This window comes from Ischnura elegans, chromosome 10, assembly GCF_921293095.1.
Source record: "Ischnura elegans chromosome 10, ioIscEleg1.1, whole genome shotgun sequence".
NCBI lineage: Eukaryota > Metazoa > Arthropoda > Insecta > Odonata > Coenagrionidae > Ischnura > Ischnura elegans.
In genome coordinates this window covers 93,540,416-94,117,131 of record NC_060255.1, presented here as the reverse complement: position 1 = coordinate 94,117,131, position 576,716 = coordinate 93,540,416, and the positions used below count along the sequence as shown (strand labels likewise).

At 39.0% G+C, this 576,716-nt stretch overlaps 9 protein-coding genes, 1 long non-coding RNA gene and 1 other non-coding gene across 15 annotated transcripts; 5 read left to right on the top strand and 6 right to left on the bottom strand.

Annotated features, from left to right (window-relative positions):
• Window positions 1-16,161: 16,161 nt before the first annotated feature.
• LOC124167150 lies at window positions 16,162-21,665 on the bottom strand. The gene is made up of 4 exons (XM_046544956.1): window positions 21,534-21,665; window positions 17,138-17,221; window positions 16,329-16,717; window positions 16,162-16,285 (listed from the first exon to the last, which is right to left on the bottom strand). Exons 1-3 carry the CDS (start codon window positions 21,576-21,578, stop codon window positions 16,490-16,492), a joined length of 357 nt encoding a protein of 118 aa, XP_046400912.1. The 5' UTR covers window positions 21,579-21,665; the 3' UTR covers window positions 16,162-16,285; window positions 16,329-16,489.
• A 20-nt stretch (window positions 21,666-21,685) lies between these two features.
• Window positions 21,686-28,980, top strand: LOC124167149 (protein phosphatase inhibitor 2-like). Its single transcript, XM_046544955.1, has 4 exons — window positions 21,686-21,843; window positions 22,071-22,250; window positions 22,370-22,473; window positions 25,889-28,980. Exons 1-4 carry the CDS (start codon window positions 21,761-21,763, stop codon window positions 26,080-26,082), a joined length of 561 nt encoding a protein of 186 aa, XP_046400911.1. The 5' UTR covers window positions 21,686-21,760; the 3' UTR covers window positions 26,083-28,980.
• Window positions 28,981-30,863: 1,883 nt separating this feature from the next.
• Window positions 30,864-61,688, bottom strand: LOC124167147 (DNA repair endonuclease XPF). The gene is made up of 16 exons (XM_046544951.1): window positions 61,399-61,688; window positions 61,123-61,302; window positions 60,025-60,205; window positions 58,976-59,128; window positions 58,076-58,189; window positions 56,863-57,011; window positions 52,834-53,048; window positions 50,294-50,448; window positions 46,203-46,688; window positions 45,505-45,642; window positions 40,868-41,134; window positions 38,948-39,121; window positions 36,969-37,109; window positions 35,720-35,830; window positions 34,813-34,908; window positions 30,864-31,179 (listed from the first exon to the last, which is right to left on the bottom strand). Exons 1-16 carry the CDS (start codon window positions 61,464-61,466, stop codon window positions 31,030-31,032), a joined length of 2,778 nt encoding a protein of 925 aa, XP_046400907.1. The 5' UTR covers window positions 61,467-61,688; the 3' UTR covers window positions 30,864-31,029.
• Window positions 61,689-61,779: 91 nt separating this feature from the next.
• LOC124167148 (UPF0669 protein v1g209471-like) lies at window positions 61,780-64,448 on the bottom strand. 2 transcript variants are annotated; one of them, XM_046544952.1, is made up of 6 exons: window positions 64,361-64,448; window positions 63,759-63,935; window positions 63,549-63,673; window positions 63,292-63,408; window positions 62,876-63,140; window positions 61,780-62,059 (listed from the first exon to the last, which is right to left on the bottom strand). In XM_046544952.1, exons 2-6 carry the CDS (start codon window positions 63,786-63,788, stop codon window positions 61,964-61,966), a joined length of 633 nt encoding a protein of 210 aa, XP_046400908.1. In that variant the 5' UTR covers window positions 63,789-63,935; window positions 64,361-64,448; the 3' UTR covers window positions 61,780-61,963. The 2 variants fall into 2 exon arrangements, with proteins under 2 accessions (XP_046400908.1, XP_046400909.1); XM_046544953.1 differs by lacking the exons at window positions 63,549-63,673; window positions 63,759-63,935 and having other exon boundaries at window positions 64,361-64,445.
• Window positions 64,449-65,518: 1,070 nt separating this feature from the next.
• LOC124166708 (rabenosyn-5) lies at window positions 65,519-99,764 on the top strand. Its single transcript, XM_046544362.1, has 10 exons — window positions 65,519-65,872; window positions 69,829-69,963; window positions 74,709-74,849; window positions 78,038-78,202; window positions 79,393-79,628; window positions 81,764-81,894; window positions 86,996-87,082; window positions 88,228-88,404; window positions 92,823-92,994; window positions 98,221-99,764. The coding sequence occupies exons 1-10, from the start codon at window positions 65,734-65,736 to the stop codon at window positions 98,443-98,445; spliced, it is 1,608 nt and encodes a 535-aa protein (XP_046400318.1). The 5' UTR covers window positions 65,519-65,733; the 3' UTR covers window positions 98,446-99,764.
• Window positions 99,765-106,177: 6,413 nt separating this feature from the next.
• LOC124166629 (TBC1 domain family member 17) lies at window positions 106,178-125,648 on the top strand. 2 transcript variants are annotated; one of them, XM_046544248.1, is made up of 11 exons: window positions 106,178-106,359; window positions 106,450-106,545; window positions 106,741-106,855; window positions 110,914-111,118; window positions 114,899-115,068; window positions 117,312-117,481; window positions 118,432-118,630; window positions 118,716-118,933; window positions 121,052-121,249; window positions 121,483-121,599; window positions 125,072-125,648. In XM_046544248.1, exons 1-11 carry the CDS (start codon window positions 106,321-106,323, stop codon window positions 125,357-125,359), a joined length of 1,815 nt encoding a protein of 604 aa, XP_046400204.1. In that variant the 5' UTR covers window positions 106,178-106,320; the 3' UTR covers window positions 125,360-125,648. The 2 variants fall into 2 exon arrangements, with proteins under 2 accessions (XP_046400204.1, XP_046400203.1); XM_046544247.1 differs by having other exon boundaries at window positions 117,219-117,481.
• A 2,903-nt stretch (window positions 125,649-128,551) lies between these two features.
• LOC124166889 (protein ENL) lies at window positions 128,552-132,745 on the bottom strand. Of its 2 annotated transcripts, XM_046544602.1 has the most exons (5): window positions 132,511-132,745; window positions 132,085-132,262; window positions 131,775-131,998; window positions 131,454-131,618; window positions 128,552-131,229 (listed from the first exon to the last, which is right to left on the bottom strand). In XM_046544602.1, the coding sequence occupies exons 1-5, from the start codon at window positions 132,520-132,522 to the stop codon at window positions 129,583-129,585; spliced, it is 2,226 nt and encodes a 741-aa protein (XP_046400558.1). In that variant the 5' UTR covers window positions 132,523-132,745; the 3' UTR covers window positions 128,552-129,582. The 2 variants fall into 2 exon arrangements, with proteins under 2 accessions (XP_046400558.1, XP_046400559.1); XM_046544603.1 differs by lacking the exon at window positions 131,454-131,618.
• Window positions 132,746-132,768: 23 nt separating this feature from the next.
• On the top strand, window positions 132,769-198,382 carry LOC124166888 (elongation factor-like GTPase 1). 2 transcript variants are annotated; one of them, XM_046544601.1, is made up of 16 exons: window positions 132,769-133,158; window positions 133,231-133,310; window positions 133,395-133,537; window positions 137,930-138,061; window positions 140,942-141,150; window positions 142,052-142,256; window positions 142,363-142,498; window positions 142,589-142,776; window positions 144,875-145,022; window positions 150,748-150,926; window positions 153,065-153,215; window positions 156,045-156,333; window positions 158,399-158,522; window positions 169,750-170,372; window positions 173,589-173,743; window positions 198,091-198,382. In XM_046544601.1, the coding sequence occupies exons 1-16, from the start codon at window positions 132,995-132,997 to the stop codon at window positions 198,207-198,209; spliced, it is 3,045 nt and encodes a 1,014-aa protein (XP_046400557.1). In that variant the 5' UTR covers window positions 132,769-132,994; the 3' UTR covers window positions 198,210-198,382. The 2 variants fall into 2 exon arrangements, with proteins under 2 accessions (XP_046400557.1, XP_046400556.1); XM_046544600.1 differs by lacking the exon at window positions 198,091-198,382 and adding an exon at window positions 177,740-178,287.
• LOC124166892 lies at window positions 166,226-169,050 on the bottom strand. Its single transcript, XR_006866525.1, has 3 exons — window positions 168,564-169,050; window positions 168,398-168,469; window positions 166,226-166,738 (listed from the first exon to the last, which is right to left on the bottom strand). It is a non-coding gene; the product is annotated as an uncharacterized LOC124166892 (long non-coding RNA).
• On the bottom strand, window positions 180,893-410,955 carry LOC124166890. The gene is made up of 6 exons (XM_046544604.1): window positions 410,510-410,955; window positions 188,543-188,653; window positions 185,769-185,909; window positions 184,520-184,670; window positions 182,566-182,784; window positions 180,893-181,769 (listed from the first exon to the last, which is right to left on the bottom strand). Exons 1-6 carry the CDS (start codon window positions 410,717-410,719, stop codon window positions 181,705-181,707), a joined length of 897 nt encoding a protein of 298 aa, XP_046400560.1. The 5' UTR covers window positions 410,720-410,955; the 3' UTR covers window positions 180,893-181,704.
• On the top strand, window positions 332,069-332,140 carry Trnaa-ggc. Its single transcript has one exon. It is a non-coding gene; the product is annotated as a tRNA-Ala (tRNA).
• Window positions 410,956-576,716: the final 165,761 nt, after the last annotated feature.

The window sequence follows — 576,716 nt, the reverse complement described above, 5'->3', positions numbered from 1 at the left end:
ACCGCCCTACTAACAGCGAAACCAAGCGAAACGCAATTAATATTCTACCAATCCTAGTGGATTGGTAGAATATTAATTGCCTATGAGGAAGAAAAATCCATCGATCGAATCGGTAGATAACATATTCAAGACAATGCCATCTTATGGTATAAAAAAGTTAGAATTGTGGTTATTCTATGTTTGGCAATACGGGTGGCCTCGCAAAGGGGGGACGCGCGCCCCCTGAGCCCCCATCTGTATCCGCCACTGTTATAACTATGGAACTGTTCTGTAATCCCAAAAATAAATAATGACTTTGGTGTACGCCAGAGGGATGATTAATGCCCGAGCAAAGAATAGAAAAACATGAGAAATATTATAATTCAATTTTAATAGATACATCGTTAAAAAATTTAATCGTTGGCAAATGTTTTTAGAAATGCAATAATATATTGTTTGACTTTTGTGCAATTTGTCCCTTGTCTACTTATATGATCCTGAGCTTCTTTTCATATGCTGATATTTAAATTTTTTTTAAAAGTTTGATTCCATTATTATTAGCAAGCTCCGTCTATTGACATTCAGCCTGATAGAATTTCGATTTTTTACCAGTTGATAAATAAAATAAAAATTACTATAACACGAAAAATCGTGAAGCGTTCCACATTTTTGAGAAACTTTTTAACACATTATACATTATTAAATTTTTATTTATAAATCTTATTTTGTGCACTATTTATGGATTGGATCGACATAACTATGCTAGATACAGCACCTCTTGACGATCAATAGTTCGAGAGGGATTTTAATGAAATTCTAAGAGCAATCTTTTCTAAATTCAATTTGTAAATGTTTTAATACGAGCCAAATATTTTAACCTATTTGACATTACTAAATATTTTCATGTATATAAGTTGAAATTATTAATTTTGGATTAATGTAAAACTGATCTCCCAACTGGGGTTGGGGGATAAACCCCCCATCCCCCCAGAGCTCAGGGAAATTTTTAAGTTTCATTCATTTTACTTATTTGGATTGATATTACTAATGAAATAGGGTAAGGATTAAGAAAATATCCCCCAGAAGGCAGTGAAACTCACCATTTATCTTAAAATTCCGCAATTTATTTATCTCTCAGATACCGCTTATCCTGGTGGGTATTCCATACCCCCACAGACCCCGGTATTAGTTGCACCTAAACCCCCCCCAGCCTTAATTCAAAGCTGCGCCCATGTCATCAACTATCCTAAGAATGGTTTGACGCAGCTCTCCTCTCAATTCTCCTATCAGCTAATCTTTTCACACCTACGTACCTATTTCTTCTCTTTCACATCCTTCTTTACCTGTTCCTTATACGTATTTCATTCGAGGTCTTCCTTTTTTCCGTTTTTGCCATCCACTTTTCCCACGACGATTGTCTTCATTAGACCATCATGGCCAATTAAGTTGTTCCGCCATCTTGTCAGGGACGCCTACTTACAAAAAATATTGGGGGGCCCAAACCGGGGATCTTGCCCCGGGAAATTAAATAAGTAGTGAGTTTTAAGTTTTTTAAGCATTTTAGAAGAGTCATATGGTCAATATTAGAACTCCAATCTCGATATCTGGACACTTCGGGGAAAATCGACAAACCAGACACATTTTTTCCTCGCACCCGTAACGAATTATCGAGGGGGCTCGGGCCCCCTCAGGCCCCATGTACTCGGCGCCATTGCATCTTGTTAAGAAGTCCATAAGGCTTCCATTCTCTTCCTTCTCTTTGGTAAAATCGGCGGAGAACCGTGGGGAGCTTGCTATAGTTAATACCGGCTAAGCTCCGTCGTCTGTGTTTTATTACACAAAGTGAGTGCAATTAGCCCGAACGGCCTCTCGACTGCGGGAGATGATAACGCGCACGACATTAAGCAAACAGACGGGGGGCACGAAATAAAAAAACAAGCGTGAAGTGCGTCGCTCCGGTCGCGATGGCGATTAATTTGCAACGGTCGTTTCCCCCCGCGACCAAAAGAAACACTTAGAAGGCGCGTCGCCTGAAATACACTGGGGCACACAAAAAGATGCCACCCTCCCTCCCCCACCACCCCACGGGCCTCCCCTTACGACCAATAGGGAGAGTGGGCGAGATGGCATTAATTGCTGACTGCGCAGTTACTCTCTTTGATGATCACGGCACACAGGAGGAGGCGCGATGATTAACGATACGACTGAATCGTGATCTGCAGATATATAGGTCTGATGAAGAGCAATCAAATATTCCAAAAACAAATCCCTACGTAGGTACAGGGGCGGATCCAGGATTTTTTTCTGGGGGGGGGGGGGGGGACCAGGGTTTGACAGGAAAACGGTCTTCTTTTGCCTACATGAGATTAAAAACAACAAGCAAAAATTTAGCTAAGAAGTGTACTCCTAATTTTGTTATAAAAGTTATTAATATGGGAATATATAGAAATATATACCTTTTATACTAAAATATAAAATTTATTAATATTTGTATTAAAAATCTCATCTAATTTTTTAAGCGTCTGGGGGTGAGGGCAGTGGGCCCCCACTAAAACCGCCTTTACCTACGTATGCTTCTGAGCTTCTCAGAACTAACCCGAATTTCCGATATCCTTTCCACCCACAAACAGTTAATCAGTACATTACCCAACCTGGCAGTTTCGGGGAAACCAATAGTGCACTAAATTACAGACATTTGGAATTATGACCCCGTAGTTCCAACCTCTCTCATCGAGTCACTCTTCTACGAGTTTTTCCTACGCCTTTCCACTTATTCTAATTATAATAACGTATATGTATAAAATTAAAAAAAGATAAAATGAAAAATTTCTATTTTCAACAAAACATTTCAATAAATAATAAAAGATAAAAAATAAAATAGGTCCTTATAAGTCATAAGGCTTGTTAGAAAGCTCCAATTAATCCCACATAGTGGTAAAGCATAACATTTATTTTATCTAGCCCTTGCTAGCCATAGCATAAACAATTGCCATGTTTTCGATTTTGACAACGCCGAAATTTTAGATCATGAAGTCAATTTGAGAAAAAGACTATTCAAAGAAATGAATCACATGTATAGATCAATTAACAGCTGTTATAAAAAACAGACATTGAAAACCTTAACTAAATTTATTTTTATTTAATTAATCGAAATTGATGGTAACTAACTTAGGTAATAGCTTAGTTACCTACTATCAATAAACATATGTGCAAAACTAAGGTATGTCAAAATTATATTTAAAAAAATTATATTATTGTAAAAAAAAGTTTTGTGATCTTTATTTAGGTATCAATATTGTATTTTATTGTACTCTTATTTTCTCATTCATAGCCCTGAGGAAGGTTTTAAAATAAACCGAAACGTCGGCAGAACACTTTTTGCATTATTTGGCAAAGGAAAATAACGAAAACAACTCGCTATTCTAGATTGAAGCACTTGACTAGTTCATCAGTTGCTTTCTGAAGTGTTTTTATGAGAGTAATAGGCTCCTAATACGATAAACCGAAGCGATCAATTTTTTAAATGTAGTAAACTAAAAAATCACAATAGCGAAGGAGTAAAATCAAAACGGAAAAGTTCAAGGAAAATTTCAAACCCTATTTGACGGCCGAGGTCAAACAAATGAATGAGAGGCTTTTCCTTCCATGAACTCCTTTTCAAAATTATTCTCGTTTGAGTATGTCGTTGCTGAAAAGGTCATGTATCCAACCACGGATGTCTCTGTTACTGAAGTTTCAAGACACGCAATTCATCTTGAATTGAGATGATTTTAATGGTTTTACTTTTTAAATAATTATTATTACAACATGGTTATAAATGTGGAACAAACACATTACGTACGCTTCCATTAATTAATAAGGAAAAAAAATCTTTTCATGGTATTATGTTTGTTAGCGATGGACGTTTTATAAAGATCCATTTCGCGATTACATTTTCTTCGTGCAGTAATGAGGGAGGAACTTTTATTAAAGTCCGAAATGGCTAAGAATAGTAAATTCATTATTGGACCTATACTCGCTATCCGGAAAAATATATGCATGCATTCTGAATGGAAATCATTCTGAATGTGAAGGTGAAGACTCGTGTAGAAGAATCGTGGAGACTTTGTCATCTAAACAACTCCTTGGATGTCTAAACTTTCATGTAATTCATGATCAAGCTTAAGCTAATGTGATTATCCGCAACGGAATTAAAAATAAATATACCTACGATCGGCAGGCAGGAAAATGCGAAGGAATTAGCGAAACACGTAACGAGCAAATGAAATTGGCAAACGGACTGCTCAGCAGGTCTCTCTTTTAATTGCTCTCCCAATTTCAGAGGCTCGAATCTTTAAATCAAGTCCGTAGCGAGAAAATTTGGCCTGGAGGGTGTTGCCGTATACATGGAGGGGGAATGCATTTCGGTGGGTTAAGGTTTAGAGGGGATTCGGGGGGTCGCACTAATGACTAACGAGGAAAAAGAGTTTAGAACTTGATACGAAATCCTGCTGGCTATAGGCTTCCCTTCCAGCATTTTTTTACGGCGGTTATATTTAGTAATACCAGTGACGGAGTAGGGTAATGTAAACTATCCGTGTATGGCATTTATGTTTGTTTGTGATGATTTTTATGAATTCTCTTTGTGCGCTCAAATTTTCTTTATGCATCCCTGAGGATGAAACTTATTAAGGTCCGAAATTTGGCTAAAAATAGTTATTTTATATACCGACCAATTATCGCTCTCAGGAATAATACATTCATGCATTCTGCGCGAAAATCAATAAACGTGAAGGTAAATCGAGGAAATTTCAGGAATTATAATACTCTTTAAAATGGCTCTTCAATAATTTCGTTTATTTCACAAGCTTAAAAAACAATGTCCTCAAAGATATGGAGAATGAATAAAAGAAACTGGTCGACGCAAATCAGACCTCATACGCATCACTGCTGATGGGTAAAGCATACCACCAAGGCGCTGCGGAAAGTGATGAAACCCCATCAATAAAAAAAAACAAACAACGAACTTAATGCGTCCCTGAGTCAAGGGCGTACCCAGGATTTTAACTGGGGGGGGGGGGGGACAAACCAAGTTGTGAAATTAGTTTATGAGATTATTTCCTTAAAAAAATAGTTTTATTTTAGTTACATATTTTGTACTAATACATTTCATGGGTTTAAAGAAAATTTGTTGAATGTTTTCATTTCAATTCAGTCCTGATTTTGCTTAAAGACTTTTGCGATATTTGCCCACGCCCTGAGTTACACAATATTTATCATCACAAAAAGACATGAAGACCATCCCTACATAGTAATAACAACACTGGGGTAACCTTGGCCTTTTCCAGGTAACTTTGGCCTCATCATCATCATCATCACTGGTCAACAATCCTAGGATTGGTTTGACGCAGCTCTCCACTCAGTTCTCTTATCAGCTAATCGTTTCACACCTACGTATTTCTTTTCCTTCACATCTCTCTTTACTTGTTCCATATATTTTGTTCGAGGTCTTCCTTTTCCATTCTTGCCTTAACTTTGGCCTAGAGACGTAAATAGGTTCATAGCACTATATTTTGCAATTTTTATCAAGTTATCGACTTAGTTCTAGCATCAGTCCGCAGGAAGAACTACTGGCTTCACTTCTGAATTAGTTTGGATTTTAGTTCCACAGAATAGAAGGAATTTTGAAAATTAATTGGTTATATACCTATACTTTGCCATATAATATGATTTTTCCCAGCTCAAATGCTGTTTTTTTTATTTTCATTTTCACCCGAACAAAATATAATTACTGGTTAAAATCAAGAAACGCTTGAAAACAATACCCTAAGAAGCGAAAGATCCACAGAGAAAAAATCATAAAAGTTATCATCTCCCGTAAAAGTTATCACCGCGGCTAGTCCCGGTATACTTTAAAATACCCTAAGAGATATTTTGTGAGGGTATCTTTGCTCCAACTCATGTTTTAGAACAAGATTTGAATGCTTTTATTATATTGGGCCAAAGTTACCCCAATTCAAGGTAACTTTGGCCGAAGTTTTTGAAAAAGAAATCCTGGTCATTAAAGTAGTTAAGAGATTCAGAAAAAGCCTTAAACTGAAGGTACATCCGTAAATAATTTCAATCACATTATAGACATTTTAGATAATTAATTTGAAAATTAGATAAGTTTGTCTCCAAGAAATCATGAACAGTTGGGCATAAGTTACCCCATTTGACTGTAATAATAACTTTCGTAAACGCAGTAGTGAAATGCATCTGGCTCAAATCGATTGTTATCCATAGCGATCGTTGTAGTTCAGGCAATAGATTCTCAGACATTATTAATTTTCGCTCGTTCGTGTTTATAAATAATAACTATATAACTGTTTGCATGGAAGAATAATTATCATGACTATTATATTATTAAGGGGGAGCGTGGTAGGCAAGTGGGTAGAGCGTTTGGCTGCTGATCCAGGGGTCCAGATCTCGGAAGAAGACTTTGGGCACCCCCCAAAAAAAATCCTCGAATTGCGAGGCAGTGGCGGATACATATGGGAGGCGCTGGAGGCGCGCGCCCCCTCCCTTTGCGGGGCTGCCCGCATTACCTACCGAACATTTCAGAATCACAATGTTAACTTTTTTATATCATAAGATAGCAATGTCTTTTACATGCGAATCATTTTGAATAAAAATATCTTAAATTTTGCATTTAACTAGATTATTTTTCATTACGATAAAAGTAGAGGTAGCTCAAATATAAGTTTTCCTGGATATCAGACAATCACTTATACCACTTATTTTTTATCAGAGCGCGACCCGGGTTTCAATGAATTATCATCATCTTTAGGCGCAAATTATGATTTGTTTATCTTATTATTGTTACCTAGTTGATGAATTTTAAAACGGACGCCAGAATAGGGGAAATGGATGGGTAGAGATGTTCATTCATAAGAGGACTGTCCTGACTTTCAATAATGTTTAAAATTTCTAACTGCTCCCTAGAGTCCAGTTCACGGCTGTCATTGCATGATTTTAAAATATCCATTTTAAAATTGCTCGTATGGCAGTTGCATATTAAGTGTTTAACAAAATTACTTTTTTCATCTTTGTTATATTTTTAAGCACTTTAATGTTCTTTCTTCCTGATTTCGGAGTACCACAAAGTAAATCAAGAGTTAGTGAATTTTAGCTCAAATATATTTTGCACCTCCCCCCCCCCCTCTTGAGTTTTTTCTGTATCCGTTACTGGTGCGAGGTGGCCCAGGGCCCAGGGTAAGGAATTGCCCCCCTCCACTGAATGCGTGAAATTTCACACGCCCGTGACTTAGTTCGAGGTGAGTTCTATCGACACCTATCCAAACCAACCCTTGCGCCAGAGTCATTGAGGGAGTGACATTAATTTAGACATTTTTCCCCGAAATCCACCTGATTTTCAACAAAATTTCATCTTCCGGGCTAGAATTATCGATGCATGTTTCTTCTAAGAGATTGGGAGGCAGACAATATGAAATGTGACTGAACAGAAAATCGAGGACAGATGTCCCTGTGCTAGTGGCCTCTCTAGCAGATTTAACGCGGGCAGTCGCCACAAGGGGCCAAAGAAATTTCGAGGGTGCTGAATACCCCCTCCCTCCCGCCTATGAGCCTGAATTTCGCATACAGGACAATGGTAAAATTTTAGCTTTAGGTAAGAAACAAGTATGTAATAAAAATGACAAACGGGATGCTTCGATTGCTTCCTGGTCAAATTATCGAGATCATTTAGAAAAATTAGAAAGACGCATTCCTTCCGCAAACAGTTTTTTTAATATTACTTTATCATCAGCATAAAAGTCTGCAATCGCATTCGACTACTGCGTTCGAATCGTAGGTGTGAACAGCTTCTGACTGGAGTATGAATCGACTGAGGCCTTAATTTCATCTATTAACGAAGTTGAAACAGTTTACCTTTGAACGCATTAGGAGTCGATACATCGCAAGCGGATAATTTCGTTTTAACTAGGTCGGCAAAGAATACAATTGCAGATTCCTTTTTTCCATTTCATTATTAGTTTTTTTTTTCTTTTTAATTCGATGGTCAGAAAAAAATATCGCTTCGGAGCTACTGCAATAGCAAGCAACTCGACGTTTTAACCCATATTTACGCTTGACGGCCCTCAAGGACCTAACATCTAGCACCATTGAACCTCGGTGAAAAATTGCCATGGGAAATGGAGATCCTGGATAGATAGCAGCGGCTCTGAAAGCCAAAGGTCTGTGGTTCGACTCCCGGTCCAGGGGAATTTTTTTCTTATGGCAATTAATGTAAAATTTACCACCGTTCACGCGGCAGGCTTGAAATCTGTATACCACATTTACCGCCAAGCGCGGCGTTAGCGCTGAAATGTGTTCACCTTGCGGTATTGGCTTCCTAGAAGTCCATATTTCAATATTTATACAAATAATATGAAGTGCAACTGATGACCATGCCTTTTTTCCTTATTCCACCCGTCATTTCCTTATTCACATTCCTCGGTTTGCATCTTAACCAGTAAGTTGGATGAAGTTGTCATCAAGTTCACTTGATCGGAAAATCTTTGAGTAGTTGTTTACCTGTTGTAAAGGCTTACTGAATTTCGGCGGCACGATTTAAATTCATATCGGACTGAGTTCTGAGCAAAGTATGATGCGTAGTACGCTGTTCCGACGCCTTTAGCGCTCATGCGACATAAGCAGCTAATGTTAAAATGAGGATATTCGACGGCATTTTTACCTCTTCTTTCCCAAAATCTTCTCCTTGCCTAGCGGAAGAACTTAAGCTTAGGGTTGGCTGCATACCCTTTTTCTCTGTAATAAGCCCATGAGAAAGGAATAAACCTCTTACTCTGTGCTGACTGGGTTCCTTGTGTTGCTATGTTAACAATGGACCGCGCAAGTGCCTATCATCTAGAAAGGGGCGGATACAGAAAAAACTCAAGGGGGGGCGCTAAAGATAACTTGACCAACTTTTACTTTCAACGCAATAAAAAAAAGTGAAATGTAAAGTTTAAGAAAGCTTAGTTTTAACTCATTATCCACATACACTATGCCATTTAATGGTTATGAAAAGTTACAATTGTGGTTCTCTACCTACCTTAAATAATGAAGTCTCTGCGCCTATTCCTCCTGGCAAATTCGGTAATTACATCGTCAATAGGACAATCGATGTCAGGGTGAGTGTGGGTGGGTGTGTATCAGAGCTAAACCATTGAGTCGATCCTCTTTCATTGTCGTCCTCAGCCATGTCTTCGTACGCCGCAATGCAGAAAAACTTCTCTCTACTGTAGAGATAGATACAGGTAGGCACGCATACATTTTTAATTTTTTGCAGGTGGATCGATTCAACCATTGAGAAAATGTTTACGATTTCTAACGTCAAATGCAGTATTCTTTGTACTTAAAATGCTTAAAGGAATCCGGTTGGCTCCTGTTGTGTTTGTAAGGGAGGAAAATTCCCTTCATAAAATACGGATATCACTCCTATGTCGTTTACCGCCACGCTCAAGCACGACCGGCCGATCATCTCCATCTCATATCTCAATTTGGCCACCATATATTAGCTTTTTATTAGCAGATTAGATTATACTTTGATTCCTATTCCCTTAGACCATAAAACTGCATAGTCTACTAAACATAGTCACTACATAAACTACGTAGATTATATGGTCTAAGCCTCTTGCGATGTGCGTGGCGTGCGGCGCGTCGGCAATACAGGGGTCCCCGCATGGGGGGGGGGGGGGGGGGGGGGACGCGCGCCCCCATCTGTATCCGCCACTGCATCTAGAACCGTTGAAATTCAGTAAAATTTCCATGAAAAGAACCTGGATAGCGTATTGGCCAGCGCAGTGTTCCGGAAAATCAGAGATCCGTGGTTCCATTCCCAGGCCTCGGGTATTTTTTTCTCATCGCAATTGCGGCTAATTTCGCCGCCGTTCACGCGGCACGCGTGAAATAAACCACAACCACCTTTAAGCATCTTTATTTTTGCACGAAAAATCACATTAGATGAAACTTTCGATCTTGATTCTCTCTTATTATCTCCGGAGACGCATTTAACGCGAAAAAGACGTATTTAACGCGCACCCGTCTTTTACGGGCAGAAAGAGAGGATAACATGGAAGATCAGGTGTGACCATGGACATTTCTATGGAGCGCCCAAGGGAGGGAGGGGGTGTGGGGCGCCCGTGACATTAATTTTAGGGCGCCCTCATCCCCCTGGAACTCCACCAAAGGAGTCTAGGCGGCCACAGCGTGGGAGGGGCATGCAGTTTTTGGAGCTTCCAAGACAATGAGTCACATAGATCACCCTGATGAATTAGCCGCCGTGGCAATTAAGTTGACTTCGAGGAGGGATATATTTTGCCAATGCCTAAAGTTAACTTCTGATGCCTTAACCTCAATAGTCTCCAGGGCCATTTTTCTAACCACATGGCAGGGCCACCCACAGGGGTAACTTATGGTGCAAGTTGTGCCATTGAGGAAAATTTCGGCAGATAAAATTTGGTTTCAAAAGATGGAACATAAGATAAAAAAATTAAATGATACATTTAATAAAAAGAATACATGAAGAAACATTAATTATCCTAAAAATGTTCGGCGTTTATTTACAAATCAGGCGCACATGTATGAAGGGTGGGAGTTGAGGGGTCTCAGCCCCCCCCTGAAATGAGGAAAACAAAAAAATTATGTACTGTAGCCTGAATCATGTGAAAGGTCATGTACTGATGCAACATTATGCATGAATGATTTATATAAATAATATCAAGGGTCTGTTAATTGGAGGGGGGTCGGTGATGACCTGGGTGTGAGGAATACAGAATACCACCCTCCGGAGAGAGGGGCATTTTCCCGTGTTAATATTTTGTTTTAATTCCCATTTTTGACGTATTTTGAAGCATAAAATTTCATTTTTATTAAGAAGAACTAATGAAATTGAACAATTTTAGCCATTTAAGAAGTTTAACAATGGAGAAGAAATTAATAGTCAACTTGAAGTTTAAAATTATTATAAAATATTAACGTTTCATTCAAAAGAAAATGTAGAAATAATTCAATGGAAAACGTTTAGAGTGATTATGATCACATGTAAGAATACAAAAAAATTTAACTTGTAAAAATAAAATTTTTGATAAAATTTGGGAGGGTGTCATGATCCCTGTATCTAAATCTAAATAGGAATCCCTGTCTAAATCCACAACTGTAAAGGGTGTTATTAATAAAAATAAGTTAACATAACCTTCGATCAAATATAAGGCAAGGGGCTTGACCCCCTTGAAATGAGGATATGTACATATATGTAACGGATGCGTGAATCACAAGATTCTAAAGATACATGGATGTTAAATGAGGTGCATAGAGTAAACTAGTCCCATGGGTGGACACACGGTCAAAATCAGCTCCTGTGTAAAAAATTGTACATGGAGGGTGGATTGTAGTGGAGGAAGGAATACTGATTTTTAATTTTGAGGGGGATGAGCCATCATCTGGTACAAGACACTGCAAAAGATTTGAAAATCACCTTTATACTCTTGAGAAAGAGAGAAAGCTCTTTATAAAGGTGATTTTCAAGTGTTTTGCAGTGTCTTGTACCAGATGATGGCTCAGTGAGCCGAAATGCGTTGTACCCAGTAAAAAATTTATTGGAAAAGTGCTACGATCTTTTATATTATTTAAATATGTCTAATTTCCACCAATTGAAGCCTGTATCTGTTGAACTAATGGCTGGGACAGTTCATGGCCATAACGTTGGGTGATAGCAGAAATTTTTGGGAAGGGAATCACAGATTTGTTTAAAAATAATTGAATATTGGAAGGATTTTTGGTTTAGGATGAGTGCACACATTCACCATTGGAGGAATCACCCTCGCTCCTCACCTACATATTTTTTCAGACACAAAGCAAATCAAATTGTCAAGTTGCCAGGTCGCAAGACTATAAAAAGAGAGGAACCATTCTATATATGTGACCAAGTGCTTCCATTGGTCTTAAAAATGTCTCTCGTAGACTTCTGTAGAAGTTTATTCAAGTTACGAGGACTTACCAACCACTACTGGAGAAATTAAAAGGATTATTTGTGAATGGATAAAGTATACAAAATGGTTGTCATTACTTAAGGGACTCATTTAAAATCCTTGGATTTCCTTCTTACTTGGGAACTCTCCAGGAATATTATGCTCATTTATAAGCAAGACTGCTCCAGTTTTTTTTCCCTCTGACTTAAAGGGACGACCTTCAATGCATCCACTATTCCCATCAAGGAGAGTAGCTACATTATTCCGTCCCAAGGATAGAGCTCTATTCCGACATTCACAATGGTCCAAATTTTAATTAATAAGTGCGTAAAGCACAAAATCAACACAATAAATCTCATTAAATCACCTTCAGGAAGAGGAAATACAATTACTAGCTCAATATTTTATTGACACATGATAACTACTACAAATAAAAATCTTTTTGTTGATAGATATTTAATCTAAGATTTCTATTCACTAAAAAAAAAAGGATTCCACAAATTAAAATAAACCTAATACTACCAAAATGATGATTTTCTGACTGGCCAAATAATGCCTACTGTTAAAGATCTCACAAATCACAGAGCGCAGCAAATTAGCAATTTTCTGTGTATTTTTGACACATTTTTCACAATTTTGGTTATGAATAAAAGATTAATATACAATTACAATAATTGGTGGGTTAAGCCTATAATTTTTTATACTTTGACATTATCATTTCGATGAAAATAATAAAAAAAAACGAATCACAAGGAGAAAAAAATAGTAAAGCAAAGGGTTGGAGAGGCTTGGGTGTAGAAAAATAATGGTATGATAAAAAGTTTAAGTTTTCTAGAGCTATTCTTAAGATAGACTAAATTCGACCTTGCCTCAGTGAATGAAATTCCAGGAGTCTCCCACCATTTTCCCCTACCCTCCTCTGGTACACAGCTGCAGGCACAATCCAAAAATATCCATTAGCCATTAAGAATGACATATGAATGACTACACCACCCCCCAAAGGCTTGGCACCTCTTTAAAATTCTCAACCCCTTTCACATTTTATTTTCTGGCATTCTCCCTCCAAACCATTTTCTCTAACCGCCTACTTATACAGTACAATTCATATAAAAACAATGCCAATGTGAGATTCTTCAAATTTCACTGGTTGCTGCTGGTTACGAAATTATGCATGGGTAATAAAAACTAGCAGAATAAAAATGATAGGTAATTGGCAAGGGTTCACGAATTTTAATAAGATATATAGCCAATATGATAAATGAATATGAACATATGTACATACATATATAGCCAATTAATCAACCTTCAACTTCTTTCACACCAGCAAGACTATGTTGTAGCCGTTTATGAGCATTAAAGTGCATTTTAACTTACATGTCTCTGAACTAATAGTCCCATGGAATGAGAAAATTGGGATTCACATAATTTAAGTGAAAATCTAGCTTATTCAACCATTCTACACTTTGTTACATCCAGCGGTGCCTTTGAACTAAATCATAATTCTCACAAGACCCTGCACCCTGGAAATTTCTTGAGATTCTCCAGATACTTCTTTTACCAACAAAATTTTTAGATTCTTCACCCAATGAAATTCTGTGATTATTCTGGGTTTACTACGTCACATGATTCTCCCATCACACTGGTAGATTTCTAGCTGAAACCAGCAAAAATCGGATTTGTCTTAAGTTATCTTATCCAAATTATCTCCACCCTTATTAAGGATTTGATGCTTTCCTGGAGAATTCACTCACTCCATGATTCAACCCAGAGGTTAGTTAGGATAGGTGAGGGCAGAGCTCACCCCAGACAAAGCCACACACAAGCAATATCACACATTTAGGATAGGGGTCCAGTTCCATTCTCTGGGCCATCCAGAATTTCAAGCATATTTGTTAGGGGTCTATTTTCAATATTCTTGTTTTTGTCCATTTTGTCCCGAGGCTTCAAGCGGGATTTGAATGTGGCACTATGCGATCAATGCCCAATAGGGCAGATCGGAAAAATTGATTTTTTTCAAGTCCATCTGGCCCAATGAAAAAAAGTTGTGGGACCTATCAAAAAAAAGGCCTGAAAAATTTGAGACCTCTACGTGAACCCCTGACCCTCGCTAAAATGCAATTTAGGGTCAAAATTCGAAAAATATAATATTTTATGATCATTCCCTATAACTTTTGAAAAGTTACTGCCCTTACAGAGCAAAAATTTCATTTATTTTGACGTATCTGCTACCGTTTAGCCACAAAATGCCTAATTTGAGTCTGCAGCCGCAAAGAAAATATTCCAATGCCCATGAAGCGTCGCGGATACAAGAGCGGCAGGCCGATCCCGTCCCTTCCCCGCTCGCTTCTCCCCCTCCCACGCCTTGAATACAGCAAAATTCATCCTGCGTGTGCTGCTAGGAGGGCATTAATCTTTGATAATATAAATCGGAAGATGGTAAAAAAGGAGGCGTAGTGAGACGACTTGTCCCTTATTTGGAGCCTCATAGGCGTTAAACAAATCGATGTTAATAACTTTTAGAGAGGTGATGAAATATTTTTAGATCCAAGAACGCAGGAAAGGAGCCTACGGTAAATGAAGAGGCCTCTCGAGTGGCTATGAAGGTGTGCGAACTATGGTGAAGCGCTTCTTTTCCGGTATTGTCCGACAGCTGTGACTAAATGGATTTAGGGGTACCACAGGAAGTACTTAAACTTACGGAAAATGCGAATAGGCCAAAAGTACAGGCAAGGGTCAGGGGTTGACCTAGAGGTCTCAAATTTTTTAGGCTTTATTTTTGATCGGTCCCACAACTTTTTTTCATTGGGCCAGATGGATTTGAAAAAATTGATTTTTCCGATCCGCCCTAACGCCCAATCCACTGCAGCACCACCCTACCCCAGTGAATTATGGTGATGAATTTATCTTGGGGATCCAATTGGGCAGAGCTTCCCATTTCTGTTGACATTGCAATGGTATACTTGACCATTTTCCTCAAGGCTGGTTAACCGCAAGTGTTCTAGTATTTCGTTTATAAAAACAATTTTGGGTGGTAAGCACACAAGTAGCCAGAAATTTTCTTCGAGGGTCCTTGCAAGGTATGCAGGTTGCCATTACTGATATTTTGCTGTCATTCACATGGATTGGAAAACCATAAATTTAAATTAGCCAGCTATATATTTCATTTGCATAACGCTAACATTAAATTCTTCGTTCCTTAATGCAGACATTGCGGAAAATGTACAAGAGAGGAGAAATACCTCTAGAGGGTTAAGGACTCCTCAGCAGATGCTTTGTGAGTAATAGGCACAAGAGAAAAAAAAATTGGGGAAGGTGATGCCCCAAAAGCCCTCTCCTCGAAGCTATTTGCCGAAGGCTAAGGCTGGTTGGGATTGATAGGGTCAAGAATGCTTTTTCAGCCATTTTTATGATGCAATTCTATACTCTGTCCCACTACAACCCTGGGTCTCGGTTGAAGTTGTTACAAGCTGGTAAGATTTTTGTGGCTTCATGAGTGATTCCATCTCAGAACCTCTTTGAGTGGCAAAAGCAATTTTGTTTAGTCCCATCGTATGATATGATCACAGTTAATGGAGTGCTCTGTGACAGCCAACAATGTATTGGCTGACACAACCAAAAATGACGTTGTTGTTCCTATATTTTTGTTTATGCTCATTTCTCCAATGCACAACTTTTCACACTTGTAAGAGGCCTGAAATACCCCTATAATCTTTAGTCTAAGCAAGAAAAATATTTGGCATACACCAGGCACACAGCCACAATTTTCTTTTGAGGGGTCTAAGTCCAATACAAGTCCACCAATTTCTTAAAATGGATCACTTTATTGACCAATTTATATGAAATTGAGATATGCATCTTATCAACAACTTAAGTTTTTACACAAATGATCACAGACTAACTTTGTGTCTAGAGGATTGCACTCTTGTCTTTTTGGGAGAGCTGATCAAACTTCGGGGGGTGCTTACGTCCCTATAGCAACCTACCCGGCTCAATGCCAAGCCATTAAGAATCTTAATTTCATTTTCATGCCGCTATAATTAGCAAAACATCATTTTCTATAATAAAAAAAGATAATGATCCACAGCGAGAATCTTAGAGGTAAATACATATGTAATTATTAAATAAATAGCAGCTTGAGCTTTGCACAGAGATGTTCACTACTCTTCCATTTGAGGAGAATATGAAATATCAATTTAGTAATTGTAGGTAATATTTTATTTCATAAAGTGGAGTATAATGAGCTATGAGAGAAACTGAGATCAAATGATTTTCAAAATCTGAATATTACAGCATAATTTATTGTAGAAAAAGGATTGGTGTTATAATTCAAGATGATAGGTTAATTTTCAGAGGAGATTGGTAATATAATTCAAGATGATAGGTTAATTTTCAGAGGATTTAGCCACAAAAATTTAACTTTCAAGTGAAGTGAAATGCCACTGTAGTACAAATGAGTACAGAATTTTGTTTTGTGGCTCGGAGAAACAAAGAAACCAGAAGAAAATGCTTCTCAAATAATATCATTTTCCACCTTTTTTCCCATTTTGCTTTTCTCCTGTTTCGCCACATTGTGGCACCTCCGTGGGAGCGTCGTCGGGGGGAGGGGCCCGACACCCTTCTTCATCTTCAATCACTCTGCATTGGATTTTCCTTTCATCTTCATTACCGTTATCTTTCTGTCTCCCACACATTGGTTGACTACCAGGAGGTGGTGGCTCCAGAGTACATACCTCAGATCTTCTAGGACACTTTTAGTAACAATAGAATCAAATACTGCTCTATATCCAGCAAATTATTTTAAAATAGTTCACGAAAATATTACCACAAAGAAAATTACATTGGGGAATGTTTCAAGTCAGCATTAGTCAGGTGGATATCCATCACTTTCAATGTGCTAGTGTTTTACTGATTTCCCATAAACTTCATTGAAAGTGATGTCCCCTGCCTTCATTAACCCCATAATACCGCAACACAAGGGTCTTCTGTACATGAAAGGTTTTGCAAATTTTGCTAGCTTAAAAGTAAAAATACAATTGTAAAATGTTCATATGAATTCAGCAGGGAAAAACTAGGAACTAGTTAACAACAAAAGATGCCTACTGAGCAACTTACCTAGCTTATACGTATGGACAAATAAATGATTTGATTTTCTTTCATAGAACACTCACCTGTTTAGCTGCAGTATGCTCTATATGAGGTCCTAGATCACATTGCCCTGGGTCTTCCTTAATTGCAACATTTTCTAATGGTTTCTAGAATAAATTTAGGTTGAGTAAATAAAATTTTCCCTTTTTTTATACCATTCTTATCTTATGCGTAAGTACAGTAGAGTCCCACTTACACTATACTCGCCCTACCCTTCATAGGGAGGACCACATCGCTGACTCTTAGGTGCATCATAATTATTCTTAACCAACTAAAACGAACATAACGAAAAAAAATAAAAGATAAATAAAACACGTAAAAAAACATTTCAGCAAAACATTCTTGTTGTCGCTTGAATTTTGATGCACCTGGAATGTTTTGTCATTCCCCTTAAGTTTGTTATTTGTTGCTACAGTGTGCAAAATATTTTGTCTCAGTTGCAAACAAACTGCCATGTCGTTTGTTACCATAAATAAATTAACAATTGTAGTGAGGAGGTGACAATAGTAGCGAGGGACGCGAGAGAAAACTAACGGGAGTCGTGAGTTGAGAGAGCTACGAAAAAGACGTGTTTTGAAAGACCGGCAGAAAAGAAAGGAGGGGACGCAAAGGAAAAAGGAGGCGCCCCCAAGAGAGAACTGATAGAAGAAAGGATGCGTAACTAAAAACGGTGAAGAGAGTTTGAGAGAGGTATCGTGGAGGAAGATATCCGGCAGTGAATGGAGTTGTGGAGCACTGAACCATCCGGCAGTGTTCGAGTGGAGTCATGGAGCAGTGAACCCGATAAGTGGGACTTAAATCATTATTATTAACACACAAGGAAAAGGGGAAGAGTTAAAAGCCCATTGAAATAGAAAGGGAAGTTAAGCAATCTATTTGTCATAATGTCCGATTGTAAATTAGGCTCAATCAGTCTTCCTTTATGATGTTTTGAATACAAAAGGGTAAAAGTGATTCTGTGCATATTATTTCATTATTGTGTTTCCACACCCTAAGGCAGCGGTTCCCAAACTTTTTCTTTCTGCGACCCATTTTAGCCCATAGGTTTTAGCCGCGACCCCCTAAAAATGGTTGTCTAAGTTTAAGTACATAGTTCACTTTATTATTCGTATACATCTCTCGACCCCTTTCCGAACGGCCCGCGACTCCCCTGGGGGTCGCGACCCCCAGTTTGGGAACCGCTGCCCTAAGGTAACACGAAACAAAAAAATAGATGGCAAGTAGTGTTACACGGTACTGATTTGATTACGCAGATATTCGGATTAAACATGTTCAGATTAACTGGACTCTACCGTATATCAAATATTGAATATTCAAAATCATGTATCATCCATCAGGAACAGTTGTAGAAAAGACTGGAGGCAAAGGAGAGATTTAAAAGTGAAGAGTAAAAAGCTATGAAAAAGGGAACCGAGAAAGAAAATTGACACAAGGAGATATGAACATGCACTAGCTCACTCAACTGCCTCCCATATTTGCTCTGATGAACAAGTTTCGTTGGAAAAAAATTTGCAAACATGAGTGCGTGCGTGCCAGAGATCTCCATGGAAACTTGTTCCCCAGAGAAATTCTGTGAGGTGAGTAAGTCAACGAGTGTGAATTTATCCCTTCCCCAAATCACTATAGTAACAAGTTCTTGGGTGTTATATTAAATAGAAATGTCTCCTGGGAGGAACACGTACGTAATCTCTGTGGCAAGTTGAATTCTGATAAATGCGATGGTGGTTGGCGTAACATGGTGAAACTCCTTCATGATGCACAAAGGTTAAGAAAAGACTTCGCTGTTTCACAAAATAAAATATATTTGCGACCGGTTTCGATACAGCATATCATCATCTGGCAATTACAAGTATCAGTACATAGAATTTATACCCTTGAAGGCGTTAGAGGGGCGGTAGAGTGGAGGTGGAGAAAGGGGGGAACTTCGGAGTACCCATTATTGGATGCAATTAGTTTGATTGTGTTTAGCTCCTTCATCCTGTTGTAATTCGACAATGGAAACAATCATAGTCTGTGAAGCATACAATGTATTGCTGATAGTTTGTGAGAGAAGTGGTGTCGTGAATTACGGTGTATTATTTGGTGGAGGGGGGGTAAGGGAAGGGAAGGTAGGTTTGGGAAGTACGTCGCTGATGGGTCACTGCACGGGTTAGCCGAGGGTTGGTGTATGATGACGAAATACGGGGAGGGGTGTTATGAAGTGGTGAGTGGCATCCGTAATGGTTTCTCAGAAAAAACATTGAAAAGTGGTGAATGGTGAGAATACAACTGCTCGTTAACTAATGTTATGTTGGGTAAGGTTTGGCCCACTAAAATTTTCAACTGCTCGAGTGCGTCAAACCTTGGGCCGTTGTTTTCTTTATGTAGGATTGTCGGTTCGAAATCGCTTGTGTGGTCGGAATCCAAGTTGAATTCTATTTGCTTCCTCATTAGAAGGATCAGGAATTCTGTCAGTATTGATGTTATACTTTCAATTTATTATGGTGAATTTTATTCTCTGGTCGTCTACAGTATCTTGTTCTGGGGCTCCTCTCCTCACTGTGATTCAATTTTAAAAACACAAAAACGTGTAATACGACTAATTTGTAATGCTCCCTATCATGCACCCTGCCTCTCTCTTTTCAAAAAACTTAGTACTCTGACCATACCTTGTGTCTATATCGCTATCTTCTAAGTCTATTTACTTTGAGAAACATAAACCAGTACATGACCAATGACAATTTCCACTGTTATCAAACTAGGACCTGTAGAGATCTACACCAATCTTTTATCAGGACCTTAAACACTGCTCAAGGTCCTAAACATGTATGGGCCTGTTGATTTTCAACTGGCTCCCTCCTGACATCAAAAATCAAAAGAACACAATGATGTTCAAGAGGAAATTGTTGATGTTTCTAAAAAATTATCAGTTTTATTCTATCAAGGAGTTTACAAACTCAAAATTTGTTTCCTGATCGCGTTCAAACTTAGATTATGTTTCTCTCCTGTTTTATATGTCCAATGTTCGACCTTAGTGATTGTAATATGTAATCCCTGGTAATAATTGACGTGCCTTATTTCATGTGTACATAACTCACTGTTCTGTAAAATGATCTCTAAGCAAATAAAGAGTGTTATTATTATTACTATAGTGCATGTTTGTGTCATCTTGCGCCAATTTTATTTTTCTTCCTCGCTTTTCATAACCTTTAGTTTTTCATATTAAAATCACTTCCCTTTTCCTTCCTAATCCTCATTTCTTTAACCCTTCACTTATCCACAAAAGATTATGCCTTGGAGAAATAATTTCACTTATTATTCACAAATGTAAAGTGAAATTTCCTTTTTGAAGGGATTATTACACAAACAAATGCTTTCATTGAGCAAAAGTACAAAATTAAGAGCCTTTAATGTATTATTATAACATTTTTATGGATGGGTTAGTTAAGATCTTTAGATGTAGGTATTGGTGGAACCTATTATAGGTTCCACCAATTCCAAAGTTTAAAACCAGAATGGGAACCAATTGCCACCAGGTGATGTTGGCTATTGAACTGTTCAAATATCTTTATCTGGATACTAAGACTGAAAGAAATCTTTGTCTAACAAATGACTATTGGCCAATCATAAATATAATCACAGCAATACATTAGACAAATGACAGTGTTAACTGCTTGCTATCCGGACAAATTTTAAATAACAAAAATCCGACGATCCATATGACAGGACATTCAATTTTCAATTGCATCAAAGGAATTGACAGGACAATCAAAATTTTCAATTGGAATGCGCATTTCTTCCATCAGGACACATAATGGACTATGAGATAATTATAAGATATCATAAATGAGAATTATGAAGGACCCCTTACATAAGGGTAAATATGAATATGGAAATGTAGTGATAAATACAACACATGTGAGCAGAAAATAAATAAAAGTGGGAATGAAGATTAGGGAATTCTTTTCTTGAAAAAGCTATACCTTTTATTCTGGAGAGTATCTCCAATTTCAAAGACCCAAAGATTTCTGAGCATTCATTAAAGTCAATCGTATAATTTGATCAGCAGGAGAGAGAATTCATTAAAGGAGTGAAAGATTTTTTTAATTATGACCGACACTCATTACTAAGACGTAAAAATAACAATCTACAACCCAAAGAGCACATTTCGAGTAATGAAAATTTCAAAGTTAACGACACGATCATAGTTATTGGCTTTTTTTAATCAAAACCAATCAGTTCTCTGTAGTTACGTGCTAAGTCACATTGTCGAATACAACCATAAAGGGGGATTCCAATGATTAAACCGCAAAATTGATGTTGCTACTAAATGTCTTGTAGGATACAAGCAACAACAATGATGAAACGGGCCATTTCTTTTGATCACAACCTATAATCCTTCCAATAAGATTAAAAAGGAAATATTCTTTTCTTATTCACCTCTGCATCTTCAGGTGGAGCGCAGATATTCTTTGCTTTCGACATTCTGTCAGATTCGGTCGTTCAAAATCTTCAAATTTGTCGGGATAACTTTAAACACCGTCTTTTGTCTATTGTATCGCTGTGATTCGATCGTTGATTGGCCAATAGCCAATTGCTTTGGTTTTCCCACAAACCATCACTATTATTTCGGCAGTGATAATGGTTATCGATGACAGTATTTAAGAATGGCAGAAAATTTAGCGAAAAGGCCTTCTAAGGGTATTCTGAAAACTTCATCTAGTTTCGAAAAGTCGGATGTACCGAAACCGTGAGTAAACTTATGTCATTGTCTCATTTTCTCTCTATTGGAACCTGTCAAGTATTTGTTTGCTCACCGACTGTAAATCACTCTCAACGGTGTGCTCATTATTAATGTAAATAAAAATATAGCTATACTTCCTTGTAATCAGCTTTATGCAAAGCCAAATTTGGATTTGTAGTGGTCAAGGTTGTAAATGTCATTCATAAGTGGAATCGGGGGTGTGTTTACTTTAGGAAATACAAGGAGACAAAATGGGATGAAATTAACATCTTAGCCACGTTACATCCTGCGGATAAAGACTATGGTCATACGAAAATCGATGAACCAAAGACTCCGTACAATTATTGGGAAGACGGAGAAACTCACTCGGGTGATGAGGCTGATGCGTTGGATGCAGATGTTTTAGCTGAAAGGTATGAATTGTTTATTGAACACTCACAATACAATAGAACCGCACTTGATTTAGAAAATATAACGACTGGATCATGTATCCTCACTAATTTAAACTGTTGTTTTCGTTACCTTACTTCAGAATCCAACGCGGAGCTAACATGCCCCCCAAAATCATGATGCAGGAGGAAATAGACGAAGAAGAAGAGCCTGAAGAGGAAGAAGAATTGGACGAGGAGGAAAGAGGTAACTTTTAAAATCGATCACTAAAGTAGCATGCTTACAGACTATCTCCATTGCACTGAGTAACTTAGTCTTTGAAATAGTGTGTTTCTTTTAAGGATTTGACTGTGGTAATAGTTTGATATTTGATTTGCCGAGTACCTCAGATGTCCCTCGCGATGGGGATTTTATCATAAATCCAGTATTTTCATTGTACATTGCTATTTTTAGGCTATTTGGTGGAGAATATGATTGGTGAACGCAATTTCTAGTACTAAATTATGTAAGAATATCAACAATAATGCAAATTTTGTAAAATATGCAGATATAATCAAACTGATAAAAATATGGACTGTATTTCATGTGAGAAATACGGATGTGTAAATCCACAAATTTGTGTGGGCTCCTACAGCTGTCTTCCGGCTTGTCGTTTAAGCAAAGTAGAGTACAGCTCAAATATGTATGGATGCTTTTTTGATAATAACCTTATATCAGACAGGGGCGTAGCTAGGAATTAAGGGTGGGGGGGGGGGGGGTTTTAGGTGCAACTAATACCGGGGTGTGTGGGGGTATGGAATACTCACCAGGATAAGTTGTAGGTGCGAGATCAATAAATTGCTGAATTTTAAGATAAATGGTTCAAAATGGTGACTTAACGGCTTTCTAAGGGCTATTTTATTAATCCTTACTCTATTGTTAGTAATATCAATCAAATTAAGTAAAATGGATTAAACTTAAAAATTTCTCTGAGCTTTGTGGGGAGGTGTTATCCCCCTAAACCCCCCCTTGCTGCGCTACTGATATCAGACACATCTGAACTTGAAAATTATCATAAAAATAAAATCTTGACCTCAGAGAGGCTCTTTTTTGGTTGTTTACAAATTAATGTGGTTACTAAAGTTGAAATATGTTTGTGATAGAAAAAATGGGGGAGAAAAAGGTATTTGTCCGAAGAAGACTCAGACACACTCACTCACATAGGTTTGTTAAGATTTCTCTTGTGTCAGTGACCACAATCATACAATAAAATACAATATTAAAGAATAAATTCACACTCACCCACTCCAATGCACATCTTGCTGATTTGTTCCGAAGAACAAATTTCTGCAGAGGTCTCAGACACCTACAATGTCCTATAATCTGGTGAATTGAAAAGAAAAGTTGATGCATTCTTACTAGATTTTAAGAAAGATTTTTGCACAGTACCTCTCGACAAACTTTTTAGACAAATTACAGTCATGCGGGTTGAAAGAAACAGTTGTAAACTGGATACGCAACTTTCTGAGCAATTGTAAGCCAATAGTTCTTGACAGCTCTCATGTGAATAGTTAAAGTTACATCAGTTATCTTACAACAGTGGCATAACTAGGAATATATCTTGGGAGGGGTATGGGGTGGCCTAGGGTGGCGACCCCTCCCTCCCCGAGGCAAAATCTGGTAAAATTTTTGAAAAATGACATGCCTGGAAATACATTTCACATCATTTTGGCACTAAAATTGAACTTTAAGCAGATGCAGTTATTTTACGTCAAAACTAGGCAATAGTTGTTAATAATTTTTTTATATCTCCGAGGCTCTGTGGGAGGAATCTATCCCCTCAACCCCCCCCCCCCCAATAGTTACGCCACTGTCTCACAAGGGTCTGCTCCCTTTAGTTCATTATTTACATTAATGACCTCTGCTTAAACTTCAATGACTTTGCCGAACGGATAGGTGGGGGAATTGTTTTTCCCCCGAGCAATAAAGGACTTAAATAACTAAACTGCTAGGGTTAATTTCTTAATTTTGTCGGAGCTTTTCCTTTACACTTGTGTCCTAATACCCCCTGCCATGTGTTTGTTGAGGCAAATTGTGGGGTAATATGTACATGTAGAAATGCATGCAGGTTTGCAAAGATTTCGCTTATGCTATTGACCACACACATACAAAAGAACTATCAGGAGTAAAAACAAAATACACCAGGTCATAAGGTCACTCATGCTACTCGTTTATTTGTCAAGTAATAATTTCCATGGGGGTCTCAAGTGCACTCATACTCAGGTTTGCTAAGCTTAACACATTGCGTACCGGGGTAAGCTAATGTTTAGAATATAACTTTACCCAATCAAGCGTTATGATGCATCAATTCATTATGAATAACGAACAACAACTGAGAACGTACTGACGAATACGTATTGTACGCTTTAAAATTGTTTAGGTTGACGCGCTTAAATGACGAGAATCTTAGTCATCCGTCCAGAACGTTCGGGAAAAAAATGACGAGAATTCTCGCCATCCGTACGCAATGTGTTAATCTTACGCTAGGACTGTCATTCACACTGGGATGAAGAAAGTGGTTTGGAAAGGGGTGTAAAAGTACCCAAGAATAAATTCCTGAAATCTGGCGATTCATCTGCCCTGCAGACCTTCATGAAAGAGAATTTTCAAGCTTTGAATTATTGTCAAAGCCGAGTAATTGATGCAGACTAAGGTTTGAGTTAATTGGTCAATGTCTGGGAGGGGCGGGAGGTTGACAGCCTATAATTGTTGGTGTGACAGAAGAAGGGAAGATAAGATGTTGAAATTCTTCTCCTTGTTTCTCTTCCTAAATTTTTAATCCCTGCAAGTATGTGGATTTTTAACTGGATCCATAACCTTGTTGATGTATGAAAGTAAAGATTTGCCAATAGGAGCTGATCCATTAATGTTGCATTCTAAATATTGTGATATTGATTACAATCTGAGATGATTACAGCTATTGTTGCTGCAGTAGAGCCTTGATTGTATGCCATTCAATTAAGTTACTATCCATTTGATTATCTGCCCATTACTTTCAAATTTACACTACCTAAACACTAGCATATTCTCCTTTTCCTTCCATCTTCTCATCTCCCCTTTCATACCCAATAGAAACAATAAAATAAGAGAGGCACCGTATTTCTCCGAATGTAGTCCCCCCCCCTAATTTTGAGGCTTGACTTTCAGGAAAAAATTAAAAAAATGTGTTTGAATATAGTCCTCCCTTTACTTTTACCGTGAACATTTTTGGAGTAAAAGGGGGGACTATATTCAGACAAATACGGTATTTTGCCGAATCAATAGGAATGGGAGTTTGATTTTCCCTGGGACTGGATTAAATAATTTCTCAGTGGAACTTTGTTAGAGCATTTCTATATTTTTTGTGTACGGCTGGTATCCCAACCACATAGAGGCTGCTTGCGGGGTAGAATATTGATGTACCCTTTCCCACCTCAAAACAACTAGTTTTTGAATGGAATGGGTACAAAATATACATTGGAAAGCAGACCTCAGGAACCAAACTTAAATATTCCCAATAGAATTTTCGTGAACCCCTGTCTTTCGAATATCTCTTTTGGATTTTGCTTCGATTGGGATGGATATTTGAACCTGTTCTGTGTTGTCAAATTCATCATTACAGTTCTCTTAACTCATTTTTCAGCCAAACGAATCCTTTTTGATATCAAGCGGAAAGCCCATTACAATGAGTTCCACGCCATCAAGCTTGCTAGAAAGCTAATGGAAAGGGATGAGTCTGAGGAAGAAGATGAAGATAGTGAAGCAAATCAGGAGCAGGGCGCGGGGGTGAATGAACATAACGAAGAGAAGCCTTCGTCTTCCTCCACGACAGACTGACTCATGCCACAGGGTAGTGCATCATGAACACTGATAATTTTGAAGTGACTTCAATTTTCAAGACTGAAGCGATGAAGCAGACTTGCTCATTTCTCTTTAATATCCTAAGCTATTTACACAACATGCCTGAGTGATTATAGGAATGGGAAGGTTTCCAAATTGACAAGAGGAAAACAATGCACACCTTTGTTTATGCTGTACCTTGACGTTTGTATTCCCTCCCCATGTTGAATACTAAATGGAGTAGAGCTGCAGCTTAAAGTCATTTCCGTGTTAAAAGCCGTAGTAATAACCCAATAATAATTTGCTTTGCCTAAAACTAGATGGAATTGTGTAATAAAACTTTTTAGGAAAGCATAATTATGTAAATATTCTTGTACAGTGTCTTTGCAGGAATTTTTGCTGGCTTGTGTACTGTCATTGGTATGCTCTAATTTTTAGCTGTACATTACAGCAGTTTCTTTCTAAATTCAATAAATGTCCATGTTATTTTAATAGGAACATATTGTATTTAGAAATAGAAATATTTTGTTGTAACATCAATATTTATTTTCTGAATATAGAAATAAAATGATTAAGTAATTGTGCAGCATTTATTTGGTTTGATTGTTATTTTTTGTTAGTTCATTGATTATTAAAATCTTTGTAGTATGATTTTTTGGGCACTGTAAGCAGATTCATTTGTACATGTTTTATTTTGTGCTGTTATGATCGCTTGCTATTGTAGTTGCGAAATGAGTGTTCATTATCCATATATTGTTTCTGTATCACTGTTAATGAATTACCATGTAGCCTTATCACCATAGGTTATATAGTGTGTGTACGTATGCCTGTGAACCAACTCATTCAATAGCTGAAACATGACTGTGATTTACTATGCTTCATCCTTCTCTTAGAGCTTGGGAAGATGTACACATGACACTTTACGGAAGCCCTCCTATTTCGAAGCTAAATTTCATTAGTTCCGTCCTTCGAACCTGCCTATACATTCTAAAGTAAGCTGATTAGCCCTTAATAACCCTGCTCTTTTTTTACTCTACTTCAAATTAATTCTCCAGGCCCTCAGCTTTGCATGGTAATGGTACACAATGATATTTTGATAAGACTTTTAATGAACTCTACAAGCTATGCACATATGCAATACCATCCATACAACCATCAAGTCTCCAATGGCATTTAATCCATGTTGTCTGCTTTCCTTTTTATTCTGGCACTGAGCAGCTAAGAATACCCTGTGTCCACAACTGGCAGATCCAGGGAAAGAGAAATCCCCCCACAAACATGGGCGTAGCCAGGGTATTTGGGGGCCATACAATGACCCACCCTCCTGGGGTCCCCCACCCCAATTCAAAGAGCTTTCTTCCCCCATATTGGGGGATATTTCCCCCAATTCCCCGTGTTTCCCCACCCAGAAATTTTATATAGATCATCTTTATGGACCTTAAATGAAGAGCCTAATTTCTGATGAAATTTTTTAAGAATACTGCAGAGCTGTGAATCAGATTTTCATAGGGTTTCAGCAGTGTGTGTGCGTGTCCATATTCTCCAACATTTTAGGTTCAACACATTTCTCATCACAGGGAATGATGCGTTCCTCGTTGTCATTCCCTGATGATGAGGAATGTGTCGAACTTAAAAACATGGAAGAAAATGGACTCTCCAAACCACCCGGAAACCCAGAGAAAAGCTTATTCAGCCTATTTTCCGGTAAAGAAACAGATCTTTCTTTCTGCAGAACCCTGCTTTAAGATTCTACAAAAGATCGCAGCTGATTTTCCCCATGCTTTTTAATATTTGTAATTTCACTGGTTTTGGCTACATATCCATGTGTAATAAATTTTTGTAATTATTATAATCCACCATATTTCAGATTGACCCTGATGCTCTTTACCCCAATTCCTTATCTGTAAAAGATGCAGATTTTACATTCGATGGAATTCACTTCACGATCTGTCCCCAGAATGGATAAATATCGTAAAGGGTGGGTCTACTGCGCTGACGGGAGTTGCCAGTGCTGTGTGAAGCAGGGCAACCATAATTTTGATTCATCTAGTTTTCCTGGGTGGGCATGGACCTCTCTGGCTACACCTATGCCCAAAGCCAAGAAAAGCTTTATGCTGAATACGTCAGCACCTACCTTGATTGTATAGCTGTGCCATATTAGCTGATGTTTCAAAACAATCAAGCATAATCCCCAGAGTCGAGTTTTTGTATCTTCTTTTCCAACAGGATGATGCTCGATTGTCGTGTTGAAACATAAGCTGCAATGTGCTTTGATTTTTTGGGGGAGGGGAGCAAGTTCTACCGATTAAATTTGCCCGGATCTGTCTTTGTTGTGCAATGTGTTTGTATACCGAGTGTAATTAACCCTTACACTCTCATTGCAATCTCTGTTTTCACTCCCAGAAAGCACAAGCCTGGTTCAAAAACAGTGTTTGGAAGAGAAGACAAATTATTTTGTTTACATAGAATGCTAATTAATCAAGGAGGAATACCATTGTGATAAACATTAATATGATCTTTAGTATAAAAGTGAAATTTAAATTGGGTTAAACTTGGGGCTGATACATCAGTACTTTGAGCATGTAAGGGTTAAAAATAATGCTTTATTACGGCTACGCACATTGTCACAAAGTGGTATGCTGCATTTCCTGATCTAAATTACTTTGATACATTGCTTCAAATGCATTTTATGTTTTAACAACAACTACTGCACTGGGTGAGGGTAACCATTTCAACTGTAACAATATGTGATAGTATATGCTAAGAGAAGACAGTGAAGCATTTTGCTGAGAGTAGTTGTTTTAAATTATTTTTCATGCAAATTGTGTTGCATACATGGATGGCAGCTAATGTACCTAGATAACTTAAAGTGAATAAACTTTCTTACAGCAATAATTTGTGAAGCTTACAATTTATGATATGCAGCATGAAAAATGCAACAGACTATTTCCTGATGCTTATTTCTCATGGTCTGTGCTTGATTCAGAATGCGAGATGGGTAAAAATCCATTGCCTCCACCTAATGGACGTTAAAATCAATTAATCTCGGTAGGCAAATGAAGAATTGAACTCCATATTTAGCTCTCTCCTATTTTTTCACCTTTAAATAAATGTTTAATTTTTTTGCATAATTTTCAAATAACCAAGGCCATAATCCTGCTTTTGTCTGCCTGCCTTTTTTTGTTTTTTTTTCACAACTACTGAGTCATTTTGAGATTAATCCTGACTTTCCGTCTAATATGACTTCTATGCTGGACGCTTGTACAGTGAGACTTCAATTGAATGACCTCCGGTTCAGAAGGGCAGAAGTGGGTTTGATAAGTGTAAATAGATGAATTTCTACACCTCTGAATTGCACAACCTTCAGAAGTACTAAGCAAAAAGCTTAACCATGCGAGTCTATTTACATGTGATTCAATCTTGGTTGTACGTACAATGCTGCTTATCTGCTGACGGACATTCTCATGTATCCCATAGAATAGGCCTTCAGTAAACTCGCTATAGCTAAGTCTTCAATTGAGCATTATTTTAAGCAGCCTAGTTTCATTTCTGCTTTAATTAATCCAATTGTTTTGTTTAATTATGTTTTACATTTAGTGATTTAGGGTGCAATACTTTTATTTTACCAAAAAGCGCAGGTACCAGCAAGATACGGTCTATTTTCTGCATTTACACCAAAGAAGCGTGCAAACTTACTCCTTTGTTTAATTTTTGAAATAATAATAAATATCAATATTGTCCAAGACTGCAAAATAGAGAATACATAGTCGTAGAATATAGTAAAGAATTTTTTGATTAAATTTTGTTTTCATTCTGTAGATTTCTCATGTATATGACAATTTCTCTTTGGAGTGCTGTGCAACTGAGGTTCCACTGCATACAATGTAGCCATTTTTGACTTTTTTTTTGAGGAAGTCAATTTGGAGAGAGTGCCCTTGGTGGTATACCAATACACTACATCCCAGGGAGAACACACCAAGGTCAAAAAGACGTCTAATAGGTAATGATATGGTCAATGGTTTTACTTTGGTTTTGAAAAGGAAAAAAATAACCAGCAAAAATGATGAGCAAAAGTTGTTTGAATAGTTTGCTTAGCAGTTCTAGGACATTCTGGAATCCATTTTCATAAAGATTACTCATTAATTCAAAATATATTTACTTCATCATTAACGTGGTCTATGTTTGGTTTTGAAATGGTCTATAAGAGGTCGAAAAGAAGTCAAAACACATCATTTAGATGGTCAGAAAATCCTCTCCATCTCATATTAATAATACGTATTCCCTATAAATTTGCCCTGTGCAGGAAAGTTGCCAGAGTATATTAGGGTCTCAGATCATATTTTTTTTCAAAATAAGTTACATATTGTTGACCACTGCCGCTATGGCACCTCTGACTAACTAGATGTTAGCTGCCTCCAATATTCAAGGTTCAATGAGTTTAATTTCGGATCCCCACTCCCACTTTATCATGCTCAATAAAGCAGTTCATTTCCTCCCCACATCCTTGGTTACGATTCTTGGTTCCCTTAAAATTTTTGTCTCCCAATAATTTCTTGGGGAACAAAGCGCTGCAAATAAAAAGTAACTTTGCATGCAGTCACATTAAAAATTATTCGGCTAAGCCGGGCTTCTAATCTAGATAGTAGTTCAGGCATGTTCCCAGTTACATCACCAAGCCCTCATCAATTACATGAATATTGGAAGCAATAAAACTTTGAGTCGCTGAAAAGACATGAGAATGATTGGGAATTTTTATGACTAACATAAAAAATCAGGAATAAATAAGAATATGCTTCATTTCACACACCATCTAAATAACCATTTACACATTTTTTTTCATTGTTTCAGAAAAATATAGATCATTTCATTGTGAATACAATGTACAGTATCTACACAGAATAAAAAACCCGTTTAATGGGTTGACTCCATTGAATTGAGCAAAATTCACCTCGCTCTGCCCCTTCCGCGGAACGGCCTTTTGCCGCCTTTGCGATTCACCGTCGGCCCATTTTTTTCCGGCTGAAGAAGATTATGTAAACCTTTCCATAATGCCTCTCCACTCTTCATGTTGCCCAGAATATCACCAAGTTCAGCCTATAATAAAACAGGATTCAAATTATCAAATGATAGAAAACAACAGGGTGGTTTCCTTCATCAAAGAAAACGAAAGGCATTGATTGCGATTCGTTACCCACCATTAGTGTATTCATAATATACAAATTATTTTGTTTTAGAAATACCGGGTTAGACGAATGGCATTGGTCCATTTTTATCCTCATTTGAAAAGGGACAGATTGGCGCCCATACGATGCCACTCCACGTGACGTCACAGGGACCTAGTTTCTATACGAGAAGATAGGAGTTAAACGTCGTCTGAGGTTACCAATGCATGCATGAGGCGCAGAGCTCAGGGAAACATGTCTTAACAATCACTTATTAAAACTGGCTAAGGTCGGAAAGTTTTCCTCGTTTGATAAGTTATTAATAATCCTTATTTAAGCCAAGCGCTACCAGCCAGCAGGGTAATAGGCTAGCCGCTAGCAGCCTGCGTCGTATCAGCGCTAAGCCTCGCCTCAAGGTCACCTCGCAGGGCGGGAGGGGGAACCAGAAATACGTCACGCGGAGAGACTTCCCGACATTCATACTTAAGCGTCGCGTTTTCGCGCGCTTGAAAATTTTCACTTTTCATTTAATCGCGAAAAATAGATATCGTCATTTAAAAATCTAAAAGCGTGAAATACGTACTCCAGGAGTAATAATCTTTCGATTTAGGCAATAAAAAAATAATAGGAAACCACCCTATTAAAGCTCATTCTTTCAAAACATGAATACATACACAACAATTTTCTTAGAAACAATGCTAAGGGAAAGATTATGCAGGAAATCCTAAACAACTTCATGGATGTGAAAAAAAAACTGTTTGAAACTATGGTGCACACATTCAGTGAACTGAATGTTTTTTTTTTACTGAGGTGGTTTATTTCCATATGAACCGTTATTTTCTACTAAATCTTTTTTTTTATAATGAACCATTCAATAATTCAAAGAATCCAATTACATTTATCAGAATATTTCCACAGAAGGTGGGAATAGCAAACAACTGGCAATACAGAAATGAGTACAGTCGGATCCGGATTTAAGGTCTTTGCATTTAACGTTTTTCCGCATTTAGCGTTTATTTTTTTGGGTCCCGATTCATTCCCTATTAGGACAATGTAAAAATTATCCGTATTTAGTGTTTCCGCATTTTGCATTTTTCCGCATTTATGGTCGTAAAAATTTGTCCCGCTCAAGATTTTTTTGCCCGATTTAACGTTTTTTCATGACGGTTCATCCAAATTTTCGAATTTATGCTCATCAACAAAAACAGTCTCATGAAAGTTTACCAAGAGTCGATAGAATCTACCGGGGAACGCTTCTTCAACTGCTTTCTTCCACGAGCGCAGCGCTGCGACCTTCACTCGCAGGTTGGGTGATTTGTCTTCTCGTAACGTTTCGCTCCCCTTCTGATCCAAACACCAGACACTTTTTGTATCAGATCCGATCTAATGGAGCAAAGTCATCCCTTAATAACCTCGAAATACCTTATCCTTCACTTCTTGAACTTGACTTCGATGATACGTGACGACTGATGACACGAGTTATCCTCCAAGGGCCGCTACAATAATGGTTTTCTCGTTATGTTTTCAATTGATGGCTTATGCCCCTTTCAACTCTACTCCCTACGGGCAGTCGATTATTAGCCCAATATTTTTTCAGTCGGCTACTTTCTCTGTTCAAAAGAGGAGGCCCAATATCAATTGCGCAGTTCACGAGAAGATTCTTTCTATAATTCATTCCAAGGTCAGTTTCCATGGAGGAACAGCGAAAGAACAGAGGAAGTGTTTCCCCTGTCATGACCGTGAGTGAGAGCATTCTTTCCCTACGGAGCAACATTATTTTACATCGTAATTTAGATATCCCGGAGCCAATTTATCAACATGCGGCTGGTTGAAATCGCTGTCGATTCAAAAATATTTATCTGGTGCTAATTAATGCCAAAAGAGAATGACAATCGGAGTTTTGACGAACTATCACGGTCCATGACTCTAAATAAATCGCTGATGCTGGAAAAAAAAATCACCGCATACTCACGGTAGAATAGATGAGCGCGGAAAAATACGAAAATCCGGCAGGTATCCCTTGGTGGTTGACTTCGACATCATAACCCTGACGAAATTGCCAAACTCCAGAGGCACTGACAATTTTTCGGATGAAATCCAGTTCTGTTGAGGATTAAACCTTTTCTCTTATCAGAGTTTAGCTAATCGTTATTCAAGGTACAACCAAATTTTATTAAAAGCTGCCGAGAAACAAGGCGAGTCGGAGTCAAGGTGATCAGCGCGCCGCGTAAGCAACTTCTCCCGGCTCCATTCGACCTGCATAAGACCGTGGATATATGACAACGAATCTGGTGTTATCATCGAGTTGAATCACCATCGACTTGTACGCATACTAAAATAAGATTCTACTTTTTTGGATGACCTCGAAATCCAAAATGTGCGCATAGGAGGCTTTTTAAAGGCTCATAAATCCCTTGTTTCGCCGAGGCAACAGAAAACGTTAAGTTGGCAAAATTCCAGAAAACCTCCCTTTTACTAGATATTCGGTAGTTGAGAATTCGGGGTTAGCGATCTTCTACTGTTCCTTTATTTCACTTATTCCTCATGATTTTTCGAGTACCTACTTACACCTTTTCTTATTATATTAGAAATGCTATAGTCACCTACATGTCACTTTTACAGAAAAAATTCTAAATTTCATCGAGACCACTGAAATATGCATAAAAATGGAATCACTAATGTCCATAATAATAATCTGTGTGGGAATGCTTTTAAGTTGATGTTTATTAGAATTTTCTTAAAATATTTCATTAAAACAATTGTCATCCTCTCATTACTTATTTTTACTACCCATTTTTTTAGCTGATTACTGAAAAGTATTATCCAACCTTCATAGGGCAGAGAACATTTCATTAAAGAATTTTTTGCTGCATTCAGCACCTTTTAGTTACTTAAAATAATATTTTTTATTCATAAAAAGCCATTCCAATCATTACAGACCCTAAAACCTAAAAAAAATGGCAGGTCCTCATTTAGTGTTTTTCCGCATTTAGTGTTTTAAATTTTGTCCCCCCTGAAAAACCTTAAATCAGGATTCTACTGTATTTTGATATATATTACCAATGTAAATGTTCAGAAACTTATTGAAATAAAGAAGAAAGTGTGGTGGTTCAAAACCTTCAGAGGGAAAAACCTAGGTGAACCTGTGTACTGTTTCGATCAACTAAACCAGTTTTTTTTCCAATGAACCTTTAATCAGGTACATAATTTTCTATTCCTATGAAGTTGTCCAATTCCGTGAACACAGTATATTTAAAGGCAGACTATGCATATCCTTACCATAAAAATAGTAGCTTGTCTTACTAAGCTCCCAACATTCCCTCCTCTTTCTTCAAAAGCAATTGTGTACACAACACTAATAATTGACACGGGTGAAAAATTTTACTATAGATGCCAATAAAAGTCCCAAGTAAACTAACATCACCATTGTATTTTAAAAGGCATATTTTTCCATTTCACTACAACGTAAATATGATTAGATACACAGAAATTACGTAGGCGAAAAATGATAACAGTCTGAATCAATTCATAGAAGGTGGTAGTTTTTAATCAAATGTTTCATTACCTGGGTGAGAGTAAGAAGATGATCCAAAGATTTTCCTTTACTCAAAATGAAATGAAGATTCTTGGAGGTTATTCCTGGTAATTTGGCCACCAAATCCTGTAAAGAATGATAAAAAAATTAGAAAGAGAATAACCAGTTGGCTATGACAAAATACATTATTATTCAACACATGTGCCAAAATGTTTACTTCTTCCAATAATTCCATATTTCCAATTATGTATTCAATTACAGCACAGATATCAACAGCATATTGTTGGCTAAGTTCTAACAACACGTATCTTAAAATTTGGCCAGTTTGAGTTAATGCTGCTAATACTGTTGATAAAAAATAAAATTCAAGCAAAAAATCAACTCTTTGTTTGCAAATGTATGCTTCTTTTTCAGTTTTATGTATTATTTAATTTCCACAAATGTGGCGCGGAGTGTAATATAGGAAGTGATGGAATAAAGATAAGCCTGAAAGTAAAGTCCATTTCAGTGCCCTAACCCACAATTCCTCATCGAACTGTGGACACACCACGGATCCCTACATCACCAGACTCTCTTCCCCAGTTCCACCAAATGTGAGACTATTACATAAAATGCCAAAGGTTATTGGAGCTGTTTTTGTAACAACGTGGCAATCAAATAAACTGTCGATTGACTGTAGAAGTTGTAACTCTAAATTGATGATTGGCACTAATGAAGCCAACAACATTCATGAAATTGACCTGCTGCTTTTGCTTAAGTTTCATTGTGGCCTTCTCAATGTTAAATTTAAATGAAAATTGCATCCTTCGTAATAAAAAAATCATATTTTTAGCCCAATGCAAATTGACATTTCCTCAACCTCTGCAAGAAATGTCCTCTTAATACTGAATGAGTGAAAGGATGAATTAACCATGGGGAACGCAAGCTTCAATTTCACCTCAATTCCAGAGTTAAACTTGACAGGAGCAGAACTGGAGGTCATCTTCGAAGCACCATCGTCCAGGCCAATTACAGCCGCTTCTTCTGCATTAGGTTCTTCCCTCCCTTGCTGTTGAAGCAAAAGAAATACATAAAAATTACCTCACTATCTTCCTACATAGACATTAATATCAAAGACAGTAAAATTTGAAAGAACATTAAAAAATAGGTAAACTCTGGTATGATGCTGTTTCTACCTGATCTTCTGATCAAATTTTGTTTCATCTGAATAAGAAAACTTTAATGAGCAATCGAAAAAACTGGTGAAAACCTGGGCCAGGAAGTGAACTACAAATACTTTAAGAGTGATAAGTAGACCGTAAGGGAAATATTATTTATTTTAACAATTACATGCAATAACAAAATAAAAATGCATAACACAGTATATACCCCTGTTAGAATCAAGGGCCTGAGAATAAAAATTCAACAGCTTATGGTCCACAGACGCCTGCCCAGAATAACAGATATAATTTAGTACTACCATAGAAAGAAATCCTTAACAAGCAATTAAAAAAATTGACAAAATCCTGGGCCAGAAAAAGACACATATATTCCATTAAAGTGATAATAAGACTATATGGGATACATTATTTATTTTGTCTAAATTTAATATGCATACGTTGAATTTGGCCCCGATAAATATTTTACTGAAGTATCTCTGAGTGTGCTGATTGTTGATGTAATTTCCTTGTGCCCAGCATTAGAACTTGCTATTCTCACGTTCATATCACCTTTTTTAGCCTAGCGTTTCATTTTAACCCTATTACTGCCAGCCCATTTCAAGTGGGATGTACCAAGACTATTTTCCGGAATTAGCAATATTTCAGATTTAAAAATTTTTCAGCTACTTAATTTTATTTAATCCGTCTAGATTTTTTTCCCTATTCTTAAGATATATTTACATCTTATAACCATTGATAGATTATGGGGGTTTACATAAATTACAGCCGTTGAAAAGGCCACAATCACGAAAAAAAAGTGAAATAATTCAGGCTGATAAATCGGCCCCTGGCGGTTTTCGCTCAACCAGCGAGGGCCGATATATCGGCCAGGTGACCATATAAGGGTTAAACAGCAATAACATAAGTAAAGAAATTCAGAGAAGGTATTTGTTACAATGTGAAGTACAATCAACCTGTATTAAATCAAAGTTTAACTGTAGATGTACACACAGAATTACATATTTCCATAAATAATGACTTACATACCTTCAGTTCTTCAAATAATTCTGCCGTAGCATATGGTGAAGGAGACCAAACAAGACGCAGCCGTGGAAAGTGAAGAGTGAGGAGTTGGAGTTTGGATGCGACATCTGTATTTCGACCATCCATGGACACATAAAATTTTCCCTGTAAAAAGCCACAAGCCAAGACAAAATTTTAACGAGGACCTAGTCAAAAATAATATCTTTTAACAGTCCTAGAGGAACTGTACGAGATAAAACAATTAAATCTTTCATAGAGATAAACAAAAAAAAGCTTTTTCTCCACATTATACAAGAATAAATCACAAATAACTTCTGCCTATAATGTTAACTTCCATCTTTCAAAAAACACTCGTAATCCCTCACAATAATAGGGTGGTTTACTATTATTTTTTTATTGCCTAACTCGAAAGATTATTACTCCTGGAGTACGTATTTCACGCTTTTATATTTTTAAATGACAATATCTATTTTTCGCAATTAAACGAAGAGTGAAAATTTTCAAGCATGCAAAAACGCGACGGCTAGCATGAATGCTGGGAAAACTCCATGTGACGTCGTTCTGGTATTGCGTATTTCATAATTCTTTCATCATTCTACAGCACGCCCTATATATAGTCAGCTTGCTCAAATAATTTCACACTCCTACACTCCTATCACTAGATGCAGCAGAGTATGCCAGATATTTATGCATATAATCAGTGCCGTAATTAAGCCGGTATGGCGTACTCCCTAAAATCCAAACTCGTTATAAGCGTACCGGCTAAACTACCTTTTTCAATCTGTAAAAAAGAGCCCTGACTGTAAATTGTCCAATTGATTTCAGAAGGAATAATCGTAAATGATTAATTACTTGTTCAGAGTTATCTCGCAGCACAACTTGGAACTAATGTAAGAGTTGGAGTTCGACATTTCTATCACGCTCGAATGTATAATACATGTTCAGCTGTTGGCAAATTTTGGTGAGTACTGACTAAAATTTTTTCCCAACTACAGCACAGCACATAATGCTGCGCACCACACTCTGATATATGTACTTGACAGCTGTCCAATAAATCAGGGCAGTAACAAAAGAAAAAATGCAACACAGAATCCTGTTGAATCAAGGGCCAGAGAATAAAAATTCATCAACTTATGTTCCCGCAAGCAACATAGAATTTTGAGTCATCTAAAGTGCATGCACCATTGTGAGTGGATGAAATTATTGCAAATACAATTTCTGAAATCTATTACACTAGAACAGGGGTCTCCAATTTACTAGGCCACGAGGGCCACATTCCAAGTTCTGAATAGTCCTGTGGGCCGGATAGCAAATTTGCCGATTACTGAAGTATCCGATTCCAACGAACAGTTGGAGGCGACTTTGACGTGCAGTACAGCGCTGCAATGCTCCTAGTGGCGTCTTACAGAGTTAAACGAGCGAGAATCGCAGGCTACTTGAAACGAGTGCGCAGGCCAGATGAAAGTACTCCGCAGGCCTTATTTTGGAGACCCCTGCACTAGAATAATCTCACCACCCTCTAAATATATCAACATGAATGGCTGTGGAATGATTATTTATCATATCAGCAATAACCACATGTTTTACATGGGAGTGATTGTTTTTATTCTCAAGAGCCCATACTATTTAGAACTTCCATTGTACGTACTTAGCACTTCCACAGAGGATTTATACATGGTGTACCAGATATAAATAGAAAATTTTTTATCTTCTCAGTATTTCTATAATGACATATAGTGCATAGAAAGAATCGTATGGTTTTGATAACTGATAATTTACTTCAGTAACAATTACATTACACCATTTAAAATGAAATAAAATTTGCATGTCAATGAACATGTGCTTTACCGCTGATAAAAGTTTGAAACCTCATCATAAGATGTGCTCCATAGTCGGTAATGATAGCAATTGCTCCCCCTTCTTATTTCAGATTCACGTGTGGTTTGATGGTTTATGAGTTTATGAACCAATACGAACCTTACCTGCAATGCAAAAGGCTTATCCTTATCAAATTCGATAAGTAAAATTGGTCGTTCGTAGTGTCGAGTCATGGCGGTGGCTTGGTTGTAGAGGCGACCAGACTGAAGCGATCCAATCAAATCACTCACACTTTTCCTTTCCACGCAAATGTCCTTCGTTAGAATGTAATCACCAACCTAGAAAATTACAAGATACAAAATCTTAAATATACAGCCAAAGATGACCAAATAAAAAGAGACAGTGGCACCCTTGGTATGAACAACTCCACATGCTAATAGGGTAGTTTTCTTCATCAAAGAAAACGAAATGCATTGATTGCTATTCGTTACCCACAATTAGTGTATTCATAATATACAAATTATTTGTTTTCAGAAATCCCAGTTCAGACGAATGGCTATGGTCAATTTTAACCGTATTTGAAAAAGGCCATATTGGCGCCCATGCGATGCCACTCCACGTGACGTCACAGGGACCTAGTATCTATACGAGTACATAGATAGGAGTTTTACATTGTCTGAGATTACCAATTCATGCATGAGGCACAGAGCTCAGGGAAACATGTCTTAATAATCGAACCAGAATGACGTCACACGGGGTTTTCCCAGCATTCATACTTAGCCATCACATTTTCGCGCGCGTGAAAATTTTCACTTTTCATTTAATCGCGAAAAATAAATATCTTCATTAAAAAATCTAAAAGCGTGAAATATGTACTCCAGGAGTAATAATCTTTCGATTTAGGCAATAAAAAATAATAGGAAACCACCCTATTGTCTCGTGGGTGCAGGTATCAAACTATGTACATAGTAATGGGAAAAGTATTGTAAAAATGTAATCATGCTCAATTACAATTACCTACCCTGTTAAGTTTATAATTAATTACATTCCAAATAACTCTATGAAAAAGAAATCATTAGGATTACAATTACTTTTTAATTTTGCACCTGTGCAAGATGAAAACACTATGTATCAATATTTTCTCAAACAGGGAGTGCTAACATGCAAAGTAATAATTTAATCATCATCTAATGCTATGTGCTTTAGGGTGGGCCAAAAAAAGCTTTTTTTCTCCATCAAATTCTTGAGTTTTCTGAGATGATATTAAGAAGGGCAATAGCTGATAATAATAAGATAACTTATGAATTCAAAGGTTTAAACACCTTCAGAAGATACTAGGAAATGACTTGCTGGTTGCTTCATGGCAAGTTATTGAGCGCACTACCCAGGAAAGCACCACTATTTAAAATGTACTAACCAAATACAGTAGATTCCGGTTAATTGGGACACATTGGGACTTGTGCATTTTGCCCCAATTAAGCGGCTGCCCCAATTAGGCGAACTCTCTCGTATATGGGCATAAAAAACTTTGAAATGATAGAAAAAGGACTAAAGAATGTTTATAATGCATCCTAAGTTTATTAAACCATTACTCCCATTAATAAATCAGCGAGTTTAGTTAAATTATTATCTTTTTTAAGAATTATAACAATTTAGTTGAAAATATTTTTCACAGCCTCCGGCGACACTGAATGAATGTCTTTTACTTATTGTTAGTCCTATTAAAGAAAAGTCCTATCCTCTTGCGGGTACTATAACAACAAGAGATTTCAAAATAGGGCAAGAATAGGAAAATTTGTAATAAATAAAAGTAAATTAAAGGAGGAAAATATAAAAAAAAAGCATTCTGGAAACAAAAAATTTTAATTTCGTCGCAAGTATAGTCTATTTCGCAGACTCATGGCCCAATAAAGCGGCTGCCCCAAGTAACCAGTGGACCCATTAAGCGGAATACACTGTATTTAGTTTCATCTATGTACTGTATTTTGCTCAGATGGTACTAGGACCGAGAGAAATCACCGTGTTGAGGAAAACATGCTAAAAAGGAATGTACCAACCAACACTGTAATAAGAATCAAATTTACCTGCAAGGTCACAGGTTCCACATCCATTCCCCGACGGTGGATGATAGATGGCAGTTCACTCGAGAATTCTCTCATGTCCACAATCACCTTACTTCTTTTATTTGGATCAGCGTTAGCTTCTACCCTCCCGCCACCCATTCGACCAGATGGACCGCCCTTGTCTCCAATTCCACAAGCTTCCAAAGCACTTTTCCCCAAGTCTCTGTCCAATTCAGGATTGGAAACATCCTCTACCCTACCCTCCCTCTCCTCAGGAACCACCATGGTCTGTAAAAAAAAATGAAGCATCGGAAAGGTAAAAATTATATGGAATGAAACTGTTGACCTTGGAGGCAGCGAAGTAAAGTCACTGAGAGAATTTTGAAACAATTTTCTGTTTTTGGTGGCGGCGGAGTAAAGTCCTTGCCAGCCAAAACAAAGGTCGAGGGTTTGAGTCCTGTCTGGGTAGGTTGCCCCTATCTGCGTCCCATGGATGTTTGTCTGCGTTTAATGGTTAAATGTTATGAAAACCCCGATATAAAGGCCAAGTAGTGCTGTTTTCGCTGTTGTGGCAATAATTAAAAAAATAATAAAAATTTACAACCGAATAAAACTACATAAATGGGCACATAAGATTTCTCAATGCTCATCCACCTTGTGAAAATGAATCATTGTAATGGTGTGCCGGAATGGAAGAGTTTCATCGCAGGGATCGAACCCCAGCCTCTCAACCGGAATATCCAAACTCACTTACAAACACGCACACTCACGCATACATGCAACCAAATAAGATCTTTTGTAAGGGCTTCAGGGACCCAAACTAAGGCTTCTTGGTCAACAACCAGTGATTCTTCAGAAGGCTGGAGAGACCCTGCTAAGGATAACTATACCCTTTGAACTATACCTAATGGCGGCTGGGTGGAAAATAGCAAGTAGCGACTGAGAAGCGCTACCCCTTCCAACTCTCCCTTCCCCTCCATCCCTTTTCCGCTCCGCTCCCCTCCATCCGGCCGACGGGCTTTGCCAGCCTTGGGAATAACGGTGCTTTTGGGGGCGGCGGAAGATTCTAGAACGAATGCTGTGCGGTCTCCACGGATTCGATTTGGCAACACTGCTAGCTGGAGAGTGATCTGCACTGCATGGAGTTCAGAGAGAGACTGTGGGCTCCTACACACTTTCTACTGTCGCTCTTCTGTGATTGGCTAGAAGAGTGGGTGGGTTTCGAGCACGCTCAAGGTCAGCTGCTGTCAGTTCAGAAAAGGGGTATAGCTGTCAGTAGATGTACACAGAAAAGCACTAGGAAAACGGATGGCTTCCACATTCCAGGATAAATTAGCTCTAAGATGAGCATCAGAAGGTGACAAGGATCAGGTCAAATATGTATTCCTGCGCACAAAGTGACCGGAATACATATTCCACCTGCTGAAATATTGTTAAGTACATAAGATCACCATTTACTTCCCTTCGCAATCACTTCCCTCACCCAATTCCTCTGTTAAGGGTGGATTCATCTGAGACTAGTGGCTTATATTCAGCCCCCTTTGGACCTGAAGATACCAGCTGCATCACTGGAGAAACTTAGTGGCTCATGAAGGACTTACACCATGGTAATAATAGTAATAATAATAATGGTATCCTAAGAAAAGGCCAAAAGGAAAATAGCATAAATGCCATAGAAGCTTTCACAAATTTCTATTTCTCATACAGTTGGAAGTAAACAACTGAAGAGAGGAACTGAGATTTTGATGAAACACCAGATTCACTCATTGCTCCTTCAAGCTTCTCCAGAAACTGATATAGCATTTTTTGTAGGTTCCAGTTCAAAAATGACCATCTATCGTGACCTTTGATATAGAAAGCAATGAGTCTTTTGACCCTTTCAAGCTGAAAATTGGGTGGAGTCGACGGGCATTTTCATACCTGGAAGACCTGACGTCTGGTATAGCTGTCGTGGATTTTTCAACAAAATCGACCCGCTCCAGCCGATACGAGGGAAGGGAAGTGACCGCTGAGGTAGCAATTGTAGCATGCATTCAGGCCTAGCATGAGACCCATCTTAGTGAGACCTTAGGGCCACTCCTCGGCAATTAAGCCCGACTCTTCCACTCATTTATGATCATTCGTTGGGAAGTGGTTATATTGTCAATGGTTTTTTAAATGATATATTTTGTTGCATACTACAATTTTTTAAACTTTGAAATGAATTCTTCATTTTGTTCAGTGCGTAAGCAATTTTTAAACAAAATTTTAGCATAAAAAATAACCAACTTCTGGCCTTGTAGTCTTAGAACATTGTGTTCACTAACTTTGTTGTTATTAATGCTAGAAATCTGTTTAAAATTGCACAATGCTTCAAAAAAATGCAGCAAAATGTAATATTTGGTTTAAAAAAACACAGGTAAAGCAATAAGTTGACCGTGGACTCCTGCTACAATAGGGTTAGAGGGTCTAGTCCAGTCAGGGTTCCCACTCCACCTAAATATTTAAATTCACGGTTTATATCCAGGTTTTCACCTTTTTTTCTTCAAGTTTTCACCGTTTTTTTCAGGTTTTCACGGTCTCAATGTCGTCAATTTCACGATCCGTTAATAAGCCAACAATAAAATCACCAGCCACATATTAACTAAAAATTAACGTACGCGACAGACACCGTGTAAATGCAGTAATAAATAGTGATATTTGTTATGACGTCACCTATTGTTTGCAAAATTCTGGGCCGACTAAAGGCCCAACCCAACCGCGCTCTTGCCCGGATGCCGAATATCATGGCCTCCTTTAATATGCGAAAGCTCTAAGGACCTTCTTTCGTCTGGGCACCGGAAGTCCTTTTTTAATTCCTCGCCGAGAGATTGTTTTTTGCACATATTGTTATTACCGCAAAGTAACAAAATTTCCCTTACCCAATCTTTCTGAGAAATCGCGGAAAATATTTTAAATTGTTTATAGAATGTAATAAATCAAAATATCTATTTCGTATAATTATAATGCACTTGGTTTGAAATACATAAAGACAAAATAAATACCTACTGAAACACGTTATTTCCACTTTCACTTTATTATTCACATAAACTCTAACGAGGTGAGCGCAGTCCATTGAGAGCTATGGCCATAAACTGAAAGCCGATTTGCCGTAGAAATGTTTCCTTAAGTAAAAATTCAAATGGCAAGCTCATCTTTCCAAACATATGGCATGTGCCTTCATTTTGTGTGGGAAATGAACTTCATGTTTCAAATCAGGTAGTTTTCGTAAATGGTTCATTCTGGTCTGTTTCAAATTCAAGTTATTTAATTCGTCCTTTTTCGAATACAAGTCCATCCCAAGCTATCACTGAAATTGAAGAGCTTAGACAAAATAAGAGACTTCCGCCATTAAAATGGAAAATGTCGGTCAATGTGTCGTCATGTAGTACAGACCAATTACTACACTTCGAATATTCGTGTGTAGAGAAATGCATAGACTAAGAGTCTGCGCGTGCCTGACCTTTAAACATAATAAACATATCACATTTGATCAGTCAGTCATAGTGTAATTATCAAGATTGAGATATTTTTAAGGTATCATGGTAAAATTCACGGCTTTTTCCAGGTTTTTTCACGGCCGACAAAATTCACGGCTTATTCACGGTTTTAAGGTTTTCGCGGTTGAGTGGGAACCCTGACAGTGGTTGGGGTAATGGCTGGGTGCCCTGTTGAGTAGGGTCCCAAACCTGAGGGATGAAAATACTACTACAGTGAGTCCTTGTTCTACGTCACCCCGTTTAACGTCATTTCGCGATAACGTCACGAAAATTTTGACCGTCATTCGTTTATCGCACCTTCTCTTCGCGATAACGTCAAGGCTTTTAAATTTCGCGCGAGAAAAAAATGCGAAGTGGCGGGCGTTGCAGGTTGTTCGTTTTGTGGGCGGTAATACAGTCAGTCTAAACGAAGTGTAAAACGGTGTGTTTATTGTTACTTGCGATTACGGTTTTAGCAAATTTTCTGCAAAATGAATTCTTACATAGGTGCGCAAGGTTTTACTTGACATAATGGTTTTTAGGAACCTAAAAAGTGATTTCAAGGAATTTTTCCTTGTAGAACTCGGAGTTTTTGTCGTCACTTTTTTCGCCGTGTTCACAATAATTTTGGTTCCTGTAACTGCGACGATGTTTCAGCTATGATGATGCCCAGGCAACGCTCGCCCGGGCGACCACCATAGCGAAGCCGAAAAGCAAAGGCGGGAAGATACAAAAATGGAGAAGGATTTACGTCAGTGCTGCTATTGTCGTCGATGAAGACAGGAACTCGTATTTATGCCGTAGCTTGGCATTCCCATCGTAAAAAATGCCCCAGATATGATACGCTAAAATTTTTTCGCGTAGGAATTGTGAGGTAGAGGAGCCGATAGTCACTTTTTACATTGTTTCTTATGGGATATTATGTTTCCATTAACGTCATTTCGTTTATCGTCACATTATTCAGGAACGGTAAGTGACGTTAAACGAGGACCACTGTACTAGTACTACAGTAATTCCACCCCAAAAAAGAGCTCTGCACAGGGAGGTTTGCATTGCACGGAAAACATTTTCCTGTGGCAGGCGCTGGCAGGAAAGGGTTAATTAGGAGGTTTTCATTGCATGAAACCATAACATAGTTCACTCAAACATTTGGTTTCTCACCGCTTTTTCCTGAATAAGATGCTCAAAAGATTCTTTCTCTTTCCTCAATGATGTTAAATATGCCTGTTCCTCCACAGATCCAGCATACATCAAGAAGTACACGTGAAGGGGGTACTCTGGATGGTAAGCCTGATACACCTGAAAATAAATGGATAGAACTTGTATGCAATGAAAGATAACTGCACAAAACATATCATCTTAAAGTCATTTCAAATGTATACGAATTATACATTAAAAAAGTCATATGATAAATTTCTGTATTACATCTGCACAAGTTATTCTCCTTAACACAAAAATTAACGCAATTAATGTACTAAGCAAACAGTAATTCATCATCACTTGTATCATTGTGGGAGCCATGCGTAAATAAAATGTAGGGCAATTTTACAGTGCACCAATATGCCTAATATTTTTTTTTTACTTTAAATTATACTGCAATGTGAGAGATGTTAATACACTTAGTCCCAAGGGATGTAGACTTTTTTCCCAACTTTTCCATTACTTTAACAGTATTAAGAGGAGCAATGTGCCCTAACCTGCATTATCTTGATTAGTTTCAGTATTGTATTACCTTTCACCAACTTCGTTTTGCTTTATAAAAAAACGCACAATTCCTATCTGATTCAATGTGTACATTATAAATTGTTCATGTTACCTGTTCATTAAATTAATGTGTACAATCTAATTAATAATCTTACCTCAATTTGCCTCACAGCGGATATATCAGCATCGTAAATGATCACATAGTGCGGCTGTAGGCTGGCCAGGGTCCGACCCAAAATGTACGGATCCTTTCCTTTGGTGGGCAATATGACTAGTTCAACATCTCTCTCCTTCACGTCTTCAGACTTCACTTTGCCATCAGGACTCTTCTCCCTCATTTCCTCATCCTGTAGCCTGTTCTGCTGGGTCAATGTAAACGTAAGAGTTCCATTAAATTCGTCCACTTCTTCTTGCGCATTTTCACCACCTTCTTTGACACTTCCTACGCCATCGACATCCTCTTCCTCCACCACTTGCTCCACTTCCAACTCCGAAGCCCTCTCCTTCAACATTTCACTGCTATCCTTCCCTTCATCCAAGGTTACGGCAGCAGTCGAATGCTTGGGACCACTCAACTTGTTTTCCTTTATTGCCTTATGGTACAGCCTCGTTAGCAATACTTCAGGACCAACAGTCAAATACTGAAATGAAACAAACATTCTTCACACACTTCAAACCTTACTTTTCCAATACCTTATCTGTACCAAATCTGAGGAACAAAAATACTAGGGTAACTCAACCTCAAAAAAGAGGTCTGCACAGAGAGGTTTAAAATATTCTAATGCTACTCGTAGCATGGAAAATGTTTTCCTATGGTAAGTGCCGGCAGGAAAGGGTTAATTAGCTACTTTGTTTTGCGACAAGTTTTGCTGTTTAACAAAAAGGAATTGCTCCTATCTGATTCAATGAGTACATTATAAATTGTTCACGTTATCTGTTCAAACACACATATTAAATTAACATGCACAATGTAATTCACAATCTCACCTCAATTTGCCTTACAGCGGCATCTAACGACAGTAGAACTAATTCCATTGTATGTTGAATTGGCATTCTTTTCGGATGAGGAATTTAACCATTTAATGAGCATCAGCTCAGGCAAATGTTTCAAGGTTATAAAATGTGTTTTGCAAATAATTAAGGTATAAAATCACATAATCGATCATACCGAGTGAATGAAAACAAAATTGGCAAAATTACAAATTTTAAAAAGCATGCAGCACAAATCATTTTCAAAATATCCAACAATGAAGACAAACCCATTATAAAGCAAGGGTCTACGGTATTCTTAAGTGTTACACATGAGAAAAATAATACGGAGAACTAAGTATAAATAGTTTTTTTCAAAATCACCCAACAGGAACAAAAATTACACTCATTATGTATCAGTTTGATAGAGCTGAAGTGGCTAATATGGAACCTTATGAAATGAGTGTAAACTTTAGCCCAGTATGTGACCTAGTGAGAACTCAACGCAGTTCTGTTAAGTCTTGAAGTCCTGTTAATATTATATTTTGTTATCTTCTTCTCACATATGCCTTACAAAATAATACAATAGGGATCTCCAACTCACGCAGAAATTTTTTCAAACTACAAAAAAGACCGGTTAAGATCATCACAAAAAAAAACGATATTGCTTCCCATTCAGACCCATCTTCGCAATACTAAATATCCTTCCGTTACCTGATATTTACATAATGTACTCTGTAATTTACAAGCAGCAACACCTGTCCAAATTTGCTATAAATGCAGAATTCCAAGGGAATGAGACTCAAATCTCAAAAAATCAAGGTAGTGATAGGACCAGAGCATCTAACGTTGGCCCAAAGGAAATGGGAATTAAACTTTTACAAACTCCTCCAATCAAATAAAAAACATTCCATCGCTTAGCATACTTAACCCTTATACTGCCAGCCCATTTCATGTGGGATGTGCGAAGAATGCCAAGGCTATTTTCCGGTATTAGCAACATTTCAGATTTTAAAATTTTTCAGCTACTTAATTTTATTTAATACGGAGTTTTTTTCCCAATTATTAAGATATGTTTATGTATTATATTATTATAACCTTAGATAGATTATGGGTGTTTACTTAAATTACAGCCGTTGAAAAGGCCACAACCACGAAAAAAAGTGAAATAATTTGGGCCGCTAAATCGGCCCCTGGCAGTTTTCACTCAACCAGCGTGGGCCGATATAAAGGCCGATTGGCCCGGGGGCAGTAAAAGGGTTAAAAAATATTTGTAACGTCTTTCGAGAGAATTTATTTTACTCAGTAAATGAATAATCAACCCAATTGTGTAACATTTTCAGCAATTTGCTAGGTGTTTGGTTTTATTGCCGATGTATTTCTCTTGTACATATCTTGACGTGTACTTATCTTCCACCTTTTCTAGAGAGCCTAATCTGCGTCCTTTCTTCAAAAAGTGACGAATGGTTGGGATGAAGTCACTGTTGTGGCCTACGTCTCTGAGGTGTTTAGCAAACTGCGAGTTATCATTCCCTGTAGATGACACGTCTGGTGCTCGGCCACTCTAGATAAGACGCAGATTAGACGCCCGGGAAGAGCTGGAAATTTTAAGCCACAGGGATTCACACCTAGTTAACGACCGCCTTTACCCTTCTCCACTTTCTCGCTTACTCATCCAACCCTCCGCCCACCCCATCCACAGTGACGCTTTGGCCCAGTGCACACGGAGCGACTATTTTGTGACCACAGTTGGGAATCAGTTGCGTCTGCAAACAGTTTACAACTGAAACAAAACTTCTGACCACACACGGGTGTAATGACAAAGGGCTGGTTGTAAATCAGTTTCGTCCATTGTGCAATAAGTGGAGTGTTTATTTAGAGCGGTATGTGTTGTTTTTTAGCCCTTGGCTTAGCCTTCATGATTCTCTACTGCTCCAACGAGCTTCATGTCGAGTTTCTGATCATTCATTTTGAGATTGACATTATACGGCCGTCAAAATACCACCAAAACACCACGTGGTCTCGTGCAACTGAAGTCGGCAACGCAAGTGCAACCATGGTGCCACGGTTGTATGTGACTGGTTTCAGACTGTTTTGAGATCTTCAAAAACCAGTCGTGCCGTGTGCGGCTTCCCACTCCAATACATTGTCGAGGTCACAAAACAGTTGCGTGCGCAACTGGTTTGCAACGGTAGTTGTAAAACAGTCACACCGTGTGCGCTGGGCCTTACCCTTGTACCAAGCCCAACCGCCACCTTCCCCTAACCAATAGCACCTGAAAATTTCCCGCTACATTTTTTAATGCAATATATATACTGCTCAATGTACCTGTGCTCCTCACCTTGACAATGTTACACTGTAACAAAACTATGGTCAGACAAAATAAATCACCACGTGGAAAAAGCAAAGTTTTTATTCCTTCAACTCCAGGGATTAGAGAGATAGGAAAAAGGATGGCAGAGGCTTGCACTGACTTCATTAAGGCGACTCTCACTAACAGCTATCTTGTTTAACTAACTATTAACAAGTAAAACCACATTTAAAATTCCAAGAGAAATGCAAGACCAGCTTAAAGAAGCTCCATGGGCTATCTTGAGATAGCCCAGAAATATTTCTATAGATAATAATAAAGGGATTGTTGACCTTAAAGGAGGAGCACGGTAGTCAAGTGGGTAGAGTACTTGGCTGCTAATTGAGGGGTCCTGGGTTCATAAATCCCAGGTGAAGAAGCTTTGAATTGGACTTGCCAACACAAAATCCTCAAAGTGCCATGTCAACCAGGGAATGGAACTGGCCCCACCTACCATGAATGTGATTCACATGACTGCAGCTTAGTCTGAGGCAAGCTTTACACTCACCCATCCAAACTAACTTCTGCATTATTGTTGTATCGCTGAGTGAGTGAGTGAATGAGAAGTTATGCAGCTTTTGAAAGAATTGGGCATTACATATTCAATTCACAAGTACTTATTTATATATGATTTTACACTTTCCCGGCAAACAGAATAAATAAACTTTTCTCGGTTTTCCGGGTGGGCAAGATATGAAATAATAGAGTATCTTACCCGTGCTGAAACCCGAGAAAAGTTTATTTACTTATTCATAGTTTAATATATGCTATGTAACATTGGGTTGAATCGCTGAGTGAATGAATGGGACATTCAACTGCTTTGAAATCATAGGCAATGGCTCAGAAAATTAAAACCAGTTTGGGACAATAGGTGAAATCAATAATACTGATGGAATGGCATGAATGAGATCACTTTGCCCCACTCACCTCTTTCAATACTCGACTCGTTCGCATGTCCGCAACCCGAATCAAAACTTTAGTGACTTCAGGATCTCCAACACCAGAGCTCGGGGATGTACGTATTTCTTTCAATGCTTCAGAGAGAGCTTCCCACTTAGGATTAGGTTCCAAAACAGGAATGCCTGAAAGATAAAAAAATGGCCGTGACAAATTATCAAAAGTAACATTTTTCACAGGTTTTAATTTGATATTATCAATTGCCATTAATGACTTTGCATTTAAGCTCAATCAAGTTGAGGTACAAGAAGCATTTTAGAAATCCTATTACATATAAAGAAGATTATATACCAAGATGAACTAATTTGGAAAAAGATAACCAATGGAAAATACCGTGTATTTCCGAATATAGTCTCCCCCCCCCCCCCCTAATTTTGAGGCTTCAGCTTCGGGAAAATTTTAAGAAATGCGTTTGAATGTAGTCCCCCCTTTACTTTTACCACGAGCATTTTTGGAAACAAAGGGGGGACTATATTCAGATAAATACGGTATGTATATGTACAGTGAAACCTCGATATAACGACACCCCAAGGTGCACTAATAAACACTCGCTATAGCGAATTGTCGCTTTACCGGAGGTGGAGTAAATAATAGCCAATGTACCTGTTGCGAACAGATATACAGGAACAGGAGTGGTGCGGCGACAGATAAACATCTATCCGATAAACGTAAGCATAAATTCAGATGAAAGGCGATGCTTTTTTGCATCACTAAATTTCCTTACTCAAACAACGACTAAATATTCAAACAATTTATAAGTGCCGCACTGAATAAAAATCATGCAAAGCATTGTTTCGTCAATCATTATATTTATCGAACGACAGTTTACCACATAAATTTGAGACTGAGCACTCCATTAACTTCATTTCTAACAGATCGCTAGCAATTACAGAGGTTAAGGAGTCTTGATGAAAGTCTTCCGGCGGTGAAACCCTCGCTATCGCGAGAGCCGACACCGAAAGGGTCTCGTAAAAACGAATTTTTAACACGCTTATTATAGGGTCAATTGACGGTGCATCGGCTATCTCTCGTAATAGCGGGGGTGTCGCTATAGCCCGTACTCGCTTTAACGAGGTTCCACTGTACCATGTTAGAAACGCCCATTCATGATATTATGACACTGACATGAGTACAAAAAGAAAAGTTATTAAGCAAGGATGAAGAAAAATACAAAAAAATATACATAATGGTAAGTAAGTACACCTCAAGTGGCAAGTTATGCAAGAGAATTTTTTTTAAGCAAGGGAGGGTATATTTTAAAAAAAATGAGGATTCTTTGAATAATTTAGGTAGGTTGTTCCAGGTCTGAGAGGCAGCAACAGTACATAATTTTTATAATGTAGATTGATGTGCAACATAAAGGTAATGACTTCGTTCACCAATTTTTAATTAATGATGATTGAGATACTGCTTGAAAAATAAAGAGACCCGTAATTTTCAGTATTTCCACCTGTTTCCTAATTCTTGATCTCTTTTGAGGCAAAAAATTAACGGCACTGACACTTCCTCAGATCAGCAAAAGTGAGTGAGGTCATTAATGGAATTGCAAGAGAGACGAGGAAGGCCAATTCATATAAAAGTTGAATTTGACCTTTCTCACCACACTGTCAATTCCATTAATGTTCCATGCTACTCCTCAGCCTCATGCACCCATCTCACATGTTCTGCTCTTAACACTACAGTGAGCGATTAATGTTTCCACCAAGGATCGGGTATATCTGTATGAGTTAAATGAACTAAAATCTTCAATGACATCACCAACTCATGAAAAAAAGGGATGGTAACTCACATTTTTTTCATTGTAAACTCCTGAGATTAAGGCTGAATGAGGAAGACTTTTTTAGGGCCCCCGCGCACTGGAAACTTTTTCAAAGCAACTGTTTAGTTGCTAAAAACCCATGTGGTCTATTCCTGCCGGCAACAGTTTACTCACCCTCAGAATAGGTCCGGATGCAATTATTTAGTTGCGGCAACTAAACAGTCACCCGTGCGTGGGGTCACAGCCAATGCCGTGTGTTTCGTTGGAACTTCCTGAAAGCAACTAAATATGTACATAGTTGCTTTAAAAAAGTTACCAGTGCGTGGGGGGCCTTACTGTCATAACTTATCATTTCCTTCCATCTACTAAACACAATTGATAAATTGTGCTTTGTGATCCTAGTGAACGACCCTGTTAGGATGAATAAAAAACTTTGTAAATTTCACGTATGATTTTAATAACATCCAGTTTCGTCCCCGTACAACATCGTCCAGTGCAAAAAAAAAAATATTTACACCTGACAATGTTGCCCAGCGACGAAACTGGTTGTTATTAAAATCATAGGCGAAATTTACAGTTTTTTATTTAACATGAAGCAATTTTACCAAGTCATGCATCAAACTATCGACTCCATTAGGATCCGCTCTGGTAAGTATACTTAGCAAAGTGGTTCTCTTACGATAAGAGTCAACAGTGTAAAAGTATATTGATTGAAACAGAATTTTTTCAACTACGAAGGGAATCTACTTACGTCTGTTCTCCTTCACATCACTATCCAGTTTAGCCTTTTTACTTCCGTCTTCTTTCGATGGAGAGACAAGCTTATCAACTCGGGCCCGAGATGACACGAAAAACGTTTCAGCAGCTTCCAAGAGTGGCCATCCCGAGGATCGCATGGCATACTCCATCGTGCGCAACGGAGTCACTAGTGTTTCATATGTTACGCAGTCATACTGTGTCAAAGCTCTGAGAAATAAAGAATAATGGCCCATCTTGCATCATTATGCACAACATCAAAGGAAAATGCAAAGAAATAACAATTACATATACATATCTTTCATAAAATAAAGACGATAGAGCAATATTTCTTCTTCCTGAGAATTTATTTGCACATTGCATTTGAATATGCTGCATCACATTCGAGGGCAACGTTTAGCCCCCTCAATTTGCTCGTTCACCAATTTTTTTTACCGCTTGCTTGTGATAGAGTTTAAAAAGTAAAGATAAATTTTTAATTATTTTATTTCATCTTATCTGATGATCTGAGTTTATTTTGATCGAAACTCAATATAAAAAACTTCAAACTAACACATTATGTACAACCCAACAGAGAGAAATTACTCATGCATAATAAGAACAACTGAAAAATGATAAAGAAAGGGTGATTGCAATAAGATGACTCAAATATTAAAAATGTTTTCCTCACTGAGATCAACTAAAACTTAATTGTAACAAAAGAAATCCATTTTTTTCCAAATATCGATCTTTCGCCCACTTCTTGAGGTATGTATTTCTGGCAAAAATCGATGGCCTAAACCCTTAAACCGAACATCTGCCAAGCAAGTAACCACATCTAAGCTACTCTATAGCTTTGAGCAACAATCTCCATGTGATTCCTTGCTATCCATACCCTTGTGAGCAATTTCTTTCATTAATGCAAGTTTCCTTTGAACAACTTAATGAAATTCTAATGATGTTATCAACTCACGAGATGTGGGGAGCAGCTTTAACATTTTTAAAATTTAAAATTATGAAAAAATGGATGAATGAGGAAGATAAGTTGTATTTTTAAATAACTTTAATTTACTTTAACCCATTAGTGCATAGCGTCCGATATATCAGACGCGCGTATTTAATTTTTTTCCTGGGCTCCCGTTGACATGCACTACATTGTGATACTTTATTAAGTTCAAATGGATGTCTGTCTTCACTGCCCCACTAATATTTTAGTTGCCCTCTTGAATTTATCGACTTGAGAAGCATTTATGTGATACATGGCATTGAAAAAATTTTCAGTCACTTACTCGGGGTAAGTAAATTATTTTTAATTGAAGTATTTTGCTCAATATGTTGATAAATTTCATCTTTGTTTTCTTCTAAAGGTTGATCTTTTTATTTCCTATGTCCTCAAGTTTTGGTATACTATTTTGTATTTTTTATCAACAATTAAAACTGACCGTCCGATAAATCGGACGCCATGCACGGGGGTCAGTACTGGTAACTAATCTAAAGATGGCTAATCTTATATTACAACCTCAAATTTTTGTTTTAGTATTGCATGTAAGATTATAAAATTAAAATAATGTTATTTAACGGTGGAGTTGTAGCATATTGTAAGTAACTATCAATAAAAAGATTATCAGCCTTGGCAATAAATAAACAAACACCCAATGTCACCTCTGCAGGTGAATAATGAAGCAACCTTACATTTGCAGACTCAGTTGCACATATACTAACTATAAAAATGTGAACCTAGCTTTGGAGGAGGAATTTATTGTATTCCTCGGTGATATGGTAATGTCAGGCTTAGCTAAATCTATTTTATAAATAAATCAGGATGTCTGTTTGTCTGTCCGCTACCCATTTCCATACGGCTCCATGGATTGTGGCCAAAGTCTGCACAGGGGTGCATCTCATGCTCCCAAACCTCGTAGTGCTACTTTTCGTTGCGTCCCATGCGTCCTTAGTACCATTTTCTCAATACCGAACCCTGCAAGTGCGCTTAGCGCCACCTAGCACCCATTCCCCACCATCTGCTTACTCTCCCGCCTTACAATAATATCCCCATTCACCCTGCAATGTTTATATGACTTCCAGTTCCAATACTGCCTTTTCTCTCAACTTCACCGTTCTAAGATAAATGGCCTACGAAGATCCTTGCTGACCTTTTAACCGTGCATTCCAACTAATCGTGTTTCTTCATATGGTCTTTCATATTTTCCCATTGAGAGATCAATATGACCATGAATTCAAAGATTAAAGTTTCCCCGTCTCCTGGTACTATATCCTTGCCGAGCAACGCCGGGTGGTCGGCTAGTATCCTAATAAACGTGTGTATTGGTCCAAAGAGTATCATGTGCCCATGCATTTACCGGAAAGCATTTGCCGTAACCGATTTGAAACTATATTACGACATTTACTCTTGAATGACAGCTCAAAAAGTGAAGGAAGTGACCGTCTGTTCAAAATCAGACTATTTTTGTCGATGTTTTGAAACTGCCTGCCATTTTTTTGGCGTCCTGGAAGAAAATTATTCGATTGTTGAGAGCATGATACCCTATTATCGAAAGCATTATGCAAAACAATGTATTAGGGAAAGCCAATTGATTTGGCTTTAAAAATTGGGCCTTATGTACCAGTGCTAACATTTCAAGTGTACTCCGGTAAAGATGCCCACAAACCTCAGCAATTTGGTCTAAGTGCAGTGGTCTAATGTTGTTGTACCCCATTTAAATGCTGCTCATGTACCAAAAGATATAGCATAGGAGTATTTTTTATTACTAATTCACTTCGGTGAAACTCATTGGGCACCTTGCTTCTATAAATATATGTGCAAGTGGTACAATTCAGGAGAATAGAGTAGAGAATTGTCCTCTCAAGATAAAGTTAATGATGAAGAAGGAAGAAAGAAGTGCCTATTGCTTTAAAAGTATGATAACTTGTCAGGTGAAAGATTATTGTGTCGTCACCTTTGCAACAAACTATGAAACATTTTCCGTCGTTGCTACAAAAAGATGGTCAAGAGAGAAGAAAAGCAAGATTTCTGTATCTCAGCCAACAGTTTACTCATCTCATAGCCTATGGATGGGTGGAGTTGATCAAATGGACCAGTTTATTTCTTCATATAGGTCCAGAATAAATGGTGGTGGCTAAAGTTAGCCTAAATACGTGGCTTCTTTATCCAAAAATAACTGAACAGAAAAAAGTCTCTTTTGAAATATCGAAGGTCACTTGCCTTGATTACGATAAAAATGTTTGAAAATCATCTATCCAAGGAAATCAAACTCATGTTCCCATTACTTCTGTTAGATTTGATCGCCTAAACCTATGGCCACAATTTATTATTACCTAAAGACGAAGAGTAGACTGTAAAGGGAAAGCAAAATCCTTTTGTAATAAATGCAACGTTGGCCTTCATCCAAAATTTTTCTACAAATATCATGTAAAAGTGTCAAAATGTATAATGTTTCTAGTTTATATGCTCTTTATGTATCGCCTTTTAACATCAAATCACTGTCATGATTATTGTATTCATTTATTAAATAATTTAAGCCAAACTTCTACAGGAATGCACTCTAGCAAACCACACTACTGCCCCCTGTGCATGGCGTTCGATATATCGGACGGTCTGTATTATTTAAACTATTGATTTTAAAAATTTAAAAATTGCATAAATTAGTTAGAATGAACCTTAAAAGCCAGAATAATAACTTTTAAAATAAATATTTGACAAAAATAACTTTATGCACTAATGGGTTAAGTCACATAAAATGTACAAACTATGTCCTAAAATGTGTTTTCAAGCTCATAACAATAGCATTAGCTTACTTTCTACAGCGGAGAGGTTTACAGGATTAACATGTCAGTTGTGTCCATTTGTGTAGACAACTGTTCGACAGCTGGCTTCTTTAGGTCGCTGAAGTGCTTATTTTCTTTTTTGTTCCATGATGGAACAGCTCATTAACAGCCACAGGTATTCTCAACTTACTAACCCAAACAATTTCAAACTGCAAAGTAGTTTTAAATAAAATTCAATTCTTTTCACGTTTCAAACTGTTACCTTTGAAGGAAAGATAGCGTCTTAAGGTCAGAAACCAGCTGACGACTCTTCAAGCTAAGCTGGTGCCATATTGGATCAATATTAAGTTTCACATGCCGAGCAAAGTTGTTTGAGACAGCATTTTCTACAGTCAGTTCATCTGCATCCATCTATAAAATTGATGTGATAAAGAAAACGATGAATTATAAATCATTCCATGAGATTATGATGCAATAAATTTTACAATCAATAACCAAGGAGGTTGTGAATATCTGGCAAGTGTTCAGAGTTTTTAGCGCGGTCAAACTTACGCCATCTTGGATTGACAATTTTTGCACTTAGTCTCTGACTGATATTTTAAGGTGGCTAAGTTTTGTCCTGAAAATGAACTACATTAAGTGAAAAACGCAACCATAATCATTAGTATTTCGCCGGTGATTGTCAAAGGATTTTTTCCATCATTCGCGATACTTCTATTGATTATACAAACTCTGTGCTGTTTGCCACTTTACTGGTGAAGATATCCTTGAAAACACACTTTATTACTGTAATTTTTAGATTTCCGTAGGCTATAGTAAAATTAAGTACCAGTATAAGTGCAGATAATAGACTAATTTACTCCCGTAAAATTTTATTTTCAGCATGCAGTTTTTGGTTGTAGAACGTAACCGTGGTGATTGATAACTTTTCCCTGGGAAAAAATGTTTGAGTCATAACTTCGCTAAGCCTACCAATGAAGTAAGAGAAAAATGTTTACATTGTGCGTTCCATAGTTTATTTTAATGTATTAGCGAGTTATGACCAAATATTTCACCAGATAGTAAGCATTGACCCTTATGGGATTGTCAATGTTTAGGTCATCAAAGTGGGCATGGCTTGTCCTTCCCAAGCACCCCCATTCCGGCCACACTTCACTCCACGCTCGAAACCAGTGGTGCCCCCTCCAGATTTTTACAACCTTCTTGCCAATAACAGAAACATTTAAAAGCACTCATAAATGAACACATGATATTCACTGACATCGATTAATCAAAACATATATTCAATGAGTATCACACAAATCTCCTATGGTAAAACATGCAGTTTTTATTCTTACAATTGTCAATCAAGTAAGAGAAGAGGAATTCTTATTTAATTAAACCCATGTTTAATAACTGCATTGGTTCATTCAATGAAAATCATCAAAACTTATGCCTCTATGTTAGTCAGAAAATGCAGCAGATAGAAGCCTTACCATTGGATTGATACGTTTAAGCTCCTTCACAGTGAAATTCATGAGGTCCAAGAGAGAACACTGAACTTGCTGCATCAATGGGCTTAATTGCAAATGAAGTTCAATCAACAGTGGCTGAAAATTATAATGAAAGTAATTAGGCGCTTCATAGGTAGGCGTTACGACCAATATTTTCATTTTAGACACAACTGAATTCCTTCAACATATTCAACACTTGGTGAAGACCAGGCTATCCTACATAAATATTTACTTCCCACAATTGCAATAAAGGAGCAAGCAGACCTTCAATCCATTCTCAAAAATAAAACTATATTAACTAGGCAAATGTGTAAAGAGTACTATACCGTGTGCGAGAATTTGGACAAGCATATATCATGATACCACACAATGTATATTTGAACTTTCAAATTTTTGTTTCCTTGTACTCCCCTTCCTTAATGTTTAATATTCCTGCTTTTTATTTATCATTTCAAACAAATGTATTTTAAAATATTTTTTTGTGTTCCACAATGCAGACAAATTTAGATGGAAACCTTCTTCTGTCCAATTACTAAAATGTAAGCATACATTCGCCAGTGTTGTTTTGTTTAAAGAATGAGCACAGAATAAGATGATGTATAAGATCACTCACAACTTCATCACATGCACACTAATTCTAAATGTTGTTTGCTTAAGTTAATTCACAATCATTTTTTCTTTTTAAAATTTTCTGTAGTTGAGAATACATAATTGTTTTGGCACCATTATCCCTCTTATTTGGTAAATAAATAGATAAATAAACACCATTTTCTGATAAATAGTGGGGGAAAATTAAAAACTATGATTTGATAAAATACTTTGTATAAAAATAGGAAAATTGTTTGCATTGAAACCACTCAGAAGAACTACTCAGGTATTTACCTTTTTAGCATTCAGAGAAGACGCTACAGTTGCATGAAACCTTGGCCACAACAACAGATTTCGTGCAAATAAGGCTCTCATTACCCGCTCCACCCTGGCAAAACCAACAGTAAATGCCTCTGGACAGTTGGAAAACGACTTCACAAAGCCCGTCTGAAATTTTCAACACAATTTCCTTCTGATTAGAGGCCACACAATAAAGATGCTTACCAATAACATCCATAAATATAAAATCCACGCTGCTTAGAAGCAACTAACATTAGAAAATGCAAGTAATCCTATCTTCTTACGCTAATCACATAGTAATAATAGAGTAATCCTGATTGTATGTGACTATTTCTTTGATTGTATGTTACAAATGGCTATTTTTTACACTTATGTTAAAATATTATTTGAAAATGTAACTATTAAATATATTATTTATTTAAACAATTATCATTGTATCCTTGTAATAAACCATATTATTATATTTAAAAAAATAAAAATGAAGTACATCCATATAATTATTAGTTGGTATGTTAGCAACACCTTTCATAATATACTCTAACAAGTTTACCTTCCAAAAGTTTGTAAACTGGTATTCTGGCATACGATTTTATAAATGAAATGTCAGACATGATTATATAGCACAAAATTTTACACATACTATTTTATGGACTAAGAATTCAAGATATGCCTATATGGAATGATTTGTGAGATACCTATTACTTTGCGGCTAGGAGCAGTCAAAACAACTTTAAATGCTGGTCTCTCCTCCAAATACCATACCTAATAACTGAAAACTGCACTGAAAATCTATCATTCATACTGAGTTTTCCCTTGCTGTTCCCTCATCTTCGTACATAATAAGCATTTGAAAGTTTTTACAGTGCATTCTTGATGTACTAGCATTTTGTGAGTATTTTCTTCATTTAATAATTTTTACTGCATTTCTTTAAAATAGCAGTACATCTGTATGAGTCCAAATAAATAAATAAGCACAACTTAATTACTTCACAGTGTCATGCATTTTGCTACTATAATTGAACATACATAGAAGCATCTCAAACCTTATTTGATTGCCTGTAGAGGCGCAGGGCAAATGCTTCCTGACAGGATTCCAATATACGGTGAGCTCGACAAACCAAGAATCCAGTAATATGGTCCACGGGCACTCTCCCTTTCAGCAAGTCAACCACCAAGATGCGAGCTGATGCAAAAATCACTCCACCACACAAATAAAAGCTCTCCCTGTTTTTTTTTTGGATAAAAGACATTGCACAATTACGGATGTCTTCAAGAAAAAGAATGACATTTTGAAAATTCAGACAAATCCATTGCTTTATCTGATAATGTGTATGTCCACTCCCAAGCAAAAATAAATTTTGCTACTGAAATTGGACAATACGGCACATTGTTTCCATGGAAGCAATTTGGAATTACAATGGAACGCAATACCAGTTTGCTCTTTTACAAGTTTCAAATCATGAACTGTAGTTATATTCACATTCCAGATCTGACCTGACCAATTTCCAATCTAATTTTAATTGGGAAATGGAATGAAATTTTCTCCAGGGCTTCTCACATTAACTATAGCCAAGCTCCAATATTATAACAGAAAATAAAAACAACATTACTATATGTCCCAAATAATCAATAATTGGACCTTTTACTGCTAAGACAGTAGAAGATCTAATTATTGATTAACCGAGTCTCGCAATTCTAGCAATATTCCTTTGCTTTTCCAATTATCTGAGTATGATCATTATTTATGCAGGTAGCCCGATCAAAAATTGCACACCAGCATGGGGTAGATTATGCAAATTTCATCTAAGAATAATTGATGAACAGGAAACTGTTTCTATAAGTACTAGATATGATTACATGAAAATGCTTCACTGATAATAACAAAACAAATTACAGAACATTTATGGTTGGAAGAAAATTACTTTGCTTTTCTACAAAACACACACTTCATTGCCGACTAGTTTCGGTACACTCTACCATTTTCAAGACTAGTGCAGCAAATGGTACAGTGTACCGAAACTAGTCGGCACTAAAGTGTGTGTTTTGTAGAAAAGCTAAGTAATTTTCTTCCAACCATATAATGGAATTCTACAAAGTAAAGGCCTCAGCAATTCAGTGCATACAGAACATTTCAATAATACCTTTCAGAGACATGAACATCGGAGGTTACAACTCTGGGCATGGGTGAAACACCACTCAAGGCCATTTGCGCCAGACAATGCTCCTCTTCAGTGGGTGAAGCACCAATCACAATTACAAGATTCCCTTCATCACTGTACACTTTAACGAGTGACTGAAATACCTGATCCAAGCCCAAGCCACTGAAAAACAAATGAAGTCCATTAAAACAGCAATAAGGAGGCAAAGTTATCAAAATTGAAACTTGATCTATCATTGGCATTCACTGTGTTACATACCGAGCGGCCACCAATAACCCATCTTCATTTAAGATATCAAGCAGCATTTGATTCTCAAACTCCAACATATTGACAGTTCTCTTTTCCAGTCTTCAGTGGTGATAATTCTCAGACAAATAAATAACTAATAAAGCACATTCAGGTTTCCAAAAGATACCAGTAGCATTCTTATTACAAATATTTGATTCAAATGTATAAACATAAAAACCTAGTCATCCAAGAATATTAAATAACAATCTATAAAATGAAAAATAAATCATCCCAAGTGTTCAAAACATTGAGTTGATTCTTTCTTGACTTAGCTTCAATAATTTTCAAAAACCCAAAATGAAGAAGACCATAGGTAAAAATATTAACAAATACACTGGTGAGATGAATATGAATTTCCAAAGGGGCTTACAGTATGGAACACAGATATGACCCAGGAAGACTTGTCATCAATTAACTGTTGAGCTCCCACAAGAGTTTACTCAATAGCTTAAACTTTCAGTTACAAAAACACTTAACTATGAAGGAGGTATTTTACAAAATTCCCGCAGAAAGTTCTGGCGTATGTAAACTGGGGTCAAAGAAAAATCATCTCCAAAATCACTTCCAACAAGGACCACATCAAACTCCACAGAAATGGCTCTTCTCTCTCCTTACTTTCCTCATCACCCTCCTGAAAATAAAAAAAGTATTAAAAAATAATAGCAGACTGAGTATGATCAAATAACGTAGACAACAGAAATTGATTATGCAATCTTTTTCATTGTAAATGATTATTTTTTGGTGTTTTCTACGGATAAAGAAGTTTATTTATAATAAATGTTCTGAAAAGCTTCAATCATTTAGAGAATGTTTTTCGTCTTCTAAACACAACTGCAGCATGAAGTAGAATAAAAGTTAAGAGGTTCTCTATCAACGTACTTCAGACCTGCATGTGAAGAAATACCAAAAGTAATAATAATAATATGTATGTAAATACAAAGAGAGAGTTTAGAAGAGACTAGTGGAAGTGCTTGTTAGAATGTGTAACTCTTATGTTGACCTAGAAAACTGAATATCTCTCACAGTATCAGAGAAGATTCAAATGTTACTTCCACTAGAGCCTTGCAAAGTGGCCATCAAATACACATAATTTACACCAAATGATTCACTTGCATACAAAATATTCAAGTAAAAAATCAGCAAACTCAAAGACATTGCAAGAATATATCCTATTCACTTTATGTCTGCAGGTGAGCTTTCATGATAGCCCGGACACTCATGTTCTCTGCATTTTACATGATAGTTATTAATATGAAATTAAACGATTGACGCTCCCTTATACACAGAACAAAATGATCATAATGATAACCCTATTAAAAATCTTATCTATTTTTTAAATGTCTGGCGGAGGCACATGCCCTTGTACACTCTCCCCCCTAAATCTTCTTTGAGATGATAGCCAAGGAGCATAAATGTCAGTCTAGAATGAAGATAAGCAAATAAATACCTCAAATCTTGCACTAGGATCCCCACTTTCAGGATAGCTGACACGAACTTTTCTCCTCCGTCTATCATCAGCATTCAAACTATCACGAGGTTCTCTATATGGCTCTTCAAACTCTGTTTCATTCTCAAAGACATCATCATCATCATCTGCAAATACTATTTCACCTATGTCTCCATTTCTTTCCCGAAGTATTACATCAAGGGTATATAGACTCACTTCATGTGATGAGTGTCCATATATTCCAATGCCAATTGGGCGTCTGAAACTGAAGAAAAAAAAACAGAACCATAGATAAGCCAATGAAGGGTATTGTGATTGGATATACAAGATAAAACAATGAAGAATAACTATTAAATAAATATGACAATGATTGGGATGAATTAATAAACAAACTATCAAACAAAATGCATACCAACCTCTTCGGTATGTGAACCACATCAACTCCACAGGTAGCTGAGTGTAGGCAATATGCAAGGGGATCAAAGGTAGGCTTGCTTAGGAACTGTGACACATATAGATCAGCATCGCCTAGCCTAAATTGCCAAAGGATATGATTAGTGGGTTTCATGAAGTTGATATCAAATAATATAAATAATACTTATTAATAATTAACCAAACAAGAGGCAACTCCGTCGTTTTCTGTATAAGTAAGAATATCACAGCAAAAACTCACTTTGTCACGAGACTCAAAGTTATCGGGCCCTCGTACGTCAAAGAGTAATAAGAATAATTTCCACCACTAACTTGACCAGTAAGAGTGTGCAATAAGTGATCTCCAAGACATGGAAGAACGATATTCTACAACAAATTTTTTTCAGATTAATTTGCAGTCCAATCAGCCAAGAATCACTTCAAAGAACAAATCAATAAGTAGGTTACTTACGAAAAAAAGTAAAATCACAAAAAATGCCATTCTTTAAAAAGGTTCTTCGATAAACGTGCCATCACCTGGTAAATAAACAGCAGCTGTAACGTTAAATGGAGATCCCAAGAACTGGCATTCGTATACTAGGACTGAATAACTTCCTTTATATGAAGAACTGGCATGGGATTTACTTAACTGTCAAAAATACAAAAGATAGGAAGTGATAACCAATAATGAGAAGATGAGGATGTTAGTAAATTCTTTCAAGCCCATCCTCAATTTGCATTAAATCGCTTTATATCAACAAATCCAAGGCTAATCTTTGTAGCGTCGAAACATAATCGTTTCCTAAGAGGAAATTGACAAAACTTGCTCACTTAAAAGACTTGATTGCAGAATAAACAAATCAGATGGAGAGTGAAAACATAAAATGGGAAATCAAAGGCACCATTAGGCGAATTTCAAAGAAAAAACAAGGATATTCAGCAGAATAATTTGTGGAGGAAAAGACATAGGGTGCAGCCGACACAGAGCAAAATTAGGCCTTCATCTAATATCACGGATAATATGAATTTATGAGTGAGATAAGATTTATAATAAAACTACAGAACATCACTAACCTAACTCCCCTCATTCAGCGACCATAAGCGGCCCACAACAGTTATCCTGCTGTTTCACGAGCTTTATTTACTTAGATGAAAGAGTGGCCAGTAGTGATGAGCGATATATCGCTAACTGTGACTGAATCACCGTTACTGAAAAGTAGCAGTCACTGTCGGTGATTCAATATTCGAAATCACTGTGATCGGTGATTCGATCACTGAATTCGGTGAAGATAGCTCTGGTGGCTCTGGCTGCTACCAAGTGATATGCGATATATCGCTACCTGTGATTGAAGAGAAGTAGCCGATCACTGCCGGTGACTAAATCACCAAATACTCGAAATCACTGCGACTGTGAATACGGTGAAGTTAGCCTCGGCAGCTACCATGATGCTACCAATAGTAATATAAGGATGTCTTATTCATATTTTATCATAAATAAGACATTCTGTACTAAATATCTGTAGGAAATATACAGCTAAAGTTTTGATTTATGATGGTTTGATTAAAAATATGTTTAAAAAATGATTGCCCCTTATTTTTTCTTTTACCCCATCAAATTGACTTAATTATTGAAAATAAACTCGGAATCAGAACTATTCCCTTAAAAAAAATATTTCGCCTATTCTTCTGCAATTTTATATAAGTTTATTCGTTTCTATTGAGGAGAGCTCACTCCTTGGAATTGGACAAAGTAGCAGGAATAGCAGCGCCACAAATCACCGCTGGCTTCAAGAGTGATTCACCTCGGTGATCGCAATCACAGTTAAGAATCACCGTTACTGATGAGTAGCAGTCACAGGTAACGAAGTGATCGCAAAATCACAGTTCCGCTCATCACTAGTGGCCAGCCTGTTGCGGCCTGTTGGAAGCAGTGGCGATTGGAGGCGATGTTTTGATATCGATGGGTTGCATCTATCGAAATATTGTCTCTTTCGATAGGTTGAACTGGTGAGCCAGGGGAGCCACTCATTCCACTCAATGATTAAACTGCTCATTTTGGTAACCAAGCAAACATTCTCTTCTTAATTTCATTATACTCCTGTACTACATTTGCATGAATAAACTTTCTGAATATCAAAATATACTTTTTTAGCAATTGATTCCGTAAAATTTTCTGGTTAAACCGATAGTCATAGCTTACGGTTCTATTCGTTCTAATGGTTCTAATTCACACGAACGGTTCGTTCATGATTGACTGATCATTGTACGATGGCATAGGGGGGTGGCGAATTTTTTTAAGATCCTCATTAGCTGAAAAAATGAGACTAATTATCTGTCAATGGTGAATAATGCCGTTGACTTGCGGCATTATGAAGATACTCTGTATATATTTACTGGTCATTGCATAACCTACTGATGAATAGGGTAGAAATTGTGTGGCATGAGAGATGGCAACAGGAAGCGAAGAAATTTTGGAAGGTTTCATTTGCCCTATTTGTAAGAAGGATTTAGTCACAGCAATATTACTTAGTACACATTTTCAGGAAGAGCATAATGAAGATCAAGATGTCCTACGGTCCTTAAAAGGTTGGTGCATACCTTAGTGTCGGTCCGTGATGTAGTACCCCGAACGTCAAATTCTAAGGTCTCGAGGAGTAATCATGTATGAAATACGTAGTATTATGGATATTTATCCTCAAAGGTTAAGTAAATATTATTTTTCAGAGAGTATCTTGGAAAGAAGTTGTATGGATTTGAATCCGTAGCTAATATTATAGGATACTAATTTACACTTCTTTGATATTTTATTGGTTGAAGAGTTTAATGATACTTTAGTACTAAATATGACTTAAATATTTGGTAAAATTGATTTTCACACATTTTTCATTTTGTTCCTATTGCATCTACTAAGTTATGCTAATATCTTGCATTTCATTGAAACGTTTGGCTTACCTTCTTGTATAGTCAGTTATGGAATGTTTAGCACCATAGCCCACTCATTTGTGCTGCTTTCTTAGTCATGGGCGATGACTTGAATGATTGCTTGGAAGAGTAACGAACTGTGAAGCTAATTACTAAGGGTTATCCATGTGTCAATAGGAGGATGAATTGGAAATTATGTATTTTGAAGCTAATGTTTCGCAGATTTTTTTAAATTTTATTTCATACTTGTTCTTTTTATTATTCTCAAGATGGCTACTTCTCTTACATCAATATTTTTTTTACATAGAAAGAATAACTAGGTAATTACATGCTTGGCACTCGTAATATGGACTTAAAATTCCAGCAGGATTTAGTCGTTTTAAGATTCATGGTTGTAGGTTTCTCCTATGTATGACTTTCTGCAAGAGCAGAGAACCTCATACATCCCCAACATCGTAGGATGAAGTTCGCTGTCAAAGCATACACAAACCCTCAAATGTGTCATAGTGGTGCTCAGTCCTGTTGCAGCCCCTGGTAATGTTAACTAAATCTCTTGTACCTTTTCACCTTGTATGTTGCGTGGATTATCCATAATGCCCTCTTCCTTGACACATTCATAATTCCCTTGTGTCCCGCAATATACATAAAACTCCCAAACCATCTCTTCCACCATTGGCAGACTGATGCCTCATCTCCATAGACATCAACACTATATGAACTGCAAATCCATTATAGCTTATATTCCACACTCAACCTCTGACTCAAATCATGTACATACAACAAGTTGCTTGTTTTTCACCAATATAAGATATTAACTGTGGTGCTGAAATAAGACCCACTACATGACCACCTTCTTCTATGATGAACGGTGTGCAATATTAATAATATTATATTTGCTTAGAGAAATACAAAGTGATAAAGGTATGTGTAGTGTTATAACATGCGTCAATGCAGGGAATAACAAACATTCGCGTAAGGATGCCCTAAGGTATGGCTCTTGATACATTAGACTCGACAAAAAAAGCCATTACCCAAAAAATCCAGGCATCATTTATCAATGTATTCATATCATAAGAGATACAAAAACAGATTAATTCTCTTTAGGCAGCCAGCTGATAAATCGGATTTTGAGTCTCGGACAAAATGTACTGGGGCCAATATATCAGCTCCTTTGTAAACCATTGTTGAAATTGGTGTAATAAATTATGTACATTAAAAATAAAATGTTTAATATTTAATCAGAATTTTAAAAATTGCAATGAGATTTTTAAAAACTTCATGTTTTTTTCCTGAAGTAAATTCAATCTGCATTTCTCACTGGTACCCGAGGGAGAAGGTTCGCACTAGAGGCTGGCAAGTGATTGCAAAAGCGAACTCACTGTGGCTGCTACTGTGAGTGTGTGCTAGAGATTGAGGGACAGGGGTGCCCACTTACAAAAAATATTGGGGGGAGCCCAAACCGGGGGCCTTGCCCCGGTAAATTTTATAAGTAGTGAATTTTAAGTTTTTTAAGCATTTTATAAGATTCGTATGATCAACATTAGAACCCTGATCACTCGAATCTCAATATTTATCTGGGCCCTCCGGGGAAAATCGACAAGCCTGACACATTTTTTCCTCACATCTGTAACGAATTTTTGTGGGGGCTCGGGCCCCCTCAGGCTCCATGGAGTCGGTGCCACTGTAGAGGGAGGACATATTCCGAATGTTCCCTACTGTATTTCATTAATACTTTAAAGGTCTCTGACTGTCTCAGAGACTGAATACCGGCAAACTGAGGCATCCAGCTGCGTGACCTATTCTGCCTATGGACATAGCCTAAGAAATTAGCAGTCCATAGGCAAAATGGTGGGGAAATTTGCTCCAGGGAAAACCCCTAATACAGACCCTAATTCCTGCTGCCACCCCCAGACTTCGTTGCGGAAGGGTTGATTGAGGTGGTGAAAGTAGAGAGCTGAATGCCAGCTAGAGATACAAATGCCGGTAGAACCGTCACGGTTGGCCTCTTCACAATCTGGTTGCCTTCAAACATAAACTCAAGAGGCCTGAATGGGGCCTGAGTTCAGATTTGCTGTCAGGTCTCTAACAAGCACAGGGGGGGTTGATGAGGACCCTCTCTCCGTTCATTAATAATAAATAATATTTTATTAACTCCGTTGGGATACAATTATCCATGGGTTTCATCAAGATACAGAGAGACATAAAAGAATCACAAAACACAGATTACAAAATATCATTAAAAAAAAAAATTCTTGAACACTAATAACATTTATAAAATATCATTAAAAAATTCTTGGACACTATAATAACCTTTGTTACATAGCAAGCTTCTCAATCTATTCTTAAAAACCTTTGATGAGGTAAGGGATTTCATATCAGAGGGTAGCCTATTGTAGATTGCAGCAATCGAGTGATATGGTCCCTTCTGACATTGGCTAAATGAATACAGATAACTGTGAATGTCACTTTTTGATCTAGTGTTGTGACTGTGAAAGTCAGAGTTAACTCGGAAGTAATACGGATAGCACTTCACAAACATGGCACATGAGAGAATGTAAACACATGGAAGTGTGAGGATCCTGAGGGGCACAAACAGTGGCCGACCACTTGTTCGTATTGGAACTTTACAGATGGCCTTAATGGCTTGTTTCTGTAAAGAGAAGGCTTTAGCTGCAGTAGGGGAGTTACCCCAAAACATGATACCATATGACAATAGTGAGTGTACTTTGGCTAAGTACACAGCTTTTAGAACATATATAGAAACAAGAGGAGAGAGTTTCCTTATCATATAAATACCTACTGAAAGTTTCTTATTAATTTCAAAAACATGAGTTGACCAGTCAAGAGTGTCATCAAGCTGTAGACCTAATAATTTCACAGTGGACGAGGTGGAGAAATCCGAATGAGGAGGCAGAGTAGGAATCTCATGAGAGAACTTGTTGCGAAAGAGAATACAAGTGGTTTTAGCCTCATTCAGAACCATTCTGTTAGGGTGGCACTACTGTAAGATCTCATCTTTTGTAGTCGAGGCCAAATGATCCAAGAGAGGTAGAGTATTAGCGGATAAGAGATTAGAAGTATCGTCAGCATACATAACAGTGGAGCAATATGCATAAGAAAGACTTATTTTAAGGCCAGAAATGCCAGTTTTTTAAGTAGAAACATCTTGGAAAAAATTCTGTTGTGTAATATTTTGGTATTTCAGCATTCTTTTTTTATTTAACTCTTGTTATATAAATTTTTAACTACACTAAGATTTTAATTGCTACATGGTTATTAATTTGAACAATTACCTGTCTCAAAGCTGATATTTTGGCTAGTTGCATTTCAGAGTGAGAAGCTAAAGCCATTTTATCAGCCCATGGCACTAAGAGGGTAAAAGAAAAATGAAATAAATAGTTTTTGCTGTAGCTTGTAAAAAATGAATAATTGAAAAAATGTGTAAATTACTTTTTACAGTCAGAGAGGGAACTCTCTTGCCAGTGGTGGGTGCATACCAAAAAAATGCATATATCACGTAGTCAATGCTGTGGAAACCTTCAACCTAATCTCTATGTAAATTTTTGTTTGCAAAAGTTTTCTGGTGTGTTACCATTTTTATTTTTTACTCTTCTTTACAGATCTCTTTGGGAAAGCCAAGAAGAAGATTTTAAAGCAAGATAGTCCAGAACATGAGAGCGGTTCAAGTCCTTCTCAAACACCAAATCAATACAGAACTAGGTCTTCTGCCTTGTATTCAAGTTACCAAACTGTTGGTGAGTGCATGATATAAATTAGATCCTTTATTGCACACAAATTTCTCATTACTTATTTGTTCACTTGGGCTTTGATTTTTATATGGGAAAATACATGTGAATTATAAAAAAAGACAGATAATTATTGATGAGCTCGTTCATTACTTTTTGTTCGTTGTGGTTCGTGATAGAGTTTGATAATTGAATGTGGGGGGATTTCATCTCAAATCAGGCAGAGGGGTGTCAGGTGAACATCACCGATTTCTCTGAAACTTATATATGTGAAAGCAGTATCCTTATGATGAATAATGATGCCTTTATCTCGGCTCAGAACTGAACCGTCATTAAGTTACCGTCCTTTGAACATTGCGGTGTCAGGCCTCAGAGTAAAAAATGAAAAATCACATAAATGTTGATTACTAAGGAACCATGGTCCGTAAAGCAGTGGTTACAGTTTCATTTTGAAGAGAATTCATTTATGCACATTATGGCATAACTTGCAAGCCATTTGAAGCAATAAGAAATAAATAAGACTTGTTTAAACAATAAAATTTAGTCATTATTTAACAATTTATTACTAATGAAGGCCACCTTTTATTTTCTTTAAAATTTGCACTATCTGCCTGATTTGAGATGAAATGGCCCTGTGAACCATATTTTTCTCAATCTGTCTCCTACTTCTCGGGGTATTTGCGATGAAAAATTTATGGCCTTCACCCTCTCTTATTTGAGTTGATGACATCATGACGACACCATCTCTCATTGTCAGCCACTCCTCAGTGTCGCTCATGGGCCTCCTGTTGTTCGTTGTCGTTTACACTCTGGTAAGCGATTTATTCCTCCTCAATGAAAATTTCTACATTTAGGGGGAAACGAGCCAGAACCTTAGTGACCTCCCAGACTAATGAAAAGTGGGTGGCAGCTTGAGCACTTTTTTTGTTTTAAACTTCGTATGGGAGAAGGATAAAAAAAAGATTTTCATGAGGTAACTTATCTTTCTTTTCCTTACATGGAATTCCTTTAACAAATTGCGATTTTGGATTTGAGTGAAAGGCCCCTTTATATACCGTATTTCTCCGAATATAGTGCCCCCTCCCCCCCTACTTTTGAGGCTTCAGTTTCGGGAAAAGTTACAAAAATGCATTTGAATATTGTCCCCCCCTTCACTTTCACCATGGGCATTTTTGAAAAAAAAGGGGGGACTATATTCAGACATATACTGTAATATATCCTTGATATATGTATGTAATTGGTTCTTTTAATGTGGATCTTTCGCACCCATTCCATTGAAAACTGAGTCGTTTAAAAAGATGAAAAGGTAGGGCAGAGGAACATTTGGGGGATCTGACAGGGTTAAGTGGTAGATGGATAATCCAACTAACTGTTAGTGGTATAGAACAGGCAAGAGGAGCAATACGACCTCAACATTGAAAGAGATAAGTACTCTCCAATGGCCTTAATGTTAGTGATCACATCACAGGTACAAAGCAAATCAACATTCATCATTCAACGATCAAACTCGTCAAACCAACAACCATTCAACATTTTTTGATGTGAGGAACTGACCCTCAGCTGTGTTGAGAAGGAAATCTTTGATTTCCAAACGCCCCCCCTTATCCGTCCCATATACAGTGCAACCTCAATGAAACGAGTTCCCACGGTGCTCCAATAAACACTCACTATAGCGAATTGTCGCTTTACCGGAGGTGGAGCAAATAATAGCCAATATACCTGTTGCAAACAGTTATACAGGAACAGGAGTGGTGCGGCAACAGATAAATTATATCCGATAAACGTGAGTATAAATCCAGACGAAAGGCGATGTTTCTTTGAACCACTAAATTTCCTTACTCAAACAACGACTAACTATTCAAACAATTTATAAGCGCGGCTCTGAATAAAAATCATGCAAAGCATTATTTTGTCAATCATTATGCCAATGCACAACCGACAAAGCCATTTTTCTAAGCACTTAATTAGTGCATTTACGAAATAATTCTATTATTTTAGTATTTTCCACTGAAAATTCAAAAATTAACTTATATAACTGTATCGCGGTTATTTAATGCCTCAAATGTTTCCATTGGTGTATGTTTATTGTTCCTGTATGTTAAGCGGCACTTTAGCGGTACGTTAAGTGAAATAACGTATTGCATTTGTTTCTGCAGTCGAAAACAGTGGAAGGTTGTGTAATGTTCCTGCCTTGGAAGACTTTTTCTATCGTATGTATCAATATCTTCACCAAAATGAACTACTTATTTATCGAACGACCGTTTACTACATGAATTTGAGACTGAGCACTCCATGTTAACTTCATTTCTAACAGATAGCAAGAAATTGCAGAGATAAGGGACTCCTGGTGAAGGTTTTCCGGCAATCTCTCCGGCGAAACTCTCGCTGTGGCAAGTGCCAACACCAAAAGGGCCTCGTAAAAACAAATTTTTTTACATGCTTATTATAGGGTCAATGAGGAACTTGCAAGGGTCGTAGATTGCTCTAAAAACTATTTTGAATGAGTAAAATGGATATATTAGCTCGCAAAAATACCTTCAGTTTCTCCATTCAACATGAAAAGAAATAAAAAAATTGCATTTAAAATCGAGAAAAATTTCTCTGAGCCGACCACTGCGCGAAGACACCCGAGCGTTGCCGAGGCCAGGCGTGACGTCATAGGTGCCTAAACAACCGTAGGGAGTTGGGAAATACGCTGAGCACATGGTGTAAAATTTGTTTTGAGGGAGTATTTAGCCGCTCATCGTCACTTTATTTTGTTCTGTTATTCTTGGGCAAGTTTTCCTATTGCTATTGTGCCACGATTATTACTTGGGATATTAATAATGCGACATCGGGATGATGAAGTACAAGCGTTTCACTTCGTATGTTTTAGTTATCAGAAAAATGGATGATAACGTTGCCACTCGTTCGAATAGTACACCTGAAATTCATCTACATCTACATAATACCCTGCAAGCCACCTAAAACGCGTGTGGCATGGGGTGTTAGGACACCAGCTTTTTTTTAGGACACCAAAAATTGATGCCACGACCCTCATAGAATTTCTTAAGACAAATTATTTCTGTACGTCGGCGGCAAATCGAGATGTAAAAGAAACTTGTAATACTAGAGGATAACGATCGTTAGCTGTGCTGTTGAATTTGGCAACGCCGAATTAGCGGAGAAGGTAGTCCTATCCGTCCTACGGTACGAATTCACAGCAAAACAGTCTGCACACAATCCACATGTGAGATCGCGAATCGGTTCCGCTGCCAACACACACAAGCCACAACCTATTTCAATAATATAGGTAAATCCATAAACAATATACTAGCATATACCATAAAAATATGGTGGGAAATAGGCAAATACTCTTATCAAAAACTGGAAGTCACTGTCACATTCTTATATTCATCACGTACAACTTACAATAACAGAGCTCGTTATGGTGGAAACAACTATTTATTCACTGATTTAAACCCTTAAATTAGCCCACACAAGTGACACAGGTGACTTTTCTCACTACTATTCGTTGAAATAATGGAATAACAAACTTCACACACAGTTTTTATTTCAATAGCTTGATCGTGAAATGTCATATCTACGGTGAGCAATGGAGGCTAACACGCCACTGACAATTTTTACACTACTGTTAGACATTTATCGATAGCGTAATAGCACTTTTCACAATTCAATCACGATGGAACACTGATAACTCTTGGCCAATATTTTTCAACCTTGTCAAACTTTGTGCATTACAACCACTGGCACTGTGATTATTATCAGTAGCATAACGGGAGATGTCACGCTGAAAATAACTCTATTTTGGCACAAAAATGTTCCTAGATGTCTTCGATCAGCGAGCAAAAGTTGCATTGACTGGAACTCACCCCATAATACAAGCACAGACAGTCCTAAACGACGAATTCTCCTGTACCTACGAATAAACGGATGAAGTTATTGTATATGAAAGCATATCGGACATTAGTAAACATCAAAATCGTTCTAATTACATACCTTAATGAATGATATGCCGTCGATAACATCAACTTACAATTAACGTATCCCCCTTCCAACGGCCTTGGCTCAGACTCCTACAACGATGTTATTTAGGCATTGTAAAATTTTTGGTTTAACTACTCCAGTTTTATATTTTATGCCCTTACTCAGATATACATGCGGTTTTCTTTGTTGTATTCAGAAAATAATTTTCTGTCCGCCTGTGAAATAAAAAAAATTCATGCAAGTTCCCCATTGACGGTGCATCGGCTACCTCTAGTAATGGCGGGGGTCTCGCAATAGCCCGTACTCGCTTTAACGAGGTTCCACTGTATGTTTGTATAGCAATCGAAACATGTGTTGTGAGCTGTTAAAATAAAATTAGTGGGCAGTATGATATCTTTGTTATCACTCAAATGCTAGAGTAAATATGGGGAGCATGGTAGTCAGGGGGAGAGTGCTTGGCTGCTGATCGAGGGGGTCCTGGTTTCAAATCCCGGGTGAACACTTCAGACACCCCTAAACAAAACCTCAAAGGGTAAGGTGGTCCAGGGAAAGGAACTGTGGCCCCCCTATCCTGAATGTGTGAAATTTCTTATGAATTTGGCCTAGTCTGGAGTGAGCTCTACCCTCACCTTACCAAAAACAACCTTTGAGTTAAATCACTGAGTAATTTAGAGTAGATTAATATTGGAATTTTTTGTAGATAAATATATTTGTTGTCATATGAGTATTTATTTACAGCATAGATTTATTTTTTTTTCATGGTTTAGGAGTCAGTAGAAGTCACATGGGATATTTTCACCACATACGCAACTCCAGAGTTGAGCGTTATGCGGCTGAAACTAACAAACTCTTGATAAGGCTGGACAAATTGCTCATTGAAATGCCATCTGATCCAGTCAAACGTAAAGGTATGTTAATGTGTATGTACTGTTAATTTTTCAGATAGGGACTGCTATTAACATCTGAATTTGGGCAAACAATCACATCAAATGGTTGAAACTTACTTTATTTCCTTCTTTTTAATTACAATAACAGGAATAAATATCATCATCAGCTGCAGGGTTCCCACTCAACCGTGAAAACCAATAAAACCGTGAATAAGCCGTGAATTTCGTCTATCGTGAAATGACCTGAAAAAAAGCCGTAAATTTAATCGTAAAACCTTAAAAATCTCTCAAACTTGTTTTTAGAACTACGATTGACAGATCAAAAGAAAAATCGAACCGTCGATCATTATTTCAATGTCAGTCACACGCAGACACTGTCCATGAATTTACCTGCACACGTATAATCGAAGCGAAATTATTAGTCCGTGTGCCATGATGACACACACACATTGACTGTAAGCCTGTACCAAATCCGGAAGACTAGTAATAAAAGTGTTCATTAACCATGGCGAAAATTCAGGCATTTTTTAATTTCCCTGGTACCCTGGTCCCTCCGTTTTCCCGTTCACAACCTTTAGCGTGAGCTGAATTTTGCAAATGATATGTGACGTCAGGTGAGATGGCACTTTCATTGCTGTGTTTTCATTCACGGCAGCTGTCATGGTTGATAAATTTTTAATTAACGTGCAGCCGATGATCGTTAGGTGATCAATATTTCTCCCTATAATGGTTTATCTACAAACCGTGAATTTGAAGGCAATTAGACCGTGAAAACCTGGAACAAACCGTGAATTTTATATTTTAGTTTGTGTGGGAACCTTGAGCAGGTTTTTTGCCTTACGCTGTTAGGTGTCCTCAGTCACCTCCACCTCATTCCGTCCAATGCCTCCTCTTTAGTTTCCCTGTTGCTTCTTCCTAACCTCATCCCGTCTGTCATCTTCAGCCTTCTTCTTCCTCTTCTCTTTTCTCCTTCCACTGTTCCCTCAACTGCTGTATTTAAAATCCTCTTAAAATATACCCAATCCAATTCCCCTTTCTCTTTAGTGCAGTTCTTTATCATGTCCTTTCCTCCCCAACTCTTTCGAGCCCCTCCTCATTCCTCACTTAATCCACTCACTTCACTCTCTCCTCCACACCCACATCTCAAAACCGTTGATCCTTTCCCTATCTCCTCTTCCAAAGGTCAACGTTTCGCATCCGTACAACATTACTCTCCACACGTAGCATTTCACCATTCTCTTTCTCAGCCCTAAGTTCATGCTTCATATTCGTCTTATAGAAATGTTATTAAAACTCACCTGGCCATTGGTCAAATAGGGATCCGGGGTGGTGTGGTGGCTTGGAAGTTGGTGGAGAATATTTTTTCATTAAATTGAAGGCGCAGTAGAAGGCTGAGTGTAACGATTTGAATATGATTTAAGTTCAATGCCTTCCCTCGCTTAATATTTCCATTTTCTGTGGCAATAAAATTGGCAACATTTCGAATCAATGTAGATTCAGTGTTAGTCTCACCTTTCGGGTACTATGCCATCACATTGAGCCCTCTTTTTTATATATAATCTACGTTTAAATGGTATTAACTGCCGTCGGCCTTGATGGCGGCAGGATAAAGGCCTTGCCTGCCCAATAAGAGGTTGAGGGTTCGATTCCCACCTGGGTAGGTCGCCCCTACCTATAGCATTCAAATTTTAAATTTGTTGCACACCCTGATGTAGTACAATGGTCAATGGAATGCCAATCTAATTGGAAATTGAACCCGTTTGTATTCAATTGGCACATCTGTCGGAATAATAGGGATTTGTGGTAGTAATACATCTCCTTAGGACATGCCATTCATAAATTATGGTGATAGAAAGAGATTTCAAATGACATAAACTATACTGATGGTCGTCAAGGGGACAGTAAGCCAAAAATGCTAAAATTTCAGCTCTTTTTGGATGTTTTTTTCTTAATTTACCGTAAATCACGTGGAAAACTAAATTTGATTGCAAGAATAAGAATGTGCATCACGGGCCCTGAAGAAGAATGAAAAATAGTTTACAACGTATTATCTCTTCCATTGAACATACACCAAATTTCATAGGAATCGGTCCAGCCGTCTCTGAGGAGTTTGTCAACAAAAAACCATGACACAAGAATTTAATGTACAGTAGATTCCGTTTAATGGGTCCACTGGTTACTTGGGGCAGCCGCTTAATTGGAGCAGATCTTGAAGAACAGAACCCAATAGAGGAATATCCCAGAGTATTCTCTGCTTAATTGGGACAGCATGCCGCTTTATTGGGCCATGAGTCAGCATCATAGACTATACTAGCGACGAAATTAATTTTTTTTTTTCAGAATACTATTTTTTATATTTTCCTCCTTTGATCTACTCTTATTTTTCACAAATGTTCCTATTCTTGCCCTATTTTGAAAGCTCTTATTGTTATACTATCTGCAAGAGGATAGGACTTAGTAAAAGACATTCATTCAGCTTCGCCCGAGGCTGTGAAAAATATTTTTAACTAAATTGTTATAAATCTTAAAAATGATTATAAATTAACTAAACTCGCTGATTTATTAATCAAATTATTAGTTTTATAAACTTATGTTGCATTATAAACATTCTTTAGTCTTCTTTCTATCATTTCAACGTTTGTTTATGCCCATATACAGGATAGTTCGCCTAATTGAGGCAGCCCCTTATTTGGGGCAAAGTGCACAAGTCCCCATATGTCCCAATTAACCGGAATATACTGTATTAGATGTGCACTCTTGAATCAGCCAGGGATGAAGTGGATGTTTTATTTGCATTAAAAATTCTTAATTATTTATTAATTGCTCTGATTTCTTGATGACATTAAACTTTTCCATTCCTCCAAGGAGGTCTAGAGCAAATAACTGTTGTTTTTTGAACCCTTCTAAACGAGGTGTTGAGAATAAAACTATTGTTTATAGGTTATGAGAACTTTGTAATAACAATCCTACATTGATCTACGCTTCATCAAGTAAAAAATCAAAGATAGTGTTACACTATGAGTGAATATTTACTGAGATAACAGTGTTAATTAAATCTAAATTTGAGACATTATTTTAAATAATTTTAAGCTACACAAAACATTGTAATTTATATTTATGCGTGGGGCTTAACCTGTTGAAACTTAAATAAATAAATGTATTATTATAATAACCTGCTGTATTCTTCAATTTGTGACTCTATCTTACAGCTCATGAGCAGCAGGTGGTTCCGTGGGTAGAAGATGCAGATGTTCGCCTCTGCCCCAATTGTGCTCGGCCATTCCACATATTAACTCGTCGGAAGCATCACTGCCGTCTCTGTGGTGCCATTATGTGTCATGAGTGTTCAGAGTTCATCACTCTTGCCGTAGCTCGTGAGTCTCTCTTCTGTATTAAATGTGTATGCATTTCAAATTCATTGAGTTAATTCATTTCAAATTTCAAATAAATTTGTTCAACTTTAAACTCAAATATATTGGTTACGTGAAGGTACACGAAAGAAAAAATCTGGCATGTGGTGCACAATTTATTTGAGAATATGTATGCGAAGTTTCAGTTTATTGGAACTTGGGTCACGCTCTGATATAAAAAATAAGTGGTATAAGTAATTGTGTATATCCAGGAAAATGTGTGTGCATCCATTATTTTTAAGTGCTGTTCTTTGATGGCAGAGTGTAGCTGGACGATAATGTTGTTTGCCTTGACCCAAAAATCTGAGGCCTTATGGGTGGAGTCCCCAAGATGTAGTGGCTGGAATATCCAAATTCCATCGTCATCTTTTTGGAATTAATAGACATGTTTTTGTGTGCCCCTATGGGATATGGGATACTATGAAAATTTTCTTATGTAACATAGTTTGGGCTGCCAATACGCCTGTCTAAATGCATTGATCAGAATGTTATATATTTGCCATCCAAAGCAATGTGTTACATAGATTATTTTAAATTCTATGGTTAATTGAGGAAATCTTTGATGAAAGGAAGTTGAAAGTGAGACTTATTTGTTTTTTTAATTCTGTTTCAACAAGGGATGGTTTAAGTTGGACTTCAATAGACTACCTCTATTTTGATAATCCTTATCAACTATCTTGCCATTGATTATACAATATCTATCACCTAAGTGATTGCTATTAAATCTTTGGCAGTTGACGTCAAATGTATTACATGTCAACTCTACCAGTTTTTGTCGTAATGACATTTCTATTTGTTCTTGAAAATTCCCCTCTTGACAAAGATAAGTTTATAGTGCTATATTGCCAGCTATCTGTATTATTTGTGGTTTTTCTTTTTCTATTTTCTGTACTGTGGTTGTTCATACTCACGTCAATATCTTTGTTCATATTTATTTGATTATAGGAAATAAAAGTACATTTTGTGGTGAAATGATTTTTAAGTCTTGGCGCTCTCATGAATATTACCCTGGGCTTATAAATACATTTGTATTATATTATCATTATTATTAATTTTACCATTAAGAGGCTGGCTTCCTCACTTGTTATCGAATTACCGGAATTATTTTTTTTTCCTGTATAATTTCTGTCATCTCTTTTTGATTTATTCTGAAGGTAAATTGACCAATCCAGCCTTTGGACTCCATCGTCCCCCGTTGGCATCGGATGTTTCCAAGGATTCTGTGCAACAGCAGTTGTCGTCACCGTCCTCATCTCCTGCCCTCAACTCATCTGCACTTCGCCGGTCCGCGTCCAACTCAAGCCTCGGCTCCGCCCTCTCTGCGCCTCTCCCTGGTCTTGGCCCCTCTTCCGAGCCATCCCGTCTAAGACTGTGTCCACATTGCCGTAAAGTGAGTTGTCAGAAGTGAATGTTTTTAATTTACAAAAGTCTCTCATTTAAAGTAATACCCCTTCTAAAATATCTAAGGCAGGTGAGATATAATGGAAGAACATCCTGAATTAATGACAAAGAAATGGCACATTTCCACAAGCTTATTGCATACCGTACAACGCGTTTCGACCGTTAGGTCAATCTTAAGGACACTGCGATGATATCAGTTTCTGGAGCTGTATGTATTCTATTTGGACGAGTGGGGGTGGGAAGTGGATGGGGAAGATAGAGGGAGGGGAGGGCGAGATATGTCATGGGGTGGCAAGGAGTGGGCATTGGCCCATGAATATCTGCTCGTTCAACAAGAAATTGCCTCCTTCTTGCACAATTTCCAACCTTTCTGGTACATCCAGTCTCTGGCCTTTCCCCTCCTCATGGGCAATCTCTGGGTTAAATTAACCTTGCATGGTTCTCTTCAAGGAAATGTTTTGCCCTAAGAGAGGTGGAATCTCTTTTTTTCACTGCATTCTCTGAGCTCCTTTATGTGGGTAGTGAAGCTCCAGCCTGTCTGTCTGATGCACAATTTGTCACAATCATTGCATATTCTTATATCCCGACTTATTAAGCTGATTAAATTCTCACACTCTTTTTGATGCATGTCTATTGTTTTGACCGATTCCATTCCCGATCTATGCGTCCTCTTTCTTTGATTCTTGGGTATTCTTCATTCAGTCTTATTCACCTTTTTTGGTTGATGTGTGAGTCTCTGGAACTTTCCACTATGCCCGCACTGTGCTGATTTTGATGACGGTGGGGAGTGCATTTTTGATACTGTGAGCTTTTCTGAAAAGAATTCCACTATGCCTGCTCTGTGCTGATTTTGCTGATGGTGGGGAATTCATTCTTGCTAATAGGTGCGTGTGTGCTTTTCAGAAAAGAATGGTGCACCAGTGGAAAGCTATTACACATGAAGGGGAGGCTGTCAGATGCCACAAGGCCTTAAAAACTGCATGCATCATTCTACAACCAGCAGTCTCAAAGTACACTCCTTGCAGCAAACTCCATATCTTTCATTTCTCACCAATTCTGTCTCCGAAAGGACCACCTTTGCAGTCCGGAATCCCTCAGCGTCAGTCAAAGATCCTAAGTCTGAGTCGCCCCTTGTCCAGCTGTTCATGAGTGGACACATTAACTTGGACAACTTGGCATATTATTCTATCTACACCTGACTGTTGAAAAGGGGGAAATTTATCTTTTGTATGGCAAAGCAGCTTTTCCAAGTTAACTGGATGGTAAAATCAAGTTTTAAGATTATTTTCAAGGATACTTTTATCAAGGTTTTAGGAAGTGTCACCAATAAACTGTACTTTGCACCACGTTTTGCTTTTGGGTGGGAGTAGTTAGAGGATACACAAATTTTCAATCAAAACATGGCATTATTTTTTATTTAATAGTCTGTAACTCGGTAAAACACCCGTTCAACAAGCCTCCATATAGCAAAATTTTACAAAGACCTCCTTGCAACGTAGACATTGCTGCAGTCCCAGGCCCTTCCCCTGCATAATGCATGGAGGAAAACCTCCTGTAACATACCTCCACTATTACCAGATCTCCCTATAACAAAGTCCACATGTGGTTTCCAGTTGGGAAAATGGCCACTCTATAGCAAAATTTTTGCTTGGCAATTATTTTCCCATTATATCGCTCACCTCTTTTTTCTTCCTAATCTTACTGTTAAAATAATGTTACTTGTGCTCATCAAATTATTTTATAATAATTTTTGTATCTGAGTTAAAAGAAATTATGCAGCCCATTTTACCTGCTGAAGGATTTGCAAACCACAATATTAACGTAAAAATTTATCTATATGTATGTAGTTTGAATTGGAACAATTTTGGGTTTGAAATTCTCTTCAGTCATAGAGGTTTCCATTGAGATCCCCTCTTTTCTGAGGTCACAAAGTTTCTAGCGCTGATTTTTCACTTTTGACATTGTGAAAGAATTTTTGGAGAGCAATATGTGCAATGGATTGTATATTTTAGATTTAGCTTTTATTATGACGAATACTATTACACTGTATTGTGTTTAAGACTGAATAAAAGTATTATTGCGCAGTCTACTCTGGATCAACCATTTTTCATGATTAACTTGCAGTCTCTCAGGAGAAGAGAAGAGTTGTGGGCATGGAAACCTGTTATAACAATGATGTATGAGCAGCTGAGGGAATGCATCAGCACCGGAGACCCACTCATCACTGTTTTTCATACCATGAGCAATTCATTGAAGTAAGTCTCCCGAAAGGTTATTTTGGTATTTTATACTGTTATGAATTCAAGTCATCAGAGTATAATCTAGAGGAGTATGAAAAAATCTTCATTGTCATCTTTTTGAGATTAAAGACCTATTTTTTTTGTTCGAGTGTAATAAATGGTAATTCATTCTATATTTTAAAGGTTTCAGTTTTTTTGTGAAACGTGCAAATTTTACATGTGAGCAAATCAAGTAACAGGCTACAGCTAGACCTACTTCTTTAGAAATAGATGGACAGATAATCGTAACGACATTCCATTAAATGTAGGTTTATGTATAGCGATTCAATTTTACTATGCTTCTAATAATCTATAAATGAGCTGCAAATATAAAATTGAAAATTATTCTTAATTTTTAAGGGAAAGAGTACTTACATTGCATGATTACTCAGTACGTGGTGTCAGAGTCCATGTTTCAAGTATCCTATTGCATCAGCTGAGTGTGAAGTGAAAGATGAGTTCATCCCCTGTCTTTAGATTTTCTAAGGTTGACTGAACTACGGTATAAGCGTGTGTAAGAGGCGCACCCCTATTTTGAGCATTTCTATGAAGAAAAAAATTTGGCGGCATTTTTTTTATACTATTGCGCGGTGTTGCAGACGTACGCCTGGAATTTCGACAGTTATCGAACTTTCCTCTTTCAATATTAATTGAAAGAGGAAATTTTGATAACTGCGGCGGTAATAGCGGCATAAGAGGGAGTAGAAAGAGTTCCGATCCTCTCTTCGCATACGCCGTTGCTCTACGATGCTTGTCCTATTCACGAAGAATTTTGTTTAAATGCTCTCGCAGGAGTATTGCAATAGAATTGCAGCCGTGAAAAATTTTAAGGCAAAACACGACAGGCACATAGCATGAACCTTCCCAAGAGCTTGGACAACAATCTCAGCGCCGGGGTTATCTCAGCGCCGTGGGATAATAACCACGTCGTAGATTTAACGGAACCACACTCGGTCCTCCATCAGCCAATGCCTCTGCCATTTTTTTTCCTTTCCGAGACCCCACAGGAAAATAGGAAAACATCAACTTACAGGGGAACAATGGAAACGTGTTTCATCCCTACCCCGTCTCACCAACTGACCTTGATCAATCTCCCAGTTTATGGAGGCCAAATGCTAGGTGAGTCATGTACTGAGCCCGAAGATATCTCCATAGCTTTCAATAATTGCATGGCACGCACGAGGTTCAAAAAAAGAAAGAGATCTAACACGACGCATATCTGACTGAATTTAAGTTTTTTAAGCTCTAATTGTTTGACACAAAGATTTATAGTTACAACAAGGCTACTAATATTCAAAATAGTCCAAACAGGACAATTTCGGAAGAAACAAGCGTAGCATAAGCGCATTCAAACAAGACGAGACGGACTGGAAACTTTAGGCAACGCAAACTGCGTATATCACATTGCTGCGCCTTCGCCCCCTCGCTTTGAAGGCAGCGATGTCACATGCAAGATCGGACGTGTTCTTCCCGTGCTCCTTCGCTCATAGCCTCGTAGCTTGAAATACGGAAGGGAGGGAGCGTGCTCCTTCCCCTCCGTATTTCGTTGCTTGCTTCGAGGACGGAGGGATCGCGCTCCTTCCCCTGGACCTCTCTTTCCGCGCTCTTCACTTATAAGCATTTCTGATTTCTTCCATCCACAATTTAGTCCAACATTGAACACACTCGTTCGAATTTTTTAAAGCGCAGGTTTTGACACCAATATAATTTTCAGTTGCAATAATCCTCATATTAGCGTCTGAAGATGATTTTTGGAAAATCAGGTCCTCAGCGTAATGGAAATTACTCGGCAAGACAGATATTGACTATTGACCAGGTATGTCATTCAAAAATACGCGTTTCTCTACGTTTGATATCCGATTACTATATGCAGTATAAATGCCGCGGGATGCCCACTCGCGGCAGTAAATTTAGCGCGCCCTCCGGAGCGAAAAACCCCCGCGCGATCTTTTCCATGTTCACCTCTGGGGTACCGACGTGACGGCGCGATGCTTACAAGAAAAGCAAACAGGAGCATTTTAAAAATACGTCACTATGGGAGAAACTCCCCTGCCTGCCGCTTTTTTTTTGACATAGGATTACAGATGACTGACTCACACTGAAAACCAAGGCCACTCAGTTCCCCTTAGACTTGCGACCGGTGAAGGGGAGGGGGGAAGATAAGAAGTTTGTGTAAGAGGCGCACCCTCATTTTCGGCTGCAATTTCTGGGAAAAAAGGTGCGCCTCTTACATGCGCTTATACGGTAATTTATTAGAACTGGTTTAAGAGCTGTGGAAATCTCCAGGGTAGAACTGTAGTCATTTCAACGTTAACCTGCATGATGGGATAGCCAGAAGATAGACTCGGTAATATTTTATGGGACATATTTTTATATAATTAAACTTTTAAATATCTTAAATGGGCATTAAAGAAAAGACTTCCAGCATGGGGAATCAAATCAAGGACTTTTGGCTTTCCGGGCTGCTACACTATCCAGGTTCTTGAATTCCATTGGGCATTGTACCAAGGCTCTTTGCACCAGATGTGCATCTAATCCGTATGATGAGACACATATCAATGCTCTGGAAAGGATTCAAAAGAAATTTTTCAAGTTACTGAATTAAACCTTAAGAAAAAGTCACATATTGACCCTGGACTTGAAATTTCTAAACAACATTTGAATCACTCATTTGCAATCACTCTCACTTTGTAGAAGACATATTGGAATGTTCTTCCTCAATAATATACTGAATAATAAGATTAAATCCCCTGATTTATTGTTCTTAGTAACTCTCCTAATCCCAAACATCCATATGAGAAATTCATCTACTTACTGTGTTCCTTACCAGCCATCCAACTACACAAAAAATGATTATTTTCAGAGCAATGTCAGAAATTAACTTATATGGTGATAACTTCGATCTATTCCATTCTTCCTCTACTAGTTTTAAGAAATATGTACGTAACAATGTGGTACCATTATATATTTATCTATATGTATACTTTGTCATTATAATATCATATATTTTTTCAATAAATGAAAATTCCTCTTTATACCTATGTATTTTATGTATCTATTAGAGATGTGTGAATAGTATCCGCGAATACTTGAATACCTCGAATACTAGAAAGTATTCGATATTTGAGGTCTCAAATAGTTATGCGAAAAGTACCGCTTCGAATACTTTGAATTTCGCGTCGTACACTGTCGCACACACGTCGTTGGTAGTTGACTCAGAAAAATGTACAGAACTCTAGTCTTTTAGTGCATGCAGCACTGTTATAGGCAAGTTGACGAACTATATCAAATTCGCGGGTCAGAGCGGTGAAAAGAGTTCGACGTGGGTAACCTAAATTGATCCGGGTGAAAAAATCCGAAAATCCCCGGTTTCCCCCACCAGGAAACTCCAGTGCCGTGGGATAGTAACATCGGCGCATTTCCCACGATCTGCTATCCCCCTCCATTCAGCACTCGCCTCACACACTGTGACACTTTCATCTTCTCCGAAATCAAACAAAAGGTCCTCTCTCGGGCAGGGGCCGTATTACGAAGACCTTAGCTTCGAAAAAAATATCAAGTTACACGAGAACAATAAAGACATGTCTCACGCCCCCCTTTTCTAACCCACTGACCTTTTTCTGCCTACCTGCTTCGAAGTTCCCCATTTCTGGAGCTCAACTGCTGCATGAGTACCGTGGGATAGTGACATTAGCGCATTTCCCAAGATCCGCTATCCCCCTCTGAGGCTTTCCTCTTCTCCGAAATAAAAAAAAGGTCCCAGCAGGTCCCAGCTCGCGCAGGGATCATATTACGAAGACCTTAGCTTCGAAAAAAAATATCAAGTTACACGAGAACAAAAGAAATGTTTCGCGCCCCCCCCCCCCCCTTTTCTCACCCACTGACCTTTTTCAGCCTACCTGCTTCTAAGTTTCCAGTTTCTGGAGGTCAACTGCTGCATGAGTCACCTATTAGCCCAAAAGGTGTCTAACTATGACTTTCGGCGATTGATATTACACCTTTGTTGGATTGAAATATTAGTAATGTGCGCGTAATTGAAAAAAGAACAAGACCAAACGCGACGCATTTCTGACTTAATTTAAGCATTTTACGCGAGGAAATAAATGTCAAAATAGGACGGAGGCTTGGCATTCTGGCGAGACTTGATGTGAGCAGCAGAGCTTCTTGGAAGTTGATGTGGTATTTTTTTCCGAAAACATATATCAAGTTACAATTTATGAGTGGTGCTATAAATCTTTATTGTTACAGTCCCAGACGAAGGGACATTTTCTCAGGATATTTGGTTTCTCCCTGATAGCAATTCCAATTCATCTTCTTATCTCGTGAGAACTCCCAAAGATGGACTGAAAATAATTGAAGAAAATCCAGTGGAGAAGAGCTTGTATTTTACAAAATGTCTCAGATTGTCAGCTAGCACTTGGCAGCAGGAGTAGGGGTAAAGCGATGTTAGTTGAATTAATTATATGCCCAATTGTTTCCATAAAATTAAAATATTCCATTAATCAGCTAAATTCCTGTTCGAATCCTTTAAAGGAAATCAAAATTACTCCCCAAAATCTTGTGTTGTCTGCTGTATAGGCAACCGAGTCAAAAATTCCAGCATTCATCGTTTAGTATTCAAGGTATTCGAAATTCGAGATATTCGAATATTCTAGCAATGATTTAATATTCGAATTCGATATTCGAGTTCGAGAAATCTGCTATTTGACCCATCTCTAGTATCTATCTTTTAATTTTTTTTTTTCTTTTATTTGTAAAACTTTTCTGTAAAATGGAAAAGGGTGTAAACCCGTTGAATAAACATTATTACTATTATTTAGTACCATTTGCCTCGGTAAAATTGGTCTGTGCAGTTGTCCAGAAAGCAAAAAGTCCGTGTTCCTATTCCCTGTCCCTTGGCAATTCATGTAAATTTCACTGCCATTCATGTGGCTGGCACGAAATGTTACGCAGAACATATTTTGCTTGATTTAGTGTAAATTTTATTTAAGTTGTACTAATCTTATCGAAAAATATTTACATTAATTTAAAAATTAATTTTACAAGACTTTTAATCTTCTTTTTTTTGTAAACCCAGTGCTGGAGAGTCGACCTACACTCTAATTGAGGCACAGATGGCGAGAATACAACTCCTGAAGTGGGCTGAAACAGTTGATAATCTCAGGTGAGTTCATTGTTACACTTAAAGTCATGTGACCAAATTTCTGCTGCATTGCAAATGTTGAAATGTAGTTAGTGAAGCAATGAGAATTTATTTATGAAATAATTGTGCTAAGTGTCAGATTATTCAGGATTTAGAAATCCATCTTATCATATAACATGAGCTGAAGAAAAATGGTGTATTTCAGGATTTCCTGTTCTTAATTTAAACAAAATACAATGAAGTTCTACTAATCCAAACATTGCATAATCTGAACAGTTCTGTGACAAATCTTTTTTTCTAAGAAAATTAACCTGATATAATTAACAGTACAGTTCTTTTCTTTAATATTTAAGCCTTAAACACAGTACACCCATGCCTCGCTTAGCGTAAGGGATTCATTACGTTGGGTATTTGCACTAATGAAATGTGCGTTATGCGAGACCATTTTAACATTTGGAAGGTGGGGATTTGGAAGATGGGATCATACTTCAAGGAAGAAAATTAACAAATAAGGCATTCGTGCACCACAAATTTCATAAAACTGCAAATATCCTTGGGCAGATTTCAAGTAATTTGGGGTGTGCGGTGTGCACAGTGTAAACTTCAACTCACTTCCATCCCTCTCCTAATTAAGTCCAGAAAGTTCGAGGAATAGGCATCTCAGGTTGATGCAGTGAATGCTATTATGTGAAATCACCACATCTAGGTATTCCAAGTCACGAAAGGAAATAAATATTTTAACAGAAGAAAATAGGAAATGAATTGATTAGTTCTTCTGTGATCAGCATGAAGACAGTCCAGCCCTGAGTTGGTGATTAAACCACTTAAATAGCCATCCATATTTTCAGTGTTGCAACTTAAAAAATGAAATTTTGAAAAACTCCGGAAAACCTTCAGTTGTTCAGATGCTTCCATCATATTATTCAGATTTCTGGATCATTGATCTTCCACCATATAAAAATAAAAATACAGAATACAATATGAAATGCATACAATAGGCATAATAAGTACACCATACATCGGGCCTCACTAAAATACTCATCAGTTGAGTAGTACATCTTTGGCTTATTATTTCTGTCAGCATAAAACTACTAAAACAAGCACTCAAAGATTTGAGTAAAATTTATTTATTATATATTTTTCATGAATTTTCCTATATTTTACAGCAAGAATATTGGATTACTAGGTACAACGAAAGAAGATGAAGAGCCACCTACTGGTCGGGTTTTAAAGTTGCAGCAGACAGTGAGAACCGCTGCAGCGCAGTTCCTAAGGCAGACTATATCAAATCTTCCTTCACTTCCAACAGAGAAAAGGTTGAAAGAGCTTCAGGAGAATAAAAAGTAACTGTCTTACTCTGTATAAGCTTTAATTTCGGTGATTTGGTTTCTTTCATTCGCTGAGTTGCATACAATATTTCGGTTAATTTAATTATTTAAATATGTGCATTATTTGAGCAACTGTGATTTTTAACCCTCTTACGAGGGGAGACCACGTACCTTGCTCCGCCTTTTTCAATGCCGTATTTTTTATGGTCTTCGGAATGGCGAACACATCTCTGAACTGGGGCCGTATTCTGTATTTCGTCGGTGCCGCACCGGTCGGTTTCCCTTTCAAGCCCACCGACTGGACATCAAACCGTACCGACAACGGATTCCGCACCGACGACGACACTTTCAGCGATTCTGTAAGGTCGTCGGTTTCAAACCAGTCGGTACGGTTCCCCTTCCTTCCCAAACAGGGAAAATCCGAATATATCCGAAGTTTGACGTGTCTCCACCAATGAAAGAAGGGTAAAAACAAGTGAAGACTCATTGGCACAGTTTGTTGTCGTCATTCTCAATCTTTTTATTTGCGGAAATTACGACTTATTGCTAGATTAAGATAAACGATATTGGATAAGTTGTTGACAATGCTTATATAATGTGTGGTAGTAATGCTGTACCTACAGAATCGAAGGAAACAATATTACAACATCACAATAAAGTTTGTATGTGATGGAGATTGTTGTTGCTGGAATGAATTATTGAATCTATCCTTGAGATCGTAGTTTCTTTTTTTAAATATTGGTTCCGTATAATGCTATTTATTCATGATTTGGTAATATAGTTGTCATTAAGTAAGTTCCGTATAAATATTATCAACGGAATGGTATGCCATTGGCACCGTAGCAGACGAAAATAGCATACTATGGAACGTGAACGTAGGATTCAAATGCAAATGTAATATTAGAGGAACAAGTTAGGAAATTGTTATAAAAATATGGAGCTGGGTGCAATTAAAAGAAGTGTAATGACGAGGAAGTAAATAAATTGTGATTGGGTGAAATACATATGTATAAGTTGCGCATTCCAAGTGAGAGAAAATGATAATATTGCGGTAAACCTCATACTTATTAACAAATATCTTCTTTTATCGTCAAGGGAATCAATGGCTGACGATGAAATGAAATATAGTTGCCCGTTACAAATGAAAGAAACTGATACCGTTGTGGCAAACTTCATACTTAAATAAAAAGATCTTATTTCTATGCCGAGAGAAACGCCAAATTGATGATTGAGTGAAATAACAGTCGCCTATTCAGAGTGATATAAAGTGATAACATTGCGGCAAAACTCATATTTAATCGAAAATATCTTTTTTATGTCAAAGTAGCAAATAAATGATGATAGAGAGAAATAAAGCCTATTACAAGCGAGTGAAAGTGCGGTAACATAAATGAGAGAAAGTCATTATATGTTAGCAAACCTCATTTTTATTAACCATTATCTTATATTTCTGTCAAGGTAATTAATATAGATGATGACACAGTGAATTATAGAGGCGTATTCGAAGGGGCAGAAAAAGATAACATCGGAGAAAACCTCATTATTTACTCGGTGATGAGGGTGATGAGGTAAAAACAAAATAAAACGTACAATGCGCACCGGGGAATTCATGAAACCCACTAGTCGGTGGCCGTACCGACACCTCTTTGCTGTCGGTACGGCTACCGACGATCTCCCGTCCTCTCGTCGGTGCCGCACCGACCGGGTTCGTACAGAATCGCACGACTTCTTACCGGGAGTCGGTGTGACGTCGCACCCGACGAATCGGTGCCGCACCGATCGGTTTGGAGTTACAGAATACGGCCCCTGATAGTGGTTCCATCGAATGGGCCTTAGTTTGGCTGTAATTAATTAATTTCTTAGCGGTATTTTTAACTAGCGCTATGTAATCCCAAAATAGCGCCAACTCTTTAGCAACATCAGTTGGTCTAGTGGATAGCGTGTCTGATTCTCACCTGGGGGGCTCGGGTTCGATACTTCTTTGATTGATTGATCAGTTCTTCTGTGATTAGCATGAAGACAGTCCAGCCCTGAGTTGGTGATTAAACCACTTAAATAGCCATATTTTCAGTGTTGCAACTTAAAAAATGAAATTTTGAAAAACTCTGGAAAACCTTCAGTTGTTCAGATGACTTCGAAATGACACTGCTTCAAATACCTAAACTCCGTTGTGATGATAAAAATTTTTTCTCATGCCCATGCATGCTGCAATTAACTTTAGTGAAAAACTTGTCGCCGTATGATCAAAATGAGAACTGCAAAAGATATTGCCGTGACGAAGCATCGGATCCAAGCCTCCCCAGTTGAGAGCCGGATGCGCAATCCACTAGACCAGGGGCGTCAAACACGCGGCCTGCGGCACCATGACTTCTTCAATCGCAATCGACACTTCCTTTGCTCCTTTAAGATTAACAGCTCTTGCAGTTGGAAGATCAAAACTTACTGGCACTTTGTCCATATTACCCACTTGCATTTCTTCATGCACTTATACAGGCAAAGAGGTGTCAAGTATCTGGGAGTATTAGTACCAGGGATTAAAGTAAATAAACTCTTTCTTCTCTTTCAGTTGCCTTTTTAAATAATAAGAATTATAATATGGTTGCGGTAGTATTTTATATAATTCTCCTGTTATTGGTCCTGAAATACATATGCGGCCCTCGAGCTATATGAGTTGGCTAATGTGGCCCGCCAAGGTGAATGAGTTTGACACCCCTGCACTGGACTAATTGTTGTTGTGTGAGAGATGGCGCTATTTTGGGATTACATAGCGCTTGTTAAAAATACCGCTCGGAAATTAATTAATTGCAGCCAAACTAAGGCCCATTCAATGGAACCACTATCAGTTCTGAGATGTGTTCCCCATTCTGAATTCCATAAAAAATACGGCATTGAAAAAGGCAGAGCAAGGTACGTGGTCTCCCCTTGTTAGTGTCACGGGCCAATATATTGGCTTTCCTCCATGCGTGCAACGAGCTGATATGTTGGCTCAAGGGTAGACTGGATTTAAAATCATAATTATTAACTATGTTTACTGATAAAAGAGAATATTAATGATTTACCAATTAATAATGATGTACATGAGCACCTAACTAGGTCTCATCGCCACATCCATGTTACCCTCCATAAAAAACGTATAACAGCAAAAAGTCCCATTGCAATGGGATCAAAAATATTTAATTTCCTTCCCAAAAGTATTAATTTGATTAATTCTAATAGGGAATTTAAATCTTCTTTAAAGAAATTTTTAATTAATAAGTGCTACTACAGTGTAAATGAATTTTTAAATGACAAATGAACTCTGACCATTTTTACATTTTTAAGTGTTATGTTGATTACTTTGACGTGTCTTATATCTATGTTGTATTCATAAGATCCTTGGACAAATAAAAAATTTATTATTATTATTTATTATAAGTTAATACATTTTGCTATATTCTTTTTCTGATCTATTAAGAGTATTATAACCAACAAATATAGACCCTATGTCTAAAGGCCGTTTTACACGGTACACGGAATTGCGCAGGTTAGAGCTGCATTAATTTCTAAAATGGCGTGGAATTGCGCGAATGCATAAACGAAATTAGAACAGGGGCTATTTTGCCATCTCGAATCCACGCATTCTTGCATGTGTTCTAGCAATTCACCGCTTTACACGACGCAATTTTGATTGCGCCTTCACACGTACGTCAGATTGTGCAATTCCGTGTACCGTGTAAAACGGCCTTAATGCTGTTTCCCAAGCTATCCCCAAAAACTAATACAAAGTTGCTTTTTATAATAATAACACCTTGGGTAGACTGTTAAATAACGCTAAAGATGTTATTGAATCAAAATTAAAATCTGGCATTTATAAATTAAAATGTAATGATTGTGATTCATGCTACATTGGCCAAACGGGACGAGACTTCAACACAAGGGTAAAGGAACACAGGGCATGTTGGAAAAACAAGGACGATACTTCAGCTTTCGCCCGGCACCTCCTGAAAATGGGGCACGGAAGTAATTTCGACCCCGAAATACTCCATTTTACCAGTAAAGGAAGAAGGATGGACGCCTTGGAAATTCTAGAAATAGTCATAAATGAAAACCTTTTTAACGACATAACCTTTCCCAACCCATCCCCCTTATTACTCATCACCAACCCAATTCCTCCACCCCAACAACCAACCTGACAAACTGTGTCCCCCCCCCCCCTATTCTTTTCCACGAATTACCAATCCCAGCTTGAATACAAACCTTTTTCCCCACCCCCACATTAACAACCACGATATATATACCTGCCCCCACCATATATTGTATGTATTTGAAAATGGTGTGATAGCCGAAACCGGTAATAAAATAGAAACTCTGTGAATTTGTGGAAGTAGCAAAGTGTTTTTCATTATTAATATGGTGATAAAAAGCTTTGAATGCTTATCCTATGATACTTTCAGGAGGGAAATGGAACTGGAAATTCTGAGAGAGAGGAGAATGCTTCAAGAGACTCAGTTGCGGGAATCTGCGTCGAGCCTTGGGTCCAAGTGGGACGTCACGAGCGGCAGCCGAGGGAGTTCCCCACATTCCCACGCGTCGTCATGGCAAAATAGCAGCAGGGTAGATGGATCCGTAAGTGACATTTTGTTATATTGCAGAAATATTGTAAATTTTGGGATTACAGTGGAACTTGGTTATAATGGCATCGGCTGTAACGTCAACTCGGGTTTAACATCACATTTTATACAGACCAGCCAAAATTGAACATTTTATGTTGTACGAAAACCCGTTTATATCGTCAACAAATATTGCGACGCTCGGGTATAGCGTCAAAAATTTTGCGATTCTTAGGTTGCAAAAGGGGTACTGTGATTGGTACTATGTCCCAAAGTTTATAGAAACCAAGTGTAGAAACATCAAAAGCAAAAACAGGTCACAAGCTGGACGTTGAGCTGGTGACGGGATGCAACTCTTTTTGTTTAATTGGTGTCTGGACATATTCCAATGTACGAGTAGATTTCAATAAACAGTGTTGTATACACCCATGTCTCGTATAGCGCAAGGGATGCGTTCCTTGGGGTCTTTGCGCTATACGAATTTGCGTTATACGAGAGCGTTTTAACATAGGGAAGATAGGGATGCGTTCCTGGTAGCATAGGTCTTTGGTATTGAATTTCCTCTAAAACATCTATATTCCCGTAAAAAGCCTTAGAAAACATTATTTCTATAAATATTTATAGTTTAAAACAGCTTTAAAGATAGTATTCACGCATTCAAAGACTTTTATTCACATTAAAAAAAATTCTTACGTGCTTTCGAAATTCCATCCTGTCGTGCGGGTGGGCTAACATCTGCTATCTCAGGGGATCGTAATGCGTTGCCAGCAGTTGACGATTTTTAAAACTAGTCTAAAAACAACTATTGCGTCACCCAGGCCCTTTTATCGCTCATCGAAATGACAGGAAAATGCTACTTTGAATGCCATTTCATAGCTAGCGGAGTTTATGAATGATAAATCATTTTAATTTGAAGTCCTCCGAGTCATTAGCAGCTACGTGAAACAGTCTTTAAATGCCTTGAAACGTGACCCAGGTTTTCCTTCCCTGAAAATGAATGAACGAGAATGCATTCTTTTCCAAAAGAATATCGTCTCGTCAACACTAAATCTAGTTGAGGGGGAAAGGAGCCACTTTCAATCACAGCTTGGAGTTCATCAGAAAATGTTGTGGTGGCTGCGCTATCAACACTTGCAGATTCACCTGATATCGCCGCACTGAAAATACCTGCTTGCCGTTTAAATTCTGGAATCAACCGCTTGCACTAAATGTCTCGGAGCGATTACCACTCTCGTCTTTTTGTACTGATTCACCATGAACTTTCCGTATGTGTAGACCGCTTGGTTGAAGTTGGTGCGGCTGAGGTGACTGATATTTTAGCTTCGTCTTTATTCAGAATAAGGCATCGTGAGTTTAAACTTCCACGCAATATCGCTTTGACGCTCTCCATTTTCAAAGCAATTGACCTCTCTCAAGTCCTCTTCTAGGTTTATGGTTTTTCTTGATAAATTCTTGATTTTTCTACACGCATTCCTATTTTTTGCCATATTCTCTTGGTTTTTACTCTGTATGGGTCTATCTAAATCACCTTCTTCTGCTGAACTGTATTCCTGAGACGGAGAAGTCCTATGACTGCGGGGAGGGAACGAAGCCATTGTGTTTGAGACTCTATAGCGGACCCTTTTATGTGTTGATGCTATTCATGCGCAACTCGGCCACCGCTCCATTTCTCCCCCATGAATACCGATGACCTTGAAGGCTTTAGCGTAGACCCTCTACCTGGAAGTCAATCGCCCGGTAACCTACGACGGCAAATATACGTCTCCAACCGTATTGCTGAAAAAAAACTCATTTCCACTAGCCCCACGCTTAATTAACGATGTAAATTATTTATTATCATTCTGTTAAGGAGACGAGATAAATCTTCGGTAGGCCGGCTATCTGGACCCAATGACGAGTAATACTTTTGGCAATTGCACAGCAATGAATTTCGATTAATATATAAACAAAAAAGAAGATTTGAGGCAAGAAATAATAATAATATGCGTAAGTTGATAGAAATTACGTGTGTACTTAGCGCAAGTTCACGTTTTATCACGAGAGCGTTTAAAATTTTTGATGAGGCTACACTGCGCTGCAATGTTTCCCCGAGGAACGAATTTGCGCTATATCGAAATTGCGCTATATCGAAATTGCGCTAATCGAAATTGCGCTATACGAGACATGGGTGTATTGCAGAACATTTGCGTTTTTACTTTGTCCTTTCACTCAGATTTAACACATTCAATGCGGATGATATTTTCACCGAAACCTCCAGTGACGGATGGGTGATTTTCCTTCATAACGGTGGTCTTTGAAGTAATACAACAGAATTTTCAATTTTTTTTGGTTCTATTTCAAGCAATTTGTAAAAAACCCTAATGACATACATGTATGCCACCCGTCACCAGTAATTGACAATTCACGCAACCCGCATTACACACATGCAATTTTCCTTGTATGGAGGAGTGAACTTTTCATATTTCCGTTTATAATACTTCTTCTACCATTGATTCCTTAGGTTAATGACGGAAATATCTTGGAATTAGTCTTTACGTGTTTTTTTTTTGTTTCAACGGCCGTAGATTTAATTTTTTCAAGTCACAGAAGTAGAACACACAATGAACGGCAAGAAAAATATAAATTTATGGGATAAACATTTTTTTTAATCTATGTTACCTCACAGTTATTGCAAAATTGAAACATTTCAATAAAAATTCTCACAGATGTTAATGATATATTTGAAAGCAAGGCCTTAGATAGAGCCCTGGTTGACCTTCACATTCTGGGCAAATTGCAGTCACTGTCCTACGGATGCCTTCACGGTCAGCGGAGAAATGAAGAGCCTGCATCATTCCTAAAAACCTATCACGGCACATTTTCTCCCGAATATCGGTACTCACACTACTTCTGACCTCCAATCGTTAGAAATCGTGTTAACCCTAATTGCGCCCATGTGGAGAAGAAGGCCCAGCCAAGTTTCCAGTTCTCCCTGTCCAACAGCTTCCAATCCATTATGCCCTTAGTGAAGGCCCTTGGTGAAGGATTTCGGAGGAAAATGCTTTCTGCATTTTTCTCCGTCTATGAGAGGATTATTTCAAAGAAAATATCATTTGCAAGTTGAAATGATCTCTGGGAGTGCCGCTGGTAGGGAGGGACTCCAACCTTGAGCCTTAAAAATTATCCAGCAAAATAGTGCAATTTGTGTAATGGAGTGTATTGATTAGTACCTTAGTTTTTATGAAAATTAAGACTGTATATGTACCTAACACTAGAATGTATTAATGACCTACGAAATGAAAACACCATAATGATCAGAGGACAAGTAATTGATGCGGAGCAATGACTGAGAAAATATTCCGTAAAATTAGGAAAAAACTCAAATTATGTAAAAAACGTAATTTGCAATAATTATTTTAAAATTATTAATAAAGTATAAAATACGACCTTATGGACCGCATGGAAACATTTTGGAATAAAATAGTAAGTTTTGAGACGGGAATACACGTTATTAACAAAAAGTAAGTCTGATAATAATTTTTGTGGTTGCACATAAGATATGAATAAATTAAAAAATAAGATAAAAATACTATTTCAAGGGAATAAACAATGGTTAAATGCCGTAATGCTTAAAATACCTCTGAGTCTATTTTTTCCGCAATTTCGTTTACAAAGCTAAGAAAACAAATAAACGAGTAAAAAAATACAGACCAATACTGTAGATAATGTAATGCAGTGTTGCATACGCCATTAATATGTTATTTTTTTATGAAAAGGAAATCTGCAACTAACCCAACACGTATGAATAACTCAGAAAATGAAATAAAATCGAAATGAATAGAGGATTGGTGATTGACCAAGAGAAACGAATGAGAAAATATGCCGTAAAAGTAGAAAAAAGACCCAAAAAAAATCACCCAGGATAAACGTAATTTGCATTTATAAAAAATGTTCCTAGCAAAAGAAATTCAAATATAACATCATTAACTGAAGCACCGTACTAAGATCATTTTTTTATAATGTAGTGAGTATGAAACGGGGATAAATATCTTTAATAAAAAAGTTAGTCTAATCATAATTTTTGTGATAGTACATAAAATATGAATAAATTAAAAATGAAGGTAAAAAAACAAATTAAAAAAATAATCCATATGTAAGACATGATTATGATATTTACGATAAGAATGATGAAAAAGAGACGAAGGAAATGAAAAGAAAAATCACAACCTGCCAAATTATTCCAAAAATAGCAGTAAAGTAAACAAAAAAACACTAAAAATGAAGGAACACGTAGAACTAGAAACGGACACTTCTGCAATGGTGTAAGGTCAATCCCGAACTGCGGGAGGGTGAAAAAGTAACGCTAGGCGCGCTCGGAGCACCCTAGTGACCAGCGGAAAAGCGTACTCCCGAAGACATACATTTATGTCATCCGCCTGAGTGGAAAAGCCCTCATGACATATATATATGTCATCCGCACTGAATGTGTTAAGGCTGCTTTTTTTATAACGTCACTCGGATATAACGTTAAAAATCTTCTGGTCCCTTTGATGACATTATAACCAAGTTCCACTGTATATTATAAGTTTTGAAGTATAAATAATATCATTGGTTCATGGAAAACTTCAAATATCTTCATCTGGCTCGCAAAATTTATTACTTCTTAGTAATCTTGCCATGCTCCCATGACAGGTACTACAGTCGCTTCATTAGCATCTTTCTTTTTCAAAAAGAGTTACTTCTTGCGCTATTCAGTATAGCAATATTAATTTTCTTGAAGCACCATAGAAATATTGTGAATCCTCTGCATGGCAAGGAACACGGATTACATAAATGATGTCTTACTTAGGAATTGACTACAAATCAGGCTGCTTAATGGCATTTTGACTTCTTTGTGTAAGGCTGTAATTTTTGGTCTTTTTATCTTCTCTACCTCTTGAGGTCTTAAAAGTTCATCTTCAATAAATCTTTGCTTTACTTCTTTTATTTTTTCACAAAGTATGGTTAAGTTGTACTTAATTTGACCATAAATATCTTCAATTTCTGACTCGAGTTTGTATAAAGCTTCCTTTTTATAGTTGTTATTCTAAAAAATACAAAAACTTTATTTTTACTACAAAAAAGGAAATACTGAAGCTAGATTACCATTTTGAGTTACGGTAACTGACTCACCTGGTTCTACTTCTCTTAAGGCCGTTTTACACGGGGCACTTGCACAATCTGCAAGGGTATTTAGGGTAATTCTTAATCATCTACATTTCAGACTAACAGCTCGTACGAAATTGACGGACTCGGCTGGGGTCCTGAAAATCAACAACAATTTTTGAACATACAAGATGATGATGACCCAATGGTGCAACAAATCAACATCATACGCAACTACATCAGGCAAGCAAAGGAAGCCCACAAGTACGACGAAGTGGCTACGTTGGAGACAAACTTGAAAGAACTATTGGAAGAATTTTATAAACAACTCCAAGATCAATGAAAACTAGTGATGAGTAAAAGTTCTTTTCTGAGTCTCACGAATTTGAACGATTTTCCTGGAACAATTTTTGAGGGTGCGTAAAAACTGGCTTAACAATTATATTATTATTATTATTATTTTTAAGGTTAAATTTTTAATATATTCAGTTATAAAAGGAGATTGAGAGTGTAAAGTTTGTTTTGGTTTCATGAGAGTATTGGGCCCCGGCGTTCGTTCATCCCCTCTTGAATGATTGTACATTATATTTGTTTATAACCATGTACATACGTATACATGTGAAGCATACAAATGTGTATAATTTACCTCATTCCATTGAATACTATTGTGATATGTATTTTAAGTGCAGGGCACCAAGAAATATTTAAAGATATATGTACATCCAATGTAAAGCTTCTTCCATCTATTTTCTGATTATGATATTTATTCAATTGCTCTATCTAGCAGCTATCATGTTGTAAATGCATCTTTTAATACATATTAAAATATATGTATGATATTTCATTTGTAGTGTGGAAAATTTTATCTACCTAAGAACTAGGTGGTAATTCATGCAAGTGAAGGACCATGAGTTCATCTTGTTAAGTAATGGTAAGTCTTGGCATTTAAACCCTGAGGACCAATTTTAGATGTGTCTATCATCATTGGTTCATTTCATCAATATCTGTTGGAAGATAAGTCATTGCTTGGTAATTTTTATTCCGTTGAGTTTACCTAAGCTACTCTTTCAACAGTAAATGTGCTAGAAAAAGTTCATTTGTTTTATGTATAAAAATATTGGAGAATGTTTGAGCTAGGTGTTAACTGCCAAGGGCTTTCCACCAAAATGTAACTTCAACCTGAATTTACACCTCATGTGTTGATCTTGGTTTCTAGCTCGGAGGAAATGTAAGTACACATATTTACTTTGTGGTTCATTGAATGTATTCCTGTGTGCTTAAGCTGTAATTTAGAAGGCCATGTTAGCTGATTGTAGGTGAAATTTCCGTCTCGTATGTACGAATATTTTGACTCTGCACCAACATTTTATTGGCATGAACATAGCTTCAGGCATACAGTCCTGCTAGCTAATTCAGTCATGAATCAACTTCTATGAAGGGAATATGATATTTTTTACCAGGGAATTGGGCAACATTGATTGCTTATGTCTGTCATTAATGAAGTGTATTGGTGATTAATGCTATTATTTGCTCATGAATCAGCTGCTTGATATTTTGTCAATGGTGAATCTTTTCTCTAGCATTTTGACGTTTTTAAGAAACAATTTGTAACTCACTGAAGGCTGTTTTTCTTTGAATAAAGTCATTGTATGAACTTGTTAATCAGTCAGTTCATTTAATGCTTGAGTGTTGTCATCGTCTCATCACCATTACTTTACTCATAAGTCGTAATTAGCAGAAAGAGGAAGAAAAAACTATTACATAATTGTATGTCCAGGATCCATTTCTGGCATTTTATTCTTCAAACAATATTTTATCATTGATCTGGTTGACTACTGGGCAGGAAATTTGAAAGGGTATTTTAATGTTACACTTTTGCTTTCAAGCATGAACCACTTTACTCAGAAATTCTGGTCTTTTTAACCCTTAACCAGTGACGTACAATTCTTGTTACACTACCAGTGACGTGCGGTCTGGGAGACCGCAATAAATAAGAAATTCATAAAATATTGCTACGCCATTTTTATTGTTTTGTCTAATTTTTCTTTGAATGCTTAACTATTTTAAAACTTATTTTAAAATTTTTACACTCCCAATACGAACCAATTTGTCATAAAAAATTGTGATTTGAAGCAGGATCAAAAAACTGATGCCAAAAACTCTTGAGTTATAATTATTATATTTATGTATCAATATTTGGTCAGAATCAAAAAAGGCTTTAAATGTTAAAGTTGGAAGGCTAAGTAGTAAGTAGCCATGAAAAATATCCAGCTTATTCCTTTTCTTGATGCATTCTTAGTAAGTCACGTGCGGTCTCACAGACCGCTAATCGAGTTCAATTGCAAATTTACAGAAATTAATAAAAGGAACGTTAAATTTTAAGAGTGGGATGTCCTTGTTATGCAAAAATATGAAGCTAACGAGAATTATAGATGTTTTGAAATCTTAATTTTGAAAATATACATAATTTAAGAAACGCAGCGGTCTCTCAGACCACACGTCACAGGTTAAAGATTAAAATTATATTACATTTATATTTTTATTAATTCCAATGGTGTATCTGGCATCTCAGTTAATGCTGGATGATTTGAATGGAGTAAAATCAAAGTGTTGTCAACTGTCTCAGTATATCAAGGGTCAGTGATGGGAACAACAGGTTAAATTTAACCAATGGCATTTATTGTTGCTTCAGCCGCGTTCAACACCTCTTCAACTCTCTTCCCTTTCACTGCCCCATTGGCGTGCCCATATTTCCCAGCTTGCCCTCCTCTCAGAACGATGACGGACCTTAGGGGTGGTCGTTTCCCCCGTGACAACAGCTGCATCTCCCACAGTCATTTCTTGAACGGGACAAACCTGTTAATTACAGAGTTTCGGTCAAGTTAAGGCAAATACACTGGAAAATTTTTAGTCTTGAACTATTGAGAAAAATTTAGGAATTTACTATAGAGCTCACATTTAAAATATAGACATCCTACTAATAACGCAAAGTGCAAATATTTTGTAACAAATGCATTAAAATTATTTTGATCATGTTTTAGTGAATAATTTTGAATAAATTTTATCAATACATATATACAATGAATAGGTACTGAAAATGAAGCTGAAAATACAAGTGAGGCAACAATTCATCAATGCTAATATGGGAGCTGGGCTGGGCCTGTTAATTATGTACAGAGTTTCGGTCAAGTTAAGGCTAATACACTGGAAAATTTTTAGTCTTGAACTTTTGCGATAAATATAGGAATTTACTATATAGCTCTCATTTAAAATATAGACATCCCAATAATAATGCAAAGTGCAAATATTTTGTAACAAATGCATTAAAATTATTTTGATCATGTTTTAGTGAATAATTCTGAGCAAATTTTATCAATACATATATGCTATGAATACTGAAAATGAAGCTGAAAATACTAGGGATGGACGGATCCAGGATTTTTTTCAGATCCGTATTCGGATCAGATCCTTGATTTTCGGAGCCGGATCTTTTGGATCGCATATTTTCGGATCCGAATGCATTTTCAAATTCCTGACGCTGAGATTCCCTCGATGATTGTTCAATCTCTAGGGAAGAGTCACACTATGTGCCAGTCGTATTTTGCTATTTTTATTTTCCACGGCTGAAATTCTCCTACATAACCTCTGCGAGAGCTTTCAAACAAAACGGTACCTGAGTAGGACAAGAATCGCATGCGACGGCGCATTCGAAGATAGAATCGGAACTCTTTCCACCCTTATGGGGCGTTGCATTCACTGAAGCTATTATTTACAATTTCGGATCCAGATCCGATGTCTTTCGCGACTTTGGATCTGATGTATCCGATGAAGGGCAATATCCGCGGATATTTGGATCCGGAGTATCCGATCCGACCATCCCTAGAAAATACCAGTGAGGAAACAATTTATCAATGCTATTATGGGAGTTAGGCTTGGCCGTTGACAGGGGTAGAGAAGTGAAGAGTGTGAAAGCACTCCATCAGTGGTGTTACCAAAGAATAACAAAGGTGAAATGAATGGATGAAGTAAGTAATGAAGAAATGCTAAGAAGAGCGAGAGAATAGAGAAAGCCTCCTAAAACCTTGACAAGAAGACAGGGCAACATAGTTGATCACATTTTGAGGCATGAGGGCCTGATGAAAATTATCTTAGAAGGGCAAGGGACGGCCCTGAATGAGTTACTTACAGTCTGGCCAGCGAGAGTTGTCTGATGACAGTGCAAAAGGAGGAGTGGAGAATCCTGAGCCGGCACAATAGGGTAGTTTCCTTCATCAAAGAAAACGAAATGCAATGATTGCGATTCCTTACCCACCATTAGTGTATTCATTCTATACAAATTATTTGGTTTTAGAAATTCCAGTTTAGACGAATGGCAACGGTCAATTTTAACTTCATTTGAAAAAGGCCAGATTAGCGCCGATGCGATTCCGCTCCACGTGACGTCACAGGGACCTAGTTTCTATATGAGTAAATAGGAGTTTTACATCGTCTGAGATTACTAATGCATGCATGAGGCACAGAGCTCAGGGGAACATCTCTTAATAATCACACATTAAAAATACCAAAGTTCGGAAAATTTCCTTTGTTTGATAGGGGAATAATAATCGTTATTTAAGCCAAGTGCTACCAACTAGCAGGGTACTCAGCTACCTGCTAGCAGCCTGCGTTGTAACAGCGCTCAAAGTCTCGCCTCAAGGTCACCTCACAAGGCGGCAGGGGGAACCAGAAATACGTCACATGGACTTTTTTCCATCATTCCTACTTAGCCGTCGCGTTTTTGCGTGCTTGAAATTTTTCACTTTTCGTTTAATCGCAAAAAATAGATATCGTCATTTAAAAATCTAAAAGTGTGAAATTCGTACTCCAGTAGTCATAATCTTTTGATTTAGGCAATAAAAAAAATAATAGGAAACCGCCCTATTTTCAGCCAATCGCTGTTCCCCAAACTCATCCCACCCTTCTGCCGAGTCATACAACATAGTGACATGCACATGAACCACCAAAATTAGCCTGAGCCACCAAAACAAGCTCTTTCTTCAAATCACCAAAACGAAGGATTCTTCCGTAGATCGTACAAGCTCGTTGTCACTTCTGGGTCCTTTCTTCACAAAAGCCTTTTGTTTACATGTGACAGGGGCACAGCTAGGAATTAAGGTTAGGGGGGTTTCAGGTGCAACTAATACTGGGGGGCTTGGGGTATTGCATACCTACCAGGGTAAGCGGGAGGTGCGGAGGCCCTCCGCTGGAAAAAATTTAAGATAAATGGTTTAAAATGGTGATTTTTACGGCCTTCTGAGGGATATTTTATTAATCTTCACACTATTCTATAAGCAATATTAATCCAATTAAGAAAAATAGATTTAACTTAAAAATTTCTATGAGCTCTGGGGGGGGGGTTTATCCCCCAAAACCCCCCCCTCGCTGCACCACTAACATGTGAAGTGGGCGTTTCCCTTTCTGACCTGGGGACCTCGCCTTCTACCCTGATCTAAACTCTTCTGCCTGTCATTGGACAAATCTAGGCGGCTGGACTGTAGGACAGGTTATAAAGGATGTGAAAGAGAAGAAAAAAGTCACTAATAAAAGGCTAGCGGACAGGAGAGTGGAATGGAAAGAGCTGCGTAAAAACCAATCTTAGGATTGTTCACTTATGATGATGACATAAAACCATGAGAAACCTCATAAAGTATGCACACACCACTGTAATCTATGCCAACCAAACTCCTCAGGCACTGACTCGTGTCAGACCCTTGCTCCCCCCCCCCCCCAGAAAAATATCCTGGATCCGCCCCTGTAGTTAGCTGATGAAAGTAGCCCTGAATTAGGTTGTATATTGTCTCATTTCTTTGGGAACCAGAACCAATCCTTTGGACCAGAGATGACTCAATGCTGATGGAATATTACCCCTAAAAGGAGTATATTTACTGCTGTGGGAATGTATGTATTTTTAAAATCTCCTCAAAAATTTTCTATTCTTCCCTAAATTCTTCTCTATGGCAAAAGTTCCACCATGTAAAGCACTAGCTGTTATACTAAATTTGGATATTCTTAAATAATCCTAGGATATAATTAAATATTTGATAGCTCTATATGAGTGAATTGAATCCATGGTGAGGATTTACAGTGTCAAGTTACTCAAGAATAATAGAAACGTGTTTCACTCCTCCCTCTTACTCCCCCAATGACCTTTTTCAGCCTACCTGCTTCAAAGTTCCCTGTTTCTCGAGGTCAACTGCTGCATGAGTCATCTATTAGCCCAAAAGGTGTCAATGACCTTCAGCATTTGGTATTATATCTTTATTCAATTGAAATATTAGTAATGTGCATGTAATTAAAAATTGAATGAGATCAGATGCCACAGTTTTATGACATTATTTAAGCACTCAGAGCAGGATAAGAATATATGTTGTTGGAAATATACAGCGGAGACCTAGCATTCTGGAAAAACTCGATATCCTTACTGCTGAGCTTCGCAGAAGTTGATACGGCATTTTTTGCCGAAAACAGGATATCAGGTTACAATTAATGAGGTTTATACTATATCTCTTGTAAGTCACTGACACAGGGATGTTTTCTCAGGATATTTTGTTTCTTCCCACTAACAATTGGAATTCATCTACTTATCTGGTACTATATTTTCAATATGAAATGAGTGGGTAAGTTGCTTTCTCTTTTGACAAAAAATTTTGTGGTGCAGTCATATGGTCATGTTTCATCTTCTGCAGTTGGTTATATCTAAGCGGTACACGATAGCATCAGTTCCACTCTTCAACTTGTACGAGTAATTCTATACTTTCCAGTGTGTGTTGACTTCAAACCAGTGAGTGCTTTCAGCTTGGAGTTTATAGTTTTTTGAATGGTGGAACAAAAATAGCAATCATGTCACTTCCCTACCACGTGAGACCTCTGAATATAATTTAAAAGCAAATTCACTGCATCTTTTGCATTCAGCGCTAAGCGCTAAATTCACTGCATTCAGCGCAAATCTTAAGTGAATTTGTAGACTCTCTGTGAACCGAAAAGATAGGGAAATTCTTACCATATAATTTCTCTAGTGATATATTTTCCTCATTTTTTCCCTTAATTTTTTCTGCTGTGCTGGATGGGATGAGTCATTCCCTGCCCAGTGAGAAATGGGTGGTGGAACCCACGTGGAATCCACGTTGAGTGGTGGATATTTGGTGGTGGTGGAAATTGAGTGGTTGGACCCACGTGGAATCCACGTTGATTTCAAGTGGATTTGTGGTGATTATCATAAAATGTTAAACAGAATTTCTAATTTGTGGGACTTAACTCTCTGGTGACATTGCGTCATTTATCATCCTGAAACCACGCTAGTTATGTGAAAATGTATCGCACATGCTATTTTTATATAATTCGTGGGAAGGCAGCCATGAGAGCACATGAAAAATCGTAGACACATATATAGAAGGTTTAGATATAGAGTGGTTGAGGTTTTAATGGTTTTAGGACAGCACCTACTGCTGTTTTAATTTTTCCACCAAATTTCCACGTGGGTTCCACGTTGATTCCACGACCAAAAACACGTGGTATCCACGTTAATTCTCCACGTGGGTTCCACATGGATTCCACCACCCATTTCTCACTGGGTGTGGTTTAACTTTAAAAAATCCTATATGGTTTAGTGGAATTTTTTGGACTTTTCAAACGACGTAGTTGAAAAATGTCAATGAAAAGGTTTATTATCTATTGAAATAAATTAATGTAACTCATGTATTAAAATAGAATCAAGTGCCTCATGATGGCCTAAGATGATAAGAGGCCTCATGATGAACTAAGTACACATATTTCTAAATATCACCTCTGGCGTTACTTGTATTTCCTACGAATATAATAAATATCATTATTGGCATCTCTTTCGTGAATTTGTGTGTTAATTCAACGGAAAATTACATAGATAGACTTGCGTGAACACATGCGCACATTTCGCTTTTAGTTTTCCCGCGAAGCATGTAGCCAACTTTACGGATTATTATTAGTGTGGCATTCAAGAATACCAATGTTGTTCTCCTGAAAGTATGCTACGCCGCTTTGTTTTTGTTACCAGTTTATGGCGCACCAACTCAGCTGTTTCTGTTATCATTCAGAGGGGTTGGGAGTGCGTGAAAGTGAAGGCGTAATATTTTTGTGGGACCGTTCGACAGTTGTTTTCCTTGTGATTGTTTCCATCTTCTGACGGTGAATCATTCATGGAGTAATGGATTCATCGATGGAAGAATTGACCGGGGATGGAGAGGTTTGTTTACTAATATTCAATTTACTGTGATGGAAAGATATTGTGCAATAGGATGCTATCATTACTTTGTCATTTTCTCCTATTAAATAGGTCCAATATAGTCACCATGGTGTGATTATTCGGGATCTAAATCAGAATAGGGACGACGATTCTTATTGTTCTGGGACTCTTTATTTGAAGAAATACGTGAGTAATGATAATGGGTCATTTGTTTAATTACTTCGTGATCCGTTAATTATTCAGTTGAAAGAATACTTTTTAGTAAATTTATTTAATGTAGGAATGGTAGACCTAATCTATCTACTATATAATTTTCATTTCCTGTCATTAATTCTTGTTGCTAATGCTGTAATTTAATTCACGGTAATTAATGACTTTCAGTCCTATGGGATGTTCATAGAATGGATACAGACGGAAGAGAAACCCCTATCTGTAGAGCCCCAGGAAGGATGGGCGATGGTCACTACGATCAAAGAACAACCTCGAAGTGCAGCTGGTAATGCATTAAGTTGATATTGTTTAGAAATAAATGCAATGTTTGTTATTTAGCCTGGTAATATATACTATATATTTTGCTTACAGAAGACGTAAATTTTTAAAGATAGCGAGGTGCTACTACAGTTAAAAGCAAATGTATTTTTCGTGAAACTAGATAGTATTTGACCGTTTTTGGGTTTAATATTAATGCCGTTTTTTGAAACATTCATGATTTTTGAGCTGCAGCCGTGAGATAATTCACTAATGAGTTTTCTGGAATTCACTTCTGGTTAAGATTTGCGATTCATATGCATTTAGTTCTTGTATTGCATCATCATTTGGTGTAAGACACTTGATTAAGTATGTAAATCGTGCAAGCTAAAATGCTTGTTGCTAGGTCCACGATAATGGAAATTATATATGAAGTATGTGATATTCAACTCATAAAATGGTGGAATTAGATGGGGAAGGTGGGTTGGCCACTCCCCCATAATTTCTGGGAAATTTGAAAAGATGTTATATAAGCTTTAAGGTGGCTATCCAAAGTTCTTATTTCACCAGCTTAACCAACAATACAATTTTAATTTATCCCTGCAGCTCTATTCTGTAAATGTGATACGGCCGTCACAAGCGGATTTTGTCAATTCATTGACGGCTTTGACGCTGGAGCGATTCTGAAACTTTTAACTGATGTTACTCTGACTGCCGCGTCCGTGGAAGTATTCACGGCCAAGAGGGCCCGTGGTAGCTTCGTCGTGGCAATACGCTCAAATTTTTCATTATGAATTTACACTATGATTGATAATTAATTAATAGCACATTATTCATTAATTACGATGGTGGCTATTTTATATTGTCACTTCCCATAAATAATATGTATTAAAAACAAATAAAAGAAATGCGTAAAGTTAAACTTACATCCACGTACTATTTGAATTGATTCGCCTTTATTGCGATTGAAGTTGGTGAGAACCTTGCGCTGAGGGTTTGACAATCAGTGGTGCCGACTCCATGGGGTTTGAGGGGGCCCGAGCCCCCTCAAAAATTCGTTATGGGTGAGAGGAAAAAATGTGTCAGGCTTGCCGATTTTCCCCGGAGTGTCCAGATATCGATATTCGTATTATCAGGGGTCTAATGTTTATCATATGACTCTTCTTAAATGCTCAAAACACTTAAAACTCACTACTTATAAAATTAACCGGGGAATGATCCCCGGTTTGGGCCCCCCCAATATTTTTCATAAGTCTGCGTCCCTGTTGACAATTATCTTATATTTATGCATCTACTAGAATGTACAAGTCAAATACTCACAACTTAATGTTCATTATAATTTGGAGTAGAACCAATGGTAAAAGTATTGTGGGGTATTGAATGTTAACAGATTTATTCAATATTTATTTCGTAACTTCAAGCCTTCGATTCGTTTCTATGAAGGAGAATGGAGGCTCTTTACATAGTTCGGGTACTGTTGCATGAGCATCAATGTCAACGGAGGCAACAGATGCACATACTTCGGCTGCAGATACGCGATATCAACAATCCCTTCGAGATGCGGGAAGAGGATTAAAGAGTTTTGTCCCACGTATCTCGGGGATAGGCGATGGATATTGTCACTGAGCTTTCACCACGATTAATTTGTAGACATTCAAGTAGCTTGCCGGGGCATGCTTTAGTACGTTTAGGTAAACACAATCATCCATTCCATCTCTTCCATGCATTATTGCTGCCGTTCAGTAACACGGCCAACATGATTCTTTTTTCTGTTGACATTATAGAAATACTAATGTAAACATCTCGTCTTATAGCAGAAACTATTAATAATCAACTCGTATTCGCACTAAAACATTTTCACCAGTATAAATCGTGAATAGTGGCATGTGCTGGCACAATCTGACATATGCACGACAGCGCATTTAAAATTGTGTACTGAAATGATGAGAACAGCTCAAATGCATACGAGAATGAACCATATGAGGTAATAAAATAACACTTGTTCTTATTCCGATTAAGCATTTGGTTCAGATTATGAGAAAATTTGTCCTAGTTGTGCAATTACGAACCTGCTACGTGATAACTGGCTTTGATGCGCAGCACTTGACAACATATAAAAGAGGTAATATAAAGTTAATAGCCATAAACTAATAAAGCAACTGTAAATTATCATTAATAGGTACTTTTAAAAGAAAAGACTTTTCTCAAATTTGAGTAAAGAAGTCTTATCTCCTTAGGGAGTGAATCTTCCATGGCATTGTGTATGTTCCTCTATGGTAACTGAAGTTGCAGTTGGCCGCTGAAGTAAGTTTGTGTCGGAGATTCTGATTCGTTCCTCGCATCCGCACAGCTACCAACATAAGAAACTGAAGTGATCGTTCGCAATCCGTCAAACATCTCACGACGCAGGCTTGCAGGATCGCTCGAACGTCTTTGACGGTTAGAGGCGTCAAAACTCCACTGTGGTTCGAAGCATGCGGAGCATAGATATGACATTTATAGAATCGAGCTGCTGGTGAAGCCTTTGGACACTCCTGAGCAAAATCATCGAAGTGCAAGGTAGCCAAGGAAAGCAAATGCCCACCCCGTTTAGTGAATATGTGAAATTCATATTACATTGGAATAGTTTGGAATTAACTCTACCCTCACCTTTCCAAACCAACCTTCAGGTTGAATCACTAACTTCTAAACTTAAACTATGGTTAAATGGTATTAACAAGTGGTGCGGAGGACATGCATTTGCCCTATCCAAGCAGTACCCGCCTGTCGCTTATATGGTGTTTTTGCTGAGCTATCAGAGGTTGAAAGAAAACCACCCTTGTAGTACCCCCTCCTCATACCTTGGCTCAAGTATATATTATATTATATACAATTAGGCGGGGACAATTCGTCGCATTTTCTCTCCCTGTGCACGACCTTTTTTCCGGGCGTGGACGTACTACGTAGGACCCTAAAAGACCTTTTCCCCATCCTCTCAGACAACACAACCACTTCCAGATTTTTCCCGCGATGCCCTTCCCTCGTCTTTAAAAGACCACCAAATCTGGCCAGCATTTTAAAAATAACAAAACCGCTATCCAAACAAAATACCCCTATTAAACCCCAGCCCTCGCCCTGCAACCGTGCAAGATGCAAAACTTGTCACATCCTCATCACCGAACCCCTTCCCGATCAATTCCTTGCCTTCCCTCTCCCCTCTGTGTCGGAAATTTCTTGCACAACAAAAAACATTGTATATATACTGTTGTGCCAGAAATGCCCGGCTTTTTATATCGGCCTATCCACTCCCCTGTGCATACGTATGAACGGGCATCGCTCTTCTTGCAATAGTGTTTCTTCTGTTTCTGCCTCCCTTCCAGTCGCCGTTCATGCTTCCTCCCGCAAAGCTCTGTTTGACCATTGCTATAAAGTGGGAATATTGGCCTCCCTCCCCTCGTCTACCACCCCCCTAGAGCTGAAGGACTTGGAACAGGCATGCATATGGGCTTTCCGTGCGTTTTCTGGACCAGGAATCAACCGCGCCCATTAGAAAGAACACCACCAATCCCCGTCCACCATTTTTCCACCCTCCATCTTTGCCCTCTGCCTTGCACCCTTCCTTATGTCCTTTCCTCACTTTCCCTCCTCTCCTCACTTGAGAAAGATGGGCTGCGTCCCATCGAAAATTTGTAAAAACAACCTATCCCCGTAAGTTCCTCACTTTTATTTTATTTTTCGTTTTTCTGTCAATTTCTAAGTTTTTTTTTTGTGTGCCCACCCCAGGGCAAGAAGAAGTTCCTTTACATTATTTATATATATAGTCGAAACCATAGTCAGTAGTGGAGTTAAATGTTAAAGTGTGGAAATTACCATTTGTTGATTATATTTTATCATTGATTTATTGCATTTCCACTTCGTCAAGCCTGAAAAAATTTCAAAAGTTCAACTCGAAGATTTAATATCCAAGTGGAAATTATTGGATGATGATAAATCTCTTTATTTGTTGAGGAGTAATGATAATAATAATGATGATGGTGAATTGTAATTTTGTGTCTGAGTGAGTAACTCTCATTTCACTCTTGAACTAAATGTTACCTCTCATTTCAGATGGGGCAGAAGGTGCAGCGTCCATGGCTAAGATAAGACCAATCAAAATAGACATCACAGATCTAAAGTCCTATAAGATTAAAAATAACAGCCATGAATTGACGCTGACTCTGAAAGATGGCAGCCGTCCCAGCCCATTGTTATTCCAAAATGACAACGCTGACAAATTCATCTCTGCATTGCGAGAATACATATTTTTTGACAGGTACGGCACAGTTTAACACACAGTCCTGCCACGAATTTTTAGACGGATTAACCCATAGTGCCAAAGCGTTATTCTTTTTTCTCTCGCTTTACTTCTTGGAACGTTTCCATTTGAGTTTTAGTGCTCACTTGGCTACTCACGTCGTGTTGGTCACATCAAATATGCAGCGCCAAAGTAGCTGTGACCAATGGCGTGCTATGAGAGCCCAAAAATGTGACTATCTCTTTGGCCATTCTGACCAAAACGGCGTGAAGTTGAAGTATGTGTTTAAGTCAATATAACCGAGGCGGCTGTGAATATGTTAATATTCCTCTACAGTATTTTGACTTCTTTATTTTTATTCTGCTTTTGAATAAGTACCTGTTTTGTGGAAATAATGGTTAAAGTTGACTCATTGTGATGCTGTATTGCGTTGCATTTCATGTTTTAGTGGCTACCTACAATTACTGCTGCAGTATAGGTTATGGCTAAAAAAAATTACGACTGCTTGTTTCTCTGTGGGAATGGAAATATGTAGTGTGTAAAATCTCTTCTTTGTGTCTTCAAATTTCAATGAAGTGGCAATATTAGAGGTAGTTCAGTAAATGTTGCCTTATTCCTAGCTATTGATGCAAAGTAAATATAATGTTTGGTAAGTTGTCAGAGCATTGTGATAGCATTAATGTGTGAATTATTTCGATGAAAATTGTATCAGTTTATTATCACTAAACCAGTGACTTTGGTATCTCCTAGTATGCCAATTTACTGATGGATTCTGGCAGATTACTTTTAATCTTTTTCTATTAAAAAAATATTCTTTAAATCATCCAAGGATGATCAGTAACATTGTGCATTTATCAGCATTAGGTGATGTAATACCTACCTGCGGTAAAAATTTTTTTTTTCATTGCCGAGACCCATATTTTTTCAATTTTTTGATCTCCCGCCTACTTCTCAAGCTATTTGTGGAGGGAAATTGACTGCTCCTACCCTTTTGGAGATGATTTGATGATGTGACTCCTCCTGAGTGAGTGACCACATCTCAGCTAGTCCTCAGGCTTGTGAGGTTCGTCATATTTTATAATCTTGTGAGCGATTCCTCTATTCAAGGATTATTGCACTCTGAAAAAATTATTATAATAGTAATGATACCATATAAGCACTTGTAAAGGCCGTTTTACACGAGGCACGAAATTGCGCAGGTTAGAGCTGCATTTATTTCTAAAATGACATTGAGCGAATGCACGAACGAAATTAGAACAGGGGCTATTTTGCCGTCACGCATCCACTCATTCTCACATATGATCTAGCAATTCACCACTTTAGATGATGCAATTTTGATTGTGTCTTTGCTCGTACGTCAGATTGCACAATTCCGTGTACCATGTAAAACGGCCTAAAGAGCCGCACACGTGTAAGAGACACACCCCTATTTTGAGCATCAAAGCTAAAGAGAAAAAATTTAGCTGCATTTTTTTTGTCCTATAGCAAAAATTGCAAATAAATTAAAAAGTGTTTCTATCAATTTTATTTTTTCTTTAGAAGTAAACTCTTGGACTACATAGAGTTAAAACAATTTCGTTATTTTACGACAAAATATGTATTCTAAAAATACACAAAAGGTATTTCATTAGTCTACATTAATGTTTGCAACTTATTATGGAAGATTAACATTGTAGACGTAGTAGTTTTCAATAGGTTGAGTTACGAAGTTCATGAAGTTGACAAAACGGCGTGTCTACATTTTTGAATTTTTCTTAAAAGAAAAAATAAATGTTTATTGGGAATAAAATTTCCTTTAAAATGACGTATTATTCATTATTATGGCATGCACCGAAGTCCAGATATAAATTTGCAAAGTACAGTGGCACATCATTTTGACGCCGACAGTAGTAGAGTCTTGCAGCCAATCAGAACGCTCACCCACTATCAGTGATTTTAATACCACACTTGGCTTATAATTGAATGACAGTTGTAAATATGCAAAATTATGGAATAAGCGATGGAAAAAGGTATGCTGGGAATGGCCATGTGACTTAGAAAATGATGGGTCTAGCGATCACTCTTTTGGTCCCTGAAAACCTATCACATGAACCGTGCGCACAGCTAGGGAATAAGGGGAGGGGGGTTTTAGGAACAACTAATACTGGGGGGTGTGGAATATGGGTGGTGCGGGTGCACGCCCCCAGAAATTTTTTCAATGTAAATGGTTAAAAATGATGAATTTTACGGCTTTCTGAGGGGTATTTTATTAATCCTTGCACTAATGTAAGAGTAATATTTATCCAATAGGGTGGTTTCCTATTATTTTTTTATTGCCTAAATCGAAAGATTATTACTCCTGGAGTACGTATTTCACGCTTTTAGATTTTTAAATGACGATATCTATTTTTCGCGATAGAATGAAAAGTGAAAATTTTTAAGCGTGCAAAAACGCGACGCTTAAGTATGAATGTCGGGAAGTCTCTCCGCGTGACGTATTTCTGGTTCCCCCTCCCGCCCTGCGAGGTGACCTTGAGGCGAGGCTTAGCTCTGATACGACGCAGGCTGCTAGCGGCTAGCCTAGTACCCTGCTGGCTGGTAGCGCTTGGCTTAAATAAGGATTATTAATAACTTATCAAACGAGGAAAACTTTCCGACCTTAGCCAGTTTTAATAAGTGATTGTTAAGACATGTTTCCCAGAGCTCTGCTCCTCATGCATGCAATGGTAACCTCAGACGACGTATAACTCCTATCTCCTCGTATAGAAACTAGGTCCCTGTGACGTCACGCGGAGTGGCATCGCATGGGCGCCAATCTGGCCCTTTTCAAATGAGGATAAAAATGGACCATTGCCATTCGTCTAACCCGGTATTTCTAAAACAAAATAATTTGTATATTATGAATACACTAATGGTGGGTAGCGAATTGCAATCAATGCCTTTCGTTTTCTTTGATGAAGGAAACTACCCTATTAAGTAAAATGGATTAAAATTTAAAAATTTCTCTCGGTTCTGGGGGGTTTTATCTCCGAAAACCCCCCCTTGCTGCGCCACTGATATGAACTGTCACTCTAGAATTCTGGAGATTTTCTCTGAAGTCCCAGCGATGAAAGATATCATGGCGCATAATTCTTCAGCCTTCAGGTTGTCATTACATATTATCAGTCTTTCCCAGGGCTGTACTTTGTCGGCCCCCTATTTTTGCTTGTTTCTTTATAATTTTGTTCCTAAAGCCATTGCATTTTAGTGGTTACTTTTGTTTCTTCTCAGCAGTCAAGGAATCTGTATCCAAAATTCGTGTCAGCATAAAAAACAAGAGTCAATACCAGTGAAGTTTTCTAAGGACCTCTCATATTTGGGATTAATGACAACATACAAAAATCTCTGAACGAAAAACACTTTTCATCTCCAGACTCCGTAACATATAACAAAATGGCAGTAATGATAATGGGGCCGAATCAACAATCTTTGATTTTTGGGTGGGGGCACGTCCCCTCTTCCCTCCACTAAATCCACCCCTGCCTGCCGCTGAATGTAATTTGACCTCAACTTTCCTCACTCAATTATTAATGAATCTCTCCATTACTATTATACCCTTTCCTTCTTGTATTATTTGGACAGCTGATTGAGTTGACAAGACGAACAAAATGTAGAAGGAGATTTGTGTGGAAATTACGCTAGCGAAAATAATGCTGGTTTAGTGATGGAATTGGATTTGTGGTAGTCAAATTGGACTAGATTTCTTAACTCCATAAGTGGAAGGAAGATAGAGCTTGCTTCCCATCAAAATAAACTAAGCAGTTATCCATTCTTTTACAGATCTGATAGGGAGCCAAATCTTTACTGTGCGAAGAGTATGCAGAAGTTGACGAAATCATTTGCTGACCTAAATCTACCTGCTATTGACGACGGTGGCTCCTCAAAATGGGGAATATTGGCACCTTATGAGAAGACAATGACTATATTTTCCAAAGTGGCGAATGTTGTATGTAAGTCTGTAAGATTGCTCTAGCATTTTGATCTTTTAAAGCAACTTTTTATGAAGTTTATCACCAAAAGCCTCATTATCTAAAGAAACCTTAGTCAAAAAACTTTCCGTTGTTTAATTTTGTATGATATTTTGTTTTAAAGTTTACAGTGAACTGAGTAAAAATATTTTATTACGGGAATTTCTAAAAACCCTTAAGTTATGAGTGGACAATTTGGCCCTTTGAAATACAATACTTTGCTTGTAGTTCAGTTAAATGATTTTTTTTCACATGATTGTAATTTTGGCTACATAGAAATGTTATGAATGGTCAGCAGACATTATTCCTTATTACACACGTAGACATGGCTTAACTAATTATTTAGAATTGTAAAAATTCATTGTTTCTAACAATCGTGCATTTTTCATTTCAACATTCACTTTTCATATAATCTCGAAAAATAGATATCGTCATTTAAAAATCTAAAAGCTTGAAATACACACTCCAGGAGTAATAATCTTTCGATTTTGGCAATAAAAAATAAAAGGAAACCACCCTATTCCTGGGTATGCCACTGCCAATGTCTCACGGCAGTACTCCCGCAAGTCTCGTGCGAGATCTCCATATTTGAGGTGAGAACTGAACAATCACTCTGTCTCGTTTCACGCGGTGCCAACTGCCACCCAAAACCGCCGAATCTGTTCCATATCTACATATCTAAAATCGGTCACTGCCTTGCTCTGCCTAAGTTTCCCTACTATCACTCTTCACCACAACACTATTCTAAAATTGTAAGACAGTGAGCTCTGCCTTGTGTGAATGCCAACATCGCAAGTCAGGTGATGGAGGAACAGGGTGATGCGTTCTCCAATTGGCGTGTACAAGTTGACATGGGTTCCAACAATATTTTTGTCCGTAGGGGTTTCTGATCCTCTTCTGACCCAGCTGCAGTGGCAAATGCGGCGGGGATCGGGTAAAATGTAACTACGTACTTACCAGGAGTGGTTTTTTTTATGACTATGCAGAATAAATAGCCAAAGAGGATGCTCTGCGAGATGATATCATGAAGGAACCTGATTCTATGTCAAATGCAAATGACAGAAAGGCAAAACATAGTGTCATTATCGTTAGATATATATTACTAACAATCTTTGGTAGCGTTTTAATAACCATAGTCAAGGTCATAGTTTGATAAAACACCATTCCCAGGAAGAAAGGGAAGCATTCCTCTCTTGCGGCAACTGTCGCCGATTTCATGCTTACGAGTTCGTGGTGGCACGTGCGAAAATGGACTGGTGGTGGCGGTGTAGCTTGCCCACAATGGTCTAGTTTGAGTCCCAGCCAATAAGCAGTAGGTGTCGGCAGAGCATTTAAACAGTGCTCGGCACTAAATTTATGAGATTGCTTCTGCAAAAAGGCAAATTTGCGGTTTAAGTATCATAAAGGTCCAGTCCTCATGCCTATGTGGCATTTATTTATGAGTATCGAATCAATTTTGCATTTGAAATTTTCAAGTATCACTAGTCATGATTTAAAAATAGAAATGTTATTTTATGGATTTATATATATGCCTTAAACCTATACCATCCTCACAGAAAATGATGGAGTGTAGCAATGAATGGCAACCAAGAGACCTCTTGTATAAATATGAATGCATTGAAAAGATTACTCATGATGTCATTAAAATGTAGTACAAGAGAAACGACCAAAGAAATTATAAAATTCCGAATGATGCTGGTTTTTTCACCATGTGGTTTCCCAGGGTACCAGTTCGGTATCCTACTCCTGAAGTCAGCTGATAGTTACCATCTTACATATCTGGATTCTGGAATTCCCTGATGGCATGATGGATGCCTGAGTGTGGGGAAGTGAAATTTTGCACTCTTCTGCTTAAATGACGCATGATTTTTTATTTGATAGAATTTCCTGAAATTCAATTTGATCCTGTGAAGACAGTTTTCAAAAGCTTCTGATGCTTTCCTTTCTGTTGCATTGACTGCCCTTGTATTTCTGTCTACTGTGTATGCATTCATTAATTTTCCATTTTTTCTGCCTATTGCATTATGAATAATGTGAATGCTTCTTTGGTGAAAAATATATTCAATGATGTAGTCATCTTTCATTTTAATTTTTTTGTAAGCCAAGCTTTATTTTGTTTTATTTTCCTTTAGTACATCAGAGTAATATATTAAACCCTGAAGAAACTGTGGAGGAAGTGATAAAGCAATACTTCCAGATGGATAACATTCCCCCGGCTGTTACAGCTCCTGATGAAGAGTATGAAGTTATAACTTCAGGGCCCGTGTTCACTCTGCCTCCGAGACCTGAGGTCAAACGAGGACCTCCCCTGACGACAGAAGAGTGGGCAAGGCATTTAGACGAGAATGGAAGGATCATCAATTTGCCAGACCTCAAAGAAAAGATATTCCGTGGAGTGAGTACACAAGATGAATAGTGAATGGGTAATTTTATGCCGACTCAGACTGTAGTTTGCCTGAACTAACTTTTTAATTAATTATTAAGCCGTAAAGTTGCTATAATAATAATAATAATTATATGTTTTATTTGCCCAAAGGACCAAGGTACATTTGTCAAGGTATAAGGCACGCCCATCAAAAACATAAGTTACTTCACAAAGCATAAAATCAGTGTACATAAATATCACATATAATAATCACTCATAACAAAGAAGGAAAAAAATCACATTGTATAATATTCCATCAAGCCCTTTACTCATGTAAGTATTCCTCCAAAGAGTAATATGAACCTGAAAGAAGGAACCTTTTTAATTGCATTTTAAATGCATTAAATTTTTTAATATCTTTTACATCAGCCGGGAGTTTATTATATAGTCGTACCCCCATTTCCCTCGGGCCCAGTTTGTTTAAGTTTGTCCTTGTAGTAGTGTAATGTATGTCATGCTTGCATCTCGTGTGATGGGAGTGATGGTCACTATTAAGGGGAAAGCTTATGATATTAGATTTGATGTACAACACAGTAATCATTATATAAATGCAAGGCAGTGGCAGAAAGCCTAGCTGCTAAGTTGTCGTTAAATTAATAATATTACTCTAATTTGAGCCAAAAGAAATTTAATCATAATAAAAGGCAAAGTTTGTGTGCTTATTTTTATGCTAGATTGTGTGTGTAATCCAAAACTTTTATCATAATAATTATTTGTTTAAGCGGTGTATTATTAGGGATGCATTTATGGTGTTTCCTTCTGGAACAGCGGTACATCAAAAATACCATGTTAGCAAACATTTCAATTTTAAAAATACCTTTTTTTCAGCTCTTTATTTGATTTTCAGGAATGATTAATTTTTTTTCTTTAGAAGGCAAGCATATTCAAACATGCATTGATTCCCATTTCCTTGCTTTTAGGGTTTATCACTCACTCTGCGCTATGACGTTTGGAAGGTACTCTTGGACTACATGCCATGCGATAAAACGTCCGAAGAATGGCAGGCTGTGAGAAAGCAGAAGTTGGAGGAGTATGCACGCATGAAGTTACAGTGGTCAAGCATGTCTGCGGGTCAAGAATCTCGGTTTTCTCAATTCCACAAAAAGAAGAGTATAATTGGTATCAAAATTTTATCTCCCTGTGGTTTAATATTATCAAGCCATCAAAGACGATTATCTAATATGGATACTTTTCTTCATTTCAGAAAAAGATGTTAATCGGACCGATCGAACAATACCATATTTTGAAGGGAATGATAACCCTAATTTGAAGATATTGTACAACATATTAATGACCTATGTTATGTACAATTTTGATCTTGGGTATGTGCAGGGAATGAGCGATTTGCTGAGTCCTATTCTCTACCTAATGGAAAAAGAAGAAGATGCATTTTGGTGTTTTGTTGGATTTATGAACAAAGTGGTATGTATATTCAATTGTGTTTTGACTGTTGTTGATGTAATTTTTTTCATCAACTTAAAAAAATAAACTTGAATACGTGTAGTTTTGTGTGCAGTAGCAGAGGCTTTCATAGGGTGCCTTTAATTATACAGAAAACTCTTGTTATTACGAAGTTCACAGGATCATAAAATCAGGGGTTTGTAATAATGACCTTCATGAGAGTGTTTCTTTTAGGAATCATTGCAAAAAAATATACCTTCCAAAATTACTTGTCTCTTCAATCTCCCGTACTTATAGTCATGCTGCAGAATAGCTTCAAAGTCATGTGTATGATGTACGCGATAAAATTGTGAACAAATACAGTAAATCCTCGATATGCGAACAAGATGCGTTCTGAGACCTTGTTCATGACTTTATTAACCTAAGCAAGGCATCGAAAAGTGTGGTTATCCTGCAGAATGCAACACTTCATTACAATTTTGCTTTAACTCATGAATTTGACACACTGATCAAGGTGCGCATGCGACGCAGCTGGAGCTGAAAAAACGCTGAGCATTTCGTGACTTCACAATGGATTAATTGATACTTTGTTCAGTCTGTGCCAAAAGATCCTCTACGAAACACCGCGTCGCATCAGTCAACTCCTTAGGTGCCAAATGTGAAATTTTGTGCACGCTTGAATTTTTCAAATTATCAAATCTCTGAAAGTCGAATGTTTATCAGAAGAGGACTTATCATACAGCCAGTTTACGTTCAGTAATGAGTGGGTCATCATGATTCCACGTGAATTAAGCTTAATACGCATATGATATTACGTGGATGCTCCTACTGAAGAAAGAACAATAATTAGCATTCTTTGGCTCTTTGCACAAGGAGAACTTAAGCGTTGCGCAATGATTATGCGGTAGCATAGGGTATATCCATCTAAATGCCATTGCTTACTTGTGGAACTTCATAATAAAGTTCATTTTATAACCACCAGGACTGAGGTTTGTAATAATTTGTAATAACGTTGTTCGTATTGGTAAGAGACTGCTATAGATCGAAGAACTAAGTCCATTAACTATTAGCATTGGTCTATTGTCAAAGTCCTTTTTCTTCTAGTGTTTAGGGGTATAAAGTAATTGGGTTCTCATTGCAGGTGGCCATACACTGTCATTCTAAGAAACTCTATTACATTTCAGAGATTCTAAATTCCTCCGGAGTAGTAAATTTTTGTTGCATCCTTGGATATTTTAGGGAAGCTTATCACATCATACTATTTCTTTTGGTACATACAGTGGAAGTTCATTTTAGTGATACATAGGTATATAGCAAGAGTTGCATTAAGATGAGTGATTGGCAGTGTACTATGAAAAGGCCTATCTTTAAATCTTGTTATGACTGCCTCTAGTGCAACTTTGTGCTATGTGACTATCTGGAATATGGTTTCTTTTGTCACATCTTTCCAATCCTCAATGAGATCAATCCGTGGTCACGTCTCTGAACGTCATGCAACATGTAGCCACAGATGTCTTAGATAACAAATTTTTCAATACTGTTGCCAGCATAGCACGGGTTAGGATTCCGGCAACACAATGTCTTTTTTTAAAGTGCACGTCATTCAGTCGGTTGGTGTTGTAGAGGAGCACTTGTGGTCTCGTATGAGAGGTATGGCTATAAAGTTTTATTCTCCCAAAGATCAGTCTCCATCATGCATTGAAACAGTGAGGAGTATGTGTTTGCCATTGAGGCCTATTTTTTGAGCAGATGTTTGGTAGTCGAAAACCAATGCACCCTTTGGAACTGCTTTAACTTAACATATTGGCGCACATTTTAAAAAAGTAAGTTATGTTGGTATCCCTTACCCATATGGCATTCAATGCAAACACAGACCCAATTCATCTATGATGTAGCAGCAATATGAAAGAAAAGCGGTTGACGAAGGTGAATAAGGGATTTGAGGAGCTTTATCCTTCACCTTAGGATATAATGATCACCCGTTATAGAAAGTGATTTTCTGAGAATTATGAGTATCATTATACTGAGCTTACAGTGCAACTAATGGATGTGAATTTGCCCACATGCTCGTGATATCATGGTAATGAAGTGATTTTTAATTGTGTTAATGGTTTATTTAATTTTTTTTACAATTTCTAGAGCAAAAACTTTGCCAAGGACCAAATAGGAATGAGTCAGCAGCTTAGTAATCTAAACCTTTTGATAAGAATTGTTGATCCTGAGATGGCTGATTATTTGGAAAAAAAAGAGGCTGACAATTTATTTTTCTGCTTTCGTTGGCTCTTGATTCTTTTCAAAAGAGAGTTTTCTTACCAAGACATCATGACTCTTTGGGAGGTATGTTCTATAGTTGGCTAAACTGAGGAATGATATCCTTTTTTCTGCTGTTGTATTTTATATTTGTTTATGGCTTTCTGGGAGTGACTACCGTACTATTTGTCATTATTTTATTCTATGCTCTTCATGTTACTTTGGTGATTACAGTTTATTACCTTCAGTGGTATTTATTATTTTCCACAATATATCCATCAATTATGTTCTTTACAGTCGTAATTGCTTTCAAATTTCAGGTCCTTTGGACAGATTTACCTGGGCCAAATTTTCATCTCTTCATTTGTTTGGCAATTCTGGAATCTGAACGAGACACATTGTTGAGCAATGAGTATGGATTCAATGAAATTTTAAAGGTAATGCTCTACTGAATGTATAAAATGCATGGATTCTGATAAATGTTTTAACATTGACTCCTAATATTTGTTGGAGAGGTTACATTGTAGAAATGTCTTTCTCTGGTTGGTGATTGATGTCTTGTAATTTCAAGCTTTGCTCTTAGCTGGGACAGTCCAACCTTAGCAGCAATGTAAGGAATGACGTCTTGAAGAATAGAGCACATTTTTTGTAAAGACGTGAATTCTCTTTTTAAAAGTTCAATGTTTGTCATTGCTGCTAATGAACTGTTTAGCATCAATCTTGGATTCCAATTCTCACTTATTATGTAGTAAAAGATGGTACATGAATATTATCATATACAGCAGATTCCCGATTACCCGGCTGCGGTTTATCCCGGGTTGCAGATTATGCAACTAATATATAGGTGCATGATATTCACTCGCACTCAATTTTTTCGGCGATCTTGATAAAAAAATAAAATTGGATGCAAAATCATCAGAATTACTGCATTAATGCTAGGATACACTGGGCTTATTATTTCTGTTAGAATCCCCTTCGTAAAACGGAAGCGATCGTGTACTAGCTGCATTCACGGGAGCACCGTGTTCCTGTTTTCCAAGCCTCGAAGTGCGCGACCACGCTCCGTGATCACATATTCGAGACTCAAATCACTGATAGTGGCGCTGAAAGCAGTGACGTAATTTGCCAATATGGCTGATGGATCGAGGATATTGTTGTGATGATAACATAGGTGCAATGGGATGAGTCGTCGAGCCACTGAGATAATTAAAGTAGAAAATATGTAAGAAGGTTTTCTTGGCTTTGAGGAGGTATTTCAATTCCCACGGGAAACGACAAATAGCAGTTAAGATTAAGGCATTTTACATGAATATGAATGCTTAAAATGTATTACTTGCGACGTTATGATGGCTTAATACCAAAATTATAATTAGAAAAGTCAGTTAATTCCCAGAACTGCGAATGATTTGTCAACGTGGTTTCTTTAGGTATCGTCGGAGCTCTACTTCCTAATTCGGCCAGTAGTTGGTGTATTGCTTGTCTGGATTCTCGAATACAAGTCCCGCAGCAGTTGCAACCCATTTGCATCATCGGAAACAATATTTAAATTCTATACAACAAATTCTGTACAACATCTGTACACATATTATCTGTTCACGAGTTTCTCCCTCCTTCCATGTTTTCTGCGATCTATATAAAGACTTATGTATGTGAATAAAATTGGATGCAACAAAAAAACAAACACATATAAGCTCCAGGTGGCCATTACTGTATTGCAGGATGATTTGAAAGCCCTTAAAATAGCCCTCACTAACCTTTTCCATTCTGGGGGGCTGAGAATATGCTATGCACTGGTGAGTGAGAGCTCTCAGTGCTCACTCCGCCTGAAAGAGCCCATTCACATCATCACCACAAATAACCCAGTGAGAAATGGATCATCGAATCTACGTCGAATCTTCGTCGATTCGACGACTATAGATGGATATGTAGTCGATGTTGATTTTATTTGTTCAATCGACGATTTTTCGACGTGTTATTCTCATTGGTCAGCGGGGTCAGCGTGTTGATTGGCTGAGGGGGGACAAAGTGATGTTGTGACAAAGTCTTAAAATTAACGGTGAGACTATTGAAATATATGTGACACAAATAATAATGCTAAAATTAAATAATTACAGTGAAACCTCGATATAACAACACCCCACGGTGCACTAATAAACACTCGCTATAGCGAATTGTCGCTTTACCGGAGGTGGAGCAAATAATAGCCAATATGCCTGTTGCAAACAGATATACAGGTACAGGAGTGGTGCGGCGATAGATAAACATCTATCCGATAAACGTAAGCATAAATCCAGACGAAAGGCGATGTTTCTTTGCATCACTAAATGTCCTTACTCAAATAACGACTAACTATTCAAACAATTTATAAGCGCCGCACTGATTAAAAATCATGCAAAGCATTGTTTCGTCAATCATTATACATATTTATCGAACGACAGTTTACCACATAAATTTGAGACTGAGCACTCCATTAACTTCATTTCTAACAGATCGCTAGCAATCACAGAGGTTAAGGAGTCTTGATGAAAGTCTTCCGGCGGTGAAACCCTCGCTATGGCGAGAGCCAACACCGAAAGGGTCTCGTAAAAACGAATTTTTTAACACACTTATTATAGGGTCAATTGACGGTGCATCGGCTATCTCTCGTAATAGCGGGGGTGTCGCTATAGCCCGTACTCGCTTTAACGAGGTTCCACTGTATTTTATTAATTCAATCACATTAGTCTTAATCTCGGAGAACAATCTTTGATTCCTTTTCATTCTGTAACTTTACCGGAAGTGCATGACGTTGAAGCTTGAAGGCAGTCTCCACTAATTTTTGGACTCTGTCGATCTGATAAGCCGGTTGAACCGTGGGAAACCTGTGTCGGTTGCTTTCGGTGTTTCGTTTCGATACCTTCAGCCTCGCGTCATAGATATCAGCATCTCACATTTTTTCTCAAGGGTTTCTGATTATTATTGAAGATAAATACGAAGGACTTGAGATTACAATTCACCATAATAAATTTGAAACAGTCTAATTATTTCAGCCTTCATTTGTTTAGACAATGCGTGCTCGAGTGAAATCCGTCGTTGGGGCAGCAATAGATGCTCTTTATTAGCCGAAAAGATGTATATTTCCGTAATTATTATTAGGAATCGCAGGTAAGCAGACGGTATCACGTCGACATAAACGTCGATTTTCGGATCATATAGACATCGATCGATGTGTTGGCTTCGACGTTTTATCGATGACTACTTCGACGTCAAATCGACGGCGATTCGATAACTCATTTCTCACTGGGTAAGATCTTCACTGGATTCAAGCAAGCTCTCAATGTGTCCTTGAACCAATCTCAAATATCAGATTAGGTGCATAGATAATAATTTGTTTTCTTTAACAATGTTGCGTACGGATGGCTAGAATTCTCGTCATTTGTTTCCCAAACGTTCCGGATGGATGACGAAGATTCTCGTCATTTAGGCGCGTCAATCTAAGCAATTTTAAAGTGCACAATACGTATTCAGTTGTTGTTCGTTATTCATAATGAATTGATGCATCATAACGTTTGATTGGGTAAAGTTATATTCTAAACATTAGCTTTTTAACCATGTTTAAACCAAAGGCATTGCGCCCTAATAGGCACATATTTCCAATCTCAACACCTCCACCCAGAATTCCTAGGAATTTAAACACCCCGGTACGCAACATGTTAAGTCAATTACGAACATTTTAAGGAAAAAGTGAAAGTTTGGTTTTTCTGTTTTCCAATTATTTGTGCTGACTCTCCCTCATCATTAGACCATATGATTGGGATCTTACTTATCAGTATAAATGACCCGCATACCTCCCAGGCAACCCCCTCCCTGATGCTAATTCATAGCTCCATTGCCTGCTTTGACATACTTGCGTGTTTTTTTTTCCCTCAGCACATCAATGACCTCTCTCTCCACATACACCTGGAGGACACCCTCACCAAGGCAGAGGCCATTTATTTGCAACTTTCCAGTGCTGAGAATTTGCCCGATCGTGTTCGCGTGATATTGGGAAAGGCTCCTTTGAATCCGGAGAGTGACAGTGACAGTGACGAAGACTTTGCCCCAGCGACTAGTGGGCAAAACTCTGAACCGAGTGCTGTACATGTTCCTAGCACATCATCAACGATGTTGAATCCTTCTGAACAGATGTTTGAAGACTCTTTGAGCTTTCAGTTCTAGTGCATTTTTCCTCTGGTTCAGATGTGCCGATGAAAGACCCTCGAGTGTGCCTATCTGTCTCATTATGTTCACCATGCCACAAACGGTGGTTTTGGAACTGAATTTTTATCTGAAGTGGAACATTCATGTTACTATTGTGATAGAATATTTATATATATAGGGTCTTTATGAATTCACGATAGCATTCTTGTGCCAAACTGTTTTTGTGCGGTGGAATAGAATGCAAGTGAACTTTGATAATCTTTCTTTTCATGTCAACTTTTTTAAAAATAAAATTGATAAGAAGAAATTGTGACAACTTCAATTTTACCATGTCAGTAAAAATACATTAAGCCTTCTTTACAACATCCTTAACGGTGATTTCAAGTCTCGAGTTAACTAAAATTCTAACTTTTGAGCATGTTATTGTCATAATGTTAAGATCAAAGTGGACCAAAGTTTGAGATGTCATTGTTCATATTGAGCAGAAAATTCTAGCCCATCCTGATTTAAGCAAGCATACAGCAAGGGTGAGATTTTACATGAAAACATATTTGGCTTAGCAGGCATTTGGCCTTGGACATTCTGATTGCCAGTCAGGTATGCTCACCAGCTAAACACCAAACCATTTTGAATGTGCATTCAAAATGGTATGGTGTCTGAGCAGCAATCTGAATATCCACGCTTGAATTCTGGCTAAGACAAATGATGTATTCATGGCAAATTTCACTGTTGGTGTTTCCATATTTGCACCTGTATCCGCAGCTGCTTACAAAATCAATTGTTTCATGAAGTGTCAAGAAGAAGGGTTTCATGATTTTAGGAGGTTACATCGGGAAATGAAGTATGCACAATAATGTCATTTGCATAAATAAATTCCCCTAACTATCCTCTATTGGCTACAGTAAAAATATTGGGCTTTTCAATCTACATACACATTTATGAAATTACATGTTATAATAAAGTATACATATTTCAATTGGCTATTGTATCAGGTTGTGCTTCTTAGCTTGTTTACATACAAAAATTTAGATTACCAGTAGAAATTAAATGTCATTTTGACAATGGAACTATTGTTAGGGGTGTCATAGCTTAAGAATTATGATAAAAATCAAATGAAAGTTATTAGCCTATAAATGCCAGTCAAAAAAAGTTTAAAGAAATGACGTCCTAATCAGTTTAAGTTATTGAAAAAGTGGAGTTAAAGAAATGCGTTGATATTCAAATTTGGTGTAAAGTAAATTTACTGGACATTATTAAAGAATCCATAAAATCAAGACTTTTAAAACTATGTACGTCATAATGTGTATTTTTAATTGCTTTGGGAGCATCTATGTATGTATGTACTCATAAGCTCATTTTTTTACCATTTTGACTCCTCCCTTTGTGAGCAAAAATAAGGATTTGTTGAATCCTTCTCTTTCTTATGTATGGTGTCTTCAAAATTACCCCATATACAGGAAACTAAATTCACAATATTTTTGTAATATTTATCTAGCAATGTTAGATGACTCCTTAAAAAAAACATACCATTGAGGTTAAATGATTGTTAAGTGAGTGAGGTTAAATCATTATAACAGCGTATGTGTACAGCTTGGGGAAATCAGGGAAATGAAAATTCAGATTGTAAGTGAGGGAATTTGGATTATGGTTAGGGAAAAACTCCAGATATGCTGCAAAAAGATAAAAATAGCAATTGATGGTGCCGCTGTGTTTGAGAAGTAAGATGGTTGTTTTGTTTCCTCCTGTTTGGGTAGCAAGGAAAACATGACTTTATTCTACAACCACCAACACTACCACTGTACTTAATGTCACAAAATACCTTGCAGCATATTTCTTTCAATTAAATCCCTGTATATGACAACTTCACCACTTTTATTAGGTCAGGGAAATGTTAAAAATATGGACTGGAAATCAGGGAAATTGAAAATTGAATCAGACTTGCATTAGAATGTGTAACACCATAAATTACGTATCAGGGCATTCTGTATACAGTACAATATACTCTACTCCACCAATCCTCCTTCCTTTGCTAAATAGATAGATTAAGTAAGCAATGCCATTGCCACACCCCTCTCCCAATTCTCAGGAAAGGTAAGACCTTACCCTCTCCGAGCGGTACTAACTTGGTACTACTTGAAAATGTCCCTACTCAGAATGGAACCTCCATTAAGCACTAAAGGTATCCTAAAGAATTACTTATTAAGATTACTTTCTGCTATCAAAAACAAATAATACATATCGGTACACATGTTTAATGGGTATATATCAGTATCAAGTGCAGAATAGCAATTACTTGGTACTTCGTGATTCCCGGATGTATCGACCTCCACTGACAATGCCTCATGCTCTCAATACATAACTGAATCCATTTCTACTGAAAATTCGTTTCACACGTGATTCCTAGCTGTATGTACTTCCACTCATAATTCCTTATACTAGTAAGTACTTCGTACTCAACACTTCAGTTTTGAAGTACATATCTAGGTTGATCTGAAAACATGAGTAGGGATTCCTTTGTAGTGATTAAAAATACTTGGATACATCTGTATATTGCACTATATAGAGTGAGGGATCCTGGTTCAAATCTAGGCCGAGGCAAAACTGTTTGTGGTACACTTTTTTTTTCAGAATTTTAATGCAATATATGTCAAATAACGACCGTAGCTTCTGCAGCATAAACTGAACATGCTTAATAGTGGATGAGAATGAACAATTAATACATCTTTTTCTTCATTCTCAATAGCTTTCGTTGATAGCATTCGCTAGTAGACGTTGCAATGTCTATCGATACCTTCCTTAGTCATTCAGTGAATCTGTGCATATGCTTCTATATTTTGTTAATTAAGTAATTAATTTATAAACGAATTTAGGCTCTTGTGCTCGATAGTTGAGATCCCTACATGTCCCTGCCTAAGTTGTTCGGGTATGTTCATCGCGTGTGCTAATTTCCTACTCGTCCCAGAACAAGGCTCGGAGAGTGGTGCCATGAGGTGGCAAGTCGAAACACTATGCAGAGATATTTTCAAACATTCCGGATTTCTCGGTTTCCGGATTTGAGGTCCTCAACTGTATGTTATTTCATTCAAATCAGAAAAAAATATTGAGGAGGAGGTTCTGACACATCTTCCCTAGTGAATATGCTTCAGTAAAAAGAGTAGCAAACATGATATGACAAACAAAAAAACCTCAAAAATAAATTTTTAGCTGCAATTTGTAAAATAATTTTTATTTTTTCGGTTGAACATAATCATTTATTTAAAATAAAATTGCAAAATTAATTTCACCATGATATTTGTTATTCGATGAGTAATGGCAATGTTCATGATTATTAATCGAAGTCAGTTCCTTCAAATATAAGTTCTCTATTACATTCAACAACAACTAAGTTCCATGCACAATAAAAATAATTGAAGGGTAAGGCCTTCTTCAGTAACATATTTACAACTTCGGAACCACCAAATCTCAAGAATTACACGAGAAGACAGAAATACCAACAAAATGAGATTATTGATAACGAATCACTGCCCTCTTGACATATAAAAATGCATGTCTCGTAAAAAGCAGTGATACCAAACTGAGAAGAAGCCTAAGGCAATTTTAGACAAAATATATTCCACTTCTGAGATCAAAACATGATTGGCTAGTAACAAGGCACCAAAACTATACTTCGAGCAAGCAATCTCATCCAAAATTAAGTTGAGATGTGGTCTCAACATATTAGTATACACATTTAAATTACATTTCAGTCAATTTTATCATACAAAATTACAAACCACTATTTGCTCTCATAATTTGTACATTCCAGTTTAAGAAGTAAATCACTAAAAATTTGTGCAAATATTGACATAATGGACATAACATCAAATTAACGAGAACAGTCTCTCTATAAAACGAAACATGATAATCTTTCAATAATTCAAATCATTTAAATTCATAACCAATCCCTCAGCATCTCTTTTTGCTCCAGGAATCACCAACTGAAAACAGTACACAAGTAAGCAACAAAAAATAAGCAAATATTTTCTATAAGGTACTTAGTTTCACTCATCACATCACAAGACAATTCATTCTTCTCCATTTCTGTTAACTGGGATCAAAAACATTACTGGAAACATTTAATACAACACTTCACCATGTCAAAAATTTCATGGAGGTTTGTGAATGCTAGGATACAATTTGAGCACATGATTGCACTATGAAAATATATGTATTTCCTAACATTGGCACAAAACATCCATTCGTCACGACACAGTAAAAAACTCCTGTAACTTCTTAACAGTACTTTTATCCAAGGCGCACAAGTCAACATCAAAGCTTTTACTGTTCATCTCATACTTCCCACTTTGTGCCAAAACCTGAACAACCCTCTGTAGCTCGCCATCATCTTTTATGGTCATTATTTTTTTCTGCAGGTCAAGCAACTCACTCAAATACTCTTTTGAAAACTTGGGCTTATGAACGACAGCAATGTCTGGGGGTGGTTTCAACGCAATATCGTTTAACTTTTCAATCTTCATCTTAGGAACTTCATCGTCATCCTCCTTCGTTTCCTTCACTGGTGTTGTTTCGGGGACAGCTTCTTCCCTACTTCGTTTGCTCCTTTTCTTCTTCTTCTTCTCCACTTCCTTGCTTTCTTCCACCACTGACTCGACCTGTTCCCTCTCCTTCTTCTTTAAGCTTTTTTCCTTTGATTTACTTTTCGAGCTGCTACCCCCAGAACTACTCTTATCACGGTGCGACGACTGTTTGTGCTTGCTCACTTTCACTTCCTCCACCACCATTTCAGGAGGTTCGACAGGATCCGGACGGACCGTCTCTTGCTTTTCCTCGACCCTGGGAACCTCTTTGGGGGGAGGCTCTGGTTTCGTCTCCCTGGGGGAGAATGTTTTTGATTTCAATTTCGGCAGTTCGATCACATCTTCGTCTCCAGAGAGGGGGGAAGTTGAGGAGTCACTCATGTGGTCTTCCAACTCGGCAAAGAGGGTGGAGAGGGGGTGTTTAGAGGGTTTATCTTTGACCACGGGGGCCGGTCTCTCGGGCTCCTTCTCTGGGGAGGGCGGTAAGATGGGCGAAGCCTCGGGGGAAGGACTAGGGGAGTGGCTTTCGGATCGTTTCCGTTTCTCGACATGGTGATCTCCTCCTGCACTGCTGTTCTCCTTCTCCTCCACTTTCTTCGTCTTCTCTCTTTCCCGCGACTCCTCCTTCTTCTTGTACTTTTCCTTCTCTCTCTTCTTATGCCGGTGCTTGAGTTTTTCCTTGTCAGTATCCTTGTGCTTCTCCTTCTCACGCACCTTCTCAACTTCCTTACTCGAGTGCTTAGGAGATTTCTTCACATCTTTCTCTTTGCTTTCTTTGGCATGTTTTTCAATCTTCTCCGGCCTCTCGCTGGGAAATTTTTCCGGATCTTTGTGCTTTTCTTTTTTGATCTTCTCATCTTTTGCTTTCTTCTCTTTCTTCCTCTCTTTCTCAACCTTCACCTCCGAACTCTTCGATTCCACTTTCTCTTTGTGTTCACTACTACTAGATTTTTTCGGCTCTTCCTTGGAAAGTTTTGGGGGGGGAGATTGATGCTTACTGCTACTTTTCTCTTTAGAGCGATCACGTTCCTTACTCTTGTCCTTTCTCTCACCCTTATCATCCCTCGAGCTACCATCTTTATCTTTTTTTATTTCTTTCTGAGGAATATGTTTCGGCTTAGAGGAAGTATACTGTTTATCACTATTGATTTTATCAGGCTTATCAACTGGTTTACTATTTTTACTGACAGGGGATACTTTACTCTGAGATGGCTTCTTTGGGTCTGGAGACACCTTGGCAGTTTTTATGGGTGGGCCAAAGAGGTCAGCAAATGATTGATTGCTTGATTTTGGTTCGTCAGACTTTCCTTCCTAGAATGAGAGGAATTTGAAAGAAATCAGCACACAGTCAAACAATAAAGAGCATAAAATATTCTATAATAAAAGCAAAAAATTTTGACAAATCTTTTTTGAAACAAACGTGAAGCATTTCACTGTAACTTTGAACAGAATGAACAGGAAGTGTGATTAATTTTTAAGCACCCATTTTTCTATTTTTAGAATGAATGCTAAAAACAAAAGTACACACAGTATACCTTTATTTTAGCTTTCTTTGAAGGGTCGCTAGTTAATTTAGGCTTCCCTGCAAGTGTAGGAGTTGAATGTTTAACAGTGGGTTGAACAGAGGGAGTTCCTTCTTCTGCACTAGTCTTTTCAGTTGATACTGAGTTACCACCTGCCTCAGAGCCCAGTACGCCAACCTAAAATTATTGCATGCAAAATATATTGGTTGGGTGCAACTTGAATAACATCTGCTAATGACTTTTGCTCTTTTGGGGCATTTGAGATTAGTGTGTAGCACAGCCACCGAATTAAGGTTAAGTTAATACCAAGAAACATCATAGAATAATGCTTACCCCACCACCGCGAATCAGCTTCCTCCTGAAGTCTTCTGAAGGATTGGAAAATGTATATTTTTCCCTTTTAATGTTGCTGATTGGAGGGCCACTATTTTGAAGATGCAGATCATAGTAATATCTGACTTTTTTCGGTTCATCTTTATTTTTAAAGTAAACGTCAATGGGCAGGTTGAACCCTGCATATCCTGATTCCTTAAGGCAATAAGGTGGCTCCTTTATCACTACAATAAATAGCAGTGGTTAGTATTCGTTAGACGAAACAAAAATTATAAGCAAAGTATTGAAAATGTAATAAAACTGATAATACCTCTTTTTGGTTTCGGAAAGGTTTCATGCAGATGGAAAACAACCTTGTCCACAAAATAATTAATGTCGGCATTGTCTACTCCACGGACAAACACTTCCCAATCATGGGTGAATCCTTCTGGCGTTCGTTTTGTTCTCACAGAAGCTTCGTGTCCTATTTCAAACCAAACTTCCACGCACTAATGAGAAAATAAAAAAAATAAACACCAGAAATTACCACCGAGGCAAATAATTGGATTTTAATTCAGCTTTACACACAAGATTTCCACTGCAAGCATGAGGTATTAATACCAGAATTAAGTTGAGCTACATGACGTGCATACGTTTTGAAAATGGGAAACATAAATACCTTGTGCGCTAAAAACATTAAAATGAGGCAAAAATAACTAATTCAATCAAAGCATAGATGAGCACTTCAGCTACTCACCGAATAAGCCATAACCTCTTTACATTGGCGTGATCGCGAGTGGTTTTGATTGTTTCATAGTAGCAGATAATCGGGAAAGAGATTCACGGTAATAAATTCCTTCGAAAATATGCAGCATAAACAACCTATATGATACAGTTATCATCTCTAACATAAAAATTACTCTATCAACGCCATTCAAGCTATTGTTAGTGTTAGTTTATGCCGTTTATACACAACATTGCATTTCGTATCTCATTTGTTTTTCAGGATAAAGTGTGTTTGATTTCGTTTTCAAGTGTGAGTTGCGAAAACTTTAGAGAATACTTTTGCTCTGGCGGTTACCAGAAAAACACTTGTGAAAAATTTATCGGATATGAAATTATGATGAATATATACTATAATTGTGAGATGCCATGCTCTAGCCGCTGAACACTTGTTCTTTTAATCATTGCCGCCATCCAGTTCTCTTCCAAGTGCGGTGAAGTCAGAATTACCAGCCAATATGAGATTGGTGACCAAAGAGAAATTACAGGAGCTTCAAAAGCGCTCATCTTCTATCCGGAATATATGTATTATGGCTCATGTAGATCATGGAAAAACGACCCTTGCAGATTCGTTGGTAGCGTGCAACGGAATCATATCCTCAAGACTGGCTGGCAAACTAAGGTAAATATTCGATTAATTCTTGGCCGTCCAAATTTATCTTCTGTTACTTATTTATTCCCATGTTATTGCTAGGTACATGGACAGTCGGAAAGATGAGCAAGAACGAGGAATCACAATGAAGAGCAGTTCTATAGCTCTCTTCCACAAATTGGGTAATGCCTTATTTCATTTATTGCTCTATGAAACTGAACATTTTTGTTAGTTTTTGAATAATTAATTGGTTTTGTTGTTTTCAGGTGAATCCAATGAATTCCTAATAAATTTAATAGACTCACCCGGGCATGTGGACTTTTCATCTGAAGTTTCCACTGCCGTCCGGCTTTGCGATGGTGCCATTGTTCTGGTTGATGTGGTTGAAGGTGTTTGCCCTCAAACTAAAGTAAGCAATCATTTTGAATCGGCATATATCCATGTATTCTGATCAATATCTCACAAACGTTCATATAATATGGTTTTAGTACCTATTTGATAGAACTCAACTCAACTCCGCCCTAGACTGACTTTCTTTGACTATCTGTAATACATTTTAGGCTTCATTTAACATATTCTTCCGTTTCTATGATAGTTGGAAGTTTTTGATCCTGTCCTGTTGAGATACGTTGAGGGGTAAACGAGGAGAGAGAGGATTCATCATCACTCTCTTAGTTCTAGAGTTGCACTATTCTGATTAAATTCATGGTTTAATTAAGGGTATAGGAAAACCGATGAACCCCAAATAATCCCGTCTTATGAAAACTATACTCGGTTGGTGACTAGTGCTATTGCAGGTGGCTGTGTTGCCCTCCTGCAATGTCTTGAATATCTTTCTCCATTCCTTGCTGCAGTGGTCAGTCATCAGGGAATGTAAGTTTTGCCAGGATTGTACTTGGAACCTTCATTGACTGACCAATGCAGTAAGATCCAGAGTATGTGAGATGTCTTAGAGTTAGGCTTTCTTTCTATAATGGATCACTCATGACTTCTTTTTCTACAACAAGAATTGTATTACTTCATGATGTATTTATACTATATATCTGTACTCTTCTTCATTGGTCAATGTTCCTCGAGATGTCTCCTATTCCTGTGTGTCCCAAAACCATCAGAAGAGATAAATGTTGCTGGACATGTATCTCTTCTGATGGTTTGGAACAGAGGCAGTGGTGCCTACTCCATGGGGCCCGAGCCGCCTTAAAAATTCGTTGTGGGTGTGAGGAAAAAAATGTGTCAAGTTTGCCGATTTTCCCCGGAGTGTCCAGATATCGAGATTCAAGTTATCAGGGTTCTAATGTTGATCATATGACTATTCTAAAATGCTTAAAACTCACTTTTATAAAATTTCCCGGGGAAAAATCCCCAGTTTGGGGCCCCCCAAACCGGGGATAATTTTTGTTAGTCGGCATCTCTGAACAGAGGTGCCCAGCATAAAAACCATAAACAGGCTCCACAAAGCTTGCTTATGTGGTCTCTTATTAAAATCTTAGAGGACTGGAAGGCAGTAGGATCTAATTCATGAGATTTATCTTGGTACAAAAATTGGACCCTTCAGCCGGAAAAGGTTCGAGGCCGACAAATTAAGAGAACAATTGTCTTTTTGTCTCTTTGATTTTAGACTTAACTTGAAAAACACTGTCCTCTTGAATGTCGGAAGAGATCATGCTGCCTTTGACCCAGTTAGAAGCCTTAGATGTTTATGTCATCGCTGGGTTTCAACCAAACCATCTATTTTTACTTTCTTTTTCAGTTTCCCCTTTAATGCCATAGCCACCCAAAGTTGACCTATGCTACCTCCACTATAAATTAACCTGTAGGAAACACTGTATAGCCTCCACTCTATTTTCGTCTGTTCTCAGTGCCCCAATTTGTTTATTGACGTTTTCTTCACTCCATGCTTGACGCTTTTTCTAACTTTCCTTCCATTATCAATGTCCATGATATCTGTTTATTGACAAACATTGCGGTATGCAGAGTTACCTTTAATAATGGCAATGAAGTTGTTTACTGAGACCTTTAATACCAGTTCATAGAAAGAATTAGGTAGACAGTAGGGACAATAGACAATTAGGTAGACAACAGACAATAAGAAGACGTGAGCTACGACAAAAAATTTTCCTCATTCAGCCATTCTCTTCTTGTGAGTCTGGCCAGCCTCTATAGCTGCTGGGGTAAAGTCCTTAGCTTATATTTTAGATTTAATGTACCGCTCAGTATGTGATGTCATCGACTTATCTTCTTGAAGTTAATACTGTTGATTTTTGCTGCGCATAACTCGAGGAGGCGGTGGATTGAATAACATAAAAATATAGGTGTATGTATATGTTTTGCAAACTCTTATCTCACAGGACAAAAAGAAGTTATTGATTGAATACATTTTACTAAATCCTTATGCTTTGGCAGATAGAATACAAGACTTCCTTTGTGTGAGAATTATTTGAACGTTACTTATTCACTTTTTACTGTGAAAATTACTTATTCATCCAAGGAAAGAATGAGAGATGCTTAAAGACCCCGGTATTTCCTTATCATACCATTTTCTAGGTGTCCTTGGGAAGATAATTTTACCGCTTACCTGATCAATGCCTTCTACCGTCTTACATAGTCTCTTATCCAACATGAAAGATACTCATAGATTTTCATCTATAGTGCTAAATATGTTTCACTCCCACATTACCCACCATCCCTCCATTTGGTCTTCCACCAGTCCATCACAACTATCAACCCCAACACCATGATATATTTTCACATTTCTGTGATCCCACCCTTATGATTGCTTAAACATTCCGTGCTCATGGCTGCTAACTTCTTCTCAATTTTCTTGGTCACCTTCTCTCTGTGAGATGATTATAAATCTCGATAAGAAATTTGCACTAAAGAGATGTGAAAATAGGAGAAAACACAGCTGTGGAAAATAGTCATATATAAAGAGAGGTATATGAAACCACGGCAACTTCTAGTTTGATTGGGCCATCCCCTAGTCAGCTGGTCACCACCCACCTGGCACTTGTAATCTCAATATTCGAACCCTCCATGACATAGACTTTTGGACAGAAGTGGGACTCTAGAAATGCATCCTCTTCTGCTATAGTTTCTTCTTTTTAGAATTCACAACTTCACTAACCATAGCTTCCATCAATATTCTTGTTGAGTGCCATTATTACCTTGGTTTTTTTATAAAAATTCTCTGGTTAATTTGAGTGAATTCACATATTTTGAGAGCTGTGTGAAAGCATTGTACATTATTGAAACAACACTCCTAAAATGTATTGCTCGCTCAATTATTCAACCTGAAGGTTGGTTCGGATGTATGGGGCTAAAGCTCATCCCAGACTAAGCCTTAAATGTTTAGACGGGCTTAATTATCATCTTTTAAAAATATTAGCCTTAAACTACCTGCAGCTCACTGACTGCTAGGACCATAAGAGCTGGATGTAAATGTTGTCTATTTAATCGTTTTAAGAGAGTACCCTACCTGTATCCATGATGAAAGAACACAAATGGTAGTTTCCACACTTTTTAATTCCAACACTCAACAACCGACCACGGTTTCAACATATCGTGTTATTTTCAAGGAAATTGTGTTTTTATCATGGATATCGATGGCTAAGTTGTAAAAACATGTATCTGAAAAATAGCAACTTTTCAGGAGAGCAAAAAAACAATTAGGTTTTGTTGATTGTACGCTAAAGTTAAAAACAAAAAATTCAATAAACTGATAAAGAAGCAGTCATTTACCGACAAAGAGTTGTTTTTTGCTTGAATTTTATTTTTTAATGTTATTACATTTTGTATAAGATAACTGTGCCAAGCCGGCCAAATTTTGAAATATGTATGTGTTGTTAGAACCTAGCCATCGATATATCAAACTTCCTGGAAGTAAGGAAATAAAACTTTGTAAGGTTCACTGGTATTTAATTATGGGCACGACCCGGGTTTCGTAAATTAGTTACATCGTCAGGTGACTGATCTTGCATGCATCATACATTTATACACAAAGTACACAAGTGACAGTGAGGACGTCTATCGGAAAGGAAAAGGACTGGTTGAAAGGGCGGGGGTGAGGGTTAAACACGGAATGGAATAGGGAGAGGGGGGAGGGGGGGGCAAGGGGGAAAGGGGCAGCCTTGATTTGGGACGAGGGTTTTTCCTGTGAGGATAGGTATCTGACCCCAACCTCCCCTGGCTGGTCAGATACCTATCCTCACAGGAAAAACCCTCGTCCCAAATCAAGGCTGCCCCTTACCACACCCCCCTCTCACTATTCCATTTCGTGTTTAACCCTCACCCCCGCCCTCTCAACCAGTCCTTTTCCTTTCCGATAGATGTCCTCACTGTCACTTGTGGACTTTGTGTATAAATGTATGATGCATGCAATATCAGTCACCTGACGATGTAACCAAGTTACGAAACCCGGGTCGTGCCCATAATTAAATACCAGTGAACCTTACAAAGTTTTATTTCCTTACTTCCAATATGGAGAGGTTTCACAAAGTAAAGCCTGAAGTTATTAGTTATATCAAACTTCCACCAAATCAAGCCAGAAACGATTTTACACTTCCTGTGTTTTTGACCTAGGGATGTGCTCTGTCTTTGCTTTGTGGAAGAGATTTTTTTCGTCTCCAACAGTCTTATCCATGTAATTTTTGATGCTATTTTTTTCATATTATTAAAAGCACCTTCATGTTGATCATGAGTTGAAAATATTATTGAAGTGAGAAATTAGTATTGCATAGATTATGTGAAGCTATAGGCTGTTATTGTCTATTGTGATTGTAAATGTGTTGGTCTTTCTTTAAAGGTGTGCCTGAAGCAAGCCTGGGAAGAAAACATAAAAATGGTCCTAGTATTGAATAAAATGGATAGATTAATTGTAGAAATGAAGCTCACCCCACTGGATGCTTATATTCATCTGACCCAAATAATGGAACAGGTAAATCTTTCATTTTGGAGTGTGAACAACTTGTGAATAAAGTTATCATTTGGAGCAAATGGTGATGATTACTTGGTTATTATGTGGGTGACATTTCAAACATGAGGCGATCTATGCCAAGTCAGACAGTAAAAACCTTTAATGTCTGCTATTCCGATAAAACTTGGTCATTTCAGTCTCTTGGAATGGCAATTCATTTATAAAGACCGTCCCAAGGGTCGTGTGTCATTTTTGACCCGTAATTTTAGTAACTTTGCATGGAGCAATATTCATGAAAATGGGCACACTTATGGGGAAAGGTCCTAAGTTTTGTTGAGTGCAAGCAAAATTTTATAATTTTGACCTTTTGACCTCACAATGTGGGTCCAAACCAAAAATTTGAATTTGCCTTAAGGAGTTTCAATGTTAAAAAAATCGAGATAGAAAAAAGTCTGAATTCCATGGACCACGATGTCAAGTCATAGGTTTTCGGACACGAGAAACCTGAAAATAACACTTTTATTTATGAAAATTCAACCGTCGACCCAGGAAGGTCACCTTCAAGGTCACAAGGGTGGCAAAAAGAATAGCGTTCCAACAAAGGTGTCAATCCATGGATTTATATGCTGCCCAAGTCATTGGTATTGTCCAAATACCTGTATTATTCACTAATTGACCTCCAAGGTTTATACGGAGGTCTAAGGTCATAGAGGTAAACGTCCGGCCATCGTGACAACCAAGGTGTCGAACCATTGGTTTTGAATGGTGCCAAAGTTGGTTTTTCAGTTCATAGACCCGTATTGTTGATTTTTTGACCACCAAGGTCTCAATTGGGGTCAAAGGTCATAGACTTAAACATCGGGCCATCATGACAACCAACAAGTCAAACCATAGGTTTTGAAGAGTGCCCATGTCAGTTTTGCACTTCATAGATCCATATTCTCGATTTTTTTTAACAGCAAGGATCATAATGGGGGTAATAGGTCATAGAGTTATGTTTTTAAATAATAGGGAAACCAATGTCCCCAACCAAAGGTTTTGAAGGGTCACCAAGTGAGTGGCGTAGCACACATATCCACTGTCTTTTCCGACAAGAGGGCAAGGGAGGCTATTTTTATTTTCTCTATGACCTTTGACCCATATTATAACTTTAGGAGGTCAACAAAATTTGTTATACGGATCTATGAACTGCCTAACCGACTTTGGCAGGTTTTGAAGGGTGCCAAAGGAAACAAAACCAATCATGCCTGTAATTTCCTTGTGATTAGTATTAGAGGTAACAACAAAGTATAATTGAGTCTCATGTTGGAGTCATAACCTAATGTTTCATATTAAATACAATGTATGTTAGTAAAGAAGGTAAGAGAAGGAATTTTTAATGTACAGTTGAGGACCTCAAATCCGGAATCCAGAAACCCAGAAAACCCGAAATCCAGAACATTTGAAAATTCCTCTGCGTAGTGTTTTGACTTGCCACCTCGTGGCACCACTCTCCAAGCCTTGTTCTGGGACAGTGGCGCCGACTCCATGGGGCCTGCGGGGGCCCGGGCCCCCTCAAAAGATCGTTATGGGTGTGAGGAAAAAATGTGTCAGGCTTGTCGATTTTTCCCGGGAGTGTCCAGATATCGAGATTCGAGTTATCGGGGTTCTAATGTTGATCATATGACTCTTCCAAAATCTTTAAAAAACTGAAAACTCACTACTTATAAAATTTCCCGGGGCAGGATCCCCGGTTTGGGCCCCCCCAATATTTTTTGTAAGTCGGCATCCCTGTTCTGGGATGAGTTGGAATTTAGCACATACTATGGACATACGCTAAGAACCTTGTCAGGGACACATAAGGATATCAAATATCAAGTACAAGAGCCTGAGCACATGTATAAATTAATTAATTTACTAAATATACCATGAAGACCAGAAATCCAGAAAAACCAGAAATCCAGAAGCCCTTCGGTCCCAAGCTTTCTGGATTTGAGGTCCTCAACTGTACTATATACCCTAACTATATCAGTGCCTAAAAAGGACTCAGGACGTCCATTAAAATCCTTACTATTCATTCATGGATTTAAGGTGGGGGCAAGTGCCCCCCCCCCCCCCCCAAGTGCTTAAAAAATAGATGAGATTTATAATGCAAAAATTTATAAATTTTATATTATAATTTAAAAGTTATTTATAGTTACACATTAATAAATTTCACATTAAAATTATGAGTGTATTTCCGAAAGTAATTGTTGTATGTAGTTTTTAATTCCAAATATGAGAAGACTGTTTTCCAATCAGAAAGGTCTCCTCCTCCCCAGAAAATAATCCTGGATCCGCCCTTGTTGCCAATGAGAAGAGGTGAAACTTACCACCTCAAAGTGAAGCCAATAAATCAGCCACCATAATAACCTACTGCCAAATTTTCTCGCAGGAATGTTTTCAATGTAAAATCCTTCACAAGGTGAATTGGCTTTACGGAAAAGGAACTAGAAAATTTGTAGCTTTTCCTGTCAAATACTAATATTGAATTTTTCTGTTTCTGAATCTTCTATGAATATGAAGTTGCAAAATATGGCAAATCATGATTGTTGTTCTCTCTCATGTGGCGGAATTGAACGATGACATGGCAGTGTCTTCATTGTATTACAATGCATGAGTTTAAGTAAATTACGTCTCTAGTTAAATAAGCTGCAAAATGGTAGCAGATGGATGCAATACATTCAATGGTTTTTGGCTCAACTTTGTGGAAATTAATACACGGAAATGAAAAGGAGACTTGGTTGCTCGTACGGACGAAATAAATCTGTGGAAAGCGGCGAAGTCTCCTTTTCATTTTCGAGATGGATGCAAATTAGCGGATTATATTGAATTTTCTTAACATTATTTGTTTTTCTAGACTTGAAGTCTTTTTTTCAACAGGTGAATGCTGTAATGGGAGAGATGTTTGCTTCTTCAGTGTTAGGTAAAGCGGAAACTGCCGAAGAGACAGAAAAGAAGAGTAAATCTTCCTCGTCTAATGTGTATGACTGGAGCTCTGGGTTGGAGGATGTTGATGACTCAAATCTCTACTTCTCACCTGACCAAGGGAACGTAATATTTGCAAGTGCAGTTGATGGCTGGGGTTTTGAGTGCGTGGAGCTTTCATTCTTTCCTTTAATCATTGATGATATTTTTAAATGTGATATTTCATGCACTGTCATATAAAAGTGAATATTTTTTTACTTATAATTTTGATGAATTAATTTCTTAATGAAAAGAATAATAGGGTAGTTTCCTTCATCAAAGAAAACAAAAGGCATTGATTGCGATTCGTTACCCACCATTAGTGTATTCATAATATACTAATTATTTGGTTTTAGAAATACCGGTTTAGACGAATGGGAATGGTCAATTTTAACCTCATTTGAAAAAGGCCAGATTGGCGCCCATGCGATGCCAATCCACGTGACATCACAGGGACCTAGTTTCTATATGAGTAGATAGGAGTTATACATCGTTTGAGATTACCAATGCATGCATGAGGCGCAGACGCCAGGGAAACATGTCTTAATAATCACCTATTAAAACTGATAATGGTCGGCAAGTTTCCTTCGTTTGATAAGGTATTAATAATCCTTATTTAAGCCAAGCGCTACCTGCTAGCAGGGTACTCTGCTACCTGCTAGCATCCAGCGTCGTATCAGCGCTCAAAGCCTCGCCCGAAGGTCACCTCACTTGCAGCAGCGGGAACCAGAACGACGTCACACGGGATTTACCCAGCATTCATACTTAGCCGTCGTGTTTTCGCGCATTTGAAAATTTTCACTTTTCATTTATTCGGGAAAAATAGGTATTGTCATTTAAAAATCTAAAAGCGTGAAATACGTACTCCAGGAGTAATAATCTTTCGATTTAGGCAATAAAAAAATAATAGGAAACCACCCTATTATGTTCTGAATATGATTTAGTTTTCACTTACTTTGGTCATTTACATTTGTGGAATAATCACCGATCAACTTTGTTGAATAATAAGCTTGAATTCCTTATCAGGGTGAAACATTTTGCCAAAATATTTTCCAAGAAAATGAACATGGATGAGAGTTTACTTGAGAAGACATTATGGGGAGATTATTATTTCAATTCTAAAACAAAACAAATTACCAAAGGAGCTCAACTGAAAGCTAAAAAACCACTATTTGTGCAACTCATCTTGGAAAGTTTGTGGTCCCTTTATGACACTGTCATCATTCGCAAGGTATTGTTAATATTAATCTGATTTACGTGTTTAATGTCTTATCCTACATTCTAGTCAATGCAATATTGTTGTTGAAATACTGTTTACTCTAATTTTTTTTTGATAGGATAAGGAAAAAATACCGAAAATTGCTGAAAGTTTGGGAATAAAATTATCACCTAGAGATTTACGTCATACAGACTGCAAAGTTCAGCTTCAGGCATTGTTCAGCCAATGGCTGCCTCTTGCAAATGCCATTTTGGGTGAGTTAGACATCAGGTGTTGTTTTACATGATTTCTGTACCAAAAAAAAGAGTTTTGTGGCTTTAATTGTAATATTAATTTTATTCTAGACATGGTGTGTGAAAAATTACCATCACCCTTGGATCTTTCCGACGAGAAGGTGGATAAATTATTTTGTGTACCATCAACTTCATTGGATAACCTTCCAGACGAAATAAAACGCCTCAAGAGTGCCTTCAAGGAATGTTCAATTAGCGATGAAGCTCCTGTTACAGTTTTCATCTCCAAGATGTTTCCTGTAAGTTGGCTGAGTCGAAAATCGCGTAATCGTTTCTAAAATGTCAAGTTGGCATTTCTGGAAACCCTATCTTTGTGCATCTGAATTCTGAATACATATAAGTACATACATCAATTATGCATATAAGTAGTACCACTTCGTTTAAAGTAAACCGGGACTAGCCGCGGTGATAACTTTTACGGGAGTCACCCACAATGCACAATCGTGCGAAAGATCCAAAGAGAAAAAATCATTCGCCTTGACCGGGATTCGATCCCGGATCCCCCGATTTCCGGTCGAGTGCTTTAGCCAGTTAAGCTACCGAGGCGTCATTCTTCCCTGTGGATATTTTCGGACACTACCGGACAAGATGTAACTGGACTGTTGACCATACGATTGTGCATTGCGGGTGACTCCCGTAAGAGTTATCACCGCGGCTAGTCCCGGTATACTTTAAACTAGTCAAGAGCGACCACCTCTTTGTGTTCTATGTCCAGGCCTGCTCTCCGGCTGTGGTGCTGTGCGCACGATTTGGACTGCTTGTGGCATCATATGCTCAGCAGTCCAGTTACATCTTGTCCGGTAGTGTGCGAAAATATCCACAGGGAAGAATGACGCCTCGGTAGCTTAACTGGCAAAAGCACTCGACCGGAAATCGGGGTATCCGGGTTTGAATCCCGGTCAAGGCGAAGGATTTTTTCTCTGTGGATCTTTCGTACGATAGTACCACTTTGACTTATGTAAACCTGTAAATTCTTTTTGCTGTTAGTTGTTCTGTTTTTGGTATCACCCAAGTAGACATTTTCATTCTCTATATTCTTCTAAGGCAAACATTTTATCAAAATAGAACTCAATATCTTATATCACTTGCATTTGTTTTGCCACTTCTCGTGTGTCCATTTTTTTGGGTCTTATTAGTTACCTTCTTGCTTTCTCAGTCTATGCCATGCATGGGTAAATAGCTAAAGGTATGCTTTCATTTTCCCACCTAAGTTAGCAACTCAGAAGTGTGGAGAACAAACTTTTAATTTTTTAGCCTCTTTTATTCCTAACTGGTGTAATAAATATTAAAGAATCAAAATACACAACCTTGGTAACTTTTCACTGGAAAATTATTTATTGGTACGACGGGTTTCGATGCTGAGGCATCATTCTCAAGTACACTGTTGATAGCATCGACAAGAAATTTGAGTTTGGGACATGTCCTTAATGGCATCGTCTTCCTGAGAAACTCACTTCTCATTACCACTGCACTTAACCTTTACAATTTACCCCTCTCCAAACCGACCCTTTCCCCCGGCCGAGGTACCTTACCTGCCTCTCCTAGGGTGGGCTTAGTCACGCTTCCCAACCATTCCCTCACCAACCCTCCCACTCCTCCCCAAATTTCCCCCCCTGTATAACCCTTCTCCCTCCCTCCCTTGCAACGCACACACGTCGCAAGAAATGAATTGACGAGAAATAGGGGGTTAGGAGTGAAAAATTACAAAACAATAGGGTTGATTTCCAACAGTATAAATACATTTAATATGCAAAGTAAGCTATAGATACACAATACTTATAATACTAAGTTGCCTGAGGTTAATTGTAGTCTTGGAGTTGGGAAAATGCCGGGCACCAGGAGTTCCTTCCTTGTTCGAGGTCTAGAGCAGAGAGACTGAGCCAGCCGGCTTACAGCAGAGCCGCCGCGCTCGAGGCAGGCGTGAGAGGGGAGGTGAAGGCAGAAGAGGGGAAACAGGTTCCACTCTGACGTTTCACCTTACAATTGGAGAGGTGGTGGCGGAGAGTAATAGAAGATCACACATGGCATAAAGAGGCTGGCTCCGTTGATAAATTCACTATAAATTGCGGAGGACTTCACTAGACGCCAGAATTTGGGTATTTATTGGGTTGTCGATATTATAAACAGTGTACTTGAGTATGACGCCTCAGCGTCGAAACACATATTACCAATAAATAATTTTCCAGTGAAAAGTTACCAAGGTTGTGTATTTTCATTTCAACATGGATTTTCACAAAGTAAAAGCTTAATCAATTGAATTCATTAAAGAATCAAATTTGATGAATCCAGTCTCTATTTGCAACACTTTCATATTAATTTACTCATCATTGCCTTCAGGTGGATAGAAAAAATTTGCCCATCAATAAGCAGAGACCTTTAACCGCTGAAGAAATTGCTCAAAGAAGAGAGATGGCGAAGCAGCGTCATGCGGAAAAACTTTTAAATCTCTCCTCGAAAGCTCCAGATGAATCAAGCTCATCAGCAGGTAATTGTTTGTTTAGCTGTACTACACCACGGTGAATCTAAATATAAATAGTTGGGTGGTGGGAATTTTCTTAATGAATTATTACACACAGCAGACTCCCGATTATCCGGCTGCGGTTTATCCGGGATGTGGATTTTCCGTGCATGATTTTTAATCTTGCTCAATTTTTTCCGTGATCTTTATAAGAAAAATAAAATCGGACGCAAAATCATCGGAATTACTGCATTAATGCTAGGATACACCGGGCTTATTATTTCCGTTAGAATCCCCAACGTAAAACGGAAGTGATCGCACGCTAGCCCATTCACGGGAGCACTGTGTTCCTGTTTTCGATGCCTCGCAGTGCGTGACCAAGCTCCACTATAAAGATCGCGAACTGGCGAAGAAAGCTCTCATTGAGTCCAGGATGCACTCTAAAATAACAGAATATGTACCTGCATGAATAATAATCAGGGTTCCCACTCAACCGTGAATAAGCCGTGAATTTCATCTGCCGTGAAAAAACCTGGAAATAGGCGTGAATTTCGTAATAAAACCTTAAAAATCTCTCAAACTTGATTGTAGAACTACGATAGATGGAATTAAAGAAAAATCGATATTTCGATCATGTTTCAAGGCCGAGTCACATGCAGATACTGTCCATGCATTTACCTGCACTCGTGTATTCGAAAGCACAACTATTGAAAATATTATCTTATTATTATCTTATTGGTCCGTGTGCCATGACAGTACATTGACCTTAGGCATGCAATTGGAAGACGTTAACCCTGGCAAAAAATCAGGCACTTCTCCACCTCCCTGCCACCCTGCTCTCTCCATTTTCCCACTCACACCCTTTAGCCGGATATGAATTTTGCTAACGATAGGTGACGTCATAAGAGATGGCAGTTTCATTGCTGCGTTTTCATTCAAGGCATCTGTTGTGTTTGTTAAATTTGTAGTTAATGTGCGGCCGATGATTGTTACGTGATCAATATTTCTGCCTAAAATACCTTATCTGAAAACAGTGAATTTGATGACATTTAGACCGTGAAAACCGGGAAAAAACTTTGAATTTTATTATGTAGTTAGAGTGGGAACCCTGATAATATATTGTTTGTTTTCGGTAAATTATGAACATTGCAAGACATTTAAGTGAAAGTTTGGGTTATCTGTGTTTTCCAATTATTCGTGCCGTCTCTCCCCATCACTAGCCCAGATAATCGGTGGTGTACGGTAAATCCTTTTATAGCAGAGGAGCATGGTAGCCTGTTAGGTTGAGTGGTTGGCTGCTGTTCGAAGGGTGTGTATGAAAAAGGCATTGTTGTTATCTCGTTAGAGAAAATATTGAATATTCTCAGCCATATTTATCATGTGAGTGTAAGAAAAATAACTAGTTAGGCAAAATTAATGCATCGTCTTTAGAGTTATGACAAAATAATAATTACGGAACTACAAGCCCACTTGGTCAAGAAAATTCATACCTAGGCTTCATACGTCACTGCTGTGAAGTGAGTCATGCTATTTAGGTATATTCTGGGTAAAAGTACCTAATAGACTTTGTGTTGAAGAGTATGTTAGCACCATAGATTTCTCTGGAGAGGGTGTAGGTTCATAAAAGAGAAGCTAGCTGTTTACTGATACCATAGTGATGTTGTGCATAAGTGTCATTTTAACTATATTTATTTATTTGTGGAAGGCTACTTGGGAATTACATGCTGTCAGGTTCTCCAACTCCATCTCAGCCAACATTTCGATGTCCATCCATCATCAGCAGTGGCGCAGGAAGATAAAACCCCCCTCCCCCAGAGCTCAGAGAAATTTTTTAAGTTTAATCCGTTTTACTTAATTGAATTAATATTACTAATAGAATAGTATAAGGATGAATGAAATATCCCTCAGAAAGCTGTAAAACTCACCATTTTGAATCATTTATTTTAAAATTCCGCAATTTATTAATCTCGCACCTACCGCTTATCCTGGTTGGTATACTATACCCCCACACACCCCGGTATTATAGTTTGTTCACTTTATGTCTGCGGGTGAACTTTCGTGAGAGCCCGGACGCTGTTGGATGGTTTCGCTGATAGGGGAGAGGTAGCACCGAGAGAGAGAGGAGGAGCGAATATATCGTTGCCAAATGTACATAGCCGCCCTAATTTGTCACTGAAAACGTGAGAGTCAAAGGTGGCCACAGGTATTTTGGCCCCGGCGCCAAGACAATATAACTACTCATTTGGAAGGCATTGGGGATAATCCTTTCTCAGAAGCCCATGACATTGTCAGCTACCGCGCTGAATGAGGCACCGTTGGTGGAAGGTGTACTTAGTCACTTACAAGAAGAATGCGTGAGGCTTGGCAACACTGCTCCACGAGCAGATTCGCGATGTTCACTCGGCGGAGGTCGGGGAGGGACTCACTGAGGCCACGCCTACTGTTTGCTGATTGGCAGAGACCAAGTCGAGAAACTTTCCCTCCCCTCATCTCCACTTGCTTTGGCCACACCAGCTCACCAGCAAAGATAAAATGAACAGAGTATAGTTGCACCTAAAACACCCCCCAGCCTTAATTCCTAGCTGCGCCCCTGATCATCAGGGCATGTCGAATCTTGGAAATCATTATCTTCAAATACAGATGACGGCAGTATCAACTGGGGCAGGAGATACATGATTGGTGGAGGAATTCCCACCTTTTTTCCCGTTCCTCACGAATGCTCCTCATCACTGGTTTCCATGAGGTTCTCAATGTGTAGCCAGTGTCATGGTTCATGGTGGCGTTCAGTCGAATTTCAATGGCCTCCCTTGCCAGTCTCTCCCAAAATTTGTCTAATTGATAAAGGACCTTGGTCTTCTCCCAACAAATGGCGTAGTAGGAGGAAATGCTGTGGTAGGACATGGCCTATTTTTCTACATTTTATTTCGATATGGCCGACATGTTAGACTCGGCAAGCCTTAAAAATTGGCTGCGGCCGTGGCCTTGGTGATGTGATTTGTAGCATATCTGACCAGCAATCGAGAGACCCAGTTCGAATCCCAGCTGAGCCATACGATTTTTGTCATTGGAAATTTCACCCTTGGTCTAACAAACTTTATACCCAAGTACCTCACTGAATGCGAAGTTGCTTTGTAGTGCTTTGGTGATTCCTATTACCCACGAAGGGGACCAGAATAGAATAGAATAGGTACTTTATTTGCCAAAGGATCCGAAAACAATGAGTAGGTACATCGATTGAGATACCATATTTCTCCGAATATAGTCCCCCTCTGAATAACTAATAGTCCCCCCCCCCCCTAATTTTGAGGCTTCAGTTTCTGGAGAAGTTTAAAAAATGTGTTTGAATATAGTCCCCCCCTTTACTTTTACCATGAGCATTTGCGGAAAAAAAGGGGGGACTATATTCAGACATATACGGTATATGGCACGTCAATATAAAATGGTTGAACCATCACCAGTAATATGGTAATGTCTGCAATGGGTTAGATGTATCAAAAATTTGAAATATACATGAAATAATAGTAAATAGTAAAATCAAATACAGTGGGAATGATCGTTAATAAAAAAGACTAAACATTTACAAGTTCTCATCACATAGAAATTCGTTAAATGAGTAGTATAATTTAGAGTGGAGAAATACCTTCAATTTATCCTTGAAAACCATGTCTGTAGTTAACTGTTTCATTTGTGAGGGAAGTTTGTTGTTGAGCTGAAGCGCCATATTTTTAGGCCCAATAGCAGATTTCCTAGTGTGTACAAACGGTTGGTGCAGATCATTGTTTTTTCTGGTGGAGTACTCGTGAACGTCTGAGTTGAGGTAATAATTATTATGTTGTTTTTGGTGTGAAGTATGGTTAACAGTATATACACACAGGGTAAAGGTAAAATTTTTAGCTTCTTGAACAGGGGTCGGCATGGGCTGTTGTAATTGGCATTAGATATGATACGGACCATATCATTATTACTTGACTTCATGGACAATTTAGCCATGGGCTATGACTCAATTGTGAAACTTAGGCCACCACTGTACACACAAAATAGTAAGTACATACATATTGTCTCAGACTTGATGTATTCCATATGCTTGGTCATAGGTTGAATTGCTCCAGATTATTCCAGAGCAACAATCCCTTTTCAACAAAATACGCAAAGAAAGTCTGGTGGGTGTAGAATCTAAATGTAAAAATATTTTTTATTGCTTGTTAAAGGCAGTAATTATCCACTACTTGGATGAAATATATCATTGTTGCATAACTTCTGGATGCTTCCGCAGCCTCGGATTACAGAAAAATTGATGATTTAATGAATATGAACGCTTACAAGAAAAGGAAGTTAAATGATGAAGAATGATCGCAGGCTTTCCTAGTATGTAGAATCGTGGAAGGTTACTCGGGAATTCCGCCAGGTTAGGTTCTCCAACTCCATCTCGGCCGACGTTTCGATGCACAAGTTGTCCATCGTCATCAGGGCGTGTCGAATCTTGGAAATCATCCTCTTTATATACGAATGACGGCGGTATCTTCCTCAAAGACAAATCTCAGAGTGGGTTTACCGAACAAGTTGTTGACGTCTCAAGTGCACAATGTGACACATGAGATGGAGGTTGTAAAGATGGAAAACCCTACTTTTTTGCTATTTCACAATTTTACTCAAAAGGAGACAATGCCAAAGTGATGTTCGAGATGTGGATGGGGATGTTATTTTCTGAAACTTTATAGGTAAGGTAGAAAAATAGTCACGGCTTTCTTCCACATAGGCCAGGGTTCGAGAGATATTCGCATGTAGAGATTTCGCGCAGCATAACTTCCCTTGAGTAATCGCTCCCTCATAAGGCCGTATCACACTAGCGACTGCGACTGCCGCTGCAACCACGATTGCGGCTGCGACTGCACCCCATCACACATTGCGGCCGACGCCACGATTGCGAATGCGTACGTATGAACGTGACTGACAGTTATATATTGGCTGACGCTCTACTTCGTACATTAAATGGATATGTTGCGCTGAGGAGAATTTTGCTCATGCTTTTACTTGATGCTGGGCTTCCATTTTCAGTTTAAGTATCCGAAATTATCACAACGTTATTCACCGGCTTCCCCCACTACTTCCAACCGAAACTAATATGCCTGCTGCAAGCACGCGAGATTCAAATGGAGCTCTCTGATTGCCTGCGAATGCGACTCAGAAGAATAGCCGGTCGGCTATTCTTCCCAGTTGCAGCGTCGACTGCCTCGCTCTGATTGGTCGACAGGCCAGTCGTAGTCGCAGCCGCAGTGCTGGCCGCAGTTGCTTGTGTGATACGGCCTTTAGACCGCGCCGCCACGGGTGCAGTGAAGAGGGAGCGATTACCTACTCAAGGGGAAGTCCTGCTGTGCAAAATCATAAATGTGAATATCTCTCGGACGCGGGCCTATGTGGAAGAAAGCCGTGACTATTTTTATACCCTACCTATATAGTTTCAGAAAATAACATCGGTATCCAGATCCCGAACATCGCTTTGGCGATGTCTCCTCCTCAGTTTCTTTTTATGTTACTATGCTTCGGAAAACATCAGTTGCCGAATAGCGGCTACGGAGGATTTTCTCTCAATCAGTGACTTAGTGGCTTACCCAGGTCCCTCTGATCAGAAGTCAATCATCTACTCGCCAAGCCATCATGCTCACAAAATGCTCGTGCCCATACCAATGATGGTTATAGTGGAAAATTGTAAGTATGAGGATCTAACTAATTTTGCTATTTTTGGTCACAACAGGAAATGCTTCACCCATGGTTGTGTCAGAAGGTCAAGAGGACATCAAACAGGAACCTGAAGTTACGGTGGATGATGATGCTTTCATTGCATTTGCTCGGGTTTTCAGTGGAACTCTGAAGCAGGGACAGCAGTTATATGTGTTGGGACCCAAGCATGACCCATGCAAAGCCTTAACTAAGGTGAGGATGGATGTGATACTTGTATATAACACTGGAGCATTGGAATTTTTTGAAATGACTAAACTAGATTGCAAGAGATAAATGCATGTTTGGAATGTCAGAGATTGCTTGTAGTTGGGGTTGGGGTAGGGGGCTTTGGGGACCTCACTATGTCACCCATGAAATTCCTTTTGATGACTACTTGTGATACATCTACTGAGGTCATTACTAGCCCAGAGGCATCTATCCTCTCGCATTCCATTTTTTGATGTTTGTCACATTTTATGATGTTTGTGAAGAACCAATGATGAATTTAACTTTCAGCTTTATGCAAATAAAATATATTTCTGATTTAATGAAATGAGTAGTTTACCGATGCATGTGAATTGACAACTGAATATCAGCGTAGGTAGCCCACATACCAACACGGCTCTGTGCTCTGCGGAAGCAAATTTCTGGCTATGTGCGTGTGCTAGATGTTAGGCCCTTTCAATCCATCTAGGAAACTGGATAGTGGACTGGTCTATGCATTAGTCTGGAAAGCCGAAGTTAATATGCACTATATGATCTTGTTTTTTCTCGGCGAATATTTATAAGTTAATATACACTATTCGTGATCTATTTTTTCCCATAGAAGTTAACGTGAATTTCACTACTGTTCACATGGTAGGATTGAATATATCACAATAGGGTAGTTTCCTTCATCAAAGAAAACGAAAGCCATTGATTGTGATTCGTCACCCATCATTAGTGTATTCATAATATACAAATTATTTGGTTTTAGAAATCCCACTTTAGAGGAATGGCAATGGTCAATTGTAACCGCATTTGAAAAAGGCCAGATAGGCGCCCATGCGATGTCACTCCACGTGACGTCACAGGGACCTAGTTTCTATATGAGTAGATAGGAGTTTTACATCATCTGAGATTACCAATGAATGCATGAGGCACAGAGCTCAGGGAAACATGTCTTAATAATCACCTATTAAAACTGGCTAAGGTTGGAAAGTTTCCTTCGTTTGATAGGGTATTAATAATCCTTATTTAAGCAAAGCGCTACCTGCTTGCAGGATAGTCTGCTACCTGCTAGCAGCCTGCATCGCAGCGGTGCTCATATTCTCGCCCTAAGGTCACCTCAAATGGCATCAGCGGGAACCAGAATGACGTCAAACGGGCTTTCCCCATCATTCATACTTAGCCGTCGCGTTTTTGTGCGCTTGGAAATTTTCACTTTTCATTAAATCGCGAAAAATAGTTATCGTCATTTAAAAATCTGAAAGCGTAGAATGCGTACTCCAGGAGTAATAATCTTTCGATTTAGGCAATAAAATAACAATAGGAAACCACCCTATTACAGTGAAGTGCTACTTATGTATCTAGTGCTTCGTGAATGGGGTTCTCCACTTGTAGTGGTTTCTTGGAAGATCATATTCCCTTGTGTTACCATCCAGGCTGGACCACATCTGGCACCATGCAGTAGCGCAGCGAGGGGGTATTTTGGGGGATAAAACCCCCCCCAGAGCTCAGAGAAATTTTTAAGTTTAATTCATTTTACTTATTTGGATCAGTATTACTTATAGAATAGTGTTAGGATTTATCAAATATCCCTTATAAAGCCGTAAAACTTGCCATTTTGAACCATTATACTTAAAAATTTTCTGGAGGAGGGCCCCCGCAACTCCTGCTTACCCTGGTGGGTATGCAATACCCCCACACCCTCAAGTATTAGTTACACTAAAACCCCCCCTAGCCTCAATTCCTAGCAGCGCCCCCGGCACCATGAACCTTGGTAAATTGTCTTTGGAATTGAGGACATGATTAGTGTACCGGTGTGTGCAGTGGCCGGGAAAGTCAAAGATCCTGGGAATTTTTTTACCCTTGGCAATTAATGTGGATTCCATTCATATTATTTGCTGGAAAAATGCTGTTTTACTAAACACCAAAATTCTTTGCACATGGTAGAAATCTAGCTTCACTAGCACTGACATTTTCATCATTGGAGAAAATTCACTGCCACTCTTTTCAAAACAGAATTATGACCACATCCATGGAAAATTAAAAAAAAAATAGCCCAAATGACCTGGGCTGTTGTTCTAGTGTTAATCTATGTAGTTTTTTCTTGTGGTGGTGATTTATAAAAATATAAATTCTATTTGCAGTTCAGGGACGGGAAGGAGATTGACCCGTCCTTGACCCTGAAGGACTTGAAGTCTGGACAGCATATTTCCGTCGCCACTGTCAGCGATGTGTTCCTATTGATGGGCAGGGAACTTGAGGTGCTGGAGGAGGCTCCTGCCGGGAATATCATTGGTAGGTACCAGTTTACGTTCTTTCAATTCACTGTATCACCAGGGGTTGCACTTGAATGATAATTCTGAGGTTAACTCATGCATTGACCAATCAGATGTGTGTTTTTTCATGCTTATCCAATTAAAAAAATATGTACTTAAAATTGGTAATGCATATGTACTTCCATAAATGGAAATTTTATTTTAGATATTTCAATATTTATAACCTATTAACCTATTATTGTAAAATTATTTGGTTTCACCTGCTGAAATTTCTTTTAGAAGAATGTGTGTTGCAGTGTATGCGAATGAAAATGTGCTGTGATTTGCCCATGGTGTAAAAGATGTAGCAGAGACAGAGAGACCTGAAGAAAATTCTAGTTATCATGAAAAAGACAATGACTAGATTAAAACTAAAAACAATGAAAGAAAACAAAAGGTTTTTGGCCTGCAATAGAAGAGAATTTTTTCAGCCGCAGTCTGCTGGTACACAGCTCTCAAGCAGTGCAGTTTCTCTCTGGTTCAAGGATAAACTGCTGTGAATGTATTTAATGAAAGCCAAATGGTCCAAATGGTCAACTGTTAGTATTCTTTAAGTGGATGAAGAGTGTTTTTAAGTCGAAAAAGTTGTTGCTGAGTTTTTCCAAGTGTTCATCATACTGCTGGAATATTAGTTGCACAACGAGCCTTTGCTTTGTGTGCTGCAAAATGACCCTGAATACAGCATTTATCAGATGTGATGAGTATCTAGAAAATTTTTTTTGGAAGTTGTCTGGAAAGCTCTTTGAGCCATGGGGGATATTGCTGGAATTGTGACTAGTAAGCAAAGATGGCGGTATACTTAGTGTCAAAGCTTGCAAAGGCAAAGTTTGTATAGTGAAGTACCATAGATAAATCTTCATCAGAAGATATATTCTTTGATGATGAGTATTGTCTGTTCAGTGAGTAACTGAGTGACCAAAGATGGACGAAGCAAGGAGGAACTAGTGAGTATAATAGCCAAAGAGAAGAGGGCATCCCTCATAAGGAGTCGTCTTCTTACAGCTGAAAATGTGAGCGTTGAAGTTGAGAAGCCATTAATTAGGAATTAGATTTCGAGCACACATCTTTATTGTGGGGATGCATGGACTATGGCAGTAGGGGAGAAATGAGGGTATTGGTAGCTTTTGAAATTGGTGTTATGGAAGAATGATGAAATGGTGAAATGGATGGATTTCGTGAGTAATTAGTGGCGACTTGCCCGTGAGGACTCTCGGACGCCGCCCCTCCCAAAGATTTGAAAAAGGAAAAACAATTAAATACCCATTCAATTGTAATTATACATGTATGAAACAAAGTGTTTTTGCAATTGCATGCATCAAAAATGTAGGAACAACACACACAAATAGCTATAAATCTATACATTATAAACGAATGGAGTTCATGTGATGTTATTCAATTTTTATACTCTCTGATAATCATTACAGTCAGTAACTGTTACTTGGGACAGATTTTATGCTCTAACATAAATGAAAATTCAGCAGACTCCCGATTATCCGGCTGCGGTTTATCCAGGTTGCGGATTATCCATGCATGATTTTCACTCTAGCTCAATTTTTTCCGCGATCTTTATAAAAAAAATAAAATGGGACGCAAAATCATCGGAATTACTGCATTAATGCCAGGATACACCGGGCTTATTATTTCTGTTAGAATCCCCCTGGTAAAACGGAAGCGACCGTGTGCTTGCTTCATTCACGAGAGCTCCGTGTTCCAGTTTTCCAAGCCTCGTAGTACACGACTGCACTCTGTGATCACGGTATACGTCCCACAGCAGATGCAACCTTGGCAACTTGTGCGAGACGCAACTACGTGGCGTGGTGCCTGATAGTGTAGTTTCCGATGTCGAGCAGTGGTTTTGAAGCATTCGTGCAAACCACTTTTCAGTATCCGTGATCACACAGCCACCGATGTGTGGTTTTCTAAACCAGGCCTCACATGCAGCATAAATTATACGAGTGCAACCATGTGATCACCGCTAAAAGGATCGCGAACTGGCGAATAAAGCTCTCAATGAGTCTGGGAAGCACTCTTAAATAACAGAATAAATGCGTAAATAATAATTTAAAGTTTGTTTTCGGTAAATTATGAACATTACGAGACATTTAAGTGAAAGTTTGTGTTATCCGTGTTTTCCGATTATTCGTGCCGTCCCTCCCCATCATTACCCTGGATAATCAGGAGTGTACTGTACTATATAAAAGAGGATGTCTGTTTGTCTGGCTGCAATGCATTTTCGTACGGCTGCTGGGATTGCGACCATGATTAGTAAGTGTATTTCATGCTCCGGAACCCCATAGTGTTACTTTCAGTTGTGTCCGATGCATCCTTTTCACCGTTTTCTCATTACCATTTGTTACATCACGTCATACTACTTCTGCGATTGGACACCCTGCAGGGTAGGCACACCTCGTTACGTGCATAAAGGGAAAACATAACTCAAAAGGTACTTCACTCTCCTATTGATTCTTTCGTTTCAAATGTTTTTGCCGGCGTATGTGTTCACATGGTGTTTTTGGTCTGTATACATACCCACTCATAATGATCAATGTCGTAAAAGCTGATCCAGTGCACAGTGTAAGGAAATTGTTTTTTCTATTGTTTGCTGATCAGCATCTTGCTCTCACTGTCTTACTTCAAATTTGAATCAACGGTGGGATACATTAATGGAGTTCTAAGTTTCCCACTTCCTGAGTAACATCGGGTGGACTGCTAGTACTTATTAATTCTTGGACCCTCATAAACAACTATTGAAAGTTTCCTTTGTCTATGAACTTTCAATGCACTGTTTTTTTTTATATTTTAATTCCAGGAATTGGTGGATTGGAGGAACATGTGCTCAAGTCTGCAACCTTGTCGACAAGTATCGGTTGCCCTTCATTTAAGGAGTCTCAGTCATCATTGATGGGCGAAATGGCCATCTTTCGTGTGGCGGTTGAGCCCAAAAATCCATCGGAAATGCCGGCTCTGGTGAAAGGCCTGCGTTTGCTCAACCAGGCTGACGCTGCTGTTCAGGTTCTTGTTCAGGAGACTGGGGAACATGTCCTGGCCACTGCGGGTGGAGTGCACCTCGAAAGATGCTTAGTGGATTTGAGGGAAAGGTTTGTGTTATTCTATGATTTATCCATCATTCACTCAGATAATCCATCAAATGCATTAAAGTGCGTATGCAATTACAGAAAAACCCTTCTAGAGAGAACCTCTGAGTATTCAGTAAAATTTTACTGAGAAATTGTAATACCATGTCAATTTATTCAATGTAACTTCCAAATACCGCATTATCTGAAGAGTTTCTCTTTGTTGCAGCCTATAGGCTATATAGATATCATTGTTGTAACGCAACTGATATGGTCCAGCCACAAACTGTGCTATACTTATATAATGAAGAATGAATGCCTATTTAATTTACAAATTAGTGAGCACCTACAGAAATGCTGAATGTTATGACGCTATTTCCCAGGCTGGTGAAACAACATGTATTTCTAGTTTTTGCAGTTTTGTAGCGATCTGCTTCTAATATTTCCAGCATGAGATTCTCCATTGTATTTGAACAAAATAACGTTAGCATTAGATTTTGTACCCATTTAATTACAATATTGCATCATCGGACTATGAATCACCATATCAGTATCCAGTGCTGTAGTTGGGAAAAAAATTTAGGTGGCACTCAACAAAAAATGCCAACAGCTGAATGTATATTATACATCCGGCCGCGATTGAAATGTCATACTCCAACTCATACTCTATTAGTTCCAAGTTTTGCCGCAAGATATCTATGAACAAATTGTCCAAATATCACTGCGCAACTGTCTTCGGGCCATGTCACATGCTGCTCGACGGCAGACAGACTGACCATCTCTCACTCGCTTACATTCGCTCCGTGTGTAAGGCTGTGCAGAGCGAGAGACATTACCTGTGGCCTCGACTACTCCGATGGAGAAGGCGTCAATCCGGTCACATGTTCAAGACTCTTTCGTTGTGTTGCTTTGTGAACTTGTATCGCAATACCACGAATATAGTTTTTTTTAATCAAGTGAAATTTCATTTCGATTACCTCAACCACAGAATACTAATCCTTAAGCTATTCTAGCGTATTCTGAGATACTGGTTCCGTTTGCAGAACTGCAGAATCGGCGCGCACACAAATAAATAATCATTTGCTATCTTTCTTTCAGAAATCCATTGGACAATTCACAGTAGGGTTCTTTTTTACAGATTTAATAAGGTATTTTAACCAGTACGCTTATAAGGAGTTTGGATTTTAGGGGGTACGACATACCGGCCCAACTACAGCACTGTCAGTATTTGTTATAATGATAAATTGACCCGTCGAAAAAATGTGAATTTTCATGTGACATATGCTTACATTATTCATCTTACAAATGCAAAAATAATATATCATTGTGACTTTCAAATTTTGGACATATTGGAGAAAAAACATTGTTACGAAAATGAGCCAGTGCGGAAGTCACAGAGACAAAGATATCATCACAGAGAGAAAGATATCACCATCCTTTGCACCTAACAAGAAAGTATGTATATTCGTAATAGCAGTTTTATGGGTTGCTGCAGTTCATTGCTGTTCTTGAAGTATCAGAGTCATTTTATGCCGAGCATCACCTTGCCTCTGGCTGCTCTCAAAATTATAACAGCCTTAGAGACTTCCCCCATTTTTTTCTGAAATGGGTAATTTAATGTGAATTGGTAGAAATATATGCATAAAGAGTCAGTAAAATTTCTTACACAGTCATTGAAAATTCAGGAAAAGTGAGTAACTTTTGAAACTTTTTTTAGTGCAAACCTTTACATTAAGTAAAAAATGGTCAACAATTTATTTTTACTGACAGAAATTGGTGTAGGGAAAATTAATTAATAAATTTTGATGTATTCAATCATTATTATCTATGTGACTCTAGGAATACTCTTTAGTCATTGATTTTTATGACCCTAAATGGATAAATAGCATTGCATGAAGCTTAAATTTTTTATTTGGCTGAGTAAGTTTGCCAAAATACTGTTAACATATCTGCCTGGGATTTTTTTCTCTTTCAGTGAACTGATATAATTTCAGTGAACTAATATATTGATTTTTCAGGTTTCTCCCTGTCACTTGCTTTCATTATTAGTTAACTGAGGCTAAAACATTTATGTTGCTTTCCTTTTTAGGTATGCCAAGATAGAAATAAATGCCTCTGAACCAATCGTGCCTTTCAGAGAGACAGTGGTACATCCTCCTAAAGTGGATATGGTCAATGAAGTGATTCAAGAACACAATACTTCCGTGAAGAAGGTGAGAACGATAAATATTGTGTGCTCTACAATCAGTATGTAATCACAATGAATATGGTTACATAACCTATCTTTTTATGTATTGTTCGTTTGACTCTTCATTGATTGGTATACATGTATGCTTTAATCATAATGCAGTACATCAAACATAACACAGTTATAATGACTGATACATATTCTCATTTATTAAAGTAATTTTTTCAAAATATTCATGCTCAGTTTAAACACTTAAATTAAAAGCTCTCTACAAATTCAACCTATTACATATTCCAACTTAACAATGTTTATTATTATCTTTATTTGTATTTCACCACCAGTGTTGCTAAGTAGTTGAGTAAAAGTTATCAGATTACTTGTAACAATTACTTTTGCAGTAATTTGTGCTTCTAATGGTTACTTTTTAAGAAATGTTATTTTTATTTGTTATTTACTCCTTGCGGTGAAAGAGGAATTTTTTTCTTTTGTTCTAATCCTTATTTGCTCTTAATTGACGATTACTTTACCGATTTCACTAATTTACCTAAGTCTACAGATAACTTCCAGTCCCTGAGTACCATAATTTGCTTGTTTAGGTTCAGCCACTCTTGCATTGTAGCCTACGTATGATGGGTACAAAATATGGCACCCCTTGTATTGTTGCAGCTGTTATAAATTTATGTATCGCAATAGGGTGGTTTCCTATTATTTTTTTATTGCCTAAATCGAAAGATTATTACTCCTGGAGTACGTATTTCACGTTCTTAGATTATCGAATGACGATATCTATTTTTCGCGATCAAATGAAAAGTGAAAATTTTCAAGCGCGCGAAAACACGACGGCTAAGTAGGAATGATGGGAAAAAGTTCGTGTGACGCATTTCTGGTTCCGGCTGTCGCCATGTGAGGTGACCTTGGGGCGAGGCTTTGAGCGCTGATACGATGCAGGCTGCTAGCAGGTAGCGCTTGGCTTAAATAAGGATTATTAATACCCTATCAAACGAAGGAATCTTTCTGACCTTAGACAATTTTAATAGGTGATTATTAAGACATGCTTCCCTGAGTTCTGTGCCCGTTGCATGCATTGATAATCTCAGACGACGACTTTTCGACCATAGGCAATTTTAATTGGTGATTATTAAGAGGTGTTTTCTTGAGCTCTGTGCCTCATGCATGAATTGGTAACCTCAGACGATGTAAAACTTCTATCTACTCGTATAGAAACTAGGTCCCTGTGACGTCACGTGGAAAGGAATCGCATGGGCACCAATCTGACCTTTTTCAAATGAGGTTAAAATTGACCATTGCCATTCGTCTAAGCTGGGATTTCTAAAACCAAATAATTTGTATATTATGAAAACCCTAATGGTGGGTAACGAATAGCAATCAATGCATTTCGTTTTCTTTGATGAAGGAAACTACCCTATTGAAATTCCAACTGTAGCAATTTCTATGACTCAATTATTCCAAATTTTTACTTTAACATTCGACAGTTGCTATGTGGTCTCTAAGGTGGATAATCTAACTAGAAGTGATTGTAACTGTAACTAATTTTACTAATTACTTTTTGTAATCGGTAACTTGTACATAATTCTACGTAATTGATTAATTTTTTATGATGTAAGTGTAGTTATGTCCAGTTAATTTTTCGCGGTACTTTTACCTGTACTGTTCACCGCCATTTAAAAATGTTAGCTCCTTCTTTGTAAACTTATTCAATTGTATCACCATTTTAAGTAACTCTACGGGCATCAAATTTAACACATTGATTTTTAGTTCTACTTTTTACTATTCCACTTAACATGCATAGAATTTCTGCCATCTGCACCTTCTATATCTGATTTCATGTAATCTTTATAATGTGTATTCTTTACTTTTGATATTATTTTACTCTCATTTTCTGCTATCCATACTTTATTCAATAGTCGGATTTCATTTGTCACCTTTTTTGGTGTTGCTTTTGTATTCTGCCCCCATTTATGCTCCTTTTGTTAATGTTCATTTCATATTAGATTCCTTGTTTTTTTTACCATGTTAAATTTTGATCTTTTAACCTTTTTGTGCTGGAGCCTCGTGGAGGGAAATTCTTCCACTTACAGAAATTGATTAAGGCTAAACACGACAGGCACGAGGTGAGATTCTCGAGGTAGAGATGGAGCTACCGTCGAATGGCATGAGCGACCCACTATGACCACTGCAGGAACTTCGTGCAATCATAGATCACCCCCTCCAAGTTTATTCCCCTCATCCCAGGACAACTTCCCCTCACAACGACCCTCCCCTCTCAAAGACCCGAACTCCCGACTCGGTCTGCCGCCGTGCCGGTTCTCTCTTGGTCTCTCGGTTCTCTCCCTCAAACCCCCACTGCTCTCGTCGTTTCAGATACGTAAGGTGGTGTGCGGGCCGCACCAGGTCGCATGATGTGTCTGCCCGAAAACAGATTCTATAGACATATCTGTATATTATTGTGTGTATTGGATGATCGGCCATTTCCTTGAGGACTGTGAATTCGGCTTCGCTAGTGGTAGCACGCGTCACCGAAATGACGGCGCGGGATGTTTCCATTCCGTCGATACCCCCTTGAACGCGTCCTCGGGCTCCTATCGTGGAGGCGCATAGTGGGCTGAAAGCGAAAAACGCTGTAAATACAAAGTTGAACAAATTTAGCGAGAAACTACTACCCTCAATTTTTCCTGAAAATTGCCAAATTTACCCTCGTGCAGTGGTTTCATGAATAGTCCACGTCCTCATTTCGCGCCTCCATTGCTTTCTCTGACAGTTGTCCCAAGGGCAAAAAGGACTCATTTGCAATATCAGATCCGTTAAAGAAGACTTCATGTACGGACGGTGGCATTCAATAATAGTTTTTAAAGGGCCAGAGATGGCTATCTTGAGAGGATATCTAGAATAATTGTGATGACTTTTGAATTTTAGGTACCTGTTTTATCCTTTACCAAACAAAGAGGCGCAAGAGAGCTTACGAACAAGAATTCATGAGACTATGCTCTCGTTCCCGCATATGGTACGTTATATTGCGTATGTCCTAACTGCTGTCAAAGCCGTATTTGCAAATTAAAATGCACTTTATATGCGACGAGGGACTTGGGTCTGTAAAAATGCAAGTTATGATTCGAGATCCAATTTCCAGACGACTTTTGGTAACTTCATATATGCCCTTTCCTACAATAATATCACTCGGGTAAATTGAATCCTATGTTGACCTCCAGGGGCGGATCAAGGATTTTCTTCTGGGAGGGGCACAAGCAAGGCCGTATCCAGGATTTTGTTCTGGGTGGGGCACGAGGATACCTCGTAATATAAAACGAATGCAATGATAATGGGACCGTATTAAATATCATGCATATTTTTGAGGGTCTGGGGGGGCACGTGCCCCCGTGCCCCCCCTGGATCCGCTTTTGTTCACCTCACTCTCTCATAACTGGGGTAAAGATTATGTCCATGGCATTTCACAAATTTTCGAATACCCTTGTACTGAAATTTTGAGAGCTGCATGGACGCAATTACCTAGTGAGAGGGCCTCTTCATCTGACATCATATAAGACTCGGGGTTGCATTTTCTCCACTTGGCAAGGGTCCCTCTTGGTCATTGTAGGTTCCTTTATTAGCTTGGAGGTGGCCTCATTGCCTTCATCCCTTACATTAATATCTGCTGAAAATGAAAGAACTTCAGCGGAATGGGAGGATAAAGCCTTTCGTTTTCCTCCCTGAAAACATACGACTGGACGTCCACCTGCACTGGCTAAACTGGAGCAGCATGTACATTATGCTGCATAAGGAATAGTTATAGATTACTTAAAATCAAGAATGTAAACCTAATAAACTTACTGGATAAGGATGATGTACCCTGCAAGCATTCAAGAAAGTTTTTCGGAAAATATATTACTGTCTTGAGCCATTTTCCATCACGTTTTATGGAATCTATTGTTCACTCTTGAACGTTCATTCCACTTCCTCACGTATTTCCAAATAAATCCATTCAAGAATTCACTATGAAGATACAATGCTATCCTTTGCAAAATGCAATTTTGTAGCAATATATTTCGCCACATAAATGCTTTTGCATTAGATTTTTGCTTCCTACATTTCAATAGGATATCATGCAGCTGCAAGTGTGAAATTTCTTTGGGAGATATTTATACCTAAATTTTTACATAACTTAAAAAAGATCCTAAAATTAGATGGAATTAAAGAGAGAAATTTCGAAAAATATAAACGAAATAAAATGGAAAAGATGGTGTTCCAAGAAGGAAGTGTAAATGAGAAAAGAAGTCAAGTTACAAATAAAATCCGAAATTACGTGAAGTGAATTAAAATTTTCAATCAAAAGAACAAAATGACCGTTAGCAAAAATAAAATAAGAAACCATTATTTGCAATGCAGTCAAAATAGAATATCAACGTTACTTCGACTAAAATAGATGCTTTTACAGTTGGATGTATGAATCTAACCAACACAGAAAAAAATCGAAGTATTCGGTTTTCAAGAAAAGCAACAGGAACACAACAAATAGAACCGTTCGGCATCGTAGCATAAGAACAACCAAATGTGAAAATGCATTTCAATATGAAATAGAAAATATTCCTGCGAATATCTAAGCCAAAAACCACTCCCATGACCACTCGGTAGACCTTTTGATAGGTATGGGAGGCTAGGAAGTGGAGGCCATGGATCATAGATGGGTCTTGCCTAGATAGAGAGTTTTTTTGTTAATAAAAGAGACCGTTACCATACTTAAAGCACACGACGTTAGTCGATTCTCCGTAGTAGTATATGAAATGCAGTCAAAAGAAAGAAATCTCTCAGTGTACCTCTTTCAGTGCCCAGAGATTGCATAATAAGAGTCATTCGTAGCAATATTTATTAATTTTACTTTTTGGTGATCGTTTTCTATCACGATTAAATCTATTATCCAGATATAAAAGTGAATGTGGTCATATCGCATCCACACGCTTACTCTGTTGCCGTACTCTCCGCCGCCGCTAACCCTAACCGGAGTCGACCCCATGGACCACACGCATTGAACCAGAAAAGTTACTTAGTAAAATAATAATATAGCCGTCATTTTTTTCGCAAAAACTCTCATAAATGTCGAGTTATAAACAATTTGGCGTCAATTTACGTGTAATGTAAATGGTTAAAATGTAAATCTGTGACAAGAGAGTAAGGTATTATTAAGATGATAGTAAAAAAAATCAGCTGCAAGGTTTTGCAAGGATCCGAATAACAACCATTTTGTGCCTATCTGCCGCACGTGTGAGTGTCAACGCGCGAGTATCAGCTTAGTCTAGGCTCACGGTAAAATGTGTCTTCATTTCATTGACGAGGATTACAAAAAAAGAATTTTCATTTTATATATTATTTTCTATTTTATAACTGCCCAAAAGTACCATATGGAGCAATAAAAAAATTGGTTTTCAATGTTGAGCGCATTCGTGATGCTGGGACAGGAGGAGGAAAATATTTTGGTCAAGGGAGTGGTTGCCACGCAATACTAGGTGATGCTCGTGCCAAGGGAGATAATTTGTCGACGAAGATGGAAAATGGTTGGCTCAGATTAAGCATAAAATGGCAATGGAGGTTCTACTAATGTAAGTCTAGAATACCTGTTTCAGTGAGCTCAGTTTCAAGAACCTTTTGCAAGGAATAATTATTAATTAGCCCAACATATGGAAAACTTATAGCAGATTGAAATTGTGACGGAAAAAAACAGAGAAGTACAGACTGATACAAAATAAAATAATTTTCCTTGAGAAAATATGGACGGATGTAATTCATGTACGGTTGTTTGAGGTACCTATAATTAGTATACCCCGAAATAATGAGAAAAAGCCAGTAGCACAGCGAAAAACAGAAATATAAATCGTGATGCAAAAAGCGCTTCAGGAAAACAAAGTAAAGCATAAACATTAGAATAGAATATATTGGGCACGTAAGCTATTGAAAAGAAGCTAAAATATTCCACTTAATTATTTTCTTCAAAAATTTTCAATTATAAATGACACACTAACAACGTCTCGCCTCAAATTACATGATTAATTTCATTCATTTGCGGGGGACCAAAAGGGTTCTCTAATATCCATTGATCTACAAGCTCTAGGATCGATTATCTCTGGCAGAAGAGCCTCCTTGTAGAAAATAAAACAATTTTTGTTCCATTTTCTCCGACCAAAATTCGTCATCCCGTAAAATTCTGGTATAGCGGCAATCTTGCCTCGTCCATACCACGAATTCACAGAATGGCGCACCTGTGGCATGCAATTGACCTTGCACCTGATAATGGTAATTATGAATTTTTTTTAACTGAGAGTTTTTGTCAAGACAAAAGCACTTAATAGTTTTTGCTGCATCTTCCAATGTTAAATTTTCCGCCGACTTGGTACATTTCAATTCAATAATGCCACCGTCATCGGTTATGCCATCCGGAGAAGCGGCAAGGAAACATTGATTTAGGTCAATGAATAATCCCGATGGCGATACTCGACGTCCTGAGATTTGCTCGTACTTCCTTATCGCTTCCTTTTCGTGCATCTTCCCATACTGAGTCGCTTCATTGGTGAACTTAGTGCTGTACAGAAGGCGTTTCACAATCGGGACCCATTTACTTGTCGTGCGCCTTTTGCAGATAATACCGAAGTTGGACGACGATAGGCGATTCTTCCTCTTCCCACCATCTTTCCTGCTCCGATTGACCCTGAGTTTCTTTCTCCAGTCTATTTCTTGAAGCTGGATTAACTTCCAATGATTTCATTAGTGCGGCCGCTTCTCTCTGCAATTCTTCGTTGTCCATGTCCACATTTCACCATAATCAGCTCCATCATTCTTCTTTGAGAGATTTTTTTTGTTTATAAACGCCTTTCTTGGCTAAACACCTCTGCACTGCTTGTACACGCCGAAGTCTTCGCTGGTAAGTAAATTTAAACACCTTGTGGGGACTTTTTCCACTGAGAACTTACCAAGCTGAATACCTCCACATAGGCTAACCTGGAAATCGAGACCAGAACCATAAGCCCTGTGTTGGTATGACCCCCTTTTTCTCCTGTTCACTTGTTTACCACCGGAAAATTTGGCCACGAGTGACATAAAATTATCCGCATGATTACTAGTGTCGTTGGTAATTAACTGCCCTGATTTGCGCACAAGCGGCTTCAAAGCCAACTCAATTTTTTCTAGGCCAGCATTTTCTTCGGCACTGAAAGTCTTCAGGTGCCTGTCAGCAGCTTCGCAAAAGTAATCCCGGCATTGTGCGTGACTCCCAAACACATGCTTAGGTCCATTTTTCAAGTCATTAATTAAGGATTCAACGCTATTTCCTGTTGTAGAATTATGCGCAATGGCTCCGCGAGCTGCTTTTTTTAATCGCAGAATTTTTGTCTCGTTAAAATGGCTTTTAAATCGGGCCCTTCGTCAACAATTTTAAATAAAGCTTTGGTGTAGCACTTCACAGCATGATTAGCGCATTCCATTTTTTTTGACATGTCTACCTTATGGAACTAATTTCCTCACTTTTTTCATTACAGTGGAGTCGCCATCTCCAATAAGGTAATGATACTCCAAACCATGCAGCTTCATGCTAGATCTAAATGCATTGACAACCTTATCGGCTTCCATAGCCCCCGAGGAGGAATTCCAATTTTTATAGCATTTCTCACGAGTAGTCGATTCCCATATTTTTTCTAAATAGACGCACATGGAACAATATTTATTTCTAACATCCAAGTGAAGCAACCTTTTAGTGCGATGCCCAATCACACATTTATCAGCCTTACCTATCCTAATTTTTCTTCGCATTTTCCGAAGGTTGCCTTGTCTATACTACGCATTCCTATGGTAGAGAATGCCTCCTCTAAGTTGGCATGCCCTCCTCCTGTTGACATAAACCCCCAAACTGCACTGTCTGCAATTTTTAAGGAAGTATTTACGTTTTCCCCAATTTTCTCCTCAGTTTCCACATCTTGGTGGCTGGGTTCGCTAAATACCGTCCTTTTCAATTTACAAAAAGGACACTGAAAATCCAAGCGCCAAACAAGAGATTTTGTGGACGTAGACAATAGTCTGAAATATCCATTACTGCTTAGTAGGCACGTCGTTCGATGGAATTCAAGAGATCGAATTTCTCTCAAGAAATGCTGTCTGTCAACGATAAATCTCCCATTAATCAGGCTGATTGCTGAATCAAGACCCGGATTATGCACTTCTTCTGTACTTAAGTCCAATGAGTCCCTGAAATAAAAAACAAATCCATATGTATTAAAGCAATAGTAAGTACTATATGCAGCAATTATAGCATATAAAGCAGCTTAGAAAATTATAAACTAAGGGTGTGCTGCAATTCCCAGATGGAATTATATCATTGAAATAACGTAATTAATTAACTTTGAGTTCAGCACGCCAAATGCTCAAAGCTACAGCGAACGTGAACGGATTCAAGGTATTTATTAACCTGGGGTAAAAGTACTCTTCTTCAGAAGGTGATGTATCCCGAGAGTATTCTGTCCATCGTGCAGCGAAACTATACGAATTTTCGTCTCAAATAACCTCTAGGGAAAAGCTTTCATTGAATCTGGCGCAAGACAATACTTCATAAAGGCGTCTTGGATGGGTTTGAACTAGTAGTGAATTGTACTTAATTGCCAAATTTTTAGCCATAATTAACAAGGCTAAAATATTATTTTCTAGCAGTGTCCCTTGTGCATGATTGTGTCCGCTAGAAACGAAGTCTTTATCACACAGAAAATAAGGATTCTTCATTGCGTTTAATTTGCATCAAACTTGCTAGCAAAGGCATACGATGTAATTTATTCATCCCAAATAAAATGTATTCATGTATGTCATCTAGCGTGTCAAAAGTATTGTGAAAATTATTTCCCTCTTTGCATTTCAACCTAACTCCGATCGTGTTGTCAAGTTGGACTAGCCATTACGTGGAACGAATCCTCATAACAAGACGCTCTGAGCCATTCATGTAACATGATCCCACACTCCGGAATATGAGCTGGAGTTTGGATCAGGTGTGTCGACTGCCTGACGCCAGTCCCCCTGCCCTCGCTATTTCCCCTCTCAGTTCGAGCGGCCGCTGCCGTTGCCAGCCCTAGTGCGCAGTGAGACTCACATGCCGGATAAATGGGAGGATATGTGGTCCGTGTGGTCGCGCAAGGCTCGTGCGAAGTGCGGTGTGTGTGTGTTAGGAAGATTGGTCTTTTTCTCTATAATTTGAAGCATACAACAGCGGGATGGACTAAAATTAAAATAAAAGATACTTAATTTGAGTGGAAGGAAATTTTATCTTTATCTTTATCTTCTTATTTGACAGGCCAACCCGCGGAAAAACATAGATTTTCGCTAAATTGTCGTCTGCGCAGTTAAATTTGTCTCAAGATCAAATATGAGACTTTAAATGAAGAATATCAGACCTCAGCGGAGGCTACTTTGAACTTGGTACGCGAAAAATTAAGTTTTTCCTTCAATAATATCGGAAGCGTAGAACATAGAGAGAATTATCAACCAATCTATTTTCGTCCGCCCTATACACCTCCCAAATCCCGTCTATTCCAAAGCTTCACAAAAGGAAGTCCGAATACGATTACCATGCGTTATAGAAAATTAAGTATTACTCAGGACATAAATTTATTTTACGGATATTATTTCTAAAGAACTTTACGGAATATGAGCCTGTTTACCGTAAAGAAGTGGAATTCTAAGAATAATTCTAAGAACATCCTTTGGAACTTAGATATGGTACTTATTCTACAGCAACAAAGTCGATTTTCTTTGATTGGGGTATGTGATTTTGTAATGGAGAATGATTTCATAAGTATTAGAAAAATTCGTATTTAAACTATTACTCAAAGAAAAAATGTGAAATAACAGCTGTATACTTACATTAAGCCTTCAGAATTCAAATGATGAGTTGGGTCTAAATATTATGGATTATCTACAGTGGTACTTAATTTCCTGAAAAGTCGGTGGATAAACGTTAATAAATATTAAAAATTGGCTACAAATAGATAATAATATATGCATTGTATTGTCATATCTGAATACTCACTTCACTCGCCACTTCCTGATACTTTATGCTGACCTCTTCTTCCTCTTTGCCGACAGGAATAAGGCTCCCTTTTTGCTGCGTCGATAGTCCCTCTTAGAATTAGTAGTTTCCATCGATAAGCTTTCTTGTTTGACTCAGGCAAAACCAAAATTCAACAATGAAAAAAATTAGCGTCGCATGGGCACGATCGAAGAAAGTGCGACCAGAATCCCCAGCCGAAGAAATCGAAACTCGATAACTCTCTCGGAGTTGTCTAGAAGTGACAAGATCACACGACTGCAAGATGCTACTTCTTATCCTGTGCGCTCCTGAGTCGTTCGTTACCTCCCTTTAAGTCCATCAAGCAGCTCAAAGCTTCGAAGAAAGAGGGAGGACGCTCCTTCCCCTACCCGACCCCTCCCCCTGCCGTGCTACCGCTGCCTCCCCTTCCTCTTGCCGAGCGATCAAGTCCTTCTAGTACCCTCACCTCGCCGCAAGCGACGCCCTACGACGGCTCCTGTTTTAGCCATTATTATTCGGCAATTTATGACTTAATGCATGTGTATTTCTTGGTTTTAAAACTCGCAATTGACTATTAACGTAGCTGGGTATTTCCCGTTGTGATTGGTTTTTGCTTAACACAATGCGTTCACTTAATTCCTACGTGTTAAAATTGCAATTTCCACTTTATGTAAATTTGGATAAGCTAGGGAGAACATATACATTAACTTTTATGCAATGGCGAAAATTTCACTCCGATATTTTCATTATCACCGCTTAAATTAGAAAACGCGTTTACCGGGCAATCACCTTTCGCCTTAATTTTCTGGACTTGGCTTAGATGTTGGGTTACAGTTACTTAGTTTTATTCTTCATATTATGGTGTCTTGGTTGGAATTTTGGTGAGCAGTAGGCGGCCACTATGTATTGATGGCACTTTAATACGTCTGTATGTTTTTGTTTTGCCTTTTCCCCATATGATTAATAAAATTTAGTTGTTTTCATGTCAAACTCTTTTGGTTATGTATGGGAAGGAAGTCAAGCAATATTATTCCCTTAAAAATTATGCTCTCATCAATGCCAGTTATTCATAGCTGGAAAATTCTCCTCTAATATTAGGTGGTATATTTTAATGTCTTACTGTTGTTTGAGATGTTTAGTCCTCTTTTTCGAGCCGTCTCTGGTATTTCTCTCTTCTTCCTAACAGGTAAAGGAAGATGGCTCTGATGATGATGGCCTTATCACTGTCACAACTCCAAACAAACGCTCAGTCTTAAAAATTCGAGCGGAGCCGCTGCCCGAGAACGTGACCGATTTGCTCCTAAAGAGCGGTGATGCCATTAGAGCAATGGCCCGATATCACGACCAAAGGAATGTTCCCGAGGATGAAGCCAGGCTGAAGATGGAAAACCTGAGGCTGGAAAGTGATGCTGCTGGCTCAGAACACGTTCCCACCAGCACTCTTCCTGGAAAGATCTTGAGTTCAGTCGAAGACTTGAGGATGAAGTTGAAGAAGGAATTCAGCCAGGCTGGGAAGGAATGGGAAGGTGCCGAGAATAATGTTTGGAGTTATGGTCCAAAGCGTTGCGGCCCAAACATACTGCTCAACAAAATCCCAAATGCTCCGAATCTGAACTTCTGGAATGAGACGAGTGCGTCCAAAGGAATTTCAGATGAAAAAAGTGAACAGCTCTCGAAATATAGTGGAAGCTTTGTGAATGGTTTTCAACTTGCAACTTTGGCTGGCCCACTCTGCGAAGAGCCAATGATGGGTGTATGTTTCGTTGTTGAGGATTGGACAATTATGGATCTGGTTGAAGATGAAACGACGTAAGTTGGCTCTTATCGAAGTGTTCTTGTAAATATTAATTTAAAAAACCCCTGCAGAAGTTGTTTGAGTGCAATTTAATCGGTTTTCAAAAATATGCGCAGTGTGGCAATGAGTGTTGAGTGGTCCATGCATTCTTAATATTTGCCATCACTCCAAGTGCATTCCAAAGGAATTGCCCTGTAACTCTACAAATTTGATAGATTACACTGATTAGATAGATTATACTGTCATGAATACAAATCACGATTCACAGCCCCAATCATAGCTTATTTCCCCCTGAAATTCTGATTACTTTAACATCAACAATGGGATTGGTGACATTTGTGAATCCATTTAAATGCACTCTTGGAGACAAGGGAAGGGTGGTGAAACTAAGACAGGGCTACCACTCAACTGTGAAAACCTTAAAACCGTGAATAAGCCGTGAATTTCGTCTACCGTGAAAAAAACTGGAAATAGCCGTGAATTTTGTCATAAAACCTTAAAAATCTCTCAAACTTGATTGTAGAACTACGATAGACGGGTTAAAAAAAAAAAAAAAGATATTTCAATCACGTTTCAAGGTCATTCACGTGCAGGCAATGTCCATGCATTTACCTGCACACGTGTATTCGAAAGTGCAACTATTAATTGGTCCATGTGCCATGACAGCACATTGACCTTAAGCCTGCGATCGGAAGAGGTTAACCCTGGCAAAAAATCAGGCCCTTCTTCACTTCCCAGCCACCCTGCTCTCTTCATTTTCCCACTCACACCCTTTTAGCCGGACATGAATTTTGCTATCGATAGGTGACGTCATGAGAGAGAGCACTTTCATTGCTGCGTTTGCATTCAAGGCATCTGTCGCGTCTGTTACATTTTTAGTTAACGTGCGGCCGATGATTGTTACGTGATCAATATTTCTGCCTTAATTGCCTTATCTGAAAACAGTGAATTTGATGACGTTTAGACAGTGAAAACCTGGAAAAAACCGTGAATTTTATAACGTAGTTAGAGTGGGAACCCTGTAAGAATTCTCCATTGTAATATTGTGGTGGTTGAAACCATCATGAACAAAGGTAGAATGTTCAATCATATGACTTCAACTCTCCTGAAACAGACTGGAACTCTTTCAAAATCTCTTGACTCTTCAAATAATTGGCAATTGAATAAGTTGAATCTGTCTTGAGATCAGTGAAGAACTCCCTCAACATTGGTTGCCATGTAACTATGTAGTGACTGAGTTTAATCTAAATGATTGAATAACGGGGAACTTGCATGGGTCGTCGATTGCTCTAAAAACTATTTTGAATAAGTAAAATGGATACATTGGTTCACAAAAATACCTAAAGTTTCTCCATTCATCATCAAAAGAAATAAAAAATTGTCTTTAAAATCGAGAAAAATTTCTCTGAGCCGACCACTGCGCGAAGACACCCGAGCATTTCCGAGGCCAGGCGTGACGTCATATGTGGCTAAACAACGGTAGGGAGTTAGGAAATATGCTGAGCGCACGCTGTAAAATTTGTTTTGAGGGAGTATTTAGCCGCTCATCGTCACTTATTTTTGTTATGTTATTCTTGGGCAAGTTTTTTATTGCTATTGTGCCATGATTATTACTTGGAATATTAATAATGCAACATTGGGATGATGAAGTACAAGCGTTTCACTTCGTATGTTTTAGTTATCAGAAAAATGGATGATAACGTAGCCGCTCGTTCGAATAGTACACCTAAAATTCATCTACATCTGCATAATACACCGCAAGCCGCCTAAAAGACGTGTGGCAGGGGTTGTTAGGACACCAGCCTTTTTTTTAGGACACCAAAAATTGATGCCACGACCCTCATGGAATTTGTTATGACAAATTATTGCTATACGTCAGCGGCAAATCGAGATGTTAAAGAAACTTGTAATACTGGAGGATAATGATCATCAGCTTACGAGCTGTGCTGTTGAATTTGGCAACGCCGTATTAGCGGAGAAGGTAGTCCTATCCGTCCTAAGGTATGAATTCACAGCAAAACAGTCTGCACACAATCCACATGTGAGATCGCGAATCGGTTCCACTGCCAACACACACACACACAAGCTACAACCTATTTCAATGGTATAGGTAAATCCATAAGCAATATACTAGCATATACCATAAAAATATAGTGGGAAATAGGCAAATACAACTATCAAAAACTGGAAGTCACCACCATTTTTATATTCATCACGTACAACTTAAAATAACAGAGCTCGTTATGATGGAAACAACTATTTAATCATTGATTTAAAGCCTTAAATTAGCCCACGCAAGTGACACAGGTGACTTTTTTCACTACTATTCGTTGAAATAATAGAATAACAAACTTCACACACAGTTTTGATTTTAATTGCTTGATCGTGAAATGTCATATCTACGGTGAACAACAGAGGTTAACACGCCACTGACAATTTGTACACTACTGTTAGACATTTATTGGTAGCGTAATAGCACTTTTTACAATTCTATCATGATGGAACACTGATAACTCTTGGCTGATATTTTTTAACCTTGTAAAACTTAGTGCATTACAACCACTGGCACTGTGATTATTTGCAGTAGCTTAACGGGAGATGTCACATTGAAAGTAACAGTATTTTGGCACAAAAAATGTTCCTAGATGTCTCCAATCAGCTATCAAAAGTTGCATCGACTGGAGTTCACCTCATAATACAAGCACAGGCAGTCCTAAACGACGAATTCTCCGGTACTTACGAATAAATGGATGAAGTTATTGTATATAAAAGCATACCAGACATCAGTAAACATCAAAATCCCAAGCCTCTATCGTAGGATATTTATCTTTAAATAGAAAATAATCAACAGGTCTCACAAACTAAGCTCTCTCAACTGTTGGCAACTATTAAAAACAATCACAACAATTGCTCCGTGTGATGTTTAGGCACCTTTGATGTCATCAAGGCTTTGTCGGCAGTGGCTTGTGGGGTGAGGGAGTTGTTGGCGCACGTTAAACTTCGTTATATTTATCATTGAATATCTCGCGAAGGAAAACTCAGATTTACATGTGGTTTTCTTTGTTGACTTTAGAAAATAATTTTCTGTCCGCCTGTGAAATAAAAAAAATTCATGCAAGTTCCCCACTGCTGGATAGTCCATCGTTATTTCCTCGAATGCTTAGCTTCTCTGATTTATGTATCTTTATTGAATGTGAGACATGATATTGTCATTTGCATCTGTATTTCAGTGAAAGTGGTGCTACCAGTATGCCTTATGGACCCTTATCTGGTCAAATAATGTCTGGAGTAAAAGAAGCCTGCAGGAAAGCGTTCCAAGCACAACCTCAACGCCTCATGGCTGCCATGTACAGCTGCTCCATTCAAGTGAACGCTGAAGTACTAGGTAAGTCAATTTCATTTTCATTCTTTTGGGTCCGGTTTCATAATGCAGCGGGGCTGGGACGTCAGCATAGTGGGGTGGAAGCAGGGTGTCTGTTGACCTGGAAAACCTGGAATACTCTGGGAATTTCGGAATTATGGAAAACCCTGTGAAATCAGCAAATATGCAGGAAAAATTGGCTTTTTCTGCATGCAGGGTCTGGCGAAAACTGGCTCATTAAGTTGAAATCCTGCCACACAGCCAAAGCAAATGAAAAAGATAATTTTTGTCAGATTTTTGTGCTAATTCGCCTAAAAAACTAAACCCATAAATGCTCCTCTTCCATTACCTTTCCATGAAAAGAATATGTACTCTCTTTGCATAGGTACTTATGTACTTGATATTATTCACTTATTCACAAGCAAACTACTGTAGACTCGTTAATACGAACAATGTTATTACGAAGTTCTCGTTATTACGAAGCAAATGACTGGTCCCAACGAAAAGGTCTATCCAATCTATAGTAAAAGAACGTTATTAAGAAATTACGAACCTCAGATTTGGTCCCATCATTTAAAAAATGAACTTAATTACGAAGTTCTATGAATAAGCAACAGCATTTAGGTGGATATGCACTACGCTAAGTTTTAATAACTGCACCACATTGAAGTTCTCCTCGTGTGTTGTGCCCAAGAGCATCAATTATGGTTCTTTCCTCAATAAACATGCTACATCATGTAATAAGATTCAGTACGGTGGAATCATGGTAACCCACTATTAACGACTCGTAAATTAGGCGTACAGTTAGTCCTCTTCCTACGCACATTCGATTTATGAACTTTTTAGAGATACGAGCATTCAAAAATTTCAAATTTCGAATTTGGCACCTATCGATTTGGCCGATGCGATGTGGTGTGGCGTAGAGGAACTCTCACTGTGGACACAATCGGAACAAAGTGTCATTGAATCTGGTGTGAAGTTAGGAACTGTTCAGCGTTTCGCCCGTTCCTCCTTACTGCGGAGAGCAATGTTTTTCAGCTCCGACTGCATCGCACGCCCAGCTTGATGAGTTCGTCACAATCGTGGGTTATAGTCTATTCATTTTATGTCTGTGGGTGAGATTTCGTGAGAGCCCGTACATTCTCGGATGGCTTTGCTGATAATGGAGGGGTAGTACCGAGAGAGAGAGGAGGAGCGATGCCAAATGTACATAGCCGCCCTACTTGGTCACTGAAAACGTGTGAGTCGTAGGTGGCCACAGGTATTTTGGCCCCGGCGGTGAGACAATATACCTACTCATTTGGAAGGCATTGGGGATAATCCTTTCACAGAAGCCCATGACGTCGTCAGCTACAGCGTTGAATGAGGCACCGTTGGTGGAAGGCATACTTAGTCACATACAAGGAGAACGCATGAGATTTGGCAACACTGCTCCACAAGCAGATTCACGATGTTCACTTGGCAGAGGTCGAGGAGCGACTCACTGAGGCCACGCCTACTTTTTGCTGATTGGCAACGGCAAAGTCACATGTTGAGAAACTTTCCCTCCCCTCATCTCCACTTGCTTTGGCCACACCAGCTCACCCGCAGAGATAAAATGAACAGAGTATAGCACACAATTGTTATGAAGTGTTGCATTCTGCAGGATAACTGTACTCCTCAATGCCTTGCATGCAGTCCGGCCGGCAGGATTTGTCCGACGACAGCACAAAAGAAGGGCTGGAAAACCCTGTACCAGCATGGTTTGCTGCCAATCGCTGTTCCCCAAAGGTGCCTCACTCCCTCGCCTAGTCATACAACGTTGTCAGTTGCATATGAAGCACCAAAATTAATCTGATCCACCAAAACAAGCCCTTATTTCCAATTACCAAAACAAGAGATTCTTCCTTTGGGTCCTTCGCGCTCGTCATCTCTTCTGGCTCCTTTCTTCACGGAACTCTTCTGTTTACAAGTGACGTTGGCATGTCGCTTTCTTACTTGGCAACCTTGCACCCTACCCTGAACTAGACCCTTCTAACAGTCATTCGACAACTCTTGGCGGACGGACTGTAGGTTTATCATCTAGCAGTTTGATCGATGGATTTTTCTTCCTCTTAGGAAAATCCTCTAAAATCGCTGGCACATTAATGGCTTTGCTTGGTTTCACTTATAGTAGGGCCCTCTTCGCTTCTATAGCGTTGAGGTGTTTTTCCCTCGTCCCGTCACTTCCTACCCTATCCTACCCCAGGGGCGTCAACGGGCTCCTATCGCGGCGGCGCCTCCTTCCTTTCTCCTTCCTCTCCAGCCCCTCCGTGGGTGATCGAGTATATAAGTCTCTGACTTGGTTCCCAGCCCCGGTGTGTTGTATCCCCGAAGGGCTCCCCTTGAGCCCTTAAGCTATTTGTAGGTTTATCAACTTATGAACAAGGTCTCGGAACGCATCTAGTTTGTATATAGAAGACTTACTATATGCAGGAAGATATCAACCCTCGATTGCATCATGCCGCATTCTTTTATTGAGTAACTGAAATTTCTGGTTTATATATACAGTGGAACTTGGTTATAACGTCATCAAAGGGACCAGAAGATTTTTAATGTTATATCCGAGTGACATTATAAAAAAAGCAGCCTTAAATCTGAGTGACACCACAACTTGGCATTGCACAAACAAAACACAACTAACGACGTATAAAACAACTGTCAACATACGCGATGCTCACACGGAGGTAGGTAGTGAAGCGACTGATGATCTACCGTAACTAAAGAAACAAACAATACAATACAGTGTGCCTGTGTCAGTGACCTTGTAGAATGTAGGGGTGGGAAAGGATAAGACCCAGGTATGCGGGACAGCCCCCGTTCCCTCCAGACACCAATTAAACAAAAGAGTTGCATCCCGTCACCTGCTCAACGTCCAGCTTGTGACCTGTTTTTGCTTTTGATGTTTCTTCAAATGGTGTCTATTAACTTTGGGACATAGTACCAATCACACTAACACTTTTGCAACCTAGGAACAGCAAAATTTTTGACGCTATACCCGAGCGTCGCAATATTTGTTGACGATGTAAACGGGTTTTCGTACAACATAAAATGTTCACTTTTGGCTGGTCTGTATAAAATGTGACGTTAAACCGGAGTTGACGTTACAGCCGATGCCGTTATAACCAAGTTCCACTGTATTTGCATGTAAATTTATTGCGTACTTATAATATATTCTTTTTTTTTCAACGATTCCTTAAAGAAACGTTCATACGAACTTTGTTATGACAAACCTCTGGTGTTTTGGTCCCATGAACTTCGTAATAACGTGGGTCTACTGTAGTCATATTTGGAAACTACATGTTCCAGCAAAAAAGATGAGTTTTTAACCTAGGAAAATGTTCTCAAGAGTTGGGAGTTACCTTATGTGCTGGCTCTGATTTCATAGATCTGAAATTTTCCTAATACGCTAGAGAATCTATGGTTGCCGCATATACTGGAGTGAGCTCAAAAACTGCCACACGTGTATCTTCGCTCTATGCAGTGGCCATAAGAAAACAGAAAGGGCAGCACTGTTCAAGTGATAATAATGTAAAAGCTGTACAGAGTGCGTTGCCCAAAATCTTTATTTCAACTGGAAAAATCGGGCATTGTCTTATATGCTGAAATACGTTTATGGTTGTCAGCAGAACTTTTTGTGGCTTGGACTTGAATTCTATCTCACTCCAGTTTTTATCTAGGGAATTTATTTTTCATCTTGAGAACATTTAAGGGGGTTGTCTTTTGGAGGAAGTTGTGAAAAGCGTTCATCATAGTATTATTTCCAAAGATCAGGATATTGTGATCACTTCTTTTTCAGTTATATCTCTTACATTAACATGCAAGCTGAAGTTTTATGGAACATGTGCAATGATTATTAAACTGTATGAAATTGCTGTTACTTTCAAATAAGTTTCTATCATCTGGAAATGCTGCTCACAGCATTTATAAACTTAATAAATATTCCCATGGCCAGTGATATCTATTGTACGAACATCACTTAACCAACTTGCTTGTGTTTAGGACTGGATATCACCCTGGAAAACAAAGATATTCTGCTGGAAAACCTGGAAATCTCAGGGAATGTTTCAATTGCTACACAGTGGAATCTTGGAAAAGTTGGGATTTCAAATGGGTCTGGTAAATCATGGGAAAGTCAGGGAATCTCGTCTATTGCATCAGAGAAAATATTTGTCGTGACCCAAAAATCAAGATGACTGCCACACTGTTGGGTGGCTGAGGGCTTGTGTTTTTGACAAGGAAAGATGTGGTATCCTAAATTTTCAGTTATAATGCATGTGTTATGCATATTTTTGCATATTATGCAGCATTGTTGAAGTTATTTCTTACGTATTATAAAAAGTGTGGATGTGTACGCATTATACATGAGATTTACTTTGTAGGTGCTTTGTAAAAATATCTTAGTGTTTGGATATATGGTTCTCAGAGTATGAATTTCATTAATCAAGGTGGTTTGCATATCCTGTGTTTATTACTTGAGTGTACTAGAAATTCTAAAAACATGCAGATAACAGCCAAGGGTTGCCCTGGGCGTTAAGCATGAGTATGCGGTATGTATTCTGAAATACATCAATTCGATTTGAAATCATTTTACTATTTGTTTTAGGAGAATAATGGTTTGCAAACAACTTATTGGATAGCATCGTTTGTAGCTTATAAACAGATATTTATTGTGTTTTCTTCGATCCAACTTATCAAGAAGCAAATTCCTCTCCTCCACATCATATTCCTCTGGTAGAAAATTTGTCTGCAATAGAAACTTCTACTGCGAGTGACCCCGTGGGAACTGCGATGCGAAGGTGTTTTCAGGGCAAACTTGAGTATTATGTGAACTTGGCTGTGATATTATGAGCCAAGTGAAAATGAATGCTATGTGATGAATGGACAGGGATTGTGCAAAAGTAAAGGGAAAATGAAAACTTTGATCCGGTAACGTTCAGGGAATTTTAATTCAGAAAACCTTGTAGTGTCTCGTTGAACTTCTTATGAGTATGGCTACCAAAGTTGACGAATTCTTGAATATTTGTCTATTTGGTTATCTGATGTGTATTGATAACTTGCTTTCCTGGGACTCTTAACAGTTTTCAGGATAAGGAGGTGGTTAGATAATGGTACAGTTTAGGAAAAATTCTCCTCTTTTCTCATGTATGAAGGAAAAATTTCTCCCTGGTGATAATGATTTCACAATTTTGAAATATGGGGGTCATCTACACATTGCGAGATTAATTTTCTGCTCGGAGAATGCCTTCAATGTAGAAACGAATACAAAGTTAAAAAAGTAGAATATTTCTCACCTGGAGGATTCGACCTTCTTGAGACAGCAAAAATAGCTTGTACACATCCTTGCTGAACTTACTGGAAATAAAATCTTCACGTCTCTCTGCACAAGCTATTTTTAGAGGCATCTGGGAAGTATGCTTTTGCAGGTATACTCTCACTACTTCATAATGAACCCTCATTAATGAACGTAGCAAATCTAATGCAAGACTATATACTTTTGAAATGCACTTTGATTCCATGTTTGCCTTTAGCAAACCACATTTTCTTGAAATGAATTGTCTGAGATAAAATTATCGTGACAGAAAAGCTCACTATCCATCACAACTAATTCATATTATGTGGAAAGTACGCACCAGTAAAAGCATAAAATACCTGCTAAGGACTTCTATGGAATTTTATTCATCTCTGTTATTAAGTTTTTTCTCAGAATAACCTGATCTCATTCTCGTTCGAACCCCAATGATAATTCTTAAAAATCATCTTGCTCTTCAGTTCAGTCTCAATTGCTCATGGATTAATATAGATTGGCAGTCTGCGCTCTCCGTCTGCACAGCAAAAAATGTAGGCACCGCTCTATTTGGTCACTTCACTTCTGTCTCACATCATTGGGAAGAGATAATTCAACAGGGATCAACAATAAGTAATGATCATCAATGGATTATAAAACTTTTGTGCTATGTTCTCCTTTATATTAATATGTAGGTATATCACTTAATGTTTATGCTAGCATTAGTTCAAAATTTCTAAACGCTCACCGAAAGGCAAGGGATGGAATTCAGATTATATGTTTCTTAACCCTTAACCAGTGACGTGCAATTTTCGTTACACTACCAGTGACGTGCGGTCTGGGAGACCGCAATAAATCAAAAATTCATAAAATATTGCTACGCCATTTTTATTGTTTTGTTTAATTTTTCTTTGAATGCTTAACTATTTAAAAACTTATATTAAAATTTTTACACTCCCAGTTCGAACCAATTTGTCATAAAAAATTGTGATAGGAAGCAGGATCAGAAAACTGATGCCAAAAACACTTGAGTTATAATTATTATATTTATGTATCAATATTTCGCCAGATTCAAAAAAGGCCTTAAATGTTAGAGTTGGAAGGCTAAGTAGTAAGTAGCCATGAAATTTATCCCGCTTATTCCTTTTCTTGATGCATTCTTAATAAGTGACGTGCGGTCTCACAGACCGCTAATCGAGTTCAATTGCAAATGTACAGAAATTAATAAAAGGAACATTAAATTTTAAGAGTGGGATGTCCTTGTTATGCAAAAATATGAAGCTAACAAGAATTATAGATATTTTGAAATCTTAATTTTGAAAATATTCATAATTTTAGAAACGCAGCGGTCTCTCAGACCGCACATTACTGGTTTAGGGTTAAAAAGGGAACAAATATTGATCAAGTGGAATCGCTGAATGATAAAATAATACATATGTCCCTGGACCTTTGTTACAAAGAGGGTATGAGCTCAAGAAAGAGGTTTTGTGCCTTCTCCCTGTTCAAGAATGAAATTACAAATACCCAGTGTTTTGTAGGTTACTTGGGAGCTTTGCTGTAACTAAGGAACACTGATTACTCTCGACATTTGAAAGCAAATTCACATATGTATCCATCGTTTCTTCACTTGCGTGCGGAAATCTTTGATGCATGCATGAGTTATTTGTCACCTACTGACGTACATCCATTATAAGTAGGGAATGGGTCATATTCATACCTTTAGCCCCTAATTATTTACATAAATTTGCTTGCACTTGGTGACAGTTCCATTCCCATCGCCAGATATGTGTGAGGATGTGCTTCTGAACCATTTGGTGTAATCAGGAGGTATTGCAACAGTTTGGGGAGTACCAAAAACCGTGAAATAATCCATTGCAAATAAATAAGAACTTTTATTTACAAATTTCTCTCAATAATTTACATATGATGCACGAAGCAAAATAGCTTAAATAGAATAACTCTTTTGTGAGTCACTTATGTGGTTGCATAGCTCATTCATAGCACTTCCATTTTTCTTCTGGTTCATGATGAGATTTCAGGGCAGTGAACTTAATATGTTTGTGTGATATATGAGATATTGTTGACTTATATCACTGCCAGTAGTTTTTTTTTGTGACCGTTCATGTCAGGTGTAGGGTGTTTTCTCTTGGGTAATGTTTCCACCATTTTGTCCTGCTTGCATACAGTGAAATCTCCCATTCCAGGATTTCTGATTGGGCTGTACCTCAGAAAGAGAAACTAAGTGGAATAAATCCTTGAATGGGGACTTGCTCTGTATGGAACTCCATTTGACACAGTAAAATTGGTCCAAGTAGGTTATAATGGGGATAGTGAAATTGGGAATCCTTCAGTGGTAGTTCCATTATGTGTCCTTGGCTTCCATTAGATATGAGGCCTGTACTAGTCAGAAAATGTTCCTACATCACATCTATCTCCACGAATTCCACCTTTGATTGAAACTGTTCAACTCACATTGAAAATTGTCTTCGGACCACTCATTAGTCACAAACATACATGTAATGAAGACAGGAGCCGTTTGGTGATTGTTTCAACTCTTGCCGTAATCAGCCCATTTGGTCTCTGCTCATGGCACTGTGAAGTGCTACTTAATGCAGAAACACTTTAACATAATGGTGCCATAGTTCACTAATTCTTGAATCTTCATTTGTTGCTGGAGTGATTATTCCAACTGCATTTTCTCTGCCATCAAATGTGCTGTTTCCCATGGAAAAGGGGTTGCAGTATCTGTAAAGAATATTTAAAATTTTAGAATAACATTAAAAATAGGAGGATATCTACATTAGGCTGGTGAATAATTTAATTTGGGTTGTCATTACTTATCAAATGCAGTTGAGAGATTGTCATTTTATTCATATTGCTTAACTTAGCATGCGTAATTCAATCTGAGCTTTATTTGAAGCTTTAAGGATTCTATAAATTCTATTCTGGAATCTCATTATTGTCCCTTGTAGTATGTTCTTTGATAAATTTAACTTGCTAAGTTAATAGATGTGAGGTAATTTTGATAAGTACAGTTATTTACTAGGTTATGCATTTGTACCAACCCTTTTATGCCTCTGGGAATCCACTATCTTGAACATATTAATTTTAGGTCATCTTAAATGATTAGTATTGATATTTTAAAATTCACCATCATTGCAATGTGTCTCTCCACCGACTTCCTGATTAAGATTTGACCTTAGACCTCTTGAATTCGAACTACATAGTTGTTCTAAAACTTGAACCATGTAGATATCTTCTTCCCATACAGGGTATGTACATATTATGTATTGGCTTTAGAGGACAAAATGGTTTATGTTGCCTGAAATGCAATGCTATTGGGCAGCTTGTTTGTGAGCTCGGTGTTGGAGTCCCATGGCTAAAGCCAGAACTTTGAATGCTGGGGTGTTAACCATGGATATCATTTAACACATAAAGATAAAATGAACCGAGTTTAGCGGCATCCAAAAATTCCTTATTGCGGTAAGTCTCTCCGGAAAAACCTTTATGAAGCTATTATGGCTGGCAGTGTGTATCTTACCGTGGAAGGAATCGAAGTCTTGACTACTGTGGGCATAATGCCAGCTGTTTTCCGCAAACAGTGGCATAGGTGTCCTTCTCAGTCGCATCGGTCTAGATGATCGGCCTCTCGTAGGAATTGAAGGTGTTTTTCTGTATGTTGATCGTACACACATCATGCCGTAGACTCTAATCCCTGGCACGCTGGCGTAGGTCGGCTGGTCGTGAGTCATTGGCCCCTCTGTGAAAAAAATTGAGTAATTTTATCTTCAGATGAATCAAATTGGGTAGTCAAAATGTTGAAATTCGTTCTTCTAATTTACTTCAATAATAAATCTGTGTAGAGTTTGACGGGGTGAATGAAAGTAAAATTTATATTCCATCCAGCTTAACCCTTTAAGTGCCAGCAGGCCGATCTATCGGTCTTAGGGGTGTGTGTGAAGAATGCCCAAGGAGTGAAGAATTTTGTATTTAACATTATGAGCTGGACCTACTCTTTGTATATAAATGCAATAGTTTAATCTTGAAAATACATGGATCTCATGACCCTTATCCAATTGGTATTTTATTGTTGCAATCCCTTTTTATGTGCATTGCTTTTAAGATTTAAGTTTTAGCAAATATTTGGAGAAATATTAGCTCTTTCATGTATCCAATCATAATTTATATTTTTTTACGTGAGGTGACAAATAGGGTGTCATCAATAACTCAATAATTGTTAAATTGAATGATATGTTCTCAATTTCTATTAAATGATGTATTTCATACTGTTTAGCTAGATATTTATTGTGTTAGTTATCAGAAAAATTGTGTTTTATTTTTATGATACAATCCTTAGACTCAGGTTAAATTAGTGGAATTTTTCTATCACGATGATAGAAGAATATGCAAACTTTTATTTCTGCTTGCCCTTATTGCCAAACATTGCAGAACCACTATTGTGACTTTTTTATATCATAAGATGGCATTGTCTTTTATATGTGTATAATCACTTTTAATTAAAATTTTCTTTTACTCTGCATGCGACTTGATTATTTTTTATTGCCATAAAAGTATAAGCAACTAAATATATCTTTTGCGCCCCCCCCCCCCCCCTTGAGTGTTTTCTGTATCCGCTACTGACTGAAGTCAAATGTCTCACAATAGGGTAGTTTCCTTCATCAAAGAAACGGAAAGGCATTGATTGCGATTCGGTACCCACCATTAGTGTATTCATAATTTACAAGTTATTTGGTTTTACAAATCCCAGTTTAGACGAATGGGAATGGTCAATTTTAACCTCATTTGAAAAAGGCCAGATTGGCGCCCATGCGATTCCACTCCACGTGACGTCACAGGGACCTAGTTTCTATACGAGTAGATTGGAGTTTTACATCGTCTGAGATTACCAATGCATGCATGAGGCGCTGAGCTCAGGGAAACATGTCTTAATAATCACCTTTTAAAACTGCCTAAGGTCGAAAAGTTTCCTTCGTTTGATAGGGTAATAATAATCCTTATTTAAGCCAAGCGCTACCCACTAGCAGGGTACTCTGCTACCTGCTAGCAGCCTGCATCGCAGCGAAGCACATACCCTCGCCCTAAGGTCACCTCACACGGCGACGGCGGGAACCAGAATGACGTCACGTGGGGTTTTCCCCAGCACTTACCCGTCGCGTTTTCGCGCGCTTGAAATTTTTCCCATTACATTTCATCGCGAAAAATAGATATCGTCATTTAAAAATTTTAAAGCGTGAAATAAGTACTCCAGGAGTAATAATATTTCAATTTAGGCATAAAAAATAAATAGGACACCACCCTATTGTGTAGCATTTTGGGGGTTGGAAAAGTTTAGTATGTCGGTCCATTCGCGCTTGGAGTGTTCTTAAAAGTAAAAAAAGAAACGCATTGTGACGGTCAATCTGTGAGGAGTGGAATGGTCCCATAGTCGTGATGATCATGTTATTTTCACGCGCTCTTTTTCTGGCGTTACTCACCCAGTACGCTTCCCTTCGGACACCTGCAAATTACGAGGTAGTGGGACTTCCCCGTCCTCACGTTCTGCAGCGCCAATAAGGACCAATCACGTGGCGCCCGACACTCGCGCATCTCTGACGTCAGCTCGCAAGTCTTCACCATTGTCAAGGGCTGTGGAGAGAGACACGTGAAATAATCATTTGAGGCTCGCTTCACGAAAATACCCCTATGAAAAAATTGTATAAACCTGTTTCAAATTTGTGGTAATGTATAAGAATGTATAAAAATTTGAAACAGGTTTATACAATTTTTTCATAGGGGTACGGAAAGTTGCCATGACGCTATATTTTGTTAGTAAACTTTCATTATTACCTCTTATAAAGGCCGTTTTACACGGTACACGGAATTGCGCAATCGGACGTACGTGCGAAGGCGCAATCAAAATTGCGTCGTGTAAAGCGGCGAATTGCTAGAACACATGCGAGAATGCGTGGATGCGAGACGGCAAAATAGCCCCTGTTCTAATTTCGTTCATGCATTCGCGCAATTCCACGCAATTTTAGAAATAAATGTAGCTCTAACCTGCGCAATTCCGTATAAAACCGCCTTAAAGACTGTTTTATTCGGGGCATGTCATTGCGCAGTCTGAGTTATATTCGAAGGCGCAGTCAAAATTGCATCGTTTAAAGCGGCGAAATGGATGGAACACATGCGAGACGGCAAAATAGCCCCTGCTATAATTCCAAGCTCGCGTTCATGCAATTTCAAAAAATGTTTCAGTGCTCACCTGCGCAACGGAATTGCGCAGTTTAGAGCTGTATTAATTTCTAAAATGGCGTGGAATTGCGCGAATGCATGAACGAAATTAGATCAGGGTCTATTTTGCCGTCTCACATCCACGCATTCTCGCATGTGTTCTAGCAATTCGCCGCTTTACACGACGCAATTTTGATTGCGCCTTCGCTCGTACGTCCGATTGCGCAATTCCGTGTACCGTGTAAAACGGTCTTAAGAGATGATTTAAGTTTTTTACATCACTGGTGCCGTGTGATTTGTTGTGAACATTAAGTGGCACTTGTAACTTTCAATGGCCCATTCTGTGAAAAGGTTAAAGGTCGTAAAAAAATTATCTTATACCATTAAGTTAGAAAGTTATCGAGTGATCACAAAAATGAAAAAATAAATTGGCCTTTTTATTTTTCAAACTACATAGATGGATTTAGGAGAATGAAAATTTTGTGGACTTGTCCATCGTGAGTGGATGCTAACCTTTTTCTTGATGTCAGTCGTCAGTTCCATGCTGTGTTGATCGTCTGAGTTGAGGCTTGCAGAGCAGGGGTCCTTGCTGCGAGCTGGACATGCACACAGTGGTTGCGTGTGGTTCAGGCGGACGTATACAGCATTGCATACCTGCAGGGGGATTTTAAGGCGTTTTAAAATCGGAAAATTCTCGTCATTATCAATGGTATCGAATCTTGCGACCAATGCAAGTTAATTGGCAGAAAATTCAGAGAAAAACTGTTTTATCGGTATAGCCATTTGAAACTGAAATTGATTTAATGTTGGAAAGTTCACAATTGAAATTCACTGCATTTAACGGTAGATTAACCAATCTATGTAAGATGGATGGATGAAATGAGGACAATTTTTGGGAGGTTGGATGGCACGAGTCACTTGGAATGATTGTATCGCTATAGCAGGATTTTCTGTGTATTTTATTTTTGGAGTTTTACACCAAATTCATGTTTGTCACCAACTATGGATATGGAGAGATCAAGAAAGTTTATTTGCTTATTGGATTCTATTTCCACCGTGAAAGTAATATTACGATGTTGGGTATTTAAAAGATTCAGAAAGTTATCTAATTGTCTGACACGTCCGGTCCAGCAGCAGATGATGTCGTCAACATAACGGTGTTTAATAGGGTTCGATGTTTTTTGGGGTGGTTTCTTTACTTTCTACTGTTCCTTGGTGGTATGCAATGCCTGTCAGAGATAATGAGTCTGAGGTCTAATATGCGTGGACAAATGACTAATAGATATTCATTAATTATTTAAAAATTGTGATTTTTAGCCGGTGAAATTAAATATTTCATTGGAGAGCCACCTTGAAGATAACAGTATTTTCAAGTTTTCTTAGAATAAGTGGGGGGGGGCTCCTGCATCCCTTTCTTTATCCGCGACTGTGGCACATGATCACCATAAAAAGCCTACCATTTAAGCACTTAAGTAGTAGTGTAAGTAAGTTATTATTAGTTACGCTATGTATCATATGTTCTGTACATTGTATGACAGACAAGGATGCCGACTTACAAAAATATTGGGGGGGCCAAGCCGGGGATCTTGCCCCGGAAATTTTATAAGTAGAGAGTTTTAAGTTTTTTAAGCATTTTGGAAGAGTCATATGAATAACATTAGAACACTGATCACCCGAATCTCGATATCTGGACACCCCGGGGAAAATCGACAAGCCTGATACATTTTTTTCCGCACACCCATAACGAATTATTGAGGGGGCTTGTGCCCCCTCAGGCCCCATGGAGTCGGCGCCACTGATGACAGACCAGTGAAAGAGCCGTCAGCACAGTCAGTTAAATACTCATATGTAATGCTAAATGTTACCATTTTAGATTGGTTATTACTGTTATAATATTAACAATTATAAAGTCTATTTACGGGTGAAATTAACCATTCACAAAATATACAATTATTTTTTTTGGAAAAAAGAAACATTCTTAGGACAGTGGCTAAAATTGTAGGTTATGGTTCAGAATGGAAACCACATTTTTCGATCCTTTGAATTTTATTGCTGAATGTCACAATTTTAGATCGGCTTTTACAATGATAAACTGTGTATTGCTGTTTTCATCAATTGTTTTTAAACATTTTTTTTAAGATGGTAAAATAAAATCTCTTCGTTGGAGAGCCATCTTAAAGATAACCATCTTTCAATTTTTCTAGAAATTACAGGGGGTTAGTAATGGGGTGCCTTACCCCTCTATAACCACTACTTAACCCGCTCTGCGTCTTTATAGTTGATTATGATGAAAACTAAGTTGTAGCATGAATTTAGAAATGGAGGATTTCACGTAAATTTACAAAAGTTGATGTATAGTCAAAGGGCGTAGCCAGGGGGAGGGTCCGAACCCCCCAGAAATATAAAAACCTAATTATTTTCCTCTATAAAAGAAAACAAAATATTGAAAAATCATGAATTTGCTAATTATTTATTTAGCAAATGGCGTTTTTTCGATTATGAAAAGTGTTAAAATTAGTTAAAATTTTCTCCCTGATTTTGGAACCCCGCGAACGAAATTCCTGGCTACGCCACTGTTTATAGATTAATTATTCAACTTAATTTTATGCTAATTTTTCTTTAATTTTTTTTCGGACGATGTGGATCATTGTGCATACGATCATTGAAAATTAATGCACCCGTGTCATTGACCAGCCCCAAAATAGTATAACTTTATTTCGGAAACAATTAGTTACTTTTTTGTCAAGCATTATTTATCACAGGAGGATATATTATTACCGTTCTCGTCCCGAGCTTATGTAGGTTTCGTTAACCCATTGTTGACCCGATTTTGAATTTTCACGGAAGGCGATAGCCGTTGGTCATTATATTGGGCCAGGAACCCTCTCCATGAGCGGCTGAGGTTATATCCATCCTCCCTATTGAAGTTATTAGGCCTTTTCGCTATCTCCACGGATTCACGTATAAGACGCGGATGATATTCTTTCGTCTTCGCCAATACCCGTGTGGCATTAAACATTATTTTATGCTCAGGGCTGGAGGCAAAATGTTCAGCAACCGCAGATGCGTCCCACTTATGTAGTTTCAACGCTCTTTCGTGCTCTTTAAGCCTTTGGGAGATAGAACGCTTGCTCTGTCCCACGTAACTTCTGCCACAGCAGCAGGGAACCTCATACACTCCCATAGATTGAAGGGGAGGATGAGGTATCCATGGGAGAGAGAAAACAACCACCAACATTGATAAAAGAAGCTGTGAAAATCTTCATACGAAAATTGTACATATTTACCTGCTGAATCGCGCATTCTGGTAAGAGGTAGATGTGCTGGTTGTGTGGGTAATAATGGTACTTGGTAATTTTGTTGTAACCTTCAGACGGCTTGGAACCAGACGATTGACCCTGTAAGGAAGAAGAAGAAGGTTAAATTAGAAAAAAAATGTTTAATAGTGAAGAAGTTGTATTTTTATTTCAACACTAAAAAGCAATAGTGTCTATTAGGGATGGACGGATCCAGAATGCAGTAATTATATGTCAAAACTAGACAAAAGTTTAATTTTTTTATTTCTCTGATGCTTTGGGGGGGGGGGGGATCTATCCCCCCCCCAAATTTAAAAAAGCCAAGTTACAGAGATACGAGTGAACCACGTGTAATTTCACAAACGAAATACGGTAATTCCATCTTACCGGGAACGATCAGAGTGTGTAACCTTTAAATAGGAAATTTAATGTCACTTGTAATCCATTTATGGATTCACGATCTTTATTCCTTCTTTAAAATTCGAGTCTTGGGGAGTTATTCCGTTGTTCCGACTTTGGGCTCAAATCGAACGACGTCACAAATTTGGCTATTTACGGACATAGTTTGTAAGTTCGATAAGTGACCGCTTACAGCGCGCGAGTAACGGCTCACACGTTGCTCACATAAGTCCACAAAAAAGTTCATTTTATTTGATTTCCATCGTGTTATCGTATCGATGGCGATGATCTCTCGAATTCCTGGTTTTTTTCTTTCGGCAAAGTGAAGTGTGCCGATAAACTTGGAAAACCAGTAATGTAGTCGAGGAACCGGACTGGTGAGAATCGCTGGTTAATTGATTTGAGTTTTCATCGTGGACGTGGACGATGGTTTTAGATGCTTGTTAGGAAGGAATTGATGCTTCGTAGCATGACGTCAACAGGAGGTGTGCCCGTAGATGCTTGAAAAAATGAAAAAAAAAAAAATACGGAATATTCGGCTGCAGAGAGTGTCAAACGTTAAGTGGAAAACGTGCAACTGGTGAGGTGATGGTAAATTTATTCATTTTTGAAAAGAGGTAGAATTTTAGGATCCTTCGCGGCCCAAAGATTTTGAGTGAAGTCCATGATGGCGCTTCCTAATGCAGTATTCACCGTTATAAATGGTAATGATATTGAAAGATACCACTTTTCAAAGGATACACTTCTTACGACTGAGGAGCAAACGCGTGCTGCTCTAAAGCTGTGAAATGTGAGTACGTTTACTCTCACGATGACGCCGACTATCTTTTAAACGTAATAATATAATGAAGCTTATGTGTTATTGGTGGGTATCAGGGGTGCAGCTAGGAATTAAGGCTGGGGGGGTTTATGTGCAACCAATACCGGGGTGTGTGGGGTATGGAATACCCACCAGGATAAGCGGTAGGTGCGAGATTAATAAATTGCGGAATTTTAAGATGAGGGGTTCAAAATGGCTTTCAGAGCAATATTTAATTAATCCTTACACTACTCTATTAGTAATATCAAACCAATTATGTAAAATGGATTAAACTTAAATATTTCTCTGAGCTCTGGGGGAGTTAAACCCCCAAAACCTCCCCCTCGCTGCGCCACGGGTGGGTATTGTAGTAAAAAATTGGTTTGTGTTCGAGTTACTTGTGTCTAGATTAATAAGTAATGCGATGCCGATGTCGTACTGGATGAAAATTGAACTTTGTTTTTCCACATAAATCTTCATTGGATCACGACCTTGGTTTCGACGCACTGCGTCATCCTCAGGCCGGATAAACTGGGAAAACCCGGCCTGAGGATGACGCAGTGCGTCGAAACCAAGGTCGTCATCGAATGAAGATTTATGTGGAAAACCAAAGTTAAATTTTCATTCAATGTGAACAAATTCCACGAAGTATCACCTCAAACCATCAACCGATATCATACATTGTAAGTGGATGTCAAAGGCCTATGACTAATCGATTTATTGAGATCAAGGAATCGCTGATGATATGCAGATTGTCAAATGTCACCCGATTTCCCAAATCCGTCAACCCATGTCGATCATCTATTATCATTTACCACCGACAACTATTGAAAATTGATGATATTAGACTAGATGGCCATTAACTATCGTTGCAAATCTGAAATCGATTATCTTTGATAATAGGTTGCGATAAGCAGTCAATAGGTAATCGTCCAACAATGGCAACACTGAATTAAACAAGATTGAATGCTGGTTGCTCCTCACCGCATATGTGCGCAGTTGTGGCCAGGCTGAAGAACGTCCGCGACTTCCAACAATTTCTGACTCCCATGTGTTTTAAATAGGAAAATGGAAAACATTCGACTGAATATATAGAGCATTTTGACGTGGACAACTATGGTATGGGTTCCTAGCAATTCATGTTCCTAGTCGCCAGTGGCGCAGCGAGGGGGGGGGGGGGGGGTTGGGGGGGTTAAACCCCCCCCCCCCCAGAACGCAGAGAAATTTTTAAGTTTTACCCATTTTACTTAATTGGAATGATAATACTAATAGAATAGTGTAATGATTAATAAAATATGCCTCAGGAAGCCGTAAAACTCACCATTTTGAACCATTTATCTTAAAATTCCCCAATTTATTAATATCGCACCTACCGCTCATCCTGGTGGGTATTCCATACCCCACACACCCCGGTATTAGTTGCACATAACCCCCCTCCCCCCACCAGGCTTGATTCCTAGCTGCGCCCCTGCTAGTCGCAACCTCATCTATTCTAATAATATCAGTAGCGGATACGGAGAAAACTCAAGGAGGGTGCACATAGGATATCTTGTGCTATCTTTACTTTTATCGTGATAAAAAATAATCAAGTTACATGCAAAGTTAACGAAAGTTTTATTTAGGCCGATTATACACATTTACAAGACAATAAATACTATATTACGTCGTTAAAAAGTTAAAATCGTGGCTCTGCAATGCTCTTCATCATCTGCAATGTTCTGCAATGCCGAATATTGTAGATGAATGAAATCGTTCCTTCTGAATGAATCATTTGTTCTGAATGAAACCATTCGTTCGCGCCGCCCGCATTGCTGAACCAATATGTATGCCCCGCTACTAAGTAATATGAGCCGATAATAAACTTCGAAGCGGCGTTATTTCCCACGTATTAAAATGAAACTCTATTCTTAGAGGACCTTCTCAAGATGGTCTGATGCGCAATTTATTGGGTTCATTGGACGAGGGGATGTATACCCCTATGAAAAAATTGTATAAACCTGTTTCAAAATTTTATACAATTTATACAATTGCCATTTCAAAATTTTATACAATTTATACAATTGCCATGGCAATTGTATAAATTGTATAAAATTTTGAAACAGGTTTATACAATTTTTTCATAGGGGTATGCATTCCATTTTTCCATTTTTGTTCCGTTATTCCATGGGAGTCAAGTGAACGTCAATAAATAACGATCGTCATCACGACAGTCGATGATCGTAGTTCAATGTTCGGATTCTTCAACTTAGCCGTTGTATTGCATTTAGCCATCGGATATCGATAACGCTCATCGATCAAACCGCCATGCATCAATCCTGGAGTCGTGTTTATATAATAAATAAATAATTATTTTATTACTCCACACACAAATTACACGACAATAGCAAAATTGAGTAGTTTTAGGTAGCCGCGAAGGATAACCTGTTTGAGGCTACCATCCAAAATAATAATACATTATGCTTTACATATAGTGTAGCTCATTTTGTGTTACCTTGATAATCTATACTAACAAAGCTTAAGTGCGTTCATGAAAAAAAAACAACTAAATTAGTATTTATAATTCATTTACATCAATATTTTATAACAATATTTGTTCTACACTTTCTTTAGTGAGAAGCCAAGAATGTGCATTTTGCAAAAACTTTTTCAAAGACTTTGAAATCAAGCATGACTGGGGTAACAAATTAAAAACCTTTGGTCCAACGTACAAAAAACATCTTTTAAACAAAGTCAAATTTGGTTGTGGTAAGGGCACACTTATTTCACTTAAATGCATTCAGTCTTTCCGAGTCGATGGGATATCCCGGGGTGGTTGGCGGTATCAAGGTCGTTTCGATATTGGCGGTCGCGTTTTTCCCGTTGAAGGCCGTGGATTCTCTTCTGCCCCCTCTTCCCTCCCCCCCCTGCAGGCAGGCGCCTCCCCCACCCCACTGTGCCCCTCTCGGACCGCACGAGTCCATCATCATCATTCAAGCCCTCCGAGTCTTCCCTTCCGAGAAGTTATGCGGCGAAAGAAAAAGAAAAAAAATGAATGCTCTCTCTGACGTGCTCCGATTCAATCACACCTCCGCGTCAATTTCTCTTTCATCTTGCTCCTTTTACCGCCAGGTGGCGGTCCTTCCGCCTTTCTTTCCATTCCACGACGCTCCTCTGACCCTCTCAGGGCCGCGTAAATAGAAGTTGGTCTCAGCTGGGATGGGTTTAATGGCTGACGGAACTGGTGACGTCACGGGATTCCGAAAACTGAAGCCTGATTCAAGCGATCATTTTTGAAGTGAAAACTTCTTATGTCGCGTTGAGCACTTTTGTAGATGGGTAAAAGACATTGGACTCGTGTCACTTTCACCGCTACTACATATATGTATAATTGTGTATATTCTGTATATACACAGTATACTCGCTATATACAGAGTACTTGTGGAGGGGTACAAACCATTACACTCGCATCACCGTCACCAGTCCATATACTCGTGCAGGAGAGTGTACTCAATACAAGAATAGTGAAGGTTGGTACGATGTAACTCATGTTATTTTAATACGTTCAATTTGAGTAGCTCATTCGAATGTTGTGCCATTACATTAATTTATAAATATGGAATGTTTACAATTAAATATTGTAGAAATATAATGACCATAAGCCTATTGTATCAGTTTTAGATATTGCCAATGATAATGGTGGTGATGATGAAAGATTTGTTGAAGTAATGGATGAAAGTTGATCAGGTATTCTGAAGTGTAACATTATTATGTAAATTAATTGTTTACAATATCGCAATAAATAAATATTTTACTTTATTATATACATGATTCTACTTTCTACTGATTAATAAAACACCTCATTGGAAATTATTCCTTACATTCAGTAATGATCACGTTTTCTCATGTTTTTCACTTCTGTGGGCACTCCCGGAGTGCAGCTTTATTTCGTCCCTCAGAGGGAAAGCACGTGCGAAAGGAACTATACCTCTGAGGGAGTCCTATTTATCAAAACGATGTTAGCCCTTAACATAATGTTAATGCATGATGTTAATGCATAAAACGTTGCAAATTCATTTTTATTGCTTAGTTTAATGTTTCTCTGGCTTCTCAACTATTATTAAACTTATATTTCATATTATGCATTCCCAATAAGAATAAATTTTTTCATTTAAAAATTGTTATTTGAAACAGGATCAAAAAACTGATATCAAAAACACTTGAGCTGTTATTACTATCGTACTTTTTAATGAAGTACTTAATTATCCACGTTATGCAACTAAAAATGCTTCCTTACAAATTATTAATTATTATTCTTGAAAAATCACTAGGAATTGTTTTCAACAACTTTTTGAATTATTTCCATCAGCATTACGTTTAATGGTTTTTCCAATTTAGTGACATGAGGTCTCACAGACCGCTATTAAAATTCAGTTGCAAATTTTCAGAAGTAAATAATAATACGAACGTTAAATTTTAAGATTGCTATGTCCTTAATATACAAAATTAATACGCTCACGAGGATTATAGATATTTTGCAGTAGCAATTTTGAAAATATTCATAATTTTAGAAACGCAGCGGTCTCTCAGCCCGCACGTCACCGGTTAAGGGTTAATATATTTAGCCGTCATTCGTGCAAGAAAAAAGGTTTAACATATAAATACTTACCTACTCCACAGCATTCGGTTCGTAAAATCAAAGCATTGCCTAGTATCCCTGACCCTAATTACTCTGGAGTAACTATAGTATTCATATTAATAGCCTCTTTCTTTGTGCTATCCTACTTCCTGGAGTACTGGCGAGATATGCGGCGGGTATTTTCATAAAATGTAGCAATTATAAAAAAATACGATACCAAGCTATTTTATATCATATCCATGAGCGTTTTTTTAATTATTGAGGTTAAAATGTTTAATATTGGCAAAATATTTTTACGTTGACCAAAAAAAAAGATATCGATGTAATAACTTAAGCAAATTGAATAATGTACTACGGAAGAGCCGATGTATCGGCCCGCCGCACTTAAAAGGGTTAGAGAGCTGAAAATTTAAGAAAATGAACAGAATATTTATTCCGATTTACGAGAGCAAGATTTACAGAACCGCATTTACGAGTCTAATTCAATTAAAAGCTAAGAGTGGCGTTTAAATTGCTGTTAGCGGCCATAGGTTCTTATTGGCTGAAAGCGAGTAGTACCAGAGACAGTTTCAGCGATGGAAAAAGGGACCTTACGAGTGATGGGAACAGGGATGATCCTCTGTTAGGGACGGAAAAAAACGATCTTGTGATTTAGGCTTTTGTTAGCTGTCCGCCTCACTGTTCGGCAAAAAAAAATAGTTCAAAAAATGCCTGACTACAATTTAGGGTGTTTCTGGCTAATTTTGGGTCGCTGAATCCGAAAATGACCTCCGTTTTTTTCAATTACCCTCCATTTTTACGCAACCCCTAAATTTGGTAAAACAACCCTTTATCTAAACTTATCGCTTTTCAAGGGACTTTTACTAATGTTATCTGCTTCTGATTGAAAAAAACTGAAGTTTAAAGGCTATCAGGGTCAAGAGAGAGACAAACTTCACTGGGGTTGAAAAGATTTAGGGGGTGAAAATTGATAATTACCAGTACAGCCGAATCGAGACTTACAGTGCGTGCTTTACGTGAATCGTAAAGTGAAAGACATTTTGTGATGTTAAACGTTAAAAATGGCGGGAAATAGGCGTTGTGACGCTATTTTCTCGAATAGCTATTTTAAAACGAAGAAAGGGGTTAATATTTGGAGTTCCAAGAAATATCGCTGTACATAAGTCACAAAATGAGCATAATTTTCTTAAAGTCACAACATCGAACACAGCGCGCGCATTGAAAGTTGTGGAAATTTCCTTGAATTGCTTTTCAAAACCTATCCAAAAGACATATTCCGGGTTTCTAGTGTTAAACATCGCACGCCTGGCGTTCATCTGAAGTACCCGAACGCTCACTCAATCCCAGGATTATTTCGGAGAAATCATGCGAGGAGATATTAGCACCGTTCGACGCCCGGCCAATAGGCGACAGCGTATTTGTTTAAAATGTCGAGAAAAGTAAAAATTTTTATTTTCCGAAATGTTCGTTTCTTTCAAACACGTCAATGGAGAGTGAGGAACAAGAGTGACGTCAACACAACTTTTAAAACTCTCAGTCCTCATTGTGAATTGGAATTGTCTAATCGTCCATTAAATTATCTAATATAACGATAATATGTTTCTGTAAAATAGTAATGGCACCAAAGGGTGGACGCCGTGTATTCCTGCTGTAGTATACGACCGATCTTCAATGGAAGCACATGCATGAATTGCCCTTATTGACATAAGGATACACTGATGAAGACAACGAAAGAAATTTTAAAGTTAAATCCATTTTACTTATTTGGATCAGTATAACTCATATAATAGTTTTAGGATTAATCAAATATCCCTCAGAAAGCCGTAAAACTCGCCATTTTGAACCATTATTCTACAAATTTTTCTGGAGGAGGGCCCCCGCAACTCCTGCTTACCCTGGTAGTTATGCAATACACCCACACCCGTAAGTAATAGTTGCGACTAAAACCCTCCCTAGCCTTAATTCTTATCTGCGCCCCTGCCTGGATATACAGTTTACATCATTTTGGCACTCAAAATTCAGATTTCAGCAGATGCAGTTATTATATGTCAAAACTAGTCAATAGTTTTAAACATTTGTTTTATTTCTCCGAGGCTTTGGGGGGAGGGGGATCTATCCCTTCTCCCCCCCCCCCCATAGTTACGCCACTGGATGAAGTGAAGAAGACAACAATGCTCTCTAACTCATGTCCTGGATGTGCCGGTTGCTGGGCAGTGAGCTATATATGCTCTCATAGTTACAGGTGATTGTTGAAAGAAAGTCTGGACGATCATTTTCTCTGCCTTTGATTGTGAGAAAGCAGCTATTTTGAGCAATCGTGCGACTGTTTACTGAAGTTAACGCTAGCTCGACTGCAAAGTAATCGCAAGTGCTGAATTAATTGCACAAACCATCGGATATTCTTCTTGTGGTTACGTCTGGAAAAAAAAGACTCATCATTTGCAATGGCGGTGGAAGACGCAGTGCTATCGAGGTACTTCGATGCCCTCGTGACATCGGTGTTGGAGGATAGCTGCATGGAGCTACTCTTTCTCGAGGGTTACATTACCACGCTGGCGATAGAGAGATTCTGGCCCATACACGAGGCTCGCCAACGACGAAAGAGGGCCTCCAAAGTGGAGTGCAGAGATGCGGCCGTGCAAACGAAGGAATTAGAGGACGAATCAGAAGCGAGGAAGAGTCACAGCAACCAACTAGAGTCAGTCACAGACCTAGGAACTATTCACTATTCAGGAGATGATGAAGATGAGAAGCATGACGCACAAAACGTCCAGATAAATTCACCGAATCCACTGATTGTCGATTTTGAAAATATTCATGAGGTAAGACGTAATTTTAAGAAGCTATATTCGATGATTGTAAAGCCACGCAAACTCAGCGATGTCAATGCATCACTAAATTGTGAAAACGATATCAGTTCCCATGAGTTGAATTTAATTATTAATTATTAAAATTATTGGAATTGAAATTAAATGAATAGCTTTCAAAGGTAAAACGCGGGGTAAAGAAAGTAAATGTGACGTATTGAATTTGTAATTTTATTTTTGTATCGGCCCACGTCCATTCATTTGGCTGTTCTTTGCACTTCCATTGAAACGAGGATAGTCTTTAAAGATGAAATTCACCCTACACTCGTTTACTTTATTACCAAGCAGGAAAAAATGAGTTGGGCATAACGACCTGAAATTTCTTTCCTATGTGAAAATGTAGCGCCAATTATAACCTTTACTAAACTCTTTACAGTTGACTTTTCTGTGACATGGAATGCTAGTCCAATTGTCACATGTGCCCACAATATCACTCGGTCACCAACGATGGATATTTATTATCCACTTTTAGTCATAGCTTTTGATAACGGAAAAACGGTATTTACCGTGACAGTAAATATTTAAAAAATATAATTGGGGAATTTTAATATTCCACTGAATGCTTCATATCTCTTCAGAGCATGCCAATCCTGATTGGTTACGAGTTACCCCCCCCCCCCCCCCCAGGATAAGTGCTGGTTAAAAAAAATTATTGATCGGGTTTTCTATTTTGTTCGATAGTACTAATTTCAGAGGGCAAATAATAAAACAAGGAAATTATAATTGAATCGCAATATTTTTTGCTATATATATTGCCACTAGATATATATATCTGTAGCACATAAAAGACGAGAATATAACTTGCCGCATATGATTTAACATCAACTAACACACGACTTTTCATAAATGTACCAAATAGGAGCAGAACCAGGCATCAACAAAACCAAGTATCCAGGAGTCGATTATCGACCAAGAGGAAAAGAAAAGGTCGACTTTCGCAAAGTTTTTGAGCCTCTTTTGTATTCCATGTGGCAGTAAGCGACTACAGAAGGAAGGCAAGGCGAAGAAGATGAAGAAACACCCGGCCATCCTTTATAAGAATGAGAAAATCCCGGATGAAGCCACGGGCATTGGAAAACAAATGACTAACGAAGGCGAGCGATGAGCTCATAATGAACGAATAAAATCGACCGATTAAAATATGAAATGTCACTTTTGTACGAATTCCACTTTCAAAATTCTCAATGTACTGTATTGCATGATTATATTGTTTATTTAACTTTCAAAACTGCGCATGACTCTCATTTCGTTAGTAGAAATTATAATGTCATTGTTGACTTGGATAAGTGCTGTTCCACAGGATGCAGTAGCGTAGCTAGGGAGGGGGGAGTCCGGAGGGTCCGGACCCCCCCCGAAATATAAAGACACAATCATTTTCCTTCATATTAAAAGAAAACAAAGTATTGAAAAATCATGAATTTAAAAATATTTATTTAACAAATGAAGTTTTTTCGATTATGAAAAGTGTTGAAATTAGTTTAAAACCCATTACTTAGTACATTGTTTTTAAAAAATTTCCCCCCCCTGGTTTTGAACCCCCACCCCCCCCCCCCCCCCCCGAACGAAATTCCTGGCTACGCCACTGACAGAATGCTCCATTAACTTCCCAGCTTTGTCGTATACATTTCCGAAACTAATAACCAGTATAATACAAACGAATAAACAATTAGTTGTGGGAAATGTTGAGAGACAGAAAAAGGGACTCCCACAATAGAGTTGATTGTTCTCACTCGCTGAGAATAGTGGGTAATCTCACAGTCAAGTCTGAAAAACTTGTGAGTGTCCCTTTTTCTGTTGTAAGTAAAATATAATCGCTCTTTTCCACTACTAATTTGATTGGCACGACGCGTTTATGCTCACAGGGCCATCGTCTGGTTCAAAACGAGAAGGTGTTTAAAAGGATAGAGGAAAGGCCGTGTCCAAGTGAATGATTGATGGGAGAAGGGGCACCGGGATTGGCCATGAAAGATTTGTCGAAACCACACTGGAATGAACAGTAGAAGGAAAAGAAAGCACTCGGGCAGGTGTCTAGACTAGACGTAATGGGACAGTTTGAGAAGGAACTCGTAATCCAATCGTACATAGTTAATCCGTGAACTTAATAAAATACAAAGGAAAGCTGCGCGATTCGTAATAAAATTGCTGCGGGCGTACATATAGAATTACACGGATGTTGAACGAAATAGGCTGGGAGCCGCTGGAGACTCGTAGGTTGCGCGCTAGCCTTAGATTTCTTGAGCAATTGAGAATTGAAATCATTCGGAGTGACAAAAAGATTGCTACATTTCCAGGACCGACAGAAGCGATAAATTTAGAGAGATATTTAGCCGAACGGGTAAGTATGGGAATTTGTTTTTCCCCCGAATTTTAAAGGACGTTAATAAATACTATGCGTACTTTCGTTACAGCGTTACCTTTTAATTTTTTTAACGGATGCTGTCATAAACACACGCCTATGTAGAGAGGAGGCTTGCAGGTTTGTATGTAGGTGTAGATGAGAAGTTGAAAGATTACCCCCAAAACTGTAGGTGTAGGACTCCTTTAGACCGAACACCAAAAGCCTAAAGGACGACATTGTAGTGCAACCGGTTCTCCGTGAGGTATTTAGTACAGAGATCAGTTTGCGTCGTCAGTGTTTCATCATTAACAAATTAATGTTTTTTATAATGCGTAAAGGATCGTAATGTTAGAGACTAAAGAAAAGCCTAATGAAGAGTCTGATCTGTAGTGTATATAATGCTTTAGGGGACGGAAACAAGGACGAGAAAAGACTGGAGGCATTCGAGATGTGGATGTGGCGAAGAATGGAGAAGGTGAAGTGGACGGAGAGGAGGGAGGAACATCGAAGTGCCGGACATGGTGGGTGAGGAGAGGCAGCTTCTGAATAAGATACAAAAGAGACAGAAGGTATGGATGGAGCGAGTACTTATCGGGGAGGGGATTTTGAAAAGGGTGTTAGAGGGTAGAATGTTGGGTAAACGGGAGAGAGGAAGGAAGAGAATATGACTTTATTTTTAATTAATAAAATTAATATAATTAATAGTAGCGGGCGTAACTTGGTGGAAATCCAGAATCGCAGGAATAGAAGGATCAACAACTTTGCTATTTCCTCATAGTAATTTATTGACACCGACCATGGTTTCGTTACAGAGTAACAAGGTTTGCCTTGATCTAAGGTCCACCTTGATAATGTTACTCCGTAACGAAACTGTGGTCGGTGTCAATAAATTACAATGTGGAAATAGCAAAGTTGTTGATCCTTCTATTCCTGCGACTTTATTTTTGTTTAAGATGAAAGAGAGTAGGCCTTAATGCAAATTGAAGAGGGAAGTGCTTGAAGGAAGGGGAGTCTCCCAGATTACATCTTTAGTACTCCATGGAAACCTACCTTAATCTGTAGAATATTTTAATAATAAAACTAGTGGGGAGAGGATGTTGAAAATAGTTTTAGTGGGTATTGAAGACTGTAACTCGAGAAGAAAGAAGTTTTCTCATTGGCAAATAGTAAGAAAACAAATTGGGCTTAATGAACCGCAATTTAGGTATAACGCGGTAGATTTTATTTTTCTCGTTAAAAGCCGTATCATTTGCGCGCGAAACCTCGCGTTAAATCGAGTGTTGATGATGAGTGTCATTCGTGCTTCCTGTCTGAAATTAAGCGTCCGTGAAGTTTGCACGAGGCTGGAGTGAGCGCGTTAATAGCTCGGGGGATCTCTAGTCGTTTGCCACGATGCATCCGGGATCGTTCCATCATTTTTCTATCGCGCGCTGTTTTGCTCAGCAGCGTGAACTAGTTTGTTCAAGGCAGCGATGCGATTAAACATCGAATTCTTAGCGCTCACTGAGAACGGGTCGCTAATGAATGGGAAAGCAGCATTTTTCAAATCTGTAAATATATAATTATTTTTTATTTAAAATATCCTTGTTTAGCAATGTTTTCAATTTACAGTGCTGTCAACAAAAAAACAAAACTGCAAAGCAAGTATATATAAAACAATTACTTGAAATATAACTAAGAGAATGAGAGTGTTTGACAATAAAATGTATAAGAGGTGATTTTATTGATTGCTAGCGAGGTGAAATAAAGCTAAGGTTGTGAAGACTAAATATTTTTTATATTGTAATATTTCAATTGATAAAAATACAGACTTAAACTCAACGAACAAGTTTTCGTATAGACTAATAGGTTGACGAGTAAATTCATTCTTTAATTAAGTTTTCTAATAAAGGCATAACTTTCAAGCGAACTAGAGTTTGGCGTCTCAACATTGTTTGCGTTTTACTGTTAGGTCGTGGAGATCTATTCGCAGGATTAAACTGTCTTCAATCGTCTTATCCCATTGTCTTCGCGGAGGAGACTGGATGTATAGGTCTTTGGGTAAAGCTTGTGGTTCTGAGGAGTATGTATTGAGAAGGATTGAATATGCATAGGAATGCATGCCGTGGACGGGGGGTGACTGGGAACGTAGGTCAATGTAAAGGCGGGAAAAAGGTGAAAGACACATGTGGTGGACAACTTGAATGAGGACGTTTACTAGAATTGTATTATTAATTAACAATAAAGGTGGAATCTCTTTGGGATTTTTATTATAAAGCTGATTAATTTTAAAGCTTTAAACGATTTAAAAGCATGCTGACGGAAAAGTTGATTTGTTTTAATTATCTTGATCTACGTGTAATGTATTGTTCATTGTGAGAACACCAATTTTGTAGTCGTATGGTTTCAGGGGAAATTTAGTGTCATCTTCCGCTGTGGCCATGGTAAAATAATGCAAATTTCACCATTGATGACCAAACCATGCCTATCAGGGTGTTATCATTACTTACAGCCAAAGTAATTTAAATATTAGAGCATGTTGATCAAAGCAGACTTAGTAAATATTGTTGAGAACAAAGACTCATCTTTACTCCTAATTTTTGCCATCTTTACTTCGTGGGCCCCGGTTTCGGCGGGGTAAAGTGCTCGCCTACTACGATAATGTGAAGGTAGTAAGTTCGAGTCCCACCTGGGTAAGTTACCTCTATTTATGGCTTATGTGGTCGTACTTCCGCATTTGCTAGGTAATACATCTACATCTACATAATACCTTGCGAGCCACCTCTAGGGTGTTTGGCAGGGGGTGATCATTCACCAGCATGCAGCATGCATTTGGACTCCCACATGCACACCACACCTTCCAAAAAACGTCCCGTATAATAAAAAACTATACTACTATATGCTGTTAGAAATAGAATATAGAATAGAATTTCAGAAACATGCATTAAGTTTTACATAGGTTAGTAGGCTACACTACAAGTCATGCAATCTATTTACGAGTTCTATTGCTGCCGTTATAATCTCTTATTGATCGTGGAAAAAATGACATTCGGAATCTGTCTGTTCTGCAATCTATCTCTCTTATTTTATTTATATGATCTGATCTTCCGTAGTACGTTGGCGTCTGCAAGATATGGTTAACTTCGTCAGAAAAGACACTGCTCTTGAATTTATCTAAAAAGTTTAGTCTATTTTTCAATCTACGGTCCGACAGAGATTCCCATCCGAGTTTATCTAAGAGGTCAGTTACACTAACAAGACTATCGTAACGACCTTTCACATACCTGGCAGCTCTCCTTTGCACGCGTTCTAACTCTGTTATTAAGCCTTTTTCATGAGGGTCCCAAACACTGGCAGCGTATTCCAAATGTGGTCTAACGAGGGAAAAGTAGCTAATTTCTCTCACTTTGTCGTCGCACTTTCCTAATATTCTTTTAACAAAACCCATTTTACGATTAGCTTGACCGGTTATTTCTCGAATATGTTTATTCCACGATAGATCATTATTGAGTCTAACCCCTAGATATTTCACGGATTCAACTGCCTTTAACTGGGTGCCCCGAATGATATAGTTACGCTGTAGGGAGTTATTCTTCTTCCAGAAATTCATTACGACGCATCATTAATAGTTGGGATCCTCGATTTAAATGCCATTGCGAGCTGTTTTCGGGGTTTGTGGAAGTAGTAATAAATAATGGTACTTAATCACCGGTAATTCAACCATAATCAAAGGCTTTTCGCTGATTGGCTGATTGTTCAACTGCCAAATGCCAACGTAGGATAGTCTTAACTATAACTGTTCACCCTTGCCACACCATGTTGTCTACTTATCGAAGGCGTATACAACTTGAAGTAATGCGGTTCTGGGAAGACTCGGTGTTATCAAATTTTTCCGCCTTCTACATAATCGTCCCGATATTTTGGGGACCCGGAGCTGACTATCCTTGTGGAATTCATCGCCAAACCAGGCACATATCGAGGGGTGGAGGGGTTTTGGGGGCTTCGAATCCCTCTCCCTCCGAAATTTGATGTGGTGACTGCCCGCGATATGTCTACAATCTATCCCGTAATCCGCCTCAATTGGTGTGTGGCGGGGGGTGTTAGGACCTCAGCCGCTAGCATATAAAAAATAAATGCTTGGAGGAAGTTCCGCGTAGCATTAAGGTCCTTTATGCAAAAGACGCTTTGCCGCACGACATTCAAGAAGGTGTCTATAAGGTGCCATGTTCATGTGGCAAAGACAAAAATAGGAGAATCGTGTAGATCAGGGGTCTCCAAAATACGGCCCGCGGGCCGGATCCGGCCCGCGCAGGGCTTTCATCCGGCCCGCGCACTCGTTTCAAGTAGCACGCGATTCTCGCTCGTTTAACTCTGTGAGACCAGCTAGGAGCATTGCAGCGCTGTACTGCACGTCAAAGTCGCCTTCAACTAATCGTAAATAAGAAATACGCCACCGGATACTTCAGTAGACGTTGGTATCGAATACTTCAGTCATCGGCAAATTTGCTATCCGGCCCGCGGGGCGATTCGGAACTTGGAATGTGGCCCTCGTGGCCTAGTAAATGGGTGACCCCTGGTGTAGATCAATGAAAGTGCGCATCCAGGAACACAGAAGAGCCACAGGAAATAAGCAATTTCAGCTCTACGTCATTGCGGGGCGTGCTTGGAGCGAACCCGGACACCAGATACTGTTTGACGAAGCAACAGTTGCTGCAAAAGAAAATAGATATTATCCCAGGCTGATAAAGGAGGCTATCGAAATATTCAAGAAACCTGAAAGCATGAATAGAGAAGACGGCTATCCTCTCCATAACGCGTGGAAGAGGATCATACGAGGAAAAAGGAGGTGGACCAATCAGCCTCCAGCATGAAAGATTGGCGCCAAGAATGTAGTATATAAGTCACCAAAAATTGAACCCTGACGTCGACCTGAAGACGCCGGTTGGAATAGCGGAGAAACTGTCGTCGCAAAGAAAATACACGCGGTGAAACTGGCATGGAGACATCAAGGTCCTTTATTGTTCGGGAGAAAAGCGAATTCCCATATTGATCCGTTTGGCAAAATATCTCTCTTAATTTATCGCTTCTGTCGGACCTAGAAATTTATTTGTGTTCTAATATGATGCTCTCCGTGTCGCTCTAAAAAATATCAATTCTTAGTTGCTCAAGCAATTGCATTCCAGCGCGCAGCCTCTTTGAGTCTCTACGGGCTTCCAGCCTAATTCGTGTGACATTCGTGTTACGATTTATGATTACTACCATGATAAAAAGAAGAACACAATGGTAATTTCCACATTTGTGGAATTTGTTATGTTGGTCAGACTGGAAGAAGGTTCAAAGTCAGAGTGAAGGAACACGGAAGAAGTTTTATATACAATGACGGGAAATCTTGTTTCGCTAATCATTTATGCCTCTGTAACCATTTTAGCAATTTTGACATACATATTTTACATTGTATTGACAAAGGGCTTAAACTGGATTTTATGGAAAAATTCGAAATTGCCTATAGCCCGGATGGACTTTGTAATGACGTTTTATTTTGTATGGCCTCATGCCTCCCATGACGTCAAAACCCTGACTTTCACTCCGATCCACTCGATGTATGTTTTCGTCCTTCACTCACTTGTTCACCAAAACTGTTTCCCCTCCCACTCCCCCACACCTAATTCCATATGCCCCCACCTCCTACCTTGGCCTGGGTATATATACCGAGAGAGTACTGGGTTTTTTCACCTTGAAAATGACACTTACGTGTTGAAACCATGGTCGGTTGCTGAGTTGTGACATTAAAAGTGTGGAAATTACCATTGTGTTCTTCTTTTTATCATGAATATAAAGAACTTCCACAAAATCGAGCCGGATACGATTTTATACGTTATGATTACTAGTTTAGGCAACCCGCAAAACACTCCCTTTGCAACCTCATGTTATGCTTTTTCTACACGCTCGACTCAGCGGTTGGGATCAGCCGTCCTAGCGGCTGATCTTGCCTTGTAGAGGCGTCACCACGGCTCAGCCGAGGGGGTCGGATCATCTCGCCTGGGACCCCTGGCTTATGCGCTGCGCTGCGCAGTTGTCACCTTTCTCTTACATGGCGCGTGTATTTGATTGCGTTCGGTTTTCTCCTGAAAGTAATTCTTCTCAGTGAGCTCATAAATGACAAAGTTAGTGGCGCGTGCTAGAAATGGGATTGTGGATGATAATAACGCCCCCACTAGCATTATATCAATAAGTTCCCAGTGAAAGAGAAATTTGAAAGCCTTTACCGTCGTCGCCTTCTCGTCAGCGTTCTTGCCATCTTCTCGCGGTCACCTTCATAACCATTCAATTGATGATCCAAAACAGTCTTAATATTTAATTAACGGAGTCATAATATACCAAATATATATTTAGGATTTTTTTCGATGTAAAAACACTTCAAAATTCTCGACTTAATCGATTACAACATCTGAGGAATCAATGTGCAATCGTCGTAGCCGACATAAAAATCATATTCAATTATTCTAATATCATCTCCTTTCATAGAAGTGCCTCAGATATCAACTCGGGAATTCACTGCCAAAATAAATCCGGTAATTATCTGCTGAGCTAGAACTTTTCCCATAAAATGCTTCAGCGCTCGTGCTTTCGGTTCTTGCCCACAGATGGCGAGGGGTCGACTTAAGCCACTAGTTAAGAATGGGTGAGCGATTCGGCTGAGCTAAGCCGGACGAGCTGCTCCGAGCGTGTAGAGCAGGTATTAGAGGCAAACCCACTTTGGCGCGGTGTCAAAAATGGCACCTGGCCTCGGCGCCGAAATTCACGAACCTTCCATTTTTTTTCTTATTTTTTAATCGCGTGTTCGCGAGCGGTCCAGATTCGGATCTTCAATTAAAGTTGGAGAAACCCATCTGTAGGCCTTCCTCAACGTGTGCTGCTGCCCACCCCACACCTGTAAACAACCCTTTTGGGAGGAGCAGGTGGAGCGAGTGTTAGTGAGGCCTATCGCTTATCGCTGACGCGCGGATATTAAACCCCTGCGTCCCACCCCATCACTTGCTATACGTGATACATCCGTGACGATCCCCGACTCCAAAGAGATGTACCGATAACACGGAGATGCTGCGTCCTTTTCGCTTTTATCATAATGTAAAGAATAAGTGCGATCCTTTCTCTCGATCCGTGCGATATATCGAGGGAAGTGAGCTGTCCCGGTTACAATATATATAGGCAATATAATAGTCGTGATCAGTGGCGCAGCGAGGGGGGGGGGGTTTGGGGGATAAACCCCCCCCCCCCCCCCAGAGCTCAGAGAAATTTTTAAGTTTAACCCATTTTACTTAGTTTGATTGATTTTACTAATGGAATAAAGTAAGAATGAATAAAATATCCGTCAGAAAACCGTAAAACTCACCATTTTGACCCATTTATCTTTAAAATTCCGCAATTTATTAATCTCGCACCTATCGCTTATCCTGGTGGGTATACCATTCCCCCACACACCCCGGTATTAGTTGCACCTAAACCCCCCCCCCCAGCCTTAATTCCTAGCTGCGCCCCTGGTCGTGATGTATATACAAGTAATGTATAACAGTCATATATTATATATTAGTTAGTATACAAGAATTAGTGATATATATTGTATACAAGACTAGTGTAATATTTCAAAGCCTGCCACGTGAACGGCGGTGAAATGTAAACGAATTTTCATGAGAAAAAAAATACGTTTTCCGGGAATCGAACCACGGACCTTTGGCTCTCCGGGCCAATGCGCAGACTTACGCAATCCAGGTTCCTGATAATAATGGAAGATCAGGATCCTGGATTCTGTAGTGGTCTGCGCATTGACCCGGAGAGCTAAATATCCATGGTTCGATTCCCGGCTAATTGGAATTTTTTGTCATGGCAATTCATGTAATATGCAAGACAAATAACGTGTAATATATGTCTTTTATCAATTTTTGGAACGCATATATATGGGAATCCGTTTTTCACCTGAACCACAAAGGACATGAGTAAAAGCTAGGCGGATCTTCGTCAGAACATTTCATTTTTATGCATAAACGGCCGGTGTTCTAATACCCCCGCCACACGCCTGTTAAGGCGGCTTGCGTTGTGGTATCTCCATCAATATCTACATGTGTTCATCTAGGGTGTTTGGCAGGGGGTCAATAACCAACATGCAGCATGCAAGAGGAATGCCACATGCACACCGCACGGCCGTAAAAATACCACGCATTATAGAAAATACAAATGCACGTTCATGCAAATGCAACGTACCAATGTTTGGTAATAGGGTAGTTTCCTTCATCAAAGAAAACGAAAGGCTTCATAGCCTCGCACCCAGGTGGCCTCACACAGCAACAGCCAGACGTCACACGGGCTTTTCCCAGCATTCATACTTAACCGTCGCGTTTTCGCGCGCTTGAAAATTTTCACTTTTCATTTAATCGCGAAAAATAGGTATCGTGATTATAAAAAACTAAAAGCGTGAAATATATACTTCAGGAGAAATAATTTTTCGATTTAGGCAATGAAAAAAATAGGAAACCATGTTTTTAATGGATATACACAATTACTTATACCACTTATTTTTTATCAGTGTGCGACCCGGGTTTCAATGAATTATCATTACCTTCAGGCGCTAATTATGATTTTAAAATCATAATTTGCGCCTGAAGATGATGATAATTCATTGAAACCCGGGTCGCGCTCTGATAAAAAATGAGTGGTATAAGTAATTGTGTATATCCAGGAAATACTTATAATGGAATACCTCAAAGCAAACCAACAGTCAGTGATTTTTTAATAGGAAACCACCCTATTCATGTAGCAAACACATGCAAGATTGGAAAAATTGCAGAAAAATAAAAACATGCAATGAGTCTTCATAGCGAGTGACGCCATTAATTCTATTAATTGAGACTCCGTCGCTGTCATATTCATAGTATGTAGATGTAGATCAGCAGCCAAGCGGACTAGCCACAAGTCTACCACGCTCCACCCGTAACAACAACAAAATTTTACAAAAGAGAAGTCCATACGGCCTTCGCCAGCGGGTCTCCGACCTTTACGTAAAAAAAACCGTTGCTCGCGAACTATAAAACTGTAGCGGAGAGTGGCTAGAGAGAGAGAGAGAGAGAGAGAGAGAGAGAGAGAGAGAGAGAGAGAGAGAGAGAGAGAGAGGAAGAGGGATGGGCATAAATATTAATGGGAAACCGCGGATTAAAGGAGGAGGAGACGGCGGCGGCAGAACAATGAAATGGAGCGAGCGCCTCTCTGTGGGAAGGAGGCGTACTAGCGCGGTGCTGCGGGTGGTTGGTAGGTGTGTATTGATGGCTCCGATGACGTGAGTCACGAAGGAAGGCAAGGGAAAAACGGTTAAAATTGTATGATGAGGGGCGGGCTCGGCTAACGGAAAGTTATGCGTGCGGGTGACAGATAAATCTTGCTGGCGCCCATGCGAACTGAATTAAAATACGGCACTACAGGAAAAACACACACACACACTAGATACGGAGAAGTTGGTAGTCGAACGCATCGTGGAAACGTCGTAATATATCATTATATATTATAACAAATTAAAGCGCTTGCCCCGCGATGAGTTGTCCATAGGTGACGGCAGTTTCTCCAGCTATCCTGATTGGGTTCTGACCAGAAGACACCATCAGGATGGCTGGAGAAATTGTCGTCACCTATGGATAACTCAACGCGGAGGAACGCCCGGAAGCTTAGACTCTTATGTTTTAATTAAATTGCAAGTAAATGATTAACTAAAACGTTTGCAAGCCACGTACATTATTCTCGCTCTACGGCGTTATTTTTGTGCAAATATTTTCGGAAACTCTAGCGGCTTAGTTTTTAGTGCGGATCGCGTAGTTGATAACCATAGGATAAGTTTATGACGTCACTGACTCTTGCCGTGCGGCCCTCGCTCTTCTCCGTTATTCCTCAGCCTTTCGCGCCACCGTCTCACATGTTTCATTGTTATTTACACTCTAGTGAGCCATAATTTTCGACCTAGATCGGGTAGATAGATATATGTGAGCGAGTTAATGAGCCAAACATCCCGAGACGTTAATAACTCTTGAAAAATCGGCGGCAGATTTTTCATTCTTTTTTCATTTTAAAGTTATGAGAAAATGGCTGAATGAGGAAGACATTTTCCTCCTAACTCATCTCGCGCTTCATCGACCGATATCTTTTATTTGACAATTGAACGACGGAGAATTAACGGCCCCAATCGGATCGGCTAGTGAAATCACCGCTACCTTTTAGACACGGATCTCCCGCTAAATGCACACGAAATGTATGGAGCCGGCGGATGCTCCAGAAAAGAGCGATGATGAGAGACGAAAACAATGCGAGGTCGATGAATCCGTCGAACGAATCACACTTTGGAGCGGCACACTTAGTGGTCGGGGGATGGACCGTCTCACTTCCCCCACCTGACGCACGCCGACACGATATAAAGACAAAATCGCATGCGCTGCCGTAGTGATGGAAAAATGTCGGTCGAAATCGATTTTTCCGAGCAACCGTAAAACAACAATCGAAATGAAAACTCGAAAAAAATGCTGAAAAGCCGAGCTTTTCATTTCGAACAATCGAAATGAAAAGATCGACTCACAAAAATCAAAATCTGTAATATCAAAAGGTCGATTAATCGAAATAAATCGAATGTTGATTAAAAATATTCAGGACTCACAAAAACAAGTTTATTATTCATTCGAAAAACACTCAAAATACACCTTTTACTGGTAAAATAAAATCTGCTCGGAATACATTATTGAACAATGGGGAACTTGCATGAATTTTTTTTATTTCATAGGCGGACAGAAAATTATTTTCTGAATACAACAAAGAAAACCACATGTAAATCTGAGTTTTCCTTCGCGAGATATTCAATGTCAAATATAACGAATTTTAAAGCGCGGGAAAAACTCCCTCACCCCCCAAGCCACTGCCGACGAAGCCTCGATGACGTCAAAGGTGCCTAAACATCACGCGAAGCTATTGTTGTGATTGTTTGTAACAGTTGCCAGCAGTTGTGAGAGCTTCGTTTGTTAGACGTGTTGATTATTTTATATTTAAAGATAAATATCCGACGATAGAGGCTTGGAAGCCCTCGTATTTTGCATTATTTATAATATTAATATCTGAGTAAGGGCATAAAATATAAAACTGGAGCAGTTAAACCAAAATTTTGATAATACCTAAATAACATCGTTGTAGGAGTCTGAGCCACGGCCATTGGAAGGGGGATACGTTAATTGTAAGTTGATGTTATCGACGGCATTCATTTAAGTATGTAATTAAAACGATTTTGATGTTTACTAATGTCCGCTTAGCTTTTATATACAATAACTTCGTCCGTTTATTCGTAGGTACCGGAGAATTCGTCGTTTAGGACTGTCTGTGCTTGTATTATGGGGTGAATTCCAGTCAATGCAACTTTTGCTCGCTGATTGGAGACATCTAGGAACATTTTTGTGCCAAAATAGTGTTATTTTCAACGTGACATCTCCCGTTAAGCTACTGCTAATAATCACAGTGCCAGTGGTTGTAATGCTCAAAGTTTGACAAGGTTGAAAAATATCGGCCAAGAAATATCAGTGTTCCATCGTGATTGAATTGTAAAAAGTGCTATTACGCTATCGATAAATGTCTAACAGTAGTGTAAAAATTGTCAGTGGCGTGCTAATCTCCGTTGTTCACCGTAGATATGACATTTCACGATCACGCTATTGAAATAAAAACTGTGTGTGAAGTTTGTTATTCCATTATTTCAACGAATAGTAGTGAGAAATGTCACCTGTGTGGGCTAATTTGAGGGTTTAAATCAGTGAATAAATAGTTGTATTCATCATAACGAGTTCTGTTATTGTAAGTTGTACGTGATGAATATAAGAATGTGATAGTGACATCCAGTTTTTGATAAGAGTATTTGCCTATTTCCCACTATATTTTTATGGTATATGCTAGTATATTGTTTATGGATTTACCTATATTATTGAAATAGGTTGTAGCTTGTGTGTGTGTTGGCAGCGGAACCGATTCGCGATCTCACATGTGGATTGTGTGCAGACTGTTTTGCTGTGAATTCGTACCGTAGGACGGATAGGACTACCTTCTCCGTTAATCCGGCGTTGCCAAATTCAACAGCACAGCTTACTCTAATGTCAACAGCACAGCTTACGATCGTTATCCTGTATTACAAGGTTCTTTTACAACTCGATTTGCCGCCGACGTATAGCAATAATTTGTCTTAACAAATTCCATGAGGGTCGCGGCATCAATTTTTGGTGTCCTAAAAAAAGGCTGGTGTCCTAACACCCCATGCCACACGCCTTTTAGGTGGCTTGCGGAGTATTATGTAGGCGTAGATGAATTTCAGGTGTACTATTCGAACGAGTGGCAACGTTATCACCCATTTTTCTGATAGCCAAAACACACGAAGTGAAACGCTTGTACTTCATCATCCCAATGCCGCATTATTAATATCCCAAGTAATAATCGTGGCACAATAACAATAGGAAAACTTGCCCAAGAATAACAGAACAAAATAAAGTGACGATGAGTGGCTAAATACTCCCTCAAAACAAATTTTACACCATGCGCTCAGCGTATTTCCCTACTCCATACGGTTGTTTAGGCACCTATGACGTCACGCCTGGCCTCGGCAACGCTCGGGTGTCTTCGCGCAGTGGTCGGCTCAGAGAAATTTTTCTCGATTTTAAATGCAAATTTTTTTATTTCTTTTGATGTTGAATGGAGAAACTGAAGGTATTTTTGCGAGCTAATGTATCCATTTGACTTATTCAATATAGTTTTTAGAGCAATGTACGACCCATGCAAGTTCCTCATTGGCCCTAAAAATTTACAAATCCACGTACATTAAATTTTTAGGATCGCCGCTTGGAACCATTCGATTCAACTAAAATTTTTAAGAAATATCAACCGATTAAGATATTTTCAGATGATTGAGTGCATGATTTGTATTTTACCGGCCTTAACCCATAATGGGGGTCATTTACCACCCATAACTCAAAACACTGTAGTTAATGCGAAAAAGTGGATATTGCAGATACAATGAACTTTTGGAAAATTCTGTGAAAAGTCTTTCACTTAGGACTGATGACGTTTTCATTGGCCGGTAGAAAAGCTGCTGAGGTCAAAGGAAATAGTCAAGATCGAAGTTGAACCATCGATATTGGATCGATACTCGAAGATCAAGTATCGATCTCGATTTCTTCGATCTTTGGCATTTAAAACACGATTTTCAATTTTAATCGAAGTCGATTTTTTCACCACAACGCTTGTGGTCGAAAAAGAAAGAAGACCGCCGCGGAAGCACGAAAAACGGCGATATCCGTAATATTCAACAACACCATGAGAATAAACAAAAGCCTTAATAAATATATTTTGGTAAATATTAACACTTGGTGGTTATGAGTGGCGGATCCAGGATAGGAACAAGGGGGGGGGGGCTAAGTGGGGGTTAAAATTACAGCAGTAGTGGGGTCGGAAATAAATTACCATTCTATCCAGTGTACATTGGTTATCCCCCCATAGATCCACCACTGGTGGTTATTATTCTTGCTTTGTGGATTTTTTCCATCACCTCATCCAGATTGGCGCCCATGCGATGCCACTCCACGTGACGTCCCAGGGACCTGGTTTCTATATGAGTAGATAGGAGTTTTACATCGTCTGAGTTTACCAATGCATGCACGAGGCACCCAGCTCAGGGAAACATGTCTTAATAATCACCTATTAAAACTGCCTAAGTTCAGAAAGTTTTCTTCGTATGATAGGGTAATAATAATCCTTATTTATGCGAAGCGCTACCTGCTAGCAGCCTGCACCGTAGCGGCACTTATAGCCTCGCACCAAGGTCACCTCACACGGCGACAGAGGGAACCAGAATGACGTCACACGGGGTTTACCCAGCATTCATACTTAGCCGTTGCTTTTGAAATTTTTTTCTTTTCATTTAATCGCGAAAAATAGATGTCGTCGTCAAAAAATCTGAAAGCGTGAAATCCGCACTCCAGGAGTAAATAATCGTTCGATTTAGGCAATAAAAAATAATAGGAAACCACCCTATTGGAGAGATCGCCGGAGCTATCGACCGAAAGGAACGACAAAAATGATCGTGTGATCCATGCCTTATCAAATGAGCTGTCATTGCCGCCACCCCTGGCCTTGAACGCGAAAAGTTATCGTGAGATTCGACCTTAAGGCCCCCAGTCATCAAACACCACGGAAATCTAATATACGAAATCCGAATTTCCAGAAATCGAATGGTATTAGTATTCTCCAAATTCCATTTCACATTCCATTTCGACGAGGAATCCATCACACGATGCTCGGGTACCAATACAGCTTTCATCCCTGGAAACTTCCATTTCTGGATCCGCTGGAAAGCGTGCCCGATCCATAAAGGAACGCGGCGCGTCAAAGAAAAGTCTTTCTCTCCCTGGCGAACTCCTTCGGAAGGTCATGCGGGTCGAATGGAAATGTATGGGCCCTCAAATCGCTCTGAGGAATTATTCCCGCCATGCCCCGCGAATTAAAAAAAACAATAACTCTTCCGAACGAAATGGATTCGTTCGCCCTTTTTTTTAAATTGTCGATTTTGATAGAGATTGTTGCTTGGAAAAAAAAGACTTCCGCTTTCATTTCTCTCTCAATCCCTCCCACAGTGGGATGAAATCGGAAAGTGTAAAAACCAGGCCAAAACCTTAAAAATGTTTTTTTTTAATCGTTTTGACTACGGAAGTTGAAACTGCTCAAATTTTTTTTTTATCATTTTAAGTACGGAAGTTGTAACTTTGCTCAGTTGTCAATAACATATTAGGGAATGTAATGACGCATACTACTTATCATTGTTATTTTTCCCAAATAAATCATTGCCCGAAGGTGGACGAATTTCATAATTCAGGGGAAGAAACTGTCTTCCTCTCTCGAGCCAAGCTTACGCGACGCCACACCAGTGCGTTAAAAATTCTCTATTATCGGCATAAAGGTCGAGACATTTCAATGCTGAAGCCATTCGACGAGTTTTCTGGCTGTCGCTCCGCAGTGCACCCTTACAAGGGGAGACCACGTACCTTACTCCGCCTTTTTCAATGCCGTATTTTTGATGGTCTTCGGAGTGACACTGCTTAAATACCTAAACGCCATTATGATGGTAAAAAAATTATCTCATATCTATGCTTGCTGCAATTAGAAGTAATGAAAAACTTGACGCCGTATGATCACAATGAAGGCAACAAAATGAACTGCTATAACGAATCCCCGAACCCCGGCCCCCCGGGTGGAAGTCGGAAACGCTACCGCTACCCCACTTGGCCCTTCATAATAGAATTGCGATATTTTGGAGTTATACGGCTTGTGAAAAGTACAGCATGAAAATTAATTGATTACAGCCAAACTAAGGCCCATTCAACGGAACCACTACTAGTTCAGGGATATTTTCACCATTCCGAAGGCCATAAAAAATACGGCATCGAAAAAGGCGGAGCAAGGTACGTGGTCTCCCCTTGTTAGCGGGAGAATCAATTGTTGTAGTGTAGTTAGATTGCTAGTATGCTTAAACCAACAACTTACGGTCAGAAATGACTTGAGCATGTGGTGAGGAGGACTCGCAATTGCCCTACATGCGCAGTACCCGCCTGTCGCTTGTATACTGTTATTGCTGAGCTATCGGAGGCTGAAAAAAAAGTCCCTCGTAGTTAGATGCCGAAAACGAAAACAAGGACGAACAAACCCAAACCAGAAAAAGGGGAAAAAAATAGAAAAAAAAAATGCATGCATTATGCGTGAGGTTACCACTATTTCCTCCAATTTACGAAAGATAACGCTGGTATCGTATTGCTTATTTTTTTATGTTTCTCCCCTCTCCAATCCCTTAAACTCATTCTACAACCCATCCCACTCGTCTCGCACGCACCTCTAACGGATATTTATTGCGTTACAATCGGAACGGCGGAATTCGAGTCGAATTTTTTAGTTCACGAAATCACCGTCATTTCGGGCGCATCACGGGAGCTCCACTGGATGCGCTCGTATTAAGTTTTATGCGCCATCAGCCGCCAGCTGTGATGGACCTCCGGTATATGGTGGTGGCCGTGAGGAGGACGCATCATTCACGCTCGAACGGCCGTGTTTTGTTCATTTTTCTCGTTGCTTTTATAACTCGTTTAAAGCTTACGCAATCATCAAGATCAATGATAGGCGAATTAGCATAGTGGAAATTCAGTTTTACATAAAAGAAACACCAGTCAGTAATTTTCCGGAATTTGAATACTAAAGGCTGGGACACAATAGACACAGACATGTGATATAATACTTTAACGGGAATATGAGAAGAATAAAAAACGTGCAACGAGATACGAGAATAAAAAAAATACGTGCACATTCATGCAAAGGCAAAATATGCCAACGGTTAGTAATTCCTACTGTCAATCCTTGTAAGGTTAAAACATTGGGAAAATATAAACATGCAATGAGAAAATGCGAACATGCCAGGGTTCGGGGCTTCGTAATGGCAGTTTATTTTGTTGTCTTCATTGTGATCTTACGGCGTCAAGTTTTTCAGTAATTTTAATTGCAGCAAGCATACGCATCAGGCAATTTTTTTATCATCATAATGGCGTTTGGGCATTTAAGCAGTGCCATTTCAAGCACGGAGATACGACTACACTAGCAAGGGTTGGTGTGCGCTAAAATATTAACTTTTCTTTTCTTATTCTTATCAACTTCCAGATTGAAAATGAAAACCACTCTTGCGAGAGCACATACCATTAAATGCCCGCGGCGAGCAACAATATGCGTACAGGCATAATTAGTAAGAACACAAAACGAATAATTTCTCGAACACTTGTAATTCACTTTACTCCAAAGGGAGTTTACTTACACAGTGTGAGGGGAGTTTAATTACACAGAGATGTGTTCACCATTCCGAAGGCCATAAAATATACGGCATTGAAAGAGGCGGAGCAAGGTACGTGGTCTCCCCTTGTTAGTGGAATTTTGCTGAACATTTTTAAATGAATGATTGAATTGAGCAGCTGGAATGTTTTATAACAATGCGATAAAACTTCTTAGCGTGAGTTCTCTTTCTTTCCAGCGAGCATATCAGGAAGCCTTAGGCACCGTTTTGCGGTCTAGCCTCCGCGGATCTTCGCCGGGAATCAACGACCCGCGCGATTCGAAAAATCCGTATCTGAAGGTCGAACCGCTACAGTCCACCTCCTTCCTCCATATTCTCGTCCACTCTAACCACCTTGCCAACTATTCCGCGGATTTTCTCCTATAAACCAGCCTTTACGTCCTCCAACTTATCTCACCAAATCGACGCCAAAGAGTAAGAGATCCGATGTTGGCTAATGCAGCCCCAACTGCGTCGATTGAAGTATGTGATTTTAAGGGATGAACAGTGTATTCATCCCTTAAAAACTTTTCCATTAGCTACCATATCATATCCAATAAAAAATAAGAAGCAGATAACATTAGTAAAAGTCCCTTGAAAAGTGATAAGTTTAGATACGGGGTAGTTTTCCCTAATTTAGGGGTTGCTCGTAAAAATGGAGGGCGATAGAAAAAAACGGAGGTCATTTTCGGATACAGCGACCCAAAATTAGTCAGAAACACCCTTATTTGTAGCCGGGCATTTTTTGAACTTTTTTTTTGCAGAACAGTGTAATTACAATGCACTGCTTACGTACATAAGGTCTATCTCATCCCGTTGTATTTATGTTCCATGTATATTGAAGCCCATATAATTTGATTCGTTCACGCTTAGAGGCAGAATGTTCGATGCATGAACAACCAGAAGACACGGACAAGGCGGAGCGAGCCGAAACATCACGAGATAATGACTGAATTATCTTTTAAATAAATATGGAGTCAGTATGGTGAACACATCGATACTAGTAAGCAGTCTACGAGAAAGGAATTGTAATGGTGCATTTTTCAGTTGAATTTATCATGCCTTTTAAATTTACATTGCGGAATAGTCACTCATAAAGGGTTGGATTTGATGATTGTAAATAGAAGATGACGCAGGTATGAACGGTTCTTTCCTTCGTAAAATCACAATACTCTCTATCCAGTGGTTGTTGAAATTCTATTTCTAATACTCCTCAATGAGGTGTGTTAATATTTATTCGTAGGTACTTAATCTAATGCATTCACTACAGAAAATGGCTTAATTTATAACCTTCAAGCGGCAGACGTAGTCGAACCATTTTATTTATAATCGTGCATTAAAATGAATGCTGTGATTCAACTCAAATGGTTAATGGAAATCTCGCCGTTAAAAATGAACGATTCTGTCATTAACTACTCAGCTGTGTTGGTAACCCTCTTTCTTCATTGAACCATTCACAGACATGGGCGTACCCAGCGGGGGTAGAGGGGGGTCACTTCTGCCCCCCCCCAGAAGCAAAGGTAAATTAAGTTCAAAACGAAATTTTTGAAAAAATCTTCTTTAAATTCAAGGAAAGTGACATTAGTATAAAATATGTAATTTAAAGCGCTGTTATAATTTTCTTGAAATTTTTGTTTCTGTATTTCCTTCCTTTTCTGTGTTATAACTTGTACGACTACGGCTTGCCTCCCTCCAGTTTTGATCCTGGGTACGACCTTGGGACCATGGTTGATAAAAATAATAAAATTTTTCGGGTCTTACCGCGTGGTTCAGGTTTTATTCCGACGTTTCGCGAACTCTACTGGGCGCTTCTTCATCGCCCCCATTCCCTCTTGTGGCGACTTGTGTGAGTGTGAATTTGAAATGTTTGTCACCTCTATGGTTCGTTTCTTCTTGTTGGGATCAGAGTTCCCTGAAACGCATGTGCTATATCTATCGTACTGTTTGTGTGATTTTGACCATCTTTAATTCCATTTCTTCTTCTGTGTGCGTTGAATTCTTCGTTCGTGGGGGGAACTACGCCCAGAGCCATCTCTTGGCCAACTCATAGGGCTAGATCTTGGGGGAATTGGTTGCGCATAAACCCCCGCCGAAAACACTGGAGACAAGATTAGCCTGGATAGCTCGGTGGTCTGAGCATCTGCCCGGAAAGTAGAAGGTCCGTGGTTCGATTCCCGGTTCAGGTGAAAAATTTCCATGTGTTTTCGGCCTTCATTCCATCTCCACGCCACACTGTCATCGTCCTGCATTTATGTTTCTGTCTCTTTGTTTCAATTTCTGTCTGTTATTATGATTGTATATTCGCTTGTGGCGACTGTAAATACCAGCAGGGGTGCGATAAAACGTGAACCACTCGGTAAGTCCCGAAAAGGTTTATTATTTTTATCAACCCTCATTCTGCTCTCAAGGGGGAAAATACTTCTCCCTGTGTATTACCCTCTGCCTTACATTGCTCCCTATCATTATTGACTGCCTTAAGAAGCTTTCCGATTCTACCTCGTTACCCTCGCCGTCTGCCGAGAACGCCGACCTTATCGTCCGCCTCCCATCTTTGTAGGCATCTGCCTGCCTCCCTCAATCTGATAATTCGCAAAGGGATGAAACTCGTGGTTTATCAGCATTGCAGTGCTCGTCATTAGGCGGGGAGTTATTTCCCGTGCCAAAGGTGAAGGGGGTAGATGCCGTATTTTCCCCTCTCATCGTGCGAAGAATTCACGCTCTGAGCCAAAAAAGAAACAGCTTTCGGACGAAATGATGTCGAATGAATCAATGGTGTGAAATGTGAAGGATGGCGAATAATTATCTTTCCATCAGCTAGAGGTCGCGTCGTTGCAAATTATTTGCCCGATGTCGCGAAGAGTTTGTTTACTTCTTCAGCCGTATAAATTAGCTCCAAGCACAAATAAATAGAGACATACATGCGGTGTATGCCGCGTGGTGTATCGGAAAGACGTTTCGTGACCGACTGCTGGTGACTTCTTCTAGGGAATGGTGACCCTTTTTATTTAGTTTAAAATTAATGGTAACCCTAACCATTCCCTTAAAGAAGTGACCGGCATTCGGTCACTAAACGTCTTTCCGATACACCACGCGGCATACAGGGCAAGATTCCCAGTTTGGGCCCGCCCAATATTTTTTGTAAGTCGGCATCCCTGAACCTAAGGGAGTTTAGTTGACGTTAGTTTCTAAATATCTCGTCCGTGGCCTAACTGTCATTCAACGATAATTTTCCTTTGCGTAGAATGATGTTGCCGTTTATACTGTCTCGTTTTCTACCCAAAGTAATCAAAATACTCATCCCATAATTTTCCTAGATCTTTCGCGTTACTCGCACGGTATATCCATTTCATCCTCTATTATTTTTCGATATATTGCCTTCTGAAATTGGTTTTCTGTGTTCGACAGCTTATTTTCGCTCATATCTAATTTGTTTTCGATTCCCCTCTCCTTCGCTGAACTCTCCTCGGTTCTCGCGCTATTATAAGGGTATGTAAATAAAATCTTTGCTCGATCAGCATAATCAGGTGCTTGCTTACCGCTTTGAAATTAATGTGTCGGTAGACGACCGCGCATTGGAAATGTTCATGAAAACGTTGGCCTAATCAAAAATAGCTATAAATCTTAAAGTTTTTTTTTTTAAAGAATAGTTTCGTATTTTTGGCTCGGTCTTGAGATTGTAAATCTTCTCCATAACAGTTGCATCATGCCTTCATCACAAGGCCATTTCCTCAAAGTTACTGATCTTGAGAGATAGGTGACCTCAAAAACCGCAGCATGCGGTGGGCGATTACTTTTCAAGGGTCGGCCGTTATTTAAGCTCTCGTGCAAAGTAATTTTCATCTAGTCGCTTTGCAATTTACTTTTAGAGGTCGTAAGCTGTTTCCAATTTTCAGATGCCGCCATCGGTTCAATTTTATAAAATAAAATATCTCTCAATAATTTACTTCCACGTGTGATTTTTTACTTCAGTAATGCTGGTTTTTTGATGCGCAGGAAACCATGGGTGAAAATAGTTTTTATAAATACGATGCATTTTTTTGTAAATTTTACCACAGTTAATGTAACCTTAGGGAGTTTAGTTGAAGTTAGTTTCCAAAATACAAAGTAATATTGAGTTTGAGATCTAAACCACCGACTAATGTAGGAACAGATAGTGAAATTTATCATTGCGGGACAAGTGTGAGATACATGATTATACATATCTCGTCAACAAGTAGAACATGCAGTAAGATGATTTACCTGATACATCAATATCACAGAATTCGACGTAATATTTAACAAAATATTGAACTGTGATGCATAAGACAGAATACACATAAAACTATATGATTTTCTACAGTGTAGAACTATATTTAATTCACTTACAGTTAGGGATGGTCGGATCGGATGCCTCGGATCCAAATATCCGCGGATATTGCCCTTCATCGGATACATCGGATCAAAAGCCGCGGAAGACATCGGATCTGGATCCGAAATTTTGAATAATAGCTTCAGTGAATGCAACGCGCAATAAGGGTGGAAAGAGTTCCGATTCTATATTCGAATGCGCCGTCGCATGCAATTCTTGTCCTACTCATGAACCGTTTTGTTTGAAAGCTCTCGCAGAGGTTACTTAGGAGATTTCAGCCGTGGAAGATAAAAAAAGGCAAAGTACGACTGGCACATAGTGTGACTCTTCCCAAGAGATTGAACAATCATCGGGGGAATCTCAGCGTCAGGAATTTGAAAATGCATTTGGAACAAAATTCACTAATTCTTGATTTACTTTGTGATATCCATGAAAAATAAAAAATGCATTTGGATCCGAAAATATCCGATCCGAGAGATCCGGCTCCGAAAATCAAGGATCCGATTCGAATCCGGATCCGAAAAAATACTGGATCCATCCATCCCTACTTACAATATTTAGTCCATTTGTAGTAATATTTCATGGTATTAATTTTTTAATTGACTTTTATTTTCAGATTTTTTTACGCCGTCTGACAATTATTGATTCCATACTTCGCAAGAGGTGATATGAATAGACCTATTGTAAACAGATATCAATAGTCAATAGTGTGGTGTGTACAGAAGTTCCTCCATGCGGCGTTTTGGACGTTTATTTGTTGCGGTATTGTATTGTACATTTCGGTGTAAATATGTGGGAAGTTCTGTCCTTGTTATCATGTACAATTGTGTATGAATTATTGAATTTTTCCTCATAAAGTTGGGTAGAGTGACGACTTAAAATTGAGTCAGATTCTAGAATCTAACAATTCTGTACATTATATGATTAATGTATCTTCCGTCCTTCTGAGAGGTGCCTAGATGCAATCGAATTGTGATATTGCACGTAAGTAATGGTGTTTTTTATGAGCAGGAGACGGTGAATGAACATAGCTTAGGTAAGTCAATTATTTTTATAAAATTTTCCGCGTTTATTCTTGCTCAAATGAGTTGAGTTGAAGTTAACTTCTAAAATTTTAATTGGGTTTAAGATCTGGACGACCGAGTTAAATGGAGTAGGGATTCAATATTGAGTCAGGTCAAGGAATAAGGCCCTTAGAATGGTACCTTGTGTGATATGATTGATGTATCTGCCTGCCTTCTCAAAAGAGCAGAGATCCACTTTAACAGAGTAACCCCGACTGGATTCGAACGCGCGTAACGATAAAGCACGACCCGCGGAGGCATTAGAAGAAAACAAATGACTGCGGATGGAGGAGGAGAGTGCGATTTGAGCGATGGATTGATTGATTGATTGATCGCCTCCAGTCGTGCGCGGTCCGAATGAAAAGGCCGCGAATCTTCACTTACGCGCGAAACTTCGGGAACGATAGGAAAAACAGTTAGGGGCGATGGATGGATGATTCTGAGCAAGAGTGGCTAACGCAGAAGGTGCTACACGTCAACTTGTCATAACATTTAACGAGACATTAATCGCCCAATCTTCTGTATCTCGACCAAAATGCGTGATTCACACCTACCCATTAACCCACGGAACACCTCAAAATCTTCTTTTAAGGGCCAGCATCAAATTTATTGATACCAATTCCGGTGAAGAGCCTAGAGTTATCACGGAAAAAATTTATCTGTTTTTTTATTTCGTGTCGTAATAATGAGAATACGCATCGAAGAACTCTCAAAATTATTTTTAGGCTATTTCTTGGAGAATATGTCTCTATATTTTAAAATACAATATAGCAACATGTAATTCCAAAATTTCGGACCTTTATTTTTTCCAGCACCAAAGCTTTAATGCATAGAGTTGTTTATGCTTGTAACCATTGCATAACAACATAACTATAAAATTTATAATACAATATAAAAATATTTTTTTATAAAAACAACTTTGTGATCGCGAACTAGAAAGGATACAAGTAAAGTTTTGTTCCATCAATTTTTTGGTGAACTTCGATATAAACAAATCTGTTGTTATGACTCCAATCCTCGTTCCTTTGAATGATCATAGCGCTGCCATCGGATTTTGGTGGCCATTTTAAAAGTTAATCTCCATATTTTAGTTTAAATTGTGAATAGCGATCGTGATACAGTTAAAATCATAATAAAAGTGCTAGAATATTGCACTATCATCTGGTTCCGAATTATCCTGCAAATTTCAGTTTGATAGCTAATGGGGAAGTGGGTAAAAATTGAGTTGCAAGGTTTTACCCGGACAATATGGCAAACAACAAAGCGGGTTTATAGATACGTGATAAAAATCTTTGAAAGAAAGCTTTAATGATGGAAATTAAAGCTTTCGTTCAAAATTCCGAAACTTTAGCCTTACATGATCATAGCATGCAGCTAAACAAATCCTACAAAAAATGAGGGATCGGATCCTTGATTTTCGGAGCCGGATCTTTCGGATCGGATACTTTCGGACACAAATGCGTTTTCAAATTCCTAACGCTGAGATTCCCCTGATGATCGTTCAATCTCTTGGGAAGAGTCGCACTATGTGCCAGTCGTATTTTGCTATTTTTATTTTCCACGGCTGAAATTCTCCTACGTAACCTCTGCGAGAGCTTTCAAACAAAACGGTTCATGAGTAGGACAAGAATCGCATGCGACGGCGCATTCGAAGACAGAATCGGAACTCTTTCCACCCTTATGGGGCGTTGAATTCACTGAAGCTATTATTTAAAATTTCGGATCCAGATCCGATGTCTTTCGCGACTTCGGATCCGATGTATCCGATGAATGGCAATATCCGTGGATATTTGGATCCAAGGTATCCGATCCGACCATCCATAGTATTTGGTAACATGTGCTTATATGCGTAGGAGTAGCAAAGAAAATCGTACGCCGAGTATTGCCGTTTGGGTTGCAGAATTTATTTATTTATTAATTTATTTATTCATTTTCATGCCACCGAAAACAGCTCTATACGGCCTTTTGCGTTGGGGTTATTAACATGTTAGCAGTTTAATAAACACAAAAAACTGTGCCCTGAATAGTGGTCACTTACCCATGCGGGACTCGAACCCGCGACCTCCTCGTTGGCAGGCGAGGACTTCAGCCCGCCGCCACCGAGGCCGGCGTTTTGGATCGTTTTCACTCAATTTCACGGCTGCGCGTGTGGTAATACGCGAGAGAACTGCCTGTGACATATTTTACGCTCTCTTATGCGTCCGCTTGCTTTTCTCCGTTTCCACCCGCAGAGGCGATATCCTTTCCGCTTTCCTCTTTTTATTTTCCTTTTCCATTGCGTTGCCAGTGGTCCCAAGGATTGGAAAGCGTCGTAGCAATCTTCTTCCATTTCCGCTTAGCTCAAGTCTTGACGATTTTCTGCTTTCGATTCCGAGTGTTTTCAGACCGCTTTTCAGTGACGATTTTCTGCCCATCAGCTCTTTAAGAGGAATCATTGCGTCTGTGGAAAGCGTGAAAAGGAAGTATAGAGAGAGGTGGACTATATGATCATTCGGAGACAGGGAGAGAGATAGAGAGAGAGAGCGATAATGGAATCGGGCAAGATGGAGGTGAAGTTATTTGCCGTGTTTCTGCCACTGGTCATTTATATTCCGACGAGTTTCAAAATTTTGCCGCGCGAGGGCAGCACTGGGTTACCACGGTCGTGTGAATGCACGTTGGTTGTTTGTACGTATGAAGTGCAAGCAACAATGACCAGCTCGGCCGCTACCGCGGTGTCGCGCTCTTATCGCAGCGTTTGAAATCGAATCAAGCTGGCCAAACCTCCAAAATGATTTTTTTTGTATATATAAGGCTTTGCCAATTTTTTCACAACAGTCGATGACCCTGATAGTCGTTACCAATTCATTAGTGAATGTCTAGGAGAATAGCGTTTCTCATGGGTGACATCTGTTAACTAAATCCCAGGCGTCAAAGCTGAACAAATGTCGAAAACATTGCCCGTATTGATTTTTTTCGAAGTTCTGTATTTTGAAGCTATTTGTTAACAATGAAATGAAACAAAAAATTCAAAAGTTATTTAACTTTTTGTCATTGTTTATTATCATAAACTTTCATGTCTCAGGTATTGCATTTTTGATAGATACGATACAAAACGACGGACTCTGTTGTTAGTCGAATTTTTGGGCTTATGTAGGATTATAAAAAAGAGAGAGTTACCTCGAGATATACGTACACCAGTTACACAACAGAGCGTATAGAGTATGATCCAAAGATACGATCTGCGACTGTGTGATTCAGGATTTATCTTCAATCATGTGCTCCCCATTTTATTCGTGTTTATGTTAGAATACTTTCGAAATGCGGACTGGATTTCGATGTGATGTTCAACTCCTTCATTAATTAGATCTCGCGTGATCGGCCTCGTGTCCTTGCAAATACACCATGAGCGGATGTGTGCTCCAACTGTTTTATTTTCTTACCAGAGCTCTGGGTCATGCTGCCCCAGATTTTTTTTCTCCTCAAAGACGGAATATCCGAGACATAGAAAAAAAAAAGTGTAGCTTTTATTGCGCATTGTATCCTTTCGCTTTTTTTTTTTTTGTTTTTTTTTTTTTTTTTTTTTAGAGAGACAGGTGCCCCCTCTCTCCCCGACGTGAATTGCCACTTTTATGTTGAGATTTAAGCGTGAGCTTTTATATTTTTTTCCCCTTTCCTTCAAGAATCAAGGTTTCAGGAGGAGCAAATGTTTGCTCCACTTTTACGCCTCGGAATCGTGACGAAAAATCCGGAAATAATTAGTCTCTCGGCGGAAATAAAATTTTCTCCCCAGAATCGTAGTATCCCTGTTTATTTTTTTATTTTGGGCGAAGATTTTGCCCGATGCAGGCTTCAGATCAATATCATCATTCATATAAATTCCTCCTGTGGATGCAATAAACCAGTACTTGGGTCCGCTATAATTCTGGCAATGTAGCGAACTTAAATATATAATTTCGATCGTGTGGTCGATAATCCTGAGATCCGGGTTCAAGACCCGGCTAAGCCCAAATAATTTATCTAGGCGAATTTTGTTGCCATTATTCGCTATATATTACACTTGTGCGTACAATATACTTGTTTAATGTATATTTCATTATAAATGTTGTTTCCGTAACATTTTTTATTATATAAATTTCTATTTTTTTCTATTATGCACTAATTTTGATATTTTTCTTATAATTAACCCTTTTATGTGCATAAAATTGCCTCACTGCGTAGATATTTTTGCTTGTGTGCGCTGTTATATGTATTGCATATCAAATTCACCAAAATAGTGCTATTCTGGGGTGTCCACTTTCATTATTATAGATAATGTTCATTATATGCCATGCATTTCGTAAATGAATGAAATAAAGTCATATATTATTATCATCATCATCATCGTTATTATTTTGAAATAAATCCGTCGCCTCATAGCAACGGGATCAGCGTTTTTTCTCTCCACCAGTGGCTTAGTAAGCACTACCTCCATCTCTAATGCCACAGTGTGGACTTGTAATGTTAACATTAGTTTCGGTATAAGCCCGTTCGTAACTCACCGTGGAAGTAGGTGGTCGGATGGTGGTGGTGCTGGTTAGCTTGCCTCGCCGTGAATCGGGAGATCCGGGGACGAATCCCGGCTAAGCCAAAATATAAATAATAAAACATTCCAAAATAAGGAGCAATATTTTTTCATGATGAATTTCACCGCGTACTCATACAAAATACTTGTTATATGCTGTGCTTTCATCATCAGTTATCTTATTTCGGATTAATTGAAGAAAGTATTCTAGGAGAGAGAGAAGGTATGAGTAATGATCTCTCTTATTTGTGATTATGAACAAGAACCAACCTTAAATATTCGCTGAGTTCCTGCTGGGGCTTGCTTATGACTGCCGTCGAAGTTGGTGTATCTGTTGTCATATCCACATCGTGGGAACGTAAAAATATTCAGTTTCAGAGATGTTGGCAATTGATAGGAGCCTTTTAACAGTCCAATACTGGGGAAGAAAGTGCTTTCAGACGGCAGGAAGATACCATGGCATTCGGAATTAAATAATATTCAATTTTGTTGAACAATTTTTCAACAAAATATTTTTTGAAGATTTGTGTCTCGGGTTTTCGTTGTTGTCAACAGATATAAAATGAGATTAATATATATTAATCTAACCTTACTGTATTTTTTTAATGATTAACTCATTGAGTCCCTGTGAACAAATTTATGTATAGGTTACTCTCCTATGAATTCAAAAAATAAGAATGCGTTGCCACACAGCAATTTCGTATTGAAGATTGGACTCTACGTGGTGGTAAAAAAGTGCATAAGTGCACAAATAAAATTTGTTTATTGTGTATAAATAAGTGCAAAAAGTGCACAAATAAAATTAGCTTATTAATTGCCAATTGTGTTTCAACTTTACTGAGTGTTCGTTGCGTAACAAACTAAGCGGCCGACTTTTCTTCAATTATGGTGCAAATGAGATACCATATAAAAAATATATTGAGTAGTGTTTTCAGAATATAATTCGATGGAAAAGGATATTCCGACGCACTGTAAGTAGACCATCCGGGGATTTGAACGCATGTCACTGGGTCGGATGTACGCTGCTCTTAAGCTTTCTCATTATTAGTTTTTATTTGATTACCTCGCAACATATCCGGTGAGTAAGCTAGATGTACACATCTAGTCAGCCATTCATCATTAAATTCCCGTTTCGTGAAATGCATTTTTGTTCAATGTAAAGGCGTGGGATCGCATTTTTGGGATAGAGAAGTTTCATATTAGTCGAGGATGTATTGATAAGTATTTATTTTTTCCAGTAAATAATAACTCTCGCATTGCTTCAAGACAAACGCTTATTTTGATCCACGATTAAAGAACAAATGCTAATATCCACACTATTTTATTATCACTTAACCGACCATGGTTTCGGCAATTGGTGTCATTTTCAAGGTGTCAAACCATACATTTGACATACATCAAAAAGGTGTTAAGTGGTAATAAAGTAGTGTGGATATTACCATTAGTTCTTTAATCATGGATATATCATCATTCCATAAAATTAAGCCGGAAACGATTTTATACACTTGTTTTGATATTAATTCGGGGTATGTTGAATTACTGGAATGAGCGTTTGGCTGCTGAGTTCATTACCGAAGAGTTCTTGGTTATTGTCTCGAATGAAACCTTCGATGTGATTGTTCAGTTTGTTTGTTGGTTGCCTAGCCACAAACATACTCTCATCGACTTTTTAAATTTGAAATCTTACCATTAACGCTTTTTCGCATATATTTTGCGATGTAAAATTAATTTATAATACTAGACCATATTTTGTATTTATTTTTACCTTTCATCTTTTCATACTATAAGCCTCGAAAATGGGAATACATATGTTTTTAATATAAAAGGATCTAAACCTCAAGAATTAATATGTAAATACTATTATAATCCTGTAAAAATGTTTTTGAGTTTTAATGTTTCCTCACAACTGAGTCTGATACCTACCTATAGCGTCTTTTGGGGAGCACATTTTAGAATTTCTATTCAAAATAACGATTACTAATTTCTCGCTGGTACTTTCTCAAGTCTCTGCATCATTACTACTTGCAGAACTCTTGAAGAAACAGCCTTGGAAGGTGGTCTAGGTTTCCATGAACCGTTGGTGGTAAAAAATGTTTTTTACTTCTTCTCTAGAAATCATTCCTTCGGCAGCTTCGGTATAGACTTGGAGAAGAAGGTGGGTAGAATTAGGAATGTATGGCAAAAAAAACCTCTTGATAAAAATGGGCTGGACACTATCTCTTTTTCTTTGGAAATGCGCTCCGTGTGCCACTTTTTTTCTCTTTCGCGATGTAGACATAATGGAGGCCTACGGTTTGTGACCGGAAATTCGATTATAATTTTTCGAACCTTTTGCGCGTTGGGGTTCTCTGGGGGGGAATAAAAAAACGTGTATGGCGGCATATCCTTGCAGTGACCGGGTGTGAATGAAGTGATTTCAGTGCAACAGTGTGTTTCCTCTTCCCATGGGATGTGTTATTACGCCAAATTGATCCCCGGACGCGTGTATTTTAGCGCGAATGTCTCTGTTTCTGTGTGCATTTGTTTTTGGGCGTGAAAGTGGATCGGTTGCCGTTCGAAAGTAAGGCACCTTATTGCCTGGAGTGAAGAAGGATCAGAATGAAATTCTCACGTCGTGTCCTGAATGTTATTTTTTGGTTATGTCGTTAAGACAAACCCAAATTATTGGTGATTTTGTGGTGACTCGTTAAGGCCTGTTTACACCATGCATTAACACGTACGAGTTAATGTGCGTTTGCGTGAATGATTTTTGTGGACCGGAACGGAACACGTACGAATGCATGAACCAAATTAGAACAGGTTTTCTATTTTCTGCGCATGCGTTTGCACAAGTTGGGTGGTTACACGGTGCATTTTGGCGTTCATTCTCGCATTCATACATTTAGACATTAACCCGTACGTGTTAATGTACCGTGTAAACAGGCCTTTAGAATGCGTACGTAGCGTTTTGGCTTGCGACTGTAAGTTGTTAAGTTAAGTATGTTTTCTGTTGAGTGTTGGCCAGTTAAAATAATAATTGTTTACTTCATAATTATACCAACGTGTCAGTGAGTTGATCACCTTCATTACAGCGTATTTTTTAAAGAAAACTCATCAAAACTGAAAACAATATGAAATATCGTAATTTTCTCGGAGTTGTTCATAAAAAATAATACAATGAGGAATTAATTACGTTTAGAGCATGCTTCTTTATTGTAGTGCTGCATGAATGATGACTGAAGGAGAGAAATCTGTGCTAGAAGCTTTCGAGATGCGGTTTCTTAGAAGAACGATGACGATCAAATTGATATATCTTATGAGTAGTGATTTTCCGATAGGAGAATTGATTGGTGAGCTACGTCGAACCTATCTTAGGACTTTTGGCTGTTGATGAAGACGGGTAATCAATTTAAAAATTTTGAAAGAATTAAAAGTTTGATATTAACTTTATATTTATAAGCTATCAGGAACATGCAGCATAGTCACAGAAAAACACACATGCAACGTCTTCTATTTCGGCACCTGCCATTCACGTACAATGATACTTTTCAGTATGCAATAATTCTTCCGTTCACTCGGCATCAGAAGCGCAAACGTGCATTCATATAAATTCACGGAAGGGGATTAGAGGGGGGGGGGGGGGGTAACACATAACAGAAAGTGCATAAGTACTACGTGTTGTGGTATATGGTAAAACCTAGATCGTCATCGGGTCAAAATGCGGCCTGACAGGGACCCGAACCCAGGACTCTCCAATTACCAATCGGATGCTCTGCCATTTGCGTTACCATGATGCCTATATTTACTATGATTTCCGGGCCAGGCCGTATTTTTCCGTATGATTTTTCTGACCTATACCAACTGCACCGTTGATTTCGACTAGTTTCTGTTATGTTTTCCTATCCCTTCCCTGTCGGTGATTTTTTTCTTTTGATGTGTTAATGTGTGTTATTACGTAACTTTATTTTAATCTGTAAGTGAGCCTTGAGAGAAGACATCACCATACATACAAACAGCTGCTGAAAAGTATTCTCAGAATATACCTGTCAATAGGTGAATAATGATGTGTAATGCGAAAACATACATTTTTATATTATTTTTATAATCTCAAGTTTTTAAATTTTTTTTTTTACCACAAAGGAACCTTTCCATTTTATTGTACTACCGATAATCATTCCTTATCGGACAGTAGTCTTAGATCCAAAGATTCGGACCAGTTGCTCCTCTTAAAAAATCCATTACAACGTCTGATGAGGACTATTATTTCGGGAATTGAGACTTAATAGGGAGAATAAAGAGTTGAATCATATTTATTTCGAGTAATTCTGTCTTAATTACACAAATAAACATGCATAGAAACATCAGCTGGAAACTATTCTCGTAATAAATAATATGATAATAAATTTTTGTGCCGCTGTCTGCCTTTCATCTAGATGCAGAAGGTAGTGTGGATCTTTTTCCTCGTCTTTTTATTTATAAATACATTTTGGTGAAGAGTTTTTTTTCCACCGTCAAGTTGTTGAAGGTGAAACGCTTGCGTCCCACTCTTGCCGTTACACGCTCTTTTAATGGTCTTGAAAATGTGGATCACCCTAGCTCTTTAGCGAGTGGATGGATGATGGACTCTCTCCCCCACTTGCCTAGTTACAGTAGCGACAGGAATGCGTGAAATGGTGCAGATTTGCCTCATAAAACCAATTACTTGATACAATCGCCGGAAGCTTCTTGTCGTACCCTGTTGTTTAGGAAAGAAATGCAGCAGAAAAAAAGTCGTTCTGTTAGACGTAGCCAAATGCTGTTGTCATTCTTCTTGATGAGAGGGATGTGTTGTGAGGATTTCTTTCGGTGGAGAAATCTGACTTCTCGAAAACGTAGCTATTTCTGGCTGTCATGCATTGAAAGGATTTACTGCCGAATGGAGAGCATGTTGGACGTGTTTCTCCTTAATACATCCTCTCAGCTCTAGTCCGCATTCCTCCTTTCGTATGATAATTTTCAAATCATCTGACGCGAAACATTAACTAAAGAGGGTTTTCATTGTTAGCCAAGCCGTTCAGATATTTTCATATCTAAATTTTTATTCGTGTCATTATTCATTGTCCATCACTGTGAATTTTGTTTGGACTCTTGTTTTTGAAAATGTTTTCTAAGAAATATAAAGTTTTGCATTGTTTGATCCCCTTGCCTCTATACTGCACGTTTTTACCAGGTAGGGCAAGTGAAACGAAACGAAAATGTTTTATTTCGACCCGGATGGAAACGAAAATACGAGGTCTAGGTTTCTTTTCGTTCCCGCACGAAATTAAAATCATCAAGGAGTTTACTTTCGACCCGGGACGAAACATTACTCCCGGGAATCATACTGAATTAATCGAAACTCCGCTACTAATAGTTAAGTTTTGATCACAAAAGTTGAGTGGAGGGGGATAAGAGGGAATAGTTTCGATCCATTAAGTTTGACAAACATATAGAGAGGTTCATCTGCATCTATATAATACCCCGCAAGCCGTCTAAAAGGCGTGTGGCAGGGGGTGTTAGGACACCAGCCGTTTACAGCTTAAAAAAAATGAAGTACTCTAACGAGGTTGGTACTAGCGTTTATTAAAGTCCTTTATGGTTCGGGGGAAAAAAGAATTCCCATATCTATCCGTTCGGCAAAACATCTCTCTTAATTTATCGCTTCTATCGGACCTGGAAATATAGTGTGGCTCTAATATTATGTTCTCTGTGTCGCTCTTAATGATATCCATTCTCAATTGTTCAAGCAATCTTACGCAAAGCTTAAAACATTGAGCTTAAAAATCGAATGGCCAGTTTCCGTTCCCCGTTCTCCGTTTAGTGGTGAAAATATGAGTGCCCCATGCATCTAATGGCGGTAGGCCGAACCTCTACTTCATTCAACCGTACTTCGCACTCAGTCTATGGGTCGAAACTAAACTATTCGAAGGTGTAGCACGTGGTCCCTACGGTGCGAAACATTATCTACGTTTCGTTTCGTCCCAGAGTTTTAGTTTAGTTTCGACTCGAAGTAGTTTTGACTCCGATTTCGTTTCGACCCTGAGTTTAGCTCCCAGGGTTTAAATCCATTTAGTTCCGTTTCTACATTTCGCTCCTGGGTACGAAACTGTTGAAATTTTTCCGTTTTTAACTTTCGTTTCGTTTTACTTGCCAACCCTGGTTATTTCTAGGGATGGTCGGATCGGATACATCGGATCCAAAGTCGCGGAAGACATCGGATCTGAATCCGAAATTTTAAATAATAGCTTCAGTGAATGCGACGCCCCATAAGGGTGGAAAGAGTTCCGATTCTCTCTTCGAATGCGCCGTCGCATGCGATTCTTGTCCTACTCATGAACCGTTTTGTTTGGAAGCTCTCGCAGAGGTTACGTAGGAGAATTTCAGCCGTGGAAAATAAAAATAGCAAATACGAGTGGCACATAGTGTGACTCTTCCCAAGAGATTGAACAATCATCGGAATCTCAGCGCCAGGAATTTGAAAATGCATTTGGATCCGAAAATATCCGATCCGAAAATATCCGATCCGAAAGATCCGGCTCCGAAAATCAAGGATCCGATCCGAATCCGGATCCGAAAAAATATCCTGGATCCGTCCATCCCTAGTTTTTAACCTTTCATTTTCGTGGAATGAATGTCGTACAAGTTAGAATTATTTTCATAGGAGACTGTCGAATGTGCGAATAATTAAGGACGTAAGTTTGTAGCATGGCACTATGGATCGGAGTCATCGACCATCGGAAAAGTAGAACGGAGAAAATGGCTTGAAGCTATCGAAACCTAGTGCGGGGGGACGATTCTGAAGATGAAATGGATAAATGAGATATGCAACGAAGAAGTATGCAGTAGAGTGGAAGAAGAAAGGACCTTGTGGAACACTTATGAGAAAAGAAGAACCAGAAGGATTTGTTGCCCCCTGCTGCACAGTGGATTTGTGAAGTATATAACTGACGGAAAACTATAGGGAAATGCCTGACGAGGAAGGGTCAGGAACAAATGCATGGAACAAATGAAGAATAAAGTACGAAGGAAGAGTAAGTTGGTGTACTAACATTAGGTAGGGTCAGAGTTGGGCAGTATCTCAAATACATGTATTTTAGATACATATTTCAAATGCATTAGTATTTAATATTTTTTATTTTCGAACGAACGATGTAATGTGTTTTGTATTTGCATTTAAAATACACAAGAATGGGAATACATTGTAATTGAAATACTTAAAATACTGAATAATATGCAAGCGCAATTTATCAGCAATTCGATTGGTAAAGTAAGACGGGATATAAGCTTTTTGTTTCTTCACTGTTGAAATTTGGCAAAACTACTAATTGGTCTTTCTATTAGATATTTGATGGTTGGTATCAATGTAACGTGAGGATTCATGGGTTCAAATGGGTGGGTTTTATTTTGTTGACGTATTTAGAGTATTTTAAATATTTTAAAATACAGTAATTTAAGAAATATTTTTACAGATATGTTCTGATGTATGGTTATTCACTGTTGAAATTTGGCAAAACTACTAATTAGTCTTTCTATTAGATATTTGATGATTGGATGGTTGGATGATTTGGATGGCACCAGTGTGGACTTGCGGGCGATGACTAATGACATGCGATGTACATATGTTACATTTTGTAACAGTATTTAAAATACTAACATTTCAAGTATGTTGTGTTTGTATTTAAAATACTGTAGAGCGAGTATTTTGTCCAACCCTGGACAGGGTTGGATGAAGGACTGCAGTCCACCAATCTCGAGATTGAACGAATAATGATGATGATGAATGATGATCAAATAAACACGTGATAATTATATCAGAGTTATTAATTTTGGCCAGATTTTTGTACGATTTGGAACCATTGTCTGCTTAGCTTCTTGATGGGCTTCCTTTTCCACGAAGTATCGTCTGATACGATTGAAATCGTGCGGAAATTTTGTTTCTCCGCGAATTTTCTGCGTAATTTATTTCCGTTCATACCCTCGGAGTGTTTTTTTCGCGTACGTACTCGGTCCAAACGTGATCTAGTTAAAGATTTTCGCTTGTTATCTTTCCATTAGGCAGCGGCTATACCGAAACGGCTCTTCAATCAACCTTTTCCGAGATTACAATTCACCACTACAAGTTCAGCCCGGACATTCCCTCTCGTAAGAGTGTGGTAGGTGAATGTAGGTACGTGTTTAGGATTTCCCGCAATACTGGTCAACGCGCCCATTTAATTTTCCAACGAAGTCGGACAGATTTACGCCTTCAAACCCGTCCCATTTGTTCCTCGCGAGAGTGTTTTATTTTTTTTCTCTTCCCTTCCGCGGTGGCTGATGCGTGTAAGTATGTGATTGCCCGCGCGGGGAGATAAAGATCTGTTTTCCGCGAGTCGTGTCTTCCTCATCAGCGATACGGAAGAGTTATTTGTCGCTTTCTTTCCCTCCGAGCCCTCATTCGGTTAATAAAGAGTGTTTTTTTTTCAAGAGCTCCTCGCGAATTTTTCCGATTTATTTTTTTTTTCGCTTTTCCATTAAATGCCCGATTTACCGTGATAATGACGAGTGGAAGTCCACATATAATCCGGAAATCCGCTTATTAATATGCATTTATGATATGTCTTTCGGTTCTCCTTCAGGTCATTTTGTAAATTGAGAAAAAGAGTTGATATTTCGCATTCGTCCGGCCACGCCTTGAATATGCAGCGAGCATATCTATGGCTAAGTTCTGACAACACGTATCTCAAAAATAGCAACTCTTGAGGAGATCAAAAAAACTTTTACGCTGAAATTTACACCTGCACACTTTTTACTTGTGCACTGAAATTAAAAGCCAAAAGTTCATAAAACGGAAAAAGAAGCATTCCTTTGCAAACAAAGAGTTTTTTTGCTGGTATTTTATTTTTTTAATATTATTAAACTTTGTTTAAGATACCTGTCTCAAACCGGCCGAATTTGAGATACGTGTTGTTGGAACTTAGCATTAGATATGGGATCCGGCGCAGAAAGACGCGAACTGAATAAATTACGAAGGAAGTCTTCGCGATTCGTCAAAAAATGCCACGGGCGAACAGACAACGTTACGTAGGTGTTAATCGAATTAGTCTGGAAGCTGTTAGAAACTGGGAAGGTACAAGCTGGGCTTAGATTTCTTGATCTTTTGAGGATTAGTATCTTTCAGAGTGGCTAGGAGAATATCATATTAGAACCCCATTACATTTCCAGTTCCGACAGAAACGATAAATTAGAGATATATTGTCTCAAACGAATAGATATGGTAATTCGTTTTATCTTGAACAATAATTGTCTTTATTAAATGCAAGGCAGAGCATCGTTACAACATTTCCTTTGTATTTGTTTACGTCTGGTGTCCTAGCAACCCCGCCTTACGGTTATTGAGGCGTCTTGAGGAGTATTATGTAGATCTAGAGCAGGGGTCTCCAATTAACTAGGCCACGAGGGCCACATTCCAAGTTCCTAATCGCCCCGCGGGCCGGATAGCAAATTTGACGATGACTGAAGTATTCGATACCAACGTCTACTGAAGTATCCGGTGGCGTATTTCTCATTTACGAACAGTTGAAGGCGACTTTGACGTGTAGTACAGAGCTGCAATGCTCCTAGCGGCGTCTCACAGAGTTAAACGTGCGAAAATCGCGCGCTATTTGAAACGAGTGCGCGGGCCGGATGAAAGCCCTCCGCGGGCCGTATTTTGGAGACCCCTGATCTAGAGGATTATAGATTTCCAATGTGAAAACTAAACTGAAAGGCGATCGGAGTGGTGTCCCCATCCCCGACGTATCTGGAAAGTACTGTATTGGGTCATTCTCAACTGGGGGATCGGGTTGGAGCGCTAGCTTCCCATTCCATTGGCTCGGGTTCAAATCCCGGCAGTGGCAGAGAATTTTCAGAGAATGCCCGATCCCTGCTTGAATGTTGTGTGGAGGACATTTCAAGCGCAACACTCCGTCCATCGGATGGGACGTTAAGCCGTGGTCCCCTTGGCGCCTTTCGTTAAGAGCAGGCTAATCCCGACGCCGGGTTTTTCTCCACCCTTCCTTACCTACCCTTCCCTCATGGCGCAAATGATATTAGCTGTCGGTCGCTTTCTCTAAGTACTACACCATCGATCACAAATGTGAGAAGAAAGAAATAATAATGTAGGCGTCTTTCGCGTTGTTTCATTTCACAGTTCACCTGATTTTAGGGTACAAGGGCAATGCCGAAGCCATCCGGGACATTCGACCCTGGGGCCCCACTTTGCCCTGGATACTGGCGGGGATTCGCGACCAACTGCCTTGGCAAGTCCACCCCTGGCCGGGGGTGGTGGGATCAAGCCCCCCCGATTATTACCCGATAAGCGACAGAAATATCAGGCATTAATGCATATGTATAAACTGATCAACACTTGCTTCTTGAATGACTGCTCACCCCATTCTTAGCAGTGCTTACTTCCGCGAAGGGAAAATCACAGTTACTCATTACATCTCTCAGTTATTTCTGTCATTGTCTATTAGCGCACCTTTACATTTTAGGCATGATTTTTTTTACTCACAGTTCTTACAGACACGTCAACTTTGGATGATCTCAGCCATTAGTAGTGAGACTCATGGATTTTACTCACCTGGAAATAGAAAAGAAAGTACTTATATTAATTATTAAATTGCATAAAAGTGAACAAAAAGTACGATTAATACGTAGTAGGAACTGAATGAAATGGGATAGAATGCGTAAGACAATCTATAAAATATTGAATAGGGTTTTCACGGGTTTCCAGTCGGGTTAGTGAGTCCATTTTCTCCAACATTTCGACGTTTGACACAGTCTACAGTATGAGGGAATGGTAGAACAATTTCAGGGAACAATTTGTTCATTCACTAATTGCGGAGAACGTGTCCCATCTCAAAACGCTGGACACTTTCACCCGGCTGGGAACCCGAGAAAACCTTATTCAGTCTATTTTCCGAGAAAGCACCAGATATTTCTTCAATTTTACAAATGCTTTTGGGAAACCATGGTAATGAAAATGTTTATACATTACATTCATTCCAGAAATAGGGGCGGATATTAAATACAGATGGTAGCCTTTATTATATGAGGTTGCTACCGTAAACAAGAGAGAAATATGATGTAATTCGATTTTGTGTATACTATTCGTTTTACTCACAATCTCTTTTATAGTTTTCCAGATGTATTTCTGCAAATCGGGAATATGCAGAAAGATATGGATAAGTAAATAACAGTCAATATCGATGAGTTCCCGAGTGATACTAAAACTCACTGAAGAGAATATTATAATCCGAATATTCAAGCGTGATGAAGGGGAATTCGTCCTTACTCAAATAAATACTTGCAATTTTCCGCGATTATAAAATTTATTACGACCTAAGTTTCAATTTCACTATATCATCTGCTAGATGATCTTGAAGATGATGAAGTAACATTGAAGGTAACCTTGGAGATGATGTAGTAACATTGAACCCTAAGCCGTAATACATTTTATAATCGAGGAAAATTGCTAGTATTCATTTCAATACCACTGAAGAGAATTGATGGTATAAGAGCCGCAAGAGTTTGAGAAAAGATATGGAGATGATCTGAGCTACTCCTGAATTTATGATTTTGTGACAGAACGGCCATCGTAACAGGTTATCACAACGGCCTTATAACACTTAATTAGCTTCCCCTACCTATAAGGCCACTCAAACCTCAGAAGGAGTTTGGCCTCGCCATCAGCACTTCGCCACCTCTCTCAATACAGCATCCAGTCGACCTCTGCTCCAACTCTTCTCATCAACATCACTGGTCAACAATCCTAAGATTGGTTTGACGCAGCACCCCACTCAGTTCTCCCATCAGCTAATCTCTTCACACCTACATATTTCTCCTCTTTCACATCCCTCTTTAACTGTTCCATATATTTCGTTCGAGGTCTTCCTTTTCCGTTCCTGCCTTTTTCCGACTTGTCCCTCGACTAATATTAATAAACGGTGAATGATTCTCCTGATTCGAAAAAGGCTATTCGGGCTTCACGCCGGGTGGTATACCTCCATTCTGCGAACGTTTCGGAACACGAGTAGGGTTCCATCTTTTCACCATGTGAAAATTATATGCCGTGAGACTAATTTCTGGGAAAGACTGGTAAAGGAATCCATCGAGATCCGGCTGACAAGTAACACCCTCAACCGTGACGCCGGGTATTCACTAAGTAATGTATGGAAACCGGCACTTGGGAAAATAAGATTGGCTGCCTCCCGACCAATCACGTTAGACCTTACAACCAATTGAAGAGTATATAAGCTGGCAAACTTCATCCACTCACCATTAGCCTTGATGATGGAACCCGACTCCGAATGTGTTCCGAAACGTCGGCAGAATGGAGGGAGACCACCTGGCTGGAAGCCCGAATAGCCTTTTTCGAATATATTCGCCAGGAAAGCATCAGATTTTGAATCTCCTGATTGATAATATTAAGCATTGAAACCTTAAGCTACTACTGTCCGAAAAATAATTTTCTGCGCTCTCTGCCAGTCTCTTTTGGAATCCAGTTGACGTCACGCATGAAGTCGCTTGGCCCTTTCATGTCTTGGAATTTCGTCATTTATCCGCTAGTGAGCGCCAAATGTTGTGGAACCGGGATTTTTCGCGTGCATCTCTTTCCGAAAGAAAAAATTGTCGCCGTGGAAACGGCGAACTCTGTGATTTTTTTTCTTTCTGCAGAAATTTTGGGGCCGCAGAGATTTTTTCATTATTTTTTCAAAGCAACAGTTGTCATGAGTTTCTGTTTGGTCGTCCGGGAATGACGAACGGTATATTTTCTCAAATGTATTGAAATCTAAAAAAATATGCTCTGGGGTGGGCAATTGCTTTACGCTACGACAGTCATTTAAAATTCTCTGTGCTTCTACGTCGAGCCTGTAGTATTCTTATCACAGAATTACCCTTTGATGTACACGCTCATCTGTTGTTTATAGCTAGGTGATTATGCATAATTTTACGATTATTATTCGTCACCTCCCACATTTACGGTGTGACTGCACGAATCATTCTGCCTCGATACCTCTTCTGGACTTCTATGGATTTTTCTCGAACGTCTGCAAGTGGTCCATTATTGTACGAAATTCAGCTGACCATCACTGACACACCAGTGCAACTTCGCATGCCCGCCGTTCAGTTTTGGTGGCACGTTTTTGAGGCTGCGGAATTTTAACGAACTACGAGCGCCACGTGTAGTCCACCCATGATGTCAACATAACTTGGTCATTTTAATTTGAAAACTTGACTATTATATGACTTCAAAGGAAGCTTCAGGATATTAGATGTATTCAATTTCTTATTATGTACTATTGCTCAATATTCCGTCTGCCTATGATGTCAAATTTCAATCCTTGTTACGTGTTATTTCTTTTTTTTTATAGATGCGTATCAAACAACTTTACTTGACATTTTTCATGAACTTTTGCTTTTGATGAGCCATTTTTTGTAAATTGTGTTTTTTGCTCCAAGGGTTTTTTCCCAGAGCATAATAAATATCTATTCTATTCTATTCTATGCTTTGTATGTGGTACGGTTAGTTCACGTGTGTTTAAGCGAGTGTTTCACTTGAAAAACTGTATTATTTAGTTCTTCAGCGTTTTTTGTAATTCTAAACGCTAAGGTAATTCACTGTGTGGATATCACGGGTGAGGCAGGAGCTCTCACGCTTAATTTTCGGCGATATTTGAAATGCCACGAAGCTGTATCGCACCAGGGTGTACTGGGGGGTATGGCTCTAAAAAGTCTACCCTCTCATTTTTCTCTGCTCCCAAAGATCCTGTCAAGAGGAGTAAATGGCAACCTGCGATACCTTACCCTTAACTTTGAGTTGAAGGCAGGGCAGGTACTGTGTGATCACTGAACTATGAACAGTTGAATTACGATACTCCACCCGCAATTGAAGCGACGAAATTGTACATCTGGCCATTTTGAGAATGACTTCCACGGTGGCGCTTCGTTTAAATACCTACATGGGGAACTTTTAATGTTAACATAAGGAACGTCGAGCGACTTTTAATTTTTATTCAGCTCTGTATACATCTGTGTCTCAGAATGACTTAATCCGCGAAGATTAATGCAGACTTTTAACGAAGATTTTAGACGAAGCCAACCAGTGTGTCAAGGAGTTTTCTAGCAACTAAACTGTATAGACTTTCTCGAGAAAAAGTTTTTTTTTCGAGAAAGTGGAAAATAATGGTTCATGTGTTGAAGTTAAAATTAAATTAATAAATTTAATATTATAATTGCTATTTTCGTATCGTTAAAGGAGTATGCAAATTCTCCATAAATCCGTCATTTACTCACTTATGCTAATATCTCTCTTTTTTCTCTTTATAGGTAAGTTGAGTCAACCCAAATTCTAATCCAGCGGCCAAAGTAAGTCTATAAATTAGCCTCACACATTTCATTTTTCATGGCACTGAAGCTCTTGGTCCACCTCGCTTGAGTACATTCTCAATGGAGAGCTGAAACAAAATTCTGCTGGACCTTTTTTTTTAACTTCTTTTCCTCCCTGGATGGATCATTGATGAATAAATTTCCTCCGTCACGTCAAACATCTACACATTACCCCGCAAGCCGCCTTAAAGGCGTGTGGCTGGGGGTGTTAGGACACCAGCCGTTTACAGCTAAAAAAAAATGAAGTGCTCTAACGAAGTTGGGACTAGCGTTTATTTAAGTCCTTTATGGTTTGGGGGAAAAACGAATTTCCACATCTCTCCGTTCGGCAAAACATCTCTCTTAATTTATCGCTTCTATCGAACCTGGAAAAATGGTGTGGCTCTAATATTATGTTCTCTCTGTCGCTCTTAAAGATATCCATTCTCAATTGTTCAAGCAATCTAAGCCTAGCGCGCAGCCTCCGAATCGCCAGCGGCTCCCAGCCTAATTCGCTTAACATCTGGGTAACACTGTCGCAGTTTTTGACGAACCGCGCAGCCTTCCTTTGTATTTTATTCAGTTCGCGGATTAAGTCTTTCTGCACCGGATCCCATACGCTCGCTGCATATTCAAGGTGCGGTCGGACGAGAGCGAAATAGCACCTTTCTTTTACTTTCTCTTCCGAAAATCTTCCCACAATACGCTTGACGAATCCTAATTTCTTCAGGGCTATGCCGCAAATATTCTGGGAACACGTGTTTACTGAAATGGATGATAGCTACCAGCCTTCTTCTAATTCCTATGCTAAGGCCAGAAGTTCGTTACGTCGTCAACTTATCTGCGGAAGAGATAAACCCCACGATTACTGCCGGGAATAGCTCGGGAAGAAGGTAATGGATAATGAAACGGAAATAGTTCGGGTATCTCTTTCGTTCAAATTAAATTAAAATCAGTGAAGAAATATAATTGGTGAACTAAGCAATTCATTCGTTAATGTTTATTAATTACTTTTGTTAACATCGTCTGAAAGTACTCAAGGCCTCGATGTCTTTGATTATAAATTTGTAGCTATATCGAGCAATTTTCAGTACGCCTTAATACGTGTACGTACGCTTCAATAAGAATAAGAGATGCGTGAAAATCGCAAATGCTATATAGATGCGATGTGCGCAAAGAAATGCGACATAGGTGCGATGACTGAACTTTTATGGTATTTTTACGCAAATTTGCCTTTTCGACGGCAAAATTCGTACATTTTGTGCCGAGCGCAGTTTAAATGCTCCGCCGACACCGCTTAAAGCATGTGAGCGACTGGCCAGCTGCTAGTTGGCTGGGACTCTACGTGGCCGCGAACTACAAGTGGGCGCGGGCAAGCTACAACTCCGCCACTATATGTCTTATTCCTTAATTCATTATTGTTCTACAGCATAGTTGTCTAAAATGTTCTGTGTTTTGTCATATAACTGTGTTTCACTACATTTTATCGCCATCTAACTCATTGTAAAAATAAAAAATAGACGCTACAAAATGCGATAAACTGTTATTGAAAGTGCGATTTTCACGTATATCTAGTCATATCTCATTGAAGAGGGGGCAATCAAGGTATGAAAAGTGCCCATTGCTCGGTAGAATGAATTAAACCAAACCATAACTGCAACAAAGGAACTGCTGAATCATATTATAATACAAATACTCTAATTTCACCGTATTCAAGTTTCATATGGATATTTTGTCCATTGTAAATAGTTTCATCGGTATTATTCTTTAATTTTTTACATTGAGTCAAACCTTTTTTCTGTCAGGCATGCTTAGGGTTTGTCTAAATTGGATGTGAAGGAGCAATGTATTTACAGAGCGAATGCTAATATCGCATTTTTATCGGGTGTGCTTGATTGGCTATTTAAAAAAATCAATTTTCTCGGAATTGGAATTACTTTAAACGCAGTAGTAACTAAATCCGGTTGGACTTTGGTTTTGAGGGCAGTTGTTGACCCCATGACCTCCTCATTGGCGTCCTAGTAAATTGCATAAAAAATATAAAACTGTCTCTATTCTCGGTCCCTTTACTATCCTTTGTGATTACTTGTCCGTTTTAAGGTGGCTTGAGCCGATTACCAATCTAGAGCATGTAATAGTTACCTCTGATTATAGTTTTTACGGAGCGTCAAACAATCACGGTCTCTTAGCACAATCGCTGCATCATTGTTCAGACAATCCGTGTTCAGAAAAACCCTGGGGTCGCTGGTCAGGTCAGCAATTGTGTAGCTGCCAAGTTTAAGACTGTAAATTGCACGTCTCACCCGACTAAAAGACTTGCAAGCTTTTTGTGGAAGTCATTCCCCGAGGAAGCAATATAACCAGTACATAAATTTCAAGGCTCATTCTAAAAATTTCAGAAAAAAATTACTTGGTGCCAAGTTGAGTACGCAGTTTAATACATATATTTTTTAAATCTGATTTTTTTCTATCAGTATGATTTTAACCTCATTTTTTCATTCGTAAAACGGGTTTCTATCGAATTAGGTCAATTCGAATGAAATATTTTTGAATTATCTTAAGCCTGAATCAAACGATCATTTTTTTTACGTCGCGAAAGTGATCACTATCGCTATCACTAGAGTGATCACTCGCAAATGATCGTCGCCGGCAATTGTTTTTCGCAATCACGATGAGGATTCCCTTCGCTATTTTTAATCACTAATCCGGTCGCTTTTTCCGTCGCTAAAACCGTCCCTAAAACCCCATGTCAGCCAATCGGAACGCATGACAGTATGGTGCGATTGCAGCGCAGCGTTTGACAATTGTGGGAACGACATAGATAAACAAACACGCTATATATTTTCGTGATGCGGGTCCCATGACAACGAGCTGTGATATTGGAAATGATGCGAAAACCGACGGCGGGAGTGACCGTGTGATTCAGAAAAATGATCACTAGAGCGATTGCTTTTCGTGACGGGAAAAGTCATCTCGATAGTGATCACTTTCGCGACGAAAAAAAGAAATGATCGTGTGATTCAGGCTTTACCATAATCCCTCGCTAAATTTCGCAATTTATTACCTAACACGACGTAGCTAACTTGATATAAGGGGTTGAGAGGCCAAGGGGTAGAAGTGTTTTTTTTTCCTCGACAGAGTTTGGTTAAGTTAATTGTTAGAAGAAATACACAAAAATTGGTTGCCAAGGGATACGAGTGAGTCTCTGTTCTTTGCTGACATCGAGTGTAAAATCAAATGCACTGTATCAAATATCTAATTCATCTCGTTTGTTTTCTATACCCAAATAATTTCTGCACCTAACTGTGTATAGGAAAAAGAAATCACTGTGAGAAGAAAGCGCTTGAAAGCTGAACGAATGGGTTTGGGGTTCAAATCCCGGATGAAACCTTCGGACATCCCAAAAAATATCCTGTGTGGTGTGGACCAGGTGTGTGGCCCAAGTGTGAGGTGGCCCAGGGAAAATAAACTTCCACCCTTCCCTAATTTCGTGAAATGCACCCCTCTGTGGCTAAGTCAAAGGAGAACTCTACCCTCAGCTATTTGAACCAACTTTCGTGCTGAAGCACTGAGTGAGTGATACAGCTACGGATAGCAATGTTTGCCTGCCCACGAGAAAAATGTAGCCTAAGTACAACAGAAGTGTTAAATTCGTTTTGGCGAGAGATACTGATTCCCTCGGTCCTAAAACAATGCTGGCACCTATATTTTATGAAATTCCATCAAATACTTACTTCACCGTGATTCACACTAAACTTTTGGGTTAGTTAAACTATAAGAGCCTATTGAGATGAGTCTCGAAAGAGTTAGCAATTTAGTAATTCAATATCTCAGCCACAGTCCTATGATGATTTTTTTCATTATGGCATAAAAGATATTGATATCGTTTCACGGTTTATGGAATATTTGTAGAAAATTATAATTTTAATTGCTGGTGGGTTTTTATCTGAAAAGAAATTTTATTCTGCTTACGTGAGTAAGTACAAAAGTGTCACTGCCAGATCGTTCACATTTCGCAGTGTGATAGACAATTAAATTTTAAGAGATAAATTTCTTTGTTCAAGTGTCCAATAGACCTTAGTTTTCGAGATATTATCCATAGATAACACGAATCAAGCTCCATCAACAACAACCTAACTTGGTGTAGCTGGACTTAATATCATCGTAGAATGGCGTTTAATATCATATGTAGTAGACCTGTAGGTGACACTCCCGAGAGTTTTTCTCAACGTGGATTGTCTGAAAAATGATCCTGCGATCTAAAATACCGTATTTGTTCGACTCTCCGTAAAAACTATATTCTGAGGTAACTATTACATGCTATAGATATGTATTCTGCTCAATGCAACACGGAAAAGTACTCAAAAGGATCGTAAAGGGATAGAGAAAAAAGATTTTCGTAAAAAGAATAATCTCCGTAGCAATATTTACTTCAGATTATAGTTTTTTACGCAAAAACTATAATCTGAAGAAACTATTACATGCTCTATATTTGCATCTAGCCTTAGTATGATTAAATGGTAAGTACTCACCAGAATCGTTAAGGGACCGAGAATAAATATAATTTAATGAAATGCAATTTCGCCAATAGGAGGTCATGGGTGCCCGCCAAGCGATCTTCCTTTGTTGAATGACTTTAATGCTCGGAAGGCTCAATAGATGTCTCTCCGAGGGAATGGATGCACAAATACTCCCCAAGTAGTGTATTCGGGAGGAATCTTTGATGTCTGATAAATACCATTATGTGGAAAGGGAAGTGAAGGGCCCAAAGGTTTAGTTTGTGGGTCAAAGCGGGACGATTTGTGGTGTGGACCGCCCTCTTTCGGGGCACTACTTAGGAAGGAGTACCTCCAAAAAGCCGTGCTCACCGACCGTGACGTCACGAGCGAATTAAATGGATTTGTGGGGGCGTTGAATGCTTTGAGAATGACACGCATTTATTTCCTTCAGTGGGCAAGCGAAGCGTATCGTAAGCACTGTTAAATGTAGGACATACACTTCATGGCTCATATTTTTGTCAATTTATTGACATTTATTGCATGATTTTCATGAATATAAATTTTATAATTCACGACTTGTATTTTTTCGATGATCGGGCATTTATTGAAGTTTTCACCAAAAGAAAGGACGTTTTTTATGTTAAGTAGTGACTATTATGTGTAGGACAGATTGTTCATTGCTCATATTTTTGTCAATAGGGTGGTTTCCTATTATTTTTTTTTACTGCCTAAATCGAAAGATTATTACTTCTCGAGTACGTATTTCACGCTTTTTGATTTTTATAATGACGATATCTATATTTCGCTATTAAAAGAAAAGTGAAAAATTTCAAGCGCGAGAAAACGCGACGGTTAAGTATGATTGCTGGGAAAACCCCGTGTGACGTCATTCTGGTTCCCGCTTCCGCCTTGTGAGGTGACCTTGGGGCGAGGATATTGTGCGCCGCTGCGATGCTGGTTGCTAGCAGGTAGCTCTTGGCTTAAATAAGGATTAATAATACCATATCAGACTAAGGCAACTTTCAGACCATTGGTAATCTCAGACGAAGTAAAACTCCTATCTGTATATCGTATAGAAACTAGGTCCCTGTGACGTCACGTGGAGTGGCATCGCATGGGCGCCAATCTGGCCTTTTTTAAATGAGGTTAAAATTGACAATTGCCATTCCTCTAAACTGGGGTATCTAAAACCAAATAATTTGTATATTATGAATACACTATTGGTGGGTAATGAATCGCAATCAATGCATTTCGTTTTCTTTGATGAGGGAAACTACCCTATTCTACGCTGAAAAATTTTAGTACTCTTTATAGTTCACGATGAAAAAGTTTTTTTTTAATAAAAATATATTTTTATTTTGTATCGTTCCCGCCTCTTGTAAGCAAATTCTCTTTGCGCAACCCCTTCCCCCATTGCGTTTTTGCCACGCACTCTTCTTTGTTGGCGTCCCCGTTGGGCATCGCCCGTGAAAGCAGTCGTGCCTCTCACCCCCTCCACAACAACTGCCGACACAAGGTGGCGAGGGGTGCCTCCGTGTCTTTGGCTCGTGGGCCTGTTTTTTTATTATTATTTCTTCTCATTCTTCAGACCTTCCTCCTTTCTTCTTCACTGCGGGACTCGTGATGTCGAATTTCGTGCGGGAACCTCCTTTGATGGAACGCAAGCATGTCGTCGTATTGGGGCTATTTTGGTCACGAATATTAAAAAAAAGAGGATTCCCTTCAGTCGGCCTATGGATGTGATATTGTCACCTCCTTCCGCGCATTCAAATGAGTTTACTGAAGACGCCACTCGCATCGCTGACAGGCAGAGCGATCCGAATGTCAATTCGTACATTTTGTTAAGTTATGGGACATTCTCTCTCTTAAACGTTTACATATTTCCAAAAAAATAATTAATTCTCGGTCCCTTTTTTTGTAAAAAACTATTGAAGGTTGCTCATACAGCATTTTAGCGATATTTATGTACGTATGCTCCGGTAAACAGGTGAACATTAAGCAGTAGTTATGACAAAAAAATTAATCTCTAAATAAATAGTTCTCGTGTATATAAAAATTAAAAAAAAATCACTGTGACGCAAGGTATAATTAGAACTGTCATCCGAAAATTTGTAAATTGTACTATTTTGAGATTCCAAAACTTATTTATATCGTATGCATGTGAGACTCGATTCATACCTCGACGGTTTCAGTGATCTCCTACCGAGTTCCTCACTTCTGAAATTCTTTTCGCCCTGGAATGTTGTCTACCCTTTCGTCGAACCTGATAGCCACCTGCTGGCAATGTTTGTTAACTTCCTTTCATTTTAACTGCCTTAAATGGTGACGCAGATCCTCTAAAACACTCAAATACTCGACTATTCAACTCCCCGCCCGTACCTATAATATCGACCAACCACTACGCCGACCTAAATTCTTTCTCTCACCCGGAGATTTTACAGTCTTCCTTCCTTGTTCAACACCATTTTGATTCCTCAAATATTGCTGGTACAATATTTTAACGATATTGATGTACGTATAAACCGGTAAACGGGTGAATATGAAGCAGTAGTTACGGCTAAAACATTCATCTCTAACTAAGTAGAGCACGTGTATGTATAAAAAACAAAGTGATATCGCATCGCTGACAGGTAGAGTGGTCCGAATATCCTTTTCTTGAAATTTATTAAGTTCTGTGACATTCAGTTCTGAGACCACAATGTCTACCTACTCTTCCCTGTATCTGTTTAAGCCCTTCAGAACATTCCAAGGGAAGCTTCGGAAAGCCTTCTGCTTCCGGAGTTCATTCTTTTATTTGGTAAAGAGTTCTCGGGATCGCCACCGGGTCAGGAACTCCATATCTGCCAACGTTTCGATGTCCGACTCGGTCATCGTCCTCAGGGCTGTGAATCTTCTTCAGGGCTTCAGGGTAAGGGCTTCAGGGCTTCTTCAGGGCTTCACAGCCCTGAGGACGATGACCGAGTCGGACATCGAAACGTTGGCAGATATGGAGTTCCTGACCCGGTGGCGATCCTGAGAACTCTTTACCAAGTCCATTCGCCGGGAAAGCACGAAATCTTTCATTCTTTTATTATTTTTCATATTTTATGCTGGCAAACTCTGCAGATTAGCATGTAGATGTAGTAGTATATGGGAGGCGAGGATGTTTTGGGATACGTCCATTTCATTTTATTTTTCCTCCGAGAGATGTTCGACTTTAACCTTTTCCCTTCTGAACTGGTTACTACTGTTTTTTGCTTGTGTGTTCGTGATTATCCGATAGCAATAGAAAGTAATGGGCTGCCTTGCTTACTCACGTTGGGGTTTCTTCTCCTTAACGGAGACTGACGATAATGCCACGGCTGTGGTTGGTCGGTGTGGCGTCGGGAATTTTGGCAGAATTCGGGTTCAATAAAAGGGCGAAATTCACTTTAAAATTAATAGAAAAAATATAGTCATGATTAAGGCGGAGGAAAAAATCTTACTGGAGTGTACTGTTGTGTTGTACAGTTGATATTGTTCCTGTGCTCGCCTGTCGATCAGGATGTCTCTGAAGACTTTTTGCAAGAGACCGACTGGATACGCCAAAATATGTAGTAAATCTTGCTATCAAAATTATATTAATTTCAAAAGTAGCTTTGCGCCTTGTCGGCTTTAGGGCCAGGCAACCCGGGCGACGTAGCCAGGGGGGAAAACGCAATAATCTATGTATAAATTAAACATATATAACTGTCCCTAGTAATAAGTTTTTTTTAAAAATGTAAGTGTATGTTAAACTACTAGGATTAAAATCTTCATTTAACCCCGACAAATACTTTCTGATAACTATTTTTAATGAAAAACGCACACTCTAAATTATGCAATAAAGGCGATGGTATACGTACTGGTATAAAGGTGTTGGTACACAGTGTACTTGAGAATGACCTTGCGGTCGAAACGCGTCGTGTGTTACTCAATAATTTCGTGGAGAAGTGCATCTCTTTTTTTGTTAACTCATGATATCCTTCCCCTACATCTAGCCTGCTTCGATTACTTTTATTCAAATTGATAGCTAAATGAATATATTATTGAAAACTTTGTCAATTCCACGCAGATTTATTCGGTACAATCGCTTTCAACTCTCCAGTTTCTTTATCAGAAGGAAGTTCAACTTTATTTTTATTCTTCTGTCATTTCTTCATGTTTCTGCGCCAAGACCTGTTACATCCTTCAGTATACGTGCTTGGTCTATCGAACGCAGTCTTTGTCTTCCTAGAGGTCTTCTACCATTGGGTAAACATTAAAAATCTGTTCTATGATGCTGTTGTTGTCCTATTCTCAAAATATTGTCCTGCCATCTTAAATGCTTGCTTTTTATTGTAACAATTATATCCGGTTCACTATAAATCTTTCTAAGGTCTATTTTTTTTCTTATTCCCCTAACTCCTGCGTCATATATAGGTCCAAACATTTTCCATAGTTCTTTGTTTTCTTTGTGAGCTTTTTTTCTGAAGACTGCTTTTGACCGAGCTTCCTATTATAGGTTTTAGTATAGTTTTAGACTTTCTGAATCGATATTTGCTGGATATATTGAGTGCATTATAAGACGATATTTGCAGAATATATTTATTATGCATTGATTACCGATTTATTATGAGCACAGTTTAAGACGATATTTGCGGGTTATATCCAGTCCAGTATGAGACGACATTTGAGGTTATTTCGAGTACAGTAATATACAATATTTATTATGAATCGAGTACTTACTGTGTAAGACGATATTTGCAGGGAATGTCAAGTACAGTATTTGACTATATTTATTATGCATCGAGTACTGTGTAAGACGACATTTCCAGGGTATATCGAGGTCAGTATAAGGCGATGATAATTATACCGGGCGTTTATAAATGAATATCGGGGTGTTAACGCTTTATAATATTTATTACATTATATTTACAGTTATAAATTATATGTCAAATGATAGAGAAACTCAATCAGTTTTATTTTTTTAGCAACAATGCACATGTATGTGAAATGAATCCGCGGCGATCCGCTAGAGAGCGGTAGTAGCAAAGTTGGCGACTAGTGAACAGAAAGAGTTTTGTGTTTTACAGTTTGCAAAGACTGAATCTGTGCAACGTGCGTTCCGCATTAAATTCGGTTGTGATCCTTCAAGTGACAGTAACATCTGTAGATGGTATCATCAGTTTGAAGATGCAGGCTGCCTTTGTAAAGGGAATAGTACGGGACGACCAAGAGTCAGCGAAGAGACTGTTGAGCGAGTGAGAGAGTCGTTCACTCGTAGCCCAAAGAAATCAGTCCGTAAGGCTAGTCGTGAAATAGAAATTCCTGTGTCGACTGCTTGGAAAGTTTTAAGGAAACGCTTACAACTACGTCATTACCGTTTACAGTTATTACAGGCTCTAAAGCCTACAGACCACAGATTACCTACCAACTTCACCATGGAAACGTTGTTTCATGACGATGATGATTTTCTGGATCATGTTGTGATTTGTTGATCATGTTTATTTTGACGTATAATTTATAACTGTGAGTATAATGTAATAAATATTATAAAACGTTAAAACCCCGACCACACGTTGAATATGCAGCGAGCGTATGGGATCCGGCGCAGAAAGACTTAATCCGCGAACTGAATAAAATACAAAGGAAGGCTGCGCGTTTCGTCAAAAACTGCTACGGGCGTACAGACAGTGTTACCTAGATGTTAAGCGAATTAGGCTGGGAGCCGTTGGAGACTCGGAGGCTGCGCGCTAGGCTTAGATTGCTTGAACAATTGAGAATGGATATCTTCAAGAGCGACACAGAGAACATAATATTGGAGCCACACTATATTTCCAGGTCCGATAGAAGCGATAAATTAAGAGAGATGTTTTGCCGAACGGATAGATACGGGAATTCGTTTTTCCCTCGAACCATAAAGGACTTCAATAAACGCTAACCCCAACTTCGTTATAGCACTTCATTTTTTTAAGCTGTAAACGGCTGGTGTCCTAACACCCCCTGTCACACGCCTTTTAGGCGGCTTGCGGGGTATTATGTAGATGTAGATATTCATTTATAAACACCCTATATATCGAATGCAGTATAAGACAATATTGTACCCAGAAAATATCGCTTCGAAACGCGAAACCTGAGCAAACGCTCTTTGCTCGTTGCCGCGGAGTCGACCGTATATATGCGCTGCAAATGGAGCAGTTCCTTCCTCGCGAAGATGACGATGCTCCTTTTCTGCTCTTTTTTTACCCCCGCCCATCTCGCTGCCGCCGTGGTGGTGTCACGCTTGGATCGTTTTCATCTTCGCGCGAAAGACAAGGCTCTTTCCATCGGAGCGACCCGAGTAGTCGCCACGGTCCTATTGCCATGAAGGCTTCTCCGCTCCGTGTCGTAAATTGATCAGTCAATAGCAGCCAATCTCCCGAAGCAAGGGGACTCACTCCCTTCGGCAGTTTTTCTACGCGAAAAGTTTCCATTCATTCCCTCACGATCAGTGCCGTCGTCATCTCCTCTTCGAAATCCGTACAGTCATGGTCCATCTTCCGTACACTCCCGTGGGAACTGATCGCATCCTACCATAACAGGGTTCATCTACATACCACACCGCAAGCCGCCTCAATAGACGTGTGGCGAGAGGTGTTCTACATCTACATAATACCCCGCAAGCCGCCTAAAATGCGTGTGGCAGGGGGTGTTAGGACACCAGCCGTTAACAGATAAAAAAGAAAAAAAAAATGAAGTGTTCTAACGAAGTTGGGACTAGCGTTTGTTGAAATCCTTTATGGTTCGGGGAAAATACGAATTCCCATATCTATCCATTCGGCAAAACATCTCTCTTAATTTATCGCTTCTATCGGAACTGGAAATATAGTGTGGCTCTGATATCATGTTCTCTGTGTTGTGGCGAGAGGTGTTCTACATCTATATAATACCCCGCAAGCCGCCTAAAAGGCGTGTGGCTGGGGGTGTTAGGACACCAGCCGTTTACAGATAAAAAAAGAAGTACTCTAACGAAGTTGGGACAAGCGTTTATTGAAATCCTTTATGGTTTGGGGGAAAAACGAATTCCCATATCTATCCGTTCGGTAAAACATCTCTCTTAATTTTTCACTTCTATCGGACCTGGAAAAATTAGTGTGGCTCTAATTTTATGTTCTCTGTGTCGCTCTTAAAGATATCCATCCAGTGTTAGTACACCAGCCATGGGCGTACCCAGCGGCGGGCAGGAGGGGACAGCTGCCCCCCCTAGAAGCAAAATTAAATTTAGTCCAAAGAAAGTTTTGAAATTTTTTCTTTAAATCCAAGATTATTGATATTAATATAAAACATGCAATTAAAATAAAAATATTTTTTCTGCGCAAATAATAATAAGCTCTAATGAAGCGCTGTTATATTTTTTTTGTAAAATTTTAGTTTCCTTAACTTTTTCTGTGTTACATCCTGAACGTCCTCGGCTTGCCCCCCTTTAGTTTTGATCCCGGGTGCGCCTTTGACACCAGCCGTTAAGAAATAAAAAGGAAATGCTCTAACGATGTTCCACTTGGCATTTATTAAAGTCCTTTATTGTTCGGAGGGAAAACGAATTCTCACTCCTATCCGCTCGGCAAAATATCTCTCTTAATTTATCGCTTCTATCGGACCTGGTAATATAGTGGGGTTCCAATATGATATTCTCCGTGTCGCTCCGAAAGATATCCATTCTTAATTGTTCAAGTAATCCAAGCCTAGCGCGCAGCCTCCGAGTCTCTAGCGGCTCCCAGCTTAAATCGATTAACACATCCTGTGCGCAAGTTTCCCGTTTTTGACTAATCGCGCAGATTGAACTGGTTTATTGAATGCGTCGAAGCTAATGATTTTAATGTAACTTTCAATTCTTACGTCATCGAAAAGAAATTTCACCTCTTTTGTGACCTCGTCTTTACGATTTGGGAGTAGTATTTTATTGTATGGGCCATGGAAAAGCACGTTACCAATACATTGGATCGTGGTAATCTTTTAATGTACCTATTCAGGTTTCATCCCGGTCAGGGAATTTTCATTTCGATTGAAAATCGATCATGATTTTTTTTACTAACTTTATGTATAAAGACCCTCAATTTTTTCGATTAATCGATCTTTTTGTTTAAATTCCGATTTTTGTAGAAAAGTCGATCTTTTCATTTCGATTAAAATCGATCGCTCGACAAATCGATTTCCTTAAATGGATAGTTTTCCGTCACTAACTGGAGGGAGTTAGAGGATGTGCAAGGTCGGTGAAGGTCAGTTGCCTCTCGTGAACAGGAAACGGAACGAACGAATCGATTTTTTGCATCGCTCCTCTTTTTTTCCGTAACCCCGAAAGGATATTGAGCAGCAAGCAAGCGGGGTTGGCATGGGTGGCTGGAGTTATTGCGAGAAATAAAAAAGCAAAAAAGGTGTCGTTGGAATATCGTTTGGAGCGACACTCGTATCGTAAATAAGACCAAGTCATTTCCAATTTTCTCGACTGGCAGATTTGTTTTCCGCTCCGTCGGGTAATCAGCGCACGGCATTCAATTTAGAGACTGCTGGGGACTGTTAGGTTATAGACAACCAACACGATTCACTGCCCGGGTAAGTGATTCAATATTTGTCACTCATAATTTGATTTGTAGGAAGAAGGCGAATCAGTGACGATGCACCGAAAATTCCACTTTGCAATGAAATATGAGTAATTTCCCACAATTTCTGGGTGTTTTTCTCACTATCGGTATATGCGTGATTTTTTTACATTATTGTTACTTTCCAAGATTTAATTCTAAACACGATTTGATCTTTACGCAATAAAAGTTTATGTGAAATAACAAAGGTTAATATTTACGTTAAAAAAATCTACGGCCACTGTAACTCAAGTATCATCAATTTGATATAATTTATCGCAACATGCAAATTAAATAAACAGTATATGATGAACACTTGAAAGGAATAACTTATTGTCATCATTTAAGGTTAGCTTTCATTAATTTTATTTTAAATCGGTTGCAATTAAATTATTAACTAATATTTTGGGTGACCATAAAATAAACATAAAAAAGTACTTAGGTCTAACAATGTCCACAAAAGAGAATCCGATGGCACTCATTTTTGCTAATCCCAATGAATTTCATTGTAACGAATATTGTTAACAGTATATTAAAAAGCGCTACAAATGACCGTGTGATTTGGGTAATGGTGGCTTAAGCATTAATTTTCCCTGTCATTGAATAGCATAGCTTTAACGATCACTGCACTTGTGCGTGAAAAATGATCGTGTGATTTCTCCGTTGATTTCGGATCAGTCTGCCTGTCAGCGGCGCTGGGTGGCGACATTTGTAAACCCATCTGAATGAGCAGTGGGTGACAAGTAAAGCGACTGGAGAATCATTTAATGTAAAATTCGTTGATTGTTCACTGCGAAACAACAGTGTAATGTGGCCTTTGATGGAAGTGGGTCGTGGAAAGGAATCTAAACTGCCGCCAACTCGGTCATCTGAGTCAGCATTTGTGATGGGTCGTTCGCGATTGATTTGTTCAAAGTGATTGAATCTCTGAATCAATCAAATGATTCATAACTCATTGAGCGCAAATCAGGTCTATCATCAATCACTTTGACTTCCGGTTTCATCAAATCGACCATTACCCCTACCGAATTAATTCAGGCGATAAACTCCTTTGGTTATCTTATTTATCATATTTTATCTGTACAGGAATAGTTGAAGATCGTTATGAATAGAAATTGAGTGATTTGCTCGTTTTGAATCAACAGTGAAATGTAATACTTACCAAAGTATGCAGTTTTTATGATTCTTTAATCAATTGAACTTTTTATGAAATGGTTCCGTTTGTAGGAGAATAATTTAGAAAAAGACACAGTTAACCTTTTAAAGTTCAACATAATGATGTTTGTCTTTAGTGAAGGCGAAAGCTAAGATTCGCCTCGATGATGATAACATAATAAAATCTGGCAGTATGATCAATGCATTAGGGTAATTGGAGTAAAACTTTCCTGATCGTATTCTTATGACGCGTACATTTACCGTGAAATAGGGTCTAGAAAATTGGTTCATTTAGCTGAACGAGGGTAATCTATGTAATCAGAAACAAGTCATCAGTTGATCTATATAAATTATTTACTGAAACCGAATGGTTGCGAGCTGCTATACCAAAAATTTAAATGTGCGTCTATTTTTAAATCTTTATCTACAAAATTTCTCTGATTTATTCTAAGTAGATTTTTTGGGATATTTTTCTGCATCTCATATATGCATTTTGAGTGATTTTCGAATGTATGATAAACATGTTTTGGTACTAACTGTGTTTAAAAAACATCCGTCGTTTTTTTGATTGATCGGTTCTTTCGGTTCGAATTTGTTTTTTTTCTGTGACGTCGAGCTTTTAATTTCGACTAAAAATCGATTGCTCGAAAAATCGATTTCTATTAATGTCTCGAAATAAACTTTGAATTGCAGCGTAGAATTTCGGAGTGTGATAGTTTAAAAAAAAAAGAGGTTAATACTTTTTTCAGCAGAAAAAAGACAAATTTGATTGCATATGTATGAAATTTTGATATTTAGACCATTTGTATTTAAAAAAACGTACGCTAACTTGTCGAGATGAAAAGGTAATAGAAATAAAAGAATGTAAGGAATTATTATTTCACCCTGTTTTTTCTAGCCGGAAGCAGTACCTAATAAGCAGTTAAAAAAACGTTTTCTTGTCAGAAACTCTAAGGTCGCCCTTCAAAGTTTCATTCGATGCCTGACTTAGTGCGAAATTAATACAGTTGGAAATTTTCCACAAAATATAATTCAGTATGCGATCTATGTTTTGATTCACTGAATAGTCATCAGATAAAAGGGATAACGGAATCGTAGAAAGAATAAAATAAAATTACTTTGTTTTATTCCAAACTTTATTTTAGATTGCACGACCCGGGTTTCATTATCTAATGCTATCTAATATAAAGTGTGGAATAATACAAAATAATTCAATTTTATTCTTTCTATGAAGAAGAAATTCCACAAAGTAACGCCTGAGACCGTGTCTTATAATAACGGAATCGACTTATGTACATTTTATTGCGGATAGTTTTTGTTTGGCTTAAGGCATGAAAGAAGTAGTTTTGCTGCTGTATGATTTTGTTGGGGAGGTGCGTGAGTGATAAATAACATTGCGGAAATTTATATTTCATTTTCCAAATAAGCCAAAAAAATAATAATACCTTATCAAGCATTTGATATCAATGCATCATCACTTTTATATTTATTGAAACGAATATTTTTTTTTGCTTTCCCATCTCGACTGTGAAATAAAAAAATCATTATTACTGGCATCGTTTATGGAACTTTAAATCAGTTAGTTGTTGAATGGAGGATATTTTAGATTTATGAAATGATTTCTGATTACGTCAATAATGTATTTTCTCACCCCCAAAACCTGGCTGTCATCGAAGCCTTTATTTCATCGTCTCACCGCGGTTGAATTTAATTTTTTTTTTGATCTGCTTAAGGCATCATTTAGACTGACATATAAAGTTCATATAACCGTCTTTGCCTCGAATGGGAATTCAAAGATCGTGATGTTATAGGAACGCAAAAAATATCGATTCGAGCAGGAGGTTTCAAAATAACTGGATTGCGCATCTGAATTGTAGAAAAAACAAGAAGTAAGGTACGGTCGGAAGATTTGAAGTGTGCCTTTGAGGATTTGATAGCTGTCTTGGCGAGAGTGGTGATAATCCGAATGAGCAGGCAGAACGTGTTAGCCATTCTAGGAATTAGCCACGCGAGCAAAAAAAAACAACATCGCGGATCGAGTGAGTGTATTCGTAAACCGGATTGGAAGGTGTAGTGCATCAAGAGTTTTACGGCTTAGTGAGTCGTTTGCTCTACGTACGTGCTCCAAATCAATGTTGGTGAATAAGCTGCACAATCAGTATAGGGAAGGAACTACTTTGCCGTATTTCTTAACATTCTATGCCCGTAGGTTAATCGCCGATAGGAAATTTGTTTTCACCTTTATGAGGGTGAATAAAAGTAAATTCTATTCAAAGATGGAATTTCTGGTATCTTTCTCTATTTTTGCGTCAGTACCAATTGAAGTTGTTGGTTTAGGAGACTATGAGGGTGAATAAAAGTAAATTCTATTCCAAGGATGGAATTCCAGGTTAAATTATATTTAGTTTGGTGTACAGGTTTGTATATTTATATATATGTGTACAGGCTGTATATTTACCTATTTTATTGAGAATTGTCTATCCCTGCTGGTTTTAATTGAAATGAACGTCGAATACCGTTGTTGAAAGTCACTTTCCTCGCTAAGCGGATTGTGCATCGCGGAATTTCATTTTCTCGGGAATATTAAAGAGACTTTTTAATTAAAAATACACTCATCTTTATATTTCATCCTTCAATTTTCTTCGTTTTTTTTGTTTTACTTTTTGTGCATTTTCGATACGTATTGGGTGATAATTACTAAGATTGTTCGAAGATGATGTTGAAACAGAAGAATGATGAAGTTAGAATGGATACTCCGTGTAAATATCGAGGAAGTGCTAAGGAGAGTGGGATGAAAACAGAAGTCTTTTAAAAACCTTAAGCAGAAGACGGGACACATTTTGAGGCACGATGGTCTGATGAAGACAATCGTTGAAGGACGAGTGGAAGGGAAGAAGGGCAAGGGACGGCCCCGAATGAGTTGCGTAGGACAGGTTATAAAGGATGTAAAAGAGAAGGGATACGTCGCTATGATACGGAAAACGGATAGGAGAGAGGAATGGAGAGCTGCGTCAAACCAATCTTTGCATTGTTGAATAATGATGATGATAGACGTATATAAGTTTTATTGGCCACAACTTTCTGGGTAGCCTATGAAGACATTTTGCCAAAGACATTTGCCCTTTCGGCTTATAGCTTCTTAGATATTTTAACTTTCGTGGAATATGATGTAATCAGAATTCAATCCTTACACGTTTTTTTTTTGTTTCCTTGAGCAATTATCGCTAATTTCTCCCCTTATTTTGTGTTTTTTGCGGAAAAGTATGCGATCGTGTCCCTCGGTGGCGACAGAAACTCTGCGAACGACAAACAAAAGAATTGATTTCACGCAAAACGTCTCGCCAGTAGCTTTTTGCGACCCTAAATACTAAATCCCCCATCTGTATGCTAGTCAAGTCAGCTAATAGAAAAAAACCTTCTGGCGGCTTGCCTGCCAGACGTTTGCCGTAAACTTCGCTTGCTAATCGCTTTAATAAGAGCGAGGGAGTCGGAAGAATGGGTTTAATGCGCGAACCGTTGTGAGTTGAATTGCATTCATCCATATCCCTGTGGGGATTACGTCCGTGTTCCCTTCGGACCATGCGGGCGTGAATGCATTACGGAGTCTTTCGCCGTCGTTTTATTGTCCCGTTTAATGTCCTTTCGCGAGTGCAAAAACCATGCCTCAGTAAATGGGTTCTTTCGTACATGAACACCAGCCATTCACGTGAATAGAGAATCGTAGGTATATTATTAAGTCACCCGTGAGACATGATAAACTGAAAGAGGTGGAACAGCTGTCTTACATTGGTGATGAACGAATGCTGAAAGGGTCGATTGTTAAACTTACATGTGATATAAAGAAAGGTGAAAGAGATTATTCTGAATCCAGTAAGGCCTCACTTGGAGCTTGCTGTTAGAGAGTGTGGGCACCTTATGAAGTCGTGCTGATAGCCGAAATCAATCGAGTACAGTGCAGGGCGGCCAGATTCGTGACGAGTTTTTACGATAACAAGTGCAGCGTTTCCAATGTGTGGGGTGAAAATCTTTACAGAAGCGTAGAGCAAAGTATAGGCTACATTTATTAATTGAAATCGGAGAAATAGACGACGTGAAAAATATCCTTTCGTTTACCGTCTTATTATGTTAAATGTGATCACGAAAAGAAAATAAAGGAAATAGAGTGCGAAAACAGATTTAAAATTACATTCTTTCCTCTTAATACGAGGGAAAACAACGCTGTCTCGATTAGTATAAACACGTAATAATATATCTATAGGGGAACACGGAATAGAACGAGGAACGGGGCACAATGGAGTTCGGTTTTTTTCGTCTAGGAGGTGCTTTCAACTATCAGAGACTATTGGGAATACATTAATCTGTAATTTTTCATCCTCAGCAGCCGTGTTGGTTTAGTTGATTATACAGTAATCATTAGTAATTTTTTAAAGGAATTCCATTTATCGTTAGTTTCGTATAATAAAACGTCTGAATAAGCGTTATTTTCGGGCATCAGTTTCTAGGTAAGCGTTAACGAGTTCTTCGGGCAAAAGTAAGAAGAAATGGGAAAAAGAACGATGGAATTGAGAGACTACTCAATGTATATACTGCGGCGATTTTAATTCAAAATCAGTTGAAGGCTGGGTCACTTGTTCCGTTTGTTAGAAAAGGGCACACAACTCGTGTGCTGGAGTGAATAGTGAAGTAGATGAGTCTGTACTCGTGAGTGAATGTAGTGATTAAACTTATTGTTATAAGTTTTTCCTTGCATTAATGTGTGCATATTTTTTGTTGTCGGGCGTAACATAATAATTACCGTGTAGTGTGCATGTAGGAAACCTCTTGCGTGCTATTGAATGATCCCTACCAAACACTAGAGTTGGCTCGCAGGGTATTATCGTAGAGTAAGTATATATACTTACTCTATGGTATTATGTAGATGTAGATATTAAAAGACAGTCCAAAGCGTGCTTGTTAATGACAAATTGTTGGGTTTAGCCTTTTCCATGTGTTGGGCATCAAAATAGTTTCCCAACCAATTGCGTGGCGCCACAATCGCTATCGTTGAAAATTCAGCTTCATTTCTCGCGAAGTATTATTCCTTGGTGTCGCTGCGACGACGGGAATTCATCGCAATAACGCACACAAATGTTTTCCTGCAGGCTCATGGAATCTAATTAGTGATATCAAGCAAAACTCGTGTTAGATGAAGCATTTTATTTGTCACCAAACTACTCTCTACCGCTTCTTTTTGATAACTCCCCGATGGGGTTTAGTTAAGTTTGTTTACATAGTAGACTTGCGTAACAACAAGCTTATTTTTGCATTTTTTCAATCAATTTTATATGTACTTTAAGTGCATTTTCACATTATATATACATTTTTATCTTTCCTTTTATGTTCTGCTGCGGTGGACTTCAGTGATCACGGTTTAGAGTTTATGGCATTGCGGTGTTATAATTTCGATCTTCACGGGCGAGGAATAACGCACAGCTATAGAGGAAATAACCAGTCATCCACAAAAATTTGTAGCACCATTGAATTTATGGGGAACATTTTTATTCATAGTTCCTGCTGTTTTTTTTCTCCTAGATGACTTGAAGAATTATTTCCGCGCCGTTATGCATCGTGATACCCGCAGACTCATTCCAAAAGCATCGATTCGTACCTTAAGCCATCGGGAGAGTGATTTCTTTTCATCGAAGGATGTTATGAGAGAACCCATTCCTCAAACGCTGACAGGTGCTTGCCGCATTCATCCTGTTAACTCTGGCTTTCAAAGGGGATGCTGAAGTTCTTTTCATGCGAACCATTTCGTGAATTGGGAGCCTGAAAAAATTCTGTTCTAAGCTCTCCCTGGCACGAACTTTTGCGTCTCACCATTGTTAGTGGATAATCTACCCGTTTCTTCGTGTTCACGAAAGCCTTCAACTTGTAAATGGCATGAAATGTATCTATTATTGATTCATTCAATGCCATGATGTGATATTTTGGCGATCCAAGTCCTGAAAATGATGATTCAATTAATTTCTTTGGTTTCGGCCTTCAGAGATATCGTTTTTGAAGCCCAACTACTTTCACTCCTCACATGCATGGAAAAAATAGAAAGAACCGATGGTTCGTATGAAGTACTTTTTCGGTACCAATAAAGCATTGGGAACGGTACCTCACAAAAAGCTTCCATACAAAATACAGTCATGCGGGTTTATGAAAAAAAGTATTTTTTTAGATTGGGGTAGATTCATTCATTCTTTGATTAGCTAACACTAAGGGAGTATAGCAGTGGCGCCGACTCCATGGGGCCTGAGGGGGCCAGAGCCCCCTCAAAAATTCGTAATGGGTGTGAGGAAGAAATGTGTCAGGCTTGTCGATTTTCCCCGGAAAGTCCAGTTATCGAGATTCGAGTTATCGGGGTTCTAAAGTTGATCATATGACTCTTCTAAAATGCTTAAAAAACTTAAAACTCACTACTTATAAAATTTCCCGGGGAAGGATTTCCCCGGTTTGCCCCCCCCCCAATATTTTTTGTAAGTCGGCATCCCTGGAGTATAGTTTAAAGTGTACCATTAATATTTGGTACGAGTAGACATGTGTAATCGTAAGCAAAAAGTAGCTTTTGATGAAGTTAGCTCCAGTGTAGTTAAATTGACATCCGGTGTCACCCAGGCCCTTTGCGGCCTTTTTTCTGGCTTGTTACGTATTATTGAGATTTTTTTGGAGAATATTTTCTTTTGACCTCTTGTTCATATTTAAATATGAACTCTTGAAATATATTAGTTAATAAATTGACTCCATTAATAAAAACACATTTGCTTACGTTTCGGAGTGATATTTTCCTTTTTGAAGGCTTATTTTGTTATTATGAGAGGTACAATGAAAAGTAAATAATAAAGTCGAGTAAAGAAGGGCAGAATACTAGCTGATCATGATGATGATGAGGATTAAAAAATAAATTGAGAAATATACCTTTTATGTAGGTAGTTGTTTAGTTTTCCAGCTAGCTGCTATGTTATGCACATAAATAAATGCCAGTTGAGATGTCTTTCGGGCTAGTATGTACATGAAAATGAACTACTTACATTTTGGATTTGTAAAATGTTATGAAAGTATGTGTTACGAGTACTATGGTATGGTATTTGGAGGAGGCGACCGACAGCTTAGGTTATTTGCTCCGTGAGGAAAGGGTATGGAAGGAAGGGTGGAGATAAACCCGACGTCGACATTAGCTTACTCTTAATGAAAGGCACAAAGGGGACCACGACTGAACGTCATATCCGACGGATGGAGTGGAGCACCACTCATCATTCAAGCAGGGATCGTGCAGTCTCTGAAAATTCTCTGCCACCGCCGGGGTTTGAACCCGAGCCCACGGGGTGGGAAGCCAACACTCAAACCGCCACACCAACTGGATAAGATAGAAATCTTGCACCTAAGCGCTGAAATTTTGTCCGCTGTTTGATCCAGAAGAATGACAGCTCTTGATAATGAGGTGTAATCATTCAAACCGATAGAGCTAATAAATTAGTATAGGAAATTACTACAGCTGTTGTTATCTTATTACAATGAACTTCCAAAAAGTGAACTACTCGCTCCATCCATACATTCTGTCTCCTGCGTACATCATCTTAAAGCTGCCTCTCCTCGCCAACCATATCCAGCACTTCGTCGTTCCTTTTCCTCTCCGTCCATTTCACCCTCTCCATTCTTCTCCATACCCACATCTCGAATGCCTCCAATCTTCTCTCGTCTTCTTTCCTCAATGTCCACGTTTCCGCACCGTAGAGCGCTACACTCCAGATCAGACTCTTCACTAACCTTTTCTTTAAACTCTTACATTACGATCCTCTCAGAAGATCCTTCCTGTTCATGATCGTCTCCTTTGCTAATGCAATTCTCTTCCTAATGTCTTTACTACTGTATCCGTTTTCCTCTAACTTACTGCCTAAATAGTTGAACTGCTCAACCTGCTCAAGTTTTTCACCACCCACTTTTATCTTAAGTCTCACATTCCTTGCTCGTGATGCTTTACAAAACCGCATAGCCTAAGTATTCTTGTGATTAATGGTCCATTGTTAGGGCTGCCAAAACCCTCACTACTACACCGACCCGATCCTCTTGAGGAATCACTATTGCGAATAATTGATAGAGAAAATTGCTACTTTTGATTTGAATGACACACTGACCCAATTTCTTGGAGTCGTGACCCTGTCGAATAATTTGCGGGGAGAAGGTGTGGGTGGGTGTGAATATTTTAATTTGCGATGCATTCGGAATCCGTCGTGCCTTATCTCATCTTCTCGAAGAGAGGTCAATCCCGTCATGCTTCGACCGAAGAACTCCACTAATAATACCTCCTCTTCCTCGCTAATTCGCTCGATGATATCTTCATCGTCTCTGTAGAAAGTTAGTCGGGAGTGTCCTTATTGAAGTGATGCCGGAGAGTTGCCATTGTGTGCTGCGAACCCTTTTTTCCTCCAAGTCGGAGAGTACGATTTAGCGAGGGCTGTGATCTGGGTGAAGCTCGAGTTACCGGTATCCTTGAGAATGGAATAGCTTTTTGATGTATCAGCTGTGTCTGATGACGTATAAAAACGTTTCAGGCTTAATTTGGGGAATGATGCTATATCCATGATTGATGGAAATGATGATATAGATGGAAAAATTTGAAATTGCCAGCAGCCCGGGTGGACTTTGTAATGATGTTTTATTTTGTGCGGACTCACCTTTGTTAAAGTTAAGCTTCCCCATGACGTCAAAACCCTGACCTTCACTCACGCTCCTCTTGTTGTATGTCTTCTGGTTTCGGCCTTCACTCATTTGTTTTTTCACCTAAACTGTTTCCCCTCCCACTCCCCTCACTCCAATTCCATATGCCCCCACCTCCTACCTTGGCCTGGCTATATATACCGAGAGAGTTTTTTGTTGGATTACCTTGAAAATGACTACACCTAGTGTCGAAACCATAGTCGGTTAAGTGATAAATAAAATAGTGTGGATATTACCATTCGTGCTTTAATCATGGATGTGTCTGATAATGTATGCGCGAATTTATGAGTGCAAAAACATGTTAATGTATGTATCACGGACTTTCGTGAATGAGGGATTGATTTTGGTGGACCAGAGCGGAACATACACGAATGAATGAACCAAATTAGAAAGGTGTTCTATTTTCTGCGCATGCATCCGCACCATTTTGGTGATTAGACGTTGCATTTCCGCGTTTATTTTCGCGTTCATGTATTTGCTTGTTCCTCCGTAGTGGTTAATGTAACGTGTTACCAGGCCTCAAGAAAGGTGTCATTATTTTCAATTAAACCTTTGTCGGATCAGTCGTAAGCGTTTAAAAAAATGTTAATTTAATTGTGTCAAGTGAATATTACTCTGAACGCTTGTTATATTGAGAATCATCATCATCTTGTGGTGTTCTGCCAGTCGGCAGGTCCCGACGCTATCTCCTTTCTTTCCTGTCTCCGGCCATTTCTGTGAAGTCTCTATATTTTCCCATCTTTCAATAATCATCCCTCCCCTTCTTCTGATCCCTTCCACCGTTCCCTCCAAGGCTACCTTCAAAATGCCTTTCCCTCTAATCACATGTCCCAGACAGTTACCCTTCCTTTCATTTATTTTATCCATCAACGTTCTTTCCTCATCTATCCTAGTCAACCCTTGCTCATTCCTTATTCGATCCGTCCACCTAATTCCCTCAATCTTCCCCCAAACCCGCATATCAAACGCCCCAATCCTGTCCCTGTCTCTCTTCATATTATGAATATGTTCTGGATTTTGAAGTTGTCATCAATACTTGATATGTATTATTTTTTGTGATTATGCCTCGATTCGTTGAGTTAGGTCTGGAGTCAATCTTTTTTTTCCTTATATAGGTACTACTCTGAATGAAATCCCCTATTTTCAGTACCTCGTACAGTTTCCTTTTTTACTCTTGAATGTCTTGAGAGCATCGCTCAGCTCCCCAGGAGATGATGGTCAAGTTAATCTTTGAAACGTCGGTCTAGGAAAACTCCTCCCGGTGGAAAACATGATGAACCTTCATTTTCATTGTAAAAAAGTTTCTCTGACTGCGCGCCGGGCGAAGATATCTAATAGTGGACCTGCCTTAAATAAGTTAGCGTTAAAAAAAGCGAATAATTTACTGTTATTTTTGCATAAACTGTTGGACATAAATTGCATTGAAATCATTGAAAGACTTCATTAAATGTTGCGCCATATTCAAATTCACTCTTAGCGTTCATAAATATTTCATTTCCGTGGGTGGTTTTGTGCGTAGTACATATAATTTTGAGTTTCGGGAAATCGTGGATGATGGTGAAATGTGGACGGAGCTCTTGGCGAATGCAGTGACCTCTCGGAGGTGTTTTAATCGCCATATCGTGCACGCCGTTTCTCATCGATTACTCGACGTGACCGCGAATCGCATCCCTTTCGATTAATTTCTTTTCCTTCGATTGAAAACTCCTTCTGCAGAGAGCTTATCGCTGGAATCGTGATGGTCATTAATCCATCCCTCCTTTATCCCGCTTAATTCCTTCTTTAGATATTCTGGAATTCCGAAAGATCTTCCGCATTTAACCTGAGGCTATTTAATTACGATATAGTACCGCTGATCCGGATTATAAAAACGGCAATGGGAAAACGGGCATGAATGTTTCACACATTCAGTGTCCTATGCCAAGTTTTTACTTGAAAATAAGCCATTAATCATGGCTCTATCAATAATTTTGTTGTAACATGGAAGGAATTATAAGATACAAGGCACGTTTTATGTGGGCTGAAATGCGAATAAGACGCACCAATTTGTTTTTCGTAAAACGGTCTTTGGGTGTTTACGTTTGAGGTGATAGACCCGCACAGAAAATGTCATCAAAATCTGAGAAGAAAAGGGACAAACGCTTGTTGGATTGAAGTGGAATGACTCAGATAGTGTTTGCAGTTGCGAGGAATAGCGTTAAGTAGTTCTGAATTTGATACATCACATCACAAGAAAATAAATTTTGGTTAACAGCCCTGGTTATAGCTTCATGTCTCAATGTAATTCTGATCTATTTGCCGGTGAGCGTCGTGGTGCGTCGCTAAAGGCGACTATCGCAAAACCACTTAAATTCGCGGCGGGGGACAATACGTGTTGAGGCCGACTTGAATATCCCCTATTATAATATTTGTAGAAATCTCATGTAGCAGCCGACAGGTGAATTCTGCATGACAATGCTTGTGCTCCAGACGGACTGGTCGCTCGCAGGCCGCATTTCGCGGACCACGGCCTAACGTCCACTCCGACGGACCCTGAAAAATCTCTATCATCGCCGAGATATGAACCCAAACTGTCCGTGTGGGAAGCCAGCAATCTAACCACTGCACAGACATGATTCCACTCCAAGGAAAAGAAAAGAATTCCCTTCATTCACTCCCTCAATCGTGCTTGAGGAATCGCATCGTATGATTTCGTATTTCGGCGACCGATAGGAAAGGCTAATTGCTCCATGAGGGAAGAGTTGGGCAAGACGGGTGGAGGGAAACCCGGCGTCGGTATTGTCATGCTCTAAACCAGGGGTCTCCCATTTACTAGGCCACGAGGGCCGCATTCCAAGTTCCGAATCGCCCCGCGGGCCGGATAGCAAATTTTCCAATGACTGAAGAATCGATACCAACGTCTACTGAAGAATCCGGTGGCGTATTTCTTATTTACGATCAGTTGAAGGCGACTTTGACGTGCAGTACAGCGCTGCAATGCTCCTAGCGGCGTCTCACAGAGTTAAACGAGCGAGAATCGCGCGCTACTTGAAACGAGTGCGCGGGCCGAATGAAAGCCCTGCGCGGGCCGGATCCGGCCCGCGGGCCGTATTTTGGAGACCCCTGCTCTAAACGAAAGGCGCCAAGGGGACCTGGGGTTAACGTCCCATCCGACGGACCGAATGTTGTGTTTGAGGTAACCTCCAAAAAGCACCCAAGCAGAAATCTGGCAAACATTGAAAAAAACTCCATCATTACCGAGATTCGAACCCTAACTGTACTTAAGGGAAGCCTACACTCTCGCCACCGTACAAATTCGATTCCCTTCAAAGAGAACATCCAAGATTTGGCAAGCTAAAAGCGCTCCTTTAAAGAGAGAACGGCGAGGTGCGAGCGTTTCCTTGTCTCCGGAGGCTGGAGCGAAAATTGAAAGGATGGAGTCAGTTTTGGCGGAATGGGAGCAGCAGATGGGCTCAAGAGAGGCGGATCGTCACGAAGCAAACCCATCACACACAACCCTCTTAGCCCCCCCCCCCTCCAATCCTCCTCACCCCACCTCCCCCGTGCATGGCCAGGGTCACGGAACTCCGTCACGCACGCCGAGTTCAAACGGTGCGTGGATACGTAAGGGGGTGGGGTCCCCGCAAAACAGTCCCAGGAGGCACCCAAAGGGCAGAGGGGGGGGGGGGTGGGAGGGGGAAGGCGTGGGAGTAGGACGGGAGAAGGAGGGAGGGAGGGGGGGGGGGGGGACAAGGCGCCTGCTTCTCGCCGGAGAGGTGGCGGCACTGTCAACATGAGGAGGCCACGGCGAAGTTGGCTTCACGAATATCATACCCGAGGGAAGGCCCAATTCCATCCCACGGAAGGCTGATTTCCGTTGCCACATCGGCCCCTTTTTTTCCGGTTTTCAAAAATGTCCGCAGCGAAGTGTCGAGTTCAATGCAATCCACTTATTTTCCAATATTTTACGTTAAATAAGGTTTGTTATTGCGAGGAAAAGCATTGAATAGTGATTGATTTGATAGATCACGTCATCATCTATCTGAATCACGATAAAAATTTCTAGTTTTACCTTATTTCCCCGTGAAACTTGAATCACTTTGTCCGTCAGCGACGCGAGTGGCGACGTTTGAAACCAATTTAAATGCGCGGTCGATGAAAAAAGATTTATAGGCCGACTTGAGGATCCTCTTTTGTCATATTCGTGATCAGGCGATTGGCGACTACTTTCCTGTTTCACTCAATGGGAATCCAATAATGGAGGCCCAAAAACATGTCGGTTAAGCGTTGTATCTGTTGTCGTTTCGCGCGCATTTTATTCGGCGGCGCCCCTGGGCAACGGTATCTCGTTGTGAAATATATGAATATGTTATCTGACTTTAAATGTGTAATGTGTATCTGAGTGAAATATGTGTAACTTTCGCCATTAATCGCAGTGGGAGTGGTCTCTTTTAATTGGCAATTGTCTCACATGCGTTAAATGTGTGGTTTATATGATTAATTGGCTCACTTGGGTATTACTGCGGCGTATTTCCCCGTGAAATGTGGATATAGTGACTGGTAGCGCCTCAAGTGCTGATTTTGAAATCTGACTTTAATGCGCGCGGAGCGACAACAATGCTAGCGGCGTACTTGAGAATCCTGTAATATTCGCGGTTTTACAATATGAGGCCGAAGGAATATTGTGTAATTATTTTGGAGCATTTAACGAAAAAAAGATCAAACAGTCATCACCGATAACTACTCGCTGTGACTTCTCGACTGTTAGCCAAAGAAATCACGGCTCTTCTGTGAGGGCAGCCATCTCTCCTCTATCATTCACGGCCTTACCTCTTAATTTGCGATCACAGCGACGGCTTATTCCTTTGCGCGACTCATCTCTGCGTTCGGAAGGCGATTGTCTATTGTCATGCGGAACGATCACGATTCAATAGCCGTGCCGAAGGCGCGCTTACAATCGACGATTTGGTGAGTCCATTGACCCACCCCGACCAGCCAGTTTACAAAAACAATGGGATTTTTTGCGCATTAGTTTGCGTTGTCAGAGTAAAAGTTTGTTTGTGTGAAACGGAAACCTAAAACTACAAATTTTACAAAGAGAAGAAACAAATTAATACAGTAATCAAATTGCTAATTGATGCATTATTTTTATATTCAATATAATTTTTAATGTTATTACATAAAACTGGTGTTTTGTTTTGATTTTATTTCTTAATTTTTATTCCTTGTCATACGTATTCGCTGTCCGTCTGTAGAAAACCACCCTATTCCCAACAGTTAAGCATCAAATCATCGCAATCCTTCAAAGAAAGTTTATACTGCTATGTTAAGATTCACATCTAAGTTTGTTTAGCATTTTTATTTTACGGAGTTGTCCAAACATTATTGTTATGTGTTTACATTACGATTAATTTAAACCATAAAACTAATATTCTTTGTATTACTTATATTGAATATTTAATTCTGTTTCTGTCAAAACATTCTATTTTTGTGATTTTTTCGTTATGATTTCTTTAGAATCTAAAGAAATATATGGTATTTGTATCAGTGATGTTTAATTATTTTGTTAAAATGAATTTTCTGTGGTGGATGCCATGTTTAATTTCTTTTCTTTGTTCTTAAAGATCACCCTAGAGCATTTAGAAACATTCATTAATGCTTGAAAAACGTCTTACGTTACTTTTCTTGGGGATCACGTGCAATTAGATCGTCACTCCCGTATTGTGACAACCCTTAGCGGCCTGAAAAGCAATTGTCTTTCATTACGGACAGTTCCGAGAACATCGTCGTCCCTGCTGTTCTATCGACCTCACGCGCTGGAGGAATGCGAGTAAACGGCCGCGAATTGAGACGCCCTGCGAATAATAGATGTGCGAATTCAATCTCACGCCTTCGTCCATTTGATCCTCATCATTCTTCTGCAGCTATCATTATGAATGTACTCTACCCTTTAAAGTACGTTTCCATGGAGTATTTACAAATTATTCTGGCAGTCTGCTCTCTCTTTATGGACATACCTCTTAAATTCACAATGCCTACTCCCTTGCATGGGCGTACCCAGCGATGGGCAGGAGGGGCAGCCCCGCCCCCCCCACCCCCCCGTAGAAGCAAAAATCCCAATGTCTTTAAGGAAATAATATTTTTCAAGCAAATAATTTAAAAAAATAATAAAGAGCTGTTACGGTTTCCTTAAAATGTTGATTTCATTCACCTTTTCCATGCTTAAATATTACCTCCAACTTGAACAACCATGGCTTCCTCCCCCACCCTAGTTTTCATCCTGGGTACGCCCTTGCTCCCTTGCATTCTTTATGAGTCTCGGCTTTCGGGTGTTCCTCCGCGTTGTGTTGACCGGAACGGGAATTAAATATAGTATCCCGCACAGAAAATTCATTTTAACAAAATAATTAAACATCAGTGATACCATAGAGTAAGTAGATACTTACTCTGTGATGATGCACATACTATATATTTCCTTAGGGTTTAAAGAAATCATAACGAGAAATCACAAAGATAGAATGCGTTGACAAAAACAGAAAACAGGAACGCCCGCAAGCCGTGACTCATACGGAAAAACGCCTCGTAAACCCTTATCCCTTGCATTCTATCTAGAAAATTCCGATTCTATCCGTCGTTTACCAAACATTCTACCGTCTAACACTGTTTTCAGCATCCCCTCTCCGCTAAGTACCTACCCGCTCCATCCAAACCTTCTGTCTCCTCCGTATCTCATCTACAAGCTGCCTCTCCTCATCCACCATGTCTAGCACTTCATTGTTCCTCCTCTCCATCCACTTCATCTTATCCATTCTTCTCCACACTCACATTTCGAATGCCTCCAATCTTCCCTCGTCCTAAGTGTTCACGTTTCTGCACCGTAAAGCGCTACACTCCAGATCAGACTCATCACTAACCTTTTCTTAAAGCTCTAATGATCTTCTAATATAATAATGATCTTTTCATAATCTCCCTCCTGTTCAAGAACACCTCCTAAGTTAACGCTATTCTTTTCCTGATATCCGTACTACTGTATCCTTTGATGTACCTCCAAAATAGTTGAATTGCTATACATTTCGAAATGTTTTCATTGTTAAACGTTTTGCTAATTGAGTGAAATCACAATGGATTCATTTTCCTGGTGTGTTTCCTGGGCATATGGATCTGAGGAAATATAATTTTCCTTAGAAAGCCTTCCACTCTGTGCAGGAAATTTGCCATTGCAAAAGGAGCCCAGAGCCTTTTTTCCTTGGGCTAAACACGTAAAAAAGACGCGTGTAGTCTATTTTTTATGCTTTTCCCAATGAACTCATGGATGGGACCCCATCATCTCAGGTGGAACTTAGTGGATAGTTTGGTGAAATTATTTCATCATTAAAAATATGTAAAACAAATGTAACCTGAAGTTTGTCTGTAATTTTCTGTTCAATTTGATGCCAAACTACACCAAGAAAATGATTATTCACCATGTAGGGAGTTATTCTGTATTTCCGAAAGTAAATAGCCACATTCGTAGATCTTTTGGATCTTCAAATGAATCGTTCAATGAGTCGTTCATCGCTGGAGGCATCAATGATAACACTATGAAAATTAACCGTTCCCGAGGAAGTTAAGGACATTATCGACGCTACTCCCACAGAGGACTAGCGTTGCATTCATTTTTAGTACTTAATTTATAGTTAGGAAATAGTAGTGCATTATCACCAATCCAGAGGACTCTGAGTGAACCATCACGCGCGCGCCGTAGACGGTGTTTGTTGAACTTCCAAACAATGATCGTATTTTGATTTATCTGTGATGTGATCCGATTCCTCTCCAAATTCGGAAATGATAATATATGGCCTTATTTCGTTCATTTACATAATTCACAGCATGTAATAAACATCAACTAAAATATAATGTAATTAGGCACCACAGATTCTTATGATGGAGTAGCTATCCGATACATATGGCCGTACAGACAAAATGATGAGATGCATAAATTGCTTATCATTTGGTAAATAAAATTGCTATACGCTCTGCTGATGTTATCTATATCAGTTTTTGTCACATGCATTAGGAATAGTAAAAAAAACATCGGACTCCGCGAATGCTAAATTTTCTTATCAAAATGGAATAGCCCCTCTCCTTATGCTCTCATATGGGGTTCGCGTGCTATAAGTTCGTCACTCCCGTCTCTCGACTACCCGTTATCCGCTAGAAAGGCGGCAAGTGTCCTTCAACCGCCAGAAAGGCAATTTTCATCCTTGTGGACAGTTCTGAGAATACAGTCAGATCGGCCTCGCGCCATTTAAGTGCGAATGACCGACTACGAATTGAGACATGTGTAGGTACCCCACGCGAATGATAGGCTTGATAGTTTTGTCGAAGGCGTCGCGTGGAAGATAACTATTTTCAGCATACACTCTTTTTAAAGTGATAGGTGGGGACTTGTATCGTTCCCCTTTGAAAATGGCACCATTTGAGGTTAGGATACCGTTTTTCGGGGGTGTTTGCTGTGTTGAGGGCGTGCGAGACTATACATAAATCCACGAACACCCGCGTGGGTGGGGGTTTTAGGCCATTGTTTCGTCCTGCAATTGTTGTCACCCTTTTGTTTCACGAAATCGCTCCTTCCTTTGGGGTCGTAAATTTGTGTTGACGCATCGCGCGTCCTCCCTCGGCCATTAATTTGGTGGCTTTTTAAAACCGCAAGCGGGACCCGCCCTTCATGAGGAGCGAAGAAAGAGGCTTTTTTTGGGGCGTTGGTATTGCCCCGAATTTGAGTATTCCTTTATTGCCTTAACGCCTAACCCTTGAGCCCGAATACGCTTGTAAGGGGCGTATCGTATCTCATATTTCATTCAAAAAGTGCGGCTAAATTAGCGATTTTACGGAGGGAAAATGAAATATCCTGCACCTAGCTGTCTGTGAACTCACGTATTTTTTTATTGTGTTCTGAGAATCGTAGAGGGATTTTTGAGGGTTTTTCAATTTTTTAAGAATTAATAAAACCCTTGCGAATGCATATTTACTAATTAAACATTGTAAATATGACAAAATGTGTACTATCAAAACAGATTTATATGCACAGCTTCATAACTAGTTCAAAATATAAATAGACACGGACAGTGGCGGATCCAGGATAGGGACAAGGGGGGGGGGATAAGTAGGAGGTAACCTCTCAGCAGTATTGCGGGTCTGAACAAAATAACCTTCAATCCAGTGTAAAATGGATATTCAAGGAGGGCCTTATAGCCTCCTTATCCCACCCCCACATAGATCCGCCACTGGACACAGAGGGAAGGACATTCAAAGGTTAATCAGAAATTTGTGTGATATAACCTACTATTTTATTTTGAGAGAAATAGGTTTACTGTAGGCCTTCCTTGACGGAGTTTTTTGTGCAGTGGTGGAAGTATAAAGATATCTACTCGTATAGAATCTAGGTCCCTGTGACTTCACGTGGAGTGTCATCGCATGGGCGCCAATCTGGCCGTTTTCAAATGAAATTATTCAATACAATATTCCCCCTGAAATTAAGTTGGTAAGACGCGCTTCGACGTGACATACAACACCATTTTCAAGTGCAAGTGTTGTTGTAACAACTAAAGACGTGCGAAAATAAATTCAGTGGAAATATTCAAATGCATCATTCAACTAATATTAATAACTTCCACCAAATCATGCCACATATCATATAATTTATAAGAATTAGAGTTCCTTCTCGTCATGGAGATGGAACTAGTTTTATCTTTTTCCGACTGATGGGACACAGTGAGCCCAGATGACGGTATCTGTCTTTTTGTAGAAAAATAAAATACCCTTGACCTACACCTTCAACTTTTCGTGGCTGAATGTTTTTTGGACGCCACCGGTGGTGGGAAAGGAGATATGGTTGGTGAATTCCGTTAGTGGGGAAGAATTTTTCATCAACGGCTCATCACCTTCTTTTTTTTGTCTTTCGGCGATAAACTTGGCGGTCGGTTAGATGGCTCGTCACTCGTCCTACTTGGATCGTCACTAGTCCGCTGATGACTTATTTCTCTCGCTCTGAAACGCCCTCCCTCCAAGGCAATGCGGGCCACGAATCATTATCTCAATGTGGTCTCTTCGGTCCATTGACGTGAGGCTTCTGTCTTCCACGGGGCTATCATAGCGTGTGAAAGACGCGTGGTACTTCATACCAATCTTATATTGGTATTGATCTGGTCAATACTCCTGGGCTCTTCAGATTATGATTTGCCTCGGGTTCCTCATTACCAAGTGACTTATTCCCTATAAAAGCCTCCTATTTTAAGGCCGTAAATCCCGTTACGGGACCGCGTTCTTTTGTTACTTCGGAGGAAGATCTTAGGTTTGACCGGTTCCGGCGCAGGGTCTTCTGTATTTGTCCCAGGGCCGGAGAGGGAATTCTGCTATACGTCGCAGCTCAGGAAACTTTGATTCCGCGACCTCCTGGAAAAATGTCTGTGTCTGGGAACGAAGAGTCTCCTTCAGTGGCTCTATCCGCGCTAACGGCCATAGGGCGTCATTATGCGGTGTCCATCCGAGACAAAGGACAACCCGAAGCGATTTTCTCTCTGCTACTTCCAGGATATGCTGAGCAGATTTGCTTGCAACACCAATCCATGCTGGTGCTGCGGATGAAATAATGGGTCGGATTATGGTCTTATGAAGATGCACTCTTCTGTGTTGCGGGAGATTCACGTTTCCAAGCATTGATGATAACTGATGCGTCCGTACACCCACGATGGCTGCTTTGCGGCTCATAGCGTGTATTCTTGTTCTATTTTATGTATATTAAGGGATGAGAAGCCAATTGGTTCAAGTGATTTATTTTCTAAGGAGAGTTAGGTGCAGAAATCAAACAAACGAGAAAAACTAGGTATTCAGTGGAGCATTTGATTTTGCACTAGGTGTCAGCACAAAAAGAGACTCATTCGTATCCATTGGCAACAAAGTTTTCGTTTCTTCTACCGATTTCTGTACTTAACTGTGTTTAGAAAATATCACTTATACCCCTTAGCCCATCACCCTCTCATATATACATATGATATGCATATTTTCTATGTGCTTCCTTATGTTTCCAATTTCCATAGCTCTCTGTATTCCCTGTCTCTAATTCTTTCTTGCTCTTTTTCTTTTAAATTTTTCTGCCGGTGTTCAATCTAATATTTTCTTGTGCCGTTTGATGTAGTCCATTCTATTAACATGGCCAAACAAGGGTAGTTTCTTCCTTTCTACCTCCTCGACTACATCTTTTTCCTATTCTGTCATCTTCATTATCATGGCATTTCTAACTTTATCAAGCCTACTTTCTCTGCCTCTCTGCAACTCCTCCTCATGTAATCTCTGTCAGTGGTCCAATTTCTGTTTTTATTTAATATCCCGTACCTATGCTCCATATATTATCACACTTTCTATCATTGTTTTATATTATATTCTTACTTCCGTTTTTCTGCCAATATTTTGATATATTCCCTTGTTCTACAGGTACTTAAGAAAAAATATGTTATCCCAATATTTTCATTGAATTTGAGTCGCTTAACTTGATATTAGATTTGGGTCTAATTCGGTGACGTAACTTGGACTGAGCTTTTGGGCTTTGATATATATTAGGGATGGTCGGATCGGATACCTCGGATCCAAATATCCGCGGATATTGCCCTTCATCGGATACATCGGATCCAAAGTCACGGAAGACATCGGATCTGGATCCGAAACTTCAAATAATAACTTCAGTGAATGCATCGCCCCATAAGGGTGGAAAGAGTTCCAATTCTATCTTCTAATGCGTCGTCGCATGCGATTCTTGTCCTACGCCACTGGTCAGTTGTTTATCCGAAGATTTTTCCTATTTCCATTTTCAAACCCAAGCGTAACAGTTTAGGTCCTGAGCATGTAAAGATGTAAAAAAAAAACTCGAAAGCCTATAAAAATTATTTTTAATTTATAAAAATATTAAAATGTGCATGAAAATCTATATAGCATTCCTTCGATTTTACGTACTCAGAATAAACTTGAATAATTACTTCGTTTAGAAGCATAAATATGAAAATGCATTTGAATCCGAAAATATCCGATCCGAACGATCCGTCTCAGAAAATCAAGGATCCGATCCGAATCCGGATCCGAAAAAAATCCGGTATCCGTCCATCCCTAATATATATGAATTAAAATTAATAGTAATTAATAAATCATTTAGTAGTAATAATAGGGGACAATTTAAGCGGCCAAATTTAGAGACGCGATTAAAAAATGAAAATTATCGTAGAAGCAAATGTGGAAGGGAAGAGCGGCTGAGACAGGATGAGATGCACACAGCAGGTCGTCTTGTTTCTCTCATCGATCGCTTGTTATCCCCCTTCCCAATTGTCAGAATAGAGTGGTTTCCTGTTATTTTTTATTGCCTAAATCGAAAGATTATTACTCCTTGAGTACGCATTTCACGCTTTTAGATTTATAAATTATGATAAGTATCTATTTTTCGCGATTAAGTGAAAAGTGAAAAATTTCAAGCGCGCGAAAACGCGACGGCTAAGTATGAATGATGGGAAAAGCCCTCGTGACGTCATTCTGGTTCCCGCTGCCGGTGACTGAGGTGACCTTGGGGCGAGAATATGTGCGCCGCTGAGATGTAGGTTGCAAGCAGGTAGCAGAGTTCCCTGCTAGCAGGTAGCGCTTGGCTTGAATAAGGATTATTAATACCTTATCAAACGCAGGAAACTTTCCGACCATAGGCAGTTTTAATAGGTGATTATTAAGAGATGTTTCCCTGAGCTCTGTGCCTCATGCATGCATTGGTAATCTCAGACGATGTAAAACTCCTATCTACTCGTATAGAAACTAGGTCCCTGTCACGTCACGTGGGCTGGAATCGCATGGGCGCCAATCTGGCCTTTTTTCAAATGCGATTAAAATTGACCATTGCCATTCGTCTAAATTGGGATTTCTAAAACCAAATAATTTGTATATTATGAATACACTGATGGTGGGTAACGAATCGCAATCAATGCCTTTCGTTTTTTTGATGAAAAACAACTCTACTATTCATCCACCGCTTCCAGTTTTTCTTTCCCTGTTTTAATGTTGGTCTTAACGTTGTTATAATTTCGACCTTCGTTGGCATAACCTTGGAAAAAACATAGCAGCCATAGAGGAAACAAAAAGTAGTCCGCAAGTATTTGTGGCGTCGTTCCATTAGTGGGGGATGTAATAAATGCATTTACACCTCCGATGATTTGTGGTACAAAATAAGAGGTACGGGCAATGAACAAAGAGAGCAGGTGTTCTTCCAGGCGTGGCTAATCACTTTATTCACGAGGACAAACATTTCCATTATATATCGTTGCGTTACGGTTCCTCTCGTGTGACAGACAATCTGTGGTGTTTCTTTCACCACTGTATACTTGCAATTGATAGAGGAAGGTGTAAGAGGTTTCGAGCTGCAATGGTGCTCTGTCCCAAGCTATTACCCTTCCCATAAAGTTCAGCTTTAACTACCTTTTCGCCCCATGATACGGCACAGTATCATTGCCCTATCCGGCGAACCTATGGTCATAAACCCTCTTTGAATACCGCTAACATGCAGATTATCGACTTCACTCCGTGGTGCTTTCGATGCCAGGCGAGAAAATAAAAACAGGCTCATCTTGCAACCCTATCCAACCCCTTCACGGAATTAAAATTGAGAAGATATTTAGGTATAATTTTCAAATATGTGATACAGGAAAATGTTGGAAAGGGACTACTATACTTAAAAATCCGAAATACTTCGATATAATTTCACAACTGTTTAACTAGTAGCACGTCGCTGATAATGACCGGTTGGGCTTAAGTGTTGTGTCTTCTTAAAGGGAACGAATTTCAATGTTGACGTAATCATTGCTATTGATCTGTGGAAAGGAAAATTAATGTAATTGTTTAGACTTTAACGATCAATCTAGATGATCGAGGCACTTTTTAGCAGGAAAAAAAACTTTTAAATATGTATTACAATTCAGAAACAGCAAATAATTTACGACTTACGTGATCAAACCCCTTCACGGACCTAAATTTGAGATATTTTTGAGGTATAATTTTCAAATATGAGATACAGGAAAATTTTAACCCTGACATCTTGACCGTGGGGAATTCTTCGGCACACGCCGGCACCTAAATAGAGCTCTTGGCCACGTGCCGGCGTTAATATCTCGTGTGTCAGGGCTCAAAGAGCGTAATTAAGCGTAGACGCCTCATTTGACGTCCGGTCGTGCCGGCCCTAGGCGGTGCGGCCATTCCGGAAAACGCGGCCCTGCTCGACGGGATCAAGTCTAACTGGAACGGCGCGTGGGGAATGAATGCATTTATATTTTTTTTGTTTTCCCGCCGTTTTATGTACCCGTCGAGTGGAAGGAGACGTGAATTTGTTTAGATTGATGGTTTAGTCGTTTGATTTTTGCCTCGGGCGTCCGAAGGCGCCGTGAGTGATGGCAGTTGGCAGCTGTGGGTGGCTGTGGCGCGAGGGAGTCCCCCAAGGCTCTGTACTCGCACCGCCTCGCATCCTTTTTTTTGTGACGGGCGCGCGATGTGCAGTTGTCCGAAGGGAAAGGTTGGAGATGGGAAGTGAGGGAGAATATGCCTTTCTCATATCCCTAGAGCACTTTCACCGTTGATCCTTCGCTTCTCTTAAGATGTTGAGCCTTAATTACCCAATAATTTCTTCCGTCACATCCGAGGCTTCAGGAATCGTTCGCTTCAGTTATGGAGGAAATGTGATCGTTTCACGCAATCATTTTCCGCATTTTTGTCAGTCAAAAGTTATGTAGACTGTTGTTTGAAAGGGCACATAATGTAATGATATCATAGAGGTCAAGAGAAAGAAAGAAAACTCAATTTATGGAATAATTAACATACGCATCGAAGAGTAAAAATACTGACAATGTTTCTACAAATTATATTTTCATATCTTAACCTTGAGTTGGACACAAGATGTGAAAACATGGTCGTTGAAATTATTAATATATCACTCAAAATCACAATTCATCAAGCCTGAATCACACGATCATTTTTTCCATCCCTTCCGGGGCTTCAATCACTTCAATGATGGCGGAAAAATGATCGCTTATAGAAATAATAGGGTGGTTTCCTATTATTTTTTTTATTGCCTAGATCGAAAGATTATTATTCCTTAGCATTTCACGATTTTAGATTTTAAAAAGACGATATCTATTTTTCGCGATTAAAAGAAAAGTGAAAATTTTCAAGCGCGCGAAAACGCGACGGATAAGTATGAATGATCGGAAAAGCCCGTGTGACGTCATTCTGGTTCCGCTGTAGCCGTGTGAGGTGACCTTGGGGCGAGGCTTTGAGCGCTGATACGATGCAGGCTGCTATTAGGTAGCAGAGTACCCTGCTAACAGGTAGCGCTTGGCTTAAATAAGGATTACTAATACCATATCAAACGAAGAAAACTTTCCCACCTTAGGCAGTTTTAATAGGTGATTATTAAGACATGTTTCTAGGTCCCTGTGACGTCACGTGGAGTGGCATCGCATGGACGCCAATCTGGACTTTTTCAAATGCGGTTAAAGTTGACCATAGCCATTCGTCTTAGCTGGATTTCTAAAACCAAATGATTTGTATATTATGAATACGCTAATGGTGGGTAATGAATCGCAATCAATGCCTTTCGTTTTCTTTGATGAAGGAAACCACCCTATTATCTCCAGGTTCAGGCTTTCCATCCCTTTTTCCAACACTCAGCTCGTCTCTTTTTCCGCCGCTGAAACTATCACAGGGCACCGTCTTTCAGCCAATCAGAACGCACGAACGCTAACAGCGATTGCAGCGCCACGCTTGGTTTTTAATTTGAATGACAGTTGAAAGTATGGAAAGTGATGGAGTGAGATAAACTTAAACTCCAGTCGTCGTCAGACAACGAACAGCTCGGTGGAAGTCCGTAAAACATGGTCGTGCACAACTTAGTAGTAAATATAATCACCCTAAATTACATTTTTGCTCGCATTTACATTACATTTACCTTCTTGATGGTATGCGCCATTTCAAATCTTTGACCACTTTTGCAGTGAAAAACGGAGATAGTAGAGCGAGGAATGAGTAGTAAAATTCCAGCACAGTACAAGTCAATTTATCAAAGTTGTGATACAAATGACTTTTTTATATCTCTCTACAACGCTGCTGCATAAAAAATCTATTCTCAGAAAAAATGGAAGCAAAAGCTCTAGTTGTTACAAAGATTAACCCTATACTGGCCAACGTATCTCGTGCGATTCACCAGTTAACCGGACTCTCATTAGAGATCTCTTTCACGCATTTCTTTAAACTTCGTATCTAGGAAGAAACGCGAGTAAGAAGAGAATCAGAGTCCTCTATATTGCCATATAATAACGACATGATGAGAGAGTAGTGTTGAGAGAGCAATCTAGAGGACTCTGGAAGAGAATAGTAAACTATCGCCATCTCATGGAGTATTCTAAACTACGCTGATGCTTCACGTAGACATTGGATGTAGAAAGTCATGCCTAACTAAATTGACCGTTTTGCTAGTACAACAATGAAGCTCAGGTGTCGTCCGATTGGCTGATATTCTTTTGAAGTTCTTTATGTGATTTCCTTGTGTTTTGATTGGATTCTTTTGGCTGTTGACTTTCGATGAGGATGTAAGGGGATCGGGTTGGTGTGGTTGCTAGAGTGTTGGCTTCCCACCCGGTGGGTCCGGGTTCAAATCCCGGCAGCGGCAGAGAATTTTCAGAGACTGCCCTATCCCTGCTTGAATGTAGTGTGGAGGACATTTCAAGCGCAACACTCCGTCCGCCGGATGAGACGTTAAGCCGTGGTCCCCTTGGAGCCTTTCGTTAAGAGCAGGCTAATGTCGACGCCGGGTTTCTCTCCGCCCTTCCTTCCATTCCCTTCCCTCATGGCCCAAATGGCCTCAGCTGTCGGTCGCCTCCTCCAAGTACCATGCCATAATGATGTAAGCATGAAAGCGGAGCTTACTTCATGATGAAATTAGTCATAAATCAAATTTTTGAATGAAATATTTCTTCTACAAAATATTGAATTTTATCCTTAATTGATCTTCTTGGTGTTAAGAATGGATTGCTTGAAGAATTGAGAATGGATATCTTTAAGAGCGATACAGAGAACATAATATTAGAGCCACACTATATTTCCAGGTCGGATAGATATGGGAATTCGTTTTTCCCCCGAACCATAAAGGACTTTAATAAACGCTAGTGCCAACCTCGTTAGATCACTTCATTTTTTTTAGCTGTAAACGGATGGTGTCCTAACACCCCCTGCCGCACGCCTTTTAGGTGGCTTGCGGGGTATTGTGTAGATGTAGATGAATGGCACCACTGCAAACCATTGAGAAACTACTCTTTAGAATATAAGCGAGGAATATATCTTATGTGGGAATGTTGTACCTCCTTCTTTCCATGATTTTTCGTCCATTCTGCTTTCGGAGTATGTCTTCCCTCTTTAGTGTCTGCCCACGCGGTGGGAAATCTGCCGGGAGACGTGTGGCGAATCTCCCGAGCTTTGAGTGAGAGAGACCGCCTTCTCTTTTTCATCCTTTTACGCTCCTCCAACGAGCACCTTCTTTCCCCCCCATCCCCCTGTATCGCGCCCTTTGAAAAATGTTTTCCGGCACGGCGGAGCGCGCGCCACCTCGGTGTGGTGCATAAATGCGCATGATGCTGTTCTTTTTTTTTAATATCTCCCCCGAAACCTTTTTAACGGTCATTGCGGCTGTGACCCGATCCTTACGATGAGCAACATTGTCCTATTTCCTGTGTAATGAAGAGTGATATGCCTTTCGTATTACTCTTTGAGCTTGTGCTAAGTGAGTTTTAGGGTCTTGACTCACTCAGTCTTCAGATTCTTCAATCTTCCTCGGTGTTTCGGATCTCGGACTCAAGTTCAGTTTGGGCTTTATTTTAGAATCTAACTTGAACTCTAAATTACAAGATAATATTATACATTTACCTGAACTCTTGACACTCATGGTCTCCTGCTGATCGAAACCTTGTGTTCTAAAGAAATACGATGTTTAATTTTTTTCTTCTTATCTTGGCCTCGTTTAATTCATGGTAAAATAGTTCTCGGAGTACAGGTCAAATGTATGTGATGGAAAAAAGTTTTAGCCAACGTTTCAGTGTATATTAAACTATCATCAGGGCTATCAAAGAAAACATGAGAACAATATAAAATACAATGATATACAAAATGTTTACATAAATAAATGTTACGATAGAGTTTATTTACAATAATATAATAAAAAAATATATATAAGAACAGAATAAACAAAAAATTTTGACATACCTTAGCTTTGCACATATTTATTGATATTACGTTACTAAGCTATTACCAAACCTAGTTACCATTGATTTTGATTAATTAAATAAAAATAAATATTACTAAGGTTTGCAACGTCTGTTCTTTTTATTACAACTGTTAATTGATTTAGATATGTGAACCATATCTTTGAAAAGTTTTTCTCAAATTAGCCTCATGATCTAAACTTTCGGCGTTGTCAAAATCGAAAACATGGCCATTGCGTATGCTTTGGCTAGCAAGAGCACACAGTGTTATACCACCTTCACTGATGACTTGTGTCACTCAAAATAACTCTATCGTAACATTTATTCATGTAAAAATATTGTATATCATTGTATTCTATATTGTTCTCATGTTTTCATTCATAGCCCTGATGATAGTTTAAAATAAACTGAAACGTTGGCTAAAACTTTTTTGCATCACATACATTTGACCTGTACTCCGAGAACTATTTTACCATGAATTAAACGAGGCCAAGATAAGAAGAAAAAAAATAATCATCGTATTTAGGATAGACTGATGCATGGATCGAACAACCGGTCTCATATACGATTGATTGTCCTGTGGCCAAATCGTATTTCAATGTGTAGTGGTATTTCTCTCATATTTCCCGTGTAACCCTTCCCTCCATCAGTATGTTCCTGGTGCAAATATCTAAATTAAAATGTCGTAAGATTGTGCAATTTTTTACTTTTATAATTATAAATATCTTCATTAATAATCATAAGCATTTCACCAGAATGGCATGCTTTACTCTAACCTTTACTCTGGCGAATGCTTGATTTTACTCACACATGTAGTAAAGTCCTCAGCAGAAGAAAGTCTTTAGCAATCGCAAAGGCACATGGACAGCACTTACCTGAAAATAGAAAGAAAGTATGTTATATTAACTAATGAATAATGTCTAAATTTTAAGGGAAAGGAATCGAATTTGAACATTAGTCACGGTGAAGAAGTAGACAACAAAGCAGACATTTCTCACTGTGAAAGTATTTTTTAGCCACGCTGAAGCTTTGGAAAATGCCGTAAATGTATTGTATTTGATGGTGTAACTTCGATTGCAGTGATGTAAAATTCTAGACTAATAAAAGTAAGTTTATCATTAAATGACATCGTACGTTGATAAGCAAACAAATTTTTGAATTTATGTTTTGCATACCCTCCAGGATAAATTGTAATTCCAATATAGAGGTTTGAAATACCTTTTTCCAGATCTGCTCCAACCATCTTGCCGTGCTGAAAGGCGGGTTTGTTGATGGAAAATAGGAGCTTATTTATCGTGGGGAGCTCATACTTAGCGTGAGATTTCTTGAGAAGAAACGTGGTGAAAATCGCACTAAAATTGGTTATTCGATAAAGGTAGACTTTCGCCTAATTTATGTTAATGTAATATTAAAGTTTTTCTAATAGACCGGTGTCCCGGTATAAGTATCCGTGAGCCGGAAAGAGGCTTTACACTACTCTCTCGTATCGCTTGGATGATCAGAAAAAGTTAGCTATATATTCAGCTATATTGGTAGGAATGATCACCAATGCAAGATGAAATGCTGACCACAAAGGACTGACGTGAAGAAATTCTCGTACCTCAACAGGACGATTACTGAATGGAATAGACTCCCTGCAGAACTGTTTAAGCCCTACCCTAACAACATAAAAATTTGCAAGAAGAGGTGTAAAGAATTTATATTGGAAAATTAATATCATTGCATTTTAAATATTCACTATCTATTTTCATTTTGGTGATGTATTTTTCATTTACATTATTTTTTTATTTTTTTAAATTTTATATAAGCTGTAACCACCTGGCAAATAGCCAACTTGTAATTTGTACAATAATAGTAATACTAATAATTAGGGATGGACGGATCCAGGATTTTTTTTCGGATCCGTATTCGGATCGAATCCTTGATTTTTGGAGCCGGATCTTTCGGATAAGATATTTTCGGATCCAAATGCATTTTCAAATTCCTGACGCTGAGATTCCCCCGATGATTGTTCAATCCCTTGGGAAGAGTCACACTATATGCCAGTCGTATTTTGCTATTTCTATTTTCCACGGCTGAAATTCTCCTACGTAACCCCTGCGAGAGCTTTCAAGCAAAACGGTTCATGAGTAGGACAAGAATCGCATGCGACGGCGCATTCGAAGATAGAATCGGAACTGTTTCCACCCTTATGGGATGTTGCATTCATTGAAGCAATTATTTAAAATTTCGGATCCAGATCCGACGTTTTCCACGACTTTGGATCCGATGTATCTGATGAAGGGCAATATCCGCGGATATTTGGATCTGAGGTATCCGATCCGACCATCCCTACTAATAATAAAAAGTTCTCCAATGGGATCACTGTTGGACGTCCCCCTGGGCGAGAGGTGCATTCTGGGTAAACGCGTGATTCACACCAAACACGAGATATCGGGCGGAGGAGTAGACAAGAGACGCCCAGCACGAGAAAAAACTGAACTCGCTCCAGCCGAAAATTCTCAACTGTGAGACGGGGTCAAAACTGCACACGCCCAAAGGGAAGTAACTTCGCCCACCAACTAGTCCACAAATATGAATTCACCTAGCACTCCTGAATAGCATTCCTTAGAATATAATCATTTAAATACTTAAAATGTGAGTTTAGAGCATATGTTACCGTGCATTCTATAAATACGAAGGAGTAGTGGTCATGTCTCCTCACGATGCTGTGGTACTTGTGCTTTTCTGTGATGTATTTCATATTTTTTACTACATTTTATCGATATGATTAATCATCAAAGGCATGAATCATCTAAAAAAAACTACCCAATTGTCTTTGATATAGGTCGGCATTAATGGTTGATTATATTATCTTGTTCTTGGGGTTATATTTTGAGAAATACTGGCTATTTAGTAATAATATTGAGTAATGCGGCCCGGAAGGAATTACGTTGGATAGGTTAATATACAGGATGTAAATAAGAAGAAATACGTCAATGCTATGAAAAGGTTAGCAGATACCATGAATTAAAAAAAAACTTTGGGTTTAAAATTAATTTTTTAATGAATTGTAATATTTTTTTCTTTTTACTTTGAATGTAAACGTGTTTTAAATAGAAATTAAAAAAATATTTTAATATTTTCATTAAACCTGATTGTTCACATTCGCTTAGTGCCGAATAGTCAAAAAAGTTTTTGACTTACCGCATATCGTTAAGAGTTTTGGTGCAACTTAGCGATTAATATAAATGTTATAACGGTCGACAATAGCGGTCCATGCTGCCACTGATGATTTAGAAATAGCGAATGAACGCTTCCATTGGCATCCGGTTCTGTTCTGCGCTAAAAATTTCAAATCGATAACTCATCGGGAAATGGGTCGGATTTCAGTTCCAAGATTTTGCCCAAAAGGATAAACAAACAGACCAGAAAGTGCGAAAAATCCACAGTGGAAAAATCATTCGCCTTGACCGGAATTCGAACCCGGATCCATCGATTTCCGGCCGTGTGCTTTAGCCAGTTAAGATACCGAGGCGTCATTCTCCTCTGTGGAAATTTCGAGGGATCCGGGTTCGAATCCCTGTCAAGGCGAATGATTTTTCCTCTTTGGATTTTCCGCACAATTTGTGCATTGCGGATGACTCCGTAAAATTTATCACCGTGGCTAGTCCCGGTATACTTAAATAAGATCAGAAAGTGATTTACTTGAAATGTTTTAAAATAGTATCATTTTTCCTGTATATGTTTTTGGAAAAACAGTGAAGACGCTGAAAATAAACTTTGAATAATTGATCATTCAGTCGTCGTGTATCAGAGTAAAAAGGCAGTGATGATTAAATAGCGACCACGTCAGCCTTACAAGGGCTATCAATTTCCGAGGGGCAATCAACCACCAACGGCGAGGCAGCAGCATCTGTAACCGAAGCCGAAATCGCTCGCATTCGCTTAATGTGAAAATATCGCATCTCGGCTGCCGGAAGAAACCGTAATTTCTTCCAGTTCACCTTAGGCAGGATTATCGCATCTGCGTGGGAGAAGGGGAAAATATACGATGACCCGCATGAGGGCCAATGTAGAGAGAGGGGAGGAGACGTGAATGAATGAATGACTGATAGCGTTCGAGGACTGGTAGAGTGTAAGAACAAGCGGGAGGTGAGGTATGGCAGAAGATGATCAGGAAGTTGGCAAGAGAATAAGCATTGAAGGGCGACCTACTTAAATCTCAGCACCGTCACATTGCTTTACCTGCTGTCATACCGACTAAATATCAGCTGAGAATTAGCACAAACGAAACTGAGATATAATAATAATAATAATTTCGTATAAATTCGTGGGCACTAGGCCCCATGAGGAAATAAATTACGGCTTCTAGATTTTCATCATTGGTAGATAAATAGAAGAAAAGAAGTTAATAAATAGAATTACAGACAAATGCAACCAGTGCAGATCGCCAAGAGCTTGAAAAAATTTCAGCAAAACAATATTTTCAAAATAAAAATAAATAAATAATCGCACTTAGATTTAACAGACTAATTACAAGAATTTAAGGTGATAATTCGTTATGATAATTATGTCGAACAAACAATTTTTTTTAAAGAAACCATAACATTAGGATAACACTGTGATTTAGCCCAACTCTAAATTTAGTTAGCCATTTAATCACATGTGTGTCAGTAAAAATAACAAAAATAATAATAATAATTAGGCTAAACATGAATATGAACAAAAGAAATTCAATTTGATGTTAAGGAGGCATTTATTAGTATGCAGTAGAAGCGAAGTTGGACTTAAAAGTCAGGGAAAAGACGACCTAATCTCGTAGTAAAAAGAAACCAAGATATTATTAGGAATTCTTTGAATATAGATAGCTATAGCCTCCAAAGGTACCAAAACTTTTAAGTACTTTGGAGTCAAATTAAACGAGTGTAACACTGAAGTGAAAGAAATGAAAATAAGAGTCTTGCAGGGAAATTGATGATATGGGGCGCTACAAAAACCATTTAGGAGTGAAATCCTCTCAAAAAGCGTAGTAAAAAGAAACCCAGATACTAAAGTAAGGATCTACAAAAGCATTATATTGCATATTGTATTTCATGGCGGACGACCATTACGGTGCCCAAGGCTTCGGTTTGGAGATCAATGTAGAAAAATATGCAATGGGTCATCGTAACTCCGAAGCTGATGCAGGACGGAGACTGATATCGAACAGCTGTTGACAATGCCAAAAACCTTATGGGGTTTTATTGGACGCATAGGTGGATAGTAGAAGAAAATAATTGAAGACGAACATTAACTAGAGCAGAATAACCTCGTAAAATGGAAATTGAAAGCAGCCTATGGAGTAGTGAGGAAACATTTCAAGGAAGGGAGTATAAAGGCCGTTATACACGGGGCACGGAATTGCGCAGGTTAGAGCTGCATTTATTTCTAAAATGGCGTGGAATTGCGCGAATGCATGAGCGAAATTAGGACAGGGGCTATTTTGCCGTCTCGCATCCACGCATTCTCGCATCTGTTCTAGCAATTCATCGCTTTACACGACGCGATTTTGATTGCGCCTTCGCAAGTACGTCAGATTGCGCAATTCCGTGTACCATGTAAAACGGCCTTAAGATGTAATAGCGTAAGGGGCAAGGCCTACAAGTCCGTTACTTTTGTCCCCGTTCACGACCGGATAAAATTTACTCCCGTCAATTCACCGGCGAATAACCAAGATATTTCTTCACGCAGCTATGTGAAGAACATAGGTTTTCCTCCGGGTTACCTCCTCGATGCATCCTTTCCAAATTTTTTTCGACTTGATTTTTGATTTATTATAACAGACTGTGAGCTGCGGTAAAAAGTTCCGTACCTTGGAGGTCCGTTACGAATGTTGCCTCATGGTTGCTAGGAGAAGGAGTGCTAGATAAAGTTAGATTTTTGGACTAGTAAGTGGGCGTAGTTCGTTCCCTCGGGGTGTGTGCAGTTTCAAGCCCGTCTGACAGGTATGGTGGGAAATTTTGTGTGGAGCGTGTTATTTTTTTGTAGTAATCTGCCTCTCCCTCTACTCTTGCATCTATAATCTCGTGTCTGGTGTCATATGAATGGCAGCGGCCTGTATCTAAGACAGTTGGGTCGTTTCCGTAGATAATTTATGTGGTTGTTCATAACTTTCAACATAATTTAATAATTATATGGAAAAAATTTAGTAAACATTTGAAAAATATCTCAAAAAAGCACAGGAAAGATGGGAAACCACAGCATCAATAGAAGATATGACCACTATTCACTATCACTCACAGTGTTTCAACCCGAACGTACGAAGTCTAGCTAGTCAAAAATATTCATACGTCTAGTTTAATAGCTTATGGTAAATCAAGAATGCACTAAACAACCAGTATATTACTCAAATTATTATTCCAAGAACAATGTATAATCACCCACATACATGCGGCATGTACCTAAGACAGTTGGGTAGATTTCGTAGATAATTAAAATGTTTTTTGATAATTTTCATTTTAATTTAATAATCACATGCATAAAATGTTGTAATCAATGTGAAATATGTCACTAATAAGCGCAGGAAATATGTGGTACCGTAGCATAATGAGGAGATATGAGGGGATGGGGTATGTGTGGTGGCCAGAGTGTTGGCTTCCTACCCGGTGGGCTCGGGTTCAAATCCCGGCGCTGGCAGAGAATTTTCTGACATTGCCCGATCCCTGCTTGAATGTTGTGTGGAGGACATTACAAGCGCAACACTCCGTCCGTCGGATGGGACGTTAAACCGTGGTCCCCTTGGCGGCTTTTTTTAAGAGCAGGCTAATGCCGACGCCGGGTTTCTCTCCATCCTTCCTTCCATACCATTCCCTCATGGCGCAAATGACCTCAGCTGTCGGTCGCCTCCTCCATATAACATACCATACCAGGAGATATGACCACTATTTCATCCTATGTATAAGATACATGGGAACGCAGGCTCTATACGCACATTTAATTTATTTTCATGTATCAAATTCTCCGGAATGCTATTTAGAGTAAATTTAGAATTTTTCACTTGTAGTTTGGGGTTGTTTGTTAGCTTGGGGCGTGTGCAGTTCCGATCCCGTCTGACGGGTGCGGGGAGAATTTACGGGTGGAGCGTGTTCGTTTTTTTCTCGTGCTGGGCGCCTGAGTGCTCGATAAGTATGAAATATATCACAGAAAAGCACAAGTACCACAGCATCGTGAGGAGACATGACCACTACTCCTTCGTATTTATAGAATGCACGGTAACGTATGATCTAAACTCACATTTTACGTATTTTAATGATTATATTCTAAGGAATGCTATTCAGTCAGGAGTGCTAGATGAATTTATATTAGTGGACTAGTTGGTGGGCGAAGTTACTTCCCTTTGGGCGTGTGCAGTTTTGACCCCGTCTCACAGTTGAGAATTTTCGGCTGGAGCGAGTTCATTTTTTTCTCGTACTGGGCGCCTCTTGTCTACTCTTCCGTCCGATATATCGTGTCTTTGGTGTGGATCACGCGTTTACCCAGAATGCACCTCTCGCCCAGGGGGACGTCCAACCGTGATCCCATTGAAGAACTTTTTTCTGCCCGCCTAGCACTGCGAGAGGCTGGTATAGCGCCTCTTTCCGGCTCACGAAGGCTCGACCCATCACTATAGCTCTACCGCACATAGTTTGAGTTATGCCTCATTCACATTACGAATGTTCCAGCAATTGTCGGAACAATGGTGCGTTAACACGACGATGGTTAAAACCTGTGCCGTCCTCTAGTGCTGACACCTTAAGTGAACGGGAAATTGACTGTTAGCAAAGCTGTTGAGGTATGCAGGGTCAAGATAATACTGTGTTCAACGTGTATTTAACGAATGATTTTTCTTCCGCCCATATTCTTTCTTCCTTGGACAAATCCATGAAAAAAATAGAGCTTCAGGAGCTTTTAGTCTTTCTCTTGTCGCTTCCTTTTCCGGTCTCCCAGCGCCTAACCATCGTAAAGTGACAACGTTCGGAACTACGTTAACTATTGTCAGGACATGAATTCACACGTCTAGTTCGGACAACTATCGTTAAGACGATCGCTCGGACAATCGTAATGTGAACGAGGCAATAGTTTGAGTTAGTGATGGGTGGAAATAATCGATTAATGTGTTCCGATTGTTTCGATTATGTAATCGATTATGGGGTGTCGATTTAGTCGTTGAATCGATTATTTAAGCTCGATCTTCACTTGAAAAAAAAATCGGCGGCACTAGTTGTTGTTTTAATATATCTCTAATCGCGTGATAATCAAGTACCGGTGGCTACATTTTTATATAGCAATTATATCGCAGTATATTCGAATTGCTAGTGATAGGGAAAATTCGTATTGAAACATCGTATGATATCCTCGCGATTTTGCAACATAGTATCAGTATAATCGTATGATTTGTTGCCTGCACATAATCTGTAGAATCATATGATTCGATGCCCACGAAAAAATCATATGATTCTATAAAACCGTTTCCGGCTTAATTTTGTGGAATAATGATATATCCATCATTAAAGCACAAATGGTAATATCCACACTATTTTATCTATCACTTAATTAACCGACCATGGTTTCGACACTTGGTGTCATTTTCAATGACGACATATTGTTGCCGAAACTATGGTTGGAAATAAAGTATCAGTGCGGAAATTACCATGTGAACTTTCTTTTCGAACTTAGGTGCGGGGATAATGCGTATCTTATAACGTTGCTTCATGGATCCGCGATAAAATCACACTGTTTCAAAAAAGCAATTTACTTCGTAATCTCCTTTTACTTTTATTATTAGACTTAGATTATAAAATGCAGTCTATCATAAATATTACCAGTAATAAATTACCGTGCAATTTGACTATAAATTTATCTTTTCTTAATCATTCGGATTTTATGTTGATGTAATAGCCGTTATAACATTCATTATATCATTTCAGGAATAGATTTAATGTGTATTCTTACGATGGCTGTGTGTGCAAAACATTTAAAAAAAAATATATGTTGAGTACCTCGTTGAGAAATTACTTCCTCGTTGTCTACTTTTTTTTACTGTGACTATTATGTTCAAATGTTATTCGTTCGTCTGAAAATTGAAATTTTACTCATTTATTTATGTAATTTAATATATTTCTATTTTCAGGTAAGTGCTGTCCATGTGCCTTTTGTGAGTGCTTCAGACTTGTTTCTGCTGAGGAATTTATTAAATGTGTAAGTAAAATCAAACATCTCTTATAGTAAAGGTTAGCATCAGCTCTGCCACTCCAGTGAAATAATTATGATTTTTAATGAAGATATATATAAATATTAATGGAAAATAGTGTACATTTCTGCGAAATTTCAATTTAAAACTTTCCACGTGTGAAATTGACTCTGCCAGTAAAAGGGGATGAAGGGGAATTATCGAACAGCCGCGGAAGTAAGTGGTGCGGGCCGTACTTTGACGGCGTCGCAGTGCGGGGTAGCCCTCTTGGGATGGCGCATATTGCAGGGGACTGTATCTAATAAATTCTTTGAGTTACGTCAAAAACAAATGAAATTTCGCGGCTTAAACCTCAGTCATTTCATTTCAGAATAGAGTATTTTTGGGACCAAAAAATCAACATTTTGCACTAAGGGCCCTTTGGGGTACGTGTATCCGTTTTTTATTAGAGAAGTCAAATATTAGCAAGTGGAAAATGAAATATATTTCGTTCATTTAGGGGTGGGATTTTTATGAAAAATGTGGTATTTTCTGAAACTTGCGCGACCCTTTATCAAGTCAGCTGCGTTTCATCTTTTGAATTTTTTTGTATAGACTTTAGAATTTGATGAGCTATGTGGAGATCAATTCTTCATTAATCTGTCTAATTTTTGGCTCGCGTTGGACTTTTTCGGATAATTCTACTTCCATATGTTTTAAAGATAATTATGACTCAGTATTAATGTATTATGTATAAATTTAGATAAAAGATATTAGTGATTATAGAAATAGTTTATTCTCCAAATCTGCAAAATTTATGTTTTGATAATTACACCAGTGACATCGACTCTGCGGGAACTACATTCTCGTTTTTCACCGGAATAGAGTTTTTCAGCCGTATGAGTTATACAATTATGAGTCTTTAGTGATTATGGCTCTTGTTTCACCCGCTTTTTTAAGGCACCCAACCAAATTTTAACGCAAGAATATAAACTTCATTCAGGTAATTTTGGGATAAAATTTTCATGGAAAATATTATCTCTGCTGCAACTTGCTGCGAACCTTTCTCAGCCTTATATTCTCTTCCTTATTTTCTTTTGAACACTGTAGAAATTATTAAACAAACTTGTGGTCGGAATCCCAATATCAGAAATGAGCAGCTTTAATTTCTATATTTTCCTCGAAATGGTTCTTTTCGGGATAAAAAGAATTAATTTTGTACTTGTTGTGTTTGGGGCACGGGTTTTCATGATTTTAAACAATCAAATTTTAGCACGTGAATATTATCTTTATTTAGATTATTTTGAGTTAGGATTTTCATGAGAAATGTGGTCTTTTCTGAAACTTACGCGAACCTGTATCAGGTTAGATGTTTTTTTTTTCGAATTCCTTTTTAAAGGCTGTAGAGTTTGGTGAGCATTACGGACATTCAGTCGGGATACAAGTTCATTGGTCAAAAACGTGGTTCTGAGATTAAAGAAGTTTTGGGATGTCTCTGCTTGAATTTAAATCGTGCTTGTTGCAGCTCAACTCTCATTAACTATGTTACTTTGTATCTCATTGACTATGTTGTATTTTACAAATAACACGACTTTAGCTATCACTCAGTAGGTTTTCGCAGGTTTTTCACGCCCCCCTTATTGTGTGGGCGTTTTCCTGCAGTGGGTTTTTTCGCTGAAGAATACTACACCCTTATCCTCATTTTTTTTCCCACAGACAGAAATATTTTTTGCACAAAATTATCACATATAGTTGTTTATATTTTTGACATTTCACAAACTGTGTATATTGTATATCCTTCGTATTGTAAACGTTTGTCTACCATTTTTTAATTTGTTCGCATTGACGCTATCGAGGGGTTAGGTGGAAAGGGGACTTCTTAGTCTCAACCTCGCCCGAATAAAGGCATTTTATTATAATAATTATAATTAAATCCCAATTTTTATAAATCTTTCACCGCGTCTTGCCCGTAACTATATCAAAGCGATTAAGTGATAATTTTGGAGCTCGCTAGGGATAGGACGTTAATTTAAATATTTAACTGTTGTCTTATTGCAATTTATTTTTTTTTATTGGGTTGAATTTGTTTTTGAATTAAAATCATCACTTGTAACCTTAACGCTAGAATGCCCGGCTGGGTCAACTTGACCCAAAAGATAATATTTATGTTGATTATTTTGAAAGGAAGATAAATTTTAGACTCATATTTCATGACTTTTATTATTTAGTGTGTTAGTTAGGCCTGATCTTTTTATTTTTTCTATTTTTTCTCATCACTTATGCCTGCCACGCCCAGTTGGCTCTTTTGACCCAGACTATCAAATCCATTCTAAGCTTTTCTACTTTTCCTTTGTATTCAGTGTAACGGTGTGTTTTATACAGATTTTTTTGTCAAAATATTACTGTAAATTTTTTTTTCACATGATACGATTGAAATTCATTATAACTTTCAAAACCATCACAATACAAGTGATAGGTATTCGAAAATTTATGGAAGCTAGTTTTCCAAAGAACCATATAAATTGTTGAGCAACTACAATTTTAATATTTTTCGTCTAATTAAATTTTCTACTACCCTCCAAAATGCTTTATAAACAATGTTAATTAATAAACCGGGAATGGATTAAGTATTATGAGTTAAAATATGCAAACATGGTCATATTGGCTGAAATTGACCCTCTATGGCATAAAAGGGTGTTAGGATTGGTCGGCCATGCTAGTGTTAAAAAGATCTTTTCTGTGAAATTTAGCGTAGAGTGCTAAAGACGCTCCTCAAGGTCACACCAAGTCGATGGAAAATGTAACGCTCGAAGAGTGATTTCATCGGTTGGTCCTCTATTTTTACACAAAAAGGTTTTGCAGCACTGCTCTTCTGTATGCATGCAAGTTAATATGGTAAGTTTACAGTACGGCTTATAATATTTTGTATTTGTATGTCGCACGTTATGAGCGCAGGGAATATAGATAGCAAATGGAAACGAGAGGAATGAGTGAAGGTGAGTGTCATGACTACATAGAGAAATAGAAGCTTATTGCGGGAAGGCGACGGCAGCAGTAAAAAACCTTCTTTATGTATCTTTACTTATATGACCAGTGTTGGTAATAGTGCTGAGAAAAAGTTAGTGGCGTAAATTGTATTTACCCTGTAAAAAGGTAATCACTTTCGAGTACAAATTACGGATTATAAAAAGTAATCAGTGAAATTACAGTTACTTCTTTTAAGATTGTTCACTCAAGAGGCCACCTGGCAATAGTCGAATATATAAGTAAAATGTGGAATAATTGAGTCATAGAAATAGCTAAAGTTGCAATTTCGCTTGCAATTCATAAAAAAATAACTGCTGTAACACCACAAGCGGTGTCATATTTTATACCCATCATGAGTTGGCCATCACGTAAGATTAGCTGAACCTAAAGAAGAAAATTATGATTCTCAGTGATTCCAAATCATATGTAGGCCTAGGTAAATCTATGAAATCAGTAAAGCAGGTATGCCGACTTACAAAAAATATTTGGGGGTCCCAAACCGGGGATCTTTCCCCGGTAAGTTTTATAAGTAGTGAGTTTTGAGTATTTTAAGCATTTTAGAAGAGACATATGATCAACATTAGAACTCGACTCGACTCTCGATATCTGGACACTCCGGGGAAAATCGACAAGCCTGACACATTTTTTTCCTCACACCCATGGCGAATTTTTGAGGGGGCCCGGGCCCCCTCAAGCCCCATGGAGTCGGCCCCACTGCAGTTAAGTAATCGTCGATTACGAGCAAGTAAATATTACTACGAAATTAATGATTCCTCCTACATCGTATGGGGTAAAGCACAAATAAAAGTTACATTTCGTAAAAATTAATCGTTACAATTACAAATTACTGCAAATGTAATCGCTACAAGGTTACTCCGGTTACTTTTACTCGATTACTCACCTACAGTGTCCATTACCATGTGATAATAACCATCGCATGATATTTCGGTGCACTGAAAAGAGTTTCCGCATCGATAGTTGTCGGTGGCCACCCTGAAAGGTTATCGACGGGCCTTAATCTAAGTACATCTCATGAACACGGTATTTTCGAGGGCAATTTCCTGCTCAACGTGCTGGAGCGGTGCCAGATTTGCGAATCACGCGATTCCTGCTCCTCTTCCGCTTCTTGGGAAACCCGAGCCGACGCCGATTCTTCCCCACTCCAACCCCCCCCCCCCCCCCCTACGGATGAGATTGAGGGCCAGAACCTCACTCAATCTTTAGCCCTCACTGTATCTCAGTCCTTCAGACCTCAGAATAGGGTGGTTTTGTATCTTCTATATTATTTGTACTGTATAGATACCTTTTTCTCAACTTTTACGCAACCAAACTCTACAAATGAGTTACCAAAATGCACAGAATTTATCAGAGAACATGCGACGGCATATGTTACTTCCTAAATATTGCTATTGTGTCCTAAAATTGGTTTTTAAATAATAAAAAAAAACAAAAATAAAACAAAAACCGGTAAATATTCCTGACGTTAACGGCGCACAAACTGATACATTTGTTCATTTGCAACAATATCTCGCATTCTTTAAATAACTTTTATCAAAATGCGGCTGATTCCACATTCAAGTCTCATGTTGATACGAAAGTATGAGTCATCATGTGCGTTTAACAGAGGATAGTGTACTTACTTCCAATGTTGTGTTTAAAGAAGTCCTCTGACCTCAATTTGTACATGAACATTCCAATTAAATTTGTACATAAGACCCTGCCTTTTTTTCTACATTTTAAAATTAGAAACGCGCCTATCCCTCTGTGGACCTACATTGAAAAGAGCGGGGGAAGCAGCACGCTCGTTATATTTTTATTGCCTCAATCGAAAGATTATTACTCCTGGAGTACGTATTTCACACTTTTAGATTTTTAAATGGCGATATCTATTTTTCGCGATTGAACGAAAAGTGAAAATTTCAAACGCGCGAAAACGCGACGGCTAAGTAGGAATGATGGGAAAAGTCCGAGTGACGTATTTCTTGTTCCCGCTTCCTCCCTGTGAGGTGACCTTGGGGCGAGGCTTTGAGCGCTGATACGACGCAGGCTGCTAGGAGGAAGCAGAGTACCCTGCTAGCAGGAAGCGCTTGGCTTAAATATGGATTATTTATACTTTATCAAACGAAGAAAACTGTCCGACCTTTGGCAGTTTTAATAGGTGATTATTAAGATATGTTTCCCTGAGCTATGTGCCTTATGCTTTGGTATCAAGGTTTCAAAAATAAAAGAAACAGTTTTGAGCAAAAATGAATTCTCTGTTTATCTTCCCCGTGATGCCATTTGTCTCATTATTTCTCTGTCTCTAGGGAGTGGGGTCCTTACCCCTCCGTACTAAAGCGATGGGTTAAATGATATTATTAAAATAAGACATTGCAATATTTCCACTGAGTTTTATTATTACACTACGCATTTCGTCGTTACAAACAACATTATCAAGTGTGACGAGTCTCTAAGAGTTCCTCCTTGTAAATATCTAGGTGCTTGAAGGGAGAGGGTAAGGTGGGGGATGGGGTTTTGGGTGACGAGAAGTGAGGATATTGAAGGCTGTGGGGGAGAAGGGTCGTTTTTTTAAGGGTCTCAAAGAGAAGCAGTGTGGGGGAGTGGGAGGGAAGAAAGGTTCCAGGATGGGTGAGGGTACCACGCACGCCTTCACTGTCTTCTTTCGCGTTGTAGTCGTCCGGATGGAGTCCTCGTCAGATGATCTTCTTCTCCTGGGTAGTTGACCCCCGTGTCCTTCTATTGCTCTTCTATGGGGTGAAAGGGAGGGGGGAGGTGTAGGAAGGGTTTGTATAAAATTTAAAAACCTGTGGATACTGGGACGGTTGGAAATCTAGGGTCCAAACTCAGATGTGTCGAGAAAGGGGAGGGGGGCGGCTGAGAATGGCTTTTAACATTTTATGGAAGAATCTCTATTCTATATAGATCTATGTTCAAGGAATTGTATAGCCAGTAATGGCGAGGGAGAATGAAAAAGATTTTGTCATGACAATCGCTCTTTTGCAAACGCCACTCTTTGCGAGGCCTCAACTCAAATGCAGGAGGTTCGAAGATTTTCGCGGCGTTGATTAGATGATCTCTGCATTCTCTTTGGGTTTTCACCGCGTCCGTTGGGTTATGGCGACAATAGTTTCGCTGACATTGCAGTCAGCGTCTTCAGGTCGAAGGTGAGGTAACTCGGGAAATTTTCCGCCTTATACCTGAAGACGCTGACTGCAATGCCAGCGAAACTGTTGTCGCCAAAACCCAACGGACGCGGTGAAAACCCGAAGAGAATGCAGAGATCATCAAATGCAGGAGATTTTGGAGTCGGTTCGTTCACTTCGCGAGCATGCACATCTCGTCAGTTGGGAGACAGGAAGAGAGAGAAGAGAGGGTGTTCACCTCCCCGCTGCCTGTCCGTCCGTCGGGGTGTGTTGGGGGTGGGTGGGTTCCGCTGGCTAACTCCGTGATCCCGGACGAGACGTGCGAGACTGGAGACGAGAAAGGGTGGAGGTACTTCCTCGTCCGGAGGGAAATTTGCGTGCGTGCAGAACGACAGTCATTCGGGGTGAATCGCCCTTCCGCATCCGAGTCCACGACGGACCGCCCACTCCATCTTCATCTTCACCTAACTGCTCGTTTTAAAACCAAGGCTATCACGTTAAACACTAATGAAACATGTAGGTTCGAAGATTTTCTTGGCGTTGATCAGATGATCTTTGCATTCTCTTTGGGTTTTCACCGCGTCCGTTGGGTTTTGGCGACAATATCCGATTGCAGGAACATCGAAGGGCTACTAAAAACAAACAGCACCTACTCTCAGCCATATCTGAGCATGCTTGGAGTGAACCTGGACACAACATACTCTTTGAAGACGCCAAAATAATAGCAAAAGAAAATAAATACTTCCCTCGCCTTATCAGAGAATCTATTGAGATAGCAAAAACGCCGGCGAATTTTAACAGGGATTTTTACCACCTGCATAACACATGGAAAAGGATTCTCCAACCACCAACCAATGGGAGACCAGCAATGAGAGATGGACAACCACCGACCAATGAGAGAGCAGCAGCGGGATGAAGAGGCCTATATAAGGCGGAAATTTTCCGAGTTACTTCACCTTCGACCTGAAGACGCTGACTGCAATGTCAGCGAAACTCTTGTCGCCAAAACCCAACGGACGCGGTGAAAACCCGAAGAGAATGCTGAGATCAACTAATGAAACATCGACGATTTTTTATAGTCTATTGTGTCAAGGAGTAAGGACATTAGGAAGAGAATTGCTTTGGCAAAGGAGGCGTTCATGAACAGGAAGGAGCTTCTAAGAGGATTGTTATGTAAAAGTTTGAAGAAAAGGTTAGTGAAGAGTTTGATCTGGAGTGTAGCTCTCTACGGTGCGGAAAGAAGACGAGAGAAGATTGGAGGCATTCGAGATGCGGGTATTGGGAAGAATGGAGAGGGTGAAATGGACGGAGAGGAAAAGGAAGGACGAAGTGCTGGATATGGTTGGCGAGGAGAGGCAGCTTTTAGATGAGATGCGGAGGAGACAGAAGGCATGGATGGAGGGAGTACTTAGCGGGGAGGGGATGTTGAAAATGGTGTTTGAGGGTAGAACGTTGGGGAAACGAGGGAGGGGAAGGAAGAGAATAGGGATTTTAGATAAATTGAAAGGGAGTAGGCCTTATTGTGAGTTGAAGAAGGCAGTGTTGGAAGGAAAGGCAGGCTCCCAAATCACTTCTTTAGTATTCCATGGAAACCTACCTTAATCGGTAGAATACTTTAGTAATAATTGTTTCAAGGCTCCTCAATATTTTCCTGAGTGGAAAGGGAAAATTATTCCGCAGTCTTTTTCTGTGAAGTTAATTTTTCATGCTTCAGATGAGAACAGAATCACCGTTGGCAAGTTTGGCCTATACATGGATTTGAACGCATTTTTCTTTTTGTGCGTTATATTTTTATGACCATGTGGGTCCCCTTAGCATGTTGGCGATTAATTGCCTCCTATCAAACAACTCTAGTGGTTACTCGTACGGGTATTATTTAGATAAAGGTAAATCTAGACAGTAGTCTACTCCAATTAAAATTTTCAAAGGCATAATTCAAGGTTTAAAAAAGGCCGTTGTACACGGTACACAGAATTGCGCAATCTGACGTACGTGCGAAGGGGCAATCAAAATTGCATTGTGTAAAGCGTTGAAGCTAGAACACATGCGAGAATGCGTGGATGCGAGACGGCAAAATAGCCCGTTCTAATTTCGTCCATACATTCGCGCAATTCCACGCCATTTTATAAATAAATGCAGCTCTAACCTGCGCAATTTCGTGCCCCATGTAAAACGGCTTAAAGAGTAGGTAATATTTCAGAAAGCAAGACGAAATGCGAGTGATTTTTTCTATGAAGAATAGGTTATTATTTTCTTGTGTACACCGCGGTGGAAAAACGTACTTACTAGCATAATTTCCTCGACGAATGTATTTAAACTTCAAGACGCATCGTCGAATTTATTAATACTTCAAGCTTGAGATGGCTTCGATTTTCTTTAGAGAAATCCATTCCGGGTTAAATTTATACGATTTATTAAAGTAACGAAGCGTATTCATTTTTAACACCAAAAAGTTTATATGGTTGACTTTATTTATTTAATTAAGAACTGAAGTTGTATGCGATGACATCATCTTAAACAATCACTTCATTGAATTGTTCGATTCATTGGATGAAATGGTCGATTGTGTGGAAGATTCAGAATCAATGCAGCGAATTCATTTGCGTTCGAGTGAATTAATGATGGCAGATTTGATTTGAAATTCGGACTATGAGGTCGTAACATGCATGCACAACGATCTTATGGTCAGAGGTATTTGTCAATCTGAATGCTAAGAATGGGTCACAGTCTTGGTGAAGCGTTCGCGTTTCCTCTTGGTAGGGAGAAGGGTCGTAGATGTGAGGAATTTTTGAGTTATCACAGTCGCTCGCAGTATGCCGCGGTTTCTTCCGTGTACGGCGCAGAGCCCATAGACATCCCCGTCGTAAATCATTCCGCCCGCTCTGTTTCGTTCCACTGAACGAGTTCAATTCTACGATGCATCATGCACCCCCACGGAAACATTTCTGTGTGAATAGATCGTAATGGATTAACGGATATCTACCGTGTCTGTCTTGCTGGCTTAGCGACACTCCCTTTAAGGGAATGTGTAGGATTTTGCTTATGCAATGCATTCAATGTTACAAGCTTTTGCATGGTATGTTATGCTTATGCATGGTAGGTATCATTGTCGGGATGAACGGTGGAAATAATTACGATTAATTTTAATGGTAAATAATTTAATTAACTATTTAATTTTAATGTTTGTTGTTTTAAGGTTTTCGCGGCGATTAGATGCACTATTATAATTCATTTTCGGGTGTACGTCTGCGTGCTTAATATTTAACTCAACGTTTCGTTCCACTTACTGGGAACGTCGTCAGGAGAATGAAAATATAAACACCTATCATACCGTTGGTCCATTGTTGTCAAGGTATTTAAAAAAGTAAATAAAAATAAAATAAAAGCCAACTTCTTTAAAACATCTTCTATAAAAAGGAAGATGAAAAGTGGAATATTGTAATTAAATTTTCGAAATGTATCTCTTCCACACATGGCTTAAATTATATCCATCATCCCTGTTAAAATTCATAGGTCGTTTCGAAATTTCTATCGCCTCTCTAATAAGCCGTGGATAATATGTTTGTTTTGATTAAAGGTAACTTTTATTCGTGTAAAATATTTATTCGTTAGCTGATCCGAAGCTAATTTCAGTTAAGTTTTTCGTTAAATGTTGGTGAGCATCTATGTGTTCGAATTTGTGCACGCAGGTTGTCCAATAGATGAAGTGAAAAATGAAACGATACCTAAGAATGTGTTGTGTATGCTGGGTATTTGTGCAAGAAAGCATTGAATCGATTCACAGCCCTCTTTTTATTCAACAAGTTGAGTAATCACACTCATCCATGCCCTCCGCGGTGTTCACTCTCCCGTGCGGGATTCCAACCTGAGACGAGGTTTAAATACAAGAACATTACCCCGCTACCACCTAGGCCGGAAATATGTATTTTAAAGACTGATTCAGGGAAATGACAAATTTTATGTTTATGTAGTGACCAAGCAGAAATCAAATCAGTAAGACAAAATATTAGCCGGTTATATCAGCTGTTTCAAATTTCATTCTGTCACATGATGGAGTTTAAGCCTATGAGAGATGATGGCTGCTACCATCCATAACGAATTAGAATGCTTCTCATGTATACACTTTTTTATTCGAAGAAACCTTGCCTTCTATGTCTCTCTTGATTCGCACGCTTAAACCTGGACGTGATGATTTCAAGTGAAGAACTACCCTCTGAAGCGGGAACGTCCCTTTATACTGGGTTCACTGGGCATATTATTGTCATCTGCACTATTCACCTTTAAGACGCGTGTTCACGAACAACGTCTCATTTTCTACAGTCTCCATTCTTTCATAATCATTTCCTTCCATTTTGAAAATGTTCAAAAGGAACTCACATAAATTGCCATGTAAAAAGTCTCTCCCTAGAGAATGCCATTGACTCTGATCAGAGTTGCACCGATCGGTTTTCATTCCGTACGGTCGATTCCGATCGGTAGCCACGCAATCGGAATTTGCTGTGTTTGAAAATTTTCATTCTGACGAAGATATGAGCTCTAGTAGTTAGTCGACGGAATGAAAATGTTTTAATCAAATATTTTCTGATCTCGTTTCTAGCCAATCGGAATCGATATGGTCGAAAGAAAACCGATGGAAATAATTGCGATCAGTGTCAGGAACACACCCAGTAAATTAAATTTTTCGAATGTTCGAAGAAACCTTCATCTCCTACCTCATCCCACTCTCAACCCAGGGCGTTATTTGTAGATAAAAAATACCCTATATATAGATAGTAAAATGTCCCTTCATGTCAGGCTCTCGTGCGACCTGTCTGCCGTGATGGATGGGCACCGGTTGACGGCGGGGGTACCTCAGCCCCCCAGAAATTTATTCCCAAGTGGCGACCATTCGCGATACATATTCTGAGAAGACCATTAGCCCAAGGTCACCTATCCTGTGACACTCCATTTTTAAATGTTGTGACTTTTCAGAATTTCTGCCAATAATCAACGAAGAATTACACTTTCAGCGTTATGAAATGGAAAAAATATACTTAATATCGAGATTTATGTATATCGATTTCATAATGCTGAAAGTTAAAATCATTGTTCATATAAATATACCTGTCTAGCACAAGAGATCTTCTCTTTCTTCTCTGCACTTCGGGCGATGTGACTCGGAAGAAACACGCGTTATGAAAACGTGGTAAAACACCGCATTCTCCTGAAGTTTTTGTCCTTATACGTCGATGCTTCATGGATTTCAGAAAGGAAGCGAGCAAATCGCTACCTCGTGAATCATTGGTAAGTTTTTTCGTAATTCATTGTTTATTATGCTTATTGCATATGGGGTATCTTTAAAATTTCTTTTTCACCGATGCTAATTAAGAGATATGAAATTAAACACCTTGCACATACCACATAAAAATTTATTAAACTACAGTCGACATGTTTCGCTGCACTGCAGCATTATCAAGACTAAAACAAAGAAATGAACCATACCAATATAAATACAAAATTGCACACTCGCAAACATTTGAAAAAGGGGGGGTGGAAGGTGAGGTGGAAGGCGGGAGGGTTGGGAATTTTAAACTGACCGTTGGTCTGGGCTGAGGTAGGGAAGGGGGGGATAGTGACAATTTTCAGGTGCTCGGAGGGTTTTTTTCCCCATTAGCTGAGGGAGGTCAAGGAGCGGAGAATTGAGGGGGAAAACATGGTCATTTGTAATAACATCTTTCCTACTCATGACAGAAATATCGATTGTAGTTTAATAAATTTTTATGTGGAAAGTGCAAAGTGTTTCACTTCATGTCTCATGTCACGCTAATCGTAAAATGGGTTTTGTTAAAATAATATTAGGAAAGTGCGACGACAAAGTGAGAGAAATTAGCTACTTTTCCCTCGTTAGACCACATTTGGAATACGCTGCCAGTGTTTGGGACCCTCATGAAAAAGGCTTAATAACAGAGTTAGAACGCGTGCAAAGAAGAGCTGCCAGGTATGTGAAAGGTCGTTACGATAGTCTTGTTAGTGTAACTGACCTCTTACATAAACTCGGATGGGAATCTCTGTCGGACCGTAGATTGAAAAATAGACTAAACCTTTTAGATAAATTCAAGAGCAGTGTCTTTTCTGACGAAGTTAACCATATCTTGCGGACGCCAACGTACTACGGAAGATCAGATCATATAAATAAAATAAGAGAGATAGATTGCAGAACAGACAGATTCCGAATGTCATTTTTTCCTCGATCAATAAGAGATTATAACGGCAGCAATAGAACGCGTAAATAGATTGCATGACTTGTAGTGTAGCCTACTAACCTATGTAAAACTTACTGCATGTTTCTGAATTTCTATTCTATATTCTATTTCTAACAGCATATAGTAGTATAGTTTGTTATTATACGGGACGTTTCTTGGACGGTGTGGTGTGCATGTGGGAGTCCAAATGCATGCTGCATGCTGGTGATTGATCACCCCCTGCCAAACACCCTAGAGGTAGCTCGCAGGGTAATTTGTAGATGTAGATGTAGATGTCTCATAATGGATCTCCACTAAGTATCTGCCTCATCCATCCAATTCGATGCTAATTAAGTCAAAATTGACACTATGTCTCAGGATATTCATTGCATTATTTAATAATTTATCTTCCTTTCTCAAATGAAGTAACGTGGGCCTTCATATTAATCTATGCATTAACGTAAAAGAATATTTTCGCCTCAAAATTTGAAATATTGATCGACTAGCATAAGGGTCAAAGATGGGACCTCGCGTAGTGGCAGCTTCCGCGTGAGGGTGTTGTTAGAGGCAGTGGACTGAGCCTTTCTCTCCTGAGATCTCCCCCGTGGTGTGTGGAGAAAGGAGGCCCGTGCTTGCCTCTCTCTCTCTCTCTGAAGATGGGTAAGAAATGTGGCAGGAGAAGGCGTGTGTCGAAGGAAGGGGAGAGAGAGAGAGCCATGGCCGACCGCCCCACTCCCACCCCTCCCTCAAACCCACTCTCAAGGCTGTTTTACATCTACATAATACCCGACGAGCCACTTGTAGGGTGTTTGGCAGGGGGTGACAAATCACCAATATGCACACCGCACGGTCATAGAAATATTACGCTCACTAGAAAAATATACTGCTTATTCACAAAAAAATGCTAATGGTTAGTAATTCGTAGAGCAAATACATGCAAGGTTAGAACTATGAAAAAAACATGCAATGAGTGATCCTAGCGAGCGACGCCATTAACCCTATCAATTGAGACAGCGTTGCTATCCTTAATATTTCGAGGGAAGAATGACATTTTAAATCTCTCTGTTTTGCAGTCTATTTATTTTATTCTATTCTCATGACCACGTCTACTATAGTATGATGATATACGAAGGATATTACACGGGGCAACTACTTGCACAATCTGACGTGTGTACGAAGGCGCAGTCAAAATTCTAAAAAAAGTCAAAAGTCAGTGGGCTTGTGTTTTTGGAATGTGATGTACTTACTGGTGTTCCAAGCCATTCACATGCGTTTCTAAAGACTGTGGACAAGTGGTTTTTGGATGATTTATAATAATAATAATACTAATTTAACTCAATTATTGTTCTTAATTATACACGATGTTGTTGTCTCTTTTTAACTTATTTATTCAATGCACTGGTACTTTGTCAACAACTTTTTACCCTTGACAAGCCTTTGCTTATTTATAAAACTTCAACACTTACCCTAGTTGATTTAAATTAACATTTCGTTAAAACAATTACTAATAACTTCAACACTTTCCCTTGTTGATTTATTTTAACATTTCGTGAAAACAATTGCTCGAACTCTTTCCCTTGTTAATCAATCAACATTTCGTTAAAACAATTACTATTAACTTCAACAAACACTGTCGTTTATTTTCGTAGGCACTAGGGCCCATGAGAAAATAAATGTACAGCTTTCTACATTTCCAGCATTGGTAGATGAATAGATGAAAAGAAGTAAATAAATAGAAATGCAGACAAATGCAACCAGTGCAAATCGCCTAGAGCATAAAAAAATTAGCAATACAATATTTTCAACAAAGAAACAAATAATCGCACTTAGATGTAACAGACTAATTACAAGACTTTAAGGTGATAATTCGTTATGACAATTATGTCAAACAAACAGTTTTTTTTAAATAAACCATAGCATTGGGATAACACTGTGATTTAGCACAATCCAAAATTTAGTTTACCATTTATTCACATGTGTATCGATAAAAATTACAATAATAATAAGAATTAGGCTAAACATGAATATAAACAAATGTTTAGTGAATAATTTCAATTGTGTTTTTGATTGTTAATGGTGTTAGAATTGCGGAAGTACAGAAGTGCAAGGCATTCTTTTTGTAACGTCTGATATTGATGTTAATGTTTAATTGATACTGTTATTGAGTTTTAACTTGAATTTGATGTTTATGTGTAATGACGAGGAACGGAAGGTTGCCAAAGGGTTGTTGTGAGAGGAGAGGGGGATTGTTGTGACAGAATCCATTAACCTTTTATAACCCAATTAATGTTGTTTCTAAGCAAGATCAAAAATGTTTAAACTTTCAGCTCTATTTAGGAGATATCTAAACTACCTATTATTTTGCAGTGTAAATTTTAATGACGAAATATTAAACCACCACGACAATTATCATTGAGTGTAAAATGTTCGAGTTTTTAAATTGAAAAATCTTCAAAAATTGATTTCTCCCAGTATCAGCTCTGGGTTGGAAAGGGCTAAGAAAAGATCTTGAAGGAAGGAGGCGAAGAAAGAAATTGTATTTTTCAAAGAAACACAAAGGTTTTGGAAGGAAAAATTGTCTGATGTTACATTTGAAATACAGCTCGAAAGAGGACAAAGATTTTCTGCCCTTTTCGCCAAGGTACTGAACGTCTTTAAGGTGGTCAGGGGGGGGGGGAGTCCAGTTCCAGCGGAAGGAGAGAGTGGGGGCCGAGGGCGTGTCCTGCCCCCGCAATTAAGCCGCCCCCTCCAGGCAGGGCAGTGACGATAATGAGGCGTTTCCTGGATATAGGTCAGTGGCAGTGGGTGGAGTGTATTGGTTTGTTTTGGCCCCCTTCACTAAAAAGCTTTCCCTCGGGCGTGCACACAACACGGCCGTGGGCATTCTGCGGAAATGGTGAATAATCTGGGGGCTTAATTCTGTATTTCTGTATTAAAATGACCGCATTCGTAGAGTTGTTGGATCTTCAAATGAGTCCTTCAAATAGTCATACATTACTCGATGCAAAAACGAATCGTTTGTTATGTAGGAAGTGGTAATGGGAGTGAGTATTTATTTATCCAGTGCATTTTTCCAAAATACGGTATTATATATATTTTTTCTTTAGAGATATGTTAAAGATTGATTTTAAGTATGTACGATATCGATGGGTAAGTTCTAACAACACGTATCTCAGAAATAGCAACTTTTCAGGAGAGCAAAAAAAAACAATTTTTGTTAATCGTACGCTAAAATCAAAACCAAAAAATTCATAAAACTGAAAAAGAAGCGTACATTTGCCAACAAGGAGTTGTTTTTGGCTTGTATTTTAATTTTTTAATGTTATTACACTTTGATTAAGATGGCTGTGTCACACCGGCCAAATTTTGAGGTACGTTGTATTAGAACTTAGCCATCGATATAACTGATTATATATTGCGTCATTGTTCGAAAATGACTTATAGTTGGCTACGTAGACTTTTTCCGCTCTCCGAACTCAGCTGTCCGTTGAGAGAACTTTTAGTTGCCGGTAAAAGAAAAATCTCGTATTAGTCATGGCACAGTTGAGGTAATGATAGTTGGGATCTGGGGTAATTTTGAAAACTTTATGCTTCAGGTTGGATAGGTGGTCGTAGTCCCAGACATTGATTTTTATTTGTATTTGAGAAAAATTTTGCTAATAGGGTAGTTTCCTTCATCAAAGAAAACGAAAGACATATTTTGCGATTCGTTACCACCATTACTGTATTCGTAATATATAAATTATTTTGTTTTAGAAATCCCAGTTCAGACAAATGACGATGGTAAATTTTAATCGCATCACGATAGTTAATCGCGAATAATAGATATCGTCATTAAAAGATCTACAAGCGTGAAATACGTACTCCAGGAGTAATAATCTTTCGATTTAGGCAATAAAAATATAATTGGAAACCACCCTATTCGTCGAGTCCGGGTTTTAAGTAACGGAGGAGTGAGTTATATGCCTTTCGTTATCTGCTTGTTGCTTAAGAAACAGGGTGCTTCGAGTATTTTCCGGATTATGTCAATTTCCGCTGTTATAAACTGTTTCAAATGAGATGTAGCCAAGCCGGAGAAGCATAACTGATCATGGTTTTTGATGTGCAGTTGTACGTGAGGAGTTTTGTTTGCAGTGGTGGTGGTGCTGATGATTTGATAAGTGGCCGAAGAGCTCCTGCCCCTTATTTTCCTTTTAACTTTACTGCTTTTTGGATGTGGGTTGACTAGGTTAGCCGTTTGTCAAGTTCTACCGCTGAATATTTTGCTACTTCTTATATCGCCATGATATCGATTAGGATGTATTGGTGGATTCAAAAATAACTTTGTTATGTTCCGCAGAGTATTTATTCAAAACTCTACCTTTTCAGGTCATTATCAAGAGTTAACGGAATTTTTCTGTTACGTCCTGATAATGACCTGAAAAGGTCGAAATCGGTAGAGTTTTCAGTAAATACTCTGTGGAGTGTAACAAAGTTATTTTTTAATCTATCATGTCACCATTCCACGAAGTGAACTAGCGAACTCTTGATTATACATACCGTTATGTAGTCAACCTTCAACCACAATGCGACTAAAAAAATTCACTAATTCTTCATTTACTTTGTGGTATTCCATTATAAGTTTTCCTGGATATCAGACAATTACTAATACCACTTATTTTTTATCAGAGCGCCACCCGGGTTTCAATGTATAATCATCATCTTCAGGAGCAAATTATGATTAATAATAATTACTAATAATTTATTAATCATAATTTGCGCCTGAAGATAGTGATAATTCATGGAAACCCGGGTCGCGCTCTGATAAAAAATAAGTGGTACGAGCGTTATGCGCTCGCTCCCTGCGGGCTTCCCCCGCTCCTTTCAATGCTGGTCCACAGAGGGATGGGCGCGTTTCTAATTTTAAAATGCAGAAAAAAAAGGCAGGGTCTTATGTACAAATATAATTGGAATGTTCATGTACAAATTGAGGTCAGAGGACCTCTTTAAACACAAAATTGGAAGTAATTACACTATCTTCTGTTAATACTTGTTTAGCGTTTTCTGTAATATTTACAAAAATATTTTGAAAAGATCTTACCCTATAGAATGCTACATAAAGTTGGCCATGAGAGATTACAGGATCAGGCAGGAATAAGCCAGCTCTTTGCTAAGTCTGACCCTGAGCCTTGTTAATAGTCACCGCATAGGAAACCTTAATGGGAAATTGTCTGCGAGTCAAATTAATAGGTATGGTGGGATCCGACGGCGTTAAATGTATTCTTGGGATGAGGACAATCTTGCCGGAATCGATTATTTTTTTAAATCGATTATTATTATTTTTTTAATAATTTTTAAAAACCAATTTTAGGAAACAATAGCAATATTTAGGAAGTAAGATATGCCGTCGCATGTTCTCTGATAAATTCTGTGCATTTTGGTACCTCATTTGTAGAGTTTGGTTGCGTATTAGTTGAGAAAAAGGTATCTATACAGTAGAAATAATATAGAAGATAAGTAATTGTCTGATATCCAGGAAAACGAATAATGCGACTTTCATCATCTTTCTTTACATGCAATTTTCTTTATTGATATTGTAGGTGAGCTATCTGACAAACTTTTTGTGTTGCAATCGGTGAAATCCTTCGTCCTCACGGTGGTTCTTGAAAGAAAAAAGAATCATTCCTTCAAGTGGAACGATCGTCCAAACAGACCCACTCATGTGTACCCATCGGCATCTCATTTCGGCTTTCGCTCGAAAGTAGTGAGGAAGGTAAGGGCCTTTAATTGTCTCTCTCTCTCTCCTTTTTTTTTAATGTGGAAAATAGTCTATTTCCGTTGCGTCCCGTTGAGAGATTCGTCTGTGTTTTTTTTGCATGGCCCGCGGGGCGCTGCCTGACTTCCGCCTCCGTCCCTTCCGGCGTTCCGGCTAATTACGGACGAATTTACTCCCGCCTCCGTTTAAGATAAAAATTACGTCCCCCCGGTGCGGAGGCCGTGCGAGAAACGCTTTGCATTACAGTGCCTTTGGCGTAACGGTCGACTTGGGGTTCAATCGAACGTGAAGTGTTGGTGGATGGCGCGTGGAGCAATCGATCACTGTGTTCCCTGCTAATGGCGACTCGCATTAAAAAGGAAAACACCTCTACCACTTGATTACAATTTTGTATCTGGAAGAGAGTTATCGCCAGGACAGCGAAGTAAGGCGACTTAGAGCTTATGCGATGTTCGCCCTGAAAGAAGGGCAGACAGGGAAGGGTGGAGAGAAACTCGGCGTCGGCGTTGTGCTGCTGTTAAGGAATGACACGAAGAAATTCTACAAAAGCATAAGACAGAATGATATGAGCTTCCCATGTCCATAAACAAAACATTACTGACATAAAACGTACCAATGATTCATGGTGAATTCATTCTAAGGTGAAAATATTATTTTACATTTAGGTATAGGATGTATAAGATAAAGGATAGAGCACTTATTTTTAATTGAAAAAATGTTGATTCATAATTTAAAAATGTAATGTGTATCCTGGGGAATTTTGCGCATTTAGGATAAATTTGCATTGGTGGAAAAGAATTTCAGAAGAGACTCCATCATAAATATTAGACAGAAGGGTATGAGCTTCCGAATATCCATAAACAATAAATGACGTAAAAAAAACGTTCCAATTATTCACTAGGTAGTGATCTGATCGATGCCTTGTTGAAAGTGGTGAAGCATAAACGTAGTTTGCGAAAACTCCGAGAGATGGCGGTAATTAACTATGCCTTTGTAACATTTGTTTCTTCCAAGATAAATCGTCCGAAGTGCAAAGAAATGCGTGCTTCAATGCATGACAAGGAATTTACGTAAAAATAATTATGCAAAACCACTTATTTTCTCAATCCGTTTACAAAATTGATTATCGATGGCTAAGTTCTAACAACACGGATCTCACGAAAATGGCAACTTTTCAGGAGAGGAAAAAAATCGCTTTATTTTTTTATTGTATACAACTTTAATTGAAAAAAAAAAAAAAAATACTTAAAACTGAAAAAGAAGCATATATTTGCGAAAAAGAGTTGTTTTGTGCTTGGATTTCATTAACAGTGTTAGCAGTATCAACTCAGACCGGCCAAATTTTGAGTTACGTGTTGTTAAGGCCGTTTTACACGGGGCACGGAATTGCGCAGGTTAGAGCTGCATTTATTTCTAAAATGGCGTGGAATTGCGCGAATGCATGAACGAAATTAGAACAGGGGCTATTTTTCCGTCTCGCATCCACGCATGTGTTCTTGCAATTCACCGCTTTACACGACGCAATTTTGATTGCGCCTTCGCACGTACGTCAGGTTGCGCAATTCCGTGTACCGTGTAAAACGGTCTTAAGAACTTAGCCAACAATGCCCCAACAGGTAGCACCAATTTTTATAAATCAATTTACGTCTTAATGTATATTAAGTTTCACAATTCCAAGCATCAAATGAATATGAACAAGGGAGCAGTTTAAGCAACGATAATGCATTAAAATTCAAATTCTTAGTTTATGATTCAGTAGGGAGTTTATATTTTCCTCTACTAGTTCTTCACGGACCGAGCTGAACGTGGAACAGCGTTAGCATCTAAATTGAGTTCACTCATCGTTCCGCGTAATCTCGCCTGCTCGTAACATTTTTCTCGTCACCTCATTAACTTCTCAGCGCTGCTTTTGGACGCGAAAGTGGCAGACGCATTTGTAAATGTTCGCTGACCCTCAACCAACTCTCTGGACAGGTGTGTTTTCATCTTTCTCTTGCTCGGAATGGCTTCACGGAAGAGAGTTGACTCGCCAAATACGGCCAAATGAATTCCAGTTGCATTTGCGCCGTAGTGAGAACTATTTTAAGATTTTTTTTCCTTCCTCAGTATTTCCGAGAATTATGCTGTTTAGAAGGTATTTTTAGCATTCAGGTTGGTCATGATGCCGTCATAATGGTGCCAATATGAAGTATAATCAGGTAATATTTATTATTAGCTTCTGGTAATGCCCCAACAGCTAGCACCAACGTTTATTAATCATTTTACGTCTTAATGTGTACTAAGTTTCACAATTACAAGCATCAAATAAATATGAATAAAGATTTTGAGGCGAGTATACAAAAACAGGATAATAAAGACAATGATGAACAGTAGAGGAAAATCCATATGACTTCTAATACTACAGTCAGCGGCACGGGTCATTTTAGTAATTCTTATAATAATTTTTATACTGTGTGGTATTGAAAACATGTGAAAATGGTAAACTTGAAGTAATGTCTATGTTTATGTATATTTATATTTTAATTGTTATTTACGGATTAATATTGGTGTTTATAATTTTGTGTAACAGCATTCAACTACTCTCTTTTAGATAACTTTAATGTTAATAGGCCAGCCTATGTTTATGAATGGAATTTCATCTTTAATAACTTTGGGGAAACAAGCCCCAATTGTTGGTAGTCTTCATATAAAGAAATTCTGCTTGGATTTGAGTATTTTTTTGGTGCACGTTTGATTGAAAGGAATGGGGTCATCCACTGTGACCGGAAATCGCAACTATTCAGTAGATGAATGGGAAAGATAAGTAATGACGAAAAAAGTCTTCCTCATTCAGCCATTTTCTTATAACTTTAAAATTAACAAAAAAAGCAGAAGTTGCCATCAATTTTTCTCGATTTATTGACGTCATTAAAGTTCTGGTTCATTAAGTCGTCCAGAGATACCCGATCCTTGACGGAAAGAATCTCTCATTAGAGTGGCAATGACACCGAACCCCATGAGATATACGCGCGATGCCGAGAAGTATCGGAGGAGCGGTCAGCCGCCCAGCGAGAGTCAGTGACGTCATCAACTTATCAGCCAAAGGGGTTGAGGGCGTGGATTTTTTGGTCTCTAACAACTCGAGAAGTAGCGCGACGGATCGAAAAACGAGAAACAAAACGGGTCTCTTTATTTTTCAAACTTTATCCCAATAGGGTAGTTTCCTTCATCAAAGAAAACGAAAGGCATTGGTTGCGATTCGTTATCCAACATTAGTGTATTCATAATATAAAAATTATTTGGTTTTAGAAATCCCAGTTCAGACGAATGTCAATGGTCAATTTTGACCTCATTTGAAAAAGGCCAGATTGGCGCCCATGCGATGTCACTCCACGTGACGTCACAGGGACCTAGTTTCTATACGAGTAGATAGGAGTTTTACATCATCTGAGATTACCAATGCATGCATGAGCACAGAGCTCAGGGACACATCTCTCAATAATGACCTATTAAAATTGCCTATGGTCGGAAAGTTTCCTTCGTTTTATAGGGTATTAATAATCCTTAATTAAGCCAAGCGCTACCTGCTAGCAGTGTACTCTGCTACCTGCTAGAAGCCTGCATCGTAGCGGCGCTCATAACCTCGCAACGAGGTGACCTCACACGGCGGCAGCCGGAACCAGAAGGACGTCACACGGGGTTTTCCCAGCATTCATAATTTAGCGGTTTTGTTTTCGCGCGCTTGAAAATTTTCATTTTTCATTTAATCGAGAAAAATAGATATCGTCATTTAAAAATCTAAAAGCGTGAAATACGTACTCCCGGAGTAATAAGCTTTAGATTAATGCAGTAAAAAATAATGGGAAACCACCCTATTGGCAGTCACAAAATAATGGTGGATGATCAATTTGAATGCCAGTTTAATGAGTATGCTTAAGGCCAGTGTTCTCCAATTCACTCCGTTGATGCGCAAACTGTAATGATTATTGATATTCGGAGTGCCGAGGAGAACTCGGTGTGTCATATCGCGCACGCCTGCGAAATTAATCACGTGGTTGTCGTAATGGTTTTCCCATTTTATAACAGGTTTTGCGCGCGCATTCCAGCGCACCGTAATGCCTTCCGCTATTACGGGAGATCTTGTTCCCCAGTTTAGGTAACATTTTTGCTTGAGTGGATATCGAGGCGAAGGATACTAGCTAGCATCGAAAGCATTATTTACGACCACTATTAAGAGTGGCAGCTACCAGCTACAATATACCTTTTTCGTTCAAACATATTCGATGCTGTGTCACTGAAGAATCACAACTTATGAATCATTTATTTCCTGCGAGGCAAATCGTTCTATTTTTATCACAATTAATTACAGCTTTTAAATGGAAAAATTAATACATTTTTGTAAACTGATCATTAAAATAGTTTTATCGGGATGAAAGTAGTGATAAACATATGGAAATTACGCAAAAAAGTGTTAGTTTCTTTAACGAGGAGTTGTAGAAACACTGCTTTAATGTAAGTGAAAAATGTAAATTCAACTGGAGACGCTTCATTTAATTAACATTATATCAGAAGAGTATTGTTACTGAGAGTAAAGAAATACATTTTGTCGCTAACCAACGGACATCTGAAAATTGCAATGAAAACAAAAATAGATTTTTATAAACGTGATTATTGCGCTCAAAAAATTAAATTGCGAATAAATCACTGAAAGCTCAAAGGTTTTGGAGGAGAGTTTTAGATTCACTTCTAAAATTAATATTCCTTTTCAGATGAAAAAGCGTTGATTTTCACTTATCTGGCCACGCCTTCAATACATTTCGAGCGTTTGGGATCCGATTCAGAAAGACTTAATCCGTGAAATTAATAATGCACAAACGAATGCACTGCGCGATTTATCAAAAACTAATATGGGCGTGTAGAGAGAGCCTTGCAAAACCTTTACACAAAATCATGCTGCAAAAAGTTTTGCAAATAAACCTTTACGATTGAAAATGTTAAAAAAAACAACTCTACGCTGAGTTTTGGCTATTTACTCTTTAAGTTAGGTTTTCATAATCCACCCTCTTCTTTTTTCTGGGTTTTATGAACGTTTGGCGACCAAAAGGCTCGCTTCAGGCCACACACTAAAATATATTAACTGTTAATAACACTTAAAATATATAAAATGTTTTGAGCACTTTTGGAGGTGGCAAAGGGTATTAAAATTTTGACCTCTATCTTTTACTTATCTCATGTAAAATCTTTCTCTCCTCGCCCACCATGTCCAGCACTTCGTCATTCCTCCTCCTATTAGTCCTTTTCATCTCGGTATATTATGTATAGTATGTCTATCCAGCCAAGAAAAAAATAGGAACGTCCCGTTGCCAAGCTTATACTTTTCGTTCACGGCGATAGAACCACTCTTTCCCTCAAAGATAACACTTTTCCGTAAATAGTGTAGCTAGCATGCTGGCGTTCCCCTCTCTAAGTAATTACCACTAAACCGCTGCCATAACTTAGTATCGGGCGCAGCGCTTGTCCCCATAATTCGCCTTCCCTCGATGCAAGAACAGCATTGCCGTCAGCCTAGATCCACTCGCTATTATTCTTCCTAGACTCTTAAAAAAAATATGGGATGTAGGCGCATAAACGGTCGTTTTTCTAGCCGTTTTCTTTTTGGAATGAGTTTTTCCCCTTCACTCTCCTGCTTCCTAGCGCCAATAAATCATGTTCCATCTGGGCTACCTCAGCATTCAGTCCCTTCCTTTCGGAGTAAGCCATTCAAAAAATTATAAATTCAGGAATGATGAAAAAGTTTCTTGCTGTTTTCTTTTTTTTGCGAAGCCTGAAAGGATTCCAATACATTTTATGATTCAGGCATCTCCTTGCGAAATTTGTTAGCAGTGCTCCAAGGTGGCTATTAACCAGATCGTGCGGAAGTCCTAATCGTATGGATCTTGAATATTTGATTTACTTCGTCCCGGCACTATTGATAATTGACTTTCTTGCCAAGGCGCCGGTCAATGGCACCCAATCATCTATATGAAGGAAAATACGGAATGACCCCCCTTCGGTATAGGATACATACACGATGTCATCCCATCACAAATCAACAAACGCTTCTCCTCTATGGTCCGAGATTATGTCCGAAAAATCTGTTTAGATCTGCATTCGACTATTATACTTAAAAAATTCACTAAATCTTGATTTACTTTGTGGTATTCCATTATAAGTTTTCCTGCATATCAGACAATTACTTATATCACTTATTTGTTATCAGAGCGCGATCCCCGGTTTCAATCATCATCTTCAGGCGCAAATTATGATTTGTTTATCTTATTATTGTTACGTATTTACTTGATTAATTTTAAAACGGACGCCAGAATAGGGGAAAAGGATGGTTGGAGATATTCATTTATAAGAGTATTGTCCTGACTTTCAATAATTTTCAAATTTCTAACTGATCCCTAGAGTCCAGTTCACGGCGGTTATTGCAAAATTTTAATATATTCATTTTAAATTTACTCCTACGGCAGTTGCATAATAAGTGTTTATCAAAATTACTTTTTTCATCTTTGTTATATTTGTATTGCACTACTTTGTTTTTTCATCAAGTAACTAGGTTACAATAATAAGATAAACAAATCACAATTTGCGTCTGAGGATGATAATACATTAAAACCCGGGTCGCGCTCTGATAAAAAATAAGTGGTATAAGTAATTGTCTAATATCCAGGAAAACTTATTATACTTATTCTCCATGATTTTCATTGTCTTCCTTGTCCTTTATTGAATGCTCTATGAAGGACACTGTAAGCACAGCATTCCATCCGTCTGATGGGACATAAAGACGTGGTCCCCTTGTTGCCTTACGTTAAGAGTAGACCAATGCCGACGCCGGGTTTCTATCCACCCTTACTTCCCTAATGGCGAAAATAATTCTGCTGTCGGTCACTTCCTTTAAATAATAAGCCAGTACGATACACAATTCAATATGGCTAGCATTAGTGATCTTCACGGAATTATTTGCTTTATGCTTTGCTTATATAGGTACCGTAGGCTGGATGGGAGCTGCTCTGTGATTGGCTGTCTGACTGGGTGCTTCTCTCTGATTGGATTTATCTCGGCAAATCAGGGAAGCAATAGAAATTAAAAAAAAACACCGTTGAATTTCAATAGGATGGATATTTCCTTCACAGCGCCTGGAAAAGTCATCAAAGAGGGAGCCAGCAGGGGAGCGACGCAGAAACTAATAGCCGACACCTTCGACCTGAAGACACTGGAGGCATAGCCGGCGGAGCTGTTGTCTATAAACAAGCTGGCGCGGAAGAAAACCCTGAAGAAATGAAAAGATCAAAACCATCGCCGCGGAAACCTACGTTCTAACATTTTTCTTTTTCGTTATTTTAACTATGCTGAGATATACAGAATATTTTCACCTTAAAATTTGAATTTTAGACCGCTATAATGTCAAAAAACAGGGAAATCCAGTTTTAAGGTGGATCTCGGAGTTTGTACCCGCGTTTTGGGCGACACTCCTCTTATCAGGAAACTTTTGGGGAAATGAATAAATAACATTTAAAGCTTAATTTTTCAACGAATTTGTTTTCATGATACAATAGGGTGGTTTACTATTATTTTTTTATTGCCTAAATCGAAAGATTATTACTCCTGGAGTTCTTACGTATTTCACGCTTATAGATTTTTTAAGGACGATATCTATTTTTCGCGATCAAATGAAAAGGGAAAATTTTCAAGCGCGCGAAAACGCGACGGCTAAGTATGAATGCTGGGAAAACCCCGTGTGACGTCATTCTGGTTCCCACTTCCGCATTGTGAGGTGACCTTGGGGCGAGGCTTAGAGCACTGATACGATGCAGACTGCCAGCAGGTAGCAGAGTGCTCTGCTAGCAGGTAGCGCTTGGCTTAAATAAGGATCATTAATACCCTATCAAACGAAGGAAACTTTCCGAACTTAGGTAATTTTAATAGGTGATTATTAAGAGATGTTTCCCTGAGCTGTGTGCCTCATGCATGCATTGGTAATCTCAGACGATGTAAAACTCCTATCTACTCGTATAGAAACTAGGTCCCTGTGACGTCATGTGGAGTAGCATCGCATGGGCGCCAATCTGGCCTTTTTCAAATGCAGTTAGAATTGACCATTGACATTCGTCTAAACTGGGAATCATAAAACCAAATAATTTGTATATTATGAATACACTAATGGTGGGTAAGGAATCGCAATCAATGCCTTTCGTTTTCTTTGATGAAGGAAACTACCCTATTGTTATTCTATAATGTTATTTTTTATTTTAAATGCTATTCTTTCCTATTAAAATAAGCACTTGCATTATTTCACGGTTATAAAATTTTATTCCTACATAAGTTTCGATGACATTTCATCATCTTTTAGGCACAAGGCACTATTGGTTGGTCTGGGCAAGGTAATATTGGCTGTACCATTATCTACCTTGAAGATGATATAGTAACGGCGAAACTTGAGTCGGAATAAAAGTTAATGCTTAATCGTGGGATAAAACAGGTGTTTGTTTCAACATGGAAATATTTCACCCATCAAACTTGGTTCTCCTCATTATATATATAATTCTTTCGTTGAAGATATCGTCCGCGATATCTTCAACGAAATGGTGAGGCTCGCGGTGTGTCCGAAACGGTGGTATTGTGGGGTTCGTTATAAGCGGTTTTTACGGCACATAGTACTTCACTGAGCCTGCATTTGAATTCTACATATTTCTAAAAAGGAGGTGATCGGATATACTCGGGTTGCCTCATTATTTCGTGCGATTGGGCACGGTACCTGGATATGTAATGAAGGTGATCATAATTGATCCCATTCGTTTTTTTTTGTTGTTAAGGGAAAATGGCCATAGCCAATAAAGAGTACGTGTTCCACATGATGAGAAATTGGCTGAGCGGTAATAGACTATCGAATCGCTAGGCACGGCAGGGTGTTTATTTCTCCTAGCAAAAACCGGTCCATTTCTGAGCTAAATGGAGTACCTCTTCATGCCGAGGTATTTGGCAAACATCTTGATCTTTTTTTTTGTCTGCCCTAGCCACTATATTCACCTTTACTAGATGTCTGTTTTACAGTCTTGGTAATTGCAGAGGATTTTAAGTGCAACCTAATTGATCCTGCTGCATTACAAAGAAAATGGACCGTGAGTCAGTGTGATAGTGTCAAACCAATGTGCAATTATTTTACATGACGGAAATGGTAATTTATGTTTTAAATATATATTCCCTTTCTACCGATTTCCCATAAACATTGCCGATTCACTTTACTTATGTCCCTTGTAGAAGAATAAAACTGATCACCATTAACTAATACTGATCAAATTTAAAATTTCGCAATATTTTCTCCAAATTTCTTACCTATGTATTCGTCATCACCGGGACTTGTAATCCCTACTCTGTCAAGATTCACGATGATTTATAGCAACTGTTAGTATCGAATATGCTGTTTTAGGGCGTGGATCCTTAGAATTTGCTTATTATTTTGATACGATAAGTATAACTTAACTATCGGTCATATCTTTGTTTCAAACATTCGCTGTTACCTATGTTACGAAGAGGATCTTCAAGATATAGATCAGCTTCAAGATCATCATGAAGATCTTCGAAGCCGAGACTTCAGTGGAGTTTTGTAACAATTATTAGTGGAAAACTAAGTTATTTTTATTATTTTTAAGAAAATTTCGAAGTTTGTGTTCCTAATATCGCTCTATCTCTAATACTCTCCCTAGGTTCTATATGAGACAAAACCTGTGGGTGGAGTAGTAATCATAACTATGCTTTTTCCACTCGCTAATTTATTAATACCGAACGACAGGTTAAAACTACGTTATTTTTAACTTGACAATGTTACGCTGTAACGAAACCATGGTTGGTCTCAATAAATTACCCTGTGGAAATAATAATACTAATAATATATAACTTTATTCCATTTATATTCAAATATATTACATTAGGACACTTAAATAATTATGGAATATATAGGTACCCCTTATTGTATAGTTATGGGGCTACCATCTTACACTTTTTGCACAGGTCTGGAGCTAGCACACATGAGAAGTAAAATTTCTTTGCATTCAGTTTTTTGTTTTCTTGCCGATTGCATTCATTATTACAATATGATATTTCAAATATTTGCACAAGGATATTTTTTTTCTTATATAAACGCATAATTAAATACATAGAATATATATATTAATAGCAAAGTTAATATTGCTTCTATTCCTACGATTATGGATTTCCACCAAGTTACGCCCGATACTGTTAATGGGGTGCTCTTATAAAATTAAGAAGGTAATTTTTTTTACATGTCTAAACAAGTAAGTTAAATTTATTAACGTTTGCGAAGTATGACTTCATAATTCTCAGTATTCTTGTTGCTAGAGAGCTTCAAAGTTCGCAAAAATTACTAAATTCTTTTGCGCTACAAGAACGTCCTATGACGTCAGAATGCGAGTAAGCAGACTCGCTCCAGGGTAATAACAAAACAGTAACGACGAAAGCAAACATCTACGATGATACTCATTCATGACTTGAAGGGCGTGTAAAAACAGTTTTGAATAGTTTAATAGTTATACGGTGCGTGCATCGCGCAATGGTTGACTCCCACTTCGAAAAGACGCATTCTGGGAACATTCTGAAGGTAGATTAATTTATTAATTTTCTTATACTGTGGAAATCGCCGTAGATAAGGATGATGAAAAAGTAATAAGCGCTATTTGTCAAGACTGTGCTGCATCTTCCAGCATGCTTGCATTCTTTAAACCTGCCAATTATTCAGGATAAATATTTCACCTGACTGATAATGTAATTAACATATAAACAATAAACTGTACAGTGAGATAGATTGGTTTTTCTAAAACTGGGACAAATAGTCTACTCTCTACTGGCACCACGTAAACGTATTGTTTACTGGACTCTGACGTCACGATCAGCCAACATGGCGATGGGTTGTTTGGAGCGCAAGATTCAAACACAATTTTCAAATTGAAATTTTACGAATAATACGCAGGTTAGAGAAGAACTGCTTTTACTGCAATTTTCAGCACGAAGGATATTTGTTTATCGCATAATCATCCATTATCAGTGGAATTCCACGTTATAATAATACCTGTAGGTTTTTAAAATCTTTCTGCACCTAGTTTTATCGACTACTGGCCGAGTTCCGGATGTACCGCAGTCCTTCAATTGAGTCTGCAAGCGGGTCATTATGCAGATTTATCCCCCCTCCCCTCCCCTCGGCTTATTCACCTCCGCCCCTTCCTTGAGGGAGGGATCGTTATCACTATGTACTCCTCGGCTGGGATGCACGACCTTCCCGCGGGGGGAGCGCGTCCGCGGTTGCCGCTGTGGCGTCGTCCCACTTGGCAGGGGGGCAGCACCGACGCGGACTTGGGTGAATTGGTGCGCGGAATATTCAACGGTCACAGGTCGCGGCTCCTGCATTGCTTACCCACGTAAGAGGGCCGCGTGCTTTGCCCCATTCAACCACTCCCATCCTCTTCTTACCGGGCGGCATTTGACCCCCACCTCCTTTTTACCCTCCTCCACCACTTTTCTACATCTACGTAATATCCAGCGTGGCAGGGGGTGTTAGGACACCAGCCGTATACGCATAAAAAATGAAGTGCTATAACGAAGTTGGGACTAGCGTTTACTAAAGTCCTTTATGGTTCGGGGAAAAAAAAACGAATTGCTATATCTATCCGTTCGGCAAAACATCTCTCTTAATTTATCGCTTCTATTGGACCTGAGCCTTTTTTTTAGGTGACCTACGTGAAGAGAGTTCGATGAAATGTAATATCAATATATTCTTGCACGCCGTATTTTAGGTGACAATTTGAATACATTTTAGAAGTTAATGCTCTGGATAAAGCACACATACTATTTAGTGGAGCATATTGGGCAGTTAATGCCCGGAAACAATAAATAATTTCGTCGCTTGCTCAGTGTACTTATTCAGAGTTCGAGGATTGTAAATAACGGTTTACAGTCACACGGCTTATTTGAAGTGCCGCTTCTCTTTCATTTGAAACAATAATCCATAGGAGATAACACTGCTATTATTTCAGCCGTGGTATGAGGCAATCATAATTAAGAAATGTTGAAAATTCCGAACGATATGTTTTGAAGGATGTGCAAATATATTAGATTAAATCACATAAAACGCTACATGAAACATTATAAGCGATTGATATCTAGATATGATAATAATTACATAGATAATTACAATACTTACCATAAATGGGCAGCACAACCAACCTTTTACTTCCTAATTTTATAATTACTACACAGGTACCTCAAAATAATAAGTCCTGCTAATTCCGAACAGATGACAATCGAAAATCTCATGTTCCGGCCTGTACATTTCCGAGGCTCCAGCCCCATTCAACCACTCCGACCTTTCTCCTCTTTTTTACCGGGCGTCATTCCTTCTCGAGAAGCTCTTGCTTCGCCCCATTCAGCCGACCTCGCCCTCCTCCTTCCGACGGGCGGCATTCGACGCGCGCCTTCCCGAGAAGCTGTGAGCGAGAGACCGTATCTGCATCTGCAATCCGCAGTGAAGCTCATGCGTGAACCCGCCCCGGGTTCAAAGCCACGCCCACCCTGGCTTGGGAATCTCCGACTTTCCCAAATCCCTCGGTTCATGGACGATAGGTACCCAATTAAAATGAATGGAACGAGACCAGTTATTTTTGTGGTCTATGCTATTCATTTGTGCCAGTTCATACTTGAGGGAATGAGCTAAAAGGACTATCTAGGACAGGGGTCTCCAAATACGACCCACTCGTTTCAAGTAGCGCGCGATTCTCGCTCGTTTAACTCTGTGAGACGCCGCTAGGAGCATGGCAGCACTGTACTGCACATTAAAGTCGCTTTCAACTGTTCGTAAATAAGAAATACGCCACCGGATTCTTCAGTAGACGCTGTTATCGAATACTTCAGTCATCGGCAAATATGCAATCCGGCCCGCGGGGCGATTCGATACTTGGAATGTGGCCCTCGTGGCCTAGTAAATTGGAGACCCCTGGTCTAGGAAGCAGACTAACCAACGATGGGCGAAGCGAGAAAGAAATCGACTTACAGAGAAGGACTGACATAAAGTAATCCAATTGGTCACGCATATGAATTAAAACCGGGCATTAGCAAAGTTTTCAATTTTATTCGTTGTCAATTAGGTGGCTATAATTTGAACTTATTAATAAATAATGACTCCTTTAAATTTGATATATGATTGCTGTAATTCAACACCGGTTAAATTTATCGGTCAGACAAAATAAGCAATCCGATATATCATTATGATTGATTTATTGGCTCGTACGTAAATGGTGTGCTAATGATAGTAAATATGATATTTATACGCATTGACCGTTAAATTATTTTTATTAATAATGTTGGGACCATAAAAAAGAATTCTGTCAACAATTGCGCATAAATATACAGGGGTGCAGCTAGGAATTAAGGCTGGGGAAGGTTTTAAGTGCAACTAATACCGGGGTGTGTGGGGGTTTGGAATACCCACCAGTATAAGCGGTATGTGCGAGATTAATAAATTGCGGAAGTTTAAGGTAAATGGTTAAAATGGTGAGTTTTTTCGGCTTTCTGAGGGATATTTTATTAATCATTATACTATTCTATTAGTAATATCAATCCAATTAAGTAAAATGGATTAAACATAAAAATTTCTCTGAACTTTGGGGGGGGGAGGGGGTTTATTCCCCAAACTCCCCCTCCCTCGCTGCGCCGCTGTAAATATATACCTTAGGAGTGTGAAAAGAGTAGCTGATAGGAGAATTAAGTGGAGAGCTTCGTCAATCCAATGTTAGGGTTGTTGACTAGTGATGGTGAATATCCTGGAATACCTTTTGCTCAGCAAACCAAATCAAGTGGTATCTGTATTTAATTTTCTTACAATACACATAAATTTATGTGTCGGTCACGAAAATATATATTCAATCATTAAAATACTGCCTATTTATCCATTATATTGAATATTAAGCTTATTATCTACAACTTAACAAATATATTCCTAAAAAACTTAAAAAGGAATAAAATTTAAGATTCAGGATTATTGAAGCTACCTCTTGAATGGTTCGAAGGGCGTTGAGGGACAACAGGGAAGGGTAGGTGGACGTAGTAGTGTTTAAAATAGTAGGAAGTCTGTAAAAAGTGATCTTTGGGAGAGACAGACGGAATGTAGGTTGGTGTATTAGGTGGTTTTTACGAAAGGCGCGGCTGTGAAGTGGAAATCCTCCAAACACCACACCATTCAAATACGATAGGCATTATACCTATGACATTTAAAAAATCGACATTCACCGAAGAAGGCCCAGCAAATACATTCCCTTGCATTTACGGCTTATTATTACGGAATAGGATTGTAAAAATATGATGGTATTTCTAGTAAAAATCGACTACTCTAAACTGCGCTGATTGAAAATAATTCAACACGATTATGAATCACATGACCGCTACCAATGCACACCATCTCCATGCCAATTGTGCTCACGAAAGAAACACGATAATGAAAGAAGATAATGGTATGTTATTCATTTGGAGGAAGTCAGACAAGCCTGTTTAAGGCACCTCTGTAGAAATCACGCAGTACAAAAGAATACGCACTCGAAATACCAACTTTATGCGACGGAATAGGGTGGTTTCCTTCGTCAAAGAAAATGAAAGGCATTGATTGCGATTCGTTACCCACCGTTAGTGTATTTATAATATACAAATTATTTAGTTTTAGAAATCCCAGTTTAGACGAATGGCAATGGTCAATTTTAACTGCATTTGAAAAAGTCCAGATTGGCGGCCATGCGATGCCACTCCACATGACGCCACAGGGACCTAGTATACGAGTAGATAGGAGTTTTACATCGTCTGAGATTACCAATACATGTATGAGGCACAGAGCTCAGAGAAACATGTCTTAATAATAACCTATTAAAACTGCCTAAGGTCGGAAAGTTTTCTTCGTTTGATAGGGTATTAATAATCCATATTTAAGCCAAGCGCTACCTGCTAGCAGGCTACTTTGCTACCTCCTAGCAGCCTGCATCATATCAGCGCTAAAAGCCTCGCCCAAGGTCACCTCACTCGGCGAAATCGGGAACAAGAACGACGTCACACGGGATTTTCCCAGCAATCATACTTAGCCGTCGCGTTTTCGCCCGCTTGAAAATTTTCACTTTTCATTCGATCGCGAAAAATAGATATCGTCATTAAGAAATCCAAAAGCGTGAAATACGTACTCCAGGAGTAATAATATTTCGATTTAGACAATAAAAAAAAAATAGGAAACCACCCTATTATCATTTTCGCATTTTTTTTTTTATTCGTTCAGTTTTCATCGATTTACAAACTCTCGCGGTTTTGTTTGTTGTAAGTTTGAAATATTTAAAGTCTCAGTAATGGCATCTGGTTGTCGTATTGTGATTCAATCTGCGAGTTTGAATGGACGCGTGGACCTTTACGCGACCCAGTGACACCCACTACTACAGTGGAAGCGGTACCTACGACACTCTTGACCCAGTCGCAGGGGCAAGTTTCTGCCTAACCCCAAGACCCAGTGACATAATACCACTGACCCACGACTTGCTGCTCATCGTTAGCTCATAACCCCTTGCCGCAATTATTATCCAAGAGCACCCGTTACTACTAGGGATGGACGGATCTAAGATTTTTTTTCGGATCCGGATTCGGATCGGATCCTTGATTTTCGGAGCCGAATCTTTCGGATCGGATATTTTCGGATCCAAATGCATTTTCAAATTCCTGCCGCTGGGATTCCCCCGATGATTGTTCAATCTCTTGGGAAGAGTCACACTATGCGCCAGTCGTATTTTGCTATTTTTATTTTCCTCGGCTGAAATTCACCTACTTAACCTCTGCGAGAGCTGTCAAACAAAACGGTTCAGGAGTAGGACAAGAATCGCATGCGACGGCGCTTTCGAAGATATAATCGGAACTCTTTCCACCCTTATTCACTGTTGCATTCACTGAGGCTATTATTCAAAATTTCGGATCCAGATCCGATGTCTTCCGCGACTTTGGATCCCATGTATCCGATGAAGGGCAATGTCCGCGGATATTTGGATCCGAGGTATCCGATCCGACCCTCCCTAGTTACTACTGTTTATGTAAGAGTACCCGGCAATAATTTGTAGGAATCCATTCACACCATGGGATGAGAATGAAAACCAGGAGTTAATTTCCACACAATTTAAAATGAAAAAACCAACTTCGACTCTGTGTCATAATCAAGGATGAAAGGCCTTCATAGGAAGGATAGACCTTCATAAGTACGCTATATGTCGAAACAGGGTCGGTCAACATATAAATTTTGCGGAAATTAGCTACTGCGTTTCAGTCTCATCCCATATTTTGTTGTTTCGAGGGATTTGTTAAACTGATGATAACAAATAAACTTCTACGACGAGTCAAAAATTTAAGCTGTCGGAAGTAAATGTGTAAGGCGTGATATGGTGGAAAAACATCATGTTGTCAAGGGAACAAGATTGCACTTTTCCACATATTAATGATACCGTGAAATGCTTTTCAGCTTTTTGTCCATTATCAAGTGCGCTGCGATACAATATTGTGAAGAAACTCCGTATAAGCACAGTAATGCGAGAGATTGGGTGGAATGTAGTGTATAGGGATGTTCCTAAATATTATTCAATGCTTGATTATGGCCTTACGGCTGGAACGTCTTGCACTGGTTAATATATCAGCGGAAAAGGACTAGCTTGTTCCCTCGACATGAAGTTATCACCCAAATTACTCAATTTGTAGAAATATTAATTTAAGAAAACAATTTTATTGGTGGAACTACTGTGTTCGGTCTCCATTCGGTGTTATATCAACGTTATATTTCTTCTCAACATGTTTTCTTCCTTGTTTCACGGTTTGAAATAACAAACTACGGAAGCAAATCGCTTTAATATTAAATAATTGAAAACGACACTGCACCTTTCAAAATTTCGCATTTATTTTCCTGTTAATTCAAAATCTGATGAACGCTACGCTCACGAATATTAGTAAAGAGGATCCTCAAGTCGGCCACTCTATGTGATGTCTTCCACCGCGCATTTAAATGGGTTTACAAAAGTCGCCACTCGCGTCGCTGGCGGACAAAATGATGCGAGTTTTACGGTGAAGTATGGTATAATCAGGGTTTTTAGCCTATAAGTATGTACATGATGATATGATCTATTAAATTCATGACTTTTCATGGCTAATCCTCGAAATGGCAAAAATTATACTGCAAAATATTGGAAAAAAGGTGGATCGCATTTCACTCAACACCGCGCCGCAGACATTTTTGAAAACCGATTAAAATGCGACCGAAGTGGCAACAGAAACCAATCTTGAATGGGATGGAGTTGAACCTCCTCTTTTGAGTTCCTTGGCCTACGCTATTTATCGCGCTAATTTCTCTAGATTCTGGGATATTTTTTCGTGTGAGCGCCATCATTGACTTTATGGGTTCTGGACTTTCACGTTAAGTCTTCCCTACCAAGGGCGTACCCAGGATAATAACTAGGGGGGGGAGGCAAGTTGTGGCATTAGTTTATAAGATTATTACCCTTAAAAAATAGTAATATTTTAGTTGCATATCTTATATTAATAGGTACAATTTTTCGTAAGTTTAAAGAAAATTTGTTGAATACTTTCGTTTCAATTCAGTACTGATTTATCTTAAAGACTTTTACGATTTTTGCTTCTGAGGGGGGGGGGGGGGGCAGCTACCCTCCCTGCTCCTCGCTGGGTACGCCCATGTTCCCTGCGAATAATTTAGTATTGTGTGTTCTCCACGAATAATTTATGGTAAATTTGTTTTTCACTAAACGGCCTTTACTTAAAGCATTTATTTCAGTACTTTCATGCCTGAATTTATTGGCGTTTTTATGGACTTCCGAAAAGTCGGTTTGAATCAATTTTCGTCGTTCCTGAGCTCCGTTATATTCGCGTTTGATGTAGCAATTGACCCTGTTTGCCTTCGTACGGAAGAGCGGCTAGACAGCCTCTCTCTGTGCTTGCCTGCACGTAATGAATGATGCCAAAACTCGTGTGCTCATTCTGCTGAACGGTTTATGGCGACCTGTTCTCTCCGAGTACAAGGCCTGAGTAAACTGTTGTGTATGCACCACTCTCTTCTGGACCTTCGACCACCGCTTGAAGAGCCCATACAATTCCCTTGTTATTTACCGTGAAATCGTGAGATACTCTTGCGTTTTGAAGGCATGTTGCTTCGTAAACTTTACGGCGTGAACAAAATCAATGAACCAGATGCTTACGGCTAAAGCCTTATTCGCCTGATCATTTTTCCCGCTTCTTTTCGATCGATAATTCGACAAATCACCAACTTGCAGCATGTTATTTGCAGTATAGCATTTTTTCATGAATAAGTATGTATATTTTGCTAGTATGCGTAATATTTCAATGACCGTGCTGTGTGCATGTAGCGGTCCTCTTTCATGCTGCTGCATGTTGGTGGTTTGTCGATTTATCGTTCGAAAAGAAGCGGGAAAAATGATCGAAATGATATCGAAAAAAATGACAGTTTCAGCCGATCTATCTACTATCCATCGTACTATAGTATACGTGATCATGAGAACAAAATTAAAGAAATAGACTGCAAAACAGAAAGTAATAAAATGTCATTCTTCCCTCGTACTATTAAGGATAGCAACGTTGTCTCAATTGATAGGATTAATGGCGTCGCTCGCTAGGATCACTCATTGCATGTTTTTTTCATAGTTCTAACCTTGCATGTATTTGCTCTAGGAATTACTAACCATTAGCAAGTTTTCTTTTATGAATAAGCATGTATATTTTTCTAGTATGCGTAATATTTCTATGACCGTGCGGTGTGCATGTGGCGGTCCTCTTGCATGCTGCATGTTGGTGATTTGTCACCCCCTGCCAAACACCCTAGAGGTGGCTCGCAGGGTATTATGTAGATGTAGATTTACCGCGACGACTTCAGGGATGGGAATCCCATTTTTTTAATCACTCGACACGCCCCTTCTCCGTCTCTGAAACCACCCCTGATACCGTCATTCAGCCAATCAGAACACACGGCCGAAAAAATCGATTATGACGCCACGAATGGCTTTTATTTGAATGAAAGTTTAAATATGGATAGTGATTGAATAATCGTTGGAAAATGGGAATGGCCGTGTGATTCTGAAAATGATAGGTCGAGCGATTACTCTCTTGTCCCTGAAAACCTATCGCTGGAGCTATTCTATTCTATTCTGAGGGACTGATCAATGTTTTTGTTATTCAGGCTTAAGTAGATGATTGCCCCTCTTCGAGACGACATATTATCGGCTAATGGATGCAGAGGTGGAATAATTTCTTTCTGAGAACTATTGGAGTATTATTATTCACTGAACCATTATTTATACCGTCCGTACCTTCGTTACTCATTTTATTTAAGGCAGGGAGTGATCTTAAGTTTATATTCGATGGTTAGTCAGTTTTCAATTATTTGAAGAAAATTGCGGTACCTACCGAAATTGGAATTTTCTAAATAGAAAGGGAAATTTCGGTGAAAGGTAAAGTTGTGTCCGAAAAACGGCAGCGTGCCTAACGAACGGTTCGGATATCTGATCTTATTTAAAAATTACGAGTGATTAGCTGAATGGGGAGATTTTTATTTCATCATAACTTATCATATATGTTGTTCCAAAACATTTGTTACTTGTCGACCAAAATTTTTAAATCAATGGGTAAGTGCGGTCTGATGAGAGCCAACTTTGGAATCATTGCAATTATGTTCCAATTATGGTTAAGCTTAATTATTTTCTCGTATTTGTTTATTCCTTCAGCTACATATGAACCTAAAAACCTACCTAAACCTACCCGGCGAAATTAACCTGAAGGTTGAAGCAGAAATGATTTCAAAGCTGTTGTCACTTATAAACAACAAAACACGGCTGGGAAACCATAACCGTGCTTTCGTCATTCCTTCATGCGTGTCTGAAATGGTTATAAATTTAATTCAAATTGTTTTAAACCTATCAAAATTCAATGCCGATCATTATATGTTAGTAAAGAGGCAAATAGGCAAACTTCTAGTGAGTCATAACTCTGGTATTCTGCAATTGCGAAGTCGGATTTTTAAGTGGACGCTTTTAAACGAGAGAAGTCGGTGATATCTTCTCTGAGTGGTGAGGCAGTTTCGCCTTTTCCCTCCGCCCTCTAGAGCAAATGAACTTCCTCGGCCCCTTCACGCGCAGATGCGCTTCATTTACTCCTGTTGCGTCCGCTGTAAGCCGCGTACTTTTGCCCCGGACGTCGGCACAGGTGGCCATCGTGAAAAGACACACGCAGTGCGCAATGGTACTGAATGACCTCACAGAGCAAGAAGTTGGCCCACGATTTTGCTGCTTGCTTTTAGGCCTGAGGTGTGCTTTCAATTGCCTGATTCAAGAAATTAAATGCCTTCAAATTTACAGAGATTTGTTTTACGAAATTAAGTTTTTAATTCGGAATAATACTATTATTTATCATTAGAAGTGTAGTATTTGGTGTGTTTTCTCATGACTGTTCTCATGCTTGGAGACTTTAACGGCCTCACGAGAAGTGTGGTTGTAGTCTGTTGTAAGTTTGGTGAATTCTTAGCTTGAAATTAGTTCTATTTTCATGTATATCTTTTACATGAACATCATTCTACATATTTAAACTACCACGGGTGCATGTATCAGTCTTGTGGATGCTGCAGTGTGCATGTTGACTAGAATAAATTTTTAATACATTCAGTGGAAATTTTCAAAGTTAATATTTTATATGTTAGAATAGAGCTCCGATGCACCTTGAGCCACCAGGGCCACTAGATGAAATGGGATAGCGGTAAATTAATATGCCATACCAGTAACTTCTGGGACAAGCTTACTAAGGAGAACATTGTGATCACTCTTTATCAAAATACTTTTAATCGAGACATAGGGTATAAACTTGGGATCCCATTAAAAGATGTTAGAGCAACTCCTCTCCAAAAAAGATAGAGCAAGCTACACCTCCGCCACTATATGTCTTATTCCTGAATTTATTATTGTTCTACAACATACTTATTTAAAATATTCTGTATTTTGTCATGTAACTGTGTTTCTCTACATTTTATCGTCATCTACCTCATTATGAAAATAAAAAATAGACGCTACAAAATGCAATTAACTGATATTGAAAGTGCGATAAAATAAAAATGAAAGTGCGATTTTCACGTACCTCTAATCATGGATATATTACATATACGTATACATGGATTTCATTATTCCACATAATAAAGCCTGAAATGATTTTATACAATTGCATTAGGTTGCGGGGAGTGGTATGTTGAGTGGGCGAATGCACGGTTGGGGAATTCGTGATGCGATGGGATTTGAAATGCGTATTGGTCGTGCAGTGAGCGGTTCATGTGAGCAGAGAGGAGAGTCGCAAGGCGTGACGGGAGGGGATGGTGTAGAAGAAGTGGGTGCGGCGGAGGTTAAGGTGTTCCGCACTCCACTCTTCTCTCTCCGCCTTTTTAAGGTCGAGCGTGGGCGGCGGGCAGAACAACAGACCGAAGCACGTCCACTCCCCCGCACCGCTGCGCGCTTCGCTTTTGTTTCCTCTCCTTCGCGCGTCCACAACCCTTTCTCCACAAGAATTCCCACTTAAAAATTCGATCCTTCCCTCCCGAAAAAAAGGCCATTCGCGTAGCGTGGACCTTGAATGCAACAGTGGATGGCACTTTCCGATGCTCGAGCCAAAAAGGACCCGCACAAAATCACGCACCGGCCTCATTTGTCTGCATTTTCAAGCGCTTGGATTTATAAACTTAAAAGCTGCTTATGCTTCTATGATGCTTAAGGAAAGGCGAATTGGTCTCGTTTTTATTCTGAGTGCTTAAGAGTGGAATAAGGATTAAAGAAGTCTAATCTGCGAAGAATGGTCTTATTTATTCTTCTTAAATAACAGTAGTCACCACATTATAAACAACAGTTTTCTGCACTATAAACCTGCTAGTTTAATATCCGTAGTCACAAATGAAAAATATTACTGAACACTCAAAATGAATGTTTTATTTTTTACAAAACTATCAACATGTCTACATAAATAATTTTTGGTAGCTATAACTCAATTTCACTTCCTCGTGGACAAAATTTGCGGATGGCTGTGCGAGAGAATGAGAGATCGCATCGAGTACGCCTTATTTATTTTAAATAAATGCCAAGGACACGACTCTAATTTTTGCTTGTTTGTGATGACAGCTTGATTTATATATGCCGCTATTTTTTATATAAATCAGACTTTAGAGTACGCATTAGCATATACATAGTCAGAAAAAAAATTAATTTAAGTGACGATAATATCTTTTGAGTTATTACCAAATAAATACTGTTGATGATGTTAATTATTGCAATTTATTCACTTAAATATGACGCTTAATTCGGGTGAAACAGCTGGATGTAGCGGTAATAAAAAAAGATAATCAGCGACTAATCTTCACGCCATTAGCGTAATTAATTCCGCTTCATCAATGTCATTGGATGTGATATTAAATGATAATTTTAAACAATTAAATACACCAAAGGATGAAGTTCGCCATGAAAAAATATTTGACTTAGCCGGGATTCGAACCCGGATCTCCCGATTGCCGGTCAGGTTCGCTCTGAGAAGATGGCTTGGTGGTGTAACTGGTAGCACGCCTGACCGGCAATCGGGAGATCCGGGTTCGAATCCCGGCTAAGTCAAATATTTTTTCATGGCGAACTTCATCCTTTGGTGTATTTAACTTTGCACCCGTGCGCGTGACTGCGTACAAAGTCACTTGTTCCTTCAGTGCATTTTAAACAATGTTTAAAAAAACAATGAAAGTGGACGCAATACGCACACACATTCGGAAACACCTGAAGTAATGCATGAATTCCTACGCAGGATTCCGTGAATGCCGTAAATACCGCGAGAGGTCGTTGATGTGTATATTATGGGAGAGAAAGGACGAGAATGCGGAGGAAAGGATAAATGGGCTGCCAGGCGGGGAAGGAGGCATTCGACTCGACGGCGGTGGCGGCATTTGACTCGGAACGCTACTCGGCCGACCGCCTTGAATCCTAAATTATCATCGCTTTATGGAAACTTCGTGAGCGCCTTTTCCGCCTTTGATAACCACTTGAAAGATGGCGCTAGGAATTCCTACGGCCTTCCCCGTCAATACAATCCCAATGCATCCCATTCCGAGGCGCAATCAACGGCTTTGGCTTCCACAGAGACTCTGGATATTCGCGAGCGCATCTTCCCCTGTTCACCCTGACTCGCCGATGCATCCATTCTCTCACTAATGGGGATCGACGCCTGGAATGGGGTCGTTACCTCAGACCAGAATTCACAATTCAATGAAAGAATAAGTTCGACCGATTCAGGCGGGATATAGTGGAATTTCGACGTATTGAAATGAGAATCATTTGCGCATTTCCACTAAAACTTCATGCGTATGACCCGTTTCGCCTCACAGACCCATTATCTGGACAGAGTATTGAACCAGATGATGGCTTGTGTAAAAGTGCAACAACCATTCATTTCAATATTCAATAAAAAAGTACGGTAGATGGAAGGGAAAGATAAGTTACGATGAAAATAAGTCCTCTTAATTTAGCCATTTCCTCATAAATTAAAAAGTAAAAAATGCTTAAGTCGGTAAAGCTTTTTTTTTAAAGAGTTAGTGACGTCAGAGAAGATTTGGCTCACTGAATCGGTCTGATATAACCGATCCCAGAGGGAAATAATGGCTCACTAGAGTGCTAATGACAACGTACCACGTGAGACGGACGCGCGAGCCCGAGGGTTAGAGAAGAAGCGGTGAGCCACACGGCAAGAGTCAGTGACGTCATAAAATTATCAGATGATTATCACTGATGCGATCTCTGCTACAGTTTTCGAAAATATTTGCACAAAATATCGCCACAGAGAAGCAAAATATACAAGCCCTAAAAAAGTTATATTTAATCATTAAATGAGCAATAGGTACCTCCAGCTATTTTAAATACGGAGAATTCGTGACGGTTACCATCGAATACAACCAACACTTCGTAATGCGGCTGTTGAAGTCTCCGCACTTTCTACTACTACCGTTAAAGTCTCCATGTTAATATAAGGTGAACGAGAGCTGAAAGATATATATCTAAGCATGTTCTTGCGTAATTGCTTTGGATTTTCTTTGTTCAATTGAAAAAAGACAAATTTTGACGGATTCTAAGATAAAAATAAATTTCAGCGATCCATTTCTTGCGGTTGTCCTTCGCGTAATATAATAGTGCGCGTTAAATGTGAAAATTTAAAGACATGCTGAGAAAGCAAATGTTCACCTGCACGTCATCTATATGTGCACGTTATACTTAGGAATTTCAAGTGTTGTAACTGCGGCATATTGTAACTGCGGCAAACATTAAATACATATTTTTTGTCAAAACAACAATATTTCTCATGCTTACATGTCCTTTGACGATTGATCCGTTCCCCGCTCTTCAACCTCCAATGAATGATTAAAATCCGATTAAAATGCGACCAAAGTGATGAAAAAATAAAGCTTCAAAATTAATAAGCAAATGAATGCACGTACCTTTCACATAATTCAGTTTATATCAAAACTGTTAACGTTGCTCCTAGCATCCATACAATAATGACTAATATTAAAAAAAGTATCTGATTGAATCTAAGGGCCCCCGCGCACTGGCAACTTTTACAAAGCAACTATTTAGTTGCTTTGAGGAAGTCCCTATGGAACACACGGCAGTTGCGGCAACTAAAAAGTTGCCCGTGCGCGGGGCCACAGTCAATTTCGTGTGTTTCATTTGAACATCCACAGAGCAACTAAATAGTTGCTTTGAGGAAGTCCCTATGGAACACACGGCAGTTGCGGCAACTAAAAAGTTGCCCGTGCGCGGGGCCACAGTCAATTTCGTGTGTTTCATTTGAACATCCACAGAGCAACTAAATAGTTGCTTTCAGGAAGTCCCTATGGAACACACGGCAGTTGCGGCAACTAAAAAGTTGCCCGTGCGCGGGGCCACAGTCAATTTCGTGTGTTTCATTTGAACATCCACAAAGCAACTAAATAGTTGCTTTGTAAAAGTTGCCAGTGCGCGGGGGCCCTAATAGTCATTAGTAGACACTATCTATCATTCTCCCGCATAACCAACCTCAAAACTTTGCATACGAGGCATTGAAATGTAGTTAAGGTGTGTTTTTAGACGCATCGATGTCTTATGAAAAAAATTCGCGCACTCGACGCAAGGTATCATTCGCTTCAGAGATTTTAGGGGTAAATAAACGCGTACATAGTATGTGGGACTGGAGAAATCTGAGGACTCCTTCCCCTGGCGGAACCAAGCGATCGCACTCCGCTTACGAGTGCGACGATCTTCTTTTTTTTTCTCTATATATTTTGCCGGCAGCTTTCTCGCCGTCACGAGCGCGTCGATCGGGTGCATCGAAGTGACGGTGGACGCCGCTTTGAAGGCAGCTCATGTGCGCCCGGTGTGGATTTTCTTCTTATTCGTCTGCTGCGCTACCTAAGCCCGAGGCGAACTGCATGGAAATGCGCGCGCTATGTGTATGCGGAATCAGGGAGGGTTTGTTTGGAAGACTGCTTTCCTCGCGTCCTGATGGGGAATCGATAAAGGGCATCTTATTGCCTCGTAAGCAGTCCAACTTCATCCCTGCAGACTACGGCATTTGCCCGTCAAACGGTCAAGCACCAACCTTTGCCGTGTATTGAATGGATGTTTTATGGTAAATAGTAAGTTGGAGGAAGAAGAGCATCTTATAGGCTCACTTCGTCGCTAGAAAATACGACTATTTGCAGTCGAATTGCCCAGCATGAACTCTTACTGTGTACTGGGTCATTAATTTAAACTCGTTTCTCCTTAAATTGGATTTTAAGGGCTTTTTCAGCAATGGTTTCTTTTTTACTGGTTTCGTAATGTTACAAATTTCGAATCAGTTCGAAAAATCTAACATTTGGCAATATGTAAATTGGCGTGAAATTTCGAACGTGCACAGTGAAAAAAAAGTTTAATTAGAAAAATAACAGATTCTGGTGCAATTTATGGTGATGCACATCGAATTTATGCAGTTATTTTTACCCAATTCTTTCGTACAATTGGCCGAATTATGAAGTGTCGAAATGTTCGATAAAATTCATCAAGAAACATTTGATAAAAAAAATCATGTGCATTATTATTTGCATTAAAGTTGAAATATATAAAGTTGAAATATAAAGTTGAAATATTTAACATAACTACTCCCAATCATACCTGTTCAATAGTTTTTAGCAAATCTTTTTTTCCGTGCTGTGTCGTTTTTTTATGTGCAATGCAGAGGTGTATTATTTTTTAGCTCTAATGTGAGTCGTCTTTCGCCGTTTAACGAAAATGAACTATATCCTCGATTTTTAAGTTCGATAACTTCTTCGTGGTGTGCGTGTTTGAATTTTAAATATATATCAAGTCGCATACGTGGTGAAACCCTCGTCGTCGTTTTCTTTTTACCCTGTTCGTTCCCTTCACTTGTCAAGAAAATCTGTTCTCAAGAAATCATGCTTGATAATCAGCTCACGACTCCATGGTTTCCCGGGAAGTTAAACAAACCACGATTTCTGGAATAATGCTTTTGTCCATGCTGGCGACGTTATTTCAAATGGCGGAAATGGAAAGGCAGCGTGAAATTATTGTTATTATTGTTTTAATTCTTGGAAAGCTGAAGTCACTATCTTAGATGAAGCAGGACGTGTTTTACGATTCACGTTCCATCGCGCAAGCTATTATTTTAGGATCCGTCGCTCACAGGAAACGAAAAGTTTTCGGGTGTAAAAATTCGGATGGAATAACTGTAAACTTTGCTCTTTTGACCCCCCCCCCTTTCCTTCCTCTTCATTTGCCCTTCTCTCGTTCCAACGACGACCGCGCACTGCCGAGACTATTTGGAATTTCGTAAATGTGGAATGATGAAAAAGCTGATGACAAACCGGTGCTAAGGAATGAAAGAGGAAAGGAGTGATTGCTCACTTATCCAAGTGCCAAGAATGTAGGCATTTAGGTTAGTCTCGCTGGCGATTGTGGGAATATTCTAGAAATGTGTGATCCATTTTAATGACTGCCCTGAATTGTGTTGGGTATGAAGAGTGTCTTCATTTTCTTCTAATAACTCCAGTTGTGCACGACTTGTGATATACTCTCTAGTATATTCTCTATAGGAACCCTGAAATAGGGTGGTTTCCTATTATTTTTTATTGTCTAAATCGAAAGGTTATTACTCCTGGAGTACGCATTTCACGCTTATAGATTTTTAAATGACGATATCTATGTTTCGCGATTCAATTAAAAGTGAAAATTTTCAAGCGCGCGAAAACGCGACGGCTAAGTATGAATGCTGAGAAAACTCCGTGTGACGTTGTTCTGGTTCCCGCTGACGCAAGTGAAGTGACCTTGGGGCGAGGCTTTGAGCGCTGATACGACGCAGGATGCTAGCAGGTAGCAGAGTACCCAGCCAGCAGGTAGCGCTTGGCTTAAATAAGGATTAATTATACCTTATCAAACGAAGAAAACTTTCCCATAATAGGTGATTATTAAGAGATGTTTCCATGACCTCTGTGCCACATGCATGCATTGGTAAAATCAGATGATGTAATACTTTCTCTACATACATTTATAGCATCACATTAAATTTCTTCATTTTCTCCCGTAAACATCGTTTTGTTTACCTTTCCATTGAAGGGTGATAGTTTTTACTTACAGATTTCTATAAGTCACAAGGGCGGAGGAAGTTCTCAACCGCTTTCTCAAGGCTCACTTACCTGAAAATGGATAGAAATTACATAAGTAAGTTAGTTTCAAATTATAGAAAACGAAATGCGCTGGTGAAAAATATGTCTTATGCATAAAAGGCGCTACCCTCGAATATTATAATAAAGGATTGTTCAGTTGGCCTCTACACGATTTATCGCCCACCGCGTATTTAAATGGGTTTACAAAAGTTGCCGTTCGTGTCGCTTGCGAGCATAGCAATCCGAATTTCGCGGAAAAATAAGCTATAACTAGAGCTATTGTTCGAAGTACACATTCCTGGTGTTTTAATCTATCCAATTTATATATATTGCCAATGCTATTACTCGCTATTGTGAATATATTTTACAGATTGTCCCATTAATCGTCATGTGTCATCTTCATCCTCAATTTTAGGCTTTGAGATTTGTGCGATTATGTCGAAAATTGGCGCTCATAAGAAAATATTATACGTTTTGTTTTATGTAAATAAAACTTTATAATTTTTCCGTGTTGATTAATGTGGATCCAAACGTTAATTTTGATTTCGCTTGAGTGTTTTCAATGTCAAAAATATCGAAATTGGGGAAAGAGTAAATTTATCAGTGAAAAATTCAATTCATAGGTTATTTGCCTGGAAGAACTACTTTTATTTAAAAAAAGCAAATGTGTAACTCCTTCGTTATGGACCCTTATGATTCGATTAAACTGTTTTGATTAGAAGTGGTTACTATGAGCTCGTATGGGTTCATGATTAAGGGTAAATCATAAAGCTATCATCAAAAATTACGGTCTTTACCATGCTATGACATTAAGCTAATTAAGCATTTTTAAAGTACTGACTGATTTTAATTGGTTACTTAAGGACTTTAAAAGACTGTGAACAGGATTTTCCCTTAGTTATTCTAAATAAAATATTATTCATACTTCTATACTTGATTTTATATTTAAATTCGATGAGTGTTCTTGTGAACAATATTGACATTTAACGCCTAATTTTCGGAATCATGTAGTTGACTCGAACTATTTTGATTGGAAGCAATGACTATTATATGTTTTAGATTTAGGGTATAATTGTGAGCATGGAATAGAATAGAATATTTTTATTATGCTCTAGGTAAAACCTATGAGAGCAAAAAATAGAAAATACAGGAAATGTTCTACTCTTAAGAAAAGGCATTTTGACAAAAATAAGGCATTATGGAGATTATCGTTAGGCTACCAAGCGTATGTCCATAATTAGGGAATATATGACGAATGGATCAGTGAATGAAGTTTATACATGCTCAGGGTTTCCCCATAAGAGCAAATACTAATGCATACAACAATTTCTGCTCAGACAATATAAATATACCTGGCACAATTCTCTTGGCAGTAAAAAGTAAAAATATTACACTGAATTAAAAATTACACGGCGCGCAGTAATAATCGGGAGGAAGAGAAAAATCAAACACAAATTCCCAGATAGCTTGTGATAACATTCCATAAAAATAAATTTAATTCTTCGACGTAACTGCTCACTGAGATAACAATAAAATAGTTTTTCTCTGAAAGTTGACACAGAAGGGGCATTTTAAAAAAATAGACAGAGAAGGGGATTTTTTTATAGATAACATCAGTGAATTCCAGACATTACAACGGGAGATAAGACGAGATTTAAGATAAGTAAGAATGTGAGAATACTGTAAGAATATAATCATAGGACGAGAAAGAACGTGTACATATGAATCACAAGGAGTTAACTGCAATGAAATTAGGTGAAAGCAAATGTGAGAGGAGAAGAAATTTTTAGGGAGAGAGAAATCGAAAAAAAAATTCGCAGATAATTTGTAATGAGATGCAATAAAAATAAATTTAATTTACGCAAGTGTTCATTGAGGTAATAATGAAATAGTTTTTCGATGAAAATAGACCGGGAAGAGGATTACGACAGGGAATTCTAGGTAATACAACCAGGGATAAGAAAATATTTTTGATAAGTATTTGTCCGAGGTATAGGACGTACGAAGTGCGGATTATGATGGTATTAGCCAGTTAAGCTCCAGATGCGTCATTTCTCTCTGCGGAAAATTCTTCTGCATTTACATAATATCACTCATGCCGCCTAAAAGGCGTGTGGCAGGGGGTGTAAGGACACCAGCCGTTTACACATAAATATGAAGTGCTCTAACGAAGTTGGGACTAGCGTTTATTAAAGTCCTTTATGGTTCGGGGGAAAAACGAATTCCCATATCTATCCGTTCGGCAAAAAGTCTCTCTTAATTTATCGCTTAAACTACTACCGGAAAAGATACATGTCTGGTAATTGTACTTGTTGTCCAGTGTAGTCCGATGGGAATGACTCCTCGGTAGCACTCGACCTGAAATTGGGGTATTCGGGTTCTAACCCTGGTCAAGGCGAATGATCAAAATTCACTAACTCTTGATTTACTTTGTGGTATTCCATTATGTTTTCCTGGATATTGCACAATTACTTACACCACTTATTTTTTATATCAGAGCGCGACCCGGGTGTCAATGAATTATCATCATCTTCATAATAATTTGCGCCTGAAGATGATGATAATTCATTGAAACCCGGGTCGCGCTCTGATATAAAAAATAAGTGGTATAATTAATTGTCTGATATTCAGGAAAACTTATAAGGCGAATGATTTTTCTCTCTGGAATTTTCGCATAATGATGCTATGAGCTTTGGGTGTATTTTTAAAGATACTCGTGATGAATTGGATGCTTAAATGTCTTAAGTAGTCCCCCTGGGATGTGTTTATAATTGGACTATCGGCGCCAACCCAGCACTTTAATGCTCTGTGGGGCAGTCCCTCTTCTGTACGGTCTCATTAATAATGTCGCCGGTTTAGCGAGCACCCCCAACGGCGGGCAGAGGTCCAGCTCATTTCCCCCACCCTCCGCTCGCTCGGACCGCCTCCTGTCGTCCGTCTCTCGAACTCATTTCACACGCTCCCGCCCAGGCGCCCATTAATATCCCCGTCCAGCCGTTTATTTTTCCCTCCCCCGAGAGGTGTCAACCCGTAAACAAACACGCTAATGGCCCCCGGGGGCCCCCCTCTCTCTCTTTCCTCGTGATTTCTTACGTGTGGATGGGTCGCCGCCTCTTCTCTTTTGGGAAACAGTCCTCGGACTTCCTAATCGGTAATTCTCATCGTGTTGTTTTTCCCTTTGCATAAATGAAGGCGTCCCGAAATGAATGAGCTGCTTTAAGCGCGGTCTTTTCCGTGTTGTCCACTCCTTTTACGGCCAATCTTTTTCTCTCTTCATTTCCTTTCCTGCCTAATCTTTCCGTCGCTTGGTTTTTATTGGCACGAAGGTTACAATGGATACTCCAACGCGATAACTTGTTGCACTCCAAGATGTTTAGGTTTTACGCGACTCTAAGAGACATTATTGCATGACTCCGGTCAATATTTCAATGGATGCTCTTCCGATTGCTTGCTGATATCTCAGATCCTTGCATGGCCGATTACAATTTTATATGCTTCAATGCGGTGAAAATTTACAATACATTCTCTTCTGAAAGCTTGTTGATCTTCGTGGTTTTTAAATTCTACTCCATTGTTGGAGACATTATTTGCATGATTCCAGTTAATATTTCTACGAATGCTCCTCTGATTTCTTATCGATCTTTCAGATTTTTAGATGCTGCATGACCGATAGTGATTTCATTTGAATTTACACACTGGATAGATCAATGGCTGCTCTCCTGATAGCCTATTAATCCATGGGTTCTCTAGATTTTACGCAAATGTTAAGCATTCTATTTGCATTAAAGTGGTGAGTGTTTCAGCAGCTATTCCCTTGGTAGCTTAGGGCTCTTTGAGATTTTTAGATTTTGTTCGACTCTTCCATAGCCACTTAATTTTCTTGAGTCCAGCGATTATTTCAGTGGCACTTCTCAAAGGGAGCTTGTTGTTCTTCGCGATTCTTAGATTCTACCTGACTGATAGTCACTTAATTTGCAAGTGTCCAGTGAATATTTGAATGGCTGCTCTCTTGATGCCTTCGTTGGTCTTTAAGAATTTTTAATTTTGTTTTGCCGTTAGTGATTTTACACGCTTGATAACGGTGAATATTTCAATTGCTTCTCTCTCGATGGTCTATCAATCCCTAAGATTTTTAGATTTTACGCAACTGATAAGGATTTTATTTGCATGAAACTAGAGGGTATTTCAGTTGCTGCACCCTTAATAGCTTGAGGAACTCTAGCGCAACAAGATTTTATCGTAATTCTCCATACAATGGCAGTACCGTTGGTTACGTTGAAATTTGAAAGCATTGAAACTTCGACATAAAAAAAATGCAATTATCAGGGTTTCTGCATTTTCATAGGATTTATCATATATTTATGCTCTTTTTTCGTGGGAAATGCGTATTTCATGTTTTTTTGTTCTCTTTATTTGTAAAGGAACTGTCTTTAATGCCTTATATTTGCAATACTTGTGAAAGATATATCGCTACCAATTTTTGAACAGCGCACCGATGTCCTTTTGTGAATGATATACCTACGATAGTGATTGCTTGCTTACGCGCATTCCGGAAGCGCGTTGAAGAGATATCTACATCCACATAATACCCTGCGAGCCACCTCTAGGGTATTTGGCAGTGGGTGATCAATCACCAGCAAGCAGCATGCAATTGGATTCCCTCATGCACATCACTCGGTCCAAGAAACATCACGCATACTAACTAATTGCACTACCACATGCTAAATAATAACAAAATTAAAAAAAAACATGCATTGAGTTGTACATAAGTTGTAGGCTACACTACAAGTCATGCAATCTATTTATGAGTTTTATCTTTGCCGTTATAAACTCTTATTGACCGTGGAAAAGAAGACATTCTGAATATGTCTGTTCTACAGTCTATATCTCTTATTTTATTTATATGACTGATCTTCCGTAGTATGATTGCGTCCGTAATATATGGCTTACTTCGTTAGAAAAGACACTGGTCTTGAATTTATCTAATAGGTTTAGTCTATTTTTCAATCTACGGTCCGACAGAGATTCCCATCCGAGTTTATCTAAGAGGTCAGTTACACTAACAAGACTATCGTAACGACCTTTCACATACCTGGCAGCTCTTCTTTGCACGCGTTCTAACTCTGTTATTAAGCCTTTTTCATGAGGGTCCCAAACACTGGCAGCGTATTCTAATTGGGGTCTAAAGAGGGAAAAGTATCTAATTTCTCTCACTTTGTCGTCGCACTTTCCTAATATTCTTTTAACATAACCCATTTTACGATTAGCTTTACCCGTTATTTCCCGAATATGTTTATTCCACCATACATCGTAATTGATACTGAACTCCTAGATATTTCGCAGATTCAACTGTTTTTAATCGGGAGCCCCGAATTCTATGTTGTGGGGAGTTATTCTTCTTTCAGAAATTGATTACGACGCATTTTTCAAATTTAATTCTAACTTTCAGTCATCGCACCACGCTTGGATAGCAGCAAGGTCGTTCGTTAGTTCATCCATATCTTTGCTGGAACGGATTTCCCTGTAAACTACAGCGTCGTCTGCATATAATCGTAGCTTACTGTGTACTATTTGACCAATGTCGTTTATATAAAGAAGGAATAGGAGTGGTCCAATGACACTACCCTGAGAGACGACAGAAGTGACTTGTTGGTGGATGCACCGTCTAATCCTTCGCACGCGGTGTATCTAATGAAATGCCGATTTTCCAATCCAATTTCAATAGCCTATTTAGAAATTCTGTCCCAACAATCCAATTGCCTCTTTAGATATTCTGTTCCTATAATTGTGTTTTCGGCAGTGCAGTTCCGTTTCATCAAATGGTTTTGAATATTTCCTTTCTTCCGCATTGATTTCACCATTTTACATACCGTAATATGGCTATTACTTTGTCTCACCTTCTAAAAAAAAGATTTAATGTATTCAAATATTTTTTTAAGTCAACATACTATTGTCATAGTGAATACTGTTACGATTAGGTGGCAGTACTAACTAGAGTTTTCAAGGTTTCAAGGTATGGAAGAGTAATGTGATGGGCAAACTTCATTATCCATGGAAACACATTAACAGTAAAAACAAGCATCATTACCATGAAATATCACGCATGGGAGAAAGTAACCCCAGGTTGGGGCATCACTTGCTCAGCTGAAAAGGAATCACAAAGGACGTTGTATGTGATGAATGCATCTGAAATTCATGTAACACATAGTTAAATCCCCCAAAAGTAATATGGAAAATATTTAACATCCCGTGGATTCAAATTTACTGATTTAAACATATATTTTGAACGCACAAGTAGTGGAGCGAAGCCAGAATAAGCGTAATTCTTACGGTATCCTCCCTTAAGTGCATGTGAAATTTTCTCACTCGTCTATCGGATAAGGGCAAGGTTTTTCCCGTTTCGTTATTTTCATTTCAATGCTTTAGCCTTCTCTCCTTTTAAAATTGAAGTCTCAGCCGGAGGAAAAAGTCATCGATCGAAAAAAAATGCCATCCGAGCGACGCAGCCCGAAGCGGAGCTTGTCTGCCTCGTCGAAGCATAAGTTTTCTCGTTCGTAATGAAACGGGGCAATCATGTATGAAAAGGAAACAGGAGAAGGTTGGCCGCCGCGACGTTTTCCCGACCGATATGACGGATGCCGGCGAGAAATTGGTCCGTACAATCGAGGACAAACTTTTCCGTCCACTTCTCTCACGTTTCTCGTGTCGGAGATTCTCGAACGGCCCATTGCCCGGGGGAATTGAGAGTCCATAGAGATCCGGGCGTGGTGATGGGCCCAGTCGCTCGCTCCGTCTTCACCATTCAATTGAGTGAGTCGATCGCGAACGGTCCATCTTCCATCAATGCCTACGTCATTCGCGGCCGATGCATAGCTTGGTTTACCAGTCGTAATAGGCTGCTTAATAGTCCCAGTTTCGGAAAAGGATGAATGAGGGTACGAGGAAAGAGCTTGTTCAGCTGAAACCTGGCTTTGTTGAATAATTTTCTCAGTAGGTTAACAAATTTGTAAGGATTTTCCAAAATAAAGTTAAGATTGATTACCATAAGTACCGACATGATTTGGTTTACGAAAGGAGTTCAAAATATGAATTTGAGAGAGAGTGACTGAAGCATGTGAACATGGCGGCCGTGGGTGAGGAGGAGGGGAGGAGGACGGCCTCAGCTGTCTGTTGCGCCGCGTCGCGCGAGCCGCATCGCTTAGCGCCACTCTTGGCGCCAGGCTGCGCGGGCCTACGGGTCATAACATACCTTGATTACCCTTAGTTTGGCAGCTTTTGCGAAATCTTATGAAAAATCAAGGGTGTTGGTGTTTGAACGCCTCTCGCTAACTAATTATTTATAATTTTTCGAAAATATTTTTTTGCCTATATATGTATACCCGAGGGTCATCGAAATCCGATTGCCGATTTTGAAATTTCAAATAAAAAAATTTTTGTGACAGCTTAAGGTTGAAGTCGCAGTAGCTCCAAAGTATGTAGTTGTTTGTAGATGGAATCAAGATCTCAATCGATTCGAGTTCACTTCGCAGTCGCTGTCCACACATGAGCATAGGGCCCAACAGTCGACTGTTATTGCAGTTGCTATGGAATGTAAATAAAGCTTAACAATATGATCGGTCAAGACCGATATTAATATCGATGCCTACACAGCAAAAATGCTCAACAATCGCCCACCGAATCCAATCCGCTCATCTAGTTGCCCAACAATACGATTCCGCAACTGTATAGAAATTGACTTAAACGCGTCATTTTGACTGAAAAACTATATCTGAAATAAAGAATATGATAAAAATTATGCCCCGGGGTATGCTATTCTTAAGATTGCAAGTTCTTTTGGCTAACGAGGAACCAAGGGTGCGCATCATTTTAGACATTTAGATAATTAAAATCATTACTTATACCGCCATTTTCCCCTTTCATAGTCAGATGACTTCATTAACTGCTTCATTTGGCTCTTATGTGACCGTACCGTAATCTAATCTCATTCGTTTCAATAAAAAACATCGACAATGACTGGGATCCCGTTGGGGTCTAATTTATCCGTAATTAATAGTCACCCTGAGCATAATCCATTACGACCATAAACGGGACAACAGTTATTAATGTGTCCTGAGGTTGGGATACAGCTAAGGCTATCAACGCCCTCGCTGACAATGAGAGGTATGAGCTCATTATCCAGGCCATCAAAGGATCGCCCTTCGGACATGAATACGAATTATGAGCTAGGCGGAAAACCTGTGGGAATTCTCCCGCTCATATGAATGCTAATCGGTGGTTTATTCTGATTCAAAGGGGAGAAAAAAATTGAGCATTAAAATCACCACAGTTAGATCCTTGAGTGGGCTTTCGTGGTGTGGTGAAAATTCAGCGCGGATGCTTACGGCATATGCACCGCTGGTGTCTTACTTTATAGAAATAGTTTCGCCGGAATTGCCGCTGACTTCTTCAGGTCTATGAAGTGGAAAGAGGTGGTATTTGACCGTCTTTTATACTCATCCGTCGGAATTATGTGTCTTCTCATTCGCGAAATTCTTCTACAGGGAAGACGGATACTAGTTATCCAACTCATGAAAAAGAATATGGGGTAGACGGATCATTGATACGCCTCCGTCCTCCTATGTCGACCAATGAGAAGACGCCTGACTCCGACAACTATTAGAATTCTGAATAAACAATCAAATTATTAGGGTTCGCCGTATATCGGTACTAATTAATTGTTTAACGTGAAAAATGCATTTTATTTCCATAGGAATCCTCCATAATTCTAGACCAGGGGTCTCCAATTAACTAGGCCACGAGGGCCACATTCCAAGTTCCGAATCGCCCCGCGGGCCGGATAGCAAATTTGCCGATGACTGAAGTATTCGATACCAACGTCTATTTAAGTATCCGGTGGCGTATGTTTTATGTACGAACAGTTGAAGGCGACTTTGGCGTGCATTACAGCGCTGCAATGCTCCTAGCGGCGTCTCACAGAGCGATAATCGCGCGCTACTTGAGTGCGCGGGCCGTATTTTGGAGACTCCTGTTCTAGACGCATCGCTTTGCTTAGCATTACACATTTTGAGGACCATTCGTTAGATGGTGTTTATTTTTGTCGTAAATTTTGTTTGTGTGCGGAATGCTTTGTGTGAAAGGGTACCGTAAACATATTAAATAATACTAACTTCAAGTTAGTTCTTACTTTGCGTGATTAGGCCCAACGGACGCCTCGACGCCAAAACCAATACTTATTTATACTACACTATATTAGTAAAGCCATTGCTCATCTCGGTCGTATATCGATGCCTCTGACATGCGGTAGTATCGATATTGTGACATAGTGTGGAGGATGGAGGTATACCAGCGTAGGGGGAGGTAGGAACCACTCATCGTAGGACACATTTATACCATGAGAATGCTATATCGTTCTAATGAAAATATAAATAATTTACCCCTAGATCATGTTGCTCATTTGTTCCCAGTTATTCTCTGTAAGTTTATTATGTCTTAACTGAGCATAATGCTGTAACCCATTGCTTGTGATGACAATTTTTAAGTTGTTTATTCAAAACAATCGTAAGATATTCATTTTTATGTACATAGAGAATGGATATAATTATAGGTAACTCATTTCATATGCGGCACGTAACAAATAACGGTTTCCTGGTTCATTTTTTGATGATTTCTACTGTCATTTTTTATAAAATACTATGCTAAATTATAAGTTTTTATTAAAATATCCCCTCATCATCATTTGCTATAAATCTTAATATTGGTTTGACGCAGCTCTCCATTTCTCGCTATCCGCTAACCTTTTCATACTGACGTAATTCTTCTCTTTATAACCTGTCCTATGTAACTCATTCGGGGCCTTCCCTTGCCCTTCTTCCCTTCCCTTGCCCTTCTACGTTTGTTTTCATCAGGCCATCATGTCTAATAATGTGGCCAACTAAGTTGTCCCGTCTGCTGTTTAGGTAAGGTTCTTGGAAGACTTCTGTTCTATCTCAATCTTCTAAGCTCTTCCTCATTATTTTCACGATCAATCTATTTTATATTCATTATTATTCGGTAGCAACACATTTCGAATGCTTCCACACTTAACTTCTGTTGCGGTCCACGTCCAACCTTCGCTCCCATTGAGAAACATGATCCATAAGTAGCATCTGTTGAATGTTTTCCTTAATTCATTGCTTGTATTCTCAGCGGTAATTAGGTTCTTCTTGTATCAAGGCCGTTTTACATGGTACACGGAATTTCGCAATCTTACGTACGTGCGAAGGCGCAATCAAAATTGCGTCGTGTAAAGCGGTGAATTGCTGGAACACATGCGAGAATGCGTGGATGCGAGACTGCAAAATAGCCCCTGTTCTAATTTCGTTCATGCATTCGCGCAATTCCACGCCATTTTAGAAATTAATGCAGCTCTAACCTGCGCAATTCCGTGCCCCGTGTAAAACGGTTTTTATAAAGCCTTCCTCGCCTGTGCTATTGTATGTATTCATTGTCATCATTCTTCGGTACCACCTTATTTCGAATGCTTCCACCATTGACTTCTGTTGCTTTCAAACGTCCAACCCTCGCTCTCGTAGAGAAATACACTCCATAGGTAGCATCTAATAAAAGTTTTCCTTAATTCATTGTTTATATTCTCAGCTGTAAGTAAGTTCTTCTTGTTTTAGAAAGCCCTCTTCGCCTGTGCTACTGTATTCATTGCCACCATTCTTCGGTACCACCGCATTTCGAATGCATTCACACTTGCCTTCTCTGCTCCTCCTGGTCATTTATATTAATCTTGTATGTGTGAGAATCGAACGGGTTGTGGTCATCGACGTGGTCGGTTGAGAATGTTCCTGTTTATTTGGTCACAAGGGGGAAGGGATGTAGGGGCGTGCAGAATCCCCCCCCCCCCCGAGCGTGTCTCCTGATTTTGGGGGGTGGAGGAGGGGACGGGCATTTGGGGGTGACGAGGCGTGCAGGGAAGATCAGCGACTCCCGTCAAAAAAATGTGCCATCCCCCCGTCACATTACCCAATCCTCACCCTGATCTCTTTTTTTTCGCGTCCGTTCGGACGACCTTTGGAATTTCCTTTCAGACAGTTTGTCACGCTCGCTTTGTCCGTGGCTGGATCATCCCGTGTCGCCTTCCGCATTATTTTTTTTCGTTGACCCTCTTGGTCTTGGCTGCAGCGGCTCGTATCGGTGGAGGCTACGGTGGACGCAGGAAGAAGCCTATTCGGGTTTTGGGGGTACACTCGGGGAAACTGGTTGGCCAACGGTTCGTCGAGACCGCATCAGGGTGAGGCTGACAATATTATTTTTTGGGGAAGCATGTACTCTACTGATTTAAATGTTTCCTGGAGAATAAAGTAAAAGAAAGGTGCTATTTCGCACTCGTCCGACCGCGCCTTAAATATGCAGCTGGCGTATGGGACCCGGTGCAGAAAGACTTAATCCACGAATTGAATAAATACAAAGGAAGGCTGCGCGGTTCGTCAAAAACCGCTACGGACGTACAGTCAGCGTTACCTAGATGTTAAGCAAATTAGGCTGGGAGCCGCTGGAGGCTCGGAGGCTGCGCGCTAGGCTTAGTTTGCTTGAACAATTAATAAAGGATATCTTTAAGAACGACACGGAGAACATAATATTAGAGCCACACTATATTTCCAGGTCCGACAGAAGCGATGAATAAAGAGAAATATTTTGCAGAACGGATGGATATGGGAATTCGTTTTTCCCCCGAACCATAAATGACTTAAATAAACGCTAGTCCCAACTTCGTTAGAGAATTTCCTTTGCATCAGCAAATGGCTGGTGTCCAAGCACCCGCTGCCACACGCCTTTTAGGCTGCTTGCGGGGTAGTGTGTAGATGTAGTTGAATAATATTCTGGTATTCCTCTCGGGCTTTACACTAGGCTATGGATGTCGTAATGGCCGATGTTTCGGAAAACAACTTGTCTCAATAACCTGATGGAAAGCCCGAGAGGAATACCATAATGTACCTTACTGGTTGGCCATCTATTGGCTCAGAATTCAGCGTTGAAGTTAGCATGCAAAATCGCTGGTTTCCTGGATAGCCCAAGGATTTGGTGATCCTACAAATGTAAGTCATCAATAGTTGAGTCATTCTCTTCATTCACTTTTGTTGCTTCTCAATGTTCCGTCGCTAATATTTTACTCTATGGTGATCCTAACTATAATTTTAGTATGCATCATTAGGTGTCTCATTCCGAGATTGGGTACTTATAGTACACTTGCATTCCATTGTTAAAAAATTAAGATTTTTTCGCTGATTTACCGCAATTTCGTTATTGGATTTTGATGAATATGCTAGTTAGTAAAATTATCGTTTACAGTTGGAACATCCTTATCTGTGGTAGTGTGCCATGGAATGAGGCGGTAATGAAAATAAGAAATACCTGGTTTGATTTTTAGATTTCTTTGGAGCTTCTGATGCATGAGATCATTTTTAAATTTGTCTTGCGTCCCCATTGGACCAACTCCAGTCCTCAGGCTGTAACTTGGCAACCGTCCGATGGATGCTTATTTACATGCCACCCACGATTTTTCTCTTAAACCGATAGCAAGTTTGTTCGATTGCTCGCTGATTCATCCTTTTTATCCGGAGGTCCATCGATCGGGTTGCTGGGATAAGATCTTCTTTTCTAATGGAGTGATTTGAGTCTTCCAATTGAGAGAAGATTGTGTCTTGCCGCTGGCTAGAATACCAATATTTCCCCTTAAGTAAACGTCAAAAGAAACAAATGCCTGTCCCAGTTTTTGCTTCCCTTCTTCGTTACCGAAAAAATCGTGCTCAATCCTTACGCCTTTGCATTGAACCCTTGGAAGTTGAATGAAGCTTAATTTTTTTTTGCATAAAACATAGCGATCTTGGCCCAGTTTGCCCTATAATGGTCACATACTAACCTTATGTGTAGAGCGAACCAGCTGATGGGAAGAGAGGTGGTTATTAGACATATTCACTCCTATATTGAAGAATCTGAGCTTTTCCCGGTGAATAGCGTGGATAAAAGCTTCTCGGGTTTCCAACCGGGTCAGGGTCTGCATGGTGTAGGCCGACGTTTCGTTGGGAGACTTTCCCAACATCCTCAGGGCTGATGCTGGGCAGGGCTGTCATCAGCCCTGAGGATGTTGGGAAAGTCTCCCAACGAAACGTCGGCCTACACCATGCAGACTCTGACCCGGTTGGAAACCCGAGAAGCTTTTATCCACACTCCTATATTGATTTCCTTCAGTTTTGTTACTTCTATGTGTTCCAGGCTTAATTTTTTTATTAGATCGTTATCTTACGTATCTAATTTTACTATCCATCATCAGCAGTGTCATTCTGAGATTTGATACGTTCAGTGCCCTTGTATTCCGTTATTGAACTTTATTTAAATATATATCTATTTCGCTGATGTACCGCAATTTCGTTATAGAATTTTAAATAAACGAAAGCGAAAAATTTTTTGTCCTGCATAATTAATTATTTATTAGATACGTTAGGAAAATGAATTCTATGCGAGACAAGATAATTTTCACTTTCATTTATTTAGCATAGTTGGCATATTACACATACTTTTGTTTTAAGCGATCAATTGTTATTAAATGATAGAGAAAAGGAGTTCCAACTACCGGAACTCAACGAAAATGAGATAATAGGCTAAATTGTGTAATACATCTTAGAAGCTCCATTTTTCCAGGTTTTATAGATTATTTGAAATTGAAATTTATTCCTTATATAATATACAGAGCTTGAGTAGTACAAAATTTTACATAAAACAAGGAACATTAGGTCCCCCTTAGGATAATTTCTGTTTGGGGATAACCGACTCTTCAAAAGTCGCTCTTTTAAGATAATAGCTACATAACACAAAGTACATAACACAAAGTACATAACACACTGCAGTTTTACTGAATCACAAAACCAACACAAAAACATAATTTTCTTGATTTCAAATTACCATTCTATTACATTTTAAGGAAACCTCTCTCTTTGTTTAACAAGATGTGTGATGAGGCAAGAAAGTAAATTTAAAACCTAAACATTATTAAATCAGGAAAAAAAACAGATTTTCTGGAACTATAAAAACTCGATACAACAACAGTATATCAGAGAATAACCTTTACTCATACTTTTTTTATCAAGTACTCCATTTCAAAGGAAATTACCTACCTCTTTTTCAATTTAGAAAGTAATTAGTTTGACTACGGGTCATCTTCAGGATATTTTTGCGTGATTCATGTGAGTCCCTGTCTGTATCAATTGGATATCTAAGAAACTCTATGAATGAGTGGAGTGCTTGACTTTGTGTGGTCGCTATCCCAATAGCTTTTCATCCACCTGAGCTCTACGCATGCCTAACAATCTTTATGCCTCTGTGGTCTCTCTGTTCAGAAGATCCGCTTAACTGTTCTTTTAGATGCGGGCTTTTAAAAGTAACGATTTTCCCCCAACCTTTTTTTAAGCCCGATTGCGATGAGAACTTTTCGACCACATATTTTTGAATTCCACGCTGAGGAGTTTCGGCCTTAAAATCGTATTTGAATGGAACGGTACTTTCCTCACATGTGGGAAATTTTCCGTTTCAATGTAGTCCGTGTTTTACTCTCCAACGGCCTCTTAATGTATTGCTTTTTATCACATGCTTTTCAGTTGTCGCAACATCTGCCGTAGATTGTCGTCCCAGCAATTAAATTTATTTGTACTCATGATGGTTGGAACGACAGACCTAGCAATTGATTAAAATTGAAAATGTGGAAAGTCAAGGAATTCCACTTTGTCGTTTCCCTGAAAATTATAGATTGTCTTAGGAAATAACGTAATATCTCCGGAAAAATCATATTTATTGTATAAAAATGAAATGATGTTTTTTTCATCATCCCCTACCTACGATATGTCAACATTCTATTCGCAAAATGTCGTTCATGTGGATAAATTATGAATGTACGCATCTGTATGAGGTAAAATAATGTGCCAACATGAGATAAATCTTCCTTGCGATGGAAAATGCTTTTTTTGTCGACATTGTTCATTCAGTTTTGAGTTCATGGATTTAACCTGTAAATTAAAATCAGTTAGTTCTCTTCTGACTATTGGTTTCGTTCTGGCAATAGTCACATTGGTCATACTTAGTGCTCTGGACTAGTGGGAGAAAAAGTACTTACGCGTTAGATAGGCATCGTTTTTTTGTGCCCTGCGAATATAGAGACGTGTACACAGTTTTATCTAGTTTTCCTTGGGTGTAAATTGAATTGCTAGGATCATTTCATGCATAAGACTTGGTTCCTTTTGCTATCTTATGAGTTTTAGTCATAGGATTTGATCAACTGTTATAACACAGTCATTTCAGGTATGGTTTACTTTACTGGAATTACATTTTTTATCAGACTGGATTATTATTATGGACAATCATGGAATTCCACTGTGTCATTTCATTGAAATATATAGATTGTTAGGGAGAATAACATAGCTTATCCGAAAATATCATATTTATGTTATGAAAATGATATTTTTTCACCATCCCTCAGGGCGTATGTAAAACTATAATGATCCCTGCATTTCTTCAGGGTTTTCTTCCGCGTCAGCTTGTTTGTAGACAACAGTTTCGCTGGCTATCCTGCCAGCGTCTTCAGGTCGAAGGTATTGTTTTTGTTATTGTTGTTGTTATTTCAAATTCTATGTATCTGTTTTGCTCGTGAATAAACTTATTTTGAACTTGAACTGAGCGAAACTGTTGTCAACAAACAAGCTGACGCGGAAGAAAACCCTGAAGAAATGCAGAGATCAAACCATCGCCGCGGAAACCTACGTTCTAACAGTAAGACTATAATATTTCAACATCCAACTCGCGAAATGTCGTTCGGATGGAGCTCTGTAACAGCTGCTATTACTTTTCGCATCCCGGTTGTTAATTTGCGGAGCACCGTCGATTTTAATTACGCATCGTTAATTAAAACATGGGAAATTTCAGGTAAAGTAACGGAAAAACACGAACTGGATTGCGAGCGTTCCGCTGGTAGCGGCCGATACTTGACCCGAGTTCGGAGATATATTAATGGGTGTAAAAGTCGGTGTCGGGCGATCCGGGTGAGAGGGGCGTTTTGTTTATCGCCTCGTTATCGTCGCTTGTGACCCGCGTGGAGTCGCGTTGCCAGAAAATCAACAAGAGCAGATGAGGAGGAGCTTGGAGGGGGGGTTGGGGAGGTCGGTTCCCTTGGACCACATGCTGCCGGTCAGTTGAGAAACCTCCCCACTGCCCTCCTCACCAGGGGCGCAGCCAGGAATTAAGGCTAGTGGGGGTTTTAGGCGCAACTAATACTTACGGGTATGGGGTTATTGCATACCTGCCACGGTAAGTGGGAGTTGCGGGGCCCTGCTCCAGAAATTTTATGAATAATGGTTCAAAATGGCGAGCTTTACGGCTTCCTGAGGGATATTTTATTAATCCTAACCCTATTCTATAAGTAATACTGATACAAATAAGTGAAATGGATTAAACTAAAAAATTAGTCTGAGCTCTGGGGGGGTTTATCCCCCAACCCCCCCCCCCTCGATGCGCCAATGCTCCTCAAATCTACATAATACCCCGCAAGCCGCCATAAAAAACGTGTGGCAGGGGGTGTCAGGACACGAGCGGTTTAATATAAAAAGCAAATGCACAAAAAAATCACGAATAGCATTTAATAGCGATTCTGGTAACTTTCTTTTGTATTTCTTTTCTAATTCTCTTTTTATAATTTTCATTTGAAATTGGTGACCTTATTTTTCTCCTAATTATATTACATCTACATAATACCCCGCAAGCCGCCTAAAATACGTTTGGCGGGGGATGTTTGGACACCAGCCGTTTACAGCTAAAAAATGAAGTGCTCCGACGAAGTTGGGTCTAGCGTTTATTAAAGTCTTTTATGGTTTGGGGAAAAAACGAATTCCCCATTCTATCCATTCGGCAAAATATCTCTCTTAATTTATCACTTCTATCGGACCTGTAAATATAGTGTGGCTCTAATATTATGCTCTCCGTGTCGCTCTTAAAGATATCAATTCTCAATTGTTCAAGCAATATAAGCCTAGCGCGCAGCCTCCGAGTCTCCAACGGCTCCCAGCCTAATTCGCTTAACATCCGGGTAACACTGTCTGTACGCCCGTAGCAGTTTTTAACGAACCGCGCAGCCTTCCTTTGTATTATATTCAGTTCGCGGATTAAGTCTTTCTGTACCGGATCCCATACGTTCGCTGCATATTCAAGGTGTGGTCGGACGAGTGTGAAATAGCATCTTTCTTTTACTTTCTCATCCGAAAATCTTCCCACAATACGCTTGCCGAATTTTAATTTCTTCAGGTCTTATCCGTAAGTATTTCTTACATGTGTTTCCCACGATAAGTTCGAGTTTATCGTAACTCCCAGGTACTTCACTTCGTCTGTTGCCTTTATGTTAGTACCATGTCGTGTGAACGGGCGTAGTATTGTCACGCCCGTATGTTGTGTGAACTGGGGGGAGTAAAAGGGGCTGAAATCCAAGAATGCCCGTTAATCGCGTGCGCTATTTAAGCCCCTTCCTCGTCTACCCCCTTCTCCCCCCTCAATCCTCAGACAGGTGGCATCTGTGACTCGCACCGACCGTGACGTCACGAGAAAATGAGGTCCGACTTTGCACTCGCCGCATGCAGCCCTCCACGAGGGATGGTGGTGTCTTATTCCATCAGCACCCACCCGCTGACCATCTGAGCATTGCGAAATGGAAAATCTGTCTGATTTATATAGTTTTACATCTCGGATAGGTGGTATCCGTGGCTCAGAGGATCATTGGGACTAATCATTGCATGCTTTAATTTTTGTTTTGTTAATAATAATAATAATTTCGTTTATTATCGTGGGCCACTAGGGCCCATGAGATAATAAATGCACAGCTTTTTACATTTTCAGCATTGGTAGATAAATAGAAGAAAGGAAGTAGATGAATAGAATTACAGACAAATGCACACAGTGCAGATCGCCAAGAGCATAAAAAAATTCATCCAAACAATATTTTAAAAAAATAACTAAAAAATAATCGTACTTAGATTTAACAGACTAATTACAAGAATTTAAGGTGATAATTCGTTATGATAATTATGTCAAACAAACAATTTTTTTTAAAGAAACCATAACATTAAGATAACACTATGATTTAGCACAATTCTAAATTTAGTTAACCGTTTAATCAATGTGTGTCAGTAAAAATAACAATACCTTTAATAATAAAAATTAGGCTAAACATGAATATAAACAAAAGAAATTCAACTTGATGTTAAGGAGGCATTTTTCAGAAATCCATATGTGCTATGTTTAAATCTATTGATGCTTGTAATGCTTCCTATTTGGGCTGGGAAAGAGTTCCATATTCATGAGGCCGTTACTATGAACGATGTTTTCATATGAGGCGTGTGATGTTTTGGAATGTGGAGGTCAATGGTATGATTTCGGGTAGGTATATTATGTACTTCAGCTTTTCTTTCGAATTTCTCGTACAGGCATGGCGGGTATCCGGTCGTTAAGACACTGAAGGCTAGAGTTATTATCAGAAGGGTGCGACGCTCTTTATACTTAAGCCAGTTATTGTTGTAACTATGCATGGAATTCCGTATGAGTTACTCACCGCAGGCAAGTTTTTCCTTTGCAAAAATGTGGACGTTAATTTTGTTATTAAGCGTAATATTTAAATGAGCGTGTGACCTTAGTGGTACTTTAGTAAATAAGTAAATAATAATTGTACTAAGGTACTTAAGTAAATAAAATTGTGTGGAAGGTTACTATTTTAGTGTATTCTCATGGATATAAAACACTTCCACCAGATATCGCCGGACACTGAATTATGTACAGGTCATTTGCCTAGAAAGGCACCTGGCTTCCAAATATGTTTATAAATCTTGTATGATTCCATTTGATTTTACGCAGAATACATTAATATTATTATAGTGTATGGCTGTCAGTGCGGTAAATTCGTGATTGAATCATTCTTTCCCAACTTTATTGAGAGATTCGAACGCCCGCGTTTAAAGATATTCCGCACGTCCTCGCCCGTGACGTCACCAACTCCCCCCACCCTTCCTCGCCACCCTCCTTTTCTCGCGGGGGGCATTTCCGCCGCGACGCGATCAGCATTCCGAATGCGACTCCCTTATTGGGAGATGCCCATAATTCGCATCCGAGCATTGTTTACCCAAGTTAGAGGGAGCTGCCCTTCCTTCGTGAGCTTTGAGCGAGTCCCAAATGAGATACGGCTTCGGGGCCAACGTACGTACGTGATGGAATTCGCGCGGAGTTCTGTGGGTCAGAACGAAGTGGACCTTTCGCAGCGGAGTGTGGAGTGGATGGGTGTTGTATCTTTTTCCTCATGAGGGGGAGAGATTGCATATTCGCGAATGCTAACGAAGCGTCTCGCACCTGGCGGCGGAAAAGCGAAGCTTCGGAAAAAGGTGATCGCGGTAATAAAGCAGTTTGAGTGCATGGGCGAACTTTAAAGTTTTATGCAAGGGGGCCAGCTATCCTGCCGGGGTTTAGAGGCAACGGAACACCCCCCAGTGAAACGGGGGGTACGTTATCCTGGAAAATTTGTTTGAATTAGCATCTGAAAACAGCATTGTCAATGCTTTCTAAGACTAAACTTTATTTAATCTCTTGATGCATTTGCTTTCATTGTACTTTAATGTGCAGGTTTCCTACTCTTTATGGGCAATTTAGCATTTAATTTTGGGGGGATCAGGGTCTCCCTGGCACCCCCAAAACTCCGCCCATAGCAGGGGGGTCACGGGATGGGCACATTTGAAGAAAAATTCATGAGACCGGGAACTGTATTAAATTTATTAAAAAAGAAATTACTTTGCCGAACGTAATGGCGTTCCTACCCGGTCGAAAAGCATAAGATATCAGATATAGTCATTCTCTAATGAACTGAGATCATAAGTTCGCGTTTGAGGATGAACCCGCCCGAGGAAGATGTTGTGGATGTCCTGGGCCAATTTGTGAAACCTTAAGGCGCATTCCGTGTTTGAGAATAGTAATGGGAGAGAAATATCTTCGTTGGCGCGTTAATATATGAAATATGCTCGAGAAACGCCTGAGTTACGACTTGGAAGAAGCATTTCCTTTTAATTGTATCGAAGGCGAATGGGGTCGCTTTCATGTATTTCAGAATTATACACGCACTGTATCAGTCTCATTGCCTTAAAATTTCATCTTACAACATTTGAGCAGTGTATGGAAAAAAAACCTGTTGGTACCCTAAAAACAGGTCCATAGGAGGGCACCTTATGTTTAAATATTGTATAAATCCATTTGTTTTTTAAATAATAAATGATTATTTTATCATAGTTCAGGGCTATCAATACCTGGATAGACGTGATAGGATATTAAAAGAAATTGCTGACAGAGCTGAAAGCTATTCCATAGATCGAGAAGTGTTTCGATGGTTGGAAGTTATGCTGGCACAAGTGCATGAGGATGATGAGGACTATTTTCAAGGCGACTGCATTAATGTAGACGAATAAATGAAGTGTTAAAAAAAAACTACGCTACGCTGAAATTTCGCGGATTTAATTGGATCTCAAGTTCCCAGCTGTTTTAGCTGTCTACTGAGTGTTTCTTGACTACTTTTTGTTTTAGGTGTTATACTTCTCGGTGTGATCAAATTCTGCGGCTTGATTGAGTGGGGGGTGGGAATATGGGAAGGGATAAGGGCAGTTTTGGGGACTTTGTGCTTGGCGTATGTTGATGGGGTATAATCCCAAAGAGTTTTCAGTAGTTCATTCTGCGTAGCAGCGAAGGATTTCTCGAACCGGGGAAGGTATGATTTTAAGACGGAAAGGAGAGGAGTTATTTTCAGATCTTTCCTAATATTTTTGTTCGAGACGAACCAAGGTGCTCCGACAATTCTTCTGACGATGTCGTTTTCGGCTGATTGAATGTGTTTTAGATGCGACGCAGCAGCGTGGAGCCAGGCCGGGGATGCGTATGACAGAATAGGCTTGATGCAGCTGTTATACGGGAGCAATTTGGTTTTGGGGTTCAGCGGCGAGGTAGATTTTAATAGAGGTGTAACCCCCGTTATTTTCTACGTGATGATGATGCTGTATGACACGAGTATTTGACCGCGAGGAAGTTCCGCAAAGTTAGCTCGCAAACAATTGAAGATATACTCATCTGCCTCGTTGGTCGGTCACTTCCGTAAGAGTGAGGTCATTTCCTGTCATTCCTCCCTGAAGTTTGAGGCCGACTGTTACTTTTTATTATTAGACACTAAGGCGTACTCGTTTTAAATTCAGCGCTCGTCCGATGGCGTCAGTGACTCAGGACGCTTTGAGTATCCATATGGAGCCCTTGTAAGCCGTTGACGTAACGTTATCTAACGGAGTGTAATTCTTTGGAACTTTGTCTTTTACTTTCATTGGGATCACCTTGGCATTAAGTCGTAATGAAAATTTCAGAGCATATTGTCGATTACAGCGGGGAATTAAAATATAGAGGCAAGGGTTTATCAGAACTTGGATAGATTTGGAGTAAAAAATAGTTAAGTATTAAAAAAATAATTTTACACTACAAAAATATCCAATGCAATATGTAAACAAATGAGTCTAATTTTTGTAATTAAGAAAAATTATGTGACATAGCTTTACTTTAGTTGTTTAGTTTATTTGTTAATTGCACTGTTACAATGTTGTATTTGAATGTTTTATTTTTACTTCATTTTCGATTAATTAAATTATTTTATCAGAGGTGAGAGGAATGGGAAAAAATGATCGCTATATAAATATTTGAAATTTTCACAGCGAATTTCATCCTTGGTGAATGCAACTTAATTGTTTTTGAATTAGTTAATGTAAAGTTTTAACGAATAACAGTAAAAAGTCAAAACTTTTATAAAAAAATAGCGATAAAATTGAAGAGCTAACTACATTTTTAACGATAAATTTTAAATCTTTAATCCCAACTACGTTGTCGATCCTAGTAACCTCATAATTCTAGGGAAAGGCGGAATTGAGGCATGGATAAGTTAGGCATCGGAGAAATCAGGGGTTGAGACAAATGTGTAAGTACAAAAGAACGGTGAAGATCAAATGGATCGACCGTGTAAGTAATGAGGACGTTCTCAGAAAAGTAGGAGAGAAATAAGCTTCGTGAAAACCTTGATAAGAAGACGCAACAACCTTTTAGACCATATCTTGAGGTATAATGGACCGCTGAAGATAACCGTCGAGGGATAAGTATATGGCAAGAACCAAAAGGAAGGCCTCGAATGAAATATATGGAAGAGGTAAAAGAAGATGTGAAAGGGACGAAATACGTAGGTGTGAAAACGTTTTTTTTACACTCAACTAAGCGTACCGAGCTCTGAAGTGTATGACGAAGTTCATCAAAATGGCAGAAACAAAAATTCCAATAATTAGAGGTAAAAATTTTATATACGATTATTGGGACTCTCTATTTAAAAAGGGATTACGTCAAATGATCGGTTACAAAATTTTTAGCAGGATTAGCTTGTTTTGATCAACAGCGGAAAGAGTAAAATTAGAATTTTACATTTTGAAATTTTTATTGAAACTATTTAAACTGCAACCTCTTCCGAAAGATATATCCTTCCGATTTCTGTCCGTAGGCGACCTTGTTCTCTCTACTAGTACCCAGAAACCCTATTCTCTCAACATCTTGACTGAGATATCTCACTGGGCGTCCGCTGTGTACTGGGCGCTGTTGCTGGTAAATGCAAATCCTCGCTATAGGGATGCTGTTCCCTTTTTTGTCTCCTGCTCCCCGATTCATGGATTCCCTCGCTTCTCGGGAGGAAATAGATGTTGCGACCGCTATCGTCTCAATCCGAATGGCTTCTCTAGTCGGGTGATGTTTCAATCACATCGTCAACCGTTACATAGGGCTACACACTGCTACTTGGGCACGCCTTTCCCAAGAATTATGAGGTTACTAGGATCGCCAACTTAGTTTTAAAGATCGCCAAAGATTTAAAATTTATCGTTAAAAATGTAGTAAAGCTATCCAATTTTATCGTTATTTTTTATAAAAGTTGACTTTTAACTGTTATTCGTTAAGACTTTACATATACTATTTCAAAAACAATTAAGTTGCATTCACCAAGGATGAAATTCGCTTGGAAAATTTCAAGTATTTATGTAGCGACCATTTGTTCCCATTCCACTCACCTCTCATATCATAATCTAATTGTTCGAAATTGAGGTGAATACGAAAAATTCAAATATAACATTGTAACAGTGCAATTAACAAATAAATTAAAGAACTAAAGTAAAGCTGTGTCACATAATTTTTCTTAATTAAAAAAATTAGCCTCATTTGTTAAAATATTGCATTGGATGTAGGTTCGAAGATTTTCGCGGCGTTGATCGGATGATCTTTGCATTCTCTTCGGGTTTTCACCGCGTCCGTTGGGTTTTGGCGACAATAGTTTCGCTGACATTGCAGTCAGCGTCTTCAGGTCGAAGGTGAAGTAACTCGGAAAATTTCCGCCTTACATTGGAAAACTGAAGACGCTGACTGCAATATCAGCGAAACTGTTGTCGTCAAAACCCAACGGACGCGGTGAAAACCCGAAAAGAATGCGGAGATCATATTGCATTGGATATTTTTTGTACTGTAAAATTATTTTTTAATACTTGACTATTTTTTACATAATGTACCTCTCCTCTTTTGATATAATAATCCTTGTAAAATGAAAATTAAAATCCGAAACGTTGGAGAATACGTTTTTTTTAAATGGCCCATTCGTCAAGAGTTCTTATTTATAGAAATCAAACAAGGGATCAAGGGTATCAAAGTAATTGCTAGGTAATGCTTTTTTTTCAAGTGTACTTGGCGAAATATTCGCTCCGAATTCTTTTCAATATTTGTTATCCACCCATTAAGTTGCCCATGGAATAAATTGAAATACCTATTAATTATTGTCTATCCTTTTATGAACGTTTAAAATACATTTAACTGTATCAAGAAAAAAATGTTACATTTAAATTATTCCAGCCGCACATCGTGATTCCCATTGGAGCTAAAGGCGTAGCTTCGATGATGATTTTGATTCAATTTGAGGAAACTAAAAAACATGTACCCGACATTTGTAGGAACAAAAGAAATAATTTAAACTTTTTGAAATTTTTTTGCAATTATTTTATCGTTATTTCAAAAAAAAAATTGAGGTTGCTTCATGATTTTTATTTTAAAGATGCTGAAAAATTAGCTTTAAATTAAATCAGTAACTTTTTTAAGAAGTAAAATCTGATGCTTTCCCGGCGAATATATTCGACAAAGGCTATTCGGGCTTCCTCATGAGGGCTAATGGTGAGTGGATGAATTTTGCCAGCTTATATAGTCTTCAATTGGTTGTAAGGTCTAACGTGATCGGCAGGGAGGCAGCCAATCTTATTTTCCTAAAGGCCGTTTTACACGGCACACGGAATTGCGCAATCTGACGTACGTGCAGAGGCGCAATCAAAATTGCGTCGTATAAAGCGGTGAATTGCAAGAACACATACGAAAATGCCTGGATGCGAGACGGCAAAATAGCCCCTGTTCTAATTTCGTTCATGCATTCGCGCAATTCCACGCCATTTTAGAAATAAATGCAGCTCTAACCTGCGCAATTCCGTGCCCCGTGTAGAACGGCCTTAAGTGCCGGTTTCCATACATAATTGTTAACTAACTAACTTTTTTAGTAACTTAATTTAGGTTTTTTTGGAGTAACTTTTTTAGTTTATATTTCTTGGTAACCTTCCCCACTCTCATCGTCAGCAGATTGATGGATGAATGGAGGTGTGCAGATGATTGCGATCGTGCTTGTAACCGCGGACAGATTGTACGCGAAGATTTATCGCGGGATGTGCACTCAGCAGATTCGGTTAAGACGATCAATAGATAAGCGGCACGATTGGATGTCCCTGAGATGAAATGCCATCAAGTAGTCGCCTCACGCTGTTTATAGATGGCTGGGGTGGATAATAGTTAATATTATTCCATCTTGGGCTCTCTTCTCGCTCTCTGATCGCGAAGTGTCGAGCCAGTTACGCGGTTTTTTATTCTGCGAAGTGAGTCGATGAAGTGATAGTCACTCAATCTGTCACTGTCCTGGTTTGATTGGAGAAGTGAGCGGAGTACGATTGCTGTGAATTGGTATAGATATAACTTGGCTTAGGTTTTTCTCGCTTTTCCTGAGTATATTTTAATTTTACTTGTAATATCGGAATGAGTTCCGTTACTTTTTCCATTCCCTAAACCTTATTCCAGTACCTATCTATTATATCTTAAAATTCTCTAAAAGTTATTAAGAAAGACTTAGTCTGTGAACTTAAAAAAAAATGGCAAACACCATGCTGGTTCCGCGTATGGAAAGAAATACCGGACGGCATTATTCACTGTAACACTGTAAATCAAAACAAAATGAAAATGTATGTTTATTTACTTGAACAATGCAATTGCAATTGAAATACTGTAGTACCATATATCATCTGTAAAATTGTATTTTTACTTTTTCTTTGTTGTTCACTGCCGAGACTTATTTGTAAAATGTACGTATTATGTTCCATAGGACGAAGTCCGAGAACCATATATTTATTATTATTTTTATTGTTATTAAATAAAATAAAAAGTTAAGCTGAGCGATGCATCAAGAACTTCTACAGGTGTACAGAAAGCGTTACACAGATGTTTAACGAATTAAGTCGACTCGGAATTTGAGTGCTAGGATTACTTAGGTTGCTTCAGCAAAGAAAACGAAAAGCATTGATTGCGATTCCTTACCCACCATTAGTGTATTCATAATATACAAATTATTTGGTTTTAGAAATCACTGTTTAGACGAATGGCAACGGTTAATTTTAACCTAATTTGAAAAAGGCCAGATTGGCGCCCATGCGATGCCACTCCACGTGACGTCACAGGGACCTAGTTTCTATACGAGTAGATAAGAGTTTTACATCGTCTGAGATTACCAATGCATGCATGAGGCACAGAGCTCAGGGAAACATCTCTTTATAATCACACATTAAAATTACCTAAGTTCGTAAAGTTTCCTTCCTTGGATAAGGGAATAATGATCCTTATTTAAGCCAAGCGCTACCTGCTATCAGGGTACTCAGCTACCTGCTTGCAGCCTGCGTCGTATCAGCGGTCAAGCCTCGCCCCAAGGTCAACTCACACACGACAGCTGGAACCAGAAATACGTCACACGGACTTTTCCCATCATTCCTACTTAGCCGTCTTGTTTTCGCGCGCTTGAAAATTTTCAATTTTCATTTAATCGCGAAAAATAGATATCGTCATTCGAAAATCTAAGAGCGTGAAATACGCCCTCCAGGAGTAATAATCTTTCGATTTAGGCAATAAAAAATAATAGGAAACCGCCTTTTAGAACTATTAGAAACTATTTAGAACGGATATCTTTTGGGGCGACGCGGAGAACATCATATTAGAACCCCACTATATTCCCACTCTGGTTCTAATGTTAATACTATCGTACATTGAGGAAGACTAAACCTCGTGGATCGTGTATGTTGGCTTACTTCGACGCTGCGCCATATGGGGACTGACCCTCTACGGAGGCTATCGCCGTTCGAATCCACTCTGTGCCGGTTTTCGTGGAGGTATGCGGCTGGCCCCGCTTTGTATCGAGGCCACATGCAAAGTGCATGGCTCTGCTCGCGACGGGGGGTCTTCTTACCCCCTCTCTTCCCCACCACATCCACAAGGAGTCCGTTCATCCCGCGACAATCCGACCTCTTGAATCGCTGGCAGAGTCCATAATGGCCTCAAACCTGCAATAGGCTCGTGCAATTAGACGCGAAATCGCAGCGTAATAGGGTGATTCAGTTGATGGAAGGGAAATGGAAGAAGCGGTAGCTGCTCGGCAAGAGTTTGCGGCGTCATGAACTGATCATTGTTGAGATTTACGATTTAAATCAATTGTTAACTTAAATTGTTAATTGTTAACAATAACAATTAATTTAAATTAACAATAACAATTGTTAATTTAAATTAATTGTTAAATGTGTCCAACTCTTAACCCCTTCTACTCCGATTAATTTTCTGAATATCCTGCTACTATTCTCTATTTATTTTTTCTGTGGTTCTCATTTAAATGGTAGGTAGTGAAATGATATTTTATAATTTGTAATCAACGTGGAACCGTGAAATAAAATGTGACTATTAAACATGGAGAACAAAGCTATCGCTACTCGAATAAAATCATTTTTATCCTTCCAATGCATAATATTTGATGAAATATCTATAATTCATGTATGCTGTGAATGTTTTAACATTGATAAGCTTTCAAATAATTATATTGTTCCTCAAAATTATGCTAAAATTATGAAAACCCGATGACGAGATACACTCGTCATTGCGCGGTTTGGCATTGAACGTTCATGACGAGCTAGACTCGTCAGTACAGCGGAAGGGGATAACTAAGGGTTTTAGGAGGTTTCTCTTTTCTCCCACTCTCCTTAGCACTTCCTCATTACTTATACGGTCAATTCATTTTATCCTCATCAGTCTTCGGGACCACCACATTGCGAATGCTTCCACTCTTGACTTCTCTGCTGCTGTCAACGTCCAAGCCTCGCTTCCATTGAGAAACATACCCCATATGTAGCATCTAATGAATTGTGTCCTTACTTCTTTACTTGTATTCTCAGCTGTAAGAAGATTCCTCTTTTTGTAGGCCCTCTTCGCCTGCGCTATTCTAATGACTATTTCTTTCTTGCTTCGTCCATCGTTGGTAATTTGGCTTCCCAAGTAGGAAAACTCTTTCACCTCTTCAAGCTTATGCTTTCCTAGGTTAATCTTTGCCTCCTTTCTTTTACTGCAAACTTATACCCTAGTCTTCTTTTTTTGATTTTCAGCGGACATCTTGCCATTTTTCTTTCCATGTTTGTCCAAGTCTTCTTCAAATCCTTCTCTGTCTCGGGTATGACTACTATGTCGTCAGCTAATCGCAGCGTACTATTTTTTTTCTCCGTGGAAATTGAAACCCGAATGAACACTTGATCCATGGCTTTTTCTTAACACATTTTCTTCTCCCTGGAAACTCTCTAGCGGCCTCGTGAAGCCCACTTTTGATACATGTCCAGTTATTCTTAACTGATTTTTCAGACTGATCTAATCCAATCTTGCTCTCTACTACTCCTTGAAAGGCCTGTTGATTTTTTGGCTCCTTTAGTATCTCTGATTGCCTGGCGTTCTTCGCTGATTTCTTCACTTTCTTGAGTTTCAGAACTTAATTCGCCAAATTATGGTAAATATCAATATGTTAGAATTTTGGCACGAAGGTTGCCGAACAGACAAAGAGGCAAGTATAATCAAATGTTGTAATGTAGAAGGGTAGTTGTGCAGGAAGGATGCAATGAATAGGCCAAGGCGAATAAATTTAAATGAAAGTGTGGTTCATTGGATTGGCCGCCCAAGTTTCGAAACGTACCCTCAGAAGAAGAACACGCGAGACAACTAAAAGCACTGCGGATGATGGAAAAGTATTCCATCGGAACGTCGGCAGAAATGGAGAGCTAACCATGTCAGAAACCCGAGAAAGATTCGTTGCATCAGTGCACTGGGAAATCATCACATTATTTTAAAACATTTTTTTAATTTTTAACGTAGTTTGACCGAAGACCTAATGACCCTCATTCATTATCTTTAAGTTTTTACCGATCGGACCTTTACCCATGGATTTGTTAGGCCTTCAGTAGAACCGTGAGAGGGAAAAGTAAAAATTAATGCAAAATGAGAAACTTATATGGCAATTGTACTCAATATGCTGGCTTTTTTTATCAAAAAAATGGGAAATTTTATCGTGTATATCTTAAATTCCTGCTCTATTTGTTTCTCCGTATAATTTTCATGGTTGGTCATTTTTATACCTGCAACTTTTTTCTCCGTATGAGGAGAGTGAGACGTTATGGTTGTTCACAACCCAAACTTTTTTGCGATGCGCTCACTTCAAAAAATTTCAACGATGGCTGTATTTGCGCAAATTTGCTCATTGGGTTGATCGTACACACACATATATCATCCCTACACCCCCACTCACGTCTCTTTATTCGCTGCTATCTGCCTATCATCAGAGCCAATTCATCTCCATTTCATGGGCTACCGACCACTGGGGCCCGTGCCCGGAAGATAGGAGTGGAGTTACGGCGAAACAAAAAGAGCGAAGGAAGACGTTTTCTCCGATATTAATCCCTCAACAGAAAAAAATTGGAAACGTCCGACCCGTATCGAGTGGGATGTGAGGATGGAGAAAAAAAATATATTTCAGTCTACATCTGCATCCTACCCCGCTTGCAGCCTCAATAGGTGTGTGGCGGGGGATGTTAGGACATAAACCGTTTACATATAAAAAGGAAAAACTAAACCGAAGTTCTGTCTAACGTTTAATGAATTCCTTCATTGTTCAGGGGAAAGACGAATTCTCATACCTATCCGTTCGGCTCTCTAAATTTATCGCTTCTATCGGACCTGGAAATATTGTGGGGTTCTAGTATTATCTTCTCCGTTTTCCACAATAAATACGAACCGCCACCGATAATTCTAAGAAATACCTGATTTTGAGGCATATCCCAAAATTAAAGCATATATTAGTAACGATTTGTGAAATATGCCAAAATATCTGTCGTTATCAATAAAATTTCCTATTCTTTCACTATTTTCAAAGAAAAACTATTTATTTTATGACCTCGGTGAGCACTTACGTTAATGAATTAAATGAATTTATATGGTATGTTGAAATCAATTATCTGGGCAATTATTGCCTCTTTTTTTCTCATCCGCCTAAATATTACTCTATTATCTCATAATTTCCTTCCTGTAATCTTACTTCGATGTTTGATTCTACATATACATCTACATAATACCCCTCAAGCCGCCTAAAAGGCATGTGGCAGGGGGTGTTAGGACACCAGCCGTTTTTACATAAAAAGGAAGTGCTCTAACGAAGTTGGGACTAGCGTTTATTAAAGTCCTTTATGGTTCGGGGAAAAAACGCATTCCCATGTCTATCCGTTTGGCAAAACATCTCTCTTAATTTATCGCTTCTATCGGACCTGGAAATATAGTGGGGCTCTAATATTATGTTCTCCGTGTCGCTCTTAAAGATATCCATTCTCAATTGTTCAAGCAATCTAAGCCTAGCGCGCAGCCTCCGAGTCTCCAACGGCTCCCAGCCTAATTCGCTTAACATCTGGGTAACACTGTCTCTACGCCCGTAACAGTTTTTGGCGAAACGCGCAGCCTTCCTTTGTATTTTATTCAGTTCGCGGATTAAGTGTTTATGCACAGAGTTCCATACGCTCGCTGCATATTCAAGGTGCGGTCGGACGAGTGCGAAACGGAACCTCTCTTCTAGTGAGCCTAGCTAACGAAAGTGAAAGATTTTGAAGTACCTTAATGACCATTGCTACTTAGATTATGTTACCAGTCGTGAATTTCAACGGTCAGTGAAAAATAAAATATGGCATCATAATTATAAAATGATGTGTTAACCTATGTAAAAACCTGAAAATGTCTGTAAATTTTTCAGGTCCGTGAAGGTCAGGTAAGTCTCAATAAAAAAGGAAAAAGTCGGCAAAAAATTTAATCAGTCGGTCAGTCATGGCATGTTGTTTTTATTAGAGGTCTTCGAATACCTATGTAAAGGGATTCATGTTTGGTATGCCTCTAATTATATACGTGTTCGGCCCTTCTTGAATGTCTATAGGTTCTGTGGAGGACCGTGTTAATCTAATTGTCCTTCTAGCGAAGGTATATGCTGCCGAAAGCCCTCTTCTTTTCCCTAATCGTTTTTCGTTCTTCATTTTCCTGGGATCTAAAATGGTATTTTTCCAAATAGATAATTATCGATACCTACTTTGGTACTATCATCGTATGCGGCATTAAATTTTAAAATGACTTATTTGTCTGATATACAATATTTTCCACGTAATCATCTTGTAATTCAATGTAAAAGTGGAAAAGTTTTTCTTCGGGGGATTATAGTAGTATTTTTAATTACCTACGCAAACGTATTTAACGCTATTACATTTGAATTTAAGCAAATATTGGTTTCAGTGTGTTTTTCAAAATATCATTTTCATTTCAAGTCTCTTTTTATTAACAAAGTATCTACTATTTTCAACACAAGTAACTTCTTATTATAAATAATTAGCAAAACATATAGTTGTTTTTTTGAATTAGGAAATTTTCTTTTCCAAGGTATTACGTTTTTGTCTTCATCACCTTTGAATTTCTTCTTAGGAATCATTACGAATGCTAACAAGTTTCCGTATTTCTTATTATAAATGTTGTAATTTCTGTTCTCTTAATACCAGAGCAGTTATGATATATTGGTAGGGTAAGGATCCTTTTAAAATCTGCTCACAGCGGATACCTTTCAATTTTGTGTTTTAGTGGCACATACATCAATGGAGCAATAATATATATCCATCAGTTTTTTATACCTTGCGCCCAAGAGAGAAGTGTATTCATGAGCGCTTATGGTTATCTCCTAGCAACGATAAAGAGGCTTCATTAAAAAAAATAAAATAAAAATGGAAATAAGGCTCTTTATGTTTGGTCGTGGCTGCCTGAGGACGAGAGAGTGGCCGAAAGAAAAAAAAACCTTTTCGATGCCGACAGACGTTCTCCGTTACCTTACAAGGGCATGGATTTTTACCCTCTTCCGGTCGTCTTAGTCTGCCCTGCCGAGCCTGCGGTCCTATATTCGCACGTACGAATTCGGAAACACGAGGCGGTCGCCCTCTGTAGGTCGCGGGAAAAATATATTCCCCTGCGTGATTTGGCCACTTTATTGCCGACGGGATAACTGGAAATTCAGGCTGCGGTTTTGAGTGCGTCAGTTTTTTTTGCGTCAGCGACACAGAAGCAGAACAGGCTGTGTCCTACCGTATCGCGCACACGGACTCCTTTTCGAATTCGCGACGAAATTGATAGTATGCCGGTTAAATTCTGGACTGATGTGTACAATATATATATACAGGGTGTCCCGTTTATCTTGACCACCCGAAATAACTTTTTGTCCAGATGCAAATCCAAAAATGTGTCAAGCAAATGTTCATTAGCCGTCAGGGGGACATTAATCAGCATGGTTGCCTTCCTTGTAGCTTTGTTATTAACAAAGATATGAACAGCGGTAAGTATGTCTTTTTAAGGCCACCCTAGACGTGGACGCGGTTGTGCTCCCGGGCTCAAAGTGACATTTGTGCTTCGTTTTGACTTGCTTGTCATTTGTTTACGGCTAACTACAGAAAGTGGACGAGTTTCTTATGTTTTCATAACGTTCTATTTATGTTAATGTTCCACTGTGCTACATTTTTGAATAAGTCTTAAGGAGAGGAAATGAATTGCCGAATAAAAAATATAGGGTGCCATATAAAAAAGACATACCGCTGTTCATATCTTTGTAAATAACAAAGCTACAAGGAAGGCAATCATGTTAATTAATATCCCCCTGATGGCTAATGAACTTTTGCTTGACATATTTTTGAATTTGCATCTGGACAAAAAGTTATTTCGGGTGGTCAAGATAAATGGGAAATCCTGTGTATAATAAGATCCTCCACGTAATACGCACAAATTGTAGCTAGCAGAATTAGCATCCAGGTTTTTAGGTACCAAACTTGCGAATTGGAACACAGTTTTATGGCACGGAAGTTGTTAACGCGGCATTGACCGTTAGATGTCTCTTCAGTTGGAGGTAGTGCATAGTCACATGAGGTCGTTGTCCTTAGTCATCGAGACAACTCGATTATATGCTTTCAAACAAAGACTTAGTTTCAGTGACTGTTTGAATTAATGCATGAATGAATATTGGTTTCAGCGAAACATATTATCTGAAAATAATACGCATTGCTCCTGAGCAGCCTTGTCACGTGATATTCCTACATCACTGGTTTAGATCGATAATTGTTTTTAACTTGTGCTTAACTTATTTTGTAACTTGTGTGCGGATTAAAATTAGGAAAAAATAGGAAGCGGTCATTGTGACTAAAATATCTTATATTTTTGTCCACTCTGGCTTTAGATTTTTTTTATTTTCGCCGTATTTTAAGCGTAATATTGAGTTACTCCATTTAAAGCTGTTTATGTGTTGACTTGTGGGTAAGTTAGCAGATTTTGTATACTCCATTTAAAGCTGTTTTGTATTCGACTTGTGAATAAGTAGGTAGATTTTCTATCCGCATCTTTTTCATATAGTCTTATTTTTCATGACACCATGGTAATTATTAAATTCTGTGTCCGTTATCATTAAATCTTCATCTTGTTTTTTTTCCCTCGGAATTCGTGACCGAAAAAAAACAGCCAGAAACTACTCAAGAGTTTTTACGGTCGAATAATTACGCGCATGCTGTGTTTAGATTACGTCTTTATGCTGAATGGAAGAGCTTCCGGACCCCGTAAATTGAAGCTGTCTTGAATCGCTTTATTGGTTACCCAATTTACGCTCTTTCCCGTTAAAAGGTTCAGTATCGCCTCCGTGAGACACCGTAATGCTTCGGCACTTGGTTGAGCGCGCCTCTTTGGAAAGATGTTCTCATCAAAGATAATTTCATAAATTCCCGTCTCCTGCATTGCCGACGTGATCGTCCATCAGGACATGTTTTTTTTTTCACTGGCGGATGCCGTTGTTATCATCTTAGTATTAAATTGGATCCGTTTGGGAGTATCAATTGATCTATGAAGTTAGATAAGCCGCTCAGTTTTGTGATACATATTATTCTATTAGATTCAACGAAGGAACCGTTTGAAATTAATAATATCAATGGATGTGATATAATTTTGAAGTGAGACGGTTCGTAATTCCAATTCTCCCTCTTCTAGCTTATCTCGACTGATTTTCATTTTATTCTCAATCTTAGTTTTTTTTCTACTTTCAGATGTTTCCACAAAGGGCCTTAGTCGCCGGTAACTGTTTGAGTTAAATTTCTCTCTCTAGTCAACGTGGCAGTTGTTACTCATTGTAAACATCTTTTAGCCCGGGTTTATTAAATTTATAAATTGATTAAAAATATGAAGAACTTCAACTACAACAGACTCTATTCTGTAAGGGCACTGAATATAGCCCGTAATAGTTATAATTAGGAATGATCGGATCGGATACTTCGGATCCAAATATCCGCGGATATTGCCCTTCATCGGATACATCGGATCCAAAGTCGCGGAAGACATCGGATCTGGATCCGAAATTTTAAATAATAGCTTCTGTGAATGCAACAACAATGCATAAGGGTGGATAGAGTTCCGATTCTCTCTTCGAATGTGCCGTCGCATGCGATTCTTGTCCTACCCCACTGGTCAGTGGTTTATCCGAAGATTACTCCTATTTTCATTTCCAAACCCAAGCGTAACAGTTTAGGACCTGAGCATGTAAAGATGTTTAAAAAAAATCAACTTGAAAGTCTATAAAAATGATTTTTAATTTGTAAAAATATTAAAATGCGTATGAAAATCTAAAAAGCATTCCTTCCATTGTACGTACCCAGAATAAAATTGAATAATTACTTCGTTTAATAGCAGGAATTGCAGGAAAATGCATTTGGATTCGAAAATATCCGATCCGGCTCCGAAAATCAAGGATCCGATCCGAATCCGGATCCGAAAAAAATCCTGGATCCGTCCACCCCTAGTTATAATGTATACAGAGCCATTTCATTAAAGCTTTACTTTGCTTTTACATAACGACTTAACTTCAGCCATCGCGGAAAATGATCGCTTTGAATGGTGTTTTTTCGCCATTATTGGAGCGATCAATAGAGCTATGGCTCAAAAGGGACGTATTTAAATATTCCACCAATCGGAGCGTGAGTCAATCGTAAATTCAATTTCAGAAAAATTGCGATTGATACAAATGACTGTTGATTGGCATTGTTATGGTACTTGCTGGTGGATAGTTTTGAGAGAAATATGCCTTGTTATCGGCTAATAACCATTCCGAATCGATTACTCCCGCCTAAAATTGTTGTTAACCAGATGATGCATTTCTCAATTTTTCTGCTCTTCCGGGAAAGATATTACAATGGCTAAGTTCGTATCTAAAAAATAGCAGGTTTACAGGAGAGAAAAAAAAAACGATTGATATTTGTTACTTGCGCACTGAATCAAAAACCAAAAGTTCACAAAATTGAAAAAGAAGCATTCATTTGCAAACAAAGAGTTTTTTTTTGCTTGTAATTTATTAAAAAATATTATTACGCTTCGTTTAAGATACCTGTCTCAAACCGGCCGAATTTGAGATACCTACGTGTTGTTAGAACTTAGCCATCGATATGAAACTTCAATGTGAAATTATTCTTTCTCTGGAGTTGTGTTTCGAATGGGAAGGGAAAAAAATGATGGTTTGATTCGGTCTGAACGTGAGAAGGCAGACTCGGCTGATTTTTTTTTCTCATTTGAATTGACCCATCTTTTCCCCCATGCATCGCGGCTGGGGAGATGAGCTGGCCTTGCTTGCTCGACCAATATAAGCAGATCGCAGGTCCGATAAAAGTTGCGCGTGTCAGTCGGAGAAAGGAAACAATTCGCGAGTGTCTTTTTCGTTTGTGATATCTTTATGTTCTCGAGGAAATCACTCCGGAAGAAAGGAGCTTTCTCTTAATGGATGGAGATGAGATTGTTGCTCGGATCCCAGCGCCCGACAGCAACGTCGTGACAGTCTTCGGATGAGGAAGCCATGGCTTGGGTGCCGAATTTGCATGTTTGCGGTCCGGCTATTCCTTATAAGGGCCCTTTATCGCCTCTGAATTACCAGTCCGATTCCATTTTATGTGGGACGGGGATGATATTTCGGGCCTACTTCGACGAAAGTGAACGGGGTTTTTGGGTCATCTTCTAATTAAGTTTTTCTGGTTATCAGACAATTACTTATACCGCTTATTTTTTATCAGAGCGCGACCCGGGTTTTAATTGAATTATCATCATCTTCAGGCGCAAATTATGATTTTTTCATCTTATTATTGTTACTTTGTTACTTGATGAATTGTTAGTTATCTGATCGTTAAATGTAAGGATCAGATAGACCAGTTGGATAGATGTGGAGTATATTCATTGCAATGCAGCGATTGTAATGGTGTGTACGTGGGACAGACAGGAAGAAGTTTTGAAATCAGGAAGAAAGAACATTTAAGTGCTTACAAAAATAGCAAAGATGAAAAAAGTAATCTTGCTAAACACTTAATATGCAACTGCCATAGGAGCGATTTTCAAAGCACTGAAGGAACAAATGACTTTGTACGCAGTCACGCGCACGGGTGCAAAGTTAAATACACCAAAGGATGAAGTTCGCCGTGAAAAAATATTTGACTTAGCCGGGATTCGAACCCGGATCTCCCGATTGCCGATTTTAAAATGAATATTTAAAAAAATTTCAATGACCGCCGTGTACTGGACTCTAGGGAGCAGTGAGAAATTTTAAAAATTATCGAAAGTCAGGACAGTACTCTTATAAATGAATATATCTACCCATCCTTTTCTCCTATTCTGGCGTCTGTATTAAAATCCATCAAGTAACTGGGTAACAATAATAAGATTTACTTTGAAAAAGATTGTCTGGTAGTGTAAATGGTAGCATTAATACCCGTTAATTGAGAGATCCGTGTTCGAATCCCGGTAAAGCCAAACGATTTTTTCCTGGCAAAGTCCATTCCTGGACCTGTAACTACTTTTCATCCAAGCGCGTGGCTGCGCTCAAAGTTAATTTTTTCATACTGTGCTTCAGTTAATTCGCTAAATTTTGCATAGTCATTAATCGCGAGAGCCGGGTTCGAATCTCGGCTAAGCCAAACGAAATTAGGAAAAACAGGAACAACAATCTTTGCTTTATTTTTCCTAGCTTAAAAATGAAATACTACTAGTTTAAGGCCTCGACAATTCAGTGCTTAAGTCAAACGATTTTACATGGGGAATTCCGTCCTCGATGCGTTGGTTTTTGCGGGATTTGATGGCCTTATAGAATTGAAGTTGACTATCCATTAGAGCAAGAAAGTTGTAGGGCAAATGGGTTTGCTGTGAATTGACGGATCTTATGGCGTGATCGAAGTAGTAGTCTGGATTTAAATCTGTTTGCTCTACTTTGCAGTCGCATTGTTTCCGTGGTTGTGATATCCACGCTCGAGCTAAGATCCAGGTGCCGCCGAGGTAACTCACCGAAATCGAGCGTGACACGGCGAAGAAGCAAAAAAAAAAAACAAAAGGCTATCGATATAAGAACAACAGCTGGGGCCGACCTCTTCGGCAGGAGCGCTCTCTTTGGCTCGCCATTTTATTGCATCATAACGGGACGTTGCCATGGCGTCCTGCATTGTTGGAATTCAGTGTCGCACTCCATTTACTGCCGCTCCTAACTCCAGCCCGAGGATAGAAACCCTCGGGCCAAGGTTTGAGCTTAATACTTTGTACGGATCATTCTCAGTTTTTTTTCTTTCCTTTGGTTCGCTACGACGAGCTTAATCTCGAAAGCTAACGCTCCAGTAAGCGGGTCCTCCGAATAACGTGATATCGACTTTTTTTATCGCGGTGATTTCAGATCTACTATGTGGCAAAATATACCTATCAACGATGGCAGGTAATCGTGTGAATTTAATCCGAATACCGGTAACGATTACTTTATGAGTATTTTTTACCTGAAATCTTTACTTTTAAAAGAAAAGTAACGATGAGCAGCGAGCGTATGGGATCCGGTGCAGAAAGACTTACTCCGCGAACTGAATAAAATACAAAGGAAGGCTGCGCGTTTCGTCAAAAACTACTACGGGCGTACAGACAGAGTTACCCAGATACTGAACGAATTAAGGCCGTTTTACACGGTATACGGAATTGCGCAATCAAAATTGCGTCGTGTAAAGCGGTGAATTGCTAGAACATATGCGAGAATGCGTGGATGCGAGACGGCAAAATAGCCCCTGTTCTAATTTCGTTCATGCATTCGCGCAATTCCACGCCATTTTAGAAATAAATGCAGCTCTAACCTGCGCAATTCCGTGCCCCGTGTAAAACGGCCTTTAGGCTGGGAGCCGCTGGAGACTCGGAGGCTGCGCGCTAGGCTTAGATTGCTTGAACAATTGAGAATAGATATCTTTAAGAGCGATACAGAGAACATAATATAAGAGCCACACTATATTTCCAGGTCCGATAGAAGCGATAAATTAAGAGAAATGTTTTGCCGAACGGATAGATATGGGAATCCGTTTTCCCCAGAACCATAAAGGACTTTAATAAACGCTAGTCCCAACTTCGTTAGAACACTTCATTTTTTTAAAGCTGTAAACGGCTGGTGTCCTAACACCCCCTGCCACACGCCTTTTAGGCGGCTTGCGGGGTATTATGTAGATGTAGAACAGTGAACAGAGCATGAATTAAGTGATGGGCGTCAAGTCTTTTCTAGGAGGAGGATCCGTACGCCGTTAATCCTATCCTGCTCCCTCACCCTCTAGAATACCCATCCTCTCTGCCGGGACGTCCCTATTAATTATCTCCCATTACTTGCGAATACTCGTCGTCAATTCCGGCGTCAGACACTGTACGCGCCGATGACCCAGTGCCTGCGTTTTACTGCGAAGGGCAAAAAATTATGCAACGCTCGCCAAGTCAGACAATTGCTGCGGTGAAAAATATGAAAAGCCTTGACCTGGAGTCGAGCCAGGATCCTCCGCACACGTGACGGGTGCTTTTAACATTTTAAGATGCCCCGTCAACTTTTCCCCTCTCTCTACCAAACTAATTAGAAATCAATAAGTTTTTTGTAGGAAAATAGGACGCTCAGTAAAATCGGATGTCCAAGTGTGTACCAGGATTCCTATAGATTTTATATACTTAAGTACCAATGCCGAGCCAGGATCCTCCGAACACGTGACGAGTGCTTTTAACATTTAGGATGCCACGTCTTTTCCCCTCTATCTACTAAACCAATTAGAAATCAATTAGATTTTTTTGTAGAAAAATAGGACGCTCAGTAAAAACGGATATCCAAGTATGTACCAGTATTCCTATAGATTTGATAGAGTTAGGTACCAAAAAAACATAGGGCTTAGCACAACCAAATATCTCTATTTTTGGTCACGTGAAAACAATTTCATTTTTAGACGTTCATTCATGCAGGAAGGTATTGAAGCACATCGACTTTATTTAAGTTGTGCAGCGTTTACGTTTCTAGTGGTTTTATATTCTCCGATTCCAATCAATATATGATTTTTTATAATTCCAAATTTTCACGCGCAATATGCCCGTAAACGAAAGATTTGACAGCATGGAACATTTTAGATTGTAACTGATAGACGAGGCGCTCAAGAAAAGAGATAACGGTAACGTTTCAATTATAACATATCGTTCCATAGTCATAATTACGTTGCTGCACTAAGTCATCACTACTTAGCCGGAAAAAAATCGTGCCGCTATACGATACAGTATTGCCTTATGGTCACGCTTGACCGACCTAGCGTGATAATTTAAAATATAACTGTGTCTCTGTGGTAACAATGAATCATATTTCATGAATGGAAAATCTTGAAGTCATACGGGACTGTGAAGCAAAAAAACTGAGACAGTGTTCTCCGCGGAAAAAGTGGATTTCGAATGAAAACCCCAGAATCCAATGCGTTAACTTTCCTGAATCGTTTTCAAAGTCACAGACGATGCTAAAAAGTAACGCTATTTTTTGTAATATTATTTTATTCACGGATTAGTTTTACCCTAAACCTCGTATATACAAATACTTATCTCAAATCCTTTCATATCTCCGGTTGTAATTTCTGGAATTCGCTGTCATTAAAAAAAAAAATCTCTATCTATTTTCAAAGAATAACTATATAATTATTACCTTGGAGATCAACTGTCAATAATTAAACTTATTTTTATGGTATTGTATTACAAATTATCTGGGAATTATTTGTCTTATTTTTCTCTTCCTTCTGATTATTACTGTGTGTTCTTATTAAGTTCGTAATGAAATTTTGCTACGGTGATATTTGCTTCTTATTGTCAAGGGAATTGTGCCAGGTGTATGTTTATTTTTATTGTTTAAGCGGAAATTGCTATGAGTATTTGAATTTGCTGTTATATGAAAGCCCAGAGCATAAATAAACTTCATTCATTCATTGTTTCATTCATGATATATACCCTAATTATGGCCATTTACTCACACATATACCCTAAATCACGAACAGATAACTGTTAATAGTCACCATTTCTAATCAAAATAGTTGATGTCAACTAAATGAATCCATTAAGTAGGTGTTATATGTCAGTATTGTTCACAAGAACACTCATCAAGCATAAACATACAAATCAAGCGTGTTAGTTTGAATAGTATATGATTTTTCATAAATTAGGAAAAAAATTTGATAATTCATTCTTTAAAAAAGAAAAACCGGTTTCGAACACAAGGAATATTGGGGATAATATAGGAGGACGTGTGTAATGTTACCATGCTAATTCAAAAAGAGCGAAGTTTGAGCGTGAGTTTCTAACGAAAAGGCATTTAATAACTCCTCATGCCGTTAAAAGCCATCATGCATGACAGGAGGGCCGTTGATGAGATAAGGTTAATCCGGGGATAATTACACTAAGATTGCTCCTTCAAACCGTGGCCACTTTTCTGAAAGCCTTCCCCGCACCTCCAGCTACGGGCCAATTAATTAAATTTGCCACCTTTAACCCCGGTGATTAGTTACGTAGGGCTCCACGGCGAGGAACAAAAGCCGCTAACTATGCGCATCGAGAAAGAACGTTTCTCGGCGTCATTAAGGACGGTTATTAATGACAAGGCAGGATCGGGAATGAATTAAATGTGGCCAAAAATTATTTCGTTGATTATTTTTTTCAGGCACGGGCTACAGGCAGGAAAAATACTCTTTATAAAATTTCCTCGCAAAATTTCTTAAAATTTTTTAATACATTCCTTAATTTTTTTGGAACATTCATGGAGGATAGCATGAATTTATTACTGTCACTATTTTTTTTCATTTTCTCATTTTATTCTGCTAAGGTCTAACAGTTGCCGAAGAGTTCTTTTAGAATCCTAAAGGGATCTGTTACTTGTGCAGGAAAAATCGGGCAGGATTAGCAGGTAGTATTTTACTCACAATCAGTATATCAAAGGTGAATTAAAATGTATATTGGAATATTAAAAATATGGATATATATCTTTAACATCCAGATAACGGGTTTGAGACTATAACATAATTTATATCGGTATAATTACATGCAATTTTCTAAAAAATACCTTATATTCGACTCGGATTTCAATGTTTCCACATCATCGTCAGGCTCGTAACGAAAGTTATGAATGTGAATAATTACGCATCCATTATCCAGTTTGGACCGAGACCATTCCTTCTCACTCCAAGGGAATGATTTATAGAATATAATAGATTTAAAAATGCGGAAAAGATTTATGAAAATCGCGCAGAACGCTTACGATAAATAAAAAGTAGTACCCTTACCACGAAGAGAATTTTTTCTCAAATTAATATTTAAAGTTCAGCCATGAAAGGCATTCATCCCTTTCCCAAATTCTCGAGTAATTGAACCATCAATGCGTCTAATACCATTGCTGCATGGAAGGGATTACTTTATCACGGGTTATTTTTATCTTATGCGTCATGAATGCCCGAATATAAATGAAATTTTGATGCTTACACTTAGATATTAACAGCCGGCATTTGACTGATTAAAAAGAAGGTTTACTACTACAGGGTAAATGGCATTCTTAGCTGCTATGCCAACGTTGGACCCTACGCCTATCACATACTTATATTTTTGATTATTAATATTTGAAAATGTTACTAGTGGAAAATATACTGCCGATGCTAATATAGACGTGCATGATTACATGTTAATAGTATATATCTTTGCCTTTGGTACTATGTATTACTTGATCTGCGCTAGGTGAAATGCAGAATATTATATTCATATATTTTTCTCAACATTAAAAGATTTTGATAATAATTTAATTTTACAATTTAAATATTAAAATACCGAAAGAATGAAACTACTTATAGATTATGAATTATTCGAGTACATTTTTTTCATATTCTGTCTTTTTCATGTGCTCATAGATTGTTATTATTATTTGAAAATATTTAAAAATCTGTTTTGAAACAAGATTATTCCGTGGTAACATTGGTACGCATGATAGCGATATATGATGTCTTTGCCCACGTCAACCATATCCCGCAATAAAATTGAAAAAAAAAACATTCTTTTTCGGCCTATTCTTAAGGCCTGGTTACACCGTACATGAGAATGTACAAGAAAATGTGAGAATGTCTGAATCTCAGAATGAACGCGAAAATGCACCGTGTAACCACGCAAAATGTAAGAATGTATGAATTTCTGAACGCCTGCTCTAATTTCGTTCAGACAATCATACAATTTGATCTCAGAGTCACCTGGTGGCAGACTACGGAAACGACACATTCATTTCATGTAGCTTGTATAGGCGACTTCTTTGTTTACGTACGGCCCCGATAGTTATTTGGATTTGATATGATCTTGCTTGAACGCTATGGGCATCGCAGTAATAAATATTGAATTTACCTTGCCAAAAGCCTCATATTTCTCGTACATTCCTGTAGCGTGCGCCGATTCACAGGAGAAGGATGGAGGGAAATCATGACACACTCGCTTTCAAGACTAAAGTTCAACTGCCTTTATTATGTCCTTTTATATGTTTTTTATATCACAAGGCTTAAGGGCACGAGAAAATTTTAAAATGTGCTTTTATTATGGAACACCACTATCCAACAAAATTTGAACGATATCGGCGAAAGACACTTCGTGAATATTCCTTGTTAGGGGCTCCTTTTGACGAGAGGCCGGCCGCCCCTTACATTCCTTATTTTTCTCCGTGGTTTAATCGTAATCAGTATTTATTCTCGTAAACAGCCACTTTCCTTACAATTTGATCCTACAATGGGTAGAATCATAGGTACATTTATAGAGTTGTTTACAAAGTGAAATAAGTAACTTGATAAAATCCTGCGGTAACCATGATTTAAGAGTGTACTTACGTTGAGGATATCCCGTTGACAATATAGATAATGTATTTGACTCCATTCTGTGAATCATTAACCACTTATTCCTTTCATTTTTGTCCTTTCGAACACAAGCAAAAAACTTCTCCGGCGAGTAAATAGAGGTACGAGACGACGGAGCACTTTATATGGTTTTATGGGATACACGATTTATATGGTTTTCACACGTTTTTCTATTGAAGGTTCATGCTGCAATACACTTACTGCATTAAGCAAATGATGTAGGTGTGTAACGTAGATCAAAATCTGCAATCAACTTATTTGAATTTAATCTTTCCAAAGCTCCCCAAACAATCGCCTTTATTTATTTCAACAACGCCTTGGCAACCCAATATATTCACAATCCGAGGTTTGACGTTAAAACAGCAATTATATTCGCCAAATATGCGTTTGAGGTCCCACATAGACAGTTTTTCTATCCACTTCCTAGGCCTGTCATTAGTGGATACCGTGCCGTGATGTAACGTGCGCACGCTCCGTCACGTGTTTTCAAACAGTCGATGAAGGTTATTTTTAATGACTCATATCTCAGCTGTAATACTTTATTCATCCGCGAAATTTTTGGCAAGTACAAGTGAGGTAAGTATCTTATTGTTCTAGTACTTTAAAAAAAGTTTGCATGTTCCCCATTGGTTTATATTTGAAGTTGAAATAATTTGTTGCGCATTTCAAAATGTACGAAAAAATGTCCGAAAAAATGTACCGTGTAACCACCTACTCGTGGATCTTGTCCATGAGAATGTACAAGAATCTGTTCAGAAAACCATTCAGAAAAATGTACAGAATCTTGTACATTCTAATGTACCGTGTAACCAGGCCTTTAAATATATTTATTTTTATTGGGAAGAGTTCAATAAGCTTCGCTGGTGAATCATTCCAGTGAATTATTGTTCTACATAAACTTCCATGCATTGGTGCTTTGTGATTGGCGCTTCATCTTGAATTGATGATCATTTTTCTTTGATAGTATGATTTTCGTATTTCTTTCCCTCTAGATATTCACCGCTGTTTCCCGGCTAACTATTCTGTACACCCCACATAGCCGACTCCCTTTCCGTCTTTGCTATCCTATCCTATTCCAGCTATCATTTTCGTAACACTTTCCGTTTTTTTTTAAAAGTCTTCCTAGCACATTCCTGGCTTTTTCTTTAGTTTTTTTTATTTCCTCCAATGGTATTTCCCGTCCTTTCTTGTGTGGTTCTCATACATTTAATTCGTCGAATTAGACGAGCCATTGGCGAAGTCGGCCGGTGTAAAATGGAAAATTCTTTCTATCCGTAGGCGCGCGTGACTGTCCCACTTGGGCGGTAGCGAATTTTTCCACATTACGGGTATTTTCTTCGGTGATTTCGTAGTCACGACAGGAAGGAAAAAGAGAGAGAGAGAGAGTTTTCTCTCCGCATAATATCGCCTAATGCATTCACCCCTCCCTCCCCTCCTCGCGTACACGAAATTTGTGTATTTTACGCCGAATTACGAAGTGAAATCGGGAGCAAGGGGCCGAAATGAGGGAGACTTTGAGATGAGGAGGACTCACTCACGGCTGGCTGGACAGGAGCGTGGAGAATAGGGTGGTTTCCTTCATCAAAGAACACGAAATGCATTGATTGCGATTCCTTACGTATTCCGTACGTAGTGTATTCATAATATACAAATTTTCGTCTGAAGACTTTCACAGCTTCTTTTATCTATGTTGCTGGTGGTTTTCGGGTATTGCTGTGTAGAAAACATTTTTTTTTTCTCGTACTTCCAGCTGACAAAGGCAATGCAACGGTCATCATGGATAAGGAAGAATATGGCAAGAAAGTTCTCTCCCTTTTGGATGACGATACTTACGAGAGACTAGACAGCCAGAATCGAGCGCAAAGTGAGAGAATTGATCAAGAGGTCTTCAATTCCCGAGGAAAATCATTGGAAATTAATGCCCTCCGCATCCAGAGCTCCACGCTTATATGGTCTACCAAAAATCCATAAGGAAGGTACACCTTTGAGACCTATTGTAAATACCATTGGTTCGCCGACCTATAAGTTAGCCCGTTATCTCTCAAGAGGCATCCAGGATTTCGTCGGTAGAACAGACTCCTTCATAAAAAATTCGGCACATTTTATAGAGATCCTGAAAGACCTTCGAGTGACCGAAAGAGATATTTTAGTCAGCTTTGATGTCACGTCGCTGTTCACCAAAGTTCCTGTCCCCGATTCAGTGGAAATTTTAAGAACTCTTACAGGTGATGGACTACCAGAAGACTACCCAAACTTGGTAGAATTCTGCCTTAGAAACAATTACTTCCTTTACAACGGGCAAATATATGAACAAAAAAGTGGTGCGGCAATGGGTTCCCCACTTTCACCTGTGATTGCCAATTTATATATGGAGTTTTTCGAGAAGAAGGCACTTGAGACGAGCGAGAAGAAACCATCATGCTGGTTGAGATATGTGGATGATACCTTTGTGATCTGGCCACATGGAAAACAAAAACTTGAGGAATTCCACGTACATCTAAATACAGTACATCCAGACATAAAATTCACAAAAGAACTCGAAGAAGGAGGTTGTCTCCCCTTCTTAGATGTACTGGTTAAAAGAAAAATGGATGGAAGCCTAGGCCATTCAGTGTACAGAAAGAAGACCCACACAGACAGGTATCTGAATTCAACATCGCATCACCACCCACAACAAAAGGCCTGCGTCATTAAAACGCTAACCCACCGAGCCAAAATCGTGTGTGATGCTGAGCATATCAGTGATGAAATGCAACACCTTATGTGGGCACTGAAAGGCAATGGTTATAGTGTCTCTTTCATTAAAAGAGCAATGAAAGAAAAACACCCTCCTCAACATGACGGCCACAAGGGGAAGAAGCCACTTACATACGCTAAAATTCCATACATCTCCGGGGTCACCGATAGAATCGCCAGAATCCTCCATAACCTTCACCGAAGGATAGCCATCCTCCCCTTCAATCTATGGGAGTGTATGAGGTTCCCTGCTGCTGCGGCAGAAGCTACGTGGGACAGACCAAGCGTTCAATCTCCCAAAGGCTTAAGGAGCACGAAAGGGCGTTAAAATTACATCAGTGGGACGCATCAGCTGTTGCTGAACATTTTGCCTCCAGCCCCGGGCATAGAATAATGTTTGACGCTACACAGGTATTAGCGAAGACGGAAGAATACCATCCGCGTCTTATACGTGAATCCATCGAGATTGCGAAAAGACCTAATAACTTTAATAGGGAGGATGGGTATAACCTCAGCCGTATATGGAGAGGGTTCCTAGCACAATATAATGGCCAACGGCTATCGGCTAAAATTCAAATCCGGCACAACAATGGGTAGCGAAAAAAACATATATAAGCTCGGGACGAGTATAAATTCCTTCCATTCTCTTGATAACGCTCCCAGTAGGAGGAGTGAAACGTCGAGTTAAAATGTTTTCTACACAGCAATACCCGAAAACCACCAGCAACATAAATATACAAATTATTTGGTTTTAGAAATTCCAGTTTAGACGAATGGCAATGGTCAATTTTAGCCTCATTTGAAAAAGGCCAAATTGGCGCCCATGCGATTCCACTCCACGTGACGTCACAGGGACCTAGTTTCTATACGAGTAGATAGGAGTTTTACATTGCTTGAGATTACCAATGCATGCATGAGGCACAGACTTCAGGGAAGCATTTGCTAATAATCACCTATTAAAACTGCCTAAGGTCGGAAAGTTTTCTTCGCTTGATAAGGTATTAATTATCCTTACTTAAGCCGAGCGCTACCTGCTAACAGGGTACTGTACTACCTGCTAGCAGCCTGCATCGCAGCGGCGCACAGTATCCTCGCCCCAAGGTCGCCTCACACGGCGACAGCGGGAACCAGAATGACGTCACATGGACTTTTCCCATCATTCTCACTTATTCGTCGCGTTTTCGCGCGCTTGAAAATTTTCACTTTTTAATTAATCGCGAAAAATAGATATCGTCATTTAAAAATCTAAAAGCGTGAAATGCGTACTCCAGGAGTACTACTCTTTCGATTTTGGCAATAAAAAAATAATAGGAAACCACCCTATTCCAACAACTTATCTTGGCGTAACTTGAATTAGCAGTAGAATAGTCCAGGCGGAGAGGGCAATCCAAGCAAAAGAAGGATTGACATATAGCGGGAAATATAAACAAGGGGAAATCGATTTGGTGTGGTGGCTAGAGTGTTAGCTTCCTACCCCGTGGGCTCGGGTTCAAATCCCGGTGGTAGCAGAGAATTTTCAGCGATTGCCCGATCCCTGCTTGAATGCTGTGTGGAGGATATTTCAAGCTCAAAACTCAGTCCGTCGGATGGGACGTTACGCCGTGGTCCCCTTGGCGCCTTTCGTTAATAGCAGGCTAATGCTGACGCCGGGTTTCTCTCCACCCTTCCTTTACTACCCTGTCTTACCTACCCTCCCCTCATGGCTCAAATGACCTAAGCTGTCGGTCGCCTCCTCCAAATACCATACCAATTATAAACAACATATTAAGGAAAAAAATTATCAAAACTTATTGGAGAGGCAAGAGACAAATCATCGTCTGAAGAGATGCCTTTATTTTCAATAGGTAAGAGTTATGTACAGTTTTTTTCTCATACGCCTGGGTATCAAGAAAAATTAATAATAACTATTACTATCATATTAAGGCGAGTTACGCCGCTTCAAGTTGTTGTGAGCCAGCAGATTCTCTTCTAAAGTTTTCAACCGAATAGTCACGCCAATTTAAGTCGATTTGAGTCGCTGTGAAGGAGGCCGAAGCCTTCTTTGAGTGGCGAGGGTGGCTTTTGATGAGATGCAATCGGGGGAAAGTGGGCCTCGTCACGAGAGAGGGATTCGCGTCGTAAGTAGCGAGCGGAGACAACGGAAGGGCCCCTCTGAAACGGAGGAAACAGAGTGAGGAGAGAGAGAGACGGACACGTCGTGTTCCCCCCAAGGGAGAGGAGGGACACACCCCCGGGAACCCTTTCTCGTTTTTGATGGAAACGAAAGCGCATGCGCCGCCACGGGGAGAGACACGGTTAAAAGAAGTCGTGAGCTTTTCTCTAAAAATCTCGAAACAAATGCACACGCCTTTGAGCGGGAGCAGCACTGGATTTCTCCCGACTTGGTTTCTTTCGCCTTCTTTTGCACTCGGCTGCAACGAATATGTGGGTCGCTTGTCGCACGTGAATCGCTCGCAAGGGTGGAAAGGTTTTTATTTTTTCTTTTATAATTCACCAACATCATTCGTGCTTCGAAATTAGATGCAATCTCTTGGCCGTCAAAAAAGCGAAAGAGTCAGGCGTTCGGCAACGTATGAATAACCACATTCTCAGGACTAGAAATAGGAAACATCCTAGGGTAACTGAGAGGATTAAATTGGGGCAGTTCTTGCAAAATTAAGTTTTTCATTATAAAACGCAGCGTAAAATTTAATTTCATGATTTTACTTCATTTGTGGCAAGGTTAATCTTCTGTACACTTATTCACATTTTCATCTCCTTTAAATATGAATGTTTGGTAAGGAAATGCAATGAGTGAGCAGAGGACATTGCCTAAAATTAGGTGTCGTCGGATCGGATACCTCGGATCCGAATATCCGCGGATATTGCCCTTCATCGGATACATCGGATCCAAAGTCGCGGAAGACATCGGATCTGGCTCCGAAATTATAAATAATAGCTTCAGTGAATGCAACGCAATGCGATGCAATAAGGGTGGAAAGAGTTCCGATTCTGTCTTCGAATGCGCCGTCGCATGCGATTCTTGTCCTACTCATGAACCGTTTTATTTGAAAGCTCTTGCAGAGGTTACGTAGGAGAATTTCAGCCGTGGAAAATAAAAAAGGTAAAATACGACTGGCATATAGTGCGACTCTTCCCAAGAGATTGAACAATCATCGGGGGACTCTCAGCGTCAGGAATTTGAAAATGCATTTGGATCCGAAAATATCCGATCCGAAAGATCCGGCTCCGAAAATCAAGGATGCGATCCGAATCCGTATCCGATAAAAATCCTGGATCCGTCCATCCCTACCTAAAATGCATATTTTTATTTTACTCTGAATAAAAGGGTTTTGATTTCATGTCGGGTTCTTTCCCGGTGAACAATGGCAGTGAAAATTTCTCGGGTTTTGCACTCCAATGATCTCTTGGGTTCCTTAATCCCTGAATACGATGGGTGAGTTGCCACTCGAAAGCTTGGAAGGAGATATGGAAAACCTTACGCAGTGCAAAACCCGAGAAATCTTCAGTACGTTTGTCTTGATTTGATGAGCTTATCGACGTTCGACAGCGCTGAACGACGAAATGACGAGTAGCGTCATTTATGGCGAAATTAATGCCATATTTTAACGTCTAAAAATATCTATTCTACATGCTAACGCTTTTTTTCTATTTTTTCTGATATCGCCTACTTAACCCCCGTCTAACTCAGAGCTACGTTAGGGAGAATTCAAATTTCAAGATTTTTCATCGTGAAAAACTGAAAATTTTGCACTCAATCATAAATATCTTGGTAGCTAAATTATTAGTCATTACTATCAACACCACAAAATAATGCGTAGTTTAGATATTTCCTGAATAGAGCAGATTATTAATGCATTTTTGATGTTGCTTAGAACAACATTGGGTTATAAAGGGCTAAGAGCATGAAAAAGGAAACATTGTCTCAAGTTCTTTTAACTACGATGCTATTTTGTTATCATCCTTTTCTATATACCTTCAGTTTTCTAATATATTAAAATATTAATGGAGAGAAATAGTAAAAAATATTATTACATAAACGACAGAAAATAATTATTCAAACTTTATACTTCACGACCCCTTATTATATATATATTTTTTTTAAATCACGAGATGTGGGTCAAATGTAAATATTATTTATTTATTTTTTTTATTTTTTATTTTTTTGATTTTTTCAAAGTTTGAAAAAATAAATAATATTTACATTTGACCCACATCTCGTGATTAAAAAAAAATATATATATAGAAAATAATTATGGCAATTTTACGTGTTGTGTGCCTGAGATGGTTTTCATTGCTTAAAACTTGTTACTGAGGGCACTTTAAGTAATGATGAATTTAAAGAGACATTGTCCGAAGTGGATCTGCCTTCTGCACTGGCACTGCTAATATTGCGGGGATCACGAATTTAAACATGACTTGGAAAATAATGAATTTAGTGAGGAAAAGTCAGGGATACGTACCTAGTGATGTGAAAACAACGTTTTTCACATTTTTTCCATTTGCAGTAAATGTTTACTTGGATGACCGCTGAGCATTTTGTTTGTATTATTCCCGAGAAATAATCACTGATGTATTATCATTTACAAGGAATAGTTATTTAATTTCATGTATTGAATTATAAAATCTGATATTATCACGAAAGAAATTTTCAGTACCACGCAAGAGGTCTGTAAAATCGCATGTCATCGCTAGTGGTGGATTCGAAGACAAATATCTTGGGGACTCAATGTTAACTGTTTCTAATATAGAGCTGAAAGTCTATACATTTTTGATGTTTGAAGCAACAGTGGGTTATAATGGGTTAAGAAACCGATGAAGAAATTGAAGGAAGTAGATGATTACGTGTAAATGCTTTAAAAATTGATGATTACATTCAAAGTGCGAAAATAATACGATATACAAGAAAGGCGCCACCTATCAAGTTATCGGAAAGGAAACTTTTTCTCAAACTTTTAAAATGTTTTCTTTTTTCTATATGTCTATCTCTAGGGATAAGTGATGTGTTAGCGGCCACTTTGTTTCTAGGGCCTCGTGTAACGCAGCTGGAGAATTGTGTTGCTATGGGAGTATCGTTCTTCTTCTGTCTGCATCTAACTCCTGGCGGAACATTCTTGGAATTCATGCCGCGTGCATCTCAAGGAATGTGAGACGTAATTGAGGATTTTCACACTGCATGCGTTTACTGAGGGATGACGTATGTACGTTAAAAAGCGCACTGCAAACTAAGTACTTGGATACCTGAAGAAACATCCCAACCGCCTCAGGGAACCTATCCAATTTATTTTACTAAAAGGTTTTCCACTGGATGCTTTCAAGGAATAGCCGCCAAGTGTTTCCATGCTAAAGATGAAATATTGGCTCCTAGCAGACACCTACTGGATATGATCTCATGTTAGCTTCATACGATTATCAAGAATATCTCGTTTCGTGTCAATAATTCCAGTTTTAAATAGTGTGAACGTAAATTTTTCGGCTACTCTTCAAAGTTGAACTCGAAGAATTTATGGGAAAGAGCTGTATATTAGGACTGTTTATTGGGAAAGAGGAATGTAAATTTGACAACGAGTGCCATGGTGATGTGAACTGCGATTGCTTTGATACCACAGGAAATAGCCTAGCAGGTACTCCAAAGTAATGGAGGAATAATTTTCGCGTCAAATAGAGCAACCCATAGTTGTGGCATGCAAATTTTTGTTGCGTGAATAAAACAAATTGTCACTTGCCAAAGTTCTGATCGACCTTTACTCAAGTTTTGCAATGTTAGCTTTGTATCCCATCTTTTGTGATTGGATTTGATGAGTAGAGATCAGCGAGCACTAGAAGAAGTAATAATTATACTTTGATTCTGTAACTCTTTCGGTTAGAACGTTAGAAATATCCCCATGATTAAGAAAATATATCTTATACAAATATGTTTGGGGTGACTGAGGCATTATTTGAGAACACTGCAACATATCATATTTACATCCATGTGTCAAATCCGTTTGTATTTCCAATTCGGAAACGTAAATTTAAAGTCTAGTTTTGACGAACCGTGGGAAAGGCGATTAATAGCCTCTTCATTGAGTTAGAACGTAAGAACCATCTCCAGAATTTATAAATGTATATTTTCACATATGCTGTAGCATTCCTCAAGACCATTACAATATATCAAATTCAATAAATTGCATTGTATTTCTTATTCGGAATGGTAAATTGAGAATCCAGTTTTAACGAACCGTGGCAAAGGGATGAACAGCCACTTCATTAAGTTGGAGCGTGAAATGCATCCCTAGAATCAAGAAACATATTTTTTATGCACATGCTAAGCGTGGCTGTGGCATTTTTTGAAAGAATATTTCAACATTTTTCATGTATACCGTCTGTCTGTGAAATTCCATTGTATTCATGATTCGGAAACGTAAATATGCTTCAGCGTTAATCAACCGTGGCCAACGGGATGGTTGCATGTGAATGAATGCTAACGGTTGTAACGTTGCATCCCTCTTAGAAGGACACCTTGGAAGTAGGCGGTGAGTGGTAGGTCAGTTAAGTCCAGCGCCTTATCCGGTTTCATTTCGAATGGCCATCAATTCGAATGCTTAGCGATATGTCTTGCGTCCACTTGTTGGGTAAACTGAAACACTGAATATCGCGGCGTTGTTCGCCTCTCTTTGTTGCCCTACTTTCATTTGCATTTCAATGTCTAATTTTTTTCTGGATTTGCGAGTGGAATTGGAGGGTGGGTGGATAGGATAATGTGGAAAGAGTCCATTCTCCCTTTCTCTAGCTTATTATCACGTCGTCTGCTTTGATCGAGGTAAGGCAGGTTGTGAATTTTCCTGAATATAATGGTGAGAAATGACGCGATTACTAGTGCCATCGCTCGCAAGGGACAGAAAAAAATTGATGCATACTGTAAATGACCGACATCACTCTTACATATGTTTTAACATATTTTTTCCATTCTTTTCATGTTTTTAATTTTCTAAAGTTCATTTGTCTTTCGTTGCATTTGCTTTTTGATTTGAGTTTTGTGTTGAGTTGGCTCCTTGGTTACAGAGAGAAAAAAAAGGTATTGTTGTAGATTAAGCCATATTGATATAAGACACGGTCTCAGGCGTTACTTTGTGAACTGCTTCATCATAAAATAAATAACTTGGTTCTAATCCACACTTAATGTTACATGCTGAAACCCGGGTCGTGCTATTTAAAATTAAGTGTGAAACAGAACCAAGTAATTTATTTTATTTATTTTATAAAGCCATATTGACTTTTATAATATAACTAGCTGACCCGGCGGACTTCGTACCCCCTAACAATCAATGAACTAACAGTTTAGTTACACATTTATAAATCAAGAGCGGCTGTATCGTTTATAACCATGTTTATTATAATAAAATAAGATACTAATTCAATAAAACTACGTAAATGAGCATGAAAATAGCTTAAGAAATTTTGGGCATTGTAGTTTTATAAAGCAGTTAATGAAATAAAAATTATACGCATTCACTTTCTGGCTATTTGATGCTGGCTTTTAACCGTAAAAAAAAGTTTTTAAGTCCAAGTCTGTTGCGTAAACTTAGCCCGTTCACGGGGCAGGTTAACACAACGCCAGACCGACGCTTGACTGATGCTCAAAATCGTGTAAGAAAAGCTCCTATGAAGCAGCAGCATTCGTATCAAATGACTTTAGGCGCGCCAGTTACAGTATCTCTGTTTGGAAAAAATGCACTGCGTAAACGCACTTCGGTGTGTCCTACACATTCGGGTTTAATGAAGTGCGTCAAGCACCTTATGATAAACAACAGTTTTTTTTTTATCAGGTGCAATATAAAACAGATGACGCTAAATAAATATGGCGAAGCGAAGCAGTGACGCAGCGAGGGGGGTTTTGGGGGGAAAAACCTCCCCAAGAGCTCAGAGAACTTATTTATAAAAAACTTTGTTACTAATATTAGGGGGACGGATGACTAACAAACAAAACATATTTATCTATTCACACAGCCGCAAAACCCACTATTTTGAACCATTTATCTCAAAAAATGTCTGGGGGAGGGCCCCCACACCTCTCGCTTACCTTAGCGAGTTTTCCATACCCTAAAGACCCGTAGTATTAGCTGCGCCCTTGAAGCGAAGGAAGAAATACAGCGGATGGTTTACCGACTCGTAAACATAGCAGGTTTAATTTACCATGAGAAAGTCATGCACATGAGCACAAACATCACTAAAACTGAAAGACTGACCATGCGATTTGTTAATCGTTATCGCGAATGCAACACTACTTGGAAATTGAATACATTTAAGCTCAAAAGGGCATATATGTTGGGATCATGGAAAGATGAGGAATGAGAACTTCCTCATCTTTGAGTTTTCCTTTGAGTAAAGTCGCGTGAGTCACATTCATTATCAATTTTTTAAATAACCAAACGCGTTCCGTTGGATAGCTATGGTGAGTTTAGGTTTCGAAATATCATGAACACAGAGCCTTCCTTTAGCTGTTAATCGTGCCGTGGTAAGCAAGGTACGTCCAAGGACTTTATATATTCAGTTAGATGGTTGGTGACTTCGTCTTCGTTTATTACTCAGTTAAAAGATTTGAATTCATGCAGAGTATCAATTATTTGATCCTGATTTACCTAGTTTGAGTGATCCACATCTTCGTTCTAGGCCGTCGAAATTGCTCACTCAATCAATCATTTTTGATTTTTGTGGTGATCAATCATATTCTGGAACTCTTTGTTGATGAGCTCACCTTCCAAAATAAAATTGCAAATATTCGGAGAAAGTGTAATCAAACTGCTCGATTCCTCGACAGGAACACGGACATTACCTTTTGTCAACAATTGCTTGGAGATTTGTTTACAAACACGGTAGTGAAGAGTCAACTCGAGCTGGGCTTAAAATTAGCTAGAATTAAATATTTTAAATGCAATTTCAATATTTTGAATATATTTAGTAATTAAAATATTATATTGTTACGAAGTTCAGTTATTAAATGGGTAAAAACAAAACAAATAATTTAATTGGTAGTTTTGACCGACTTATCAATTGCTGTTGCGTTGCTAACTCCTAAAAACATATTGTTAGAAAGAGATGAATTTTTTTTTGTGAAATTATCCTTTTTTTAATGGCCTATATGTTAACCCCGCCTGAGACGAATCCAAAGAACCAAATCCCATTGAAATCGGTGCAGCCGTTCTCGAGTTATAAGTGTTCTAACTAACACGATTTTCGACTTTCTTTTATATATATAGATGAAAGATATTGATAACCAAAGATAAATTGATAATGAAAGATAATATGGTGCCAATTGATTTTGAAGTTTTCCTGTAACGTAATCGCTTTGATGCATTAAATTGATGTTGTGATCGGGCCCAATGTTGGTGAAGGATGATGCGCACTTCTTTTGAGGCCATTTCGCATTCCGCAGTCACCAGCGCGCTCCTTACGAGGCAAATGAATTAGTTTCGTTTTCAGTGACATCTCTTCCCTTTATCCCGTCAGCGGCTGACTGGGGCTCGCGCCTCCGTTTCCTCCTCGTGCACCGCGTTACCTACTTTGAGAAGAGCCCTCGCCCCTTCTTCTTCTTGTTGGCCGGCTTGGTGTCGTGTGGCGGGTTGCTGCCTCGGATACTCGTCCCAACAAAAAAACAAAACACGCATTCTCCGACGTCGGTCTTCGCTTAGCGCTCCCCGGTGTATGTGGGAAAGGTCCTTTCGTATTTTCCGATCTCATTTAACGACTCTTTCAACTGCTCCTTATAGCGAGAGTATCGTGGATATTTTAAATTGGACCGCAGTACGGTTTTTCGGGTTTTCCACCGGGTGTTGATTTGCTTGTGCGAAGTTTGTTCGGAAAATAACGGGAATTTTATATTTCAAAAATATTTATTTAGGTTGATGAGTTCAACTATTTAGGCAGTACGTTAGAGGAAAACGGATACAGTAGTAAGGATATTAGGAAGAGTGTTCTTTACGAAATTGTGGCCGAACGTTTAAATTATCGGAAATTGTGTTCACGCTGGGTGCCAAAAATGACGAAGTGAAAACGACCGTGAAGCAGTGGTGGTCTAATCAGGCGGCAAGCTTCTTTAACAATGGCATGCAAAAGCTGGTCCCAAGATACGATAAATGCCTCAATAGTAATGGGAATTATGTAGAAAAGTAGAGTAAAGTATGGCCTTTCAAGTGAATAAATTATTTTTGGAAAAAATTTACTTGTTGTTTTTTTATGTCAAAACGGTACTTACTTTAAAAACACGCCTCGTAATAATAATTCGTCTACATTAATATTGTCGCATTCAAAATAGTCAACCCTAGTCAAACTCGATCTTTGGGATTGCCTTCAGCTCTGTCTGCGATTTTTTGAAATGCTATTTTTGCTTGTAAAACGAAGTTCTTTAATGTTCTCCTTATTTTTGAAAATAGAAAAATGTCACCTGGAGACATGTCTGGCTAATATATAGTCTAGGAATTCGTTACAGTATTGTTTTTGGCCCAAAAATTCACGAACAAGCAATGAAGTATCATCCGAAAATCGCCGAATTCATGAAAACACGTCTAACCTTAGCTGCTGCCGCTGACAAATTAAGCAACGAATAAAGCGGAAATTTTATCATACTTCCGGGGCATGTATACCAACATAATAAAAAAAATGGCAATCGGACTCCACAAACTCGCGAGAAATTTAAAAATTTAGTTATTACCGATATATTATATTGCAGATATTGTTAACAGCGTTGGAGGAAGGAATGGAAACATATGAAATGAAAATAAACGTTTAGAAGACTAAAGTGATAAAAGTGAGAAATGTAGATGGCATGAGGGTGAAGACAAAAGAAGGTGAAAACCTACAGCTACTTGGGAACTTTGTTAACTGAAGACTGGAAAAGTATAGGAGAAATAAAAAGAAGGATGGGAATGGCGAGAGAAGTTTTCAAGAAGAAGAAGATGAGAGCCTTGTGTAACAAGGCACTGGAATTAAAATTGAGGAAGAGATTGGTGAAATGCTGTGTGTGGAGTGTGTTTATGTATGGATGTGAGACTTGGACGTTGGGAAAGAGAGACAGGGACAGGATTGGGGCGTTTGAGATGTGGGTTTGGAGGAAGATGGAGGGAATACGGTGGACGAATCGAGTTAGGAATGAGCAAGTGTTAAATAGGATAGAGGAGAAAAGAACGTTGATGGACAAAATAAATCAAAGGAAGGGTAACTGGCTGGGACATTTGATGAGGGGAAATGGAATTTTGAAAATAGCTTTGGAGGGAACGGTGGAAGGGATCAGAAGAAGGAGAAGGGGAAGGCTGAAGTTCATTGACAACGTTAAAATTGGAAGATGTGGAGTCTTCAAGGAGATGGCCGGAGACAGGAGAGAATGGAGACAGCATTTGCGCGGGGGACCTGCCGACGGGCAGAACACCACAAGATGATGATGATTACCGAAATTTTCTTAACACACCTTGTATGAACCTAATGTTTCAACGGCTAATTCCGCCATCGTCTTCAAGGATAGAATGTGGTACCAAATTTTCGTCGGTATTGTTTTGCATTGCATTATTTCAAAGGAAAAATTTAAGTTTCTATATAAAAAAATACTTGCGAAATGCGATGGTGGTTGGCGTAACATGGTGGAACTCCTTCATGATGCACAAGGTTAAGAAAAAGACCTCGCTGTTCCACAAAATAAAATATATTTGCGACCGCTTTCGATACATCTGATGATGATACGCTGTATCGAAACCGGTCGCAAATATATTTTATTTTGTGGAACAGCGAAGTCTTTTTCTTAACCTTGTGCATCATAAAAAAATACGTTAAGTTTACGAAACGAATTTTAAAAATTCGTGTACTTCACATATCGAATGTACAAAAATATGTATGATACTTCACTGAGCTCATATACGTTCGTTGGCAAAATAACATTTTATGCTAGATTTTGGCCCGTAGCCTGTAGGTACATATTTATCATTCGGACTTCCGAACAATCTGACCCACGACCAAATCTTCGGAACATATCCTGTTCATAAGCCGGATTATACGGGCATTTGTGCGGAGTACTTGTAGTTTTTAATACGTTTTATACGTTGATATCAGTAGTATTTTCCAGGGATACATCTCGCCTTGATTCTATGACTAACCCAAACTCTGTCCAAGTCCCGTTAAACGAGATAATCTAATCTAAATCACAGCCACTCAGGTGTTTCTATAATTGCATTTGTGATGTAATTTTAATTTCAGTTAACCTTGGATTAGCCTAATATTTCTAATGAAAAATTAAACGATTTTTATGACGCCCAAGTTTTTACGTTGTACCTTAACTATTATATAATGACATTGTTTCTCGCTAATGGACCGACAGATTTGAAAGGTCCCCTTCGTCTCTCCCTCAGCGGTAGATCACGCCAACATCAACTGGGGAAGTCTTTTACGATCGCTGGGTTTGGCTAATAGTTTTTGCGAACTCACCGTCATCATTCTGTTGCCGTGCGGGTGCTTTGAGGAGAAAATTAAAGGTTTGGGATTTCTTTACGATGTTCCGAGATTTTCCAATGCGTCGGTCGGTCTTTCAGCTCAATTCTTGACACCTCCGACCACCAGCAAAGAATTTTGGCTCTTTGAACTCTTAGATTCCTAGTCTTGTGGAATCCGGAATTCTACCAAAGGTGCGGCCGTTACGGCATACATATTTTCCATCGATTCCCGAAGCCTGAATAAACTCCGGTAATTCAATAAAAATCTTGTAGGTTCGAAGATTTTCGCGGCGTTGATTAGATGATCTCTGAATTCTCTTCGGGTTTTCACCGCGTCCGTTGTGTTTTGGCGACAACAGTTTCGCTGGCATTGCAGTCAGCGTCTTCAGGTCGAAGAGAATGCAGAGATCAATAAAAATCTTAATGAAGTCTTCTCGGGTTGTGTAACATTTTTTTTGGCCTCATTATCGCGACGTTTCGGCAAACGACTTGCTTAACATTTTGAAGACGTCTGTCAGATTTCAGTCTGAATTGAATTTATCATCGCTCAGGCTCAACATTTAAGTTTATCTGTCGCCTGATTGGCTGATCGGCGTTATTTTTATTATTAACTGTACTTCCCTTAAATTTTTTATGCGATTTATTATAGTTGTCTAACTATTGATGAGACTTAATCTGGTATCACGATTAATATAAGTCTTGACTTCTTCGCTTATCAATACTAATATCTAAGCTTTTTTTAGTGCGTATTTTCAGCTCATATACACCCATTACCCTTCTCATATTTACAAGAAACTCTGTCTCTGTTATGACAGCTTATCGGCAATTTTTACCATTAACTATATCATGTTAAAATAGTTCTTGGAGTGTAGGTCAATGTATGTTATGCAAAAAAAGTTTTAGCCAACGTTTCTGTTTATTTTAAACTATCATCAGGGCTTAACTTTGTACACATTTATTGATAAATAAAACATATTTATTGTACATATTTATCATAAAACATTTATTGTACATATTTTTTCTTTGTACATATTTATTTACCAATATTTACCAATAAATATGTACAAAATTAAGCCCTGATGATGGTTTAAAGTGAACAGAAACGTTGGCTAAAACTTTTTTGCATAACATATATTGACCTACACTCCAAGTACTATTTTATGAATTAAACGAGGTCAAGATAAAGGAAAAAAATAATTAACTAAATCTAAATTACAGAAACTTTCTCCGAGTATTTTGCTTTATTAAAATTATTTAAAAGACGATTAATTTACAAGTATCGAAAAAATTAATAAGAAGTCAATTAAAACTATATTTGTAATTATCTAAAAAGAATTCTCATGCGGATTTATACGATGGGAATCCACAACCAGGCCGCGTCGGAATTACTCAAGCGGCAAAAATAAAGGCTGGGGCAAATGAGTGAGTATGGGGAAGAGGAAATGAAGAGGGGCGGCGGGGGCGTTGCATAGCGGTGTGCGTCAAAGACGGTTCCCCCGAGATAGCACTGTCACCGGCCGCCGCTTTGAATTGAAACGGGGCGAGGATTCCCACGACTTCGCTTTGGCCGTTATATTCCAGGACGGAGGCGGCAGACAGGGCGAGGGTGTAGCGCACTCCAGCTGCTGGAAGACCACGAGGGAGGAAGGCCAATGCAGATATCGAGTCGAGAAGTCAGTCGGAATCAGAGTGGGGATCAGCGATCACGCTTGAAATTAATCGCTCACAACCTTCAATGGTAGTCATGTAAGATATATATCAATATTTCTGACACATATGAATGTACTGAAAATATCGTCGTGAAACTCAAATGTTTTATTTAAATTCAAATTTAAACTTGAAAGTCAGGAAACGATTTATTAAAACTAACATTTGGAGAATGATTATCAACGGAAGTGAGGTAGGAACAATGACAGCAGCGGAGAAAGCAAGGATAGAGGACCTCGAAATGTGGTGCTACAGAAGAATGATGAAGATCAAATGGATCAACGTGGTAAGTAATGAGGAATTCTTAAGTCCATCTTACACGGGGCACGGAATTGCGCAGGCTAGAGATGCATTTATTTCTAAAATGGCGTGGAATTGCGCGAATGCATGAACGAAATTAGAACGGGCTATTTTGCCGTCTCGCATCCACGCATTCTCGCATGTGTTCTAGCAATGCACCGATTTACACGACGCAATTTTGATTGCGCCTTCGCACGTATGTCAGTCTGCGCAATTCCGTGTACCGTGTAAAACGGCCTTTACAAAGACTAGGAGTGAAGAGAAGTCTCATGAAAACACTTATAAGAAAACAAAATGACCTTACAGGCCACATCTAGCGTCATGATGGCCTGATGAAGATAATGTTCGAGGAACAAGGGGATGGCAAGAACGGAAGAGGAAGACCTATAGAACAAAATATATGAAACAGGTAAAGAAAGATGTGAAAGAGAATTAATACGTAGGTGTGAAAAGATTAACCAATAGGAGAATTGAGTGGAGAGCTGCATCAAACCGATGTTGATTTTCGGAGCCGGATCTTTCGGTTCGGATATTTTCGGATCCAAATGCATTTTCAAATTCCTGACGCTGAGATTCCCCCGATGATTGTTCAATCTCTTGGGAAGAGTCACCTTATGTGCCAGTCGTATTTTGCCTTTTTTATTTTCCACGGTTGAAATTCTCCTACGCAACCTCTGCAAGAGCTTTCAAACAAAACGGTTCAATAGTAGGACAGGAATCACATGCAACGGCGCATTCGAAGAGAGAATCGGAACTCTTGCCACCCTTATTTCATTTGCATTCACTGAAGCTATTATTTAAAATTTCGAATCCAGATCCGATGTCTTCCGCGACTTTGGATCCGATGTATCCGATGAAGGGCAATACCCGCGGATATTTGGATCCGAGGTATCCGATCCGACCATCCCTAATAATAACGAATAAAATGATAAAAATTCTCGTTATAGATACTTAGCACAGCGATTGAGGGGAATTCTGCGGCATGCACAGTTGCATTTAGATAAAATTCATATTATCGCAAACGGTTGTATTTGGCAAACGTTAGGTTTGAAAACATTTAATTACAATAAAATTCTATGGACCACACAACAATTTATGTCGTTGTATTACCAGTTACACGGGTTCACAGAAGTGACTGATTTAACTACGTACGAATCATTAGTTAATGAAATTGAAATGAGCACTCAATGACCTGCACTTTAGCCTCCCTAAGCCTCACTCAATGCGTCTTAGGTGATTAAGACCGCGTTCCTCGTTCGCTGCGTTTGACCCCGTGGGACTGCGGTGGGTGGGTTGGCCTGGTGGCCTCCACAGCGGCAAGCGAGCGAGACTAACGGGCCGTACCCTGGGAGACGACCTTCGCATTTTTAGGAGAAAAACAACCGACTTCACTCAACAGCATCTCTTCACGGCGTCATCCGAAAGTTGCACTTAGTAAGTATCGCTGCATTATTAAACATTGGACGTTTAAATTGAAATTAGGGATGGTCGGATCGGATACCTCGGATCCAAATATCCGCGGATATTGCCCTTCATCGGATACATCGGATCCAAAGTCGCGGAAGACATCGGATCTGGTTCCGAAATTTTTAATAATAGCTTCAGTGAATGCAGTAAGGGGTGAAAGAGTTCCGATTCTCTCTTCGAATGTGCCGTCGGATGCGATTCTTGTCCTACGCCACTGGTCAGTGGTTTATCCGAAGATTTCTCCTATTTTCATTTCCAAACCCAAGCGTAACAGTTTAGGTCCTGAGCATGTAAAGATGTTTAAAAATAACAACTTGAAAGTCTATAAAAATGATTTTTAATTTGTAAAAATATTAAAATGCGTATGAAAATCTAAAAAGCATTCCTTCGATTGTACGTACCCAGAATAAACTTGAAAACTTCGTTTAATAGCAGGAATTTGAAAATGCACAATATTCCGAAAATATCCGATCTGGCTCCGAAAATCAAGGATCCGATCCGAATATGGATCCGAAAAAAATCCTGGATCCGTCCATCCCTAATTGAAATAAATAAAATTTTTGGAAATACCTCGCGTCTGCAAATACTCTATTTTGACGAAGCAATTACTACTAAGGTAGTAGAGGAATTTTATATATTAATTTATTCCCATGCCAATGAAAGCAGTTCGAATTGGCCTTTAAATCGGGGGTTTTCAACAAGTTAACAACTAAACGTGCTCGAAAAACCATGCCCTGGATAGGGAAAACCTACCCAGGCGGGACTCGAACACGCGACCTCTTGTTTAGCAGACGAGGATTTTACCACGCCGCCGTCGAGTCGGGCAATTTTATTTTATTATTTATGTTATTTATGATATTATTTATTTTTTTGTGTTATTTATGTTATTATTATGTATTCCGGGTCTTTCTGTAGCATAATTATTCATAGATTCATTATTGAAGTTAAAGATATAGTAGCGCTTTGATCCGTTGACATGCTACGTAGACTTCATGATTCCACAAAAAGAGAGTGGTTATATAGCTCTATTAGCCTGATAACTACTCCAATTTTTAGTTTGAAAGAGAGGAATTGAAACGGAACAGAATTATGTTTTGGAAATGATTCATAAGATAAGGGTCTTAAATAAAAGATCATAGCACTTTTCCACAAGATTTTTTAATGCGTACAACGCGTTTCGGCTCACTGAGCCATCATCTGGTTGTTTTCAGATGATTGTTCAGGGAGCCGAAACGCGTTGTACGCATTAAAAAATCTTGTGGAAAAGTGCTACGATCTTTTATTTATTTAAGCATGTCTAACTTCCACCAATTGAAGCCTGAATCTGTTGAACTTAGATAAGGGTCTCTTTAATTTTCAAACTCCATCGAAATCGACAATTATTAAAAAAATGGCGAACGAGCCGATTCCTGTAGTTTTTCTATCGGTACTTGAATGTGGGTGGCATGTGATTTTAGGAGGTCTACATGATTAAAGCTACAGTCCGGCCGCCGAGAGTTGTCTGTTGACAGCTAGAAGGGGTAGGGGGCAAGGCTGCCAGGTAAGGAAGGGAAACGCCCACATCACATGTAAACCAAAGGGTTCCGTGAAGAAAGCAGCCAGAAGGGACAATGAGCGTGAAGGATCCAAAGGAAGATTCCTTTATTTTGGCGATTCGCAGAAAAGGCTTGTTTTGGTGGTTCAGGCTTGTTTCAGTGCTTCATGCGCATGTGACAACGTTGTATGACTAGGCGAGGGTGTGAGGTGCATTTGGGCGACAGCGATTGGTTGCAAACCACGTTGGCGCAGGGTTCTCCGCTCCTCCTTTTAAAGTGCCATCGGAAAACTCTCGCCGGCTAGACTGTAGATCGTTTTTAGTCGAGTAAATTTTTAATTTAACTTTTGATTTGCTTAGTTATCATGTCGTCAATATTGATACCTAATCGCCGTGCCTTTGAGTCTTCGCTGAGTGACGTCAGCTTTCTCTCACTCCCTTCCCAGCTTAGTAATAGTAGGGCAGATGTTTTCTGTATCGATAAAGTGCTGCACTCACTTAGTATTGAACTTCACGGCAGCGCAAATGCAATCACAGAGATGGCATCGTCATAAAAATCCCCTCGAGTGGCAATCAACCACTTTCTTTCTTATTAGGGGTTGATGCCTACGCTTGCGATAACCTTTCTCGAGGTAAAAAGTACTCGCCCTTGTAAACCGTGGAGTAGACAAATACTACTCCCTCCAGATATTCATGCGTGGAATACCCTTTGATGAAGTACTTTCCTCCGTCATAAAGAAATTATCGAACTAACTTTAATCCAAGTAGTTGTAAATTATCGAACGTTCACTTCTTTGAGATATATCCGAAGAGCAATTAGTATCGCTAGTTATAAGAAACAAAAATAAACAAATGCCAATGAGCAAAATCTATGAAAAAAGCTAAAAATAGTACTTAAAGGAACCACAAGATAAAATTGGATTGCGCCAAATTAATCTGTCGTTATTCATGTTATTATTATGTATTCCGGGTCTTTCTGTAGTATAATTATTCATTGATTCATTATTGAAATTTAAGATATAGTAGCGCTTTGATCCGTTGAAATACTACGTAGACTTCATGATTCCACATAAAGACAGTGGTTATATCGCTCTATTATATATCACTTCTTATATCACTTCTGGGACAGGCTTGTAAAGGTAGCCATTGAGATCATACTTGATAAGAATACTTTTTATCGAGACTTGAGGTACAAACTTTGCAGTCCGTGTAATCACTTTTTAAATTACATAAAATATGATAGAATTTCTCCTTTTCATCCGATTTACCCTGAAAATTTCGGCCGATTATGAGTGACCTGATTGTTGTTATTGTTTATTGCTTCATCTCAACGTTTTTTTTCTGTGAAGTACTCATTCACCCCAAGGACAGTGGACGTCGTTCGTTGAACCCTTGGGGATGTACAACCAATTGAATCGGTGAAAACCCCGAGAAGACACTTAATGCAAACAATTTGCCGGATAAGAAGCACATATATTAGCAAACTCTATCTCATGTGTGCAAGCTGACGTCACGTGTAAAAACATGTAGGTAATGTGTTTTAGCGCCATTGCAAAATTTATGATTTTAATCATGAATGATAAATGAGCTATGGGGATGGTATTAAAAATTTATCGTTTTCGAGTGGTAGAGTTTTTTTTTTATTTGGCTTCCCAAAAGTGAGCAAATGCTGTATTCACTAATGACGGAATTTTGTGTTGTTACTATGACTCATTACTATCCCTCCCTAACGGATGTGACCCAATGTACTCCAAGTTCAATAACACTGTTCGTTCTGTCTTCTTGTTTAAAATATACGTTTGAGTCTCTATTTTGTGTTTGTGTATTTTCCAACAGAAATTAATGGCCATAGTGGAGCTTTATTAAACTCTAGTTCCAACTTTACTAAACTCTATGTTCCAGTGGATGTGCGAGACAAATTCGAATGGATCGCAAATATAATAACGTAGACTTTTAAACTATAATGTCTCACTTAATGCGTTAAGGATTACTTTCTCTCGGAGTCATTGCTCGAGAATATTTCCTTTCTGTTCTATTTTAAGTTTGAAACTCGATTATACTTCCGTATCACAAATGGATTGACCGTATTAGTAACGAGGAAGTGCTAAGAAGAGTGGGAGAAAAGAGAAACCTCCTAAAAACATTAAGCAGAAGAAGGGACAACTTAGTTGGCCACATTTTGAGGCACGATGGTCTGATGTAGACAATACTTGAAGGTCAAGTGGAAGGGAAAAAGGGCAAGTTACCCAGTATGAGTTATATAGGACAAGTTATAAAGGATGTAAAAGAGAAGAAATATGTGGCTATGAAAAGATTAGCGGATAGGAGAGAGAAATGGAGAGCTGCGTCAAACCAATCTTAGGATTGTTGACTAATGATGATGATGACTTAGGATCACAATGTTGGTCCTAAGATCAAACTTCTTTTTTTTTCGCAATTTTATCGTTAAATTGAATCCAAAGCATTTAAATTAATTATTAAAATTACTTAATGCCCGATAAATTATAATGGATCCGTTGAAATGCGAGAGAAATTTAATAACGGAGAATTTGAAACTTCCAATGCATCACTCCATTTTCATTGCATTGAGGATAATTGTCTCTCAGAGTAATGAGTCCTTGCTCTAACATATTTCCTTTCTGCTCGTATTTTAGGTTTGAAACTCATTATACCTGCGTACTTACGATCACTAGTGTGGTCCTTTGATTGAGTTTTTTTTTGCGTAATTTTTTCGTGCAATAGAATTTCGAACGCAGTTAAAAATTAAATCGTGTGAAATTAGTCAGTTCCGTTAGTTCTTTTAATGGACTCCATGGACATTAACGATGTAATTCGACTTTTTCTCTTCCGACCCACCGAATTTTTCGCAATTTCTCCTTGCGCAGTGGCGGTGAGTGATTTTTCCCACGCCTCGGAATTCCTTCATCTTTTTCGCCACCACGTCTGGCAGAGCACCCCACCCCACCTCCAAACTTCCGCCGCAGGAAACCCGCCAAATGTGTCAGCGCTGATTTTTGAGATTGTGGTTGTGAAGTTCGCGCGTGGTTGGTTTTTTTTAAACCTGCTGTGGTGTGGCATCCTCATTACATTGCCGGCGAGGTGGTACGTATCTCTTTCTAGGTGATATTCGATGGAAGCGTAAAAAAATGTAATTCTGAGTAAAATGTAAGAGTAATGCTTCTTATATTCTAAACTCAAATAACTCAATATAATGAGGAATGTAAATAATAAATCTCTTTAAATATCCTCAGTACATCGATTGAGGTGATTTCCGTAGTATGCACAGTTTCATTTACATAAAATATGAATCCAGAACTCATGTAATCGCAAACGTTTGGCTTTGGCAAACGCAAAGTTTCGACAGATTATAACATTTTTAAGAAAAATTTCGCTACGTTGAAAACCACCTATGGTAATGAAATTGTTTGAACCTTATTAATACAATTCAGTGGACCATACAACAAATTCTTTTATGTTACCAGCTGCACGGATTCAGAAAAATGGCTTATTTATTAATTGATTAGTTGTTAATTCTTAATTTGTATTTTATTGTATCAGGTTTTTATTTAAGCTTTCAATAAGCTGTTCACTTATTTAAAGCTAAGAATTCCATTGTTTTAAATTCACCCGTCACCTTTCATTCACTGCTTTCATTTTCCGATCAACTTGTGCTGTGGACATCGAAATTGGGAATGTGATTTCCATTCAGTTGCATGAATATTTCGCGTAATATTTTAGATTTCTCTTCTCTGTTTGCTGCATTCCCCATAGCCATGTAGGGTTCTTGCCCATAGCTATACTGAAATTTGGGTTGTTATTGTTGGCCTTCGTTTTTGTTTACAGCGCGACCACGTTGAACGTGTTTTGTTTACATTCCCTCAAGAGGCTTTGCTTCCGTATGATTGATCGTAGCCACTAATATACTCGTCTCGGCACAATTACCTACCCCACTACTATTTAGAATGCCTACGCAAAGCGAGGGAAATCCAAATATTTTCTCATGGCAGGGATCAATAAAGTTTAAATTTTATGTCTTGCTTCACGCCTCATTTCATGTGCTAATTCAATTTTATTTAAGATAGTTATCTACTAGGAAAAAGCTATATATTTAAAACCGATTTGTAAGAAATAATTTACAAAAATCAACAAAAAATTACGTTACTTCTTAATGTATTCTCATGTCAGAGTTAGAGAAACATTGTACAATTAAAGATATTCCATTGGCTTATTTTATGGGGTGAATCCCTTCAATTTAAAACATAAATGAATTATTGTATCTAAGGGGAAAATAACCAGACAAATGGTAAATGAACCACCCCACTTTAATTTATAAGGCGTACGAGAAGCATAGGGAATGCATTTCCATTGGTGTTCTTATGGCAGAGTTCAGAAAAAATTATCTATTCCCGGACGCTCCAATTTAAATTGTTAATTCAATTTAATTAGAAACAGTTTTGCATATGTATGATCTTGGGTTTTCCCGGCGTATCAGGTGCAGTAAAGTTTCTCGGGTTTTTCACCGGTTGATGTTTTCCATGTCTACGGACGTTTCGATCAGCGACTTGCTGTCCATCCTCAGGGAATCTTCTGGATGCACTTCTTGATGGGGAAATTAATAGGGGATCTTCAGATGATCCCCTGAGGATAGAGAGCAAGTCGCTGCTCGAAACGTCGGGAGACATGAAAAACATCAACCCGTGGAAAACCCGAGAAACTTTTCTTCAGTTTTGCATATTTTTCTCTGTTTTTAAATGTAGTTATTTATGATTACGAAATTTATGGTATTTTTATTTAAAACGAAGGAATTTCACGAGCCACGCCTCAAACTATTCATGTATTAATTTATTGTAACCATTATTCGTAGCCCTGATGAAGGCGTAAGAAAATATCGAAACGTCGGCAAACATTTTGCATTTCATTTCTCTAATCTATACTCCAAGACTATTATAATTGCTAATTATTTTGCCATTTGTGTCAAGGGTTGGGAATGAAGGAAGGATGGAGAGAAACCCGGCGTCGGCATTAGCCTTCTCTTAACGAAAGGCGCCGAAGGGACCACGACTTAACGTCCCATTCTACGGACGGTGTGTTGTACTCTTTGTGCCCTCCACAAATCTATTAAAATCTCTGCCACAATTATTTCATATAATATCAGCCACTGCCGGGAATTGAACCGGTACCTACTGGGTGGGGAGTCCTATAGCCACCACACCCTGTTTTTTTTCGCATCTGATACGATCGACACGATATCTTTCAACCGTTCCATTCCGAATGTTTTCACTAGGTCAGATGCCTTTACTACGAGAGGAAAAACACTTAGCACCACCGTTAAGCGCTATCATTGTTCCGGCATTGAACAATGCCTTCCAGCCCTTGGCTTAATTCCTCCAGAAGCCGACATTTATTCTCTCCCATGCGGTTCGTGTTCCGAAGCTCGCTATCGGCCGAGTTTCCGCGGCTGCCGTCGGCTATTCCGTTATTGTGGTAGGCAAATAAATGTCTTCGGGCGCCAAGGATTGGGCGAGGAAATGTTTATGGAGGAAATTTGCAATACATTATCGATGCATGGAGCACTTATAGCGTGTTCACATTTCAGTGGCGGCTTTCATAGAAAATTAAGTGCTGAGACTGGTGAAATTATCCAACGCTGTTGATTTTACGCTGGTTCCTCATCGCTGTTTGAAATCAAGGTTCAACTCTAGGTCTTTTTTCAAGGTCGCTATCCCCCTTCGGTCGCTATCACCCTCGGAGTGGAGTTGAACTTGCAATCGCATAGTGAGACGTAAATTTTCAACAATGTCTGATTAAAAATCAGTGGCGTAACTAGTAATATGCATTGAGGGGGGGGATGAGATTGCCAGGAATGGCGACCCCCCGGGCAATCTCTTCCCCCCCTCAAAAAAAAGTTAAAGCCAATGTCTCAGTTTATTTTAAACTATCATCAGCTTTGACCATATTTATTGATATTTATTTTCAATATCAATAAATATGTGCAAATGTAAGCCCTGGTGATAGTTTAAAATAAACTGAAACGTTGGGTTAAACTTTTGTGCATCACATACATTTGACCTATACTCCGAGAACTATTTTACCATGTATCAAACGAGGTCAAGATAAGAAGAAAAAAATTAATTATCTAATACATTTCACATAATTTTGGCACTAACAATTATCTTTGAGCTGATGCAGTTATTATATGTCAAAACAAGACAATAGTTTTAAATAATTTTTTTATATTTCTCTGAGGCTTTGAGGGGGGATCTATCCCCTCATCGTCCCCATAGTTACCCCACTGGCTGAAATTATTGTCCAAAATTACAATATCTACTGGTAAAGAGGGGGAGGGGCTTCGTGTATTTGTGGAAATTTCATTGTTATGCAAAAATATACTCCTTACTCTCAGATTTTCCTATAGGAAATCGTAAGTTTTCATTTACAATGATTTCTGTAAATTTCACCCAGTCACGCCGGGGACAACTGCACTAGCATATTTCCTAAACGTAAATTTTAAGTTAAAAGCGTGTTTAAGTCATCTTTTAAATTTAAATGACCATGGTTTTGACGTGGTACGTCTTCATTAGGGCCTAGCACATACACTAACTCACAGTATGTTCCAGTACACGCATAGGAGCTGCTTTGAGTCATTTTAGGCTCGCTTCAAACTCTCTGTAATCTATTGAACACTTCCTGGAGGCATTTTTACGAGCAGCAAGTATCGACGATCGTAATTCTGTAATGGGTGCATTACTTTTTTGTGCCTGTGTTAGTTCTACATTATGGCGCTCCACGTCAAAACCATGGCAGCTCAAATAAATCATGGGGAATTGAAGATGTGAATGTAAGTATCAGATTATGTCTGAAGGTGAATTTTCGTGAAACTTGAGAATCAAATGATGGTTCTTGATCTCGAATGGTTGAACATAAATTTTCAACAATGCCAGCTATAATTATTTTGCTTAAATTGTGCGAAAAATCCACAGAGGAAAAATCATTCGCCCTGACCGGGATTCGAACACAGATCCCTCGATTTCCGGCCGAGTTCTTTAGCCAGTTAAGCTACCGAGGCGTCATTCTCCTCTGTGGAAATTTGTGGACTATACCGGACAAGGTGGTATGGACTGCCGAGCATATTATACGACTATCAGTCCAGGTCGTGCGCATGGCGCCACAGCCGGAAATCGGGGTAAGTTTTAATTTAACCAGAAATCGAGGGATCCGGGTTCGAATCCCGGTCAAGGCGGATGATTTTTCCTCTGTGGATTTTCCGCACAATTTGTGCATTGCGGGTGACTCCGCAAAAGTTATCACCGCGGCTAGTCCCGGTACACTTAAATATTTTGCTTACTTATTTTTCATTTTCGGGTTCTTACGCTATGCTCTTAAATTATTCTCTGGTGTTTTCGCGGCTCACAGTGTCTTGGATGGTTACTTAGGTGTCCTACCTGATAAATGTTGTCTTTGTGCTGACGTGTATAAAGTGTATTTTAAGAGAAGAAGTCACGACCGAGAATGAATATAAATATCGGGCTATCGCACGGACCTCACATTGGCCCTGACGTTCAAAAACCCACTCGGTTACCGAAACGTCGGGAGCCATAATGTCGACTTTGACCCGGTTGAAAACCCGGGTAGCCTTCCCAGGTATTCAGAGCCAGAGATTTTTAACTCACTTGAGATCGTATCGGGCGCAGAAAAACACCTTGAACACTATGGCAAAGTTCTAACAACACGTATCTCAAATTCGGCTGGTTTGAGACTGGTATCTTAAACAAAGTGTAATAAACAATAAAAAGCTATGGTACTTTTTCTCACTATTTATTTAAGACGACCGATTTCGTCGCAGAGGCGACATCTTCAGGTACTGAAATCGTTATTTTTATAGTTATTTTAATAGTTATTTTAAAGTTATTTTTTATTTTAATTTTTTATATAGTTTTTTGTGTGAAAAAGTACCATAACTTTTTATTGTTTACAATGGATTTTCACAAAGTTAAGCCTGAAACAATAGAGTTTAAAGTGTAATAATGATAAAAAAATGAAATACAAGCAAAAAACAACTCTTTGTTTGCAAATGAATGCTTCTTTTTCAATTTTTTTAACTTTTGCTTTTTTAATTTCAGTGTGCAAGTAAAACAAAATAATATTTATTGTGCTTTCTTGAAAAGTTGCTGTTTTGAGATACGTGTTGTTAGAACTTAGCCATCGATATAGTATTACCAAATCTAGATAGTCACTGTTCCCGCGTCAGAAATTCACACATTTAGCGTATAAATAATGTTCACACAGTGATGACTGATGCTGATATACGTAATCATGATGTAGAGCCACATTTTCGATAAAAGATTGTTATTTGATTAGAATTATACCGCCAGTATTAGAACCCGTGTCCATAGAGTGGGAAGACAGCACTCCTGCCACTACACGAAGCCGATCCCTCACGAGTCATTCTGAAGCGAAATGGGTTATACTGTGTGTTGAGTCCTAGCAATTGGTGGGTTTCAGGGGCTTTAACTCCCGCCCCGAAAGTTTTTCCTTTGCCTCGACTACCTGGGATAAATCCGATGACCCGGCCAATCGCCCAGGGTCGCACCTATTATTAGAGTTGCGTGAAAATCGCAAATGCGATCTAGATGCGATGTGCGCAAATAAATGCGACATAGATGCGATGACTGGACTTTTATAATATTTTTACGCAAATTTTCGACGGCAAAATTCGTACATTTTGTGCGGAGCGCAGTTTAAATGCTCCGCCGACACTCACCGCTTAAAGCATGTGAGCGACTGCGCAGCTACTAGTTGGCTGGGACTCTACGTGGCCGCGAACTACAAGTGGGCGCGGGCAAGCTAACACCTCCGCCACTATAAGTCTTGTTCCTTAATTTATTAATGTTCTAAAACATAATTATTTAAAATGTTCTGTATTTTATCGTATAACTGTGTTTCACTACATTTTATCGTCATCTACCACATTATGAAAATAAAAAATAGACGCTACAAAATGCGATAAACTGTTATTGAAAGTGCGATAAAATAAAAATGAAAGTGCGATTTTCACGTATCTCTACCTATTATTAAAGTATTCTACCGATTAAGGTAGGTTTGCATAGAGCATTAGCGTAGTATTTTAGCAGTTTCCCCTCCCTTCATGGACTTCCTTCTGCAATTCACAATAGCGCCTACTCCCTTTCATTCTATCTAAAAATCCTATTCTTTTCCTTCCTCTCCCTCGTTTACCCAATATTCTACCCTCTAGCACTGTTTTCAACATCCCCTTCCCGCTAAGTACTCGCTCCATCCATACCTTTCATCTCCTCCTTATCTCAACGAGAAGCTACCACTTCTCACCACCAGCACTTCTTCGTTAATCCTCCTCTCCGTCCGCTTCTCCTTCACCTTTGTCTACCACTCACACATTTCGAACGTTTCCAGTCTTCTCTATTCTTAATCCTCCATATTTCCACACCGTAGAAGTGCTTCGGAGGCTATATAAAATGCTTTTTAGTGTTTGCTTTAATGAGGTTTGGCGGAGGTGGTGTCGTAAATTAAAACTCCCTGGCAATTATCCGCCGGCAGTTTTAATACATACTACCGGTTTCAATACATTTTGCATTGTCTTCGCCTATGAGTAATACAAAATGGAGTATTGAAACCGGTCGTATAAATAAAAACTTTTTTGTAAAAATTGTCATAAAGTTTTAATTTACAGTGAGTTAGAAGTCCACCAGATCGACCCGGAAGCCACTCTATTCATGCAGAGGAGGTGCTTACAGCCATTTGAGGCTCGCATATCGAACGCTCTGTAATCCATTGAACACTTCCTAGAATCATTGTTACTAGCAGCAAGTATCGACGATCTTAATTCTCCGTTTCCCAGACAGCAAAGCTGCACTTAAAAAAACCACGGCGAACACTTCCTGCATCGGTAGCGGTGCGAGTCAGCTGCGTGGAGTCAACAACACCCTGACAACCTTGAACGAAATCCCGCGGTAACCGCCGTGAGGGAAAGAAGTTATTGGTGTATTTTTTATCCTTCGTATATCGCTTACCCCTTGCGTTCCGTGCACCCGCCGGCGTCCGCTCTCCAGACTGGCGTAATCAACCGTCGGCGCGGCGGCGCCGAGACCTCCTGGATAGGGCGCCGCAGGAGGCGACGTCGCCGGCGCCCAGCCGTCGCGACCCGCGTCTTCCGCGGCGAGCGCCGCCGTCAAAAACATGAGGGCAGCCGCACACGCTGCCGCCCACTTCGTCGTCGCCATGGTAACGAACCAACAAACAAACAACTCGAACAACAAGGAGGAGAACACGGGCGTGACTGCTGGCTTAGTTCCTTCCGGGTGCGTCGATCCCCAAGCACTGCACCAACTCCGGCCGTGGAGCAGAAGAAGAGTAAGAAGACTGACTGACTGTGTTGTTGTTCACTCGAGAGCGCGCGGGTAATCTCCAATGATAGATAGAAAGGCCTTCGGGGCACCGCCGACAGGCACAGTACAACCACCTCTGCCGTGGCTGGCGAAGAAGACCCTCACTACTACCACGGTGTATGGCGCCCCACTTTGAAGGCGGCCAATGGCAGGAGACGCGCTCCCCCCCCCTCCCTCCAACCCCTTTCGGTGCGGTGGGGATGGGGTGGGTAGGGTTCCCCCACCCCCTCTCTCTTCCCTCATCCTTCCGCTATGACGTCGCCCGCCCCCTCCCCCTCCCCCTTTCAGCGAGGAGACTTCTCTCCGCTGTAGACACGGAAGTGGTTCAGAGTGGAATACGCTGGAGCCGAGGATGGACTCTCTTTGAGTCGCTTTCCTCGTTCGCTCGGTTTTGGGTTTTTAAGAAGGCCGGTTTGGTGTGCAAAAAAGATTAGCAATAAAATGATGGAAAACTTAGCAAATTGATGGATGCATCCCAGGGAGGGAGTCCCAGGGAAAAGTACCTTGGGCAGATCCAGAAGCATTGGCGAAAAAATAGCCGCAGGGAGTTAAAAGAGCTAGATGGGGATCGGGAGAAATGAAACATTATAAAAGATGCACTTAGTTGTGTTTTACGCAAAAGCTAAATGGAGAGTGGTGTTGTATGTTACATAAAGCTAAATCTTTTCGGCCATTTTTGGTATTTAACTATAAATGTATTACGATTTTTCAGCATACGGAATCGTTTCATGCTAACTGTAGTGGAAATGCGATATATTCGTGATGAAATATAAACAAAAAATGGTAATTTCCACTTTTTCATATATAACTCTACTACCAAAATGGTTTCGGCACTTTATGTCATTTTCGACGTCAAATGTATCAAATCTTTTTACGCAAAAATCAGAATCGAAGCCTGTAGAAGGTAGCAGTTGCGGAAGCATAGAGGGGCTAGTGGTATCCCCCCCTCTTGGGTATCCAACTTACTCTAGATAATAGGGTAAATTTCTTCACTTTTATTTTATTTTTTTTATTTTATTGTCAAACCGCCGAATACAGCTCTCATAGGCCATTTTAAATCGGGGTACACAACAAAGTCAACAATGAAACGTACATGAACAACCATGCCCTGGATAAGTGGATCTTACCCTGGCGGGACTCGAACCCGCGACCTCATGCTTGGCAGGCGAGGACTTTACCCCGCCGCCACCGAGGCCGGCAAATTGTCGAATATATCCAGGAGAAGAGAGCCCCCACACTCCCCCTTGTCCCTATCCTGGATCCGCTGCTGATTGATAGCGAGTTTTCCTTTTCCGCGAAAAAGAATAAACAAAAAGGTGGAACGGCGAATCGCTGGCAGTAAATTTAAAAAAAATTACCCGGTGAAATACCCAAGATACCCGAGAGAACTTAACTCAATTGACACGCCGAGAAAGCACCTGATCATCCTATATTTCAAAACCAATTTGCACATTTCTCCACTAATATTTGCTTTTATCATTTACCGTGTTGACCTTAGTACTGTAAATCTGTGTTATGGCCATTGTTAATACTTTTGTGTTATTTCTTTACATCTAACCTTTGATTCGAATCATAGGTGTTAGGTATCATTTCAATAAATGAATTTTGCTTTTTTTAAATTTGTTTATTTAGAGTTTAGTTACACTGTGTTAAAAAATGGCAAACTAGGAAGAGCTACGAATTTTTCAAGGGTTTAGCAAAAAATCGAAGGATTGAGATTCTACTTCGATTTTTGCTACGGGCGTATGTTAATGAATTGATTGATTTTGACATTATTTATTAGATATTATTTTTATTTTTACGATATAAATTAAATTAATTAATGTTTATAAGTGTATGTTAATATGTAAATTGTCTTATAAAAAAAACGCTTTTGAGCAATTCCACGTAAATGTCATACTGACTGGTTAAATAAAAAAAGTGATTGGAGGCTCTGATATGGATCAAAATTTGTGCTATAAAGTCTAGACTTTCGTTATTAAGTGCTGACCCGAGCATGAGTCGCGTGTGTCTCTGATAAGAGAAATTTTTTTATGTGCTCACCACAGTTTTTAGCCACATACTAATTTTAATGAGTCATCTAGGCACAAAAAACATCTATTTCGCTAATTGATTTTTATGGCCACTGTATTAATAATTTTTTTCTAATTTGAGGTTCGTTCATTATTTTGAATGATTTTAAGGGATTTTGCACAAATTTGTTTTGTTTATTTTGAATTAAAGAAGTTATTTTGTAAAAGTTTTTGGCAGTGAATAAATTTATACCAGAAGGGAATCACAAAAGTCAGTCCGTGACATTTCTGGTCAGTCCGTGACGATGCTTTTCAAGAGGAATTACTCCTCTGTAAAATCAGTTATTGCAATGGGCTTTGCAGCATTATGAAATTTGCATTTGGAGTTCTGAGATGTATTTTACTGAAACTCTGATCACTCTTTGTTTAAGAGCAAACCTTAGAGGTTTTACTCTGAGCTGGAAGTTCGTTTCATTTTTGTCAGTCCGTGACAGTGAATTTTAAGTCACGTAAGTCCTGTATTTTTCAAGACAAAGCAGTGTATCAACCAAAGTTAAACTTCACACCATTGTGCAGCAATTTGGAAGTTGAAAAAGTTTTGTATGTCAGTCCGTTCGCGTTACGTGTGTTCTTATAAGTTCAAAAACGCATTGTGACGGTCAGTCCGTGACGCGTGGAATCGCCCTTTTGCTTCGTTATAATAATAATAATGTCGTTTATTTTCGTATGCACTGGGGCCCATATACTGCTTTCTACATTTCCAACTTGGTAGATAAATAGAAGTAAAAAAGTAAATAAATATAATTACAGACTAATGCAACCAGTGCAGATCGCCAACAGCATGAAAAAAACAGTACAATATTTTCAACAAAAAAATAAATAATCGCACTTATATATAACATACGAATTACAAGAATTTTAGGTGACAAGGCGTTATGACAATTATGTCAAACAAACATTTTTTAAAGAAACCATAACATTAGAATAACACTTTGATTTAGCACAATTCTAAATTTAGTTGACCATTTATTCACTTGTGTATCAATAAAAAGAACAATAGCAATAATAATAAGAATTAGGCTAAACATTAATATAAATAAAAGAAATTCAACTTGAGGTTAAGGATGTCCATTATGTCCGTTATGTCCATTCGTAGGTGACTTTTCAGGAGAGAAAGGATTGATTTCCTGCGATGAGAAAGATCTAGACCTGGGCTTGGCGAGTGGTTGTCGCGGTACTTCCTCGTCTTCCCCTTTCGTGCACACCATTTTAGACCCCCCCCTCTTCAACGCTCGGGCTTTCTCCGCCCTTGAAACCTCTTGAATTTTCTTTTTTTTTAATAATTTATTTTCTTTCTGATGAAAGTGTATCATTTTTCGGAATTTTCCTGCCGGTCCCGGCTCAAAACGGTGTTTCCTATTTTCCATTTCTTTCTCTTTTTTTAGAAAGCATCGCGCCCTAATGTGTTTTGTTGGCTCAATTCACGCTCCGGACGAAGCGGTAATTAAACATTTGTCATTTTCTTGCGCGTGAGTACCTCTTCACTGCAAAAGGGGTTGGGATTTAAGATAAAACTTTTCCTCCGCGGGAAAGTTGGGGGACGACAGCACGCTCTCTTCTCACGCACCTGGTGCGCACTTTTATGGAAAGGATGTGCTCGAATGTTTTCATTCTGCAGAATATGGCAAGGTCGCCTAATTTGAATGTCAACAGCCTTGCTCTGGTTTACAAATTTATGTTAAAAAATGCGCAGTTTACCCTACACGGAATGTGTATGACTACTCTGGAATGCTCTTCGGTATAAGTGTGTTAGACGATGGTCTACGAGTCAAAAACTTTCCACAAATAGTGTGGCGCCACTTATGTTTGTGGACGATATTTAAGTTCCTCTTAGGACTGGTAAAGTATCAACTGACGACATCCGGTTGCCGTGGAGATCGCCGTATTTTTTTTCGACAAAATAAGAGGCATAATTTATCGAACTGATCGTCGTATAAGATTGTGTTCTAATTTTTTCTTCGGAAAATGAAGAAGTATATCAAAGTTCATGCCGTAGCCCAATTAATCACAAGAAAAACCTTTATTTTGTATACAAAATATTAGGGATCCAGCATTTATTTCGGATTCGGATCGCATCCTTGATTTTCGGAGCCGGATCTTTCGGATCGGATATTTTCGGATCCAAATGCATTTTCAAATTCCTGAAGCTGAGATTCCCCCGATGATTGTTCAATCTCTTGGGAAGAGTCACACCATGTGCCAGTCGTATTTTGAATTTTTTATTTTCCACGGCTGAAATTCTGCTACGTAACCTCTGCAAGAGCTTTGAAACAAAACGGTTCATGAGTAGGACAAGAATCGCATGCGACGGCGCATTCGAAGATAAAATCGGAACTCTTTCCACCCTTATTGATTGCATTCACTGAAGCTATTATTCAAAATTTCGGATCCAAATCCGATGTCTTCCGCGACTTTGGATCCGATGTATCCGATGAAGGGCAAAATCCGCATCCGTTGCATTCACATACTCTTTTATTGTTCAAGAGCTGGTGCCCAAAACTTCCTGTGGAGGCGGCTTGCTTGGTACTTTCTAGATAATGGTAACAACGCAAACACCAACGAAGAGCGAATGACCTTCAGCTTCATTTTAGTGTTGATATATTTGCATACCTCTCCAATGCGATTTCTTTTGCTTCCCTGACGCTCGTCTTCTTCATATCATTCTTTATCTGTCCTACAGTCAGGACTGTCGGAATAATGAATTAGTTACGAGGAAAAGAAAAAGACTTAGTGGAAAGAACTGCTTGAGACATTCGTCGTGTGACTGTATAGAAAAAAATAGGAATTTATATAAACAGAATGTTTTCCGATGCTTTGGAAATTTATTTATTATTTTAAAAGCTTATTATATAAAAAGGTACTGATTAAAATAAAAACCAAAGCATTTCAAGTACTAAAAATTAATTTTACAGTGCAAAAATATCCAATCAGAGATATTATAACAAATAGATTTGAAATTTGAACACCAAATTAAGGATCGCGTTGGTGTGGTGACTACAGTGTTGGCTTCCCACCCAGTCAGTCCAGGATCAAATCCAGGCGTTGGCAGAGATTTTTCAGGGGTTGCCCGATCCCTTCACGAGTGCCTTGAGGAGGCCCCTTACCGCCTTTCGTTAAGAGCAGGCTAATGTCGACGCCGGGTTTCCCTCCACCCTTTTCTTGGCCCAATTTTCCTCGGCTGTCGGTCGCCTCCTCTAAGGCCCGTATCCTTAGTCGACCCTGTAGGGGCAACCGACCCTGGATACGTCATCAACCCCTACATAAACCTATCTCGCCCAACATCAAGCCCTACATATGGCCGATTTTGGAACTAAACGGGCCCTACTTGATGTAGAGTGCCCGAACCAGCCCTACACCCTACAAAAACATGGCGGCCAAATATCGTCTGCTGATCACTTCGATTAAAGAATCTACGTTACAATGGATATGAAGGGAGACGAGCTCACACAAACCATTTTAAAATGTACAGTAACACAGCGAAAAGGTAATAATGCTACCACTTTATAGCCATCAAGTTAAATAAATTATAAAATTGACTGAACTAATGAGAACAATATAGCTGTATACATGCACCATGTTTCTACGAATATATAATTATATTTTTCACGTTTGGCACTTGGTATACTTTTGGTAAACCAATACTTCGTTTACGTATAACCATAGAAAATGTATTTTCATGCCACTATTTGCCACATAATAAACATTACTACGGAAGGTGAAAGCGAAAAACGAACCTTGATGATGCAACGTAAGTTCCCACGTCAATTATCATATTTTCTCCGTAATTATTATTACCTTGTACACACCGCTTTTGAAGTAATTTAAAGACAATGAGGTTCTACTTTTGGCTCGAAATGAGAGTATTTGTAGCGATAATTAAGGTACCGACACGACCTGGCGGACGACACCGATTGTTTATTTACGTTGAGCCTTTTCCCTAACAATACGCCCGAGAATTATCGGACGTCTTTTCTTAGTTTCATAGTTAGTTCCCATTCTACCACTAGAGTGGAAAATTGGCGCTGCGCCATTATCTACGTCATCTCAGGCAACTTGACGACGGTATCACCCCCCTCCCCCCACCACTTATGTTGGGTCGACTGAGAAACGCATGTAGGGGCCTTTTGTTATGTAGGGACGGATAAGTATTCTTAGTCGACCCTAAAGACCATACCAGGAACCAGAGTTTGAAGATGTGGAGAGGAAGTAGTCTTCGAGAAATGTCGCATTTAGGGTCGATGAGGGAGAGGGCGGGGTGCATGGCGTGCCCACTTTCCAACCGCTCCCCCGGGCAACGGATGGACCGATCTTTTTTCCACTTCCGCCGCTTATATCGGAGCATCATGCCGTCGGAGATTAATCGGCGCCCCGCACATGCGATTGAGCGACGTATCTGGATCGAACCTTTACCTGCCCAACCTCGGGAAAAACACCCAAACTCTCATTGACCTAGAAGAGCTTACTGAATCAAAAGAGGACTAGAAGATCGTATGAAGAGACTCTTTGCCGGCTTTTGTGAGCTGTGAATTTTTCTCGGGTTTTATCCTCGATCATCGCCAAAGCCTCGAATAGAGCGTCTTTCATCATCGTCATTGCTTTCTTCAGGCATCAGTTTATTCCGCGGATAACATTTACATATAAAATACAGTAGATTACGGTTAATTGGGACATATCGGGACTTGTGACCTTGCCCCAATTAGGCGAACTCTCTTGTGTATGGACATAAAAAAACTTATAAATTGCAGAAAGAAGATTAAAGAATGCTTATAATGCAACATAAGTTTATTTAACTACTAATTTGATTAATGAATCAGCGAGTTTTGTTAATTTATTATCATTTTTAAGAATTATAACATTTTTATGCGGCGACCCTGAATCTCGTCGTCTTTTACTAAGTCCTATTAAAGAAAAGTCCTATACTCTTGCGGATAGTATAACAGCAAGAGCTTTCAAAATAGGGCAAGAATAGGAACATTTGTGAAAAATAAGTGTAAATCAAAGGAGGGAAATAAAAAAAAAGTATTCTGAAAACAAAAAAAATTAATTTTGTCGCGAGTATAGAGTCTATGTCGCCGACTCATGGCCCAATAAAGCGGCATGCTGTACCAAATAAGCGGAGAATACTCTGGGATATTCCACTATTGGGTTCTGTTTTTCAAGACCTGCCCCAATTAAGCGGCTGCCCCAAGTAACAGGTGGACCCATTAAACGGAATCTACTGTGCTACACTTTAGCAGAATAACAGTTATATGTCTTCTCGTACAGCTGCTTAGGCGAGCGCCTTTTCAGCATTGCTGAAGAACAGGGTTTTCGTATTTGTATTTCGGGTTGAACACTGGTACGGGAGTGGTATTGGCCCGGCATTCACCCTATGGACGGTGGGAAACCCGTAGAACCACCGTTGGGGCACCAAGGTTCAATAAACTATATGAAATATCAATATACCAAACAAAAACTATGTAGCTAGTAACAATATATAAAATTTAGCATATGAAACAAAAATTGATTGAATCTACTGAATATATTATACATGTACATAAATAGATGGACAAATGGTTAGATAATTAAATAAATAGTCCTTCGTCGTTCACTTTCTCAGCACTGTATCATTCTTACAAGTCATAATACGATTTTTCGAGAACTTTTTCTTTAGTCAGCAATCGGGGGCTGCGATCCAGAAAATCAGAGCGCAGTTTTATGCGCTCTAAATGCATCGTGTATAAATAATAATTTAATGTTTTTATGCCTTTTAATATTTTGTATTTTCTACATATTGAAATAGTAATAATCTTTTTGCTTGAATGTTCCCTTAGAAATTATACCAAATTTTCGTCCATATGGTGACCATAGGCGTCTTCATTCTAGAAGCCAAATATTAAAAAAAATGATTTAAATTGATTGATTCTCTTACTTACCTTTGACTTTATATCCTCTAATACAACCTTTCCTCTTCGGTTGACTGAGCCGAACGCGATTCTTAGAATTTCACGCACCTAAAGTGAGGACTGCGTTGCAATTAAATAAAGGAAGGACCAATTACCAGTATAACAAGCAAGTTTGTAGGAAGAGAACGCTCCAAGTGACAGCACGTATTGTGTCCGTTAATAGAGGTTATGTGGGCAGAAAAACACTACGTTAGTAATTATTTTCTATTTAATAACTTTAAAGATGCGGGTTTGAAATTTTCAACTTTGTTCTGACTATATCTCACCAGCCCGCGTATTCCAGCGTTGAAGTCACCATAATATTATATGGAGATTTCAATGATTACAATTGGAGATCTCGACGACTGCCAATGAAGACCACTACTTCAATATCTCTGGCGCAAAATTTATGGATATTATTAGTTTAACTCGCGGTATATTGATGTGCATTTCCTGCTGTCCGTGTCCACTATTTAGTGTCTACTATTTGGATTTGTTAGTCTTACTAGGTTTAATATTCTGGTGCCGAAATTTAAAAACTGTCCATCAATGGGAGGTGTCCGTCGTTTGGAGGCGTGAAACCTTAAGAGAGGTTTTACTGTAACATCATTTTGGAAACTCATTACTCTTTCAAAAGATGCAAATCTGAAATGCTCTGAAATTCCTGTGAAGCAGTCTTCACATGAACATTAGTGATGTGTAAGGAAGCCACCAGATAAAGAATCCTGCAAATAAGTTTTCGAATATGAGCCATAAGTATGTGAGTAATGAAAGAATAACAAGTGATTATCATTCGAACGGACATTACTTGTAATGAAAAGTTGTCAAAGGGGAAAAATTCATTAAGAAGATATAGATTTTTAGAGAATTATGGTAAAAGTGTTACAAAATCTATTTTCTATTTAGATGTTTTGGGGCGCTTCGTATGAATATATTTGATTTTTGTTCAAAATATATGCAATATTGAATGAAATCTCAATTGAAATCACCTAACCTAATTTAAACTATTTTGGATACCAAATCTTTGTTAAATTCCAAATTTCAAATTGGGGATTTAGAGACACGGAAGCATGCGCCTTTAACACGTCTCTGGTAGAGAGGTAGCTACTACCTGCATGAGCACTGAATTCAGCCTGAAAAAGGCCCCGGATCTGCTGGCAGTGAACATTTCCGATGCCTTTCCACACATACTCTCGATATATAATCGGAAATTCCAAAGGGGAAATATCATTCGCGTGCAACCTGCATTGGTAGCCTCGGGTCCTATCCAAAGCCACCGCAAAATGACGCCTCCTTTCTTCCTGGTTAACGCCCTACGCGCGATTTTTGGGTTACGGTCAAAGTCTGTGCCAAGTTGACTCCTTTCCCTTCCTTGAAATTTCTCAATGTTTTTTAAGCCAATTTATTGCCAATGTAAGAGGCAATGTATGTTTCTCAATGTATTTTATGTAAGCCATTTAGGCAATACGTCGGAAAAATAATAGAGGGGCGTCAGTCCCCTTGAAATATTTTCAGTTTTAATCAAAACATGTATATAAAAAGCCGATTTTCCTGTTCAGGAAAAGCTAGCTGATCTGCCTGTACAGAATTCTGCATAATAACAGTTAATTGTTTATGTCCGTTATTGTTTATTTAATTCAACTACAATCTTCCGCTAAGAGTATTAGATGACGCTTCCAATTTTTCTGCTGTACCGCTTTTAAATTATTTTTACTTAAACAGCATTACTTCCCTAAATATGATTGGCGATATTAGTGTGTACTACAAAAGAATAGCTCACATAGAGCATTTTAAAAATTCCAATTAAAAGCTATTTAAATCTTTATCTTCATAAATCCTGAAATTAATGGGGGAAAAATCCCCTTGTAATAAAAACGCACTGCTACGTATGAAGCACTGCTATTGAATTTGGCATATATGCGGTTGGGGGTTCATATTAATGTTCGGGGTGGAGATAAAGTAATTGGATGTGGAGATTAAAATGTTGCACGCATGCGTGGTAGCCAAATATCTCGTTCACATCCATATCACGCGAGGTAAACTAATGATTTCCTTAATTTTTGCCACGAGAGAGATTGAAGTAGAGGACTTCGTTAGCGGTCGTTGAAGTCTCCGTCAAATCGTATGGTGATTTCAACGGTAGAATATTGGTACTGGTTAGATAATGAAAATTCGAAACCAGCATCTACAAAGTTATTAAATCTAAAATAAAAACTATCATACTGTTTTTCTGACTCTATCCATTAATAAATGGTGGCGCAATCGAGATATAGCTGTCTTAAAAAAAAAGATGTTGCACCTATCGCAGACAGCGGAAAATTTTTATTTATAACTTCCTTTTACAATCGAGATGTATTTATTTTAATATTGAATATTGGAAGGACTTCAATCCGCTATATTGCAGTAAATAATCCTCCATTTTAAAGAAATTTAACCGGTTAGTATTAACATCGAGCAGGTAACAGGATCTTCTACGATTTTCTAAGAAGCTTCGTCATCTCTAACTTAGTGGTAGAAAATTGATGACGTAACTACTAAATTGCAGCACTAGAGCAGTGTAATTTTACCATCACATCTAATACCACTACACTGCGCCGTCGCCACTTGCGTGAAGGTGGCAATTTCATAACCATTTCCTCGATGAATTTTCTATGGTGCGCTAGGGATAGGGATCACGCGAAACCGCAGCATTCCTTTCATAGGTTAGATGAAGTATGCGAATGAGTGAAAGCTGAAAGGATAATCGGACCGTAATAATGTGTAATTCATGCGACGGGGAACTCGACGAGATGACAGAAGGTCGTCACCTTTGAGCGGAGAATACCGGCGGGAAGCGATCTTGCAATATTTCCGCGTAGGGAATCCGCACCTCCAGCAGGCAATGACCCTTTCATCATAAACATGTAATCCACACTCGCAGCATAAAACGGGCAAATATTGATAAATATTGATAAACAAAGATATCGTACTGCCCTCTAATTAAATTTTACAGCTCACAACACGTGTGTCGATTGCCTTACGCATTGAAAGAAACGCTTACAATTTTCCACGATTATACATATTATACATAATTGCACATTTTTGGAAGCACTAGTTGAGGTCAAACTTGGCTTTTTTGAAAAGTTAAATGAATAAATAAAGAGGTGAACTGGGGTAGAAATCTACTCTGCATACCCTGACAAGTTCAAGATTATACCATAAGTTTAAACGAGTATAATGTCACGTAAAATGACAAAATGTGAGCAGTGAAGAGGATTATATGAGTCTCTTAAAGTTACACAATCACCTCACCACTCTCTAAGTAGTACCTTTTTATATCATCACTGATATGAAATGACATACTAGATTTAAATTTTTTGGGTTCATGCAATATTTATAAGCTGTAATCTACAGTTTTAATTGACACAGTAATGTATAACCGTACGATAATTATGAAAATGAATTTTTTAATTCGGTACCCTAAAATTTATTTTTTAAATGTGCAAGTAGAGGACAGTAAATGTCAGTAGGACTCCTGTGAGGAGTAACCGCTAGAGGCTTACAGCTAATCTTTCATTGCTTGAGCTATAAAGAACAAATGTCTTACAGAGCGGCAGGGAGAACGTTATCCTAGAATTTGTGGATTTCTCCATTTTCCGGGTTATCGCCGCCTTTCGTTGAGTCACTATCGCCTCCCTTATCAGCCTGGGGTAATACCTCTTTTCTTTTGCGATGATTTTCGCTTCGTCAAATATTATATTATGCCCAGGCTCGCTCCAAGCATGCTCGGCAACTGCTGAGAGGTCAAATTTCTTGTTCTGTGTGGCCCTCTTGTGCTCCTGTAGGCGGATCTTCATGGATCGGCATGTTTCATTGATGTATGATTTCACCGAGACAACGTTATCCTAGAACCTCAAAATATTCCTAGGTGCGACAGAGGCGATAAATTAGGAGGGATATTAAGAAAGAAATTTTGGTCATAGGAATACTCCTACGAGTAATAAAGAATCCTCCAAGCAATAAAGGAAAATTATTGTTAGGTCGGACTCAGTACGAGATCTCCTTTCCTTTTTTATTCACTAACGGCTGGTTTTCTAACAACCCCGCTGAGGCGGGTTGCGGGGTATTATATGGATGGGTTTGAGAGGGTGGGACGAGTACCATAAAATGCAGAGAAAATGAAGTTTACCGTAATAGTTTTTTTTTCGATTTTGACGCTTGAGTTTATGATGACAAGGGTTTGCTATAAACACTGTGCATATTTCTAGAGAGTGGCTTAAATTTTAAACCAGGAATGTGACTTTAAAAAAACGACAAAACACGAATATTCGAACAGAATTGACGCGTCTTCTTAAGGAAAGTAACGCAGTGATTTAGCTACGTGCAGTGTGACACCATCTATTTGCAACGTATGCCCACACAATGAGGAAAACACCCAATTCACAGTTTACGTTCAAAATTCGACAAAATTTTCCCCCGTGAAGCGTGAAGGTGTAACACGAAAATATGCGGTTTTAGCCCGTCTTCACCGCGAAAGCGATGACCTTCGAGACATGAAAGCGGGAGAAATTGGCAGGAAAATGGCATGGAAACAGGTTGTTTTTAAATTTCAACGGTGAAAATTTTTCAATAACTTTTGTTTTCTGAGGGTGCCGAGAAAAAATTGCCTTTATGGCCGAAAATTGATTGGTAAGCATACATAATATACTGATTACCCACGAGCATTTTAGCGAAGCAGGGTCTTTTACGCCAAAAATAAAAAAATAACACATGAGGGAAGGCGTAAGTAAAAATACATCCCACCTAATTTGCACGACTTATCGATTTAAATTACGTGTTGCGAAGAACACTAAGATGATAATGAAATCCTATCAGTACGATGTTAAGGAAGAGAGGGAAAGATTGGAGAAGAACTTTACGATAGACGACGCTAGTTTACATAAAATTTATATCAATATATACGGGATGTGTTACAAAAATAACGGGAATTTTTAAATGTCGCAGGCTTGGAGTTTGGAGAGTCAGACTGTCCAAATTTTTTAAATGATGTTCATACGCAGGCCCCTGAATTACGTTAAAATTGTCCGCTGCATACATTGCTTACTTTGTCCGTAGCAGCCGCTGTGGTTAGACGTACTTTTATGAGCTCGGCGATCCTGAGAGAGTTCACAATTTGTTCATAAAATTAATGTTTGTGTTGTAAGTGATATGGGCTACGACGCAGCATTTGATATATTTCTTCATTTTCAGAAGGAAGAACGAATTCCTTTAACTATCTGTTCGACGAAATATCCCTCTAATTTTATCGTTTTCTTGTGACCCAGTAATTTAGTGCGAGTTGATGTTCACCGTATCGATCTGAAATATATTTTTTCTTCGTTGTTCCAGCAATGTTAGCCTAGCGCGTGGCCTCTGCGTTGAATTCTTCACTTAAGACCTAGGCACTGTTACTCTCCTTGTGTCTGCTTTCCAAATCGCATTTTGTGCTTTGCTCGATGTTGAATAACTTCCACAAAGCTGATACATCGGCGCTCAACCCATTTCAAATTCTGAGTTGGCAGATAGCGGAATAAGGGGGCAAGCGTTATGAATAAGGCTTAATATTTACAGTTAGTCCTTAACTATCTATTTGCCAATAGCATTTATGTATTTCGGGTGATTTATTTGAAACACATTGTCGCCGTTGATGTTTCTTACCTTTTGACAGAATATTTTGCGATTGGTAGGTTTTAGTCAAGCTCTTACTCTTAGAAAATCAATGTGTTTTCTTCATCATTTCCATATTACGTTCTCATTACATTCCGAATTAGGCTGAGCGTTACTATTTCCTTAAAATTGTGACTAAGCCATTGTTATTTTTTTCATTGCCTAATGAGCTCTCATTGTTCCGATTCTTCAGCTTACGTTGTGATCCCACCAAGCTTATTTCACGTCCGCATATCTGATGAGAGGAAAAATCGAATGTTGTATCCATTTTTCTGTTGTGCTTTAAATCGTTGGAATTTTTATGGTATATTACCATTGCAAATTTGATATTTAATAATGTATAGCTAATTTAGAGCTTTGTGGTTTTCATTTTTAATATTTTTTTTTCCTTTTTCAGGTAAGTTCCTGAGAATGCAGTTACATGTAAGCATCTATTTGTTAAATCGTATACTCCTCTTTATTCTTCATTTATTTTGAGTCGATGCTTGTGTATAAGTATATTGTGCCAGTCTTGTCTTTCGATGAAGTCAAGGTATGAGTAACAGCCTCAATCTTTTGCTTTTCCTTATTTGGTTTTATTATTTAAGTTTTCTACCGATTAAGATAAGTAAGATACCGATTAAGTTGTCCAAGCATTACTCAAGAAGTATTATAGCCCTTCAAGCACTTCCCTCGTTAATTCACAATAAGGCCTTCTCCCTTTCAATCTATCTAAAAATCCTATTCTTTTCCTTCCTCTCCCCCGTTTACTTAACATTCTTCCCTCTAATACTGTTTTCAACATACCATCCCTGCTAAGTACTGGTTCCATCCATACCTTCTGTCTCCCAAGTATCTCATCTAAAAGCTAACTCTCCTCACCCACCATGTCCAGCACTTCGTCGTTCTTTGTCCTTTCCGTTCACTTCACCTCCTCCTCCAAATTTACGGTGCGGAAACGTGGAGCCTTGGAAGGAGGACGAGATAACACTGGAGGCATTCGAGATGTGGTTGTGGCGAAGAATGGAGAAGGTGAAGTGGACAGAGAGGAGGAGGAACGACGACGTAGTGCTGAGCATGGCGGGTGAGGAGAGGCAGCTTTTAAATGAGGAACGGAGGAGACAGAAGGTATGGATGGAGCGAGTACTGAGCGGGGAGGGGGTGTTGATAACAGTGTTAGAGGGTAGAATGTTGGGTAGACGAGGGAGAGGAAAAAAGAGAATATGATTTTCAGATGGAAGGAAATGGATTAGGCCTTATTGCGCATTGAAGAGGGAAGTCCACGAAGGTAGACTTCCCTCTCCATACTTCATCTTCTATTCATATTATTTCTGAAATACTCCATGCAAACCTACCTTAATCGGTAGAATACTTTAAAAATAGTATCATTTGACGCTGCTAAATAACAGCTTTATCCAATACATTTTATTAGTTTTTTAATGATTTTACTTTTCCTTGCATTTCATATATGCCCGATACCGTGATTATAAGTTGCCTATTCGGTTTCATTGATGATAAAAATCCATTTTTATATTTTTCCGTTTAACTTTTAATCAAAAAAGATACTAATGGGGAAATATTGTGACTTATAGTTGACATTATCTTCGATTTATATATTTTGTATTTCTTCAAGGATGTCTCGCATCTGATCCATTCATCGTATTTGTGTCATGATATAATCGTTGAATTGAAATGGCATAGCGTGCGATGTAAATAGGCACTCGGTGCTCATTTTATGTCAATTAACGTCATATTCATTCCAGAAACGATCCCGGGATGATATGACGTTAAGTCCGCTCCCGTTTATGGGCACGAGTGACCTTTTTCATCATGTTCGCCGTGCTTGAAATGCCTTGTTTATCTCCCACGACGATCGCGATGCTTACTTCTTAACTCGCAAGAACATCCGTTGACTGTGAGGGGGAGCCTTGTGTAATGACATTGGAAGCCACTGCCCAAGCGGAATACGTTGGGGAACGTCTACATTATAGGGTAGTTTTCTTCATCAAAGAAAACGAAATGCATTGATTGTGATTCCTTACCCACCATTAGTGTAATCATAATATACAAATCATTTGGTTTTAGAAATCCCAGTTTAGACGAATGGCAACGGTCAATTTTAACCTCATTTGAAAAAGGCCAGATTGGCGCCCATGCGATGCCACTCCACGTGACGTCACAGGGACCTAGTTTCTATTCGAGTAGATAGGAGGTTTACATCGTCTGAGATTACCAATGCGTGCATGAGGCATAGAGCTCAGGGAAACATCTCATAATAATCACCTATTAAAACTGCATATGGTCGGAAAGTTTAATTCATTTGATAGGGTATTAATAATCCTTATTTAAGCCAAGCGCTACCTGCTAGCAGGGTACTCTGCTACCTGCTAGCAGCCTGCATCGTATCAGCGCTAAAAGCCTCGCCCCAAGGTCACCTCACCCGGCGACAGCGGGAACCAGAATGACGTCACACGTGGTTTTCCCAGCATTCATACTTACCCGTCGCGTTTTCGCGCGCTTGAAATTTTTCACTTTTCATGTAGTCGCGAAAAATAGATATCGTCATTCGAAAAATTAAGAGCGTTAAATGTGCACTCCAGGAGTAATAATCTTTAGATTTAGAAAATAAAAACATAATAGGAAATCACCCTTTACCGGGCGAGCCAGGTGCTTGGCAGGGGGCGATCAATCAATGGCATGCGGCATGCAAGAGGATTCTTATATTCGGTCATTCTCCCTTAATCGTACAAAATTATGTCCATGACTGCCGTAAAAAAAACCAAAACTCTTAAATCAAAACTGAACTGGCATGTTATTTTGTGTACCCTTTTACTAATTTTAGTAACAATTTAGTTAAAGAAAATTAATTTCCCCAAATTTAATATCCACAGACTACCATTCGTCATGTCCGGCAGGCCCACATAGATATTCAAAGAGGTGTATATTGTATTAACAACCTTCGCGAAATAACTTATTATAAAATCTATCATTAAACACGTTTCAACAATATAAACATTCCAAAATAGTCTCTTTGGGTTTCTTTTATTTCATATTATTTGTTATAAAATGAAAATAACATTTGTCCTACCCAAAAAAGCAATGTCCGTGGAAAAAGGGGAAATTATTCATGGAAGATCGTGGCAGCGCTGAATAAACAGTTTGTAGAGAGAGAGATTGTCCGTTACATTGGATTGTTTGCGTTTATACTTGGTTTATTGAATGTATCAACGCTGGAAGAAAAATTTTTGTTCAGTTTTTTGAAAAAACCTAGATCATCAGTCATGTCCGTGGAGAAGTAAAAATTAGTAAAAGGAAAATCTTTTACTAATTAAAATTTCGAACTCTTTTACGGATATAAGATGCAAGTTCAATGTAGTAAGGACAGTGTCCTAACTTATTTTCAGTCCCAACGATGAATTAATTGAGGGGAAATCGTCAAGTCCATGGACCTCATGTACGTGATCTCCATATCATGTCATAAGTCCATCGAAATTACAGATCTACATCTACCTCTACATCTACACAACATCCCGCAAGCCGCCTAAAAGGCGTGTGGCAGGGGGTGTTAGGGCACCAGCCGTTTATAGCTAAAAACATGAAGTGCTCTAACGAAGTTGGGACTAGCGTTTATGAAAGTCCTTTATGATTCGAGGGAAAAACGAATTCCCATATATATCCGTTCGGCAAAACATCTCTCTTAAGTTATCGCTTCTATCGGACCTGGAAATATATTGTGGCTCCAATGTTATGTTCTCTGTGTCGCCTTTAATGATATCCATTCTCAATTGTTCAAGCAGATGGGTAACAGAATGTCCAATGACAAATGAAACAAACTTTTTCTCGTAAGTAAATACAATATTCCTCTTTGCTGAGTCCGTGGGCATAAATATCATGTCCGTAGACAGCACAGAAGTAAAAAATAAAAAAAACAGTGTAAATAATTGGTACTAACCGTCACTGCCACTTATGACATTAGGTTGTATGATTGACAGACTTTAATTACAAAATTTTGGTTCTCGTACGAAGAAAAATATATTTTTAAATTCTGCCTTTAGTAAATTTACTTTCTTTGAAGATTGACCCATGTAAACCAAACACTCATAAAAATATTACGGATACTAACAAATTATGCGTCCGCATTCGTGCAAAGGCAAAAATTGCTAACTACTTGTGAAGGCAGTCTGCCTATGAAGCTATAGGGCATGAAATACATGCTGTTAGAAATACTAGGAAGATTCAGAAAAATGCATTAAGGAATACATAATGGGTAACACTATGTATAGGGTTTACCCCCTCCGATTACATTGGCGGTGGGTATAAATACATGAGAGAGTCGTTGTTTCCTTAGCTTGATAATGACACTGAATGTCGAAACCATGGTCGGCAGTGGAGTTTTATATTTAATCGTGGAAATTACTATTTGTTGTTTTTTTAAAAGATTTCATAGAGTTGTGGTATTTCGTGTACGGCTACCAAAGTGTTTTTTTACATCTACAAACTACCCCGCAAGCGACCTAAAAGGCGTGTGGCAGGGGGTGTTTGAACACCAGCCTTTTACAAATAAAAAGGAAGTGTTCTAAGGAAATAACGACTAGCATTTACTGAAATCCTATATATTATTATTATACATTGCTGCAAGTAGGCTATTGCCTGGTGGCAGCATTAGATGTACATGAATAACAATTGCGTACATACCAAGTTTCTATCTATCTAATACAAAGTTTAGAAACAAAATAGATTTCCATGGTAAAAATAATACACTATTTCTAATCTCATGCAACTAATAATTTAACATTGTCCCAATAAAACAATTTAAAACAATCCATTAAATACATTAATTCTAATATAATACAATTAAAAAATTAACATTGACCCAATTGCACACTCTCCCTTTTAAACCACTAAGTAATTAATCAATAAGTGATGCACACTTCTTCCTAAAAAAATTCGCATTTGCAGGGAAGATCTTAAAAATAACTTCAGGTAGGTCATTCCACTCCTTTATTCCTCTTGTGTAGGAAGGATTTTCTCAAAATGTCTGTTTTCTGTTTTTTTTTAACTTAATTTTAAATTTATGGTCTTTCCTTCCTATGTAGCAGGGTGAGTCCAGCTTCAGACCTATTTCTTTCCAACCCTGCTCATTTGTAAAGGCTTGGGGGAAAAACGATTTCCCACATCTATCCGTTCGGCTAACATCTGTCTTAATTTATCGCTTCTGTCGGACCTGGAAATTTAGTGCGGCTCTAATATTATGTTCTCCGTGTAGCATTCTCTCTTTGTAACCGCGACATTTACTTTTTCCACTTGGCGAGAGCATGAGTTCGACCCAGATGATGATGATGTCGTCTCTGGTCGGGTGAAATTGCCACTGGATGCATTTCATATCCGCTTCTCAGCTGTCCTTGGCCTTGCGGTCTCTCCTGAAGGCCGTTGGGTCGTCTTATCGTATGTCGTGGCTCCACGGGATAGATATTCCGGAACCACGTTAGATCCTCGCTGTCGATTAAATTGAGATTGGATGGAGAATTATATAGATCACACTTCTCCCAAGTGAAAGAAATTGAAGTCACGTCAGTGCGTATTCAGACACATAGACAAATATATATATTTTTAATGTGGAGTCACTTAGCCTTATTTCTGCACTCTGTTATTCCGACCAACGTAGATTTTAGCAAACGATGTCATTTTCAAGGTTGGAATTGGAAATGAATTTATTTGCTAAAATCTTGGTTGGTCGAAATAGCACTATGTGGAAATAATACTATGTGAGTTCAATAAGTTAAATGTTAACAATTTCCGCAGAATCACGCCGGAAACTTTATCTTTTGTATTTTTTTAAATTTGCGTCTACCGTGCTATGACGCTATGGTGTTGAAACCTGTCGACATAAATCAAAACATAAATTATAGAATATTTTGAGTGGAATCATTTCCACCACGAAATATGTGCACCAAGTGACAGCTGATAGAGATTCCATATTTCATGTATATATTATCCAATTTAACACCTCTACCTGGTAAAATAATTTACATTTCGTAATCAGAACGCTCGTATTCAATTTCAGAGCTTATTTTCTTTCAATCAGATATTTTAGGTATCTATTTATTATCATTCATTTCCATAATTTAAAAAAATAAAGCAGTGGGTTGTTTTTGATTGATATCATTCGAAGTAGAATATTTTCTGTTTTCAAAAGGTAATGAAATATTTTCTACAACTATATTCAATTTTCAATTCCAGTATACCTGTAGGAAATAATGTTTATGTTTTGCTGCTAATTTTCCTCATATATTTGCATTTTTCTCCCAGAGATTGTTTGTCCTGGGCTCAGAAAAATGTAATTTCTAGTCATTTTTTATAAGAGATACCCTGATTTTTTATAAGAGATTTTTCTTGAGCAATAGGAGTTGGAATAATTTTCAAAGGATGGATGGTCACAACGTTTATGATGAGGTCTAAGAATGATATGCAAAATTGTTTCCCAACGTTTCGATGCATATTTTATACCTTCTTCAGGGCAATGAAAGGTGATTACATTTCATTGATACCTGAAGGCATGAAAGATTATTACAAAGGTTTTTCGCGATGATTAAATAAAAAATAAGAAAATAATTAAATTGTACATAGATTAAAAAGAAGAGACAAGAATTTTGACATGCCTTATTTGCAAATATTTGTTTATTATTTGTAAATAGCGAGTACAATATCATAGTTGCCATCAATTTGTATTTATTAAATATAAATAAATTTTACTTATATTGTCTCTCTGATATGTTATCGCAGTTCTTTTGTTTTTAGAGATATGAATCATATCTTTAAATAATTGAAAAAAAAAACTTTCAAAATCTAAAATTTCAATATTAAAAATTCAAAGGTATGGCTGTTGGTTATACAATGGTTTGCGATGGCACATAGAGTAATTCTATTATTTATGGATGATTTTTGTTGGGAAAATCCTGTTATTTTAGTTCTGCGATGTTTGTCCTATGTATCAACTGTTACAATCGAGGCTTGGTATTTTATGTATTACATTACTTTTTATATTTTCAGGAGTTTTTGACTTTATAATTGTGTTGAGAGGCTTGTTTAAGGCGTTTTGATTTTTAAAATTTTTACAGGTTTTATCTAAAAACGTCATGTGAGATTAAGTTTTTTCTCATAAACTTTTTGAAGTGAAAACTTCTTTAGCGGCGTTAAGCACTTTTGTGGGATGGGGAAAAAGCATAGAATTCGCGTGAGCGTCACCGACCCGACACCGCGATCGCTACAGCGAGATATACATATGTATAGAGTGTATAGTGTATACAATGGTATAGGTTGCGCCACCGCTATACTTTTACATACTGAATACTGGCATCTGTCTGCTTTTAGTTCTATACTGTGCATATGTACTTTTTCCATACAGTGCGTATTATTTTGTAGACTGTTAATAGAGATCAATATATAAACTTTGTTTTTCTCTCTACATCTTAAATCTATATGATTTTGAGTGGAGATTTCAACATAAACTTTGCAGACGATAATAATATATCATTAATTGAATTTTTAAATAATGAATTTGGTTTAAAAATGTCAAATGATCGCAATCTCAGTACTACGAAATATAAAACTACAACAGATGCGGTCTTTAAAAGATATTTAAATAGATTTGAATCAAAATTGTTCATTTCTTATTTTAGCTCCCATAAACATATTGTATCCGTTTTACAAATTGATGATGATGGTGCTGGTCGTCAAGATGGTGAAAGTGTTCTTCAAACTGTACATGAAAGTTAACTTTTCAGATGTATAAAATGTTTTATGTAAACTAGTTTTTAAAATATTGTAAAATAGTGCAATAAAAGCATATTACATTGTAACATAAATTATAGATGCAAAACTTTTGTACGGTAAAGAAATAAAATCATATTATATTTTAATATATAAATGATGTTACTTTCTATTCATACACATCGTATTTTTAATATTTATGTAATAATAAACAGTTTGCTTAAAAAAATAATTTAAATTTTTGTTAAAAAATGAGTATTACTGGAAAAATTAGTTCTTTTGTAATATTAAATCTATATAAAAAATAAATGGATAACAATGATTTCAGTTTTCACTTCTGTCGGCCAGCCACGACTGCCCCGTTTTTTTACTATAAACAATTCCTCATATTACGATGATTATGGTAGTCATTTGCAATACTTCCCAAATATTTGAGTGCGGCAGGCAATTTTGCAATCGCAACCGTCGCTTTATGCTTTCGCATCCGCTGCTCAGCTGTCCTTGGCCTTGCTGTCGCTCCTGAAGGTCGGTGAGATGCCTTCTTGCCTTGTAGGTCGTGGCTCTATGGGGGGAGAGGCACTCTCGAACCCCGTTTGCTCCTCACTGTTGATCACCGGCAGGGGGCGGGGGACGGAGATCCAGTGTAGCGTAGCAACGTAGTCAGCGAGATCTGTATCGTTTGTTTGAGCGACCGCTCAACTGGGCCAGCGAATAAAGTGGAGAGCGCGCGCGCGTTCTCTGATCACGTTCATTCCCGTTGTCGGAAAAGCCCCATTCCTCCTCCCTTTTGTTTTCTCCTTATCATCCGGTACGTACACTGAATCATTCCCTTGTTTCATCCAGTTTAAGCGCCGACTTCACATTGATTTCGTGACCGGATTCACTTAAATAAAGACGACGGTTCCAACGACGGACGGAGTTAATGTCACCGACGTGAAATCTTCAAAAATATTATGGCCTCCTTCTTGTTGGCTTCGGTTCAGAAAAAGAAGGGAAGGACATCCTGTATTCTGTATCATATGTGAGTATTGTCCGTAAAAAAAAGTTCCCAATGATTTTTCACAATGAAAAGCAAAGTTATTACCATTAAATTACATTTTTTTGAAAGCATATTCAGCGGAAAGGTTCTCGGTAAGTGTCCATCTTTGTAAAAAAAACAGTTTCGCTGGTATTACAACTTGACTTTTTCAGTTCACCGAAGAAAACACTGGTCACTAGAGATCGAGACTGAGTCGTTCATTTTACTTATATTTTGATTTTAGTCACTCGAATGATTCAGTAAAATGATTCAATCATCGATGAAACATTATACTTTTTTGGTGCGTGGTGCACCAACATCCTTCGCGATCTTACTTATTTGAGGTTGAACTGCATATATATGGAGACAAACAAAATTCGAGCATTTTCCTTTAAGGTCTTTTTCTATTTGCCGTATCTCTTAAATTACAATAATTAGAGAAATTGTTTGCATGTCACTTTACTTGTAAAAAGGTGCACAATGAGGTAATTGAAGGGCATGCATAATACTTACTGATTAAAATGGTGATTTTTATGCAGTTGACCGACTTAGTAAATACATTTAAGCGTTGCTGAGAGAATCATTGCATCTACGGGAAGATCAGAGACAACGGGTTGAGAATAGAATGTGTCAACGAGGGGCTGAAATTTTCATATAACACGTGGCATTGCATGCATTATTAGTTCATGGATTAACATAAATGCGAAAATAGGATTTGCAACAAATTTAGGCTTTGCCCACTTCATTTTTGAAAGACAATCTTAAATTATCAGCTGGGTGTGGACATATACAAATGAATTAACGTTGTTTTATTGTTGCTAAAAAAAGTTGTTTTCTTTACATGGGGCCAAAGTTATTTCATTTACTCCCCGCTAAAACAAAAAAATTAAATGAGTTCAGCATTCTTTCGGGCTGCATCCGCGTCCGTTGTCGAAGAACCACAACAGTTTCGCCAGCTCTCCTGCCAGCGTCCTCAAGTGAAGGATGAAGTGAAGCTTTTAGTCCTCTCTTATATAGTCAATTTTTGGCGACAATTCGGTGGATTTCTTTCAATTTTATTTGACGACGCCAAAATAATTGCGAGAGAAGACAAGTACTTCCCGAGAATAATAAGAGAGGCCATTGAGATAGTCAAAAGACCAGCGAACTTTAACAGGGAGGATGGCTATCCTTTGCACAGCGCGTGGAAACGGTACATTCGACGCAAATACGAGGACGTCCCCGGATTGGCCGAAAGAAATCCACCGAATTGGCGCCAAAAATTGACAATATAAGAGAGGACTAAAAGCTTCACTTCATCCTTCACCTGAGGACGCTGGCAGGAGAGATGGCGAAACTGTTGTGGTTCTTCGACAACGGACGCGGATGCGGCCCGAAAGAATGCTGAACTCAAGTAATCGCCGCGGAAACCTGCGTACGAAAAAAATTAAATCCTCAAGTAAAATGTTAAGACTTGCCAAAGGCTGGCTTTTCTCACAAGAAACAATTGAAAAATTAATGGGATGTTATTTCTTTAAAGTACTCGTGTATTATTTACTGTATTATTGTTTTCTTTTACTGGCATGCATTTTTGTTATTTGATGGTAGCTCAATCCTGGTCCTATGACCTTGGAGACCACCTAAAGCTCCTTCTCTTAATTATATTAGTTATACAGCTGTAAAATCATAATGTAGGAGTAAATAAAATTAATATTATTAAATAAATTTTAATAATTCATGCATTTTTCAAATTATTTTAAATTTGTAGTTATAGTTGAAATTTTAACGACAAAAGTAATGCCTTTTTTCGATTGATTTTTTTCTTCTATTTTAAAATATCAGGCTTCATTCTTACATCAGAAAAAAGCTTGCTAGCGGGGTGGTCGCCAATAACAGAGATATTCAGGTCCAAAGATTGGCTACACGCTCGTTTTCCACGTAATTTAGTAAGTTTTTGCACGAACAAGTGGAGGTCGGATTGAAACGGGAAACTAAATGGAGCATTTTCATCCCCTACACTGACAACTGTCGTTTTGACCAAGTAGCTGCATGCACATGCAGGAAAAGCACACAGAGAAAGCTATAAATTACTCACAGCCATTGATTTATATTTAATCAAAATAACAGTTTTTTTCCTTTGATTAAGGATTATTTGATGGCGGGTTGACGTCACTATTTTGGTCCCAACAATATTGTCAGTCAGTTATGTACAAATACCGTAAATTTTATGGATATCCTTGAGCAAAACGCACAGCTAAGCGATTTTTTTTGTTTATAGTTCGTAGACGGCTCCATCGGTGTACGAGCGCTTTGATCATGCAAAAATGTATGTGGGGAGCTGTACAATCTATTTTTGAAGTTTATGCTATGAATGGAATACCGTTGGTCCACTAAATATCTCATAACTTTGCTTATATCCGTTCCGGTTACCTGACGCGCCCCTCAGGTATACTTGAAGATATTACATGGTATATAGGTACTCACTGTTGCTTCAAAAATTTGTGATGCCCGAGATTGAAGTGCTGTATTTCGGTAACTACCCAATTGTTCGTTCTGAAACTGAAAATGAAAGGATGCTTATTGCTTCGTTTCCTAAATATCAGTAGATATTCATCCTTGCGTTAGTAAATTTTATCCGGCATAGCATGGAAATAGATACGATTTTTCGACGCTCAGGGAAACGGTAGCTCTCTTTTTAAACGTTATTTTCCCAAGAACCCATTCATGTATTGACTTGAAGCTTTAGACAATGAAGTAGTGGACGCTTATACTTTTGCTGAAGAAAATTCCACTACTTCCGTTATTTCGACTTTGACAGAAAATTTGAAAAGCACTCTCGGCATCTGATTCCATTGCTCAATCAATGTTTTTATCCATAAAAATTATGATATACCTTCAGGACCAAGAAACGATTAGACATCTGTTTATAGAAGGCAGCATCAGTGTACGAGGGCGTTGATGAAAAACGAATAGAAGTGGAAAAATGTACAGTATAATTATTAAATGAACGTTATGAGGGGATTACCGTTACTCCGCAAAAATGTCTCTTATTAATGCTTCGATACGTTCCGGTTGTGCTGAAACGCCCCAAAAATGTACTTTAGTTGGTACCTGGTTGGTACGCACTGAGGTAACTACTCAATTGGTTTCGCTGAAATTAATTGTAAATAAAAGTATGTTAATAGGGTAGTTTCCTTCATCAAAGAAAACGAAATACATTGATTGCGATTCGTTACCCACCAGCATTGTATTCATAATATACAAATCATTTGGTTTTACAAATCCCAGTTTAGACGAATGGCAATGGTCAATTTTAACCGCATTTCAAAAAGGCCAGATTGGCGCCCATGCGATGCCACTCCACTTGACATCACAGGGACCTAGTTTCTATACGAGTAGATAGGAATTTTACATGGTCTGAGATTACCAATGCATGCATGAGGCATAGAGCTCAGGGAAACTTCTCATAATAATCACACATTAAAAATACCTAAGTTCGGAAAGTTTCCTTCCTTTGATAGGGGAATAATAATCTTTTTTAAGCCAAGCGCTACCTGCTAGCAGGGTACTCAGCTGCCTGCTAGCAGCCTGCGTCGTATCAGCGCTCAAGCCTCACCCCAAGGTCACCTCACACGCCGACAGCTGGAACCAGAAATACGTCACACGGAGTTTTCCCATCATTCCTACTTAGCCGTCGCGTTTTCGCGCGCTTGAAAATTTTCACTTTTCATTTAATCGCGGAAAATAGATATCGTCATTCGAAAATCTAAGAGCGTGAAATGCGCACTCCAGGAGTAATAATATTTCGATTTAGGCAATAAAAAAATAATAGGAAACCACCCTATTCCACGTTTCCTCAGCATAATCATAAATTCTTCTTGGCTTTTAAAATTCTTTGTATGGAATTGTGTACGGTTTAAAAATAAAAACTTTCTTTTTGAACGTTATTTTCTCAAGAACGCCATTATGTATTGACTTGAGGCTCTATATAATGAAAGAGTGAACTCCTGTAAATGTATGCTCCGGAGAAGAACTTTCTAGTATTTGTATTAGCATCAAAAGTAGACTCTCCTCGTTATTTTTGTTATTTCGAGCGTTACAGAAAATTTGAAAATCACTGTAGGCACCTGTTTTTTCCTGGTATTGGAATTTAAACAATGAGAAACGCGATAAATGCACGCTTCTCGACATGACCTTCATGATTTGTAAGCGTTCACGAGTGACTTCTCCCGCCTTCCATCTTCTCCGCGAGAAAGAGAAAAAACAACCCTCCGTGCACCAGCAGACCCCATTGGGTGATTTGTTGGGATGCCTCGAACGACCTACTTACCCTCTCATGAGAACTATTCCAGAAAAACGTCTAACGTTACGGAGGAGACAGAAAAAGTGTTGGCAGCCAGCCTCATACACATTAAACTTCCCTCTAGGTCGTATGATGTTCCTCCAGCAGTAGTTGGACCAAGGAAGTATATTTTTCCAACGGGAGAAAAGTGCTTTCCTTCCTGGAGAGTGGATTCCGCAGCCTATTGAGTTGAATTCGTGTCCGTAATTATGTGTGGAGTGGGCCAGTAATGCTGAAATTAGCATAACTTTCTCTGTTTGTCTCCATATATTTTCGGTGGCACTAGACTTTTCATGAAATACAGAGAAGACGGGAGGTATGCATTGAGCGAGTTCCACTGAGAGGGGAGGGTGTGCTGAAAACAGTGTTTGAGGGTGGAATGGCTAGATGGCTTAGTGAGAATAGGACTTTTTGATGGCGTGAAAGGAGGATAAGCCTCTTTTTGAATTGAAGAAGGACGTTTGTGAAGGAAGGGGAGACAGCTGGAATACTTCGTAAATACTCCATGAAAACCTACCTTAATATGTATAGTATTAAAGTAATATTAATCGTTTTTCGAATATGTGGCTTTCTCGTCTCAAACTCCAGCGACTTCAAACAGCTCTGAGGACCTTGGAAGGTAGTAATAATCGATTATTGTGTTCCGATTTTTTCGATTAGGTGATCGATTATGGGGTGGCGATTTAATCGATGAATCGATTATTTAATCTTGATCTTCACTTGAAAAAATCGGCGGCACTAGTTTTTGTTTTAATATATCTCTAATCGCGTGATAATCAAGTACCGGTGGCTACATTTTTATATAGTTATTATATCGCAGTATATTTGAATTGCTAGTGATAGGGAAAATTCGTATTGAAAAATCGTATGATATCCTCGTGATTATCCAACATAGAATCGGTATTATTGTATGATCCTTTGCCTTCACATAATCGGTAGAATCAAATTATTCGCTGCCTTCGCATAATCGGTAGAATCATATGATTCGTTGCCTTCACATAATCGGTAGAATCATATGATTCGTTGCCTTCACATAATCGGTAGAATCATATGATTCGATGTCTACTAAAAATCATATGATTCTACCGATTTTCAAAATAATCGATTATGCCTTCCCGATTTTTACACTGAATCATTTGATGCGAATAATCGATTACGGCGGAATTTCGCCCATCTCTATTGGAAGGCCATCTAGGTTTCAAATTAGACATTATGGCAGCCGACGTTTCGGTAATCGAGTCGGTATCCATTTTTAGGTCTGTTGTCAGGTCCGTGCGATAGCCCGATATTTATATTCACTCTTGATCGTGATATCTTCTCTGAAATTCAATTCCCAAACGTGCAACAATGCCAACGTTAACTCAGGAGGAAACCTGAAGGCCTTATTATGAATTGAAAAGGGAGGTTCATGAAAGGAGGGAAGACTGCTGGAATACTTCAATACTGCACGCAAACCTACCTTATTCGATTGAATACTAAAATACTTATATTCCATGTACCCTGAAATTAACGAAGAAGCAGGAGCATTTTCCACAATTTTAAATTTATTGGTACGACCGGTTTCGTTTACTGCATCATGATACTATAAGCGACCGGTAGTACCAATAACTTTAAAATTGTGGAAATTGCTCCTGCTTCTTCATTATGTTCCGTTTTCACTCCATCTCGCCTGAAAACTCGGAATATACCCTGAAATTCTAGGTTGAAGGCTAAATTTTTAACGACTTTTGGCCGGATTGTAGGATAAATTAACAATAAATATGTATCACGTCTAACGAAAAAATAGCCGCACGAATTCAGGGCGATTGCAGAAAACATTAGCGTGGACCAGCCGCCATCTATCTTTATCCTGCAGAATTATAATGGTTGACTGCCTTACATAAGGGGAAGCTCCGACCGTAGATCTTGTGGAAAAATGATTTTCGCCGTTTATTGGCGATTCTCTTGTGGGTTCAGCGTGTTAAAAGAGCAGAGTGTCGCTACGGTGAATAAAGAAAAAAACGAGCAGCTTTGTCGTGTTTGCGTAGTTGGTCCGCTTTTCCGTAATTTGTTGTCCAAACCCATAAAATACTCGGCGATGACCGGGGAGCCGGCAGGTCGCCTGCTTTCGTCATGGCCCGCCCGCAAACAAGTCTGCGATAAATGGCGCGTAATTTTGGCAGATGGGAAATCTTCCGAGTCTGAGACGTATTTGGCAGTCCAAACATGGCCAATGGATCGCCCTCTTCCTCAGGATCGCCAGAAAAAGTTGACGCTCGGGTCCCGAACGAAGGCAAACATTTTATCCGTGTCAATCTCAGTGGGGCAAGTTGCTCGACTCCGGAGACTTGACGGTGATTCCGAAGAATAACTGCTGTTCTCAAGTTGTCGCTTCGCTTTTCCTTCCCTACTACAACACTACTAAGTACTTCCCATTCATATAACTCACAGTGAATGATAAATATAGGCAAGAAAACTCTGTAAGAGTTGAACTCGTGTAGAGCTGTTCTTGCGTAAAGTTGGATATGGGAAAAAGATACCGGGGAGAGACACCTCGATGTGTCTACATCTACATCTACAAATTACCCTGCGAGCCACCTCTAGGGTGTTTGGCAGGGGGTGATCAATCACCAGCATGCAGCATGCATTTGGACTCCCACATGCACACCACACCGTCCAAGAAACGTCCCGTATAATAACAAACTATACTACTATATGCTGTTAGAAATAGAATATAGAATACAAATTCAGAAACATGCAGTAAGTTTTACATAGGTTAGTAGGCTACACTACAAGTCATGCAATCTATTTACGCGTTCTATTGCTGCCGTTATAATCTCTTATTGATCGTGGAAAAAATGACATTCGGAATCTGTCTGTTCTGCAATCTATCTCTCTTATTTTATTTATATGATCAATGATTGTCTATATATGTACAACATAAAAACGACGTTCAATTGTTTATATCGTAACAGTGGAGCTGAATACCGTTGTATGCATCCATAAACGCGTATGCAATTACCGTAAATATTTAAATATCACATACGGAAGCAATTATTGCTGGTATTATAATTTGTATTATAACCCTGCCACATAATTAGATATGAATAATAAGAAGTTATCAATAACATTTTAAACTATTTTATCCTTATAAAGTTTTGCCTTAAACTCCGATAGAAGCAAAAAATATATATAAATAAGGCCATGATATCTTTAGTAATCTTGTATGCATTAGATATGTGTATATAAAAACACAAACACACGATAAGAATAGCAAAAAACATCAGAAATTAAAGTTGTGATTAATTTTAATAAACCAAGAGGTCAAGCATGAAGATACTCTAGTGAGCAAATACTACTCTATTCTTTATAGATGAGTGGTGGAAACTGTTATTAGGCGTTTTAAACTGTAACGCGGGTATTTTCGAAAGAAGTTGGGTGAACTGACTCGAGTATTTGTTGGTGTTGCTTAGCGTACGGGGTAGTTAAAGCAGTGCCGGCTTGCCCATAAGGACTCTCGGACGCCGCCCCTCCCAAAGATTTGAAAAAGGAAAAAAATTAAATACCCATTCAATAGGGTAGTTTCCTTCATCAAAGAAAACGAAAGGCATTGATTGCTATTCGTTACTCACCATTAGTGTATTCATAATGTATAAATTATTTGGTTTTAGAAATACCGGTTTAGACTAATGGCAAGGGTCAATTTTAACCTCATTTGAAAAAGGCCAGATTGGCGCCCATGCGATTCCACTGCACGTGACGTCACAGGGACCTAGTTTCTATATGAGTAGATATGAGTTTTACATCGTCTGAGGTTACCAATGCATGCATGAGGCACAGAGCTCAGGGAAACATGTCTTAATAATCACCTATTAAAACTGGCTAAGGTCGGAAAGTTTTCCTCATTTGATAAGGTATTAATAATCCTTATTTAAGCCAAGCGCTACCAGATAGCATGATACTCTGCTACCTGCTAGCATCCTACGTTGTATAACCGCTCAGAGCCTCGAACCAAGGTCACCCCACTTGCGGGAGCGGGAACCAGAACGACGTCACACGGGAGTTTTTCTGGCATTCCTACTTACCCGTCGCGTTTTCGCGCGCTTGAAAATTTTCACTTTTCATTAAATGCGAAAAATAGATATCGTCATTTAAAAATCTAAAAGCGTAATGCAGGAGTAATAATCTTTCGATTTAGGCAATAAAAAAATAATACGAAACCACCCTTTTGTAATTATACATCTATTAACCAAGGTGATTTTTCAATCACATACAGCGAAAATGTAGGACAAAAACGCAAAAATAGCGGGAGAAGTTCGCATTTGTAGTCGCGGGGCGCTGGCCAGAACGTCCTAATCCATTAACATGCAGTTATATGAAGAGTGGTAGTGGTGAGGGCTGCTGGTGCTATGACGCGTCTTAGCTTGTGCCTTATGGAAGTCTTGGGACGCCGCCCGAGCATGCGTAGAGCGACGTATGTATTGAGTTGACATCGCCGCGCCGCCAGGCCGTATAATCATGGTGTTGCAGTGTTGCAGAATACCTTGTTTTGGTGACCAGTTGACATATTATGTGTAAATTGTTTTAAGGTAAATAGGCCTAGTTGTAGTTTAGTTAATCGAGTCAGTAATTGTTAGTGTACTAGTTTTAGTGATTTTTGTGTGTATTAGTGGTCTCTAGGTTGCCTGAAAAACTCACTAAAATACCCAAAATATTCAGAAATATTGACCCTCCGGTGGAGTGTGCCCCTCCGAGCACTTGGCTCACGAGCCGCCACTGCGTTGAAGAGGATTCTTGGCCATGTGGCGTGGTCTGTTTGGAACTTAGATAAGGCAGAAGGAGGCGTTTATCGCGGGCAAACTATTTGAGCGGTCGATTATGGAGGTAAGTGGGTCTCCTGTTGGGCGGTATCCTATAACAGACTCATGCTAGTCCCGAGAGAGAGCCGTTAAGCAAATTCTTCCCGATTCGGACTGTTTCTTTGTTTGGATGATTTTGCAAAATGGCCATTTCGACGAATTTTTTTGAGGTTGTTTTCCGGATGGAGCGACGGAGTATATCGTCGTCTTCTTCCAGTTTTGGATGGATTGTCTCCCTAATTAAGGTCAAGGGTCGCTTCAATTAGCACGTACACCTTTCTCTTCCCCTTAAGAGTGCTTTTAGTCCCCCCTACGATATCAAAGTAAACAAAAGAGAATAGGGACCGAAGCTTTATTAATTGAGCGCGGGGCTATTTTGGGACGAGTGCGAAGTCATTTCAGGAGATTAGCAAATTGTGGGTGAATTCTGGGAATGAAAAGAGATAGCCAAACTCAGCACTCCGTCTATTGCCACCTGGATGTACGTATTGAAATAGGGTGATTTCCTTCATCAAAGAAAACGAAAGGTATTAAGGCATTGATTGCGATTCGTTTCCCACCATTAGTGTATTCATAATACACAAATTATTTGGTTTTAGAAATACCGGTTTAGACGAATGGCAAGGGTCAACTTTTATCCTCATTTGAAGAAGGCTAGATTGGTGCCCATGCGATGCCACTCCACGTGACGTCACAGGGACCTTGTTTCTATACGAGTAGATAGGAGTTTTACATCGTCTGAGGTTACCAATGCATGCATGAGGCTCAGAGCTCAGGGAAACATGTCTTAATAATCACCTATTAAAACTGCCTAAGGTCGGAAAGTTTCCTTCGTTTGATTGGGGAACAATAATCCTTATTTAAAACAAGGGCTACCTGCTAGCATGGTACTCTGCTACCTGCTAGCATCCTGCATCGCAGCAGCGCACACATCCTCGCCCCAAGGTCAACTCACTTTGCGGCAGCGGGAACCAGAATGACGTCAGACGGGCTTTTCCCAGCATTCGTACTTAGCCGCCGCGTTTTAGCGCGCTTAAAAATTTTCATTTTTCATTTAATCGCGAAAAATAGATATCGTTATTTAAAAATCTAAAAGCGTGAAATTCGTACTCCAGGAGTAATAATGTTTCGATGTAGGCAATAAAAAAATGATAGGAAACCACCTTATTGCCTGCCTCGATGGCGGTGGTTTACAATCCTTGCCTGCTAAACCGAAGGTAGCGGGTTCGAGTCTCTTCTGGGTAGCATGTCCACATATCCGGGGCGTAGATGTTAGCGATAGTTCATTGTCATTTGTTGAACACTGCCGATCTAAAGGTCTTACAGTGCTGTTTTCGGGGTGATCAATTTACAGAAATAAGAAATATTCCGCAAGCTGTGTCAATAGATATGTGGCGGGGGGTGTTACGCTACCAGCTGCTCACAGATAAAGTAAAAGAAAAGATATTTTGCTTTGGAGTGATTTTAATGCTAATGAGCCGTTAGTTTGACCTAGCATTCATTTAAGTCCTTCTATTCTTCGGTGGAAAAACGAATTCCCATACCTATCCCTTTGCCAAAATATATTCTCTCTTAATTTTTCGGATATCTCGGACCTTGAAATATAGTTTGATTTATGGTGTTCTTCGTATCGCTCTGAAAATTATCATTACCAATCTAAGCTTGGCACTTAGCTGCCGAGTGTGTAGTGGCTCCCTGGTTCATCATATTAAAACTGTGTTATCTCTCTGTTCGCTCTTAGCAGTTTTTGATGAATCGCGTATGTAACCATAGTTTACTGATAGGCATCGTAGTAGGGCCCAGTAGTGTAACTAGGAATATGCCTTAGGGGGTGAGATGGCTTAGGGTGGCGAAATCTGGTATTTTCTTTAAATTATATGCATGGAAATACCTTTAGCTCATTTTGGCACTAAATATTGAACTTTTGGCAGATGCAGTCAAAACTAGACAATATTTTTAAGTATTTTTTTTATTTCACTGAGGCTTTGGGGGGGATCTATCCCCTCATCCCCCCCGTAGTTACGCCACTGGTAGTGTCTATATCTCTTGTTTTATCGTCTCTGTCGGATCTAGAAACACAATGATGTTCTCGTTGTCGCTTTGAAGGATGATGTTGAAGCGTAAAGTCAATAAATGTGTTTGAAACTACCTTTAAGATAAAAAAATGGGCCTGTCGCAGGGCTGCATAGAAGAAGTGAAATATTAGTTAAGAATTAAGGTGACTCTTCATTTCGATTTTATTATTTGATTATGCTTATATAAGTTTAAATATTGTAAAAAAGAGAAGTGAATTGGTATTGTAAAATGTCTGCACTAATTATTTTTGTGAATGTTTATCCTGACTTTAAAAATTGCTGAAGGAGTTTTAACTTTATGTTCATGAAATCGCATAAGATTAAATCATACTATTTAGAAAGAAACGAATTTTAAGGTAAATTTATTTGTAAAATAAAGGATTCTTTCGGTTCCGGAAAAAATCAATCTATCGATTGTTTTCAGGGCATGAAGAAAATCAACGGAATAAACATTTCCCCTTAAGTTATCATTTTTCATGCGGGAATAGAAGTTAACTGTGAAGTGGTAAAATTATGCAATTAGAACATGCACACCACACAGTACAAAATACTTCACGCATGTTAACAAATTATGCTACCATATGCTGTTAGAAATTAGAATAAAATTAAGAAACATGCATTAAGTTTTACATAGGTTAGTAGGCTACACTACAGGTCATCTAATCTGTTTATGAGTTTTATCGCTGCCGTTATCTCTTATTGATCGTGAAAAAAAGATATTCTGTATCTGTCTGTTCTACAGTCTAAACGTGACGTTAAGTCCTGGTCCCCTTGGCGCCTTTGGTTGAGAGCAGACTGATGCCGACGCCGGGTTTCTCTCCACCCCTCCATACCTACCCTTCCCTCAATGCGCAAATGACCTCAGCTGTCTGTCGCCTCCTTCAAATACTATACCACTGATAAGGCTTCGCTCTTTAGCTTATGGATGTGCTCTCATATCCGCTTTGCTTGAGGCATGTATGCAGCTAATGAAGACACTCAAGGTAACCTGGTTATTTTGTCTCCTTACCCAAATCACCTACTTCTTGCCGAAGAAATCAGTGCGCGTAACGAACAAGAAAAGGCTTTCTTCCGTCGTGTAGGGTTTTGATGAACTCAAAAGTGGAGTGTTTAACTCATTCGACCACTGAGCAGCTGCCTTGCCAATCCTTGGTCGGAATCTCGCACGCGTCAGTGATGGTTTTTCCCTGTTGAAGATGCATAGAACCGTGGCAAAAAATTTCTCGGTGTTCGGTACCTACCCACATGCTCACTTGATTAATGATTGAATCGCGTTTATTCACGATGACTATTTTAGAATGCTATGATTAAATCAAGCGAAAGACCTACCGTTTTTGAACCTCGGCTTTTAATGTTCACCCAGTGGTAATCACAGATATTTTCCAAAACCAACACGTTTCATATCTAATCAATTTATTCATAAATTTCCTATTTTTCTCAATTAACATGTATAATAAACTAGGAATCTGCGAAGAGCACACTTTGATCTCAATGCATGCTCCATTCTACTGTCATTTATTTCTAATCGCTTTATGAATTTTTTCTTCTAAATGCTTAGCTTGATGTAAAAAGGAAAATATAATGAGGAATTTTGATGGTATTTGTGTCAGAATTAGGAGATGAATGAACATTAATGTGTCTTAAAGAGTTCCACAGGCACAATAGAAATGAATTGACTTCTAGTAACTTAAGCTCAATTTTCAGGCTTAATTTTGTGAAAATCTATTTAAAACAATTAAAATGTTAGGTAGTTTTTCCCACAATTTACTTAAGACGACCGGTTTCGTCGCAGATTTCTGTACCTGAAGATGTCGCCTTTGTGACGAAACCGGTCGTCTTAGCCCTTAACCAGTGACGTGCAATTCTTGTTATTCTACCAGTGACGGGAGACCGCAATAAAACAAAAATGCATAAAACGTTGCAAAGTCATTTTTATTGCTTATTTTGATGTTTCCTTGACTGATTCACTATTCGATAACTTGAACTTAATATTATGCTTAGACAATATGTTTCAATAAAAATTGTTATCTGAAACAGGATCAAAAAACTGATATCAAAAAACAATTGAGATATTACTATCGTACTTTTTTAAATTAAGTAATTAATTATCCACGTTATGCAACGAAAAATGCTTTCTTACAAATTAATAACTATTATTATCCTTGATAATTCATTAAGAATTGTTTTTAACAACTTTTTGAATAATTTCCCCCAGAATCACGTTTATCGGTTTTTTCAATTTAGTGACGTGAGGTCTTAGAGACCGCTAATCAAATTCAGTTGCAATTTTTCAGCAGTAAATAATAAGAACGTTGAATTTTAACAATGCTGTGTCCTTATCATACAAAATTACGACGCGCACGAGGATTATAGATATTTTGAAATGGCAATTTTGAAAATATTCATTCTTCTCTCAGACCGCACGTCACCGATTAAAGGTTAAATGAATTGTGTGTAAAAGTACCTAACCTTTTAATTATTTCTAGTAGATATGTATAAAATTTGAGTAATATTTCTCCGAACTGATAGGAAGAGCCCTAAGTTAGGCATTTGCACTGTTGTAATAAAAATTACAAACTATGTAAAGGAATCGTGTAATATTTGATCCTTTCATATTCTCATCGGAAAAATAATTGTTCCACGTGATCAGGCAGCAGGGTTTTGACGTCTCCATGTGACAGTATAACTTACTGCAGAAAATTGCCTTTTTGCGTGGCTGTTCAAGAGCATACTTTCTTGCCAAAAATGCAAGATTCGGGAACCTTTGGAATACTTATTAAAAATTATAGCAACGATTTTTATGTATCTTTAATCTTCATGGAATTTAAGTGGACAAAGCGAACGAACTATAGAACTTCGCTTTAGCTTTGTGGACCAAAGCTTATTCTCTTTATTTCTGACTTCGTTTAATCAACCTTAGCAACTCTTGTTTTCTAAATTCAAGAAGGAAACTAAACGCAACAAAAGGAATAAACGAAAATTAACCACGGACGTACGTCGTAATCAAAAAGGCTTTAAGAAGGCACAACTTGTGGCATCAAACACCAGGTAAAACTGGCATTGTCCGCTAAAACCTTAAAGTTACGTATGAATTTTACTTTCTTTCAGAAATTTAACAATTTTTTGCGTATTCCCCTCCGAATGCGCCGCCGGGTCGGAAGACGATCGGCCGCCGCGGCTGACGAAAAAGTTTTCGGCGTCCACGTTGACTACGATAGTGCATGCAACAAGCTGAAACTCCCAAGCTAAGGCATTAGAATGACTAAACAACTTTAAAAGCGATATTATTACATGAGTTTTATGAATGCCTGTCGGCAGATTTCTGGATTGGCCTCGAAAACTCTGTAACCGAACGTGCTCGACTCGAAATCGTAATGCTACTCGAAACACTCGAGTCGAGTTCCAGCTATTCGACTCGACCCAGATTTTCGATAATCTCCCACCTCTCTAGAAATAAACTTAAGAACACTCCATGACAAAATTAACTTTGTTAGCATTCGCTCGCACGGGTGCAAAGTTATATACAGGGTGTCCCATTTATCTTGACCACCCGAAATAACTTTTTGTCCAGATGCAAATTCAAAAATGTGTCAAGCAAATGTTCATTACCCGTCAGGGGGACATTAATCAGCATGGTTGCCTTCCTTGTAGCTTTGTTATTAACAAAGATATGAACAGCGGTATGTCTTTTTAAATTGGCACCCTAGACGTGGACGCGGTTGTGGTCCCGGGCTCAAAGTGACTTTTGTGTTATGTTTTGACTTGCTTGTCATTTCTTTACTGCTCACTCCAGTTAGTGGACGAGTTTCTTATGTTTTCATAACGTTCTGTTTATGCTAATGGTCCACTGTGCTACATTTTTGAATACGTCTTTGGGAAAGGAAATGAATTGCCGAATAAAAAATATAGGGTGCCACATAAAAAAGGCATACCGCTGTTCATATCTTTGTAAATAACAAAGCTACAAGGAAGGAAATCATGCTGATTATTGTCCCCCTGACGGATAATGAAAATTTGCTTGACACATTTTTGAATTTGCATCTGGACAAAAAGTTATTTCGGGTGGTCAAGATAAATGGGACACCCTGTACACCTACGTTATATACTGATAGTTGCGCGATAAGAGATACTATTTGGTAGGAGCTATTAATATTAGTCAAATAAAACAATGCAATGATTGCAATCAAATTGTTAATTTAATATTTATAATTGTTATTTTAATTCTGAATAAAAGATTAATTATTTTTTGACCAAAACTCCCGAGAGAAAGTGGTTAAGTTTGTAATAACAGCGGGCAAAATATCATGGATTTCCTTGATTGCAAGAGCGTTTGAAATAATTTCTACATTGCACATCAGGCCTTCAATTAGTATTTGAGAACCAGTGAAACAATTTTTTGTTTTGATTTGAGACTATTCTCAAAACGTTCTTCTCGACTCGGCGACTTCGATGATTTTATTCAGTTAAGTCCTCGAAAACGGCTGATATATTAGCGTCTCAAGAGCGACATCTCACTAGCATTATCGATACAGAAGTGTCCCAAGTGTGCAAGTGCGATTAGTGATGGCATGGATAAAAAAAACAAAGGAAGTGGCGGTTGCGAATCAGGAAAATTTCATCTCCTCTTCTTTGTGAAAAAAAATATATCAAGTTTTGGTTACCCTTTATGCTTATAAGGAATCAATAAAAAACTATCCGTAATTAAATACACCGACGGACGAAGTTCGCCATGAAAAAACATTTGACTTAGCCGGGATTCAAACCAGGGATCTCCCTATTGCCGGCCAGTTAAACACCAAGGCATTTTCTCAGTTGGTGGTGTAATTGGCTAACACACCTTACCGGTAATCGGGAGATCCGGGTTCGAATCCCGGCTAAGTCAAATATTTTTTTATGGCGAACTTCATACTTTGGTGTATTTAACTTTGCATCCGTGCGCGTGACTTTGTACAAAGTCACTTGTTCCTGCAGTGCTTCCTTTGCCTTCGCAGTAAAATCTTTTTCGTTAACTCAGTATCTTGTCCTGAGTGAAATGAAGAGAATTTCAGTACATTTCTTTTTCCGGGCCACCGAGTGGTGGTCTTTCTTTTATGTGGAATCTTTTATTCGTGCGGAATCCTCCTGAGATCCTCTCTTTTTAAGTTGCTTATGTATCGATATCCGGGATCGCTCACTTCCCTCGATAGATCGCACGGAATGGAGGGGGGGGGGGGTCGCTTTAAACACGCGCGTGCCCGGCCAAAACCATTCCATTTTCGCGTGCATGCGTGCGTGTTTTCTCGTTCGGGACGGAATTTCCTCGCTGCGGGGCTTCAATCAGCCGGAAAAGACGCGCCCAGTCCAGTGGGAAGGCTTTACGGTTTGCATGTACTAGTGCATACATGGACGATCGCCAACCAGCCAGCCGAACGTTTACTTTCTTGAGCGAGCCTTCACCGTTCTTTCTCCCGCTTTGCGTGTTTAGTGAAGCAAGACCGAACCGGAAAAGGGTTATCGCCTCTCTCTCTCCCTCTTCCTCGCGTTCCTATCGCCCACGCAGCGGATCGTGTTGATCCCCGTAAATAGTAAGTGGATGGAGCCGGACCTCCACGCCACGCCGGTAGCAACAAAAACAATACTATGTACAATTCATTCATACAATCATCATTACTGTGCGCAGCACCGGCGTGGTGGGGTTTACTAACAAAAGAAATAATCGATAAAATCGATCGAATTGAGAGACGACACCTGCGCTCTATTTTTAAAATAAGACAATGTTTGGGTAATGGAGCGGTGCACACGATTAGCCAAGTAACCGCAGCCAAAGAGGTGGTGCGAAAAATAGCTAAAAAGTATTTTGACGAACTGGAAGAAAAAGACAACGAAGCTATACAAGAAATACTATCATATAGAGACACCTTGCGGGATAAATATCGAATACCTGAGCAAATCTTAAACATGTAAACAATAAATAAAAACAAATGTCGAACGCAAGGGCGTTATACTATTACGTCAGGGATGAAAAGAAGTCAGAAGACCTCAGTATCCATTGAAACGAAGACCACACGGGGACCTCCACGCGGAAATATATACATACACGGGGCCTACCGTTTAAATTCGCGAGCGGAGTTCGAGAAAAAATATATATAGAATGAAGCAGTATATAATATAGAATATATAATATATGAATCAGGAAGGGCAGTTAGTCCACTGACTATGCTAAAGCAACTCTCAAATGTCCTAAATAAATATATTTACTTATTTATTTAGCGCATTTGAGTTCACCTTCGGCACCGAAGATAGCGGGCCATCCCGTTGAAACATCTACTAGTTATTGTGTCTCTTTTGTATGTGTTTCTGTGATTTTCATGGCAAATTTTGTCCGTTCTTTTCGATTTGGGTTCGAGTCCCAGTCAGGCCGCATTTTTACTCTCTGATTCCTGGCATTTTTCCATCTACCAAATCACCGATGCCCACGTCTTTTTTCCATTATATGTTCCTATCCCTCTCTTTCCTTACGTCTGAATTTATCTGTATGTTTGCGATTAGTGTAGTACCCCAATCACTACGAAATCTCATCAGCAAGACTACCTTTCGGACATGGATGCAATTATGTCCGCGTAAAATCCTTGCTGTTCTTCCCTTGCTCATGTCTGTGGATGCTGTTTTCCCTGCTATTGGGCGGCAAGTCCTCCTACTATGGTAAAAAATCTCTCAAATACGATAAAAATTTCCTTGCTACAATGCTCTTGTCTTCAAAAACCTTGCTGTTTTTCCCTTGCTCATGTCTGTGGATGCTGTTTCGCCTGTTATTGGGCAGCAAGTCCACCTACTATGCTAAAACAGCTCTCAGATAAAAATTTCCTTTCTCCGATGCTATTATGTCCTCATAACTCCTGGTTGTTTTCCTTTCTTTCATTTCTGTGGATGCTGTTTCGCCTGCTGTCGTGCAGTAAGCCCATTGAATATGCTAAAGCAGCTCTCAAATGCGCTAAAAATTTTCTTGCTCCGAAGCAATTATGTCCTCGTGAGTCATTGCTGTTCTCCTCTTGGTCATGTCTATGGATGCTGTTTCGCCTGCTATTGGGAAGTAAGTCCACCGAGTGTACTTAAACAACTATCAAATGCCAAAAAAATTACCATAAGGAAAAAGCAAAGTTTTTTATTCCTTCAACTGCTATGATGAAGCAATTCCACCAATTCGCGCCCTCTAATATCTCTTTTAAAATGTGTTGAATAATTATATTGTTTTCAATAAAAATCCGGTAGTTGTTCTAGAATTTTCAAAATCGGTGACTTTTCACAGATCATCCGTAAATTTATCATTAGGGGCTTAACTTTTGCTAATCATCGTCTAGGTAAGCGTAATCCGTATTTATATCTGCTACCGACCGCGAAAGTGACCGGATATGAAATTGTAAACGGCCTTCTTTTTCCTCCTCAAAATCTACGTACTAACACGGAAGTTGCCTCAGTAGGCGTGTGGCAAGATTTTAGGACACCATCCGTTTAAGGATCTGTGGTTCGATTCCTGGACAAGGCGAAATCATTTAATAACCGCTAGAGTATAGGAGGGTACGTGCTTAGCTTAGATTTTTCCAGCAATTAAGATAAGAAATCTATCAGAGCGAGACGGAGAACTTTATCTTAGAAACTCTCTATATTTCTAGACCCGAAAGAAACGATAAATGAGGAGGGATTATTTTGCCGCACGGATAGGTATGGAAATCCGTTTTTCTACCGTTCAATAGAGGGCGATAATAAATGCTAGGGGAGACTAGTTGCGCAAACCTCTATGCATATTGTAACGTAAGACGATTAATTTTCATAACCTTTTTTATTTCCTTCAATTCTCTCCACAATACTCCACAAAACCTCTCCTTTTCACATCTCACTCAACAATCCCCTCTCCCCAAACAAACCCTTCACAACCAAAATAACAACTTCAAAAAAATCAGACGTTACAATATCTAGTTGTTCTTCCTGGTTATATCTGTGGGTCAGGGTGGCCAAGCTCCCGAAAAAAATGGAATTCGTGACCGTTAATTAATGGAAAGCTAGGGAAAATGCAGAATAAGTCTAGGCCTTTTCCATACATTCGGATGAAGGATATTTTCTCATCCTGCTATGCATGTGTATGCACTTACGAGTGGGCCGAAAAGTGACAATTTTCCGGCATTAAATGTACCCTATGCGGGAAAGTTGACTACTTCCATCTGCACCTCAGATGAGAAATTTTTTAAAATTGGAGAATAGCTACCGCTTCTTCTCCAGCTGGAGACCTAAATATATGTATTTGCCTTTTATATATATTAAACCCATCTTGGCTACCTATTCTCGTTATTTACAGAATCAAATGTGGTTATTTCTCGTGAGAAACTTAAATTGTGCGATTGCTTACATTTTGGTGGTTTCCCGCGGCAAAAATTCATGCTTGGAGTAAACTGACACAATTTTTATATAGCGTATGGTTATTTAATTATATTTTAATAATAATATTTAATACCAGCTAGGTAGAGGTGGGTTAAACTGTTCATTTTTATGAACCGTTCACTTTGATCCTGTTCAGTAAAAAGAACAGTTCAAAATATCGGTTCATAGTGAACAGGTAGGGTCATTCGGTAGAAAATATTGTTTATCATACGTTTAGAGTACATGAAAGCTTAGTGTGGTATCGTAAGGCGTTTTAAACAACATTTTTGGAGATGCATCCACATTGCACAATACAGCGCACTTAAAAAATTAAAATTTCATCGTAGGCGCCAAAAACTAAGTCCAAAGATCATCTTGGTAAGGGGACCGAAAAAAATGTTCCACAATCATGAGTTCAATCGTTTCCTAAGTTCATGAATCGCGTTTTAAACAATATTTTTGGAGATGCATCCACATTAAAAAATTTCATCGTAGGCGCCCAAAAGTAAGTCCAAATATCAACTTGGTAAAGGGACCGAAAAAAATGTCCCACAATCATGAGTTCAATCGTTTCCTAAGTTTATGAATCGCGTTTTAAACAATATTTTTGGAGATGCATCCACATTAAAAAATTTCATCGTAGGCGCCCAAAAGTAAGTCCAAATATCAACTTGGTAAAGGGACCGAAAAAAATGTCCCACAATCATGAGTTCAATCGTTTCCTGAGTTCATGAATCACGTTTTAAACAATATTTTTGGAAATGCATCCACAGATCCACAAATGTTCAAAATACGAAATCAAAATGAACGCGATATCCCAACTGAACGCCCCGAGGAAACTAATATTTGATCTAATATTTCGAACGGTTCGAAAGAACTGATATTTTAAATATCAGTTCAAATATTAGTTGGAACGAACGGTTCGAAAGAACTAATATTTTAAATATCAGTTCAAATATTAGTTGGAACGAACCGTTCAGTGGCTATCGGAGGGGAATAGTAGAGAAAGAAGGGGAGGGGCTCGGTCGTCTACGACGCACTTCGGCGGCCTTGGATGGCCTCCCTCGTAACCGCCATCTGTTGTACCCACAACGCACTTGCTCGAGTAAGCTGCAGTTCAAAATGACTCTTGATGATCATACCTACTGTACCGAGTACGCCGCAATTGTGCAGTGCCGACATGAACAGTGAACAGGGTGTTTTAGAGAACGGTTCATTTTCGAACCGGTTCATTTCGGTGAACAGTTCGTTTTGGCAGTTCGGTTCTTTTTGACCCATCTCTACAGCTAGGAACATATACAGCTGGAGTGAGACTCCCAGGGTGGGCTCGCGGGGATACACTCCCGGGGGCAGGGTCTGTAAGCGCGAGGCTTTTTACCTCTGCACCCAGAAGGGGAAGGACGGGAAGGAGAATATGGAAGAGGCGCCACCGCGATAGGAGCACGACGACGCCTCCTGGGACGGGATAGGTAAGGAAGGGAAGGGACGAGGAATCCCGCACCGTCACAAAGGCGGGCGGGTCCTACCACCAGCGAAACCAGGCATCAGCCATTGCTATTCTAACAACTTTGGAGGGTTATCCTATGAGGAAGAATAATCCAACGATCAGATCGTTAGATAGGAACCATGTACAATATATTTCAAATTAATATATAATATCGTAATTCCTAGCATACATTCGCCGTAACCTGGATTTTAATACTATTTTCGGAGCTCTGCCAATGGATTGTACAAACAGGGTGACCCGTACGTTTTGAGAGCCGATTTACTTGACCTCTTGTAGAAATCAGAGCTTCGCTTTCTTATGTATTTTAGTCGTACGTCGGCAGTTCTCATTGTATTCTCCCAAAACTTTTTTTTACGGTGTGGGAAGGGAGGAAGAGCAAAGTGTCATGTCATTCCTTGTTGCTGAATCTTGATCGCGAGGAATTTTTCCCATCGAATCCGACACGGGCCCGCCGTCAGTCCGAGGGAGAAGAGATTCCTGGCAGGTGGAGACCCATCGCTTCGCTTTTTTCACGAAGTCGTCTAGTCATCTTCCGTTGGATTATTTTTAGCCCCCGTCATCCGATGTTCCCACGCCGGATTCTCTGAATGTCGCGTCGTTATGAGTGCGAGAGGGTGAGGGGAGGGAGAGGGATTTCTTTTGGGGCGGATGTGGTCGCCCGGCCCATATTGTTCCGACCCAGAAATTTTAACGTCTACTCCGGTCCAGAGCGACGCGTTGAAATAGGGTTTGATGCTTTTGGGAGAGTTTGGGGGAAATATCGGGGAGACGATACCCTTCGAAGCGTGACCTGTGTTGTTTACGTTTCTTCGATTTGCATCGTCAAATGCCTCATTTACGATGTTTTTATTTATATTGTACCAGCGGGCAAACCGACATAGCTCGGGAAAGATAGGACCCAGAGAAAAGGGAAACTTGGAATTCATGGTCACATCGCAGGATTTTTAGGTAAGGGAACAAAGCAGGTATAATGATGGTATACATATGTATGCTCAGCAAACAATTGGAAAAACGATTTCCCTATACCCCGCACGGGATCAGCTTTTTTCTGCATCCATTTCTTAGAAAAATTAATGTTATGTGGAAAAGTTAGACTTCGAAGATATGCTAGACGAGTTCCAAGTTTCACTAAGACACGCCTATCATTTTTTTTTTAAATCAAGATAATCATATTGGCAGGGGTGCAGCTACGCTAGCTGGGGGGGAGGGGGTGCAACTAATACCGGGGTGTATGGGGGTATGGAATATACCCACTAGGATAAGCGGTAGGTGCGAGATTAATAACTTGCGGAATTTTAAGATGAACGGTTCAAGGCAGGGTTGATTGATTTAAATCACTTTTAAATCTTTAAATCACGATTTAAATCACTTGATTTTTTTTTTAAATCAGGTGATTTAAATCATAATGTGATCTATATGTTTGATTTTTAAAGAGTCGAGAAAAGGAAGCTGTAAGTGTATAATTTTGATTTTTATTTCTTAATTAATACAATGAATCGACAGTTATCAGCACAATGGTGGCTCTTAAATAGAAATGATACTGTAGGAATGCATGTAACATGAACATTTTAAAAAATGGCTTTGGTTAGAATATTAGTGTATCCGTTGAAAAAAAATTGTTTTCTGATTTAACTTCTAAGCGTAGGCACCATACAAAGTTGCAATTACAGAATTTTTCTAAACTTCATATGCTTTAGAACCGCATAATATAGCACATTTGATACTTCCAATGGCAATTTTATATTATACTGGTGTAATTTTTAATTTGATACCAATGGCATTTCCATAGTTCTCTCTCCTGATTGACTAAATGTTGTATTAAGTTTGGAGTATGTTGCCTCTTATTGTTTCTGCAAACGATCATTCTCCAAGATGCTGCCCAAACAGTTAGTTTTGCAAATAACTGAATTTTTATGCATGGAGAATCATAAAAATCTCATTTAAATCAATAAAATCCGATTTTAAATTAAAAAATCAACAAAAAAGATTTTTTTGAAAAAATCATGATTTTTATCAACCCTGGTTCAAAGTGTCGAGTTCTTCGGCTTTCTGAGGGATATTTTATTAATCCTTATACTATTCTATTAGGAATATCAATCCAATTAAGTTAAATGGATTAAACTTAAAATTTCTTGAGCTATCTCTCAAACCCCCCCCCCCCCTCGCTGCGCCACTGCATATTGGAATAAGTACTTGCAATTTTCCACGATTGTGAAATTTATTACGACCTTTTTTCCATGTTACTCTAGCATTTTCAAGGTTCAAATGGGAAAAAAAGGCGTAACAGTGTACCTTAGTACATTGCACCAGTATTGTTCTATTTATACCTTGAAGATGATGTGGTAACAATTAAAACTAAGTCGTAGCATGTCTTATAACCGTGGAAAATTGCAAGAATATATTTCAGTATGGTTAAAATGCCACACCACCGCGCTCGAATCTTCGGATTTTATTCGAGATAATCAATTCTCGGTGATACAGCACGCTTAGCCGAATACACTTCGCCAAGTCGGGCTCGCTTGTCCACTGATCACGGTCCGAATCGGCGTCTTAATGGAAGGAGAAAGGCTTTTCCTTCATTCCCAGCCATTCGACATGGATCCGAGTATTCGCCGGTGGCGCGTTGAAGAGAGGCCGCCGAATAAAAAGAATGAGAATGGAGAATAAAAAAGTAACGCTTTTGGATCGGCCTCCCTTTCCCCCTGATCCTCCCACGCCCACCCCCTCCCCTCACCCCCGCTCCTTTTTGCATTTTTTGAGAATTCCCGACGCGAGGGAACTCAATGGCCGCCCTACCGTTAAGCGCCCCTTCGAAAGCGCACCTAGAAAGGAAACTACAGTTTCGCGCGAAACGGAATGGAAAATAAAATGACGGGTGATATCGAGAAAGAGAAAGAGGGACGAACGCCGATTCAAACATACATGCATTAATCTACAGTAGTGATGGGTGAAAATAATCGATTATTGTGTTCCGATTTTTTCGATTATGGGGTGTCGATTTAATCGTTGAATCGATTATTTAAGCTTGATATTCACTTGAAAAAATCGGCGGCACTAGTTGTTGCTTTAATATATCTCTAATCGCGTGATAATCAAGTACCGGTGGGTACATTTTTATATAGCAATTATATCGCAGTGTATTTGAATTGCTAGTGATAGGGAAAATTCGTATTGAAAAATCGTATGATATCGTCGCGATTATCCAACATAGAATCGGTATAATCGTATGATTTGTTGCCCGCGCATAATCAGTAGAATCAAATGATTCGTTGCCTTCACATAATCGGTAGAATCATATGATTCGATGCCCACTAAAAAATCATATGATTCGTTGCCTTCACATAATCAATACAATCATATGATTCGATGCCTACTAAAAATCATACGATTCTTTGCCTTCACATATATGCATTAATCTACAGTGAAACCTCGGTTAGCGTACGCCTCTAATCAGGGGCGCAATTAGGAATTAAGACTAGGGGGGGTTTAGGTGCAACTAATACCGCGGTGTGTGGGAGTATGGAATACCCACCAGGATAAGCGGTAGGTGCGAGATTAATGAATTGCGGAATTTTAAAATAAACGGTTCAAAATGGCTTCCTGAGGGATATTTTATTAATCCTTACACTATTCTATTAATAATATCAATCCAATCAAGTAAAATGGATTAAACTTAAAAATATTCTCTGAGCTCTTGGGGGGGGGGGGTTTCTCCCCCAAAACCCGCCCCTCACTGCGCCTTTGCCACTAATAACGAAAAATTCGGATAACGACCAAAAATGTCGCTAAAACTTTGCCTCGGATAGCGAACAAAATTTCGGTTAGCGAACAGATGTGTAGCGGACATGTTTGTGTTCGGTGCTGTGCGATCTCAAATGGATCCAAAGTAATACAATGTCTACAATAGTAAGTCTACACGTGATACAATGTAATTCAATAACTATAGAGCCTGTAACTTTCATATAATAGCGAGTCAATAGGAGATAGGAACCAATTATTCCTATTTCCTTTATGTCTTATGGGGAAAATTGTTTCGGATAGCGAGCATTTTGGATAACGACCAGCTTTCTGGAACGGATTGTGGTCGTTATCCGAGGTTTTACTGTATTATGATCCAATATTGCTTATAGGCAACATCAAAAAACGTATAAATGTTCGGCTCTATTTAGGAAATATCTCAACTTTGTACTATTTTGTGGCGTAAATTTTAATGGCGAAATGTTAATCTGTCACGAATATTATGATTGGGCGCAAAATTTTCATTTTTTCAAAATGATAAATCTTGAAATTTGATATCTCCCAGAAGCAACCCTGGGTTAGAAAGGTTAACTATAATTCCGCGGCTCTATCAACGTTTCTGGAATTGAAACGGCTTCTTCATCAGGAATAAATAAAAAAAACCTTTTGCAGAGTGGTTAACCCTCTAAGTGCTACTGAAATTTGGTAGTAGTAGCGGAAAGTTCCACTGTACATTTAAGAATTTTGTATCGCTTTATGGAAAAACACGATATGAAGGTACTATTTTAGATTACAATGTCGTTTTTTATTTTAGTAAAAAGGAAGTATTTGTTGGTTGTGACATTCTAATAAATTGGATAGAGGATAAAACAAAAATTTACCTATCTTGGTTTTAAATCAGGTCCACGCTCGAGCCGGTATATCGGCCTGTGGAAATAGGAGGGTTGATGACGTCACGTGCTCATGTCGAGCGGGTCACCTAATCTTAGCTCCTTCTCGGCTTCGTATGTTTCGTTGTTATGTACACTCTTGTGAACGATTCCTTTTCTCAATGTTTAATTATATACGTTTCTCAAACTCTGGAACGAGAGCACTGTAGGAAGAGACGAAGTTTTTATTGTTTTATTTAAAAAATCACCCAAAATAAGTCTAAAATAATACTAATGCTTTCGCTAGTTATTATTTTATATGAAATTGTACGGTTGCGTAAAATGTGCCTCACGACTAAATATAAACTCTAAACTTAATGGAAATCTGCATTAAGGATATCTTTGAACACGTTTTTTCCCGCGCTTCGCGTAGGCTGTATAAATGAAGCTTGGGGAATGAATTTTCAGCGGGGACGTTTGCTGGATTTTGTAGGCATTAGCTTCGCCGGTATTGTAGCTGCCTTCTTCAGGTGAAGTGCCCCTTGGATTCAGAGAGGCTTTTATACTCATCTGTCGGAGTTCTTCTCATTAATCAGGGTTCCCACTCAACCGTGAAAACCTTAAAACCGTGAATAAGCCGTGAATTTCGTCTACCTGGAAAAAACCTGGAAATAGCCGTGAAATTCGTCGTAAAACCTTAAAAACCTCTCAAACTTGATTGTAGATCTACGATTGACGGATCAAAAGAAAAATAGATTTGTCGGTCATATTTCAAGGTCAGTCACTCGCAGACACTGTCCTTGCATTTATCTGCACACGAAGCGCTATTATTGGTCCGTGTGCCATGACGACACATTGATCTCGAGCCTGTGATTGGAAGACCTTTAACCAAAGTGATCATTAACCCTGGCGACAAATCAGACACCTCTTCACTTCCCTATCACCCTCCATTTTCCCACTCACAACCTTTAGCCGGCCCTAAATTTTGCTAACGATAGGCGACGTCATAAGAGCACTTTCATTGCTGCGTTAGCATTCCTGGCGTTTATCGCGTTTGCTATATTTTTAGTTAGCGTGCGACCAATGATTTTTATGTGGTCAATAGTTCTTTCTAAAATGGCTTATCTACAAACCGTGAATTTGATGACATTTAGACCGTGAAAACCGTGAATTTTATGATTTAGTTAGAGTGGGAACCCTATCAAACAAGACAGGAGGGTGGAGGCATCTTATTCGTCAGCCTGCCCTGGCGTTTTCCTTTTTCTCCCTAGTTGGTTTTCTGCTTTCTTTTACATGAGTTGGATAACTGGTATCCGTCTTTCCTGTTGAAGGTTTTCGCGGCTTCCATAATCTCTATCGCTTCCCTAAAGATACGTGGATAGCATCTCTTCTCCATGACATTACTTTTGCGTTCTCATAGTTAACAATGTGAGTGGCCCACAACAGGAGCCCTATCCACCTAGCCAATCTATCGGATAGTTCGTGGTTGGTTCTCGGAAAGACGTCATAATCTCGGAACGAGCTATCCACTAAGGTCTATCCGAATTTTACGCCACGGAAACTCGTCCGAGAGCTGCCGAAATGACGGAGGTTCTCGATAAATGACTTTTCATTTCTCTCGTAGTTGGAAAGTGATGTGCCAGCTGGTAAGTAATGGTATATTTTTACCGCGAATGTGGTGCTTCAGAAGATGCCACAAGTAATTTGCAATGCTGGCTCGGTATGTGTACTAAAAATAATGGGAATGGATGATTAGGTGCTGGGTTATGGATTAAATACAGTTACAGGCGAAACCAGTTAACATTAAGGGCATCAGCGCTTTTCAACAATTCAGTACAATTAGCATAATGGATAGCACAAAAGTGCTCCCTAGTGACAGATTCGGAAAATTCGATTCCGAAATCTCGGAAACGAGGATACGTAGTTACTGGATAGGGCTCCAGATGTATTCAGTTATGGCTGAGAAGCGCAGTTGTTTATTTCTTGTAACCCTTTAGTGTTCTTGAAGCCGTGTCTTCAGGGTTCCGCATGTTTTCCCGATGTATGCACTGCCACAGCTGCAGTTAACTTGGGAAGCCCTGCAGTGGGTTCCTGCGGGAGGTAATGGGGGATAAAGTGTTCCGGCTGATGCTTACATCTCAAAGGCTACGGATAGGATTATAAGTCAAGTTCACTCGCGGTACATTCTATTCCCACCTCCATTCCTCCCATTCTGCAATATTATTTGATAATTTGCTTTTTCTGTGCCGTGATTCCGGTTCTTATCGGCGGTCGCTAACTCAAGATAGCGAAGAAAGTAGCGTTATCCTCGTTGTCTTTCGTATTTGGCTTGCTAATATTAGCTGTAGATAACACGTTGCTGCGAGACGCCTGGATTTACGCCCTGAACGTTTTACCTGGTTATGATTAGGGGCCGCTAGTTAATGTTTGCGAAGAAATCAACAACTTTCGCATTATCTTCTTATGGACAACTAGCCTCAGATGTAGACAACCCTTATCGACGAATTTGCCGAAAAATTCCCTGAAATAATTTAATATTTGTGTCAATTCACGGCCACCCCAATAAAATAATAGAAAATATGGTGATTATTATAATGGCTCTCCAATGTTATCTCTCAAGTTTCACCTGCTCACCAAGCAACATTGAAAGATAATTGAAGTGTATGCTAGAGCCACTTGTCCATGCAGATACTGTGTTTCTACGAGGTATTGCATATCACCAAGTCACCGCGAAAAGTGGTGAATCGCTCTTCCCAAAACAAGGAACTCAATTCGCCCCTATCTTAATGAGTACGCTATGGCATTAATGGAGGAGACCGACAATTGAGGTCTTTATCGCTGTAAAGCCTGAATCACACGATCATTTTTTTCGTCGCGAAAAGTGATCACTATCGCGATCACTGGAGTGATCACTCGCAAATGATCGTCGCCGGCAATTGTCTTTCGCGATCGCGATGAGGATTCCCATCGCTATTTTTCATCATTCGTCCGGTCGCTTTTTCCGTCGCTAAAACCGTCCCTAAAACCCCATATCAGCCAATCAGAACGCATGACAGTGTGGTGTGATTGCAGCGCAGCGTTTGACAATTGTGGGAACAACATAGGTAAACATAAACACGCTGTATATTTTCGTGATGCGGGTCCCATGACGGCGAGCTGTGATATCTGAAACGATGCGAAAAGCGACGGCGGGAGGGACCGTGTGATTCAGAAAAATGATCACTCGAGCGATCGCTTTTCGCGACGGGAAAAGTGATCGCGATAGGGATCACTTTTCGCGACGAAAAAAAATGATCGTGTGATTCTGGCTTAAGGGACGGGTAGGGAAGCAAGCGAAGATATTAACCCGGCGTCAACAATAGCCTTCTCTTAACGAAATTCACCGAATGGGACCACGCCTTAACGATCCACCGGAAGGGTAGATTGCTACACTTCAAGTGCCCTCCACGAAGAACTCAAGTAGACATCTGGTTACCTTTGAAAAATCTCAGCCCCTGCGGGGATTAGAACCCGTGCCAATGGGGTGTGAAGCCTACGATTTAATAATAATAATAATAAACGTTTATTATCGTAGACCTTCAAGGTCCTAAAGACTTTACAGAAATAAAAATTTAGCTTTTTTTTTATATGATAAGAAGACAGTAATAAATAAAAAAATAACAAAGACTTAGGTACAGCAGAAATATTACATAGAATAGAAAAAAAAATAGTATCTTCCCCATAGCAACAATAACTTCCACTCGATACATAACAAGGCATGAAACATGAAGCAGTGTTGATCTGGGGCAAAATGAATTTTTTGAAAAACATAGAGTAAGTTCACAAAGTATAAAAGAACAAGTGACAGTACCGTGGTACATAGTAGCATACAATTGGGACATCCTAAGTCTGATTACTAATTACAGGAAATATATAGATTTAGTCACCACACCTAACCGATTCCTACTTTTAGGTTTATGTTTACTCAAAGTATTAATTTATTAAAGTTAGGGATGGTCCGAACGGATACCTCGGATCCAAATATCCGCGGATATTGCCCTTCATCGGATACATCGGATCCAAAGTCGCGGAAGACATCGGAGCTGGATCCGAAGTTACGTAGCAGAATTTCAGCCGTGGAAAATAGAAAAGGCAAAATACGACCGATTTTAAATAATAGCTTCAGTGAATGCAAGGGTGGAAAGAGTTCCGATTCTATCTTCGAATGCGCCGTCGCATGCGATTCTTGTCCTACTCATGAACCGTTTTATTTGAAAGCTCTCGCAGAGGTTACGTAGGAGAATTTCAGCCGTGGAAAATAAAAATAGCAAAATACGACTGGCACATAGAGTGACTCTTCCCAATAGATAGCAAAATCATCAGGGGAATCTTAAGGATCAGGAATTTGAAAATGCATTTGGATCCGAAAATATCCGATCCGAAAGATCCGGCTCAGAAAATCAAGGATCCGATCCGAATCCGGACCAGAAAAAAATCCTGGATCCGTCCATCCCTAATTAAAGTCTTCTAAAAACCTTAAGCAGAAGACGGGTCAACGTAGTTGGCCACATTATGAGACAGTGGAAGGGAAGAAGGGCAAGGGACGGCCCCGAATGAGTTTCATAGGACAGGTTATAAAAAAATGTAAAAGAGAAGGAATACGTCGCTATGAAAAGGCTGGTGGATAAAAGAGAGAAATGGAGAGCTGCGTCGAACCAATGTTTAGCATTGTTGAATAATGATGATGATTAATTTTTTGCTTCTGCATAAAAGAGAGTATTTTTGTTTTGAAGGAACGTGGAACAATGTAATCAAATGGTATGATTTCAGCTCTAGTGTTAACAAAAAATCATTCCGAAGGAAGTAAGAAGAAATCATTCAATGAATTCTCGAGGGGAGTGCCTTAACCAAAAAGTTATGAAAATGTTTTATTTATTAAAAGTTGGATATTTGATGATCTAACCATAAGAAATAGCACTTTCTTCTCGTATAAAGTTTCAATTTTAAATTTCATCCGACATTTTGATATTCAGTTTTACCTACGATTATATTTTGAAAATGATCCCACTAACAGCCAAAGGCTCTAGGGTGACCTAAAGCTTTCAGGTGAGGTATGTACCTCATGATGACCCAGCGGTTGAAACGCGTAGCACCAAATTAATACTTGTGGAATAAGTGCAACCTTGTTATCTTCGACCAATATGCATTCTTCCCACTCCATCTCGCCTGCCTCTGTCATCCAATGGTGAAGAACAAAGATTACACCCCGGCCATTCCAAAGTAACGTAGGTTGCAGTCACTGAGACGAAAACCACAATTTTAGCTAAACACAATTTACTTAGTTAAATTGTAATAATCTTAAAAATATATTTAAAAATGCTAAAACCTTGCATGTATTCATTCATTTTTAATCTTTGCTGGGTGTTTCATATTTATGATTGAAGGAGGTAACGTAGGTTACTCAGGCAAAGTAAACATTTTAAGTATTCAACTTCAATAAACTCTGTGTATCCAGCTGAGGTATAAACTTCTAATAACTTTAGAATGCTCACAATACACATGGAGATTCACCTTTTAAAAGTGAACAAAATAATAACATGTTTATCATAGTTTTTATTGTTAAATCCTGGCATGCGTCATGTAACGTAGGTTACCAGTTATTTTATTTATCAGGTTATTTTGCAAACTTATTGATAAAGTGAACATTCAAGCACAGGAATTAGTAAAATACAACACCATTAATAATATTCAACTATATTTATGTATTTTAAAATGAATTACTTGGTAAAAATAGTTTTTTTTGGGTGGGGGTGATCTTTTCCAAAAACTGAATAGAAATAATGTATTTTCCTTTATTTTTGAACAAATTTTCATCAGTTTATTACAGGAGCATGAGGCCACAAAAAAGTCATAACCCTAGTGCAGATAGTGTGATAATAGAGCACTCAATGACGGACCTGAAGCAGGTGCTTGTTATTTACGAATCGTATTTCCATCATCGCTTGAGTCTGAATAAATTTCAGAAATGCCAGCGCTCATTAGAGGTACACTCTTTCTGAACTTCTTTTATCTAAAACTTGAATTTCATAAATTTCAGACTGTACAGTTTGAGAAGCAAATACATTATTGTCTGTAATCTTCTGAAAAAAATGAAAGGACTGAAATGCCAGCTCGCTCTTCTTTCCCTCTTTTTCTCCACTCTTTTTCATCATCAGTGGTCAACAATCCTAGGATTGTTTTCACGTTGCTCTCCACTCAGTTCTCCTATCAGCTAATCTTTTCACACCAACGTATTTATTCTCTCTCACATCTTCCTTTACTTGTTCCATATATTTTGTTCGAGGTCTTCCTTTTCCGTTCTTGCCTTCCCCTTGTCCCTCAACGATTGTCTTCATCAGGCCATCATGTCTCAAGATGTGGCCTATAAGGTTGTTCCGTCTTCTTGTGAAGGTTTTCATGAGGCTTCTCCTCTCTCCTACACTTCTTAGGACTTCCTCGTTACTAACTCGGTCGATCCATTTGATCTTCATTATTCTTCTGTAGCACCACATTTCGAAGGCCTCTATCCTTTCTTTCTCCGCTGCGGTCATTGTCCATGCCTCACTTCCGTATAGGAGCATACTCCAGATGTAGGTTCTTATAAATTGTTTCTTTACTTCCATATTTAAGTTTCCCGCTGTAAGCAGGTCTCTCTTTTGGTGGAATGCTCTCTTTGCCCGGGCTATTCTGCTGATAATTTCTTTCTTACTTCTCCCGTCACTAGTTATCTTGCTTCCCAAATAAACGAAATCAACCACCTCTATCAGAATGCTTCTTATTTCTTAATTTGGGGTCCATGGATGCCCCAACACGTCGCCTTATGAAGTACATCCCCATATGATAGGGAGTACTGCAATATAATGTAGATTGTTAGTACTGGATATCTTTTCCCCATTAATCGGTGGGCATCTAGTGATTCCTTTCAGTTCTTGTTTTTAGTGCAGGGAAGACTTCCTTTGCTTCTTCACGGCTTCATCTCTTTCGAACGGTCCGCCATCATCGCTTCCTCCTTCCTCGCTGTCCAGAGTTCCTGCCTCGCCCTGACTGCCTCATCCAAGTTTTTATTCACTTCCCGTGCATTACGGATAACGGGGGATTTTTTTTCAATCCCCCCCGACGCTACCGATGCTCATCTGTTAATGTGCCGCGTTCTTTCTTCCCCTTCCCCGAAGGTTTTAGTTACGAATATCACAATAGAGGGTTCTCAAGTCGGCCACTAGATATGTTTTCGCCCACCATATTTGAATGCTCGATTGGACGTGGCATATATCTGTTCTAATATGCCCAAAATTAAGGATCATATTATATGTATCTAAAATGAGAGCAGCTCTAATTATTTCATGATATAAGGTAAATATATGAGTAAATATCCAAAATTAGGATATTAAAAATTAATAAAAAATTGGGGTATTTGTTTCAAAAAGATCATCTTAAGGATTTTAAAAATAACTTATGTTAAATAAATGGAACCAAAGAAGAGGCGTTAGGAGTGAATATCCATAGAGAGAAAATTGTCCTGCTACGATTTGTAGATGACACGCTGTCAGAGTTGAGCCAGAAAAGGATTTGAGTAAGATTTTAGTAAATATATGCACGATGAATGGGTCAATATAAGCTAAATGAATTCTGTTAATTGGGAAGAAGAGTTGCGGACAATGGAAGAAGCAAGAAAGACATTACTAGAGGGGGGGGGGGGGGGGCCAGGAGATGAGAGAACTGCGCCAAAAGAAAGATCTACCTGCAGCAGGGAATTGCCTTATTGTAAGGCAGCAAATCATGAAAACTCGTAAATATGCTTTTCTATGGAAGTTAGGAAGTGGACCATCTGATCAGTGGAGAGATCAAGCGCCATGGCTTTCGGAATGTGTTGCTACAGAGGAATGATGAGGATCAATGGATCGACAAAGCTAGTAACGAGGAAGTCCTGAGAAGAGTAGGAGAGGAGAGAAGCCTCGTGAAAACCTTAACAAGAAGACGGAACAACCTTATAGGCCACATCTTGAGACATGATGGCCTGATGAAGACAACCGCCGTGGGACAAGTGGATGGCAAGAACGTAAAAGGAAGACCTCTAACAAAATATATGGAACAAGTGAAGAAGGATGTGAAAGAAAAGAATTTTGTAGGTGTGAAAAGATAAACTGATCGGAGAATTGAGTGGAGTGCTTCGTCAAACAAATCTTAGGATTGTTGACCAGTCATTATAATGATGATGGTACTAAATAAAGTGTTATTCACGAATGGTTTTTATTGTTCTGAAAAAAATCTGTATTTTTTATGAAACATATATTGGATATGTGGCACTTAATTTTTAGTGTATTTAACCTGAGTTTCAATATTTAGGAATTACACATTAGCAATCGTGTTTTATGATTACATTGTGCGTCTATGCATATATAATTATCCTGCTAAGTTCGTTTGTACCTTAGGATAAAAAAATTTAAAATGAAAATATTTGGTTTTTATCTCATCCTGTTATTAATTTTTTCTTTCCTATGAAAGCTGACATGTAAAGTTTTATAATCATCAATTAGTATTTTCAGATGAGTAATCCATTTTCAGGTTTAAATTAACTGTAAATGCTCGAAGTTTCATATTCACATTTATGAACGAAACTTTGGCGATAAGTTGAACGTTTTTTTCAGCATTTCCCACGACCATAGTCCAACACTTTTGTGAAGCGTTATTATTACCCACGAAGAAACCATTTCCTTAATTGGACAAGATTGCAATGGTTTCAAATAGGTTTTAAATGACTTGTGATGTATGTATGAGTTCATATTCAAGACCGAAGTAATTTGGTGGATATTTTTTTACCTTTTTTAATGACGAAAACCCTGTGACTATAACGTTGAAACGTATTGATTATGTTATCATTTATATCCATTCGTAGAAAAACGCCGTATTCATGTTCTAGATTGAAAAAAATCCGCATTTTCCATGAATGTCAGATAATATTCATCGGTGTTTTTGGCATTCCATCGTTATGTGGTATATAAAAGACGCAGTTAGGTTACCTTCGGTGTGGGGACCGAAAGTTTTTCAGCGAAAATAATAGTGGTGTAAAATTTAAGCTGCCTGAGAAGAAAAGAAGTTTGAAGTTACGAACTTACTTACGAACGTTTTCATCTTGTTATAAAAGGAGGTCAAAGTATTTGGAATTTCGCGTCCATCCGGTGTTATGATTGAAATCTTATCAATAATTTAACATGATGCCAAAATTGCTGGTGAAATCAAAGTTAAAATAGCTTGATATTCAGCTTATAATTCTTTGACCTTGTTTCACGAATATGAGTTGTCGTGAGAATTCTGGTCTGAAAGGATTTCCCAGCCGAAAAAAAAATTGAAGGTGTGAATTGATTATGTAGCCTCAAGATGCGATATGGAAATGTTTTGCTTGAAAATTCTGAATAATTTTGGCAATTTTTTCCAGCACTTGGCAAAGCGTTTGTCGTTGAAATTAGCACTCATCTCTTGAAAAATTCGTGTCGATTTTATCTTTTTAATCTTTCCGCTGGCATCTTCTTTTAACGCGTTTTTGCGAACGCGCTCGTGGTGCTGTACCCGTTCTGATGATCACTTGAGGCTATAGGCCACTAAAACTAGGCATGGGTATGTTTGGTAGGTTATAGTATATTCTGATGAGATGCGTATAAATTTTCATCGCGGAAATAATGTGCTGGGTAAAACAAGAAATATACCTTGCGGTATATTGGCATGTATTTATGTCACTTGAATTAAATAAAAAAGGGTATTTTGAGCTATACAGCCTCAAGGTTGCGGAGTTTTGATGAAATAACTCAAATAACCGTATAATATCTCCAAATAATCGTCCACCTTTCCAAAACGAACCGACTACTCTCTTCTAAATGTGCTTAATTCTCTTGGAGTGTTGAAGCCATCTCAGATTTAGCGAATCTGTGTTTCATTGTTCTCAAGGTGCTTGTTGTGTACACTGGCGGAAAAAATTACGTAAAGCTCATTGGCCCCTTAAAGCAGAAATTTCAAGAACTACTTGAAGACGTCGGCCTTCCAAAATTTCTTCCTCGCAATGCTCTCATACTACCAGGAATTTTTAAAACTCATTGCACATGCAGCTAAAGGTTACGGGCTCTGACGCTGGGCTGGAATACGCGGAAAGGTGGTAAAAATTCACTCCACTGTCAACTTCTCTAATGTTTATGGAAGATTGGAATTAAATTTCTTCAAATAAGTAATCGCGAAAGAATCCAAAATCCATGTATAATCCTCTTGACCTCTTGTTAGGTTTTGCGAAGGTTTAAGATCAGAAAAATGTCCACAGTGTGTGTGCACCATCCAATCATCCGTCAATGAGAATTGATACGTAGAACCTCTGATGTTTCGACGAATGTTTCTGCAAAAAAAAGTTCAAAGAAGGCCCAGCTACAATGTAGTGTGTTTCTGGCTAATTTTGGGTCGCTTATTCCGAAAATGACTTCCGTTTTTTTCTCCATTTTTACGAGCAACCGCTAAATTAGGGAAAACAACCCCGTATCTAAACTTATCGCTTTTCAAGAGACTTTTACTAATGTTATCTGCTTCTGATTGAAAAAACGGACGTGGCTATCAGGGTCAAGAGAGAGACAAACTTGAGTGGGGTTAAGAAGATTTAGGGGTGAAAATTAAAAAAAAAACTTTAAAAAACTTTGAAATAACCATTTTTCTTCGCTTTTTATTGCATATGATATGGTAGCTTATGGAAAAGTTTTTAAGGGATGACAGATTTTTGTGGCAGCTCTTTATACCACCTCCTATTCCCCCTCCTATACCCCTTCCCCTCTTATATTCTATGTCATATTAATCCTTAACAAAATGGGGGGGGGGGGGGGGTGAACAGTGTATTCATCCCTCAAAAACTTTTCCATTAGCTACCATGTCATATGCAATAAAATGCGAAGAAAAATTGTTATTTCAATGTTATGAGGCCAGAGCTCAACTCGAACTAAGCCACAGGCTTTGGGGCAGCACGCATCCTGGGTGAAAGTAGGTACATTCATCACATAATCACCGTTATCGTGTTACCAGTCATCCAGACAACTAAAGCCCGTATGACACTTTCCAATTTATTGGCCAATAAGTAGGCGCGCAATATTGTTTAAAATATTGGGCGGTACGTACAGTATGACACGTGTCAATATTTACACCAATATTGGCCGAATTAGTGTTCTGATGTCCCGCTAGAGAACGCCGTTTTACTTCGATGACTTCACTTTGAATAAACACTAGTGTGATTGGTACGCTTCAATCAGTATTGAAACAACTTCTTTCGTCCACATTTTAGTAACTTCGAGCGAATTTTCGGGAAAAAATCCTATATTTTACAGCCAAACCTGATGTTTTGCGAAGAGGTTCTTGTTTTGGCCACTAGGAGTCAACATAACTGACTTCTGATTGGAGATTGGCCGCGAGAAAATAGAGCCTGTCCTAATTTACAAATTGGGCAAAAAATTGTGTCCAATATCGTGAAAATGATATTGGACAAGAAATTGGCGCGTGTCAGTTGTATGTACCACAATCCAATATCCAATGAATTGGCCAATAAATTGGGAAGTGTCATACGGGCTTAACGCTATTCAGACGTGCACACGCCCATAAAAAATAACACACCGATAAACGGGATGAGCTGTCGGTGGTCGAAAAATCGGCACTAATTCTCGCTCAGAGTGCATTCCTCTGGAGCGTACGTGTGCGAAAACATAACCAGATTGATGAAAAATTTCTCGGGAGTCCCACCGGGTGTGGTATTGGGTTAATTCTTCCAACTTTGAGCTGGCTGGCTTTGCCAATGGCTGAGTCAGCCATCGTATTCAGGGGTTTACTATTTATGGCACTATTTTACGGTACTTATTTAATTATTGATACATCTCCCTGGTTGCCGTCATTGTTGTGTGCGGATGTAGCGATTAATTATGGCATTCCAGGCCTTGCTCAGTTGGAAGCCTTTGTCTTTGTTTAAGCTCTTCTTCTCAAGGCTAATAGCAATTGCCTCCTTAACAATTCCATCCCATTAGTTGTTAGTGCGACACAATAAATAAATAAGTACCGTAAAAAACATTAATATTCATTCCTAAGTATAGTATTATTAGTAGTAGTATACTATTATATACTAATACACTAAAAACGCCAGGAAGACCTAAAATTTTATATCCAGATTGGATTTCAAGGACAGAAAGGGGGGGGGGCGTAAAACCACAACAGTCCTATTTTCCGAGCACTCCGCCAAATTTATCCCACAATACGCACTTAATGTATATATACACCTATACTTCGAAATAATTTTTTCCTCTTCCACCATAACAATCTGGACGTACGTATCGGAGAGGCTATCACTCAATTCAAAACCAGTTCCTGAGGGAAAAATGATCGGCAATCTTCGTGTTTTTCCAGCCGATTCCCCCTTTGGGGAGGGGGAGGGGAGAGGTAGGGAACGATGCTACGATGTAGGATTCATGAGAGATACGATCAGCTGATCGAAATGGAACAATTGAAATGCTACTAAGGGAAATTAATTTTAATAAAAAGTGGGTGGAAATATTCCACATATACTTTTATTTCACTTCAAGACCAGTCTCAATACATTTTGAAATATCTTTAGGCGTTATATAAATCAGATGTCAAATTACAGTGCAGCAAATCAGGTGTCTCATGAAAATAAAAGTGAAGCAATTTGGGTATATTTTTAGTAAAATAAATTCATTATATGTTAAAAAGAAAAAATAACAGATACAATTCTTCTCTAAACTCTTAAAAGTCATATGGAACCCCGATCAATTTGAACCTCAGCAGTCAACGACTCTAGGAAGTTACTACGATGTTTAAAAAAGCTTTAAAATAACCATGCCTAGTCAAACAAACAAAAGAGCGTGTACGTTACTAAACGAGAGGTCTCCCTTCACGTGATTGACGCTGCGAATGACGGGGCCGAACACTCCCGGAAGGAGGCGGAAACGGCCGAAGACTCCCGAGCACGAGATATCCCTGTGGTCGTGCATAGATCATCTTGGAAGTGACACGCAGATTGTTTCCAGCGGTGTCTAGATCTCACCGATTCGGGCGGAGGCAGGGGAATGGCGCACTCGCGGGACGGGATGAAAACCTTCTCTCATTTTTCAACCGTCTCTATCTATTTAGGACGTTTCCGAGCTCGGCATTTGGAACGATTCCGTACGAGCACGGATTTCCACTTTCCAGAATAGATAGCCAGCCCCGTTTGTGCCGGAAAACCTACAAAGGGCAACGATAATGGTATCTGGCTCCAGCACGTGGACCACTTAATCAATTTATCGACGATTTTATTCAAGGAAAACGCAGTCTTGTGGAAGAAACGGAGATTTTTATCCACATGCATTGACGTATAAATTCAAAAATTTAGGCAGCCCATTAGAGGAAAACAAATACGTCAGTAAGGGCATCAGAAAAAGAATTTTATTAGGAAAGGAAGCGTTCATGAATACGAAAGATATGATGAAATGATTGCCTGTAAGAACTTTAATTGGAAAATTAATTCACCAGTGGTAAATTTAAATTGAAGTTTATGAGGAATATTTTCACTAGCTAATAATTAAAATTAATTTCTAAGGGTAAAATCTCAATAATTCCATTTCGATCATCTGGTCTTTTCTTTCGTGAATTGTGGTCCTGTACCGTATCATCGTTCTCTAAACCCCCCTCTTCGCCCCCCCGCGGGTGAATCGGCTGGAAAAACACGAAGATTGCCGATCATTTTTCCCTCCGGAACTGGTTTTGAATTGAGTGATAGCCTCTCCGATACGTACGTCGAGATTGTTATGGTGGAAGAGGAAAAAATTATTTCGAAGTACAGGTGTATATATACATTAAGTGCGTATTGTGGGATAAATTTGGCGGAGTGCTGGAAAATAGGACTGTTGTGGTTTTACGCCCCCCCCCCCCTTTCTGTCCTTGAAATCCAATCTCGATATGTTTTCGCACACGTACACTTCAGAGGGATGAACGCTGAGCGAGTATTGGTGCCGATTTTTCGACCACCGACAGCTCATCCCGTTTATCGGTGTGTTTTTTTTGTGAACGTGTGCACCTCCAAATAGCGTTAGTTGTCTGGATGACTGGTAACACGATAACGGTGATTATGTGATGAATGTACTTTTCATCCTTCGACTGATATGTGAATTGATCGATTGCTTTTATGGTGACTTTTTTTGTCTTTTCCTTCTCTTTAGGTTTCTCTCAGTTTTTTTTCGACAGTCATGATGGACATTCTGCTGATGTAAACATGAGCTTAAGCTGTCAAAGCTATCAATCTTACAATTGCGTATTTTAAATTGTTAAAATAGTGTTTCAATTGATGAGTCGTTATTTTCGAATGGATCAATTAATTTTTTTATGCTCTTAAGTTTCCGCAATAGAGCAAATACGAATACGTATAACAACTTCTGCTCAAACAACGAAAAAATAATGTTTACCTGCCACTATTCTTTTGACCGTAAAAATCATTTTTCTGATTTCATTAACATCTATTATAGGCAAGGTACTTGAGCATATCGTCGTTAGCAATATCATAAATTTCTTGGACAGACGTAAATTCCTACATGACTGTCAGCACGGATTCCGAAAAGGTAGATTATGCGAAACACAGCTCGCGCTCTTTCTTCACGACATTATAAAATCTGGTGAATCGAAAAGACAAGTTGAGGCACTATTTCTAGATTTTAAGAAAGCTTTCGACACTGTACCTCACAACAAACTTTTATACAAATTACAGTCATGCGGATTAAACGAAACAGTTGTAAACTGGATACGCGACTTTCTCAGTGATCGTAAACAAAAAGTAGTTCTTGACGGAATTAGCTCTGATGCTGTAAAAGTTACATCAGGTGTTCCACAAGGAAGCGTAATCAGCCCCCTGTTGTTCATTTCATATATTAATGATCTCTGCTCCCGTATTAGCAGTAAAATACGTTTATTTGCTGACGACGCTGTCATCTATCGCAAAATTTCGAGACACGAATAAGTAGCAATTATCGTAGAAACTATTGATGGGAAACTAATGGAACCTCTTTATTACCTTCGATGGCTTGTGGTGAATTTCTCATGGAATCGGTATCGTATTATCGAAGCTCTTGACTCACTCTGGGCGTTGGAAAGTGTTCGCAGGCTGGTCAGAAAAAAAACTCGGCGACGGAAATTGCTGTGTTGCAGGAGGATCATAATGACCCGGCGGTCTTAGAAGCGTCAAGTCTTCCGTCTGAGACCGGGAAATGGCCAATGCCGAAGGAGGCATCAACCTGCTCGGTGCTCCCTCACCCGTGGACCGTGGAAGACGGGCTAGTGCCCCGTGGTCGCAAAGACTCCTGCATCGAATTCCCCTTTCATCTCGCTTTGCGCCAAGTGCAAGGAAACTGCAAGTACTTCCCGATTCGCGAGTGCGAATAGACTGGAAAATTGCGAACGTTGCACCTTAGAGTAATTATATGTATATTATCATAGATTCACAGAGCATACACTCATCCTAGTGACTACCCTTGACAGCTTCGGACATGATTTACACGTTTTTTGACTGAAAAACATCTCTATTTAAGGTCCTGTATCTCAGGCATAGCGTAAAATGAGACTGTGTGTTGCGGGTTGCATGCCCACAGAAACTGCTTTCGGGGACACGATAAAAGGTCATTTTCTCGTTAATTAAATGGAATAGAACTGACGTATTTGGTCTAAAATATTAAGGAAAGTCCAATGATATACACAATTGGAAAAAAATGAGTGCTTGCTAAAACTAAATTTAAATTATTTACATTTTTAACGTTTTTCGTTAAAAATTTCGAAATTTCAAGACAAAATGGCGAACAGAAGATATTAACCGATTAATACAAAATCATATCTGTATTACCCACCCGGATACGCAACTTTTGCCGGGTATTACGATTCGCTCCTAAAAAAAAGTGGCAAAACGAGGCACCCTAATGTAAACCTACTTAATGGTTGCACCTATATTCAAATAGGGAAACATACATGACTAATGGAACTATCGACCAATTTCACTAACATCGATTATAGGCAAGATTCACGAATATATCGTTGTTAGAGGTACTATGACTTTCCTGGACAGTCGTAACTTCCTACATGGCTGTCAGCACGGCTTCTGGGAAGATAGATCATGCGAAAGACATCTCGCGCTCTTTATTAATGGCCTTCCTAAATCTGGCAAATCGAAAATACTAGTTGGGTTTATATCCGTGGATTTTAAGAAATATTTTTGACACGGCACCTCGCAACAAACTTTATGCCAATTACAGTCATGCGGGTAAAACGAAGCAGTATTCAACTTTCTGAGTGATCGTAAGCAAAAAAGTATTTCTTGACGGTATTAGATCTGATGCAGTTAAAGTGACATCAGGTGTCCCACAAGGAAGCGTAATTTGCCCCCTTTTGTTCATTAAATAAATAAATGTCGAACGAATTAGGCTGGAATCCGCTACAAACTCTGCGCTATTGACTCTTTATGCAATTAGGAATTGATATCTTTAAGAGCGACACGGAGTACATGATATTAGAATTTCTTTGTATTTCCAGGTCCGACAGGAGTGATACATTAAGAGTGATATTTTGACGAACAGATAGGTGTGGAAATTCATTTTCTCCGACCAATACAGGAGTGAATGAATTGGCTTTAATGAATGCTAGGAGTAACTTCGTCATAGCATTTCCTTTTTATATGTAGAGGCTGGTCTCCTAACACCCCTGCCACACGCCTATTGACGCGGCTTCCTGGTAACTACGTCGATATAGAAATTAACCCCTTCCACTTCGACTAATTTTCTGAATATCGTGCTCCTATTCTCTATTTATTTTTTCAGTGGTTCTCTTTTGAATGATAGGTAATGAAATGATATTTTCTTATCAACGCAGTACCGTGAAATAAAATGTGATTATTAAACATGGAGACCGCAAGTTATCGCTACTCGAATAAAATCATTTTTATCCTTCCAATGCATAATATTTGACGAAATATCTATTATTCATGTATGCTGTGAATGTTTTAACATTGTTAAACTTTCAAAATAATTATATTGTTCCTCTAAATAGTGCTAAAATTATGTAAATCCGATGACGAGATACACTCGTCATTGAGCGTATTGGCATCGAAAGTTCATGACGAGCTAAACTCGTCATTACAGCGTAAGGGGTTAATACTTTGGAACTATAATAATAATAGCAATTTATTTACTCCTACATTTTGTTTTTACATCTGAAAACAAAAAAACAAGAGAAGGAGCTTTAGATGGTCTCCAAGGTCATACGACCAGAATTGAGCCACCATTAAATAACAAAATTTATGCCAATAAAAATATAATAATGCAGTAAATGATACATGGGTGTTGTAAATAAATAACATCAAAATAAATTTTCAACTATTTCTTGCGAGAATAGCCAGAGAAAAGGCAAGTCCTAACATTAAATTTGAGGATTTATTTTTCTTAATTCTAGCGGACAATAAATGAAATAACTTTAGCCCCATGTAAAGAAAACAGCGTTTGTATACTGTTAACTTAGGTCTGATTGCTACTATAAATGACTCACTCCTTAAATTATATTTATATTTGTCACATCCACTCAGCATATTTCCTTCTTCCAAAAAACAATTTAAGCACTTTGAATAAATACAAATGCCTTAGTGGCAACAAATTTATGGCCACAAGCAACGGAAATGAGTCCTCATAATAATTTTTAGACAATATTAACCTAATTATTTTTTTTGCAAACCGAGTTCACACTTTAATGTGTTCATGTATGCACTGTCCTAGCAGATTATACTATAAAAAATTTTAGAATAAACAAGAGTATGATAAATGGTTTTTTTAACCGGAAGTGGACATTTGTTTCGTAGGTAGTAAAATTTGGACAAGGCACTTCTAAGGCTTTGTTTTACAGAAAGTAGATGTTTGTCCCAGCGTAGATTACTGTCCAAAATCACTCCCAAGTATTTCATTTAATTCACTCTGTCAATAACTGGACAGTTACAGAATGGATAGTGTCCTTATTCCATCTCACTCCGCCCTTTCACATCCCATCGCAATTCCTGCTTTTTTCTTCATTCCTCCTTTCAATCGATTTTCTTGCGCTGACTGCCCCTCCATTTCAAATGACAATCGCCTCTTTACCGCATTCATTTCGTCTCGCCTCGTTTTGGCCAATCACCATCCCGCTCCCACGCCCCTCTTCAAACCACCACTTCTCCTCCTGAACGTGACGGCCTCTTTGAGCCATTGGATGCGTTGACTCATGGCCTGTGACTCCAACTGGGCTTGCTCCATGGTTACACCAATCGAAACCATTGCGTTTATATCGCTACTCAAAATTTAAAATGGTTTTTCCGATTTTGTTTTCGTTAACTTTTATAATTACATTCTTAAGGGTCAAGGCTGCCATACTTTGGGAAAAAAATAGAATGTGGTGTATTTTGTCATGTCGGAATCTGCTGAGGTACGGAATAGTGAATGAAGCTATAATTATCGTAAAGCGCAAGCCATAGACGCCGGCAGGGGCTGCTATTACACCCCCTCCCATCCTCATCCCCCCGGCTCATGAATAATTTTGGTAAATGATTATACTGACTACTGTTGTGATTTAATTAGGAATAGTGTATTTAGAAAAGGAATAAAATGCGTATATGAACAACTAAAAAAAACCGTCGATTGTGTTTGTGGCGCGATTCATATGTTTCCATGTGTCGTTCACACTGAAATAAAAACAATGGGATGTTGATTGCTATGCGCGGCATTGTACGGGAGCAGTTCCAAACATGACCGACTCTCGTGTATTTAATGCGATTGAGCGCTTTGATTTGATTTACAACTTTTCACATTATTGCTGAGGTCATATGCAGTTTTTTCGAAGAGGAATCTGCAATACTTAATACTGGAGGTGGAGGGGTAGACAAGTATAAGCATTTTTACCCTATTTTGGGGTCGCAACTACTTAGTTAATCAGCTATGGCAACGCAAACAGTTTTTGATTGCATATTACAGTCACTAGTTACTATGCTTTTTTTAGGGTATCCTGCCATTTCGATATTTTATGCAGTACTCTGAATTGTTAAGGAGATTGAATAATTATTGTTGGGCGAAAATGTGCGATTATTATTTTTCCGAAATAATTTATCTCAAAATGGGTGAGATTTCGCAATCTTTTGGTGATAATCGTTTAATCGCTCTTGTTTAATTAAGCTCAAAGCATTCAACGCGTGAGTGTGGCATAAATGCACTGGAACTTTTGGAAACGATAGCGTTTAGCGGATCAGTGGATGAAAGTGTTTATTAACAATCACTTGCTCGCCCTCATATCAGCATAATTCCGTCTAAGGCATAAAATTGGTATTTCGAGTGCGTATTATTTTGAACTGCGTGATTGCTACAGAGGTGCCGAAAACAGGCTCGTCTTATTTCCTCCAAATGAATAGCATACCATTATCTTCATTCGTTATCATGTTTCTTTCGTGAGCACAATTGGCATGGAGATGGTGTGCATTGGTAGCGGTCATGTGATTCATAATCGTGTTGATATGTTTTCAATCAGCGCAGTTTAGAGTAGAAATGGGCGAAATTCCGCAGTAATCGATTAATCGTATCAAACGATCATCGGTTCCCAAGTGTCGATTCAGTGTAAAAATCGGGAAGGCATAATCGATTATTTTGAAAATCGGTAGAATCATATGATTTTGTCGTGGGCATCGAATCATATGATTCTACCGATTACGCGGAGGCAATGAATCATATGATTTTTCAGTGGGCAACGAATCATATGATTTTTAGTAAGCATCGAATCATATGATTCTACCGATTATATGGAGGCAATGAATCATATGATTTTTAAGTAGGCATCGAATCATATGATTCCACCGATTATGTGCAGGCAACAAATCATACGATTATACCGATTCTATGCTGCAAAATCGCGAGGATATCATACGATTTTTCGATACGAATTTTCCGTATCACTGGCAATTCAAATATACTGCGATATAATGCTATATGAAAATGTAGCCACCGGTACTTGATCATCACGCGATTAGAGATATATTAAAACAACAACTAGTGCCGCCGATTTCTTTCAAGTTAAAGATCGAGCTTAAATAATCGATTCAACGATTAAATCGACACCGCATAATCGATTACATAATCAAAACAATCGGAACAAATTACTCGATTATCATCGAAAATCGATTATATCTATTCTAAACCATCAAAGTCAACCTTCGGGTTATATCAGTAGGTGAGTGAAATAATCTAAATACATCAAAACCCATGGATATGATGACTTACGCTCACGATAATAGTAAGTTAAAATGTATAAGTTTAATATAAGACACGGTCTCAGGCGTTACTTTGTGGAATTTCTTCATCATAGAATAAAATAAAATTACTTTGTTTTATTCCACACTTTATTTTAAATAGCACTACCCGGGTTTCAGCTTCTAATGCTGATAGCAAGGATGGGACTCATTGATTGCATTGATTGATCAGGTAGCAACCTGATGATAGCATTAGATGCTGAAACCCGGGTCGTGCTATTTAAAATAAAGTGTGGAATAAAACAAAGTAATTTTATTTTATTTTATTCTATGTATAAGTTTAGTTAAAATGCATCATGTTTTGCATTCACTTCTACTGAATTTGAGAAAACATATTCAAGTACTTCCGAGGACTTGGGGTGTTAAAAATTAATGTCCTCATTTTGAGCACTTAATCACTTGATGGTACTGAGAACTGAATTCTTGTACGCATGACTAAAGGATTAATGTGGGTCACTTTTATCATCCGTGTAACTCTTGCGCTGAAATATGATGGGCGCGAGTGGGGCATCACGGTATATTTGCGTTTATCAGTCGAATACGTCGACCGTGAAGAAAGTGGAAGTATCCATTCATCTCCCTAAGCTTTCCAATTTTCCCAATGCTTGTACTACTCCAATTTCGAAAAGCGATCCTTAAAAAGGGATCATCTTTGACGAACGAGGTGCGCGAGATTAATTTTTTCCCGCTCCGATGCTCCGGCTCATCTGTCCCATGTTTTATTCATAGGCCTTCATTCGAAACGATTCATAAATCCCGCGCGATGAGGAAGGAGGATAGGCTGGTGAAATACCAAGAAGTGTCACGCATGGGAGAGGAAGGAGGATCTTTTGGTTTTAATATTAATCCTTTGAGTGCCGACCTGTTTTCTAGGTACTATGATAACAGTGCTGAGGCACTTTTGCTGATTTTGCAGTAGGTTAGGAAAAAAATTAGGTCTCAAAAACAACTTAAGGTATATACATTAAAAAAATTTAGGATATCCTTATTATATGTGGTTTCACCATTTTAATGTATTACTTGACGAAATTTTGGTAATATGAGTAAATTTTTATAGTTAAAAAAATTGTTAATGTTAAAATAAAATGAATATTGACTATTGAATGATTGGTGAACTATCAGTATCTAAGAGAGACATAGCAGGATTTTCGCGAGAGATAGAAGGAGCGCGATGGCGCATACATCCTGCTGTCTCTCGCACTCTAAGGTTTAATAATGAAAGACACTTTGTTTCTTCCACAAGTTTATAAAGATTTATATTGACCGGTTTTGGCTATTACACCATTATCAAATACTCGTATTTGATAATGGTGTAATAGTCGAACTCGTATAAACTTGCGGAAGAAACAAAGTGTCTTTCATTACTGATGTCTCCATGCTTCTGGGTTTCACCGCGTGGATTTTCTTTGTGACGACAGTTTCTCCGGTATTCCAACCGGCGTCTTCAGGTCGATCGACCTGTTGGAATATAATTTTTATACATGTTTATGGACCTGTTGGAACGCCGCGGCGTTCCAACAGGTCCATAAACCGGCGCGCCGGTTGGAATACCGGAGAAACTGTCATCACAAAGAAAATCCACGCGGTGAAACCCAGAAACATGGAGACATCATCTAGACAACGCCGCGGAAAACTACGCATGTTCTTTAATTATTAATATAGAGCCGCTCCACCACGTACGTGAAATTGGAATATTTGCATCATCTGAGGCCTTCGCGCATGTCGAAACTTATGGATTCTGACGATCGGTTATTTCCCGCAGTCCTATGCGTTTGCTTCTCGCTGCATTCGTGACACAGTTTTCGCCGTGACCTCTTGAGCGATGAATTACTATTCCGCCTTCCCGAGTGGGCTGTGATGCAATAAATGGTCCATTGATCATTCCCTCGTTTCAATCCTCTTTTAACTCTTTTTCGAATCGCTGAGCATTTCGGACAGGCGCGCTTTTATATATATATGTATACATTTTTTCTTCCATCTTCTCTAGCCCCAGAGGTTTAACGGACGCCTTTCGAACGGGACATATTGGTTGGTTCCCAAAGTGCGGCGATTGTCTCAGAATACCATTTACCCGTGAATAAGGTTTGTGCGTGGCCGTTCTCCTCTTAACTACCACGAGTCGCTGAATCCAGTTCCCAAAAGATAAGGCGTGGGATTATGCACGTCCGACCGATGCGCATGCGCGGTAGATTTTAATATGATATGGTTTATTATAAGGATACAATGATAATAGGGTGGTTTCCTATTATTTTTTTATTGCCTAAATCGAAAGATTAGTACTCCTGGAGTACGTATTTCAAACTTTTAGATTTTTTAATGACAATATCTATTTTTCGCGATTAATTGAAAAGTGAAAATTTTCAAGCGCACGTAAACGCGACGACTAAGTGAGCATGATGGGAAAAGCCCATGTGACGTCATTCTGGTTCCCGCTGTCGCCGTGTGAGGTGACCTTGGGGCGAGGATATTGTGCGCCGCTGCGATGCAGACTGCTAGCAGGTAGCGCTTGGCTTAAATAAGGATTATTAATACCTTATCAAGCGAAGAAAACTTTCGGACCTTAGGCAGTTTTAATAGGTGATTATTAACAAATGTTTCCCTGAAGTCTGTGCCTCATGCATGGATTGGTAATCTCAGACGATGTAGAACTCCTATCTACTCGTATAGAAACTAGTTCCCTGTGACGTCACGTGGAGTGGTATCGCATGGGCGCCAATCTGGCCTTTTTCAAATGCGGTTACAATTGACCATTGCCATTCGCCTAAACTAGGATTTCTGAAACCAAATAATTTGTATATTATGAATACACTAATGGTGGGTAACGAATCGCCATCAATGCCTTTCGTTTTCTTTGATGTAGGAAACCACCCTATTGTTTAAATAAATAATACCTTTGATGATGACTATTTCAGATAATAGTTTAACATAAGTGTAAAAGAATAGCCATTTGTAACATGTAATCAGAATAATAGTCGCAAAATTTAAAATTTTTACAATATATAATAATTTTCTGATATATATCTTACTGTTATTTTTTAAATGGATGACTTAATTATAGATCGCCTTTATCAGCATGTACAAACTTGGTCCTTCTAAGCCATATGGCTTGTCAGAATGTTCCTTTTATCTTAAACAATGGCAACATAAAAAGTATAGCATTTATATTACATTACAAGTTACAATTTCATATACAAAATAAACAATAACATGGCACAAAAAGTTTTAGGAGCTTTGAAACAAAATATGAGAATGTAATATAATTTGTACATTTCCGATTAAATCAAGAAAATTACAAGTTTACAATTTCACTTCTTAACCATTCTTTCACTTTTCTTTTACTGTCGGCCAAAGATTTTTAGATTATATGAAGCCTTTGGCATACAATTGAAGGTATGAGGTATAACATACTTCATCAGCATTTTACCATACATGTTATTGTAAAGGTACGTTTTCAACAATGGACTGTTACGCTTATCCATTAATAATAATAATATTTATTTACTCTTAGTTCAATACCCCTCAGTGCACAATTTGTACATTAGTGGTGAGCAAAGTACATACATAATACAGTTGATAACATATTAATTATAAGAGAATTACATATATACATAAATAAATATCACATTACAGTAGGAAATTCAGTTTCGGTTTATAAACTTGAGTTTAATGGAAACATTAAAACGTAAATATGTCATTTAATAAGGTTTTTTAACATAATAATAAATCAAACATTAGACAATTGATAACATTTGATCATTTTATAAAATTTAATGAATAATAATAAACCAAAATATGGTTAAGAAAAAAAGAGGAAAACCGTCGCAAATTCTTTTGGGTATTAAAGTTTGGATTACATGTCTATGAATTATTATAGATTATTGAATTTTGTTTTGTGGGAAAGGTGAGAATGAAGTTTTGATTTGAAGGACTGCGCATTTGAAATATTCTTTATCGAGTTTATATCTTTCATGCTTATGCTTCCACATACTTACTATCGCCGAAAAAAAAGTAGAACACTGAACTTTAAGCATTTGTATGAAATTTTGCCGAAGCTCCATAGGGTCGTATCATACATAGTTTTACTCGTTGTTCATTCGACTGCAATAATGGATCATAAGCATTTTTTAAACATTAATGTTTAGCTCCTACGGTAGAAAAAGAGTGAAGAAGAACTCGCGAAAAGCTATAACAACGGCGAAACGGTTGTATTCTTCATTCAGCTTATTAAAACCGTTTGTCTGCTTCCACATACTTTTATTTACACCGACCATAGTTTCGGCAACTTGTGCCATTATCAAGGTGCCATTATCAAGGCACAAGTTGCCGAAATCATGGTCGGTGTAAAAAAAAAAAGTATGTGGAAGCAGACAAGTGGTTTTAATAAGCTGAATATCAAAGATTTCCACCGTATCACGCCGGACACTGTATATTTTATGTCTTCTTCATCCCGTGACGGGCAAAATGTTTCATTGATGCACTTGTCTTTAATTTTTTGTAGAGAGAGCGACATTTTCGCATTACAAATAGCTTTTTAAAATTAAATTTTACATATTCTTTGTTTTTTTAAATGTCCGAAAGATAGATTTCAATTTCCAAGTTGTACACAAAAACATAAATATTGACGTTACGAATGCCATTTGGAAAATAATATTTCCAAAAAACCACAATAGATGAAAATAGCTATTTTGGCAGTATTCATTGCCTAGTGGCGATTTTCGTCTTTGTGGTTTATTTTAAGTAAGAGGGAACGTTTCCTTACATGAAAAGTTTGGATGAAATCAATTCTTTGTGGCACCATGAATGCCTAAAATTCCGTCTTAAATAATACTATTTTTCCCTAGTGCATACCTATTTTCAATGAAATTGAATTGGCACATAAAATAAGTCGTGTGAATATTTTGAATTACCTGTATATGTTTCTCAAACTCTGACGTGAGAATATTGCAGGGAGTGACGACACCTTTTTATTGCTTTCTGGTAGTAATTCCATAAAATTACTTCTTACTCTAGTGCTTTCCCTAGTGCATAAATATTATGAATGAAATTGTACTGTCACATAAAATGTGGCTTACGACTACATTTAAAATACTTTATTGAATTCTGCCTTAGGAATACAATTGTAAGCTCACTTCCCGCTATGCGCGTAGACCGTCTAAATGTACATGGGAGAGGTAGTGTTCCGGCCTATTGGGTAGAATACGTATCGGATTTAATAATCAAAACTTATAATCTGTTTCAAAGTAATATGCCTATTTTGTGTTTAAATGTTATTATTGTGTTTAAATATTAAATGTTTCTCATATAACGTTATTTTGGGTGTTAATATTTGGTTAGTACCATAAATTTCTGTACTTAAATTATCATGGTTATCAAGAAATCGTTTTTGATGACTCATGGAGCGATTTATATAATTTTATCCTATATATTGGCATGTCGTTCAAACAAACACGTCGATCGGAATTCTTTTAATTTACCATTTCTCTTGATATTATTTTCCCCTCAGGTGCAATGATATTTTAAATGGAACACAGTTACTCCGTCAAGTAAACCATGCGAATATTTTTAATTGTTTATTTTTTCAAACTCTAGGAAGAGAGCATTATCTTGGAGGAGAAGAAACTTGCTTGTTGGTAATAATTGCCTAAAATTTCGTCTTAAATGGCACTAACACATTCATTAATATTTATTTTTTCCAAGAAATTTTTTGTACTTAAAATGGGGCGTGATATAAGGTGTACATTTTTTATGAAATATGCTACAGGAATAACAATGTAAGTAAATTTCCCGCGCCTTCCGCAGGCCATCTACATGAAATTGGGGAGCATTAATGTATCAAAGCGATTGTAGAAAAGAAAAAAAACTTCAATATCATCTGACATGTTTTATTAACTTTCTTTATCCCTTACATATCGGTATGGCTTCTTCCACGACAATCGCTTGTTTTTCTCTCCGTAACCAAGAGTCCGCCTCAACACAAAACAATAAAAATCATGTTGCGAATACAGCAAACAACTAATGAACTTCAGAATGTGAAACACGGAAAAGGAATGGAAATTTTTGTAAATGCATTTCTGAAAGTGTTTCGTCCTGTACATTTCGGAGTCTACGCCGCAGGCTAACCGCTAGTGCTTGATATAATAAAATCATCAATATGCCTCCTATCTCTCAACCAGCATAAAAAAATTCGGGGACGCAGACGAGGAAGTGTGAAGATATGCTGGTCCCCTATTGTCCTTTCAAACGAGCTAAATTGGAGGGAGCTGCATTGTGTCCCGCTACACGCTCACAATGGGATGCGAGCATTCATCTAAACGTTGCCACGCCTCTGAAGGAACGCTTAGCCCGCATGTGGTGAAAGATATGCCTATGCTATTTATTTATTTAATGCATATTGCTACAAGTGGTAGCATGGTAATTTAAGTAAATTAATGACAAGCCTATCACGTACATCTAAGAGCAAAGCAAGCGAACATTGAGTGGCACAGTAGTACAGTAGTAGTACAGAATAGCGATTACTAAGTACTCGCGATAACAGTTCCCAATAGCGAGTAATTCTCTTCGAACGCTGTAATTACTACCAATGAAGATTTATTTTTTAGCAATTTAAGTCGGAAGAATCGTAAGGGTGGCCTTGATAATTGTTAACGAGTGGTTTATTTATTTGATACATATTTCTACAAGTAAGCTGTTGCTTCGTGGTAATGAGAAAAGTATAGTAATAAAAAGCCTACTTATCTTTGAGCAAAGTGAAGGAACAGAATGTACTCCAATAGGATTTAAAAAAATACCAAATACCATTCTACAGGTAAATAGAACTACCTAATAACCCAGTTTTATCGCTCCCTAATGACCACAATGGCATTAGCCAAGAATCGAGGAACACTTGATCTTAAAGAAGTAAATATTTGCGGGGAAGGTCTGAAAATTTTCTTCAGGTTGGTCGTTCCCCTCTTTTATTCCTATATGCAGGAAGGATTCCTTCAAAATTTCCGTTTTCTGCTTCTTGAAATTAATGTTGAATTTGTCATGGTTCCTACCTAAATAGCAGGGCGAGTCCTAAGTTTGACCTTCCTTACGAACCTGCTCTTTTACAAACGCTTTTTCGTAGATCCCTCATAAACTATTGTGATCCTCTTCAATTTCAATGCTTTCCGTCCCGAACGCCATATAACAGCTCAATGGCTCATACCGGTCTGAGAAATGTGAGTGATATTCGATCTGGTCAAGGACAAAATTGAGAGGCGCTGCGTGAATGAGGATAAATGGTAATGAGTCCCTCGTGGCATTGCTGTGGGCGTTGTGTTTTGGTTGCATTCAGAAAATGAGTGTAAAGAAGGCAAAGACCAGGTCGTTGGCACAACAATTGACTCGTTAATACTAAGGAGGGCTAGCTAAACAGAAACAGGAGGCTAAATTAACAGAAACAACCTTCTAGATAGGGCTAAACCGACAAAAATGGTTAAGTTAGAGTGATATTTTGCCGAAAGGACTGGTATAGGAATTCGTTTTCCCCCGAGTAATAAAGTACTTAAATAAATACTAGGCGAAAGTTCATTACGGTATTTTTTATATTTGATGACGACTTGTGGATGTAAAAATACTAAATCTAAATTTATATTGATCTTATCTCCCACACCTCCACGTTTGTCAGTGGCTTAGCCAGAAATTTCTGTCGGGGGGAAGGGGGTCCAAAACCAGGGGTGTAAATTAAAAAAAAAAAAACTGGGTACTAAGTAGAGGGTTTCAAACTAATTTGAACACTTTTCCTAATCGCAAAAACTTCATTTTACGATGAAGTCTTTTTATTCATGATATTTCAATATTTTGGTTTCTTTTATGAAGCAAAGTAACTGTGTTAAATATTTCAGGGGGGGATAGGAGCCCCCCGAATCACCCCCCTTCCTACGTCACTGACAGATGTAATCTACATCTACATAATACCCCCGCAAGTCGCCTCATTAGGCGTGTGGCGAGGGGTATCAAGATACCAGCCCTTGACCAATAAAATGGAAATGCTCTTTCGAAATTATGCCTAGCATTAATTTAAGCCCTCTCTCTATTGCTCGGAGGAAAACAATTTCCTATACCTATCCATTCTAATAATATATTTCTCTTTACCTATCTTTTCTATAGGACCTGGAAGTAGAGTGGGGTTCTAATATGACGTTATCAGTGTCCCTCTGAGAGATATCTATTCTCAATTGCTCAAGCTATCTAAGCCTAACGTGCAGCCCCCGAGATTCTTGTAGCTCCCGTGCTAATTAGTTTAACATCTGTGTAACGCTTTCTGTTCGCCCGTAGCAATTTTATCACGAATCACGTAGCTTTCCTTTGTATTTGAGTAAGTTGCACGTTGAGTTGTTGTGTGCAAGGCGCAGGACGCCTCTGCAACCCTTTCTCCTCCTTCCGGTTTTCCTCGGCTCTCGGAATGTGTTCTAAGAGCTCGATATCTTTCGGCCGTAAAAGGATTCGCGTTGCCAGCCTCCCACCTTCTTGAGACGTGATTTCTCCCCGGCCGTCGGTGAATCATTTCTCCCTTGTACGGGCTCTTCCTTCCCTTCAAGCAGGGGAAACGGCGCACAATGGGCTCGAATCGAAAAAAGCTGGCCAAAATCTCAAAAACGATATTTTTGAGCTAGGTAGTTGAAACTTCGCATGCATATTCTCAAATAAATTGTGCATAACTTTCCAGATTATTTCTTTCCTGTGTTTTACAATATATGTGAGGTCAAAGTTGAACAAATTTAGCGAAAAACGACCACCCTGGCAACGAATGACGTGGTATCAGTCACTTGGCGGAAGTCCGTGGTAATATCTACTTTTTCTCTACGTTTACGTAAAAAAAGGGCTGAAAATAGACTCCGCCATTTTGTTATATATCTATGGTTATTGATGAAGCAAAATCTAAAAAAAACCCTTCACATAGAAGAAAAAGAAGTGTCAATTAAGATTGTATAACAGTTTTGTAGATGAAACATTTCATGAAACCACTGCGCGAGGATAAAGGTGGCACTTTTCAGAAAAAAATGGAGGGTGGTCGTTTCACTTCATTTCTATTTTTTTCGCCAAAATTGTGCGGTACGCAGTAAAGTAATTTGCTCTTATCCTGGTGACACTTTCTTGATCTTCCTATTCACAAAATAATTGTGCACTTAATTTTTACGCTTAGTTTCTAATCTATTCTGATGCTTTTCTTTTAGGTGAGTGCCACGCATGACTCTCAGCTATGATTTACTGGCTCTGATTGCTTCTAGCAATACTGGTAAGTCATAAATTTAGTGGGAATGTGTTGTTGTGATTGATGCTGGATGATATAATGTAATTTTGGGTATGCGTGCGTCTGGGCTGTCCTCCACCAACGCGCTCTAAATAATCAATTTATATCTGCTTGGAATACATGCGTGAGTTATTAATAGTAAAAAATTGCAAATTCGCGCACATTAATGTTTTAAGCTTGCTTCTTTGAACCATTTGGCTTTAAAAATGTTTAAGAAAATTCAACTGATTGATACGCTTTCTTGATGATGGAGGACATGCGATTCCAATTTTACCAGCCTTGGAGAAAAGTCTCTCGGATGGGATGGATGACGCTATCATAGATCGATAATGACGTAGCTGAGATCAAAGTAAATGGTCCAGATTGAAGTCTTAAAATCGAGTTCTGATCGAAACTCGAAGATGAAGGCTTGATATCGATTTCCTCGATCTTTGGAATTTATAACTCGATTTTAGAATTGAATCGAAATCTACTTCTCCATCGCTGTACCCGATAGACCTTCATCGTCGGAATCCATCGGGAAAGTAGGAAATACTTCTGCTCTTTTGATGAACGATGGTTTCAGAGCAATAGAAGTGACGCTCCAGGCAGAAGTTTCAGAGAGCTGCAGACGGCGTGGAGGGGGTGGAGGGACCGCATCCAATCTCGTCTGTAAAAGCCAATTGTTAGGACTTCGCACCGCTAGCTGGATAGAACACCTTTCCCGGAAACCAAGGACGTGCATGCCTTGTGAAAGGTTTTTAATAGACCCATGGACCACCCTCAGCATTATGGATCATTCTGAATCACCTCGTTGAAACGATGTTATAATATTTGATTGTAAGATCCAGAGTCTGCCTCTGAGTCTCCAGAGGTTCCCAGTCTCATTATTTTAACATATTTATAACGCTTTCCGGTCACTCGTAGGTTTTTTAACGAATCGCTCAGCTTTCCTTTGAAAAAAATGATATCCTTGGCGCTTTTACAGAATGAAACGATCTCCATTGAAGTCGCTAAGAGCCGACGCTCAGTTTTCCCGCGAACGATTTTCACGGTTAAGTTGAAGCTGTTAAACGGTCTGGGAAAACTCTTTAAAAAGAGTAAGGTTTGGTCTACCTCCGCCTCCCATCCTTTCCCGAAGTCATGTGATTTGACCATGTGCGAGGAGAAGGTTAGCTCCAATCAAAAGTGAATGAATTTCCATTATTTCTGTTTCTCAGCTGTTACGGTTCTATGGAAGCTGGAATTACACGTGAGACTCCTTTTCAGAATGAGCTAATCTCAATTACCTCCCGTTGCTTCTTCCCGGACTATTCTTCGAATGTGGAAGAATTAAGTCTTTCTTTCTCTCGCGTCTAGCGCCGAGCAAAATGGCTGAGCATTCAACTCCCCCGAACCGCAAACCACCATGACTGGTATGTTGTTCTGTGGAGGTGAACCTTATCCCAGCGAATAATCCCGCTGTCTTTCCAATTATGAACTTAATGGTCAGTGGATTCCCTCTGAAAAATTCTGCTTGTTGTGAATGTGAAGTTCCGCCTGAGTTCCAGATTATTTCCCGCCCTCGGTTGCAGCGCGGTTAAGTCCATAGTCGCCTTGCATCTACATAATACCCTGCGATCGACCTCTAGGGTATTTGGCAGAGGGTGACCATTCACCAACATGCAGCATGCAAGAGGACCGCCACATGCACACCGCACGGTCATAGAAATATGACGCACACTAGCAAAATATACATGCATATTCATAAAAAACTTGCTAATGGTTAGTGATTCCTAGAGCAAATACATGCAAGGTGAGAACTATGGAAAAAAAATGCAATGAGTGATCCTAGCGAGTGACGCCTTTATTCCTATTAATTGAGACAAGGTTGCTAGCCTTAATAGTACGAGGGAAGAATGGCATTTTAAATCTCTCTGTTTTGCAGTCTTTTTCAGACTTAGGCCCAGCGCACACGGTACGACTGTTCTACAACTGCAGTTGCAAACCAGTTGACTGCGCAACTGTTCTATGACCTCGGCAATGTATTGGAGTTGGGAGGCGCGCTCGACGCGACTGATTTTTGACGATCTCAAACCAATCTGAGAACGGTCACACAGAGCCGTACGCTCGCAGTTGCTGTTGCGTTGCAGTCTCCACTTGCACGAGACCACGTGGTGTTTTGACAACCGTATGGTATCAATCTCAACATGAGTGATGAAGAACTTTACAGGAAGCTCATTGGAGCAGTAGAGAAGCATGAAGTCCTGTACAACTACAAACTATCCCACGTCTTTGGTATTGATAAGCGTCTTCTTCGTCTGAGTTTGTAATTGATACAGCGTCTTCTTCGTCTGAGTTTGTCATAATAAGCACATACAGCCAAGCCAAGGTCTTAAAAACAACACGTATCGCACTAAATAAACATTCCACTGATTGCAAAATAGACGAAACTGATTCACAACCAGCCCTTTGTCACTACATCCGTGTGCGGATAGAAATTTTGTTTCAGTTTCAGACTGGTTGCAGACGCAACTGGTTCCCAACTGTGGTTACAAAATAGTCGCTCCGTGTGCGCTGGGCCTTATCCTAAGGTCATGGGTTTGAGTGAAATTGGACTTCCATGAAGTAACACAGCCTTGAGGATGGGAGACAAGTCGTCTCCCGAAACGTCGGCTTACGTAAAAGCATTAACCTGACTGAAAACCCGAGAACTATTCGTCACAAGTATTCACCAGGAAAAATTTAAATCGCATATAAGCTTTATTATTAATTGGTTTATCTAGCTTGGCTCACTCCCAAAGCAGTAGGGAGATTTGGCGTCAACATTTCTATTTCATTGCAAAATTATATCCTAGAAAGAATTTTGTTTGTTTCATGTACGTTTCCAATAATTCGGCGTTTTCGATTATCCGGCTATGTCACGGATGCATGTATAATCGTCGGATTACCGATATCGCTCTTCATAGTTAATGTTTTACAGGTTATGCATCAATCTAAGCTCTTCCTAACATGCATAGCCTCGCATGTTAGGAAGAGCTTAAATTAATGCATATTTGCTTGAATAGTCAGTTGAAAAAAAATCCTTCGGACCGAAAATTCAAGAATAACCTTGAGTGGGTTGCCTGATGCTGTGTTTGGAAATTGAGAATTCGGTTGGAAGGGTTATTACAGCGGAATGGTAAAATTTCAAGAATCACAACCATTAAATGACCTTAAATGTATTCGTCCTTATTTACCATTGTCTTTCAATTTCAACGATGACATTTCATCTGTGATTCCGAAATATTTTTGGCCTCGGAAGTAATTATTTAATTACGTTGGAAGATAGATTTGAGAGCAAATTATTTATTTATTTAATCCAGTCCAAAAGCCGCACGAGGCCAATTACAGAGGACCCATAATAGCAGGAGAAACAATTTAATAATATTATGCAACGTAACCAATAATGAACAAAAAATATTCAACAGTATTTACAAATGAATAACAAAGAATAGTAAATTCCATTGGGTGGTGCGAGGAATGGGGGGGAAATTACGATAGTGATGGTGAAAGATGGATGAGGGATGAAAAAAATGATCAAAATTTGGAACACATTTTATTTCATGATTATATACTCCTAATTTGGCGAGGTCTGCAACCATTATATTGCTGTTTCGCTTAACAGAATCACCACTGCTCGTTGGAAACTGTCGTGTACTTGTTTAGTTTTGTTAAGCTTCTTACGAAAAAACTGAGAGCAGGCCAGACGTTTATTTAACACGACGCAAGCACTTTTATCCGCCTTATTAGCTCAATTTCCTTGGTTTTCGATTACTCTTGGAGCGAGATACTACGCATAATCATCTAGTTCGGATTATTTTTTTTTTGCAATTAGTCGTGAGCTCTCGAAGGTAGTCCGTTTTTGTTAGGCTTGTCTCTTCCCACCTTGATAACTTGGATGTCATAAACAGGCACTCATCGAATATAAATTATCTTTACGTCGAGTAAATGATTCATATTATATTTGTCATATCTCCATATTAGACAATGCTCATTAAGTTCGATTTAAGTGGATTCATATATTGGTAAGCAGATATTTTTTTCTTTTTCCGTGATGTCGGCGACATCAAAGAAATGATTAGCGCTGATGGTAAAAAAAAAGAATTCCAGGTCAAAAAAGGACGGACATTATGGCACTGTTTAAAGTTTATTTGCACATAGGTGGCGTTTAAAATCCTAGAATATAACATGCATCAATGTTTTATGCTCAAATGCTTGCATATAGTAAGATGGTAGGGTAATAATAGTGGTTAAGTTGATTTTTTAACAGTAATTTTTATAAATTACACCTATAATAACGAAGCATAGGAAATTGAAAGAATAAAAATGGAAAACTCATAGAAAAACTTGTAGCGAAGTCCGTAGCAATGGGAAGTTTCGGGCGAGGAAATTGAAGGACTTCTTCCAACGCGGACTGACGAGCAATGGAGCTATATGACTTTTCAGAGTAAATACCGGAATTTCGTATCTTGAGCGCCTGGGCGCCTTAAGGGAACCTGCCAGCATACGACAAAAAAAGGAACAAATTTAACACTTTGTGTACCATGGGCGTAATATTACGTCCTGCTAATCCTTCTGAGGATTGCCATGGGCGTAATATTAAGTCTATCTATTTTATTGACTTTATTTGCGTTAAGTCGTAATATTTCGCCCGTGGTACTTTTCCAGTTTACTGCTTAGTGGTTCTGTTATTTCAAAAATCTACTGCTCGATGGAAAAAGAGTTCTTTTAATGTCTTTAGGACGAAAAGTCCTCTGTAGCTACCGGCACCCTTATCTCAACCTACTTTGTGTGAAAATTCTTTGGAGGAAATAACCGTTCGTTGAGGGTGCAGTGACCCTTTTTGTCATCCAGGATTTTGAATGATTCGCTTGGAACAATGCTTTTGTACGATTTCCGTGGTTTAAATAGTTCAAATTGAGCGTAGTAAAAAAATATTATGCATTTTACGGCGGTATATCATTTGTTACAACTTTTTTATTTTTCAAAAACATTAGGTTTTCGTTATTAAAATATATATTTAAAATTTAGCAATAAATGTTATTCAACTCATTCATAAAGAAGAGCAAAGTCCATTTTTATTGAAATACACATCGATATAAATATATTTTTGATGCTAATGTTTAAAAAATAATTGAGAATTTAGTGCAAATAGCAGGATTTTTCAGTAGGGCTTTAAAATTAGTGGCCGGCACTCAAAGCACAGAGTAGGGATATACAGAGAGGACAAAATGGCTGAAGGCGGTAATCAGCTCATTGCGCATTTCGCCATATTCTAAATAAGGAAACGTGGCTTGAGTTGCTATTTGGTTGCTATAGTTGCTATCATTCGCGCTTGGCGTGGAGTGTTGTCGCACAATTTTTTTTATTCCTCCACTCTTCAATGCTTTCACGTAGTGTGCTAGTGTTTTAAAGAAACGTGGAAAATGAAGGAAGTGGTAAATAAGACGAGAAGAAAAGGTTTTGCTTGGTGTTCAGCCATTAACTGCAAAAACAATGCGGGCATGACGGAAGCAAAGTTGAGTTTCTTCAGTTTCCCTATAGACCCTGTGAGGTAAGTAATTTCATATTTTTTCGGAGTTACATTGCTGATCGAAGAAACTAAACTTATATTCGAGTATTATTTTGCATGCGAAATGAAATTGTCGAAAAAGTTTAATAAGAACTTGTGGTGTTGGCGCAGGTCCAAGGAATCGATCGATGTCGTCGGTCGGATTTAGAAAACAAGACTGTCAGTTAATTACATTATAACTGCCGGATTTGTGCGTGCGATTTGGCGTTCCTTGTTCTACCTTTGTTAGTAAAGAAATAATTAGGCTACTTTGAATTTTAAACCATCTTTTTTCGGTGGATGGTAAGTCGTTAGCACTATTTAGTTTGAATTTACAGCATAATTTTACTTATTTTTAATATGGCCGCCGTGCGCATTTTTCATTACAGAGAAACCTATGGTACAGCCACCTAATGTCCCCTCTGTATATATCTACTCTGTGCTCAAAGTGTGAAATATGCACATTGCCAATACGCCATAGCAATGGTTTTTATTGTACCAAATGAACAGTTAGGCTTGGCAAGAGTTGATTAGTACGATTCTAATCAATTTATCAAGTTCCTTTCACAAAAACATTCGAAAGTGTGACACCAACGAGAGAATAAGAAGTACAGTGTGAAATTCAGATGGGTACTCAAGAAGCATGTGAGGCCAAGACAAGCGCCTTCACGCAAGTTCAATCAACAGCTAAACGGACCTAAGGAAAATGATCATGTATCGATGTGCTAGCACAAAAAAAAACAATTCGTTGACGGACGATAGAAAAACGTTGGTTGTAACACGAGCGATTAAGCGGTTCACAGCTACTAATTGCCATGGGATCGCATCCATCATGGGCCTTGTCATAGTTTTTTTCTAGGTTAACATGATCCGCTTGTGGTACTTAAGCCACAGGTGGAAGCAAAAAATACTAGAAATGAAATTATGCTTCTTCACCCAATGTCATGAAAGACGAGCCAAATCAAATTGATGAGCTTCATATACATACCAACCCTCAATCCGCCTCGATATGTGCGTGGCAGGGGTTGCTATGACATCAGCCGTTGAGAAAAAAACTGATCGATACAAACAGTATCTGGTGTCGGGGTTCGACGAAGCAATAGTTGTTGCAAAATAAAATAGATATTATCCCAGGCTAATAAGGGAGGCTTTCGAAATATTCAAGACACCTGAATACGTGAATAGAGAAGATGGCTACCCTCTCCACAATTCGTGGAATAGGGTCATACGAGAGAAAAGGAGGTGGACCAATCAGCCTCCAGCATAAAAAATTGTCGCCAAGAATGCAGTGTATAAGTCACCAAAAATTGAATCCCGACATCGACCTGAAGACGCCGGTTGGAATACTGGAGAAACGGTCGTCGAAAAGAAAATCCACGCGGTGAAACCCAGAAGCATGGATACATCATCTAAACAACGCCGCGGAAAATTACGCATCAATAGTATTGAGTAAATAAGTACTGACTGGATACTAGAATGTCTTTACTCGAGTACACAGGGTAAAATTGAAGATCTGAGGCAGGGAGAGGTAAGGAACAGTTGAGAGGGAATCTGAAAAGAGTAAGAAGTGGCACTTAAGTGGAGAAAAGCGATGCATGACTAACAACCCGAGTGGCACTTTGAAAGCGGCGCAAAAGCTAATGAGTAGGGGGAGTGATAGCCGTGGCGTCCGTCTGGGAATAGTTTAAATGGGCGTTCGACAGTAAATAATGGCATTTCATCTCGGCCTCACTCATTCATCGTAAGAAACTCATTACCTCGTCCGTTTAGAATCGTTTTAATCGACACACGCCTTACCAAACGGGTCATTTGGTACAATTGACTCCATTGCTCTCGCGAATTGACCTTGCGCATATTTCATTTTTTTTCGCTTTTGTTTTTTCTACCTCATTTTTTTTCAAATGGAATATGTGTCATAATAATACTTATGAGTGTGTCATTGTACCCCAGTAGTGTTAGTTTTTCATTTGCAGGAAATCGTGAGTGAGGAGAGTTTAGGTAAAGTTTTTTATTATTTTTAACATTACCAACTGGATTAAGGGCATCAGGAAGAGAAGTTAACTATGAGTAGGGTAACAGTTAGCAAAGGAGGCGTTCATGAAAAGGAAAGAACTTATGAGAGGATCGTTATGTAAGAGTTGAAAGAAAAGTTTAGTGAAGAGTTTAATCTGGAGTGTAGCGCTTTACGGTGCGGAAACATAAGCACTAAGGAAAGAGGAGCAGAGAAGACTGGAGGCGTTTAAGATGTGGGTGCGGAGAAGAATGGAGAAGGTGAAGTGGACGGAGAGGTAGAGGAACGACAAAGTGCTGGACATGGTTGGCGAGGAGAGGCAGCTCTTACATGAGATATGGTGGAGACAGAAAGTATGGATGGAGCGAGTACTAAGCGGGGAGGGGATGTTGAAAAATGTTTTAGAGGGTATAATGTTGAATAAAGGAGGGAGATGAAGGAAGAGAATATGATTAGTTTACCTGGATATCAGACAATTACTTATACCACTTATTTTTTATCAGAGCGCGACCCGGGTTTCAATGAATTATCATCATCTTCAGGCGCAAATTATGATTTGTTTATCTTATTATTGTTACCTAGTTACTCGATAAATTTTAAAACAGACGCCAGAATAGGAGAAAAGGATGGGTAGAGATATTCATTTGTAAGAGTACTGTCCTGACTTTCAATAATTTTTAAAATTTCTAACTGCTCCGTAGAGTCCAGTTCACGGCGGTCATTGCAAATTTTTAAAATATTCATTTTAAAACCGCTCCAATGGAAGTTGCATATTAAGTGTTTAGAAAAATTGCTTTTTTCATCTTTTTTATATTTGTAAGCACTTAAATGTTCTTTCTTCCTGTCTGTCCCACGTATACACCATTGCAATCGCTGCATTTCAATGACTATACTCAACATCTATCCAATTGGTCTCCTTAGAGTGGCATCAGGTTTTAAAGCCATGCGGAATAATAAAAAATTAATAATAATATTTTTTATAATTTAAATAGTTTAATTTAATTTAATTTTATAATTTTTATATTTTTTAATAATAGTTTTTGATAATTCATTGAAACCCGAGTCGCGCTCTGATAAAAAATAAGTGGTGTAAGTAATTGTCTGATATCCAGGAAACTTATAATGGCATACCATAAAGTAAATCAAGAATTAGTGAATTTTAGAGAATATGATATTTAGATAGAATGAAAGGCAGCAGGCCTCATTTTGAATTGAAGAGAGAAGTCCATGAAGGTAGGGAAGGCTGCCGGAATACATATAAAATTCTCCATGGAAACCTACCTTAATCGGTAGTGTATTATTAATATAAATATACCTCTAAATCCTTCCACATTTTATCCAGTTCATGTGAGTTTAAGGGTGACTTAGTTTCCGAAATACAGACTCGAACTCGAGTATGAGATCTGAACCACGGTGGATGAGCGGCGACGCAAGATTGAGAAAGTCTGTGTAGTACGACCCTTTATGGTGGAAAAATCTAATTTTACAGCCTCTTAGTCTATTTCTTTCAGACGAGCTCGTGGGAATGTCAAATTTAGGTCGAAAATCGGAGCCAAGGTCCCAAAAACGTCAATAGAGCAGAAATATCCGTCCAAATATTCAATCATTCGGTCTGTTGCCCAAGGGTTCGAATTCTGTGGTCAACGAATGTCAGTCAGCCAGTCCGTGCGTTAACAGTTTACACAGTTGAGCGACAGTGGCTGAATCTAGACGGTCCAGCGCTGCTGCTTGCAAAGCGGTCCAACGAAACCTTTTCTCGCTCCATCTGTTGCAGTTTTGATTAAAGTGGAGCGTGACAGGGTGTCCACTAACCTGGAAAAAAAGGAGATGATGGTGAGATTGACGGCGAAACTGTCGTCATCAGACTTCAAGCAACGCGGTGGAAACCCGGAAACCATGAAAGCATCTACTACTTGCAGCGGAGGCCTACGCATCAACTGTTCACTTGATTGCAGTATTACCGATCGATATACATACCGATGGAGTAGTTTTCGAACGAGTAATTCGACGTAAAATAGACTGATTGGGCGAAAGTAATGCTTTCTCCCAAACACGAGTGGCCAACCACACCAGGGTGTCTAATGCGTAGCAATTATAGAATTTCCAGAGATTCCCATATTATTATTATTATAGTATTCTACCGATTAAGGTAGGTTACCATGGAGTATTCAAGAAGTGATCTGGGAGCCTCCCTTTCCTTCCAGCACTGCCTTCTTTAATTCACTGTAAGGCCTACTCTCTTTCAATCTATCTAAAAATCCCATTCTTTTCCTTCCCCTCCCTCGTTTCCCTAACATTCTACCTTCTAACACCATTTTCAACATCCCCTCCCGGCTAAGCACTAACTCCATCCATCTCCTTCTGTCTCCCCCGTATCTCATCTAAAAGCTGCCTCTCCTCGCCAACCATATCCAGCACTTCGTCGTTCCTTTTCCTCTCCGTCCATTTCACCCTCTCCATTCTTCTCCATACCCTAATCTCGAACGCCTCCAATCTTCTCTTGTCTTCTTTCCTCAGTGTCCACGTTTCCGCGCCGTAGAGAGCTACACTCCAGATTAAACTCTTCGCTAACCTTTTCTTTAAACTATTACATAACGATCCTCTCAGAAGCTCCTTACTGCTCATGAACACCTCCTTCGCTAATGCAATTCTCTTCCTAATGTCCTTACTACTGTATCCGTTTTCCATATTCCCATATGATTTTGTTTATTTTCCACGTTCATATCCAGTCTTAAACGCAACTAAAAATGCCTTGCTCAATATTGGCCATGGCGTAGAAATTACTGGCCACATCCTGTACATTAAGTTTGTAGCGTGTCTATTTGCATTTGGCTTAGTCGGAATACGAACCCATTACCCCAATTTGTATTAATATATTCTACCAGTGTCTACGCAGTGCCATCATCTTCCTAGGTGAATCTGAGGCTGAGTTTTACCGAACGAGGTGTTGATATCCCAAGTCCACACTGTGGTGCAGGAGACAGGTCGTGCTCACCGAGACACTGTCGGAGAAATAAATTCTATTTTGTCGCTATTCCGCGTCGTTCGTTTTCCCAGCTGACATTTTTCGCGCAAACCGTTTGCTTATTTTTCATTTATATTTTTCTCTTCCCTTTCCTTGATCATCTGTCTAGACGATTTTATGCTCACATGTGTTAGCGAGAGTGGGGATTATTTCTTGTTTTAAAGGAAACCGAGTTTCCCATCGCGTGTCCCTATTTTAGAACTTTCTGCACTCTAACGTCCCAATTTCCGCTTCTCGATTATTTATGTATGTATCGGGAGTCGAGTGCACTTCCTCTCGGCTACCGTAAGTCATTGCGGACGATGTTAAAAGGGCTAGCGGTAAAGTGAAGACATTTTTCGATCCTTTCATGGCCTTTAGTGCACGCACCTGTTTATCCCATCCCGTCGATCGATCCTGATATTTACAGTTTTCTCTTCGTTCATTGAAGTTCTGGCTTATTTTATTAGTGAGGCTTGAGCCTGAGATGAAATTGAGTGTGGAATATTGTTTCCCTTTCCTTTGATATCCATCCAGTATTTGGCTGTAGGCGAATAAAGAACTAAATATTCTGTAAAGGGAAGTTTAACTAATGGGGTGGTTTCCTATTATTTTTTTATTACCTAAATCGAAATATTATTACTCCTGGAGTACGTATTTCACGCTTTTAGATTTTTAAAGGACCATATCTATTTTTCGCGATTAATTGATTACCTGCGGGAAAATTGACATTGGCGATCATAGGAAAGTCCTAGGGACCGGATACTCACCTCGTTATAGGCGGGATTTCGTTACATTCGTGATCGTTTTTAGTGAGTTTTACTGTACATAAAACATTCCTGCAGAAATCATATCCGATTTTAAAAATAATGACGAAAAAATTAAATTATAAAAGCAGGTACAGGTATTTTATGAATATTCCACTGTCTAAATTATCACCAGATGACGAAAAATCGATTTCTATGCATCGTACTATTTTAGGAGAAAAAAATTTTCGCTTGCGCCTGTTCTGTGGTAGGAAACAATTATTGCACATTATAACTCAGTTTAAAGTCAGAATATATCTAGTGAGAGATAAAAAAGTGAGCTCTACGGCCTCAAAGTCAACTGGGAAATGAAAAAACTCCAATGGCCGTAACAGGGGACCTCGTCATAGCTATAAACAAAACACTGTGTTGGTAAGATTGAACGGGAAGATTTACAGCAGTGACCAACCCCAGCCTCTCTACCTAAAACCCTTCACAAACACTCGTTCAACTATGAAGAAACCTTCGCTAGGGTTTTGGGGGACCTCGCTAAGGCTGCTGCCGTTGAATAAACTCACACCCAATCACTGGCTTAACTCCAAAGGAAGGTAATAATAATAATAATATCGTTTATTTTCGTAGGCACTGGGGCCCATGAGAAAATATAAGTACATTTATACATTTCACATTGAGATAGATAAATAAAAGAAAAAAGTAAATAAATATATATACATATAGAGTCAAATGTGAACAGTGCATATCGCCTTGTGCATGAAAAAAAAACAATACAATATTTTCAACAAAAAAAAATAATCGCACTTAGATATAACACACTAATTACAAAATTTAAGGTGACAAAAAAAGAAATATGAACAAGAGATATGAACATAAGAAAGTGAATATAAACAAGAAATATGAACATAAGAAAGTGGATATAAACAAATAATTATGAACATAAGAAAGTGAATATAAACAAGAAATATGAACATAGGAAAGTGAATATAAACAAAAGAAATTTAAATTGGGGATAAGGAGGCATTCTTCAGAAACCCATATGTGCTGTGTTTAAACCTGTTGATATTTGTACTGCTTCTTATTTGGGCTGGGAGAGAGTTCTATATTCGTGAGGCGGTTACTATGAATGAGTTGTTCATATGAGGCGTGTGATGTTTTGGAATATGGAGGTCAATGTTATGATTACGGGTAGGTATATTATGAACCTCAGATTTTCTAACGAATTTCTCGTACAAGTATGGCGGGTAACCGGTCGTTAAGACACTAAAAGCTAGAGTTATTATGTGAAGGGTGCGACGCTCTTTATACTTAAGCCAGTTAAGGCGGTTGTAATAGTTACTAATATGGTCCCATTTTTTTAACTCGTAAATAAACCTTACAGCTGAATTCATGGCCAATTGGAGTCTATTATTGTTTGCGTCGTCTTGGTTAGTGAATAAGGCTGTACAATAATCCAAGTGAGGGAAGACTACTGTTTTAACTAATGAAATTCGTATGTCGGGTGTAAGTATTTCTCTGGCTCTGACAAGTTGATGCAGTGATCCCAAAATTTTACGCCTCGCATAATTTGTTTGAGGCTTCCAGCTAAGGGTTCGATCGAATATGACTCCAAGGTTTTTTACCGTTTCCTCATAAGGTATATTGTGGCTACCGAGTCTTATTTTTGGTAGATTTTCATGGTCTAATTGGGAAAAGAAATTATTGCTCCCTATAATTATTGCTATTGTTTTCTTGTCATTGAGAACCAAATGATTGGCCTGCGCCCAACTGTTAATTCTCTCGATGTCCTCATTGATAAGTGCGATTGAATTAGTAATATTGGACGGCGATGAATGACGATAAATTTGAAAATCGTCGGCGTAAAGGTGGTAGTCACAATGCATGAGGACATCAGGGAGGTCGTTTATAAAGAGAGAAAAAAGAAGTGGGCTAAGAACTGAGCCTTGCACCATCCCCACGGGATTAGGGATCCAGTTTGACTGTAGGTTACTACTGACCACCACTGCTTGAGTGCGACCGCTGAGGTAAGAGGCTGGGGTTGGTCACTGCTGCGAATCTTCCCATACCAGCATACCAACACAGTGTTTTGTTTATACCTGTGACGAGGTCCCCTGTTACCTACTGCCATTGGAGTTTTTCATTTCCCTGTTGAAATCTAGTGAGATTTTATTTTAATTAGTTATTTTAAATAGTAAATATACGGCAAGGCTGTCAATTTATAGTACACTTATAACAAATAAAATTTAAACTAATAAGCTAATTACAATTTCAAATCAAAAAATGACAAAACAAAACAACAAACCGATTACAGTGGTCACAACCTCAGTATTTAGCAAGTTATATAGTCATTACGCGTTATATGAGACGATGCCAAGTGAGTAAATTTTTTAATTTAAAACGAAAACGGATCAATATCAGTCGGGAGAGAATTTAATGTTGAAGTAGGAAACAATATCAGGGCTGTCAAAGTGGGAGTTCGAGCATTGTAAATGTACAGGTATTTCATATTTAGTTGAAGTCGTAGACAGAAGAGACGAGGGAGGGATAAAGACGATAAAACTGCAAGATTTAAATGCAATGCATCATAAAACAGTGATACTTGCAATGAAATACTTCCGGAGCACAGTCAATAAGAGTAGAGATTGAGTTTCAGTTTCGGATCGGAGTAAAATTGGCTTAGCACTTTAGCACAGTTGCTGGGAGGAATGAGATATTTAGGTGTCCCTTAAACAAAATGCAGTGATTTTCCCTTTAAATTCATGATTGCATAAGTCATTGCTATAAATTAGAAAAAGAATAGGTCTCAAGACAGATCTTTGGGGGACTTCACTTGTTATCACTGTATAATCACTATAAACATTATCAATTTTTACACAATGCATGCGTGTACAAAGATAGCTCTTGAACCATTTTAGCGGAGTTCCTCGAATGCCTGCTCTGTGAAGCTTATACATTAAAATGCCATGATCAATTATATCAAAATCTTTAGTAATGTCAATAAACAGACTGGCAGTACGTTTGTTATTATTGATAGATTCATAAGGATGAGTAAAGTAAATCTCTAAAGCGTCCTCCGTTCCCTTTCCGCATGAAAATCCAAATTTGTTTTTACTGAGGAAGTGGTTTTTTCCTTTAAATTTGAGTAACCTGTTCTTAACAAGCTTTTCCAGTATTTTAGAAAATGTTTATAGCAGTAAAACAGGCCTATTATTCTGGATTAATAACCTGTCACCTTTTTCATAAAGTGGTTTGATTACTGCTTATTTTAGAACTGCAAAAACACCTTTTGTAGTACTTAAATTATAAATATACGCCAGAATAGGAGCTAACTCATCAATGATTAATTTTAAAAGCTTGCTCGTGATTTCATCAAAGCCAGGTGATTTATTCGAGGGACATTGATTTTTGCTATAAATACGTCCGAAGTCATCATCATCATCACTGGTCAACAATCCTAGGATTGGTTTGACGCAGCTCTCCACTCAGTTCTCCTATCAGCTAATCTTTTCACACCTACGTAATTCTTCTCTTTCACATCTCTCTTTACTTGTTCCATATATTTTGTCCGAGGTCTTCCTTTTCCATTCTTGCCTTCCACTTGCCCTTCGACGATTGCCTTCATCAGGCCATCATGTCTCAAGATGTGGCCTATAAGGTTGTTCCGTCTTCTTATTAAGGTTTTCATCAGGCTTCTCTTCTCTCCTACCCTTCTTAGGACTTCGTCGTTACTAACTCGGTCAATCCATTTGATTTTCATCATTCTTCTGTAGCACCACATTTCAAAGGCCTCTATCCTTGCTTTCTCCGCTGCGGTCTTGGTCCATGCCTCACTTCCATATAGGAGCATACTCCAGATGTAGGTTCTTATGAATTGTTTCTTTACTTCCATATTTAAGTTTCCCGCTGTAAGCAGGTCTCTCTTTTGGTGGAATGCTCTCTTCGCCTGGGCTATTCTGCTGATAACTTCTTTCTTGCTTCTCCCGTCACTAGTTATCTTGCTTCCCAAATAACAGAATTCATCCACCTCTATCAGTTTTTGCCTCCCTATTTTAATGTTGGTCTTGACTTCTTCTCTTCTGCTGCATACTAAGATCTTGGTTTTCTTCGTGCTTATTTCCAGTTGATAAGACGTCCGAAGTCCAGTCAGCAAACATACAGATTGAGATGCATTTTCAGATTAGTATAACATTGCTGGAGCACTTACGGAGTTCCTGGGAGGAATGAGATATTTAGGTTTCCCTCACGTGAAAGCGTAAAAAGCGGACTGAACGATGTGTTCTTTATACTTCGAGGGCCATCCACTTTGGGAAATGTCTCATTCTTGCTCGCTTCGGCGTTTTCAAACTGACGTCCCTCGTTACGATATATTGTTAACCGAGTTTCAGCAAATGATAGGTTGTCGACGCGCAAAGCCCCTCGATTATCACTACGCGGTCCTGTTCGCCCAACATTTTCTCTTGAGTGGCCTCGACTTCTTATTATTATTTCCTTCCTCGTCTCTCCGTGCGATTTAATCAGCGAGCTTAACGTGGGAAAATTCGGACGCCTCACAGAGAGAGGGAGGGCTAACGGCATCCTCTCCCTATCCCCTCGATTGAAACTTGACGACTTTTTCGCCTCTTGTATTGTGTCGAAGATTGAAATAGAAGGGGCTTTTTAAATTTTTGAGCTCCTTGCTGGAGCTTATAGCATACTTTGTATCATAGAGTAAGTATATATATAAAGGGTTCACCACACGCACAAAAAGTGTATATGTTTTTGGTGTAGTTCTGGAACAATTAACCAGATGGCTAGGAACAATTTTTGGAGATTTTTTTAATTTGCTCGTTCCACAAGTCTAAAAATATATTCTGAAGCAGAAAGGGTTGCTACGTTCAGTGGAGACATTAATTATTCGATTTTGTTTATAACAATTGTCATAAAAAATATTTTCTCGAATTTCGGCTAGACTTTTCCGAGTTTTTATTCCTAATTCATTTTCCGGCAGACTGTTCTTAGTATAAAGTTGAAACTTGCAGGAAATGTTTATTGCACATTTTTTTCCATACTAGTAAACTTTAATTTGTTCATAACTCAGTTTCAACGTTGTTATGCGTGTTTATATATCTTTTGGACGAAAAATCTGGAACTCTGCAGGGTAAAAATCAATCGCCTGCTAACTTTCGTGTCTTACGATATAGGTCCATATATGCTGGGTATGAAATTTGGACAAAACTATAAATTTATTTTTGGTGAAAGAATTGTAACTTTATCTCGATTACAAGGGGAGTTATGAATTTTGAGTTATGAATTATGAGTTATGAATGTACTTACTCTATGACTGCAAATTTCCGGGTTCTCCGGGTTCGTAAACGACAGACACGGATGGAGAACCCGGAAATTAGCAGTCATCGTGAACAACGCCGTGGAAACCTACGCACGTACTTACTCTATGTGTATATTATTTTCGGAAAAAAAGCAAGATGTCACTATAAAAACGAAAATATTCTTCGTTTACTATATAAAACTTCAAATGGTAAATTCTGCACTTTAATTCACAACTCAACTACATGGTTTCAAAATATTATGTCATTTTCGAGGAAAATGTCATGATACGTTGAAACCTTGAAAATTTAAAAAATTATGTAATATGTTGAAACCATGGTCGGTAGTTGAGTTGTGAATTTAAGTGTGGAATTTACCTTTTAAAGTTTTCATTATGTATATAGCTAAGTTCCATCAAGTCAACCCTGAATCGATTTTATATGTTTTCTTCGTTCCTTTTGTAAATTATTTGCCCATTTTCACTGTTTCAATAACTGTATGATCAAATTGTATTAATTTATTTCACAATTCAATTTTTCGATTGTTTTAAACTGGATGAAATATTTTCGACTGCAGCAGCACTATTATTTTCAGCCATTTTTGGAACTAAAATCCGTGCTTAAGTTTCCTTTGTTTAAAATTCGAGAAACGTTGAAAGTTTTTTCTTTCTTTAAAATGTCACTTATTTGAAGCATTTATGTAGAGAGTTGAATTAAAAAGGTAGATGGATATGTTTAATTTTAAAGGATGCTTTAAATCCTTTTTCAGTCATGATTGCTAACGAAAAATCCTAAGCAAATGTCCCATGGTTAATTTTTTCTTAGTGTTTTCATTAATATTTCGTGATTGTTCTCATAGTGACTCTGCGCATGCGCGCGGCAGTATTTGGTAGATATGGAAACACTGTATACTCTTTAATGTTTCTCGACTACTGATTTAGCTTCTTTGTGCGCATGCGCTTCGACCACTTTCCTTCCAATGTTTTTACAGTGTTAATTGAGTGATATTTGAGCTGAATCGTTTTTCCATCCATTTTGTAAACGTACTCGCGAATAGTGATTGAAAGTATCGATTGTTTTTTTCCGTTAGCACAACTGGTTTCAATCGAATTCACGTAATTACAAGTCGTTTTCTTTGGAACAGGTTGCATTACAGCCCGGAGGTCGGTGAAATTGAACAATTTTCACGTTGCTTCGTTACGCCATGGTAATCATATGGGGGCGAGCGATGCGAGGCTTAATCTTATGAGAAAAACAAAAGACTGTGCTCGGTCGATGTTTTACCTTCTCTTGTCATTCGTAGAGCGTTGCAAATCGGAAAGTTTCCGCGGAAAGTGGACAGGTGTATGAAAAAAAATGTGTCTCGTCAATTCGCCCTATACTTTCTCGCGGAGGAATAATGTTTTCTTCCATACTTCCGGCAGTGTTTTGTCTTGAGTAGTGCATGCTTGGCCCGCGTATGAAGCGAGGTCGTGGGATTGTTTGCGGTTCGACGAAATGGAAAGAAGGAGAAGGAAAAAAATGAATGCTGCGGTGCGATGTCAAGCGGAGTAACTGCTTTCGTGGAGCGTGACAAGTTTAGGGCAAAGAACGGAGAAAAAGGCAGGAGAGAAAAAAGTGTTAGTTCATTTTCTTTAAAGCGGTTCATAAAGTACCTATTAATGCTGGTTGTGATATGACCGCAGAAAGAAGGGGTGGAAATGAAGGGATTATTTCGATATTCAAACTTAAAAAATTAAAATATTTAAATTCAAAATCGGGTCAACAATGGGTTAACGAAACCTATGTAAGCTCGGGACGAGAACGGTTTCCCTTCCATTCTCTTGATAACGCTCCCAGTAGGAGGAGTGAAACGTCGAATAAGAAAATGCTACCTACGCAACAATTCCTGAAAATAACCACCAACATTGATAAAAGAAGCTGTGAAAATCTTCATACGAAGATTATTTGGATACTCGAAGTTCGACAATTGCCGAAATGTAGCCCATTCTGCGTAAAGAGCTGTGGCGACTTTTTCTCGGATAAGTGGCAAACCTTCACCATCTTTGGTAAGGATGTGGAATCCAAAATTAACACATCTCTTAATGAAATTCAGCTCCTACACACAATTTGTTTTAAATTTTCGATTGGCGTTAAATTGGGGGCATTATTGTAATAATTATTCATTGAATTGGAAAGGAAATGGAAGACCTCGATTATAATGTACGGAACAGGTAAAAAAAAGGATATGAAAGATAAGAAATACGTAGGTGTGATACCTAGATTGGAGAATTGAGTAGAGAGCTAAGTCATGAGTAATCAAGGGTGGATGATTTGAAAATGTGTTCTTACAGAACAATGGTGAGGATCAAATGGATCAAATTACAGAAGAAAAATAATGATTAAAAAATTACGCGCTTAGACTTTGCACGCGAGCGTACAGAGTTACATTTGCACTTCCATCGTGTTCTCAAAGGCTCATTTTTTGGGTTGCAGAAAATTCAATTACGTATTTCGATGCATTATAATGTAATCTACTCATTTTGTCCGGATACGTTTTTCCATCCGACAATTGGAAAAGGTCGTATGTAGGGATGGTCGGATCGGATGCCTCGGATCCAAATATCCGCGGATATTGCCCTTCATCGGATACATCGGATCCAAAGTCGCGGAAGACATCGGATCTGGATCCGAAATTTTAAATAATAGCTTCAGTGAATGCAACGCCCCATAAGGGTGGAAAGGTGGAAAGAGTTCCGATTCTCTTTTCGAATGCGCCGTCGCATGCGATTCTTGTCCCACCCCACTGGTCAGCGGTTTATCCGAAGATTTCTCCCATTTTCATTTCCAAACCCAAGCGTAACAGTTTAGGTCCTGAGCATGTAAAGATGTTTAAAAATAACAGCGTGAAAGCCTATAAAAATGATTTTTAATTTATAAAAATATTAAAATGTGTATGAAAATCTATAAAGCATTCCTTCGAATGTACGTACCCAGAATAAACTTGAATAATTACTTCGTTTAATGGCAGGAATTTGAAAATGCCTTTGGATCCGAAAATATCCGATCCTAAGGATCCGGCTCCGAAAATCGAGGATCCGATCCGAATCCGGATCCGAAAAAAAATCCTGGATCCGTCCATCCCTAGTCGTAAGTTGACTTTAAGCTCATACCCTATATCGGACGCGTACTTTATTAATTGATTGTGTGCATATTAAACATATCTTACTTGATGCACTGAATTGTTGAGGCCTTTACTTTGTAGAATTCCATTATATGGTTGGAAGGAAATTACTTTGCTTTTCTACAAAACACACACTTTATTGCCGACTAGTTTCGGTTACACTGTACCACACGCCAAAAAATCCTTGTGACGCCAACCCACGCTCCCCTCTGTAACTACCTCTGGTTTTTCCCCCTATCTCTTCCCACCTTCCCCCTTCCCGTCACTTAATTCCCCTCTCCCCTTCCCCTCCAATCACCCGACCACAGAGTATATATCCCGGCAAATTCTTATGTGTATCACTAGTCTTGAAAATGGTACAGTGTAACCGAAACTAGTCGGCAATAAAGTGTGTGTTTTGTAGAAAAGCAAAGTAATTTCCTTCCAACCATATATCTTACTTGCCTACTCCCATGGCCAATTATACGTTTGGTGGTATTTACCCTTGCCAACTCTGCATCCAATTCTTCGTCATCGCATCCTTCTCGCTGACTCCCATTTTCCCCATATCAATCAGCACCTCATCCTTCCACCATTTTTTCGGTCTTCCTGGATGTCGTCTTCCATCAGGAATGTCGTTTTATTAGTATTTTATCAAATTAGACGACCTTATCAGCCCTTAGGATGTGCCCCGAGTCGGTAATCGAAACTTATTTATTTATTTCCATTCCACCGAAAACAGCACATGGTGGCCTTTTACATCGGGGTTTAATAAACATTTCAACAAGTGCACCTGCACGAAAAACCATGCGCGGGATAAGGAAAACTTACCCAGGCGGGACTCTAACCCGCGACCTCTTGTTTAGCTGACGAGGACTTTACCCCGCCGCCACCTGGGCCGGCAAATTGAGTATTTAACCCGGTGGGAAACCCGAGAAAAGTTTACCCTCACTATTCGCCAGGGAAGCATCAAATCTTATTTCATCTTGCTGTGATGTTCACGACTGGACATCACCCCGTAAAACAAAGGAAATCCCCCGAGATACATGGAAATGTATGGGTAATTTTTAATTGCTTACTCGGCGATCACCCTCATAGATTGTAGAGGGAGTGCATTCGCAATGCACTTGTCTTTTTTTCTCTTTCTCCGCCCGCTTCGTTCGTGCACACTTTCTCTGCCCTTCTCTCTCAAATGCATCTGATATGTTCCCGGGGGAGAGTTCTAACGGCTGCACAGGCCGGACGCCTATGCACGGCCCTTGCTTTCATTATGCACGCACGCGGAAATCGTTTGAAAAAAAAGTGAAGAAGAATCCAAACGGTTAAGTCTGCCCATTAAGAGAGGACGGCCTCCCTCCCGTGTGATCGAGACCTTTCGCGTCGCGTCATTCAACTGACCAGTGGCGTTGCCGCCGCGCGGGAATAAAACGAAATACTTCTCTGCGAAACAAAACACTGCGGATTTAACTCGTTCTGCTGCTGTCAGCGTCCAAGGCTTCCTCCTGTACAGAAATATTCTCCATATATAGATCTGATAAATCGTTTCCTTATTTCTATGCTTGTATTCTCAGCTGTGAGTAGATTATTTTTTTTTCTAGAATGCCCTATTCGCCTGTGGAACTCTACTGTTTCTTTCTCGCTTATTGCTGGTTAATTGGCTTCCTAGGTAACGAAACTCTTTCACTTCTTCAAGCTTTTGTTTTCATCGTTTAATGTTAGTACCTCACTCCTCTCTTTTGCTGCATACTAATATCTTCGTCTTCTTTTTGTTGTTTTCGGTGATATGTGGCTATTGTCCTTTCCATATTTATAAAGGCTTTCTTTAAATCATCTGCGTCTCCGACAGCCTCTACCACCCAAATGTCAACTTCTCCTGCACGTGGTGTACCCTGCTTTTGCAAACGAGGCTCTGGCGGCCGAGTATCTCCAGGAATAAGGAGACCCCCTCTATCAAGTGCCAACGGTCTCTTAGGAGAGCGGATGAGCAGTTAGAGGTATCGGACGCTCTCTTGTCCTTGGGATGGGAAACCTTCCCTAAAGGCAGATGAGCCAGTAGATGGCCAATGGCATAGGATGGAAAAGGCAACGGGAAACCAATTCATTAATGGTTCGTCTGGATTTTCCTTGAATTGCGCTATGATAGGAATGAGCAAGTGTTAAATAGGATAGAGGAGAAAAGAACGTTGATGGGCAAAATAAATCAAAGGAAGAGTAAATGGCGGGGACATTTGATGAGAGGGAATGGAATTTTGAAAGTAGCTTTGGAGGGAACGGTGGAAGGGGTCAGAAGAAGGGGAAGGCTGAAGTTCTTTGGCAACATAAAAATTGGAAGATATGGAGACTTCAAGGAGATGGGCGGAGACAGGAGGGAATGGAGACACCATTGGCGCGGGGGACCTGCCGACGGGCAGAACACCACAAGATGATCATGATTAAATGTTCTCTGTCTCGCCTATGACTTCAATGTTGTGAGTAAAGCGAAGCATACTTATTCTTTCTCCGTGGATCTTGACACCTGAAGCCATCTCTTTGATTTCATTGACGACTTTCTCGATGCATACATTAAATATTACGGCAAATTGTTCATAGGCACACCCTTACCTCTCTCGTTTATCTATTTTGCTACTTCGGATTTAATCACTGCTACTTGGTTTGTACATGAGCTGTGTACAATTCTTCGATTGCTGTAGAGCACTCCAATTTCTTTCAGAATTCTAATAGGGTGGTTTCCTATTATTTTTTTATTGCCTAAATCGAAATATTATTACTCGTGGAGTACGTATTTTACCCTTTTAGATTTTTTAATGACGATATCTATTTTTCGCGATTAAATGAAAAGTGAAAATTTTCAACCAGGAGTACGTCGGCAGCGGGCAAACTTGCCATCCAGTTGGCGAGAAGATTGTGGGTGAAGAAGGAACTGCAATTATGGTATTCCAGGATGAACAGTGTACTTGAGAATGACGCCTCAGCGTCGAAACGCGTCGTTCCAATAAATAATTTTCCAGTGAAATGTTAGCAAGGTTGTGTATTTTCATTTCGGTCCTGAAGGTGTTAGCGCTCGGCGGCGTTCCGATCACGCCCTCCTCCCTCATAGCGATCCCATTCCCCGATATGTATCACGGTTTGCTTCGCTCGGCAAATATTTCTCCCATGATCTCATCTCCACCCAACCTTGACTCCGAACGAGAGAGAGAGAACGGTGTCGGTCATTAGTGAATCGATGCTTTTGAACGGTTCATCGAGATGAACCATATGAATTGATATAAGACACGGTCTCAGGCGTCACTTGGTGGAACTGCTCCATCATAATATAAAATAAATTACTTGGTTCTATTCTACACTTTATTTTAAATAGCACGACCCGGGCTTCAGCATATTATGATGCTGAAACACCTAATGATAGCATAAGATGCTGAAACCCGGGTCGTGCTATTTAAAATAAAGTGTAGAATAGAACCAAGTAATTTATTTTATTTTATCATCAGCCCTATTCAGGAAATATCTTAACTACCCATTATTTTGTAGTGTAAATTTTAATGATGAAAAGGTTGGCTGCCACGATAGTTATCATTGAGTGTAAAATGTTCAAGTTTTCAAATTGAAAAATCTTCAAATTTGATTTCTCCCATAATCAGCTCTGGGTTAGAGAGGGTTAAATTAATCTCGCGTCTCTCTCCGTTCATTTTGAACGATTTGAAAGAACGGTTCACTGGCGTGGACCATGTCACATGACTCGTATCATTGGAATGAATCGCAACGCACACCTGTGGAGAGGGCTCCACCCCCGATCGCATTGGGCGTGCCCCTTCCGCCCCCTCCCCCGATTCCCACCCTCGCCCCTACCCCACCCACGCATCTGCGCCAGCATCACATTTTTTGCATACGTCCCCTCCCAGTGTACGGAACCGAAACGGAGATAGGGATGTCTTGAGGGAGGCCCCTAAGGCTCAGGTATTTGCTGATCCCAGTTCCGAAAGCACGGTATATTCCAAGCGGGAAAAGGCAACAATAGGCTTCGTAAGAAATTCTTTCCGAATCCGAATGGCTTTTTTACGGAATACATGACGCATTTAACTCCTTGCGCTGTAATGACGAGTCTAACTCGTCATGACCTTTCTCCGCCACACCGCGAAATGACGAGTGTATCTCGTCATCGGATTTGTATAATTTTAGCACCATTTAGAGCAGCGGTCTCCAAAATACGGCCCGCGGAGGGCTTTCATCCGGCCCGCGCACTCGTTTCAAGTAGCGCGCGATTCTCGCTCGTTAAACTCTGTGAGACGCCGATAGGAGCATTTCAGCGCTGAACTCCACGTCAAAGTCGCCTTCAACTGTTCGTAAATAAGAAATACGCCACCGGATACTTCAGTAGACGTTGGTATCGCATACTTCAGTCATCGGCAGATTGGCTAACCGGCCCGCGGGGCGATTCGGAACTTGGAATGTGGCCCTCGTGGCCTAGTTAATTGGAGACCCCTGATTTAGAGGAACAATATAATAATTTTGAAAGCTTACAAATGTGTAAACATACATAGTATACATAAATAATTCATGCTTCATGAAACATGATGCATTAATTTGATTAAAATGATTTTATTCAAGTAGCGATAGCTGTGTTATCCATGTTTAATAATCACATTTTTTCACGGTTCTACGTTTATTACAAATTACAATAAATCAGTTCATTACCTACCATTTAAAAGAGAACCACAGAAAAAAAGTAGAATAGGAGCACGATATTCGGAAAATTAATCGACTTGGAAGGCGTTAATGAGCACAGAAAATATACATTGCGAAGTGAAAAGGTCAAAATTGTAAAATTTTGCTTACATTCAACAAAACTTAGCCCCTTTCCCCATAAGTACGGCAATTTTCATGAATATATTGCTCGAGGCAAAGTTACTAAAATTAGATTCCAAAAATGACACACGGCCTGTGTGATAGTCTGCATAAACGTGTGATTCGGGTATTAATTTAGATTTATTTTTTTCGTAAACTAGATAATCTCTGCCTTTTATTACGCTGGTGAATTTAGCCCCGACACTTTCTTCTCGAGTTCAAGTGCTACAATAGTTCAATTCACGAATAAGAAATTTATATTATAACTGATGCTGTAACGAAAATTAAACTATAGCAAAATTTTCGGAGATAATTGTGCGTACTCCTCTTGAGCATTGTTTGGGTTTAATCAGTGGTACTGGAGTTATATCCGTGGCAGTCCCATGAATGATGGGAAACCCGTGAAATCACCGTCAAGTTACCACGGTACAATAAACTACTCGTATAAAATACCAGCATTTCAATAATAAAACATGCTGATACAGAGGGTTATCTTAACCGTGTGTTCAATGTTCCCACTTGGAAACATTTATGAAAAATCATGAAAATTATATTTCGTATCTGTGATGTTCAAACAAAAAAATCGTAAAAAAATTAAATCACCAAATAAAATTTTAAGACTTGCCAAAGACTGGCTTTTCTCACAAGAAATAATTGAACATTTACCTTGATGTTGCATCTTTAAAACACTCATGTATTATTTACTGCATTATTATTTTCTTCTATTGGCACACAGTTTTGCTATTTGATGGTGGCTCAATTCTGGTGCTGTGACCTTGAAGACCCCCTAAAGCTCCTTTTCTTTGTTATCTTGTATTCAGCTGTAAAACCAAATTGTTGGAGTAAATAAATTATTATTATTATTCATGAACGACTCCTTTGCTCGCACCAGTCTCTTCGTAATGCCCTTATATTTTTATACCCGTCCTCCTTCTTAACAATAAGCGTCTATGACCCATATAAGAAGTCTAAACGACTTGGGTGCGCATCGTGGGAGACTTGAATGTCTGAGTTGGACGAAGCATTTATTAAAGCACTTCATTTCCCGCCAACAGGTCTTTGTTTACCCTCTTCTGACTCGTCATCGTGCAATCTAGAATCCGTACGCACTCCTCGGCTGCTGTGGTAATTCACGGAAGCTGCCGGGCCCACCCGTCGACAGCTCCAGGGCTCTTTGCGTGTTTGTGTGGATGCTATAAAGGCGGACAGTGGCGTACCAGCGTATGACATGGGAGATCCCGCTGCTACTTTGCGGGGGGGCAGCAAAACCCGGTGGGCAATCCTCAAAAAGGGGTTTCTATTAAAATTTCAGGATAGCTGTTGTTGTTCAGGGATGCCGACTTACAAAAAATATTGGGGAGGCCCAAACCGGGGACCTTGCCCCGGGAAATTTTATAATTAGTGAGTTTTAAGTTTTTTAAGCATTTTTGAAGAGTCATATGATCAACATTAGAACCCTGGTTAATCGAATCTCGATATCTGGACACTCCGGGGAAAATCGAAAAGACTGACACATTTTTTCCTCACACCCATAACCAATTTTTGAGGGGGCTCGGGCCCCCTCAGGTCCCATGGAGTCGGCGCCACTGTTGTTGTTGTATATTTTTGAAGGAAGCAGATAATTAGGACCTGGGCTTGGAGAATACTTCTTTACATCTTACTAGAAGAATATTTTCTCCTTTTATAACCCAGAACTGGTTCTGGGAGAAATCAAATTTCAATATTTTTCATTTTGAAAACTTGAAAATTTTACACTCTATGATAACTATCGTGGCAGCTAACCTTTTCATCATTAAACTTTACACTACAAAATAATGGGTAGTTTAGATATTTCCTGAATAGAGCTGAAAGTTTAAACATTTTTTATGATGCTTAGAAGCAACATTGGGTTATAATGGGTTAAGGCAGTGTGGAACGATTCAAGCAGTGGGTGAATCAAGGTGGAAAGCTCTCAAAATACGGTTTTGCTGATGTTGGCGAAAATGACGAAGATGATCGCCTGCGTGGCGCGAAAAGGTCTTAGATGAGCAGGAGAGGAGAGAACTCTTCTGAATATGTTGAATACAAGACCGGACAGAGAATCAGGATACAAGGGGAGTCCTCTGAGTGATACAACACACCCTGGGGCCGGAACCCAGTAATTCAACTTAAAAGACCGTTTTACACGGTACACGGAATTGCACAATCTGACGTACGTGCGAAGGCGCAATTAAAATTGCGTCGTGTAAAGCGGTGAATTGCTAGAACACATGCGAGAATGCGTGGATGCGAGATGGCAAAATAGCCCCTGGTCTAATTTCGTTCATGATTTCGCGCAATTCCACGCCATTTTAGAAATAAATGTAGCTCTAACCTACGCCATTCTGTGCTCCGTGTAAAACGGCCTATACGCCCGCACACCCGGGGAGGGGAGTGGAAAGGAAATGAAAAAGGGTGGAGGCGCCGCCGCGATTAAGGAGCTCTTCGACGACTCCAGGGCAGCGATAGGAATGGAAGGGCGGGATAGGGAATACCCTCGCCGCTGTAAAAGCGACGAGGGCCCACTTTTAGCGAAACCATAATTTGATATGCCAACGATTTTGGAAGATTTTTCTGTAAAAGAGAAAAGGTGGTAAAATCGTAGGATAGAAGACCGTGCACCAATAAGAACCCCAGGGGGTTTCTTTGAAGGTTATAACCGCCGCGGCAACTGATACAACTGATTCGCCTACGCACCCGGGGAGGGGTTTGGATGGGAAAGATAGAGGAAAGAGGACAGTGGGCTGAAATCGAAAAAAGCTGGACAAAACCTCAAAATCGAGTTTTTTGAGTGCAGAAATTGAAACTTTTCACACATGTTGTCAATACATTAGTGTATTTTTTTTGACACATACCGTTTTTCATAGGTAAATTTTTAAAACATATTACTTGGCCTCAAAGTTGAACTAATTTCGCAAACATTGCCCTCATTGAAATTTTTTTCGAAATTCAGCATGTTAAAACTAATTCCACACCTTCTGTAGTGATTCAATAGAAACAAAAATTTACGATATTATTATGCGGGGTATTATTGTTAATTCTTGGCAACTTTCACGACTCAGTTGTACGTATTATTTGTGGCCGATACGATACAAAATGGCGGACCCTGTTTTTCGTCGAAAATTTGTGTTCGTGTAGGATTATAAAAATAGGATCACTGAGTTACTTCGAGATATTTACACCACATATACAACAAAACCTATAGAGTATGATACCAAAAGGAGAATTGCGACCACCTGCGACGCCGAAATTAAGATCAATTTTTCGAACGTTCGGCACAGTTCGGAGCTTGCTGTAGGCCACGGGGAATACCGTGCTCGACGGACGTTGGAAAGTGAATCTTTTAGCAAGTGAATTGTGTATAAGATATATTTTATTTAGTGTCACATTTATTTTAAATTTCTTATGACCTCATTTCTTCGCTGTCTTGCGATATTTATCGTCGATAAGATACGAATTGGAGGACTGTTTTTCGTCGAAATTTTGTGTTCCTGCACGATTATAAAAAAGGATCACCGAGTTACCTCGAGATGTTTACGTTGAATGAAATCAAACGTTTTAGAAAGTTCATCCAAAATAATCAACTACGGCCGTTAGCATCAAGCAAAATAAAAATCGATGTTTTGCCCCGCGCACAGTCAGCGGCAGCTCCACGATTAGGACTGAATTGACTGATACCATTGTAACTTTGTTCTCTTTAGCGATATGGGCCTCGCTAACAAGAAATACTATAGAAACGTGAGTTGTTTTGCATATACGTATAAGATGATAGTTAAGTGTTTTCGTTCTGCACTCATTTCGTGTTATTACGATGACCAACCATTTATATAAAGCATATTTTCTTTCCATCGGGCCATTCATTCGTCTGACTTCAGTAAGTAATGGGGCTAACCGGATCGAATGGGTTTTTATCGGCGCGAATATTCTCCCTCGGCTTGGAGCGATGAGTAATGGTTGTCGCGTGTTTGTCTGGAGGGGTGAAGATGAATTATGCTGTTGCGGCTTTAGGGCGTGTTTGGATCACTTGGCGCCGCCTAGCGGAGCATTGGAAGTTGTAACCATTCGTAAATCCGCCGCTTGACGTTCCCGTCAGGGAAAAGAAAGGAAAACGGTATTGTGGTGACATCATTTTCGTCACACCGCGTTCTTTGTGAGACAATTGTATCTGGGTGAAGTGCAATGGGGTCGCGAAACCAGAAATAGCGATTTAGTAATACGATGCATTGCATGGATGGGAAAGATAAGTTAAATAGAAAAAAGTATTCCTCATTCCGCCTTTTTCCCATAACTTTAAAACGAAACTATGACTTTAACACATAACTATCCCCTCATCATATCTTTCCTCTTCATGAACGCCTACTTTGCTTGTGCAATTTTCTTCCCGATGACCTCACTGTTGTATCCTCGTCCTTCCTAAGTACGTCCTTCCTTCCTTGACCTATATTATTATTAAAGTATTCTACCGATTAAGGTAGGTTTCCATGGAGTGCTTAAGAAGAATTCCGGGAGCCTCCCCTTGCATCATGCACTTCCCTCTTCAATGCACAATAAGACCTAATACCTTTCATTCTATCTAAAAATCCTATTATTTTCCTTCCCCTCCCTCGTTTACCTAACATTCTTCCCTTTAATACTGCTTTCAATATCCCATCCCCGCTAAGTTCTCGCTTCATCCATACCTTCTGTCTCCCCCGTATCTCATCTAAAAGCTGCCTCTGCTCACCCACCATGTCCAGCACTTCGTCGTTCCTCCTCCTCTCCGTCCACTTCACCTTCTCCATTCTTCGCCACACCCACATCTCGAATGCCTCCAATCTTCTCTCTTCTTCTTTCCTCAATGTCCACGATTCCGCACCGTAAAGCGCTACACTCCAGATCAGACTCTTTACTAACCTTTTCTTTAAATTCGTACACAGCGAACCTCCCAGAAGCTCCTTTCTGTTCATGAACGCCTCCTTTGCTAATGCCATTCTCTTCCTAATATCCTCACTACTGCACCCGTTTTCCTCTTACGAACTGCCTAAATAGTTTAACTACTCAACCTGCTCAAGTTTTTCACCACCCACCTTTATCTTAAGCCTAACATTCCTCGCTTGTGAGGCTTTACAGAACAGCATAACCTTGGTCTTCTTGTGATGAATCCTCATCCCATATTTCTCGCAACGCTCGTGTAACGCATCCGCTATAGCCTGAAGCCCCCTCGCTGACTGGCTAATCAACGCCCGCGAATCTCACTGATTTGAACATCATTCCTCCCACTTTTTACTCCAGCTTCTAACTCATCCCACGCTTCCTTTACCATCTCTCCAGCGTACACGTTAAAGAGCAGCGGCGATAGAGGACATTGACCTATATAAGAATAATAAAATAATTAGGTGCTCATCTTGAGAGATTTGAATGCCGGACTAGGACGAAGCATTTGTTGAAGGCCTCATTTTACCGCCTAAAGGTCTTTGTTTCCCCTTTTTTGCCTTGTCACCTTGCTATCCGGAATTCTTGCATTCACCGCCGCTACTTGAAGTGCAGTAATTCACGGTGGCTGCCGAGGCCGCCTGTCGACACCTCCAGGTGGTTGTCCTGGATGTGCCGCTTCGTCCCTCGGTGAAGCTGATCACGGCAAGCCTAAGGTCGCTTGATAGAGAAAATTAGCTACAAATTATCGGTGCATTGCAATTGGGTGGTTTCCTTCATCAAAGAAAACGAAATACATTGATTGCGATTCCTTACCCACCATTCGTGTATTCATAATATACAAATTATTTGGTTTTAGTAATTCCAGTTTAGACGAATGGCAATGGTCAGTTTAAACCTCATTTGAAAAAGGCCAGATTGGCGCCTATGCGATGCCACTCCACGTGACGTCACAGGGACCTAGTTTCTATACGAGTAGATTGGAGTTTAACGTCGTCTGAGATTACCAATGCATGCATGAGGCACAGAGCTTAGGGAAACATCTCTTAACAATCACCCATTAAAATTACCTAAGTTCGGAAAGTTTCCTTCGTTTGATAGGGTATTAGTAATCGTTATTTAAGCCAAGCGCTACCTACTAGCAGGGTACTCAGCTATCTGCTAGCAGCCTCGTATCAGCGCTCAAGCCTCGCCCCAAGGTCACCTCACACGCCGACGGCTGGAACCAGAAATACGTCACACGATATTTTCCCAGCATTCATACTTAGCCGTCGCGTTTTCGCGCGCTTGAAAAATTTCACTTTTCGTTTAATCGCGAAAAATAGATATCGTCATTCGAAAATCTAAGAGCGTGAAATGCATACTCCGGGAGTATTAATCTTCCGATTTAGGCAATATAAAAAATGATAGGAAACCACCCTATTAATGATTTTGTTCATATAAATGAGAAGAAGCTATTGTCGTAACTTGAAAATTCGTTGAAGTCGTTAAAACTTCGGAACGCACAATCTCAGTCACTTTTTCAATGCTCTTTCTATTGCCGGGTCTACACTAGTACCTTAAGTGACCACTTCAATTGGCTCTCTAGTTAAGGTGGTAGTGTAGGTGTCACTAGCTTCCTTTAAGTACACCTCCACTTAAGTCACTTAGAACCCATACTTAAATTGCATAGGCAAATGTTTCCTCACTGTTGACGCTCTTCAAGTGTTGTAAATGGCACATGATAATACCCATCCCACCCCTGACTCATCCCGCTGATTATATTCTTAGTTGTGCCGTATTTCATGATGTGGTTATTGATCGTTCTATTTCGTTAGTTAACTTTCTAGTGTTGGAATTATTAAATCGACGAATTTATCTTGTGGAGTTTCTCATGTTATTGTTGGTTTTAATTCCTTGAAAACTAATTGCTATGGCTGTTGCTCACGGTGAAACCCGGTGATTAGATATGGCGATTTAATTGAACGTGGGAGGAATTGAAGGTTAAAATTTAACATCAATGGTTTTAATAAAGAAGTGGAATTTGAGTAAGTGTTTCTATTATATTGAATATGTCATTACGTTACGTTGAATATGTCATTCCACGAAGTCAAGCTTCGTAATTCTAAATTCCTCTGGCTCCATCACCTCTCGCCAAATAGCGTTTGCTCAGGGACTTAAATCGGTCTTTCCTTTTAACCTTCTAAATCCAAAATTGTTAATTCACGGAGTTTGGAAGTTTATTTAATAAATGGCTTTGGATCACAGAATCTGGCCGTGGCTTTGGATCACAGAATCACTAATTGCTCTCCTCGATCTTCATCTGTCAACATAACTGTTTCCCGATATAGACAATCACGGCGCTGAAGTCGACTTAAAGCTCAAGTGTAGCTACCGTACCACACTGGAGACTTACGTGAACTCACTTAAGTTAAGTTTGTAGTGTAGACAAGGCATATGCGGAGGAATATAAAATCCTCGTAATGATAAATAACGTGGATATTATTTGGATTTGAGTGTAAATTCGGGAAAATATGATGGTGGATTGTGTGTGAATTGATGGCATCTCCTTTCGTTCTCTTTCCCGGAGCATTCGTGAATCCCTTCCGCTTGGATGCTTTGGAATTCTCTTTCTTCCCCCCTCTACTCCCCTCCGCCTCCTCCCCCCTCCCACCTCTCTACTCCGCGGGGCACATCCCGCAGGAGCAGCAAGCAGCCTCTCATCGGCCACCGTTGCTTTCGGAAACCATTGTTGCGTCACATCCGGAGGCCTCTTTTGTTTACTCCCTTCACCTTCATCTCATCCGCAGCATCGCTCGCACATTCAGCGGTGGTTTCCTATTATTTTTTATTGCCTAAGTCAAAGATCATTACTCCTGGAGTGCGTATTTTATAGCTTTTAGATTTTTTATTACGATATCTATTTTTCGCGATTAATTGAAAAGTAAAAATTTTCAAGCCCGCGAAAACGCGGCGGCTAAGTATGAATGCTGGGAAAACCCCGTGTGACGTCATTCTGATTCCCGCTTCCACCATGTGAGGTGACCTTGGGGCGAGGCGTTGAGCGCTGATACGATGCAGGTTGCTAGCAGGTAGCAGAGTACCCTGCTAGAAGGTAGCGCTTGGCTTAAATAGGGATTACTACCCTCTCAAACGAAGAAAACTTTCCGACCTTAGGCAGTTTTAATAGGCGATTGTTAAGAGATGTTTCCCTGAGTTCTGTGCCTCATGCATTCATTGGTAATCTCAGACATTGTAAAACTCCTATCTACTCGTATATAAAGTAGGTCCCTGTGACGTCACGTGGAGTGGCATCGCATGGGCGCCAATCTGGACTTTTTCAAATGCGGTTAAAATTGACCATGCCATTCGTCTTAACTGGGATTTCTAAAACCAAATAATTTTTATATTATGAATACACTACTGGTGGGTAACGAATCGAATTCATTGTATTTCGTTTCCTTTGATGAAGGAAACTACCCCATTGCTGAAATTGTTATTTTTTTCAACTCTTGAACGGTATGAAGCTGTATTTTCAATTCTAAATTTATATGTGGTTAGTGTACGATGAACGTCCTGGGAGGCTTGAACGAATATAATCTGTATTGGGAATATTGGGGCCATATTGTGCCATTTAAATTAACGTAAACTTGATTATAATCAGCCAACACAGTAAATAGGCTGCTCCAAGTTAAAAAAGTATCTTCTTTTTAATGCAATCCAATGATGTAGGCAAAGTAATATATTTTGGTTATATCTGAAATCATCTGACTGATTAAATCTGGTCACGTAGATACCTGAAATTGAAAATAAGTATTGAACACGCGTAGAAACTAAAACTGGCATTGTTTAACAAGCGAGGAAAACTGACGATAACAATTCATTGTTCAAAATTGACAAATGACACTGTAAGTATTTCACATCCAAAACCAAAATTATTACGGCCTCATATGGAGCACGCCTTTTCGTTTCATCTAAAAAAAGCTCCATTTAGAGAAGAAATCTCTAAAACTAATAAGTAGCCAAAATTTACAGTCTAACCACTAACAAGGAAATAGAAGAGAAACGCTAGTCCTCCTTTTGAACTGAATCGACTAAAAAAAAGTTCTATAAGCTCGCGGCAATCCACTCTAACAAGCCGATAACGGACTCCCATCGCGATGTTTGTTTTTCAGGAAGGCAAAGGACCAAAAAATGAGTCCATAAAACCGGACGAACAACCCGGGGAAAATAATCGATTTGCAGGGGAAACATTTGTCCAATTTATGAGCTATTAACACTAATGGACAGGCTGAAACAAATTGGACACAGTCTATAATGGACTAAACGGGATATATCCAACTTCCATAAATTGAACGTTACGCGGGAAAAAACACCACCAAGATGGATATTTCGGAGGGATCCAAGCCGATTTTGAAACTCCATCCCACTACGGCGATTAGATTATGCGGTAATGCTATAAAGCTTGAAATCTCTTCGACCCGAATGAGAAGAGTTTAAAAATGAATAACCCGTTTGATATTCCTTCTCAATGAATGGCTAATTATTTCTCAACTACGGCTTTTAAACTTCGTGCTAGATGGAAAATTAAATGTCGTATTTCTTTTTCGGTTTTGTTGGCTTTTCAGTAGGTATCTTTTGGGCATAAGTGTTAGTGTTGGTTTTTCTTCGATCGTCTTTGATCTGATAAATTCTAAGGCGATAACTCTTAAGCGAAAATAATAATGGCGAAAATAATTCATCATTGATCAAACCAAATGGATAGTAAAAGGAGAAATTTTGTGCAATTTCTCTGCGAACGCGAAGATAAATTATGCTATTTTAATCCAGAAAGATTTAGACCAAGGGATCAAAGGCCCTATTATTGGACCCCAATAGGGTGGTTTCCTATTATTTTTTTATTGCCTAAATCGAAAGATTATTACTCCTGGAGTACGTATTTCGCGCTTTTAGATTTTTAAATGACGATATCTATTTTTCGCGATTAAATGAAAAGTGAAAATTTTCAAGCGCGCAAAAACGCGACGCGTAAGTAGGAAAGTCCGTGCGACGCATTTCTGGTTCCCCCTCTCTCCTTGTGAAGTGACCTTGATCGAGGCTCTGAGCGCTGATAGGACGCAGGATGCTGGTGGATAGCTGAGTACCTTGCTGAATGGTAGCGCTTGGCTTAAAAAAGGTTTATTAATACCTTATCAAACGAAGAAAACTTTCCGACCTTAGCCAGTTTAATTAGGTGATTATTAAGACATGTTTCCCTGAGCTCTGTGCCTCATGCATGCATTGGTAACCTCAGACGATGTATAACTCCTATCCTCTCGTGTAGAAACTAGGTCCCTGTGACGTCACGCGGAGTGGAATCGCATGGGCGCCAATCTGGCCTTTTTCAAATGAGGATTAAATTTGACCCTTGCCATTCGTCTAAACCGGTATTTCTAAAACCAAATAATTTGTGTATTATGAATACACTAATGGTGGGTAACGAATCGCAATCAATGCCTATCGTTTTCTTTGATGAAGGAAACTACCCTATTGTAACCCTCGTTTCAGCAAATGATGACCCCTGAAGGTGACGTAATATTAAACCGAAACAATTTAGGAACGCCGGTCGTCAATCAATTTTTTTATACTTAGTTAAGCTTGCATCTCTTTCTTCACACGAAATTCTATTCAATCGAGATAAGTTTACATTTAGTATTTACGAAATATTCTGGCTGTTTCCCCTTCCTTCATGGATTTCCCTCCTAAATTCAAAATTAGGCCCTCTCACTTTCATTCAATCTCAAATTCTATTCTCTTCCTTCCTCTCACTCATTTACTCAACATCCTACACAGTCAGAGAAATTTTTAAAATATTGTCTAGTTTTGACGTATATTTACTGCATCTGCTTAAAGTTAAATCTTTCGTGCCAAGATTATGTAAAATACATTTCTTCATCCCTAATCTCACTACTCTTTGGATCACAGCTGATTTAAAACTTATTTATAAGATTCTCAACTCCACCATCGACTGCCCTGCATTGCTCTCTTTTATCAATTTTAAAGTTCCACCCCGCCCGTTCTCATCCCCTAATCCACATGCCCATTCCTAGACTTTCACTCTCCATACGTTCCTTTTTCTGCGCATTACTTCTGTGTTGAACTCACTCCCTCCACACATCGACCCCTTAGCACTTCCATTATAATCCTTCATAAGCCTTTCCCTATCCTATCTGTCACCGAAGTAGTCTGTACCTGCAGATTCTTGTTGTCCTTTTTTTTTGTAAATGTAATTATTGTTTTCTACTTGTTATATTGCGTCCTCGTCCTCTTATTTTTGTATTGTTACCTGGCCACTATAAAATGGAAACTGTATCCTGAATGTGGTTCTCTTTCTTAAAAAGAAAAAAAAAAGAAAATGTCAAGGCATGTAATTTTTCAAAACCTTTCCTGGGCTGGGTTGCCTGGGGGAGGAGTCGCCATCCCAGGCCAATCCATCCCCCCAAAGCATATACCTAGTTACGCCACTGATCCTACCCTCTAACACTGTTTTAAACATCCCCTCCCTGCACGGCACTCGCTCCATCCATGCCCACTGCCTCCTATGTATTTCATTTAAAAAGCTGCCTCACCTCACCCACCACTTCCCACAGCTCAGTAATTAAGGAGTTGCGTCCCTATGTTTATAAACAAAAGAATGCTTTAATTGTATCCCCTACCGCCACCGGAAGTATTTGAGATTCCTCCAGAAACAATGTGCATACACTTACGGGGTACGGTAACCTAGTGGGTAGTGCTCATGGCTTCTGACCTGGGGGGTCGGGTTCAAACCCCGGGTGAAGATTTTGTACCAATGTGTTTTTATAGCATACTTCTCTGTCTCTATTGTTATAATTTGGCTGCAATTAATTTTAAGAGTAATATTAAAATGTATTCCCCTGCATCATAGGTCTCCAAAATACTGCCCGCGCACTCGTTTCAAGTAGCGCGCGATTCTCGCTCGTTTAACTCTGTGAGACGCCGCTAGGAGCATTGCAGCGCTGTATTGCACGTCACAGTCGCCGTCAAATGTCCCCAAATAAAAAAATACGCCACCGGATATTTCAGTAGACGTTGGTATCGAATACTTCAGTCATCGGCAAATTTACTATCCGGCCCACGGGGCGATTCGGAACTTGGAATGTGGCCCTCGTGGCCTAGTAAATTGGAGACCCCTGCTCTACATGAATTTATGTATAACGAGTTCACGGATTAAATCTTTACGCGGCTGACTCCATATGCTTGCTGCATGTCCAACGATGGAAGAAAAGAACTCTATCGAAACGTCGTGTAACGTGGACCATCTGACACGGTGTAACACCCGAGAATGATTCACTAATGAATTATTGTAGTTTAAAAAATTAACTGAAGCTTTTTTTAGTCTTCAAACAAATCTCGGTGGAATAGATTTTTTGAAATTTTGAGCCCTACTTAGAAAAGAGATACTGAGAAGTGATAGAAGATGGGACTTCCTAGTCCCAATCTATCCCAGTAAGGACGAAGCATTATTATTATATTCTCTTCCAAAGGTAGGATCTGATCGAAGGGCAAGCAACTAATTTATTTGAGTTCGCCGTCAGCATTATTGCCTCCACCCATATTTTCCTCAAGAGGACAAATTCCCCGTTTGTTCCCGGCGGGGGGCCAGTTCGTTAGCGCGGGCCGCTTGGAATCCGCCCGGCGACGCCCATTGGGATCATATTAATTTGTAGACCTTGGAAAAGCCTTCGACAATGTGAAGTGCGGTAAATAATAGGGTGGTAAATAATAATCCTATTATTTTTATTGCCTCAATCGAAAGGTAATTACTCCTGGAGTACGTATTTCACGCTCTTAGATTTTTAATGACGATATCTATTTTTCGCGATTAAACGAAGAGTGAAAATTTTCAAGCGCGCGAAAACGCGACGGCTAAGTAGGAATGATGGGAAAAGTCCGTGTGACGTATTTCTGGTTCCAGCTGTCGGCGTGTGAGGTGACCTTGGGGCGAGGTTTGAGCGCTGATACGACGCAGGCTGCTAGCAGGTAGCCCTTGGCGTAAATAAGGATTCCCCTATCAAACGAAGGAAACTTTCCGAACTTAGGTATTTTTAATGTGTGATTATTAAGAGATGTTTCCCTGAGCTCTGTGCCTAATGCATGCATTGGTAATCTCAGACGATGTAAAACTCCTATCTACTCGTATAGAAACTAGGTCCCTGTGACGTCACGTGGAGTGGCATCCCATTGGCGCCAGTGTGGCCTTTTTCAAATGCGGTTAAAATTGGCCACAAACGTTCGTCTAAACTGAGATTTCTAAAACTAAATAATTTGTATCTTATGAATACACTAATGGTGGGTAACGGATCGCAATCAATGCCTTTCGTTTTCTTTGATGAGAGAAGGAATAGATATTAAGTACAAGGATAGTATGGTGCCGTGGAATTAAAGATGATAACTTCGTGGTAAAGGAAAGGTTAAAAAGTTCCTCTTTTTTCTTTCGAAGTTTTTGACGAATCGTGATGCTTTCCTTTGTATTTTTTTTAAGTTCACGGATTTAATCTTTCTGCGCCTGACCCCATATGCTTGCTGCATGTCCGAGGATGCAAGAAAAGAACTCTACTGAAACGTCGTGCAACATGGGCCATCTGAACCGGTGTAATACCCTAGAATGAATCGCTCATGAAATATTTTAGCTGATAAAATTAATTGAATATTTTTGCCATCAAACAAATCTAAGTGGATTAGATTTTTTGAAATTTTTGAGTCCTACTTAGAAAAGAGATGATGAAAATGTGCATTTGTAGCTAAAAATTTGCAAAATAAGTAAGCCGTATGTTTATATTTTTTTAGTGTTTTCTATGTTGATTCTTCTTTGATTCAACCCCTTTAATTTATGAGTGAACTTACTTTGTGAAACCATTACCACGAATTAAACGATTGAAAAACGTTCGCTATCTCTTGAATCATAGTCATGACAGACTGTTTCGCACTCATTTTGTTCAACTCTCGAGGGATATTTACAAGTTATATTTTCTTGTCTGAAAATTTTAACAAGTTGTTATTTTCTCCCTCGAAGGTATAATTTTTAGCGCATAGTGACACTAACTACCATCTAGGGAATGTATGCACATGAGGGTACTGGTAAGTTAGTAACATATAATTATGAAAACTGCATCATACATGAAAGCACCTTCATTCCTCCATTTGAACCTGAGAATGCTTGAAAAGAACTTACCGAAACGTATTTCAACGTTGGCCATCCGACCTGTAGTAACACCCGTGAAGAGTTCAGAGTGGATTGCTATGGCAGACCAAGAAAGATTATTTTTTCTCAAATCCTTCACTTCTTCATTTGAACCTTAGGATACTAGAAAATAACTTTACCGAAACGTCGTCCAACGTGGACCATTCGATCTGGTGTAATACCCGTGAAGAATTTAGGGCGGGAGGCTGTGTCAGTACAAGAATGGCATGTTTGCTCAAATCTCTTCAGTTCTTTCTTTGATGCTAAGGATGCTAGGAAAGAAGTTTGCTGAAACGTCGTCCAACGTGGACCATCCGACCTGGTGTAATACCCATGAAAAACTCTGGGCGGTAGGCTGTGGCAGTCCAAAAAAGGTATTTTTACTGAAATATTTTCATTTCTTTCTTTGAAACTGAGGATATTAGAAGAGAACTTTGCCGAAACGTCGTCCGGCGTGTACCATCCGACCCGGTGTTACACCCGGGAAGAATTTTGAGTGGGAGGCTGTGGCAGACCAATCCTAGAGACAATTGTAACCGGAGAGGAAGAGAATTCGTGGCCCATCGGAGGTGAGGCGTTTTTTGGTCCATCCAGGTGCGCGTTGCACTAAATCAATCTGGAATCCTCCCTTCTCCACCGCAGTGACCTCTCTCTGCCCCTACCCCACCCACCCTCCCATTGCCATTGCCATCGGGGCATAAGGGGCGAAAAACAGTCCGTGACGGTTCTGCTCAGTCGCCTCCTACCCCCCTCTGCCCCGCCCCCCACATCACCCCCCCCTACAAATCGAAGATGGAAAGGGTTGGGATGGGTTCGGAACGAGGAGGGGGTTAAAAAAAATATGAAGAGGGCGGTCTACTACACTTTTTTAGTGAAATCGTACCCCTCCTCCATTTCTCTCTCTTCTTCGGAGGACATAACTTCCTGGGTTTATCCCTCTCAATATTCCGTACCATTTCTCATCATCCAGCCCTATAGACCAGGGGTCTCCAATTTACTAGGCCATGAGGCCCCACATTCCAAGTTCAGAATCGCCCCGTGGGCCGGATAGCAGATTTGCTGATGACTGAAGTATTCGATACCAACGTCTACTTAAGTATCCGGTGGCGTACTACTTTGTTTTAGCTTTCTTCTGCCATGAGTCTACGGTATGGTTTGCGACCCTTGCGATCTTAAAGTGTCTTCCTTGAGAATGTTTTTTTTCTCCGCCTCGCCTCGGAAGATCCTTACCTCACCGTTCATTCGTCCTGTCCCCCCCCTCACCCTCCCTCCCCCTTCACCCGTTTGTGGTCAGTGCCTGGTTTTGTGGTCCATTGTTACCTCTCGGGGGGTGGCGGAAGCATTGTTACACTTCTCCGACTGGATGTCGAGCGGTACCCCGCGTTGCGAAGGGTCAGTCCGAGAGCCACTTGATGGCCTAAGCGATAAAAAACCGTACAAGTTTTGTAATCATTCCGACGTGGAGATCCCAGGTCGTTTATCCTCCTTAATGGTCCTGGCGCGCGCCAATGGGCGTCAGATTGAATTCTTTATCACCAATCACGTTTATGATTTTCCGCCGTGACTTATCCATGAAGAACAATCACGCTACATTTACATTATAAATATTAAAGTATAATCCATACATGCCTTTGCCGGGCATGGTGACGGCGGTGGTAAGACCTTGCCTGCCTTACTGGAGGCCGCGGGTTTGACCCTCGCCAGGTAATCTAGGTCACGTGTGGTTTTTAGAGTGTTTCGTGTACATTATACTAAATGCTAGTAATTAGGGAACTTGTTAACATCAGATAAATTATTATTAAAGCTTTCATTATTAAAATCCATTGCGTGGATACAATGCATGCAGGTTTTTGTATTTATGCATTTTTCAGTGATATAATTTTTCATCCATTTTGTGTCTGCGCTGTTTCCTATTCTCCTTAAACTAACGTCTTCTGACCACAGTCCAAATATTCATTTGCTAATACCTTTATAATAACTATGGTGAGGTGCATGAATTTTATTTTTATGGTGATTCTTATGCTGCACGCTTCTAATATTATCATATTTTTTTAAATACTGCTCTTCATGTTGCAATCGAATTATTTATTCCAAAGGACAGACGGATAGGAGAGAGGAATGGAGAGCAGCGTCCTACGAACCTTAGGATTGTTTACTGATGATGATGATCAATTTTCGGTGGGATAACATTTGTCTGCTTCCCATTTGGCATCAATAAATTCAGGTGATTCTGGACCTGACGACGCACACTGGAAGGTAGGCGACTGTGCTGTCCCCCGCAAAATGAATCAACGCGGCAATAACCCGATGAGAATACGGTCATTAAATAACCGCGGAATCCTCCGTGCCAGCCATAAGTCCGGATTATTTTAAAATGTTTTCGGTTAGTATGAGATTCGTTGGAGAAAACTCAGGCCACCATAGTATTGCCTTTTTCCGTGTATTTCAGCATAAAACTTTTAATCTTCATTGACCAGACGGCTTGTGTTAATAAGTACACCAATAAAAATTAAATTTATACGACAATAGTATGCATAGAATTCCATTTCATGGCCATTTCATCTCGAATCAGGCAGATAGTGCAAAATCATGTCAGGTGACCATCACCGATTTCTCTGAAAGTAATAAATATGGAAGCAGTATCCTTGTGATGAATAATGATGACTTTATCTCAGCTCAGAACTGAACCGTTATAAAGTTACCATCCTTTGAACATTGCAGAGTCAGGCCTCAGAGTAAAAGATGAAAAATCACATAAATGCTGATTACTAAGGAACCATGGCCCGTAAACCTGTGATTATTGTTTCATTTTGAAGAAAGTTCATTTATGCACATTCTTTCATAACTTACAAGTCATTTGAAGCAACAATAAACAAATAGGACTTGTTTAAACAATAAAAATTAGTCATTATTTAACAATTTATTACTAAAAAAGGCCACCTTTTATTTTCTTTAAATTTCTCAGTGGGTAGTTTAAATGTTCTGCTTTCCATTAAAAAAATTAAAAAGGTGGTATTTTTATACTTTTTGTTTTAAAGGCATGTCAAAGTTACGCATGTTTTTTCGTCTCTTTTACACCAAGATTGCAATGCCTTCAAGGGGGAAAAATGAAGTTATTCTACTCAGCATTTATAACAGTGAAAAGATGGTCACCTGACATCTCTCTGCCTGATTTGAGATGAAATCCCCCAGTAGTCAATGAGTTACACTCGATATTTTTCGAACATTGAGATTTGCGCCTCATTCTAACCCAGCGATAGACGTAATTTCGAGGAATGAATTAGTATAAAAATTTACTCACGCCACTCGCTTAGCCCAAATACGACTTCCAACGTTTTGAAGGACTAATGTACGCGAGAAAAATGCCTACCTTCTTAGCGACTTCGCGCCTGAAACGAGTTCAGTGCAGCGAGCGGGTTTGTTCGAAATGGGCACGGTGGAGCGCAAGGGGAATGCGATTCTTCCGTGGATTCCTCCCTGTGCGCCTCGAAATGAAAGTAAGCCCCAGCCTCCTTTGTGTACGAATGCTACTTGTGTCCTCCTATCTAGCATCGCCGGATGAATTCCGTAAAATATAACGGTCTCGGGAAGATAGCCAAAGATTTATGCCGTGCTCGGGGGTGAAAACGGGGGCAGTGGTAAGCAGGGAAAGGGTTGTTGAAGCAGGATTTATGCTCTTGGCTCCGCTTTAAGAGGAATTATAAAGTGAGTGCTTCCATGCGCATGCTTAATGGCCAAACACACACACACACATACACGAGAGGAGGGTATGTCTACGCATTGGGGTGGTTGTTGGGTTTTATATTTACTTGGCAGTCGTATTTGGGCTAAGTGAGTGTCGTGAGTAAATTTTTATATCCGAGCGCACGCATTCTGACTTCATATCCCCTCCGCATGAAGGAGATCTCCCTCGAGAAAGTTTGTTTTTTCCGAGCCCAACAATATGGAATGCCGTGAGCATCTTCTGCATCCTTAACGGCTTAATCAGAATCGGTTCGCTTAACCGACCTGGAGTTCGTCCAACTTTCGTTCTTTTCCCAATCGCGCCCATTTTGATGAGATCCTAAACTTGGGAATGCAAATTAAGGCGGATGCACCCTTCCTTGTTGTGCACTGTTTATAATGTGGTCACGTTATTCTTTTTATAGAGCAGCATCGATTTACTCTAGGCTGCTATCTTTGGATTCATATTTTTTCAATGAAATATCTGAATGTTTTAATTTTAATTTTTTAACGATTTTATAAATTATTTTAATGACGTCATTTATGTATTTGTTAAATAATCTAGGCGGGTGCACCCTCTCTTGCTGTGCACTGTTTATAATGTGGTCATTTTATTCTTTTTACAGTGCAGCATCGATTTTCCCATCTATGGTTTAATAATTTGTTTAATGACGAAAGCTGAATGTGTTTTTTTTACGATTTTATAAAATATTTTATTTTTTAAATGACGTCATTTATAGATTTTAAAAAGTAATCATGGCAGGTGTACCCTCGCGTTATGAGCACTGTTTATAATGTGGTCATGGTATTCTTTCTTTAGTATAGCAACGATTTACTTTAGGATCCCATCTATAGTTTAAAATAATTTGGAAATGACGTGTAAACAATACGACTGACTTCGTTTTACCACTCAAAAAAATTACATTGAAACAAGCCGGGTGTCGAAGCAAGACTTCATCGTGAGGTAAATCCATTACAGTTTGGCATGATTGGGCGTTCGGCAGCTGTTCCGGTAAACCAATGTTCCTCCAAAACCTTAACTAGACAGCCTGTAATTAGAATAAATTTTTGGACGGATATGTTTGTGTTGTGAATGAGGTGTGTTGTTTGCGTCTTCAGAATACTTGAACTTTAGCATTTATAGCCATGAATCAAGAAATTTTTCAAATCCATGGAGTCAGATATGTTTTCATAAATAAATACGTTGAGTATTACTTTTTTATTGTTGTAATTCTTTTTCTCACTTATTTGCTATTATTATTTTTTTCATGCAGAAAATTTTGTCATTTTTTTATTTTTCTTTCCTTTTTAATTCAAACACACTTAATACATCCAAGCATTGAAATTATTAAAAGTAGAAGAAGATTAAAGGCTTAGAAAAGACTCATACGAGAGTAACTTGATGGGACAGAGTGTACGCAGATGGAAACTTAAGATCGTACACCATATGTCCATAAATAGTGTGTTCCTAATAGGGTAGTTTCTTTCATCAAAGAAATCGAAATGCATTGATTGCGATTCCTTACCCACCATTAGTGTATTCATAATATGCAAATTATTTGGTTTTAGAAATCCCAATTTAGACGAACGGCAATGGCCAATTTTAACCGCATTTGAAAAAGGCCAAATTGGCGCCCATGCAATGCCACTCCGCGTGACGTCACAGGGACATAGTATTGATAGTATCTATACGAGTAGATAGGAGTTTTACTTCGTCTGAGATTACCAATGCATGCATGAGGTAAAGAGGTCAGGGAAACATCTCTTAATTATCACCTATTAAAACTGGCTAAGGTCGGAAAGTTTTCTTCGTTTGATAAGGTATTAATAATCCTTATTTAAGCCAAGCGCTACCAGCTAGCAGGGTACTCTGCTACCTGCTAGCAGCCTGCATCGTATCAGCGCTCAAATCCTCGCCCCAAGGTCACCTCGCACGGCGACAGCGGGAACCAGAATGACGTCACACGGCGTTTTCCCAGCATTCATACTTAGCCGCCGCGTTTTCGCGCGCTTGAAATTTTTCACTTTCCATTTGATCGAGAAAAATAGATATCGTCATTAAAAATCTAAAAGCGTGAAATACGTACTCCAGGAGTAATAATGTTTCGATTTAGGCAATAAAAAAATAATAGGAAACCACCCGATTGACCTGTGCTTGGACTTAAAATTATTGACTAATAGGGTGATGAATGGATTTACAGTTGGGAGTTAATTCGCGAAAAAGACGTCGGAAACACAGATTAACTAGGGTTTCATCTTCATCTAAGTGCTCTAAATTCACAGCAATTTTTATGATTTGCCACCGGTATTAATGATGACGATAATAGTTATAAGTTCGTATTTTACGAACTTGGCTTTGGATATTTGAATGCCGTTTGCGGTGCTATTTCTTCTTTGTATATTCAGGGTGGAGAAATGTTTTATCGCGAAATTTATGTCCTTTACAGCAGATGTCTGTAGAAGCCAAAATTACCCATGGTTGTCTTGGTAAAAATCCCAAAATTTCTACGGAACTAGCTTACTGTAACTAATTAAATGCAAAACGCTACGCATCTACGGAAACTTTGAGCCTAGCGCTCCGATTGGCCGCGAATTTTGCCCTGTTGCCGGATGCCTCGCGATGGGATACATCGCGATCTCCGGCAGGCAAAGCATTCCAGATCATGAGTTGTCCAGAGAATCCGGCAACAGCGCAAACTCGCGGCCAATCGGAGCGCTTGGCTAAAAGTTTCAATAGTTTAAAAATGGTGCGTTTTCGACATAAACATCATTAGTAATTTTGTTTCCTACTGCCATCAGCTATCCATGGGTAAACTTTCGTGGCGCAATTTTTCTCCACCCTATATAGGGGAACCTAGGGCGGAATGGGGTAAGTGATTGTTTTAAGTGCGAAAAAAGTACTACAGTCCGGCCGCCGAGAGTTGTCCGATGACAGGCAGAATGGTCAAGGTCGGGGTTGGAGGCAAGGCTGCCGGGCGAGAAAGGAAAACGCCTACATCACTTGTAAACAAAAGGTTCACGTGAAGAAAAGACCTGCGAGGGACTGCGAGCGTGAAGGACCCAAAGGAAGAATGTTGTTGTGGTAATTCGATGAAAGGGCTTGTTTTGGTGGCTCAGGCTTATTTCAGTGCTTCATATGCATGTGACAACGTTGTATGACTAGGCGAGGTTGTGAAGTGCGTTTGGGGGACAGCGATTGGTCGCAAACCGTGTTGGCGCAGGGATCTCCGTCCCTCCTTGTAAAGTGCCATCGGACGACTCTCGCCGGCTAGACTGTAATCCATATTGGTATTGCTTATAAGTTAAGCAACACCAATCTGGAATACAGTACAGCCGGTGTTGCTTATTGTCTTATATTGACTAGTTATAGTTATTCCCGATTTTTTCGCACTTAAAAATCGCTTACCCCGTTCCGCCCCGCCACCAGATCGACATGTATAGGACACATTTCATCACCTTAAAATACGTCGACGTATTATTTTGTGCACTTAATGAATCTTAGAGTAGAATGTGCTAATACTTAAGCAAATTATCCGTCATTTTTGAAATAGGTGTTGGTTTTTAATGGCATTACTATGGTGGGGAACTTGCTTTGCTCCCCGGTGCCGATCAGCCGTTGCAATCGTTCAGAGGTGTACGCCACTCACCCCCGGAAGCACGAGGTCGTTTCCTCCTCGCTTTTTTCCCTCCCTCCGTGATGGGCAGGGGAGAGAAAAAATAAAGTCTCGCGTCCCCCTGCTGCTCTCATCCCCTTGTCCACCCCTACCCCATCCCCATTTCATCCCCCCCTCCTCCTCCTCTCAAACCGTCCCGTGAATTGCACCGCGTCGTGCGAATTTACGCGCTTAATCCACGGATCAACTCCAAAATGTACCCACCCTCTATCCGTGCTTAATGATGGAAAAACGTCTGTCAAAATCGAGTTATCGAGCAATCGATTTTTTTATCGAAATGAAAATCTCGAATTTTCTACAAAAATCGAAATTTGAACCGAAAGATCGACTGATCGAAAAGATCGGCATGGGAGTATAGTCGAAAGATTTGCTTCGTGGAATATTTTAAATAATAATAAGTGTGCCAAATTTTATCATAGTATTCAAATTTCAGTATTATTCGCTAGTAACTAGAAAAGTGCATAAGTATGGTACTCACACAGGAAGTGGCGTCGACAGATCTCTGGATGAAATTATATCGGGCTTCTGACCGGGTAAGATTTGGCTCAAAACCTGACCAGACCTGACCTGACCGGGAAACCTGTAGCCTTTACAGAATAACCCCCAATGTGTCAGATGTTACTGATGAATGAGTGGGACCCTTGATTAGGGGTCGCGTTCCGCACATTGCGGATATCTCTTCCGTTGGAAATCGTCACCATCATCATCATTATCACTGGTCAACATTCTTGATAAGGAATGGTCGGATCGGATACCTCGGGTCCAAATATTCGCGGATACATCGAATCCAAAGTCGCGAAAGACATCGGATCTGGATCCGAAATTTTAAATAATAGCTTCAGTGAATGGAATGCCCCATAAGGGTGGAAAGAGTTCCGATTCTATCTTCGAATGCGCCGTCGCATAAACATTCAGATCGTCACAAATCCTCAAAATAATTATGTTGTGGTAAATGGTGAAATAAAACAAAAGTCAAGTCGCATGCGATTCTTGTCCTACTCATGAACTGTTTTGTTTGAAAGCTCTCGCAGAGGGTTACGTAGGAGAATTTCAGCCGTGGAAAATAAAAAAGGCAAAATACGACTGGCACATAGTGTGACTCTTCCCAACATATTGAACAATCATCGGAGGAATCTCAGCATCAGGAATTTGAAAATGCATTTGGATCCGAAAATTTCCGATCCGAAAGATCCGACTCCGAAAATCAATGATCCGATCCGAATCCGGATCCGAAAAAAATCCTGGATCCGTCCATCCCTAATCTTGACATTGGTTTGACGTAGCTATACACTCAATCTTTTCACTCGCTATCACATTCGCTAATCTTTTCACACTCTGAAATTTAAGGAAGCGGAGTATTTTTGACTCCTCAAAATAATTATGTTGTGGTTTCCCCTTGCCTTCCACATCGCAGTACTATAGCCGTTAAAGTAAACGTTACCTCGCCCGTAGTGGAGTGTGTGTCTCTCTACCAGCCAATATGGTCTCGCACATATTCCATATTCGCATATAGAAGTGCTGCTGCCTTCTCCCCCAGGTGATGAGAGGTGTAATGAGCTTATGAAATCGTTTTCTTAATTAAAGTGTACTGGTAAATTCTTTCCGTCAATCCGTGGTAAGTCATTTCTTTAAATTGATTTTCATATTTTAATGTGATACGGTGACTAAATGCGTTATTCTTGCGGTATAATTGGAGTTTATATAATCTCCTTACCATAAGCTAAAACAAAAACAATTATTTTGCGATATAAACTTCAGTTCATAGCCCTATTGTTGGCGTCCCCAAGGCGCCAATTCACGGCATCTTCACAGGCTTAATGTATCATTTAGATGGCCTATCTTACCCGATGATAGACCAATATCACCTCGTAATGCCGCTGCAATTTGTCCACGACTGCTTATTCGACAAGTAATCTCGCTTATCTCGCAGCTAACCTCATAATTCATGGTGTCCAGTGACCGGGAAAATCGGTAATTGTGCGTGAATTTTTAGTTCCTGGAATTAAAAGCATAAATTATTCGTGAAAATTTTCTTCAGCCTGGAAGTTCAAAATCTTACGTTTCAAATTAATTTCTCGTAAACTTGTTTCCAGTTCAACGTCCATTTTCTGGCATAAAATGAGTTTGTCGCAATTTTTAGTGGAGTAGCTTATCAGAATTCTCACAGCTTCATCGAAACGTGGAATTACAGAGAAGACAACAGAATCGAAATATCTAGCACTCTTAACTCAAGCAAGATTCAAAAACACGAATAATAGAACGCAAGGTGGCGTCAACATGTATTGAGGAGATCGAAGCACCTTCTTGGCTTGCATTGAATTAATTAAAATAAAAAGTGTATTAACTAACCTATCCCTTCTCCTAGTAAACTCTTAACGCTTTGACGTCCAACGTCGAGGCTGGCTCAACGTCGAGACGGAAAATCAGGTACTCTCTTGAAACATTGCCCTTGTATAAATGGCTTCGTCTTGATTTCGAGCTCAACTCGAAGTAAGACCTGATGCTACGACATTAAAGATGCAATTCCACAAAGTAACGCCTGAGACCTAGTCTTATATTAAAAGTGCTAGTTTAGCAGAAAAGGCGTACCTATTTTTCAAGTTGTCAATTAAACATCGGGTGGCGAGCCTCAGCATCTACTTCAGCAATCGGTGTCTGAAGCTAGGAGTTACCCCCAGATACGTCAACCTATGGAGCTATTGATAAGGGGAGAAAAATGGACGTCTTAGAACAGTTTGAGATTGTGAATTGCCCCCACTAAACTTTGTAATGACCATATGTTCCCCTCCCAGTCACCATTACTTAACGTCACACTACCAACCCCCTACGACCCTCAACCTTGCATCAATGTTCCGTCCCACCCCTCTTTTCATGTCTCCCCCCCCCGCTCCACCCACGGTTGCCTATTTAATAGCAAGCCATCCATCGAATTGTACCTGATGATAGCATAAGATGCTGAAACCCGGGTCGTGCTATTTAAAATAAAGTGTGGAAGAAAACAAATTTATTTTATTTTCTTCTATAATCAAGCAATTTCACAAAATAACGCCTGAGACCGTGTCTTATAATTATGGGTGTATGAAAATTCTGGAATTTTGTAAAAATATCCCTAGAAAACGGTGAATTATGCGTGAATTTTTCTGCTTTGAGTCCCTGGATACCCTGATGTATCTGGTGCTCGATCCGCAACCCGGTGAACGCACTCGGTGTCCATATGCCCAGCTGCAAGTTGAAAATCCTGAAAATTGAAATTCGTGATCTAGGCCTTACGATTTCCTCTCGCTGTTTCGGATCTCCGCTTGTGCCTTTCCTCGTATGAATGAGTTATGCTCCTGAACCCGTGTCCCCTCCCACGCGTTTCAGCGCGCTTTCTTTTTGTGCCCTCAGGCTCCCTATTCACGCCCCTGACTCTCCAAGGTCATCCGTGATTCCCGTTCCCTTCCGATTGTCTTTTGTTCCTTTCCCCGCGAGACGAAATAAGCCGCGAGTCACGTCTTCTCCAGTCCGAATCGCACGATCATTTTTGGAGAGCGGACAAATGGAGCGCGTTGCTGCACGGGAGCGAGACGTTGACAGGTGCAGAAAAGTCAAAAGTGGAAGCCCTCGAAATATGGTGCCATCCTTAGATTGAAGAAGATAAGATATGACGACCAAGAAAGTATTGAGGAAGTGCTTAGGAGAGTAGGACCAAAAGAGAAGTCTTAAAGCCAGGGATGGCTCGTGATAAATACACAAAATCTCAATAAATACACACAAATTGGTTGCCAAGGGAAACGAATGAGTCTTTGTTCTGTCCCGACGTCGAGTGGAAAATCAAATGCACTACTAAGTATCTCATTGATCTGGCTTGTTTTCTATGCCTAATTTTTGTTCCTTATTCTGTATAGAAAAAAGAAATCACTCGTACCTCTTGGCTTCAAACCCGCTCATCCAATTTTCCCATCACTCGGGACGTCCCTTTTTCCGTCTCTGAAACCATCGCTGATACCGTCTTTCTGACAGTCAGAACCGACGATGTAATATATACAGGGTGTCCCATTTATCTTGACCACCCGAAGTAACTTCATGTCCAGAAGCAAATTCAAAAATATCTGTGACGCAAATGTTCATTAGCCGTCAGGGAGACATTTAATCAGCATGATTTCCTTCCTTGTAGCTTTGTTATTTACAAAGATATGAACAGCGGTATGTCTTTTTTAAGTGGAGGAAATGAATTGCCGAATAAAAAATAAATGGTGCCATATAAAAAAGAAATACCGCTGATCGTATCTTTGTAAATAACAAAGCTACAAGGAAGGAAATCATGCTAATTAATGTCCCCCTGACGGCTGATGGACCTTTGCTTGACACATTGTTGAATTTACGTCTGGACAAAAATTTATTTCGGGTGGTCAAGATAAATGGGACACCCTGTATAGCGATTAGCGATACATATAATCTAGCGATTTGATCGATGGATTTTTCTTCCTCTTAGGAAAACCCTCTAAAATCGCTGGAACGTTAATGGCTTTGCCTGGTTTCGCTATTTTGTAGCACCCTCTTCGCTTCTATAGCGTTGAGGTGTTTTTCCCGTCCCATCCCTTCCGCTCCTATCCTACCCCAGAGGCGTCGACGGGCTCCTATAGCGGCGGTGCCTCTTTCCTTTTTCCTTCCTCACCAGCCCCTCCCCGGGTGAAAGGGCGTCTCTGACTTGGGTCTCGATAAGTCTCTGACTTGGTTCCCGGCCTCGGTGTGTTGTATCCCTGAAGGGCTCCCCTTGAGCCCTTAATCCGTTTAGTCAGAACCCACGGCCGATTAAAACAGCCATCACAATGCCATGCTTGGCATTTAATTGAATGACAGTTGTAAATATGTAGATAACGGAATAAGGGATGGAAAAAGGGACGAAGGGAATGACCGTGTGATTCCGAAATGATGGGACGAGGGATCTCTCTTTTCGTCCCTGAAAACCTATCGCTTTAGCTATCACTCTAAGGACCGGGAAAGATGATCTTGTGATTCAGGCTTTAGCTAACAATAAGTGTGTCAGTTAAACGTACACAAGAAACAAGATGCTTCACATGCATACATACACACATCCTTTTTCCCGAGGAAAATTCTAAGCGAGGGAAATATAACCGTTTCTTATATTTTGTAACGTGCCTTATCTATTTTCTCCATCGCACGCATTTCTCCCGTTTCCTGTGTTGACAACACAAGGAGCGCGCAAAGGACGTTTTCCCAAGAAAACAAACAGCTGTGACCTTGATTGAGAGAGGACCCAGTCCATTCTCTCCGCTCCTAGTGAAGGGATTCTGTGCTTTGCTCTTGAAAATGAGATCGTCGTGACGGCGCATGTGAATGTCGTTACCATTGGGGATGAGCTTGCAAACATGTCTTGCATGCAAAGTGAGGCGCGTTTCGCGACCTCGAACTGCTTTAGAGAGGCGTCCACCCAAGAGGACAAATGTGCACACACAGGAAAGATGTGATCTGCGGATTAAGCCAACATGTCTCGGTTTGAACCATCAAATTACAGTATTAACACTCGAACCGGAAAAAAATACGTGGTTAATTCGGGTAGATGCTGCTCAAGCCATTTCCACCCACCGTAGCCACAAAATGCAATATTCTATCACTCTGAGCATATAAGTCTCTAGATGAAAGCACGTACTCATTTTTGGTGTCGAATTGTCACAAATATGCTGCTGAAACTTTCAATAACTTAATCCATTTATTATTTCATTTTTGAAGCCGGTAGAAATAAGCTCAGTTACGGAAAGAGACGCGTGCGAAACAAAAATTCAGTATGAACAATAATTGTCTGTTAATTACGTGCAAGGGGACTGCATATTACATGTTATATTAGAGATGGATGGATCCGGGATTTTTTTCGGATCCGGATTCGGATCGGATCCTTGATTTTCGGAGCCGAATCTTTCGGATCGGTTATTTTCGGATCCAAATGCATTTTCAAATTCCCGCTATTAAACGAAGTAAATATTCAAGTTTATTCTCGGTTCATAAAATCAAAGGAATGCTTTTTAGATTTTCAAACACATTTTAATATTGTTATAAATTAAAAATCATTCTATAGGCTTTCAAGCTGTTTTTTTAAAAACATATTTGTCAAATAACATCTCAACAAGAGAGAATCGGAACTCTTTCCACCCTTATGAGGCGTTGCATTCACTGAAGCTATTATTTAAAATTTCGGATCCAGATCATATGTCTTCCGTGACTTTGGATCCGATGTATCCGATGAAGGGCAATATCCGCGGATATTTGGATCCGAGGTATCCGATCATCCCTATGTTATTTGATGCATATTATTTATTATTCTAACTTCCCTTTATCGAAAAATAATCTTTCCCTGAAGATTCATCCTTTCCATCAAGATCACTCGCAGAAATTGAGCGACATCTAAGATTCTGACCTCTTTATCCCGTACAATAAGTGTAGTTTTGTGGCTATGGGTCATTCTGAAGGAACAAGCTCGTGTATCACCAAACCAATTCACTGGAATATTGAAGATGACCGTAAGAGTAACGTACCTAGATATCCTCACAGTCGCAAGCTGAAAGTTTTCAGGGCGGTAATGGTTTAATGACGTTCCGACCTAACAGAGCAACTCAAAGCAATTACTAATCGCATATTGAGTAAAAATTGAGTATGTCTGCCGTGGATGGAATCCATGCGTGGCAAGAATTCTAGCTGATGTTGCAAAGATTGTCGACAACAATTACAGTTTTAAGTGAAAACTTGGCTGAAAGAAACATTGGCTATCCTACCGTGAATATGTTTAATTTAGTAGGCAATGGGCGTCAGTTTGAGGTGGGTTATCCTCATGCTAGTGCAAACTGTCCGTAAGGTGGGATCCCCGAAGTAGTGGTCAGTTTTGTGGATATTGGGATTACTCATTCTTGTTTGGTCTGACAAATTTTTTGCTGATTTTAGTATCTGGTTGCATAATTTTAGTATTTTTTTATTTTCCAGTCCGGAAAAATGGGGAAATATCTGTAAAAAATCTTCCATATCTAAGGGAAAAATTTGAATTACAGAGAAAATTGGACCGAAGTGTCGATTGATCGATTTCTGTTCTTTTTGACAATATTCACCATAAAGCCTGGTGGCAGTTGCGAGAATCAAAAGACTGTATCCTATGTCTTTCATTTGCAAATTTTTGCACACGTATACAGACTTGTGTCTTGCTTAGTTTCATTGATTAGAACCATGGTTTTCATTAACAGCTGGAGAGTATTTGTAATTTTTGTGAATATTAGGGATGGACGGATCCAGGAGTTTTATCGGATCCGGATTCGGATCGGATCCTTGATTTTCGGATCCAGATTCGGATCGGATCCTTGATTTTCGGAGCCGGATCTTTCGGATCGGATATTTTCGGATGCAAATGCATTTAAAAAATTCCTGACGCTGAGATTCCCCCGATGATTGTTCAATCTCTTGGGAAGAGTCACACATTTTGCCTTTTTTATTTTCCACGGCTGAAATTCTCCTACGTAACCCTCTGCGAGAGCTTTAAAACAAAACGGTTCATGAGTAGGACAAGAATCGCATGCGACGGCACATTCGAAGATATAATCGGAACTATTTCCACCCTTATGGGGTTGCATTCACTGAAGCTATTATTTAAAATTTCGGATCCAGATCCGATGTCTCCCGCGACTTTGGATCCGATGTATCCGATGAAGGGCAATATCCGCGGATATTTGGATCCGAGGTATCCGATCCAACCATCCCTAGTGAGTATTAATATCTACCGCGGGTAACTATAAGTTCTACTTTTTAATAAAATATAAGCAGGACTCTAGATCATCCTTTCATTGCTGTGTGGGTTGCGAGAAATTCGGCGGGTCTAAATTGTGAATAGCGGATTGTTTTCGTGCAGTGACCGAAAGCAGTCGGTATTTTTGCATGACGGATTACGGTGCTGCTCGGAGAAAACGGCTTTTTAAGTTACTAAAAAAACTCGTTACGGCTGATGCTTGGCATCTCATAGCATTTCGCCATTATTCTTGTCCCACGCGATCAACCTTAATTCTTTTCGCTCGCCAACACAAGTGTCCGACCCGTCATGTTTCCCACAATGCACCTCAACTCCTTTCCATTCGGCGGCAAATCGCTGTTGTATTCCGAAATTGGAGAGGGCGAGGGCTACTATGGTATATCAGGGTTCGCACGCGCGTCCAAAACTTGGAAAACTTGGATGTGTCGAGTTGTGTTATGTGGTGGAACAAAAAGAGCTAAGGAAGACGTTTTCTTCAATGTAGACCACCCGCAGACGAAAAAGAAGAAACGTCGAAGCCGCTATCGAATGTAATATGAGGATGGGAAAAAAGTCAAATATATTGTATAAAATAAATGTCCGGCTAACGGAAGTAGGAGGTTTTGAACAGCTGCGTTGGACCCGTAATCAATTGCTACCTAGATATTTTCACCAGCTAAAGGTTAACGTTGAGTTTTAACTGACAGTGAAAACTAAACTATGGTATTAAAATTATTTTGCACGGTTCGTGCGCGTTTAAAAAAAACTGGAAATATCAATGAATTCTCGAGGCCCGTAATAGGTCGGGGAAATATTAGTAAAAAAACTGTGAAAGTGTGCAAAAATTAAAGCAGTCAATAAATAGTGGAGGAGACATTAAAATTTTTAACTGTCCCTAACACGTAAGGATTCACGCACAAAATATTCATCTTTTCTTGCGATTGATTACTTGTGTTGTAGTTTCCTTCTGGAAGGAGTCAGGATCCTCCGGTGAGCCTTGTCTCGCTGTCATCAGATCCCATGTCGCCTGCTACTTACGGACTTTGTTTTCAGTTGTCGACCGACCGACAAAAAGTGTTAGCCACTTAGCGAGCGTTGGATAGCGGCGTGGCTTTTTGTTTTGTTTATATAAAAAAATTCACCCGTGAGAAGTCAGTAAAATTTCTGAAACGGTCAATGCAAAAAATCGGGAAAATTAAGTAAGTTTTGAAACTTGATAAGTTTACGAACGTTGTATATCATCCAACATACATTCGTAAAATTTTCATGATTCATAATTGTATTTTTTTCTGGTTTTTCTTTTAAAATATCATAAATTTTGCTGACTCTTTACGAATGACTCGATTGACGGAATACAGGGAAGAATGGAGACCAAAAACTATCTTGAGTTTAAATGGCCACTGTAGTAAGTAAGTAATAGTTGATTAAACTCTATTACAAAGTTCTTAATATGCAGCATATTACGCTATCGTCTTAAATATAGCGGACTCTCATGTTCTTTACCTGCATGCAGTGACGTTTTCACTATTTTTTTCCCTTCCCGTTTTTCTTTGAAAATGGGCGTCTTCTTCTCGATTTTTTTCGGCAAAAAATCTCCGCTTTGCCGTAAAATTATACCGGGCATCAGGGAATGAGAGTATGATTAGATTCTCCTCCCTCCGTAAACGGTACAAACCCGTTTTGAAGCCAAAAACTCCGTACCGGCCCAAGGAAAGGAAGTGGCGCTTCAGAATGCGCTCGTGGGTACTCTCCGGGATGGGAATGAATTTTAATTGAAGGGAAATGTATTAATTATTATCCAAGGGGTGGTTGCGTACAGAAGTTAATTTATTTCGGCTTGCGAGTTAGGATATTCGGTGGAAAAGACTTCATTCACTGCACGAGTTTTCCTCGTATCCTACCGGACACATTAACGCCCTCTGATCTTAAGCTTTCACTCCATATTTTTCCCTTCGTGGGATCCAGAAGCACGGTACCTTTAATTATCCACCCACCGTTTCCTCGAGTTTTCATGGTCCAAGTACCGTGTGCAAGTGAACGCTCACCGCTATCAAGTTTCCATGGCTTTCTTTCTTTCTTGTGATATTGTCTTTGCCGATGCAGGCGTATCACGGCGCCAGAAAGGGATTGCTTCATAGAAATTATAAAATATGAAAAAACGAATAAAATTTATTTTAAACTTGCTTCATAGTTTTGTTTTAGTACTCGTATTGATATGTTGTGGTTAGAGGTTTAACGCTGCACTTACTAGGTCGACCAAATTCATGTATTCTTCTTCTCTTTTTTCTGGTTTGGGTTTGTTTATCCTTGATTTGGTATTCGGCAATTGACTAGTTTATGTGGCTGCTTGAATATTTCCACTTAATCTATTTTCCATTGTTACTGGTTAATGTCAAATTGCATGGAGCAAATATATATAGGTGAGGGCTCACCAGCGATGGAAGGAAAAAGAAACGGATTATAAATAGAATAGGAGAGGCCAAAAGATAATTCCGCCAAAAGAAAGATCTACTTACAGCGGAAAATTTAAGCGTAGCAGTTAAGGAGCAATTAATCAGAACTTAAATATGGAATTAGGTTTTCTACGTAAGTAAGGCATGGACAATGAGAGCAGCGGAGACATCTACGGTAGAGACCTTCGTAATGTGATGCTACAGAGGAATGATGAAGATCAAATAGATCGACAGAGTGAGCGATGAGAAAGTCATAAGAGGAGTAGGAGATATGTCTTATGAATACTATGATAAGAAGACGGAACAACCTTATAGGCCACATCTTGAGACATAATGGCCTGTTGACGGCAATCTTCAAGGGACAAGTGGGTGGTAGGAACGGAAAAACGAGACCTCGAATGGAATGTATGAAATAGGTAAAGAAAGATGTGAAAGAGAAGAAATACGTAGGTGTTTTAGCTAAAAGCTAGCTTTAGTTTTTTTAAAAGATTAGCTGAAAGGAGAATTGAGTGGAGAGCTGCGTCAAACCAATCCCAGAATTGTGACTAATGATGATTGCATTTCAAGACATGGAGAGTATTTTTTGTGGAAAATAAAAATTTTATGGAGTAAAATTAAGGTGCAGTATTGTTAAATATAATATAATGTACTAATTTATTAGATATCTTATATTTATTAGATACATATTAATATTATTAGATTCCTGACATGAGAATTACTATTATTTTTTAATCGTAACTTCGGTCACTTTCTAGTGTTGTATTTCATTGCGATTGCTTTCTCTACCATTTTGAATGCGTGTGTTTGGGTGATTTAAATCTAGCGTGTTAATTTATTCTGGCAGCTACTTGTTTTTAGATAAGGGACGCGACGGTCTCGGGCATAAAAATATTCTCGCAACGTGAAGCTATAAACAAGATAAAAAATTCTCACCTCTCAATCTAAACGTTTCCGGGAGAGCTCGGCCTTTTAGATATGTATCTTTTCGTGGATACGGTTTCTCGGCTGGAGAATTTCCCTTAGTTTCTCTTCAAGTCCTGTTCTTCTTTGGTCCCTTTGTCAGTGACTACATCGATATACTATAAAATCCATTTTAGAACACTAACTAAATCATGCAAATGTTTGGGTTGGACGAGATGAGATACGACTAGAAGTATATGAATGGAGTTCCTCTAAAATCGTCCTAAAACCCTTGTGGAAAATTGTCCAAGCATTAAATTTTCTATCTATTTCAGTGTTGCCAACAACCTCTGGAAGTAAAAAAATCGATGTTTCAAAAGTGTAATTTTTATAATCTTAGATCACGTGAAACGTCAAGAACCAAATTTTCAAACCGATAGGAGCACCTTCAAATGTTGGCCAAACCGTGCAACTTCATTATTTCGTGAATTACTATCTCATCTACATCTACATACTACTCCGCAAGCCGAGTAAAAAGGCGTGTGGCAGGGGGTGTTAGAACACCAGCCATTTGCACATAAAAAGGAAACGTTACTACGAAATTACGACTGGCATTTATTAAACTCCTTCGGGGGAAAAAGGAATTCGCATATCTATGCGTTCGGCAATATGTTTCTCTTCATTTATCGCTTCGTTCGGACCTGGAAATATAGTGGGGCTTTAATGTTATGTTCTCCGTGTCGCTTTTAAAAATTCCCATTCTCAATTGTTCAAACAATCTAAGTCTAGCGCGCAACCTCCGAGTCTCCAGCGGCTCCCAGCCGAATTCGCTTAACATCTAGGTAACACGGTCTGTACGTCCGTAGCAGTTTTTGACGAACCGCGCAGCCTTCCTTTGCATTTTATTCAGTTCGCGGATTCAGTATTTCTGCATCGGATCCCATACGCTCGCTGCATATTCAAGGTGTGGTCGGATGAGTGCAAAATAGCACCTTTCTTTCACTTTCTCATCCGAAAACCTTCCCACAATACACTTGACGAATCCGAATTTCTTCGGGGCTATGCCGCAAATATTCCTTACATGTGTTCACCACGAGAGGTCTCAATTGTTCTCTCAATCGTTCAACTCTACGGAGGGAGATGCGATGTCGCGCCACTGGGTTCAGCATAAATTGCAAGAACTGGTCTGACTGAGAGAGAGTCTGTAGTTAAATTCCCTCGTGGTTCTACAGATGACGAAATCTCTCATTTAGAAGCCGCCATCCAATTACCTATACACTTTTAGCAATTACCCACTGGCTATAAAAATAGCAAGACACCCTTATTTGAGGTGCTTTCTCGTCTAAAACGAAGCAGCCAATCCCGAAGCGATAAAAAGCTTGAAAGGGACCGTTTTACTAATTGTAAGTTGTGTTGCTTGCATTAAGGATTCCTCACCCCCGTAAAAAACGCCGCTCAGAGTGGGACTGCCTGATTTCACGCTCAACAAATTCGTATTTCTTTTTTTAGTACAAATAGTGCACGAAACAATAGGGGACAGATAATTTTTAAAAAATACGTGTAAATAAACGGTCTCTCCTATGCTTTAAATTGCATTAGAATTGATCGTTCTGTTCAGTGATCATGAATTAATGTTTAATGATGGTGACGACAGTAATGTATTTCCATTAGGACTAAGGAATACTGTATATTTCTGTCTGAGAATGTGAAAACTAAGACGTAAAACCAATTATTCATGCATAACTGGTTTTTTAGGCTGTTGTTATTTTCCCGCAATCATCTTCCATATTTATGTCTGTTGTCATGACACTGCCCTTCTCTTATTCCTCTTGTGTCCATTGCTTTCTCTGTATTCCATATATTCTCCAATTCACTCTTGGTCTTCATCTTTTCAGTTTTTCTGGAGCTCTCCAATCCAAACCTTGCTTTGGTCTATAATATCACTGATATCAGCAAATTTGAGGTGTTGCTCGACTCAATGGGAAAAACGACGATCTAACAGATTAACTGCCAAATGTTCAATATTTTATTTTTAGAAGAAACCCAGATTGGTGAAAACGTGCATTTTTTAGCTTAAAATTAGGAAAATAACCATGCAAGCCGTCTAAAAGGCGTGTGGCAGGGGTTGCTAGGACACCAACCATGTTCGATTTCACGCATAAATAACTCGTATTTCTTTTTTATAGCAAATAGTGTTCGAAACAATAGGGGAGAGATGATTAAAAAAATACATGATCCGACGTATAAATAAACGGTCTCTCCTATGTCAGTTTTTAAGTTAAATTTTCTTATTTAAATCGACCTTTTACCTCTTCAATTTATGAGGGAACTTACCGAGTTAAATTCTGTTCCGCGAATTAAACGGTTGGAAACGTTCGCTATCTCTCGAATCGTAATTAAAACGGCTTGTTTTCGCCCTCATTGTATTCAAAATCAGTCTCTCGAGAGACATTTTACGGAGCTATCTTTGCTTGTTTGATATTTTTCACAAGTTCTCGTTTTCCGCCTCCAGTGTATAATTATGAAAGCGTATCGCACATGAAATTACCTCAACTTCTTCCATTCGCGTGTGTCTCTTGCGTGCGATTTTTTTTCTGCGTATGAGTTAGTCATTTGTTTTCAAAAGGAATAAAAAATCTCGTAAGTCGTGCCGGATATAAAAATGACAGTAATGTGTTTTATTCAGAGCGTAATAATTACGATTCCAATGAACAATTACTTTGTACCATGTACATAATGTACATATATTACCTACATGTTTATACATTTCATGTACTATATAAATATCCCGTATACATATTACTCGGATAATGTATACACATTTGATGTATGCTTATGTAATGAATATACATGTGTAATTTTTTCCCTTTGGAGAAATTCGGTCCATCTATATAATACCCTGCGAGCCACCTCTAGTGTGTTTGGCAGGGGTTGATCAGTCACCAGAATGCAGTATGCAATTGGACTCCCACATGCACATCACACGGTCCAAATACGTCACGCATACTAACAAATTATACCCCCACATTCAGTTAGAAAAAATAATAAAATTAAGAAACATGCATTAAGTTTTACATAGGTTGGTAGGCTACACTACAAGTCATGCAATATATTTATGAGTTCTATCGCTGCCGTTATAATCTCTTATTGATCGTGGAAAAGGAGACATTCTGAATCTGTCTGTTCTATAGTCTATCTCTCTTATTTTACTTATATGATCTGCTCTTCCGTATTATGTTGGCGTTCGTAAGCTATGGCTTACTTCGTTAGAAAAGACAATACTCTTGAATTTGTCTAAAAGGTTTAGTTTATTTTTCAATTTACGACCCTACAGAGATTCCGTTCCGAGTTATCTATTTGGATTACCGCCTCGTTCTTACATCTTAAATTCTCTAAATGCGATCCTATATAACTAGAATAATAATGTATTTGTGGTGGTGGTGTTGCGATAAAAGTGTACATTATTTGGTCAAATCAACCACTTAGTATTTTTCATCAGAAACTGGTTTGCTGTCCAATGGCAGGTCCCAAACACCAACTTGTCCCCAACTCTTCCTGTCCCGTTTCTCCTCCTTGCTTTCCTTATATCTTCTTTTTCTCCTCGCTTCGTCTGTTCATCTTCAGCCCTCTCCTTCCTCTTCTCTTTTCTCCTTCCACTGTTCCGTCGACTGCTGCATTCAAAATCCCCTTCCCTCTTAAAATACGCCCGATCAAACTCCCCTTTATCTTTTGTACAGTTCTCAATAGTGTCCTTACCTCCCCAAATCTTTCCATCACCTCAAATTGTAAAGTTGAATTTTTAGATAATTAAAAAATAAAAGTACAAAGTCAAATTAACACATATCGTGCTGACCTTATAATTGTAGTTCTATACTCCAGTTCTGGCAATTTTCAATATTTTAATGTTATTTCTCAACACTCAACCTTTGATGCTAGAAATAGGTGTTTGGTATCATTCAAGAAAAATTATTTTGCTTTCGTTTTTATGTACTTGTTTATTTTGAGTATGGTACCAATTTGTGAAAAAAAGGCAAACTACGATTTTTCAAAAGACGGATGGCGTAATATATCGTCCGAAGAAAAATCGAAGTATTCCACGTGGCGTAATATTACGCCCATATCACGCAAAGTGTTAAGATAACTGACAGTGCTTTAAGCTACACCGATTTACACATTATTAAAATGGAGTTGACTCTGAATCGGTAGCGCAAATAAGAAATTCTGAGAAATTCATCAACAAATAGGAAATTCTTTTAAGGGCTGACCAAGCGATTATGTGTCCCATACTTTTAATTTTTTCAAAGCGTTGGAAATTGAGCAAAAATTTTCAAACCTTCCAACCAGCGATGCAATGGTATCTGCAGCCCCTCCGTAGTTGCTTCAAGCACTGCTGGGGTTTTAGCTACATGTTTTTTTTATCGTGTTTTACTTTTTCTTTTGGTGGCTGGTCCAGAGGCAGGGGTGGACACAGTGGCTTTCTCGGCAGTGGCCAAAGGGGGGGGGGGGGGTGAGGGGTGGGCGTGCGAGACCGGAGATCTCCTCCGCCGGTCGTCGAACCCCGACCCTTCACGCCACCAACCCACCCCCCTCTCACTGCAGTGCAGTGCGCCCCTGCGGCGTTGCCATTTCGTCGTCCATTTAGCACTCGACTGGGCACCTTCATTCGTAATGCATGCCTGGAGCGCAGTTCCCGCGACTCCTAAAATGTGAGTTGACGAAATCTCGTGAAAACAAGTTGATTTCGACACTTAGAACAACTCTGATGGGAATCTCTGTCAGACCGTAGACTGAAATCCAGACTCCCGCCTATCTTTTAAATTCATGAGCAGCTTAATTTTCCGACGAAGTTTTTTTTATTTAGTCGACACCATGCTGTATGCATGGTGTCGCATCACCCAGTGCCTCACACGTTAGAGGTGGTTTGCACGGTTCCTCATAGTTGTAGATTGAAAATAATCCCCACTCCTTCAAAAGCAGAAGAAATTATTTATGGCAGAGTTTCTTTAGTGATTAAAACTATACAGTGTGTATAATTCTCAGTGTATAGTGTACAGTGTGTATCAATGTAAATTTAGAGAGTTTTCTATTCTGCTGATGTGTGTGTGCATTCTACTGATTAAGGTATGCTTCCATGGAGTACTAAAGAAGTTATCTGGGAGCATCCCTTTCCTTCCAGCACTACCTTCTTCAATTCACTGCAAGGCCTACTCCCTTTCAATCTATCCAAAAATCCTATTCTTTTCCTTCCCCTCCCTCGTTTCGCTAACATTCTACCCTCCAACATCATTTTCAACATCCCCTCCCCGCTAAGTACTCCTCCCATTCGTACCTTCTGTCTCCTCCGTATCTCATCTAAAAGCTGCTTCTCCTCGCCTACCATATCCAGCACTTCGTCGTTCCTTTTCCTCTCCGTCTATTTCATCCTCTCCATTAATTGGTCTATCGTGGAATAAACGTATTCGGGAAATAACAGACCAAGCTAATCGTAAATTTGGGTTTGTTAAAAGAATACGACGACATACGGGAATACGGGAAGTGTGACGACAAAGTGAGAGGAATTAGCTGCTTCTCTTTGGCTTTTTTCTGGCGAACGGGCGCGTTTCTGATTGGTGGCTAGGATAAGTGCAGCGTGCCTTGCGTCGAATCACCCCGTGCCACATGCCCAGGCAGTGGTTTGCTCGGTTCCTTGTAGATGTAGTTAAAAAACAAATTTCCCCCACTTCCTAAAAATCAGAAGAAATTATATACGGCAACGTTACTTTAATGATTTAAACTAAACAGTGTAATTATCAGTGTATATTTAGAGTGTGTTCAATTCTGCTGACGTGTGTGCAAACCTGTCCAAAGTTCTGTTCGTGTGTATTTAAAGAGTGTCTTTCAGTACGTAAAAATTTCTCAAAATTGTCTCGAGACAATTTGCTGTGCAACTTGGAAGTTAGCAACTTTAATTTAAAGAACGCTCTATCATAAGATAGTTGGGTGCACGGAACGGTCAGCGCAAATGCATGCAAGTCTACAATAAATGGCCCGACTCGATTCCAATTTCTTAAAAGTGGCAGTTTAATGTGGTTGTTCTGCAGAATAATGATATGTGGCGCTCAGTCCACGCTATTTATTTTTCTATGAACGTATCAAAGCTGTGAAGCTAATTGTATAGTTAATCCTAGTAATTTTATAATTAATTAGCTAATTTTATAGTTAATTCTGGGAAGCTGGATTGCCAACAATGGTCGGAGAGAGAAAGAAATAGTCAGAATAATAGCTCAGGCAAACAGGGCTTTCTAAAAGAAGAATATACTTATAACTACTTCTGGAGCACGTTTCTGTATGGGAGCGAGGTTGGACACTAACAGGTTCAGAGAAGTACATCTACATCTACATACTACCCTGCGAGCCTCCTCTAGGGTGTTTGGCAGGGGGTGATCAATCACCAGTATGCAGCATGCATTGGACTCCCACATGCACACCACTCCGTCCAAAAAACGTCTCGTATGCTAACAAATTATACTACTATATGCTTTTAGAAATAAAAATAAAATTGAGAAACATGCAATAAGTTTTACATAGGTTAGTTGGCTACACTACAAGTCATGCAATCTATCTATGAGTTCCATCGCTGCCGTTATAATCTCTTATTGATCGTGAAAAAAAAGACATTCTGAACCTGTCTGTTCTACAATCTATCTCTCTTATTTTATTTATATGATCAGATCTTCCGTAGCATGTTGGCGTCCGTAAGGTATGGTTAATTTTGTCAGAAAAGACACTGCTCTTGAATTTATCTGAAAGGTTTTGTCTACTTTTCAATCTACGGTGCGACAGAGATTCCCATCCGAGTTTATCTAACAGCTCACTTACACTAACAAGGCTATCTTAACGATTTTCACATACCTGGCAGCTCTTCTTTGCACGCGTTCTAACTATGTTAATAAGACTTTTTCATGTGGGTCCCAAACACTGGCAGCGTATTCTAAATATGGTCTAACGAAGTAAAGAGTAGAAGCATACGAATTGTGGTGCTACCGAAGAATGACGAAGATAAAATGGATTGACCGTGTAAGTAACGAGGAAGTGCTAAGAAGAGTGGGAGAAAAGAGAAGTCTCCTAAAACCTTAAGGTGAAGACGGAACAACTTAGTTGCCCACATTCTGAGACATGATGGCCTGATGAAGACAATCGTAGAAGGACAGGTGGAAGGGCAAGGGACGGCCCCGAATGAGTTACATTGGACAGGTTATTAAGGATGTAAAAGAGAAGAAATACGTCTATACCTACTATGAAAACGCTAGGGTATATGGCAGAGGAATGGAGTGGAGAATTACGTGAAAACAATTTTAGCATTGTTGCCACATGACGATGATGATGAAGTCTTGTAACACCAAATTAGGTTGTTGTGAACCAGTAGACTCTCTTCAAGAGTTTTAAACTCCATGTTTGCCTCGCTTCCATATAGATACATGCTCCATATTTATCATCTGACGGATCGTTTCCTCAAGCCTATTCTTGTCATGGTTCCCACTCAACCGTGATAACCTTAAAACCGTGAATAAGCCGTGAATTTCGTCTACCGTGAAAAAACCTGGAAATAGCCGTGAATTTCGTCATAAAACCTTAAAAATATCTCAATCCTGATTGTTGAACTGCGATCGACTGATCAAATTCGATACGTTAATCATGTTTCACGGTCAGGCACGCGCAGACTCTTAGTCTACGCATTTCTCTACACACGAATATTCGAAGTGTAGTAATTGGTCTATACCACGGTCCGTACCATATGACGACACATTGGCCGTTATTTTCCATTTTAATGGCGGAAGTCTGTTATTTTGTCTGAGCATTTCAATTTCAATGATAGCTTGGGATGGACTTATATTCGAAAAAGGACAAATGAAATAACTTGCATTTCTAATAGACCCATGATGAACCATTTACGAAAACTATCCGATTTGTAACTCGAAGTTCGGTTCCCACACAAAATGAGGGCACATGCCATATGCTTCGAAATATGAGTTTGCCACTGGAATTTTACTCAAGGAAACATTTATACGGCAAATAGGCTTTCAATTTATGGCAATAGGCCTTAATAGACTGCGCTCACCTCGTTTGAGTTTATGTGAATAATAACGTGAAAGTGAAAATAACGTGTTTCAGCAGGTATTTATTTTTTCTCTTTAGATATTTCAAACCAAGTGCATTTTAATTATATGAAATTGATTTATTGATTTATTACATTCTATAAACAATTTTAATATTTTCCGTGATCTCAGGAAGATTCGGTTAGGGAAATTTGGTTACTTTGCGGTAATAACAACGTGCGCAAAAAACAATCTCTCGGCGAGGAATTAAAAAAGGACTTCCGGTGTTGAGACGGAAGAAGGTCCTAAGGGCATTCGTATATTAAAGGAGGCCATGATATTCGTCGTCCGGGCAAGAGCGCGGTTGGGTTGGGCCTTTAGTTGGCCCTGAATTTTCCAAACGTTGACGTCATAACAGATATCACTTTTCATTGTTGCGTTTATATTCACGCCGTCTGTCACGTACGTTAATTTTCAGTTAAAATACGGCCGGTGATTGTTTTATTGTTGGCTCATTAACGAACCGTGAATTTGACAACATTGAGACCGTGAAAACCTGAAAGAACCGTGAAAACTTGAAAAAAATATGAATAACTGGAAAAAAACAGTGAATTTCATAATTTAGGTAGAGTGGAAACCCTGCTTGTGAAATCTTCCCGGGTTCTTCAGGGACTGAGTTTCTTTTACACCGACGTTTCGACGCCTCTGCCATTTTTCTCAGGGCACAGGCAGACATCGAAATGTCGGACTTCAAGCAACATCTACACATTCATACTACCCTTCAAAGCCACCTTAAAAGGCGGCAAAAAAACGACTAAACTGGTAAATAAAACCGAGAAGATATCACCCCTGTCATACGCCGGTGAAGAACAAAATCAAAATCATATTTCTATTCCTGAGTTTTCAACTCTGAGTAGATTCTAAAAAAAATTATATATACTTTCTTTTTGTTTTCTGGCCTGCCTTGAATGTAATTTTTAAGATGGTAGCTTCCATGCTTTTTTTTATATTTTAACCATTGAAGCTACCTAAAGCTCCATTAAGTTTTACTCGTTAAAAAAGTGTACATTCAAGGTTGGAGTGATAAATTCATTCTTTCATTCTTCTTTTGCTATCTACTCGCCCTTGCTATTCAACTAACCCTGTCTTTCTTGTTTCATCCGTTGCTGGTAATTCGGCTTTCTAGAACTAGAGATTAAGTAAAAAATTAGCATCACAGCTTCTATGCGTTCATTGAAAAATAAACATCGAGGACTAGATACCATATCTCATCATTTCTGAATTTCTAATGTTTATTTGTTTCTTACTTCGTTCATTATCCGGCTTCCGAGATTTATAGACTGTAGCGTGATTCTTTGCGAGTGTAGCTATGCCTTCTCCCTCAGTTCACCTTGACTGCGGAGACGCGTGTCTGGTTCTTCGGTTGGCGCGCGTCCCTTCGCTGCGTTGAGTGGGTCACCCCCGCCCGCCCTCCGAGCCAGTAATCAGCGGGTTGGCGGGGGAGTAGTTGGGGAAGGGGAGGCCGAGGCGGTTCTTCTGCTTCCCATATGTTCCCCCGCAATGCAAATGAGACAACGGCACCACCGTTCCAACGCCCTCGGCCCCAAGTTTGCACCACCGCGGCGCCATCGCACCACGGTGTCATGGGACAAGTCGCTCATTTCAGTGATCACCGTTAACCATTCATATCTGCATCTACGAGGAACCGTGCGAGCCACCACTATGATCTGTGGCACGGGGTGATGATTAAATTTACGTTGCAGTGCTGTAATCTTTCGAAGAAGTAGTCCACATTATTCCGTCGAAGTGGAAGGCACCAGGGGCTCAGCTAGGAATTAAGGCTGGGGAGGGGGGGGGGGTTTAGGTGCAACTAATACCGTGGTGTGTGGGGGTACCCACCAGGATAAGCGGTAGGTGCTAGATCAATAAATTGCGGAGTTTTAAGATAAATGGTACAAAATGGTGAGTTTTACGGCTTTCTGAGGGATATTTTATTAATTCTTACACTATTGTATTAATAATATCAATCCACTTTAAGTAAAATGCATTAAACTTAAAATTTTCTCTGAGCTCTGGGCAGATCCCCCAAAAACCTCCCTCGCTGCGCCGCTGCAAGGCACAAATATGACCCCAATATAGACTGGGTAATTGTCTAGCTGCCGGTGACAATGAATACCACCCCTTCAGCGGTTTTGATTGTGTATTTAAAGGAGAAAAATGGCGCAACAAGTTTGAAGGACCGGTATTACCTTTCCAGTGTAACTGAAGGACAAGTCATAAGACAGCGATATCTCCACTGCACAAAAGCTCAACAATCGGCCACCGAATATAGTCCGTTCATCTAGAAGCCCTACGACACGTTTGCGCTCATCTGTTAGTATCCGGAGGACAAACGCTCACCTCCTAAGCTTGGAGAATTGAGTTGCACGGTAGCGACAGTCTCCTGGCGAGCGCGAGCAATGCTCACTAAATCTAAAGGTCGTTTTACACGGGGCACGGAATTGCGGAGGTTAGAGCTGCATTAATTTCTAAAATGGCGTGGAATTGCGCGAATGCAAGAACGAAATTAGAACAGGGGCTATTTTGCCGTCTCGCATCCACGCATTCTCGCATGTGTTCTATCAATTCACCACTTTACATGACGCAATTTTGATTGCGCCTTCGCACGTACGTCAGATTGCGCAATTCCGTGTATCGTGTGAAACGGCATTAAGTACTATGCTAAACCGAGTGATGACATCGGGAGTAGTCAGAATGAGCAACAACAATTTTTACGTACTAATTTCAATTATTTTGCCTGATTTTTTGTTTTATATATTTTTGTTTTTATAGTAACTTATGATTTTTTGTTTATTTTTTATCTACTGTATGATTTTTATTTTGCAGTATATTTTATCATTGTTGGTGGTTGTTTTCGGGAATTGCTGCTTATAGGTAACATTTTCTAACTCGACGTTTCACTCCTCCTACTGGGAGCGTTTTCAAGAGAATGGAGGCTGCCAAGAACACTAACAAGCTACCATGCAAATATAACTACTAGTTAGTGATAGAAAAACGAAAAGATAGCGTAGTAAGTGATTCATGCATTCAAAATTGCTTACATTCATGCAGATAGATATCGATGAAGCCGCATGCTAGTTTTATACAGTCTAGTTTGATGTCGGAAAGGAAACTCAAAGGATTACACTCAGTGAACATGATTAACATGGAATATTATCAGGAACATTTATTTGTGATAACTGGTGTTCAATCAGATTGTCCTAGTCATCTAAATAGCTTCAACTGAGCAGATCATGAGGACACAATTATTAGATATCAATTGAAATTTTAACGACCAAAGTCACCAACAAGGAGCTCTCACGCTATATTTAGCTTGTGATACCATTAACGGGTATGTGTTATGCTAATCTATGCTCCTCAGTGATTGTAATCTAATTTAGGGTTAACATTTATCTTATGTTTCGGAAAGATACGAAATATCTATGCTTAACACTTCAAAATAATAGAAAATAATGAAATAAATAGCATTTGTCACTCCCAATTTGAGCTAATCTTGCATATTTGTATACCTAAGCTTCCCATAAACAAACACCAATTCGAAATCGTCGGCGTACTGCCGCCTTCCCGCAGATAAAATGCGACAGGTTCAATTTTTCTGCGACGACGCATCGAGCTGGAGACGTGACGTCATCAATTCTGAAAGACGGGCTCTGATTGGCTCGCTAGCCGCGGCGTCAACGCAACGCCGAACTGTGAAGGCACCCTGAGCGGTAAATTATTTTTTTTCAGAACCGCGTACTGATGTGGGCGTCAAAATGATGTGCCGCTGTTCTTTGCAATATTTCTATGATCCGAAAATACATGATGTTTATGTGGTATATATTATGTATGGGCATTAAAAAAAAAAGCGCTGGAGCGAACGAATGCTGCGTTGCCATGTCTTGCGCGAGAAACTTTGCTTCATGGTAACCGGCACTGGCCCGAGTAAGCCCCGTTTGGCAACGTGAAATTAATAGAAGTGAATGACATTCACAAATATCAATAACAAGGAACAACAACCCGAAACCAGGAAAAGGGATAAAATAAAAAATACGTACATTTTGTCAACCTAGCGAGTGCAGCGTTTAATTTCTTTTTATGGCGCATCTGCTACTATCCCTAATAGCCCTAACAAAGAACGGAAATTGTTGATTACCGACTTTGATCGCGAGTGTCCGGCCATATACTTCGGTCACGGATGACCGATGGGGGACCCCAATCGCGAATGACGACCACCGACTTCGGTCATGAGTGACCGGCAAATGGTCTACGAACGACTTCGGTCTCGAACGGTCAAAAATATTGTGTCGGGGTGATCCAGTTCATCGATCGATTACACTAAAGAACGCGATATCGTGAGTTGGTCGCTCTAGACCAGTGGTTCCCAAAATGGGCGCTACCGCCCCTTGGAGGGAGTTGCTGTAGTCTATGGGGGCGAAAAGTGCCAAGGGGGCGACAGGGGGGCGCCGCCGGAGGGTCCTGACAATGTGACAAATGCGAAGGTTCGGTAACCTTTCTTTTGTCTTTATAGGTGATAAATCCGTTTGTAGAGATTGAGGAAGTTGGGGTATTAGAGGAAGACTTAATGGGACTTCAAAATGACATTGAACTGAAACCAAAGTTAAAGATAAATTATCAAGAGTTTTGGCTACAGAAGGAGATTTCCAATCGTTATCCCGCATTATGGATGGTGGTTAAAAAACTCCTTGCATTTTCGACTTCATATTTAGTGGAACGCGGTATTAGTGCAGTCACTCAGCTTATTTCCAAGCAAAGAAACAGACTTCAGGTTTGCGAACGCGGTGATTTAAGACTAAGTGACATTAAACTGGACATTGGAAAAACTAGTATCATGTCATCAAGCCCATCCTTCTCAATGAAATTTGATGTGATGAAAATATGTAATTAATTTTAGCAATAGAATCTTCTTAAATGACCCTTAGACCATGGACAACTATAATAAAAAGTGACTTAATTGTTAAAATAATTTTAGCAAAACATGATTGGTCATTCTATTACTATAAATTGAAAATTTTCATGCTGTATAATTGCTTATTTTAAGCAAAAAAGTGACATGTAAAATTCTAAAAGAGCTTTCTTAAAATTATTTATTTTTAAGTATGTCAAAAGTATATTCTCAGTTAAGTTCCTTTTATTTTGTATTAGATCGTTTGCATAAATGATTTAAGAAACTATACATGCATTGGATTCTAAAAAAAAAACATTTAATTAGTCCTTGTTTTTAATTTAATTATTACAATGTTCCTCATTTGGTTATATGGCTCTGATTATTATTTTAAACACACCGATTTGGGGGGGCGTTTAGTGTAGGTTCATGGATCCAAATGGGCGGTGGCTCAATAAAGTTTGGGAAGCACTGCTCTAGGCAGACGTATCACTACTAGTTAGTGTCGAAGTAGGTAGTTTCACTCGTCTGCCGTGGAGGATAATCAGTGTAACATCTTCAGATGCCTCTCATTTTTCTTATTGTTGTGTTATCGCTGAGTGAATTACGAGTTTGTTCTGTTTGAAAATGTCAATTTGATCAACCTAACCTTATATGTTCTTCTTTTACAGGTGAGTCACAAGTGTGCAGACATTTCGAAATATTTTCATTGGCCCGATCGGTGAGTGAAAATTGCCCTTCTCCTAAATGCTTGCGATTGGAATACTTAGAATATTTATGTGCTGATCAGACGGTGTCTAAAATAATTTTGTTCATATTTGCTTTAGAATATTATACCTATCGAATCTGTGTTTCATATGCGATATAATGTGAATTTATAATCGGCCGGGCCATATTTTTCAGATTTTGAAATTGTTATGTATTCCTGGTCTCAAAATTTCCAACATGAAGTTTATTTTCATGTGCTAAAATATGGTTAGTTATGGTAAATATGGTTAAGTTATGGTTTTAAATTAAGGGGGAACCAGAGCCCCTTGTGCCCTAAGTTCTAAGAAACAAACATTTGATTTTTACGGCTGAAAAAAACTATTAACTTGATGAAAATCGTGATATCAATTTTCAAAATTGTGTCAAATGTTTGCATGTTTCGATTCATCTCCAAGCGTTTTATGATATATTATTATCCCCAATAGGGTGGTTTCCTATTATTTTTTTATTGCCTAAATCGAAAGATTATTACTCCTGGAGTACGTATTTCACGCTTTTAGATTTTTAAATGACTATATCTATTTTTCGCGATTAAATGAAAAGTGAAAATTTTCAAGCGCGCGAAAACGCGACGCTTAAGTATGAATGTCGGGAAGTCTCTCCGCGTGACGTATTTCTGGTTCCCCCTCCCGCCCTGCGAGGTGAACTTGAGGCGAGGCTTAGCGCTGATACGACGCAGGCTGCTAGCGGCTAGCGTAGTACCCTGCTGGCTGGTAGCGCTTGGCTTAAATAAGGATTATTAATAACTTATCAAACGAGGAAAACTTTCCGACCTTAGCCAGTTTTAATAGGTGATTATTAAGACATGTTTCCCTGAGCTCTGCGCCTCATGCATGCAATGGTAACCTCAGACGACGTATAACTCCTATCTTCTCGTATAGAAACTATGTCCCTGTGACGTCACGTGGAGTGGCATCGCATGGGCGCCAATCTGGCCTTTTTCAAATGAGGATAAAAATGGACCATTGCCATTCGTCTAACCCGGTATTTCTAAAACAAAATAATTGGTATATTATGAATACACTAATGGTGGGTAACGAATCGCAATGAATGCCTTTCGTTTTCTTTGATGAAGGAAACCACCCTATTACGCAGATTACTTCCAAAACATTGCCTTTCCGAAATTTTCTCCGAAGAATTGAATTTTGTTTAGGGTTTAGGACCAAAAAAAGGAAGGTATGGCAAAAAAAGGTTCAGTGGAAAAACAATCAGGTTCAGTAGTAAAATAGCCGATCCAGTATAAAAACCCTTTTCAGAAAAAAAAACCCTTTTCAGAAGCGGAAAAAACGGACCATTATAAAAAAAAGCTGCTGTAGAAAATTATCGGTTCAGTAAAAAAACCGGTTGAGCAGAAAAACTTGCTCAGTAGGAAAAAACCGGTTCGGCCGCGAAAAAAAGTTCATTGTAAAAATGTGATTCACAAAAAAAAACTGGTACAGTATAAAAATGGTACAGTAGAAAAAAACGGATCATTGGGAAAAATCGGTTCAACAGGAAAAGAAACAGTAAAGAAGGGAAAGGCTCATTGTAAAAATAATACTGTTTCTGTATAGAATTGCTGCAGTATAAAAACGGTTCAATAAAAAAATAGTATCATAAGAAAATAACCGGTTCAGAAAAGAACCGGTTTTGTGCACCGATGCGCCTGAGCTGCAAATTTTTTTCAGAACCGCGTACTAGTTCCGGATTTTCTGAACGGCAGAGCAACGACTCACGAATGTCAGCGAAAGGGCAAGGGGCTGGCCTTCCATGCTCGCGACACTCGGACGCGTGCCAACCCCTCCCACGCAGCCGCTCCAAAAAATCCAAACTTCCATCGGCGTGCCGAGGACCGCTCCTCCACGCGCCCTCTTTTAACTGCTCACAATGACAACACGTTCACCGTTAAGATGGCGAATCACTCCCGCTCCAAAGGTCGTGTACTGCCCTTTATTTCGCGGCTATAATTTACAAAACAGGGCTGCAAAGCGCTCGAAAAAAAAAGGAAATCTTCCGTCTCGACTCTCTATCCATTAAAAATCTCGAGTATAGGTCGTCATTAAGGGTGATTAACACTTTTGAGTGCCTGCAGCTAATTTTTAAAGCCCTACTGAAAAATCCAGCCATTTTTAATAAATTTGCATTTTTTTCAACATTAGCATCAAAAATATATTTATATCGATGTTCATTTCAATAAAAATGGACTTTTCTCTTCTTTATGAATGGGTTGAATATCATTATTGCTAACTTTTAAATGTATATTTTAATAATGAAAATCTACTGATTTTGGATAGTAAAAAAGTTGCAACAAATGATGTGCCGCAATAAAATGCATTATATTTTTTATTACGCTCAATTTGAACTATTTAAACCACGGAAATCGTACAAAAGCATTGTTCCAAGCAAATCATTCAAAATCCTGGATGACAAAAAGGGCCACTGCACCCTCAACGAACGATTCTTTTCTCCAAAGAATTTTCACACAGTGTAGGCCTAGATAAGGGTGCCGGTAGCTACAGAGGACTTTTCGTCCTCAAAACATTAAAAGGACTCTTTTTCCATCGAGCAGTTGATTTTTGAAATAACAGAACCACTAAGCAGTAAACTGGAAAAGTATCGGCGAAATATTACAGCTTCACGCAAAGTCAATAAAGTAGAAAGGCGTAATATTGAAGAAAGATTTGATGCTTTCCCGGCGAATGATGTGAGTAAACTTCTCTCGGGTTTCCCACCGGGTTAAAGGCTTCATAATGGCCGACGTTTCGAGCTCCGACTCGGCGCTCATCATCAGGGCTACTGGATGCTGTGCAACGTGAACAGATGGCCAGTATCTTGGCCATCCTTTTCGACTGCTCAGCGCACAGTGGGCTCTTCAGTCGATGTGGGAATGGGCCTGCTTATATGCTGCCCTCCTCCGGTCAGGTTCCTCGGGATTGGCTGGTAGTTTCCCGCCTGGTGGGGTTGACTCCGGATTGGTCTGTCCGTCGTATCGTCCTTTCCCTGTATTCGGTCAGTTTTTTCCGAACGGGTTTCCAAGTGCTGCTAAGGGAATACCCTGAATCGCGATTAAAGTTCTTCCTCTCCAGTTTAATTTCGATGGCCTCTTTGGTGAGACGGTCCCAAAAACTTTTGGCATGACAAAGTATCTCTGTTTTTTCAAATTGAATTTTATGGGCGTGTTCGACACTATGCTCAGCAATGGCAGATTTTTCTAGCTGACCAAGCCTCAGATGCCGCTTATGCTCTTTAAGCCTGGTTTCGATGGTGCGGCCAGTTTCTCCAATGTATGCCTCACCGCACTCGCAGGGGACACGGTAGACACCAGGAATCTTGAGACCGGCTGGGTCCTTCGCTCATTCTTTGTCAACGTTTGTCTTTGAATTGAGCTCTCTCTTATTCTCTCCGATTCCTTTTCCGAAGTTAACGTCTTAATTTCATATTGCACTCATTTTAATGTGCCACCCTTAGAAGTAATTTTCCAGGATTAACAGTTAAAACTATACATCAAGGTTTTAAAAGCGCGTGAAAATAATGAATACGTTTCCGCAAGTTTCTAAAATTTCACGCTAATCTTCCCATTTATTCAAATATCCACCAAACCCCACAAATGCTACTAGTGGAATAATTCAGATAATAAGTTGAAATGTAATTAGAAGAGAAAATTATGGAAAACATATTGTTAAATATCTTTTTTGTTTATGAAAAGGTTATGGCACTACGTCAATAGCCAATTTCGGATATTTTTGTATTACTTGTCGATACAAGATCCGAGTTGATGATCGAAAACAATCGCGTGGCATTGTAGGCGAAGGAAATCGAATCGAAACCCTTTTCTTAAAGATAAATCGAAAGATAGCCTTCTTCCCTTAATTTAGCCACGTTCCGCGCTAATGTTTTTCTATGAACAAGTTGTCGCATATGTATCGGAATCTAACGCTAAGCGCTTCCCACGGAAATCTCAATTTAGAGATAATTTATTTTTCCTACTGGTCCTAACTCTGGGAAACTGAAAGTCTAATGTATCCAACGCAACCGTGAGAATTTATTGGGCGTGAAAATATAAGTCTTCCTCATTCTGTTTTCCAAATTAGAGGCGGGAGGGGAACACCCACTTTCAGTAATTTGTCATGCTTTGATTCGGACGGATGCCAATCGTTAAGCTTTCGGTAGCTTCAAACGCTGAGAATTACCTACATGATAAAGGAGGCGGAAAAAAGTAGTCGTTCTGACGCGCAGAAGGAACAAATTTCACTGTTCAAGTCTTTAAGAAACCGAACAACCTCCACTTAGACATAATCCCCCGGTGAGAAAGTTGTGAGACACTTTCGTCGGCAACATCAAAATAGACGCGTTCTGATTTTATAGCACAACAAATCATATCGATGGCAATTTCAGTTTCCCTAATTATTTGATCTGATTGAAAACTAGGTCTCTGGGTGCGACATTTCTGCTTTCGTTTTCCTCCGATTTCCGTATCCTCAGCGCGAATAAGGAGAACACGACAGTGAGAACGATGAAAGTCGGACTCAAAACACCGAATACTTTCCAAACCATTAAAATGTATTTCCACTGGGATGTGAGCAATAATATCCGCCGGTTTTAATACCGAAAAAATTGGAAGCTTTCCCGCACGGGAAAGATGTAAAGGAAAACTGCCATCAACGCCAAGAAAAAAAAAGAAACCGAAAATTGGCAGAATAGGGTGGTTTCCTATTATTTTTTTATTGCCTGAATCGAAAGATTATATGGTGAACGCATTTCACGCTTTTAGATTTTACGATATCTATTTTTCGTCAATAAATGAAAAGTGAAAATTTTCACGCGCGCGAAAACGCGACGGCTAAGAATAATGCCGGGAAAAGCCCGTGTGACGTCATTCTGGTTCCCGCTGCCGCCGAGTGAGGTGATCTTGGGGCGAGGATATGTGGGCCGCTATGATGCAGGCTGCTAGCAGGTAGCAGAGTACACTGCTATCAGGTAGCGTTTGGCTTAAATAAGGATTATTAATACTCTATCAAACGAAGGAAACTTTCCGACCATAGGCAGTTTTAATTGGTGATTATTAAGAGATGTTTGCCTGAGTTCTGTGCCTCATGCATGCATTTGTAATATCAGACGATGTAAAACTCCCGACTACTCGTATAGAAACTAGGTTCTTGTGGCGTCACGTGGAGTGGAATCGCATGGGCGCCAATCTGTCCTTTTTCAAATGACGTTAAAATTGACCATTAACATTCGTCTAAACTGGGATTTCTAAAACGAAATAATTTGTGTATATTATGAATACACTAATGGTAGATATCGAATCGCAATCAATGCCTTTCCTTTTTTCTGATGAACGAAACTACCCTTTTCGCATCATACAACCTGATATTTCCAAAAATAAATATCAAAGCAAACGAAATTGATAATAATTTTTTCACATTGCGATCACAACGAAGTGTTGGAATAGGTATGTGATTTTTATTGTTTTTTGCATTTATATGATCCATATTGATGTCGTTAGTGTACTGTTTGGATTATCAATTTTGTTTTTGTTTGGAAAGCTCAGTTGCTAAGTGCAACCATGCCTGTTATGCGATAAACTGAATTCAGTAAGAACGACGTTCGTGTCCTTTCCTACGGTCTGCTTTAAATGTAATTAATTAATAGAAATCAGTTAACAAATTGCAATAAGAAGTATTTATGCCTAGTTTGTTATTTGTGATATGCTTGCACAAAAATTCTTCTTATAAACGGCAGACATTAAAAATAACGATTAAAAAAATATGCAAAGATTCGAAAGTATTGGACATAACTACGAAATAATTACAATATATAGCCGAAAAAAGCAAGCATGTTAGAATATTCATCCGATATCTACATTTTTTATGTGAGTTAAGGTTTAAAAATTATATGATAGAGAAATGTTTTTTTTATAGGTTTGAAGCAGTCGGAAAGTATAAATTTATTGGAAGCCATTTCGACAGAGATTTTAACGTTTTTGAGAAGGTTCGAGGGAATTCAGCCAGTTTTACTTTAGGGAGGCATAAAAATGGAGACGTAATGTGCTGCTAAGCTGACTAAGCACAGCTGTGCTGGGATGTTTGGAGTGGAAATCAGTGAAATTAATGAATTTAGGAGAAACCTTAGAATAGGCAATGCTAAAATCCTATGAGGGGAATACAGTCATTGCTAATATCATAACCGATAACCGAAAGCGAACCCGAGCATGGAGTTTAAAGGATGTGCGAGTGTATTACTATGCACTACTTTGTACTTTTAGGCTGGGATATGTAAAAAGAATAGGGAATTTATTTTTCGAAACCTTCCCGTGGAACTAGAAGCAAATAGGAATGCCATCTGCTCACAACTGCTGTTTTGCTTCTGCCGCGGCTTACCTTGAGCTTAGTAAGTGAAAGAGCAAATATAATTTACGAAACCTGTAAATGCCTAAGTATCATCATTCCACTTCACCGCTCGGAATTCCAGGAAAAAAAATGAAGCCTTAAACGAAATTAGAGAAAGGCCTGAGTTACCCTAAAAATAATCACATTTTTGCGTGAATCTATAGGTACAAATAAAACTTTTTTAATCCGTATTCACGTTGGAATACTATTTTCCGCAATATACTTATTCAAATAGATGTTGGGTTATCGAATTAGGTATTATCCGCACATTTCCATTGTGTATCCGTAAACTTATTATTCGTATGCATAAATATATATTATTTTTATGGGTAAAGTTTTCTTATGAAGATATTACAACGATGAGTTTCGTTTTTTCCTATGATATTGACCGCACCTGTCAGAAATATTCAGCGTAATACCTAATAGGTAATATGGGATTTCAGTTATATTTTAGACTCCATGTCAACCATTGTTTTCATTTTAATAAAATCAACTGATTTGGGCGTTACTTGGTGGAACGATGAAATATTCATGGTGAAACAAAACACAGTACTATTCCACTAACTTTTAATTTAGCTGTCAACTAGTTTCGACGGTTACACCGTCATTATCAAGTCAGTCAGTCTTTATATCGATATCTAATATCGAGGCAAATTAAATGGAGAAAAAGTCGAATCGTTTAACATAGGATTCTTTTTGAGCGAGATGCTCGATGTTTTAGTATGTGATCCTTATTACGAAGGTCACATTTGGATGATGGGCATTCCCCGTGATCTATTGTCCTCCCAGCAAAATTAAATCGACTTTCCTTGAATTAGATTATTCGCTAATATATTTTTATTTAATATGGTAAGAGATTGTAATTCTTACTGGAAGATAAAAAAGGTATAAAATAAGATAAATGTTAAAAAAACTAATGCAGTTTTTACTGACCAAATTATGATCAATGCGTGTTTGCATTCCATAGATGCATTTTACACAGTTATAATTGTAGTTAGGGGAATTAAAAGTTATGTATGATGTTGCGATAGAAACGAACTATTTATGCTTGGAAATAATTTTGATCGCTAATCTTTCATAATGGAGGCATGTCGATATAAAGTTATGTCGATAAGTTTGATTTTCTCCTATGACATTGACCATTCTGAATTTTGCAGCGAAACAACTAATTGGTAATACGAGATTTCAGTTATCTTTTAGTCTTCATGCCAACCATTTTTTCATTTTATATGGATATATAATTTCAATGTAAAGTTAATGGGGAAAAACTCAAATCGTTTTACATAGGAATCCATTTTAGCGAGACCAAAAACCTTTTTTGGATTTTAAGGTCGAATTTCACACACATTTGACAATGATGAGAATTCCTCTTGGTTAATTTTTCTTTGAAAATTTTTTAATGTAAGTGGTTTTAATTCACATTTTTGGAGTGATTGCTAACGCCGATTCAATTGTTAACTGCCAGTTAAACAGTTACATATGCAATATAACGAAATTTCTTCAGTAAAATTATTTTTACGAAATATTTCATGTGGATATTCAACGACACACTGGTGTGTTACACCTTATGATGTTAATTAGACATACCGCTGCACTAATTACATTGAATACCTTTTGTGCAATTTTCACGTGCATTTTACAATGCGCCATCTTCCTCACACTTCCTTGGAGAACAAGCACTCACAATCAGTAGAATCGAAAATTTGATTGTTGTGTCAAAGTCTCACTAACTGCCCATATATTCAATTTTTATTGATGCGGATTTCCAACGCAAGTAATGGGAAGAAATACGGTTTAAATTACGACTTTTCCTTTCATAAATACAAGGCCCTGGTAACCAAGGTTATGTGCAATTGTTGAATTACAATTGCCCAATACAAGTTGTCAATGAAATAACTTTAGTAAAACTGTGCGAGTAATAGTCATGTTTGAAATGCATTGATGCGTAATGGGTCAGGTGTTTTAAATCTCATTATTGGAGAATTTAAGTAAATGGGAGAGTTAATTTAAAATAATCTTACTAAGCCGTATTTCCTTTACATGCTTCTGTACGTAATAATAATTAAATATTCATTTTCTTAATCAGACTGCTATCATTTTACTGTTTCATACAGGAATAAATTAGGTTCAAAGTAAATTATCTCATAACGAATAATTGTATGTCACGCCAACGAGCCAGCATTTGAGATACATATTTAGAAGAAAATTCTACCAAACTTCTCCTTGATTCTTAGCGCACTCAAGCGCATAGTCAGTGACTAGCTCAAATGGGCCAACGTGCTCTGATCAACCCCGCACTGGAATTTTCGCCTGCGATGGTCGCACCCGTCGCTGGTGCGAACAAACTGCTTCTTCAATTTTCGTGTCGCCGCCACGGGATATTCGTGGCGCTGACGCCACCTATAGTGACCCCTTTGCTTCCGGGACAATGAAGAAGGTCTGGGGCCCGCTCCGAGATGATTCCATGGACTTCTATTCTGTCTGCGGTCCAGGTTGATGTCCCAAGGACGAACGTGTCTGCTGCACGCATTCAGGTCTCCAAACAAATAAGATTCTCAAAGCACTAAGTTAGCGAACAATAAGAAATTGAATTGTAATTTAACTGAAAAAAAAAACTTTCAGTGAGAGTTATTAAAATAAGACATTGCAATATTTCCACTGAGTTTTATTATTACACAACGCGTTTCGTCGTTTTAAACGACATTATCAAGTGTGACAAGTCTTAAAGAGTTCCTCCTTATGTATATCTTGGTGCTTGAAGGGAAAGATATTTCAGCGAGAGGATTATGGATCTAACTCGGCAAAATTTGTTTAACAAATTCGCCCGAAGTGGCAATTATAATGAAATTTCTACGACATGAAATGGGCCCACTAAGCCGGAAAGATAGGAAGGACTGTCAAGCGATGGATTACCTTAGACGGTATGTTTTGCTTTTTAAATACTGTTGCGTGTATCAAGAGTAAAAAAATCTTTCCCGTCGGCGTTGACCTCCACATCAGACAGAGGGAATTTGTGAAGTGAGGGATAAGAAGTTAAGCACGTTGGACAAGAAGAAATTTTTTTTTATCGTTTAGTGTTTGAAGAGATGAAAGCTGTGGGATGATTCCGTGAACTCAAGTGATAATTTCACGCGCAGTCCACCTCCAACAATAAGTATCCAAATGACGCAGGTGCCGACTGTGCTTTAAAATTATCTGTAAAGCCTGAATCACATACATATCATAAGTGAATGTATTCCACTGGTGAGATACCAAAGGACTTCGAGAGGAACATAATAATCCCTATTCCTAAAGCCTGAATCGCACGATCATTTTCATCGCGTCGCGAAAGTGATCACTATCGCGATCACTGCGCAAAATGATCGTCGGCGGCAATTGTTTTTCGCGATCGCGATGAGGATTCCCATCGCTATTTTTCATCACTCGTCCGGTCGCTTTTTCCGTCGCTAAAACCGTCCCTAAAACCCCATAACAGCCAATCAGAACGCATGACCGTATGGTGTGATTGCAGCGCAGCGTTTGACAATTGTGGGAACGACATAAATAAACAAACACGCTATATAATTTCGTGATGTGGGTCCTATGACAACGAGCTGTGATATTGGAAATTATGCGAAAAGCGACGGCGGGAGTGACCGTGTGATTCAGAACAATTATCACTAGAGCGATCGCTTTTCGCGACGGGAAAAGTGATCTCGGTAGTGATCACTTTCGCGACGAAAAAAAATGATCGTGTGATTCAGGCTTAAGAAGAAAAGAGCGGAGAAGTGCGAAGGTTTTAGGACCATAAGCCTAACTACACATGCGTCGAAGATACTGACAAGGATCATCTATAGAAGAATAGAACGAAGAGCAGAAGAGTTCTTGGATGAGAGCCAATTTGGATTCAGAAAAAACAAAGGCACAAGGGGAGCAATATTGGCCCTTAGACTGCTCATAGAGAAGAGAATGGAAAAAAAACAAGCCAAAATTCGTTGCGTTCGTGGACTTAGAGAAGGCATTTGACAACGTGGATTGGAGCAAAATGCTTGGAATCCTAAAGGAAATTGGGGTTCTTTATAATGATAGAAGAATCATCCACAGTTTATACAAAAACCAAATAGCGGTGATAAAATCAGGGCCCAGCTGTGAAGAAGCAAGAATTAGAAAAGGAGTGCGATAAGGCTGTACATTGTCACCCGTAATTTTCAACGTTTACATTGAGAAAGCCATTAATGAAATCAAAGAAAAGGCATTGGGAGTGAATATTCATGGAGAAAAAAATAGCACGCTAAGATTTGCCGATGGCATAGCTGTTATAGCAGAAACAAAGAAGGATTTGAAAAATATTCTGGTTAATATGAGTAAGGTAATGAGTAAATATCAACTGAAAATAAGCACGAAGAAAACCAAGATATTAGTATAGAGCAGAAGAGAAGAAGTCAAGACTAACATTAAAATAGGGAAGCAAAAACTGATAGAGGTTGATGAATTCAGTTATTTGGGAAGCAAGATCACTAATGACGGGAGAAGTAAGATAGAAATTATCAGCAGAATAGCTCAGGCGAAGAGAGCATTCCACCAAAAGAGAGACCTGCTTACAGCGGGAAACTTAAATATGGAAGTAAAGAAACAATTTATAAGAACCTACATTTGGAGTATGCTCCTATACGGAAGTGAGGCATGGACAATGACCGCAGCGGAGAAAGCAAGGATAGAGGCCTTCAAAATGTGGTGCTACAGAAGAATGATGAAAATCAAATGGATCGACCGAGTTAGTAACGAGGAAGTCCTACGAAGAGTAGGAGAGAAGAGAAGCCTCATGAAAACCTTAGCAAGAAGACGGAACAACCTAATAGGCCACATCTTGAGACATGATGGCCTGATGAAGACAATCGTCGAGGGACAAGTGGAAGGCAAGAACGGAAAAGGAAGACCTCGAGCAAAATATATGGAACAAGTAAAGAAGGATGTGAAAGAGAAGAAATACGTTGGTGTGAAAAGATTAGCTGATAGGAGAACTGAGTGGAGAGCTGCGTCAAACCAAGGATTGGGAACCAGGGATGATGAAAGCCTGAATCACACGTTTTTCCGTCGCTAAAACCGTCCCTAAAAGTGACCGGACGAGTGATGAAAAATAGCGATGGGAATCCTCATCGCGATCGCAAGAAACAATTGCCGGCGACGATCATTTGCGAGTGATCACTCTAGTGATAGCGATAGTGATCACTATTCGCGACGAAAAAAATAATCGTGTGATTGAGGCTTAAGAAATCGCTCCCTCGACGGGTTCATTGCAATCGCGAAAGCAGCGTGCGAAGACGGAAGGGTTGTCCATTACGGAAGGGGGTGTGGGAGGGGTTGGGGGATATCCGCCCATCGTGTCGGTGGATGGCAGAGGAGGCACTTGAACACAACAAAGGCGATATTCGGTGAAGCAGAACGGGTTCAGCTTCCCATTCATAGAGGAGGACGAGCAGCCACACTTGTACGCCAACACAGCCGAGGTCAACGACGCGCTATGAAAGCCGGCAATGCAAGCTCACTCCCAGCGCACAAATAAAAACGAAATATAGTTTTTCAAACAAAAAAAATAATAGGAATCCACCCTATTGAAAAGGAAATGCTGTGAAAGAGTAATCATGTAATATATATTAGAGTCCCTAATTGTCCGGGAGGCAAACGAATACCCATATCTATCCGTTTGTCAAAATATCTCTCTATATTTATCGTTTCTTCCGGACCTGGAAATGTAGTGGGGTTCTTCATTGATGTTCTCTATGTCGCTCTCAAAGGTATCCATTGGCAATAGCTCAATCAATCTAAACCTAGCCTACAACCTCCGAGTCTCCAGCGGCTCCACGAATAATTCTTTGGACATGTTTTTGACGCTTTCTGTACACCCGTAGCAGTTCTTGACGGTTCTCGCGAGCTCGGCTTGGTGTGGTGAGTGGATATAGGGGGTGACTACAGACGCTTAATAAATTTTGGCAAGATTTTTAACACGGTTAACGTTACGTACGTTTTGTTTTGCATGATATTTAATTTCATATTAATAACTTTCATGTTAGTCCTTTGAGTGCCAACCGATCTTCTAGGTACTATGCCATGAGTGGCGAGGCGTTTTTGCCGATTTTGCAGTAGGTGAGGGAAAAAAATAAGGTCTCAAAAACAAGTAAAGGTATATGTTCAGAAACTTTAGGAAATCTTTATTATATGTGGTTTTACCTTTTTATTATATTATTTGACGAATTTTTGGTAATATGTGTTAATTATTATAATTCGAAGAAAATAGTTAATGTTAAAAAAATGAATATTGACAATTGTATGATTAGTTAATTATCAGCATCTAAGAGTGACATTGCATGATTAGCGCGATAGCGCTTCCCGGCACTTTAAGGGTTAAAATAAATACAATTTTTCGCATAGTAATTGCTGTTTGTTGATTTTAATCTCAAATATAAGAAGACAATTTGTCTGCCAGGACCTCCCCTCCCAGAAAAGAACTCTGAATCCGGCCCTGCTGGCTTCCAATCCTGTGATTTCCAATCCGGATTCATATTTAGCGGATACTTTCCTAAGTCCGCCCGATCCGTTTTTGAATGCTTTATTTTTAGAGCAATTCAAGTGTAACACTCAGTTTAATAATATCCAGTTTAATATGGAGTGCTTAAAACAGAATACAAAAGTCAAAGAATCGCCGTTTTCCTGTCTCAAATATCTCCCTTTTCTTTTTTTACAAATGCGATATAAGTTATTGTCTTAGGTATGTTCTGGGTTTTTATGCAACTAGGATACATACTTGGAGTAAATAAGACAGATCTATGTGTCAAATCACTCTGGATTTTGGTTTTTAGATCTAATACTTCAATTGTAGTGTTCTTCATTCCTGTAATTTAGCTTACCGTTTTCTCTCATTGCTTCTGCGCATAAGTAGACGATTCGTTGGTAAAGTTCATCTTCGGATGAGAAGGGAAATCCTTGCTTGTCAGATTTCGTCGTGTTAAGATTGCTTTAATATATTTATCAGCTATTATTTTAAGCTGTTATAAGTTCAGATGTAGCCACCTCAAACTGCTTGAAGATTTAGCCGATGTGTTATTTGAACAAGTATCGTACGCTTCATCTCATATTTAAATACCCCTCGTTTCACGGCGCTGGTAAAGTTTCTTTTAGTTCTGGCAAACCGCGGTAGGTGGCGAGTGCCCTAGGCATCAGCCTTTCGTCCGAGACTTCAAAACGTCCTTCTGGAGGTTCGCGCCATCTATGGCGTATTTTGTTAACTTGCTGGATCTCCATTCAGAGAACAATATTTCGAATCCGATTATCTCGTATCATGTCGATGTTTGCTGTGTAATTCTGACTTTTCATCAAAGATTTGTTTCTTAGATACTCTTCATTATGTATTAATTTAGAATTAGGCTTTAATTTCATCGCAAAGATTCTAATTGTTTTTTTTGTAAATTTGCACATGCCATTAAAATGTAATCACAAAACGGGTCTAATTGAAATTATCTTTTGATATCGCCTTCACGTGTCTAATATTTACTTTAATGATGACTATTTCTATTTGATTTTGTCCCTTACCTGCACATATACTTTATGTCTGCGCTTATTCCGTCTAAATAAATGGTAATTCCATATCGCAAGAAATGAATTCAGTTTAAACTCGAGGAAAAAGACACCTCTTCGATTAAAGTGTACGGCAATAAATAAAGAAATACACGAAAATGAGGATTTTCGAGACTTATCTACAATGAATAATAACTTTCCAAGATAAGTTAATCGTTCGAAATAATGAATGGAAAAATCCAGCCAGAAAATAGTTTTACCCTATGGATATTTTTCTGTGATTTGCTTTGTACTTAGGACTGTGTTTCTTTAAATTGCTAATCTGTTTTTTACTCCACTACTCACTAGATATTCCTATCATCACTGGTCAACAATCCAAAGATTGGTTTGACGCAGCTCTCCATTCAATTCTCCTATCAGCTAATTTCCTCGCACCTAAGTTATTCTCCTCTTAATATAAGACACGATTTCTGGCGTTATTTTGTGGAATTCCTTCATTTGAATATTTCTCCTCTGCCACAACCTTATGTACCTGTTTCATATGAATGAATAAGGCCCTTTGAAGGACACAACACATCGGGGCCGGGACGTAATAATTCAATTGATTCGACCGATCACCCGGGGAGGGGATGGAATGGGAAGTAATAAGGATGGAGGCGCCGCCGCGATAGGAGCCCAAAGACGCCTCCGAGGAGAGGACAGGGATGGAAGGGTGGGGATAGGGATAAACCCGCGTGCCATAGGGACAACGGGGCCCACTGCTAGCGAAACCATTGGTTGATTTACCAACGAAATTGGCAGATTTTTCTTTGAGGAGAAAAATCCATCGATCATTTCGTTGGATACCTGTTTTATATTGTGATCAGGAACCAAGGGGGGTCTTCTGAGGGTTGCAACGCACCGGGGCCGGGAACCGAGTCAGAGACTTATACGTCCGCGCTCCCGGGGAGGGGTTTGGAAAGGAAGGAAAAAGGAAAGAGGCGCCGCCACGATAGGAGCCCGTCGACGCCCCTGGGATAGGGATAGGGTTGGAAGAGAGGGATAGGGAATGCCCTCGCCGCTATAGAAGCGACCAGGACCCACTACTGGCGAAACCAGGCATCAGCAATTAATGTGCCAACGATTTTGGTGGATTTTCCTATTAAAGAGAAAAATCCATCGATCAAATCGATAGGTTAACCTTTGTCATATATCATATTCGAGGTTTTCGTTTTCCGCTTTTGCCATCCGCATGATCGTCGACCTTCTTCACTAAGCTATCATGTTTCAAGGCATGGCCTATCAAGTTGTTCCTTCTTCTTATTGAGGTTTTTAAGCGGCTTCTCCTCTCTCCCACTCTTCTTAAGACTTCCTCATTACTAACTCGATCGAATCATTTAAATTTCATCATCCTTATATTAGGTGATACAGGGCATTATATTTTCAGAATTTCTCGTATATCCTTATAATTTGTATGTATTTGTCAATTATTTAGTTAAGCCAAAAGATTAAAGAGCAAAAATCCATTTTAATTGTACTTTCAAATATTTGCATACTTATATTTATGAGGATTCGTATAAATGGGGCAAAATCGTAATAACTGGACGATCATTATACCTTTGGATTGATTTGACGAAGACCTCCACTCAATTCTCCAATCAGCTCATTTTTGCACACCTGCGTATTTCTTCTCTTTCACATCCTTCTTTACCTGTTCCATATCTTTCATTGGAGGTCTTCCTTTTCCAATTTTTGCCGTCAACTTGTCCCTCGAAGATTTTCTTCATTAGGCTGCAATATATGAAGGTTTGGCCAAAGTTGTTGTATCATCTTATTAAGGCTTTCACGAGCATCCTCTTAGGACTTTCGCATTACTTTCTGGATTGATCCATTTTATCATGTACATTGCTGTGCGTGTAACTTTTCCTTGCCGAATCGAATGTACGTGAAAAAAATGATAGATTTTTTAATTTCCCTTGGAAGCCTCTCCAGAATGATACAGGAAGGCGAACCTACTGCGACGCGACGTCACTTCAACTGAGCTCAAGGTATATATAACATTTTTGACTATTAATGATGCAAAAGTTGCGTCTCATTTTATAGCCCTACGTTTTATTTTTAAAATCAGTACTTTCAGCATCGTTTTGAAAAGCACTTGCCTCTTTAAAGAATTTCATTTGATCACAGAGTCAACTGATAGCAGTAGGGTAGTTTCCTTCATCAAAGAAAATGAAAGGCATTGATTGCGATTCGTTACCCACCTTTAGTGTATTCATAATATACAAATTATTTGCATTTAGAAATCCCAGTTTCGACGAATGGCAATGGTTAATTTTATCCTCATTTGAAAAAGGACAGATTGGAGCCCATGCGATGCCACTCCACGTCACAGGGACCTAGTTTCTATACGAGTAGATAGGAGTTTTACATCGTCTGAGATTACCAACGCATGCATGAGGCACAGAGCTCGGGGAAACATGTCTTAATAATCACCTTTTAAAATTGTCTAAGGTCGGAAAGGTTCCTTCGTTTGATAGAGTAATAATAATCCTTAGTCAAGCCAAGCGTTACCTGCTAGCTGGGTACTCTGCTACGTGCTAGCAGCCTGCATCGCAGTTGCGCACATATCCTCGTCCCAAGGTCATCTCACTCGGCAACAGCGGGAACCAGAATGACATCACCCGGGATTTTCCCAGCATTCATACTTAGCCGTCGCGTTTTCGCGCGCTTCAAAATTTTCACTTATCATTTAATCGCGAAAAATAGATATCGTTACTTAAAAATCTAAAAGCGTGAAATACGTACTCCAGGAGTAATAATCTTTCGATATAGGCAATAAAAAAATAATATAAAACACCCTGTTATGGCCGTTTAAAAAATACCCTGCCATATTACGAATGCACACCATTTGCAGTGCGAGAATCGAAGAGACATATTCAAACAAGTGAATTTGGTGGGGTAGTTATTATATCTTATGGATAAATGACTTTATATGTTATTTGCCCTTATAATCTATTCGGAGGGAGTGGTATCGAAAAG

What these genes read in the sequence shown, in the direction of transcription:
- LOC124167150 (XM_046544956.1), bottom strand. Translation starts at nt 21,578, where the DNA reads ATGTCGAAAGCAAAGAATATCTGCGCTCCACCTGAAGATGCAGAG. An exon ending in CTCCACCTGAAGATGCAGAG is followed by an intron (nt 17,222 to 21,533) that starts GTGAATAAGAAA and finishes AATTTATTCTAG; the next exon opens with AAACCATTAGAAAATGTTGC. An exon ending in AGCATACTGCAGCTAAACAG is followed by an intron (nt 16,718 to 17,137) that starts GTGAGTGTTCTA and finishes TGTTACTAAAAG; the next exon opens with TGTCCTAGAAGATCTGAGGT.
- LOC124167149 (XM_046544955.1), top strand. Translation starts at nt 21,761, where the DNA reads ATGGCAGAAAATTTAGCGAAAAGGCCTTCTAAGGGTATTCTGAAAACT. An exon ending in AAGTCGGATGTACCGAAACC is followed by an intron (nt 21,844 to 22,070) that starts GTGAGTAAACTT and finishes TGTTTACTTTAG; the next exon opens with GAAATACAAGGAGACAAAAT. An exon ending in ATTGGACGAGGAGGAAAGAG is followed by an intron (nt 22,474 to 25,888) that starts GTAACTTTTAAA and finishes CTCATTTTTCAG; the next exon opens with CCAAACGAATCCTTTTTGAT.
- LOC124167147 (XM_046544951.1), bottom strand. Translation starts at nt 61,466, where the DNA reads ATGTTGGAGTTTGAGAATCAAATGCTGCTTGATATCTTAAATGAAGAT. An exon ending in TGGAACCTGTGACCTTGCAG is followed by an intron (nt 39,122 to 40,867) that starts GTAAATTTGATT and finishes GTAATTTTCTAG; the next exon opens with GTTGGTGATTACATTCTAAC. An exon ending in AATTATTTGAAGAACTGAAG is followed by an intron (nt 35,831 to 36,968) that starts GTATGTAAGTCA and finishes TTGCTTCAACAG; the next exon opens with CAAGGGAGGGAAGAACCTAA.
- LOC124167148 (XM_046544952.1), bottom strand. Translation starts at nt 63,788, where the DNA reads ATGGCATTTTTTGTGATTTTACTTTTTTTC. An exon ending in ACTTTGAGTCTCGTGACAAA is followed by an intron (nt 63,409 to 63,548) that starts GTGAGTTTTTGC and finishes TTGGCAATTTAG; the next exon opens with GCTAGGCGATGCTGATCTAT. An exon ending in GTGGTTCACATACCGAAGAG is followed by an intron (nt 63,141 to 63,291) that starts GTTGGTATGCAT and finishes TTTTTTCTTCAG; the next exon opens with TTTCAGACGCCCAATTGGCA.
- LOC124166708 (XM_046544362.1), top strand. Translation starts at nt 65,734, where the DNA reads ATGGCAACAGGAAGCGAAGAAATTTTGGAAGGTTTCATTTGCCCTATT. An exon ending in ACCATGAGCAATTCATTGAA is followed by an intron (nt 81,895 to 86,995) that starts GTAAGTCTCCCG and finishes TTGTAAACCCAG; the next exon opens with TGCTGGAGAGTCGACCTACA. An exon ending in GCAGCAGGGTAGATGGATCC is followed by an intron (nt 92,995 to 98,220) that starts GTAAGTGACATT and finishes TCTACATTTCAG; the next exon opens with ACTAACAGCTCGTACGAAAT.
- LOC124166629 (XM_046544247.1), top strand. Translation starts at nt 106,321, where the DNA reads ATGGATTCATCGATGGAAGAATTGACCGGGGATGGAGAG. An exon ending in CAAAGTGGCGAATGTTGTAT is followed by an intron (nt 115,069 to 117,218) that starts GTAAGTCTGTAA and finishes ATTTTCCTTTAG; the next exon opens with TACATCAGAGTAATATATTA. An exon ending in TTGGATTTATGAACAAAGTG is followed by an intron (nt 118,934 to 121,051) that starts GTATGTATATTC and finishes TACAATTTCTAG; the next exon opens with AGCAAAAACTTTGCCAAGGA.
- LOC124166889 (XM_046544602.1), bottom strand. An exon ending in CTTTCCGAAACCAAAAAGAG is followed by an intron (nt 131,999 to 132,084) that starts GTATTATCAGTT and finishes TATTTATTGTAG; the next exon opens with TGATAAAGGAGCCACCTTAT. An exon ending in CAAAGAAAGCTAAAATAAAG is followed by an intron (nt 131,230 to 131,453) that starts GTATACTGTGTG and finishes CTCTCATTCTAG; the next exon opens with GAAGGAAAGTCTGACGAACC.
- LOC124166888 (XM_046544600.1), top strand. Translation starts at nt 132,995, where the DNA reads ATGAGATTGGTGACCAAAGAGAAATTACAGGAGCTTCAAAAGCGCTCA. An exon ending in TCTTGCAAATGCCATTTTGG is followed by an intron (nt 142,499 to 142,588) that starts GTGAGTTAGACA and finishes ATTTTATTCTAG; the next exon opens with ACATGGTGTGTGAAAAATTA. An exon ending in TTAGTGGATTTGAGGGAAAG is followed by an intron (nt 156,334 to 158,398) that starts GTTTGTGTTATT and finishes TTTCCTTTTTAG; the next exon opens with GTATGCCAAGATAGAAATAA.
- LOC124166890 (XM_046544604.1), bottom strand. Translation starts at nt 410,719, where the DNA reads ATGGCGACGACGAAGTGGGCGGCAGCGTGTGCGGCTGCCCTCATGTTT. An exon ending in GGGTGCACGGAACGCAAGGG is followed by an intron (nt 188,654 to 410,509) that starts GTAAGCGATATA and finishes TCTTCCTTACAG; the next exon opens with GGTCAATCGTCTGGTTCCAA. An exon ending in TCCGAAGGGAAGCGTACTGG is followed by an intron (nt 182,785 to 184,519) that starts GTGAGTAACGCC and finishes TTTTTTTCACAG; the next exon opens with AGGGGCCAATGACTCACGAC.